This window comes from Macaca nemestrina, chromosome 3 (genome assembly GCF_043159975.1).
Source record: "Macaca nemestrina isolate mMacNem1 chromosome 3, mMacNem.hap1, whole genome shotgun sequence".
NCBI classification, from domain to species: domain Eukaryota; kingdom Metazoa; phylum Chordata; class Mammalia; order Primates; family Cercopithecidae; genus Macaca; species Macaca nemestrina.
This window is the reverse complement of record NC_092127.1, coordinates 43,787,403-44,364,118: the sequence shown is the minus strand read 5'-3', so window position 1 is coordinate 44,364,118 and position 576,716 is coordinate 43,787,403. Positions and strand designations below refer to the sequence as shown.

The 576,716-nt window shown below is 39.7% G+C and overlaps 4 protein-coding genes, 3 long non-coding RNA genes and 2 pseudogenes across 25 annotated transcripts; 5 read left to right on the top strand and 4 right to left on the bottom strand.

The window, feature by feature from the left end:
* Positions 1-97,902: 97,902 nt before the first annotated feature.
* On the top strand, positions 97,903-98,740 carry LOC105463623 (nicotinamide/nicotinic acid mononucleotide adenylyltransferase 1 pseudogene; annotated as a pseudogene).
* Positions 98,741-112,642: 13,902 nt separating this feature from the next.
* LOC139362314 (uncharacterized) lies at positions 112,643-126,434 on the bottom strand. The gene is made up of 3 exons (XR_011620928.1): positions 126,301-126,434; positions 113,748-113,871; positions 112,643-112,829 (listed from the first exon to the last, which is right to left on the bottom strand). It is a non-coding gene; the product is annotated as an uncharacterized lncRNA (long non-coding RNA).
* Positions 124,843-202,330, top strand: LOC105463413 (SMAD family member 1). 8 transcript variants are annotated; one of them, XM_011710474.3, is made up of 8 exons: positions 145,885-147,033; positions 148,169-148,215; positions 158,532-159,109; positions 183,072-183,329; positions 185,862-185,978; positions 190,026-190,247; positions 196,944-197,200; positions 200,949-202,330. In XM_011710474.3, exons 3-8 carry the CDS (start codon positions 158,710-158,712, stop codon positions 201,090-201,092), a joined length of 1,398 nt encoding a protein of 465 aa, XP_011708776.1. In that variant the 5' UTR covers positions 145,885-147,033; positions 148,169-148,215; positions 158,532-158,709; the 3' UTR covers positions 201,093-202,330. The 8 variants fall into 8 exon arrangements, with proteins under 8 accessions (XP_070949074.1, XP_011708783.1, XP_011708782.1 ...); XM_071092973.1 differs by lacking the exons at positions 145,885-147,033; positions 148,169-148,215 and adding an exon at positions 124,843-124,857; XM_011710481.3 differs by lacking the exons at positions 145,885-147,033; positions 148,169-148,215 and adding an exon at positions 125,739-125,756.
* Positions 202,331-261,120: 58,790 nt separating this feature from the next.
* LOC105463416 (metabolism of cobalamin associated A) lies at positions 261,121-311,640 on the top strand. 3 transcript variants are annotated; one of them, XM_011710484.3, is made up of 7 exons: positions 261,121-261,254; positions 280,176-280,680; positions 283,469-283,591; positions 287,378-287,548; positions 292,160-292,245; positions 295,104-295,253; positions 296,300-311,640. In XM_011710484.3, the coding sequence occupies exons 2-7, from the start codon at positions 280,236-280,238 to the stop codon at positions 296,588-296,590; spliced, it is 1,266 nt and encodes a 421-aa protein (XP_011708786.2). In that variant the 5' UTR covers positions 261,121-261,254; positions 280,176-280,235; the 3' UTR covers positions 296,591-311,640. The 3 variants fall into 3 exon arrangements, with proteins under 3 accessions (XP_011708786.2, XP_011708787.2, XP_011708788.2); XM_011710485.3 differs by lacking the exon at positions 261,121-261,254 and adding an exon at positions 261,343-261,492; XM_011710486.3 differs by lacking the exon at positions 261,121-261,254 and adding an exon at positions 261,524-261,605.
* On the bottom strand, positions 266,001-267,890 carry LOC105463415 (nuclear receptor coactivator 4 pseudogene; annotated as a pseudogene).
* Positions 311,641-319,527: 7,887 nt separating the features above from the next.
* Positions 319,528-394,164, top strand: C3H4orf51 (chromosome 3 C4orf51 homolog). Of its 2 annotated transcripts, XM_011710490.2 has the most exons (7): positions 319,561-320,990; positions 331,294-331,367; positions 356,715-356,773; positions 358,861-358,921; positions 359,270-359,343; positions 361,512-361,678; positions 391,863-394,164. In XM_011710490.2, exons 1-6 carry the CDS (start codon positions 320,758-320,760, stop codon positions 361,617-361,619), a joined length of 609 nt encoding a protein of 202 aa, XP_011708792.2. In that variant the 5' UTR covers positions 319,561-320,757; the 3' UTR covers positions 361,620-361,678; positions 391,863-394,164. The 2 variants fall into 2 exon arrangements, with proteins under 2 accessions (XP_011708793.2, XP_011708792.2); XM_011710491.3 differs by lacking the exon at positions 361,512-361,678 and having other exon boundaries at positions 319,528-320,990.
* On the bottom strand, positions 351,781-362,448 carry LOC139362312 (uncharacterized). The gene is made up of 3 exons (XR_011620925.1): positions 362,277-362,448; positions 361,253-361,330; positions 351,781-354,691 (listed from the first exon to the last, which is right to left on the bottom strand). It is a non-coding gene; the product is annotated as an uncharacterized lncRNA (long non-coding RNA).
* A 289-nt stretch (positions 394,165-394,453) lies between the features above and the next one.
* Positions 394,454-568,286, bottom strand: LOC105463419 (zinc finger protein 827). 9 transcript variants are annotated; one of them, XM_024787242.2, is made up of 15 exons: positions 567,631-568,280; positions 531,366-532,415; positions 521,439-521,611; positions 515,003-515,483; positions 499,795-500,028; positions 478,862-479,101; positions 475,822-475,879; positions 459,140-459,243; positions 415,772-415,909; positions 412,144-412,315; positions 410,845-411,011; positions 401,862-402,053; positions 401,307-401,484; positions 399,393-399,425; positions 394,454-397,901 (listed from the first exon to the last, which is right to left on the bottom strand). In XM_024787242.2, exons 1-14 carry the CDS (start codon positions 567,671-567,673, stop codon positions 399,410-399,412), a joined length of 3,246 nt encoding a protein of 1,081 aa, XP_024643010.1. In that variant the 5' UTR covers positions 567,674-568,280; the 3' UTR covers positions 394,454-397,901; positions 399,393-399,409. The 9 variants fall into 9 exon arrangements, with proteins under 9 accessions (XP_024643010.1, XP_024643011.1, XP_070949070.1 ...); XM_024787243.2 differs by having other exon boundaries at positions 401,298-401,484; positions 567,631-568,279; XM_024787241.2 differs by lacking the exon at positions 399,393-399,425 and adding an exon at positions 399,705-399,771 and having other exon boundaries at positions 397,812-397,901.
* Positions 432,854-449,865, top strand: LOC139362313 (uncharacterized). The gene is made up of 3 exons (XR_011620926.1): positions 432,854-432,910; positions 448,051-448,142; positions 449,745-449,865. It is a non-coding gene; the product is annotated as an uncharacterized lncRNA (long non-coding RNA).
* Positions 568,287-576,716: the final 8,430 nt, after the last annotated feature.

Here is a 576,716-nt window from a genome sequence, read left to right as displayed (position 1 = left end):
GAGTTTGAGAGCAGCTTGGCCAACATGACGAAACCCTGTCTCTACTAAAAATACAAAAATTATCCAGGCATGGTGGCCATGCCTGTAGTCCCAGCTACTCAGGAGGCTGAGGCAGGCGAAGGCAGAGATTTCAGAGAGCCAAGAATGCACTAATGCAGTCCAACTTGGGCAACAGAGTGATACCCCATCTAAAAATAAATTAATTAATTTAAAAAAAAATCATTGAAAGGAGTCTTGGGTTCTGAGGCATGAAGCCATGGAGGAGATTTGAGAGGGTAGCCCAGGCACTGCCTGAGGTCTTTGGGTCCCTCTTAAGCAGTGTCTCTGTTCCTGACCACCCTGTCATCACCCGGGCCTCTCTCTGTTCACATGTGCCGTTCCATGCTTCATGCTTTCCGTGTGTCGGTAACACAGAGAACACATCCAGGATACAATGCCTTCAACACTGGGGATCTCAGTGGACACTGAGAAATTTAGAAAATGAACCACAGTTAAGACTGAAATTAATCATTACTGGATCAGAAATTATCTATAATGAAGTGTTTGAAGATGAGCAGTATCTGTCCACCACAAACAAGACTGGAGTATAGAAACCAAAGTAAAAGCATGTTTGAGGTATATCACTCACCTCTGAGAATATCATCATGATTATGACTATACCAGCTCTGAGGACATTAGAATACCACAATATCAAAAGGTAGCCCAAGTCCTTAAACCACACTCAAAGGCATTTCTGGATACCAAGAGTTGCTAATATGGTCGGTGAAATCATGTCCTAGGCATGCACTTCCAGTAAAAATATGAAAAATATCCCAGAATTTACCCTAAAAAGTGTTATTCTCACACCAACGTTATCAGAGCTTCAACTATATTTTACGTAGAATCTTGAAGTACATTGTAATAAAGAACCCCGAAAATAATGTTAACTTCATAAATAATAACAAGCCGTGAGTATTTACTAAGTGCCAGGAACTGTGTTATTCGATTTATAGGCATTCTCTCATTTATCAGTCACAACAATTTTATGAGAAATATACTAAAATTATTCCCAATTTATAGATGAGTAATCTGAGACGTAGGGAGGTTAATTACCTTGCTTGTAATTAGCTGAGAGCTAAAGCTTGAATTCAGCATTGTTGAAAGCATCCTCTTAAACAGTGTATGTTAGCTCAGGTCTTCCAAGAAATCGACTTCAAGGTTTTGGCCTTGTAAAGATTTTTTTTTTTTTTTGAATCTGTCTGTGCTAGAGCAAAAGGGCTGAAGAAGTGTGGGCGCCATAGGGCATAAGGCCAGAGTGACCCGGCAAAGGTGCGGGGCTGGCGGGGTCATAGGGGATCCCGGAGTCCCTGGGGACAGGCGGCTGTCAGGGAGGGGTCTACTGAGACAGGCGGCGGGGGCCCCAGGGAGACGCGTTGCCTTTGCTATTGGAGGGGAAAATCCTAACTCTTATCAGGAGGATTTTCATTTCTCAAGATAGAAACCTGAAAACCCACAGCCAGGCGTGGAAACACCGTGAGGTTGGAGTAGCTTCCAATAGGAGCCTTGCAGTCCCCAGTGCCCAGGTGAGGAGGCTTGCGCCCCAAAAAACATTCTTCTGCAGATAGTCCCCCGGGTTGCCAGACAGCCTTTGAGAGACGGGCTTCTCCTGGCCGTCTTCCAGAAAGTTCTCCATGAGGCATTTCCTGCGCCCTGGAGCCCATGGAAACAGGCAGACAGTTGCAGGAGGGCGTCCTTGCTGAGCCCAAGACTGGGACACCAGCGACTCTTCATCTTCCCCCTCTCATATTTTCTCTTGCCTCAGTCAAACCAACCTTTGTTTCCCCACAAAATAAGGACAAATACGACAACCGTTTGCTTGATTTTGTTCAAACCTCAGGAGAGGAGGGCTTTGTCCACCGTCCTGCACCCACTTAGGCAGGGACTGGGCCAGGTGTGACGTCATTAATCATCTGAGAGCTGACTCCAGCTTAGGCTGTGTGCGCACAAAATGCACGCAAGAGCACTCAGTGGAGCGTTTGGAATATATAACACATATTCCTGTATATCAACACGCTCACAGTAACATACATACATGTTCATAAAACTGCCTGATCTCCCTGGCCGGCCAAGCACCGCAACGCAATGCATGCATCATTTATCAGCTTTTGACCTCTCTATGGTGTTCGCCTGATAACTTCAGGACATCCCTTCAGCTCTCCCATCACCTCCCAATGCAAATTGGAGAATAAACAAATGGAAAGTATCTGGGGCAACTCTCGTTTGTGACTAACAGGAACGGAGTGACAGAAGAAACTCAGCGGAACAAGAGGCAGTTGGACCCTTGGATGCTGGGAACAAACCGCCCCAGCTTCTCATCTCAGCTAAGGGCAGGCATACAGTGGGGAATTAGCCAGCTTGAAGAAATTGAGGTAGAAGGTGGGACAGAACAGTAACCAAAGCTTAAAACTTTCCAATGCAATGTACTTTTGCATTTAGTCCTATTTTTTAAAGGAAGAATTGCCTTGACAGATTATATTGTTTTATATATATTTGTTTGCTTACTTAAGGACAGGTAATATTTTTACTATTGTCTTGAAAGTAGTATTTAATTTTACTGCTTCTGTAGAACCGAAAACGATTCACTCTTTCATGATATATCACTGTCTCTTGCAAAGGGTAAGGATCGGCTTTTTAAAGAGCAGAGATTTCACAGTTAGTGCTTCCATAAAGCAGTGTTTAAACTGCCAAATACAGCTTAAAAAATAAATTTTCATCCTCCTCCAACATCTCAAATTCACCAGGATTGTGTGCTGTGGGTAGAAGTGGAGGAGGAAGGGAAGGGCGGTGGTGAGGAAGAGTTGAAAGGCCAGGAGTTCTGAGGTTACAAATATACAGTACAACAACCCGAGGTCACAACCAATGCTGAGACAGCGCAGCACTCCAGGTTGAGGGGCAGACCTCAGAATGCTTGGAGTTTCTGTTCACACATGCTTTCTTCCCTCCCCGCCCTCGAATCCAGCCAGCAATGAAATCCTTCAAACCACTTACAGTTAGGAAAGCTCAAGACATTCCACAAGTTCCTGGTTTTGACATAGTTAAAAATAACAGAAAATAAAAAGGGATCTCACAGAATTTATAGTTCTAGAGCTGTGGAATAGAATCAATAAATATAGAATGATGATGATATTTAGCTGTCACACAGAGCTTTTCATGTTCAAAGGACGCAATAAACAAAAACTAATTTTCACTGCAGTGTTGTGAAGAAGTATATAAGTATTATCTTCATTTTATGACTATAGGACCTGAGACCAGCCCACAGAAGCCAAAAAGGAACCTTGGAAAATGGCCTCCATGGGCTTTGTGGGTGTAGTTGGTTTAGTCTTTCCTCCAGTTTTCTTTTTTCTCTTGTCACCTGGACATTACTGTTAGTTTAACACTCTTTGGAATTCAGTTTTACAACACTGATAGCTTCTAAATATGTATGTATATCTGCTCACCAGATGCAAGGCAGGCCTCTGTAACAGATATGGGACAGGCCTGGATTGGAATCCCAGCTCTGCTCCCTCCTCTGTGTCCTTGGCTAACATTCACTTTTCTCATCAGTTACATGGTGAGCCATTACAACTTCCCTTTCCTCCTAGCCACTAAAACTAAGGACTTCCCTTCCATATTTCAGCCACCCCCTGAAGTTTTCCAGAACCCCCTTTCTCTATTCTCCCTTTGTGGGCTCTGTGTCCCCACCCAAATCTCATCTTGAATTGTAATCCCCATAATCCTCACATATTGAGGGAGGGACCAGGTGGGAGGTGACTGGATCACGCGGGCAGTTTCTCCCATGCTGTTTTCATGATAGTGAGTTCTCATATGGTCTGATGGTTTTATAAGGCAGTTCTCCCTGCTCTTGCTATCTCCCTCTTGATGCCATGTGAAGAAGGTCTTTGCTCCCACTTGACTTCTGCCATGATAGTAAGTTTCCTGAGACCTCCCCAGTCATGTGGAACTGTGAATCAATTAAACGTCTTTTCTTTATAAATAACCCAGTCTAGGGCAGTTTTTGATAGCAGTGTGAAAACAGACTAATACAACTTCTTTGCTAATACACCCCAGAACCTATTAATTGAAAGAGAGATAGCACAAGTTAGAGACTGATCCCAAACTGGGCTGTGCCTCAGAATTAGTTGGAAGGCTTGTTAAACCCACCAAGGTCCCAGCCCCATCCCTAAAGATTCTGACCCCATAAGGGCCCTAGAATTTTGTTGTTATTATTTTGTTTCATTTCATTTTCAAATACCCAGGTAATTTTTATGCAACCCAGAAGACTATATCAGCAACCAAATCGCTCTTAGCACCCTTAGCTCCAGGGTTAAGGACCTGCTAGGAGGTTTCCAGCATAATGCTGCCTTCTATCTTATCACCCTCCCTGACTTTGGAAAGCCTGAGGTCAGCCTTTCCAAATCAGTGTGCCTCATTTCTAACCCTTGTTCTCTATTTGAAATGAAAGGAAGCAGAGTGATGTTAAGAACAACCTTGAGGAGGAAGAAGAAAGGGGAGAGAACAAGGGCATTACTTTTGCAAGGGGAAGAAGACTCCTGTGTTAGTGCTAGGACTTGCATGCCCTGGAAAACCAATCTTGTCTTCTTTGTTTGTTCATACGATTTTACCTTTTAAAATTTAGCAAATACTTTTTGAGTGTGCATTATATGCTGGGCACCATGAGGAGCATCAAGGAAACAATGAATGAGATGGAGGCTGCCCACAAAGTGCTCACAGACTAAAGGAGAAGAGAGAGAAAAACCACAAACTAAAACATGATCTTATAAGTACATATGCTGGCCGGGCATGGTGGCTCACACCTGTAATCCCAGCACTCTGGGACACGGAGGCGGGAGGATCACTTGAGGCTCGGAGTTTTGAGACCAGCCTGAGCAACATGGCGAAACCCCATTTCTACTAAAAATACAAAAATTAGCCAGGCGTGGTGGCTCATACCTGTAATCCCAGCTACTCGGGAGGCTGAGGCAGGTGAATCGCATATACCTGGGAGACAGAGGCTTCAGTGAGCTAAGATCGAGTCACTGCACTCCAGCCTGGGTGATGAAATGAGACCTCATCTCAAAAAAAAAAAAAAAAAAGGACATATGCTAAAGAAAACACATATGGATTGGGAGCACAGAGGAAGGAACAATTAGGATAAGGGAACAGAGAAGTCAGTGGATAAGATGTCACATTGAGAGGGACGTGAAAGTCAAATTCATGAGAGATGGAAAGGCATGTAAATCAGAGAGAAGGTATGACCAAAGATCCTGAAGCATGAAAATGCCCAGATCCCTAACATCTGTCTTAAACCATTAGCCCACCCAAGACAGGACAAGGCCTTGCTACTTGAATGGAAGAAGCACACAACCGTGAGAACATTCTCAGGTTTACCTAACTTATTTTTCTTCAAACTTTCATGTTTTCAAACCAATTTTCAGCATCACATTGAAATTTCAGGGAAACAATTTCAGCACTTTCATTTAAGATTCTGCTTTAGTAATATTCACTAAATAATTATATAATTGAGTCGTTAATGATTTCCTAGAACTCCCCAATTTTGTGACTTGCTTTGCTGCTATTTGTGTTGGGTAATTCCTTATACATTCCTTAGAGGTTAGTAGTATCCCTGTCATTTTATAGATGAGGAAACAGGCATGGAAAGTTGGAGACTTTTCTAAGTTTACAAGTATCAAATAAGAATCAAATTAACTATCTGACAATATATTCCATTTAAGTATACAGAAAACTTGTGTGAATAAACTTTAAATGAAGAGTTAGAAAGTTGGATTTTCATTTTATTACTACTATAATCTCACTGAAGAAAATCTCTTAACCTTTTGAACCTTATTTCTGTCATTTGTAAAATGGAGTTAATAATAGCTGCCTTGGATCCTCTTCTCATAAACCTTGAAAAGGTATATGAGATAACTTTGATGTGATGCTTTGCGTGCAGAAGCAGAGCACAAAATAAATACAAGGTATGGCTTTTATCACTGGAAGTTAAATGACACAGCTAGGCTGCAGTGTCAAATGGATAACATAACCATTTTTTTAAAAAAGGATAACAGGTAGTTTCCGATATAAGTAACAAGAAGCGGGAAATTATTTTTATCAGCTGACTTTACCTATTTTAAAAGGAGAAATAAAAACATTAAATGTAGAATTATCATATGATCCAGCAATGTCACTTCTGGGTGTATACCCAAAAGCAGTGAAAGCAGGGACTTGAACAGTTATTTGTAGACCATATTTTAGCAGCATTACTTACAATAGCCAAACGATGGAAATAACTCAAATGTCCATTGACAAATGAATGGACAAACACAATGTAATATAAACCACATTGGAATATATGACGCAATATCATTCACCGTTAAAATGAAAGCAGATTCTGATACATGCTACAACATGGATGAATCTTGAGGACATTATACTAAGTGAAAATGAAACAGTCACAAAAAGGCGGATTCTGTAGGATTCCACTTATATAAGGCACCTAGAGTAGCCATAGAGACAAAAATAGAATGGTGGTTGCCAGGAGGTCAGGGAGAGGAGAAGGAAGGGTTAGTGTTTAATGGGTATGGAGTTTTAATTTGGGGTGATGAAAAAATTCTGTAGATGGATGGTGGTGAGGGTGGCAGAACAATGCGAATGTACCTAATGCCACTGAACAGCATGCTTAAAAATGGTTAAAATGGTAAATTTTCTGTTATGTGTATTTTATCCCAATAATAATACTAATAATAATAAATCTAACTCACAAAAAGGAGGAAGAGAAAAGCCCACACTGAACTCAGAGTTTAGAGATCTAAATCGGCTTCCAGCTTAATTTCACTGTTACATATCTTGGATAAGATACATAGGTTCTCCTATGTTTCATTTCTATTATATAAAGACAATAGTACCTTCTTTGCATGTTGTAAGGATTAAATATACATAAAACATTCCATAAACTCTGACTTCTATAAAATATAAAATATTGTATTCTATCTTACCATTTTGGGAAGTGAACAATTTTAGAAACAAAGGAACCTGAGATTCAAAGAAGGCTGTGAGTGGCAGAGCCTGGTCTGGGACTGAAGGTTCTTGCATACACTCCAGCACAGCCTGCTGCCTTTCTTATTGCTTTGTTTTCTTGGGAAAGCAAAACAAAGTGAAGCCAGCCCCAAGTAGCCTGCCACCACCATCTGACTTACTGGTCCTCATACAAATTCTTCTCAGGTTGGCAGTACCAGGAATTTAATGATAGACTGAGGAGAAGAAGAAACATTAGTTTCTGTGGGGACACTTGGAAAAAACTCTCTTCCTGTTTACCTGGATTCTATTTTATTCCATAAATTATGTCATTCATTCATCCCAGTTGACCTACCTCAGTTCATTTAATTTATCATCCTGCAAAATGTTCTTAATGTCTTGGTTCCTAAGGAAAAAGTTTTGGGAGTGGAGAGGGGAAGATGTTCAGCCTTCTCAGTGCTGAAGCTGGGAGAAGGGCAGGATTAAGTGTGACCCGTCACCTCTCGCTTTGGCCAGAACAGTCCCCTGTCAGTCAGCCACAGGGTCAAGAGACTGCGTAAAGCTCCACACCTGCACTCCTCATCTCCTTATCCCCATGGCAGTATAAGCCATAGCAGGTTTCATGTTCCAACTCATGTTCCAAAGGAGCAGCTTTCAATTTCTAGGGAGTCGGGGTAAAGTAGGACATTTGGCACCGATGAGAGATATAATTGCGTGTGTGTGATACTCTTTTACTCATTAACAATGGTAACAGGAGCTGCTAAAAATCTTACAGAACGAGATTCATTTTTTAAAAGAGTCTTTACAAATAGATCCTGAGTCCATTTTGTGGAATCTCTGGCTGAACTTACACAAAGGATTTAAGTCTGTTTTCCCAGCACTGAGTCTGCATGGGTGAGGACGCAAGCCAGTCTGCTTAGAGACCTTGGAGATGAAAGGCCCAGCCAGGACAGCCAGCCAAACCCACTGGAAGCTGGCCCTGCCACAAATGTAGCCAAAGGTTGGATTATTCCTGCTAGAATTTTCTTTTTCTGAGGACTGGAATGCCATAGGAATAAGAAGTCCTGGTGAAGACAAGTCACCTGTAACCTATGTCACCACTAAGCATTAACCATCATTTTCATCATCCCTGTTGCAAAATTGTCATTGAACATATGAGGATAGGTAATATACTAGATATTTACAAGTTGATGCTTCCAACCAAAAAATAAACAAACAACAACAAAATAGATTGCTGGGACTACAGACATGCACCACCATGCCCGGCTAAATTTTTTTGTATTTTTTGTAATTTTTTTTGTATTTTTAGTAGAGACAGGGTTTCACCATGTTGACCAGGCTGGTCTCAAACTCCCGACCTCAAATGATCTGCCTGCTTTGGCCTCCCAAATTGCTGGGATTACAGGTGTGAGCCACCGTGCCTGGCCTGTTGCACTGCACACCTCTTATGAGGCTCTAATGCCTAATGATCTGTCACTGTCTCCCATCACCCCCAGATGGGATGGTCTTGCTACAGGAAAACAAGCTCAAGGCTCCCACTGATTCTACATTATGGTGAGTTGTATAATTATTTCATTATATATTACAATGTAATAATAACTAAAATAAAATGCACAATAAATTTAATGCACCCGAATCATCCCGAAGCCATCCCCCGCTCCTCAGTGATTCATGGAAAAATTGTCTTCTTTGAAACCACTCCTTGGTGCCAAAAAGGTTGGGGACTGCTGCTCTATACTGTAGTCAACTAATGTAACAGTATCCTAAATCCTGTTAACCCTTAACATAATCCTATTTCAACTTCCATTTACCTTGTTAAATCTGTAAATTCACGTTGACTCTCTTTTAATTTTTTAAAATTAAAATTGAATTGGTGGCTTACATAAAACATTCACCCACATAAACCACACTCTGGGCCATAAAACACACCTAAACACAGTTAAATGAGTAATGAGTAGAAATCATACAAAGTATGCTCTCAGACTAGAGTGGAATTAAATCTGAAATCAGTAACAGAGAGATAGTTATAATATTCCAAAATATTTAGATATTAAATGACATACTTCTAAGTAACAGATGAGTCAAATAAGAAGTCTCAAGAGAAATTTTAAAATATTTTGCACCAAATGAAAATTAAAAATACAACTTATCAAAATTTGTGGGATCCAGCAAAAGCAATAATTACATGGAGATTTATAGTACTGAATGCATATATTAGAAAAAATGGAGGCCAGACACAGTGACTTATACCTGTAATCTCAGTACTTTGGGAGGCTGAGGTGCGCAGGTCACTTGAGCCCAGGAGTTCAAGACCAGTCTGGGCAACACGGTAAAACCTCATCTCTACTAAAAATACAGAAACTAGCTGGGGCAGTGGTGCACACCTATAGTCTCAACTACTTGGGAGGCTGAGATGTGAGGATGGTTGAGTCTGGGTGATGCAGGTTACAGTGAGCCAAGATTGTGCCACTGCACTCTAGTCTGGATGACAGAGCCAAACCCTGTCAAAAAAAAAGAAAGAAAGAAAGAAAAAAAAAAAAAAGAAAGAAAGAAAGAAAGAAAGAAAGAAAGAAAGAAAGAAAGAAAGAAAGAGAAAAGAAAAGAAAAGAAAAGAAGAAGGATCTAAAATCAATAGTCTAAGTTTCCACCTTAGGAAACTAGAAAAAGAAAGCAATTTATACCTAAAGCAACAACAACAAAAAAATAATAAAAATTAAAGCAAAAATCAATGAAATTGAAAACAGGAAATCAATAGAGAAATTAATGAAACTAAAAGCTGGTTCATTGGAAAGATCAATAAAACAGATGAACTTCTAGCCCAGCTAACCAAGAATAAAAGAGAAAAGACATAAATTGACAATATCCGAAATGAAAGAGAGATCATAACTACTGATCCCATGGACATTAAAATGATAATTAAGGAATAGTATTAACAACTCTATGCCCATAAATTTGATCACTTAGATCAGATGGACTAATTCCTTGAAAGACCACAACTACCAAAACTTACATAGGAAGAAATAGATAATCTGAATAGTCCTATATAACATGTGTGTATACATAGGACTATCCTGAACTTTGTTATGGAGGGAGAGAGACAGACAGAGAGAGAGAGAGAGAAGAGACTGATTGATTATAAGGTTAGCTCACAGAATTATGGGGCCTGGTAAGTCCAAAATCTGCAAAGAGGGGAAGAAGGCTAGAGACCCAGGAAAGTTGATGCTGCCATTCTAGTCTGATTGTCATCTGACATAGAACCAGGAAGAACCAGTGCTGCAGGTGAGATCCAAAGGCAGTATGATGAAGAACTCTCTCTTGCTTCAATTAGGGTAGGCAGTTTTTTTGTTCTATTCAACCCTTCAGCTGGTTAGATGATGCTTTGGAGGACAATTTGCCTTCCTTAAAGTTCATAGATGTAACTTTAATCTCATTAAAAACACTTTCATGAAAACACTCAGAATAATGTTTGAACAAATATCTGGGCATACCATGATCTAGCCAAGTTGACACATAAAATTAGCCATCACAGACTGTATCTACTAAAGAAATTAAATCAATAACCAATAACTGAAAAAAAGAAAGCACCAGACACAGATAGTTTCACTGCAAATTCTATCAAATATTTAAGGGATAAATAACACCAGTTCTGTACAATCTCTTCCAGAAACTGAAAGTGAAGGGAACACTTCCTAGTTTATTTTATTAAGCCACCATTTCCCTAATACCAAACCAGATAAAGACATTACAAGTAGGGAAAACTACAGGGAAAATTATGTATCACAAGCAAGTGGGATTTATAGCAGGTATGCAAGGCTACTTCAACATTTGACAATCATTTCATCTAACTACATTAATAGGCTAAAGATGAAAAATTATATGGTCACATCAGCTGATGCAAAAAAAACTTGACAAAATACAACACCTACTCAAAATAAAAACTCTCAGAAAACTAAGAATAGAGACAGCTTCTTCAACTCGATAAAGAACATCTATTAAAAAAAATATGGCTAACATCATACTTAATGATGAGAAACAGATTACTTCTCCCTAGGACCAGATCAAGACAAAAATGTCTCCTGTCCTATTCAACATCTTACTGGAAGTCCTAGAAAATGCAGTAAGACAAGAAAAGGAAATAAAAGATACACAGATTGGGAAAGGAGAAATCAAATTTTTTTTTGGCAGATGACATGATTGACTATTTAGAACATTCCAAAGAATTGATAACAACAAAAAAATCTTAGAGGTAATAATCTGATTTTTAAATCAGCAAACTTTCTCAAAAGAAGACATATAGGCCAGGCACGGTGGCTCATGCCTGTAATCCCAGCACTTTGGGAGGCCAAGGCAGGCAGATAACTTGAGGTCAGGAGTTCAAGACCAGCTTGGCCAAAGTAGTGAAACCCCATCTCTACTAAAAATACAAAAATTAGCCAGATGTGGTGGTGGGCACCTGTATTCCCAGCTACCTGGGAGGCTGAGACAGGAGAATCGCTTGGACCCGGAAAGCAGAGGTTGCAGTGAGCTGAGATCATGCCACTGCACTCCAGCCTGGGTGATAGAGCAAAACTCCATCTAAAAAGAGGAAAAGAAAAGAAAAGAAAAAAGACATACAGATGACAAACAGGCTTATGAAAATGAGATATCATCTCACCCAAGTTAAAGTGTCTTTTATCAAAAGATAGGCAATAACCAATGCTGGCAGAAATGTGGAGAAAACAGAACCCCCATACACTGTTGGTGGGAATGTAAATTAATACAACCATTGTGGAGAACAGTTTGGAGGTTCCTCAAAAAACTAAAAATAGAGCTACCATATGAGCCAGCAATCCCACTGATAGGTTTATATCCCAAAGAAAGGAAATCAGAGTATTGAAGTGATTTCTGCACTCTCATGTTTATTGCAATACTATTCACAATAGCCAAGATTTGGAAGCAACCTAAGGGTTCATCAGCAGATGAATGGATAAAGAAAATGTGATAAACATACACAACGGAGTATTATTCAGCCATATAAAGGAATGTGATCCTGTCATTTGTAAGAACATGGATGGAACCAGAGGTCATTATGTTAAATAAAATAAGCCAGCACAGAAAGACAAATTTTGTATGTTCTCACTTATTTGTGGGAGCTCAAAATTAAAACAACTGAACTCATGGAGATATGAAGTGAAGGGTGGTTACCAGAGGCTGGGGCAGGTAGTAGGAGGTGTTGGGGAGGGAGGATGATTAATGAGTACAAAAAATAGAAAGAATGAATAAGATCTAGCATCTGATAGCACAGTAGAATGGCTACAGTCAATAATAATTTCATTGTACATTTAAAAATAACTAATAGAGTATAATTGGATTCTTTGTAACACAAAGGATAAATGCTTGAGGTGATGGATACCCTATTTACCCTGATGTGATTATTACACATTGTATGCCTGTATCAAAATATCCCATATAGCCCATAGCTATATATACCTACTATATGCCCACAAAAAATAAAATTAAAAAAAAATGAAAATGGGCCAAGATCTGTACAGACATCTCACCAAAAAAGATATAAAGACAGCAAATAACTGTGTGAATAGATAGATGTGCAACATCATATGTCATTAGAAAACTGCAAATTCAGACAACAATGAGATATCCTACACACCTATCAGAATGGCTAAAATCAAAACAATTGGCAGTACATGGGACTCTTATTCATTGCTGGTGAGAATATAAAATGATACAGCCACCTTGAAGACAGTTTGGCAGTTTCTTACAATACTTGACATATTCTTACCATATGATCCAGTAATCATGCTCCCAAGTATTTACCCAATTGAGTTGAAAACTATATCCACACAAAAAGTTGTGCATGGATGTTTATAGCAGTTTTATTCATAATTGCCCAAACTTGGAAGCAACCAAAATGTTTTTCAGTTGGGAATAAATAAACTGGTATATTCATACAATGGAATATTATTCAGCAATAAAAAGAAAGGCACTATCAAACAATGAAAATACATGGAGAACCCCTAAATGCATATTGAAAGAAGCCAGTTTGAAAAGACTATTTGCTATATGATTCCAACTAAATGACATTCTAAAAAAGCAAAACTACCAATACAATAAAAAGATCAGTGGTTGCCAGGGGTTTAGGGGGAAGAGGGGAGAGGCAAGTAAAGGAAGGGTGGTAAAACTTTTGTATGATGTTGCACTGGTGAATATACAACAAGATGTGTTTGTCAAAACCCATAGAACTGTACAACATAAAGCTTACCCTTATGTTAACATAGAACATAAACCTTAATGTAGGCATACTAAAAGCATCATTTTGGAGGTTGATGATCCTAGAAAAGAATGAAGACTGTGACAAGAGAATCCATCTGAATTACAAAATGTGCAAAATAACCTCACTGAAGGGGCTGGGGAAAAACGTATTGACCTAAGTAACTTCAGAAATGAACCCAGTCTATAAAACTGAAGGCAAAAAAACCTGCACATAAACACTGTCCTCTAGTTGATACCATTGCCTCCCATGGGAGCACAGGTTAACAATTCTGACATTCCTATATATGTATACTGGAACTGAACAATTAAGTAACTCAATGGCAGGTGATGAAAGCCAAGTTTCTCACTGTTGGGGTGGAAGCTTTTAGATACACAAGATAGGAGGTTATAATGATCCATGTGGTAATAGATTAGAGTGGTGACATCAGTAAGAACTCATGTGTAACTTAATATATATCCAAATGATTACACAAATAAATACTTACAGATATGTTTATATACATAGTTAGTACACACACAAACAATCTGACACTTTGTTGGCTGAGAGGACCTAAAGGAAACAACACCCCAGTAGCAATGAGCACACATAGGTCCCAGATCTTGGTTTCTAGTACCATTCTCTGATTAAAAAGAACCAGGGCTTATTGAAAAAATGGCTGATTCTAGGACTTGGGCAGGAAATACATGAGTCAGGAATACCTTGTAGTGCCATAAAGTAAGAAAGTACTCAAAAAGGAAAAAACAAACAAACCCTAATGATGGCAGTGTGTTGAAGTGACATAGGCACCAACCGAAGAGCTCTCAATGACCAAAGCCTGAATAATTTGGGCAATATGATAAATGAAGTACTATAGGATTGTAACTCAAAGTATAAAATAAATATCCATGAGTCCATAGTGATCCAAATAAATGATTGGATAAATTAATGATTGAGGAAGAAGAGACAAGTCTGTGAAGAATTCCAAATAAATTAGGTAGATACTTCATCCTAATATAGGGGGAGCATTACTCACCACTCCTGGAATATAGGATGCACATATTGTCTTCCCTCCAAAGAGTGCAGTATAGAAAGATAAATCGAAAAGAGTAACTTCGCAGTGGAGAAAAACTGAAAAACACTACTTGAGTTAGATGATTGAGGTCAATATCAACAGTCATATTAAGAAATCATGTAGATAGTACAAGATGATTAAAAGGTATTTTAACTTTGTGACCTTCCTTCCAAAAACTGAAACTATCTAATTATGAGAAAAACACTAGACAAGTTCCCATTAAGGAGCATCCTACTGTAATCCTGACCAATACCCCTCAAAGCTGTCAAGGTCATCAAAAATTAGGTAAGGCTAAGAAACTCACAGCTAAGAGAAGCCTAAGGAGACATAGAACTAAATGTCAGGTGGTATACCGAAATAAGAAAAGGATATTAGGTCAAAAAATAATAATGTTCCAGTATTGGTTCATTAGTAGTAATTAAGGTACCATACTAATGTAAGAGATTAATAACAGAGGAAAATGGGGTGAGGACTCTCCATATGAGAGCTTTCTGTCCTATCTCCTCAATTTTTTTGTAAATCTAAAACTCCTCTAAAAAACTACATCTACTTTTCTTAAAAACAGTTAGAAATTGAATTATTGGCTTTTAAGTGTCAGCTCTTTCTCCTTTCTTTAATAATGGAATCTAACATCATTAAAAGTAGAAGAGTTATCTTTCCAGTGTCCTACGTGGTATCTCTCTTTAAGTATGAAATCATCTGATCTAATCTCTAATAATATTAAAGCAAGGTCAGAGCTTTTGGCCGTAAATGAAAAATCCTACATCAAAAATTTTACATTTTGAGGGTAGGAGAAAGAAGAGATATGGGAATTCTAATATTGGAGGACTTCAAGATTTCAAACACATAATTTGTAAAGTTAAAATCCAATTTAAAAACCACCACTGTGGCATTTTCTAAGATGATATTTTCATCATTCTTTTGCAGAAGTAAAGAAAATGAAAAGGACTTCAAACTCAACTTCCAAGTGCATGGAGAACACTATTACATTTGAATAAGCTCCATCGAACTTGCTCTGTTTTAGCATGCTTGCCAAGTACCTATTCTCCAGGCTTTTCAGTTGGATGTGATTGTGGCTAACCTGGGGCTCTTAGGAAATGACTGCCCCATTGTTCAAAGGTGAAAACGAAGTCCAGTGGATGTGTGAATGCTACGTCAGGCTGTTGCCCCTGTGCTCTGTAGGATGGCAGATCCTTAAGAGAAAAAAACAAACAAAACAGAAATCTTCCACTCTTTATGTGTATAAACTAAGGCTCAACAGGTATAAAAATTAACCCAATTTCACAGAGTTAATTAGTATTATAGTAACAATTCTTGGTTCATGATGCAAGATCACTGTTTCTGACACCTAGCTCAAGAGCTATGTTTCATTACCACACTATCTCCTGGTGCCTGAACTCCAGATAGTTATTTAATTAATGTATGCTGCTGTGTTGACTCCCCTAATATTATACTCACAAGCATGTATGGGTATGCCTCATTTGATTGTGCTTTGCTTTATTGCACTTTGCAAATATTGCGTTTTTTATAAATTGGAGGTTTGTGGCAAACCTGTGTCAAGCAAGCCTATTGGCACCATTTTTCCAACAGCACGTGTTCACTTCATGTCTCTGCATCATATTTTGGTAATTCTTGCAATATTTCAAGTGTTTTTTCAATGTTAGTGTATCTATTATGGTGATCTGTGCTCAGTGATCTTTGGTGTTACTATTCTAATTGTTTTGGCCTGCCACAAACTACACCCATGTAAGACAGTGAACTGAATCGATAAATGTTATGTGTGTCCTTGACTACTCCACCACCTGTTCCCCATCTCTCTCCCTCTCCTCAGGCCTCCCTATTCTTGGACATTCAACAATAGTGAAATTGGGCTAATTAGTAATCTATAAGTGTTCAAGTGAAGGAAAAATTGAACATCTCTCATTTTAAATCAAAAGCTGGAAATGATTAAGCTTGGGGAAGAAGGCACATCGAAAGATGAAATAGGCTAAAAGCGAGACCTCTTATGCCAAACGGTTAGTCAAGTTGTGAATGCAAAGAAAAAGTTCTTTAAGGAAATTAAAAGTGCTATTCCAGTGAAGAAACAAATGCAAGAAAGTAAAATAGGCTTCTTGATGATAAGAGAGAAAGTTTGAGTGGTCTGGATAGAAGATCAAGCCAGCCACAACATTCCTTTAAGACAAAGCCTAATCCAGAACAAGGTCCTCAATCTCTTCAAATCTATTCAGGCTGACAGAGGTGAGGAAGCAGCAGAAGAAAAGTCTGAAACTGGCAGAGTTTCGTTCATGAGACTTAAGGAAAAAAAGCTGTCTCCATAACATAAAAGAGCAAGTACTGATGGAGAAACTGCAACAAGTTATCCAGAACATCTGGCTAAGATAATTGATGAAGGTAGCTACACTAAAGCACAGATTTTCAATGTACAAAACAAACTTTTATTGGAGGAAGATGCAATCTAGGGCTTCAATAGCTAGAGAGAAGTCAGTGCCTGGTTTCAAAGCTTCAAAGGACAAGCTGACCATCTTGTTAGGGGCTAATGCAGCTGGTGACTTTAAATTGAAGCCAATGTCCATTTGCCATTTCAAAAATCTTAGGGCCCTTAAGGATTATGTTAAATCTACTCTACCTGTGATCTGTAAATGGAACAACAAAGCCTGGATGAGAACACATCTGTTTACAGTGTGATTTACCAAATATTTTAGTTTCTCAGCAGTTGAGACCTACAGCTGAGGAAGAAAAGATTTATTTCAAAATATTACTACTCATTGACAATGCACCTGGTCACCCATGAGCTCTGATAGAGATGTTCAAGGAGATTAATGTTGGTTTTGTGTCTGCTAACAAAACATCCATTCCACAGCCCATGGATCATGGAGTAATTTTGAAAATCTTCCATAAAGGATCCACCATTCTAGATGCCATTAAGAATGTTCATTATTTATATGAGGAGGTCAAAATATCAACATTAACAGGAGTTCGGAAGAAATTGATTCCCACCCTCATGGATGAGTTTGAGGGGTTTAAGATTTAGTCGTTGCAGAAGTGATGGAAATAGCATAAGAACTAGCATTAGAAGTGGAGCCTGAAGATTTGACTGAATTCCTGCAATCTCATGGTCAAACTTCAATGGATGAAGAGTTACTTCTTATGGATGAGCAAAGAAAGTGGTTTCTTGAGATGGAATCTACTCCTGGTGAAGATGCTGTGAACATTGTTAAAATGACAACAAAGGATTTAGACTATTACATAAACTTAGTAACTGAAGCAGCGTCAAAGTTTGAGAGGATGGATTCCAATTTTTAAAGAAGTTCTCCCATGGATAAAATGCTATCAAACAACATCACATGCTACAGAGAAATCTTTCATGAAGGAAGAATCAATCAATATGACAACCATCATTGTTGTCTTATCTTAAGAAATTGCCGGCTGGGTGCGGTGGTTCACGTCTGTAATCCCAACACTTTGGGAGGCCGAGGTGGGTGGATCACCTGAGGTCATGAATTCAAGACCAGCCTGGCCAACATTGTGAAACCCTGTCTCTACTAAAGATACAAAAAATTAGCTGGGCGTGGTGGCAGGCACCTGCAATCCCAGCTACTCAGGAGGCTGAGGCAGGAGAATTGCTTGAACTCGGGAGGCAGATGTTGCAGTGAGCCGAGATCACACCATTGCACTCCAGCCTAAGCAACAAAAGCAAGACTCCATCTAAAAAAAAAAGAAAGAAAAAAGAAATTGTCACAGCCACCCCAGCCTTTCGCAACCACCACCCTAATCAGTCAGCACCCATCAACATCAAGGCATGAAGCCTCTACCAGCAAAAAGGTTATGGCTCACTGAAAGCTCCAGTGATCATTAGCAAGTTTTTAGCAATAGTGTATTTTTAAATTAAGGCATGTATATTGCTTTTCTTAAATTTTTTTATTTCCATAGGTTTTCGGGGAACAGGTGGTATTTGGTTACATGAATAAGTTCCTTAGTGGTGATTTGTGAGATTTGGGTGCACCCATCACCTGAGCAGTAAACACTGTTCATTGCTTTCTTAGACATAATGCTGCTGCCACTGTGATATTATACATATGTATATGTGCTTTGCTTTATGTTTGTGTCCATGGTTCCTGGCTTATAACTCCCATAGCCCTTGTTATCCCCACAGCCCCACTTGCTCCCCCCAACCCCCACACACATTTGGTCACAGAAGTCTTCTGTGTTGATTGTTGTGCTGGTGTGAGAGCAAAGAAAAACCACGGTTTGAGGTTTTTCCTAAACACACACTTCATGAACTACAGTATAGTGTAAATATAAGTTTTATATGCACTGGGAGACCAAAATATTCGTGTGACTCTCACTTTATTGCAATACGGTGGTCTAAAAGCAAACCTGCTATACCTCCAAGGTTTACCTGTATTATACACAGAATCCACTTGATACTGCTGATAGTAGAAAAACATTCTCATGGTCTCAACTCATGCAGTCTTTGAGATAATCCCATTTCTGAAAAGAATGTTTAAGCAAGGTAGTCATTATCAGGAGTAATTATACCCTCCTTCCCTGAGAACTATGATTATTAAACAGAAGATGAAAATTTACTCATGATTCAATTTCCCAACATGTCACCAATGTTAGAAAGGTAGTAACAAAAGTATAGGATGAAATTGCATAAGACACCACTTCCTTAAGACAGAAGCTGTAGTCCTAGCTACTCTGGAGGCTGAGGTGGGAGGATAACTTGAGCCTGGGAGGTCGAGGTTGCAGTAAGCCAAGATCGTAACACTGTACTTCAACCTGGGTGACAGAACCAGCCCTGTCTCAAAAAAAAAAAAAAAAAAAAAAAAAAAAAGATAGTAAATTTTGGCTGTATAAAAGTATTCAATCCATTATTCAACACACACTTTTTGAATGTCTGCTCTGTGCCAAACTGTTTGCAAAACTGGGAATACAGCATTGAACAATATATACCAGAATAGCTTCCTTCAGGGATTTATGTTCTAATAGAGAAGACACAGTAAACTAGATTATTTTTAAAAAGTAAAATGCATACCAATATGATAAAGGACATAGGAAGAGTTTGGTTGGAATAGAGTAAAACTTTAGGTAGAGAATCCTGGTAAGGTCTCAAAGAGAAAGATACTTATGGGTGATAAGTTAACTGAATAAAGACCAGGAGAGAGAAAGAGCAACATTTTTGAGGATTTCTTCATTTTATGAATATGAAAGTTGAGGGTGGGGGTGGACTGGCTCTAGGTCACAGAGATAGTGTACGGTTAAGTGGGATAGATCTTCTGACTCTGATCCAGTGTCCTTGAGACTACACCACAATTGCCTCACACATGAACCAAAGAATAGAGACAGTGAATCTGCCATTTTGCCAGCTCCCCAAATGGGCTCTCCCACCTACCATTAAGTGAAGTTTTTCAGACACCAACTATGAACGCAAAGAACGTTAGAATACGGGAAAATATATCCTCTTTGAACAGGAGAGGACAAGTAAATATGTTTTCTTGAATTGAAAGAAAAGAGAAACCTAGATTATTATCACATATTCTTATGTAGGCTCTGTATTTATTATAGTCAGGCCTGGAAGGGTTAAATTTTTCTCTTTTGCATCTAAGAAAATCTACTTAAATAGAATTATTTCTAGTAAACTAACTGAAGATCAGAAGCCAAAATATGTGAAGTGCTCTGATTTCAAAACGGAAATGTACATTTTGTTTTCTCTCTCCAAGAAACTGAATTAATCTTGTTCTGTCTTCAACTTTCAGATCCATTAGCTTTGACCACAGGATGGGCACCGATGGGCATATTTGCTTGCTATTTTTCATTAAACATAAATCTAAAGGAAGATACACACTTTTGAAGTCTTTTGAATTTGCTTGACTGTGGATGAGTTGGAATTATAACCCCAGGTTCCAGTCCAGTACCTGCAAAAATTAGACCAAATGAAAAAGGATTTAGGCAGCAGTTGAGAAAATATATTAACAAGAAGCAGTACACTTTAGTTGCTGGATTTCACTGCCTTTAGCCATATTCTGAGTCATACTGTGTCAGTGAGCATAACAAATCTTTTGTTACTTTAACATACAGAGTAGATTGTTGGGTATTATATAGGCTAGTGAATTATTCATAGAAATTTGAATTATTCAAATATATCAACAATTTCTCTTATTCTGAAACAATAAAATGTTAATTAATTAATATTCGACAGTTCTATTCAATGTTTTGTCAAGGACTTTTCTAATACTTTAAAAGTAAATTTACCAGGCCTTGAGTATTCTAAAACGCTGTTCTCACTGCTAGCTTTAAACATGTAAGGACATGGAAGCAACAAAATTGGCCAAGGACAAAGAGAGAATGTGTCAGCACTGAAACTGAAGTCTTGGATCCACATCTGGGTGTTACATTACCAAACAGGGGGAGATAAAGATGGATACTTTATCTGGGCTAGGCTAAAAGGTGCCATTTCAATGATTTGGGAAGAAATTGAGTTTGCAAAAATGAACGTAACATAAGAGGCAAGAAACAAGATAGAGGAAACTCAATTTTCATCCTGTAGAGAACATTTGGAGGGCATTTGAATGTATTCTTTTAGTATATCTAAGAAAACAAAAATCTCAATAAGGTAGTTAAAACTATTAAAAGATAGCTCTCTAGTTGAAGAATCACTACATGGAGGAAAGATAAATCAAATTTCTTATTTAGAAACCAAAAATCACCCTTCTTTGTCAAATAGGCCGGGTTCAGATTCTGATAATGTCGTTGGCTAGCTGTGTGATTGTGGGCAGGTATCTTAGTCTCTCTAAAAGTGAGTTGCTAACAGTACCAAATGAAGTAACACATGGAAAGCATTTATCATTCTGCATGGCCCATAGTATGCATCCAATAAATGGTAACTACACTACTGCTACTACTACCACAGCTTGAGCAAGCACGTGGGAGAATCTGGGTGTGCATGGAAAGCATATATTTTGCAGCTGAAGGGGCCTAGAAAGGCATTTTATCCCTTGGGGATGATGAATAAACTGTGTTGTGCGCCTACATTTTGACTGACAACTGTTACATGAGATCAAGTGTGGAATTTTGCACTTTTGATGTCATATCAATGCTCAGGAAGTTTCAAACTTTGGAGCATTTTGGATTTTGGATTTTCATATTGGGGATGCTCAACCTGTAGTAGTAGCAGCGGTAACTACTGTGCATTATTTACTGTGTTTTTATTGCTTGTTCTCTGCTCTATGGGGTAAACATAATGTTGAAAATGTTTTTTTTAAAAAAAAAAAAGGCCTGCATGGCACCCATAGGGTAGTGAAAGTATTCCAAAATCTGAAATACTTCTGGTACCAATGATTTCAGCTAAAAGGTACTCAATCTGTACTATGACTATATTATTTGTTCCCCTTCATTTCACTAGGTTCCCACTCACTCACCTGTCTTTTCATCCCTCCTACTTTATTCAGCTACATTATAATCTAGACAAGGAATAATTGAATCAGAAAACTGACATAATTAATGCTCAGATCAAAAAGCTCAATTGCCTCAAAACTTGAAGTTTTTTTTTTTTTGTGATGTGTTTTTTATGAAAGAATGGTTTCACTTAAAATGACTTCATTTGTTACTTTTCTAAAACGATGGAGGTCATCTGAACATCTGCTATGAAGCTGCAACTGTCTCTGATCCTGTCTTTATTTTTTTAACCTCTAAAATAACCTTTTTATCTTTTTATTTCAGAGAGAAAGGTATTCTTCTTCTTTGGAAGTTACTTTCTCCAAGTTTTCAGTATCCTTGAGAAAACTGCTCCCACATTTTCCCTATTCTTCTTTCCATTCACCTCAAAAATATCACAAGATGTTTCTAAGGTTTTTTAAAAAGTGGCACATATGAATATCCAACTAGAAAAAAAAGACAAAAGTCACATAAAATTCTACCACCTAGAATCACTATCATTAGCATATGTGATCATTTCAGACATCTCTTTTTATTTGAACATGAAAAGAAAAAATAATAAATAGATAATAACTCTTCAAAAATCAAAGTACTTTTTATATTCAAACTACTTTTTAAATTCAATACTAAAAATATTGAATTTATTGTTATTTGAAATCCATAGACAACATAAAAAATGAAATTGAAGGAACTGAGGAAATTTAGGTAAATGTTTCCCTGTCAAAATAAATATTATTTCCTAGGAAAAACCTTAAAGTTTGATGGGGGGGAAGACAAGAAGTTTGGGATTTCTACTTCTAGCTCATATGAATTACCAGGGACAATATATGTCCTCCTGTCTTAAAGAAATAAAGAACGGAATGAAATCTATTAAACAATAGTTTTAATGCATTGAACAACAAACATTGCAGGGAAGTGATTTCTGAGGGAAGGAAATCAAATAATGTAAGTCCTATGATTGTCCCAGGGAACTTCTAAAGAGCATTTCTAAGCCTCAGAACAGGTAGCGTAAACCAAAAAGGAGCCCGGTAGTCTCTCTGAGATGAGAAGTCAGAGTTCAGATTTTAAAGAGGTTAAGGTGCATGGAATTCATGGAATGGAGTCACAGAGAGGGAAAATCTTCAAAGACAAAGAGTTCTGAAGATCTATAGAGGGATCCCCTCGAATCTTTACCTCATCATTGCATACGCTGAGGAAACTGTGATGGCAAGGAAAGAACTCTAGAAAGGAGCACATGGAACAATCCTTGGAGATCACATGGGTTGGGGAATAATACATCTTTCCACCAGCCAAAGTGGAAAGACCTCCTAACACTTGAGACAATCAACTAGAACTGTCAAAACAGTATTACCTCAGTAATGGAGCCAATTAAGCTTGAAAAGTCACCAGCTTAACTTTTCCAGCTTAATTGGCTCCATTACTTTTAGGTGATTTAGATTTTCTGTTTGAATACCTAAGTAACTTTTTATTACTTAGGTAATTGATTCAATGTTGATTTTTCTATATCAGTTTTGGCTATAATATGGTGTACCATTTCAATCTGGTTATTAATGTCTTCTATTTCAAAGAAAATGTTGTATGCTATATTATATACCTTCTCTATTTATTTGTGGTATTGTCTACTTTAGAAAATATCCTATGTTGGATCATCTTTGTCCCTCTTCCATATCTATTATTTTCTCTATAATTTCTTTTTCTTTTAAAAACTTTTCTCTCTATGTATCACTTTGCTAGGGCTGCCATAAAAAATACCACAAACTGAGTGGCTTACACAATACAAATTTATTTTCCCACAGTTCTGAAGGCTGGAAGTCCAAGATCAAGGTGCTGGCAGGATTGGTTTCTCCTGAGGTCTCTCTCCTTGGCTTGTAGAGGCCACTTTCTTGCCGTGTTCTCACATGACTCTTTCTCTGTGCATGTGCTTTCCTAGTGTCTCTTCTCCTTCTTACAAGGACATGAGTTCTATTGGATTAGGGCCTTACCCCTATGACCTTATTTTACCTTAATTACTTCTTTAAAAGGGTGTGTGTAAACTTTTACTTTAGAATCAGGAGGTACATGTGCAGGTTTGTTACATGGGTATATTGTGTGATGTTGAGATTTGGAATATAATTTATCCAATAACCCAGGTAGTGAGCATAGGAAATTTTTCAGCCTAAAGCCACTATCTTTAAATATATCACATTTTAAGGTATTGGAAGTTAGAGCTTCAGTGTTTGAATTTGGTGTGGGGCTGGACACAATTCAGCCCATAACATGCTGTATTCGTAGAGTTATCACAAATATTTTCTATACTTTAGCCATATATTTGCTATTCCTTGAAATTTATGGTTTCTTGGTTTTGAAATAGTGTTGTCTTCAATCCTTAGCTTTCAATCTCCACTTTCATTTTATCTAGTGCTTCTCACTGGAACTTGCATTCTTGTTATATTTTATCCATGTTCTCACATCATGAAATACTGGTAGGAAATTACCTTCTGTTTTATGAGTTATACTTTCATCGAGATTGGATTCTTCATCTCTACATTGAATGAATATCCCTTTCTTCTTTTTTACCCTGTAGAGTACTAGCATGTTTGTGGTGGTTTTTCATTTTATTTTGTGTTTTGTTAACCTTGTTTCTACATAAGTTGGGAAGCTTTTCCAGGATCTCCTACTTATTCTGGTGGTGAGTTCCTTATTTCTTTTATACTTAATTTGAGAATTATGTCTTCTTTTGCTTCCACCAAGCAAAATTTAGAAAATTCAAGGGGAGAAAGAAAGCCAATTATATTTACCCATATCTTTACTCTTCCTATTGTTCTCTCTTCGTTTCTGGTGTCCTGAGATTCCTCCTTTTTTCGTTTTGTTGTTTCAAGAATTTCCTTTTGCCATTCTTTTGAGTAGGTCTGCTGGTGACAAATTCTCTTGGTTTTCTGTATCTGAGAATGCCTTGAATTCTTCTTTAATCCTGAAGTATATTTTTATTGGATAAAGAATTCTCAGTTGATAGTTCTTTTCTTTTAGCATTTAAAATTATAAAAGAGGACACAAACAAATGGAAGAACATTCCATGCTCATGGATAGGAAGAATCAATATCGTGAAAATGGACATACTGCCCAAGGTAATTTATAGATTCAATGTCATCCCCATTAAGCTACCAATGACTTTCTTCACAGAATTGGAAAAAACTACTTTAAAGTTCATATGGAACCAAAAAGGAGCCTGCATTGCCAAGACAATCCTAAGCCAAAAGAACAAAGATGGAGGCATCACATTACCTGACTTCAAACTATACTATAGAGCTACCAGTAACCAAAACAGCATAGTACTGGTACCAAAACAGAGATATAGACCGAACAGAACAGAGGCCTCAGAAGTAATACCACACATCTACAACCATCTGATCTTTGACAAACCTGAGAAAAACAAGAAATGGGGAAAAGATTCCCTATTTAATAAATGGTGCTGGGAAAACTGGCTAGCCATACGTAGAAAGCTGAAACTGGATCCCTTCCTTACACCTTATACAAAAATTAATTCAAGATGGATTAGAGACTTAAATGTTAGGCCTAAAACCATAAAAACCCTAGAAGAAAACCTAGGCAATATCATTCAGGATATAGGCATGGCCAAGGACTTCATGTCTAAAACACCAAAAGCAATAGCAACAAAAGTCAAAATTGACAAATGGGATTTCATTAAACTAAAGAGCTTCTGCACAGCAAAACAAGCTACCATCAGAGTGAACAGGCAACCTACAGAATGGGAGAAAATTTTTGCAATCTACTCATCTGACAAAGGGCTAATATCCAGAACCTACAAAGAACTCAAACAAATTTACAAGAAAAAAACAAACAACCCCATCAAAAAGTGGGCAAAGGATATCAACAGACACTTCTCAAAAGAAGACATTTATGAAGCCAACAGACACATGAAAAAATGCCCATCATCACTGGCCATCAGAGAAATGCAAATCAAAACCACAATGAGATACCATTTCACACCAGTTAGAATGGTGATCATTAAGAAGGCAGGAAACAACAGGTGCTGGAGAGGATGTGGAGAAATAGGAACACTTTTACACTGTTGGTGGAACTTTAAACTAGTTCAACCATTATGGAAGACAGTGTGGCGATTCCTCAAGGATCTAGAACTAGAAATACCATTTGACCCAGCCATCCCATTACTGCGTATATACCCAAAGGATTATAAATCATGCTGCTATAAAGACACATGCACACATATGTTTATTGCGGCACTATTCACAATAGCAAAGACTTGGAACCAACCCAAATGTCCATCAATGATAAACTGGATTAAGAAAATGTGGCACATATACACCATGAAATACTATGCAGCCATATAAAGGATGAGTTCATGTCCTTTGTAGGGACATGGATGCAGCTGGAAACCATCATTCTCAGCAAACTATTGCAAGGACAAAAAACCAGACACTGCATGTTCTGAATCATAGGTGGGAACTGAACAATGAGAACACTTGGACACAGGGTGGGGAACATCACACACCACGGCCTGTCATGGGGTGGGAGCAGGGGGGAGGCATAGTATTAGGAGATATACCTAATGTAAATGACGAGTTAATGGGTGCAGCACACCAACATGGCACATGTATGCGTATGTAACAAACCTGCACATTGTGCACATATACCCTAGAACTTAAAGTATAATAAAAAAAATTAGTTAAAATTATTTAAAAGATGATATTTTATTTCTTTCTAGTCTCTATGATTTCTAATGAGAAATCACTCTTTTTCAAATTATTTTTCCCCTACAGGTAAGGTGTTTCTTTCTTGCTAACTTCAACATTTTTTTCTTTGTGTTTAGTTTTCAGAAATTTCACTGTGTTGTGTCTTAGTATGAATTTTTCATTTTATCTTGTTTAAGTTTCTCTCAGCTTTTTGAATCTGAAAGTTTATGTCTTTCAGGAATTTTCAGCAATTATTGCTTTGAATACTTTTTTCAGCCCCACCCTTTTTCACCAATTCTTTTAGGACTCCAATGACACAAATGTTAGATCTTTTGTTAGAGTCCAACATGTCCCTGAAGCTCTCTTTGTTTGTTTTCAGTCTATTTACTCTTTATTTTTTAGATTGAATAATTTCTATTGTACTGTCTTAAAGTTCACAGGTTCTTTCTCCTGTCCTATTCATTCTTCTGTTGAGCCAGTGCAAAAAGCTTTTAAATTTTGGTTATTTTACTTTTCAGTTCTAACATTTTTATTTGATTCTTCTTTATATCTTCTATTTCTTTGCCAAAGCTTCCTTTTGTGTTTAAAACATGTTCATAATTGCTTGTTGAAGCATTTTTATGATGGCTGCTTTAAACTCCTTGTCAGATAATTCCAACATCTGCATTAGTGCCTGCTGCTTGTCTTTTTCTTATTCAACTCGAGATTTTCTTCATTCCTGATAAGACAAGTGATTCTTGATTGTGTCTTGGACACTTTTGGTATTATGTTATGAGACTTTGGATATTATTTAAGTTTTTGGTTTCAACAGACCTCCTGTGACACTCCACTGGTGGGAGAAGGGAGATGGTACCTTGCTTCTCTGTCAGGTGAGAGAAGTCTAAATCCCCCACACAACATGCCAGAGAGAGAGGGAAGGGATCCACATTAGTGCTGACAGTGTTGGAAGTGCACAGTTCCCACTAGGCCTTCCACCCTGACTGGGAGGGTGAAGGACCCCTTGTTACTTTTCCCCACATGGTCTCTGCTGACACTGAGTTGGGGGATTTTTTTACCATTGGAAGTTGGCGGAAGTTGGGCTTCTCATTTGTCCTTCTCTGACATCATGCTAGTGGGAAAGGGGAGGAATGCCTCATTACTATTAGGTGAGTTTGGAAGTTTTAGGCTCCCAATTTGGTCTCTACTGACACCCCTTGTGGTAGGCATGGCTCCTTGCTGTGTGAAAGTTCAGGGTCCTGACTCAGCTTTAGCTGATGTGCTAGCCATGAAGCTGCAGTTTTTTCAGAATGTTTGTTTGGGTTAGGGGAGTTAGTTATTGTCTGAAAGTTTTCTGTCTTGCTAGACGGTCGCTTTCATGATCCTTTGACTAGGCAGAGTCACCTTTTCTTGTTGTTTATTGTTTGTTTTTGTCTGTGCCCATTGTGATTTCTGAGTTGCTAGCTTCTCCCTAACCCAGTCTGGGATACATGAAGCAAAAAAGAAACCCAGGGAACTCACCTCTCTGTCTTTTTTTCAGGTTTCGAAATCCCTATTCAGTTGTTTCTCTTCTTTCCACTTTTCAGCATTATGTTTTGTTTGTTTTGTACATAATGTCTGGAAATTTTAGCTGTAAAGTGGGAAGAATAGGGAGACGGTTGTCTACTCCAAATTGTCCTGTGTCTTCCTTTTTCAGCAATAATGTGAGAGCTGGATATTGAGTTCAATCCACTTTTATATAACCTGATGTTATAGAAATGTGGTAGCAGGAGAACTCTGTGCAACTGTGAACTGCCTTAATTAGAGGAACTGTAGTTTGTTTTGTCTTTAAACTTTGTTCCTAGCTTTCATATTGGAAGATACCTTTGCATATTTCTCTGTGAGAATTTATGTCTGAGAGAGTCTCTTCTGGTTATTTTATTACAGTTGATCCTTTAACAATGTGGGAGTTAAGGGTGCCAGCCCCCTGTGCAGTCAAAAATCTGCACATAACTTTTGACTCCCCCAAACTTAACTACTAATATCCTACTGCTGACCAGAAGCCTTAAAGCCTTACTGATAACATAAACCATTGATTAACATATTTTTTATGTTATACATATTATATATATGCTATATATATATGTATGCGTGTAGCTAAGAAAAAGAAAATGTTATCAAGAAAATCAAAAGGAAGAGAAAATATATTTACTATTCATTAAGTGGAAGTGGATCATCATAAAGGCCTTCATCCTCATCATTTCCCACGGATTAGGCTGAGGAGGAAGAAGAGGGGTTGGTCTTGCTGTGTTTCAGAGAAGAGAGAGGAAGAAGAAAATTTCTGTATAAGCAGACCCACATAGCTAAAACCCATGTTCAAGGTGACACTGTACTTTGTTTTACCCACTTCTTGCTATGTAAATTTCGTATATGCATGCGTTCCAATATCAAATAATTTTTCAAAGGGAGAGGTAAAGTACAAAATTCAACCAATCTTCTTCTCTCCCACTCTTACAGTATCAGTGGAAACTCTCAGGATTTGTTGACTCACCAGTACTGTTTCTGACACAGTTGAATGGGTTAAATCAAAGTTTCTCAACTTTGAGGCTATTGACTTTTTGGTTCAGATAACTCCTTGTTTTTGCCCCGAGTAATGTTGGTTATTTAACAGCATCCCTGACCTCTACCTACTAGTAGAATATCCCCTACTTGTAAGAACAAAATATGTCTTCAGACATTGCCAAATGTCCCTTGAGTGGCAAAAAATCAGTCCTGGTTGAGACCCACTGGGTTAGGATGAGTGCTATATTATTCTTTCCTTAATCCTTATTTTCATTCCTTGGCAGATCTGTTAATGTTTATGTCAGAACATTGCACTTTTTTTCCTGTTTGTTTACTGCCAAAATAGCTTTGGGGTCCACTCTACTAGATTTTATTCAATTCATTTAATATTGGAGTAGAGTTTTCTCCTCTTTACTCTTCCTTTGTTCATATTTTTACTCTTTGAACTTTTCCTGCATTGGCATTCTCTAATGTGGAGAAGAAAACATTAATACACATGGCTTTGCTGGTTCCTCCATGTCTCTTCTATTTCTTCCAAATACTTCAAATAAGTTGTATACATGACATCTGTTACTACCTGCCATTTAGTTATTAAATAATCTCCTAAATACAATAAGCACGTTAGTTTTCATCCTGATCGATGTCTTTTTTTTATCATTGACCTCTTCTTGAATCATAGTAGTGCCTTAGAGACCTCATCTACTTTGTTAGCCTCAACTCTTCACTATGAAGATCACCAAAAGAGTGCATCTAACATGGCATCTTACCTGTGCTCTAGTTTCAAAGCTCTATTTTCACAAAGTGTCTACTTGCATGTCCCAAATCTGACATATTTGAAACAAGCTTGTCTTGTCCTTCAAATCTATTTCCTGCAAATCACTTCCCTTCTGAGTTTCTTATTTCTATCATATACCCCAGTATTCTTTGTATTTCCACTTTAACTACTGTAATGCTTCCTTTGTTACCTCATGCCTGGGTTATTTGAAATAGCTTCCTACTTATCTTCCTGTTTCTAGTCTCTCACATACCACCTGGTATCAGATCAATCTTACTTAAATTGCACTTTTGTAATATTAAGTTCCTGTTAAAACTAAAACTAAATAAACAAAAACTTCAATCGTCATTCTTTACTACTTTCAGATTGCGGTGCCAGAGGGATCAAATATAGAGACAATGGTACCTAAGATTATATTTCACAATCAAACTAGATAGTGGGTTAAATGTTAGCGTGCAAGTCTGCAAATTATTTAAAGACATTCCAATTTGACTTTCTATAAAACCACATAAACTAGCTTAGATCACCAGAACAGAAATAACCACTTCTACAGTAACTCCTCTGAATTTAGTTTTATTATTTATTTAAATATTTGCTATTCTGCAATTATTCTAAAATATATTCATAAGAAAACATGAATAAATATGGAAACAATTTGATATGTTGGCTTGGGTGTGCTTGTGGTTAAAGTTTTTTTTTCTTTAGAATTCTATTAATAGTAGTGTAATTTTTTTTTATAAGCAAAAAGCTACAAAAATTAAAAGCAAAATATATTTATGATTTTATTTTGAAATTGGAATAAAAAAGCTAGGAATGTTTTGCTCCATAAATGGATATAGGAATGTTTGCAATATAGACATTGTCAGAGGTAACCTGGATTATCATATAATAAAGTGGCAGTGATCAATCTTTTCTTTAAGAAGAGATAACTGATAAATTTTAAAGTTCAGCCTTGAAACCCAGCCCCAAAGGCAACTCAAAGTCTGTCCCATTTCCTCTCTATGAATCCTTCCTTACTCAACCAGAAATTGAGGAGCATAAAACTAGTTGTCTTAAGTACTGTGTTTAGCTGCACCGAGGGGCGCGGTGTTGATGGAAAGCCATGGGAATGGCTGCCTACTTACCAGCCTCATCTTATCCCCTTCTCCCTTTCCCTCCTTATATTACAATCATGGCAATCATGTCAGTGCTTCAAATTTCACAGCTCCTTCCCATGTCACAGGAGCCACACACATTTTCCTCTTCTAGCATGTTCCCCTACCTGTCCCTACCTCAGTTACTTCATTCCCACTCATCCTTCATGCCTTAATTGAAGTGTCAAGTCCTGGTTGATATTTAGAAATGGTGAATAAAGACAGGATTGCCCCCCATCCCCTCAACTCCTTTTTCCTATCAGAAATCATTCAAAAACAAAGAGAAAGAAAAACCAGAAATACTAACTATCTCCCACAACGTTACTAGGCAGCTCAACTTTTGAGCTGTAGGGAGGGAGGAAGAAATGCCAGATACAGGCAAGATAAAGTGGAAGTGCAAAAAGACACTCTGAGATGACTTTTAAAAAGGTAGTATTTATTATATTCTTACAATGCCACATGTACATGCATTATCTACATGCCTTTTCATGGATTGACCTCCTGTATTAGCCATCACAGCACACAGTGAGATAAATGCTATTATGATTAGCCCTTTACTGCAGAAATAGAGTCATGCAGCTATTATGTGGCAGAGCTGTAATTTCAAATCAGAACTCGCAGCACTGCCGCTGTGCTATGAGCAACATGCTAATACCCAATTCATAAGGAATTTCCTTCATTCAATGTTGAGTATTACCACAAAGTAACCACACTGAATCTATGGAATTACTTCAAAAAAAGAAAAAGAAAAGAAAAAACTGTTGAAGGAATGGGGAAAACAAATAGTACAAATGGCAGACGAAGAATATATCCCAGAAGAATTTTGTTATGAACCAGAAGAAAAGTATTACCAAATAAGTTGCCATGAATTTAAAAAACATTTAATGAAAGAATTATTTATATAAAACGATGACTCAAAGTACATCTAAAGAGCTTGGGAGGAAATGTGCTGAGAAAAGAGAAAAAAAAATCAAAGATGGTGGAAAAGAAAAGTAAAATCTCATTCAAAATGAGAGTTAAAGTAGAATGAAGGAGAATAGTTATTACTGAAAGCATAACATATAAAGGAGAAGATTTCAAAAATAAATAAGATTAAAGAAAAATGATAAATATAGAGATAAAAATGAAGATTAAATATGCATAATGGATATCCCTAAAGAAAATAAACACATAATTGAACAGAAGCATAGACATAGCTTATGGTCCCAGAAATAAAATAAGACATAAATCAAAAGACTGAAAAGGCACACACTTTATAATAGTTACTGGCTATTTTCATCAATTTTTGCCTTAGGAAAAAGTATCAGACCATGATACGGTTGTGATCCCTGGGAAGGAAGGAAAGAAGGAAGGAAGGAAGGAAGGAAGGAAGGAAGGAAGGAAGGAAGGAAGGAAGGAAGGAAGGAAGGAAGGAGGGAAGGATGGAGGGAAGGATGGAGAGCGGGAGTGGGGGAGAGGGAGGGAGGGAGGAAGGCAGGAAGGTCTTTGTTGTAATGCATTTCTGAGAAAATTTTGAAAAAACCAGTAGAGGATCCTCTGGCCAATACTGTCCATTACAGGAGCCTCACATCTCCCAGAATAGTCCTGCCTTCGTTTCCCTGCCACACTTTGTCACTGAGTAGGAGCATCTCATGGGAAAGCACAGCCTCCTCCCAAACATAGTGTTGGGTTTCAGAGCATAACAGCTGAGGCCCTTTGTCAATTATGTTTCCGGCAGCAGGACATCTTAGAAGTGTGTTTTCATGGCTGTAATAGATGGAATTACGCATTTACCTCCATTACCTTTCAAAACTCTACTGAAAGGGTGGTATAGAAATTAAAAGACCAACACACACACACACACACACAGACACGCACACGCAGAGAGAGAGAGAGAGAATTGGAGAAAAGAATAGCATATATCAACAACATTCGAAATTGGAGAGCAGGTGGTAATTGACACAGCAGACCAGAGAAGGCTGAAACTTAGGCCAGTGTGTGTGTGAAGCTCATTTGAAACAGAAACAAAATGATTGCTCTCATCTCAACTCAGATATTAAAGGTAACTGGTAGCTCTGAAGACAGAAAGGCAGGGCAAGTTCTGATTGTAGGCATTTTTAAAAATCAGTTAAACCCCTTCATCCCTTCCCTACCCCAAATAGCCATGAGACCTCCTTTCCTGACCTCAGCAGATCGCTGGATATTACTTGCTGGAGAATCTGAACCATACAGACTAACTCTGCACTTGGGGACATCATGAACACCCTTGTGGTTAGGAGTAATGCAAGTTTACTTACTGAGAAGTAAGAACCACTCCTTCAACTTTCTCTTCTCATGTCCCAGAACTGTAGCAACTACGCTTAATCCTTGCCCAATCTCAACTCACAACTGAGAATTTTCTCTCAGGTGGAAGTGACTGAAATACTGTATGTTCTCCCTTATCAGTGGGAGCTAACTGATGAGAACTCATGGTTATAAAGAAGGGAACAACAGACACTGGGATCTACTTGAGGGTGGAGGGTGGGAGAAGGGAGATGATCAGAAAAAAAAAAATAACTACTGAGTAGTAGGCTTAGCACTTGGGGGATGAAATAATCTATACAACAAGCCCCGGTAGCACAAGTTTGCCTGTATAACAAACCTGCACATGAACTCCTGAACCTAAAATAAAAGTTTTTCTTAAAAAAGAAATGAGAGGTTACAAGGGAAAAGACCACCAAAGGACTACATCTCTCCTAATAGCTCCCAATTTCCAAGCCCCATCAATGCATATTGAGTTCCAATTCACTTTTCAGTTCCTCACTCTTAAACATGAGTTGACACCCAACAATCACTAACACTTGAAGAAAGTCTCTAACACAAAAGACAGATGAAAGGAAGAAAAACAACTGTGGAAATAGAAAATGAAAGGAGCAGCAGAAAACTTTAAGAAAAGTAATAACTCAGAAATATAATGCATTACATCCATAAAATGAGAACATGCACATGTATACAGATGTTCCTCTACTCATGAAGGGGTTGTGTCCCAATAAACTCATGGTAAGTTGAAAATATTACAAGTTAAAAATGCATTTAGTATGCCTAACCTACTGAACATCATTGCTTCACCTACCTTATCTTAAACATGCTCTTTTTTTTCTCACCAGAAGGAGGAGACACAGTTGGATGTTTTGTAGACATGATGGGATGCAAAAACAGGAAACACGATATCCAAAAATCACTGGCAACACAATACCCTTTGGAGTATCAGTTGTTTACTCTCATGATTGCATGGCTGACTGAAAACTGCTGCTCACTGCCACTGCCCAGCATCACTAGAGGATCATACCGAGTATTGCTACCGTAGGAAAAGATTGAAATTCAAAGTAAGGTTGCTACTGAATGTGTATCACTTTTGCATCATCATAAAGTTGAAAAATTGTAAGTTGAACCATTGTAAGTCAGAGATCATCTGTATTTACACATGAAACATTCAAAAAAGAAATTCTCTAAATTCACCGTTAGCAGAAATTAAAATTTCCAAACAAAAACTAATAGATTAGCTGGGCATGGAGGCACACGCCAGCAACTTGGGAGGCTGAGTTAGGAGGATAGCTTGAGTCCACGCAGTCAAGGCTGCAATGAACCATGACTGCCACACTGCACCACTCCTGCCTGGGTGACAGAGAGGGACCTTGTCTCCAAAAAAAAAAAAAAAAAAAAAGAAAAGAAAATTAATAGATTGTCAAGAGTTCACATCCAAATATTTAGATTTAAGAAAGAAGAAAATGGAAGGAAATTATTAAATAATAAAAACTTTCTTATTTTTGAAGTATTAGCTTGATGGAAAGTAATTGCGGTTTTTCCCATTAAAAGTTAGATTATCTAGATTGAAAGAGTCGAGTGAATGCCAGCACACTGAATGGAAAAATGATCTCCCCTGAGGTAGATTGTTGAAAAGGTCTAGATCAAAGATAAAAAAGAGTTTCTTAAAGAGAAAACAAACAAATGCTTTGAGAATCAAACTGGCCAAAGACTTTACAATATTGGCACCAGAAGACAATGAAGCAATTTCTCAAAATTTTGATGCAATTAATTCCAGATTCAGCCAAATGATAAATTGTGAGGGTGGAACAAAAATAATTTTTTTGCAAATTTTTTTGCAAGGTCTCAAGAGTTTTTCTTCCAAGCACACTTTTTCAGAAGGTTAATTGGACATGTGACTTTGTAAAATAAGCACATAATCAAAAATGAAGAAGATGTGCAGGTAACAAGAACTCCAGATGGGAAAGGAAACTCCTAGGATGTGGATAAGGGGAAGTTCCAGGTTGAGAGCTGAGCAAAGCCTTAAAATCACACAGCTCAGAATAAAGCAGAAGAACACAGGGACACAGGAAAGATGTTTCAAGAAGAAAATGAAGTTTATGGAGTACTTGATGTGTTTGAACATATTTTAGGGAAGTTTTAAATTATTATAAGAGTTTTTGAAGACCTTGGGACTGCTACACACACACAAAAATACACAAACATAAAGTAGTCCATTTTTAACTCCAGAAAACAAACAAAAAATGAAAAACCCAAAAAGTTACACAAGAAAGGAAATATGATCATACAATACCATAGAGCTCAGTGGTGAATGAGTAGTAGTTATACAGTCATGATAAAATCACTAAAAATTGATTTAACTCCAAATGTTGAGGAAGAGATAAAGGGGGTAAGTGTGTAGTTGTATGTATGTGTGTATGCATGGATGATGTGGGTTGGATTGTAAAAGATCTAAGTCCTTCATTGTAAGAAATCAATGGATAATATCTTTAACTGAAAAATTTTGAAAGAGCATCACTTATTACGACATAGACACACACCAAAATAAATATCTAAGAGTATTGAAAGTTGTTGCCTTGGGGTAATAGAAATTGGGAACGGAGCTGGATAGGACGGGCAAAAATTAACATTTGACAAAAGAGTGAATACTATGAGTATCCAGTCAGAATATTTAAGTCACTTCACATTACTTTAAACCTCTTCAAATCAACATTCAATACTAAAAGGAGGTGGAAGAGTGCTTGTAAAATGTATAAGAAACGAATTGTCATCCTAAAGTTGTCTTTCCTTTTAAACTGTTTTGCAAGTGTAAAGGCAACAACAAATTTTTTTTTAATGTACCAGAACTCGAGGAATAATGATCCCATGAGCTCCTTGATGAGGTCAAACTGCAGCCAATCAAATTATAAGTGAAGAAACTATAGCCAAGAGATTGCCAGAAAACCTTTAGTTTAGTTGGTGAAACCATAGCAAATTGTGAGGATAATGGTCCAGAACAGATGATAAATGTTATAAATTATGACAAAGTATACATTAAAAAACTAAAAGTCAGGGGGAAGCAGGGAAGAAGATGAAAGATAAATATGCAGATTTTTCTATCTTTTATAACCAGGGGTAAAAAGATAAATGAGTGATGCAGGTATAATTTTACTTTAAGGTATAAACATAAACACTAAGAAAAATAACACAATCAAATAAAATAGGTGGTTAAGGGGTAGGAAGTGAGGAAGGAGAAAGGAAATATGCAAATTTTGCCATTACTCAGAGTGGCTTCAGGTCAATTTTCTACAAGTCATTCTACAAACTGGCCCTAAAGCAAATTGACTTTTGGCGAATCCAGTGAATTAGCTTTGGGAAAATACACTTTTGATGAATCAGCCTGTTTCTGCTTGAATAAGAAGCTACTAAATACTGCCTGAAGAAATAGAGGATTAAATACACAAACACACACATCATATACAATACCATATGTATAAAAATATTTTATATAAAATTATAGTGCATAAAGATAATACTAAAAAAATACATAAATCTTTCAAGCAATCGGAAGTATTACACATACACACATACAAGGAAAGGAAATAGTGAAGGATTATTTTCAAGCAATAAAACAGAAAGCATAACAAAATATGGCAAAACTAAACCCAAATATAGCTGTCATCTCAATAGGTACAAATGAGCTAAAGTTATCCATTTAAGAAAATCTGACTGGATTTTAAAAACCCTTAACTGTATCCTGGATATGAGGCACTACAAAGAATGATTTACTAACAGTTGTGAAACCAGGCTGCCTGGATTTAAATATATGTAATTTGGGGCAGCTTACTTAATGAATCAGTGCCTCAGTTTCCTTCCTAATAAAATGAAGAGTGAACTAAACTCACAGAATTACTGGAAATAATTAGTAAGTTAATATATGTAGCATGCTCAGAATGGTGCCTATCACATAATAAAAGCTCAGTAAATGCTAACTCATCATTACATTAGACACATCTAAACCAAAATGATTTACAAAGGTTGAAAATAAGATGTTCAAAGGTATGTTGATCAAATGCCAATGCAAAGAAAGTAGGGGTTTGGATCTCAGTACCAGAAAAGATCAAGGTAAGGTTAGGATCTTTAAACAAGACAAAGAAGAGGACATTATAATATTGATAAGCACAACATTAATATTCAGAAAGCAAAAACACAGGAAATAAATAGAAAAATTGGAAGGAACCATTAGGGATCATACCTGGTCAAGATGATTTCACTGGTGAATCCTACCAAACCTACCAAACTTTTAAAAATAGATAATTCCAATGCCATTAAACTGTTCCAGAGCAAGAAAAAGAAGAAAAGTTTTTGAATTATTTTTATAAATTACCATAAAAATTACTCTAACAAATAATTGTTTTGATAACAAAAAAGAAAGAAATATATATACAGACCAATCTCACTTACTAATACAAATACAAAAGTTCTAAATAAACTATTAGCAAAGGATCTGACAGCATATTAAAATGATACTACACTGTGACACAATATTTGGAAATCTATTAATACAATTTATCATTATATATCAAAAGAGGAAAAACACCTATGTTCAATTCCATAAATGCTAAAAATTAAATTCTAATAAACAGCTACCATTTTTGATAAAAACTTAATAAAACAATAGATGACTCTTTCCTTGAGATAAAAATAAATGTATATATTGAACAAAATGTATGTGGCTACACTAAAAGCATTTCTATTAATGAACAGGATAAAACAAGTATGTCTAATATGACTGCTATTATTTAACATTTTTTTCAGCAAGTGTTATCCAGTGTAGTTAGAGAAGGGAAGGAAGTAGTAACATATAATTTTGCTAAGGGATTAAATGTTGTGCAGAAAAAAATTAAGATAATGAACTGAAATATATTATTATATAAAAGAACATACCACAAGGTGGTGGGATTCAAATTTATAATCAGAAGTCAACAGTTTTTACATATACAAACAAGATATAATGAAAGAGAAGTGTCCATTTACAATAGCAACAAAAAAATTAAACAGTGTTGGGGTGCAGAGGATGCTACCCCAAAGTATAGCGCTTTGGCATGCTGAACACTTTTGAATTAAAGGCAATTGGAAGTTTTTAGAAACTCCCTCAAAACCAAAGACTTCCTAACTTTCTTTTGCTCCCAACCCTTCCCAAGTACAGGAAGGGACTCTCTCTGGAAGTTGCCTTATCTGACTGAGAAAAACTTCTTCCAAAAAAAAAAAATGCCATTGTCTTAAGACTCCCTCCCTAGGAATATCATCAAATAACCAGAAAAGATTAACTCCAGAGAAGAGACTAAAAGTCATCACTGCACCCCGATAGACTTTTCATCTGTTCTTCTGAGTGCATCCCTGAGAGCTTACCTAAGAGACTCTGCATAATATGGTGACCTTTGTTCACACTGCGGTTCTCCCCATCACCTTCCCATCACTTGTTGATCCCATTCAGCTTCCAACGAGAATCATTTACGATAACTTCCTATTGACTGCTCTTTGGGCCTATTCAATTCCCTTGAAAATCATTTACTACTTCGCAAAATTGTCTATATCCCCCAATCTCCCTGTATCCTATGAAGAAGGTGCTATTTAACCCTCAGCTATCTGGCCTTTCTTTGAGTCTCGTATCTGTGGGACTCCTATGTACATGTGCACAGTAATAAATGTAAATGCCTTTTTTCTCCTGTCAATCTATTATCCATTTATTTATCAGATTCTGACGTCAAACCTCTAGCAGGAATAGGGACAATTCCCCTACCCCTACAATGGCCAGGAATAAACTTAAGAAACTGGCAAAATCTACATAAATAGAACTTTTTTTTTTTTTTTTTTGAGACAGAATCTCACTTTGTTGCCCAGGCTGGAGTGCAATGGCATGATCTCGGCTCACTGCAACCTCGTATCCTAGGTTCAAGTGATTCTCCTGCCTCAGCCTCTTGAGTAGCTGGGATTACAAGTGCATGCCACCACACCCAGCTAATTTTTGTATTTTAAGTAGAGATGGGGTTTCACCATGTTGGCCAGGCTGGTCTCGAACTCCTGACCTCATGATCCGCCCACCTTGGCCTCCCAAAGTGCTAGGATTACGGGCATGAGCCACCACGCCGGGCCAAATAGAACTTTTTAAATGGTACTAAAGAACATAAAAGAAGACCTAAACAACTGAAAAGGCATACCATGATTTGGGCCAAGAATATTCAGCATCAGAAGGATTTTAATTCTGCCTGAGGTTATCAATAAACTTCAAAATCCCAATAAATGTACTGATAGAATCTTTTTTTTTGAAATTAGATGAGCTGATACAGAAAATAAACAAGCAAGAATAGCCAGAAAAATCTTGGAAAACAAGAATAATGAATGGGGGCTAAACCTATTAAATATTAAAATATAATGTTAAAATAGTTTAGTACTGTAGTTGGGCATGGTGGTGTTTACCTACAATCCCAGCTACTCAGCAGGCTAAAGCAGGAGGATTTCTTGAGCACAGTAGTTGGAGACCAGCCTGGGCATCATAGAAAGACTACATCTCTGTAAGAAAATAATCATAATAGTGTATTGACACTCATGCATAAAGAGTCAACTCAATGAAAAATAATAGAAAGCCCAGAAATTGATCTAAATATAGAAATTTAGTACATGATAAACGTGTCATTTCAAGTCAGTGGGAAAAAGATGGATAGGTAGTTATAGTAGGCTGAATAATGGCCCTCAAAGATCCAGGTCCTAATTGCTGGAAACTATAAATGCTACCTTACATAGTAGAAGGTATTTTGGAGATTATTTATTTATTTTTTATTGTGTTAAAATATACATAACATAAAATTTACCATTTTAACCATTTTTAAATGTGCAGTTTAGTGGCATTAAGTCCATTCACATTGTTCTGCAATCATTACTACCATCAATTTCCAGAACTTTTTTATCTTCTAAAACTGAAACTCTGTACCCGTTAAACAGTAAAATGCCATTTTCCTCTTTCTCCAGGCTCTGGCAACCACCATTCTAGTTTCTGTCTTTGTGAATATAACTACTCTAGCTACCTCATGTAAGTGGAATCATATAGTGTTTGTCCTTTTGTGAGGGGCTTATTTCACTTAGTATAATGCCTCCCAGGTTCATTCATGCCATAGCATGTGTTAGGATTTCTTTCTTGTGTTTTAAAGCTAAATGATGTTCCATGGTATGTATACACCACATTGTGTTTATCCATTCATCCGTAATGCACACTTAGGTTGCTTTTACCTTTTGGCTATTGTGAATAATGCTACTATGAACATAGATGTACAAATATCTGCTTGAATCCCTGCTTCCACTCCTTTCGGGTGTATACTCAGAAATGGATTTGCTCTATTACATGATAATTCTATGTTTAATTTTTTTGAGGAACCATCTCATTGTTCTCCACAGAGGCTCCACCACTTCACATTTCCACCAGCAATGCACAAGTGTCCTGATTTCCCTGCATGCTCACCAACACTTATTTTCTGGATTGTTGGGGTTTTTTGTTTTGTTTTGTTTTTTGATAATGCCCATCTTTGATTTTAGCCCAGTGAAACCCATTTCCAACTTCTGGACTCCAGAACAGTTAGAGAATATATTTTTATTGTTTTAAGCCACTAAATTTGTGTTTGTGTGCTACAGCAGCAATAGAAAATGTATACTGGGTTCCCTCTTTTTCTATTGATTGGAATAGTTTCAGAAGGAATGGTACCAGCTCCTCTTTGTACCTCTGGTAGAATTCGGCTGTGAATCCATCTGGTCCTGGACTTTTTTTGGTTGGTAGGCTATTAACTATTGCCTCAATTTCAGAGCCTGGTATTGGTCTATTCAGAGATTCAACTTCTTCCTGGTTTAGCCTTGGGAGGGTGTATGTGTCCAGGAATTTATCCATTTCTTCCAGATTTTCTAGTTTATTTGCGTGGAGGTGTTTATAGTATTCTCTGATGGTAGTTTGTATTTCTGTGGAATCAGTGGTAATATCCCCTTTATCATTTTTTTTTTATTGCATATATTTGATTCTTCTCTACTTTCTTATTTACTAGTCTTGCTAGTGATCTATCAATTTTGTTGATCTTTTCAAACAAACAGCTCCTGGATTCATTGATTTTTTGAAGGGTTTTTTGTGTCTCTCTCTCTCAGTTCTGCTCTGATCTTAGTTATTTCTTGCCTTCTGCTAGCTTTTGAATTTGTTTGCTCTTGCTTCTCTAGTTCTTTTAATTGTGATGTTAGGGTGTCGATTTTAGATCTTCCCTTCTTTCTCTTGTGGGCATTTACTACTCTAAATTTCCCTCTACACACTGCTTTAAATATGTCCTAGAGATTCTGGTACGTTGTGTCTTTGTTCTCATTAGTTTCAAAGAACATCTTTGTTTCTGTCTTCATTTTGTTATTTACCCATTAGTCATTTTGGAGCAAGTTGTTCAGTTTCCAAGTAGTTGTGCAGTTTTGAGTGAGTTTCTTAATCCTGAGTTCTAGTTTGATTGCACTGTGGTCTGAGAGACAGTTTGTTGTGATTTCTGTTCTTTTACATTTGCTGAGGAGTGCTTTACTTCCAACTATGTGGTCAATTTTGGAATAAGTGCTATGTGGTGCTAAGAATGTATATTCTGTTGATTTGGGGGTGGAGAGTTCTGCAGATGTCTATTAGGCCTGCTTGGTGCAGAGCTGAGTTCAATTCCTGGATATCCTGTTAATCTTCTGTCTTGTTGATCTATCTAATATTGACAGTGGGGTGTTAAAGTCTCCCATTATTACTGTGTGGGAGTCTAAGTCTCTTTGTAGGTCTCTAAGGACTTGCTTTATGAATCTGGGTGCTCCTGTATTGGGTGCATATATATTTAGGATAGTTAGCTCTTCTTGTTGAATTGGTCCCTTTACAGTTATGTAATGTCCTTCTTTGTCTCTGTTGATCTGTGTTGGTTTAAAGTCTGTTTTATCAGAGACTAGGATTGCAACCCCTGCTTTTTTTGTTTTCCATTCGCTTGGTAGATCTTCCTCCATCCCTTTATTTTGAGCCTATGTGTGTCTTTGCACATGAGATGGGTCTCCTGAATACAGCACACGGATAGGTCTTGACTCTTGATCCTATTTGCCAGTCTGTGTCTTTTAATTGGGGCGTTTAGCCCATTTACATTTCAGGTTAATATTGTTATGTGTGAATTTGATCCTGTCATTATGATGTTTCCTGGTTATTTTGCTCGTTAGTTGATGCAGTGTCTTCCTAGCATCAATGGTCTTTACAATTTGGCATGTTTTTGCAGTGGCTGGTACGAGTTTTTCCTTTCCATGTTTAGTGCTTCCTTCAGGAGCTCTTGTAAGGCAGGCCTGGTGGTGACAAAATCTCTAAGCATTTGCTTGTCTGTAAAGGATGTTATTTATCCTTCACTTATGAAACTTAATTTGGCTGGATATGAAATTCTGGGTTTAAAATTCTTGTCTTTAAGAATGTTGAATATTGGCCCCCACTCTCTTCTGGCTTGTAGAGTTTCTGCCGAGAGATCTGCTGTTAGTCTGATGGGCTTCCCTTTGTGGGTAACCCAACCTTTCTCTCTGGCTGCCCTTAACATTTTTTCCTTCATTTCAACCTTGGTGAATCTGACAATTATGTGTGTTGGGGTTGTTCTTCTTGAGGAGTATCTTTGTGGTGTCTTCTGTATTTCCTGAATTTGAATGTTCTCCTGCCTTGCCAGGATGGGGAAGTTCTCCTGAATAATATCCTGAAGAGTGTTTTCCAACTTGGTTCCAGTCTTCCCATCACTTTCAGGTACACCAATTAAACATGGATTTGATCTTTTCACATAGTCCCATATTTCTCGGAGGCTTTGTTCATTTCTTTTTACTCTTTTTTCTCTAACCTTGTCTTCTCGATGTATTTCATTAATTTGATCTTCAATCACTGACACCCTTTCTTCCACTTGATCGAATTGGCTATTGAAGCTTGTGCATGCATCACAAAGTTCATACTGAATGGGTAAAAACTGGAAGCATTCCCTTTGAAAACCAGCACAAGACAAGGATGCCCTCTCTCACCACTCCTATTCAACATAGTGTTGGAAGTTCTGGCCAGGGCAATCAGGCAAGAGAAAGAAATAAAGGGTATTCAGTTAGGAGAAGATGAAGTCAAATTGTCCCTGTTTGCAGATGACATGATTGTAGATTTAGAAAACCCCATCGTCTCACCCCAAAATCTCCTTAAGCTAATAAGCAACCTCAGTAAAGTCTCAGGATACAAAATCAATGTGCAAAAATCACAAGCATTCTTACACACCAATAACAGACAAACAGAGAGCCAAATCATGAGTGAACTCCCATTCACAATTGCTACAAAGAGAACAAAATACCTAGGAATCCAACTTACAAGGGATGTGAAGGACCTCTTCAAGGAGAACTACAAACCACTGCTCAATGAAATAAAAGAGGACACAAACAAATGGAAGAACATTCCATGTTCATGGATGGGGAGAATCAATATTGTGAAAATGGCCACACTGCCCAAGGTAATTTATAGATTCAATGCCATCCCTATGAAGCCACCAATGACTTTCTTCACAGAATTGGAAAAAACTACTTTAAAGTTCATATGGAACCAAAAAAGAGCCTGCATTGCCAAGACAATCCTAAGCAAAAAGAACAAAGATGGAGGTATCATGCTACCTGACTTCAAACTATACTACAAGGTGACAATAATAAAAACAGCATGGTACTGGTACCAAAACAGATATATAGACCAATGCAACAGAACAGAGGCCTCAGAAACAACACCATACATCTACAACCATCTGATCTTCAACAAACCTGACAAAAACAGGAAATGGAGAAAGGATTCCCTATTTAATAAATGGTGCTGGGAAAACTGGCTAGCCATGTGTAGAGAGCTGAAACTGGATCCCTTCCTTACACCTTAAAGAAAAATTAATTCAAGATGGATTAAAGACTCAAATGTTAGACCTAAAACCATAAAAACCCTAGAAGAAAACCTAGGCAATACCATTTAGGACATAGGCATGGCCAAGGACTTCATGACTAAAACACCAAAAGCAATGGCAACAAAAGCCAAAATAGACAAATGGGATCGAATTAAATGAGGAGCTTCTGCACAGCAAAAGAAACCACCATCAGGGTGAACAGGCAACCTACAGAATGGGAGAAAATTTTTTCAATCTCCTTGTCTGACAAAGGGCTAATATCCAGAATCTACAAAGAACTCAAACAAATTTACAAGAAAAAAAAAACAACCCCATCAAAAAGTTGGCAAAGGATATCAACAGACACTTCTCAAAAGAAGACAGTTATACAGCCAACAGACATGAAAAAATGCTCATCATCACTGGTCATCAGAGAAGTGCAAATCAAAACCACAATGAGATACCATCTCACACCAGTTAGAATGGCAATCATTAAAAAGTCAGGAAACAACAGATGCTAGAGAGGATGTGGAGAAATAGGAATACTTTTACACTGTTGGTGGGAGTGTAAATTAGTTCAACCATTCTGGAAGACAGTGTGGCGATCCCTCAAGAATATAGAACTAGAAATAGCATTTGACCCAGCAATCCCAATACTGGGTATATACCCAAAGGATTATAAATCATGCTACTATAAAGACACATGCACACGTATGTTTATTGCAGCACTATTCACAATAGCAAAGATTTGGAACCAACCCAAAAGTCCATCAATGATAGACTGGATTAGGAAAATGTGGCACATATACACCATGGAATACTATGCAGCCATAAAAAGGATGAGTTCATGTCCTTTGCAGGGACATGGTTGAAACTGGAAACCATAATTCTTAGCAAACTATCACAAGGACAGAAAATCACACACTGTGTTCTCACTCATAGGCGGGAATTGAACAATGAGATCACTTTTACACAGGGCGGGGAACATCACACACCAGGGCCTGTTTGGGGGTCAGGGGCTGGAGGAGGGATAGCATTAGGAGAAATACCTAATGTAAATGATGAGTTGATGGGTGCAGCAAACCAACATGGCACATGTATACCTATGTATAAGACCTGCACGTTGTTCACATGTACCCTAGAGCTGAAAATATAATAATAATTAAAAAATAATAAAAAATAAAGAAAACAAATACTGGGGATAATTAACAAATTATGGTGATGCATACTATGAAATATCATGCAGCCATGACAGATGATTGGATGGGTTCTCTATGTATTAGTCAAAGAAGCAAGAAATGAACAACGTGTAGAGTATGCCACCTGTTGTGAGGATGTTTTAAAATAGACATGCAAGGAAACTGGTACCTTGAAGCAAGGTGCTAAATGATGAGGTGGTGAATGGTAAGAAAACTGATGCTAGTGGCTGGAATAATCTCTTACCACTGTGTTGTACAATTATACACTATCACATAGTGTCAAGACATGAAACATTGTCACCTGCAGTAACTTGGTCAGAGTGGTTTCTTCCAGGCAGAGAAACTAGGGGGCTTGGACAGAGGCAGCAGGCACAAAAACACTTTTCATTACATATCCTTTTGTAACTTACAAATAAATAATAAATATTTTACTTAAAAGTAACATGATTTTACCAAGGAAACTGTCCTTGACCTCTTAAAAAGGGTCAGGCTTTGTGTGATACACTCTGAAAACTTTCTATACTTCTTCTTTATAGCCAGATGGTATTACAACCATAATATCATATGTTATAATCGTATACTACTAAAGACAAATAATTGCTCGTCCCAGAGAGTTTGGTTAATGTGTGTCTTACACACTAGACTATAAGTTTCATGAAGGCAGGGACCATATCTGCCTTTTAACCAGATTTAGCCTAACAGAATATCTGGCACTTAATAGGACTTTAATAAATATTTATTGAATAAATAGATGGGTTACTTAATTAATTAATTAAGCCAATAGATCAGGGTCTCCTCAAGTAAAAAGAGCAGGAAAGGGTCAAGATCTAATCAGTTATGATTTCCAAAACTAAATAATTACCTCTGAAATGCAAAATACGAACAAAAACATAAAAATAAAGAATGTTATTTAAAGACACATAAATATCTAGCTATAAATAACTATCCTTCTAACACTGAACTCTATTAAATTACAGCTAAATCTAGTTCTCTAGCTTTCTTTATCCAGAGCAAAAAGTTTCAACTATTTTTCAACTCATGGTGTTAAGATCCTTGGACCGTGTTCACAGATTGAAGCCATTTAGCACAGGGTTTGCCTTTGTACAGCTGTCCCAGCTTTAGCTGGCAATTGGGAGGCCTTTAATTCACAGGCTTTCCCTGTTTGCTCTCTCTACCTCACTGTGTTTGTGTCTCACAGCTTCTGCTTCCCACTGCAACTCTCAGCTTCTTTTCTTTTCATAGTCAGAACAGAGAAAGCAAGAGTGGGCAGAGAGCACTTTCCTGTAGTTCTGCTGACCCCATAACTGCCTACGGTGAGGAAAATTGTACCCGGTAAACCATTGCTCGGAGAGAATGCGGTTTGTTCTCCAAAAGCATTTTTTATGCTCCGGGGCATACAGCTAGGCTTTGTTTCCCAGGCTCCTTTGTTGTTAGGTGGAGCCATTAGACTGAGTTCTGGTCAATGGATATAGAGACATGAACTCCAAGACTGGAGCATGGGGAAGCCACTTTATTGGAAGAAGCCTGGAAGAAGCTGAGTTGCCATGAGGAAAAAAAGCTATCCAGGAGATCCACCCAACCACAGACACCTGTGTTGGATGATTTCAGGCCAAAAAAAATGTATTTTTTTTTAAATGATTTTAAACCACCAAAATGTTGTTTTGATTTGTTACAATTCAGAAACTGGTACCTTGAAGCAGGGTAAATGATGAGGTGGTGAATGGTAAGAAAACTGATGCTAGTGGCTGGAATAATGTCTTGCCACTGTGTTGTACAGCATTATATACTCTGTTATATCATGACAACATTGTCACCTGCAGTAACTTGAAAGCAGACCATTCCTGAATGGAAGCTCTACGGGAGGTGGTTGGAGTGGTTGGAGATCACTTGAGTACCAGTGTGTATTGGCTACCATTAGCTGTCCTTGGTGTTTTATGGGAAAGAAATGGGCTCAGGAAAGAATGGGCTGGTTTGCAAGCTGAAATGAAAAGGAATAAAGAAAGTCAAGAAATCTGGGTCATTCAAACGTTGGAAAGGCTGATAGCTTTTATTCACAAATAGTAAAAGATAAGGCTTTGGGTAAGAAAGGCCAGTGATACTCCTCAGTTAAACAAAAGAATCAGCCCTGGGGCAAAGATCACATTAGGAATGTAGCCTTCCCATTTATTGTTGGAGATGGACATAAGGTAGAGGCCATTACATTGAGGGAGAGAGGCTTAAGGTGAAGAAGCAAAGAAATAAAGCAGATTTGAGAATTTTGTGAACTTTTAGGCAAGAACATTAGTGTGGGTAGCCTACCGGGAACTAGCCAGAAGCTTATTAAGTTTTTAAAGGAATTTTATTTCCAAAGATACCATGACCATCCTACAAATATCTTTGAGCTGTAAAATAACTTTTGAGTCTAAAACTCGATCCAACAGTAGACACTAGATATTCCAGAATTTTAAAAACTCTTTCTGAAAATGTTAAACATTTGAAAAAGACTAATTGTTAAAATGTGTTTCCTTTTTAGTTACACAAGAAATGTAAAAATATTAGAAATGCAAGTGAACAAAACCACAAATATATATTAAACTAAAACCAACGAAAAATCCAAAACACCATGAAAAAAATCACGATTAACATTTTGGTGCATAGTCGTTCTGATTTCTACCAAGCAAATGTGTACATTAAAAAAATTAGATTGAAAGGCACATGTTCTTATAATTTTTGTATAATTTCATGTTATGAAAATTCATTAATATCAATAAAAATAGTGGTATAATATCATTTTAATGACCATATAGTATTCCATTGTATGGATATACCATAATTTATTCTAACTAGTCCTCTACTGTAGGACATTTAGATTGTTTTTATTTGTTTTTGCTGCTGCTATTACTATTTTAAACAAATGAATTGTTTAGTACATAAATTTCCTTTCAACTTATCTGACTGTCTCCTTTAGTGAATTTTGAGGTCCTAGAATTTCTGGGTCAAGGGGCATGAATGTTTTTAGGACTTTGGTATACATTGCCTAACCTAACTCCAAAACAGTTATTGAAAAATGAAACAACTCCTAGAGACATATAAAAGTGACATGTAAACTTCTGGCTATTGTTCCTCAAACTAAGTTTCTTACACAGTTGTCTGGTTTTCTCTAAAATGTGATTTCTTGGAATTGACATCCTGCCTGGCTAAGTGGAAAGCTGAGGGATTCATGAGAGGAGAAGTCCTCCTCCTAGCATTCTTCCCACTTTCTTCCGGGGGAGCTGCCCCTGTTTAAATCGTGCACAGCTTCCCACTCATATCTTTAGGACTCAGCAGTATTCCCTGCTCTGTTTTGATTAGTCAGTTATTTCCTTGAAATAGGATGAAGTCAAAGCAGGGCTACCAGGCTGCCAGCACATTAACACTGAGACTGAAATCACCAAAACAAACTCTAGAGCTGAAAAATTCAGAAACCCCTTGGCCACATTCTCTGGCTTCAGGCAGATAAGAAAGTTCATTGTGCAGAGGTGTTTTTGAAGATCTAGGCTGCTTTTGGCAAAAATGGTGTCTCTCTAGTAATTGTGTTAAGATAAAATAGAAAACACTATACAAGGAAAACAAATTGCATTTCAAGTTTAAGTGTTATGTCTGTGAAGGAATAGCCCCTAGAGTAGTGACCACATCTACATAAGACTGTCCCCTGTTCATTACCTGTTTTCAATTTGCCTCCAGCTCATCTTTTCCCCTTAAACTAGGACAACAATTGCTATCAATTCACTTAACCTAAGATGTCTTGCCTACCACCAAGATGTGAAATAAAGCTGTTAGTGGTGGCTCACGCCTGTAATCCCAACACTTTGGCAGGCCAAGGCAGGTGGATTGCTTGATATTATGGTTATAATATCATCTGGTTATGAAGAAGTATAGAAATATGATCAGGAGTTCAAGAGCAGCCTGGCCAACATGGTGAAACTCCGTCTCTACCAAAAATTAGCTGGGCATGGTGGTGGGCACCTGTAATCCCAGCTACTTGGGAATCTGAGGCAGGAGAATCGTTTGAACCTGGGAGGTGGAGGATGCAGTGAGCTGAGATTGTACCACTGCACTCCAGCATAGGTGACAGAGCAAGACTCCATGTAAACAAACAAACAAACAAAAGGTGTGAAATAATAATTACTTTTTTCCTTCATAATTTTAGATTAATTCTATTTTCTCTACAAAAAGAATGCTTGAAAAACAGAAAAGGAAAAGCCACCATTCCAACACCATTTTAACACATATCTTACCATCTTAAAATAAACACTTTTAGCATCTGGTGCATTTTGGTATCTTCTGGGTACATTCAAAACAATAGTTTTAATCATAGTATACCTATACAGTATTTTAAGTTACTATTTCCCCTAATATTATTTTATTAAAATTTTTATGTGATTAATAATCTATGAAAATAGTCTTTTAAAATGATTGCAAAATAATGCTAGGCATCATTCTGTGGCCATTATATAAATTACCCAACCATTCCTAATTTTTAATCAGTATAAACAACGAAGTGGAAAATATTTTCAACCACGGAACATTTTTCATTATTTTGGATTATTTTGAAAGATAGATTTTTAGAAACAAAATATCTTGTTTAGTGCAATAGTAAGTAATGAGGACAACTGTTTCATGGCCAAGTAGGAATTTTTCCAAATGAATTCATTTTAGGACATCAAGGAGTAGAATGGACTGGAATCGTGCAATTGTAAAAATAGAGGAATGGATAAACTATCTGAATGATATTTTTTTATTTGTAACTAGGAGTAGTCCCAGAGTTTTCTTAATCATTGCAGGCTCGGAAGCTGACTTACCCCCTTTCCTTCACTTTCAGCAGGCATGAGGTAGATTCTGGGCAGACACCACCACTATTTCTTCCTGATTCTTTCTCAGATTATGTGACACATATAACATGGGGCCTGCTTCTCAGTGAGTGATTAATAAGGCTCTGTTAAGTGGGTGAGTGAAAGCACGTGTGTGGGCTTTGGAACTGAGCTGAGGGGGATTCAGATTCTGATTCTGCCACTTACTAGCTAAGGTACTTATTAAACAGATAAATTGCTGTGGAACACAATAAAAGTTGTGCTCTGGATAAATTCCAGAAGTTACTGCCAAGTCCTTTCATAGTTTTCTTAAGTGAAACCTTACATTAAATACTTAAGTACTAAGAGCAATGCCCAAAACATACCCTAACAAGAAATCTAAAAGCTATAGTATGATACAATCAGGGATTCTTTAAGGTAGGAAACCACTGCTTACTAGAATGATGTTTGAAAATCACCTTTTCTTTCCTTTTACTGTTGCCAACTCTTACAATTGCTGAAATGTTGAACGCCAAATAACTTAATGACCTCATCTGTGGAGGGAGGCAGTAGGACTTGTGGAATGGACACCACACTTGGTTTTTGATAAGATGAATTACCTTGGCTGGGCAAATAACTGCTGACCTGTGGCGCTTCCTTCTTTCTGATGTTTCTGTGGTGTCAGCACTTTCAGGCACCTAACAGGTACACCAAACAAAGGCAACATCTTTGATCCAACTCCCCTTCTATAAGGAGAGTTTTTAATGGGGTATGCCGTAGGGAGCTGGCCAAGGAATCCACAAATGACAAGCTATTTCTGGATTCCAAGGTTCTTATGGATGAGCCAGAGAAATAGAGCCCTGAGGGTTCATCTGAATAGTTCGTCTACTGTAAGAAAGATTTTCAAAGGGAAGAAATTGTATAGACTTTTTACCTTCACCTAATAAAACTTCAGTTTTCTGGGGAAAAATTAACCTTAGGAACAAATAGGGGAGTGGAGTCCAAACAGGATAAAACAGAAAGTGTGTACACTTCAGGGTTCCAAACAGTGAAGTCAGCCTGGTGGTCCACTGCATGCCGAGCACCCCTCATTCAGTCCTGCAGATGAAGGTTGAAGAGGAAGCGAGTTAGAATCATGGGCAGAGCATAAGAATGACACTGAAAGCAGGGGGAGATGGCATTTCTAGGAGGTCTGCTGGAAGTAAAAGGATTGCCCTTTAACCTGAGATCCCTTTTGCTCTCCTACAGCAGGGAGCTCACCTTATCTTGCATCCCTGCCCTCTTCCTCTAAGGCAGGAGAACATGAGACTCATGAATGTGGCATTCTTCACCTTCATGAACATCATGCCCTCACCTCATGCCTTCCACCTCCCTTGTCTTAAGATGGGAAGAGAAAAGTATGCAAGATGGTTAGTCAGGGTTCTCCAGAGAAAGAGAACCAGTAGGATATATATACATATACAATATACAACACATATCATATATCATCTAAAGGAGCATTGCATATAATATGAAGGAATATAAAGAATATATAATATATATCACATACAATAAAAATATGTATTATATGCACTCATACACAAGAAAGAGAGAGATTTATTCCAAGGAACTGGTTTACGTGATTGTGGAGGGACTGGCGAGTCTGGAATTATGTGGCAGCCTGGCAGGCTGGAATGGTCTGCTGATTATCAAAGAAAATCTTTTTTACTTAAAGTCAACTGATTTAACCACATCTACAAAATACCTCCACAGCAATACTTACACTGGTGATTAAACTGGGTACCCTAACCTAGCCAAGTTGACACATAAAACTAACAAGTAAAGATGATATTGGAAATACATACATGCATACATTTTAAACTAAGCTAGAGAAGATGCATACTAAGTAGGCTAACACTTGAAGTAGGGGGAAGTTTGTTTAGCATCCTCCTACCTTCTTTCTATACCAGCTTTTCCCTGGGGCCACTTCATCAAGATTTCCCTCACTCTGGACACTCAATAGCTTTCTGCTTTCTTGATGATCCTTAAGTTTCTACTCTCCCCATGATTCTTTGTTGTTGTTTTCTTTTTTCTTCTTTTAAAATTTTGTTGTTGTTGTTATTTTTTCTTTTCTTTCTCTCCCCATGACTCTGCTCTTTCACACCACGGATCAATCCATTAGCAAGTCCTGTCAACTCTCCCTCCAAAACACACCCTGTAGAAGTACATTCATCTCCCCTCCACTATTATCTCCTGGTCCAAGCCATCACGTCATCTCTTTAAAAGTCTCCTCGGGCCAGGCGTGGTGGCTCACGCCTATAATCCCAGCACTTTGGGAGGCCGAGGTGGGCGGATCACGAGGTCAGGAGATCGAGACCATCCTGGCTAACACGGTGAAACCCCATCTCTACCCAAAATACAAAAAATTAGCCAGGTGTGGTGGCACACACCTGTAGTCCCAACTACTCAGGGGGCTGAGGCAGGAGAATCACTTGAACCCGGGCGGCAGAGGTTGCAGTGAGCTGAGATCACACCACTGCACTCTAGCCTGGGTGAAAGACTGAGACTCTGTCTCAAAAAAAAAAAAAAAAAAAAAAAGTCTCCTCTGTAGCTCCCTCTTTCATTCCATTCCGTCCTCTTCTAATCCACTTACCCACTGAGCAGCTTGAGAGATCTATGTAAAATTAAATATGATTTTGCCACTTTGCTGTTTAAAACTCTCCAAAAATATCTGAGCAATAAAACTCAAAAACCTTATTTTATGGGCCAACTTGTATCTTCTCAAAATTCGTATGTTGAAGTCCTAGCCTCTAGGATCTCAGAACCTGGCTATATTTGGAGATAGGGCATTCATATACATAAATAAGTTGGCATGAGGATGTTAGGGTAGGTACCTAATTCAATCTCACTAACGTCCTTGTAAAAGGAGGAGATTAGGACATAGAGACACAGCAGGGGTGCATGTACACAGAGGGACTCACCGGGTGAAGAGGCAGCAAGAAGGTGCGGGGGGATCATCTACAAGCCAGGGAGACAGGCCACAGGAGAAACCAGTCCTGCTGGCACCTTGGTTTTGGACGTCCAGTGTCCAGAACAACGAGAAAATAACATCTGTTGTTTAAGCCTCCCGGTGTGTGGTATTTTGTCATGGTGGCCCTCACAGACTCAAACGACTTATTATGACCTACAGGGTCCCAGGTGATCCATCAGATCTACCCATCCATGCCCATCTCTTCTCATTCTACCACTCACTCCACTCAATCTTCCCTGGCCTCTTCACTGTTTCTCAAGCACACCCAGCTGGTTCCTTTTGCGGGACCTTTGCACTAGCTGTTTCTTCTGCAGGAAAGACTCTTCCTCACTTCTTTATACAATGGGCTCAGGGCTCAGTTCAAATGTTACTGAATCACAGAGGTCTTCCTTCAGCATCAAATTCAACGTAGTCTGCCTGCCACCAAACTCCACTCAGGCACTACCACAACATTCTGCTCTGTTTCCCTCCCAGCACTTAATCATTTTATCTAATGTTATGTGTTTACTTGGTTTTTCACTCATTTATTGCCTGTCTCCCCATAGGAGGAAGAAGTTCCCTGAAAGCAGACACGTGCTCTGCCTTGCTCACCACTGGATCCCCAGCACGTGGGGCTTGCTCAGAGTTGTTGCCTGAGTACACATTTATTTCTATTTAGTAAACATATAAACAACGAATCATTTAATTCATTGACTAAATAATGAATGAATGAACAAATGAATAAACCCAGCAGAATATTTGGAGTGGAGACTCAAGAAATGAAGATATTTGATTTATATATTTATGTTTCTATTCTCTTTTTTATTTTATAGTGATGGAGGTCTTGCTATGTTTCCGAGGCTGGTTTTGAATGCCTGGCCTCAAGCTATTCTCCCACCTCAGCCCCCAAAAGTGCCAGGATGACAAGTGTGAGCCACCATGCCTGTCCCTGGTTTATGTATCTATGTTTCCTAGTTCTTTTCTCCTTTGTTCCCCACGAAAACCTCTGTTCCCTTAAGGCCCTTTTCTAAATCTCATTCCCTTGTTAAAAGAAAATAAAACTAGCAAGATTAATTTATACCAAAATGTATTTGACTGGAGCCTCCTCCTGGAATCAACCAGAGAAAGTTACAAATTGGAAGAGTTAAGCTAATTTAATAAATAAGTATTTGATTATTGAACGCTTTCAAGTGGTGTGACTAACTGAAGAATTTCACTAGTATCACCTACCTGAGTCTTCCTAAATTACGGGGATCTGATATTCTTCGAAGTATCCTTATTGCCCTACAAATATTGAATATATTCAATGAATTCCTTAGACCCAAGTCAGTTTCTTCAGACTATTTCTTAGTGGACTTTTCCCTAGACTTCAGTATGCCAAAGAATGACCTTGAGAGCTGTTGAAATTGCAGATTCCAGGCCCTCACTTCTAAAGATTCCGAATCAGCAAATTCTTATCCAGGAATCTTTATTTTTAACAAACATCCCTGCTAGGCAACTCATTTTTTGGGAAATGTCATTCTAGGGCAGGATACAGATACTCCTCCCAACCCGACTTCGCTGAGAACGTTCCTAGGAACTGAAATGGTGTCAAAGAAACAGCTATCAGTTACACCTCTCTCCAGATTTGTCAGGGACTCTGGGAAACACAACAGGAGGATATACTTGAGGCTGAGAGACAATAGGTAAAACCAGATTGGTGGTCTAGTATTTCTTGCAACAGCTATGTTCCTCTTTTTTAGGCATAGGTGGTAGCCTAAATAATGGTGGCTGCTTGCTTCATTCACTTTTAGGCAATGCATGTGGCAAAAACAAACTGAAGAAGAGCTATGGTCTATGTAAGGTTTACCCACTAGGGCTGTCTTCATAGCAAGCCTGCTGAAATGTAGCTGGAGGATGTAAGGCCTTTCTAAGAGGAGATGGAGATACCTGTGTCATATTTCCATGTCCTGTCTCTGCACCACCACTCATTCCAACCATCTCTCCTTGTTACATTATAGCACTTGTTCATGTGAAGATCTGTCTTGGTAGACACTTGACCTCTAGGTCTGAGGGACATAGGAACTTTTGAGAGCATGAATTGAGTCTTATTTATTTTTCTATTCCCAGTGCCCACCACAGTGCCAGGCATAGAATATGAGTTCTGAAAACACCAGTATCTTCATATTTAGATGAGGAAGACAATAAAAACACATTTACTCTCCCCTGAGGTAACATCTGGGAAGACCTCTGATGCAATGGCACATGTTGATGGGAAGAAGCAATTACATCACACTTCTTGGTATATAAATCAATAGAGATAAATTGGCTGCCTTTTTTGTTCTTCCTAGAGTTACAAGAATTTGGGTTTCATTATTTCTGGTTAATCCCAACATGTTGAAAACCTGTATTTATTTAAGCTTCAAAATGTGAGGAGGCTTGCCTTAGGGGGGGAAATATATATATTTTATATATAGGCATTATTTCAGTTATATTCATGAAGAATGTGACCACATTCTTATAACTTCCAATTTGGGTTTTAATGATGCCAATGCTTCATACATAAGTCACAAATGTGGAATTTTGAGACAGAGGACTCTAAGAATAAAGACATATATATTTTGTCCGCATTTCCCCAAGGTGGTCATTGAGAGAAGAGAATCAGTGCTATAGTTGTGAGAAGTGAGTACGTTTACATTTAGCAAAAGAATTGCCTGAGCAAGTTATACAATTCCAAGCATATCCATTTTTAGCCGGGAAGGAAAATTTTGATAGATTATTTCTCAGTTATTTGACAGAAAGATGATAGGACACATTTATAGTGTTCCCTTGGTAACAAAAGGGCTCCCAGGACACACAGCTGCTCAAGACAACATATGTTCAGGGAACGTTGGGAACATTACTGTTCTTAATAACAAAAAGGTTCATCCTTCTCAGATGCCAAGAAATAGTCAAATATTTTGGACCGTTTCCAATTCTTTTTGGTCAGTTCTCTCTTACCTCTTGTAGATGTAGCAGCAATGCAAATAAAAAATAAAAAATGTAGAATAGGAGATGAGCCCTCCAGGAGGAAGAGGGAGCGAATATACCAACAGTTCTTTGGTTAGGTGTGGAAGCTGCTGTTGAACTTCAAATACATAAATAAAGGCAAGTTTAAAGATCAAGAACACAGATAGTGCTGTCTTATAATTTTCCCAACTGTGTTTGATATCTCCAATCTCCTTCAACATCATTTGATTGCTTTTTCTTAAAATAAATATAAAACTGTCTTGATTTTTACATAACAATTCTAAGCAGACCTCAGCTTCTGCTTTTCACATTAATGAAGGAAATAATTTTATTCTTCTCCCCATTGTCAAGCATAAAACCTGGGTCTGGAGAATCCCCAGGAGTAAGTGTTGTGTTTCACTCACCAAAGCAAAGTTAGACAAAGTAATATTTGGTTAAATGACATATAATTACTATATAAACATATTTTTACACATCGACAATGATTTAATACCAGGAAATAATAAAGCTTATTTTAAAATATTGAATAAATGATCAATTTTTACAAATAGTGCAGTGTCTTCTGGATATGTTGGTAAGAGAGGAATATATAGAAATATAGAAATGGAAGACAGATATATAGAGATATAGAAATATAGAAATAGAAGGCTTTGTAATATAAAGAGTGACCCAAACCAATTCAGGGATGTCACAGGGACAAAATTCCATGCGTAATTATATTATCCAAGGGTCTCAAGATACCTGGAAAAGAAAGAATCAGACCATACATAGAAAGAATTGGTGGCCTGTGTACCTGACATGGTTATCTGAAAGACACAAAGACTGTCCCACCACAGACTACCAAAATACCTGGAGTTCCATTGTCAGAGCCATGCTATGACCTCCAGAAAGATGATAGCATGTACAAGTATTTTTACCTGGGAGCAGTGTTGCATTAACTCACTGATTCTCCCTTGGCATGGCTAAGATAAGCAAACTGTAATGAACTCTGGAGAAATAGCTCAACAGGAAAGCAGAGTTTTTGTTTTGCTTTGCTTTGCTTTGTTTTGTTTTGTTTTTTTGAGACAGAGTCTCAATCTGTTGCCCAAGCTGTACTGCGTTGGCGAAATCCCGGCTCACTGCAACATCCACTTCCTGGGTTCAAGCGATTATCCTGCCTTAGCCTCCCGAGTAGCTGGGACTACAGGCATCCGCCACCACGCCCAGCTCATTTTTGTATTTTTAGGAGACACGGGGTTTCACCATGTTGGCCAGGCTGGTCTCAAACTCCTGATCTCAGGTGATCTGCCCGCCTCGGCCTCCCAAAGTACTGGGATTAGAGGCATGAGCCACCGTGGCTGGCCGAAAGCAGGTTTTGAAGATGAGAAAGGACCTATACCAGTCCTGAGTATGGGACCCTGCTTGAGCTGAGGGAGAAGCAGGAGCCCGGGTAGCCAAGGGACAAGTGTGAGGACCCTGAATGAGGGCAGGTAGAAGCTAGAGAAGGATGAAGGGAAAGTCTCAGGGTCCTGGTCTTGTCTGGATTATTTGATGGTCATCTACCAAGAGCTGCCAGGAGGCTTTAGACTCTGGAACCTAGGAAGACTGCTCGCTGTTTGGTTGGTTGCAGCTTAATGAAAAATCCACTTTAGGGAGCTGTCCTTTGTCCTTTTTATAAAAGGTCAAGTCTGTAGGAGGCATTTCAGTTCTCTCTGCTTGCAAGCTGAAGACCAGTATTTCCCCAGCAGTGGAATGTGGGCCACCATGGGACACGATGGATATTTGTATTTTTATAATTATATATGTTTAATATCTATTAGAAAAAGGTAAGTAGTACATCAAACCTATGATTTCATGAATATTACAACTCAGGAAGAAACGAAAGTAAAAAGAAAGAGTCAGTTTAAAGGAAAATATTAAGTAGATTTAAGAAAAAAAAAAGCAGACTGGGCTCGGTAACTCACACCTGTAATCCTAGCACTTTGTGAGGCCAAGGTGAGAGGATCACTTGAGGCCAGGAGTTCAAGACTAGCCTGGGCAACAAAGCAAGATCATCTCTACAAAAGAAATCTGTAAAATTAGCCTATAGTCACAGCTATTCAGGAGACTGTGGAGGGAGGACAGCTTGAGCCTAGGAGTTCAAGTCTGCTCTGAGCTGTGATCACGCCACTGCACTCTAGCCTGGGTGAAAGAGCAGACCCTGTCTCCAAAAAAAGAGAGAGAGAGGAGAGGGAGAGAAAGAAAGAAAAGAAAAGAGAAAAGAAAAAGAAAGAAAGAAAGAAAGAAAGAAAGAAAGAAAGAAAGAAAGAAAGGAAGAAAGAAAGAAAGAAAGAAAGAAAGAAAAAATAAAGAAAGAAAGAAAGAAAGAAAGAAAGAAAAAATAAAGAAAGAAAGAAAGAAAGAAAGAAAGAAAGAAAGAAAGAAAAAGAAAGAAAGAAAGAAAAGAGAAAGAAGAAAGAAAGGAAGAAGGAAGGAAGGAAGGAGAAAGGGAGGGAGGGAAGGAGGAGGAGGGAGGAGGGAGGGAAGGAAGGAAGGAAGGAAGGAAAGAAAGAAAGAAAGAAAGAAAGAAAGAAAGAAAGAAAGAAAGAAAGAAAGAAAGAAAGAAAGGAAGGAAGAAAGGAAGGGAAAGGAAAGAAAGAAAGAAAGAAAGAAAGAAAGAAAGAAAGAAAGAAAGAAAGAAAGAAAGAAAGAAAGAAAGAAAGAAAGAAAGAAAGAAAGGAAGGAAGGAAGGAAGGAAGAAGGGAGGGAGGGAGGAAAGAAAGAAAGGGAAAGAAAGAAGAAAGAAAAAACCACATCAGGTGGAAAACACTATTTTAGAAATATTTGGAAATGTATGTACCCCGGTCAACTTAAGAGTTATGATATATTTACAAACTAGTAAATGGAGCCATTTATCTTAAATGCAAATGACTGAGAAAAAATGAAGTTGGATCTTCAAATTATAGCATTCTGATTTCCACAACGTTTTTTTGGAAAGTACTGTAATCAGTAAGCAGCACTTCAGAGTCAGTATTGCAGGATGGTTAAACAGAGTGGGGTCATTGAAGTCAAGGTCTGAATTCAGACTTCACAAATTACCAGCTGCGTGACCGTGGATAAGTCACGCTGTCTCTCTGAGTCTCAGTTTACTCACCTCTAAAATGAAAATACAGTTGGCTCTCCTTATCCATAGGTTCTGCATTCATGGATTCAGCCAACCTCAGATCAAAAATATTTGGGAAAAAATGGATGATTGTGTCTATACAAAATATGACAGGTTTTTTTTTTCTTGCCATCATTTCCTAATCAATACAGTACAACTCTTTAGATAGCACTTACTTTATTGTACTAGACATTATAAGTAATCTAGGGATTATTTAAAGAATGCAAGAGGATTATGTTTAGGTTATATGCAAATATAAAAAATTGTATCATTTTATGTAAGGAACTTGAGCACCCATGGATTTTGGTATCTGTGGGGGGTTCCTGGAAGCAATGCCCTGAAGATACTAAGAGAGTTATATTTCCTTCTAAGGATTATTGTAAGGGTTAAATGAGATAGTGAATGTAAAGTGCTTAGCACACCTGAAAAACAGCAATGTCTCAACAGTCTCAAAAATGGTTGTTTTGATATGCTTATTGTCCCTTTCTTGCTTGGGTCTTTTTTCAGTCCTTTTCTTTTAAGTACCTTTAACTGGCCTTTTTCACATCTCAACACACAGTTATTACTATATACTTTGGTTTTACATATCATCATTTTAGCATAAAAGACCACAGGGAAGTAGAGGGTTACGTCCCAAAAAACTCCTGATTGTCTCCTTGGGTAATTCAATTCATGACTATTCTCTGCCTGTCGTGCAGTTTTAAATGCCTTTGTTCTGTTCATAGAGGATCCATATAATCTACCTCCTTGTATTGCCAAAATTCCAGGAAGGCTTCGTGATGATCTTTCACTCATTTGATACTTTCATAACAGCGAATCAACCTTGTAACTACGTGACACATTCTTCAACTTGTGGATCATTTCTTCTTTTGGAAAGACATTTGAAATAGAGTCATCTGTTTCTTTCTCTAGATACAGTGTGCCAATTGCTGGGGCCACCTAATACTGGGAGAGGGTCAAAAGGAGACATTCTTGAAACAATTCATCCTAGTGCCAAACTGACCAACTTAGCTTTCTAGAGCTGAATCATAACATTAATTGTCTAACATATTAGGTTAACTTAACAGAACCCTGAACTACCAGATAACTAAGGCAAGGCTGTTCTACACTACTTTGAAGCAGCTTTTTAAAATTCCTTCAGTGTTTTCACAATATTTTGTCAATAATAAAGACCTACATCCTCCTTATGATGTGTCTGCTGCTGCTGATCACCACTGTCATCATGATATGATGAGCTGAATGCTGACTTAGTTAGGAATGTGGACTCAGATATGCATTCCAGCTCTGCTAGTTATTGTGTGGCATTTAGCCAGTTACCCCGCTTCTCAGTTTGCTCAACTGTAAACTGGGAAACACATACAAAGTGCCTAGAAGAGTGTCTGTGTTGTGGCCACCCTGCAGGAAGGTATGGACCCCCACCCAAAACGCAGTTTGGATGTTGATACTGATAATGCTATACCTACACCAAGAGGTATGAAAAGGTTTATCATGATGAGGGTTTTTGAAGACAGCAGAGCAGGCCTCCTGAACTGGTCCAAAAATGGCTTAAGAGAGCAAGGAAAGGTGCCTGGCTTGGGATTTATTGTGATTGGTAGGTGGGGTTCAGCTGAGGGTCCTGAATGTGGTTGGAATCTCTACTTGTGCCAATGGAGGGAGCACTAGGATTTCTTACTGTCTTGCTCCTATGTGCAGGTATGAACAGAGAGGAGGGGTGGAGCTGAAAAGCTGTCAGCAGCAGAACATCAAAAAGTGTAATCAGAATCTATTACAGTGTGTCACAGAGCAAATAGTCAATAAATTCTATTACTGTATTCACCTTCCACTAGTTCCTAATGTTCTCCTAAGGATGATACTCTAGGAGTGTTGACCTAATAATGAGATATACCATACAGACTTGCCAGATAGACTTGTTCTCTATTTAATGCTGAGTAGAGCATCACCCTGAATGAGTTCACGTTGCCCAAATCAATGTGTCTATAGAAACTCTTCATTACCAATAGCAAATGACTTAGGAGTGGTAAATAAAAAAGTCTCAATTTTTCTACCTTTTTGTATTTATATGAATGTGTGTGTGTGTATGTTTGCTTGTCCATATGCATATAATAATAAATACACAATTACTGGTTGTGACATTAGTGTCAGTACATTGGAATAATTTTATACATTATCATCAGCATCTTCAACATGGTTTAAAATGTGTTTTACCTTAGGAATATGCATGTATGAGATGACAGGTGTGCTTATACTTGCTTTAAGTTTTAAGAATTTTACATCAAAATACCTGTGGTAAGTCAAAAGGCAAGGAGAACTTTAATGTTATATATGTGTGTTTTATTGATTTATAACTTGCACACAATAAAATGTAATGATTTTAAGCACACAATATGATGAATTTTGACAAATATACAGAGTCACATAATCTTTGCAATAATTATGATATTTCCATCACCCCAAAGAGGTTTTTTGTGACCCTTTGCAATCAGTCCCCTATCTAAAACTCTTGGCCCCTGGCAACCAACCACTGACCTGACTGCAATCACTGTAGTTTTATCTTTTCTAGAATTTCAGATAGACAGAATCATACAGTACACAATCATTTGTGTGTGGCTCCTTGTATTAATTTTCTATTGCTGTCTTAACAAATAACCACCAACTGCAACTTAACTCCCACCCATTTATTATCTCACAGTTCTGTGGGGCTGAAGTCCAGCTACAGTGTGGCTCAACCTGGACCTCTGCTTAGATTTCACAAGACCATAGTCATCAGGCAGCCCTGTGCTCTTTGGTAGAGGCCCTGGGGGAGAAGCTATCCCCAGGTTGCTTCAGGTTGTTGATAGAATTCCACACAGTTGTAGGACTGAGGTCCCCATTTCCTTGCTGGCTGATAGCTGGGGGCCATTCTTAGTTCCTAGAGACCTGTCTCCAGTCCTTGCACAAAGTGATCCTCAGGGATCATTTTGACTTCCCCTTCTGCTGCGTCCCCATGACTCCAGCTAGAGAAACTGCTGTGCTGTTAAGGGTTCATGTGATTAGATTGGGCCCACCTGCATCACCCAGAATAATCTCCTTACATTAACGTATTTAGCTTTATTGACATCTGCAAAGCCACTTTTACCATTTAATGTAGTATATTCACAAATTCCAGGGGTTGGGGTGTAGACGTCTTTGGGAGGGTATTCTACCTACCACAGAGCTTTCATTTAATATAATTATTTTAAGATTCCTCCATGATGTTGTATGTATCAATAATGCACCTATTTTTACTGCTGAGTGGTATGTCATTATAAGGATATACCACAATTTGTTTCTTCATTACCAGTTAATGGACATTTGAGCTGTTTTCAGTTGTTGTCTAATAGTAATAAAGTTGTTATTATTGGAGGTCAGGAAATGATACCCTAAAGTATGACACTTTGACACCCTGAGTACTTTGAGCTAAGAAGCAGCCTCACAGCCAAGGTCTCTCTGATCTTTTCCAGGTCCCTCACCCAACTCTTGCCCCTTTGCTTCATCTGAAGTGCAGAGAAGTGCTTGCTGTGACATTCTTTTATCTAAGGTGAGTTTCTTGAGAAGATATGCAGTTGCCTTGAGCCCTCTCCTATATCCCAGGCAAATTTTGTCCCAGGCTGTGAATGGTTTTTTGGTTCATTTTTTGGTTTTTTTGCCCATTCATCTCCTCCCAAAATTATCTACTCTTCCCCTGAATGTGCCTACAGGCTTCACATTCCCCCTCTTCCATGAAGAAAGACACAGAAGCTTCTAAACCTCATGGGGTTAATAGGCTTCACTTTCTTGTGATGCACCTGTGCATGTGATAAATTTATATGCCTTGTCTTCTGTTAGTCTATTGTAAGTTCATTTCTCCCTCAAATATCATATCTCAACACGAAAGAGAGAGGGTTATGTCCCCCCAATGCTATGAAACCTTTTTATACAAATCTTTATGTAAATACCTATTTTAACTTTTCTGTGTGTAAATACCTAAGAATAGAATGGTTGGGTCACATGGTAAGAGTACATTTAACTTCAGAAAAAAGTGCCAAATTATTTTCCAAAGTGACTGTACCATTTTCCTTATCCACCAGCAATATATGAGAATTCTGGTTGTTCTATATCTGCACAATAGTATTGTCAGTCCAAAAAAAAAAAAAAAATCAGCCCCTCTAATAGGTATGGAGTGATAGTTCATTGTGGTTTCAATTTGCATTTCCCTAATGACTAATGATGTTAAATATCTTTTCATATGTTTATTTGCCACATATCTTTTTTGGTGAAGTCTGTTAAATTTTTTTTTGTCCACTTAAAAAAATGCGCCGTCTTATTGAATTATGTGAGTTCTTTATGTACTCTAGATACAAGTTCTTTCTCAAATATGTATTTAGCATACATTTTACTCAGAGTCTGTGACTTGCATTTTCATTTTCTTAACAGAGTGTTTTGAGGAGTATGTGTCAATAATTTTATTGTGTCAGTGTTTTAATTTTGATGAAGTTCAATTTATTGATTTTTACTTTTATGGTAGTTGCTGTTTTAAAAATCTTTGCCTATCCCAGGATCACCATGATTTTTTTTTTCTGTTTGCTTCTAGAAACGTTAGAGTTTTAGCTCTGATTCATAGATTTGCAATCTATTTTGACAATTTTTGAACATGCTGTGAGATAAGGATTGATTTCATTTTGTTGTTGTTGTTGTTGCCTGTGGATATCTGTAATATTATGAAACCCTTGAACAACACAGGGGTTAGGGGTGCTGACCCCCTCATACAGTTGAAATTTTACGTATAACTTTTGACTCCCAAAAACTTTACAAATACTGTTGACTGGAAGCTTTACTGATAACGTAACAGTTGATTACCACATATTTTGTATATTATGTGTTTTACATACTCCACTCTTACAATAAAGTAAGCCAGAGAAAAGAAAATGTTACTAAGAAAATTACAAGGAAGAGAAAATATATTTACCATTTATTAAGCGGAAGTGGACCATTATAAAGATGTCCATTCTCATTGTCTTCATTTTTAGTAAGCTGAGGAGGAGAAGAAAGGGCAGGGGTTGGTCTTGCTGTCTTAAGAGTGGCAGAGGCAGAAGAAAATCTGCATGTAAATGGACCTGTGACAACTCAAACCCATGTTGTTCAAGGGTCAAGTGTAATCCATCATTATCAATTACCGAGAAAAGAATGTTGAAATCTCCAACTATAATTGTGAAATTGCTCTTTATTTTTTCAGATCTATCAGATTTTGTTTCATGTACACTAAAACCCTGTTATTAGATACATATTGCTATGGTCTAATGTTGGATTCCCCTCAAAATTTGTATGTTGAAACCTAATTCCCAAGGTGATGGTAGTAAGAGGTGGAGCTTTTGGAGAGTGATTAAGTTATGAGGACAGATTCCTCATTAGTTGGATGGGTGCCTTTATAAAAGAGGCCCCAGAGCGTTGCCTTTGCCTTCCCACTATCTGAGGACACATAGAAAGTACCATCTATGAAGAACAAGTCCTCATGTGATACTGAATCTGCTAGTACCTTTATCTTAGACTTCCCAGCTCCAAAACTGTGGGCAATTTCTTGTTTATAACTTACCCAGTAGATGGCATTTGTGTATAGCAGCTCCAATAGACTAAGACACATAGTGTGTATGTTTCAGATTTTTAAGTCTTTATGAATTTAGTTTTTGTTTTTTTGTGGTTTATTTTTTTATTTTTATTTTATTTTTTTGAGACAAGGTCTTGCCCTGTTGCCCAGGCTAGAGTATGGCAGTGTGATCACAGCCCACTGCTACCTTGACTATCAGGCTCAGTGATCCTCCCACCTCAGCCTCCTGGGTAGCTGGGACTACAGGTGGGCACCACCATGCCCAGCTAATATTTTGTATTTTTTGTAAGGAAGGGGGTTTGCCAAGTTGCCCAGGCTGGTCTCGAACTCCTGGGCTTTAGCAATCTGCCTGCCTTGGCCTCCCAAAGTGCTGAGATTACAGCCTACTTCTTTATTTCTATGAAATGACCTTTTTATACCTGGTAGTGTTCTTTGTTGTGAAATATATCTTGTCTGATATTAATAACTATTGCCAGCTTTTAAAATTCATTTTAGCATAGTATACTTTCCTATTCTTTATTTTAACTTACATAGCTTTCTATTTAAAGTGGGTTCCTCACAGACAGCATTTAGTTGAGCCTTGTTTTCAACCACGCTGATAATCTCTGCCTTTTAAGTTGGGTGTTTGGCCTGCTATACTTAATGTAATTATCAGCATGGTTGGTTTTAAATCTACCATTTTCTTATTTGTTTTCTGGTGCTTTTTTTCCTCATCTATACTTTATTACCTTTTCTTTCTTTTCCTGTCTTCTTTTGAATTGTGATTTTTTTAAAGATCTCATTTCATTGGCTTTTAATTGGTTCAAGTTTACAGTATGTCATCTTTCACTTGTTAGAGTTTACCTCCAAATAATAATATATCACTACATTTATAGTTTAAGAACCTTATTTGAGTATATGTTCATTCCACTCTCCAACCTTTGTGCTACTGCTTGCTATCTACATTTCACTTTTACATATTTGTAAACCCCACAATACATTATTACTTTTAACAATCAATTATCTTTTAAAGAGATTTAAAAATAAAAAATATATTTTATCTACATATTTACTGTATTTTGTGTTCTTCATTCATTTGTAATATCCACGTTTCCAACTGCATAATCCTTTTTTTCTGCTGTCTAAAGGACTTCTTTTTAAATTTCTCATAGTGCCAGTCTACTGGCAATACATTTTCTCAGTTTTTATGTACATATAAAGTCTTTTTCAGAGTGTCACGCTGCTGTGTTTTGGCTCACACTTTTTAATGAGAAGGCTACTATTATGTTTATCTTTTGGTATAGGCTAAATTTTGCATACACACACACTGTACCCCCAAATAAATATGTTGAAGCCCTAACCCCCAATGTGGCTGTATTTGGAGATAGGGCTTTTAGGAAGTAAATAAGATTAAATGAGGCCATAAGAGTATAGTTTGAATTTTATAGGATTGGTGGCCTTATAAGAAGAAAAACAGAGATACGTCTGTCTCTCTCTCTCTCTCTCTCTCTCTCTCTCTATCTCTGTGTGTGTGTGTGTGTGTGTGTGTGTGTGTGTGTGTGTGTATTTGTCTTCAGGTATACACACTAAGGAAGGGCCATTGAGGTCACAGCAAGAAGGCAACCATCTACAAACCAGATAGACAGCTTTCATCAGAACCTGACCAAAATTCCTTTGTTATTATTATTTCTTAAATAAATTGCTGTTGTTTAAGCCACCTATTATGTGGTATTTTATTAGGCAGCCTGAGCTGACTAACACATCTTTACCTTTCCATATGTAATATCTCTGTTTCACTTTTAAGATTTACTCTTTATTACGAGGCTGCAGCATTTTGGTCGTGTTGTGCTTTTGTGTTGTTTCTTTCAAGTTTTCTGCTTAGGGTTTGTTGAGCTTCTTGAATCTGTGGGTTTATCATTTTCATCAAATTTAGAAAGTTGTGACCATTAATTTTTTCAAGTAATTTTTCTTCCCTTCCCAACCTACCTTTTCTGGTACTCCAATTATAAATATATTAGGCCCGGCATGGTGGTTTATGCCTGTAAGCCCAGCACGTTGGGAGCTGGAGGCAGGTGGATAGATTGTGTACAAGAGTTTGAGACTAGCCTGGGCAATCCGGTGAAACCCTGTCTCTACAAAAACTGCAAAACTTAGCTGGGTGTAGTGGTTCATGCCTGTGGTCCCAGCTACTTGGGAGGTTAAGGTGGGAGGATTGCTTGAGCCTGGGAGGTCGAGGCTGCAGTGAGCTATGATTAGACCACTGCACTCCAGCCTTGGCAACAGAGTGCGTCTCAAAAATAAGTAAATAAATTAATTACATAATTAACTTAGATTACTTGACTTTGTTCTACTGCTTTCTGATGTCCTATTTATTTTTTCCCTGTCTTTTTTCTCTGTGTATTCTATTTTAATAGTTTCTATTATCACGTCTTCAAGTTCTTTTTTTTTTTTTTTTGCCTTCTGCAGCAGCTAAATCTGCTGTTAATTTTACCCACTATAGTTTTGGCCTTATATATTGCATATTATATCTCTAGCATTTCCATTTGAGTCTTTTTTATATCTTCCATTTCTCCCCTCATCAGGCTCATACTTTCATCCACCATCCCGAATCTACATAGTATATTTGCAGATGGCTTAATGTCCTTTTCTACTAGTTCCACCACCTGTGTAATTATTTTATATTTTGTCCAGCTTTATATTTGTTTAAAGATGGGGAAGTAAATCTGATTCTTATTATTCCATCATGTTAAGGAGGTAGAGACTTTAATGTTGTTGGGACAACTGTTGAAGAGTTGCTTTATGTATCTGAGGTATGAGAAATAATTAACCAACTAGAAAAATATTAGAACTTATTATTAAGTTAATTCCAACTGGGTCAAAACTGTTGTTTGATATAATTAGGCAAAAGATATAATTTTATTATTAGAAAACAAAAATTGACTGTGTCTTAAAGGTTCTAAATTTTTGTCTTAAATACAATAAAATGTTTTTATATCAACCATATTTTTCCTGTTTCTATACCACCACAGTCACTAAATTCACATAAGGTGTTTGGCAATTTCTACGATTGTACTCCTGTGTGCGTCAAAAAGATGCCTGCACTACTGGAAGAAGTTTTGATGTTAGCTGCCAGATGTTTAGATCTTCACTTGCAAATATCTAGCATAGTCTCCCCGCTCAAATCCCACAGGCAGAATTTACTATCTCCAGGCTGGATGCAGTGGTTCATGACTGTAATCTCAACACTTTGGGAGGCTGAGGCAGGCAGATTTTTTGAGGCCAGGAGTTCGAGATCAGCCTGGTAAACATGGTGAAACCCCATCACTACTTTAAAAAGAAAAAAATTAGCCCGATATAGTGGCACATGCCTGTAATTCCAGCCACTTGGGAGGCAGAGGCATGAGAATTATTTGAATCTGTGAGGTGGAGGTTGCAGTGAGCTGAGATCGTGCCATTGCACTCCAGCCTGGGTGACAGAGCGAGACTCTGTCTCAATTAAAAAAAAAAAAAAAGAATTCCCTATCTTCAGTTAGTATCTAGTAAATGCTCAACACTTCTAAGCATATCTTCAAACTGATAAGTGAAAACAGAGCTGTAAAAATCTCCTTTTGCACGAAGCACTATTATTTAGTTATTTTAGATGAAAGCATTTGTGTGTTGTTATATGGCAACTTCTTTGGGGAAAGCAGCATGTCTTGTACATATAGCTATATCCACAGAGACTATGCTGAGCATATAGTGAGTGCTGCAAACATTTATAGAAATCAGTGAACAGATTGCTGTTTACACTCAAAAGATACTCAATGATCTTTGATAATAATTTACCAATAAGTCTCAGAGCCTGTTAATTCTTGCATTTTCAGCTGAGCATCCGGAAAATTGAAATAATAAAAATGATGAAGTACAGCCTGAGGTGTTAAGGATTATCATTCATATCTGTTGTTCAGAAGTCCTTATGCAGTGGTCTATTAAAGTCTGGATACAAAAACTTAAAAAGACTGGATTGCTGACGTCAGACTGAATTCGTAGAAGTGAATTCTTAACCTTAAAGATAAAACTTGATTCTGGCAGCATGTATTTTTATGGTACCATAAGCATTTAACCCATCTTAATTAAGATTATATTCCATAAGCAATAGTTTTTCTTGTACATTTTGTCACTCATTTTGCAATTTCATAGTTAAATATTACCAAAGAAAAGTTGTAAACATTTTGGCTGTCTTTAAATGTTTGCTGAACTTTGCTTGTCAGCAGCTGGTCATTGCTATGTACTGTCTGTCTTTTTAACCAAGCCCAAATTGGAAAGAAAATAACAGATGTTCAGTTAATTATTTTTCTGTGTGTATGTGTGTTTGGCTATCTTTCAAAGACATCGACCATAAGCATTGCTTATTGATAGTCATCTTTTTTGGTTGCAAACTAATCAACTGGCAAAAATAAAATGGATCCTACACAAGGGATTTAGAAAATACTTTATAAAAAAGAATGCCAATAGCAATGCTTATAGGAACTAGACCACACATGTAGACCAAAGTATGTACTGTGTACTTTGGGAATAAAAAATGAAGTTGTTAGCTACATGAATCTTAAATGATTACATTAATATGCTGGATGACTTGGGAAATTGGACAATTGATCTTTCACTTTTTGTGTGTGTCTCTCTCTCTCTTTAACACCTCTATCATTTTCAATGGTTTTTCACTTTTTAAAGCTTAGCTCTGTTATATACTCTAGGTCATAGGTATAAATGAATAGAATAATTTCTGCATTCAATTTATTATAAATTGTCTATAACATATATAGTAGTTTCATAAAGGAAACTTCACATTTTATAACGTTTTATGTTTTACTTAAGGCACACAAGCTTGTTTAACTCGACTTATTTTGTTTTTGTTCTGTTTTGTTTTAGGGTGTTAACAGCCTGAAGCCATAGTTTTCTGTTTCTGTCTCTAGTGATAAGCTTAAAAGAGGGTGAGAAAGGGGATTTACCGGCCCAACCAGAAACACAAACTAAGAATCCATGACTGTATTCTCTCCCTTAGACACCCAATAGTTTCTTTCTCCTAGCAGGATAAATATCTTTGTAAATGCTAAGGTTATCTATGCAAACGTTTCACATTCTTTTTGACCACACTCACTCGATTAATTCCAAGATAGCACCTGTATTTTTTTTTTCCTTATTTCAAATACAGGGTAAAGGAAAAGCCTTCGCTATGAAAACATTGTATTATTTTCTCACAGCTCCAGCAATATCTGAGTTAAAAATTAGAAAAGCAGTTTCAGATAGTAGTTTATCAGAAAACAGTGAGGTTCTGCCACCAACAAGATATGTGATGCATAATGTAATTTTTAATGAGAGAAAGATAGAGCAGAGAGTATTACCATTCCTCCATAGTCACACAGCAGCTCTAATTGGAACTAAACCCAGACATCTTGACATTCAGTATCTTTCTTGTAAAATGGCAATAAATATATGAATAGCTTTGTATTTATAAACCCAGATTCTACAGTTATATTACTTGAAATAACTATTAACAAACATTTATTTATTCATTTTCAATGTTAGACAGTTGCATTAGTGAAATAATATCCAAACAAGCATAAATAGTGCCTACATAACAGATTTTTAAATTAGTTTTCAAATTAGCATTCAAAGCAACTAACTATATTGTAACTCAAAAATACACTCAGCTGTGATATTGATGTAGACAAAACTATCTGAGAAGCAGCCTTGATGATTTGCCCCTTGAATCACTACTTGAAAGACAGGTAGGATGAAGGCTAAATGAGCTATGCCTGTAATATAATGAATTTTATGTCTTTTCTAGTAAGCATCAGATCGTACTCCGTTAGTGCTTGTCTCTTTAAAGTGAGTAAAACAAAAGACTACATACTAATTTCAATGGATTCCGTGATCACTTGACAAAACTTTGGCACTCCTCCTTTGAAATTGTCTTTCAAAACTGCAACAAAAGTGGGATCAATATTCTCATCTTGCCTTTACCCCAAATGTAACTATCTAGATTAATCATTCACACATATATTTAATGTTTTTGGCTGTTTTTCTTAATCATATCCATGTTAAAAGTTTCACCACCATTGAGCACATTAAAAATAATGAACTGGAAATTCTGAAGAAATTCCTATTAAAAAATTTGAACCCAGGCAGAGTAATTGTCTTCTATAGAGAAGCTCCCCCCACACACATACACAAACACACGTTGAATATTTATGTTCTAGTATCTTTTAGAGTCATATCTTGAATACTAATTAATTAGCAAATACTTATTGACTATACCAGAAAAACAATATGGCATAGTAAAAAAGAATTTGGCCTTTTGAGTCAGATTAATCTATGTTGCCACCTATTCTATTATCTTGATAAATTATTTGCGATTTTGAGTTTCTGTATCTTAATTTGTAAAATGAGGATGATAATGCTTGTTTTGCAAAGTTATCATGAAGATTAATGAAGATAATTTATCCAAAAGCATTGAGAACTCAAAATGTAGTGTGAGACAGGTACTTTAAGAAGTCATCTCATTTTAGCCTCAAATCAACTCTTTTTAGGAATACCAGACAAATTAAGTAGCTTGTTCAAGTTTCCATAGTCATTAATCAAATAAATCAATTGTGTTTAATCACTATGCTTTACCCCACCATGCTAGCCATGGTAGGCATCACAGAAGTGAAACAAAACAAAACAAAACAAAAACAAAAACAAAAAGCACTAGTCTTCCTTATGAGGCTTAGAATCTGTAAAAACCATTCCTGAAAATATAGGAGACCCAGTTTACGGCACAAAAACAGGCTGAAAACCTAATTTTCCAAAACTACATTATCTAATTGCCCTTTAATTTTCTCTTTTCAGTTAGGCTGTTTTTTTTTTTCTTTTGTTTCTGATGCTTTTTAAAATCCCTACTGCTATAGTAGAGATGAAACTTGTACAAAGTACTGGGTGTCAGAGAAGAGTACCCAGGATGAAACGTCCTTAGCTTGTTATGCAAAAAAGAGATTGCTGTAATTTATGATGATCACACTGGAATAGTAACTAGCTATAACTTCATAGTAAAGCAGTCCCTCTTGAAGTCCATGTCACTGGACCACTCGACAGGATAGTGAAACTGACATGCAGCAAGTTTCTCTTGCTACATTAGTGAGTAAGTATAGCCCATTAAATAGTATACAGGATAGGCCATTTTTATTGCCTGGATTTTTTTTATTTGTAAAAACAGTTTTATTGAAGTATAATTGACATATAATAAATTCATCATTTAAAGTATAAAATATGATCAGTTTCGACATATGTATAACCTGTGGAGCCACTAGCACAATCAAAATAATGATCATATGCATCAGCATCAAAAATTTCGTTTTACTCCCTTTATAGTCCCTTCTCCTTGTCCCTTCCTGCAATCCTCCTTCCCCCAGGCAACCACTAATCTGTTTTCTGTCACTATAGATTAGTGTGCATTTTCTGGAATTTTATATGTATGCAATAAGTATATGGTTGATACTCTTTTTGGTAGGATGGAGTTGAGTCATGTTGCAGCACGCATCGCTAGTTTGTTCCCTTTTTTTGCAGTAGTATTCCTTTGCATGACTACACCATAGTTTATCCTTCTGTTTTCCTTTTGATGGACATTGTGATCTTTTCAGTTTTGGGCTATTACAAATAAAGTGTCTATGAACATTTCTGTACAAGTAAATAGAATGCTTTCATTCCAGAATGTCTACTCATTTCAAAATAGACATATGCTTTCATTTCTCTTGAGTAAAAACCTACAAGTGGAAAAATTAAATTATGTGCTAGGTGTATGTTTTTAAAACTGCTTTCCAAAGTGATTATACAATTTTACATTCTCACCAGCAGCATATCAGAGTTCCAATTATTCCATATCCTAGCCAATAGTTATATGGCAAATATTTATATATCAAACTTCTTAATTTTAGCCACCCTCATAGCTGTAAGACTAATAATGATGAACATCTCTTTACATACTTATTTGCTATTTGTATATCTTTTTTGGTTAAGTGTCTGTTTCAAATATGTTTAAGTATTTTGCCCAGTTTTTAGTTTGGTTGTTTGTTTTATTGTTGAGTTTTGATAGCTCTTTTTATATTCTGGATACAATTCCTTTATCAGATGTGGTGCACTGAAAAACATCTCCACAAAGATGTTCATGACCTAATCCCCAGAACCCGTGAACATGTGTACCCTGTATGGCAAAAGGGACTCTGCAGAAGTGATTAAGTTAGCGATCTTCAGGTGGGGGATTATCCCTGATTATCTGGGGGACCCTATATGTAATCACAAGAGTCTTTATAAGAGAAAGTCAAGAGGGTCAACATGGGAGAAGGCAGGGATGTGACAAAGGAAGCAGACATCAGAGTGCTGTGGCCAGGAGAAAGAAATGCTGGCAGCCTCTAAAATCTGGACAAGGTTTCAACCAGTTCTTCCTTGCAGACTCTGGAAGAAACCAGCCCTGTTGACACTTTGGTTTCAGTCCCTAAAGACTCATTTTGGACTTTTAACCTCCAGAAACGTAGAAGAATATATTTGTATTGTTATAAATCACTAACTTGGTGGTAACTTGTTATAACAGCAATAGGAAACTAATCAATCAAATAACTACTTTGCAAATATTTTTCCCAATCTGTAATTTGTCTTTTCATTCTCTTAATAGTGCGCTTCAAAACTGAAGATGTGTTGAACATTGATGTAGTCCATTTTGTCAAATTTTCAAATAGTACTTTTGGTGTAATAGCTAAGAAATCTATACTTAACCGAAGGACACAGATAATTTTTCTGTATTTTTCTCTAGACACTTTATAGTTCTATATTTTATATTTAAGGGTATGATGTGTTTTGAGCTAATTATTGTGGAAGATGTGAGGAATGGATCGAAGTACATTTGTTTGTTTCAGAACCTTTTATTGAAAATACTGCTCTTTCTTCACTGTATTGCCTTTATACCTTGTCAAAAATGAGTTATCGACACATACGGGGGTTAACCTCTAGAATCTGTGTTCTCTTGCATTGATCTATGAATCTATCTTTGCCGCAATATCACACTGCCTTAATTATTCTAGTGCTTTAGTAAGTCTTAAAGTTAGGTATTATTCGTCTTCCAACTTTGTTCTTTTTTCAAATTAGTTTTGGCTTTTCTAGGATCTTTTACATTTTCATAAAATTTTAAAGTCAGCCTGTCAATTTCTATAAAAATGTCTGCTGTGATTTTGACTGCGGTTACATTAAATCTACAGATACATTTCTGTATAATTGATATCTTAACAATATTGAGTCGTTTGATCCCTGAACATGATATGTCTTCCCATTTGTTTAGGTCTTCTTTACTTTTTTCAGCAATCTTTCGTAGTTTTCATTGTATAGGACTTGCATATATTTTGTCAAATTTAACCCTAAGAATTTTGTATTTCTTGATGCTTGTAACTAGTATTTCTTAAATACTTGTATTTCTTAATACTTGTAACTAGTATTTTAAAAAATTTTAATACCTGATTGTTTATTGCTAGTACATAGAAATAAAATTAATTTATGTATACTGATCTTCTATCTTGCAACTTTGCTTAATCACTTATTAGTTCCACAGAAACAATGGTGGCTTCTCCAAATAGGGATAGGTTGACTTCTTCCTTTACAATTTAAATGTCATTTATCCCTTTTTATGGCCATTATTGCATTGGCTAGAACTTCCAATGTAATGTTGAATAGAGATGGTGAAAGCAAGTATCTTTGAATTGTTTGTAATCCTAAGAAGAAAGCATTTAGTCTTACCATTTTGAATAATACTATCCATAGTTTTTTTTTTATACATGGTCTTTATCAGACTGAGAGAGTTCACTTCCATTTCTAGTTTGCCAAGAGTTTTTAACAGACGCGGAAGTTGGACTTTGTCAAATGCTTTTCTATGTTTATTGAGATGATCATTTTTTGTTGTTGTTAATGTGGTGAATTACCTTAATTAACTTTCTAGTATTAAACCAACTTGCATTACTGGGACAAACCTTATTTTGCCATGATGTATTATTCTTTTTACATATTGTAGTATTCCATTTGCTAACATTTTGTTTAGAATTTTTGCATTAAGTTAATGAGTTATGTTGGTATGTAGTTTTAAAGTTTTTCACTGGTTTTAGTATTAGGGTAAAACTGGCCTCATAGGACTAGTTGGAAGTGTTCCTTCCCCTTTACTTTCCTGGAAGAGTTTGTGTTGATTTCATACTGATCACCTGTTTTCTTTAGAATAGGAGAGAGTTAAATGCAAATTCTATTTATTTCTTTATTAGATATACAATATTTGAGTTATCTATGTCTTTTTGAATGAGGATGAGAGCTCTTGTCTTTTAAGAAATTTTTCCATTTCCTCTAAGTTGGCAAATTTATTGGCATAAAATTGTTCATGTTCATCTCCTATTATCTTTTGAATATCTGTAGAATCTCATGTGATGCCACTCTTATTCCTGATATTGATAATTTATGCCTTCTCTTTGTTGGATGTGCTGGTATAGTTTTCTTCATTTTCCTTGTGCTTAGGGTTTGTTTAATTTATTCCATCTGCGAGTTTATAGTTTTCAACAAGCTTGAGAAGTTTACTATATTATTTTTTCAAATATTTTTTCTGCCTCCTTCCTTTTTAGGAGCTCTTAGTATGACTATATTAGGCCATTTGAAGTTGTTCCACAGGCACTGGTGCTATTTGTTTTCTTTTTGTTCTTTTTCTCTGTTTCATTTTGGGTAGTTTCTATGACTATATCCTCAAGTATACTAATCTTTCCTTCTTCAGTGTTCAGTCTACCATTAATCCTATTCAGTGCATTTTCATTTCAGACATTGTAGTTTCCATCTCTAGCAGTTTAATTTTGTTTTTAAATATCTTCCTTGTCTCTAGTTCACTTTTAAAACTACAGAATATGGTTGTAATTGTTGTTTTAATGTCTTTGTCTATTAATCCTAACATCTGTGTCAATTCTGCGTTGGTTTTGACTGGTTAATTTTTCTTTTTATTGTGTTTCATATTTTCCAGCCTGTTTATATGCTTGGTAATTTTTGGTTGGATGTCAGACAGTGTTAATTTTACTTTGTTGAGTGTTGGGATATGGATACTTTTTACATTTTCTATAAGTATACATAATCTTTTTCTGGAATGCAGTTCTATTACTTGGGAATAGTTTGGGTTTTGTCTTCCTTTTAAGATTTATCAGGCTGGTCCAGAGCAGTGTTTAGTTCAGGGATAATTTTTTCTCACTACTCAGGTAAGACCGTTCTGCACTATGAATTATGAGTTTTTCCAGTCTGGTTGGTGGGAAAAGGCACTTTCCTATCCCTCTGTGAACACTAGGCAGTGTCCTTCTAATCTTTTCAGGGGATTCCTTTCCTGATTTTCTCTCATGCATTCGTGCAGGTCTCTGAAGTCTTCACTCTATGCTCTTCTCTCTTCTCCAGTTCTCTGTCCTATGAACTCTAGCCATGTCAATCTACTTGGATTCTCAACCCCATCCCCTCAACTCAGGGAATCTGCGGGGATCCTCTTGGATTTGCCCTTTCTGCACTGCAGCCTGGAATTTCTCTCAAGTCAGTAAACTGAGGCAATTGTAAGACCCACTCCACTCTCTTGAAATATCAGTGTCTCATGTATTTTGTCTAGTTTTTTGGTTGTTTCATGTACGAGAGTAACTTTTGATCCTGTTTCTCTATTTTGACCAACAGTAGAAATCCAGTTTCATTGTGTTTTAAAGGTACAGTGTTATAGCAAGACTTCAGGATATTTCACCAAAGTGTGCAAATTTACTTTATTATTCCAAAGTAACAAAGAGGCACATTGGATGTATATGCAAACCCCAGCAATTATGTCTTATTCACCCTTGCATTCTTAACATCTATCACAGTCCCTGGCCTCTAGCACATACTGGGTGCTTAATAAATATTTTAAAAATTAATCATGAGTGAAGTAAAGTAAAAAAGTATTGCAAGGACATTACATTCAGATGTTGCCTGTTTGACTTCTGGATTCTCTCTCTCTTTCTGTGTATGTTTTATTTTTATTTTTCCTTACACAGTCAGGCTTTCTCCAGGGAAAAATATATCAGGGATAACATTTCTAAGCAACTTCATTTTTTACATCCTTCTAGCTATGTGACTTCACAGACTCCTTTCTCCTCCCTTTTCCAGCTGCAAATGAAAAAGTCCTAGGGAAGGACTCTAATCAGCCCAGATTAGGTCATATGCCCACCCATATGGTGAGAGAGAACACAATACTGTTATTTTTTAAGAAAGTGTTTTTCCCATTAAAGTATATGTCATTTATAAAAATTGTGGAAAATTTAGACAAGTATAAAAAAGAAAATATAAGTATTACACCATCTATAGAAATCCAGTGTTAACCTTTTGAGACCTATCTTTCCTCTTTATGGAACATTGTCATGGAAAATGGGGGAGGGTCCACAGGGTCTGCATGTTTTGCATGTTATTTCAGTTCCTATTTGTAAACACTTGAATTAATTATTTCTGAGGAAAGTTAGACGAAGATGGAAACCAACTAGATCCTGTGATTTGCCTGTAAACACAACAAGTCTATATGTTTCAGGAAATAAGGAGGGAAAAGAATGATTCTACCTCTTTGATTGTATTGAGAAATTCTGTCTCTTTAAGAGACCCAGAAACTTTTTTTTCTCATTGCCAGTCTTGACTCACCTGTGTTAAGAAACACCTGTGTGCCTTCAGGGCAGTCTCTTTTGAACACTTGTATAAATTAAAATTTGCCTTTAGGGATTCCAAAGTTCTGTGTGAAAAATTACATGCAAGAGGAGTCTCAGCAAAGCAGCTCCAATAGTTCTCATATCGCACAGGTCTTATTACATAGATTTTTTAAACAAACCTCCTATTTTATTCAGATGAGCCATTAAAAATGTTTATTAAATGCCTACTTTGGGCATAACATTATACATGCTATGTTGGGGATCATAAAGATAATGGATGCATGACTCCCATCTTAAAGAGCAAACTAATCATCTAAGTAGGGAGGCAGGTAAAATGAATTTATCAGCTTTAGTGTGAGGGAGAGGACAGGATTTTAAAGCCACAAATCCCAGTTTGACAAACATTCAGTTGAACAAATTTGGATTTTATTGCCCATCCCCACAATTCACTGTGTCACCGAGGCTTAAAATATGAATGGCACAATGTTCCTCCCTGCAGGGCCGCTGATAGAACATGAAGTTCCTTTTAAAGGGAAACAGAAATCTCATTCATATCCCTCTGGATTGGGCTTTGCAAAAATGTGTACTCTTTTGACTGACCCATTAGAAAAAAGTGACCCCCCTCGGCAGGCTAATTAAAAAAATGTACCCCTTCCACAGACCTGGGCTGAGCAGAGATAACATTTGTACCCTAATAGCACAATCTACATGAGGAATCTGCAGTTTATTCTCATTCTTCTGTTCTCACATTTTCTAATAATAACCAATCCTAATTCTTTGAGCCAGGTAAATAAGGGATGTTCTTATAGATATGGAACTCTGCTGCCTCAAGTTGTTACTTTTTTCAAGTTGAGACTTTTTTTAACCTCTTGGCTTACCTACAGATTCCACAGTCTTGGTGCTGTGCTTATTATTTCAAGAGATATATATGTTTTTACACCACATTGTTAGATAGATGGCAGAAGATCTGAAGGGCTTGTCATAAGAAGCCCTGGGCAGCTGGGGTAGTTTTTGCCAATACGTGCATTTCAGTGCTATGACTTATGGGCAGAGACAAGAGGGTTAGAGTACCTTCGAGCAAATACACAATCCTCCAGTGACCCCTCTGGCACTACATCAGAGGTTCTGCAATATAGCTCCAGGCAACAACTTAAAGCCAGCCAGAATTTATGGGGGAGCCTCTGCTGTGCTCAGCTTTTAAAAATACCTGCACTACAGTGCATGACAACTGGCTTCTACTTAAGTGCATCTGATGACTCCAAACTGAGCCTGATTGATATTCAGGCCGCACTGTCCTTGGGAGTGCTTTTGGGAGATGGCTCTCAATTGCAAAACTTTCTTTTCAGTCAGGGTTGTCTCAAGGGTGTAGCTAGGGTGTTCCTATAAGTGGTTCCAAATAAATGGAAGCCTAAAGCTAAGAACTTTCAGCCTTTTCACAAGCCTTGCTATAAATTGCCTGGTATTTGTTGGGACTACCATGTATACTAAAGTTAGTATCATGAAAATAAATATTGTTTTGGATGGTTATCATCCTTGGTTAGAAAATAATTTGATTTCTAGCCATACTTCAGGGTTGGTAGCCAACAGCTGTTTGGAAAGCATGAGATTTGCCTCTCTTTCATCTCTACTTGTTTACTCCACTCAATCTTCACTAAATAAATAATAATCTCATCAAATAAGAAGGATAATCTAGGCTCCCAGAAAAAGAATTAAGTTGTTTGTTGTGTAGTATTTGTAGCACTGGGGAGTTGAAGGTAACCTCAGGATTTACTGGGTATTAAATGCACCCAAGGAGTATTATGCAGTGGTTAGAAACAATGACTTAAATGTACATGTAGCAACATGCATGGATCTAAAACTCATCGTACCTAGTGGAAGAAGTAAGAAACAGAGGTAAATATAGCACATTAACATTCCCACAAGTTAAAAAAACACGTGCATACAAGACAACACTACCCATATTGCAAAAATGCATACAAACAAAAAGATAACACATCACAAATGTTAAAATGGATGCTTGTGAGGGCAGGAGAAGAAAGGGAATGGGGTATTGAGAATGGAAGAGCAAATGGCATAAAAGTGAGACTTACACAGAGCAATGGTTAGCTCTACCCTCTGTTCCTCAGGATCAACAACAACAGCTAGAGATTTCTACTTTCCTCCCCGGAGAGCTTCAGAAGGTCTGTTGGGGTCCCAGGAATCTGTATTTAACAAGCATTCTTTTTAAGTCTTCCCAGCAGAAAAGCTGGAGAAACATTGTTCTTAAGTCTAGATAAAAACAGCTTACACATCCACTTTCATTAAATTCACTTCAAAGCAATCGCTGGAGAACTTGATGAGAGCCTCTGATGAGAGGTGCAAACTGGGAGACACCAAAGAAGTGACATCTGTTCCCTGCCTTTAATAAGCTAACACCAACACACCTGGAAAAATAAAATAGAAAGAGTACAGGCATACCTTGGAGATATTGTATGTTCAGTTCCAGACTACTGCAATCACGTGAATATCCTTGTTTACACCAACTGTCAGGGCAATTTGGAGAAGAGATATTGAGTGCACTAGAACATTTAGGGAAAACCTCATCAGGTGCTGGAATGTCTAACTGTTCTTTGTAGGCAGGTAGTATGAAGAGTTAGAAAGGGAAAATGGTGTTGGCATTCTAGGAAAGAGAATGTTGAGCCAAGTTTCAGAATTGGGAATTGGCAGTGTGCACAATATCAGTGTGGCAGATATTCAACATGAAGGGCACATTTTGGACTGTCATGAGGAATGCAGTTGAACAAACAGGCTGAGAAAAGAGTAGGAAAGATTTTTAAACATGGGGAAGTTTTAGATTGATCCCGAAGAACAACACTACTCCCCCAATGAATCTCGTGTACATCTAGTCCCATCTTGACATCTGCTTCCCATTGGACCTGAACTAATGCAAGTGGTACTGACAATGATCCAAAAAAAGTTGAGACAGCAATTTGGGACTGGCTCACCCCGCCCTGCAGGCAAAGAAGACATCACCCTGAATAAAAAGTGGGACACCCTGATACAAGGTGACAATTCAATTGCTAAAGATTTTAGTGGTGATGACCTGAGAAAATGTCCCCAGTAGAGGGAAGCAAACTTGCTAGGCAATGATTCAGACAGGCATGGAATCTCATAGAACATAGCATGCAGCCACGAGACCTCTTCACAGTGAAGGGGGTGTGAGAGTGGGCCCAGGGCCATAGGATCCACTAGTCTTTGCATACTGTGGTCTAGAAGCAACCAGCTTCATGGGACACTGGAATAACCTTTAAAGGTATAGCTTCACTGTCAGTTCTGAAACAGTACTTTGGAAGGATTCGATACCATTTTCCAGAATAGCATATGCATTTAATCAGAGAACCATACTATGTCCCAAATAGGAGAAATACGTGGGCGTAGAAACCAAGGGATGGAAACATAGCGACTTATTCCCATCACTCACTTGGGTTTTATCTTTCTCATCCCCATAGCTCTGGTCTCTGCAAGGTTAGAGGTCCCAAAGAGAGGCCCCATTCTTTCCAAGGGACACAGCAAGGGTACTATTGAACTACAAGCTTTGGCTGCCCTCAGCACACTCCCTAAGACTCGTTGTGACTAGGGATTGGCAAATGATCAGTCAATAGAATGACGGGGTAATTGACCCTGATTAGCAGGAAGAACTGTTATGAGATCCTGGCCAGCTTGCTCCAAGACTAAAAGTCCCATATTTTGTTTTGCTTATAAACTGTTTCCCAAAAAGTGGACAGTACTTAGATTTTCTGACTGAACATTATATTGACATTGCTGCTCAAAAGTCCTTTGGGTTCCACAGAGCAAAAGAAAGCAAGTTCACCTAGATTACACATAAATCAAATAAAAATGCTCTGGACATGCCAAAACCCCGTCTCTACAAAACACACACACACACACACACACACAAACACACACAAATTAGCCGGGAGTGGTGGTGGGCGCCTGCAATCCCAGTTCTCAGGAGGCTGAGGCACGAGAATCACTTGAACCGGGAGGAGGAGGTTTCAGTGAGTCAAGATCTTGCCACTGCACTCCAGCCTGGGTGACAGAGTGAGACTCTGTCTCAAAAACAAAAACAAAAACAACAACAACAAAAAAGCACTGGACAGATGAGCAGACAGCGAAGAACATCCAGTTTTGTTTTAAAGTAACAAGAGTCAGAGTGGTTATTAAATTTTAAGTGAAAGAAGTTTGCCTTTAAGAGGTCATAATAAAATGTGATATACTTTAAATAATGGAAATTTCATGGACTTCTTCAAACCAATCACTGAACTGGATCTTTTATTTTTTCATGGGCACATGGAAACATTTCAAAGTAAAACACTAAATGTGACTTGTTTATCCAAAACAGCTTATAAAGAATTAATAAAAACAGTGTGAAACTTGCACAAAATGAAACAGCAAATTAAATTAATCCAGAAAACAAATACTGTTCCCTTCCTACAGATTCTCCACACCAGATGTGATAAATACTAATCAGATGGCAATTGTATGACACAGTTATGATGAAAATTCCTAGGAGCTATTTTTAGCTTTTTTGCCAACTGAAAATCATCTTCCAATGACTTCATTCAACAAAGTGAAGGTCTGGACAATCCTAACCTGCTGTTGGACAACTGTCATTGTCAGTCTTAGGACAGCACGTGGTGAAAGTGAAACACAGGGGTGCAAACATGACTTTTAAACATTAACAAATTTGTGTATGTGCCACGTAAGGCTCATTCCTTTAATCTCATTAGTGTTGAGTAAAAGTTTTCTGTCTTTCCAGTTTATCCCATCAATGAACTGTTTTAAATATGCACGCTGTTTGGGACTGAATTGTGTCCCCCTACACACATTTTAATATGTTGAAGCCCTAATCCCAGTATCTCAGAATGTGGTTGTATTTGGAGATAAGGTCTTTATAGAGGTGACCAAGTTAAAATGAGGCTGTTAGCATGGGCCCTAAACTGATCTGACTCGTGTTCTTATAAAAAGAGGGTCATAAAAAGAGACACCAGGCATGTACAGGCATCCTGAGGGAGGGCCATTCCAGAGGAAAGACCAAGTGAGGACACAGAAAGGTGTCCATGCAGAAGGTGACCATCTGCAAGCTCACGGAGAGAGGCCTCAGAAGAAACCAAATTGCTGACATCTTAGTCTAGGACTTACAAACCTATGAGAAAATCAATTTCTATTGTTTAAGCCACCAGGTATGATAGTTTATTATGGCAGTCCTAGCAAACTAATACATAAGCAACTTGGATTTTTCTTTAAAGAAACTCAATGTATCCAGATAGCCTGTCCCCTGTAAGACTATTTAAGCCTTGCATTTTAAGGATTCTAGCCTATATTTTTAAAGATTTGGAAGATAAAACCAAACTCAAATGAGAAGTAAAATGTTTATTTAAAAAAATTGATACAGCCAATTATCCCATTTTAACTATAATCTGTACAGATGTTTTAGAACATTAAAAATACCTGATTTGAACATCTATGAAGGGTATTTTGTCATCTTTAAATTTATATATTCAAAATTTACAAGAAAAAAACAAATAGCCCCATTAAAAAGTAGGTAAAGGACATGAACAGACACTTCTCCAAAGAAGACATACAATGCAGCAAACAATCATATGAAAAAAAGCTCAGTACCACTGATTATTAGAGAAATGCACATCAAAACCACAATGAGATACCATCTCACACCAGTCAGAATGGCAATCATAAAAAGTAAAAAAATAACAGATGCTTGGCTGGGTGCGGTGACTGATGCCTGTAATCTCAGCACTTTAGGAGGCCGAGACAGGCAGATCACCTGAGGTCAGGAGTTCGAGACAAGCCTGGCCAACATAATGAAACCCCGTCTCTACTAAAAATACAAAATAAATGAATAAATAAATAAATAAATAAAATAATTAGTCGGGCATGGTGGCATGCACTTGTAGTCCCAGCTATTCAGGAGGCTGAAGCAGGAGAATCACTCGAACCTGGGAGGCAGAGTTTGCAGTGAACTGCGATCACACCACTGCACTCCAGCCTGGGCAACAGAGCAAGACTTCATCTTAAATAAATAAATAATAACAGATGCTGGCGAGGTTGTGGAGAAAAAGAACGCTTTTACACTGTTGGTGGGAGTGTAAATTAGTTCAACAATTGTGTATGACAGTGTGGCAATTCCTCAAAGACCTGAAGACAAAAATTCCATTCAACCCAGCAATCCTATTACTGGGTATATACCTAAAGAAATACAAATCATTCTATTATAAAGACATATGGGCTGGTCGTGGTGGCCCATGCCTGTAATCCCAGCACTTTGGGAGGCCAAGGCGGGCAGATCACTGGAGGTCAGGAGTTCGAGACCAGCCTGGCCAACATGGTGAAGCCCTGTCTCTACTAAAAATAGAAAAATTAGTCTGGCGTGGTTATGGGTGCCTGTAATACCAGCTACTCAGGGGGCTGAGTCAGGAGAATCACTTGAACCCAGGAGGCGGAGGTTGCAGTGAGCCAGGATCACGCCATTGCACTCCAGCCTGGGCAACAAGAGCGAAACTCTATCTCAAACAAGCAAACCAAAAACACAGTAAAGACATGCATGCGTATGTTCATTGCAACACTCTTCACAATAGCAAAAACATGGAACCAACCTAAATGCCCACCAATTATAGACTGGATAAAGAAAATGTGATATATACACATCAGGGAATACTATGCAGCCATAAAAAGGAACAAGATCATGTCCTTTGCAGGGACATGGATGGAGCTGGAGGCCATTATCCTTAGCAAACTAATGCAGGAATAGAAAACCAAAAACTTCATGTTCTCACTTATAAGTGGGAGCTAAATGATGAGAACTCATGGACACATAGAGGAGAATAACACACACTGGGACCTACCAGAGGGTGGGGAGTGGGTGGAGGAAAAGGATTAGGAAAAATAATTAATGGATACTTGGCTTAATACCTGGGTGATGGAATAGTCTATACAACAAATCCGCATGACACATGTTTATCTATGTAGCAAACCTGCACATGTACCCTTAAACTTAAAAGTTAAAAAATACATTAAAAATAAATTTATATGTTCAACAACAGAAGAAATCTGTTAAGTTACTAAAATGTGAAAATGATAAAGATGAATTATAAAATCAATAGAAATTGTTTTGACATAAAGCAAATTACAACAAAAGTTTCAAATCATACCAGAAGCCATAATTCATTAAGAAAAATAGATCAATCTTTTCAAACTGAAATAATGAATAGGTTCTTGGACTGTTTGGAAACACAATTAATGAAAAGAATGATGCATAAAGGTACATTAAGAAAACAATAAACTCCAGATTTCACAATATTCTTCTAATATCACTCAAGATAACATACAATTCATAATATTCTTCTAAACAAGTATATCAGTCTGCTATGGCAAGCTAGTTACTGAGTGTTGTCAATTCAACGAGTATTTGAAATTAGTCATTCATTAGAAATCTTGAAATACTTTGAAATTTTATAGCATATGCATAAAAGAATCTGGATTGAGGTTTTCCTAAATTGAATGACAATTCTAAAAATTTATGAGATAGCATCAATAACAAAAAGATGAATAAAACCTGCATATGCTTAGAAATTAAAAATAGGCTACTAAATAATGGTTCAAAGAAAAATACAAATTAAATTTAAAAACATTTAGAAATTAACTAAATTGAATATCAAAACTGGGACATACAAAAACTTGTGGAATGAAGTGAAAATGCACTTTCAGAGGCTATTGTAGAAAATAATGATCGATTGAAAGGTAATGGGATAAGTGTCCAACTAATAGCTTAAAAACAGAACAATATAAGCCTGCAAGAAGAAGAGAATAAAGATGAGAGCAGAAATCAACAAATTGGACAACAATTACAAATAGAACAGCAATGAAACCAAAGTTGGCTCTTCAAAAACATTTATTTAAAAAATCAGTCTCTGCTAAGATTGATTAAGGAGGAGAGAGAGACAGACAGAGAGAGAACATGCCCAAATGAACAATACTAGGATTGAAAAGGTATATAACTTCTGTTGTATCCATGGTTGTAATACTAAAGAGTGTTATAACCAAGCTTATGCCAATTTAAATTTGAAAATAAAGACAAAATACACAAAATCTTAGAAAAATATATCCCAAAACCAACACAAAAAGAAATGCATGCCTATTACATATGTGTGAATTTTATCAAACTTCATGAAATGAATAATTCCAATTAGAATTATTATCTTACAGAACTTATTATCTTATACAAGCTTATACAGAACTGTCAAAAGGAAAAACTTGGAAAGGAAAAATCTGGAAATGCATTTTATGAGGCAGTTTAACTTTGATCTTAAAACTAAAAAATTGTATAAGAAAAGAAAATTATAGGGCAATCTAATTTAGGAACATGATGAAAAATTCTAAACAAAATATTAGCAAACTGAATCTAGCATATACAGAAAAATGAACTACATCAGGACTAAGTTGGGCATTTATTTCAAAAATGCAAGAGCATTTTAATATTAGCAAACTCATGAATATCAGTTATCATATAAATATATTAAGGGAGAGAAACGTGGTAATTTTAACAGATATAGAATAAAAATTTTATGAATGTATAATTCATTTTTTATTTTTAAAACCCATCAAATTAGAAGCAGAAGATATTTTTTTACCCCGATACAGAATACCAAAAGTTTGTTTAATATACCATATTAGCCAGGCACTGTCACATGTGCTGTTGTCCCATCTACTAAGAAGGCTGAGGCAAGGGAATCTTCCTCCCAGGCTTGAGCCTGGTAGTGCGAGTCCAGCTTGTGCAACATAGCAAGATCCCCATCTCTAAAATATAAAATGAAATTATATAATCAGGAAAAGCAGGAAAACATTCACTTTTACTTAACATTGTATTAAACATCATAAGCCAGTACAAAAAGTCAAGAGAAAAGCTAATAGATACAAAGATTGGAAAGCAAGGAACAAAAACTATCATTTTTCATAGATGATATGTATACACAGAAAATCCAAAAGAATCTGTAGAAAAATATTGGAATTATGAGTTTGGCAAAGTGGTTGAGCAAAAGATAAATGCATAAAAATCAATTCATTTATATACACCAGCCACAAAGAGCAAACGGCCTCTAAATATCCATTTACAATTGCAACAACAAAAAAATGTGCTTCAAAGCAATCTCACAAAAATACGCAAGACCTTTATGGAAAAACTATAAAACATTACTGAAAGATGTAAAAGAAGAACTTGATACAGAAAGATTCCATGTTCATGAAAAGGAAGACTCAATGCTCTAAATATGTCAGTACTCCCCAAATTGATCCACAGTGTTAATACAGCACAATTCAAATCCCAACCGTGTTTTTAGTGGAAATTGACAAACAAATTTTAAAAGGTGTACAGAATAGCAATGTGCCAAGAATTATAACACTTCTGATGAAGAGGAATAAGGTAGATGTACTTGCCTACTAAATATTAAAATTTTTAAAACTCTAATAATTAAGGTGGTATTTTCTTGGTGCAGGAAGACAAATTGACAAGTGGAACAGAACAGAGCTCAGGAATCAGACATCTGATGTATGATAGAGATTGTATTGTAGTTCTGTGGGGAAAAGAAAAGATGAGATGGTCAATAAACATGTGAAGATAACTGGTTATCTCTAAAAGAAGTTGGATTCCCACATCATTAGTCCTCTAGGGCTGTCATAACAAAATACCATAGACGGAGCAGCTTAAACAACAGATGTTTATTTTCTCACAGTTCTGGAGGCTGGAAGTCCAATATCAAGGTGCTGGCAGGGTGGGGTTCTCGTAAAACCTTCCTCCTTGACTCACGGATGGCTGCTTTTTTCCTGTGTTTTCACCTGGCCTTTCCTCTATACTCACGCATCCCTGGTATGTGTGCATCTCTCTTCTTAAAAGGCCAAAGTCCTATTGGATCAGGGCCCCACCCTAATAACCTTTAACATTAATTACCTCCTTAAAAGCCCGATCTCCAAATATAATCACATTGAGGGTTAAAGCTTCAATATATAAATTTTGGGGGGACATGATTCTGTCTATAAATCTACAATATACTAGTAGAAATAGAAATTTATTCTAGATTGATCAAAGATTACATATGAAAGACAAAACTGTAAAACTTACTGCAAGTGGATGTAAGACATGAAACAACAGTTTTTGTACATTGGACATCAGGCAGCTCAAGACAGCAATTCCTGAGAAAATAGAAATTTACAAAGTAAGCCCCAGAATTGCTCCCAAATTAATGCTTAAAGGCAGCTTCCAGGCTGCAGTGCAGGAATGAGGATCTCAAACAGCCTGCAGGCTCCCAGTGTTAAGGGGACAGAGCTAAGGATTCGGAGTAGCCAAGGCAGCTAGAATTTGTAGGACTGAGTAGCAGAAAAATTGTTGCACAGAGAAGAGATCTGCACAGACAGAGCTCCAGATATCTGCAGAGGGTTCCCCTTGAATCTTCAGTTAACTATTGATCAGTGAATGTATATGCTGAGAACCAGAGAAAGAATCACCAGAAAGGAACAGGTGTGATAATCCCCAGAGATCACACAAAGGGCTATTGAAGTCAGAATGGAAAAAACTGTATTAGACAGGGCCATAGAGTACTCAGAAAGGCATTGCTTCACTAATGGGGCCAAACTGGCTCTAGACTAAATGCTTCTCTGTTCCCACCTGAATGACCTTAAAAGCAAGCACTGAAAATATCAATTTGTTTTTAAGTAGCTTAACTGCTTCTCAGAACAAAGTTCAAGAATATGTAAAGGAATGAAGAAATGTCCTGCAAGGAACAATATGAAATTCACAATGTCTGACATCCAATCAAAATTGCCAGGCATGCAAAGAAGAAGAATATGATCTATAATGAGGAGAAAAATCAGTCAATAAAAACAGACCTAATTAAATGGACTACAGCATTAGTGGACAAGGATGTTAAGGCAGCTACAAAAAGTATACCTCATATGGTCTGGAAGATAGAGGGCAACATGAGCGTTTTAAAAAATAAAAATAAAAAAGAAGAGATATGAAAGAGATTTTTTAAAAATATTTTTAAATTTTAAAAATGTGGGTCTTTTTAGACCCAAATAAAATTACTAGAGATGAAAAATACAGTCATTAACAAGAGTGATGCTGTAGAAGAAAAGGTTAGTAAATTTGAAGACATAGCAGTGGAAACTATTCAAAATGAAACACAGAGAGGAAAAAAGACAAAACAAACCAAAAAGCACAGTGCATCACTGAATATGTGACAATGTGTAATTGGAGTTTCTGAAAGAGAAAAGAAGAAGGAAGGAGGGGCATAAAAAGAATTGAAGAAATAATGGCTGAAAATACTCTAAATTTCATAAAATTTATTGAAATTTTATTCCAAATTTAATTAACAAAGGTCTAGTGGATTCTTTCTTTCTTTTTCTTTTTTTGAGACAGTCTCGTTCTGTCATCCAGGCTGGAGTGCAGTGGCACGATCTCAGCTTACTGCATCCTCTGCCTCCTGGGTTCAAAAGATTCTCATGCCTCAGTCTACCAAGTAGCAGGGATTATAGGCATGTGTCACCACGCCCAGCTAATTTTTTTTATTTTTTAGTAGAGATGGGGTTTCACCATGCTGGCCAATCTGGTCTTGAACTCCTGACTTCAAGTGATCCTCCCACTTCAGCCTCCAAAAGTGCTGGGATTATAGGCATGAGCCACCGGCACCCAGCCAGATTATTTCCTGAAGCCATTCAAGACAGTCATTAGAAACTACAGAAACAAGGAATCTGATTTTTTTATGTACCCACGAAAGACAGTAGTTTGTGATTAACTCAGAAAAAGAGAACGAGAGAGAGAGAAGTATACAAAAGATGGGAAGTGGCAGGTATCTCCTATTTCTTCAGAACAGACTTCAGGTGATTTAATTCCAACTCACTGATGATTTTAGATCTGGAACATCTCTGAGAGATCATCTCATTTAATTTCCTTGGCTTATACATTCAAGAACTGAGAATCAAGATATTAAATGACTTGTCCAAGGTCACATAAAATGTTAGTTACAGAATTGTCACTAGCACTTAAGTTCCTTGATTTCTAGTACGCTAGACTCCAGTACTCTAGAAGCACTCTAGGCTTTCCAGTCAATCAGAGAACAACAACAACAACAAAAATCCCTCTCTCTCTCTCTTTTGTTTTTGTTTTTTTTAACCCTGGGCCAACCATAGGGTACCCCCAATGTACAAGTAAAATTCTCTGATCACATTACTCATTTCAGAGAATAGCTATAAAAATGTGAATTTGCTTAGAGGATGGATAGTCTGGTTTTAACTGGCTGTGAGGTTTGGTTGAGCATCAATGAGAGAAAAGTACCTAGCAGTGGCTCTGGGGACCTGGGACACTATCACAGGACTGAGGGCAAAACTATTTTCTCAATAATGCTAAGACGCTATTTGCCTTTTCATACTCCCTCTTTTGTAAATACACAATGGAATGTTCCAGAGTCTACATGACATGTGATATCATAGCAGATTGAATGTACAAGCAGCTATGACACTATAACCATCTTCTATTGTTAGGCATTAGAAAATTTGCAAAAATGAAAATGCCATTCTTCTCACTATTTTTTTTGGAAAAATAATTTTTTCATAAAATATGTTAACATGTAATCGGTTTGTTATTGCTATTTTAAAATATATAAGAAATAAATATTTTAAAAGTTCCCTCAGTCTTCTAATTTAATAAATACTGATAAGTATAGCCCATATAAATAAGTGTTTCTTGGAGTCCTTGATAATTTTTAAGAGTGAAAAGGGATCCTGGCCAGTCGCATGGCTCACGCTTGTAATCTCAGCTCTTCGGGAGGCCGGAGCTGGCAGATCACGAGGTCAGGAGTTCAAGACCAGCCTGACCAATATGGTGAAACCCCGTCCCTACTAAAAATACAAAAAACTAGTTGGGCGTGGTGGTGCGTACCTGTAGTCTCAGCTACTTGGGAGGCTGAGGCAGGAGAATCACTTGAACCCGGGAAATGGAGGTTCCAGTGAGCTGAGATCATGCCATTGCACTCCAGCCTGGGCAACAGAGCAAGATTCCATCTCAAAAAAAGTCCTAAAACAAAGAAGTTTGAGAATGGCTATTATACCAGGTTTCCAAAATCATGCCGAAGAATTTATCTTTCACTATCAGGCTCGTTACTGAAGAGTTTTGAGCAGGGAAGTGTCATAATCAGAGTCAGGCTTTAGTGAAGACTTGCCTGGCAATTTATGGATGGATAGATAATGAAGAAGGGAATGAAAAAACAATCAGAAGGCTATAAAAGTGCAGTTGAGAATTGGGGAGATAATGGACTAGATATGAGAAGGAGGCAAAACGATGTAGCAGTGGAACTTATGTGAGAATGAGTGATGAGATTCAAGGGTCACTGGAGAGAAAAATGACCAATATGTTACCTAGATGACCAAAAGAGTGGCAGTGCCATTAACAAAAATAAAAAATCAAGAGGATGAGTTTTAAGTTTTGAGCTGCTAATGTTGAAGTAAAATTGTGACTATCACCTGCAGAGAGTTGGAAGTGTGGGACTAGAATTTAAGAAAGGTTAGTTCATGTTGGACAGATGGAGTTAGATGGTGTTTGAGGTTTGGGAAGCTGAAAAATTCCCCAGGGAGATGAGGGGGTGTGGGCTGGAGAAAGAGAGAGGGAACAAGAGACCCCATAGGGTCAATAGGGGAGGTGCCAATCCTAAAGGTAGAATTAGCACTGTGATTTTGCAATGCCTCTGAAACCAGGAGGAGTGCTTCTAGAAGGAGAAAGACGAGTTAATGGTATCCAGAAGCCCATAGGGGTAGGAACTAAAATAATTTCTGTGATGTCTCAGGAATCTTCAAATATAATTTTATTGGAGTGGGGATGTGAGTCAAATTTCAGAGGGCGAAGGAATGAGTGTGGGTTGGGAAACTCCAAAAAGAAGTTTGACCATAAGAAAATAGAGTGAGAGAAAATTGTAACCAACCCAGAGAATGGATAAACTCTGAGGATGAAAACATGCAGGGAAAGAAAAAAAAAATCCTACAAAAACTTACTGTTTGGAGTCAGAAAGAGGAAGCCTGAAAAGGAGGAAGGATTGGTTAGTGCCCAGGAAAACGAGATGGGCTAGAATTGGGGGGCGGGGGGTGGTGCGAACAGGTAACAATGTCCAAGGCAGCAGAAGTCTAGGAACACCTGGGGAATATCAGGATCAGATATGCCCGGACTCCATTCCTGACAAAAACAAAACATGAAAAGCTTATATGCATAGAAAACTCCTGCAGGTTTTATAATAGTCAACTTTCACAAGTAGTTTCCTCTGAAAAGTAGGACTCATGGAGATTTCCTTTTTGTGTCTATTCTTCTGTATAATTGGAGTTTGGAATTTTTAAGATCACGAATCCATATTTATTTACAATTTAAAATATTCAAATTTTTAGCAATCTGTGTCAAGTTCAAAAATTTAAATAATTTGACCTTGAATGAGAAGGAAAAATTGAAGAAGGTATCTCTTACTATATATGTATAGAATTTCTTCATGTGCATAAACTTCTTTTATAATTTAAAAAATTGTAAGAGAAAATATTGTCATAAGGAAGAAAAATAAATAGTTGGTATTGTGTTCTATAACATTCACCTTTTAGTTCTGGGCAGGAGGATATAATGTCCCTACCCTCAGAGAATAAAGAGACAGGACATGATGCAAAATAGCTTCTAAATCCCAGCCCAGTGTACAGAGTAGAAATATCGTGGGACAAATTAAAAGAATTAACTCTAAAGCTACATCTAAAGCCTTTAAGGTGCCTGTCATATGGTAGCCACTCAATAAATACTAGTTATTATGACTTGTCAAGTTATATTTATATTTAGTATATTATAAAATGTAAATGTAGTAGCCTTAGGCCTCTAATAATTCCATTAATATTTACAGAACCCAATGCCTGCACATGTGCCAGAGATGAGAAAATGAATGAGATATTATCCTTTCCTTAGAAGCTAATTGGCAAACAAAATATAAAAAGATATATAATAATGCAGGTCAGGGTATGCTGTGTTCCAAATATGTGATCCAGACAAAAGTGGTTCTGCAATTTGAAGATTAGAAAAATCACAGAGGACAGGAGCAATTAGGAAAAGCACTGCAGAGATAAGACATGAATGGACCTTGGAGAATATTAAAGGAGAGAAAAGGGCATCCTAGGGGGGGAAATGTGATGAACAGAGACTAGAAACAAAAAAGATGTGTGGTCTAAATATAATTTGTTATCCTGGATGGGATTCTGAAACAGCAAAAGGACTGTTGTATGAAAACTGATGTTTAGTCAAAAGTAATATACTGATATTGTTTTCTTAACTTTCACAAATGTATCATGATAATGTAAGATGTTAACATTAGGGGAAACTGGATAAAGAGTACACATATAGGAACTCTCCATACCAACTTTATATTTTTTTCTGTACATCTAAAAATTATTCCAAATTAAAATTTATCTTTAAAACTGTGCATGGTAAGTTCATGAACTAGTGAGTAAATGAATACAGCCAAAGCTCAGAATTTAGTTAGAAAGATAATGATAAATTAAGACGAACAGGTGGGTAAGTCCTAGATTGCAGAAGACTTTGAATGCCTGGCTAAAGATTTCTGATTTAATTCTGCAGTTCATGCAGTGTCATTGAAAGTAGCAGAGCAATGAGGTGTTTGAAGGATAAAGGAGCCTTGGAATAGGTGGCCCAGAAAGTCTTATGTCACAAGCATCATTGACTTCCATTTGTGCAACATCATGCTTTCTAAAAACCACCACAAATGGCACACTAACATATTCTCATTCATATTTTCCTCAGTTATTAAATGCTAATGTTCAGTAAAACTACCAGGTGATGGGAGAGAAGCAAACAATGTAGCCCTCCCCTCATGAATAATGAAGCCCTAAGTAATGGATGATTTGGTCTCACTCAATATCCATAGTGCTAGAAGCAGACCTTTCTCTATGAAAAGTTAGTGTTGTGATGAGCTTCCACTTCTTTTACTGTCAGCCAAAAACAGTTCCTTGAAGGATATTGCTTCACTGTAGGACAAATCATTTAAAAGACCCTCCAAGTTGTGCAGATGTAAGGCAAACAGACAATCTTTGCCTGTGAGGGTTTGTGTGTAGGTGTAGGTGTCCAAAATGAGCATGTGTTTGTTGCTTAACAACATCTGCCTTTCTCCTTTGCATGAAACAGGGAGATTCATTGTTGGGTGTGCCAACGTAGTCCAGTGGCAGGAAGAGATGCTAAGACAGACCAAACAAGGATTTATGGAGAAGACTTATGTGTCCAGCATGACAAGAGGCTGGGATTGGGTTCTTTTCTAGCCTTGGCCCACCTGGCTTGGTGCTAAGCATTGAAGGGAAAAATAGATGAGTGTGTGAATGTGATCTAAAATAGATGTGATCTCAGAGCTCCAGAGGGACACTGCCGGGGTGATGGGAAGAAGAGAGCTGAATCAGTAGGAGCATCACAGCAGCCACAAACAAATGTCCTGATATCAGAATGTGTGGGACCCATCTTTAACCTCATGTAGCAGAGACCAAGCCAAGGCGTTAGTGGATTGTTCATACTTCCCAGATTTCTCTTTCTTCCTGGCTTTTTGTAGGACTGATCTCCTTTGAACCGAGTAAGTTCCTAGTGTTCTTACCCAAGCAGGCTGGCTGCAGGAGGCCTTAGGAAATAAGTGGACTTCCTGTCACTAAGGGCAGGTGGTGATCAAGCAAGAAATTGAATAAATGTGAGGCAATTGTGTGTGTATTCCAAGCTAGCGAAGTGGATCATTCCAGATACACTATTGATGTGAATTTCTACAAAGTGAGTCATTTCCCCTATGGTCTTTTTTAACATTTCTTAAAGGTATTCCCACAACACCTGCAGTTCAGTGCACTGTTTTTGAGAATGTAAGAAGCAGAGTGCACAACCTACCTATGAGAAAAATGGACTCAGAGGATAGGAATGAGAGAGCTTCACGAAGAGGAAACCTGCATGTACTAGTCTGATTCTTTTTTCTGCTTGTGTAGGACACACTACCGTGCTGCCTGTTTGAAGCCACCTCACAGTATAATTGCAAGAGCCACTGGGACATTGGTCCCATGAAAGGAAGAGTTCTGTGTTGCTTATTGACCTATACCAGGGCCTGGTAGATGCTCAGTAAATATTTACTGAATAAACCAATGAATCTAGTGAACTAAGGGACATCAGAGTATCTAAATACTACAAAGTAGGATTGAAGACTGTTGATAGTTAATGTCTGTCCACTGAAAACACTATTCGGGAGGGAGAAATTTTCTGGGAGAAGATTGTCAGGAGGAAAGAATACATTAATACAAATACACAGGGGAGAAAGCTTATGTAATGGAGGGCTCCAGTCTAAGTCCCTTTAAGCTAAATTGAGCCAAGAGCATTGTCTTACTGATGAATATTCCTTTGTAGAGGAAATAGAGATCTTTGAGAAGTGGAAGTAAACCTCAATTTTCTGGGCCTGATGCCAGATATTCTAGCACATTAAAGATGACAGACAAAGGAGATGACACCTTAAGATTTATTCCAGATTGTATATTTTCCTCCATTTGTGGGTTAGATTGTATATTTTTCTCCTTTTGTGGGTCGAGAAAGTAATAGAAAATGTGGGGAAAGAAAGTTTCTGCTGTTCTCTCTATAATTTTAGGAGCTACACTATCTGGGAAGCTTGGGGTCTAACTAATCCTGTGATATCTAGACTAAGTAAGAAGAAATGGGTGGATCTCCAGGTAAAGGAAGATGGTAAGATGTATCTTGTCCAAGGGTTCTTGTAGCTGAGTATACACTAATAGTTGATTACCTCAAAGAGTAACTGAAAGGGCCAGGGTAGCTCTACTTACTGGGAAAGAGGGACATTTTATATTTGATTTGAAATGTTTGTTATACTGTCAGAAAATGCTATTGTTACAGATTTTCTGGGACTCTATACTACATTTTCCCCATTCTAATGGTGAGAATGACCTAGTAAGTCAACTGTATCTTGCCATTTATAATTTGGGAAGAGTTTTGAAAAGGCACAGGGTAGCTCTGGTCTACAAAGGTTATACCTCATTCAGAAAAAAATTGGAGGCACCCAGGTGCAGTGACTCACACCTGTAATCCCAGCACTTTGGGAGGTCAAGGAGGGTGGATCACCTGAGGTGAGGAGTTTGAGCCCAGCCTGGCCAACATGGTGAAACCTCGTCTCTACTAAAAATACAAAAAATTAGCCAGGTGTGTAATCCCAGCTACTTGGGAGGCTGAGGCAGGAGAATTCCTTGAACCCAGGTTCAAGAGGTTACAGTGAGCCGAGATTGCACCCCTGTACTCCAGCCTGGGCAACACAGCAAGACTCCATCTCAAAAAAAGGAAAAGAAAAAGAAAAAATTTGAGGCTTTTCTGCAACAGCAGGCATTTCTTTTCTCTCTCTTTATTTTTTATTTATTTATTTATTTTTGAGACATGGTCTTGCCCTGTCACCCAAGCTAGAGTACAGTGACATGATTATAGCTCACTATAGTCTCAAACTCCTGGACTCAAGTAATCTTCTTGCCTCAGCTTCCCAAAGTGGTTGGGATTATAAGTGTCAGCCACCACTCCTGGTTAACTATAGGAATTTCAAAGCATAGGAGTTTGAAAGACTGAAATAGCTATGGGCTTCAAAAATCATGTGTGGGAAAACAAACACAGTTAGAAAATTTACTTATGCAGGGCTGGGTTCTCACTACTGTAAAAAAGTAGAGGTAAAATTTAACAGATAATAATGTTCTACAGTTTCTGTGCATTTCCTTTTTAATGAAAATACTATTGAGGTGTCTGCAAAGCAATTTTGATAATAGAATAACAGGTAGTGAGATCATTTTATACAATTAGCATAACTGACATTAAGGAAATGTAGATGGCACCAAGTGCAGGGGCTCACACCTGTTATCCTAGCACTTCAAGATTGTCTGAGGCCAGGAGTTCAACACAGTGAGACTCCGTAAAAATAAAGTAAAAAATTAGCTGGGCATGGTGGCACACACCTGTAGCCCTAGCTATTCAGGAGGCTGAGGCAGGAGGATCACTTAAGCCCAGGAGTTGAAGGTTACAGTGAGCTATGATCATGCCAATGCACTCTAGCCTGGGCGACAGAGTGAGATCTTAAAGAAAGGAACACAGAGAAAGACAGAGAGAAAGACAGAAGGAAAGAGGGAAGGGAAGGGAAGGGAAGGGAAGGGAAGGGAAGGGAAGGGAAGGGAAGGGAAGGGAAGGGAAGGGAAGGGAAGGGGGAAGGGGGAAGGGGGAAAGGGGAAGGGGGAAGGGGGAAGGGGGAAGGGGGAAGGGAAGGGAAGGGGAGGGGAGGGAAGGGAAGGGAAGGGAAGGGAAGGGAGGAAGGGAGGAAGGAGGGAGGGAGGAAAGGAGGGAGGAAGGGAGGAAGAAAAAAGGGAAGGAGGGAGGGAGGGTGGAGGAGGGGAGGGAGGGAGGGAGGGAGGGAGGGAGGGGAAGGAAGAATGACCCATAGTTATCTTATGCATGTCTTTCTCCAGATGTAGAATCAGTCATTTCTCCAAAATGTTTTAGTTTCTTTAAATGGGGAATGTTATTTAGAGGTCACAATCTGGGTGTGAAAGACGTTCACTGCTATTGCATTGGTAATTGTTTGTAAAACTTTTTCTTCAAAAGAGCCAGGGAATATGTATTTTTAGACAAAGCACATCATGAGTTCATACTGATATTCTCAGTTCAAAATTAAGGTTAAAGTAGTTTTAATTAAACTGTTTAAATTTATATTTCTATTGCTTTTCTTTTATGTGGAAAAGCTTGGTTGATGACAATGTTAAAGTAATTACTTTTTATTACCCCGTCATATGTTGCTAATGATATGGATACATTCTGAGAAATGCATTGTTAGGTGATTTCATTGTTGTGTGAACATCATAGACTGTACTTACACAAACCCAGATGGTATAGCCTACTACACACTTAGGCTATATGCTGTAGCCTATTGTTCCTAGGCTATAAATCTATACAGCATGTTACTGTACTGAATACTGGAAAAGGTCCAGTAAAAATACAATAGGAAAAATATTTCCCTCACTGGCATCCTGGACATGGGTTGTCTCCAGGAGCACTCAGGCCAGTGGACAGTGAGGGTGCAAGTTACAATTTGGATACAAAACCATTTTTCTAGCTCACCTTAGAGAAGACTGTTGACACACTAATTGGAATGGTTCCAATAGTCTACCTAGCAAGACACTTCAGATTCAAAGAATTTCCTTTGTAAAAGCAAGGGAGGCATCACAGTTTTCCATTTACATCAACAACTTCAAGTTCTAACCATGGAAAATTCAGAGAAGACTGAAGTGGTTCTCCTAGCTGTAGCTCCATCAGTCCTATCACCAACAGGCACCTCAGGTTGTTTGAGCTGGCCAAGGACTATATGAATGGAACACGAAGATAAAGGCATGATCTTTCCTGTTGGTGATGCTTATAAGAAGAAGGGACTCATTCCTGCCCATCACTGGGTCATCATAGCCGAACTTGCCACCAAGAATTCCAAATGAGTGGAAGTTGATACATGGGAAAGTCTTCAGAAAAAGTGAAAAGAGACTGTTATGGTGCTAAAACACCATTAGGAGAAACTGGAGGCTAGTAACTGTGATCACCAGCAGAACTCACCTACGCCAGAAAGGCTGGATGGAAGACGAGATGAACTGAACAAAGACAAGGTTCTAGTCAAAAAAAAAAAAAAAAATACCTAGAGCCAAAATCAAAAGGTGCACCAAAGGTCAAGTTGCTGTGTGAGGCAGATTTACTGGAGTGCTTTGGTGTTCCTAATTTGTGGAAAAGTGAAGACATCACCCAAATTGTGGTTGACTATGGGCTCATATGTATTACTCGGGCTGGAAATGATGCTCAGAAATTCATCCATGACTCTAATGTGCTATGGAAATACCAGAGCAACATTAATGTGGTGAATGAATGGATCACTAATGATAGCTCATCCACAAAAATCCGGAGAGCCTTTAGAAGGGGCAGAGGGTTCGCTTCTTGCTACCAGATCTTGTTCAAGAATGCATTGAAAAGCATAATTTGTACAGCTCTGAGAGTGAAGACAGGAATGCTATGGTCATCCTGGCCCCTTTGTAGAGAAATACTGCAGAAGCTAAGGCATAGAAATCCTCCAGCATGATGCTTTGCACTTCCCTTTTGAGTATTTGCAACAATCTGGGTGTTAGTGACAGGAAAAAGAAATTGTGATCCTGTTGCTTAAACTAAAGCTTGTAAGTTTAGTAAAAATCAGTGGTAAGGTAAAATCAGCATCTTTTCTTTTTTTAATTTTTACCAGAAGGTGCTAAGATGAATGTTTTCTGTATTTTTTTTTTTTCAGACAGAGTTTCACTCCGTCACCCAGGCTGGAGTACAGCGGCACGATCTTGGCTCACTTCAACCTCCGCCTCCCAGGTTCAAGCAATTCTCGTGCCTCAGCCCCCTGAGTAGCTGGGGCTACAGGCATGCGCCACCATGCCTGGCTAATTTTTTGAATTTTTAGTAGAGATGGGTTTTCACCATGTTGGCCAGGCTGGTCTTGAACTCCTGACCTCAGGTGATCCGCCCACCTCAACCTCCCAAAGTGCTGGGATTATAGGCATGAGCCACCACACCCAGGCTGTTTGGTCTTTTAAAAAATATATATGTATATATAAATCTCTTTATTTTTCAAACAAGAGATTGGCAGCACACTAAAACCAGAAGAATTTTCTGTAAACTAACTACAAATAAGCAGTCAAAAAGTACATCCTAGCTCTACCACATAAAAGAAGCAAAGTGTGAAAAGCAAAAGTTCATTTAAAATTCTAACTAAGAGATTTTTGGGTTTCAAGATGGCCGAATAGGAACAGCTCCAGTCTACAGCTCCCAGCATGAGCAATGCAGAAGATGGATGATTTCTGCATTTCCAACTGAGGTACCGGGTTCATCTCACTGGGGCTTGTTGGACAGTGGGTGCAGCCCACAGAGTGTGAGCCGAAGGAGTGTGGGGCATCGCCTCACCCGGGAAGCACAAGGGGTCAGGGAATTCCCTTTTCTAGCCAAGAGAAGCTATGACAGATGGTACCTGGAAAATTGGAACACTCCCACCCTAATACTGTGCTTTTCCAATGGTCTTAGCAAACGACGCACCAGGAGATTATGTCCTGCACCTGGCTCAGAGGGTCTCACACCCACGGAGCCTTGCTCACTGCTAGCACAGCAGTCTGAGATCAAACTGCAAGGTGGCAGTGAGGTCGGGGGAGGAGTGTCCACCATTGCTGAGGTTTGAGTAGGTAAACAAAGCAGCCAGGAAGCTCAAACTGGATGGAGACCACCACAGCCCAAGGAGGCCTGCCTGCCTCTGCAGACTCCACCTCTAGGGGCAGGGCGTAGCTGAACAAAAGGCAGCAGAAACTTCTGCAGACTTAAATGTCCCTGTCTGACAGCTTTGAAGAGAGTAGTGGTTCTCTCAGTATGGAGTTTGAGATCTGAGAACAGACAGTCTGCCTCCTCAAGTGGGTCCCTTACCCACGAGTAGCCTAACTGGGAGACACCTCCCAGTAGGGGCCAACTGACACCTCATACATACAGCCAGATGCCCCTCTGAGACGAAGCTTCCAGAGGAAAGATCAGGCAGCAACATTTGCTGTTCTGCAATATTTGCTGTTCTGCAGCCCCCGCTGGTGATACCCAGGCAAAAAGGGTGTGGAGTGGACCTCCAGCAAACTCCAACAGACCTGCAGCAGAGGGTCCTGACTGTTAGAAGGAAAACTAACAAACAGAAAGGACATCCACACCAAAACCCCATCTGTACGTCACCATCATCAAAGACCAAAGGTAGATGAAACCACAAAAATGGGGAGAACCAGAGCAGAAAAGCTGAAAATTCAAAAATCAGAGTGCCTCTTCTCCTTCAAAGGAATGCAGCTCCTCATGAGCAATAGAACAAAGCTGGATGGGGAATGACTTTGATGAGCTGACAGAAGTAGGCTTCAGATGATCGGTAGTAACAAACTTCTCTGAGCTAAAGGAGGATGTTCGAACCCATCACAAAGAAGCTAAAAACCTTGAAAAAAGATTAGAGAAATGGCTAACTAGAATAGCATAAAGAAGACATTAAATGACCTGATGGAGCTGAAAACCATAGCACGAGAACTACGTGACAAATGCACAAGCTTCAGTAGCCGATTTGATCAAGTGGAAGAAAGGGTATCAGTGATTGAAGACCAAATGAATGAAATGAAGTGAGAAGAGAAGTTGAGAGAAAAAAAGAGTAAGAAGAAATGAACAGGCCGGGCGTGGTGGCTCACGCCTGTAATCCCAGCACTTTGGGAGGCCGAGGTGGGCGGATCACAAGGTCAGGAGATCGAGACCATGGTGAAACCCCGTCTCTACTAAAAATAGAAAAAATTAGCCAGGCGCAGGGGCGGGCACCTGTAGTCCCAGCTACTCGGGAGGCTGAGGCAGGAGAATGGCGTGAACCCGGGAGGCGGAGCTTGCAGTGAGCCGAGATTGCGCCACTGCACTCCAGCCTGGGCGACAGAGCGGGACTCCGTCTCAAAAAAAAAAAAAAAAAAAAAAAAAGGAAGAAATGAACAAAGCCTCCAAGAAATATTGGACTATGTGAAAAGACCAAATCTACGTCTGATTGGTGTACCTGAAAGAGACAGGGAGAATGGAACCAACTTGGAGCCACTCTTCAGGATATTACTGGAGAACTTCCCCAACCTAGCAAGGCAGGCCAATATTCAAATTCAGGAAATACCAAGAATGCCACAAAGATAGTCCTTGAGAAGAGCAACTCCAAGACACATAATTGTCAGATTCACCAAAGATGAAATGAAGGAAAAAATGTTAAGGGCAGCCAGAGAGAAAGGTCGGGTTATCCACAAAGGGAAGCCCATCAGACTAACAGTGGATCTCTCAGCAGAAACTCTACCAGCCAGAAGAGAGTCGGGGCCAATATTCAACATTCTTAAAGAAAAGAATTTTCAACCCAGAATTTCATATCCAGCCAAACTAAGCTTCATAAGTGAAGGAGAAATAAAATCCTTTACAGATAAGCAAATGCTGAGAGATTTTGTCACCACCAGGTCTGCCTTACAAGAGCTCCTGAAGGAAGCACTAAACATGGAAAGGAAAAACTGGTACCAGTCACTGCAAAAACACGCCAAATTGTAAAGACCATCGATGCTAGGAAGAAACTGCATCAACTAATGAGCAAAATAACCAGCTAACATCATAATGACAGGATCAAATTCACATATAACAATATTACCCTTAAATATAAATGGGCAAATGCTCCAATTAAAAGACACAGACTGGCAAATTGGATCAAGAGTCAAGACCCATCCGTGTGTTGTATTCAGTAGACGCATCTCATGTGCCAAGAAACACATATGCTCAAAATAAAGGGATGCAGGTAGATCTACCAAGCAAATGGAAAAAAAAAAAAAAAAAGAGGGGTCACAATCCTAGTCTCTGATAAAACAGACTTTAAACCAACAAAGATTAAAAGAGACAAAGAAGGCCATTACATAACGGTAAAGGGATCAATTCAACAAGAAGAGCTAACTAGCCTAAATATATATGCACCCAATACAGGAGCACCCAGATTCACAAAGCAAGTCCTTAGAGACCTACAAAGAGACTTAGACTCCCACACAATAATAATGGGAGACTTTAACACCCCACTGTCAACATTAGACAGATTAACGAGACAGAAACTTAACAAGGATATCCAAGACTTCAACTCAACTCTGCACCAAGCGGACCTAATAGACATCTACAGAACTCTCCACCCCAAATCAATAGAAAATACATTCTTCTCAGTATCACATCGCACTTATTCCAAAATTGATCACATAATTGGAAGTAAAGCACTGCTCAGCAAATGTAAAAGAACAGAAATCACAACAAACTGTCTCTCAGACCACAGTGCAATCAAATTAGAACTCCAGATAAAGAAACTCATGCAAAACCACACAACTACATGGAAACTGAACACACTGCTCCTGAGTAACTACTAGGTGCATAACGAAATGAAGGCAGAAATAAAGAAGTTCTTTGAAACCAATGAGAACAAAGACACAATGTACCAGAATCTCTGGGACACATTTAAAGCAGTGTGTAGAGGGAAATTTATAGCACTAAATGCCCACAAGAGAAAGCAGGAAAGATCTAAAATTGACACCCAAACATTACAATTAAAAGAACTAGAGAAGCAAGAGCAAACACATTCAAAAGCTGGTAAAAGGCAAGAAATAACTAAGATCAGAGCAGAACTGAAGGAAATAGAGACACAAAAAACCCTTGAAAACATCAATGAGTCCAGGAGCTGTTTTTTTGGAAAAATCAACAAAATTGATAGACCGCTAGCAAGACTAATAAAGAAGAAAAGAGAGAAGAATCAAATAGATGCAATAAAAATGATAAAGGGGATAAAACCACCGATCTCCCAGAAATACAAACTACCATCAGAGAATACTATAAACACCTCTATGCAAATAAACTAGAAAATCTAGAAGACATGGATAAATTCCTGGACATATATACCCTCCCAAGACTAAACCAGGAAGACGTTGAATCCCTGAATAGACCAATAACAGGCTCTGAAATTGAGGCAACAATTAATAGCCTACCAACCAAAAAAAGTCCAGGACCAGACGGATTCACAGCCGAATTCTACCAGAGGTACAAGGAGGAGCTGGTACCATTCCTTCTGAAACTATTCCAATCAATAGAAAAAGAGGGAATCCTCCCTAACTCATTTGATGAGGCCAGCATCATCCTGATACCAAAGCCTGGCAGAGACACACACAAAAAAGAGAATTTTACACCAATATCCCTGATGAACATCGATGCAAAAATCCTCAATAAAATAGTGGCAAACCGAATCCAGCAGCACTTCAAAAAGCTAATCCACCACTATCAAGTTGGCTTCATCCCTGGGATGCAAGGCTGCTTCAACATATGCAAATCAATAAATGTAATCCATCATATAAACAGAATCAAATCTGCACAACTACATGGAAACTGAACAACTTGCTCCTGAATGACTACTGGGTAAATAACAAAATGAAGGCAGAAATAAAGATGTTCTTTGAAACTAATGAGAACAAAGACACAATGTACCAGAATCTCTGGGACACATTTAAAGCAGTGTGTAGAGGGATATTTACAGCACTAAATGCCCACAAGAGAAAGCAGGAAACACCTAAAATTGACACCCTAACATCACAATTAAAAGAACTAGAGAAGCAAGAGCAAACTAATTCAAAAGCTAGCAGAAGGCAAAAAATAACTAAGATCAGAGCAGAACTGAAGGAGACAGAGACACAATAACCCTTCAAAAAAATCAATGAATGCAGAAGCTGGCTTTTTGAAATGATCAACAAAATTAATAGATTGCTAGTAAGACTAATAAAGAAGAAAAGAGAGAAGAATCAAATAGATGCAATAAAAATGATAAAGGGGATATCACCACCAATCCCACAGAAATACAAACTACCACCAGAGAATACTATAAACACTTTTACGCAAATAAACTAGAAAATATGGAAGAAATGGATACATTCCTGGACACATACACCCTCCCAAGACTAAACTGGGAACAAGTTGAATCTCTGAATAGATCAATAAGAGGCTCTGAAATTGAGGCAATAATTAATAGCCTACCAACCAAAAAAAAAATCCAGGACCAGACGAATTCACAGCGAATTCTACCAGAGGTACAAAGAGGAGCTGGTACCAATCCTTCTGAAACTATTCCAATCAATAGAAAAAGAGGGAATCCTCCCTAACTCATTTGATGAGGCCAGCATCATCCTGATACCAAAACCTGGCAGAGGCACAACAAAAAAAGAGAATTTTAGACCAATATCCCTGATGAACATTAATGTGAAAATCCTCAATAAAATACTGGCAGACTGAATCCAGCAGCACAACAAAAAGCTTATCCACCATGATCAAGTTGGCTTCATCCCTGGGATGCAAGGCTGCTTCAACATACGCAAATCAATAAACATAATCCATCAAATAAACAGAAACAATGACAAAAACCATGATTATCTCAATAGATGCAGAAAAGGCCTTCGACAAAATTCAACAGCCCTTCATGCTAAAAACTCTCAATAAGCTACGTATTGATGGGACGTATCTCAAAATAATAAGAGTTATTTATGACAAACCCACAGCCAATATCATACTGAATGGGAAGAAACTGGAAGCATTCCCTTTGAAAACTGGCACAAGACAGGGATGCCCTCTTGCACCACTCCTATTCAACATAGTGTTGGAAGTTCTGGGTAGGACATCAGGCAGGAGAAAGAAATAAAGGGTATTCATTTAGGAAAAGAGGAAGTCAAATTGTCCCTGTTTGCAGATGACATGATTGTGTATTTAGAAAACCCGATCGTCTCAGCCTAAAATCTCCTTAAGCTGATAAGCAACTTCAGCAAAGTCTCAGGATACAAAATCAATGTGCAAAAATCACAAGCATTCTTATACACCAATAAAAGACAAACAGAGAGCCAAATCATGAGTGAACTCCCATTCACAATTGCTTCAAAGAGCATAAAATACCTAGGAATCCAACTTACAAGGGATGTGAAAGACCTCTTCAAGGAGAACTACAAACCACTGCCCAAAGAAATAAAAGGACACAAACAAATGGAAGAACATTCCATGCTCATGGATAGGAAGAATCAATATTGTGAAAATGGTCATACTGCCTAAAGTAATTTATAGATTCAATGCCATCCCTGTCAAGCTACCAATGACTTTCTTCACAGAATTGGAAAAAACTACTTTAAAGTTCATATGGAACCAAAAAAGAGCCCGCATTGCCAAGACAATCCTAAGCCAAAAGAACAAAGCTGGAGGCATTATGCTACTTGACTTCAAACTATACTATAAGGTGACAGTAACCAAAACAGCATGGTACTGGGTACCAAAACAGAGATATAGACCAATGGAACAGAACAGAGCCCTCAGAAATAATACCACACATCTACAACCATCTGACCTTTGACAAACCTGACAAAAACAAGAACTGGGGAAAGGATTCTCTATTTAATAAATGGTACTGGGAAAACTGGCTAGGCATATATAGAAAGCTGAAACTGGATCCCTTCCTTACACCTAATACAAAAATTCATTCAAGATGGATTAAAGACTCAAATGTTAGACATAAAACCATAAAAACCCTAGAAGAAAACCTAGGCAATACCATTCAGGACACAGGCATGGTCAAGTACTTCATGACTAAAACACCAAAAGCAATGGCAACAAAAGCCAAAGTAGACAAATGGGATCTAATTGAACTAAAGAGTTTCTGCACAGCAAAAGAAACCGCCATCAGAATGAACAGGCAACAGACAGAACCACAGAAAACTTTTACCATCTACACATCTGACAAAGGGCTAATATCCAGAATCTACAAAGAACTCAAACAAATTTACAAGAAAAAAATCAAACAACCCCATCAAAAAGTCGGAAAAGGATATGAACAGACACTTCTCAAAAGAAGACAGTTATGCAGCCAACAGACACATGAAAAAACAGTCATCACTGGCCATCAGAGAAATGCAAATCAAAACCACAATGAGATACCATCTCACACCAGTTAGAATGGCAATCATTAAAAAGTCAGGAAACAACAGGTGCTGGAGAGGATGTGGAGAAATAGGAATGCTTTTACACTGTTGGTTGGACTATAAACTAGTTCAACTATTGTGAAAGACAGTGTGGTGATTCCTCAAGGATCTAGAACTAGAAATACCATTTGACACAGCCATCCCATTACAGGGTATATACCCAAAGGATTATAAATCATGCTGCTATAAAGACATGCACATGTATGTTTACTGCAGTACTATTCACAATAGCAAAAACTTGGAACCAACCCAAATGTCCATCAATGATAGACTGGATTAAGAAAATGTGGCACATATACACCATGGAATACTATGTAGCCATAAAAAAGGATGAGTTCATATCCTTTGCAGGGACATGGATGAAGCTGGAAACCATCACTGTGAGCAAACTATCGCAAGGACGGAAAACCATACACTGCATGTTCTCACTCATAGGTGGGAATTGAACAATGAGAACACTTGGACACAGGGTGGGGAACATCACACACTGGGGTGTGTCGTGGGGTAGGGTTAGCGGGAGGGATAGCATTAGGAGATATACCTAATGTAAATGACGACTTAATGGGTGCAGCACACCAACATGGCACATATATACCTAGGTAACAAACCTGCACGTTGTGCACATGTACCCTAGAACTTAAAGTATAATAATAAATAAAATAAAATAAAATTCTAACTTTGGTTATTAAGTGAATTGACATTTTATGCACGCCTGTTGGTGGGTAATCTGCAGCCAGGTTAGTCAAACGAAGGAATTCTTAACGTGGTGATCTTGTAAAATGCACCATTGATAAATCACCTCTAGTTACACAAAAATAAAGATTGTTCAATCTTGGCAGAAATAAAGGCCTGGCAGAAACATTGCACCAATAGTTAGTTCTCTGTGGCACACATCAGAATTGCCACCTCAACTTTGGCAAGACCTATCTCCCTTGAACTCCACCTTTGGAGGTTAAGGAGTGAGGTCCAAGCCCTCATATGTTTAGAAACATACACAGGTATTTCTGATGCCCATGAGAGGTAGAGAGCTGCTGCCTTACACTTTATACACATTCACTTAGCCTTGTTGTGGATCATGATATCACTCTGTCACTCAGGCTGGAGTGCAGTGGCATGATCTTGGCTTACTGCAACCTCTGCCTTCCAGGTTCAAGCAATTCTCATGTCTCAGCCTCCCAAGTAGTTGGGATTACAGGGGCAAGCCACCACACCAGGCTAATTTTTATACTTTTAGTAGAGATGGGATTTCGCCATGTTGGCCAGGCTGGTCTCGAACTCCTGACCTCAAGTGATCCACCCACCTCGGCCTCCCAAAGTGCTGGGATTACAGGTGTGAGCCACCATGCCTGGCCATCATCTGCCCTCTATTTTCAGGAGCAACTTCAGAGATGACATATTGCTACCTCGAATTGAGAGAACCACAGAGAATGAGGGGTCGTATTCAAGGAATTTATAAGTCTGAATGTTCTTAGCCTTTATTGATAGCTGAATCAGCAGACCTGAGTGGACTTCTCTCACACTGTTATGCTTTCCTACTTAGAAGTACCCGTGGCCTGCTCACCTGTGACTCTACTGACCTCAGGACCTCACTGGTCAAGGCATGTAGGGACCCTGGTAGGAGCCTTGGTAATGGTGAAATGATCCTATCGTTACACTATTTATGGAGCAACAACTTTATACAGAGAATGAGCTGCTTGGCTTTTTCTCCCAGTGCCCAGGATGCTGCTGATGCGGCCGTGTAATAGCATAATTTTGGCTGTCCTCAAGGACAGAACTTCCCCTTGGAATAATGGAAATTAGAACAATGTACTTCACAGGGGAATAAATATTAATGACTGCTATGACTTTCCTTAAGGAAGAAGAAAATATGCCATTGTTGGTTCCCTCTCGCATCATTTCCATAATTTGCTTTTGTACTGTGAATTTAGAGGAAATGAGTGATGCTGGTGTTTTGTTTCGCTTGTTTGTTTGATGCTGGGGTTTTATGTGTTGTACACTTTTTACCCCTTACATTGTGTCATTTAAATGCAACAAACCTGCAGTAAAAGTCCTTTATTGGCATCTTCATTCAGATGAAAAATAAAATAAAATAGGAAAGATTTTTAAATGGTACACTTGTATAGGGGCATTTACCATGAATGGAGCTTGTAGGACTGGAAATTGCTCTGTGTGAGTCAGAGAGTAAGTGGTGGGTGAATGTGAAGGCCTAGGACATTACTATACACTACTGTAGACTTATAAACACTGCACACTTAGGCTACACTGAATTTATATAATAAAGGCTATCTTCAATAATAAATTAACCTTAACTTACTGTAACTTTTCGATTTTATAAACTTTTAAATTTTTTAACTTTTGAGTTATTTCATAATCACTTAGCTTAAAATACAAGCACATTGTACAATTGTACAAAAATATTTTTTCTTTCTATTATTAGTATTCCACAAAGTTTTTCTATTTTTAAATTTTTTAATATTTTTCTTTTTGCTTTTTAATTGTTTTGTTGTTAAAAACTAAGACACAGACACACACATCAACCTAGGCCTGCACAGGATAAGGATCAATATCACTGCTTCCCACTGTCACATCTTGCCCCACTGGAAAATCTTCTGCGATGACATGCATGGAGCTGTCACCTCCTATGATAACAATACCTTCTTCTGGAATACCTCCTGAAGGACCTGCCTGAGATTGCTTTACAGTTAACTTTTCTTTAATAAGTAGAAGAACTACACTCTAAAATAATGATACAAAATATAGTTAGCAAACACATAAACCAGTGACATAGTCATTTATTATCATGTATTATGTACTGTACATAATTGTATGTGCTATACTTTTATGTAACTGGCAGTACAGCCAGTTTGTTAACACCAGCATCACCACAAACAGGAGTAATGAATCATGCTATGACATTATGATGGCAATGTCACTAGGTGATAGGAATTCCTCAGCTCCATTCTAATCTTATGTGGAACCACCATCATACAAGCAGTCCATCATTGACCAAAACATCACTATGTGTTGCATCACTGTATATCTTTATGATAATTTCAAATTTGAAATGCCAAATATTATTAATAATGATATGACTATGAAAGTTTTCTTTTCTTTTTTAGTTATTTTTGCCCTTCAATTATATTCCACCAAGGATTTACAGATTGTGGCTTTTCTTTTTTGTGAGATGTAGTCTTGCTCTGTCGCCCAGTCTGGAGTACAGTGGCACAATCTAGGCTCACTGCAACCTCCGCCCCTCCAGGTTTAAGCAATTCTCTGTCTCAGCCTCCGGAGTGGCTGGGATTACAGGCACGTGCCACCACACCCGGCAAATTTTTTGCATTTTTAGTAGAGACGGGGTTTCACCATTTTGACCAGGCTGGTCTTGAACTCCTGACCTCGTGATCCACCTGCCTCAGCGTCCCAAAGTGCTGGGATTACAGGCGTGAGCCATCGTGCCCAGTCTTTTTTTTTTTTTTTTTTTTTTTTTTTTTTGAGATAGAGTCTCACTCTTGCCAGGCTGGAGGGCAGTGGTGCAATCTCAGCTCACTGTAACCTCTGCCTCCTGGGTTCAAGCGATTCTCCTGCTTCAGCCTCCTGAGTAGCTGGGACGACAGGTGCGCGCCATCACACCCAACTAATTTTTTTGTGTTTTTGGTAGAAACAGGGTTTCACTGTGTTAACCAGGATGGTCTCGATCTCCTGACCTCGTGATCTGCCTGCATTTTTTAAGTCATTTGAAATAATTCGTTTCTGTATCACAAGCTTGATTAACAGGTTGATTTGTTTTTTTATTTTAGTTTCTATTTATTTTAGTTTTATTCCTATTTTAGTTTCTATTTAGATTCTTTTACAAAATGACTTTCACTTTATAAGTAGGTAAAATATTTCTAGGGTTCAAAGTCAAATCCACAAAACATGGTATATTCAGAGAAATCTAGCTTCCATCCTGTTTTCTCTACCTTTTTTCCCCTCTGCCCTCTATGTAACTGTAAAATATTTTTTTGTTTATCCTTCCATTATTTCTTTTATGATCAAACATGTATATGTTCATATCCCTCACCTTTTAAAAATAAATGATAACTTACAATACATATTTTTCTCTACTCAACTTTTTTCACTTAACAATATATCCTGGCAATTACTCTGTGTAGCAATATAGAAAACAGTCCTAACACTTTGTTATAGCTCCAAAGTACTCCATTGTGTTAATTCAGCTAGACCTCGAGGAACGGACAGTTGTGTTGTTTCCAGCCTTTGACAAAGCCAAGGTTTTTGAGAATGGAAGAATGACTAGCAGTGTTTAATGAATCTGAGCCATGCAATAGAATAAAGACAGAAAAGTATTTATTAGATTTGGCAATACAAAGGTCAATGAAATTTTAACCAGGGAAAGACTGTATATATACAACCTACCCAGCAGTATGCAATGGCCCTGTCTTAGCAAGAATAGTTTCAGTGGCATGGAGCAGACAGAAGTTGGATTTTAGTGGGTTATGGGATGAATGTGACTCACGAAAATGAAGACAGTGGGGGCATAAACTACTCTTTCTGGAAGTGTGAATGAGAAGAGAAAAAGAAAATGGATAAAACTAGATAAATATTTAGGAACAAGAAGGGTTTTATTTTTGTGGCTCTGTTTTGTGTATTTATAAGTTGTGTGCATATGTGTATATTTTTAGGATGTTTACTGTTTGTGGGAAGGAGTCAATGGAGAGAAAGAGTTGAGACTACAGGAAAAGAAAGGTTGTTGCTGGTGAAGAAATTGTGCAATTCTTCATTTTTTGAAGAGAAGACTCCTGAGGTTATTGAGAATATGGTTGAAAAATATAAAGGTGTCCACCCCCTAACATCATTCTCTGTTACATTACTCTGTTTTATTGTACTCATAGCTTAGATCTTGTGTTCCAGTGTTCATTGTTGCTCTCCTCAATTAAAATATCATTGCCAACTTAAAGTGGAAGCTTCTTGCTCATTGCAGTCATCCAGTGCTTAGAACTGTGCCCAGCACGCAGTAGGTACTCATTAAACATTAGCCAACTAAGTTAATATTGTTCTTTAACTGTCATCAGGACTTTCTATAGTAACGTTCCCATGTTTTTACTTACTATTTTGTCTCCTGTGATTTTACACAAAGCATTCCAACTTAGCCGTGGCTTTTGGGGACAATACAACCCATTTGAAATGGATACAATTTGAGCTTAAGCACCTTAAGAAGAAAACACAAACTTGGTTGGATGTGGTGGCCCACCTACATCTGAATCCCTCTGGGTTCTACCCAGCATTCTGGGAAGCCAAGGCTGACAGATTGTTTGAGGCCAGGAGTTCAAGACCAGGAATATCCTATCTCCATTAAAAAAAAAAAAAAAAAAAAAAGAGCTGATTGTGATGGCATGCACCTGCAGATCTAGAACTACTAGGGAGGCTGAAATGAGAGGATGGGCTCAAACTCAGGAGTTCGAGCCTGTAGTGAGATGTGATTGCACCACTTCACTCCAGCTTGGGAGACAGAGTAAGACCTCAAAATAAACAAACAAGAACAACTTCAGGAAGTCTTATTTAGGCAAAATGGAGCCTCCCTTGGTTAGCTGGGGAAAAAAGTGATCACCTTGTCTCAAATGGAAAAGCACAACATTAGCCTGTCTTTTGAAAGATTAGGTAACTAAGGGTATAAACTGATACAGAGTGGAATAATCTTTCGGGAAACCAGAAGAAGGGCATTTTCTCATGAGAGAGAGACCTTTTGTGATCCACAGTTATTGCCAATAAATTGCAGCCTGTGGCTGTTCCACTATGGTAGTATCCGAGACTTTTTAATTTAGAGGTAAAATATTAGCAAGCAAATTTGGCCACAGATCTAAGGCCAAATCTTCCAATCCACGTTTTAGATAATAAAGATCATATTTAGACTTTTATCTCTCTGACTTCTGATTTTTGTTTGTTTGTTTTGTTTTTTTTGGGACAGGGTCTGCCACCTTGGCTAGAGTGCCCTGGTGCAATGATAGATCACTGTGGCCCTTAACTCCTGGGCTGAAGCAATCTTCCCGCCTTAGCCTCCCAAAGCGCTGGAATTACAGGCATGAGCCACTGTGCTGGGCCTGATTTTGGTCTTTATTTGGCTTCATACTTAGGAGAGCAAGCAGGTGTCATTTGTTGACCATCCTCTAAAAGCCCTCAATAGACAGTGTTCAAATATGTATAATTCAGCTGCATAGCCAAGCCTTTCAGACTGATCAATATGGATCATTTTTTTATTAAAGAGATTCTTCATCATAGCTACTACAGTTGGATAACACTAAAGGAAGTCATACAAAGCGAGATTTTTCAAAGAAACATCTAAGGTACATGTTGCAACTCTAACTGATACATACCTTTGTTTCCTGTGCTTCTTTTTGTACATCCTAAACACTATCTTGGAGGCAAGACCCCTTCAGTAGGTTCATGCTCACAAACCCTTGAGGCTTTCTTCTTAATTTCCAGCTCAGCTCCTAAAATCTTTCTTCTTATTGCCTTCTTTCAAGCCAAAAGGAAAGCATTCTTTGTCGTTGTCAATGCTGTGCTTTTAAGTACCTGTTTATATTCTAAAGAAAAGGGGAAAAGACCTATTTAGGAAGTCTCGTCCTTGAGAGTGAAGAGCCATTGACTCTTCCTTATAACCAGGAGGGGACAATATTCCACTTTACTCTTTTCTCAGGATTAAATTTGGGAAGAAAAATTATTGTAAGGTATTTTTTTTCTACCTCAGTAAAATTATACCTTAGAAAAGCTAATGGTCTTAGCAACAGCTTGATATCAAAATTGCTTCAAATATAAAATGAAGAAGCTATTTCTGAATATATCTGAATCTTTCTAGATCAGAATATTTTAAAATAAAACTTTTTAAATGTCTAGAACAGAAATTCACAATATTTTATGACTCTCCTAACTTACTACCAAGAAGCAACTTGTACATTCTCTGCAGAAAGAATAAAACTCAATAGAATAAAGAGAGGAGGATTAATAAAACACCAAGTATTTCAAAAGATTACTTACCTATGTGTTAATAAGTCTCAACCAGTAAAGTCAGAAATAAGTGGAAAATGTAGTAAGACCAAAAAAAAAAAAAAAAAAAAAAAGCCTTCAGTAGCAGGGACTCCCAGTTACCTATCCGATATTCAGTGGTGTGCTGGTAAAAGTTTAGCAACTGCCTCTCCACAAAAGGGAGCAGGGCCTTAATTTTCAGTGTTTGACAATTTTTGCAATGTAAATACTCCCACTATGGCCAATTTCAGGCTAGCAATGTGTTTAATGATAAGCTTGCAAAAAATCTGAAAATGTCACCATCAGCTCTCACAGCCAGTACAAGACATTTGGAGCACAACACTGCATTCATCCTTTACCTTCTTTCTCACTTTGTCATTTAGTTGTCTGGATTAAAAACAGTTTGCTTAGATTAAAAACCAAAAATGATATTTCCTAGCCATCTTTATAAATAGGAAAAGCCACATGAGAGTTCTCACCAAGGATGCGTTGGCAGATGTTCTGGTAGTGATGACAGCCTATCTCCCATGGTGGTAGGTGGTGTCTTCCTTAAAGGGGCTTCAGGCTTGGTCCATCCCTCTTTTCCTTGCCTGTTTATTTTTCCTGTCCAGAATAAAGAGGTGACTGGAGCTGCAGTGGCCATTTTATAATCAACAATGAGGGAGAGGCAAAGGGAATCACAGAGACCTTGGCCTAACACCTCTGAGTCGATTACTTGGGGTTTTTAAAATTTACCTGACACATGTTCAAACCCTGGTTTGTGCCAGATATGGTCCTGAGCTGCCCTACTGAACTGTCCCTGAAATTCCTTTTTCTGGTCTCTTTCTACAAGTGATAAAGTAAATCCTATCTTGCTTAAGCTGCTGTTATTCAAGTTTTGTGTTAAATGTAGCCAGAGCCAATCTTTCAGCATGGAAAACCTTGCCAATGGATGAAGGCCTAGTGAAGGGAAATAACTTTTGAAAGCAAAATTGTTAAATAATTTTTTTCTGGAAATCATGTGATCATTAAAACTTTTAAAAAGGGACTAATCCACTAATTGAGTCTACCTAAAATACTTCACTTAAGTACAACACTATGAATGTCCAGTGAAAAGAATATTGGCTACATTTGCTGAACACATATATATGCCAGATACTTCATTAAGTACTTTAGACGCATTAGCATACTTGCTGTGTGACCTTGGCAAGTCACTTAACATGTTGGTGTTTCAGTTTCCTCATCTATAAAATGGAAATAGCATAGTATCTATCTCATAGGATTGATCTGAAGAAAAAAGGAGTTTATAACATATATGTAAGGTGCTCGAAACAATGTCTGGCAAATAGTAAACATAAGTGTTAGCTATTATTATCACTATTATTATTGTTTCTCACAAACCCTATTCAATAAACACTGATACTATCCACAGATAAGAAAGATGGCATCTACCTTGTATGGAGATTTGAGACTGAAAGAGATGATGCCTCTCAGGTGTTTAGTGTTGTGACAGGTAAGTGCTCTGTCAACTCTAGCCATTATAAGTTTGATATGTAACAACACTTGAAAAAGGCTCTCATTTCAATTTTATTTCAGTACTTTCTGGGGAACAGGTGGTTTTCATTACATGGATAAGTTCTTTAGTGGTGACTTCTGAGATTTTGGGACACCCATCACCTGAGCAGTGTACACTGTACCCAACGTGTAGTCTTTTATCCCTCACCCCCACCTCCACCTTTCCCCAACAAGTCCCCAAAGTCCACTGTATCGTTCTTACGTATTTGCATCCTCATAGCTTAGCTCCCACTTACAAGTGAGAGCGTGCAACAATTGGTTTTGCATTCCTAAGTTATTTCACTTAGAATAATGGTCTCCACCTCCATCCAGGTTGCTGTGAATGGTGTTATTTTGTTCCTTTTTATGGCTGAGTAGTATACCATGGTATACTACTATATATATGTATGTGTGTGTGTGTGTGTGTGTGTGTGTGTGTGTGTGTGTGTGTGTATATCACTTTTTTTTTTTTTTGAGATGGAGACTTGCTCTGTCACCCGGCTGGAGTGCAGTGGTGTGATCTCGGCTCACTGGGCAACCTCTGCCTCCTGGGTTCAAGCAATTCTTCCACCTCAGCCTCCCAAGTAGCTGGGATTACAGGTGGCCGCCACCATGCTTGGCTAATCTTTGTATTTTTAGTAGACACGGGGTTTCTCCATGTTGGGCAGGCTGATCTCAAACTCCTGACCTCAGGTGATCCACCCACCTTGGCCTCCCAAAGTGCTGGGATTACAGGGGTGAGCCACTACACCCAGCCCACATTATCTTTATCCACTTGCTGGTTGATGGACATTTAGGCTGGTTCCATATTTTTGCAATCGCAAATTGTGCTGCTATAAACATGTATATGCAAGTATCTTGTTCACATAATGACTTCTTTTCCTCTGGGAAGATACCCAATAGTGGGGTTGCTGGTTCAAATGGTAGTTCTACTTTTAGTTCTTTAAGGAATCTCCATACTGTTTTCCATAGTAGTTGTACTAGTTTACATTCCCACTAGCAGTGTAAAAGTGTTCCCTTTCACCACATCCATACCAACATCTATTATTTTTTATTTTTAAATTATGGCCATTCTTGCAGGAGTAAGGTGGTATCTCATTGTGGTTTTAATTCGCATTTCCCTGATAATTAACGATGTTGAGCATTTTTTTCATGTTTGTTGGTCATTTGTATATCTTCTTTTGAGAATTGTCTATTTATATTTACTTAACCCACTTTTTGATGGGATTATAATTATTATTATTGTTTGCTGATTTATTTGAGTTCCTTGTAGATTCTGGATATTTGTCCTTTGTAGGAGGCATAGTTTGCAAATATTTTCTCCCACTGTGTGGGTTGTCTGTTTACTCTGCTTTTGTTAGGTGAATTTAGGAGCAACATTTGAAAAATGGATATAAAATGATTGAATTAATAGAGATTAGGTAAGTGAAGAGAATGCTGTCAGTCTGTATCAGGAGTCCAGTAGCAGTAATATTCTCTGTGATGTTTTGGAGAATAAGGACATTGAAGTATTGAAGTTTCACGTGGCAGGAAAGTGAGTGAGAGAATAAATTATCCTCAAAGGTCTGTGTCTAAATGCTACAAATACTTCCTGACTTCACTGACAATGTAGCACAAGACAATAATTCCATTAAGCAAAGAGTATAGAATGCCCCATGTATTAGTCTTTTCTCACACCGCTGTAAAGAACTACTTGAGACTGGGTAATTTATGAAGAAAAGAGGTTTAATTGACTCACAGTTCTGCAGGCTTAACAGGAAGCATGGCTAAGAGGTATCAGGAAACTTATAATCATGGTAGAAGGTGAAAGAAAAGCAAGCCACATCTTACCATGGTAGAGCAGGAGAGAGAGAGCCTACATATGCTACACTTTTAAACCATCACATCTCGTGTGAACTCACTCACTATTATGAGAACAACATGGGGGAAATCTGCCCCCATGATTCAATCACCTCCCACCAGGTCTCTCCCCTGACATGTGGGGATTACAATTCAACAAGAGATTTGGGTGGGGACACAGAGCCAAACCATATCATTCTGCCCCGGCCCCTCCCAAATCTCATGTCCTTCTCACATTGCAAAATACAATTATCCCTTTTCAATAGTCTCCCAAAGTTTTAACTCATTCCAGCATTAACTCAAAAGCCCAAGTCTAAAGTCTCATCTGAGACAAGGCAAATCCCTTCTGCCTATAAGCCTGTAAAATAAAAAAACAAGTTAGTTACTTCCAAGATACAATGGGGATAGAGAAATTGTGTAAATACTCCCATTCCAAATGGGAAACATGGGCCAAAACAAAGGGGCTATAGGTCCCCATGCAAGTTCAAAACCCAGCAGGGCAGTCATTAAATCTTAAAGCTCCAAAATAATTTTCTTTGACTCCATGTCTCACATCCAGGTCACATTGATGCAAGGGGTGGGCTTCCAAGGCCTTTGGCAACTCCAATGCCCCTGTGGCTCGGCAGTGTACAGCCCCCTTTGGCTGCATTCACAGGCTGGCATTGAGTGCCTGCAGCTTTTCCAGGTGCACAGTGCAAGCAGTTGGTGGATCTACCATTCTGGGGTCTGGAAGATGACAGCCCTCTTCTCACAGCTCTACTAGGCAGCGCCCCAGTGGGGACTCCATGTGAGGGCTCCAATCCCACATTTCCCCTCTGTACTGCCCTAGTAGAGGCTCTCCATGAGAACTCCACCTCGGCAGCACACTTCTGCCTGGACATCCAGGCATTATCTGAACATTATCTGAAATCTAGGCAGAGGCTCCCAAAGCTCAGCTCTTGTCATCTATGCACCTGCAGGCCCAACATCACGTGGAAGCTGTCAAAGCTTGGGGCTTGCACCCTCTGAAGCAAAAGCCCAAGTGGTACCTTGGCCCCTTTTAGACATGGCTGGAGCTGGAGGGGCTGGGTTGCAGGGCATCATGTCCCAAAGCTGAATGGAGCAGCAGGGCCCTGGGCATGGCCCGCAAAACCTTTTTTCCCTCATAGGCCTCCAGACCTGTCATGGGAGGGGCTGCTGCAAAGGTCTCTTACATGCCCTGGAGATGTTTTCCCCATTGTCTTGGCTGTTAATATTTGGCTTTTTACTTATGCAAATTTCTGCAGCCAGCTTGAATTTGTCCCCAGAAAATGGCTCTTCTTTTCTTTTTCAACCACATGGTCAGGCTGCAAATTTTCTAAACTTTTATGCTCTGTTTCCCTTTTAAATATAAATTCCAATTTCAGACCATCTCTTTGTGAACACATATGACTGTATGCTGTGAGGAGCAGCCAGACCATATCTCTAGTGCTTTGCTGCTTAGAAATTTCTTCTGCCAGATACCTTAAATCATCTCTCTCAAGTTCAAAGTTCCACAGATCTCTACAGCAAGGGCACAATGCTATCAGTTTCTTGGCTAAAGAATAGCAAGAGTGACCTTTACTCTAGTTCCCAATAAGTTTCTCCTTTCTATCTGAGATCAACTCAGCCTGGATTTCACTATCCATATCACTATTAGCATTTTGGTCAAAATCATTCAATAAGTCTCCATGAAGTTCCAAACTTTCCTACATCTTCCTGTCTTCTGTGTGCCAAATTGTTCCAACCTCTGCCCAGTAGCCAGTTCCAAAGTCGCTTCCACATTTTCAGGTATCTTTATAGTAATTTCCCACTTTCCTGGTACCAATTTTCTGTATTAGACCATTCTCACACTGCTATAAAGAACTACCTGAGACTGGATAATTTATGAAGAAAAGAGGTTTAACTGACTCACAGTTCTGCAGACTAAACAGGAATCAAGCCTAGGAGGCCTCAGGAAACTTACAATTATGGTGGAAGTTGAAGAGGAAACCAAGCATGTCTCATTATTGTGCAGCAGGAGAGAGAGAGTGAGGGGGTGAAATGCTATACTTTTAAACTATCACATCTCATGAGAACTCACTCACTATCACAAGAACAGCATGCGGGAAATCTGCCCCCCCATGATCCAATCACCTCCCACCAGGTCACTCCCCTGACACATGGGGATTACAATTCAACATGAGATTTGGGTGGGGACACAGAGCCAAACCATATCACCCCACAAATTTAAGAAACTGGAAATACAAAGTTTTACTGTCATCATAATGTTTACCATAGAATTTTCACATGGAACTTTGTAATGTATAGGCTGTTACAAAACTCTTAGGAAAAGGGCTGACAACTTTTTATTAATTCCTACAATTTATAATTAGATCTGAATTTCAGACTTGGGGGCAATAATGAGAACAATTACTATGAAGTATGCTGTAATTAAGAAAAAATACCAATTTGTATTTGACCACAACAGTTGTATTAGAGATTTATTCTTTCAGCAAATATTTGAGGGTCTGCCATGACAGGTCTGTGCAAACTTTGGGCTTGGAGATGGGAACACAAACTAGATACAGCTCCCACCCACATAGTACTTAGAAGAGCAGTGGGGTTTTCTCACTGGATACTCAACAATTTGACTAAATACATTTATAATTACAGAGAGCTATAACTTCTTTGGAGCAAAGGGTGTGATGGGAGAATAAAGGATTCCAACAACAACATTTTTTTCAGAGACAGAGTCTTGCTCTTTGGCCCAGGCAGGAATACAGTGGCATCCTCACAACTCACTGCAGACTTGACCTTCCAGACTCAATCCATCCTCCCACCTTAGCCTCTTGAGTAACTGGGACTATAGGCGTGTACCACCACACCTGGCTAATTTTTTGTATATTTTGTAGAGATGGGGTTTCACCAGGTTGCCCAGGCTGGTCTCAAACTCCTGACCCCCACCCTGGCCTCCCAAAGTGCTGGAATCACAGGACATGAGCCACCATGCTAGGCCAGCATTCCTTTTAATATGAAAAATAACACACCAATGATCCTTGGCAGGCTCATTCCAGGAAAACTGAGTCACTTAAATTCCCTGAGGGAGCTGAACTATAAATCATTACATTTATTTTTCTATTGAGTAGAATCATCTCTTAAAACAGGTTTTTGGATTTACGTTTTGCCTATATGAAATTTGCAGCCAATTTTAAGAGCTTCTCTTATCTTAAGTGATTAGTAGCTGATTTTTTCCTGATAAACTGATTACAAAACATAATTAATTTGCCTTCAGTTCCTCAATATCTCCTTTTCTGGAAGGATCTTGTCCTCCTCTCTACCTCAGCCATACACTATCTCTGGTCACACCCCTACATCTTGGCATTGCTCAAAACTGCCCCAGCATCATGATTTCAATTTCAAGTATCTCATTCCCAGACTGCTCCCCAGCTTTTGGGAAAGGCTCCCAACTCCAGTAACTCATGGACCCCACTGGGACCTTCACTCGGTGGATCCTATCATCTTTCCAACATTTCACATTACTATACGTTTTCACCTTTCTCCTATCACAGACCCCCACAGTCACTCCATTGCCTACACCTTCTGCTGTCTGATGCCCTTTCCCTCCATGACATACACCTGGAAAACCCCAGCCCTAGTTAAACTCAGCTCTGTCCCCTTAGGTTAACCGAGGCTGGAGAAAAACCCACAGCCATGCTGACTGGTCTTACTTTAAATTCATGGCCACTAGACTGGGCGTAGTGGCTCATGCCTGTAATCCCAGCACTTTGAGAGGCTGAGGCAGGTGGATCACCTGAGGTCAGGAGTTTGAGACCAGACTGGCCAACATGGTGAAACCCCGTCTCTACTGAAAATACAAAAATTAACTGGGCATGCTGGTGCATGCCTGTAATCCCACTTACTAGGGAGGCTGAGGCAGGAGAATCACTTGAACCCGGGAGGCAGAGGTTGCAGTGAGCTGAGATCGTGACAGTGAGGCAAGATCATGACACTGCACTCCAGCCTGGGTGACTGAGCAAGACTCCGTCTCAGATAAATAAATAAAGTAATTAATTAATGGCCACTAATCTCAAATGGACACTTAATAGTAGCAATCCTACCACATTTCCAGAGTTCATTCGCTCTCAAACCTTCCTAGATGACTGTTAGATATCACTCCTTTCTTTTCCAACCTCCAGCATCTCTTCAATCCCACCATTCTCAGGAAGTAGGTTCCCTGGCAATTTCACCAAGATGAGAGTGTTGAGAAGAGACCATCCCCGTGTTCTCACCTCTGCAAGCAAGCACCAGCTTGTGTGCATCTTGGTCCACATACTCTGCCTTCCCTCCAGTCACTAGCTTTTCCTACATCATTGCACTGCCCCCAACCCCGCCCCCCAGCTTTTCAGTGCATGCGTAGACTCAGCTTCTAGGTCTTTACATTTGCTCTTCCTTCTGCTTGGGAGGTTGGGAACTCATCCCTCAAGACTGTGTACTGTGCTTCCTTCCCTTCCTTCAGGACCTCTTGCAGTGAGGTTTCCTCTGTCCCTTTAGAAATAGTCATCTCTCCCGTTCTCAATCCCTCTTCCCCTGTTTTTTCCCATCACTGGTACCACTGTCTAGCATATTTGTGTATTTATTTAATTAATTATTTTTTTTTGAGATAGAGTCTCGCTCTATCACCCAGGCTGTAGTGCAGTGGCACGATCTCAGCTCACTGCAACCTCTGCCTCCCGGGTTCAAGTAATTCTCCTGCCTCAGTCTCCCAAGTAGCTGGGACTACAGGCATACGCCACCATGACCAGCTTTTTTTTTTTTTTTTTTTTTTTTTTTAGTAGAGCCGGGGTTTCACCATGCTGGCCAGGCTGGTTTTGAACTCCTGACCTCATAATCCACCGCCTTGGCCTCCCAAAGTGCTGGGATTACAGGTGTGAGCCACCATGTCCAGCCACGTATTTATTTATTTATTATCTGTCTTCCTTGATGAGGGCAGGGATTTTTTTTTGCTTGCCACCATATCCCCTGCTAGAACAGTGCTTCATTTACTCATTCATTCATTCAACAGATATTTAATATGCTCCTATTAAATACCAGGCACTGCTTAGGCACTGAAATTATAGCAATGAACACAGTAGACCAAAAATCCTGCTCTTTTGGCTAAATAACATGGAGACATTTAAGTGAAGACTTGAAGGAGATGAAGGAGTGAGCCATGTGGACATCTGTGGGAAGAGCTGTCTAGGGAATGCTATGGTTTGAATGCATCCCCCAAAGTTTATATATTGTAAACTTAATCCCCAATGATTCAACTGATTCTCCTGCCTCAGCCACCTGAGAATCTGGGATTACAGGCATGCGCCACCACATCCAACTAATTTTGTATTTTTAGTAGAGACGGGGTTTCTCCATGTTGGTCAGGCTGGTCTCAAACTCTTGACCGCAGGTGATCCGCCCACCTTGGCCTCCCAAAGTGCTGGGATTACAGGCGTGAGCTACCACGCCTGGCCCATACATATTTTAAGTTAAGCCTAAAGGTTTCTCTGGACACAGCAAACTGTAACCTAATTGGATATGCAAACAGATTATAACCACCTCTTGTACCAACCACAGAGTTTTGGTCAATCACAGGCAGCCAACTGTTCAACCTGTGTTAAAATAAGGCAAAAATTTAGCTCTAACCAATCCAGTTTTTTTCTGTACCTCACTCCATTTTCTGTCTCTTTTCCTTCTCTGCCCATAAATATCATCTGACCCTGTGGCAGCCCCAAAGTTGCTCTGAAACGATTCTGGTTCTGGGGGCTGCTCAGTTCTCAACTTGCTCTTTGCTCAATTAAACTCTGTTAAATTTAATTTGCGTAAAAGTTTTTCTTTTAACAGGGATCTGCCCTCATGAATAGATTAATGGCACTACGGGAGTGCGGTTTGGTATCTTAGGAGTGGATTACTGATACAAGCATGAGTTTGGCCCTTTTCTACCCTCCCTCTCATGTTCTCTCTCTTGCTATGTGATGCCTTTTGCTATGTTGTGATGAAGGAAGAAGGCCCTCACCAGATGCAGCCTCTTGATTTTGGATTTCCCAGCCCCCAGAGCCATGAGCTAAATTAACTTCTATTGTGTATAAACTACACAATAGTTTGTATTAGTGGTGGTTGTATTAGTCCATTTTCATACTGCTATGAAGAAATACACGAGACTGGGTAATTTATAAAGAAAACGTGGTTTAGGGCTGGGCACAGTGGCTCACGCCTGTAATCCCAGCACTTTGGGAGGCCAAGGCAGGTGGATCACCTGAGCTCAGGAGTTTGAGACCAGCCTGGCTAACATGGCAAAACCCTGTCTCTACTAAAAAATACAAAAAAAGATTAGCCAGGTGTGGTGGTGCATGCCTATACTCCTAGCTACTCAGGAGGCCAAGGCAGGAGAATTGCTTGAACCTTGGAGGTGGAGGTTGCAGTGAGCCAAGGTTGCATCACTGCACTCCAGCCTAGGTGACAGAGTGAGATTCTGTCTCCAAAAAAAAAAAAAAAAAGGTTTAATGGACTCACAGTTTCACTTGGTTGAGGAAGTCTCACAATCATGGCAGAAGGTGAGAGAGCAGCAAAGGCACATCTTACATGGTGGCAGGCAAGAAGGCGTGTGCAGGGAAACTGCCCTTTGTAATACCATCAGATTCTCGCAAGACTTATTCACTATCATGAGAACAGCATGAGAAGAACCCACCCCCATGATTCCGTTACCTCCCACCAGGTCCCTTCTATGACACATGGAGATTATGGAAGCTACAATTCAAGATGAGATTTGGGTGGGGACACATAGCCAAACTCTATCAGTGGTATTCTATTATAGCAATACAAAATGAGCTTAGAAAGGGAGGGAATAGCTAGCACATAAATACTGAGGTGAGAATGTGCCCAGATTATTCCAGAAGACTGAGAATGTCAATGTGACTTGGGGAAGTGAGCAAAGGGAAGAGTAGAAGTGCAGGTCAGAGTGGTAAAGGAGGGGGAAGGAAAGATTATGTAGAGTCTTGTGCTTATTAGAGGAACTTTTATTCTGAGTGAAACGAGGACCCAAGGGAGGATTTTTAAAAAATTTAATACAATGCTATTAATATACTGGCCATATTTAGGCTTTTACAATGGTCTCATCAATGTCCTTTTAAAAAGAATATCCAAATTTTTATTATCATTTAAAGAAGTAACTTGCATAATGGGCAAAATCAAATTTTATTGCATACATAATAATATTAATAGTTATTTAAGACTAGTAGGACTGCACTAAGAAAGGCCATCTAGGCTGGGCGCAGTGAGTCACGCCTGAAATCCCAGAACTTTGGGAGGCTGAGATGGGCGGATCACTTGAGGCCAGGAGTTCGAGACCAGCCTGGCCAAAATGGTGAAACACCGTCTCTACTAAAAATACAAAATTTAGATGGGCATGGTGGTTGGTATCTGTAGTCCTAGTTACTCGAGAGACTGAGGCAGGAGAATTGCTTGAACCCCAGAGGCAGAGGTTGCAGTGAGCCGAGATTGCACCACAGCACTCCAGCCTGGGCGACTGAGCGAGACTCCGTCTCAAAATTAAATAAATAAATGCCATCTATAGATTTTTTAAAAAATTAACAGCTTTAAAATGACAGTTTATAGCTCCCCCTCCCCATTCAGGATCCAATCAAGGTCATATACTGCATTTCATTGTCATACTTCTTTTTAATAGCTTGAGGTGAAATTCACATACCAAATGATTGACCCATTTAAAGTGTACAATTTAAAGGTTTTTGATATATCCACAGAGTTGCGCAACCATCACCAGAAACTAGTTTTAGAACAATTTTGTCACCCCATAACCTTTAGCAGTCACTCCTCAGGTTCCTCATTTCCCCAACCCTATGCAAACCACCAAACTACTTTCTGTCTCCATAGCCTTGCCTACTCTGAGCATTTCACATATGTGGAAGAATACAATGTGTGGTCTGTCTTCTTCCACTTCACATGTTTTGAAAGGTTATCCATGTAGCATGCATCAGTATCAGTACTTCATTTCTTTTTATGGCTGAATAATGTTCTCTTGTATGGGATACTTTATACTATTTATCAAGGGAGGGTTTTCAATAGGGGAGTGGCCTGATCTGAGTGGCATTTAACAAGGTTCACTTTCCTGTTGTTCTAAGGAGCAAAGGATGATCAACTGCGTCAAACGCTGCTTTTAGGGAAAATAAGATGAGGCCCACGAATTGACCAGTAAGTGCTCAAATAGGTTAAGGGAAAAAGGAATTTAATTAGAAGGCATATTCTGACTGCTGGGAGTGATTTTTTTTATTTTTTATTTTTATTTTTTTGCTTCATGTGAAATTTATTCCTCAAAAAAATCATTCTTGTCTAACTGTAACTCAACATTATAGTAATTATCCAAGATTTTATGCAGTTTCAAGAGTTAGCCAAGAGAAAAGTTGACTCTTAGAAGATATTTTCAGTGTCTATGCAGATCAGGTTGGTAAGAGTTAAGTGCGAAGGAGTTGGCATCATCTAAAAGACTGTAAAAATTGGACCAAAAATGTGGAGTGTTAAAGCAGTATCTCCTTGTGGCATGTCATTTAGAGCAACAAGGTTACCTACTCGAATCACTGGATCCTGAGTTGACATAAAACGCATCTGTTGACTCAGGGTTTGTATAAGCACGTGCAGTAGTTACTAGGCTATCCAATTCTGGGTACGTACAACTTCTGGGGCGTGCAAATTATTGGAGAGTGCGTGAGGGGCAACGAAAACTAGACATAAAAGGGCGCGTCTCAAAGGATAACTGTCAACATGCACTCCACGTTTATAGAACGATTCGGTGGGCGCGGTGGAAGCATTAATGAACATTTCAGAAAATAAAAACATGGAGTATCGAAATTCACTTGCAGATAATGGACCAAGTCCGCTCCACCGGGACTAAAAAGGCAGGGTTAGGAAAGCCTGAACGCCGCGACACTGTTTTTTCTCCAGGAATAAACGGGACGTGGGGCTGCGGGTAGAAGGGGGTGGCTCCGGCCGCTCCCCCGCGCCGTCCTCCGGCCCCGGCCGTGCTGCGCTCACGCCGGTCGGGCCGGGAATTTGGAGAGGATCCCTGGTCGCGCGGCAGCGGCGGCGGCGCGCGGGTGAGCGGGTGAGCGTGTGAGCGAGCGGGCGGGCGGGCAGGCGAGTGCGCCGGGTATTGGCAGCCGAGGAGTGGAGGCTGGGCGGCTCCGACTCCCTGACGCCAGCGCGACCAGATCAATCCAGGCTCCAGGAGAGAGCAGGCGGGCGGGCGGAGAAAGGAGAGGCCGAACGGCTCAACCCGGGCCGAGGCTCGGGGAGGGACCCTGGGAGCGGAGCGCGGCGCAGCGCCCGGCGGGCCAGACCCGGGCCGCGGGACCCCGCTCGCCCGGCCACTCGTGCGCCCGCGCGGACTGGCGCGCCGCTAACCCGGTAAAACGAAACAGACCCAAACCCAACTTTCCCTTCATGCCGCGTCGCCGCCCTCCCCTCGGCGCCCCAGGCTTTCCAGCGCCGCCGCCGTCGCCTCTGCACGCGTGGGGCCACCGCGGTCGTGCTGGGCTGGGGGCGCGGGCGGCGGCGGGGAGGGGGCTCTTTCTGCGCCGGGCGGGCCGCGAACCCCCCACCCCCCATGATGGCGCCTCCCTGCCGCTCTGAGGAGCGAACCTGCCACCGCGTCTTCTTCTCGTGCCCAGCCCGCCGGGCACCCCTGGTGTCTTTGTTGGGTCGTCTGCCGTGGGAAGCCCAGTTCCCGGGCCCCCAAGCCTCGGCCCTCGGGCCCGACCGCGCTGGGACCTCCCCGGCCGCGCTCCCCCTCCGCGCGCTCCTCACATCTCTCCCGTGCGGCAGCCGGGCCGAGGCCCGTTCGCGCGGCCCGCGGACCCATTGTGTCCCCCGCGCCGGCGGGGCGACTCCTGAGGGAGCTGGAGGACGACCGCCGGCGCTGCCCTCCAAGGCGCCTGGTGGAGCGGGTCTCGCGGGCGGGGGACCCCGGCGGCCCGGGCCCCTCCACATCCCGCACGGGTTTCCTTCTCGGCCCCAGCGAGCCTCTTTGGGGTCGAGGTCAAGGAAAGTTCGCACCGAAATCCCCTCTAATTTATTCAAAGGTTTGGCGGCGGCGCGTAATTTTTTCCCCCTCTTCCGCCTACACCCGCTGCGTCTCCTGGTGTCTCATTCCTTTCCCTTTACCGGAGTCGATTGCCTCACTGCATGTGTATTCGTGAGTTCGCGGTTGAACAACTGTTCCTTTACTCTGCTCTCTGTCTTTGTTAGTGTTTCTCGGGGTTGTTTCTGTAGGAAGGTGGGGGTGGTGGGCGTGAGAGACAGACGTGGGCTTGTTTTTCTAGTTGCTGAAGCTGTATGAAGGCTTTAAAGGGAGAACGTTTCCTTGATGTGCTTTAGGAGGGGAGGAGGAACAAATGCCTGCCAGATCTCACAACTACAGTAGCTGAGCTTTTGTTTATTTTGAAGCGCATGCAATTTTTAAATACACGGTGGAAGATAACCAGTAAAGGCTCGTTCCTTCTGAAAATTGAGGCCGGTCTCAACCATCTCCTGAGAAAGCATCGTTTTCGTGAGTGCTGAGACAACTGTCCTTTTTCTCTGCCCTCCCCCCTCTTTTCTTTCCATTGTATCTGAAGTTTCAAAGTACGTGGAATGATAAAGAAGTTGCATGATTTCTGTTATGTCTTCCTGTTGCTGCAACTCTCAGCGGCTAAATCTCAGAATGCCTTTATTTCAGAACATCTCTGGGTCTAATTGTCTGTTGTGGATAACTTGCCCACACCTCGGTAACACAATGAGAAAACTGTTCCCTGCCCATGTTGATTTTTCATCTTGTTTGTAATTACTTTAAATTGTACTGAAGGTGGGTGAGCTGTATTAAAGAAGAATCGGGGCAGAAGTGTTCACTGCCCCAGCATTTTCAATTGGTTTAAATATTGTTGCAGCAGTGTTATTCTGATGTAGGTGCCAGATCTAAATATGCTGTACTGATTAAAGTGTTTGTTCTGCCCTCTCCCACTCTCTTTCCTATTTGCAGTTATTTGATATTTCTGTGCAGGTGGTGTATCATTGGTGTAATACTGCAGTTCTTAGGAAAGTGTAACTAGGGTCGTGAGAGATGATTTTTCTGAAGATGGGTGATGCCAGAGCCTCTAGAGGATCCAGGCAGGATCAGGTTTCTTCTGAGGGTAGGGATTTGTCCTTGATTTAGTTTTGACCCCTACAACCATAGGTATGTAACCAAATACATTTTACCCCTTGCAGTATCCTTTGATTTCATATCCTTGAAGAGCTGATGACCTTTGTGTTTTAGAGAAATGACAATTTTTAGGCAATTAGAGACATTGACGTCTTACACTTCTTGGAATTTAATTTTATTTCTACTAAGTTCATTAAGGCATTAAGAGGAAGTAAGTCACATTTTCTCAACTACGTTGATTACATTTATTAGTTAAAAACTAAATTTCACTTTGTAATTTTGATTTCTAGCAATTCTGGGTTAAAGATAAAATCTAATAACTTAGTGGATTGGAAAAAGAAGTAACTTGGGTGTAATTAGACAAGCATGTTTAAGCTGCAGTAGCCTACATAATCAAGGCCAAGTGTGTGTGTGTATAAAAGATCTCATTTGTGTAGTCTTACAAGGCTAATGGAGGCATCACTGAGGCTTTATAAATAATGTAAGTTGGGTATAATGTAGAGTCTCCAGAGACAGCAGAGAAAGCATCATTACCAGCCTTTTCAACCTGCTTGAGATCTTAAATTGATTTACAGCACTGAACTGGTGCAAAATGATACATCAGGATGACATGGGGTCAGCCTGTAAAAGTCTATGATGTCAGCCTATTAGTTCAGTCATCATAATTAAACCATATTACAGGGGTAGCTAAGCAGGAGTCTGGCGTTATACTTCAGATATGGGTGGTACATGGGTTTTGTTTATAGTGGAAGGGCTGAGATGGCCAGGAACACCAGTGTGCCTGAAAGAAGGAAAAGGCTTACAGAACTATGAATTTCTAGAGAGAAATTTAAGATAAATGCAGAGATATTCAGTCTGAATTGTATAAGTAGCTTTTCATTTGGTAGAGGCAGAGCAGATGCTTTAGGGATGCTGATAAGGACCTTTGCAGCTCTGATATGTGTACTGAATGCTTCATGTGAGTTTGAATTTAACTTGGCCTTAGGGACCTTCTAAAATATCAGAGGACCGCATATTTAACTATGATCCTTTTATTACCACTGAATTTGCACTATATTGATGTATCAACTGACATGTTTCTTTAACTAGTCTAACTTACCAGGCCTATACCAGAAACAAAGATATTTGAATTGAACATATAAAAATTCAGGAAAAGAAGATCCTTGTTTTGCTTAAATTTCTGACAATCCTTATTTAGCTTATGGATTTTCTAGGGCTCTGCTATCCACTAAGGTAGCCATAGTCACATGTAGCTTTTTTGAAATTTAATTTTATTCTGTTTTTTTGAGACAGGGTCTCGCTCTGTCACCCAGGCTGGAGTGCAGTGGCACGATCATGGCTCACTGCAGCCTCAACCTCCCAGGCCCAGGCAATCCTCCCACTTCAGCCTCCCAAGTTGCTGGGACTGCAGACACTGCCACCATGTCTGCCTGACCAATTTGTTTTTGTATTTCTTGTAGAGACAGGGTTTTGTCATGTTGCCTAGGCTGGTCTCGAACTCCTGGGCTCAAGCTGTTCTCCCGCCTCGGCCTCCCAAAGTGTTGGAGTTACAGGCGTGAGCCACTGCACTCTGCTACGTATAGCTATTTAAGTTTAAATTAAAATTAAATAAAAATTCACTTTCTCAGCACCAGCTACATTTCAAGCGCTTAGTAGCTGCTTGTGGCTAGTGGCTGCCATACTGGACAGTGTGTGTATAGAATAGTTCCATCATCACAGAAGGTTCTGCTAGCCAGTGCCGCCCCAGGACCTTTACTCTTGTCACTTGTTACCTCTACTAATGAGTTTGTGGAGTCAAAGATGGAAAGACATATAAACTAATCTTATCACTAACTAGCTGGTTTTTTAAAAATAAAACACAGTTTGGGAGGGACAGTTGAAGCTACTGGATAAAAGGAGTTTGACTTTTCTGTAGATATTATTATTATTAGTGTCATCGATTCTAATTTGGTTTAGAGCCTTAGAGAGGAGAAATAATTGTAGCTAACCTTTTTTTTCTGAATGTTTACGTATGTATGCCAGGCATTGTTTATAATACCCATATCTCATTTAAGCCTCAAAACTTCCATAAGTACTGTTGTTGTCACATATTACAGGTAAAGAAACTGAGGCCAGAATGATTCAAAATCTTGCTTCAGGCTGTGTAGTGAACGATTATGATTTCTAATCTTACCTGGGATATGATCGAGGCAGTCAAACTCTAGAAACTCCATCTTAACTATGTTTTTGGTCTTTCGTTCAGAAGACCCAAATCGTCGTCGTTCTGCTGTGCTTTGCTATGCCAGTATAGACATGACTTGGCTTGTGTTTTTTTAGGTCTTTAAATAAATTTACCTTCTGTTGTGCCTTTCTGGGCTATCTTCTGTCGTCCTTTTGTAAGTGTTTAAGAAAGGAAAAATAATGCTTATCTAAGCAGCACATAATTTGAAGAGTAAATCTGACTTGAAAGTAACGGATTTCAAAGCCAAATTAGTTTTATCTCTGCTTTTCTGCATAATTCTTGTCACTTTCCTCTTGCATTTTCTTACATAATCACAAACTGGTATTAAGTTAGGAGGAAAGTTGTAGTAATTCAGTTTGTCTGTCTTATCAAAATTAGTCTGTCTTTCCTGAGCTGTTAAACACTGTAAGAATAGTAATTGCTAATTCTTTGGGGATTTTTAAAAAAACATTTAGCATCTATTTTTATAAATGTTTTACAAGGTCAGGGCTGTTTAAGAATCTGATGAAACTGTGGATCTTGTATCTTCTTACTCCCACCTTCCTATCCCAAAATGCTTATATGCCATGGTGAGTTAATGTATACACTTAACTCTCTAAATCTCATGGTCTTTTGGGTGAGGTAGGTCCATGGGACTGCCCTGCCAAGTGCTTTCATAAACATTAAGGTTTGTAATTTCTTTTACAGAGAATAGAGATATTTAGTATTAAAAGTTGCTTTAAAGATTTTCTAATCTGGTTGGTTCATATCAAGGTGAACAATCTGAAGTCCAGAGAAGGTAACTGACATCCAAAGTTACCTGTCTAGTGACTGGAAAAAGGGAAAGCCAGGATCTGGATTCCTCTTAGCATTAAGTGCCTTTTTCTCCCCCCCCAAACACCGTCACTATCTTTCTGAGGCTTTGGTGTGAGCATATCCAACGTAATTTAGGGAAGGGAGGAGAGAATTTTTTGGCATTGTAGCAACTTTTTATACCTAACATTGTTTGAGCTTAGTAGGAATCAAATCTGACAAACAGTGAGAAATGCTTATTTTCTACATATTAAAATTGATTCTTTTTCATTCTGGAGATGGAAAAGAAAAGCCCTATATCTAATTTAATCAACGGGACCTTATTAGAAAACGGGAAATCCAAGATTGTACAAAGTTCGAATGAAAGCAGGCAACTCTGATACCTAGCAAAATATACGAGTCTCCTCTTGACTCTCAAAAACAAATCACATTCCTAACCAAAAGCTAAAGTTTGGGGTATTTAGGGGATACTAGGGAGCAAGGGAGTCCTAGGGAGAGAGTTGGACAGGTCTGAGGAGAAAAAGGATAATTTAAATATAAAAAGTGGAGAAAATCGGTTTTAAGTCATAGCATGTCTTTGAGGTTGATGAAATGTTCTGCTACTTCTATATGTGGTTTTACTCTTTGGTACCAAGATTTTAGAATGTACTTTTATTACAAATAGGGGCATCTCCTCTTTGCCCCAACCTGAAACCTCTTGACCCTTTATTTTCCTTTCCTGCTATTATCTGGTAATACAGATATTCAGTCTAATCTGTTGATCTGTCATCTGATTTGCAGCAAAAATACCTGACGCATTTTCATCACTCCGGTGTAGCCACCTTTAAAAAGAAAAAGGCAGAGCCAAATAGTATTAATGTAATTGCTTAAAATCTAAATTAAAATACTCATCTTGGTGTGCGTTATTAAGACAGTGTCAGTTCTAGAGGTGCAGGGCTAGTCCTATATGCAAAGCAGTAATGTCTATAGCTATTGCGGGCTGACTTGCAGAAATGAGCGACTTCTCTAGAACATTCATTTGCATAAAGGAAACTGTCTTTCAGAAAAGAAAAGCCAAAAGTTTCATAAGCATTTTCACTCCAGTGACATCAGAGTTTTAGTAAATACTGGGAACTACAGTATTTGAACAGTTTAGCATCTTTTTTTTTTTTTTTTTTTTTGAGACAGAGTCTTGCTCTGTCGCCCAGGCTGGGGTGCAGTGGCCGGATCTCAGCTCACTGCAAGCTCCGCCTCCCAGGTTTAGACCATTCTCCTGCCTCAGCCTCCCGAGTAGCTGGGACTACAGGCGCCCGCCACCTCGCCCGGCTAGTTTTTTGTATTTTTTAGTAGAGACGGGGTTTCACCATGTTAGCCAGGATGCTCTCGATCTCCTGACCTCGTGATCCGCCCGTCTCGGCCTCCCAAAGTGCTGGGATTACAGGCTTGAGCCACCGCGCCCGGCCCAGTTTAGCATCTTTATAATTTTTGTTATAAGCTAAAATCTAACTTTAGAGAAGATTCTTGAAAATAAAGCATTAAATCCTCTAAGATGTGAGGAAGTCCTTACCTGGTGATTCTCCCAAATCTCTTCTCTGTTTTTAGTGTTTGAAAAAGGAGCATATATATACACCCCTAGGTTTGCAGTATAGATTGGTTTCTTAACAATTTTTTTTTTTTTTGAGGCAATAAGCCTGGATCTGAAGAAAGAACGTAGAATTGTTAATTATGCATGTATATGCTTTTGAGTTCAGGATGTAAATGAATATTCACTAGGTCCTGTTTGGGAAGAGGAGGAGAGAGGGGTCTCTTTGTTTATTCAGAATATATTTTTATACATAAGTTTTAATGCTTTATTTGTAGTTTCCCCTTAATTGTAGGGCTGCTGTACTGTGGATATTTTGCTCTACAATCTGAGATTGTTAGGGTATAGTTACTCAAACTATTCATTTATTATCCTCCCCTGTCTTTTTTTCTTTTTTTGTGGTTTCTTTGTGGTGTGCTTATGCAAAGTAGATGTATTCCAGACCTTTATAGCTTTTCTTCTTTTAGGTTCAAACACTGTAAGAAAAGTGGGGGGAGACTGTCTGTCAGCTGTTATAATTAGGCATTAAACTGAATCATTATTCAGTTAACTAAATGCACGATCTTTTGCTTGTTTAGATTGAAAAGAAGCGTATCTTTTTAATGAAGGAGGGATAGTAAATGGGCCCTTATTTGATAATTTTGCTGCAGTATTATAATAAGTATGTGCTTCATTTATTCCTTGAATATTTATTAGTTCTGAGGCTCAATAATTAGAGGATACATAAAAATGAAAAATTATATGCAGCAACATTATAAGAACTCTTACAAGGTAGTATAGGAGTAAATTGTACAGACAGCTAACATCAGGACCACTGTGGCCTGAGTTTGCATAGGTAGAAGGAAGAGGGACATTATAGGCAGAGTAATGGCATGGAAAACCTGGGAGATAAGCATGAGTGTTGAGTATCTGTAGAGCAGCACTGTCCAATAGAATTTCTGCAGTGATGGAAATATTCCACATCTGTGCTAATACAGTAGCTGTAGCCACACATGGAACAGCATTTTTTAATAAATTCATTTATGTTTCAGTAGCCACATGTGGTTATCATATCAAATAGCATGGATCCAGAGGTAGTGAGCAGCCCTGCCTGACCTCAGTGGGTGTTCTTTATGGAGCCTAGTATGATGGTGTGGAGGGGATTTTCAGAAAAGTTGAGTTCCAGTGAGAATTTTAGGGCCTTAAACTGCAAGAATAAGGAAACATTGGGAAGTCACTGAAAGTGTTTGAACATGCAGTTTGCACTGGAGGAATAGAGCCCAGTGCCAGGAGATCAGTAAGAAAGCTATTGAGTTATGTATGAGATGATAAATCTCTGATAAAGGTAAACATGGAAAGAGAAGGATTAAAAAAAAAAAAGAAAATGAAGGCTTGGTGACTACGTGGCTATAAAGTAATGAGAAAGAGATGTCGGAGATATATCCTTAAGTTTCTAACCTTGGTGGCTGGAAAACTAATAAAGGTGTTACTTAAGAATAGGGAAGAGCTGGTTGTAGAAGGAATAAAAATTGTGCAAATGATAAATTGGACTTGATGTGTTAAATTTAAGGTGCGATATCTAAGTCAGAGTATGCTACAGGCAAGTCAGAGATAAGGTTTGGGAGGACTTGAAAGCTTTACGTTGGACTCTCTGCAGTCATCTACTGGGTATTCTGAGAGAACCACAGAGAGAGAAAGAACTGGTGGACTGAATCTTTATTGGAGCCCACGGTTAGGAATTAATAGAAGGAAGAGACTAATTTGAAGTAGACTGTCTGAGAGGCTGTTTGACCTAGACCAAAGAAGAAACTGAAAGAAAGGCATGGAGTCGGAGGAGTGGGGAAACCAGGAAGCCACTGGAAGAGAGATTCTAGAAGCAGGTTTGGAGGGGAAAATGTACAGTTAAGGGTGAAGGAGAAGTCAGATAATCACGTGAATGCAGTTTCAGAGAAGACTGAATACATTAAGAAGCGAGAAATAGAGTCTTATACTGCCTTAAGTGACTTGCATTTTAAGATAGATGAGATCTCTTCATATTTGAAGGTTGAGGGGAAGAAGTCAGTGGACAGAGAGCAATTGGAGGTGATGGAGTTAGCCATCTGGAGCACAAATGACAAAATATTGACCATGGTAAGGAGAGAGAGTTGTCTGAGAAAGAAACAGAATGGGGTCCAAGTGAGAGGGAAGCATGTGGCAGAGCTCCTGCCCACTTTTGTTGATTTTCCTGTATTGTTGGAGGTAAGTCCTTTTACTGGGATGGTGAGGAGGAAGATCAGCACATGGTAAGGGAAAAAGAACCACCAGAGGTAGTGTGCCGGGCAATCTATAGAGAAGTCAAATTCTAAACAATTGGGGGGAAGCCTAGGGTGATGTGTGGTGAGGCTGTTATATAGGAGACTAGGTTAATTGTTACTTTTTGGTATCACTTTGTGGCCTGATAGGCTTAGGGATAGCAAATGGGTTCAGAGATAAGGCTCTGGAGTCAGATTGCCTGGGTGTAAGACCAAGCCCCAACACTTAACTTGTTTTATAAGGAGCCTGATGAGCTAAATGAATTGAGAAGAGGTAAGCAATGAGAATCCTGGTAATGAGGTAGTGAAATATCAAGTTTGGGAATTTGTAGATAGAGCATTTCCCTAACAATTCTAGACAAAGGTTTCTAAGAAAAGTATAGAAATTGAACTAACAGAAGAGTCCCTTTAATGATTTTAAAGGTTATTTAAGTTGATTAGAACTTTAAAAAATAAGTATTCTGAATTTTTCTATGGCTTTTCTTACAGCATTCATTACGGTTAAAAACATTTCTTTTTCATTAAACCAGTACATGCTTAATGCAGAAAGATTCTGCAGTGGATTCTTGTCATAGCTTTAGAAGGAAAGGGGAGATTGATTTATGCCATTGGGGGGAGGGTTATTAATAGCCAGCCACGGAGCCCTTCTAAATGTGACTCCAAAGGCAGAAACAATAAAGGAAACGTTTTATAGATTTGATAGCATTTATTATGTGACCAAACATACTCAAAAACAGAACCCGAAAGACAGATAAAGAGATTTGCAACAAATACCGTTCTTTGTAAGAAAGACTTGTGTCAATAGGAAGCACCACCCCAATAGAAAAATTGGTAATGGACCTGAACAAGCATTTCACAAACAAATGAGATGCCAACTGCTGACAGGAAGGTTCTGCGCCTATAATCCCAGCTACTCTGGAGGCTGAGGCAAAAGGATCACTTAAACCCAGCAGTTCAAGGCTACAGTGAGTTATGATTGTGTCACTGCACTCCAGTCTGGGCAACAGAGCGAGACTATCTCAAGAAAAAGGAAAAAAGAAATACAAACAACTAATGAACATAAAATGTTTTGGTTATGTCCTCGATCAGACTCTTGATTGAAATGGGGATGATGTCTTCCTTTTTCCTGTATTTTGTCATTCTTTGTATACTAGGAAGTATCAGTCTGAGAAAACTAGGCTTTTCTCATTTAAGGAAAGGAAGTCCGAATTTCCCAGCCTTCTAAGAGAATCTGGAGTTTCAGGGAGGTACAAGATATATATAAAGTGGAGTTGTAAGAGGCAAGCACCCTGCTTCCCTCCATGACATGGTTTTCGTCCAGGAGTTTCCTTATTACACTGTGAGGGGCTATCAGTTATACACAGTTTCTCAGTCACCTGGCATAGATGATGAACCTTGAAGACACCAGTGCTTCCTAGATCATATTGAAATAGGCCCCTTTCTCTCCTACCTGAATCGCAGTATTAGATTTTATAGTGGCATTTACTCATTGATGTGAGACGCAGTGATTATCTTGGAGTGTGGTTTTGATTATTGAGATGGACGAGTTGATGAGGTATTAAATAAAGTGAGAAAAGTTCCCCTTGTAGTAAAACCTTATAATGTTTTTTAAAAAACTTAGGCGTCAGTGTTTAATTTTCCAAATTTTTTTTAAAGGATAATAGTGGTCATGGGTTTTCTGTCAGTAGAAAACTCAAACTGTTTTTCCCTCTGCTCTCACATTACAACAGTCAACACAAAATACTTTTGTGACTAAATGTGTGTGGGTTTTTCCCTACACACCAAACACTGGCTGGATGTCTTCCAATTCAATTTTGACACTACCTGGAGATAGCCTCAGATCCCACAGATTGAGGGTTCAGTCCCACCCACTTCCGACATAAGTCCAGGACTCTGGAACTTCTGGCTGACCAGCTTCAAGTTGGGGCTTCTATGACCCTGCTATTTAGATTCAATTAATTTGCTAGAATGGCTCACAGAGTTTGGGGGAACTTACATTTACTGATTAATTATAAAGGATATTAAAAAGGATACAGATGAAGAGATGCATAGGGCAAGGTATGGAGGAAGGGGCATGGAGCTTCCATGCCTAACCTGGGCGTGCCACGCTTCAGGAACCTCTGCGTGTTCAACTTTCCAGAAACTCTCTGAACCTTGTCCTCCTGGTATTTTATGGGGCTTCATTTTATAGGCATGATTGATTATACCATTGGCCACTGGTGATCAACTTAACCTTCAGCCCCTTGCCCACTCCCTTGAGGTTGGAGGGTGGGGCTGAAAGTCCCAATCCTCTAATCCTGCCACCATCCTAAAGCTAGTTAGGGGCTGCCAGCCAGCAGTCAATCATTAGCATACAAAAAGACATCACTTTGGAGTCTCCAAGGATTTTAGGAGCTGTATGCCAGAAACAAGGTTGAAGCCCAAATATGTATTTTACAGTACCGCAGGTTTAAAAGGCTATTCATATGCTGCCCATAAGGGAATGAGTCTGCTGGTTATTGGTAGGATCCTTACCTAACTGAATTACATTCCGTCTTAAGTGGGTTCTTACCTTGCCCTAGACAGAATCAGAATTTGTCTGTGTCTTCTCTTATCATCTCCTTTCTTTTAAATGACCTGCAAACATTTTAAAGTTGGATAAAAAAGGCTTTTAAATCTCACCTTAAGGCTCACAGCTTGGCCCACCAGTATCCCCTGCCCATCCGTAAGTCGTTTCTGAGTGAGGTGTGACTGGGAATACGAGCCCTGAAGTGATACGCATTGGTGAGACTTGTCACTTAAACTCTTTGAGCTAAGTGGTAGAGGGAGGAGAAATGCCAGGAAAATCGGTCTTAATTTTATCAGAGACAGTAGTTTTTAATGAAAGAGAATAATGATGCAGTGAATATTGCTGTAGAAATTATACAGCTGGTTGTGTATAGCTTGCCATCTCATCTATTACAGCTTCCTGTTTTGCTTTTTGCCCATTGCTGGCTTTGCAGTCCAACATAGTTAATAACAACGTCTTTATTTTTCATGTGTTTATGTTTGTGTGCTCAGGACTTCTATTTAGTTTATTCGAGCTTGAGGGAATGATTAGTTTTAAATGTTTTTCTGTTAACTGTGAACAAAATTAACTAGATTATCATTTAAATGTTGGCACAAAAACTGTATTTATAGCATTTATTTGCATTTATTTGTAGCATATTTGCTGAAGAGTTTTGTCAATTTGTGTGGGCTGAGATGGTCTGTATTCTAGAAAAGGCTCCTTTAAAAGGGGTGTATCCTCACTGTGGAGTTCTACTTTTTTGTTAAGCTGATATTAATTAATTCAGCAAGTATTTTATGCATTCCTGCTGTGCATCCAGCACTGGACTATGTTTTGGGTGGGATAGAGAAAAGTGTAAGTCATTTTCTGCCCTGAAGAAGTAATCTAATTGGTAAGAGGAGATTATACATTTGAAGCTGTTTCACTTCAAAATCAAGGGATTGGGGGGAAAAGTCTGATGCGTTTGGTAGAGCTTTTGCCTCTGGCTCACTTCTACCTTAGTTTATTCTTTTTTCTTTTTTTGAGACGGAGCCTCGCCCTGTCGCCCAGGCTGGAGTGCAGTGGCGCGATCTCGGCTCACTGCAACCTCCGCCTCCCAGACTATAGCGATTCTCCTGCCTCGGCCTCCTGAGTAGCTGGGATTACAGGTGCCCACCACCAAATCCAGCTGGTTTTTGTGTTTTTAGTAGAGATGGGGTTTCACCATGTTGGCCAGGCTGGTCTCAAACTCCTGACCTCGTGATCCACCTGCCTCACCCTCCCAAAGTGCTGGGATTGCAGGCGTGAGCCACCGTGCCCAGCCCCAGTTAATTCTTTCAGCAAGGTTTTGAGTGTCCGTATTTCTATTTATGCTTACGTTCATAGTGTATCTCTTAGACAGCTTATTAAAGTTGGGATAAGGGATTGTAAGTATAGGACCTGCACTGAGGATCTTCTAACTTTGAGGAACAATACAAACCTGCTTGTCTAGTCTAGCATCTGTTGTCATACCTTTTATTACAGTTACCTTATTAACTCTTTAGACTGGAGTTCCTTGAGGGTATGGCCAGTGTCTTTATGATCTTTGTGTTAGCACAGTGCCTAACGCAGTGGTTCTCCCTTGTCTACTCATCAAAATCATATGAACAACTACTGCCGCAAAAATGCCTGGGCCCATCCTATCGAAGGGTTATGGTAAGGAAGCTCTTAAAAATATTAATATTGTTAATATCCAGCAATATTAAGAATGGTTGGGCTGACACACACTAGGTACTTGATGAATGAATTTTTTCATTTTGTTGTTTTTAGAAATACGTCAGGAAATATGGTATGTTGTGAGTTCATTGTGGTTATGAACCATATCTTTTATACTTTGTAGCACTCAGTACTGTGTGATGCTGGTTGTGGGTGCTCAGACGTACCAGTTAAGTTCTGAGGATTGATTGCTTTGCTTCCCCTTTTTTTCATTGAGGAGAACAGAGATAGAAAGGGTATGTGTGTTTGACATTGCTCCCTTTTCCCTTTGTGGAAGAATCAGCAGTTCTGTGAATCCTGAAGTCTAGAATTGAGTTATAGGAAGCTATTGAGGCCTGAGGTGCTTAGATTGCAAAGAGAAAAGGAGAGGAAAAGTGGCAATAGAGCTGTGGCTCATCTGGCTATGTCAGAAAAATTTTTGGTTGTCACAAATTGGAGGGAGAGGCTGGAGGGTTGCAAATAGCTTCTAGTGGGTAGAGGCCAGGGATGCAACCAAACATCCTGTAATGCTAAAGTTGAGAAACCCTGAAATAGAGGATAAAAAAGGGGATCGGGAGACAGATGGGATGACTGAAGTGGTAGTGTCATGACCATTTCTGCCACACCAGCACACAGTTTGTGTGATTTGTCTTCCCACTTTCCTTACCCCCCCTTCAGAGTGCAGAGCACTATTTTTGCCATTATCTATAAGTAACATTGTGACTTACAACTGTGTATTAGGTGTTGAAATTAATATCTTAGTATCTTATCTATGTTAAAATATACCTGAAAGATTCCTTTAAATTTTCTTTACATCTACTTGATTGGAAAACTATTAACCTCAAGATAAAGAGAGCTAGCAATTTTTGTTTTTGTTTTTTGTTTTCCATAGAGGATCTTAAAATAATCAGTGGGAGTGTAAAGACAATTAATTTCCCTTTTTTTTTTTTTTTTAAATTTACTAGACAGGGTCTTGCTTTGTTACCCAGGCTGGAGGCTGGAGTCTAGTGGTGTGATCACAGCTTACTGTAACTCCGAACTCTTGGGCCCAAGTGATCCTCCTGCCTCTGCCTCCCAAGCAGCTTGGACTACAGGCATGCACCACAGTGCCTGACTTTTTTTTTTTTTTAAATAAAGGCTATGTTGCCCAGGCTGAACTCAAACTCCCAGCCTCAAGCAATCTTTCCACCTTGGCCTTCCAAAGTGCTGGGATTACAGGTGTGAGCCACTGCACCTGGGTCAAGAAAATGAATTTCTTAAAAGGAGTTTAATTTTAATGTTTCACAAATTCATCATGAGAAAAGGATTATTAAGATTTGAACATATACAAGAGCTAATGGTGCCAATTTTCTGATGTCTTGTTGAATGATAGAGTATAATGTCTTATTCTAAGCTCTTTAAAGTGAATTGAATTTTGTCACTGCTGCCCTGATAAAACTCTTGTTTTTTTTCATGTTCTGGGTAAGTGAGAAGATATAGAGAAGGAAAGCAATAGCAAAAACAAGAATAAATTAGAAAGGGATAGGAGATGGAGGGAATTTTTTTTAACTATAAGCAAATCCTTGCCTGTTATTCTGCCTTATGCATCAGACCAAGGAGGGGGCTACTGAGGAGAAGCAGTAGAGAGGTTACCTTGGCAGGTTCCTTAACTTTTTTCGTGCCTCAGTTATTTTGTAGGACTCGTGTAAGGATTAAGAGAGCTATTTAATTAAATTTAAAGTGCTCAAAACAGTGCGTGTTGATTCATTATGGTGGTGGTTGTGGTGATGAGGATGATATAAGGATGATTTTGGGTTGTTTTTGAATATAGTTGACCCTTGACCAACAGGGGCTTGAACCACATGAGTCCACTTGTACTCATTTTTTTCTCAACCAATAGTGGATAGGAAATACAGTATTTGCAGAATGTGAAACCTGAATATGCAGAGGGCCAGCTTTTTGTTTATGCACGAGTTCCACAGGGCCCACTGAGACCTGTATGCAAGGATTTTGGCATTGGGTGGTGGGGTCTGGGAACCAGTGCCCCAGGTATACTGAGGGATGACTGTACTTCTGTTGAAATTTGATGGAGACCATGGATGCACTTTTTTACAGTGTTTCCCATAAAACCACCTACCACTTTCTCCCTTTGAAGTTGGTGGTGATAGTGATAAAAGTTTCTTGAGTTTTCAAACTAATATGTTTCAGGTGTTCTGTAAAAGTCTGTTTTTTTGCCTGTACTCTGAATTCCAAGAGAAAGAGTGATTTATATGACATAAAATGTTTGTCTTTATGTTTTTGTAATATACTGAAACACTAGAGTTAACTGTCATCCATTTACAGATTTTCCACAGCAATTTTTGAATCTTAAAGAGGCATTTCTCTAGAATTTACTGTGTTCTCAGGGCATATTGTAGCTTTATTAATAGTGTAAGCAAAATATAAATGCTTAAAATCTTTCTTTGTTGAATCATAATAGATTGTCAAAGCAATAGTTAATTACTAGTAAGGCTGCTTTGGATTATCCGTTCCATTTTTCACACCCACTGAAACAGCTGGTTGATATTTGGACCGTTTGGATTTCCATTGTAGGATAAGTAACACAGAGCTCAGCATGCGTGGAAGATGTCATTGTAGCACAGACTGTAGGCCGCTCTGTCTGCATGTATGTTTCTCCTTGGATGAAGAGCCTGAACAGGCAGTCCTGTGACTGTTATCACTGTCTACCATATGATATAGTTCTCCCATCTCTCCCATACACACTTCATTACCATAAGCTTGATGGTGATGGGAACTGTGTTATAACTCGTTTTCTTCCTACTGCACGTTTATGTTGGTGATAAGGGCTTAAAAATTTGTTCAGTTAAATGCTGGATTGATGGAAATGAAAGCCTTCTTAGTAGCTGAGCGTGTAAAGGAGGAGAACTTGGGTTCTGAAGTCTTCTGAGAATACTGTCTTAGGTTTTTCCATTGTAATTGGTGAATAAGTTACTTTGGGGAAGTTAACAGATAAAACTACTGAACAAGTGATCAGAGGTAGAAAGGACTAGATTCATGGGTACAGGTCTCACCTAATTCTATAGGTGATGCTTGCATATATCTAAAGCATTATTTCTCTAAAACCAGTGAAAAACTTTGCATATGCTGCTTTTAGCTCTTAGGTGGAGGGAGCTCTCACATTCTGGAAGAGGGGGTTGCTGCTGTTTGTTCAGTTTCTCCTCTGAGGTGGCCAAGTGAATGTTTGCAATTCCAGTCCAGTTTGGCAGATTGAAAAAGTCTGTCATTAATTGTCATATGAAGGAGAGTGAAATCTGGCCGATGTCAATGTTTGTTTCAGTGGTTAGATAAACTTTTATTTTTAGAAGTTATTCTTTCAAATAACAGATTTCTGTAATGCAAAAAGTACAGGATCAAATTGCTTGTGAAGATATTTGAATAACATCGAACATTTTTATTTAGTAAGAAATTCATGCGTTGAAAAATTTGATGTGAATAATTAATAGAAAGGGCAGTAAGGGTCTAAAATGGGAGGGAAACTTACTTTTTTGCTATAATATGCCATTTTGTGAAATGGAATTTTTTGATTATGTGCCTGAATCCTTAATAAAAGAGAACATTCCATTCCTATCCATATCATGTTAACCCAGAATAGGGTGATGTATTTTACCAGAATACATTTCTCTGAAAATCCTGTGCAGATACACTTTCAATTATTTTTTTCCTCTATAAGAGGATATATCTTGCCACCTGTTGGTCATAATGCTGTCTTCTAGAGCCATGTAGAAATAACTGTCTTACCTACTGTCAGTTTTTATTTATTTTTATTATTGGGGTTTTAAATTTGAAAGCAGCAATTGGTTAAAAGTAAAAGAAGTTGGCTTTCCTGCACTCCCTTGTACCCAGCTTTCTCCTAAAGGTAACTACTTGTTCAGTTTCGTTTATTTTTTTCCAGGCCTTTAAAAATGCTCATGTATATACATAGACAGTTTTTGTTTCTATTTGTGTTTTTAGAAAGAGACCATACTATAGGTCTTTTTTACCACTTCTTACTGAACAGCTGTAGTATGGTTTTCTTTTCATGGTAGTATTGTACATGAAAGTCTATCTGTTTTTTCTTATTTTGTTAACAGTTACATCATAGTCGAATGTACCATAATTTATTTAATATTTCCATTATTGTTAGGCACCTGGGTTATTTAGAACACAAATATACTTGAACGTAGATCTTTGTGTGTGCTCATCTGAGGGAGCTATTTCCCCTGTGGCTCTCTCAAGCCGTGGCTAGTTTCTCCCATTAACCTCTTACCTCTTATTGCCGCCTTCAGACCATTCTTCTACCATCCTCTATAAAAAACACCCAGCTTCGACTATCACATAAAATTATACCACTCATTACCCTTCCTTGTTAGTCATTTTCTGCCCCACTGCCCATATCGTTCACCCTAATTCCTACAAGATTTAACTCCTAGTTGTTATTCCCTTTATACTATAGGTTGACCAACCCTAATCCGAAAATTCAGAATGCTCCAAGATCCAAAACTTTTTGAGGACTGATATGGCATTACAAGTGGAAAATTCTGCGCCTGACTTCATGTGACAGGTCATAGTCAAAACTTTTTTTGTGCACAAAATTATTAAAATTATTATATAAAATTGGCCAGACATGGTGGCTCATGCCAGTAATCGCAACCCTTTGGGAGGCTGAAGCAGTGGATCATTTAGCCCAGAAGTTTGAGACCAGCTTGGGCAATGTGGCAAAACCCTGTCACTAATAAAAATCCAAAAATTAGCCAGGCGAGATGGCACTTGCCCGTAGTCTCAACTATTTAGGAGGCTGAGGTGGGAGGATCTCTTGAACCTGGGAGGTCTAGGCTGCAGTGAGCCATGCCACTGCACTCCAGCCTGGGTGACAGAGCAAGACCATGTCTCAAGAAAAAAAGAAAAATTACTCTTCAGCCTATGTGCATAAGGTATAGATGAAACATACATGAATTTTATATTTAGACTTGGGTCCCATCCCCAAGATGTCCATTATGTATATTCACAATATTCCAACCTTCAGAAATGTCTGGAATCTGAAACACCATCTGGTCCCAAGCATTTCAGATAAGGGAGATACTCAACCTGTATTCCTGTACAGGAATTATGGACATTTAGTCCATAATTCTTGGACTATTTTTCCTCCAGTGGCCTTGTCTTTGGTCCTATCTCAGATGCTCAATCTCTGGGTAGAAAGATTCCATAAAAAAAGAAAAAAAAAATCTCACTCAGTCTCATAGTCCCCGTAATATGGGATTTTGTACTTCTAAAAATTAAACAATTCTCCAACCTTACAGTTAATTATTTTCTTTATTTATATAAGCAGTAAAGTATTATTTGTTCACATCTGTGCTTTGAGAATATATCCAGAATCTGATGACTTCTGCCACGCTGGTTGAAGTCTGTATCATCTTGTACCTTAACAATTGGCATAGCTTTCTAAATGGTCTCCCTACCCACCACTCCCTACTTCCATCCCTGCATCTTTCAATATGTTCTCAACCCAGCAAAGCCATAGTAATTCTATTAAACTGTAAGTTGGATGATGGCTCTCCTCTGCTCAGATCTCCCAGTGTTTCCATCTCAATTTGGATCAAAAGCTCTTAAGTCTCTGCGGGTCCCGCACATACCTTCCCCCTGTGACCTCTCTGGCCTCATCTCTCATTTCTGTCCCCTCACTTACTCCATTCCAGCCTCGGTGAGGACTCCTTGCCATTCCTTGAACATCTCAGGATCATCCTTGCCAAATGGCTTAAATGGCTTTTGCAATTGCCCTTCTCTCTGCTTGGAATGCACTTCCCCAGATAATTCCTTTTCAGGGGGCTATTCAGATATCACATTCGCAATGAGGCTTTCCTTGACCACCAGAATGTAGGCCCCACCAAGGCACAGGCACAGACTTTGAAAAACTTTTTGTGTCTCTTTCAGTGCTGTGTTTCTAGTGCTTAGAATAGTGCCTGGCTTGTGATAGCTGTTTATTGAGTGAATTGTATGACTGTAGTGGTTATCAGTTTTTCTCTTTTTGTGTGAAGTTAGAGCTTCATTAAACAGACAAAAACTAGACTGTAAACTTCATTTTTTTGGATATGCAAAATATTAAAATTAGCTTTATTCATGAACTTGCTTTGTTAATAAATCACTTTGTTTTTCAGCATGTTATAATTTTGAAGTAAGCCTTTCATATTTATGTTTAATCTGCATAACCTGGTGGATTGGGTGATGGTATCACAATTTTGTGGAAAAGCAAATTGAGGCTCAGAGTTGTTTTCTTCAAAGTACAGCTACTAAGTGGAAAGCTGCAGTTCAAACCTATTCAAGTTAAAGACACTTGTTTTCTAATTTAGAAACCATCTTAAAATGACAAAAAAATAGGTAGAGGTTTTATTTGAAAGCATGGAGAATGTGCCCCAATTTCTCATTCTGGGTTTTGTCTGCCTTTTGTTTCCATTTTGAAAATATGTAAAATAAATGGTTAACTTTAAAATTCCTGACAATGACAGATCAACAAGTTTTATTTCTCTCACCTGTGGAGGAAGTGGCCTCCACCCAGTTTTACTGAATTAGGAGGGAAGTGATTTTTTCAAGTGATAAAAAGAAATAAAATTCCATGCTCTTCCCAGAGGAGGAGTTCAACAATTGGGAAAGTGGCGTGAGACCATATGTTGGTTTGTAAAAGGATATAACTTGTAAAGATGTTTCCTTTGATGCCTGTGATGAATATAGATGTGTTTCCCTTCTAGAGGGTCCTGATTAAATTATGCAATTAAGAGCTGAGCTGAAGGATCTAAATATAGGAAGAGAGTTCAGGCCGTCCTGCTTTGTGTCTGTCGGTTCACCCCTACAGATGTGCATGTTTGTTGTCATAAACAGCACCTGTGAGATCAGTGGAGAGAGAGAAATATGTTCCAAAACATGAAATACAACAGGTTTTTTGTTTCTCTTTTTTTTTTTTAAGGGATAGTTTTTTCCTCCTGTAGTTGATTCTATTTTCATGTGTGAATTTGATATTTGGATTACTTTTTTAAAAAAAACTTGACTGAGGGACTTTAGTATTAGTCAGTACTGGTTTAAAATGTAGACCTACTACTTACCAGAATATGGTCTGGAGAAAGTTACTTTAACCTCTGAGCCTCAAGTTTATTAGTAAAATTGAGATAATGATTTCTACCTTGAAAGATTGGTGTGAGGGGTCAATGTAATGTTTGTAAAAAACAACCAGTATAATGCTTGTATAAGGTGGTAACTCAAATAATTTCATTTATTAGCTACTGATGAATCATTCATAACTAGCCACTTCCGGAAATCTACCACATTTAGCATTCTTTGTAGTCTAAAATTGCTATTTTAGGATAACTGACTCAAAGAGAATAGTTTTTTTCTAAGAGACAACTACCGTAGACTTTTTTCTGGGGTAGTCAATAAAATTAAATCTTAAAATGTCTGTGGTCTTCAATCTTTCCTGTGTTTCAGGAGTGAGCATTTTAGGCCAGGAGTCTTTACAGTGTTTGAGTTGACATGAATGTGAATGGACTTTATCAGGGTAAGCTTATGGGGAGCTGGGTATCTTGAAAGGCTACCATGTCCTGAAGGACAGTATGCCATTACAAGCATGAATTTGGGAATGGGGATTCAATAGGATTAAGGAATGTTGTACAGCTTTTAGAGGAAATGGCAAGAAGATATTCAAAAGCCAACTTTATTTGTTGAAGTTGGGGACAATGAGAAAACTTTTAATTGCCTTAACTCTTCAAGTAATCATCTAATGAGAAAACAGATGTGACAGCTGCTATTTTATAGGGAATTCTGTGATTAAGAAAAATTAACCAGGTACTCTATTAGCAGCCTAGATTTGTCAGGATGGAAGGATTTGTGTATGCAGAACAGAACCAGAAAGAACTCTTAAATAATTTTCTGATACAATGAAGATATGTTAATAGCATACTTGGCACACCTAAAATACATAAACTACAGTTATATCCTTAGAGACTCTTGTCATTGTGACATCCATAAGTTCCTTGATTCCTTTTCATCAAGGAGATGCTACTTTTGAAATTGTTTGGCTGAAATTTCACAACTTCAGTGAACTTACAAGTGGTAAGTAGTAAGCTGGAATTCAGTCTACATGTTACTCCTTTTGTTTTTGATTCCTAAGATTTCTGCTTAACTCTGTTGAGGGACCACATTGCATCTCTTGCTAGCATGTCACTTAAGTCTTACTGGAGAGACTGGAAGACTTGCTGTCAGTGTCTGTGCTTTAAAGGCAACAGTACCTGCATTATTGCATGACTATAAATAGGTTTTCATGAGCCAAACCTCTCTCCTATTTCCAACCCCCAATTTCTCCAGATTTAGAAAATCAATCTCTGACAAAAATAAATTTTCAATGGGAAAAATGTCAAACTAGCTATTCTGCATTGTCAGTCCCATGTATGGAAGGTTGGGAGGTGTTTGGAAGTAACCAGATCAAGGCTGAATAGTAAGAGGCTCAGTAAGATGGAACTTTACTTGTGGGTGTTTGTGACAGTAGGACTCTCCTGCTGCTGTGAACTGAGACCAGCAGAGTTCTGTGTTCTCTGTGGGTCTCCATATGGCTTTCTTGTGTAGGAATTTTGTTTAAATAAATTTTTTCCCCTACGGACTAAATCGAAATAGAGTTCATTTTAGCCTTTTTAGCTATGAAGTTAAGCACTGTACTTTATGAAGTACATTAGAATCAGTAAAGAGCAAGGTTTTATCCATTTTCATTTTTCTGTTCTAGGGTTGTTTTTTTTTTTATTTCCCTTATTTTGCTTAGTGGTGAGTTTTATTTAGCTAAATTTGACTCATTTGAGATTGAGACAAATGTTGAAAGGTGAGGGCTAACTGCTGTTTTAAAACAGGAAAAAGGAATGCAAGCACTTCACCTGTTTCCTCCTCCAATACAAATACAGACAAATACAGCAGGTCCTCAAACAACCTCATTTCGTTCAATGCCATTTCCTTATAACATTGATGAGAAAAAACATTGCCAGCTTAGGGCACTGCCAGTGTGGAGTTTGCATATTCTCCCCATGTCTGCTTGGGTTTTCTCTGGCTGCTCTAGTTTCCTCCCATATCCCAAAGGTGTGCACGTTAGGTGAATTAGTATGTCTACATTGTCCCCATTGTAGTGAATGTAGGTGTGTGTGTGAGTGCGCCCTGCCATTAAATAGTGTCCTGTTCATGGATGATTCCCACCTTGTACCCTCAGCTGCTGGATCGGCTTGGGCCACTGCAACCCTGAATTGGAATAATTGGGTAAATAATTATCTTGTTTCTGTTAATCTTTCTTAAATGTATATATGGCTCACATTTATTTCAGTGTTAATTTTAGAAGTGTTTTGGGTCTTAGAAGTTTGGTGATGTTTTTGTGACCAGAAATGTCCTATAGGAACTTAACTCTTGTTTATGTAAATTAGCCGATGCTAAAATCAATTTTGTTTTACATTGTTTCACTTAAAGCCACGGTTTCCAAGAACCAGTAAGGACTTAACTGTGTCTGAAAACCTGGTTAGCTCCTAATTGGAGTAACTGGGTTAAAGACGCGTTTGAAGATATTATTTGTTGAACCAGATCAAAGAACATTAGTACTTTAGGGTATTTTCTGGAACTGAAATGACTAGATCCATTTCTGTTTTTATATTCACTGTAATGTCATTGGAATTGTATAGCAAATTTTAACTTGTCTTTTGCCTGTCTGCCTTAAGGGTGGATAGAGATTTATCATTTTTCTTAAAGAGTTGTACAGTAATCTTTCATTCTTTTTGTTAGGAACCATTTACAATTCCTACTGTTCACTACTCATCATTGTGTTCTACTTATTCCAGAGTTCTGTCTCCACCTGTCTTCATTTTTAGGGGTACTGTTTTTTAGGGGTACTATTTCTCTGTTTGGAAATGTGAGCAGGTGGGCCATTGTCTCGTAGGTTGTCTGCTGTTCCACATTTAACTAATAGTTATTTCAGCTTTATCAAAGTTTGTAAGTTCCCAATTCTTCTGGACTTCTGATTAATTCAGCCTGATTTTATTTAGGGCGATTGAGTATGATTTTGATCCCCCTCCCGTTTTGTGAATTTTTCCATCTTTTACCAATAAATGTCATTGTAATTCTTTGCTTACAAGATGGCTTGAAAGATGCAAACAATGATGGATTGCTCTTTACGTTTTAAAATATTTATTGGCATTAAATTTCTGAAATAATATAGTTTTTGCAACCTTTGTGTTTTTATGCATTTTTAACCCTGCATTTTTAGTGTATAATCTTCTGTGAGTCTGTGGTGTCTATAAGTGTCAGGAATTTTTCAATAAATTGAAAATAAATTTTTCAATTTATTATCCTTTGGAATCATGATCTATTTGGACAATTCCATCTTTGTTCGGACTATACAGTTGACTTGAGTACCTAAGTGAAATGGAGCAGGTTAGAAAAAAGTAGTTTATTTTAGAGTAATGAGAATTACATTACAGGTCCCCTGCCATGTTCCCCTTTGACCTTTTTTGATGTTTTAATTTAAGCACCTCAAACAAGGCAGGAGTTAATCTCACCAGGCCTTGAATCCTATCCAAAATTGGATGTTAGGATAGATGACACATACGTTTCTGTAACACTAATTAATATTGCCAGTTAATTTTGATCACTTTCTACAACATGTCTCTGAGAGATCTTACATGTCCATGGCATCTAATGAAGTGTATTGTGAAATGGTTTCATATATTAAAAATACTGAAAATTTGTGCAGTTTGCTCATGATCACTCTGAAGCCCACCATAGGTCTACTTTGGGAGCTCAAGTCCTACTTTTTCTGTGTATTTACAAGACCAGTCTATCTGATTAAGAAGATATCTGGTGATGTAAGTCTGGAAACACACATACGTAGTTTTGTTACTTGGAAATATTTGTTTCCAAAAGAAAAAAAAAAATGGATCAAACAGAATTTTTTTTTTTTTTTTTTTTTTGAGGCGAGTCTCAGTCTGTCACCCAGGCTGTAGTGCAGTGGCACAATCTTGGTTCACTGCAACCTCCACCTCCCTGTTCAAGTGATTCTCTTGCCTCAGCCTCCCAAGTAGCTGGATGTACAGGCGTACACCACCATGCCCAGCTTATTTTTGTATTTTTAGTAGATACAGTGTTTCGCCATGTTGGCCAGGCTGATCTTGAACTCCTGACCCATGATCCGCCCTCCTCGGCCTCCCAAAGTGCTGGGATTACAGGCGTGAGCCACCACGCCCGGCCGATCAAACAGAATTTTTATAAAGGTGTCTTTAAAAAAAAAAAAGTATCCAGCTGTTAAACATTTTCAAAGTGAAGTTAATCAATACCCTGTACTTTTAGTTCCTTAATTCTTTTAATCTTTGTGCCATGATTTTTTACTATTAGTTAAGAAAGAGTAATGAACCAAAGAACAAGAGGTAGGAGGAGAAAATAGTTGCCTGCTTCATTTGACAATAGACCATTTATCTTCTGTCGTTTGCCTTTCTTAAAGTACTGACAGTTTTTGGATATTTTTCCCCTAGTCACTTTTTGTAGCCTGTATTTTTTTGTTTATTTTATTGAATAATATAATTATTCCCTCAATATTTAATGGGAGCATTTGTTTAGTCTGTTGAATTCCATGCTGGTGCAAGAATTATAAAACAGCCTCTAGTCTGAAGCTGATACAGAGAGTGGTTGGACATTTTTTGTTTCTTCATCTTTTTATTAAAGGTACTTGGGTTATAACATTTGGTGGTTACTCCTTCCTTTAATAAACAAATTATATCTTCATGTACAAATTAGAGTAATTTAAAAAAACTTTCTATGGGAGTTTGTGATCTATAACATATTAAATGGAAGAGAGTGTATTTTGTTGATATTCACAAGAGTTGGATCATTTACTTGTTGCTTTACTAGATGAGGCCAAGATGAAGAAAATGCTCATTTGTTCTGCAATTGGCTGATTAGGTTTACTTTAAATATAAAGCAAGTTACACAGCAGTTAAGAGTACTTTAACATTTTTTTCTTTTAATATTAAGGAATAACACATAAGTTGGAAAATTAAATAGCCATGTCGAGTAGTGTAAGAGTATCTTTCTAATTTCACTTCCGGCAATTCTGATAGAAATCCTTCCCATGGGTGAGACTCCTTAGGAAAACGTTCTGAATTTGGAACACTGCTTTAAACTACATTATATATTTTTTACTTCTCCAACCAGATCACACTATAAATCCAACCTGATTTCTAAGTAGAGTATAGATGTGGCTTGAGCTAATGAATTGATTTTTGTGGGTTTTTTTTTTTTTTTTTTTGTAATTAACAAGAATTTGCATAGAAAGGCTTTTTTAAAAAAATCAAAAGTTACATTTTTTCGTTAAAGAGTGTTTGAAAAGTTTAGAAAAGGAGGAGAGAGACACATTACTAATCTTCCAAACCCAGTCATGGTTAATATTTTCATATATTTACATAGTTGTTCATGGTACATATAACCAGCCATTTTATGTTCTGATTACAGTTTTCCCCAAATTATTATGTAGTCTTTATGAACATAATTTTTAAGGGCTATATAATATTCCATTGAGTGGATGTATGCAGTTTACTTAGCTATTTTTCAATTATTAGATGTTTCTCCTTTTTTCCCTGTTATAGATAATGCTCTGATGAAAATCTTTGTGTGAAAACTATTTTCCCTTTCCGGTTCAGAATATTTCCTTAGAGTAAATTTCTGAAGGTAAAGTTGCTGGAATAAAGATCTCAATATTTTTAAGGCTGCTGGGTTTTTTTTTTTTTTTTTTTTAACTAGATGAATACTTTTTTGTCAGTGTGAAATGTTTATATTTGGACAAGAGGGAAGGAAATCTCTGTTTGCTGACTCATGTTTTTATTTTGCACTTTAAACTGATAAGGCCACTTAGCTTTTGACATAAACTAAGGCAGGAAGTACAAAAAGGGGCAGAAAAAAAGTAGTTGTCTTGCCAAGGCCATAATATCATGGACTCATTTGAGTTCCTTATAGGAGGTAGGTCACCTGTTTGACTTGTATATTAAAAAATGCTTAACTCAGGTAAAAATTAGTCATCAGCCTGCATTTTGTTTTGTCTGTGCATGTTTATATGCAAAGTACTGTGATCCTTTCACTTTAATTTTTGTGAGTGGCCTCATGACATTTACCACCAAACTGGCTTCTATAATGTTTGGATACCCTTGGTTTAGAATTTTTTTTTTTTGCTCCCAGTATGAAGAAATTTTTCTGTATTGAAGCTATTACCCTAGTTGTCTTTCTAAAATGTAGATCTAATCATGCTAATTCTCAGATGTAAAACCTTCCACTTGTCCACATGATGAGATTCTTCAGTCTTGCCCCTGCCTTCATATCAGCCTGTGTCATCTCCAGCTGGATTAAACCCTAGCATTTCTATCATGTGTCTGTTAAAACAAGCCATTTGGAAAAGTGGTTTAAAAATTCTGGCTTTAGAGCCAGGCAAAATAGGTTCAGATCCAGGTTCTGCCACTTGTAGCTGTCTACATAGCTTTGGACAAGATGCTTAACTTTTCTATATTTTATTTTCCTTACATGTAAAATAAAGAAAATGATAGTATTTACTTCACAGTAAATACTAAAGCATTGTTGCTGAGATTAAACTGGTTAATATATAAATAGCAGTGAACAGTGTTTGTTAAGTAATGAACACACAAAATGTCTGCTCTATTGTTTTGCAAAATTCTGCTTATCCTTTAAGTCTGATGTTTTCTCTTGGAAAAAGAAGTTCTGAAATCTCTGGAATTGTTCTTTCCCTTTCCGTTTTTATATATTATTGTTTGTAGGCTGCTATAACAAAATATCATATAGACTGAGTGGCTTATAAACAACAGAAATTTATTTCTGAAAGTTATAGTAATTGGGAAATCCAAGATCAGGGTACCTGGATGGCCTCTTCTCACTGTAACCTCACATGGTGGAAGGGAGGAGAGATCTCTCTGGGATCTCTTTTATAAGGGCACTAATTCCATTCACAAGGGTACCATCCTCATGACCTAATCACCTCCCAGAGGGCTCACCTCCTAATTCTATCACCTTTGGGGTTAGGATTTCAGCATGTGAATTTAGGGAGGGGATACAAATATTCAGACCAGAGTGGTGTTGATACTTGTTTTATAGCCTTTATCACATGGTATTAGAGTTAGTTAATAGTAGGTAAATGCACAGCACGTGGGCCTCCTCTTCTATTATTATTGTGCCCGTGGGCAACGGTATAATCATAGCATTTCTTCTGACTGAGTCCCTGGAAGGTCACCTAATAAAACATCTCAGTAAAGTCCTTTAGAATTAGCATGCAGGTTAGCAATTTGCTTTATGGGAGTTAGTTGTTTACACACTGGCTTTCCCAATGGATTGTGAGCTCCTCCAGGATGTTAGACATGTTTGCCTCTGTGTCTCCTGTGTCTAGCACCGTGCTAGGCACTTAGGAGACACTTAATACAGCTTTGTTGAATGAATGCCGATTTGAATAGTTAAAACGAAAATCTGAAATGGTGGTTCTTACATACTACATTGCCTAACACTCTTTCTTTATATAACAAGTGATTTTGGGGGTATTTAAATGTATTTGTTATATATTTTTAAATAGCCCCAAGTTATTTTGATACAAACAGCCATTCTGTTTAAAAAGTATTGGTTAAAATGTTAAAAAGCTGTTTTTGAAGTAGAAGAAATGGACATATAGAATATGAAGAAATACACTCTCTGTATAAATTGTTCCTAGAAGCCTAGAAAAAAGTTCTTGTTCTTTTGCAAAACTAACCTTTTAGTAAAAAGGAAATTATCATATCAATAGGTACACTCTGACCAGGTGTGACTCTTGATAATAGCATAGTTTTGTTTTCTTTCCTTTAATGTTAAATGAAAATAAAAAAAACTAGTAAATTTGGGTGAACTCTTTACTTTAAGAAGGAAAACGGCAGACTCCCTATAGCCTCCCAGATAAAGTTGACATTCCATATTTGGCTTTCTAAATTCTTCAGGGAGCTAAATTATTCATCAGGCATTTAGTGAGAATCAGCTATGTGCCAGGTACTATGCCAAGTTCCAAAGGTAAGAAAATAATAAGTTGGAGTCCCACATCATTTTCATTTCCTGTAGTGAAGATGACAGATGTGTAGATTATCACAGTGTAGCTATTGACATGCACAATTTGCCATGACAGCTATTTATAATAATTATATTTTTTTTAATTTCTGAGGCTCACTAATGGTTTCCCCCATTCTAATCCATTTATTGGTAATTTGTGCCTTCTCTTTTTTATGTATCAGTTTTGCTAGGGATTTATCCAGTTTTATTAGTATTTTCAAAGAATCAACTGATTTTATAGGTTTTCTTTAGTATGCTTTAAATTTCTGCTTTCATTTTCTTCTACTTTCTTTGGGTTTATTTTTCCTTTTAAAAAATTTTTGGTGGGTATTAGAGTGTTAGTTTTCAGCTTTTTTCATTTTCTAATATATGCATTTAAGACTATAAATTTCTCTCTGTGCCTTGAGCCACATCCTACATTTTGGCTGTGTTATTTTTACAATCATTTAGTTAAAAATATTTTCTATTTCTGCTGTAATTTCTTCTTTGACCCTTGGGTTATTTTAAAGTTTGGTTCTCTTCAATAACAATGTTTTTATTGATTTCTTATTTATACTGAGATCAAAGAATATATTCTGTATGATTTTAGTCTTTTGATACAGATTGAGATTTGGTTTGTTCATTATATGGTCAATTTCAGTAAGTATTCCATGTGTATTTGAAAGTGTTATGAATTGTACAGTTGTTGAGTGCTGTGATAATATGTATATAAATTGGATCAAGTTTTTAAACACTTTTTTTCCTGTATCAATTGATTTTTGTTTGCTTGTTTTATCATTTACTATGTTAATCTCCCACTGGGATTGTGGGTTTGCCTGTCGTTGTAATTGTTAGTCTTTTGCTCTATGAATTTTGAGGCTGTTACTATTTACATAAAATTTGGAATTTAAAAATCTACATGGTGGCTCAACTCATCAGTATAAAATGTCCTTTTTTTCTTTTTTCTCCTTAAAAATCTCTGATGATACCTCTTACTTTAAAGTCTATTTTATCTGAATGGATAGCTATGCCAGCTTTTTGGGTAGAATATGCATAGTGTATATTTTTCCACTCTTTTGCTTTCAATCTTGTGTTCTTATATTTAATGTGTGTCTCTTTTAAGTACAATATAGTTATATAGTGTTCCCCCTAACTCTACCTCTTAGTTGTCATATTTTAGTCTATTTATATTTAAGTAATTGCCTATACTTTGGGATTATATCTAAATCTTACTATTTTCTATTTGTCTGATCTGTTGTCTCCTTTTCATATGTTTTGCATTAATCATTTTTAAAATTTGTATTTGATTTTTAGAGACAGCTCTCACTCTGTCACTCATGTTGGAGTGCAGTGGCATGATCATAGTGCCTATCATAACTCCTAAGCTCAAGCAGTCCTCCTGCCTCTGCCCCCTGGGTGGCTGAGACTACAGGCACATGCCACCTTGCCAAACTACTTTTTTACTTTTTGTAGAGATAGGGTTTTCCTGTGCTGCCCAGGCTACTCTGGAACTCCTGAAGCTATCCCCCTACTTTGGCTTCCCAGAGTGCTGGGATTACAGGCATGATCCACCACACTGGGCCAATCATATGTATTTTTTTAGTTCCATATTTTTAACCCATCTATTAGCTTGTTATAATTTTTAATGTATTCTCTCAGTTGTTGCTTTATTATGACGTGAATTTATAACTTATTGTACTAATAATAAATTATACTTTACACGGACTGGATAACACAAGGACTTTAGAATGCTAACTTCATTTATCTCTTTTTGCTGTTGCCATGCATTTTAATTCTACATATATTTTAAACATCATGAGACATTCCTATTGTTGTTTTGTGAAGTCAGTATTCATTTAAACTTACCCTTATTTCCTCTTCAGGAGCTCTTCCTCATTTCCTGCAGTTCTTTGCTTATTTCTAGAATCTTTTTCCTTCTGCCTGAAGAATTCCTGTTAGTATTTCTTTTAGTGACAATCTACTGTAAACCAGTTCTCTCAGATTTTGATTGTTGGAAAGCATCTTTATTTCACAATCATTTTTTGAATGTGTTTTTCCTCTAAATGTAGAGTTTTAAGTTACCAGCTATTTACATTTGGCACTAACGTTGTCATTTCATTGTCTTCTGGTTTCCATTGTTTATACTGAAATGTCAGCTGTCAACCTGATTGTACTTACTTGAAGGTAATGTACCTTTTTAAAGAGTTTTGTCTTAGGTTTTCAGGAATTCTACTGTAATATGACACATTGAAATTTGTGGATTTCTCTGTGTGTATCCTTGGAAGCTGTAGGGCTTCATGAATGTATGGTTAGATGTCTATTGACAGTTTTGGAAAAATCCCTGGCTAGTATCTAAAACTATTGCTCTGTTACAGTCTTTCTTCTTTTCCTTTAAGACTCTACTTACGTGGTGCTAGACCTTTCACTAGATCCATTATGTCTCCTCAGTTCTTTATTTTTCATTTTTTTCCCTCTCTTTGCATTAGTATGAGCATTTTTTACCAATCTTCCTGCTCACTAATCTTTTATTCTACTGTATCTAGCCTGTTGTTAAGTTCATCCTATTTAAAGTCTCATTAGTTACTATATTTTTCAGTTCTAGAATTTTTATTTCATTCTTCTTTATGGATTCTAGTTCTCTGTTAAAATCTTCAACCTTGTCTTCTCTTTCCTTGACATACAAAGTAGTAATCATTAATACTTTAAAGTCTGTTTCTGGTAACTCCATTACCTGGGTCACCCCTTAGGTCTGTTTCTATTCTGTTTTGTTTTGGTCATTTGGTCCTGTTTTTGGTATGCTTGATAACTTTTGGTTCATTGCCATACACTGTGAATTTAAAATTGTAGTGACTAAGGTTGATGGTTGATGTCTTCCTCTATAGCGAAATTGTTTTTCTTCTGGCAAGCTGTTAGAGAGCAGTACACATCACCTAGACCAAGGCTAGGATTAAGATGACTCTAGGTTGGTTGTAAAGACTGCTCCATTTCATTTTTGCCCTTAGACTGGGGCATATTCCTCCAGGAGACTCCATTGAAAGCCTAGACTATTTACCAGGGTTTCTCCTCAGCAAGCCCTCAACTCCATTTGTTGTTGTGTTGTTATTTTGGGGTTCTTCAGCACTATGAGGCTACTAGAAGCTCTGCTTAGTTTGTAAGCCTCTTAGTTACCTCTTTCTGCTTGGCTCCTAGACCTTTTGCTACTCATAGCATAGCTATTGGCAAATCCCTGGAAAGGAAGAGTGGTGACAAATATTCAGTTCACTTCATTGCATTTCCCCTCTCTCCAGGATCTTGGCCCCCTCAAGTCCTGCGTGCCTTGGTTCCTCTTTGATGCCTTTAAAAAGCTGGGCTTTTGTTTGTTTTCTGGCTTGTTTGTTTGGAAGGAGGTTGGTCTGATATGTGCTACTCCAGTTTAGCCAGGGTTTGTACAAAGTTAGCCTCCTTAACCTTTTTCACATTTTATGTTTTCATGTGCTGAAGGGTAAATAGAAAGTTTAAATGAAGCAACTTGGCTGAAGAATTTGGTACAGTATGTGTCCATGTGCTTTATTCCTTTTATGTCAATAAATAGCAAAATTTTTAAAGCAAGAGATGTATTTCCTGTCCTATTTGCCCTGTAACCCATAGACACAGGTTTGTTCACTGAAGAAATACCCTAAAATATTACTACATTTATATAATAGGAATTTTCTTTTAGCATAAGAAATATTTGTAGAACAAACCAAAAAACAGAGATACTAGACTAATTTTTTTTTTTTACTTCCTGTTGCTTTCAGTTTTTGTTGATTGAGGTGTTTTGAAATATATTTTTAGAGGTTATAAGTGAATCTAAATCTAAAATATTACAATGTCTTTGGAGAACTTGTACTTTTTAACTTTGTTGCTTTTATCCCAGAGCTTTTGTTAGCAGTGGCTTACTTTTTAAACTGCTTCTCAGTTTACTCTTCTGAAAAGTGGCAGCAACTGTATTACCTAGCTCAAAGGATTGTGAAAAGCATTAAATGCTATATATCAGTCTGCTTTGGTTGCCATAATAAAATATCATAGACTGCGTGGCTTAAATAACAGAAATAGATTTTATCTTCATTCTGGAGTCTGGAAAGTCCAAGATCAAGGTTCTGGACAATCCAGGCTCTTGTGAGGGCTCTCTTCCTGGCTTGCAGATGATCGCCTTCTTGCAGTGCCCTCAGTGTGTGGGCATAGAGGCTGGAGGAGGGAGATAGCAATCTTAAGACCACCAGTCCTATCAGATTAGGGCCCCACCCTGATGACCTTATTTAACTTTAATTACTTTCTTAGAGGCTCCATCTCTAAATATAGTCATACTGAGAGTTAGGGCTTCCGCATATGAATTTAAGGGGTCACAATTCGGTGCACAGCATACCGTATTACATAAAAGCATTTAAAATAGTACCTAGCACATGGTGATGACTTAATAAATTTGGTTGTATGGTAGAGATGATTCTAACCTTTTTTTTTTTTTTCTTTTGTAGGTGCTGACTGGGTTACTTTTTTAAACACTAGGAATGGTAATTTCTACTTTTCTGGACTTCAAACTAAGAAATTAAAGAGACTTCTCTGTAAATAAACAGATCTCTTCTGCTGTCCTTTTGCGTTTGAAGACGCCTTTATTTCACCGTATCCAAGGACTATATAACTAGTGCTGTCATTATGAATGTGACAAGTTTATTTTCCTTTACAAGTCCAGCTGTGAAAAGACTTCTTGGGTGGAAACAGGGCGATGAAGAAGAAAAATGGGCAGAGAAAGCTGTTGATGCTTTGGTGAAAAAACTGAAGAAAAAGAAAGGTGCCATGGAGGAACTGGAGAAGGCTTTGAGCTGCCCAGGGCAACCAAGTAACTGTGTCACCATTCCCCGCTCTTTGGATGGCAGGCTGCAAGTCTCCCACCGGAAGGGACTGCCTCATGTCATTTACTGCCGTGTATGGCGCTGGCCCGATCTTCAGAGCCACCATGAACTAAAACCACTGGAATGCTGTGAGTTTCCTTTTGGTTCCAAGCAGAAGGAGGTCTGCATCAATCCCTACCACTATAAGCGAGTAGAAAGCCCTGGTAAGTGAGTTATTTTATGTTGATACGGTTTGTGTGCCCGGTACTGGATTTGTGTTGTTTAGAACATCAAAAGAATCCCTTTCCTTGTTTTTAGTTGTAATTTAAAAATATTCAGGGCAACTGTATGTGTGTGTCTGTGTGTATGTAAGAGAGAAGGCCCTTGAGTGTTTCATACATTTTAACAGCTTAATCATCTCTAGTTAACATTATGTCTTGGGAGCAGGCTATGACAATTGTCATTGCAGTACTAATACCTCTAATTTTTAATAAATTTTCTTTCTAAATTTATTTTTTATGTCTCACATGGTTCTCTGCATTTCTCTAGATAAAATTATCTATGAATTGTATTCTAAGGGAAGAAAATTAGGAAAGAAATACAGTATTGCTGTCTATATGCTTGAAGGAAGTATATCATGAGGATAGTTGCCAGTGACTTAAACCATTTTGAACTTAAGAACAGCACTTTTTATCGTCTCTGTGATTTTTGCTGTGGCATGTTTCCTGTGGTGAATATGAAAGAATTATGTTCTTCTATGGAATTATTTGATACTATTACTTTATAAATATACCTAGTTTTTAACATGTATAGTCTTTTGGAAAGGTACAGTAAAGGATATATTTTAAAATTTGTATGGTTTTGCCCTCAAGTTAGAATCTACATTCTAGACAGTTGGATCATTGGAAAGTGATTAGATAGTCAAGCACTTACATGTCTCATCGTCAGATTGGGACCAATTTCGTTAATGGATTGGCTGTTAATAGTTATTGGGGTACTAAGGCTGTACATTAGAATCACATGGCTCTCCTCCCAGAAATCCTGATCCTGGGATAGCCTGGTAATCTGTGTTTTTAACAAGTACTTCAGGTGTTACTGATGTAGCTATTGGATTGGTGTTTGGGAATTACTAAACTAGATCGTGTAATAACATGGTTTTCAAATAAAAGGCCTTCTGTATTTTTGTGGAATATTTAAGACATATTTTTTAAAAAGATTTTAAAGACGAATAGTATAACAAACATCTTTGTATCCACTACTCATTTTAAGCAATAAAAGATTACGTGTAAACTGGAATCCCTGCTTTTGCTCTTCTGATCCTGCTCCCTTTGGTAACCACTGTTCTGAATCTGATGCTTATCATTCGCATGCATGTTTTTATACTATTATTACATACGTATGAGTCCATGACAATATGTAATATTTTATGTATTTAAAAATGTTATATAATATTGGAGTTTCTTTGTACAACTTGTTTATGTTCATCCAACATTACGTTTTTGTGATTTCTAGATTATATACTTTAGGATTACCTTGTTAAGTCCTGTGCAAAACACTTTGGGAATTTATTGGAATTTCATTGATTTCATTTGGGGAAGACTGGCATAGTATGCTCTTAAGCATAATATTATTTAGTGCACTTTTAAGTTTCTCCATACAGCCCTTGCACATATTAGATTTATTTCTAGATAACTGGTTTTTACTGTATCCTTCTAAAAGTTACATTTTGTTACAGTTGCTCTTGGCTAAGAGAGCATTGCCTTTTTTCTAACAACTGTGCTGAATTCTCCTTACCAGTTCCAATATAGACATTCTTTACTGCTTGTTATATCAGCTGTGATGCAGTGTTCTTTATTCTAAACTCAACACAGAGGTACATGTCCCTCTTCTAGCCGGAAATGGAAATGGAGCTGAGAGTTTTGGAGAGTGAAATGTAGTGGATAAGTAATAGGTACCAGCATTATTATTTAGGCACATGATTTTTCCGATCCTCGTAGTAACCTTAAAAAGTATTAATACATAGGGAAGATTTTAATTCTACTGCATATGCAACAGAGAGGGATCTTTTAAGATGCAGACATGATCCTCTTGTTGTCCTGCTTTTCACTGCTCTTGGGAAGTCCTCTAGAGAGGTCTGCACATTCTAGTCCTTGCCTCCCTTTCCAACTTCCTTTGTACTCTTGCATGCTTTGTGTGCTTGAGTTCTGTGGAAACATTCCATGCACATTTCCTCTATCTGTACCTGTTTCTCCTCCCTTTTTGTCTAGTCCACTCTTATTTATCATTTGTGTCTAGCACATGGTCATTACTTAATAAACTAAGTAGTTGTGTGATGGAGGTCAGTTTCATTGGGAAACCTTTCTTGATACCTCCTTCTCCACACATATCTCCCTATTCCACTTGGGGAGGTTAGGTCTCATTTCCCTTAGCAACCTGAATTTCTTTAGAATGTTCTTCACACTTGTAATGATTGTTCTGTTGGTCTTCTCTGCAAGATAGTAAATAAAGCTCGATGAGGGCAGGCACTGTGCATATTATTAACATCTCTATTTTTAGCAACAAGCATAATTTGGTAAATGTTTGCTGTTAAATGATAAGGCTGACTTTTAATTTAATATCGTCATTTGGCCATTTTTTTAGAGCTGAATTTTCAGTTTGTCTATACCTTTTGACCATCTTCTTCCCTTCTTTGGTCATTTTATGGCTATTACACCTCTGATACAAGGTGAAAAGTTAAAACCAATACTGAGATGAATTTGTTACTCTTAATAACATATGTGCTAATAAAATAATGGGGAAGAGGTGGAAAACTGGCTTACATAAGCATTTTGAGACTCCACAAATGCCATTTCAGCCTCCCCTTTACCCAGGAATCTTGTGAGTCATAGATAGAATAGAACAATTCTGGAAAACATGGAGGCTGAGGCTAAGATCTACTTAATTTGAACATATCAAGATTTTATGTATGTTTTTCACATTGTGAAGTGACTGATGTGGGAATTGGAACAAAGGACTTTTTCCAGAGACCACTATGAAGCAGTCCCTGTACCTTCTGAAGAGAAACTCTACTAAATCAAAGTGCAAGAAGCAGCCAGATGTAGTGGTACGTGCCTGTAGTCTCAGCTCCTCAGGAGGCTGAGGTGGGAAGATCACTTGAGCCCCAGAGTTGAAGGCTGCAGCACACTATGATTGTGCCTGTAAATAGCCATTACGTTCTAGCCTGGGCAGTGTAGTGAGACCCTGTCTTAGAAAAATAAGGTTAAAAAAAAATGCAACATAGTGAAAGCCCATCTCTACTAAAAATATAAAAATAAGCCTGGCGAGGTGGGGGCGCCTGTAATCCCAGCTACTCAGGAGGCTGAGGAAGAAAAATCACTTGAACCCAAGAGGCGCAGGTTGTGGTGAGCTGAGATCATGCCATTGCACTCCAGCCTGGGGGACAAGAGTGAAACTCCATCTCAAAAAAAAAAAAAGTGCAAGGGGCTGTAGCCCCTCATACTGCCAGAATTGAAAAGTCATTTCCCCCTGTAAACCCCTATAGAGTACACCTGGGTATTATTTCTGTGAAATCAGGAAAAGGGGGTCTGGAATTCTAAGCTGCACGTATACACAGCTCAACACTGAATGATTTTGAACTTTGTCACTATTTTACCTCTGATGAAGTATCTCAAAGAACAGTTTAGCCCTTTAACATATTTAAGTCTCCCAAACTTGGTATTTTCTGCTGAGGTCCCAATGACTCTTGAAAAAAACTCAAAAATTCAGAATATTTAGGTTTAGAGTAGTGGTTTTCAAAGTGTCATCCACAGACTAGTAGCATCAGCACCACCTTGAACTTGTTTTAGAAAAGCTAATTATTATTTTAAAATTGACAAATAATTGTATATATTTGTGAAGTACAGTGTTATGTTTTGGTATGAGTATACATTGTGGAATGATCAAATGAGGCTAATTAACACACCTGTCGCTTCCCATGTGTATTTGCTTATTTCTTGTTTTTGTTTGTTGTTGTTTTTAATTTCTTTTTTACTGCCTATTCTCTGAACCTTTTTTTTATTGAGGTGGAGTCTTGCTCTGTTGCCCAGGCTGGAATGCAGTGGCACAATCTCGGCTCACTGCAACCTCCGCCTCCTGGGATCAAGAGACTCTCCTGCCTCAGCCTCCCGAGTAGCTGGGATTACAGATGTGCTTCACCACGCCCAGCTAATTTATGTATTTTTAGTAAAGACGGAATGTCAGCCACGCTGGTCTCAAACTCCTGACCTCAGGTGATCCACCTGCCTCGGCTTCCCAAAGTGCTGGGATTACAGGCGTGAGCCATTGAGCCCAGCTGAACCTTTTTTTTTTTCCCCACCATACTAATTTCTTTTTGGTGAGTACATTTAAAATCCACCCCTAGCCTAGGCAACATAGCAAGACCCTGTCTTAATTTTTTTTTTTTTAATTAGCTAGGCATGGTGGCATGTACTTATAGTCCTACCTATTCAGAAGCTAAGTCAGGAGGATCACTTGAGTCTAGGAGGTCAAGCCTGTAGTGAGCTATCACCATGTCGCTGTACTCCAGCCTGGGTAAGAGAGAGACCCTGTCTCAAAAAAAAAAAAAGAACCCACTCTTAGCAATTTTGAAATACACAATGTTTTATTAGCTATAGTCACCATGCTGTGCAATAGATCACCAAAACTTACTACTCCTAGCTTAAGGTTTGTACGCTTTGACCAACATTTCCTCTTTCCATGTTCACCCCTCCCTGCAGCCTCTGGTAACCACCATTCTAATTCTACACTCTACTTTTATGAGTCTGACTATTTTAGATTCCACATGTAAGTGAGATTGTGCAGTATTCATCTTTCTGTGCCTGGCTTATTTCACTTAACAGTAATGTCCGCCAGGTGTCACAAGTGACAATTTCCTTTTTTAAGGCTGAATAGTATTTAATTTGAAAAAAAAATGTTCAACATCAGTAATCATCAGGAAATGCAAAAACTGCAGTAAGATATACCTTTCACCTAATAGCTGTTATCAAAAAGATGAAAGATATCAAGTGTTGGCAAGGATGTAGAGAAAGGGGACAGCCATTGTGGAAGACAGTATGGAGGTTCCTCAAAAAATTAAAAATAGGACTACCATATGATCCAGCAGTCTCACAACTGGGTATATGTCCAAAGGAGGTCAAATCAGTGTGTCAAAGAGATGTCTGCACTACTACGTTCACTGTAGCATTATTTACAATAGCCAAGGTATGAAATTAACCTAAGTGCTCTTCAATGGTTGAATGTGTAGAAATACAAATTCTTAAACCCTTCCACAGACCTACAGTACTGAATCAGACTCTGGAGATGGGACCAGCCATCTTTGTTGTAACAAGTTCTCCAAGTGAAACTGATACTGCAAAAGTTTGAGAACCACTGGTTTAAGGTATCCAGGCAAGTCATCAAGTCCAATTGTCTAGATGAAGTTGTCTTGAATTCAGAAGAGATGCTAATGAGCTAGTCCTTTAAATCTTCCAGCATTTTTAATTTTACATGTTTGGATACAGATAGAAAATTGCTATTTCCAAAATTTTCCTTCTGGTATTCGTTAAGATTAGCCCTCTGACAGAATGGGATAAGGTGTCTTTAAGTGGGTGGGAAAGTTGGAGAGAAGTCCATGCTTTTTGTTATTCGGCTCAGTGCAAGTTTTGGAATTGTTCTTTAGAGTGTACTGTCTCTATTTCTTTGACAAAAATAATATTACGGACTGGAGTAATTGTTGTTTTTCCTTAACCTATGTCATTTATTTTCTTATAAATAAAACAGTGTAAAACAGTGTAAAAAAATGGTAGTGAGGAAAACCAAACTTATGGAAACATTTGCTACAACTGGTGTTTATTATAGTTAACAGTGACAAATGTGCAAGGAGAAAAACCTTCCTTTTGTTGAAATTTGCTACTTTGACCATTGCTGAAAAATAGATCTTTGGGAAAGTAGAAAATGTTAGGAATTTCTTTTTCTGCAAATGTGTGAATACTTACAGGAAAGAGAAAGTTCCTGGAGCTTCTGAAGACTATGACCCTGCTGATGATTTAACAGGTGGACTATTTACTTGGACTTTTACTAGTCTTCAGAATCAAGGCTACTTATTAGTGGTTGAATTAAATTGTAGGGTTTATTTTTTTCTTACCAGGGTAAATGCTGACAGTGGTTAAGCAAGTCATCTAACTGTGATATTGAGAAGACCATTCAGTTGCTATCTTCTGCTATTAAAAATGCCTTAATGGAGATTACCTGCCATTGGCCTTTTTTTTTTTTTTTTTTTAGTGTTTTTCACATGCTTCTTGAAAATTATCTTTTGCACTTTGAACTTCATCAGCTTAAAAGGGCATATTAAATCTGAGCTTGAAATTCTGATATTTCAGTTTTGATCTTTAAGGTAACACCCTAGCATTAGCTTCCAGGTGCTTTCATTTTCAACATTATGGCTGCCAGCTGTTTAAAATTCACGTAAAATCCTCTTCACCTGTTGACTGAATGCATGTTTTCATGCTTTGGCTGCCTCAGTCACTGTGTAATTCATGTCTTGGTAAATTTTACCTTGAAGAGAAAGTCTTAAAATTATAGAAATGAATGACATATTAGTTCCCACCAGGAGCCAAGAAGAGGAAAGAGGGGAAGGGGAGTGGGTGTAGCCATAAAAGAGCAAAATGAAGGATCCTTGAGGTAATGAAAATTTTCTGTATCTTGAGTGTATCAATGTCAATGTTCTGATTGTGATAATTTTGTAATATTCTGTGATAGTCTGTAATATTCTGATTCTGTTAAGTAGGATTTCTCTGTTATCCTTAAAACCGCATGTGAATCTACAATTATCTTGATTTAACAAATAGTTTTGCTTTAAAAAAAAAAGCAGCTAGTTCAGCTCACACTGGTGCTTTTTGTGCGCTTTTCATTTTGTCACACAGAATATTAAAAAGACAAGAGTGGAGATGTAATAAGATTAATATTTTTAAAAAACAGAAATGGGCCAGGCGCAGTGGCTCACGCCTGTAATCCCAGCACTTCGGGAGGCCGAGGCGGGTGGATCACCTTAGGTTGGGAGTTCGAGACCAGCCTGATGAACATGGAGAAACCCCATCTCTACTAAAAATACAAAATTAGGTGGACGTGGTGGTACATGCCTGTAATCCCAGCTACTCGGGAGGTTGAGGCAGGAGAATCACTTGAACCTGGGAGGTAGAGGTTGTGGTGAGCCAAGATCACGTCATTGTACTCCAGCCTGGGCAACAAGAGCGAAACTCCGTCTCCAAAAAAAAAGTGGAAAGCTTTAAAAAATGTCTTGCTTCACCACATTGTGAATGTATTTTTGTTTTTGTTTTTTGAGATGGAGTCTCGCCCCGTCGCCCAGGCTGGAGTGCAATGGTACAATCTCAGCTCACTGCAACCTCTGCCTTCCAGGTTCAAACGGTTCTCCTGCCTCAGCCTTCTGAGTAGCTGTGATTACAGATGCCTGCCACCATACCCAGCTAATTTTTGTATTTTTAGTAGAGACGGGGGTTTCACCTTGTTGGCCAGGCTGGTCTCGAACTCCTGACCTCGTGATCCGCCTGCCTCAGCCCCCCAAAATGCTGGGATTACAGGCATCAGCCACCGTGCCCGGCTGTGAATGTGTTTTTATGACATGTCTGTGTTAACAAAAACTTTCAGTCTAATTGAAGTTTTTTTTTAAGTTTTTAAATATATGGGATTAATTAGCAATAATATTTACCATAAAAATAAGGCATTATGCCTTGTGTTCCTGTGTGTCTAAATTTGTTTTCATTCAGACATTTAAAGCACATGATAAACTCTTCAGGAACTGTGCCTGCCCCAGAAGGTTAGCATGTAATTACAGCACTGTATACTAAATTGAATAGAGGTGTGGACAGAGACTGCCACTAACTCTTACACACTGGATAGAGGCTACAGCTAACTCTTACACACCCAGGAATAACCACAGAAAAGCTTGCTCACTCAACTCTGACACATGCAACACATGGTGTTTCAACCTGTGTGGTGATGGAATGTATGTGTATGTTTCAGTGTAGAAAGGACTTAAATCAGTTTACAGGTAGACATACAATAAAATAGAAAAGAATTACTGATAAAATAGACCAGGGAAAACACAATAAAAGATCAAGACTAAGAAAAACTAGCATAAAGGTGTTCCATAGGAGTTACTATAATACATATATACTACTATGTATAGTTATATGTTTGTAATCCTAGTCTGCATGTTTTTTGTAATAGTTTTGGTGTGGGAGAGAGGTGTAGCTATTAATAGCTTGGAGATGAAGGAAGAAAGTTTTAAGAGTTAGGAGATACAAATCAGCTTTAAACTTGAAGGTTAGGTTCTGGGCAGAGCCACTGAGGCCGTTGCAGAGGCTTCCAGCAGGAGGGGTGCCTTAGGGTGGAGTGGGTGCCCCCTGGCTTTTGCAGTTTCTCTTCCACAGTCCTCTCAGGGCTCCAGTCTTCAGTTTACATGGAAGTTAGTTTTTGGCTTTTTGTTTTGGTTTGGTTTTTTGAGACAAGATCTGGCCCTGTTGCCCAGGCTGGAGTGCAGTCGTGCAGTCATAGCTCACTGCAGCCTTGAACTCCTGACTTCAAGGGATCCTCCCACTTCAGCTTCTCAAAGTTCTGGGATTACAGGCATGAACTACCATGCTCAGCCTGGAAGTTCTTTTCTGAAAAAGGACAAGATCACTACTTAGGTTTCTATCCCCACAGCCAAGTAGACATGGAGATAAGACAGTGAACCCTCTCCAGGATTTTATCATTGGCATTGGCTAATGGTTAATTGTATCATTTTCATCTATAATATTACTAGAAACAGATGAAATAATATAGTCATGAGTAGGATTTTATACCCAGATCTTTTAGTGGATTCGTGTTAAATCCTAGGCAAAATGTGAAGCTTGTTATTTTAATTTTTTTCTTTTCTGAGCAACTGCTCTTAAATGCATTATTTGTGGCATTTGTTTTCGGTTATTAATAGATGAATAGATACTGTTTCAGCCATTACTTTATGTTACTTTTACATAAATTGTAAAAGTACATAAATTATTATACATGGATAGAAGCAGACATCTAGACAACTACAATGTTATTTGTTTCTGGGCAAAATTTTTCCATCGCCAAATATACTTTAATTTGAAATTTTAAGACGGTAGTCTATAGATCATACAAAGTACCTTTCTCATACTTTTTCTTTCCTGATGTTTATCTTCTGCTTTATTTTTCTTCTTATTTTATTTCTTCAATATTAGGTGGGCAGGAGAAGATATTTTCAGATCTTTCAGATTCATTTAAAGTGCAGCTGTCTTCCACCCTCCATTGCTAGTTCATAGAGCAGAAAGAACACCGGCCAGCCAGCAACTGTTAAAAAGAAAACGGAAAAAAAAAAGTGACTGAAAAAAAACAGCAATTTTGAAAACCATACAAAAACATTTGTCATAATATTTTAAATTAAAAGAAAAAAACCAGAATATTTCCAGGACTAGCTTTGGGTGAAATAATAATTGAGACCTTCTGAATTGTGCTTTTTGGCTTATTATTCCCACATGTGGATCATCCTGAAACAATGACTTCTTGTAGGTTTGAGGACGTTTTATATGTGGTTGGGGTTGGGAGGAGTCACAGGTGATTTGCCCCATGTGGGAGTGCCCTATGGCCTTGCTGGACACTTGGAAAAGGGAGAGAAATAGAACGGGATGGTCAGCTTATGTAATGATCTCAGGCTGATTAATTTGGTTTTACTTTCAGCTTCTTTGGTGCCAGATATCAAAAGGCCAGAGAACAGACCAGAGATTGCTTTCTCTCAAATATATGTTCCATCCCCTTGCCATTTTCCCCTTAAAATGAAAATATTCTCTGGAAAGACTAAGCATCATGACTAATAAGCATGAATTAGCCAGATCATCAAACCTCTGCCCTGATATTTGAAAAAATGAGATTTGTTTGGGGAGGAGATGGGGAAGCAACAAGGGTTTATTTGTTCTGAAGAAGCAGAGCTGGAGGATTTGGAGCAGCTGTAGGGTGGATACCATGAGCACTGTGGTAAAAATCTGAGGGCTTGCAGAGTAGTAGAGCTAAAACCCCCACATTTTGTTAATTTGCCAGTTTGGCTGGGGATTGGTGTAGTTGTTTGATACTGGTGCTGAATCTAGTTTGAATGTCTGCATGCAGACTCGTTTCCCCTGGGTTTGGGCTGGGCTGGGCTGGGCTGGGCTAAGCTGGGCTGGGCTGGGCTGGGCTGGGCTGGGCCGGGCTGGGCCGGGCCGAGCTGGGCTGGGCCGGGCCGGGCCGGGCCGGGCCGGGGCCGGGGCCGGGCCCCTCCTGGTGTAGATATCTCCCCGGAAGATAGAGAGATAATCACTTGCTGCTTACCCACTCCACTTTCCTAATTATCATTGCCCTCAGTCCTCAGCAGGATTTCTCTAGCACTGAAGCCTGACCATAATACTCAATTGCAGGTCTGCTCCACATAAAACTATGTAACTAGAGGTAAATGTAATTTCCTTGATAAAAGATCTAGGGTCTTGGAAACATGTTCTATGGCTTAAATCAAGATTTAGGTCAGCAAAGGAGTGTTTGGCAATTTTCCTCCAGTTCTCTAAATTGTAATGTTCATGCTCTGGAATCTTAGCAGGTTTTAAAAATGGAAAACCGGATTTATATTCTGCTATATCACTACCCTGGTTCTAAAACAGCTCTCCAAGAGATGCTGCTGTTCTTAGTTCTTTACTCTTTCGCATGAAAAAAGCCATTTCTTATCTAAATAGTGGCCTGGCGTGGTCTGGCTTATGTGGTCGCACATCACCTTCACTTGACTAATTGCCCAGTTGCCTGACTGGGATGTTCACTGAGAATAAAGTAAAAGAAGAGTGATTGTATAAGGAGTATTTGGACAGCTTATTATAAACTAAAAATAAACATATAAATGATAACAGAGTGAAATTGCCTTGTATGTTTTTGCCTTTGTTTCCCTGTAGTTCCCCTATCAGTTCTAGCTCGCTAGCTTTGTGGCAGATTTTGCAGTATTTTTCATGTGTGACAATATCTTCCTTTGAGCACATGAGAAGTTTACCCAGGATATGGTGGTGTGCCTGACAGGTATTTAAGTAAGATGATCAAGTTGGGAGAAAAGTCGTGGATAAATGTCTATTCACATATAATTTACAGCTTTTAAATAGGAAAAATAATAGCTAATCTTAAAATGTTATTTAAGAGAAAACTGATGGGAGCATGTCACAAAGACCCAGAGGCCAGCTTGTGACAAATCTGAGACAATTTGATCAACAGAGTAATTAAGGACAGAAGTGAATTATAAACTACTGGGAGAAAAACAGGAATCCATGCCAGTGATGAATGGGGGAGAAGGAAAAGGCTCTTGCTCACAGTAGAATGCCATTGCCGACCAGTAAATGTGGAGTTCTTTAGGATATTCTGGACAATAAGGCCATTTAAAGGAGATACTTATTTCTCTTTAGTAGTTAAAATATGGTGGGGAAGAATCTAGGGTTAGAAAGCCTGGACTGAATTTTGGCACTTGATAACTTTGACCTTGTGTTAGTCATTTGCCCTCTTTGAGCTTGTGTTTGCTAACTCATAAAATGGGGGAGTAGTTATATCCACTTTTCAGGTTGAGGATAAAATTAATGCATGTGAAAAGGCTTTATATACTAATACATTCTTGAAACAATATGACTGAAATAGTGATACAAGGAACATCACTTCTGTGTATCTTTCTTAGAAACAAAATTAGTAATGTAAGCAACTTTTCATTAAACAAATATTCAGAAAACGAATGATATTATTAGAATAAAAATAGTAACAAAGTTAATGACTTTTTATGCTTCCTGTGTACTGGACACTGCTTAATCACTTACCATCTATTCTCATTTAATCCTAACCACGACTGCAGGAAGATGGTACCAGCGTGACTACTGAGATGTAGAATTTGAGTAGATTTTTCACATAACTTTTATCTGGAGAGACAGGATTCAAATTAAAGCCTAACTGCAAAATGCATGCTGCTAACCACTGTACTGTACTGCTTCCCAAAAGAAGTCTTTTCTTTAATCAGTTTTCTCTCAACAAAAAGGAGGGGCATCCAGAGATTTTGGTAGTAGAGAATGATCATATGTGCACCAGCTGCATGAGTTTTGGGCTGCAAGTCCACATCTGCCCTTGAAGTGTTTATGGAGGCTTGTGTTTATTTCCCGTTGATCAGTAATTTTTTTGTTTTTGAGACAGAATCCCACCCTGTCACCCTGACTGGAGTGCAGTGGTGCAATCTCGGCTCACTGCAACTTCCACCCCCCCACACCCCTGCCCCTGCCCTGGGTTCAAGTGATTCTCCTGCCTCAGCCTCCCAAGTATCTGGGACTACAGGCATGCACCACCACGCCTGGCTAATGTGTGTGTGTGTGTGTGTCTGTCCACACACACACACACACACATATATTTTTTAAATGGAGTCTCACTCTGTCACCAGGGCTGGAGTGCAGTGGCAGAATCTTGGCCCACTGCAACCTCTACCTCCTGGGTTTAAGCGATTCTCTTGCCTCAGCCTCCTGAGTAGCTGGGATTAAAGGCACCCGCCACTACGCATAGCTAATTTTTTGTATTTTTAGTAGAGACAGGGATTCAACATGTTGGCCAGGGTGGTCTTGAACTCCTAATCTCGTGATTTGCCCGCCTCAGCCTCCCAAAGTGCTGGGATTACAGGCGTAAGCCACTGCGCCCAGCCTAACTTTTGTATTTTTTAGTAGAGATGGGGGTTTCGCTATGTTGCCCAGGCTGGTCTTGAACTCCTGACCTCAAGTGATCCACCCACCTCAGCCTCCCAGAGTGCTAGGATTACAGGCGTGAGCTACTGCGCCTGACCATAATGTTCTTTATTAGATACCAAGTATCTCATTTTCATGGAATGTATTTAATTGCATCAAATACAAACTCAGAATGAGCTGAATATAATTAATTCAGCTGCAGTTACAAATTAAACAAAGATGCCTGGGTGACACCTGGGTTAGTCATTTACATATTGATAGTGCAATAGATGATTACACACCATAAGCTAACTGCTTTATATGTAGTGATGACTGTCACTGAGTGCTTATGGAACTTTGTTAAAACTAACGTGTGCAACATTGAGAGACACCATAGCATAGTGGCTAAGAACTTGGATTGTAGTGCCAGGCTGCCTAGGTTTGAATCCTGTCTCCCCTGGTTATTGGTGATATATTCTCTATCTCATTCTCTGTATCTCATTTTCCACTTTTATAAAGTAGGGGTAATGTAGTGCCTAGGATCAGAGTTGTTACGAGGATTAAATGGGTTAATATCTGGTACAACTTGGTATATGGCACTTGGTACACACATATATCAGCACCATATTAAAAGAAAATCTGAGAAGTACTATTATTCCTATTTTACGATTAAAAGTGAGGTTTAAATAGTAAATTGCCCTAGTTAATCGACTAGTAAATAAGCAGAATTTCCAATTTTGGAACTGAAAAACTAAAACCTGCTTTTGACTGTTATTATACTTCGTGTGTAGCTTTTGAAGGTATTTTTTTTCTCCTGATGTTTTTAGGTTATACCCTGAAGTTTTTTCCTACCTCTAACAACTTTTGAAGTCTCTAATAACATAGCACCTTCCTTCTGTGGAAGTAAAGCAAATAAGTACTTGGCAAAGGAAAGGAAGCTACTGGGGTGAAAGTAGGAAGAGAAAAGAGAGGGAACTAGGTTTGACAAACTGCTGTGTGCCACCATTCTTAATTCTCAGAGTGCTATTAAGGGCTTGCTATCCCTTTGGGGAAACTGAGGTAAGAATTTATGTCACCTAAATTCATACAGCTAAGACCCTGGGCTATCTTGATCCCAACCCAGTGCTTTTTCCATGACACTATGCCTCTTGACCAAACAAACTGGACCCTATAAATTTTCTGTAAGCTTACTATAAGGCCATGCCAGCCTTTTCCATGTCATTTGGATTTATGTCTGTATACTATCAAAGAACCAGGACCAACACTGTGTAGAGTTTTTTATAAGTGAAAGGGATGATCTCTAGAAATTTGACTTAAGATGAGAAAAATTGAAGTTCAAGTCCCACAGCTACTTAGAGACATAGATAGGGCCAGACACCTAGCTCTCTTGCCAGTGCATGTAGTAACCGTTTGTCTTCCTGTACCTAGGCTCTATTCACCCAAAATTGCTGAAGGTTTTGACTTGTTATATCTGGGATAAGGTATAAGAATCTGCCTTTTTACGTAAACCCGGGAGGCGGAGCTTGCAGTGAGCTGAGATCCGGCCACTGCACTCCAGCCTGGGCAACAGAGAGAGACTCCGTCTCAAAAAAAAAAAAAAAAAAAAAAAAAACAGAATCTGCCTTTTTAAATAAGTATCTAATTCAGGTGCAAGGAGTCTGAGGGCCGAACTTTGAGAAAGACTGGTTTATATGAACACTTATACTAGACAGGTCAGGAATAGCAATACAATTTACAAACATCAATAACTGAAAAAACATTCACTCAGGACTTATTAGGTGCCAGACACTGGCACCTATTTTCTTTCAAAAGAAAGTCAGTTCTACCCACAAAGGCATTACAGTCCAGGTGAAGTAAAGTCAAATTAGCAATAAAATGTTTCAGATGCTACAATGACAGTCTGTGTGGGGCAACCTGAGACACAGGGAGGAATTCTTTTCTACCAGGGCTAGGTAGAAAGACCAGGAAAGGCACCACGGGAGTGCTGTTAGAACTGAGACTTGGAAATACGGCCAAGTGAGCAAAGGTGCAGAAGTATGAAACTAGCAGAGGAAAACTGCAAAAAGCCCCAAAGATAGGTTGGAGCAGGAATCTGAACTAGGTCATGGAGTCATAGCAGATGTTCTGTGGGTGCCCAGAAAAGGTATTTTTCAAGAAAATTATCTGTGGTATACAAAAAGAATCATTGGCCTGGCATTAGCTAGGAAGTTGGATTCTCAGAAGTTGAGTTAGATTTAGGTGATTTTTAGGTAAATTTAGTGGCTTTTAATGCTTGATGATATTATTGAATGAAATTCATGTCTCTATGCCAAATTATGTTCATATGTTTGTCCTTTAATATATTTGTACTTGAGTAATTATACTCCCAGAAAGTAAATACTACAGTGTTGCTACCTTTAGGCAAAACTGTCATACCTTTTAAAAAGATCTTGGCCCCCAAAAAACAGAAAGATGGAAAGAGAATTTAAAAAACAACTTCCACAATCTCTTTCCAGCTTTATAGTACTGAATGATTGTCTAGTGGTTGTGAGCAGACCTTGATTCACAACCTGACCCTCAATTAGCAGCTGTGTGACCTTGGATGGGTTACTTAGCTAGGCTGAGCCTGATCCTTCACCTGTAAAACGGAGATAGCTACTGTGAGGATTTAGTGATAGACACTTTTCCCAATGGGCAAGGACAGTGTCTGTCGTGTTGACTCATACCTGCAGTGCCCTGCATGATGGAGGCATATATGGTACCCAGCGAACCTTATAGACCCTCCGTACTAACACCTCATCACCAATAAGCAGACCAAAAAAGTGCCACCACTGAGGGATTTAGGCTGTTATATATTTTCATTAAAATTTAACCTCTATTGAGGTTCCCAGAATCATTTCTTCAGCGTAGAGTTTCCCTGACATATCCTGAGGTAAGGAATTCTATTTCATAAATGTGTCTACTATTAATTTTAAGTGTTCTTACTCTTACCCTTTCCGGCACTTCCTACTTGAAGTGTCTCTGTTTAGAAGGTCACTGAACACACTCTATTGGGGACATCTGTCTCGTGTAGGCATCATATTGGGCACAGCTGCTCTGGCAGCTTGCCCTCCCTTTCTCACGAGAATTGCTGCAACTGACTGGCTCTGGGGCCATTCTTGCGCTAACCCTGGGCCTTCTTTCTGCTTGTAGGTGGCCTCACTGAAATGTCCTGAGATTCAACTTAGATGCCATCTGGTGCTGAGCTTTGAACATTACGAAGCTCCAGGTGTACATGAGCAGCATTCTTATCAATCAGAAGACTTGCAGAATTTAGAGCAGGAAGACCCTGTGGAGAGCAAGTTTCTTGCTCTTTTGTGTGAGAAAACTGAGTCCCTGAGACATTAAATGATTGGCTCAAAGGCACAAAGGTAGTTATGAGAGTCAGGACTAGAACTCAGGTGTCTTGACTCTAACCTTATAAATGCCTTCTCCACCTTGTCAAAACTGGAAAGCATTTCCGTACTGCCAGGTAACAGGTAGCTTGTGTCCATTACTTCTGTTTGGGCAAACATATATCAGAACTCTCTTGTGTGTTTAAAAAAGAAGAAAGCTGCTTTCTCACAAACATTTGGCGGGTGGGGATTTGTCAGACTTAGTCTCATTACTAGACTACTTTACCACTGACAACTTGGTGATAGAATTTCAAGCAGTACTTCAAAATCTTAAAAAAGCTCTCACATCTAGAGTTTACAGGAATCCTTTCCAGAGCTCAGCTCCTCTCTACAATTTTAACTGTTCTTTTTCATTCTTTTCCTTGTACCTTAGCAACGCAGAAAAGCTGAGTGTAATAGCAGAATCACAAATATCTCTGAAACTTTTGCTTCCTGAAACATTCTTAGTTGGGTTTCCCTGTTGACTGGAAAAGGGATTTTATTTTTAACAGAGATGCACAGTTTGAAAAGCAGAATTATGTCACTGAGAAAAGGCAGAAATCTGAAGGTTTTTTTCTCCTGAGATAAAAGGAAAATAGATCAGGAAAAGAAGATAGCTTCAGCCTTTTAAAGATATAACACAATTAGAGATTTTCAAATGGGTGGAGAGGATTAGCGAAATCACCTAGGGGCCTTTTTTCAGAATACATTTGAGGGGTTGGGGTGGGAAACACGATCTGGGTTTTTACTAGGGTTAGAGCTCCTAGGATACAAGAAGGCCATACATGGTCTGATTTTTAAATAACTCAGAAGAAATTCATGCGTACAAAGAACGATGTTTTAACGTTGGGCTCCTCTTTGAAAGCAGATTCTTATTCAAATTAACCAATAGGAGCAGCCCTTAAAGAGGGAAGTCCCACACTTTAGCCATATTTTGAAGTTACCAAGCAGGGTCACCTTAGTGCACTAAGAAAATGGTTCCCCAGAAAAGTCTATGTTCCCATATTTGTTTTCCATAAAATAGGAACAGTCCGAGACATAGAACAAGTCAGAGGGAAACATTGCTCACCCTCTCTCCCTTCCTATTGGTGACCTGAGTTGGGCCTACAGTTTGCAAATCTTTATTCTTTAGGCTGGTAAATCTCTCACCCAAGAAATGAGAATTGCACAAAGAAAGTGTGCTTAAGCATGAATAATTGAGTGTTTCTTCTTTCCTTTTCTCCTAATAGAAAACATATTTTAATTATTCTTTACTGAAATCTTGCTGAAATGAAAGGAGCATGAAGTGGGGGTAGAGTGAGACATCTGGGAGAGAACCACAGCATTGTCCTTCAGGATTCCACACAGGGAGAGAGGCCTGGGCCTTGTTATTTTAGAGCAGCACGTGTGTGTAGGCTTAACCCAGCCTGACTAACTTCCATGTGTCTCCTCTCTGCTACATTAATACTTCTTTCTAGGGCTGGCAGCTGTTCCAGACCTATCTCTTTACTTTCCTGAATTTAATTAGTCATTGCTTATAGTTAGTGTGAACATTTATTGTCCAAGCCAGGAGGCTTGAAATTGACAAGAGTCACCTATTACTAATTACTAATTGGACAACAGGTACAAATTGGGACTGTCCCAGGCAAGCCAGAACTTACAGACACCCTACTTATACAGTCTCCGGTGTGGGTGTGGTGGCTCATGCCTGTAATCCCAGTGCTTTGAGGGGCTGAGGCAGGAGGATAGCTTGAGACTAGGAGTTTGAGGCCAGCTTGGGTAACATAGCAAGACCTTGTCTCTACAAAAAATAAAAATTAACTGTGCATGGTGGTGGGCACCTGTAGTCCTAGCTGCTCAGGAGGCTGAGTCAGGAGGATCGCTTGAACCCAGGAGTTAGAGGCTGAATTGCTCTATGATCATGCCTGTGAATAGCCACAGCACTCCGGCCTGGGCAACATAGCAAGACCCCAGCTCTAAAAATAATAATAAAGTTGTTTTAAAAAAAAACGAAAGAAGTTTTTGTAAGTGCTGCTGTGGACCATGTGGTAGTAATTACCAGCTAGAAGATACATTGGAGAAGAAGCCTCATTTAATCTCATTGAAAGTAGCAACAACTTGATAAATTTAACAAGAAATGTACAAATCCTGTATGTAGTGTTAGGAACTGAGTTGCGTGCCCCAAAATTGATATATTGAAGCCCTAACCCCAAACACCATAGAATATGACTGTTTTTGGAGATAGGGCCTTTAAAAGAGGTAATTAAATTAAAATGAGACTGTGGGCATGGGCCCTAATGCAGTCTGACTGGGGTCTTTATAAGAGGGATGAAACATGCAGAGACATCAGGAGAAAAGACCGTGTGAGTACACCCTGAGAAGGCAGCTGTCTGCAAGCCAAGAAGAGAAGCCTCAGGGAAACCAACCTGCCAACACTTTGATTTTGGATTTCCAGCCTTCACAGCAACAGTGAGAAAATAAATTTCTGTTGTTTAAGCCACCAGTCTGTGGTATTGTGTACAGAAGTGCTAGCAACTAATACAGACAGTACTTGTAGAACACAAAAGTAGGCTTGAACAGACCTTCCTACATCTTCAGAAGGGCATTTCAGTATCATCAAGATATTAATCTTAATTTATGAATATAATGTGACCTCAATAAAAGTGTTAATAACTTTTTTTTTCTGGAAGTAAACAAGGTCATAACTGAAGTCATATGGAAAGCTTAAGCATGCAAACAAAACACTGAAAAGGAAGAACTGTGAGAGGGGCTGGCCCTATCAGCTATTAAAATCTCTATAAAGCCTTTATAATTAAAACAGAGTGGTACTGGGGCACAGACTAGAACAGGATGAAATGTAGTGGAATTAAATGTCTGAAAGTAGACTCAAACATTTATGGAACTTTTTTTTTTTTTTAAGTGGCAACTCCAATCACTGGGTGAAAGATGGGCTTTTAATGAATGGTGTTGGGGTTAACTGGCTAACCATTTGGGGAAAGATAAAATTAGATCCATTCCTCATACCACAAATTAAACTCCAAAGGGATCACACACAGATCTGAATAAATTATGAAACTTTATATGCACTAGAAGTATGCGTGGATGAATTCCTCCTTATAACCTGGGTATAGGAGAAGACTTTCTAGGACTCAGAAATCCATATACAATAAAATAAAATGTTGATAAATGTGACTACCAAAAAATATACATAAGCAAAGTGAAAAGACAAATGATAATCGTAAAATATCCACAACGTATATCACAGGCTAGTATCTCTAGTATGTTGTTTTTAATGAAGGGTGAAAATACCAAAAATGGGCAAAAGGCATAAGTCAGCAGTTCACAGAAAAAGATGGAAAAGCACTCTCTGAAATACATGAAAAGATGATCAACTTTCTTTATAAGAGAAATGTAAATTAAAATTACACCAAAATGCCATTTCTCACCTATCAGGTTGTCAGGATTCAAAAGCTTGACAGGCTCTATTCTGGAAGATGTGGGAAAAAGGCACTCCTGTGTGACAGTGCAAAATGGTGCAACCATTGGGAAGGGGTGCTTGACAATAACAAAGTTATATATGCATTTACCCATTCACCCAGCATTTCCACATCTAGGAATGTGCCCTGAAGATACACCTTTGACAATGCTACCATATATATGCACAGTCATTGCAGTATTACATTTTATGGCAAAATACTGTGAAATACCTAAATGGCCAGATATGGGAGATTGTTAAATGAACTTTGGTGTTATTATCTGTCAAACCACATGAGGAAGACCTCTGTGCACTAATATAAAGTTATTTCTCTTATATAGGTGAAAAAAGCAAAGTGCAAAAGAGCATGTATAGCAGGCTACCTTTCTTTTTAGCAGTAAAGACGAAGTAAGAAAGCATCCATTTATCTGCTTGCTTTTTTCAAGAAGAAACACAGGATAAACCAGAAAAGGAAATTGGTGACCCTCTGAGGATGTTAAAATTGGAGGACTAATTTAGAAGGGACAGGGTAGGGAGTATATTGTTTTGACTTTAAAATCATGTTAATATTGTCTGTATTTACAAAGTAAAATTAAGTCAACAAAAATGAGAGAGGGAAATTCCTAAAACTAAGTGCAAACAGCAACAGATGTATTCAGATAAACTAACTGTGAAAGGGAGAAATTGAATAAAATTTCAAAGTAATAAAATAACACTGAAGAGGGGGATGAATCCAAGTAGATTTTAAATGAATTTGAATGAATCCAAGTACTTTGTATACCAAAAAAAAAAAAAAAAAAATTAAAATAAACCCAAAACTTAGTAGGTTTATTTTATAATTTCTGAAACTTTTTCAGTGTATTGTAGAATTAAGCACATTCATAAATACTTTGATGTTGGTAGCCAAGGTTCTCACTGTTGAAGTAAGGAGATACAGATAGGAAATAGAGAAAGGCAAATGAAAACCCTGTGGAGTTGGCTTACACTTGAATGTAACAGCATAACCCAATTTCTAACACACACGCACACACACAGGGCTTAGAATCAGTGTGGCTCCAGTAGACATGCAGAACACAGCCACATCCCAGATTTTGGTTTCTAAATACTATTCCTCACTAAAGGGAACCAGAGATTGCTAGACTGGTGGAAAGGGAAGGTAAGAGATAAGCCTGGAATGTCTTGTTCCAGAAATTAAGAAATATTCAAATAATTGGAACATGTTACAAAGGCACAAGGACTAGCTTGAACAGGCACCCAATGGCCAAATCTAAGACAATATCACCATCGAAATAAAGACGGTTATAGATTATAGCTCATTGATTAAGAATCCATGAAGCCATACTGATGACTATTATATATAGGTATATAGACACGAGATAGAAAAGCACGTCCTCGTATTACAATTCTGACTAATAATTAAGGAATCATGGATTTAAAATTCACCAGTTCACAACCATTATAGCAAAAATTTATTCAAGCAAAATGGATGCTAAATATATGGAATAAAGCTTGATGAGGAACAGGATATTTACACAGTCTAGTGTCTCACTACTTATTAATTACAAAAGGAGAGACAGTAACTGTCTGCAGTGGAAGAAATGCACAATACCTTAACCAAGGGATCAGGATTAAACCTCAAACAGGCAGACACATCGTGTGCTTTTGTGTGTATGAACTGAGAAGGGAATAATACCACTTACCTAGTAGTCTAACCAAAAATCTGAGAGTTTAATCACGGTGAAGCATTGGAGGGACCCAAATTGAGAAACAGTCTGTAAAATAACTGCCTGTATTCAAAAATGTCAGTAGCATGAAAGCAGGAAGGAAAAAAGATGCTGAAGAACTATTCCAGATTACAGGAGACTAAAGAAATAATGACAACAAAGTACAATATGTGATTCTACCTTAGGTCCTGTATCAGGAAGTTGCTACATAGGACATGGTTGAGACCGTTGACAGAGTTGGAATATGATTTTATGTTAGATAAAATCAGCAATGTTAAATTTCCCAAGTTTGATAACAAATGTGTATATGTAAGTTAATGTTCCTTTTGGGAGTTACTCTGAAATGCTTTAGGAAAAAGGGATATGTATGTTACCTGCTCTCAGATAATTCAGAAGTGTATTTGTGTTCTGGGGCCGGGGAAGGGAGGAGAGAGAATGAGTTAGTTAATGTGGCAAGATGTTAAAAATTGGTGAATCTGGGTAAAGGATATTTGAGTGTTCTTTGTACTCTTGCAGTTTTCTGTAAGTTTGAAATTATTTCAAAATAAGTTATTTTTTAAAGTTCATAGAAGTTTTTATAACTTCCTCAAGCTGGAAACAACCCAAGCATTGGGTTGTTTTTCTTTTCCCCAACCCAAGTATTTATCAGCAGAAGACAAAATTGTATCATCAAATAAATTGTAGTTTATACACATAACAAGATGCTACACACACAACACTGGATGAATCTCACATTGTGAGGAACACGTATGCAGATTATCAACTTGGGGAGCAGAAATACATTGCCCTTTGCTGTGGCCATTGCAAAGGCTAGTTCTTCCTCCCTGACTACCCCCATCTGCAAGTAGTAGGAACAAGTAAGTCTCCAGTTCTAAAACTGTTAGGAAACAGGAACTGCTAAAACAGATGCTCCACTAAGTGTTAGGGTGGTGCAAAGTTACTGCAGTCTTTGCCATTAAATGCAAAAAGCACAATTATTTTTGCACCAACCTTAATGGACTCTGTGAGTGTGTTTTGGGAGGGAGGGGTCCTCTAAGGGATAGAGGACATGACAGATTGATTCTAGTTGCTGTATGGTGCTGCATTTGTGGGGAGGGGTTTAGGGGCCAATGTTTCCCCCTTTTACGGGTAAAAATCGTAATTGAGACCATAGCTAGATGCCTGTAAAAGGCAAGCTGGGAAATGGCAACTCAAGTCACAGCAGCTAAAAGAAAAGGGAGCGTTTATCGTTGCAAAGGTAATTGAAAGGAATTGGACTGTTTGGGAATATAAATTTTTATTGGCATTTGGGATCCCTTATCAGGAATGTTTCTTCAACAAAACAAAAGCATTTTATAGTTCAGATGACTATTGAAAGGTAGAAGAAGAAATTATGCTTTTAATGGTTTGGTTTGGGAAGATTCCATCACTGTACTAAAAAGAAAATACATTTATTATATACTCAAAAGATTTGTTCCTAAAGGATCAAATAGGGAAATAACAAATCTGATGCTATGGGATTATGTAGGAGTATAAAATGTAGCACATGAGAAATTTTAATACTTTTTAAAATACCTATTTTTATCTAAAAAGCAATGTTCAGTTCATAAAAAAGTGATAATCCAAGTGTTAAGAGCACTTTTTACTGTAGAAATGATATAAATTTTGCATAGATTCCCTGGAAAGCCCTCAAAAGTCTGCTAAATTCCTATTGCCACCAAATATTGTTTCTTTGGGGAGATTCCTAACAACCAACAATAATCATAAGTTTTAAATCTCTCCTCTCATGCAGTTTATAAAATGGGTTGCTTTTCTCTTTGCAGCTGAGGCCACGGGAGCTGGAGGGATTGCAAAGGCCTTTGTTAGAGCATCCATCTGGTGACCCTGGTAGGGAAACTTAGGATCTAACCCTAGGATCTGGCTGGGCTCTGTAACTGACTGTTAGCCAGCCCTGCCTTTCTAGGATAATTATATTTATAGTGGCTTTGCTTCAGGAGGTTTCTGGAGGTTGATGACCATGCCAATTATTAACTCTTTAGGTTCCTGATATAGAGCATTTAGGAGTGACAGGAGTTGTTTTCTTTGCTTCTCAACAGGTGCCTGCCTGTTGGGCCACCTTTGTACCTTGAGTTTTCAGTTGGCAAAATGTGAATTGTATGACCTATTTCTTTCTTGACCTCACAGGTGGTGGTAAGGATTCTTGAAAAGTGGGTAAGATCCTTAGAAAAAAGATGTTCATAAAGTGTGACTCCTAGGACAGGATTCAAGATAAATTCTGTCCCACAAAACGCCTCGTATTTTGTATAATTATCTTCATGGCATTTGAGTTTTCTACAGTTCACTGATTTTACCTCTTCAGCTCTATTTACTATGCTGCTTTTTTTGTGTTAAAGTGAACTAGTGTGTCAGCTTAAAACACTTGTGGTGAATAATTCATATCATTCAATAAGCATTAACTCAAATGTGAAGTCTTACCAGCTGGGGCTGTGAAGTGTAAGTGTCAATGGTGATAAACAATTATGCTTTGGTTTTTAGTGAATGAAAAAATTAAGAATGAGAGAACCTTAACATTTGTAACCTAAAAGATTGTATTTTGCCAACTTTCCTTGGGCAATTTGTGAATACTGCAAATCTCAGGCTTAGGTCATCAGTGATTCTAAAGGGATTATATTTGTTCCTGCATTTGTTTTTGAGGGTAAAATAGCTTTTCATTTGAATGATGCTTTTGAGTTGGCAGCAGGGCATGGAACAGATAATTTGTTGTTGCTTACAGATTATGTTTTACTTTATTGTGATGTAATTATAGATCATCATTCTCATTTTTGTCCTTCTCTTTTTTCTCTTCCTTTTTCTAGTACTTCCTCCTGTGCTGGTTCCAAGACACAGCGAATATAATCCTCAGCACAGCCTCTTAGCTCAGTTCCGTAACTTAGGACAAAATGAGCCTCACATGCCACTCAACGCCACTTTTCCAGATTCTTTCCAGCAACCCAACAGCCACCCGTTTCCTCACTCTCCCAATAGCAGTTACCCAAACTCTCCTGGGAGCAGCAGCAGCACCTACCCTCACTCTCCCACCAGCTCAGACCCAGGAAGTCCTTTCCAGATGCCAGGTAGGTTGGAATGTTCAGTGTTGTTCTGTGGTCACATCAGTGTTATCACAGTGTCATGGAAAAACTGGGTCAGCCTGCAGTGGAGGGAGGTTTTCAGTCCCGGTATATGACGTAGTGCTCTCGCACTTTTAGGATACAACTTTTGGAGAAAGGAGACAACATAGCCAAGTAAGCAAATTTCTTATTTTATATTTGTCAGGCACAGATGCTTGAATAAGCTATATTTTTCCCTTGTTTTTTAAAAGGTTTTGAAACAGCTGCATCCTTCTGGGAGTGGCATAATTGTTACAGTCTTTACTCTTGATAAAAAGAAAAATAGTGTGTTACACACATTTGCTGTTATGAGAGCACAAGTTCAATTAGCATTGTTTTCATACATGGAAAAAATTCCTGTTGTAAGTGCAACCTCAGAAAAAGTATTTCCTGAGGGATGATCCCACCCCCTACTTAATTAAATTCATTTAAATGATGATGTAATCCCAAGAAATGTATACTTTAACAACAAAGGAATTACAACAGAAGTACTGGAAACCATCTGCTTGTTCAACTTAGCAAAGACAAAAAACAATTATCCTCTTTTTTTAGACATAACTGATGGTGTAATAGTTATCAAAATACATGATTAATAAGGACATTATATATTTTGAAGTTGCAGGTTAATGAGCAAGCATCTCCAAAAAAAAAAAAAAAAGAGTGGCAGATTTCTTGCCAGTAGACCTTAAGAAGGATACCCTAAACAAAAATATACTTAATATCTATTAATGTTTTTGGAAGGGAAAAGGACTGGGCAAGTGTATTTATTGGGCTCCTTGAAATGTTTTTAAGTAAATTTGAATTCAGCATCAGTGCTAGGCCTTCAAAAATTGAAAAGTGGTCCACATTTATATTGCTTCCTTTTATTTATGTATTTATTACTTTCTTTTATTTAAATCTTGTTTATTTCACATTGCTTTGTCTGGTTTTCACTCCAAAGCTGTTTGGGCTGAGAGTTGGGAGATAGACTAGTTTAAAAATTAAAGTAACTGGTGACTTCCCGTCTACCTCACTCCCTTCCTCCTCACCACTAACCTGTATGATGGGCAGGTTAGTGGCGAAGAGATACATTTCAGAAGACTTTTGAGCAGTGACGGCAGCCCAGAGTGGCCACAAGATTGAATTAAAGGTTATTGCTTGAATTTACACTTTGTCCCTAGATGTCAGAGATTAAGGCACAGGCCAAGTAACAGAAATATGGAAAACAGTTGCAAGGGACGGGAGGAGCTGTTTGTAGGAATAGTAGAATAGTATCAAGAATTATCGGGTCCCTCTTGGTTGTGCTGATGCCACAGGTTGCCAATGAAATTTTCACCAGCTTCTTGGCAGAAATTCATTGACTTGGGCTCAGAGGAGGCTCTTTGTCTTTGTTCCTGGCTTGAGATAAAGCCGAGTCAGGCTTACAGCTGCAGGGAAGAGGCTGAATTAAAAGAAGCTGGAGAAAGGGCAAAAGAGGCATCCAGAGAAGATCCCAGTGGTCCTGTCTCAGTACTATGAGTCGTTGCTTGTTAGCAGCTGGATGTGAAGTTACTGGGTTATGATTCAGCTGGAGAGTGAGCCTTGGAAATCACTGGGGCCTTCTGAAGGAACAGCATGAGTTATGTGTATTTGACAGTTGCTCTGAGTGGTCTCAATTACTTATCCAAGCATTCGCGATTCCCTCAGGTAAAATTTTGTCTCCAAGACTGTCACGTATGCTAGACGGGCTCATGATAGCTAGTGAGGAACTTGCTTTTGGATGGAAGAGGATTATTTGTGAGAAGCCTATACCCTTTGTTTTATATTAAGAAAATGCAAGACTTGTGTTAGTGTTCTTTGTTTAAATTAAAAAATCATGTTTGCCTCTTATTTACCAGAAGAAACATATATGTAAATTCTGAAATAGAAGATAGCTGTGACAAACTGATTCATTTTCTATTACTCTGTTGCTAGAGGTTTTAAAGCTAGTGATCATTTAAATGGGTAGGGAGAATGTGGTCCTAACAGATTCCCTAAAGTCCTGGAAAATTAACAGTTCAAATCAGTAGGCTGTAATGAAACTCAGTTGGTAAATTTCTAAAAGTCTAGAGATTTAATGCAAAAGACCCTGAAGCTCCTTTTCTTAAGAAGTCCATTGAAGCTTTCAGAGGTTTTCCATCTACCAGTGAAACTGAAATGCAGAGGTTCTCTCAAAGCAGATTATATTAAAGTATGCTTAAAATGCTCTTCTGATTGCTTTTAAACAGCATGATCCTGGATAGGCAAACAGCTTCTAGAACTGGTATATAGTATAATACTTTTCCTCCCACTGAATTTTGACAAAAATGTGTATGATTGTGGCATGGTTAATACTTTTCAGAAATTGTACATCAAGGCCAGTGCCTGTAGCCGTTAGTCTTTTAATGGGGAGATTGAAATGGCAACTTGATCTCTTAAGAATTTCAGTACAGAAGAGGATATGTGTTTTGAGCGTGTATGTTTACTAAGGGTTAAGAAATAACTTCTTTAAAAACTTCGTAGCTGATACGCCCCCACCTGCTTACCTGCCTCCTGAAGACCCCATGACCCAGGATGGCTCCCAGCCGATGGACACAAACATGATGGCGCCTCCCCTGCCCTCAGAAATCAACAGAGGAGGTAAAACTAATTGCTACCTGTTCCTTTTCTTAGAGTCTAAAGTTTGTCCAGATGTTACTTTCTCTCACAAATTGTTGTTAGTCTTTAAAAAGAGAGCTATTTGAGAAAAATAGAGCCCAATGATAAGAGAAGCTCAGTAGAATTCCTGGATAACAAGTAAGTCTTTCATTTAAAGAACAAAAATATACTGACTTAACTAATGAAGACCTGAGAATAATTTTGCAGTTATCTGTTTAGATCTTTAATACTTAATCATTTTTAACTGATGATGAATTTTTTTTTTTTTTTTTTTTTTTGAGATGGAGTTTTGTTCAGGTCGCTCAGGCTGGAGTGTAATGGCGCAATCTTGGCTCACTGCAACCTCCACCTCTGGGTTCAAGTGATTCTCCTGCCTCAGCCTCCTGAGTTGCTGGGATTACAGGTGCACACCACCACACCCAGCTAATTTTTGTATTTTTAGTAGAGATGGGGTTTCACCATGTTGGCCAGGCTGGTCATGAACTCCTGACCTCAGGTGATCCGCCCACCTTGGCCTCCCAAAGTGATGTGATTATAGGCGTGAGCCACCACACCTAGCCAAAAAGAGTATTTTTAAATGAACAAAATGGTATTTAGAAACCATAAGTATAACAGAACTAAAGTAGAGTTTTCACTGGTGATTTCCAAAGTTGGAAGTTGGTATAACTGGGCTGTCCAAAGGCCTTCTTCTGTAATTAGGATAGATACTCATAAACCCCATCTATTTTTCAGCCCTTTTATGTCTGTAACTACAACTGGAACAAACTAATAGAATTTCTTTCTTGCTGTTTGTTTCTAACTTTGTTACTGAAAGAAATTGAGGCACAAGTTTTTCCCCTTCTCAGCCTGAAGAACTTGCAGGCAGAAATGAAAATTTCTTCCCCCTCTAGTAACAGGCGGGTCTTTGATTCCAGCACTGTATCGTCCTTAGCAGTGACAGGGTGGAGGACACCGTCACTCTTCCAGCCCTGCATAGGCAAGTGGCATAGACTTAAGTGAGCAGAGAACTCAGGTAAATGAGTTTGGTAGACTCTCTGAGAATCTGTTAGAATCCACAGCCACACTAGCAAATAAAACTGTTCCTAAGTAACGTCTCATGAAGGAAAGTGCTTCGCTGCTGCACTCAACACATGGCATGGGTCATGCAGTTTATATAATGTTTATGCAAATTGAAGTTAAAGTGCAGTTTGGTTACTAGGTATGTCTTACTTCATTCTTAGTGCTTTTTTATTAAAATAGGAGATACTTATTAAAATAGGAGTTGCTTATATTTTTAAGTACTTAAAATTGATTTTGTCTCTATGATACATTATACAGTGGTAACTGCCTGTCATTATACATTTATCCAAACCCATAGGATGTACACCACTGTGAGTGAACCCTGATGTAAACTGTAGACTTCGGGTGTAGGTCTGTAGCATGAATGTTGGTTCATCAGTTACAACAAATGTGCCACTCTGGTGGGGGATATTAATAATGGGGGAGGCTAGGAAGGTGTGGGGGTGGGGGACATATGGAAAATCACTCTATCATATACTCAATTTTGCTGTGAATGTAAAACTGCTCTAAACATCGATTTAAAAATTGGTGATGAAGGCTGGGTGTGGTGGCTCACGCCTGTAATCCCTAGCACTTTGGGAGGCTGAGGCAGGTGGATCACCTGAGGTCAGGAGTTTGAGACCAGCCTGGCCAACATGGTGAAACCCTATCTCTACTACAGATACAAAAATTAGCTGGGTGTGGTGGCAGGTGCCTGTTGTCCTAGCTACTTGGGAGGCTGAGGCAGGAGAATCACTTGAACCCAGGAGGCAGAGGTTGCAGTGAGCCGAGATCACACCGTTACACTCCAGCCTGGGCAATAAGAGTAAAACTCAGTCCCCCCCACCCAAAAAAAAAAAAAAAAAAAAATTGGTGATGAACTCAAAGGACCTTTCTTGGATATACAGTGTCATCAATTGGAATGTACACCGTTTTAATCAATATGATTTTTAAATCTTTTTTATTACCTCTGTGTTTTATGGTTCCTGATTATCTCTTAAACATCTTATCAAACATAATTCTTTGTCAGTGAACACTCTGGTTGGGGGAAATAACCCTTATTTCACACATCTGTGGAATTTATATTTGGAGACCAGGATACCAGGGGAGAATAGGCACAGTACCACACTATTAGGAGCATGTGGACCCAGTAACTATTATTGCTAAACCCAAAATGTCTGATTTCAGGAAACAGATCTTTAAATTGCTTTAAGATTTTTTTCATTTAAATAGCTTTAAATATTTTTTTTCTTTATAGTTTATAGTCAGTATTTTCACGAGGAAGGAATGTTGGCCTTTTTTTTTCTTCCCTGCCTTTTTTTTTTTTTTTTTTTTTTTTTTACTTCTTTTTAACCTTTGGTGATTTCCCTAGAGCAGGGATCAACAAACTACAGCCCACAGGCCAGTTCGGCCTGCTATCTGTTTTTGTGAATAAAGCGTTATTGGGCCACAGCTGTATTCATTCATTACATATTGTCTATGACTGCTTCTGTGTTACAAGGGGAGAACTGGATAGTTGTGATAAAGATTATACAGCCCGCAAAATCTTTCTGGCCTTTCACAGAAAAAAATGTATCAACCTCTGACCTAGATGAATAGTATTTTGAAGTATCCTGATAGCTGATAAAAGCCTTCTGTTAATAATGTTGCAGTCTGCTTTAAGATTTGGCACTTTTAAATCACTAAAGTTTTGCTCTTTGGATTATGGCAAATTGACGTGGTAGAGTTGCTTAGCAAGCAGGGAAGATAGTGTATGTTTTTAGCTAACTACTTACATATATAAAGCAGCTAACTTACGTGTGGGTTTTTTAATGAGTATTTTCCTTGTTTTTTTTTTTTTTTTCTTGTGTGTGTGTGGTGTGTGTTGTTGTTTTTGTTTTGTTTTGTTTTTTACCAATTTCTAAAAGTCCATTTTAGTATTTGTGGAATTTGATGTTAAGAACACAGAGGTGTTTCTCCCGTAGCAGTTATAGTCTGGGCTTCTGATGTGGACTGACTTTCTTTTCTTTCTCTTATTATTGTACACCCAAGACTTCAAAACCTCAGATCATTATATTATTGGTATGCTGGAAATATATGGTTTGTATTCCTGGAATCTCTAAAGCAGTGGTACTAGAGGTTTTACTACAGAAGGAATTCATCTTTAAAGCCTTTTAGTTGCAAAAGTTTAGAACCATGTTCTGTTTGGAGATTTGTTAGTCTTAAGAGATTTGACTTAACAAGCTGCATCCTGTCAGTAAAGTTGGGTAATTTCCATTGTTGGCCCATTCTGGGAATGGAGAGACAAAACACACCTGCTCTGCATGACTTAAAGCAAATATAAGGAAGTTAGCATGAAATCTGGATGAGAAAGATATGATTCATTCTGTAAGAATGGCCAGCTGGCAAGATTTCTTCCTGAGTTTGAGAACTGGAGCAACACTGTAGCTGTGATAGTTATTGGCAACTTAATATGAGGTAAAGTAACTTTTTATCAATAATTAGAAACTGATTTTCATTGCTTTGAATAAGCATAGGCATACTTAGCCTTGCCAAAAGTAATTCATTTTTATGCCAATACCTTTGGCATATTTCCTATCTTCTATTGTTCTCTTCCCACTTATTTTTTCACTTGTCACTTGTTGTGTTTCTTTAGATGGTGAGCCAAAGTCTGTGGTAGGGGTGATTTCCATTTCTGCATATTACAAAGCAATTAGCATATTGTTAATATTCAACAAAAGCTTTTGCTGTGCTTCCTTAGCTGGTGTTTTGGTTATCTGATAGTAACTGGAGAAAATGGTTTTCCAATTTTCTCCAATTAGAGTAAGGAGAATGTCATATTTAGTTAAGAAGTACCTGCTTTAAACATCATAGAAAAACTATATACATTATAATAGCAATTGCTTTTCCAATGTCTTCATTCCATGATCCTGAGCCAATTCAACCACACGGTTTCAGTTTTTGAGAGCCTGAGGCACTAACCTTGGTTGATATAATGTTTTCTTTCTATAGATGTTCAGGCAGTTGCTTATGAGGAACCAAAACACTGGTGCTCTATTGTCTACTATGAGCTCAACAATCGTGTGGGTGAAGCTTTCCATGCCTCCTCCACAAGTGTGTTGGTGGATGGTTTCACTGATCCTTCCAACAATAAGAACCGTTTCTGCCTTGGGCTGCTCTCCAATGTTAACCGGAATTCCACTATTGAAAACACCAGGCGGCATATTGGAAAAGGTGAGTTTTTGCTTTAACCTCTTTCGGATGTTTATCTGTTGTGTCCCTGTTCCTCCAGAGCTGACTTAAAATCATTCCTGTAACAAACTAGTGTAGCAAAGACCAGGTAATGTTCACTTGCTGCAGTTTGTAAATATTTTTCCAGTTTCTGCTATCTAGAAGCTCTTGCAGTCAGTGATTTTTGTGGTCGATCAACTCTCATAATATTGAAATTAATTACTTGAAATTATGATTTGCCATTTTAAGACACTATTCTGTATGATATTTTGCTACAGAATAAATTGGCTGTTAAAAAATGAATTACAACCTAAAATTAAAAGCAAATTAAATTAATTGCTTAATTGTATTTTAGATGAATACCATAACTCAGTAAATAGAAAAGAAAGAACTAGATTCTAGCACAAATATCGTGCAAGGTGGCACAATAGAACCCTGCAGTGAATGTACCTTCACAGGGACACCAAATTGAACAACTGTCCATATAAGAAACTGTCCATATAAGAACAACTGTCCATATCCTCAGCCTAGGCTGAGTGGAATAGATAGAGTAGGGGTAGGATTTCAAATAAATCCCAAATTCTTTTTAGTAAACTTGATTATTTCATAGCAGTATGAGTGAAACCATTCTGAAACTTTCATATGTAAAGATGAAGCAAATGACTAAATGTGTGGATATTGTTGGGAGCCTGGGTTTCCACTGTGGAAGACAGACATATAAATGCAGAGGGGAGCAAAAACTAAACCCTATGAAGGAGAATAGAGGTATCAATGCAAAATTCTGATTTTAATAATACTTATATGTGTGTGTGTATGTATGTTTATGTTCTCGTGTATTACATATGTGCGTGTGTATGCGTATGTATATGCGTTTTTACGTGCGTATGGTTTCTGATCTGCCTGCTGAAAGGGCCCAGAAGCTTCCATACCCAGTAGCAATAAGCATGTCTAGTGTTCAGATCATCATCACTAATACTATGTCCCACTAAAAGGAGCTAGGGCTCCTTGAAGAAATGGCTGACCCCTAGGCTGGGATAGGTAGGCACAGGAGGACCCTAGAGCATCTGTTATGGCAGAAAGTAAAGAAATGCTGATGGAAATCATGGGGCATGCCTCAGGAGCCAACTCTCAGACAATTTGAGCCCCCAAATAATTACAGTGATGAATTTTACTTCATTTTATTTATTTATATTTTTTTGAAATGGAGTCTCCCCCTGTCACCCAGGCTGGAGTTCAGTGGTGTGATCTTGGCTCACTGCAACCTCCACCTCCCAGGTTCGAGTGATTCTTGTGTCTCAGCCTCCTCAGTAACTGGGAGATTACAGGTGTGCACCACCATGCTCGGCTAATTTTTGTATATTTAGTAGAGTCGTTGAGTTTTACCTTATTGGCTAGGCTGGTCTCGAACTCCTAACCTCAAATGATCAGCCTGCCTTGGCCTCTCAAAGTTCTGGAATTACAAGTTGTGAGCCACTGTGCCTGGCCTCAGTATGGCATTGAATTTTACACCATTGAAAAACAATATGAATTCGTAAGTCCATACTCATAATAAATAGATAAATAAGTGAATGGGGAAGGCTGGTTGATAAATACAGAGTGAGTGCTAAAGTTCGAATATCATCATTTTGCAACCATCATAGTAATGATCAGTCAAGAATCATCAATGGATGCTAAATATAAAGAAAATGTGTATGAGAATCAGTATATTTGCATGGTCTTAAGAGTGTTTACCCTCAAACTGCCTTTTAGTATGAGGGAGAATAAAAAGCATTAACTAAACAGTGGAGAAACTGTATCGTTTGTATTTTAATTGTAATTGTATAATTGATGGATGCCCAGTTTTGACTGGGAGATCAAAATTATCATCACCAATGAGAGACAGATGGGTATCATATACCTCCAGATGTCATACCCTGAGAAGGCCATAACATCACCTACGCAGGATTCCAGCTGAGAATGCAAATCCTAATCTAATCCTGAGGAAATATCAGACAGACTCAAAACATTCTATTAAAAAGGGTGAAGAAGGGGGACTAATTTTTCCAAGATATCAGTGTCAAAAGACAAAGGTATGGAAATGTTCCAGATTAAAAGTAGTTAAAGAGATATGACACCTGCATGCAGTATCTAGCCCTGGATATGATCCTGTACTGAACCGGAGAAAAATATTAATGTTGTAAAGGACATTGTTGAGGTCAGCAGGCAAAACCGAAATATGAATGGTGGATTAGACCAATGTTAAATGTATTAGCATTGCCAACTATACTATGGCTATATAAGAGACTATCCCTATTCTTAGGAAATACTTAAGTAAGGAAGTGGTTCAGGAATAAATTAGTATATAAAGATACCTGTCTACTCACCATCTATCTACCTAAAACCTGTGTTACAATACATACAGACAGACAGACACACACACACACACATGCATGGTGCGTGTGCAGCAGCAGTGGGGAGAGAGGGCCCAAGCGATCAAGCAAATGGAGTAAATTGTCACAATAGATGCATCTGGATAATGGTTATACGGGTATTCTTTGTTCTGTTTTTCTGTGTTCCCTTTCAAACTTTTCTACAAATCTGAAATTATTTCCGGGGTAAAAGTATGAAACAGTGACCTGTGAAATTTAGAACAGTGGACCAGATTAAAAGGTTATTTATTAGATGCTTTAAAAGCACTCAAGATAAAGTGTAACATTTAATCCTGCGGGAAGAAAACTCCAACTCTTAAATCAGGAATTGGTAGATACTTTCTTATATAACTAAAGGAAAAAACTCTGACTATAAATTTAATAATGAAATGCTAGAACCTAGGTTCATAACATACATAGGTATCTCTCTCTGGTCTGTAAACCTCTGAAATTGTATATAAACAACATTTTGCATACATTTGGGAGGAAAGGACATACTTTTCATTAAATTCTAAAGATGACTCTTATCCCAAAGTAGCAAAAAAAAAAAAAAATTGTACTATGGGACATTTCCTCCTAAAACATTATTAAGAAAATAAGGATTCTTGGAATGCTGTTATTTAAAATTGTTCCAGATGCCCTGAATAGTGTACTCAAATATACAATTATAGATAATGGAAATAAGGCCAGATTATTATGTGTAGATGATATGTGTGATTGACAATATTCTCAGGATAGATTCTTGAAGTGAAATTAGTAGATCAAAATCTATTGATATATTTCACCCAATTACTTTCCAAAAAGAAATTCCAGCACTTTGGGAGGCTAAGGCAGGTGGATCAGTTGAGGTCAGGAGTTCGAGACCAGCCTGGGCAACATGGTGAAACCGGGTCTCTACTAAAAATACAGAAATTAGCCAGATGTGGTGGCACATGCCTCTAATCCCAGCTACTCGGGAGGCAGAGGAAAAGTTATCACTTGAATTTGGGAGGCGGATGTTGCCGTGAGCTGAGATCAAGTCACTGCTCTCTAGCCTGGGTGACAGAGGGAAACTGTCTCAAAATAAATAAATAAATTAAAATAAATACATACATACATACATAAAAGGAGTTTGCATTCCTACCAGAAATATATGAGTGCCTTTCTCCCTTCATCCATGCCAGTATTATGGTTGGGCATTGTGCCTATTCAAATGATACGATTATTTATCTAGAAACCTCCAAAGAATCTATCTTTTAAAAATTATGTAAGTCAGTTTCCTTTAATCTGGTAATAACCAGTTAGAAAATATAATGAAAGGGGAAATCCCCTTCCCAATAGCCACAGAAAACATCAGTTTCTTCGAAATAATCTGAACCTGCAATATGTGAGAATTACATGAAGAAACCAAATTTAACTGAGAGAAGGAAAATTTGAATAAATAGGCAGTCCGTGTTCCTTAAAGGGAAGGCTTAATATTGTGAGAACATTTTAAGCGTATTAATTCCATCTAATTTAACTTACAGGTTAAAGCAACTCTTTTCAGAATCACAGTGTGATTTTTTTGAAAATTGGAAAATGTATTCTGAATATTACCTGGAAGAATAAGCAAGTAAGGCTAGCTAACTTTGTAAATGGAAAAATAAAGAAAAAAATTATTGGCATTAGGGTTAATAAAACATTGTAAAACTATAAGTAAACCAGTGCGTAGACAAAACAGTAGAATGAGTTAACCTCAGACTATTCTGTACATAAAAATATAATGTATGTTAAGTGAAGCATAGCAAATCAGTAGAGTCTTCTAATGGTTCTACAAAACCAAGTTAACTTTTGGGTGAGGCTGGAAAAGAGAAACCCTGACCTCATACTATATATGCAAACAGATTAATGAGTTGAATGTTTTTCAAAAGGCAAACAATTAAAAAGCTAGAAGAAAATATGCTTGATCAGAGAAGTAGAAATTTTCTAAGCATAAAAAGCAACAAAGGATTGTAAAAGGTTTGACTAAGAGATTGCATACTTCTGTAGGCTAAAAATATGTCACAAATAAAAGACAAAGGACTAACAGGGAAACAAATAAGAAAGTATTTATATCCTTCTTACATGAACAGTTCATTAAAAAAAAAAAGTAAAAATAGGACCCCAGTGAGATAAATAGGTAAGAAATATGAACAGTGAATTCACAAGAGAAACACAGATGGCTGATAAACTTTGAGAACATATCCAGCCTCACAGGCAAATTAAACAATTATTTGTCAACTATAAATTAGGGAAATTTTATTTTTGCTCTACACGCAGATTCAGTACTGGCACGGGTGAAATGAGAAAAGCATTCCTACACTGCTGGTGACAGTGTAAATTGATGCATTCTGGAAAGTCATTTGGCAGAGTTAATCAGCAGCCTTCGATCCAATAATTTAACTTCCAGGAATCTCTCCTAAGGATATTATCAAAAATTGTCCAGAGACATTTATCATGGCATTACTATAAAAGCAGAAAATTGCTATCAGCCCAGTGGTCCACTAATGGGAAAATCATTTTAAAAACACTCATACAAGCACACAGATATTTTAAATGTTTGCAAAGACATTTTAATGATAGCCAAAACCAAATACAGTGTATCAAACTATTAATAATTATTGCCTCTGAGTCACTAAAAGAGTGATAATATTTTCTACCTCTTTATATTTTGATTTACTTTCTGATTTTTCAGGATGAAAATTTGTCATTTTTATCAGGAAAAATTAGTAGCACACACACTCTTAAATTGTTTTATCTACATCAGGCCAAACAAATGGGCTTCTGCTCCAGCAGCTATTTAATTGTTACAGAAATCCTAACTGTTGTGTATACATATAAACACAACATGTAACATTTTCTATGAGACACAGTATAGCCTTGACTAAGCCATACCAGAGTTACCTACAAAGTGGATCATTTAAACCCACATAGGATCTAACGCTGCTGGGGGACCTATATAAAGTCATCTCCCACAGTGGTGTGGGGCTTTGTGAGAATGAGTTTTTTACCCCTACTTTCCTTTTTTTAAAGGCAGGGTAAGACCAATTTGCTACACTTTAAGCAGTCTGGGTCTCAAAGGAAGAAGTTCGGAGCAGGTGATAGTTTAGTGAGATCTAATTTTACATACACCGTATGACTTTTCTAGTTTCATTTTCATGGTTTTTTTTACTGGATCTTATATCTTACAGCTCTTGGCAATACTTCTTCCACCTGTGACTTTACAGTTCCTCTCTTCTCTTTCTCCTCTCTTCCCTTTCTAAAATTTTCCAAACATCTTAGCTGTACAATAAATGCAAAAGTGCTTTATAGTAAATACATAGCATCCAGGTTTTATTATGTTGTATTTTTAGAGTGAAAATATACTTTCCATGTCTGGCCAAGTAGGACATTAATTACTTACCAAAATGAAATCGCTTCATTTTGTTGTTGTTGTTGTTGTTATTTGAGACAGGGTCTCACTCTGTCACCCAATCTGGAGTGCAGTGGCTTGATCACAGCTCACTGCAGCCTTGACCTCCTTGCCTCAGGCAATCCTGCCACCTCAGCCTCTGTGTAATTGGGACTACAGGCGTGCACCACTGTGCCTAGCTGATGTTTTTTCTTTTTTTTCTTTCTTTTTTTTTTTTTTTGGTGGAGATGGGGTTTCGCCATGCTGCCCAGGCTAGTCTTGAACTCCTGAACTCAAGCAATCTGTCCACCTTGGCTTCCCAAAGTGCCGAAATTACAGGTCTGAACCACTGTGCCTGGCCTATTAGTATTTTTTTAAACATTTTGTTATTTTTCTAGAAACCTTCTAGATACTGTGTTAACTAAGATTTTATCAATCATACATCAGCCATCCCCAATCTTTTGGCACCAGGGACCGATTTCATGGAAGACAATTTTTCCACAGGGGATAGGGAAGGGATAGTTTCAGGATGAAACTGTTCCACTCAGATCATCAGGCATTAGATTCTCATAAGGAGCACGCAACCTAGATCCCTCACATGCACAGTTCACAATAGGGTTCATGCTTCTATGAGCATCTAATGCTGCCACTGATCTGACAGGAGGTGGAGCTCGGACTGTAATGCTTGCTCACTCACCTCCTGCTGTGTAACAGGCCACGGACTGATACAGGTCCATGGCCTCGGGGGTTGGGGACCCCTGTTGTACAGGACTTAGAGAATAGCTATCTAACTAGCCGAAGTTTAAATCCATGTAAATTTAAGTTTCTGTGTTGAAGCTGCACAGGTGCCTTTGAGCTATAAAAATTAATAATAACTAAATTATATGCTTTGTCTTCCAATAGGAGTTCATCTTTATTATGTTGGAGGGGAGGTATATGCCGAATGCCTTAGTGACAGTAGCATCTTTGTGCAAAGTCGGAACTGCAACTACCATCATGGATTTCATCCTACTACTGTTTGCAAGATCCCTAGTGGGTGTAGTCTGAAAATTTTTAACAACCAAGAATTTGCTCAGTTATTGGCACAGTCTGTGAACCATGGATTTGAGACAGTCTATGAGCTTACAAAAATGTGTACTATACGTATGAGCTTTGTGAAGGTAAGTGAACTCTGACTCCTCCATTTAGGGTCTAACATACTTTTGCTGTGCTTTTTTTTTTTTTTTTTTGGCAATACGTGAATCTATATCTTCTTGATAATATGTTCATATTAGCTGACTTATTATCTAGGCATTTTTAAACTGTAACAAGAGTGTCAATTATTAGGAAAATATCATAGGAACATAGGAGTACTTGTATTAAATATCAGTAGCTGTGGGTTTTAATAGCCTTTTCCTTATTCAGATAGCACCGCTTTAGCTATTGTATTACCAGTAGAATATGTTATGTTACATATTTAAAATATAATTTAAATACATGGTTGTTTTACAAGATCAGTTGAGTAAACATATCTTCCTTACTTTTCGTTCTTTGTTTTTAGTACTTTTATGATGGTAATGCTTGTTTTTGTTTCAAGAGTAAGGAAGTGATCTTTTTGTAAAAATTAAAGTTCATCACATTGGAAATTGTGTTTGGTCAGGTTTTTTTAGTGGTTTCAGTAAGCCTCATGATTTTCTTAACAATTCAAAAGTTAATAAGGTCCTTGCCCAAGATAAATAGATGCCTTAGCTCAAAGATTGCATTGTAAGGTTTGATGAGGGAGAAGGTTAAACACATTGCTCATAATAATTGATCTTTTTGCTCTCTCATCTTCTGCCTCTGAGAAATAAAAATTTTAGGATGCCATTGAAATCTAAAAAACCTTAAATGTCTGATTAGATTTCATGAGTCAGTGACTTATTCTAGTAACTGACCTGTCTCTGAATTCTCAAAAATAAGTTTCATCCTCTTGTACTTTGAGAAACAGAACTAATTATATATTTGAGTGAGGCAATTACCTTTTATGTCTTCTGTTCAGAAGCTCACCAAACTTGTTGTTAAACCTGTTTTGTAATGTATTTATTACTGAGGATAATTTTGGAGCCTTACTTGTTAATCATCCCTTAGATCAAAGGTACCTTTTCCTGAATATAATTACTTTTCCTACTTATTTAAAGCATCTTAGATTTTCAGTGTGTTCCCTTAGTGTTTGTTTTTGTTTGTTTGCTTGCTTGCTTCCTTTTTGCAGTGTACTTCAACAGTTATTTGTAGCTGAGTCTGGTACCTTGTTAGTATTAAGAAATTTTTTTTACCCTTTGAAGAGGTTGACCTATATGCTATGTACATATGGAGCTACAAAGACCTATCTTATTCATTATTAACATGTGCTGTTTAATTTTTGACTTAGCATTTGGCTCAAATGGTTTTTAAAATTAGAACAGTGACCTGCCAGAAGTGTTTTCGTTTATTGTTTTTATTGGTATGGAGGAAAGAACAACTCTTGAGAGTCGAGGTGCAGTTTCCAGTTTTTTTTCTGCCATTTTAACTGTGTGATTAAGGCAGATTTCTTCTCTGGTTCTCGTCTTTATTATCTTTGAAATGGGGGTGGATGGAGTTGAGAACTGTGGTAATTATTATTAAGGTCCCTTAGTGAGTCTATTATTGAAGGACCACTCTAGGAGAATTTATGACTTTAATGTTCCAATTAGCTTCCTGCTCAAACTCATTTCTTATTGTTTATCCAATCAATGTTCATTATTTTACTTTTGTACAGTTTTAATAATTTACTTTTACACAAGTAAAAACAACTTTTACACTAATAAAAGTATTTATAATGCAAAGTTATGCATTCAAAATTTATTAGATTTTATTCGTTCAGCAGATATTTTAGCACTATTTCAGAGAAGTAATACAAAGATGAAAAAGCACCTAAAGTCTCTATTATCAAGATCCTTATGCTCTAGTATATCTTTAATTATAATCTGATAAGCACTAGAATGGAGAATTATACAAGATATAATGAACTTAGCCTGGAAGTTGGATTTAGAGAGCCGAAGGTAAACAATATTTAAAAATCCTGCTGAATGTTAAAGAGAAACTGTTTATCATATATTAGCAACAAAAAATGTGCACACTGTTTTTACAGAACTGTTCTTTATTATATGGACTGCACACTTTATCCTCTCCCACTCAACATTTTAAAGAAATTGTAACAGAAGATTTTACTAACAGTAGCCAATCTTGAGCTGTTTTCAAAATGATCATTTTTGGATGTTAACATAAAACATATTTTATAAATTATTTGTACTTTAAACTCTATGTCTGAAAAGTCCAAGTCAGCTCAGCTGAACACATATTTATAGAGCTTCTGCCTTCTGTCGTTATGCTATATATCGGAGGTAAAGATAAATTCCTGCCTTCAAAGATGTTGATATCTGATGGAGGAAACCTGCACATAAGCCTGTAAATTAAATTTAGGAGTTTGTTTATATTTACAAACGCATGAGTGTACGCACATCTATGTAGATACATATATCTATATAGATGTAGTTTATACAAGTTTTGATGTTCGGATACATTTCCTTTTCTTTCTTTCTTTTTTTTTTTTTTTTTTTTTTTAAGACAGAGTCTTGCTCTGTCGCCCAGGCTGGAGTGCAATGGTGTGATCTCGGCTCACTACAACCTCCGCCTCCCAGGTTCAAGCAATTCTCCTGCCTCAGGCTCCCGAGTAACTGGGATTACAGGCGTGTGCCACAGCACCCGGCTAATTTCTGTATTTTTAGTAGAGTCAGAGTTTCGCCATGTTGGCCAGGCTGGTCTCAAACTCCTGACCTCAAGTGATCCACCTGCCTGAGACAGAGTCTTGCTCTGTCACCCAGGCCGGAGTGCAGTGGTGTGATCTTGACTCGTGGTAACCTCCGCCTCCTGGATTCAAGTGATTCTCATGCCTAAGCTTCCCAAGTAGCGGGGATTACAGGGATACACCACCACACCTGGCTACTTTTTATATTTTTAGTAGAGATGGGGTTTCACCATGTTGGCCAGGCTGGTCTGGAGCTCCCGACCTCAGGTGATCTGCCCGTCTCGGACTCCCAAAGTGCTGGGATTACAGGTGTGAGCCACCGCACCTGGCCCCAGATCTATTTCTTAAAACTACTGGAGTAGATAGGTAGCAGAAATAAATAGAACCCAACCTTCTCTGATACTTCTCATGAAACAGTGACTAAAGGATTAATCATTGTCCATCCCCACCAGTGAGTTTTTGATCTTTGCAGTAGCAGTTACTTTTCTCTTTTTCATAGTGACTTTATTCTGTGGAACTCTACTGTCTTAATGCAGTAGTTCTGACAAGCTACCTTCTTGTACAAATGAATGATAGAATGTATTGATTCATGGCAATGGCTAGGTGTCAATAATAGCTTTTTGGATACTTAAATGTACTCCTGCCCGTTTTGCTTAGAGATTGAAAGATCAAGAGCTGTGTGTTGATAGGAGGCTGATTCAGTGGCCGAATAAGGAAGAAATTGAATGTCAGTCTGTCTAGCATAGCTTGTTTTATTTTCTTGATAAAATGAGAATTTAATAATAGCTATTACATTACTATCAGAAATGGGCAATTAAAATAAAAGTTTTACAGTGCCTTTATTAAGACAACTTTATAATGTATTTTAAAATCTTCATTCCTCAAGACTGGTAATTCTTATTGGAATCCTTGGATGGACCCTGGGGAGCTAACATCCATCCTTTGAAATTGCCTGCCAAATTATATGTGTGTTTGTATATGTGTGTTTTCTTCTCCCCGGCGGCGGGGGGCAGGGAGGAAAGATGCATAGCTTTAATCAGAGTCTTGGTTATGTGAACCCTTCTTACTTAATAAGTTTAACCACTGAGTTAAAACAAGTTAAATGACCTCCAGTATGTTTTTCCTAGGGCTGGGGAGCAGAATACCACCGCCAGGATGTTACTAGCACCCCCTGCTGGATTGAGATACATCTGCACGGCCCCCTCCAGTGGCTGGATAAAGTTCTTACTCAAATGGGTTCACCTCATAATCCTATTTCATCTGTGTCTTAAATGGCCCCAGGCATCTGCCTCTTGAAAACTATTGAGCCTTGCATGTACTTGAAGGATGGATGAGTCAGACACGATTGAGAACTGACAAAGGAGCCTTGATAATACTTGACCTCTGTGACCAACTGTTGGATTCAGAAATTTAAACAACAAAACAAAACAAAAAAACCCACCTTGGTAACATACTGTTGATATCAAGAACCTGTTTAGTTTACATCGTAACATTCTATTGTAAAATCAAACTAAAATGCAGACTTTTAGCAGGACTTTGTGTATAGTTAAAGGAGAAATGGCCAAGCCAGGGACAAATTGTCTATTAGAAAATGGTCCTAAGAGATTCTTTGGTGTTTGGCACTTTAAGGTCATCGTTGGGCAGAAGTTTAGCATTAATAGTTGTTCTGAAACGTGTTTTATCAGGTTTAGAGCCCATGTTGAGTCTTCTTTTCATGGGTTTTCATAATATTTTAAAACTATTTGTTTAGCGATGGTTTTGTTTGTTTGTTTTCAGTAAAGGTTAGTCTTGATGATATACATAATAATCTTTCTAAAATTGTATACTGACCATACTTGCTGTCAGAATAATGCTAGGCATATGCTCTTTCCTAAATACGTATGTACAGAGTATTTGGAAGTTAAGAATTGATTAGACTAGTGAATTTAGGAGTATTTGAGGTGGGTGGGGGGAAGAGGGAAATGACAACTGCAAATGTAGACTATACTGTAAAAATTCAGTTTGTTGCTTTAAAGAAACAAACTGATATCTGAATTTTGCTGTGTTTCCATTTTTTAGAGATTTTTATCATTTTTTTCTCTCTCTTTTGGCATTCTTTTATCTCATGCTCTTCAAAAGGCAGTTCTGCAGCTGGTTAATTCATGTAACTGTGAGAACAAATGAATAATTCCTGCTATTCTGAAATTGCTTACATGTTTCAATACCAGTTATATGGAGTGCTTGAATTTAATAAGCAGTTTTTACGGAGTTTACAGTACAGAAATAGGCTTTAATTTTCAAGTGAATTTTTTGCCAAACTTAGTAACTGTTAAATATTTGGAGGATTTAAAGAACATCCCAGTTTGAATTCATTTCAAACTTTTTAAATTTTTTTGTACTATGTTTGGTTTTATCTTTCTTCTGTTAATCTTTTGTATTCACTTATGCTCTTGTACATTGAGTACTTTTATTCCAAAACTAGTGGGTTTTCTCTACTGGAAATTTTCAATAAACCTGTCATTATTGCTTACTTTGATTAAAAATTTGTCATTTCCTTTGTTCACCTACTAGATTTTAGGATCAGTAAAGTTTGCTACCCTTCTGAGAGTTTTTTTCTTAAATATCCTCCACCAAACATGAGTGAAATTACTATTTCAGAGACTGGACACAGCAGCATGAAGAGACTGGAGCCAATTTCAGTCACAAAACACAGGAGATGTACACCTTTAAAAATTAAGAAAAACTACAAAAATCTTACGTGTATGAACTTTTTAATTTTAGAAATTATAGCAACAGCACTTGTTGGTTAGTACCAGGCAGTCAACCAAAGCAACAATTTCTAAACTTCAGATGAAGATACAAGCGTGACTGTGGGAGGAGGTAATAAAGGGGGAGGGATGAGAACTCACAGTGCAGCAGATGACGACTACCTTTGCAGTCAGTCTACTTAAGGCTGGGATGATCCCAACACTACCCATTCCCCCACAAAAAAGTTTCCCAATGAGGGACACAGATTGAAGGACACTTAGATTATTTCCTGCCCCAATAGATGCCATTCTTTCTCCTTTACATTTTTGTGTATCTTTCCTGGAGTGTGTTTATGAGACCTGAAATTTAAGGACCCTCCCTTTTTAAACCTGGTTTCAAAGAAAAGAATGCCTTTTTCACCCCCAAAATACAACATTTATTCCCTAAACTATGACCAAGCAAAAATTTCTACAGCTGCTTTTTGTGTCCAAAAAACAATGATATAAGTAGAGAAATCCCCAGACAGAAGTCCTACATTGTAACACAAATTCACGCACATCTTTGCTGGGTCACTTAACTTCTGTGAATCTCTGTTTCTTCATTTGTCAAGTGGAAATAATGTAGTTGTGACTTGTCACAAAATTGAGGTGCAGATGCCTTAAAAACGCATCTGCCATGCAAGTGTGGGAATCAGTTGAACTCTCCCATACGTTCTATTTTCCACTTACCTAAGTCATTTCAAGCACAGGCGATCTAGATAATAGTGATTGGTGAGATAAAATCAAAGTTGATATTTAAACTATTAGCCTTAACAATGAAGTAAAGAGATAAAGAGCTCAGGCTAGGATTCCTCATCCTTTTCCTAGTGAAAAGCCATTTTTGAGTTCCCATGGTTGCCTGGTGGGACAGTTATGCAAGTTGTTAGTTGGGTGTAGCAATGCTGGTAGCCAGCTTGAAGTTCTATCAGATAAAACATCAGGATCATCCAGTAGATTGAAATCTCCTGGTTGGGACCTGTGGCGTTTGCAACATGGTGCATAAGTAGGTCCTTCATGGTTAAGTGCAACTCTTATGTATTTTTGGTGAAATCTTAGGAAGACCATTGTCATCAGCCATAGGAGGCTATAAGTCTCTTGGAAAGGTTTAATTAAAGGAATGAAAAAAATCAACTATTAGAAGTGGAGGGCCCTAGAGCTCTTGCGTCATTCTTCATTTAATAGTATTTGACTTCCATCAAGTTTTTTAGTTTTTCTTCACCTGTTTCCTTATCTGTAAAATGGAGACAAGCCTACCTCCTGGGGTTATCATGAAGATTAAGCTGATACATGCAAAGCAGTTAGAACCTCTCAATAAGTGTTAATACAGCCAGCTAAATCTGGCTGGGAAGACACCTGAAAGGAATTTTATTCAAGAGAGTTTGGTGAAGACCTACTTACCTTTGAAGTATTTAATAAACACAGTGGAAGATTTATCTTTGAAGAACTCAGAGTCTAGAGAGAGAAACCTGGAGAAAACTAGCAATGCTTGAGTGCCTAACCTGTTGTTTTCCAGGACTCTGCAAGGGGTTCCCAAACATTGTCTGTCATCCTCCCAAGGACATATGAGATACTACTCTGTCCCCAACTCCTTATGGCATTTTTCTTTCTTTCTTTCGAGATGGAGTTTCACTCTTGCTGCTCTGGCTGGGTTGCAATGGCGTGATCTCAGCTCACCGCAACCTCCACCTCCCAGATTCAAGTGATTCTCCTGCCTCAGCCTCCCAAGTGGCTGGGATTACAGGCATGTGCCACTATGCCCAGTTAATTTTGTATTTTTAGTAGAGATGGGATTTTCCCATGTTGGTCAGGCTGGTATTGAATTCCTGACCTCAGGTGATCAGGCCACCTCAGCCTCCCAAAGTGCTGAGATTACAGGTGTGAGCCACTGCACCCGGCCACCATTTTTCTTACAAATGAGGAAATTTAACTCAGAAGCTAAGGAAGTTGCCCAAAGTCACCTAGCTAGTTGGTGTGGAAATCAGAGCTTCAATTCAGATCTGACTTTAAAATCTAGAGTTAATTCTATTAAATACTATATTCTTTCTCTTGTGAGTTTACAGTCATATGTACTTACTATAAAATAAAGCAGAATGAAGAGCACAGAGGGAAGAAGTAGTTAAGACTTGGTTGACTGGAGATCAGTGGAGTTTTTACAGCGGAAGTGTCATTTAAGATTGAGCTTTAATCATGGGAAGCATTTTGATAATTGGAGGAACTCGTGGGCAGGAGAAGACTCCAAGATAGATACCTGTTGTTTGCCATGCCCCAGCATCTACCCCCCAGTTTTTAAAGATGTGCCTTCCAGCCTCAGGGTGACTGGGATTTATCATACTGCATGACATATCACCTCTGGCCAGTGTTGGATGGAACCTGCTCTTTGGGAATTCTGGAGCTGGAAATAAAGTCTCTGTGTGGCTGAAGATACAGTAAACCTTGTGAATTGTCCCCTGTCCTCTCACCTGCTATATGGGCTGGAGACGAGAAAGAAGAGAGAATTCTCAGGGCATCCAGCGTCCTGGGTCTAGGATTTACCAAGACCTGCCACATTTCTGTTCTTTGCTATCCTACCCCACCTCCCTTTTGCTTAATGTGGTTTCATTTGGATTTTTGTTCCTTAGAAGCAAATGAGGATTAAGTAATACTGTATGTAACTATTTGACTGTTTAAAAAAAAAAAGATAGATCCTTTTTTAAATAGATCATTTTCTTTTAACCAAAATAATACTTGTTCACGAAAGATTTTTAAAGTATGGGATAAAAAAGCGGAGTCACGCAGCGGAAGCATGCTGGACCCATAAAGTAAGGGATGAACAAAAAGAAGAAACCTAAAATCACCTGTATTAACCCATGATAATTAAATTAGTTTATCCTTGAACTAGGTCATGATAACCTGGCATAGAGGTAGCACGCTATAGGAAATGCAAATCTAGAGGTTAGTTGGATCACCTGCTTAGTAAAGAGATGATGATTGACTCCATTTTTTAAGCAGTTACTGAGTACCAATCCTGTGTCAGCCACTGTGGTGGGTGATAAAAGTGAACAAATCTCAGCCCTGCCCTCAAGGGGCCTGAACTCTAATGGGAAAGACAGACAAATAAATAGACTGATGGCACAGTGCCATGATAGCAAGGAGCACAGAACGGTACATAACCCAGACAGGAGTAAGGGGGAAATTCTCAGAGGAGACAGTGCCTCAGAGCTGAGTCTTGCTGTGCTAATAGGTATTACACGGCAAGGGATGGGAAGAGGGAAATGTGTACCAGGCAGAAAATAAGGCAAGACTGTTGGGAACCACCGGTAATTCTGGGTAGCTGGAATGTAGGACAATTCTATGCAATGGTAAGTAAGAGAATGGAGAGGTAGGAAGGGGCCAAGCCATTAACAATCTTGTGTATATTCTGCTAAGAAATGGGATGTTCCCCAAAGATTTTAGCTCCTCGGGATCTCAACCCAAGGATCAAATAGAACAGGGGCCAGGAGAAAACCAACAGCCAACCATACACGTAAGGAGGAGAAAGGAGCTAACAAAGAGTGGGAAATAATCATGGAAGCCAAGGGAGGCATTTCAACAAGCAGGGCTTGATTTACAATATAGAGAAGGATGGAACTTAGAAGAAGTTTACACTTAGTAACTAGGAAGTCTTTGATAACCTTAAAGTTTTGTAGGAGTGGGGCATAAAGCCAAATTACAAGGGACTAAAAGGAAGGGGAGCATCACACACCGGGTCCTATTGTGGGGAGGGGGCAGGGGGGAAGGGATAGCATTAGGAGATATACCTAATGTAAATGATGAGTTAATGGGTGCAGCACACCAACATGGTACATGTATATATATGTAACAAACCTACACGTTGTACACATGGACCCTAGAACTTAAAGTATAATAATAAAAAAAAAAAACCAAGGAAAGAGTTTTTTTCTTTTGTGAAGATGAGGTCTCACTATGTTGCCCAGGCTGGTCTCAAATTCCTAGGCTCAAGTGATCCTCCCACCTCAGCCTCCCAAAGTGGTGAGATTACAGGCATGAGCCACTGTGCCCAGCTCAAAAGCATTTTGATTCTAGAAAAGTTTATTGGTAAGAAGGACGCAAAGAGAATAGAATGAGGTGACTGGAGAGATAAGTAGTTGTGGAGAGAGACTCTGTTAGAACAAGGAGCTATGCACATGCCTGTTCGATGATGTCTGCCTCCTTGGTGAGGTCATCCACTCAAAGGGGACTAAGACTGGTTGAAGAACAGAAAGGTCAGAGCAGCCACTATGAAGAGAGGAGTCCACTAGTAATAAACCAAAGCACTGTCAAGAAGTATCAGTGTGCATGGCAAAGGTTGGATGATAGGACCTCGAGGTGGATTCAGTCCACATAATCATACAAAGTCTCTGGAATTTGGGGACTAAATCAGAGAAAAAGAATGGTAAAGTGCTTAGAGTTGGAGGATCGGCAAAGCAGTCCTGGGGAAATTCTGTCAGACTAATGACCATCATTGGAATGATGGCCTATGTGGAGCAGGCTAAGAATCAAACTAGGAACAAGAAGCCAAAGGGAGTTGCTGGGAAGCTGAGATGACAGCAAAGAGTGCATTCAGTGTGAGTGTCCACAGTCTTCAGTCATTACTTCCTCCCAGAGAAATGTGAGAAGACAAGCATCTTGAAATTCTCAGAAATAATGAATCCTGAACCAAGGCCATTTCACAAGGGTTGCTAATATAGATCAGAGTTGTGAAAGTCATTGGAGGAGAGGAAAATCAAGGAACCAAGAAGTAGACTGAGAGGAGTGAAGTGTTTTTGCTCCTCCTTGCATCACCAGGTAGTGCCTAACTCACAGTAGGCTTTCAGTAAAGAATGAGTGAATGATATTGTCTAGCCTCATAGACATTTGAGTTACCTATGGTGATACAGGAGGCACTGTGAAGGTTACAGTGAATTAGGGAAAGGGAGGGGCAGAGCCACTGTAGTAAAGAAACAAAAGTTAAACTATCAACAATTCAGAACAAGGGTCTGAAAAGGAAGATACATGAGAAAGAAAATCAGGGCAAATCAGCAACGTCTGTCATCCTGGGATCAGAATGGTCTTCCCCATGCTTGGCAGAGGCAGGTATTATACCAGAGCTCAGCAGACATTCATCTTCTGTCTTGTGTATCTTTTAAAGATTCCCTATACCTGAGGTTGTAGAAGGATTTCTGAAGAATTTCTAACTGACGTCACAGAGGCTGTGGTACTGTTAAATAAAGTAGGAACTCAAGAAAGAGGAAACAAGTGTGGGGTGAAGAAAATTAGGTTGGTGAAGCACACTGGCTGAGAATTCCCAGGCTCTTGAGAGTCTCCTTCTTTCTCATATTTCAGGTATGAACTAGTTGCTTCCCATGTGTTACTATGTCAGTAATAATATGCAGAATAAGAGCACACCCAGCAAGTGGAATGAATGGAATGTAGTGAGAAGGTCATAGAGAGAATAGCAGGAAAGGAATATGGTGATGGGGATACAAGATCTTTTCATCTCAGCCAAACCTCTCTTCTTCCCAAAGCACACTGTATTTCTAGCCACAAGTGAAACAATAGTGAATCTCTGAAAAGCTCATTGTCTATTGCCAACTCTAGGGACCATGGGCATAGGACATTTGGTATTTCCTGGGCTGATATAATCATTTAGAACAGCAGGTATTTCTCAAAAGAATGTTTCATTTTATGCCTGCATTTTTGTAAACTACCAGGACTTATTAAAAAGAAATAATTTGCTGGGTGTCTTAAAAGTGTGCCAGATGTGGCCAGGCATAGTGGCTCATGCCTGTAATCCCAGTACTTGTAACCCAAGGCAGGTGGATCACTTGAGGCCAGGAGTTCAAGACCAGCTTGGTCAATGTGGTGAGACCCTGTCTGTACTAAAAAACATTAGCTGAGCATGGTGGCGCATGCCTGTAATCCCAGCTACTTGGGAGGCTGAAGTGGGAAAATTGCTTGAATCCAGGTGGCAGACGTTTCAGTGAGCCAAGATTGCGCCACTGCACTCCAGCCTGGGCAACAGAGCAAGACTCTGTCCAAAAAAAAGAAAAGAAAAGAAAAGAAAAGAGCCAGATTCAGGTTTCACCCAACATAAAAGATGAGCTATAGGCCACAATAATTGGTTTCTTTGTTACATGTACATGTGTTTGTTTTAACTTTTTCTGGGATAATTGGGATTGCACAAATTGTAGGCAATTTACTGAAAAGTCTACTTTTTATTGAGTCTGGTAACTGTGTACCATGTGTAGTTTCATAATTCTTAAGTGGTTTCTAAAGCAATGGTACCCCAAAGAGTGCTGTAGGGAAACCTCAGGCCTGCAGTTTTCAAGCACTGGGACTGTAAAACCACCTCAACAGATTTGGAAGCTCAGTGTTTGCAACTGAAAGGACATGATCTATTCAGACTAAATGTTGGCTGATAATTAAAAGGCAGGGAATTTCCATATTTAAAGCTTGAGGAAAGATGGCAAGATGGTTGACTAGACACAATCAGGAGGTATATCTGCCACTGAGAAACCAGGACATTGGGAAGACTGCCATATTTCTAACAGATCTTCAGAAGGAAGGCATTGAGAGTGAATGATGAGAAGACACAGATGCTGGGCTAAAGGGGGAGGAAGCTGGGAACCCTGCACGGGACCACCATACATTGGGACTTTGTCCTAGCCCCCAGTGACTCCTGGGGAAAGGGTGAGTTGAACAGGCAAGGAGCAACCCACTCTTACCATAGGCGTCCAGAATCCTGACAGCAGGAGACTCCATGACCACCATGGACACTTGAATTGACAAGGAGAGCTGCTCAGAGAAGTGGTAGGGGCAGAACTCCAGCTGATGCAGAGCCCACAGGGTTTTGTGCAGGAGCACATGTAGTTGAGCATAGCCAGGGATGCCCATGACCCTAAGTTCCACTCACTCCCACATGGGACTTTAACCCCAACAGAACTGTCAGGCCTGAACTCTGTAGGGTGATCCTGCCCATAAAATGGGGCCAGTCTGACCTGAGCACCCCTTAGTCTGGTGGCCTCTCCTGGTACCCCAGCCTGCCCATGCCCACTTGCAGTGCAGCCTCGGGTACCCAGGGAGCCTGGGGACCCACATCATGGTTCCTTTGCTGGAAGACCACACCTGACTGGAAGAGAGCTCCAGCAGAGCAGCTCCCACAGACACGCACCAGCCCATTCACACCCTTTCCTCACTGCAGCCTCCCCTGCACTGCTTTGCCTGCATGCATTCACACACAGCCACCCCCAACATCACTATGCCAGTGCACGTGTGCATCAGCAGACCTTGCTTCCTTTTCCTCACCAGCAGGCATGTGCATGTGCACCCTGTCATACCACTGCTGCTGGCACAAATGCACCCTGCCCCTTTCCCCCACCACACGGCCACTGCTGTCAGAGTGTTGGCAGACATGCAGCCTGCCAGCCATGCCCCAACCAGTGCCTCATCCCTGCACTGTCACTGCCACTGGTGCAAAACTAGGCACAGAAAACAGTGGACGTGCCCCCACCCTGGGTAGCCACCACTGCTGGTGTGAACGTGTGCAGAGGGCACATAGTACTATGCCCAACAGTGTCCTGCCCCCATGCTACCACCACCACTGGCAGGAATATATGCACAGTCACCAGCAGAATCCCTCACGTCCCCCACACCAGCACCTCTCAGCCATGCTGCCACCACTGATGTTGCAAATGCCCACACAGAGACAGGCACTTTGGTATCCACTAGCAACCTTCTGCAACCAATGAGCGTGTACCCCACCATGCTGCTGCTGCTGCTGCTGGCTTGTGCAAACAAGGATAGATACCACTGCTACTGCCCTACAAAGTGCTTTGGCTGGCACTACCCATTGGAGTGTTGTGACTAGCTTGTGACTAGCAGCCAGAGAACATGTCAGCCCCTCCAGTGCAGCACGTTTCTAACCTCAAGGAGCCAAAGAATAAAGCCAGGACCCAATACCAATCCCCCAGAGTCACAGCATGCAGTCTAGAAGTCCTGAGCTGAGGCCTGGCTCCCTAAAATCTTCCAGGAATGAAGCCAGTCAAATGAATCCACCTTATACCACAGTCAAACCCCCAAGGTCATTAAATAGGATAAATAAAATAAATAAAATAAAAATACCATAAAATAAATAAATAATAATAAATAAATAAAATAAAATAAAGATCATCCAAAGGACAGCAACTTTAAATACTGAGGAACATCAGCCCACAAAGATGAGGAAGAAACAGCACAAGAACTCTGACAGTTCGAAAGGCCAGAGTGCCTTCTTTCCTCAAATGACTGCACTAGTTCTCTAGCAAGGGTTCTTAACTTGGCTGAGATGACAGAAATGGAATTCAGAATATGGATAGGAACAAAGATGATTGAGATTCCCGAAAACATTGAAACCTAATTGAAGGAAGCCAAGAATCACAACAAAACGATACAGGAGCTGGCAGACAAAATGACCTATATAGAAAAGAATGTAACCAACCCAAGAAAGCTGGAGAAACACACTACAAGAATTTCATGATGTGATCACAAGTATTCAGAGCAGAATAGATCAAGATGAAAGATGAGGAAAGAATCTCAGAGCTTGAAGACTGGCTTTCTGAAATAAGACAGTCAGACAAGAATAAAGAAAAAAGAAAGAAAATAAACAAAACCTCCAAGAAACATGGAATTATGTAAAGAGACAAAGTCTATGATTCACTGGCATCACTGAAAGAGATGTGGAGAATGGAAGCAACTTAGAAAACATATTTCAGGATATCATCCATGAGAACTTCCTCAACCTAGCTAGAGAGGCGAATATTCAAATACAAGAAATGCAGAGAATTCCCTCGTGATATTTCACAAGAAGATCATCCCCAAGACACATAATCATCAGATTCCCCAAGGTCAAAATGAAAGAAAAATGTTAAAGGCAGTTAGAGAGAAAGGTCAGGTCACCTACAAAGGGAAGCCCATCAGACTAACAGTGGACCTCTCAGCAGAAACCCTCTAAGCCAGAAGAGATTAGGGGGCCACTACACAACATTATTAAAGAGAAGCAATTCCAACCAAGAACTTCATATCTGGCAAAAATAAGCTTCATAAGTGAAGGAGAAATAAGAGCCTTTTTAGACAAGCAAATGCTGATGGAATTCCTTACCACCAGACCTGTGTTACAAGAGCTCCTGAAAGAAGCACTAAATATGGAAATGAAAGACTATTACCAACCACTACAAAGACGTACTGGAAGTACACTTACCAGGAACACTGTAAAGCAACCAGACAAACAAGTCTGCAAAATAACCAGCTGACAACACAATGACAAGATCAAATCCAGATGTATTAATGCTAACCTTGAACATAAATGGATTGAATATCCCAATTAAAAGACACAGAGTGGCAAGCTGGATAAAGAAACAAGACCCAATGATATGCCATCTTCAGGAGAAGATATGCAATGACATCCGTAGGTTCAAAATAAAGAGATGGAGAAAAATCTAACAAGTAAACAGAAAAAAGTGGGGATTGTGATCCTAATTTCAAACAAAACATTTAAAACCAACAAATGATTTACAAAGACAAAGAATGGCATTGCATAATGGTAAAGGGTTCAATTCAACAAGACCTAACTATGCTAAATGTATATGATCCAACACAGGAGCACCCAGATTCGTAAAGCACGTTCTTAGAGACCTTCAAAGAGACTTAGACTCCCACACAAAAACTGTGGGAGACTTCAACACCTCACTAACAGTAGTAGACAGATAATCAAGACAGAAATTTAACAAAGATATTCAGGACGTAAACTCAACACTAGAACAAATGGACCTGATAGACACCTACAGAACTCTTTACCCCAAAACAACAGAATATAGATTCTTCTCATTGCCTCATGGTACCTACTCTAAAATCAATCACACAGTCGGACACAAAACACTCCTCAGCAAATGCAAAGCACTGATGTTATACCAACTACTCTTTTGGACCACAGTGCAATAAAAAAAGAAGTCCAGACTAAGAAAATCATTCAAAACTATACTATTACCTAGAAATTAAACAAGCTGTTCCTGAATGACTTTTGGGTAAATAATGAAATTAAGGCAGAAATCAAGAAGTTCTTCCAAACTAATGAGAACAAACACACAATATATCAGACTTTGGGACATAGCTACAGAAAATCTGCAGCACTAAATGCCCACATAAAAAAGTTAGAAATATCTCAAATTAACAAACTGACATTACAATTAAAATAATTAGAGAAGCAAGAGCACACCAACCCCAAAGCTAGCAGAAGACAAGAAACAACCAAAATCAGAGCTGGACTGAAGGAGATTGAGACAAGAAAAATCATTCAAAAGATCAATGAATCCAGGAGCTGGTTTTTTGAAAATAATAATAATAATAATAAGGTAGATAGACTGCTAGCTGGACTAATAAAAAAGAAAAAAAGAGACAATCCAAATAAACAGAATAAGAAATGGCAAAGGGGATGTTACCATTGACCCCACAAAAATACAAATAACCATGCACACAAACTAGAAAATCTAGAAGAAATTGATAAATTTCTGGACACATACACCCTCCCAAGACTGAAATAGGAAGAAATGGAATCCTTGAAAAGAACATAATGGGCTCCAAAATTGAATCAGTAATGAATAGCCTACCAACCAAAAAGCCCAGGACCAGATGGATTCACAGCAAAATTCTACCAGCTGTATAAAGAAGAGCTGGTACTATTCCTACTGAAACTACTCCAAAAAATTGAGGAGGAGGGACTCTTCCCCAACTCATTCTATGAGTTGGTACCATCTTGATGCCAAAACCTGACAGAGACACAACAAAAGAAAATTTCAGGCCAATATTCTTGAAAATAGATGCAAAATTCCTCAACGAAATACTAGCAAACCGAATCTAATGGCACATCAAAAAAGCTTAACCACCACAATAAAGTAGGCTTTATCCCTAAGATGCAAGGTTGGTTCAACATATGCAAATCAATAAATACGATTGATCACATAAACAGAACTAAAGACAAAACCACATGATTATCTCAATAAACTAGGTATTGAAGGAACATACCTCAATATAATAAAAGCCATCTATGACAAACCCACAACCAACATCATACTGAATTGGGCAAAAACTGGGAAAATTCACCTTGAAAATTGGCATATGACAATGATGCCCATAGCCACTCTCACCACTCCTATTCAGCATAGTATTGGAAGTCCTGGTCAGAGCAGTCAAGCAAGAAAAGAAATAAAGTGCATCTAAATAGGAAGAGGGAAAGTCAAACTATCCCTGTTTGCAGGTAACATGATTCTACCTAGAACACCACATAGTCTCAGCCCAAAAGTTCCTTAAGCTGATAAACAACTTCAGCAAAGTTTCCATAGACAAAATCAATATACAAAAAATCATTAGCATTCCTATATACCAACAATAGCCAAGCTGAGATCCAAATCAGGAACTGATCCCATTTACAATTACAACAAAAAGTATAACATACCTAGGAATACAGCCAGCCAGGGAGGAGAAAGATCTCTACAGTGAGGATTACAAAACACTGCTCAAGGACATCAGAGAAGACACAAACAAATGGAAAAACATTCTATGCACATGGGTAAGAAGAATCAATATTGTTAAAATGGCCATACTGCCCAAAGCAATTTACAGATTCAATATTATTCCTATCAAACTACCAATGACATTGTTCACAGAGCTAGAAAAACCTATTTTAAAATTCATATGGAACCAAAAAAGAGCCTGAATAGCCAAGGCAATCCTAAGCAAAAGGACAAAGCTGGAGGCATCACATTACCCAACTTCAAACTATACTACAGGACCACAGTAACCAAAACAGCATAGTACTGGTCCTAAAGCACACACATAGACCAATGGAACAGAATCAACGGCCCAGAAATAAAGCCACACACCTACAACCATCTGATCTTTGACAAAGCTGATGAAAATAAGCAATGGGGAAAGGATTTCTGATTCAATAAATGGTGCTGGGATAACTGGCTAGCTATATGCAGAAGACTAAAACTGGAGCTCTTTCTTATACCATAAAAAAATCAACTCAAGATGGATTAAAAACTTAAATGCAAAACTCAAAGCTATAAAAACGCTGGAAGACAATCTAGGCAATACCAACCTGAACATAGGAACTGGAAAAGATTTCATGATGAAGATGCCAAAAGCAATTGCAACAACAGCATTGACAAATGGGATCTAATTAAACTAAAATGCTTCTGCATAGCAAAAGAAACTATCAACAGAGTAAATAGACACCTGTAGAATGGGAGAAAATATTTGCAAACTATGCACCTGACAAAGGTCTAACATCCAGCATCTATGTGAAACTTTACAAGCAAATTTACAAGAGAAAATAACAAACAACCCCATTAAAAAGTGGGGCAAAGGACATGAACAGACACTTCTCAAAAAGAAGGCATGCATGCCACCAACAAGCATATTTTAAAAAGTTCAATATCACTGATTATTAGAGAAATGCAAATCAAAACCATAATGAGATACCATCTCACACCAGTCACAATGGCTATTATTAGAAAATAAAAAAAATAACAGATACTGGTGAGGTTACAGAGAAGATGAAATGCTTATACACCATTGGTGGGGGTATAAATTAGTTTCAAATATTGTGGAAAGTAGTGTGGCAATTCCTCAAAAAGCTAAAAACAGAACTCTCATTTAACCCAGCAATCCTACTGCGGGGTATATATCCAAAAGTATATAAACTATTCTATCATAAAGAGACATGCATGCATATGTTCACTGCATCACTATTCACAATAGCAAAGACACAGAATCAGCCTAAATGTACATCAATGATAGACTGGAGTTATTAGTCTGTTTTCATGCTGCTGATAAAGACATACTCAATAATGGGTAATTTACAAAGAAAAAGAGATTAACGGACTCATAGTTCCATGTGACTGGGGAAGCCTCATAATCATGGCAGAAGGCAAAAGGCATGTCTTACATGGTGGCAGGCAGGAGAGAATGAAAGCCAAGCAAAATGGGTCTCCCCTTATAAAACCATCAGATCTTGTGAAACTTATTAACTACCATGAGAATGGGGGAAACCGCCCCTTGTGATTCAGTTATCTCCCACCAGGTCCCTCCCACAATACGTGGGAATTATGGGAGCTAGAAGTCAAGATAAGATTTGGATGGGGACACAGCCAAACCATATCACTGGATAAAGAAAATGTGTTACATAACCCATGGAATACTATGCAGCCATAAAAAAGAACAAGATCACATCCTCTTCAGGAACATGGATGAAGCTGGAGGCCACTATCCTTAGCAAAATAACTCAGGAACAGAAAACCAAAGACCACATGTCTTCACTTATAAGTGGAAGCTAAATGATGAGAACACATGGACACAAAGAGGGGAACAACAGACACTGAGGCCTACCTGAGTGGAGGGGGGATGAGGAAGAGGATTAGAAAAAATAATTATTGGGTATTAGACTTAGTACCTGGGTGATGAAATAATCTGTACAACAAACCCCTGTGACATGAGTTTACCCATATAACAAACCTGGACATGTACCCTGAACCTAAAACAAAAGTTTTTAAAAAACAGTAAGAGAGGTTGGGCACGGTGGCTCATGCCTGTAATCCCAGCACTCTGGGAGCCCGAGGCAGGCGGATCACGAGGTCAGGAGATTGAGACCATCCTTTCCTGGCTAACACGGTGAAACTCCGTCTTTACTAAAAATACAAAGACAAAATTAGGTGGGCGTTGTGGTGTGTGCCTGTAGTCCCAGCTACTCGGGAGGCTGAGGCAGGAGAATGGTGTGAACCCAAGAGGTGGAGCTTGCAGTGAGCCAAGATCATGCCACTGCACTCCAGCCTGAGTGACAGAGCGAGATTCCGTCTCAAAAAAAAAAAAAAAAAAAAAGTAAGAGAAAATAATACAAATAAAAAAATAAAATTAAAGCTTAGGAGCATTGTCTTTAAGAAAAACTTTGTGAAAACCTGAGAATTTGTAAATTTCCCCTTGATCCAAAAAACAAGTATATCGAAATAACATGGCTCTCTTTATCTATAAACGTAGACAATTTTTTAAATGGAGTGGAAAGAAAGAAAAGAAATTTCAACAGTGCTCCTTGTTACTCTAGGATTATAAACCCTGTGAGAACATGAGAGAGAACATTTTCTTTTTAAAAACAAACAAAAAACACCTCTTATTTATTTATTTATTTATTTTTCAGATGGAGTCTCATTGTCACCCAGGCTGCAGTGCAGTGGCATGATCTCAGCTCACTACAGCCTCCACCTTCTGGGTTCAGGTGATTTTCCTGCCTCAGCCTCCTGAGTAGATAGGATTACAGGCATGCACCACCATGCTCGGCTAATTTTTGTATTATTATTATTATTATTATTACTGCTTAGTAGAGACGGGGTTTCACCATGTTGGCCAGGCTGGTCTCAAACTCCTGACCTCAAATGACCCACCGGCCTCGGCCTCCCAAAGTGCTGGGATTATCGGCGTGACCTACCACGCCTAGCTGGAGAGAGAACATTTTCATCTTTGCTTTGGTCTTGTGTCTGACAGAGACTACAGAAGAGTCACCTACACCTAATTTTCATCCCATGGATTTTGAATTATACTGCAGATGTAATGGCTAGGAGTGGGTACTGAGTTATATAGACTTCCCAGCTCTACCATTTTCTAGCTAGGTCATCTCAGACAAGTGAATTAATCCCTGAGCTTTAGTCTCATTATCTGTAAAATGGAAAAATAACAGTCACTCTCTCATAAGTGAGGTCGTAATGGTGTGATGCACATTAAATACTTGCACAGAGCCACACAGTAAGTGCTTAATAGTGGCTTGGCTGCAATGGTCATGGTGACCTAGAGGGGTTCATTAATACAGGTCTAGTGTATACAAAATAAGTGGAGGTGGTAGGGTTTTCAGTATTCCTGAGATATGAGAGTTGACTTGAAACCCAGTAAGAATTTTTTAAATCCCCATAACAATAATAAGCGTTATGGTAAAGAAAAGAAGAAAAAAAGAGGTCTGATCCAAGATGACCAAATAGGAACAGCTCTGGTCTTCAACTCCCAGCATGATTGACGCAGAAAATGGGTGATTTCTGCATTTGCAATTGAGGTACCTTTTTCATCTCTTTGGGACTGGTTGGACAGTGGGTGCAGCCCATGGAGGGTGAGCCAAAGCAGGGCAGGGCGGTACCTCACCCAGGAAGTGCAAGGGGTTGGGGGATTTCCCTTTCCTAGCCAAGGGAAGCCACAACAGACTGTACCTGGAAAATCAGGACACTTCTGCCCAAATAACTGCACTTTTCCCAAGGTCTTAGCAACCGGCAGACAAGGAGATTCTCTTCTGTGCCTGGCTCGGTGGGTCCTACACCCATGGAGCCTTTCTCACTGCTAGTGCAGCAATGTAAGATCGAACTGCAAGGCAGCAGCCTGGCTGGGGGGAGGGGCATCCGCCATTGCTGAGACTTGAGTAGGTAATCAAAGCGGCCCAGGTGCAGCCCACCTCAGCTAAGTCAGGCCTACTGCCTCTATAGACTCCACCTCTGTTGGCAGGGCATAACTGAACAAATGGCAGCAGACAACTTCTGCAGACTTACACAGCCCTGTCTGACAGCTCTGTAGAGGGCAGTGGTTCTCCCAGCATGGTGTTTGAGCTCTGAGAACAGACAGACTGTGTCTTCAAGTGGGTCCTACCTGGGAGACACTTCACAGTAGAGGCTGACAGACACCTCATATAAGTGGGTGCCCCTCAGGATAGAACTTCCAGAGGAAGAAATAGGCAGCAATATTTGCTGTTCTGCAATATTTGCAGTTCTGCAGCCTACACTGGTGATACCCAGGCAAACAGGATCTGGAGTGGACCTCCAGCAAACTCCAATGGACTGGCAGTTGAGGGACCTGACTGTTAGAAGGAAAACTAACAAATAGAAAAGAATAGCATCAACATCAACAAAAAAGGACATCTACACCAAAACCCCATCTGTAGGTCACCAACATCAAAGACCAAAGGCAGATAAAACCACAAAGATGGGGAGAAACCAGAGCAGAACAGCTGAAAATTCTAAAAACCAGAGTGCCTCTTCTCCTCCAAAGGATCGCAGCTCCTTGCAAGCAACAGAACAAAGCTTGACGGAGAATGGCTCTGATGAGTTGACAGAAAGAGGCTTCAGAAGGTCGGTAATAACAAACTTCTCCGAGCTAAAGGAGCATGTTCTAACTCATCATAAGGAAGCGAAAAACCTTGAAAAAAGGTTAGACGAATGGCTAATTAGAATAAACATTGTAGAGAAGACCTTAAATGACTTGATGGAGCTGAAAACTAGGGCACGAGAACTTTGAGATGCATGCACAATCTTCAATAGCTGAGTCAATCAGATGGAAGAAAGGGTATCAGTGATTGAAGATCAAATTAATGAAATACATCGAGAAGACAGGTTTAGAGAAAAAAGAGTAAAAATAGATGAACAAAACTTCCAGGAAATATGTGACTATGTGAAAAGACAAAATCTATGTTTGATTTGTATACCTGAAAGTGATAAGGAGACTGGAACCAAGTTGTAAAACACTCTTCAGGATATTATCCAGGAGAACTTCCCCAACCTAGCAAGGCAGGCCAACATTCAATTCAGGAAATACAGAGATCACCACAAAGATACTCATCGAGAAGAGCAACCCCAAGACACTTAATTGTCAGATTTACCAAGGTTGAAATGAAGGAAAAAATGGTAAGGGCAGCCAGAGGAAATGGTCAGGGTACCCACAAAGGGAAGCCCATCAGACTAACAGCAGATCTCTAGGCAGAAACCCTACAAGCCAGAAGAGAGTGGGGGCCAATATTCAACATTCTTAAAGACAAGAATTTTCAACCCAGAATTTCATATCCAGCCAAACTAAGTTTCCTAAGTGAAGGAGAAATAAAATCCTTTACAGACAAGCAAATGTTGAGAGATTTTGTCACCACCAGGCCTTACAAGAGCTCCTGAAGGAAGCACTAAATATGGAAAGGAACAACTGGTACCAGCCACTGCAAAAACATGCCAAATTGTAAAGACCATTAATGCTAGGAAGAAACTGCATCAACTAACGAGCAAAATAACCAGCTAACATCATAATGACAGGATCAAATTCACACATAACAATATTAACCTTAAATGTAAATGGGCTAAATGCTCCAATTAAAAGATACAGACTGGCAAATTGGATCAAGAGTAAAAACCCATCAGTATGCTGTATTCAGGAGACCCATCTCGAGTGCAGAGATACATAGGCTAAAAATAAAGGGTTGGAGGAAGATCTACCAAGCATATGGAAAACTAAAAAAAAGCAGGGGTTGCAATCCTAGTCTCTGATAAAACGGACTTTAAACCAACACAGATCAAAAGAGACAAAGAAGGCCATTACATAATGGTAAAGGGATCAATTCAACAAGAAGAGCTAACTAACCTAAATATATAGGCACCCAATACAGGAGCACCCAGATTCATAAAGCAAGTCCTCAGAGACCTATAAAGAGACTTAGACTCCCAAACAATAATAATGGGAGACTTTAACACCCCACTGTCAATATTAGACAGATCAATAAGACAGAAGGTTAACAAGGATATCCAGGACTTGAACTCAGCTCTGCACCAAGCAGACCTAATAGACATCTATAGAACTCTCCACCCCAAATCAACAGTATATACATTCCTCTCAGCACCACATCGCACTTATTCTAAAATTGACCATATAATTGAAAGTAAAGCACTCCTCAGCAAATGTATAAGAACAGAAATTATAACAAACTGTCTCTCAGACCACAGTGCAATCAAATTAGAATTCGGGATTAAGAAACTAACTCAAAACCACACAACTACATGGAAACCGAACAACTTGCTCCTGAATGACTACTGGGTAAATAACAAAAAGAAGGCAGAAATAAAGATATTCTTTGAAACTAATGAGAACAAAGACACAATGTACCAGAATCTCTGGGACACATTTAAAGCAGTGTGTAGAGGGAAATTTATAGCACTAAATGCTCACAAGAGAAAGCAGGAAACACCTAAAATCAACACCCTAACATCACAATTAAAAGAACTAGAGAAGCAAGAGCAAACACATTCAAAAGCTAGCAGAAGGCAAAAAATAACTAAGATCAGAGCAGAACTGAAGGAGACAGAGACACAATAACCCTTCAAAAAATCAATGAATCCAGGAGCTGGTTTTTTGAAATTATCAACAAAATTAATAGACTGCTAGCAAGACTAATAAAGAAGAAAAGAGAGAAGAATCAAATAGATGCAATAAAAAATGACAAAGGGGATATCACCACCAATCCCACAGAAATACAAACTACCACCAGAGAATACTATAAACACCTTTACACAAATAAACTAGAAAATATGGAAGAAATGGATACATTCCTGGACACATACACCCTCCCAAAACTAAACTAGGAAGAAGTTGAATCTCTGAATAGATCAATAAGAGGCTCTGAAATTGAGGCAATAATTAACAGCCTACCAACCAAAAAAAAATCCAGGACCAGATGAATTCACAGCGAATTCTACCAGAGGTACAAAGAGGAGCTGGTAGCATTCCTTCTGAAACTATTCCAATCAATAGAAAAAGAGGGAATCCTCCCTAACTCATTTGATGAGGCCAGCATCATCCTGGTACCAAAGCCTGGCAGAGGCACAACAAAAAAAGAGAATTTTAGACCAATATCCCTGATGAACATTAATGTGAAAATCCTCAATAAAATACTGACAAACAGAATTCAGCAGCACATCAAAAAGCTTATCCACCATGACCAAGTGGGCTTCATCCCTGGGGTGCAAGGCTGCTTCAACGAATGCAAATCAATAAACATAATCCATCAAATAAATGGAAACAATGACAAAAACCACATGATTATCTCAATAGATGCAGAAAAGGCCTTCAACAAAATTCAACAGCCCTTCATGCTAAAAACTCTCAATAAACTAGGTATTGATGGAACGTATCTCAAAATAATAAGAGCTATTTACAACAAACCAACAGCCAATATCATACTGAACAGGTAAAAACTGGAAGCATTCCCTTTGAAAACCCGTACAAGACAAGGATGCCCTCTCTCAGCACTCCTATTCAACACAGTGTTTGAAGTTCTGGCCAGGGCAACAGGCAAGAGAAAGAAATAAAGGGTATTCAATCAGGAAAAGAGGAAGTCAAATTGTCCCTGTTTGCAGATGACATGATTATATATTCAGAAAACCCCATCATCTCAGCCCCAAATCTCCTTAAGCTAATAAGTAACTTCAGCAAAGTCTCAGGATACAAAATCAATGTGCAAAGATCACACGCATTCCTATATACCAATAACAGACAAACAGAGAGTCAAATCATGAGTGAACTGCCGTTCACAATTGCTACAAACAGAATAAAATACCTAGGAATCCAACTTACAAGGGATGTAAAGGACCTCTTCAAGGAGAACTACAAACCATTGCTCAAGGAAATAAAAGAGGACACAAACAAATGGAAGAACATTCCATGCTCATGGATAGGAAGAATCAATATCGTGAAAATGGCCATAGTGCCCAAGGTAATTTATTGATTCACCACCATCCCCACCAAGTTAACAATGACTTTCTTCACAGAATTGGAAAAAACTACTTTAAAGTTCATATGGAACCAAAAAAGAGCCTGCATTGCCAAGACCATCCTAAGCAAAAAGAACAAAGCTGGAGGCATCATGCTACCTGACTTCAAACTATACTACAAGGCTACAGTAACCAAAACAGCATGGTACTGGTACCAAAACAGAGATATAGACCAATGGAACAGAACAGAGGCCCCAGAAATAACACCACACATCTACAGCCATCTGATCTTTGACAAACCTGACAAAAACAAGAAATGGGGAAAAGATTCCCTATTTAATAAATGGTGCTGGGGAAACTGGCTAGCCATATGTAGAAAGCTGAAACTGGATCCCTTCCTAGCACCTTATACAAAAATTAGTTCAGGATGCATTAAAGATTTAAATGTTAGATCTAAAACCATAAAAACGCTGGAAGAAAACCTAGGCAATACCACTCAGGACATAGGCATGGCCAAGGACTTCATGACTAAAACACCAAAAGCAGTGGCAGCAAAAGCCAAAATTGACAAACAAGATCTAACTAAACTAAAGAGCTTCTGCACAGGAAAGAAACTACCATCAGAGTGAACAAGCAACCTACAGAATGGGAGAAAATTTTTGCAATCTGCTCATCTGACAAAGGGCTAATATCCAGAATCTATAAAGAACTCAAACAAATTTACAAGAAAAAAAACCAAACAACCCCATCAAAAAGTGGGCAAAGGATATCAACAGACACTTCTCAAAAGAAGACATTTATACAGCCAACAGACACATGAAAAAATGCTCATCATCACTGGTCATCAGAGAAATGCAAATCAATACCACAATGAGATACCATCTCACACCAGTTAGAATGGCCATCATTAAAAAGTCGGGAAACAACAGATGCTGGAGAGGATGTGGAGAAGTAGAAATGATTTTACCCTCTTGGTGGGAGTATAAATTAGTTCAACCATTATGGAAGACAGTGTGGTGATCCCTCAAGGATCTAGAGCTAGAAATACTATTTGACCCAGTAATCCCAATACTGGGTATATACCCAAAGGATTATAAATCATGCTACTATAAAGACACAGGCACATGTATGTTTATTGTGGCACTATTCACAATAGCAAAGACTTGGAACCAACCCAAATGCCCATCAATGATAGACTGGATTAACAAAATATAGCACATGTACACCATGGAATAGTATGCAGCCATAAAAAATATGAGTTCATGTCCTTTGCAGGGACATGGACGAAGCTGGAAACCATCATTCTCAGCAAACTATCACAAGGACAGAAAACCAAACACTGCATGTTCTGACTCACAGGTGGGAATTGAACAATGAGAACACCTGGACACAGGGCGGGGAACATCACACACCAGGGCCTGTTGGGGGGTAGAGGGCTGTGGGAGGGATAGCATTAGAAGAAATACCTAATGTATTTCTAATGATAAGTTGATGGGTGCAGCAAACCAAGATGACACATGTATACCTATGTAACAAACCCGCACGTTGTGCACATGTACCCTAGAACTTAAAGTATAAAAAAATATAAAAAATTTAGATTAAAAAAAAAAAGCGGTGCTCAGTACGTGTATAGCTGATGTTAATAAAATAGACCCTGCCAATTTTCCCCTAATGCTTCCAACAGGAATCTCATCCGTAGATTCCTGACTTGAAGATAATGATGTGACTATTTTGCAAGTTTTATCCTATTTGCTGATAATTGTACTCTCAGGGTACTTACAAATGTAAATTTTCATATATTTCATTCCCTACCACACCTTTAATTTATAGACTAGTCAGCTGCTTTTTAGGGCATCCCTTACCCTTGTCATTCCCAATATTAAAATAATTTCTTTATCCTTGTTTCCATCCAGTTACACTACCTTGAATGATTTCCACATCTGATCTCAGACCTGTGACTCCCATCCTCAGCCTCAGAGCACTGCTGACCTCAAAAGATTCTAGCTACTCTTCAGTTCTTACTGTCACCCACATCCCACTGTTGCTGCTGAAACCACATCCCAGTCATTCTTTCACCCCACCAGGAATTCACAGTCAGTATGTGGCTTCACCATGACTTTGGACATTCTCTTTCTGTAGAGTTCCACATCCCATATACTTCTTTAGTCCTTCGCAGGCAAGGATTTATTTCGGTAGTGTAATTTTGTCTCCTTTGGTCAAGACATCAAAGTCTCCTCTTCCACTTCTGGAAGTGTATGACTCATAACTGGGTGAACTGGCAGCCACTTTGCCCTGGATGTCTGCCTAAGTACACAGCAGATTCTACCCTTACCAGTCAGCATATATTAACTCACTTGAACCTAGTAAAATCCATTAACTCATGTCCCTACTAATTTTCCTACCCACCCTCCAACACTTGCCTAAATATATTTAGAAAATTAAATTGGCGTAGGTCCTTTTGAGAGGGGGGAGACAAGATAAGCCAACCTAACATTTATAGGATATGTAATTCTACATAAACACAAGGCATTAAACGTAACACCACTAAAACATTTCTTTGAAGCCAATCCCTATATGGCAGTAAAATGCTTTAAAGTTCAAACTAGTAAGATTCCAATATCAATGCGTTTTGATCTTGATGTATCCTTAAAATGGGTGGAGGGTTTTCTGTGTGTATTCCAGACTCCAGCTTCCACTTTTCAGGAGATGAAGGGGAGGATGAAGTAAGGGAAAGAGAAAGGATTTGAGTTCCAGAGACCTGCGTCCAAATCCTGGCTCCTGTACTCTCTTCTGGGGTGATCTCTGGCCAGTTCTCCAGATCCTTTGAGGTGGGATGTTCGCTCTGTAAAATGGAAGATATACTCTTCAGGGATGCTGGGAGGATTAGGATCAATTAAATGCTGCTTATCATATCTGTCACCTAAGTTGATGCCCAATAAACAGTAATTGCTGTTTTATGTTTTGTTAAGCTGGCAGGGTCATTTAGTTTCTAACTTATATATGTCTATTTGAAAATGCACTGTAGGCCGGGTGCGGTGGCTCACGCCTGTAATCCCAGCACTTTGGGAGGCCGAGGCGGGCGGATCACAAGGTCAGGAGATCGAGACCACGGTGAAACCCCGTCTCTACTAAAAATACAAAAAATTAGCCGGGCGCGGTGGCGGGCGCCTGTAGTCCCAGCTACTCAGGAGGCTGAGGCAGGAGAATGGCGTAAACCCAGGAGGCGGAGCTTGCAGTGAGCCGAGATCGCGCCACTGCACTCCAGCCTGGGCGACAGAGCGAGACTCCGTCTCAAAAAAAAAAAAAAAGAAAATGCACTGTAACCACTTCAAATTAAAGATGAAAATTGTATGGTATAAGAGTTATACCTCAATAAGGCTCTTACATTTTTTTAATTTAGAAAATTGAATCTATCAAATCCCCTTAGAAAATGTGAAAGTAATTTTTAAACTGAAAAATGTCACGGCCTATTCTGTGGGTGACCAATAAATACTGATTAATGGACTTTATCTGTAATTTTTCATGAGAACGTAAGTCCAAGACCTCCCTTATGTAGCCTGCTCTTAATCCAAACACTAATTACTACTTTGGTATCGTAAGATTATTATGATATCCATTCTCTATGCATTGGGAAATAATTTGAAATTCATGAAGAAGTCCATCCTCATGCTTTGATAAATGAGTATAATTCGTTTCAAAATTTCTGTTCATAAGCCCAAACTGGTGTCATCAATCATTGAGTATTCCCATTACAATTAATGTTAAAAAACCTCAGTCTTTCTCTTAATGGAGTAATTAATAGATGAGAGTGCCTCATTTAATAGTGCTGAAGGTCCCCAAGCCTCTATCCTGGCCGCCTTTCTCTCCTCCATCCACCCACTCTCCCAAGGTGACCTCACGTCTCCAATCCCAGGGCTTTGGATGCCTTCTGTGTACCATTGACTCCCAGATGTGTCTCCAACCAGAGCATCTCACAGGAACTCATCTATCTAACTTGACATCTCCACACGGCTGTCATCTCAAACTTGGGAGTGGCACAGGGATCATGAGTTCAGACCACATTAAATTTAAAAACATTAAGAAGACAAAAGCCACAGATTTCTCCTAGGTTCCACAAAGGTATGTATCATTCACTCAGTTGCTAAAGCCAAAAATCTTTTCTCATCTTACATCAATACCATCAGTAAAACCTATTGCCTTCACCCTGAAAACATCCATAGTCTATGCATTTCTTTCCATCTCTGCTCCTTCCCTGCTGCCTTGCCTGAGGCTAGTTATCTGTTGCCAAAGTCGCCCTGCCACCACTCTTGCCCCTGCTACCACTTCTTCACAAGGTATCCAGAGCACTCAGAAAAATGCAAATCAGTTTATGTTACTTCCCAGAATAAAATCTTTCAGCGGATTCCCATAGTACTTTGAATAAATCCAAACTCCTTCCAGTGGCTCAGTGGTTCACATTCCTGAGGAGTGCTTGGAACTTCATGGGAGAAATTTTTATTGTTGATATGGTTGGAAAGAGGGACTGCAACTGGCATCTAGCAGGCAGAGTCAGGAATGCTAGATATCCCACTATAGCGAGAAGGTCCTTCATTTTGCCTGTCAATTATTATCTGAGCCTGGATCATTATGCAATATTATATATTAAATACAAAGTACTTACATGGAATTTTCCAGGAATGCAATGACTGTGTCAATGTAGAAAAGGATGTGCTTTGTTTTGTTTCAAAATTTGTCTAGAAATGTTTACTATTTCAGAAAATCACCTCACCCTTAGAGGAGCTACTGGCTGTATCTAAGCCACTATTGCAACATTCCTGCACGTGCACAGTGATTCTACCTAAAGAGGCAGTCATTTAATGGCTTCTCATTCTTTCTAGTAGAGACATGTCTGAGCATTGATATGTGGCAATACGAAGCACTTTATTATAAATTTCTTTATGAAATTACTCCTTTAACAATAATTAATGATTGACAATACAAGTCCAGGCTTATGAGCAAAAATTTTGGACTAGTTATACTCATCCATTGAGTGATGAATGTATTTCTATATGAAGCCACAGATTATTTCCCGATGCATAGAGTATGGTTGTCATAACAATCTTAAGACAAAATAAGCAGGAATGAATGCAAGCCACAAGGGAGCAGTCTAAATCTTTGCGCCAGCTATTTATTCCCTCTTCCTACAGTGCTCCTCCTGACAGTTTGCATGGATGGCTCCTTCGTGAGTATCACCCTGAGGCACTCTCCATCCCATCACCTACTTGAATTCTCTTTGGCACTTATCACCTGATAAAGGACCTTTTTTGTCTTACACAACAGTGTGTCCACTGTGCCTTGAACATTTCCTGGAATATAGTAGGGGCCCAGTGCATACTTGTGGAATGAAAGAACAAATAAGGTGAGGCAAAGTAGTGAGCATCCTCTTGGTAATATATAAATAGCATTTCCAATTACATAAGATAGAAAACTGTCAAGTTTTGCCCAGTGAAATAAAGTGTTTACAGTGTTAAAACATTTGAGCCAACCTGTAGCATCTGTGGCACCCAGGTCACCATTTCAGAGGTGGCAAATTAAGGCTAACCGAAGCTGACATTCACAATATATTTGCAAGCTCTTTTATTCCAATTAGTTAAAACATATTTATGGCCACAAATGTTGGGTATAAAAGCTTATGTAATATCTTATCAAAACCGGGGATAAAAACCATCCAATCATAGTGGATGGATATGAGGTCAGATGCCTCCCAGCAAACCCTGATTACCAGTTAGCACAAAAAGGCTTGTCAGCATCAAAAATTGAAGTATAAGCATAGTTCTCAGGCAAGTGGATATTTTCCTCAAGGGAATCTACAAAGAGATGTGTGTAAAGTGTGTTAACCTGCTCCAGCCTCCCCATCTCCAGTCCATCCTTCACACCATCTTTCCAAAATGCCAATTAGATCACTCTACTCTGGTGAAAATCCTTCAGTAAGTTATTGTCCCCCTATATGACATGTGTAATGAGATTTTAAAATGCCATTTACTTGCAAAATATGTAAGGACGCTTTATAGTCCTCCCATCCTCCTAGCACAACCCCACACATGGCTAAGCTCTAGCCACACCTCCCCCAGTCTGTACTAACAACTGCTTGCTCTTACACAGCCATCTGTCCGAGAGCTTCTCCTGCTGCCTGGAAAATTCTAACTCATCCTTTAAAAAATATTTGAGGCCTCCCCGATGCCTGTCTCAGGCAGTGGTGGGTGCTCTCCGTTGCACACGCACCATTTCAAGCAATAAGCACTCCTTGTGTAATTTTCTAATCATATTCTCCCACTCCGCTAGCTGCTGTTTGAATCCAGGACTGTATCTCATTTATCTTAGGATTCCCAGTGCTGCACCGGGGCTCAGAATATGATAAGCACTCAATAAATGCTTATCTGAATGAAAAAGTGGACTCACCTGAAACTATATAAACTCTTTGTGCAGGAGTAGACAGGCCTCTCAGAAATAGCTATTATAAATACGATTTTTGGCTGGGCACAGTGGCTCATGCCTGTAATCCCAGCACTTTGGGAGGCTGAGGCAGGTGGATCACTTGAGGTCAGGAGCTTGAGACCAGCCTGGCCAACATGGTGAAATCTCATCTCTACTAAAAATACAAAAATTAGCCAGGCATGTTGGCACACACCTGTAATCCCAGCTACTCAGGAGGCTGAGGCACGAGAATTGCTTGAACCCAGGGGGCGGTGGTTGCAGTGAGCCAAAATCGCACCACTGCACTCCAACCTGGGCAACAGAGCGAGATTCCACCTCAAAAAATAAAAATACATATACACACACACACACACACACATATGATTTTTATTTTTTTAGGGTTCAACATGACTTAATTTGTCTGCAAGGAAGCCTCACTCAGTCTGAATGTAAGATCTGAAGTTTCCTTCCTTGGGATTCTTAGATTCTGTCTCTTTAGAATACAGTTCAGCAAAAACAGGAGATACATGAAGGCAAGTGAATAGTTATGTGCATTAAATTCAACAAGATTTTTGTTTTTTTGGAGACAGGGTCTTGCTATGTTGCCCAGGCTGGTCTCAAACTTCTGCCTCAAGTGATCCTCTCATTTGGCCTCCCAAAAGTGTGAACCACCACTCCCGGTCCTTAAACTTCATAAGATTATATCAAGGATATTTTCAACCTTAACACTATCATGGAGTTCCCAAAAGAGTGAAAGATGTGGCCCAGTCTGGGTCACAGTTAAACTGAGGAGGCCCAGTATACAAGCATAGGAGCAAGAATGAGGGACCAGGCAGATGATGTAGCTCTACAAGCCCTTGATGGTCCCTGTGAGGCATTAATGGCCGGAAAATGAGATCCTGAAATTGCATGTAAAATATTCTGTGCATGTACCAAGGTGTATATTCCCTAAAAGGGTGAAGGTGGATAGGCCCATAGCTTTCATTAAATTCCCAAAGCCATCTGTAACTGATAAAACATTAAGATCTAGCACAATATCCACTCCTCACACCTCTATGGAGGAAACTGAGGCCTGAGCAATTAGGTGATTTCTCCCAGACCTCATGGCACACTCACTGTAGTGTCACATCTGTGTCTAGATCCCAATGTCCAGGGATCTTTCCACTTCTTGGCCACGTCGTTGTCCTATCAGAGAAGCCTGAAGGCTCTGGCAGTTTTGTTGGAAAGGCTTCAAAAATTGATGGCAGTGTTTCCATTTGTCCCAAGTTAAATATAATATCAAAGGGTAGCACTTTAAAATTAAGGGTAAATACTAGGCTTATCATGTTTGATCTCCGTTTGACACCAGATTATATAACTATACTATGATACTTACATCTCCCTGTCCCTTCTCCCTGGCTCTCTACAATTTGAAGATGCTTTTAAATTCCTTTTACATTTGTACCAGGTCAGAATGCAAATTTTATAATAAAATTACTGAGTTGTGTTTGAGCTTTTAAAATTGTAGTTTCATAGGCTCTTAGTTTCTAAAATAGTGATGATTTGCTTTATTTATACACGAGCTAAGCTATTTAACTCTTTAAAAGGAACTATGCATTTCAATATTTGGTTTTCTCTGTAGAAAATGACAATCAGAAGTTCCCCAGGGAAATACTTGTTTCAACTCCATTTTTATGCTTTTGGAAAGAAAAACATCATTGCTTTTTGATTTGGAATAACAAAAAGAGGTTATGTGTTTCTGTTTCTCATGGAATATGCCCCCCTTTAGAGTTACTGCCTTGATGCAATTGCTGTATCAATGAAAACAGCCTATCGTCCTGTAACCATTTTCTTTCCTGTAACCATTTTCTTGGCTTTGGAACATAGTATTTCTGCGTATCTGAGGCATATAGCAGAAGGATTGGTTTCAGGACACCCTCAGACATCAAAATCCCCAGATGCTCAAGTCCCTTATATAAAATGGATAGTATCTGTGTATAACCTATGCACATCCTCCTATGTACTTCAACTCATCTCTAGATTAATTATATACCTACTACAATGTAAATGCTATGTAAATAGTTATGCTGTATTTTTAAATTTATAAAATAAATACACTACATTGTTTTCTTATTTGTAAGATTTTTGAGAAGAAGTTCAACCATGTATAGTTCAGAGGTTCAACTACAATACTAAAGGAGAACAGGAAGTTCTTCCCAGGTTGCACACTGTCTACAGTGATTCTGCTTAACATGTGGTATTATTGCTGAACTAATCTCACTCAGAGTGTTCAAATGGGGTAAGGGAGGGGGAAAAAGCTTCCAGTTGCGGAAGAGCTCAGTGACACATGCTACTATCACTATGAAACATCTAACCTCAGGGAGTTGTGGGGAGGAGCTAGTGGGGAGAAGGGAGGATGGAACCAGTTCTCTCTCTGCGGGAATTCCTAAAAGAAAACGGAAAAAAAAAAAAAAAAAAGATAGTCTGGAGGAGAAACAACCAGAAGGAAAGTCTAGGAGCATTATGCAAATATAGTAAAGCATTAGCATTATGTACACAGGAGAGGCAAATGCATGTAAATTGCAAACACAGAGGAAAACTAGTGGAGCAGGAGGGGTAATCTTGGAGGAGGCTTCACAGCCCAGGCCAGGGGCAAAGGAAGACAAGAAAGGAGGGAAAAATGAGGAGGGTTAAGGAATGACAACAAGAATAAAAAAGAAGAAGGAGAAGGGGATGGGCAGAAGGGGAAGTAGGGAAGCAGGATTAAAGAGAGGAGGAGGAGGAGGAGAAGGAAGGAAAAGACTGGGAGGAGAATGCAGTTGTTATCTGTAACTCCCCATTTCCCCAAGGTACCCACCTCAAGTTCCCAGTCTTCCCCCAACCTCTAATTGCTGACCTGCTTGTTCCTAAGCTCCTCTTTAAAGCTGATTTTTCCAGCTTCTGATCATTCATTCAGGTGGCGAGCATTTCTTCAGCAAATTTTTATTGAGAATGGCTCTGGCAAGAGTAAAGAATTCAGCTAGCCTTGGAGCAGGGCTGCCAGGAAATTGCAGTGAGGAAGTAAAACCTGGGACAGTTCCAACAACAGCCTCAATCCCCAGCAGTGTGTGGTTACACTCAAACAGAATTGGGGTCACTGGCAAAATGGTCATTTTCCCCGGGTTCCCTTACACAGCAGTCAAGTGGATGCTCTATGTGCACTGACTGTGAGTGAAGTGGGCAAGAGGCAGGGGCCTGAGATGTCAGGCCGTGGGAGATACACCCTCTGACATTAGTTAGGGATTGGTTGTTATGTTACTATCTCATTACACTTGACTTGTTCTCTAGTATTCTGCCCCAGACTCCAGGCCAGGCTGAAGAATGAGGAAAGGAAAGGTGGATTAGAAGCTCTGAATATGGGCAAAGGGCCTTTCTGACCAGCAGGTTTCCCTGCACAGCCATTGTTAGGGGATCCCTAAGGCCAAAATGGCAGGGTTTTGCTCTAGGGTTCTGAGCTCCGTGGTGGCTGCCCTAGTTCTTCCCAGAGAGTCTGTATGCTCTGCGTGTTTCCATGCTGAACTGCCACGTTGGCCCTCAATCATGAATCTTGGGGGGCTTCGCTGCAGCCATAATTAGGCAGTCACACAGTGGGTGGTAATCCCAGATTCCCTTGTAATTAATAGAATTACTATAGTCCTCTTTAATCTCACTTTCACCCTTTACATGTCCCACATAGCTCCTTGTTTCTGAGATTTTTTTTTACAAACACAATTGTTCAAATTTTTATAAATGTTACATGCCTATGGTTAAATTAGTACAGAAAATCTTAGAACTGCAAAGCAACAATCTTGGACTCTACCCTTTCCTATCTTAATTTTGCTGTCTTGAGGCAATGTTTTTTGTTTTTGTGTTTTTTTGTTTGTTTGTTTTGTTTTGTTTTTTTGAGACTGAGTCTCACTCTGTCGCCCAGGCTGGAGTGCAGTGGCCGCATCTCAGCTCACTGCAAGCTCCGCCTCCCAGGTTTAAGCCATTCTCCTGCATCAGCCTCCCGAGTAGCTGGGACTACAGGCGCCCGCCACCTCGAGAGGGGGTTTCACCATGTTAGCCAGGATGGTCTGGATCTCCTGACCTCGTGATCTGCCCGTCTCAGACTCCCAAAATGCTGGGATTACAGACTTGAGCCACCGCGCCCGGCCAGTTTTTTTTGTTTGTTTGTTTGTTTTTTGAGACGGAGTCTCGCTCTGTCACCCAGGCTGGAGTGCAATGACACAATCTCGGCTCACTGAAATCTCTGCCTCCCAGGTTCAAGCAATTCTCCTGCCTCAGTCTCCCGAGTAGCTGAGATTACAGGCGCCCACCACCACGCCCAGCTAATTTTTGTATTTTTAGTAGAGATGGGGTTTCACCATGTTGGCCAGGCTGATCTCGACCTCCTGACCTCAGGTGATCCACCCACCTTGGCCTCCCAAAGTGCTGGGATTAGAGGCGTCTGTTTTTCTTTTGGTTGACATCTCCACAGCGCTAAAAAATTAGCTTCTACTTTTATATCTTGATTTACTGATTTTAGGCCTTATTTATTGATTTCCTCGAGTGATAGAGAATTTAGCTAACTTATATGACTCCCACATCCCTTTCCCGCCTCCTCCCAGTGTAGCAACTTCATGATTCTCATCTCCTTCACTGGCCTTCTTCATGTCTTCACACCTTAAATCTCTATTTTGTGTTCCATCTATTGTAGACAGTTTCCCATGGCTGCCCACTCACTGAGATGAAGACGTAAGTGTTCATACCTTGGCTTCAACTTTACCTACCAACCTCGTCACCTGAACCTCTATTTGTATATAACATTTACACTGCATTCCTTATACATAGCCAAGTCTCCTGTGATTTGTTCACAGGTTGATTCTAAATGTTCCAAACCATTTACATTATCCTAACTGTGTCTATCTGGAGCCAGGTGGTGAGGTCTGACTACCCTTCATTCTCTAAGGTTCCAACATCACAACAACTCAGCCCCTCAGTGGAAAAACGTTTCTAGAGTCAACTTCTCAAGTAGCTGAGGCTACAGGTGTGTGCCACACCCAGCTAATTTTTTAACTCTTTGTGGAGACAGGGTCTTGTTATGTTGCCCAGCTAGTCTGGAACTCCTGGCCTCAAGCAGTATTCCCGCCTTGGTCTCCCAAAGTGCTGGGATCAGAGGCTTGTGCCACTGAGCCAGGCTGATTTAGTCATCTTTATCATCAACCTTTCATTATTATAGGTATTATGTTTTAAATTTCCAAGAACAATTTTTCTTGATTCTTTTTGTATAGCATCCTGTTACTACTTTATGGATAGACTAGCTTCTTGAATCATCACTCTGAGAAGTTTTTCAGTAATATGTTTTATTTAAAAATTTTTCTTCCTGCATCATAAATTTTTTTGAGTTGTTGTTGTTGTTGTTTTTGAGACAGGGTCTTGCTCTGTGACCCAGGCTGGTCTCAAACTCCTGGGCTCAAGCAATCTGTCTGTTGCAGCCTCCCAAACTGCTGGGAGTACAGGCGTGAGCCGCTGTGCCCAACCTGTTGTTTATTTTTAATTTGAACATTTTACATCTTTGTGTTCGCTTTTCTCAAATATGTGCTGAGTTCTAATTGTTCATTCATCCTGAAGAATGAGGGATAGAAAGATGGATTAGAAGCTCTGAATATGGGCAGAGGGACTTTTTGACCATCAGGTTTCCCTGCACAGCCATTATGTTAGGGAATCCCTAAGGCCAAAATGAGCGGGGTTTTGTTCCAGGGTTCTAAGCTCGGTGGTGGTTGCCCTAGTTCTTCCCAGAGAGTTTGTTGGGGAAGAATCTTTGTCTTGGAGTAATTGCTGGGTTGTCACAGTTCTGCAAGCAATTCTGCTGGAGTTGGGAGGGAGGTGGGAGAACTGTACTCCATATTAGTCCTTCTGTTCTCTGCCTCACTTCTCATTTCTGTACTGTGATGTCTGTCATTTCCAGTCTCCTTCCCATAGCTGCAGTCTTCACTGCCTATGTTCTAGGTGGCTCCTGCCTCCTGTCTGCTTAATGGCCAACACTCGCCATTCTCTTCACACATTTCAGAAATGTGTTGAGCTCTGTTATCAGTGGATGGGTCCCTTGCCATCCATAATTTTATTATTATTATTGTTGTAAATTTTTTTTTTACATTTTAAATTACTATAATATTAATAGAGTCTCAGTTGGAGCTGTAGATCAGCATGTGTGCTTCGGTCTGCCATTTTGAGTACAGTCTTCTATGGAAATTTGATACACCAGAAATAGGTTCAGGATATGGGCAAAGGAAAATCATTAGAAAAACAACTTGAGGCAAATGGGGCTTGACTGTGCCCTGAAGGACAGGAAACACAGCCACAGACAAAATAACATAAGATTCCTATTGGCAGATACACAAAAATTATTAATTGTCTTTAGCAGACCAGTTGGAAGCACCCCAGTGCTGACATGCATCATCACAGCCACAAGTCACAGGACAGTTTGCCCATGTCGTCAACATGGAAAAAGATGTTAACCTAGCACAAATGGTTTTTTCAGTCGCCAACACCAATAATCAACATCCATTCAATAAATAGTTCATTAAGCATCTATTTCATGCCAGATACTGTGCCAAGTGCTTGAGATATAATGGTGAACAAAATCAGACATATTTCTTGGCTTCATAGAGTTTACAATCTTATGATTATATAATTAATATGGTTTTGCTGTGTCGCCACTCAAATCTCATCTTGAATTCCCATGTGCTGTGGGAGGGACATGGTGGTAGGTAATTGAATTGTGGGGGAGGGTCTTCTTCGTGCTGTTCTTGTGACGGTGAATAAATCTCACAAAATCTTATGGTTTGATAAGGGAGAGTTTCTATGCACAAGCTCCCTCGTTGCCTGCTGCCATCCATGTAAGATGTGATTTGCTCCTCCTTGCCTCCTGCCATAATCTTGAGGCCTCACCAGTTCTGCAGAACTGTAAGTCCAATAAACCTCTTTGTTTTGTAAATTGCCCAGTCTCAGGTATGTCTTTATCAGCAGCATGAAAACAGACTAATACAATAATTAAATGTAAAGTTGCATCTGTGGTTACTGCTTTCCAGAAATAATACATACATCTGTGAGAGTGAATAAGGGGTTTTGCTGACCAAGTCTGAAGGGTAGGTGAAGGTTTTTGGGAGGATCTGACTTATGAGGAGCACAATTTTCAATAATGGCCACTGTACATTTTATAAATATGTATGTATACTTTTATTGCACAGATAGGTTTAACCATGAAAGATAGTTAAATCCAGCCTAGGCATCAGGAGACCTGGGAGACATTTTAGTTTCAGATTTGCCAACAGATGACTGTATGACCCTGGGCAACTCAACTCAGCTTCCTTCGGAAGGATTTTTTCATCTGTAAAATGAAGAGATAAGACAAAATAATCTGTTAGATGATGAGTAAGACACAGAAATATATTTGTGTTTTCACATAAAATGACCTCATATCTTTGTATATTTGTGTTTGCACTTAAAATGACATCATATTGACAAATATACATTGGTCTTGTTTTTGGGAGATGTATTGGCTAAAGAACAGGGTTTCAAGCAACAATTATTTTTGAGTATTAATTAAGTATTCCTTTGGGATTTTTGCTCCTGGACTCATTTTAAATTGTGAAAGTTTCTAAAATGTTAATTTGCAATAGTGTTAACTATTGCTTTTAAAATATGCTTCATGAAATCGGGTGGAAGTTTGTGTGCATGTATGTGTGTGTGTGTGTTTTGTATTTATTGACAATAAAATCCCCCTTGAGGAAACACAAGATGATTTTCTTGTCTATGAAACTGTCCCTAGAAATGGTAACACATTTTAGGTTGCCTGAGTGATTTGGCAGATTGAAAGAGGAACTTATATGTGGTCAGTACCCCAAAACAGTTTTTAGAATTAGGCTAGCTCTGCTTCTTGAAGCATGTTATCTTTAACCCCTTGTTTATCAGTTTGTGCTGATTCTTGTGCTTGATTGAAAATGTTTATAGTTTGGAAACAATATCTCTAAGTGAATTAAATGCTCGTGTATTTTAGAAATAAAATTGCACTTCCATCTTTTAATTTATTTTCGAATTATCCTTGATTATACTCATAGTTTTAACTCCTAATTTGTAGTAAACTCTCTACCTTCAGGAGCTTCAAGTCAGTGATCCACTCAGTCCTCAAATCTAAGTGAGTTCATTATTTCATCAGAGGGGCCGTCCCTCTCCCGTGGACAAAGAGTTGGTACTCAGGTATGGTTTATTTAGCTAAATTCACAGAAAACCTGACTCCACTAGATTTCTTTGGGTGGTACTGAGACAGAAAATAAAGGTAAGATGTGACTAACAATTGAGAGAGGAATCTCATCTGGGTCACTGAAAAAGACTAAAGGAGAAATGTCTGTCTTTCACCAATGTTCCTGAGAACAGTGGTTCCACCAGCAGAGTGTAATTGTCCATCTCTGTTGATCTCCAAGAGCTTTTGAAATATGAACATAATTACAAATAGGGTGTTGGGTGGCACAAGGAAATACTTAGCATCATCTTTGGGAAAGTGGTTGTGCTCTCAACAAATTTCAATTCAAAGGCCAAATTCCTTTCAAAAGGAGTTTTGTGTCTTTCCCATTTTCTGTATTATACTTTGTGTTCTAGTGGCTAACTTCCATTTACAGTCCAGAATGTGCAATGAGATGGCAGTCAATGCATAAATAAATACTGTGAACTGCTAATAAGTGTCTCAGAAAAAGACAGTCATTTTCAAGTATTCATGTCAACATTACCTTATAGGCAAATGTATTAACAATACACATAGCCTTGATCGGCTGTGGCTATATTAGTCAAAATGCAGTTGTGAAGGGATTAAGGAAGGGCTGACTAAATCCTTTCTTAAAAATTGCATTAAAATGCAACACAGAAGAAAAAAAATGAATGAAAGCATGTGTGAATTTCCTAAACCTACAACATCTGTGCTGATAGTTCAGACCTGCATTTTAATATTCTACATATATAGTTACACATATAAAATATTTTTAGCATTGAAAACTATATTGAGGATGAATATTTACTGACATGGGAAGAACTTTGTAGTAGACTGATAATTTAAAAGTCAGATGAAATAACAATTTGTAGTGAATGGTGCCACTGTAGTGGATAAGTGTATACATATTTATTAAAAAGAAGAGAGCTGAGTTGATACAGAGAAGCTGTTAACAGTGATTACCCCTAGACAGTGGGGTCACGGGCATCTTATGTTACTCTTCTTGCTGACCTTTTCCCCAATTTTTCTTCAATAAGGTTGCATTGTCTTTTTAATAAGAAAAATAAATATTAAACATACTGTATAACAAAATGTGTTATGATCATTTGTCAGCAACTGAGCCACTGATATTTGCAGTGATCACAGAAGCATGCATGAGAAACAAATAAATAACAGTAAATTCCTTGGGGCCAACTTTTCCCAAAGTGTGTTCCTGAGAACATAGGTTCACAAAATTATCTGTGAAAAGCATAAACAGGGTTGATTTTTAAGATCTATAGCTATGTCGGCAACATTTTAAAAAGGACTCTAAATCTTTCGTAAATTCAAAAGGCACTCTGGAAAGTTCTGCAGTAGAGAACCCTCCACAGCAATTTCAGTTTTTGACCCTCTGACAACATGGGTATTAGTTGTTAAGTTTTGGGGGAGTCAAAAGCTGCATGCAGATTTTTGCCTCTATGGAGTTGGTGCCTCTGACTTTCAGGTTGTTGAAGAGTCAACTGTAGTTATTTGACCACAGTTGTACTTATTTTTTTTCATGGAACACCTATTAATATTTCATGGTCCCCACTTTAGGAAATGCCATCCTAGTTCATTTTTGTGTTGTTATAAAAGATCACCACAGACTAGGTAATTTATAAAGAAAAAGAATTCTTTCTTAAGTCTTGGAGGTTGAAAAGTCCAATATCAAAGTGCCAGCATCTGGGGAGAGCCTTCCTGCCGCATCATTTCATAGTGGAAGGTGGAAGGTCAAGAAAGGATGCTCCAGAGAAAGCAAGATCAGAGGGGCCTGAACTCACTTTTATAGCAAGCCCACTCTCATGGTAACTGACCCACTCCCGCAATAGCAACATCAATCCATTCATGAAGGCAGAGTCCTTGTGACCTAACTACCTCTTATTAAGCCCCACCTTCCAACACTGGTGCATTGGGGATTTAGTTTACATCACATGGACTTTGGGGGACACTACTGAAACCATAGCGCCATCTTCAGTCTGAGAAGAATTTCTGTCTTTCATTGAAGTTCCAAAGGCTTGTTGTTTTGATGACTTTGCCTAAAGAACGGATGCTATGGCCAAATGCTTTCTTTTTAATATACCTAATGAGTAAAAGTGCAAAAATAACTACAGAACTATCAAACAGCAACAAATGTTCTTCTGCTGCCTACCACAGAATTTTCCTTGGTGAGAAGAAAACCCTGCATTACATTTCTCTTTGGCTTCTGTCTCTGCAGGCAAGAGAAAAGTGGACACCCCGCAACAAACTACAAGGAGTTTCAATTTTCACCTCCTAGCCCGAATTTCTCAGGGTTATCCCTCTTACAGCTCTTTTCCAATCCACTCTCACTTTCTCCAGTTGATACAAATGATGCTTCAAAAGTCCTGAGAATTTCCAGAGCTGGATTCCAGCATTCACAGACCAGTAACTGGGTGTTTGGTACCCACAAGACTAACAATTTGGGGTACTTTTTTAAAGAGATAGGGTCTCACTATGTTGCCCAGGCTGGACTTTAACTCCTGGGCTCAAGCAGCCTTCTCATCTTAGTCTCCTGAGTAGCTGGGACTACAGGTGCACGCAACCATGCCTGGCTTTAAGTACATTTTAATCACAATTTTAAAATCATAATAAAACAATTACTTTATCTTTTTAAATTATACTTCAAGTTCTAGGGTACATGTGCACAATGTGCGGGTTTGTTACATATGTATTATATGTGCCATGTTGGTGTGCTGCACCCATTAACTTGTCGTTTACATTAGACATATCTCCTAATGCTATCCCTCCCCCCTACCCCCACCCCACGAGAGGCCTTGGTGTGTCATGTTCCCCTTCCTGTGTCCAAGTGTTCTCATTGTTCAATTCCCACCTATGAGTGAGAACATGCGGTGTTTGGTTTTCTGTCTTTGCGATAGTTTGCTGAGAATTATGGTTTCCAGCTTCATTCATGTCCCTACAAAGGACATGAACTCATCCTTTTTTATGGCTGCATAGTATTCCATGGTGCATATGTGCCACATTTTCTTCATCCAGTCTATCACTGATGGACATTTGGGTTGGTTCCAGGTCTTCACTATTGTGAATAGTGCCACAATAAACATACGTATGCATGTGTCTTTATAGCAGCATGATTTACAGTCCTTTGAGTATATACCCAGTAATGGATTGGCTGGATCAAATGGTGTTTCTAGTTCTAGATCGTTGAGGAATCGTCACACTGTCTTCCACAATGGTTGAACTAGTTTACAGTCCCACCAACAGTGTAAAAGTGTTCCTATTTCTCCACATCCTCTCCAGCATCTGTTGTTTCCTGACTTTTTAATGATTGCCATTCTAACTGGTGTGAGATGGTATCTCATTGTGGTTTTGATTTGCATTTCTCTGATGGCCAGTGATGATGAGCTTTTTTTCATGTGTCTGTTGGCTGCAGAAATGTCTTCTTTCGAGAAATGTCTGTTCATATCCTTTGCCCACTTTTTGATGGGGTTGTTTTTTTCTTGTAAATTTGTTTGAGTTCTTTATAGATTCTGGATATTAGCCCTTTGTCAGATGAGCAGACTGCAAAAATTTTCTCCCATTCTATAGGTTGCCTGTTTACTCTGATGGTAGTTTCTTCCCTTTGCAGAAGCTCTCTAGTTTAATTAGATCCCGTTTGTCTATTTTGGTTTTTGCTGCCACTGCTTTTGGTGTTTTAGACATGAAGTCCTTGCCCATGCCTATATCCTGAATGGTATTGCCTAGGTTTTCTTCTAGGGTGTTTGTGGTTTTACGTCTAACATTTAAGTCTTTAATCTATCTTGAATTAATCTTTGTATAAGGTGTAAGGAAGGGATCCAGTTTCAGCTTTCTACTTATGGCTAGCCAGTTTTCCCAGCATCATTTATTAAATAGAGAATCCTTTCCCCATTTCTTGTTTTTGTCAGGTTGGTCAAAGATCAGATGGTTGTAGATGTGTGGTATTATTTCTGAGGGTGCTGTTCTGTTCCATTGGTCTATATCTCTGTTTTGGTACCAGTACCATGCTGTTTTGGTTACTGTAGCCTTGTAGTATAGTTTGAAGTCAGGTAATGTGATGCCTCCACAATTACTTTCATGTGGCAAACTGTAAACAATTACTTTAATGTGGCAAACTGTAACAAAATTTGCCATTTTGACCATTTTTAAGTATACAATTAAGTGGCACTATATACATTCATATTATGCAGCCATCACCACCATCCATTACCATAGCTTTTTCATTACTCCAAATAGAAATTATGCACCCAATAAACATTAACTCTCCATTCTGATCTCCCCCTAGCCTTTAGTAGCCTTTATATTAGTTTCTATCTGTGTGAATTTGGCTATTCTAGGTATTCATATAACTTGAATCATACAGTATGTGTCATTTTATGTCTGGCTCTTTTCACTTAGCATAATATCCTCAAGGTTCATCCAAAACATAGTATTTTTCACTTAATAATGACTATTTCATATCAGTGAAAGGGATGATGCTCTTTGTAATTTTTTTCCAAGATAAAGAGCCCACATGCAGTCCATTTCTTTCTTGACTCTATTTCTGCTGAAATAGCTCTGATCATAATTATTGGTCATCGGGATTGGTAGAATTGTTCAGGACCTCTGTCTAATCATTCTAAATATATGGTTTAAACATGTACCCAGAAAGTATGGTATGATTTCTTTCTCAGCAGTAAGTCAGATACTAGAGGGAAAAACATCATACTTAATACCTGGAATGTCTTCTATTATAGCCTCAGAGTTGATGATGAATGCAGTCCTGCTCCACTTCGATTCCATCTGGCTCTGGAAGGTGTTTCTGAAGGTTTGTGAACAGCATTTGGATTTGTTTGTTTTTATTTATCTTGTTTTTTTACTATGATATATAAATATGTCCTGTAATATCATTGATCTATATGATGAATGAGACAATCAAGTGTTAAAATGGAACTTGTCGATTAGGATATTTATACCATAGTTTGGTTTTAAGAAACCCTGACAGACACGATATTTAAAATGATTACATTTACACTTTGACATGAGGCTACTAAAAGGGAGAATATATCATTGAGATACGCCACTTGAAAAAACTACTTTTAAAAAAATGGAATTACTGGTGTCATGAAGAAAAGAAATGCTTTTATCTAAACCCTGGTTTCAAAAACTTGTGTAAAAACTTTTCACCTCAGTAAATAGTTTACTTCTGTGTAGAAAAGGAGGCTTATGCTTGCTGCCAATTTGTTCACAAAGCATGCTTAAAAGATAAACACTTGGGGCCACAGTTTGAATGTATTAGTTACTTTACCAACTATTTTCTGGGGACAAAGCAATGCATAAAGGACATTCATTTTTATCCGTGTAAACATTTTCTTGTTGAGCATATACTGCTGTTCATGTCTTTCTAGCCTAAATCATAGTTCACGGAATAATTGTTAACTATATGAAAAACTTCCCCTAGCATGGAGTTGGAGCCATAAACTAGCCAATAAGTCATTGAGCACTTTTTTCATATATATCTGCACATTTCTGTCAAGCACTGATTGATACTCTGCACACCTGATTCTTTCCACATGTAAGCCAAGTATCTGCTAGCATGTACTCCTGATAACACATTGTTCTTCTGTGCTGTATGCCATTAATATTATATGATGTACAGCAGTTCACTTGGGTTATGAAATTGCCAGTAGCTAATTAAAGTTTCTTCCTGACCATGGTAATGATCATTAACCTTAGAACTGGTTTTAGAAATTTGTTGGTGATAATGTGACTTCTATATTTCTGTTTTTGATATATAACTTTGAATAATGTTTATTTAGTTTTAGTCTCTTCTCCATCTTTAAATGACGAAATTTATCAATTTCATATTAGAAAGCATTATTTTGTGCTTGTTCAGGAAAAATTCAATTGGTTTATCAGAAAGGTCACAGAACTCTGAAAGCAATGCAAAAGCTCCTGTGGCTTCTTGCCATTCTTTAACAAAGTTTTGTAACAGACAATGCAATAGAAACTGGAGGCAAATTGATTGCTGGTCTGATAAAATCCAATTTTCACATATTCATCAAGATTCACTTGTTTCAGCAAATACAGCTTCATATTTGATATTTGCATTGAATTCCTGTTCACTGTTTACATTTACAGTGTTGTTCTATTACAATTTTCGTCACTATTTTTATCCTTTACTTTTAAATAACTGATTTATTTCTGTGAATTGGCTATCATGACACAATAAAAATTCTAAAGCTGACAGATGTGAATGACATTTAAATGTACAAAATTCAATAGTCATGGCAAAGTGCACCATTAACTATTAGCTGAAATGAACAACTTTTAGGAAGAAACACAGTGATTATTAAGCATGTGACTAGCTTTCTATAAAACATAGTAAGTTAATCTTAACTCTCAAATTTATAGAATAAACATGAACTAAATTGTTTCCTTGCTATTTCCTCCTATAGCTAGCCTGGGAAACACCTATGACTCATAGTCTACCTGGGATCAGCATTTCCCCATAGGGTATGATTTTGGCGTATTGGGATGGCTGCCTGTCTTCCAAAATAGCTCATTATTTAAAGCCTCCAAGTTATTTTTTTCTTCCTGTGACTGCAAGATAGATCTGGCTCATAAAACTCAAGGCATGTAAGTACTGTGTGAACCAATTGCGTCACTCGTCCCAGCTACTCCGGAGATTGAAGCAGGAGGATCACTTGCGCCCAGGAGTTCAGGGCTGCAGTGAGCTGTGATTGGGCCTATGAATAGCCACTGCCTTCCAGACTGGGTGACATATAGCAAAACTCTGTCTTAAAAAAATACTCAAGGCAATTTTTATGAATATCATGGAGCCTATACTATTAAAGGCAGACTATAGACATGAGCTACATATAAAATAGACATAGTCCCTGCCTTCCCAGACCATGATTCAGATCTTAAATAAATAAGCATTAATAAACTGCAAACTACCAATTGTAGTAAGCGCTGAAGGAAAAGAAAGATAAGAGAGAATAATAAAGTGAAGAAGGGTGTCTAATTTAAATTGTTGGGTCAAAGGCAAGCACTGTGTGAGCTCTTTTCTCTGAGCTCCTCCGCCGGAGGAATAATCCACAGGTACTTAGTATATGTCCTTTTTCTAACGACATTTGTGTAGTATAGGAATGTCTGGAAATAAAAGATGGGTTTTTTTCATTCATTTACTTTTTTCTTTAGTGCTTACTATATTAAGACATTGTTCTAGACTTGGGGGCGGGGGCGGTGCGGACGGAGCACAGCGGTAAGACAGACAAGATTTCTGTGCTTATGTAGATTTTGTTCTAGAAGTGAAATGTTCCTCCTCAGAATACGGAAAGAGAAAAATATAACTAAACTCTGGAGCAAACTATTTAAAAAGTTTATGAAGTTCACCGTGAGGATAAAGAAATATACTCTTGTCCAACAACACTTGCTGTAACCAGATTGAATATTTAATAATCTGTTTTTTTTAAAAGGCCTATATCAATCAGAAGTGGTGATCAGCAATGTAGAAGATAAAGGCTCACATGGAGCTGGTGTAGTAGGTATTACAGATTGATGACACTAGCCATTACTACCACCTTACTCCTCTTCTGATTGAAATTTGGCCTCAAATAGAAATTTGCCTGTAGAGAGAATTATTAATAAGAATTGGGTATGCTGCTGGCATTTTGCTCACATATATTAGTGTCTGGGAATGTATTTACCATGAATCTTTACTTCAGGAGACTATAAATTAAGCTGTGAGCCTGCTAGGCCGGGAACTGGCTCTGGATTCAGTGCAGTGCCATCACCCCCAAGTAGTACCCCTAGGGTCTGTGTTGGGGTGGCCAAGCAGCTTTCCCCTTTAGACTACTGGCTTTAGGGTTGGAGTTTTGTTTTTTTTTTTTTTCTCCAATCAGCAATTTGAATTAATCAGTTATCTTGAGATATTTTCAAGATATTTCATTAACTATCCCTAGAAAGACAATAATGATTTAGAATGTCAGACAGGAATGGTAATTTCAAGGCTTCATTAAAAAAAACCATTTTAAAAGATTGGCTGATATTCCCAAGTGCTATCAAAATAGGCTAGAAAATGTAGGAGCAATTGAACCCACAACGTTTTATCCTTTTATAAATGCAGTTGCTGTTCTATAAGGAAGAAGATGGAATAACACGGTAAACAGGATTCTTTTCAAATAAATTAATAAATTAAATACACAGACATTTCTTTTATTCTGACAGCTGAAATAGTGCGTAAGATCAAAAAGAAACATTCAGCAGTTCAGTCTTGTCTCCCTTTCTTATGAAACTGAAAAGAAACAAAATAAGCACATTTGAATTTGATGTAAAGGAGACTAAGAATATTTATCATAGACAGTTGAATATTATTCATCTGAGACCAAACCTACTCGTTTCCAGTTCGGCAAAAATACACAAAGAATTTGATAACTATTGAATTATGCTTCAGGGCAACTGCTCATGTAGGTTGAGACAAAAAGAAATACAACATATTTTTAAAATCGTATTTGGTAATGGACTTTAATTTCAAAGTAGAAGGAAAGAATTCTTTTTTAAAAAAAGATTATATTAAATCTTTTTCAAAAAAGATTTTTTTTAAAAGAATTTACTTCAACTTCAAGAATTTCTTGAACTTCTCTTCAGTTCAAATTCCATCTTTTATCATTTCTTCTTTGAGATTTGCACTGCTGGTAAACTCTTTATTTATTTATTTATTTATTTATTGGTCTGAAAATATCTCTACCCTCATTCTTAACAAACAAAGAATTTTATTGAATATAAGATTTTAATTGGCAGTTATTTTCTTTCAACATATTAAAGATATTTCACTACGTCCTGGCTTCCAATGTTTATCATTGCTCTAAGTGAGGTTCCTTTGAAAATAATCAGTCTTCTTTTTCCTATGGCTTCTTTTTAAGTGTTAAGTCCTTGCTTTTCTGCAATTCAGTATGTGTCAAGATGTATACTTATTTTTGGTTTCTTTCATTAGTCCTGGAAAATTCTTTTTAAAAAAATGTTTTTTGAAAAAGATTTAACATAATCTTTTTTTTAAAAAAAATTCTTTCCTTCTACTTTGAAATTAAAGTCCATTACTAAATATGATTTTAAAAATAAATTGTATTTCTGTCTCAACCTGCATGAGCAGTTACCCTGAAGCATAATTCAATATTTATAAATATTTAATATATTAAAAGATTTAATATAATCTTTTTTTAAAAAAATTCTTTCCTTCTACTTTGAAATTAAAGTACATTACCATATATGATTTTAAAAATACATTGTATTTCTTTTTGTCTCAGCCTAGGGAAGAGCTGTTGCTTGCTTTTACACCACAACCTTTGGTTATTTTTCTAGTGAATAAGAGGAAAGAAAGCTTGGACATTTGTAGAAAAAATGCAGCAAAAAGGAAAAAAAATAGGCTAACGGTAAAATGATGTGGTCATGTTAGCTATATTGCATATACTATTGTTAAGACAGTGTGTTTAGAGACATTAACTTAGATTATGGTAATTATTTTGGAAATTTATAGTATTCAATTTATGGAGCTTTGTGTAAAATGGAGAGTACTTAAGCAACTGAAAACAATGATTAGCTTTTTTAAACTTTGCACATTAAGATCATGGGGCATTTTTAAATGTTAGTTTTTTTATTCATAACAATTAAAAAGTGCTCTTTGCATATTTAACTAAAATATGAAAGTAGGAGACAGACACTGCTAACATGTTGTGCATGTCCTCCAGCATCTAAATAAATAAAGATAGATGTAGATCTAGGAATCACATTACTAAGAGATTTGAAAATGAAAGTAGGAAACCCTCAAATCTTCTGTCTTCCCTATGCTCTACCAAGGCACCTGAAAAGAGATGCCTCCGTCACAATCCCAGCTTCAGGTCATGCCTTTGCTGTCGTTTCCCCACCTAATCAACCAATTTTCCCTAGACTATGTATGAAATAATGCTTCCTTTCCCCATTTATTTAGGACGCCACCTTTCTCATAATTTTTTGTTGTTGGTATTCTGAGTCAGGCATTCTTTTTTTTTTTTTTTTTTTTTTTTTTTTTTTCTTGTCGCTCAGGCTGGAGTGCAATGGCACGATCTTGGCTCACTGCAACTGCTGCCTCCCAGGTTCAAGCGATTCTCCTGCCTCAGTCTCCCGAGTGGCTGGGATTACAGGCGTGTGCAACCATGCCCGGCTAGGTTTTGTATTATTAGTAGAGACGACGTTTCTCCATCTTGGCCAGGCTGGTCTCAAACTCCTGACCTCAAGTGATCCCACCAGCCTCGGCCTTTGCCCTTTATTTCCTATTACATATTAGACTCTCCCCTTCAAATCACTTCTCTTCAGTTCAAATTACATCTTTTATCATTTCTTCTTTGAGATGTGCACTGCTGGTAAACTCTTTTTTTTTTTTTTTTTTTTTTTGGTCTGAAAATGTCTCTACCCTCATTCTTTTTTGTTTTTTTTTTTGAGACAGAGTCTCGCTCTGTCGCCCAGGCTGGAGTGCAGTGGCCGGATCTCAGCTCACTGCAAGCTCCATTTCCCGGGTTTACACCATTCGCCTGCCTCAGCCTCCCGAGTAGCTGGGACTACAGGTGCCGGCCACCTCGCCCGGCTAGTTTTTTGTATTTTTAATAGAGACGGGGTTTCACCGTGTTAGCCAGGATGGTCTCGATCTCCTGACCTCGTGATCCGCCCGTCTCGGTCTCCCAAAGTGCTGAGATTACAGGCACTACCCTCATTCTTAAAAACGATTTTATTGAATATAAGATTTTAATTGGCAGTTATTTTCTTTCAACATATTAAAGATATTTCACTGCCTCCTGGCTTCCAATGTTTATCGTTGCTCTAAGTGAGGTTCCTTTCAAAATAATCAGTCTTCTTTTTCCTATGGCTTCTTTTTAAGTGTTAAGTCCTTGCTTTTCTGCAATTTAGTTTGTGTCAAGATGTATACTTATTTTTGGTTTCTTTCATTAGTTCTGGAAAATTCTCAGCTATTATCTCTGTTCCATATCTTTCTTTCTCTTCAACTGGAACTCTTATCAGATGTGTAATAGATCTTCTTAACCTAAGAAACTCTTAAATGAAGAAGCTCTAAGCTCTGTGTTACATAAACTCTGGTTTATACTTCCCACTTCTTTTTGTCTCTGTATTCTGAATAGTTCTTTTCTTACCAATCTTCAAATTCACTAATTCTCTTTTGAACTGCTTCTTGTGTGTTATTTATATCCATTGAGCTTTATATTTCAATTGTTACGTTTTTTTATTTCTAGAAGTTTGCTTAGTTCTCTTTCAAATATGCTAAGTTTAAAAAAAATAAGTTTCCTATTCCCTGAAAATACTTGGTTTTTCATTTTCAAAGCATAGTCATTTTATTTCCTGTAACTGGAATATTACAATATCTAAATCAATTGTATATTTGTTTCTGCTCTTTGTTGTTTTTTGCTGGGTCTTGTGCATAGTGACTTATTTCTTTGTGGTGCTTGGTTACTTTTGTCTGTGAGTTGCTTTTTGAAGTCTTCTTTTGTAATTATAAAAGCATATCCAAGTGTTTCTATCCCCTTTTCCATTCCTAATGCATTAGGTATTTGTGTGGTGCGTGTGTGTGTATTTGTGGTATGTGTGTGTGTGTGTGTGTCTGTGTGTGTGTGTATGTTTCTTAATTAGAAATCTCCAGGGCATTTTTCTTTTTTTGAGACAGGGTCTCACTCTGTCATCCAGGCTGGAGTGCAGTGGCACAATCATGGCTCACTGCAGCCTCATCCTCCCAGGCCCAAGCAATCCTCCCACCTCAGCCTCCCAAGTAGCTGGGGGACCACAGGTGCATGCCATCATACCTGGCTAATTTATTTTTATTTTTTTTGTAGAGACAGGGTCTCAGTATTTTGCCTAGGCTGGTCTCTAACTCCTGGGCTCAGGCAACTTCTCACTTCGGCCTCACAAAGTGCTGGGATTACAGGCATGAGTCACCGCCCTCAATCTTTAGGGCATTTTTGTATTATTTTTTCCTTCAAAGACACAACTTTTGGTCTACTTATAATTCTAATGGCTTTTATTTAATAATTATTTATTTTTTGTCTTTATTTTTCTTATTTCCTTTTCCTTAAGTAATGTAGTTTGTTTGAGTTCGTCTTCACATGCATCCCGTTTGTTTTGTTATTTTATATACTTCTTTTCTAAAGGAGCAATAATTATCATTTTGTTTCCTTTTTGTCATATAACTTATTTGGGATAATTTCCTTTCCAAATTTCTAAATGACTGATTTTTTTCCCTTTGTTTAATCATTTGTTATTAATTTTTATTGTATTTCATTATTTTTAGAGAATGTGGTCTAAGTTTTAGATTATTTTCTAAATACTGAGTTTTTAATGGCCTAATGTTATCAATTTTAGCATATATTCTACAGATCTTTGTCAAAAAGAAATAATCATATTTAGGGTCTAACATTCAAGATATACATAAACATAAATAGGTAGGTAGATATTAATCTTTTACATTGTAATCTTAGAATTTTTTTGACTTTTTTTTTTTTTTTGAGACGGAGTCTCGCTCTGTCACCCAGGCTGGAGTGCAGTGGCTGGATCTCAGCTCACTGCAAGCTCCGCTTCCCGGGTTCACCCCATTCTCTTGCCTCAGCCTCCCGAGTAGCTGGGACTATAGGCGCCCGCCACCTCGCCCGGCTAGTTTTTTGTATTTTTTAGTAGAGACGGGGTTTCACCGTGTTAGCCAGGATGGTCTCGATCTCCTGACCTCATGATCCGCCCGTCTCGGCCTCCCAAAGTGCTGGGATTACAGGCGTGAGCCACTGCGCCCGGCCTTTTTTTGACTTCTTGATTTGTCAGGTCATTAATTCAAATGACACAGTTATAAAATGAAAATCTTTCTTAGGGATAACATGTCTAAGCATATTGTTTTCTATACATAAAGAGATTTTCCCTTTTATTACTTCTATTTAATATTTTCATTAACTAATAATGCTTGGCAAAGCATGTGATTAGTCTCTGTAACAAGATTTTTTTTTTGTCAGATTTTAATCCCCTACATCCCTTTCAACATTGAATACGTATAAACTATGCCAGAATGGTCTTTCTATGCCTTGTTTCTGCAGTAAGCAACATGATGACCTTGGGGTTTTTGGTGTATGTGGAAGGGGGAAGGTGGGTTATGCTGTGGACTGTCATCTGTGTTATATTTTGTTCTTACCAACTATACATTGAGAACAAAATGGGCGAGAATGTAACCTCTGAATAGGACTTTGGAAAGCCGCTTCCCCACCCACATCCTTAATCATTATAAGACTTATTTATAGGAGTAAAATAGTTTCTCATAGAAAATTTGAAAACAGCATCTGCAATATAAACAAGCAGGAGGAAAATAGTACATTTAATCACATCACTCAAAGGCAACCATTAACAACTAGTTTTGCTTCTTTCCTTCTAATATTTCTTCTAGAATTGTTTTTACATAATTGAGACTCTTCCACTATTATATAATAGGCATTCTCCATTATTAAAAATTATTCAACAGAATCATGTTTAAATGCCTTGACAATATACTATTTTTTACCTAATATTTCTTTAATTTTAAACTTGCATTTCCAATATATTTGTATTATTAATTATGCTTTGGCATGATCTCAGCTCACTGCAACCTCCACCTCCCAGGTTAATGTGATTCTTCTGCCTCTGCCTCCCAAGTAGCTGGGATTACAGGTGCCCACCATCATGCCCGGCTAATTTTTGTTATTTTTAGTAGAGACAGAGTTTCACCATGTTGGCCAGGTTGGTCTCAAACTCCTGACTTCAGGTGATCCGCCTGCCTCAGCCTCCCAAAGTGCTGGGATTACAGGCATGGGCCATAAGTAACACAGTGCATCCCTAACTTTTGGGTGCATCCAAAACCCCTGAAAGGCCTCATTCCCCAAGTTCCTGATTCAGTAAAAGTCTGAGTGTGGCCAAATAATTTGTATTTCTAATATTTCAGGTGATGACGATGCTGCTAGTCCAGGGACCAAACTTAGAGAATCACTATAATATTGACATATAAGGGTTTGTTTCAATAATTTCTGAAAAGCAATGCTTCTTCCTTCTATTGTTGGTTCCATCTTTGATAATGCAGGGAAAAATAATACTTATTTTAGATTAGAAAAGGAAGTAGTAATGTCTATTAAAGATTTTTAAAAATCTTTTAGTCATTGGCTTTTGCTAACTCTTTTGCACTGATTGTGGAATCTTACTGGAACCATTTGACCCTGGAGCCACATCACTATACAGCTGGTCTCATTTTTTTTTAAGTCACCTGCTCTCATTTAATTCATTTCCTTTGGTGTCTTCCTTCCTGTGGAAAGCCTCTGACATCTGTCCTACGTACTTCCTTATGAATACAAAAGCTCATTTTTTTCATTTTTAACTTTTATGAGCCAATTACTCTTACCCTTTTTGTATTTGTGATGTTTTCATTCCTTATGTTTTCAAAAGACACTCTAGTCTATAATTATTTAGGATTGCTCTTTAAAAAAAATTTTAAACATTTTTTACTACATTCTGTTGACATATTTAGGTCTGAGCCTAATGTCAAATACTAGCAGCAGATGACTTCTCACTTCACTGGCACCATCATGTGGTGAAATTTTGCGCTACATTGAAACATTTGCCAACATGGTGCCATTTCATCACATCTTATGTACAGGTAACACTGAAATTGGACCTATCACAGTAAGTTAGGGAATCTGAAATAATCCTGTTACTTTAGTAAATACACAGAAAAGTAAGCACCAATGATTAAGTATGTGGACACTGAAGTCAATTACATGAGCTCAAAGCCAGGCTTTTATACTATCATGTAACATTGGGCACATTGGTTAATTTCCCTGAGTCTCAGTTTCCCCGTATGTAAAATGGGATACCAGTAGCATCTATCTCACAGGGATGTTGACAATGGCCATAAAATAGTTTAATAATATCAGCTGTGATTAGTTGTTACCATGCCATCACATTTCATTTTCCCTTTATGGTCAAACCAAGAAAAGAGAGTATCAGAAGACTTCCCCTGTGAGTTTAGAAAATTATACCAACATGGAATAATTATTTTCAGAATGATTAGAAGTAACATGAAGTTAAAAACTGTGAAAGATAAAGATTGAAAAAACATTTAAATAAAAGTTATTTTTTAAAAAGGCAACTTCTGGAAGGAAAGGTCTATGAACTGTACTTACCAAGTGAAGTTTGAAAATTAATCTGGTTATATTAAGCATAACTGACAGTCAAAATAAATAATTGTGAGGATGAATAACTTAAAACCTTTTTAAGGGTCAAAAATACTTTTTAAAATTAAAAATGATTTATAGTCCCCAATCCTCTCAATGTGCTATTGAAAGAGAAATGTTTAATTTTATAAATCCTTGAAAGAGACACATGTGGGACAGATCTATATGTTGGAAATCTTTCTATTAAAAAATAAATTCTAATTATTTTATCAGAATAATAGAGAGAGTAGAAGCAAGCAGGCAGGGTTGCTGTGATTTGAATGTGCTCCCTAATGTTAATGTGTTGGAGGCTTCATTTCCAATGCAATGGTACTGAGAAGTGAAATTTTTGAGAGGTGACTGGGTCCTGAGGGCTTTACTCTCATTAAGGGATTAATGGAGCCATTATTGCAGGAGTGCATTAATTGTCATGGGAGTGAGTTCCTGATAAAAGGGTAAGTTCAGCCCCCTTCCCTGCTCTTCGCCTTTGCCTAGTCTTTCCCTCTCTTGCCCTCCTGCCTTCCACCATGGAATGATGGAGCAAGAAGGCCTCACCAGGTGTGGTTCCCTTGATTTTGGATTTCCCAGTCTCCAGAACTGTACGAAATAATTTCTCTTCTTTATAAATTACCTAGTCTGTGGCGTTCTGTTATAGAAGCACAAAACAGACTAAGACATAAAATTGGTGCTGAGGAGTGTGGCTATTGCTATAACAAATACCTGAAAATGTAGATGTGGCTTTGGAATTGGGTAACAAATAGAGGCTGGAAGAATTTGGAGGAGCAAATAGACAAGCCTCTACTGCTGTGAATGGAGCATTGGGCAATTCTGGTAAAGACAAGAGCTGTGAGGAGAGCCTAATCTTCTTAAGGATTATTTAAGTGGTCATGACCAGAAGGCTGGTAGAAATATGGACAGTAAAGGCCATTCTGATGAAGTCTCAGATGGAAATAAGAAAAATGCATTGGAAACCAGATTAAAAGCTATCCGTGTTTTGCAGAAAATTGTGGTGGAACTCTGTCCATTTCCTAGGACTTTGTGGAATACAGAACTTAAAAGAGGTGAACTAAAATATCTGGTGGAAGAATTTTCTAAGCAGCAAATTATTGAAGGAGTTGCATGGATATGTTTAACTGCATACAGCAAGATAAGATAAAATGTAAGATATGAAAGCTACAGAGAGAGAGAGAGAGAGTGATTTAGAATTTATACTGAAAGGTAAGCAGAGCAGAAAGATTTGGAAAATTTGCAGCCTGGGCATGGAGAGTGTGTTGTCCAAAAGACCACCAGAATGCCTAAATGATAGAAAGGAGAGCTTTATTGGCAATATCAGTTTGCAAACTGAGAAGAGTCTCTGGCACGTGCTGCAGGTGCTCTTCTTTGAAGACGAAAAGGGCAGTTTGGCCCTTATGCCTCAAAGGGCCTGTACAGTCATACATAGTCAGCAGGTTTGGGGAAAAGCTATACATATTTATGTGGAGAGTTGAGTGCATGCGCAATGGGCAGGCATATATGTAATGTATATCCCATGTTCACTTTGGGGTGGGGTTTTGGCATTAAAATGAGGTGAAATTTGGCTCCACATTAAAAGGTGAACTGTAGGATACGAAGACTGTGCATAGTATCTATAAGCTTGCTGAAACTAGCTTAAGGTCTATAGTTACTTATTAGGAAAGTGTGTTTATAAGGTAGGTCTTCTGTCCAATCAGAGTGGAAGTGGTCTGGGTTGTAAATCAGTTTATGAGGGCTCTTGATAATTTACCTGATAGCTCCTATTGTTATGGAGTTTAGTAAGAGTATGTTTTTCCTTATAGCCATAGGAGTTTAGAAGTTGTCATGTCAGCTGAGCACTGAACCCTCAACCCATAGGTAGTATCTGTTTCCTTAACCTTGGGGTCTGTCTTAGTTGATAAAGGGGCATCTATTTTGGTTTCTCAGATCACAAGTAAAATGGTATCTTTAGGACAGCAAACCAAAGATATGGCCAAGCCACTATTTGCTAAAGAGGTTAGTATGGCTAGAAGGAAACCAGTGATATGCATCAAGACCGTGGAGAATGACCTGAAAGGAATTTCAGACATCTTTGAGGCTCCCCTTCCATCACAGGCCCAGAGCTCTAGAACAGTAACGGTTTTGTGGTGGACGACCCAGGGTGCCCTCCATAGGCTTGCTGCCCAGAACCACTTCCAGACTCTGCTCCCTGTACGCCAGTGCAGTAATCCTGTCACCCCAGCAGTAGTTCAAGCAGGCCTGGCTGTGGCTCAGGCTGCCATTTCAGAGGACACAAGCGGTAAGCCTTGGTGGCATCATGTGGTGCTGATTCTGCAGGTGTGCAGAATGCAAGAGCTGTGGGGCCATGGTGACTTCCACCTAGATTTCAAAGAATGTGGACAGCCCAGTAGGTCAATGCCTAGTGGTCTTGAGAGTGGGGCAGCTCCCAAGACCACAAAACTGTAGGGCTACCAGCATGCAACTCCAATCTGGGAAAGCTGGAGGCATGAAATTTCGATCTGAGCACTGCTCGGTGGACAGTCCACCAAAGCTGTAGGAATGGAGCTGCATGAGGCCTTGGGGACGCTGCCCCATCCTGGTGTGCCCAGGATATGGGATATGGAGTCAAAAGAGATTATTCTCCAGCTTTAAAACTCATTTTTCTTATTGGATTTTATACTTGCTTGGTTCCTGTTACTTTCTTCTTGCCTGTTTTTCCCTTTTGGAATGGGAATGTCTATCCTATGCTGTCCCACCATATATATATATATATTTTTTTATATATATAAATTTTTATATTTATATATAAAATATATAAATTTATATATATAAAAATATAAATATATTTAATTTATAAATATATATAAATATATTATAAATTTAATATATAATTATAATTTAATTATATTAAATTATAATAATAATAATATATAATATAATATATATAATAATAATTATAATATATAATTTAATATATAAATATATTATAAATTTTTATATTTATATATATTATTTATATTATATATATAAAATATATAAATTTATATATATAAATATAAATATATTTAATTTATAAATATATAAATATAAATATATAAATTTATATATATAAATTTTTATATATGTTTATATATAAATTTTTATATATGTTTATATATAAATATATAAATATATAAATTTATATATAAATATATGTTTATATATGTTTATATATAAATATATATATGTTTATATATGTTTATATATATAAAGTAGATAACTTGTTAAATTTCACAGGCTCACAACTGGAAAGGAATTTGCCTTAGGATGAATTGTGCCTTGAATCTCACCCATATCTGATTTACATGAGACTTTGGTCTTTGGACTTTTGAACTGATGTAGAGCAAGACTTTTAGGACAATTGGGATAGAATGAATGTATTTTGCATGGTGAGATAAGGTTTGAAGGCTAGAGGTGGAATGCTACGGTTTGAATGTGTCCCCTGAAATTCACATGTTAGAGGCCTGATCCCCAGTGCAACAGTGTTGAGAGGTGATTAAGTAATGAGGCCTCTGCCCGCAGACACTGATTAATGCCACTTCACAGGAACGAACTGGTTGTCACAGGAGTGAGTTCCACATAAAAGGATGAAGCCAGTCCTCTCTCCACCCACCCCTCTTCCCCTCTCTTACCATTCCGTTTTCTGCCGTGGAATGACACAGCATTAAGTCCCTCACCAGATGTGAGCTCCTCAACCTTGCACCTCTCAGCCCCCAGAACTCTAAGAAGTAAATGTTTATTTTAATCTTTATAAATTACCCAGTCTCAGGTATTCTGTTATAGGAGCACAAAATGGACTATTCCCCCATCCCCTTCAACACCATGTATAATCATTAAATAGAATGAGTAATCTTGCCAGAACCACAATCTTACATTCAGTTTTCAAACTGTAGTTTCCCCCAGTTAGCATTGTTCAATGAATTTTTGTTATGCCATTATGTAAATGTAGTCTATGTTCATTATCTCTGTCTTATTAAATTCATCAAAAGCTGTCCAGGAACAGCTTTTCTGTTTTGTCAACTACACCCATAATCTTGTTCCCAGATTTTTCATCAGTATTTTCAGACTGTGAGGGAAGGAAAGCAAGAAATGGGAACAATTTCATGAATTTTAAATATGCTGTAACTCTGTTTTAGTACAATAAAGTATATAGCCGTCCGCAGTTGCTTCCAGCATACCCCAATCTCAGGGCAGTGCCAGGTTAGTGCAGTTGGTTAGAATGTGGCAATATGTCCATAATTATTTCCCATGTGAATCAATTGGCTTGGCTGTGCAGAGAAGAATGTCTTCAGTATCAGTCTGAACTTTTGAGGCCAGCAGTCTGGAAAATCTGCGCCTCTGATTATTGAGGTTTGGAGATTTCCAAAGACCTATTATTGACTTCTAATTCCATTGTGGTTGGAGAACAATACTTTGTATGATTTTCATCCTTATAAATTGAGATTTATAACCCAGAATATGGTCTTTCTTGGCACATGTTCAGTATGCACAAATATGGCACATCTCTCCATTTATTTAGCTCTTTCATTTAAGCAATGTTTTGTCACTTTAGAGTACAGCTCTTGCATGTCTTTCATTAAACATATTCCTAGGTATTTATAATACGGATGCTCCTCAACTTATGATGAGGTTATGTCTGAATAAACCCATCCTAAATGGAAAATACTGTAAATTGTAGTGGGGTTTCAACTTAATATTTTCAACTTACAATGGGTTTATCTGAATGTAACCCCATTGTAACCTGAGGAGCATTCTGAATGTCTATCACTTTCACATCATTATAAAGTAAAAAAAAAATCGTATAAGTCAAACCCTCCTAAGTCAGGGATCATCTGTACTATTATAAATGGCATATTTTAACATGTCATTTTCCAATTGCTGCTTACTAGTATATAAAGTATTTTTTTGTATATACTGAGCTTTTATCCCATGACTTCAACATCCAGTAGATGTTGAAGATTTTCCACATGGATAGTCTACAAAACACAATTTATTTAGTAGCTTTGAAAAACAGATTTTCTACATAGACCACTGTGAATAGACAGTTTTGCACTTTTCTAATATTTCTTTTATTATTTTAATTATTTATTGTACTGTCTAGAATTTCTGAATAGAAGTGATGAGAGCCGACAGCTTTACCTCGTTCCCAATCCTAGGATTGGATATTTCACCATTAAGCATAATAGCTATTGATCTTTCACAGATGTCCTTTATAAAGTTCTCTTTTATTTCTAGTTTTGTGATTGTTATCATGAGTTGGCAATAAATTATGTCAAATGCTTTTTCTGCCATTTTTAAGATTTTCTCCTTTATTAATGTTGTAAATTACTGTTTATTAATGTTGGGCAAATCTTGCATTCTGGATAAACCACAATTGGCCACTGCATTTTATTTTTTTCTGGGTTCAATTTGCTAGTATTTTCTATAGGAATTCTGCATCTGTATTAGTGAGTAATATTAGTTTGTGTTTTTTTTTTCCTCTAATGTCTGTTAGATTTTTCCGAAGGCTCTGCTGTTACTCCTTCCTCCTCTATTCTCTGAGTTTATATAAAATTGACATTGTATGTTATTTAAATGCTGGATAGAATTCACTAACGGGGATGGTTTTCTTTGTATTTTTAAATTATGAATTCAAATTTTGTAACAGATATACAAGTACTCAGATTTTCTATTTCTTCTTCAGTGTTTTGATAAGTTTTTTTTTTTTTTCCAAAAAACTTTTTTTCTTGAGACAGAGTCTCGCCGTCATCCAGGCTGGAGTGCAGTGGTGCACGCTCAACTCACTACAACTTCTGCCTCCAGGTTCAAGTGATTCTCCTGCCTCAGCCTACCAAGTAGCTGGGATTACAGGTGCATGCCATCACACCTGGCTAATTTTTGTATTTTTATAGAGATGGGGTTTCTCCAAGTTGGCCTGGCTGGTCTCAAACTCCTGACCTCAAGAGATCCACCCGCCTCGGCCTCCCAAAGTGCTGGGATTACAGGCATGAGCCACCATGCCTGGCCCCAAAAACTTTTTATTCTAAATTATCAGATTTTATTGGTATAAATTTTTTTATAATATTATTTTATGGTTTTAATTAGAATTTTTCAATCTCAGCACTATCAACGTTGCAGGCCAGCAAATTGCTGTGGGGGACTGTCCTGTGCATTGCAGAATATTCAGCTGTTTCCCTGGCCTCTGTCTTCTGATAGCAGACTCTCCAACTGTGACAACCAAAAATGTCTCTGGACATTGCCAAATGTTCCTTGGGGGGAAAAAACCCTCTGGTTGAGACCCATGTTTTAATGTCTGTAGAATCTTTAGTGTTCTTTCATTCCAGATACTGGTAATTTGTCTATTTTTAAAATGAGTTTTTCTAGAGTTTTGTAGGCTGTACAAAAGAAGACTATGCACTGGACTTGGCCTGTAGACCACAGTTTGCTGATCCTGACTTAGATCACTGATTTTTTTTCTTCTTTTCTAACAAAGGCATGAAAAAACTATAAATTTCCCTCTGAGAATACTTTAGTTGTATTTCATAAACTTTGAAATGTTGTATTGACGGATATTAGCCAATTAATGGTTACGGAGAGTGTTTATGAAGTAACATGAGCTTGACTGTTATTCCAATAAAAGAGCTTACAAATAGACTTTTGGTTCTGTGAGAGATGAGCAATGAAGAACAACAATAAGTTCTTTCCCAACTAGTTGATAAATTAACATAAACATCCATAATCTGGCAACAATATTCTTTTGGCTCCTATCCCTAAAAAAAGCCAGTCTGCAACATCCAAAACATTTACCAACACAAGGAAATTGCAATGATTTTCCTGTACCTTATGGAGTATTAATTTGCTGCCACCTGCTGGGAGGCACAAATGGGTTTCCAGCATTGCTAGCTACAATTTGTCCTCAACTATTTATTTTGAAAATTTTCAAATCTATAGAGGAGTTAAAAGAACATTCATATACTATTCACCTGAAACAACTGTTTTTTTGTTTTGTTGAGACTGGAGTCTCTGTCTATTGCCAGGCTAGAGTGCAGTGGCCCAATCTCGGCTCACTGCAACCTCTGCCTCCCAGGTTCAGGTGATTTTCCTGCCTCAGCCTTCGGAGTAGCTAGGACTACAGGCACGCGCCACCATGCCCAGTTCATTTTTGTATTTTTAGTAGAGATAGGGTTTCACCATGTTGGCCAGGATGGTTTTGATCTCTTGACCTCGTGATCCACCCGCCTCCGCCTCCCAAAGTGCTGAGATTCCAGGTGTGAGTCACTGCGCCCGGCCCAGGTTCAAATTTTTTAAATCCTTAAGGCTATCTAGTTGACAGCTGTCTTTAATGTAGATCAGTCCTCCTGCCTTTTTTTATTGTCTTCCACATTAACCTTATTGAAAGGTCCAAACAAATCACATTCTGAATTTATCCGAGTGTTTCCTCACAATCAGATTCAGGTTAAACATTTTTGGCAAGAGTGTTACGTAGGTGTATTTCCCATAGCCTCATAATGACAGGTTCATATTTTCGCCGGTATTGGTAATGCTAGCAATTTTTTTCCCATGAAGCATCTATTAACATTTTGCAAGAGACTAATGTTCCACGGAAATATGTTCCCCAAGCTGTACTGTTTAGAAAACTTTTGAATAAAAAAGTGACATGCATGAAAGTGTTTTAGAGTTTGTAGAATGAAAAGCAGGTTAAAGATTAACTCAATTTTAAAATTAACAAACTTCTTCACTTCTAAGGTAGCACAAACTGGGCTTTCATGAAACGTAACCCTTACCAAAACAATTGTTCAGATGAGCAACGCCAAGTTTAAAGAAAGGAAGTAAAACGTCTCAAGAACTGTCATTCTGTTTGTGTTCAATAACTGAGATTTGAAAGGTCTGATTCTATATTCTCTCCACTAGATCCTCGGCTTCATTTAGACTTGTGCTTAATTTTCTGTTATTGACTATTGAGTCTACAATCACTCTTTGGAGTAAAATAGTCCAAATAGTAATAATGAAAATGGTGAGACCAGTAATTCATTTTTTATTATTCTATATTCAGTAAGAATCAACCTGTATCTAATAGCTGAAAAGGCCTGAAGCCTCCCAAATGCATGTCATTACACAAATTGTGTGTGAGGACTGACATCTTGGTTCCATATACTAATTATACTGCATGGCCCCCATTTATAACCATATCTACTTGTCATAATTCGATCCTGGCTGCTGCCCATCGATGCTATCTTTATCACATTATAGCAAACATTTGGGTGATTAAGTTGTTCTCAAAAATTCTATAATAGCATACAATGACTTTACTACTTATTACGTCATCTAAGAGGTTTTTTAAAAATTAGTTACCACTCCGCCCACGCAGTGAGGTAGCAAATATTATGCCATTTCAAGCTTGTGCCTTTCCCCCCTCGGGACTTCCCGTGGACATCCCTGCAGCAGTGAGGCTGAGTCCTGGCTTTGGGTGCATGTTAAGAAATACTAATCAAAACGAAAGGGTGCCTTTCAAGAGAAAAAAAAATGTGGGAACTTCAACCTTTAAAAACCATGCCATGGTTTAAAAACGTAAAACTATTTCGGCCGAACGCTGAGCATTTCTTCAAATCACTATGAGAAGCTTGAATGTCTTTAAATTCACCGGTCTGTAAAACGTAACGCGTCTCTCCCTCACCCCACATTATAAGTTTCCAAAGAGCGGAAGAAGGGGCTCCGGGGGTCCCGGCCCCAGGATGCTGGGGCTGACGGCAGGACTAGGCCTCCGTGCGACTCGAGGGTGTCGCGAAGGCCGGGAGGGAACGAAAGTTACCCTCGAACTTCGGGGGCTAAAGAGTCCATGTGGACCTTAAAAAGGGCAAAACCTACCCTAAAGGCCGTAAACCGCCCTCCCCTCCCCCCGCCAGAGAACTTCCCGGCGCAGAGCTTCCGCAGCCTGCCGCAAGCCGTGAGGCCTTCACGTTCACGCGCTCTCCGCCACACGCCGGAACTGCGCGGCCACGTCCGCGGGGACCCTGACCATGCCCCGTGCCGCCACCCGGCCCCAGGCGATCTCCGGGCCCCACGCGCCTGCAGTTGGCGCTGCTTCTGCGTGGGAGGATCCGGCGGAAGGGGCGGGGTCAGGCGGCACTTCCGTGACTTCGGGAGGGTGAGTATGGGGAGTGCGCGCGGCGTTAGGGAGTCGGGCCTGGGCTCCCGCCTATGGCCGCCCTCCCGCTGGGGGGCCAGCGCGATCCTCCGGGGCGCCCCCTGGAGGATTTGGGGTGGGGGAAGGAAAAGGAGAGTATTATCGAATATTCTCCTGATGTTGATGTTAGGGGTGCGGATATGTGTGGACAGGCAAGAGTCGGCAAATGGGTTCAAATGGAAGGTTTAACAGAGGCCCCGTACGTAAACAGTGTTTTAAAATTCTCATTTTGGTTAGGTTTCTCAGGTTATCTTTGAGCCACAGCAAGGCAGCTTTGTTAAGGTGGCTCATCTTTTGTCGCTGCCAAACCAGGTGAATGGTTAACCTGAGGCCGGGCCGGAGAAAGCCATTATGACTTCTACCAAAGAGTGAAATTAAAACTCTTTTCCGGGAAATAAAATCGAGGATATAAAAGTAGGATTCAAACTAAACGTTACAAACAGTATCTAGGTTCTGTCACATGCTGTGCTGGGCAGGGGCTAAATCTCAGCAGAGAGCATGCTGTCTTCATACGTATTTCTCATTAGAAAATGAAAGACAACCTAAACCAAAATAATATGATAAAAAATGTTTATTATCTGTCTTAAGAGTTGTACCCTAATCCATATGTTTGGAAAACATAAACTAATAAAACTTTTCCAACTTGGTAGAAAGCCAAAAGTTTCCAGAAAAACTGTGTGGATTATTCAGCATTTTGCGGTTGTCTACAATGTTCAGAATATTCTTTTACAATAATTTTGCACTAAATACTGGTTTGTGTTCAGGGTAACAAGAGGTTTTTAAAAAGTCAAAGACAGGGACAGGTACTTTAAGGTCTGTATCCTATTAGGAGAGACAAAACAAGCATGAAGTTACATAACCATAAGAAATGTAAATCACCATTTGAGATATTTGATGTCAAAAGAAAACCTTTATTTAGAATGGAAAGAGCTGGTGAATGCTTGAAACATTTACCATTTAGCTGATTGTTGCCACATGGGAATGTGGGTCTCTCAAACGCAGATCCGATTGTCTCCAACACAGGCCAAAGATCTGTATGTTTGCGTAATTTTTCTTGATTTTTAATGTTACTTGCAACCAATTTAGTTAACCCACACCTTCTCTGGGTGGGCCAGGTGCAACTAGTTTGTGACCTCTGCAGATTTTCACCTTAGTACAGTACTACACTTACAGAATGGTTCAGTTAAAGATTTTTTGACTTTGCAGTGAGTTTATCCAGACACAAACCCCATCGTAAGATGAAGACTCTTTGTATTCAGAAATAATTGGAATTAGAGATCAGAAAAAGTCCTAGAGATTGGGATCGTCAGGAAAGATTTTAAGCTGAGTAGTATAGGAGAGAGATCATAGAGGGAGAAGGATGTAAAAGATGAGTTAAATCTTGGGTTTGGGAGAGTGGCAGGTTTGGAAGATAGTAAGTAAACTCTCCTTAGAGGAAGTTTGGAAAGGCAAGTGCAAGAGGTGCTGCTGGTCTGGGGACTACACTTTGAGAACCACTGTGCTAGGGTACGGTGAACTTTTGGAGGAATTTGAGTAGGAGGGTAAGGAGATCACATTCACATTTCAGGATGAGTCTTGCTGTGAAGTCTGGAAGGAGGACCGAGGAGGGAGAGAGAAAAGAGGAACGTTTCTTAGAGGCGATTAGCACCTGCTTGATGTGAGGCCCTGTCCCAGGCTCTCTCATGCATACCGTCTCATTCATAATCACCACGACCCTGATACGTAGATCTTAATGTTCTCATTTTGTAAGTGAAGGAACTTTGAGAATATGAGAAATTACCCAGGTATCATAGTTGGTCTCAGAGCTTCCTAGTTCAACTCTAAATTTGAAATAGGGTGGTGGCAGTGGGAATGTATCAAAACATTTAATGGTGATGGAATTTAGAAAAATAGAGACTTCACAAGCACATTTAAGCCTAAAAGTGGAAATTTGGAAATCTGAATCTTACTGGAAAAGTGATAAAAAGTAAAGTGCACAGAGAACTTTAGAGAATCCCTTCATGAATTCAGTATTCATTCTTTATTACTCTTCACTCACGGTGACCTATTTAAAACCTATTTAAAAGTTGCTTATTTAAGAAGTCATCCTGCTCTACAAAAATTTCTGAAATTATTTGAAAAAGAGAAAATAAAGCCTTCTGTTGGGGGAGAGGAGGAGTGGAATGTGGTAAACAGATTAATGGCATTTGACAGTTTATCTTCAATTAGCATTGAGAAATGGAAACACATGATACAACACTGCATTGCCTGTATGAATTGTGCTGTGCTGCAGACATTGATCTACTGTATTGATTTTGGAAATTCTGTATGCTTTTTCTTGCCAGAGTAGTTATTGAAATTGAGAATATTCATTGGATCAATTTCAAGATAAATATCCCAAGTCAGACTGCTGCTGCTGAGCAAATTTTTAATGAAGGAAAATATCCATATATTGAAATCAGTTTAAAAAGAAAGTCCTTAAAGTAAATATATATTACTGTAAAATCTAGAAAAAAATGTACATTTTATAAACATCAATTAACTGAGTAATCAGTGTAGTAGAGTTATTGACCCATGCAGAATTATGGCATACATTCATTAATTCTGTGAACAAATAGTTGTGCTATAAATACAAAGATAACTGATATAGTTTGGCTGTGTCCCTACCCAAATCTCATCTTGAATTGTAACTCCCACAATCCCTATGTGTCATGGGAGGAGCCTTGTGGGAGGTGATTGAATTATGGGGACAGGTCTTTTTCCTGTGCTGTTCTCATGATAGTGAATAAGTCTCATGAGACTGATGGTTTTAAAAACAGGAGTTTCCCTGTACAGGCTCTCTCTTTGCCTGCTGCCATCCATGTAAGACATGACTTGCTCCTCCTTGCCTTCTGCCATGATTGTGAGGCTTCCTCAGCCATGTAGAACTGTAAGTCCATTAAACCCTTTTTCCTGTATAAATTACCCAGTCTCAGGTATGTCTTTATCAGCAGCATGAAATCAGACTAATACACTAGATATAGCCTACTTTGAGGTATCTTACTGAATCTTGTAAAGCTGGGGAATTTCTCTTGTATTTTATTAGTGCTTAGCTTACAAATTGTAGGATGAAGCCATATTCTCAGGAATCCTGAAAATTAGTTGAAACATTTTGATTTGATTATTATTATTTTATGGCTGTTATGCTTTTAATGGAGGCAGATACAAAATTCATCAATGCAAAATAATGTTTTACATACTCATTAACATAGTGATTAATGTAAATTATATTTTGACAATGTAAAATACAGTGTATTTGGCCTCAAAAAAGAAACTACAGAGTTAGCTGCAACTTAAGATAACTGGAAAGGCTCCTTACATTGTTTTTTGCCCACCATCTTTATTGTAATAGTTCTGTATGATATCTGGGGAGGGAATTAAAAAATAATACAAAACTCTTTCAGCTGTGGTTCAGAGAACTGCAGTGAAGCTGTATGGCAATGACATTGTGAGACCCTGAAGTTTCCCCAGAAGTATTTCAATAAGAGGCAGTTAAGAAGCTTAATAGTTTCAAAGTCTGGAAAGCAGCAAATACATCTTAGAGAATTTAAAAACGTTATAAACCCCACTTCTCTTCTACAGAGACATTTTAAAGCACGGACATAACTTTAAGGAGATAGAGAAAACCTCAGTAGTTTTCATAAAGCTTCAATTAACACACCCCAAGGCACAAGTGTTGAAAATGGCCTGTTCACTAAAATGTCACTTTTGGAGGTACAGGTATGCTGTGCTTACAGTGAGAGGACGACTTTATCCCTAGTTAAAAGCACCAGGTGTCAAGCTCTGCTTCCATTACCCAGGATGCACCAATAATCCCTATGATAGTGAATGGTTCAAATACTAGACTACATTTCCAACATGTCTTTTGCCTATTTGCTTATTTGTTACTGGGGTTCTTTTGAACCCCACAGGTCTGTAGAATATTCTAAAAGGCTAGAACTACCTTAAAAATACTATTGAAATAATACGGAGCCCTTCTAAAAGAGCTCACTGGATATTTTAATAACATTTGCAGAAAGAAAGAAAGAAAAAATTTGCAGTAGCTGAATTTCTTTCAAGTGAAGAAGAATAATGTAGAACATGTAATCTAAAATGTTTGATAATTAATGTCAAAAATTACCAAGATTATTAATATATATTTTGGTAATCACTATTGGCCAAGTTAATTTTTTGTGCAAAATACACTATATGTTAATAGAACAGGAAAATCATTATTTCAGACCACTAACAGAAGAAAACCCACAGCTAGAGAAGCATCTATAGGGCAATTAAATGTTAGGGAAGTTTACTAGCTTTAGAATACATCAATACACTTCGATTACAGAAATATTTCAGTTTCAAAACTAGACTGTTTTGATGTACTTTTTGTAACGACCTGATCTAAGGAGGCTTGGAGGCTTGTGAAAAAGATGTATCCACAAAGATGCTGCATTTCTAGTGTGGGGGTGAATTAACACTTCTGTAAGAAGGAAGGAACTGAATCAGCTCAGCATCAATAAACAACATTTTTCTTTTAAACAGTAACTCATAATCTGATGACTCACTTCGCTTTGCTAGTTCAAAATTAGGCAGAGGAAGAACTAAGCTAACGGGTCAGACCCAGAAACACAATGATTTGGCAAGCCTCAGTCACTCAGCTCATGATGTGTGATAATCAGCAGAAAGGCTGCTCAACTCTTGTCCATTCCTTCACATCTGTAGATGAGTTCGATATAACCACTTCTTTTTAGCAACTTACCAACTTTAAGTTGCCTACAGGCAAAGAGATCACAAACTGCAGGGAGGCCATAATGGTCTGGGGGGAAGTTATATTCTTCCTGTAGAGGTGAATTAAGTAATACTTCCCAGGCCTTCTTTCGAAGCAGCCACTTGTCTTCTCCAGAGGATAGCTGGCTGAGGTTGCCCATCTTCTTTCCTGGTAGGACCCAGTCAGCTGTGTTAAAGGGACACCAGGAAGTGCTCATGGGGCTTTTTAGCTTTTGTTTGCCAGCTTTGTCTTCAGTATTAGGCACTTCCTTAGGACTTCCTTCTTTCTATGGGGGCCTGATAAGCCACTCCTACAAGGCGCTGTTCTTTATGACTTGGAAAGAATCAGCAATTCTAGAAGGAACCATTGACTTTGGTGCTTTAGTTCTATTACTTCTTTACTAGAAGGACAGAGCCACATATTCAGGGAATCTTTATGTTTCTCAGGCTCAGGTTTGGGTTCCATGGGCATCCATTTTTATCCTTTCCTTCTTTGTTCAGAAGCCACTTATACAGAGCCTCCTTCTCACAATTCTCATCACACACACAGTCTGCAAAGCTGGTGCAGGGCTCATTGGCTCTGCCTACCTCCTCTACCTTACATGGGTCCTGATGGTTCTGGACAAGCCTATCCTCTGTAACCATGCTGGGGGTGGACAATGGTTTCTTGGCCTACAAGTGGTCATTCAGGCACTTCAGATTGCCCACGTTTTCCAACTCCGTACCTTTGGGCTGCTTTTCCTGACAGTTGGTACAGGAGTCAGTCTTGACAAGCCAATCATTCACGTTATAGAACTGGAACAAGAGCTTAAACTTCTCACTGCTTTCATGACTGCCATTGTCGGGCTTCCCCAGCTTATGGGATTCCTGGGGAGTCACTAGCCAATCTGATAGGTTCATCTTATCTTGATCAGGAAGCTCTAGATCTTCAACCTTTTCCATTTCAATGGAGAGCTAGTAGTGGAATGGCTGTTACACTTTTGATAACTTGGTTTTTCAGGAACTTCCTGTTGCTGACTCTTGAGGAGCAAATTTTCTAAGCCCTTTAGGTTTCCCCAGACATTACTGAAGAAATTGCAGGCTCTGGAAGAAGTCTGACTGTTCTCCAAGGTCTGCTTTTGGGTGAGCCAGTCCTGGGGGTTTGTGCTGGGTGTGTAAGGAGCCTGATCACCACTGACAGGTTCGCTTCCAAGGAGCCATTTGCTGAGAGGGACAGCTGCAATACTGGATGCAGACTTCTGCTCTGGCATTGGGATATAGCCTCTCCTCCAGGAAGGGCCCAATATTTGATGAACTAACATAAGCCATCAAGTGCTCAGGAATTTGAATTGTTTTGAGAGACCTAAATGTGGTGATGGTCTGGCACAGATCAGTTGTGTCAGCTTCAAAGAGTAGAACATTTGAATCTTCATGCTCAAGGGTCAAACTGCCCAGTCTCTCCAGGCACACAGAGACTTGATTGGCTAGATCTTTGTTTTGGGTACACTCCAGTTGATGAGTAAGACAATTGAACTGGCCCAATAACCAGTAGAACTGCTGAGCCTGCTGTTGAAGTGTCTCCTCTTTCAGCTGATAGATGAGGTCCACCTGTTCATATAGTCACACCTCATGGCTTCTCAGACATTCCAGGTGGTGGCTTATGCACCTGTGAATCTGAGCTTTGATCTCTTGCAAGTTGTCTTTAATTTGCTGTTCAGCCTGGAGTAACTCCACCAATAGCAAGCTGCAAGTCCCTCCGTGCATCACTACCTCTCAAAAGGGGTTCTCTATTACTGGAGCTGCCACTCTGGTCTTGGAAGGTATTCATTCTGCTCACAGCTCCAGGTCCAAGTGCCTCTCTGGGCAATCTGAGGGGACCTTGGGTGGACTGAGACATGGCCCCACCCAAACCTAGGGCCCAAAGTGGATTTGATTATTTGTCTAGTTCTTTGATTTCTTCCCATGAGAAAGCAGGAAAAGATGCTGAGTTACATGAGCAGGTAGGAAATCCTTCTTTTTACTTACATGATTTTGCCATTTTAGTGGAATTAGTCTGTTCTGCCTGTGACAGTATATAAAGGTAGAAAGCTGCTCATACAAGGCTGAGTTATATTGGCTCTTAAAAAATTTATGGGCTGCTTTAAAATCTGGTTGATTGGATAAATTCATGGGGTTAAAGATATTATGAACTTAGTTATCAGGAGTGAATTATTGTCTGTGGAGGGAAAAACATTTTAAAATGTGGTCTGTTCTGTCACCTAACACATCGAGATCTCCTGATAAAAACTTAGCACAGGAAATAGAAACTAATTTTTCATTTTGGCCTAAGCAAAAAATAAATAATTAAAAAGATAAATAGCCAGCCATAATCAGGCATATTCAGATGTACAGGATTATTTCATTTTCTCTAGAGTTGACACCGTATAAATCTGTATTTGTGAAATCCATAGTTTTTTCCACGTTCTGCCACTAGCTGTGAGGCCTTGGTGAATCAGCCTTATGCTGTTGAGCCTCCCCTTTAAAATAGGATGTCATCCACTATAGGATTGTTGTGAGGATTAGCTGAAAAAATGCATGCATGATGGCTCACACGTGATAAACACTCAGTAGAAGGTAGCAGCTGCTGCTTGCCATTCAGATGGTCCAGAGAGTTGGGGGGAAATCAAGAAAATTAGTCCCCTGGGAAGAAGTTTGAGGATGTCAAACCCAGAATTACATACATCTAAATAGCTTTTTGGTTTTGACAAAAGAACTGCAGTAAGATGGTATCATCCTTTTTCTGGTTCTTTCTTTTCACTTAAAGGCCTTTTAAGATTTGCATTGGCATCAGAAGGCAGATAACTGCAATCCCAATTGTGATAAAACCTACAGTATAAATCATAAGCTTATCAGACAGTTGGTGTGGATTTTCTGAGAAAGATTGCAATTAAATTGTTGTAAGAAACCACTATTTTAAATGTTAAAGCAATCTAGAATATTTATTTAGAGAATATTTGCTTACATTATTATAAATGGACATGGTTTCATCTAGTAAAACTTTTGTTACTGAATTTTGATTCCTTGAAAACTTATCTTAACGTTTTTCTGTTTGGAAGGTTGGTTACGTGTCAAAGGTGCCTTGATTCAAAACAGAAAACTTAGAAGGCAAAACATTTTAGTAAAGGTCCTTCAGTCACACAGGTTAAGATTGTTACCCAAACTTTTCTTTATAGTTTAGTAGATTGTTTACATAGAGTAGATAAGAGTATATATTCATGAATCCCCCCAAAAAAAAAATATTGGAAGGTTCTGTGTGCCAGGCACTGTGCTCATTTCTAAAGAAATATGCCCTTTTTCTGGGAGACTCAGCTGAGTTGAGCAATGAGAATTGGTAGGGAGCGGTCTATAAATAGATCAATTAGAAAACAAGAAGACAAATACTATTTTTGAGATGGGAACAAAAGACTGTGGATAATTGAATAGAACACTTAACTGTCTGGAGAAGGTGGGGGAAGATGTATCTCTGAGGAGGTGCTATTTGAACAGAGTAGGCATTTGTCGGCAAAAATGTGAAGGATATGCACTACAGACACCTAATTTTTATTATAGCATATATATAGTTTAAAAAATTTACCATGCTCAAAAATGGTTACTATCTCATATATATCATGTTAGACTACTTTTGAACTTCAGATTTAACATGATTCTGATAAAATATCTGTGCATGGAAGAAAAGGTAAAATGTGATTATTGCTTATTTCATCTTGCACATAATTCTTTTTACTAAATTTTTTTAGTATATATGCTGACTTTATATCTAATTTAGAAACTGACATATAAATGCATTGAATGTAACACTGATCGTCACAATAACTAGTAAAATTAAGGATTAATCAAATTTGACTCTGATGTTAGGAAGAAATCTAAATGCAAAAGGAAGCAAGTTACAGGTTATGGCAAAGATAATAAATCATGAGTAGTTATTAGGCATTTCTTATTAAATTTTAAAAATTCTGAATTTTATCTTTTAAAAAAGATTTTTTTGCTCACTTTTTCTTACCATAGAACTGTATTAGTTTCCTATTGTTCCGGTAACAGATTACCGCAAACTTACTGTCTTAACACAAATTTATTATCTTACAGTTCTATTGGTCAGAAGTCTGACACAGGTCTCACTGGGGTAAAATCAAGGTGTCAGTAGCTCTTTGTTCCATTCTGGAGGATCTAGAAGAGAATCAGTTTCCTTGCCTTTTCCATCTTCTGTAGGTTGTCCTCATTCCTTGGTCCATGGCCCTTTTACTCCATCTTCAAAGACCTGAAGAGTGGATTGAATCCTCACATGATGTCACTCTGCTGTTCATTTCTACCTCCCACTTTCATATTAAAGGACATTGGTGATTACATTGGGTCCACCTGGATAATCTAAGATAATCTTTTTACCTTGTCAGCTGATTAGCAACTTTAGTTCCATCTGCAACTTTAATTCCCTATTTGCCACATAGCATAACATATTCATAGGTTCCAGGGATTTGGGCGTGGACGTGTTTGGGAGGCCATTATTCTGCCTATCATAGTAACATATGCTGTTTTTAAAAAAACAGAAAAATATGGTCAACCAAAAAGCAACATAAAAGCACCATAATACCACTCATCTGTAGATGAAGTTATATACACATCTATATATATAGTTATTCTCTCTGTGTGTGTGTGTGTGTGTGTGTGTGTGTGTGTATGGGGAGGGTGTCAATGTGTGTTTAACATTTTTGAAAAAGGTGTCACACTTCCTCTTAATCCTGAATCCTTTTTTTAGTAATCTGGTCTCGTGGATTTAAATGACATCTAAACATTGAAGGAATGTTGAATTTTATCAGATGCTTTTTCAGCATCAATTGAAATGCTCATATGGTTTTTGTCTTCCATTCAACTGATATGATGTATCACATTGATTGATTTGTATATGTTGAACCACCCTTGTACCCCAGGGATAAACCCCACTTGGTCATGATTAATGATCTTTTTAATGTATTGTTGAATTCAGTTTGCCAGTATTTTATTGAGGACTTTTGCCTCAGTAGTCATCAAAATTCATTCTATGAGGCCAGTATAATTCTGATACCAAAACCAATGATATACCAAAAAAAAAAAAAGAATACTAGAGGCTAGTATTCAACAGTATTCAAAAGAATAGTATTCTTTTTTATTTAGTATTCAAAAGAATACCAGCCTTGTATTAGTTCATTTTCATGCTGCTGATAAAGACATACCTGAGACTGAGCAATTTAAAAAAGAAAGAGGTTTAATTGGACTTACAATTCCACATGGCTGGGGAGGCCTCACAGTCATGGTGGAAGGCAAGAAGGAGCAAGTCACATCTTATGTGGATGGCGGCAGGCAGAAAGAGAACTTGTGCTGGGAGACTCCTGTTTATAAAACCATCAGATCATTTGAGACTCATTCACTATCAGGAGAACGGCACAGGAAAGACCCACCCCCATAATTCAATCATTTCCCACTGGGTGCCTCCCATAACACATGGGAATTATGTGAGCTACAAGGTGAGATTTGGGTGGGGACACAGAGCCACACCATATCAAGCCTCTAGTGTACTTTTTTTTTTTTGGAATGTCTTTGGTTTGGGTATCGGAGTAATACTGGCCTCATAGAATGAATTTGGAAATACTCCCTTTTCCTCTATTTTTCAGAATAGTTTCAGTAAGATTGGTATTAGTTCTTTTAATGTTTGATAGAATTCAGCAGTGAAGCCATCAGGTCCCAGGCTTTTCTCTATTAGACTTTTTATTACAGCTTCAATTTCATTAGTTGTTATTGGTGTGTTCAGGTTTGGGATTCCTTCATTGTTCAACGTTGGTAGGTTATATACGTCTAGGAATTTATCCGTTTCTTCTAGATGTTTTCAATTTATTGGCATATACTTGTTCATATTAAGCACTAAGGAGACTTTGGATTTCTGCAGTGTCAATTGTAATGTCTCCTTTTTCATCTCTGCTTTTATTTATTTAGATCATCTCTCTTTTTTCCTTAGTTTAGTTTGCTCTTGAAGATGCATTGTTCATTTGAAGTTTTTCTTCTTTTTTAATGTAGGCACGTGTAGCTATAAACTTCCCTCTTAGTACTGCTTTTGCTGTATCCCATAGGTTTTGGTATGATGTGTTTCCATTATTATTTGTTTCAAGACATTTTTCAATGTCCTTAATTTCTTCATTGACCCACTGTTCATTCAGGAACTTATTGTTTAATTTCCACATATTTGTATAGTTTCCACAATTCCTCTTGTTATTGATTTCTAGTTTTATTCCAATGTTGTTAGAGAAGATGCTTGATCTTATTTCAATTTTTTGAATGTTTCAGGACTTGTTTTATGAGCTAACATTTGGTCTATTCTTGAGAGTGATCCATGTACCAAAGAGAAGATTGTGTTTTCCACAGCCATTGGATGAAATGTTCTGTAAATACCTATTAGGTCCATTTGGTCTGTAGTGCAGATTAAGTCTGATGTTTTGTTATTAATTTTTTGTCTGGAAGATATGTCCAATACTGAAAATGGGGTGTTGAAGTCTCCAGCTATTATTGTATTGGGGTCTATGTCTCTCATTATCTCTAATAATATTTGCTTTGTATATCTGGGTGCTCCAAGGTTGAATGCATGTATATTTAAAATTGTTATATCCTCTTGCTGAATTGACCCCTTTATCACTATCTAGTGACCTTCTTTGTCTCTTCTTACAGTTTTTGTCTTGAAATCTATTTGTCTGATACTATTATAACTACTCCTGTTCTTTTTTGGTTTCCATTGGCATGGAATAACTTTCTCCATCCCTGTATTTTCAGTCTATGTTTGTCTTTATAAGTGAAGTGGGCTTCTTATAGGCAGCAGATCATTGGGTCTTGTATTTTTTATCCATTCCACCACTCTATGTTTTTTTAGTCCATTTACATTCGATGTTATTATTAATAAGTAAACACTTATTCTTGCCATTTTGTTATTTGTTTTCTGGCCTTCCCTTCTTTCTTTCCTGTCTTCATTTTAGTGATGGTGATTTTCTCTTCTGATATGATTTAGTTTCTTGCTTTTTATTTTTTGTGTATCTGTTGTATGTTTTCTGGTTTGAGATTACTGTAAGACTTGCTATCTTACCTTACTATCTTATCACCCATTATTTTAAGCTGATAACAACTTAACACTGCTTACATAAACAAGTGAATAGAAAACTAATAAAGACTATGCCTTAATTTAATCCCTGGCTTTTTAATTTTTTGTTGTTTCTGTTCATATATACTGTCTGTCTTGAAAAGTTATTGTAGTTATTATTTTTGATTGGTTCCTTGTTTAATCTTATACTTAACAGTAGTTTATATACCACAGGTACAATATTCTTTTGTTTACTTTCTATTACCAGTGAGTTTGTACCTTCAGATGATTTCTTATTGCTCACTAATGACCTTTTCTTTCTCACTAAAGTGTTTGTTCTCTTTAGCATTTCTTGTAGGAAAGGTTTGGTGTTGATGAAATTTCTCTGCTTTTGTTTGTCTAAGAAAGTATTTCTCCTTCATGTTTGGAGGATATTTTCACTGGATATACTATTCTAGTGTACATTTGTTTTTTTCCCTTCAGCACTTTAAGTAGGTTATGCCTTCTCTCCTGGCCTATAAAGTTTCCACTGAAAAGGCTGCTGTCAGTCATATTGGAGCTCCATTGTATGTTGTTTGCTTCTTTTTCTTGTGCTGCTTTTAGGATTCATTCTTTATCCTTGACCTTTGGGAGTTTGATTATTAAGTGCCTTGAGGTAGTCTTTGGATTAAATCTGCTTGGTGATCTGTAACCTTCTTGTACTTGAGTATTGATATCTTTCCCAAGGTTTGGGAAGTTCTCTGTTATCCCTTTGAATACAGTTTTTACTCATCTCTTTCTCTACTTCCTCTTTTCCTCTTGAAGGCCAGTAGCTCTTAGATTAGCCCTTTTGAGGCTATTTTCTAGATCCTGGAGGCCTGCTTCATTGTTTTTTATTCTTTTCTCCTTTGTCTTCCCTCACTGTGTATTTTCAAACAGCCTGTCTTCAGCTCACTAAATCTTTATCTTTTTTTTTTTTTGTTTTTTTGAGACAGGGGTCTTGCTCTGTCACCCAGCCTGGAGTGTAGTGGTGTGATCAGGGCTTGCTGCAGGCCCTACTTCCCAAGCTCAAGCAATCCTGTCTCCTCAGCCTCTTGAGAAACTGGGACTACAGCCACCACACTCAGCTAATTTTTGTATTTTTTTAGAGATGGGGTTTTGCTATGTTGCCCAGCTGGTCTTGAACTGGGTTCAAGGGATCTGCATGCCTTGGCCTCCCAAAGTGCTGAGATTACAGATATGAGCCACCGTGCCTGGCCCAAGCTCACGAGTTATTTTTTCTGCTTGATCAATTCTGTCTTAAGAGACTCTGATGCATTCTTCAGTATGCCAGTTGCATTTAATCTCCTTGTTAAATTTATTTGATAGAATTCTGAATCCTTTCTTGTGGTATCTTGAATTTCTTTTTTTCTTTTTTTTTTTCTTTGAGATGGAGTTTGTTCTGTCACCCCAGGCTGGAGTACAGTGGTGTGATCTCGGCTCACTGCAACCTCTGCCTCCCAGGTTCAAGTAATTCTCTTATCTCAGCCTCCCAAGTAGCTGGGATTATAGCACCCACCACCACACCTGGCTAATTTTTGTATTTTTAGTAGAGACGGGGTTTCACTATGTTGGCCAGGCTGGTCTTGAACTCCTGACCTCAAGTGATCTGCCCAGCTCAGCCTCCCAAAGTGCTGGGATTACATATGTGAGCTACCACACTCAGTCGTGTCTTGAATTTCTTTGAGTTTCCTCAAAACAGCTATTTTGAATTCTCTGTCTGAAAGATCACATATCTCTGTTTCTCCAGGATTGGTCCCTAATGCCTTATTTAGTTTATTTGGTGAGATCATGTTTTCCTGGGTGGTCTTGTCTGTGTCTGGACATTAAGGAGTTAGGTATTTATTGGAGTCTTTGCAGTCTGGGCTTGTTTGTACCTGTCCTTCTTGGGAATGCTTTCCAAATATTTGAAAGGGCTTGGATGTTCTGATCTAAGCCATATCTGCATTTTGGGGCACCCCAAGCCCAGTTAACACTATGGTCCTTGCAGAGTCATAGAGGTACTACCTTGGTGATCTTGGATAAGATCCTGAAGAATTCTTCGGATTACCAGGCAGAGACTCTTGTTCTCTTCCCGTTCTTTCTCCCAAACAAAGTCTCTGTCTGCTTCAAGCCACCTGGAGCTGGGGATAGGATTATACAAGCAGCCCTGTGGTCACCACCACTGTAACTGCACTGGGTCAGACCTGAGTCCAACACAGCCCTGGGTTTCACCAAAGGCCCACTATAACTACTACCTATCTCTTATGTTCACTCAGATTCCTAGGGCTGTGCAGTCAGTAAGTGGCAAAGCCAGACAGGCTTATGTCCTTCCTTTGAGGGTGGTAGGTTCCCCCAGGCTCCAGGTAAGTCCAGAGATGCCATCCAGGAGTAAAAGCCTGGAGTCAAAAATTCTAGAAATCTACCTGATGCTGTGTTCTACTGTGACTAAGCTGGTGTTCAAACCACAAGACAGCATCCTTCCCATTCTTTTCTCCCTTTTCCAAAGGCAGAGGAGCCTCACCCCATGACTGCCACTGCCACAGGCCCATGAAGAGTGCTACTCGACTACTACTGATGCTCCCTTAAGGTCCAGGGGCTCTTTGGTCAGCTCGAGGTGATGCTGCCAGATCAGGGACTTACCCTTCAGGGCAGTGGGCTCCCCTTTAGCCCAGGGCAGGTCCAGAAATGCCATCGAAGAGCCAAGTCCTGGAATTGGGGAAACCAAGAGCCCATTTGTTTCTCTACCCCACTGTAGCCAAGCTGGTACCTAACATGCCAGACAAATTCCTCTTTACTTTTCCCTTTGCTTTTCTCAAGCAGAATGAGCCTCGCCCTGTACCTACTGCAGCTAGGAATGTGCTGAGTCTTACCTGAAGCCAGCAAGTCTCAGAGTCTCTCACCCAAGGCCCTCGATGTAATACCTTGGTATTGCTGCTGGGCCCAAGGGCTCTTCAGTCAGCAGGTGATGAATCCTGCCAGGACTGGCTCCTTTTCTTCAGTGCAGCAAGTTCCCTTCTGGCCCAGGGTGTGTCTAGAAATGTTCAGGAGCTAGGGCCTGGAAGGGGGACCTCATGACTCTAACTGGTGCCCCATCCTGCTGTGACTGAGAATATTCAAGATGCAAGATAAAGTCCTCCCCACTCTTCCCTTTCCGTTCCTCAAGCAGAAGGAAGGTGTCTCTTTTGTAGCCATGAGCTGTGCAGCCTGGGATTAGGGAAGGAGTGATGCCAACACTCCTTTTGCTGCCCTGGCTGGTGTCTCACTGGGTTATGTTTCGCCCCCCTGGCCCTGAAACCCCCCAGTCCACTGGCTCTGGGCTCAGTTCAACACTAGGACTTGCCTAGGAGTTGCAGTCCTTGTGGCCTAGACTGCCATTAAAGTTTAATTGAGACACTAGAGCACTTTAACCCACAGTGGCTAGGCTTCTCTGAGCTCAGGAAACTCAAGTTTCAAGTGCTGGGAACAGCCATTCCTCTCTGGCTGGTTTAATGGTTAACAGTTCCTTCTGTGTGTGGTGCCAGCTGAGTTTTCAGGTTTTGCTTTCTGCTATAGCAGGGTGGCACTGCCTCAAAGTTGCTATGTTCTCCCTCTCCCCAGCGCACAGAAATGCTCTCTCCATCATGCCACTGCCGTCAGGGAATGGGAGAGGGGTGGTGTTGGGGATTCAAAATGGTTTTTCCTGCCTCTTCAGTGCCTCTTTGAGTGATACAAAGTTAAAACCAGGTAGAAAATGATTGGTGAAGCCTTGTATTCTGCTATCCTCCTCCAACCCTGACCACCTCTGTCACTCTTTTTTTGAACACAGCTTGTTTGGTAATAGGAGGTAGTCATGTTAAGACTTGTTAATTAAGGAGCATATTTTAAATAGTTCTAATTTGCTCTTAGACTACATATGACAACATCTTCCCTATGGGACAATAGGACTAGATTTGGTAATAATGTTTTCTATCCTGCAGATTTCCTCTCTCTGTTCTTTGGCTCCTCTTCATGCCACCACCATCACTGCAACTGAAAAGACTTCTTACTTCAGAAGTTGGGCAGAGTTACTAATATCTACTTCCCTTGTAGCCAAAGGACTTCTCTGTTATGTTAATATAATTTGTTAAGGAATGCCTGCCATAGAGAGTCAAACAACCTGGGTTTGAATCTTGGCCCTGCCACTGGCTATGACTGTAATCACTCAGTCTCTCAATGTTCTTTCCCCGTTCTGTTAAATGAAAATAAAAACTGTTGTATTGCCCTCATGGAATTAACTGGAGAATAAGGTGAAATAAAGTATCTGAAAGTGGCTTGTAGACTGTAATGTGCCAGGCATTTGGGGAATGAAATAAGTTCAGATCAGCAGCAGCTCTTTTTTTCTTTTTATTTAAGCAGTTGCAGTGTGCCAGGCTCCACGTCAAACTTTGAGGATTCTAACAAGATAGCATAGGTCAAGAAGGTCTTAAATCAGGCTTTTCTTTTCCATTCCTTAATACCTTGCCTAAGTCCAGGTCCTCATCATCTCCTTTGGTTTCTTGCTAGGCCTCCTGAACTGGGCTCTCTTAAAAAGTCTCATCACTCTTGACGTCATGTCACTGCTTCTAGAGTTATCTCTTCAAAAGCAAAGTTGATTATGTCACCTCCATAAAGGTTTTACTCTGTCATTTGTCCACTGCCCACAAGACAAAATTTAATTTCTTGACCTCAGTTTACCTCCAGTCCAGCCTCATCTCCTATCAGTATTTTCATATACCTTCAGCTTCTGCCTTACTGAATTTCTCCATTTTCTCTGACATGACAGGGAAGAGACCAAGTCCCAACTCTGATTTTGCACATTTAAGTCCTCAGCCTGGAAAGCCTGCCTCAACCTTCTTCAACATTTTTGTTATTTCAGACTCGGTCGTGACTTGGACTCCTCTGACTTGAATTCCCCGAGGAGAGTGAGCTCCTGTAATCTTATCTGTTCCCATGGCACTTTGTTCTTTCTTTGATGGGATGTATTTTATTCTGTGAGCTCTTGAAGTGCTAGGATTTAAGATAAGATAATGAGTGAGGCATCCTGCCTAAGAAAATGTGGCAGATTGATTTCTTAGGCATCCTGCCTAAGAAAATGTGACCTGCCTAAGAAATGTGGCCTTCAAAAAGATGTGTCCACATCCTAATCCCTGGAACCTGTGAATGTGGCCCTATTTGGAAAAAGAGTCTTTGCAATGTAATTAAGTAACTAATTCTGTTGCGGTAATTATGGTAATTTGTTACAGCAGCTCTAAGGAACTAATGTATTAATAGAAGGTTATGGTATAATGGCTGGAACACAATCAAATACTATTGTCATCACCATCAGTACCATTACTATAGTCACCATTACTCTTATCACCTATCATGGGACCTGAAAAGTAGTATGTGCTTAGAAGATAGTGGTTGAATAAAAATACAGTTCTTGCCTGTGGGATTCCAGTCTGTTGGTAGTGGTAGTGGTGTTGATGAGAAATGTGCTTAAAGGTGGTATTGAAAGAGAGCTTCCAAAGTAGACTCCCTCTTAAAGTTTTGTTTTAAACGTCTTTTTGTGTGTTTGTGTGACAGGTGACGTTAGATCTTTTAAAATTGTTTTTTAGAAACACTTTTGTACATTTTGAATTGTCCTTTTAGAACAAGGCTAATTTTGTACAAATAGACGTTATAATGCCCACCCCCCGCAATAGAGAAAATGTTGTTTTTGGAAAACTGATGAGCACTTATAATTCTACCAGTTTAAAAAAATCTTAAACTATTCTTTTTCCCTAATAGAATGTTAAGTAACTAAATATAATTTCATGTTCATTGGCCTTGAAGTACCATTTAGAGGTGTATCTTGGAGCAATAATTTATTCCATCATGCCACAAGGTGCTTGAAAATCAACCAAAATTTACAAATACTCATAAACCCAAACTGGGTGAGTTACATGTAACTGTAAATTTTACTTTGCTACTGGAAGAATTATTACCAATGTTTCATAACTTGGTGTAATTAAAATAAAAGCTAAGGTTAATGGAACTCTTACTCCATGGTAGACACTGTTCTAAGCTTTTTACAAGAATTGTCAGTTTGTTCTCATAACCACTCTGCTTTCGTACATATTCTCTTTACTCAAGAGGAAGCTGAGGAATGGAGTGGTCAAGTAACTTGCCTAAGGTTATTTTTGCTTAAATGGCAGAGGTTCATAGTGACCATGGCTCATAACCTCTGCACTGCCCTGACTCGGCATACCATGTCAACTTTCATTCTTTAATACAATTTGAAGTAGAGAATATCAGTATATCATCATAGAAAAGATCGTTATCTAATTTCATAGTGGTTCAAACTTTAATGTGAATCTACAGGAATTCTGATTAGTGGGGCTGGGAATGTGAATTTTAAATAAGCACCCGGGTGGCTCTGACTGTACTTTGAGATACACTGATCTGGTTACTACACAACTCCTACAGTTCACTTATGGCTTATTTGTGTGCTTTAAGTTAGGCTACTTTTTGCATACATCTGTGTTTAAGGATGAGTCTATTGAATACAAACATGTATCTAAACTTATACCTGAAGTGCCCACCCTAGTAGTCACATTTCTTTTTGTGGAGACTGAATACAAGGACAGCATCAGAGAGATTCATTTTTTTTTAGCCTTTTGTATGAGCTTCAGAATCTGGTGTATTGACCTGAGGAAACTGTTAAGATGAATGTAAGAGAAAGCATAACATAAAGTTTCTACCCTAGTGGTATTTTATATATTGTTTTTATTAAAAGAAAATGTTAATGTAAATTCCCCTTCGCAGTAGAGTAGCAGTTCCATTATTTGGGTTACTCCGAATATTAACTGTGGCCATGGAGGGGGTCTTCTCTTTTAAGTTTCTTTAGTAAGAAAACTTTCACCCATTTGTACTACCAAAAGCTCTGATTATGTGTGGTTTAGAATATGGGGGAAACACTAGGCTTTCAAATTTTACTCCTTCAGTATTTTAGTTATATATCAAACTGGCTAACATGTTTTTCTTTCTTCTAGGGAGGTCACAAATCACATTGAGCCAAAACGCATACAGTGTTTTCTTCAGTTACAAATAAAATGAATATGCCCATGCTGCTACCACATCCTCACCAGCATTTCCTAAAAGGCCTTTTAAGGGCATCTTTCCGATGTTACCACTTCATCTTTCACTCAAGTACTCATTTCGGATCAGGAATCCCATGTGCTCAGCCGTTTAATTCTCTTGGACTCCATTGTACAAAGTGGATGCTGCTGTCAAATGGTTTAAAGAGAAAATTATGTGTACAAACAACCTTAAAGGACCACACAGAAGGACTTTCTGATAAAGAGCAAAGATTTGTGGATAAACTTTATAGTGGTTTAATCCAAGGGCAAAGGGCCTGTTTAGCAGAGGCCATAACTCTTGTAGAATCAACTCACAGCAGGAAAAAGGAGTTAGCCCAGGTGCTTCTTCAGAAAGTATTACTTTACCACAGAGAACAAGAACAATCAAATAGAGGAAAACCACTAGCATTTCGAGTAGGTCAGTCTTTTTATGTGTGTTTTTTCAGTAAATAGTTTTGCAAATTCTCTGTATTCTATTTAAAATTTAAAAAGTCTAAATAGTTTGCAATTGAATGGGGACTTTTTTTTCACAATATTTGGATGAATTTTAAATGAGTCTTCATGGCAAATATTAGTTTTGTTAAGTTGAAAAAATTGCCATGACATTTGAACCAAGGCTATGAATTTTAAGAAAAGAATATAAGATTTTTATTTTGGCAAGAATCTTGCTCTGGATCCCAGGATAGAAATATTCATAGGAAGAACTACTATGAGTTTACTCCTATTCCTTTTAGTAATCCTTTGGCTTAAATAGTTTAAAGTGAGTTCCCTGTTTTGTTGTCGTATCAACTATAATTATCACATTTCAAAATTCTGCCTCTTAGGTCGTTCATTAGTCTTTGTATAGGCAAGTCTCACTTCTTTCAGGTACTTTTCATTGAGTTTCTGGGAGTGGCTGTAAACCCAGCCATCTCAGTAGCAAAAGGTATTTTATTTATTTTTATTTTTTATTTATTTTTTGCGACAGTTTTGCTCTGTCACCCAGGCTGGAGTGCAATGGCGCAATCTCGGCTCACTGCAACCTCTGCCTCCTGGGTTCGTGCAGTTCTCCTGCCTCAGCCTCCTGAGTAGCTGGGATTATAGGCATGCACTCCCACGCCCAGCTACTTTTTGTATTTTTAGTAGAGACGGGGTTTCACCATGTTGGCCAGGCTGGTCTTGAACTCCTGACCTCAAGTGATCCACCCATCTCAGCCTCCCAAAGTGCTGGGATTATAGGCATGAACCACTGTGCCCAGCTATTTTATTTTTAGAGATGGAGTCTCACTCTGTCACCCAGGCTGGAGTGCAGTGGTGATCATAGCTCCAACATCATGCTTGGCTCCAACATCATGCCTCCAACATCATCCTTGGCTAATTTATTTTTAAAGTTTTTTGTAGAGATGGGGGTCTCGTTGTGTTGCCCAGGCTGGTCTCGAACTCCTGGGCTCAAGCAGTCCTCCCACCTTGGCCTACCAAAGTGCTGGGACTACAGGCATGGGCTACCATGCCCAGCCTATCAAAATGTGCTTTAAAAAAGAGATCATATTTATTCGTTGTCTGTATGTTAGATGTTCATTTGATTTCTTGAACAATTTGACGTGGTTCTGAAATTGCTTTTGAAATTGTGCATTGTAAAACAATTTAGATATGTTTGACCAGCAGGAATTAAACAAGCCAGTTTAAGTGTAATGAGAATGTCCCATGGTGGTGAACTAGGTGATTTGAACCAACCCTCCTGCTAAAAACAACTTGCCTTGGTGGTTAAAGTGCAAAAATTTTGTGGAGAATGAGTAAATACTTTTAAAACTTCATGTCACATTACACCTTTATCTCACAGTTTATTGGCAATGCAGACACAAAAGCCTCCTAGTTTTTAGGGTAATGGGCATAGATGCTTTAAGATAATTTCAAAAGAGCTCACCAACCAATATTTATACTGGTCCCCATTTTTCAAACTTCTTAATCTTCTGCCCTGACTGAGGGACTCTCATTTTGAGAGTACTATATTGGACGTTAATAATCTTTATGTATGGTAATCAAAGATATTAGCAAACTCCCACAGAGAAATTCTAGTTATGACAAACTGCCTACTTACTAGATTTTAGACAATCTTTGAAAAAATGTCTCAGAAATGTGTGGAATTAACTAGCAGTTCACAGGTAACTTTGTAGTGCTATTCTGGTTCTTCCGTCCTGATCTTGTGAGGCCAGATAAACCTGTCTTTATTGCAGTTATTTTTTTCATCATAAGTAAAAGCAACAGATGTTTATTCAGCATCTAAAAAGGTGTTTAAGATAAGTATTGGATCTGCCCTAAGAATTGTGGTAAGGAGTCAGGCATAACGTACACTATACATACTTTGAGTGTAGTTAGTTAAATGCCTATGTTTTATATATTTCATTTAACATACATTTATATATCTCTTATGCCATGCACTGTTCTAAACATATTGCAGACATTAACTCACCTAATTATTAAAACAATCTGAAGAGAGAAGTACTGTTACCATATCTATTTTATTATTGCAGTGGACACTGAGGCATAGAAAGAGGTTCAAAGTAACTTACCCAAGAGCACACAGCTCGTGGGAGGTAGAGCTAGAATGAGAGCTGGCTGTGTGGCTTCAGGGTTTGTGCTCTTACCTGCTGTGCACTGCCAACTCTCCAAGTGGGGGAATTTTCTGCTTTTCTTAACATAAATTATTTTTTACAGAATTCAGTTTATATTCTTTGAGTTACGAGTGATATGAAGAAAAAAGATGATCCCTTATAAATAGAAAATTGCTTTCTCAATCACTGGGAATTTCTAGAATAATGAGTTGTTTTTCCAGTGGGAAGAAGTATACAGAACTGAGGTAGGTAGAATAATTACTGATCATGATGCGAGGTGGGCAGATGTAGAAATTGAGCCCATTAACAATGGAGACAATGAAGTCTGTCCAGAAAGATCTACTTTATAGTACAAAGGCAAAGCATGTTTTATAATTTTTAAAAGTGAGTTTTGTGAACATGTGGAACCCAGAGTGTTTCCTTCCTATAGCCCCATTACTCAGGAATTAAAGAAACAGATTTTTATTTGCCATTTTAGGACATGCTGAAATATATGAATTGTGGTTTTAATACATTAGGGGAACTAGAAGGTAGTCTAATATTTTACTCAGTAAAGCTGATCGTAGTTCTGATTTCATTTGTTTCATTGAATTAGAAGATCTCTTTCCACCATAGGGTTGTCTGGGCCCCCTGGTGCTGGAAAATCAACATTTATAGAATATTTTGGAAAAATGCTTACTGAGAGAGGGCACAAATTATCTGTGCTGGCTGTGGACCCTTCTTCTTGTACTAGTGGTGGTAAGTATGGCTGATTCTTTTTAAATTTCAGAGCTCTAGGGGCTTTCTGTTGTAATTTAGTAGGAATTGGCACAGTTGGGTGACCTCTAACTGCTAGCTAAGTTTGGTTTCGCTGAAGGAAGGGAGTTCTGCAGAGTTAGGTGGAAGTAGTTTGGGAGTGTTGTCCTCTTCAGAGGAGGCCAGCTTGTGGATAGCTCAGTGGGCACTCAGAAAACTGTGACAACAGGTGCCAGAAGTTGAAGATGATCAAATGCAAATTTCAGTCCTTCAGCTCCCATGCATAAGGCCAGGCCCCTCTTTGCTCCTGTTGTGTTTCCTGGCTGCATTAGCACCTGTGCAATTCACAAAATAGGTACTTACTCGTGCATCATTTTCCTCATAATGTTTTAACATCTCTTAAGCATTAGAAAAACCTTACTTCTAGGGGCCGGGCGTGGTGGCTCACGCCTGTAATCCCAGCACTTTGGGAGGCCAAGGTGGGCGGATCACGAGGTTAGGAGATGGAGACCATCCTGGCTAACACGGTGAAACCCCGTCTCTACTGAAAATACAAAAAAAAAAATTAACGAGGCGTGGTGGCAGGTGCTGCAGTCCCAGCTACTCGGGAGGCTGAGGCAGGAGAATGGCGTGAACCTGGGAGGTGGAGCTCGCAGTGAGCCGAGATCGTGGCACTGCACTCTAGCCTGGGCGACAGCAAGACTGTCTCAAAAACGAAAAACAAACAAAAAAAAACACCTTACTGCTGTTTATAATTGTCAACTGTTTATATAATATGTTCAGTTAAACAGAAAGCTCTTAGAGGGGCACTGTAATATACTGCCATTCCCCTTATGGCATTTAGCATAGTACATTGTATGTCGCACAGAATGTTAAGCAATTACTTTCCGATTTGAGGTCATGAAGTCACTCAGAGTTTAATTTGCAGCTCATCAGAGATAAAATGAATATAAACTTAGTTCCCCAAAGGATCTTTTAAAGAAAACAGAAAGCATACCATATAAACAGGAAAGGTTTTTTCTTGCTTTACCCCTCTTTATGATTTAAGCTTTTCATATTACAGTTACTCACTTAGCAAGTATTTGAGTGCTTACTATAGGTGAGGCATTGTACATGGAAGATTCTTAAACTGTGTTATATAATGGTGAACAAGATACAGTCCGAGCTTTAGCGAGGTTTACATCTTATGCGAGAAACACAAACACAGGCCATTACAATACAATGTGTGTTGCGAAGGGGTAAATACAAGATGCTTTATGGAAGTATTTGATTTTTGCATACTGTATTATAATGTGGGTTTAATACTAAATATTCAGAATGATGATGTAATCATATTTTAGGGACTTAGGTTAATATAGACGTGGACAATTCCTATTATCACCCCATTGAGAAATCTAGCTTAGAACATTCAAAATTTTTGAGTCACTATAATAAAAAAAAGTTAACTGTAAAATAAAATTTTTGCTCACAAGGTTCAAAATTAAATCCCTGTCAATATGTTGTCTTATTTACAGCTTTAGAACTTTGTTAAAAGTAAGTACTTAATGAAGGAATTTTTAGTAAGTGGCCCTCATTTATATATAGGTGAGAAGGCCATTCCCCCATTTTCACAATATTCTAGAATACTGAAAAATAGAAAAAAAATAATGGCTTGAGATAAAAATAGACAAAAATAATGTAACAAAATAGCCTATGTTTAAAGTTACATAGCTATGTGGTTCCTAACCTTTCTCAAAAAATAGTGGTCCCTTTCTCAGGCAAAAAATTATGTAGACTTTGAAAGAAAAAAATACAAGGATAGACAAAACACTCTAAATATAAATTTCTACCCTATTGTATCAGTATATACACTTGAAAAACAGCATTACATTAAAGTTTGAGAAGCATTAGTTTTTTGGTCTATAGTCAATCTTTTTTGTGCTTTGAATTCACAGACCCCCTATGATAGCTTTGAGACTTTCATGAGGGTCTACAATTAACAGTTTTGGAATCGCTGGCTAAGACATGGGAGAGTAATTTCCTAATGTTTACTTCAATGTGATGGAATCTATAGGATAGGAATTTAAAGTATAGCTTTGGCAGATTGTTTACTTACACAGAGATTATTTTATGCAGAAAATTACCTTGGAAAAAGGTTGTGTGTGAAGTAAATAAGGAAGTTGATGTATGGAGTACATGTGTGGTCTAGAATTAGAACCTATGAGAAGACTCTGAACTGGCATTTAGTGGTAAAAGAGCATATCTTTAAGAAACTTTTCAATCTTTAACATTATGTGGAAAAGGTAGCTCTTAAAAAGAGGGAAAATAAATATTCAGATTAGAACAGCGGTACACCTACAAATGTTGTTATATGACTAAAGCAAAGTAGTAAAAGGTAATAGTCCCGGGAGTTTTAGTCTTCTAGAATTTGTAAGTATTGATGTTTGTCAAAATATTATACTACAATGAAAACAAAAACATGACCAATTTCATTCCACAGTTATTGAGTGCCTACTCTTAACACTTTGTTAAGCATTTAGTGTACAACCTATGTAAGGCGTGGTCCTGTAGGCAAATACTTATTTAAAGCATGGTATATCAACCTTGGCAGTACTGACATTTTAGGTCAAATCATTCTGTGTTGTGGGTGGCTGTCCTGTGCATTGAAGGATGCTTACTTAGCAGCATACCTGGCCTCTACCCAGTAGATGCCAGTAGCACCCTACCCCTCACTTGTGACAAGTAAATTTGTCTCTAGACATTGCCAGATTGCCCCCAGTTGAGAACCACTGTGTGAAAGAGATAAGAATTAAAAATATGAAACCAAAAAATGTGTTGTATGAATAGTTTTCCATCCATTAACTCAGCTTACATTGCATTCAGTGAGAGCTCCACATTTTCTAAGTAGTAGGCGATTAGAAGCAACAGACTGGGCAGAAGGGGCAGCTTGAAGATATATTTGTGTAGCATTTACGTAAGGTTGAGAAAATGTCATTTGCAAAAATAAAAGAATGAGGAGTGGAGGGTGCTCATGGAGATAATAGAAAGAGGAGGGACACTAAAGTTCTCTTATGCCCTCCAGGGTGCTGGCATACATTGCAGAGCTGTTGTAGCACAGAAAAATCACAGAGATGGGCGTGAGCTGAAAAGGTTCCAGGCAGACTATATGAAGGAGCAAGGACTTTCACTGATCTTTATTAGGTGGATAAATTCTGTGTTTTTGTTAGTAACGGTTTTTGAAGCACATGCCTGTACATAATTACATTTGGTTCTCCCAGTAGCATATTACCCTTGTGATGTAGCTGAGGAAAGAGGGTTCAGGAAGGTAAAGTGACCTCTCAAAATTGAACAGTGTGAAATGGTGGGGCCAGAATACAGACCCTGGGCTTGACACGCTATAACTTAGCAGTGAGGAAACAGGAGAGATACTTCTGACATGAGAGCACAAACAAAAGATGGGCAGAAGCAAACACAGTGATATTAAGATGACAGTAAAGTAACCACCCTGGTTAGAACAGAGGAGTGGTGTGAGGACTAGTAGAAACCAGAGTTGGACAGGTAAGGTGCGGCTGAAGAATCTAGATTGGAACCTTTGGTCAGGGGGAAGTTAAAATTATAGGTTTTGAGGGACTTGAAATGTTAAGATTAATCTGACATCATTGTATACAATGAGTTGGAGAGAAGCTCAGTAATATGAAATGCAGTTTGAGATTTAGGGAAAAATGGCATAAAGCACTTCCCTCTAGGACCTGGCTGATAATTGACCTGTAAAACTGTTCCACGATTATAAAAGGTAACCGTATGTTTTAGGATCACTTTTAGGTGATAAAACCCGAATGACTGAGTTATCAAGAGATATGAATGCATACATCAGGCCATCTCCTACTAGAGGAACTTTAGGAGGTGTGACAAGGACCACAAATGAAGCTATTCTGTTGTGTGAAGGAGCAGGATATGACATAATTCTTATTGAAACCGTAGGTGAGTATGATATTCTATTTCATAACAATATACTATTTTATGAATGCTATATAAAGATGAGTGACAACTTATTTTTGTTCATTCAGCAGATATTTGCTAAATGTGTAATTAAATACAAGATATCCCATACTCCATAGAAGATATGAATGTATAGGTTATAATCTGTACCCTCCAAGATCTTATTTTAAAAAGTAAAAATAAGCCATCTATCTGGATAACTGTTACATAGGTGGTATATTATACATGCCAGAGGAGAACTGTAAGCATTAGGATGATCTGTGTAAATGATGCTTTAGCACAACACCTATTTTGTTTAAGTACATTTCATGTGTCTACTGTGTTCACCAAGAAAATTAATGTAGTTGGCTGCCTTTTGAAAATGCAGATATGTTTTGTTTCATTGTTTTATATCCTTAGCATATAGTTACATGTGATGAAGACACTGAAATGAAAACCCCAATAAATTCTTTCTTGTGGAGAGACAGTCTATTATATTACTGTGTGATAAATGTTTGTGATACAGCCTAACTCAGATTTGGGGGTCCAGTGAAGACTTTGTAGAGGAGGTGACAGCTGAACTCAGTTTTGAAGGAAGAATTCGAGTTAAAGTATGGGATAAAGGACATTTGCAAAGATACACAGGAGTGAAAACATGGCCCATCCAGAGAAGTGCGGTTTGCTCAGGATACTTAGAGCCCAGAGTGTGAAGGCAGGGAATGAAGGGAGGTCAGTTGGAGCAGTAGGCCAGGGCCAGATTGTCAGCGACCTTACATGCCATGCCATGGCGTCTTCTGGAGTTTGCCCTGAAAGGAGTGGGAAGATGCTGCTGGATAAGCAGGAGAGTGAGAAAACTAGATATGTATTTTGGAGAGATCCCTGGCAGCAGAGTATAGAATGATTAGAAGGAGGGCTAGAATAGAATCAGGAGACTACTGTGCTAATCTCAGAAGGAGATGGTAGAGGTGTGAATGAAGCAAAGGAAGTAGGAATGGAGATGAGATGGATCAACATAACATTGAAGATAAATGGGCAGGATTTTATCCATGATAAGATGTGAGATAAGGAAGGAAGGGGAATTGCAGATAATAGAGAATACTGTGGAAAAAGTGGATGTGCAGAGTTTAGTTGTGAATATGTTAAGTGTTAAATGCTTATTAGGTATCCGAGTGACTGTGTGTCTCAAGAGAAAAGGACTGAATGAGAAATACAGATTTAACACTTACCAGCATAGTTCATAGTTTCATACTTTAAGTTAAGAATTTGGTTTAGATCAACTGGGGAAAATACCAGACAAAAATGAAAGACATTTATATTAATCTGCTAGGGCTGCCATAACAAAATACTACAGACTGGATGGTTTAAACAACAGAAATGTGTTTTCTCACAGTTCTGGAGAACAGAAGTTCAACATCAAGGTGCCCATAGGGTTGGTTTTTCCTAAGACCCGTACCTTTGTCTTGTAGATAGATGACTGCCTTCTTGCTGCATCTTCACTCTCCCTTGTCTCTTCCTGTTCACTTTACTCTCCTAGTGTCTCTTCCTGTCCTTTTGAGGACACTAGTCCTATTGGATTAAGGCCACTAGTCCTATTGGATTAAGGCCCTACCCTTATAACTTCATTTAATTGCTTCTTTCAAGGCCCTATCTCCAAATAAAGTCACCTTGAGGGTTAGAACTTTAACATAGGAATGTGGTTTTTTTTCTGTTGTTGTTTTTTTTTTTTAAAGACAGAGTCTCGCTCTGTCATCCAGGCTGGAGTGCAGTGGCGCAATCTTGGCTCACTGCAACCTCTGCCTCCCGGGTTCAAATGATTCTCCTGCCTCAGCCTCCCGAGTTGCTGGGAATACAGGTGTGCACCACCACACCCAGTTAATTTTTGTATTTTTAGTAGAGACAGGGTTTCACCATATTGGCCAGGCTGGTCTCGAACACCTGACCTTGTGATCCGCCTGCCTCGGCCTGCCAAAGTGCTGGGATTACAGGCTTGAGCCACCACACCTGGCCTAACATAGGAATGTTTTTAGATGAGGGGAACACAACTCAGTTCATAACAATAGCCATGACAGGGCTTTAGAAACTCCACCATTAAAAAGTAGATGAATGAAGAGTTAGTTGCCTGAGTGGTAGTAGAGAATCAAAGAAGAAGAGCACCTTAGAAACCAAATATATTACCTGGAAATTGTATTTAGCCACCTTTCCTAGAAACTCAAAATAACAGTGACTCAAACAAGAAAGAGGTTATTTTCTAAATAAAAGAGACCTAGAGAGGGCATTGTGGCCCCAGCCTGTAATCCCAGCACTTTGGGAGGCCAACGCAGGCAGACTGCTTGAACCCAGGAGTTCCAAACCTCCCTGGGCAAGATGGTAAAACCCCGTCTCTACAGAAAAATAAAAAAATTAGCTGGGCATGGTGGTGCGCACCTGTAGTCCCAGCCACTTGGCAGGCTGAGGTGGGAGGATCACATGAGCCTGGGGAGTTCGAGGCTGCAGTGAGCTGTGATGGCACCACTGCACTCCAGCTGGGGTGACAAAGTGAGACTCTGTCTCAAAAAATAAAATAAAAGAACCCTGAGGCCAGGCATGGTAGCTTATTCCTGTAGTCCCAGCAGTTCAGGAGGCCAAGGTGGAAGGATTGCTTGAGCCCAGGAGTTTGAGACCAGCCTGGGCGACATAGCAAAACCTTGGCTCTGCCAGAAAAAAAATTAGCCAGGCATCATGTTACACACCTGTAGTTCCATCTACTCAGGAGGCTGAGGTGAAAGGATGACTTGAGCCCAGGAGTTCAAGGCTGCAGTGAGCCATGATCGTGCCATTGCACTCTAGCCTGGGCAACAGAGCAAGACCCAGTCTCTCTTTAAAATAAAAAGGAGCCTGAGGCAGGCAGTCCGGAGCAGGTAAGGTGCTTTGACAGTGCTGTCGGTGTCACAGGTTTCTTTTGTCTGCCAGATTACCATTCTTAGCACTCACTTTCCATCCTCCTCAGTTTGCTCATGGTTAAAAGATGGCTGATGAAGCTCTGACTGACGCTTCCATGTTCCACATAGATCGAAGAAGGAAAGGGAAATAAGGAAGCAGGGAGGAGTGGTATAAGAGATTTAGCTGGATTAGCCATCTTCAAAATACTTTTCTGGAAACCCCATCTAATGACTGTTGCTTTGACTCATTCATCATATCTAGCTGAAAGGGGATCTTGTGAATGTGGTCTTTCATCTGATACGTTGATACTCCTAATAACATTTGGGTAAGAAAATAGGAAAGAATAAATATTAAATAGGCAACTAGAAGTCCATCACACTGTGAGAGGGAGAGAGTTTCCAGAGTTTTGGTGGAAGCAACATTTTTTTTTGAGATGGGGTATCACCATGTTGCCCAGGTGGGAGTACAGCAGTGCAATCACAGCTCACTGCAGCCTCAACTTCCCAGACTCAGGTTCAAGCTGTCCTTCCACCTCAGCTTCCCAAATAGCTGGGACTATAGGTACACTACCATGCCCAGCTAATTTTTGTATTTTTTGCAGAGACAGGGTCTCACTATATCACCCATACTGGAAGCCAGTTTTAAGTGGTATGAGATGAACATGAATTGAAGTGGAAGGAGTGAGCATAAATTACCTTTTTCCAGAAACTTGGGTATTTTTTAAAAAAGTGAGAAACATGGTGATAGTTGGAGGAGTTTGTGAGTTTTTGTCTTGTTATTTTGTTGTTGTTGTTTTTGTTTTATGTGGTTTTAAGATGAGAAAGATTTGAGCACAATTTATGTATTGTGCCGGAGGGCAAGAGCCTGTAGACAAACAAGAGGTTAAAGATAAAAATCAGCAAGGACCCAGAGGAACTGAAAAAGAATGAGAGATTCCTTTTCAGTCAAATAGTTCTTACACTGAGACTGCAGAGGAGGCTTTAGGCTGTTTGTACTTGTTACCTGTGGAGTATGGGAGAGGGAGAAGCCTAGAAAGTTCTTGCCTTTATTTCCTCTGTGAAGTAGGTGCTGTGCTCCTGATCAAGCGGGGAGATTATGGTACAGTGAATGGTCATAATAGCTGCTGTGGGAAATGGAATGGAAGCCAACTGAGGGCGTTTAGGGAGATTGCTTTTGCCAGGCCGTAAGGAAGATGTAGCAGAGGCTGCCTGTCGTGGCTCTTGTCCACAGAGCTGAGTGATTTCTCTCACGTGCTTATGGAGGAGAGAACACACATAGTGGGATTGATCCCTACATAATTGGGCGTTTGCAGGCAAGTGTGAGGACAAGAAGACAAAAAAGATGAAAGTATTTGCAGGCATGATTCAAGACTAGAGTCACAGTGTTCAAGCTGCTCGCTGATGAAAGGGAAGCCAAGAAAGAGCTGTGAGAGTGAGGAGAGGATGGAAGCCTTTAGGTTCTCCATACAATCCAAGAACAGAGCGGGAGAGCTGGGAAGGATAACTGGTTTGCTTAGAGGGTAAGATATGACATTTAATACATTCTTCAGAAGTGCGATGTTTAAAGAGGTGACCAGGTTGACTGTGTGACCATGAGTATGAGTGAATGAAGTTGAATGAAAATGATGGTCAATGTAGTTGAGAAAGTCTAATAATGGTGAGTATTTTAGGATATAGTTGTGATTTAAAATTTCAGGTGTGGGTCAGTCGGAGTTTGCTGTTGCTGACATGGTTGACATGTTTGTTTTACTACTGCCACCAGCAGGAGGAGATGAGTTGCAGGTAATTATTTTTATTTTTTTCCCCAAAAATACAAACTGTATATCTCTGAAAATAAAAATTTCCAATGTTGTGTTTTTGTAAACTAAGTTGATAATGGTTTAGAAAATGAAACATCATTCATGTTGGCTAAAATACCTGAAACAAAGGCAGATTCTTTATATTTTTTCCTAACTTACAGGAATAGAATATATGACCTTGAGAATGTAAAATTATGCAACATAAATTTTTCCATCTGTAACATGACTAAAATACATGCATCGCTCCACTCAGAAGAGACCATTGTTGCATAGATGTTGTTAGTATACTTGATTCAAAAGTTCTGGGGATAGTGGGATCCCACTATCATAGTTTATATGTTGTACAATGGGATTCTTACTCTCCTCCTGCACTGCAGTTCTGGCACTACTACCCAAAGTTAGTGCAGACTTCATAGGGTGAGGGCATAGTCCTCCACAAGCCTCCTCTCGCTTCAGACACTAGCTGCAAGCTCCAGGGTTCCCAGGCCACCCATACCTCTGACCAACTGGCTATAAATTTGAGAGTTCCCATTATCCCTTAGGTTTAGTAATTCACTAGAGCAGTGGTCCCCAACCTTTTTGGCACCAGGGACTGGTTTCATAGAAGACAATTTTCCACAGACTGGGGGTAAGAGGGCATGGTTTCGGGATGAAACTGTTCCACCTCAGATCATCAGGCATCAATTAGGTTCTCATAAGGAGTGTAAAACCTAGATCCTTAGCATGCGTAGTTCACAATAGAGTTTACTCTTCTATGAGAATCAGATGTTGCCTCTGGTCTAACAGGGCAGAGCTCAGGCAGTAATGCTCGCCCACCTGCTGCCCACCTGCTGCGAGGCCCAGTTCCTCCGTGGCCTGGGGGTTGGGGACTCCTGCACTAGGGTGATTCAGAGAACTCAGGAAAGCATTATATTACAATTGCAATGTGCTTATAAAGGAGACAAATGAGGACCATCCAAATGAAGAGACACATAAGAACTCTGGGAGGGCCCAAATGCAAAGCTTCTGTGTCTTCAAGACACATTTCTCTCCTGGCATATTGATGTGTATCACCAACCAGAAGGCTCCCCTGAGCTTTAGTATCCCAAGTTTTTCTTGGGGTTTCATTATATAGGCATGATTGATTGAATAATTGAACTTGATCTCTAGCCCCTGTCCCCTCCCTGGAAGTTAGGTTGATATCACATGGCATAAAACCCCAACCCTCTAATTACATGATAGGTCTTTCTGCCATGGTCAGTCCCCCATCCTGAGTGATCTCATTGCATAAACTCAGGTATAGCCCCAGGCACCTCCCATGATTAACAGACACTACTGTTACTCAGGAAATTCTGGGAATTTAGAACTTAAAAGATTACCTCCCAGAAATTCAAAGACCAGACAAATACTTTCCTTTTTTTTTTTTTTTTCAGAGACAAGGTCTCACTCTGTTTCCCAGGCTAGAATGCAGTGGTGTGATCATAACTCACTGTAACCTTGAACTCCTGGGCTCAAGTGATCATCCTGCCTCAGCCTCCCAAGTAGCTGGGACTACAGCCATGTGCAACCACTCTCAGCTAATTTTTGTAATTTTTTTTTTCCTACAGATGAAGTCTTGCTTTGTTGCCCGAGTTGGTCTTGAACTCTTGACCTCAGGCGATTCTTCTGCCTCAGCTTCCTTAAGTGCTGGGATTACTGGTGTGAGCCACCACACCTAGCCCAGACAAATTATTTGTTTTACAATGCTTCTGTTTCAATTTTATAATTCTAAAACACAGTGATTACAGATCATGGCTGCTTATTTAGAAGCATTAACTCTTAGAATTTCATTTTTTTTTTTTTTTTTTTTTTTGAGACGGAGTCTTGCTCTGTGCCCCAGGCTGGAGTGCAGTGGCGTGATCTCGGCTCACTGCAAGCTCCGCCTCCCCGGGTTCACGCCATTCTCCTGCCTCAGCCTCCCGAGTAGCTGGGACTACAGGCGCCCGCCACCTCGCCCAGCTAATTTTCTTGTATTTTTAGTAGAGACGGGGTTTCGGGGTTTCACCGTGTTAGCCAGGATGGTCTCGATCTCCTGACCTCGTGATCCGCCCGTCTCGGCCTCCCAAAGTGCTGGGATTACAGGCTTGAGCCACCGCGCCCGGCCGAATTTCATAATTGAAAGTTTTGTTTAAAAATATTTGAAAAGAAATTTTAATCTTATGTAGAAAAACCTGTATTTACTAAATAAGGTTTGACTTTTGGATTTCATCCCTTATTTTTAATATTTTTATGTGACATAATTTGAATTAAGAGATTGAGGTTTGTCCACACAAAGCTGAAAGAAGAAAAATACAAAGTATAAAAAGAAATAATAAAAAAAGAGATTGATGGGTTTGTAGACATCAGGTTATTTTTCCTCAAATGCAAATTGAAAATAAAATGCTATATACATTTAAGGAAAATTTCAAAGACTTTTTTCTGGAAATGCAGATGTTAATGATAGGTATGTTTTCTTTTTAAGCACCTTACTGATGGATGGTTTTGCATCCTCCAGTGTTAGCTCATGAGAAGCAGATTCCATCACGAGACAATGTGAACTCTCCTGCCACTCAATCTTGTTGTGACTTGATGTATTTACCCTAATTCTGAATGTGTTTCAACATGTTAGTCTCTAAATTTGGAAGAGATATTACAGACGACTTCTATAATTCCAACAGCCAATGCTTTTGAGTAATTTCTGTCAAGTAATGGTGATTCTTGGCATCCAGGGCTTAGGAGGATACAGATGAAAAGTTAATGAAATGTATGACTTTCAAAATCTTAGCATTGACTAGTTTTCCCATTTTTATGTTGGTTGTCATTAAATGTTTCTGATCTCTTTAGGGTATCAAAAGGGGTATAATCGAGATGGCAGATCTGGTAGCTGTAACTAAATCTGATGGAGACTTGATTGTACCAGCTCGAAGGATACAAGCGGAGTATGTGAGTGCACTGAAATTACTCCGCAAACGTTCACAAGTCTGGAAACCAAAGGTAAGCTTGCTTGCATTCTGTATCTTTCACTCTGAATGGATTGTGTACATTAGAAGACAGGATGTAAGTCCCAAACTAGACATATAATCAATCTTGCTTCTATGTGAAGATTATAGTTTTAAAAATCATGACAAAGCCAGAGTGTGTAGTCATGATTTTAAATATAATCCTTTAACCACTAGATGTCAAAAACTAGATCAGAGATGATAGATGTGATTGTAATACTTGATTTGAGCCATTTGGAAGTGATAGCAAATCCATTCTGAAAGGAACCGTCCTTAAGATTATGGAGCAGTTAATGATTTGATTATCTATGTTGGAATTTGAGTAAGAGAGAAAAGGCTTGTGATGTGATACCTCCATTCCCATTATGTTTGTTGGGTGCCATTTTCAGTAAGGAAAAAAATTTTAATCCTGTAATAAGTGAGGCAGTAATATTGATGTGGGCCTCTTTATCTGTAGACAGACACTATATTATTAAAGAATAAGCTGCAATCATTATAATGAGAATAATGATGACTTATCTTACTGTCATATCCCAGTTTTTCCCAATCATGTTGTCTGTATTGAGTCTGGAGCCACCTTATATATACATGCAGATGTCAGATGCCCAGCTCTTCCACTTACTAAATCAGGCAAATTTGACAGAGGGAATTAGGCTATTTCTCAACTTACCTTCATTTGCTGGCACTCAGGCCTCAGGGGAACCTACCTGGCATTGCCCTTGTCACAAGTCCTCTATGATGCCCCTGACCATCTGAGCAATTAAAATAAAATAAATTAAATGAAAACAAATCTCTGGGCTTAAAATTTGACCTTGAATCAGTGTTTTATTTCTGCTATGCACTTAGTAATCCTAGGTATATTACATCAGAATATATTTACTGTTTACTTTGTATGTTTACTTTGACACAGCAATAAAGTCTCATTCTTGTCAATTGCCTATTTCTGTAGACTATAAGAATTAACTGGCAGGTATCACAGTCCCCATGAAAATGTTTTCTGTCATTTTAAGTGAGATGGTCTGGTTCTTCCCTTTTCAATAGGTAATTCGTATTTCTGCCAGAAGTGGAGAGGGAATCTCTGAAATGTGGGATAAAATGAAAGATTTCCAGAACCTAATGCTTGCCAGTGGGGAACTGACTGCCAAACGACGGAAGCAACAGAAAGTTTGGATGTGGAATCTCATTCAGGAAAGTGTGTTAGAGTATTTCAGGACCCATCCCACAGTCCGGGAACAGATTCCACTTCTGGAACAAAAGGTTCTCACTGGGGCCCTGTCCCCAGGACTGGCAGCAGACTTCTTGTTAAAAGCTTTTAAAAGTGGAGATTATTAAAATTCATCCTGTATAATAATTTTACATATCATTTCATAAAGTATTTTAATAGAAAAATCACTTGTATGCTTATATTTTCAGTAATCATTGCATGGTGCTCTTGTCTTCTTTGTTTGTGACCCATGCTTGAAACCTTGAAGGAAGTTAGATATGAATGGCAAAAGTTAGGCAGTATTTATAAGGTACCTGTTGTATGTTACTGATTTCTGTTTCATTCTCTTCTTATACCCTGGCATGGTGGCCTGTAGGGTAGTTTCTTCTTATTATTCAAGAACACAAAAAGCTAAGGAGAGCAGAAAATATCTTGTACTTTAAAATGCTTACTTTGATTCCATGTTATCTGAATTTCCAGAGAAGATGTAAACAAGAGTGACCATATTTTTAGAGTCTGTCTTGAAGCCAGAACGACACACAGTGGGTTGCTAAGAGCCGAAAATCATAATTGACATTTAGTGTACCAGATTATTCTAAGAATTTCTGAAGTCACCATGTACGTGAGTAATGAAACAACTGGAATAATGTGATGATGTGAACACAGTTTTAAAATCTGCTTGTCTGGATTTGCAGGGAGCCTTCCCCCACCCCCCGACACGATAGGTAAGAGAGCAAAAGGAAACTGGGAAAATCAGCTACAGATAAAATGGGTAATTAATCCCCAGTTCTTGGACCCATTATATTTGTAGCCAATTGGAGTAAACCTCTAAAAGACGAAGTGAGGTCAGAATGATTCAAGGATTATTCAGTTTGAAGACTACCAAAGTCTTCTCTTCTTCCTTGGCCATTTCACTTCATTTTAGTATTTTAAAAATCTTTTTTCTTGATGGTGAATAAGTTTTGTCCTATGGAGGAAGCATAGCACAGTGATTAAGAGCTTGGGCTCTGTAGTTGGACTATGTGGGTTTAAACTTTAACCCAGATCAATCATATATTAGCTATATGAGCTAATCTCTTTAAGCTTCCGTTTCCTCACTGGTAAAATGAAATTGGTGAATAACTTTCTAAGGTTAGTGAAGATTAAATGAAATAACGTGGGAGAATTATTTAACTGTCATGATGGTGTATAGGAAATACTCAAAGGCTGCTTACTAGCATTATTACATTAAAGTTGTGGGTACCTGAAACTGTACAAACCTGATGTATAATTTCAGTTTTCTCTCATGGTCTTGTTACTACCATCATACTCTTGATATTTTAGAATATTTTATGATTATCTTTGAAGAACCCTTTCTGGTTAATTCTTTGAATACATTTTATACTTATTTGATGGTAGTTGTAACTATGTATGTTTGAATAAAATTTCTAACCATAAAATTTCTCCATTGCACAAAAAGCCTTTATAGAAGTTTCTGACATGTTCTATTTTGAACCCTGTAGAATATTTTATGTAGTATAGCAGCTTGCATTGTTACTTACTGTACTGGTTCCTATGTGGAATCAAATCTCTTGAGCATTGTTTTAACAAACATCCCTTTACATTTTTTGGAAAGATTTTTAGTACTCCATTGGCATAGCTATTTCATAAAAGGTTTAGGAGAAACTTTGAAAGGTTGTCCAGTTGACTTTTCTGATTTTAGAAAGGACCACCATGAAACTACCCTATCAGACAAAAAACTGGTTTTTAGAAACCTGAGATAAGGAATTTTATAATTTCCCTGAGTAAGCTGTTACAGGGAATAACAAATCTATTGCCATATGTGGCACAGTGTAAGTAATGCTGGAGCACACATACTGCATTGTAAAGAAGGTAGGAAAGGTGGGAGGACTTCTGTTAGCTTTAATTTTAAGGCTAAAGCATTTCTTCTCAGTCTGAACTACTTTTAAATGTTATAAATGTCATCATAAAAATCATTAGAAAACTCGCTTCTCCTTATGTTGTCATTGTACCATTGGGTATGGTATAGAGACCAATTTCTAAGAGATTTTTACCTCTGTTTCTGTTATTTGCTATACTGGAGGTGATATAATAATAATGAAATGTAGCCTTTTTTTTCAACTCAGAAATCCTATTCCCTCTCCCTATCTGTGATTATATTGTACTGGACTTCTGACTTGGTCAAAAGCATAGGTTTTGACTTAGATACATGTGGGGGCCAATCTCAGCTCTATCCTAACTAGCTATATGATCTTTGGCAGGTTTTTTCTCTATATGCACTAGTTTCTTTATCTGTAAAATTAAGATAATAGCTACTTTACAGGGTTGGAAGTATTAATTTAGAAATTATACAGTGCTTAGCACTCAATAATTGGCAGGTGGTGGTGTAAATATTTTACATAGATATTTGTGACAGTTCTTTGTTCTATAAAACAGACTAATATTAATTTCAGATTGGCCAAGCTACTTAATTTCTCTGTGCCTCAGTTTCCTCACTATTAAATGGGGATGACAATAGTATCCACCCAGAGCAGGACTATTTTAGTATTACATATAATCCTTGGATATAAGTGCTGATGAAGTTTGGATATTTGTCCCCACCCAAATCTCATGTTGAAATGTAATCCCCAATCTTGGAGGTGGAGCCTGGTGGGAGGTGTGTGAATTAGATCGTATCTCTCATGAATGACTTGGGCTATCCTTTGGGTGGTAAGTGAGCTCTTGCTCTGAGTTCACACAAGATCTAGATCTGGTCATTTAAAAGTGTGTGGCACCTCCCCATCCCCTACTCTCACTTGCTCCTACTTTCATCATATGACATGCCTGCTCCCCTTTCACCTTCTGCCATGATTGTAAGCTTCCTGAGGCCTCCCTAGAAGCTGAGCAGATGCCAGCACCATGCTTCCTGTCATCTGTAGAACCATGAGCCAATTAAACATCTTTTCTTTATAAATTTATAAATTACCCACTCGCAGGTATTTATAGAAAGAACAGCCTAATACAAGTGCTAAATACATATTTGACAATAAACAGCAGTTATCGCTTAGAACTGTTATGAGGATTAAATGAGTTACAGTGTCCAATCATCTCAAAAAGATAATTCTGAAAAAAATTTCGTAGGTTCACTTTGCCTTGTCAAGAATATAATTACCAGGCTGGGCATGGTGGCTCGCACCTGTAATCCCAGCACTTTGGGAGGCCAAGGCGGGCGGATCACGAGATCAGGAAATTGAGACCATCCTGGCTAAAACAGTGAAACCCCGTCTCTACTAAAAATACAAAAAATTAGCTGGGCATGGTGACAGGTGCCTGTAGTCCCAGCTACTCGGGAGGCTGAGGCAGGAGAATGGCGTGTACCCAGAAGTCAGAGCTTGCAGTGAGCCAAGATCACGCCACTGCACTCCAGCCTGGGTGACAGAGTGAGACTCCATCTCAAAAAAAAAAAAAGAATATATTTACCATTAACTTCTGTAGATAGGAAAAAAATGTGCTGAGCTCTAAAACTGGCAGACATTTTGCTAAAACAATATCAAATCTCATTAAAATGATGACAGTTATTTCAATAGTTGACATTAGCTATCCCAATACAACCTAACGAGGCATTTTCTCTTCATAATCACTTGATCATATGGCCATTTACCTGCTTTCCCTAAGCTTTTATAGCTATTGCCCGGTGTACACTGAAGACAACAGTTAACGAACAACGTATGTATGATAATTTATGTAGTTGAAACTCTAATGCCCGAAAAAAAAAAAAAAAAAAAAAAAAACACAGGAAAAATTAGTGAAAATCATTCAAACATTGTGCTCACCAGGTAGACTGCCATCATAGATGTCATAATGCTACTGCTAAAAACTAGTAAACTACTAGTAAACTGTGAAGACAGAAGTAACTCCTGTGATCTATAAGTTTGTGCAGATGGTGGAGCTTTGCTGCTTCTAAAGCCTGGGAAATGCAAATGTGGCTTCGTTAAAGCAAATGCTTCCTACGCCAGACTTTATGAAACTCCTCCTAAAGCTGAATTCTTACCCAAGTGGACATATGTTAGGGTGCCATTGTAATTCAGGTAGAGTGTCAGAGTGGTGACTGGTACTAACAGTAGGTGTTCTAAACATTAGTGTTATTCAGATAAGACTACAAAACTGATGAACATGTCAAAACTTTAAAAGGAACAATCAGAAAAACTCTTTAACAAATGTTTTTCTTTCTATAGTATTTTAATTTATTTTTCTAAATTTTAAAATTTACTAAATTTATGAACATTTTTATCCCACTTGAGATGAATACTTAGTTCCTGTCCCATGAAGCTTCTGTAGATTTGCTTTGTCATTTGTGGTATGTTTGATAACAAAAATGTTAGTGGCACAAAAGCAGTTATGTTGAATGCTTTTGTTTTAGAGAAAATTTCCCACTCTTTACTAGAAAATGTAGATGATGTGAGTCAAAGTTCATTAATGTTTACCCGAAAATTTGTGTATAAAGGTAACCTTGGGGCAGTTTATTTTGCTTAGCCCCCTCAGCTTCTTGATAGAATGAGGTGAGGGCATATGTAAGTCAGTAAACTCTTCTGTTAGTAAGGTCAAAGGCCTAATCGAAATTAATTATGCTTTTAACTAACACAGAAGAAATCATGTGACCTCATTCTCAAAGCTCGTAACATCCACCTGGCCAATCTTGAGATGTGGATAGAATTCTTTTTTTTTTTTTTTTCAATTTTTACAATAATTTTTGACATGTTGAAGCTGTACATGTTTATGGGGGCACAGTTTGATGTTTCAATACATGTATATGTTGTGTAATGATCAAATTGGAGTACTTAGCATATCTATCCTCTCATGCATTTATCATTTCTTTGTGGTGAGAACATTTAAAAATCCTCTTTTCTAGCTATTTTGTAATATATACTACCTTACTGTTGCAAACCATAGTCACCCTACTGTGCAACAGAACACCAGCACTTATTCCTCCTATCTAGTTGTAACTTTGTACCCATTGACCCCCCTTTCCTTCCTTCTGCTCTCCCCTCCTCAGTCTCTGGTAACCATGGTTCTGTTCCCTATGAGATAAAACTTTTTTTAGATTCCACATGAGTGGGATCATGCAGTATTATTTCTTTTTCTGTGTCTGGTTTATTTTCCTACACATAATGTCCTCCAGGTTCATCCATGTTGTTGCATGGTGTTAATCTTAGCATGACAGTATAGCCATTTATAGGGCTCATACTTCAATGCCAAATCTTGGTATATGTGGAACCCAGCTATTTCAAGGATCAGTGTTCTCTTACAAAGCCACATTAGCATTTACACCCAGATTTTGCTGACTCAGAATTCCATTGCATACGAGATCTCAGTCCCCTGAAGAGTCCTCTCCCCAACTATTTTTGGAAGTCTCAGGGGTTTCCTCACTGATTCACAAACAAGTTCACACTCTTGGGTGCAGCCTACTCATGCCAGGCTTCTGTTGAGCCTCCACTATTTCTAATGCTGCTGTTCCTGTAGGAGAATGCTGCCTTGCTTAGATGTTCCCAAACTGTGAAACACTTAAGTTGCCAAAATAGTGCTGTGTTTCCAGGGTACAGCTTCTTTGCCTCTCTTCCAGTAGGGGCCAGTGCATTGTTCTGGGATAGGAACCAACTACTACCATCTCTTATTGTCCTCAGGTCTCCTGTCTTTTCCCCAAGCACGTAAGTACACACCTCTGCAGACAGCTTTCCCCACACAAGCCCACTTTTCAAAATGTAAATCAACTCCTGCAAAGGATGCCTGGGTAGTTGGCTATCCTTCCTTTTCTGGTAGTATCACCTTTGGCTGAATCATGACCTCCCAGCTTCACATGTGGATATGATTGCTAATTCTGTCAACCTCTCAAAAAAGGTATCACCCCCATTTTACAGAAAAAGAAATTGAGCATCAGGGATACTAGGAAATTAATCAAAGTTCACCATTTCTAAATGTGATGCATCACATACATTAGATTCAAACATTACTATTTTCCAAGTTGCTCAAAGCACTCTATGAACCTCATTCTTTCTATAAGACAGTTCAGTGACAGATGTTATCTTCAATTATAGATACCTCTGTGGTATAGAGTAATTAAGGAATTTGTACATGACTCAGATGATAAGATCCTGCTCAGTGTTTTAACTTTAAGACCTTTCTTCTATAACCTAATATCCTTAATTTTGCTTTTGTGGAGAACACACCTCAAGGTATTTTTTTTCCAGTAGAATTTTTTGCTTATGTTTAAGGATAATATTTTAGACATTCAAACCCAACCAAACAGAAACCCTTAATATCAGCTTCTGTATTAGCCCAACTTTTGGCTAGAAACGACAGAAATCTATTAGCTTGGGAAAGAGAGTAATATACTGGATCATCTAATCATATAAGGAGAAGAGTAGGAGAAGAGTACTTCACAGACACAAACGATGCTGGGGATTCTCCCTGCCTTTTCTCCTCTGTGTATTGACTTCATTCTCCTGGGTTCCTCCCCATAGCTGGAGATATGGCAACAGCAGCACTTAGGTCCACAGGAAGGATTTCCCCTATCTCCATAGACCTAATTCTGAAAGTCTCAGGGGAGCATTCTCACTGGTCTGCCTGACAGGTCGTAGGTCCATCTCCATGGCCAGGGATGTGGGTTCTATGATTGATAGGAGTTGAGGAAAGATCATTTCCCCAAAATAAGAGGTTTGATAGTCACAGAATCAAATAGGATGCCAGGCAGACAAAACAGATGTCTATTATAGATACTTTAATCTGTTTTGGAGTAAAGTGAGATATAAGTATTATTGATTGGTGTCTTATATTAAAAGATTCAATCTTCATGAAAAGGTTTAATTACCTAGTTATCGGTAATACAGTTGACCCTTGAACAATATGAATTTGAACTGTGTGGGTCTATTTACATGCTGATTTTCTTACACCTCTGCCACTCCTGGGACAGCAAGACCAGCCACCCCTCTTTTTCCTCCTTCAGCCTACTCAATGTGAAGATGGCAATGTGAAGACCTTCATGATGATCCACTACCACTTAATGAGGGATCAATATATTTTCTCTTAATATTTTCTTTCCTCTAACTTTATAGTAACAATACAGTATATAATACACATAACATACAAAATATATGTTAATCAACTGTTGGTGTTATCAGTAAGGCCTCTGATCAACAGTAAGCTATCAGTAAGCTTTTTGCAGAGTCACAAGTTATATGTGGATTTTTGACTGTGTGGGGTTTCAGCGCCCCAACCTCCATGTTGTTCAAGGGTCAACTCTATACCCACTGAAACACGCACAAGTGAGGTTCATATTGTCAGCTGTCATATATTTGAACTTTTGTGGCAATAACACCCTTACTTACTAGAAATATCCTTCCCCAATCCAGTTTTACAAGTAAAATATTTTTCTTTTATCCCCCCATACTAACTTAATACTTACCTTTCCTAACAGTGAAGATGCATCTGCAAACAAAGGATCCATAGCTTCAAGAAGAATGGTTAAAGCATGATATCTTTTTTGTATTATTTCTTTTATGTCTAGCTAATTAATAAGGGATTTTAAGAGTTATTTTAGCCTAACCAGCCCCTTTGAACAGTTGAAGCAGGCAATACGTTTCAGACACAGGTCTTTTGATTTTGTGGTTGACCTACTCAAGCCAACTCTAGAGAAAAAATGGTTTATTTTAAATATAGAGAATCTCATGAAAATCCAAGGACAGGAATCAAAATTTAGCCTTTAAGAATGGAGGCAATAAGGATTCCATTTTAAACTGACATATAAAGAACTTGAAAATCCCCACTTCATCCTTACCACAAGAAAATGCTGGCAAAACTGAAAAGGACTTTTGGACCCATAGGGAACCACCAGACCAAAATCTGGAGACAGATGCACCCAGACAGTCACAGCCGAGATCTGCCTATCCAGAGCAGAAACCACTGGAGCCATGAACTATTAGCTTATTTTGAAAAATTAAGTGATTATTTTGAAGAATTGCTGGAGGCTGAGTTTGGCCTAGTGCAAAAGTGAGAAACTTCTGGACGTTGCAGTCTTAGGGGAATCCCCACAGTTGTATGGCGTTTACTTCCAACAACAGTGTTGTCACAGTGGAGATTCAACCAAAAAAAAAAAAAAAAAAATCCTCTCATGGCTCTGGCAGGAGGAAGAAAAGAGAACTCATTATGTAATAAGCCCAGAGCCTTCTCATAGGCCTACTCTCCAGGAGAAAAGACTGTCTGAGCTTTTTCCCAGCTGGGATAATGGCATTCCTTCCACTCCATTCCCAGCTGATGCTTTTTTCTAACCTAAAAGAGGGAGGGGAACATAGTCAACAGGAGTCAGGGCTTGGGGCAACTAGATTAAAAACTCGGTAGCCAGTGAATGGAGAAGGCAGTGGAAGTAGGGGAAATCTATACCACTGGAAAAACACTTGTGAAGTCACAGCCCAGAAGCACAAGACCAATTAAAAGACGGATATTTAATTTTAAGATTATAAGACCCTTAAACCTTGCCATCATACCACCAGGGCTTTAATATTGTAACAGTGGATTACAGTTGTAAGAGCTGCCAGATACAGACTCTCTCTCTGAGGAGGAGTACTTAGGGAAGCCTCAAGTCAAGAGGAAAGACAAAAACAAGGACATGAGGAATTTGAAGGCTCTAGTACCTGCACCTATCCCAATATTAAAAACAGCTCAACTCCTAGCCAGACTAATTGCATCCTCACACTAAAAGCCTGTTTATTTCAGTGTCTGTTACCCAATAACATGTATTCATTTCAATAAAGGAATTACAAGGTATGCCAAGAAACAAGAAAAGACATAATATGAAGAGACAAAGCAATCATCAGAACAAGACTCAGATATGGCATAGATGTTGGAATTATCAAACAGGGAATTAAAAATAACTGATTAATATACTAAGAAATCTAATGGAAAAATAGACAACATACAACAACTGATAGGTAATGTAAGCAAAGAGATGGAGACTTTATGAAGGAATCAAAAGGAAACGCTAGGAATTTCTGAAACTAACAAAAATTTAAAAAGGCTTCAATGAGCTCCTCAGTAGACTCGACATGGCCAAGGAAAAAGATCAGTGAGCTTAAAATGAGCCATTAGAAATTCATAAATTCAAATGCAAGATAAAAAAGAATAAAAGCATGGAACAGAACATTCAAGAACTGTTAGAAAATTCCCAAAGATACACAATTATGGAATACTAAAAGGAGAGAAAAGAAGAAATGTTTGAAGTAATGATGCCTGAAAACTATTCGAAATTAATGACAGACACCAAAACACAGATCCAGAAAACTCAGTGAATACTAAACAGGATAAATAAACAACAACAACAAACCCACACATAACCATATATTTGAACTGCAGAAAACCAGACAAAAAGAATGCAGGCCATTCTCACGTGAACCAGAAAGTCTCAGTCATGATACTTCTCTCTGTCTTGTTCCTGCACCATTCTAGATTTTAACTCTTTCATAACTGTTTTTTAGATGGACTATCAAGGGCCTTTGTAGCTTAAATTTTATCTCATTACCTTAGAGCTTTAGTTTCCACTTTAGCACTTTACAGTTTATTGGTTCCAAATTTTGGATTCCTGACAGAAATCTTCTGGTGGCAACAGAGGTCACTGAGGAATCTATGGGTAGGTTTCCCAGAATCAGTTGCTCACCTCAATCTGCATTTCAGGAGGTGGGATAATAAAGCATAAATATGGTTCCTGTTTATTCATGAAGAACCGTTTGGAAAGCACTTTTTCTTGGGGTCAGTGGTTAAAACAGGCCGTGATGTGTACTTCCACCACAGAATAATAGGTAGATCAGTGAGTTCCAGAGGAGTGAACTAACTGATTTAAGCAGCCAGTATGACTTACAGTCAAACTTACCTCTCCTAGCTAGCGTTTACTCAGTGATCTCTCTGTGACATGGATTAGAAACAATTTGTTAAGAAAAATGTTTGGACTTTTTGTTTTTTGAGACAGGGTCTTGCTCTGTTGCACAGACTTGAAGTGCAATGGCACCATCACAGCTCATTGCAGCCTCAACCTCCTGGGCTCAAGCAATCCTCCCACCTCAACCTTCTGAGTGGCTAGGATTACAAGTACATACCACCATGCCTGGCTAAATTTTTGTATTTTTAGTAGAGACAGGGTTTTGCCATGTTGGCCATGTTGGTCTTGAACTCCTGGACTCAAGCGATCCACCTGCCTTGGCCTCCCAAAGTCCTGGTATCACAGGCATGAGTCACCGTGCCTGGCCTTTTTTTTTTTTTTTTTTTTTTTTCATTTGTGGAAAAAAGACACAACATAGGCAGGGTGCAGTGGCTCACACCTGTAATCTTGGCACTTTGGGAGGCAAAGGTGGGAGAATCACCTGAGACCACAGTTCGAGATTAGCCTGGACAACATGGCAAGAGCCCATCTATACACAAGATAAAGTAAAAATTAGTTGGGGTGTGGTGGCTCATGCCTGTAGTCCCAGCAACTTGGGAGGATGAAGTGGGGAGGATGGCTTGAGCCCAGGAGTTTGAGGCTGCAGTGAAATATGATCTCTGGACTATACTACAACCTGGACAACAAAGCAAGACTCTCTCTAGAAAACACACACACACAATGTAACATTCACGCTTTCAATTTCCAAGTATACAAGAGCATCAACCACATGCATAATGTGCAATAGATGCCCAGAACCACCCCCACCCTGCATGACTGAAATGCTCTAGCCACTGAACAAACTTCCCACTGCTTTCTTCCCCCAGCCCTTGGCAACCACCATTCTATTTTCTATTTCTATGAGTTTGACTATTTTAACCACCTCGTATAAGTGGAATCATGCAGTATTTGTCTTTTGTGACTGGCTTATTTCATTTAGCATAACATCCTCTAGGTTCATCCATATTGTGACCTATGACAGGATTTCATTTTTGAGGCTGAATAATATTTCATTGTCTGTCCATACCACATTTTCTTTATCCTTTTATCTGTCAATAAACAGGCTGCTTTCACCTCTTGACTGTCATGAATGGTGCTACAAATGTGAATAATGCTGGGTGTGCAAATACATCTTTGAAAACCTTATCTTTGACTCTTTTGGATATATACCTAGAAGTGGAATTGCTGGATGTATTACTCTGTTCTCATGCTGCTATAAATAACTGCCCAAGACTGGCTAATTTATAAAGGAAAAAGGTTTAATTGACTCACAGTCTCACATGGCTGGGGAGGCCTCAGGAAACTTACAATTGTGGCAGAAGGGAAACCAAACACATCTCTCTTCACATGATGGCAGCAAAGAGAAGTGCCGGGCAAAGAAGGAAAAGCCCCTTATAAAACCATCAGATATTGTGAGAACTCACTCACCATCACGAGAACAGCAGCATGGGGGTAACCACTCCCATGATTCAATTACCTCCTACCAGGACCCTTCCAGGACACGTGGGGATTATGGGAACTACAATTCAAAATGAGATTTGAGAGGGGACACAGCCAAACCATATCACTGGATCAATATGGTAGTTCTATTTCTAATTTTTGAGGAACCTCCATACTGTTTTGCATAATGGCTGCATCATTTTACATTCCCAACAGTGTGCCAGAATTCCAGTTTCCTCACATTCTTACCTACAGTTTCTGTAACTTTTACTTTCTGTTTTGGTAGTGGCTATCCTAAAGGGTGTGAGGTGATATCTCACCGATGGCTTTGACTTACATTTCCCTGATGATTAGTAATGTTGAGCATGTTTTTATATGCTTAATGCCCATTTGTATATCTTCTTTGGATAAATGTCTAAGTCCTTTGCTCATTTATTAATCAAGTTATTGTTTTTTTGTTATAAAGTTGTAGAAGTTCTTTATATATTCTGAATATTAACCCCTTGTCAGATATATGGTTTGCACATAGACCTTTAAGTTATTATTATTATTCCTGCTCTTCCCTTATAAAGTTATCAGTCTATTTAATTCTAGAAATGTCATTGTTTCCTAGAGATCTGCTACACATACTACATCTTTATTCCAAATCAAGAATCTGAGAAATCACATTACCTCTTTTGCAAAACCAGTGGTGTTACTGTTTCCAGAAACTTTCTTCCCACTAGTTCCAGTCATTTGGGGCTCTTAAAATAATAGAGGACACAAAAACCATTTTCCTCAATGAATCTCAGAACATTTTATTGCCTGTCATATATTATTGCTGTTGTTGTGCCTTGATTGTGTCCCTCCTCCCCAAAAATATGTTGAATTCTAACCTCCAGTACCTCAGAGTATGATCTTATTTGGGAATAAGGTTGTTGCAGATGTAATTAGTTAAGATGCAGTCATGCTGGAGTAGGGTGGGCCTCTAATCCAGTAGGACTGATGTCCTTGTAAGAAGGCAACATGTGGCAAAGAAACCCAGGGAAAATGTCATGTGATGATGAAGGCAGACATTGGAGTGATGCAGCCGGCTGCCAGTCAAAGAACACCAAAGGTTGCCAGCAAACACCAGAAACTAGGAAGAGGCAAAGGAGGATTCCCCTATAGGTTTCAGAGGGAGCATGGCCCGGCCACCACCTTGCTTTCAGACTTTCAGCCTCCACAACTGAGAGATAATAAATTTCTGTTGTTTTATGCCATCTAGTTTGTGGTACTTTTTAATGGCAGCCTTTTTGCTTCTGTTTATATTCCACAATTTATACCATATCTTGGCCTTAAACTCAGTATTGGGCTTTGAATATTCCAAATACTTAAATAGACATTTTTCCAAAGAAGGTATACAAATGGCCAATAAGCGTACAAAAAGATGCTCAACATTACTAATCATGAGAAAAATGTAAGTCAAAGCCATAGTGAGATATTGAGATGTCACCTCACACCCTTTGGGATAGCCACTACCAAAACAGAAAGTAATGGTAACAGTTACAGAAAGTTTTGGTAAGGATGTGAAGAAATTGGAACCCTGGGGAACTAATACAGCTGTCAAACTATCTGAGCCTGCCTCAGAGAGAGAAACCTCTACAAAGATTTTATCCCTGCCAATCCCCACTGCCCAAATAAGAATATATTCTTTCACCTCCCGATTCTGCTTCCCTGAGCACCTTGGAAACCCATAAAATGAAAGGAACACATGAGATTCCCGGTGTTTCTCTTATCCGGGTACTTTGCTTCCTTTTATATCCCATGATTTGTACCACATCTTGGCCTTAAATTCAGTACTGGGCTTTGAATATTCCAAATACCTAAAGTTTACAAGTCTGAGAGGTTGAGTTCCCTTATAAGAGGGACTCAGGAAATTTTAGAGACACTCTAAAAAAATTAGCGATGAGCAACAGAAAAGCCATTATGAAATGTTTGGCCACTCAAGCTATTCCGCCTTGAGGAGATAATGTCTGACACTCACCAAAGAGTGGGTGAAAGGTATAGTATATAAACTGTTCTGCTATTATAAAACTCATTTCAGTTCTATTCAACTTTTTATAACGTGCATTCACCTTCTCTAGCATCAAGCTCTATTATATGGCATTTACATTACAGATTTTTAGCTCAAAATAATATCTTAATAATTTGCTCAAAAAATGTCTCAAAACAACAACAGATATTTCACTACACATAATTTACCTGCTTTCCAATATCAAGAAAGTATACCCAGGGAAATTTGTATGCTGTTTATGCTGCCTTTTTAAACAGTTTTCTACTTAAATGGCTCTTGATTAGTGAATTAATCCTAAGCAGGGTGGCAGGAGGAAATGTCATTGGTATAGAGTATATTATTCAAATGTATTTGTAGAAAGTAGACCAGGCCGGGCGTGGTGGCTCACGCCCATAATCTCAGCACTTTGAGAGGCTGAGGTGGGCAGATCACTTGAGGTCAGAAGTTCGAGACCAGACTGGCCAACATGGTGAAACCCTGTCTCTACTAAAAATACAAAAATTAGCCATGCGTGGTGGCAGGCGTCTGTAATCCCAGCTACTCAGGAGGCTGAGGCAGGAGAGTTGCTTGAACCTGGGAGGCAGAGGCAGCGAGTGGCGATCGTGCCACTGCACTCTGGCTTGAGCAACAGAGCGAGACTCCATATCAAAAAAAGAGAAAGTAGATCAGTATGGCAGGAAATAAATGATGCTGTTCAGTGGCCCAAGGCAGATGCACAATAAATATTTATGGAATGAATGGATGAATGAACAAATTCTGAGCAAAGTTAATATGTAGACACAGAGACAAAGAGACAAAGCCATAGATTAAACAGTCCCTTCAAAGAGTGACAAATCAAAGTGCAGTAATATCTTGAATTAATGCAATTTTCCAAATACCCTAAAATGGCATTTGTCAGGATACCTACATTTTTGTAGAACAAAACATTGCATCTCTTAGCTCAAAGCATCTCTCAGTGTACCTCTGGAAATTCAGAAACAGGTATGTAAATAGCAGTGCACATTATAAATCTGCCACCATGCAGACTAAATGTCCAAAGGATATGTATTAAGGGTGAAGTATTAACCTCAGTCGTTCTAGGATCGTCTGTTCCCAGGTCTTGGCACATTCTTTCTGTGCATCTTTAAACTTTTGGATCCCAAATCAGCACATAGTGAGAAAAGAGACAAGGAGAGTCAAACTTGGATATGTATTTGACTAAGCCACCAACATAGGCAAATAAACTCCCCATGGTAAATAGGGAGGGAATGAAGGGTCTGTCTGTTAAACTTCAAGAAGATTTATCATCTGGTCTCTGTTCACCAACATTCATACATTACCTATTTTAGCAACTTTATTTCATGGCTTTCTCCACCCTCTAACATGAGGTTCTGGGGAGAATTCAACTTATTTAAAGCTATGAGGAGTTCATCTATTATTTGTCTTCAAGCATTGAGAAACTGTAATTCACTAGGATTAATCCTTCTTTAACAGAGAACTTTTTTGGACTCCAGTTAGCAAATATGCCATGGGTGATCGCCTTCTAGAATATTTCCTCTGAGTTTGAATAATTTCTGGGGTTGTGAGGGTTTTGCATGTTAATATTTAATTGATAATATTTGATGTGTGGTTCTTAAACTTGGTTTCAGAATCTTCAAAGTATTTCAATGATGCATGTAACAAGAGACTGTACACTTCTTTCCTGTAAACAAGTCTACAGACCTCAGCTTGGGAACACAAGGCAATTTGCATTAAAAATAAATAAAGAATGTCATTCTTTGGTCTTTCTCTGCCGGACTCATTTATTAGGTCGTGATTAGGAGCTTCTTTGAATATGAAATCCAGTCACATATGGGTTGTCAGAGATGCTTTTGGACTGTTCTAAGAAAAAAGGGAAAAGTCAGCAAGTGTGGGACCAGAGAAAGCCAGGGTAGAGAGAGGTGGAGGGTGACAGATAGATGGAGTATTCACTAGGCAAGAGTCCAGACTTCGCAGCCATGTTGCCTGAGTTTCAACCCCAGTTCTACTGCTTCCTAGCAATGTGACTTTGGGTAAACTTTTTATGGATCAGTTTCTTCCTCTGCAAAATTAGGGCAATAACGGTGCCTTTCTCATAGCGTTGCTGTGAGGATTAAATGAATGTTAAAGTCTAAGAAACTTGCCTGGGAAGTGTAAGTAATCTGCTTCTATATTTATCTATTATTATTATTATTATTATATACATGAGACTCAGGTTAAACAAGAATACTTTTAAATATCTTTTAAGACATCCTTCTAAATGACTTTTGCTTTTCCCAATAATGTTTTGCATATAACAGACTGAGATTGGTGTACAAGCAGAATTGTATAGGACTGGCTTACTTTTATACTACAGGAAAGATGGGCCAGCTCCACTTGTGAGTCAACTTTCCCCACTCCCTCCCTGGGTGACCTGACAAAATCAGCTATTACTACGTGCTCTTTATCTCAGGGTTACCACTAGGAAATGCATGAAGCCTTGACCATTATTATGAATCTTTTTTTTTTTTTTTGAGACAGGATCTCGCTCTGTCACCCAAGCTGGAGTGCAGTGGCCTGATCTCAGCTCTCTGCAGCCTGGAGCTCCCAGGCTCAGGTGATCCTCCCACCTCACTTCCCCGAGTAGCTGGGACTACAGGCATGCGCCACCGTGCCCCGCTAATTTTTGTGTTTTTTTGTAGAGAGGGGGCTTTGCCATGTTATCCAGGCTGGTCTCCAACTCCTGGGCTCAAGCGATCCACCCACCTTGGCCTCCCAAAGTGCTGAGATTACAGGCATAAGCCACCGTGTTGGGCTTTGATTTTTTTTTAGCTTCAATTATTATGAGCCCTTTGGCTTATTTGCCTGAGAGTGTGCGGCACAATTTGTGGACTATTTCATCACAGGTGTTTATGAATAGACAGGGTTTCCCTGAAAAAGAACAACCATTCAAGTTTCCTCATATGTATACCTTGGTCTTTTCCTCCGTGGACTCATATTCTTTCCACCCTATTTTCCTATTCTCTATTCCCCACCCATTTTACACACACACACACACACACACACACACACACACACACACACACACACACACACACACAAAAGAACTGTATACCTTATTTTCTCCTTCCTCTGATTACTGGACCCAGAACTAAAAGGAAAGAAAGTTTAAGAAGTATCATATTTGATTGAATTGATTCCAATCTCTATGCCTTAGAGGATTTTTTTCCTCAAGGCCTAGACTCTAGAAGAAAGTGGAAAAGTAAATGCAAACCCAAAAGATTTTTTGCAAGATTTGAGTGATTGATTATGATATGGCTTGGATATTTGTTCCCTCCAAATCTCAGGTTGAAATGTGATCCCCAAAGTTGGAGGTCAGGCATCCTGGGAGGTGTTTGGGTCATGGGGGCAGATCCCTCATGAATGGCTTAGAGTCTGCCCTGCCATAATCAGTTCACAGGATATCTGGTTGTTGAAATAGTCTGGGACCTACCCCCGCTTCTTTCTCTTGCTCCTTGTCTCATCATGTGACGTGCTTGCTCTCCCTTCCACTTCCACCATGAGTGAAGCTTCCTGAAGCCTCACCAGGAGATGCCAGCACTATGCTTCTTGTACAGTCTGCAGAACCACGAGCCAATTAAGTCTCTTTTCTTTATAAATTACTCAGCCTCAGGTATTCCTTTATAGTAACATAAAATAGCCTCATACAGATTATATGTTGATACATTCAATTTGCTTTAATTTTTGTAAATAACATTTTGACTCTGATTTTAAGTACCTATATTCATTGTAAAAATTTTTTTAAAATAAAAGAATATAGGATGTAAAAATCATGTGTATTTTTCCATTCAGCTAAAATAAGTATTAACATTTATATATAACCTTCTAGGCCTTTTCTTCTAAAATACACAAACACACACACACTTTTTATTAAGTGAAATTGGGTTCACAACATATACACTATTGATCACCAGTTTCAGTTTTCAAATGGTAAACAGAACCAAAAATAAATTTCAGGAATGCAATGAAAAAAGATCCTTCCTTTTGGTCTTTTCCTCACTAATTTTATCAATTTCCTTTTCCCGTTACTTTGCAGTTTCCCCTTCTTTTATTTCCATCAAGTCTTATTGCAACTGGTTCCTTGTATCCCATGTCTTTTAAGCCATCTACTACTCAGTTTTTGATAAGTTCCTAAAAATTTCCAAATCACACAGTTGGTCAGTAAGTATGGAGAAATTATCCAAGATCAAGGACTAAGAATTAATACCATTGTAATTGACAGACTCAAACAGTTATTCACTGTTAACTCCTTATGTGTACTCATTAAGGTGCGTAGCCACACTCATCCAAATATCAGAACTTAGCACCTTATGGGGAGGAGATGGATTCAGTCTGAGATGGAAATTTCAGCTTCCTTGGGGTTTTTTCTCAAGGGAATTCTGCTTTCTCTGGTCTTTATCTGGTATCTTCCTAGGTTTCGTCTTGTGATGGTATCAATAAGCTTCTGCCTTCACAGGATATAGCCTGACGTATCTAGTCTGTGGTGATAGAAATTGAAATAGTGGTTACCAGATGTGTTTTGTGCATGTGTATGTGTGTGTGTGCACGTGCACATGTGTGCATGTGTACGTGTGCTGTTTTAACTGGAAAGGGACACAGAGCAACATTTTAGCATGCTGAATATGGGTCATAGTTACACGGGTAAGGACATATGTAAAATGTATGTGTGTACTTTGCTGTTTGATGTTATTTCTAAATTTTTTTTAACAAAATATGGCTTGATCCACCCTTTTGGCAGGCTGTCAGTACTTTAAGCTAGTGATCTAGTCAAGATCTAGCAACTTTCAGAAACTGCAGACCAGCCATTGTGTCAGCTATAGAGACTTCTGGCCTTTCCTGTTACTGGGTTCTTCTGTAGAATAGAAATCCTCAGAGATGCTTCTGACAAAAGGAGTTTTGTGGTCAAATAAGTTTAAGAAATGCTGCATAATCTGGGCCACTTTGCAAGATGCACAATGCAAACAGACCTTAAAGGCTCTGAGAAGTCTTACAACAAAAAACATGTTTATCCCAAATTGTTCTAAACTTACTTACCATGAAACCCTTTTCATTAATACCTATTGACATCTCATTAGAATAATCAGCTTGTGTTCAGAGAGAAGCCTAGTCAGTGCCCGGTCACCAAAGGCTCCCATGCACCAGGTGAAATGAACACCCCCTGCCAGTTTTATTTGGTATGAGGTCACTCAGTAAGCTCCTATTTTCACGAAATCATGCTCACAACCCAGAGTCTGTTGTCACAGTGCTCTTAATTTTTTTGTCATACTTAACACACTGATGAATAAACAATACAGCTTGCCATAAATCAGTTACAAAAGGGAAGTTTTTAGTGCAGATTTTCCAACCTGGAAGTCAGACCATACAAATCAGTGTCCGTGAGAAGGAAAGTATCTGATAAAACGTCAGAACAAAGAATGATCATGAGGTCCTCTATAATTATTATAGATTAAACACTTATGATAATAAATTCAATTAGTCTGTTCACTTATTCTCTCATTTGAAGTACAATTTATTATTTTATTTTGTTTTTATTTTATTTTTTGAGACAGAGTCTCACTCTGTCACACAGACTGGAGTGCTGTGGCACGATCTCGGCTCACTGCAACCTCCGCCTCCCGGGTTCAAGCGATTCTCCTGCCTCAACTTCCTGAGTAGCTGGGATTACAGGTGCATGCCACCACGCCCAGCTAATTTTTTGTATTTTAATAGAGACATGGTTTCACCATGTTGCCCAGGCTGGTCACAAACTCCTGAACTCAGGCAATCTGCCCACCTCGGCCTCCCAAAGTGCTAGGATTACAGGTGTGAGCCACCGCGACCAGCCAGTCCAATTTATTTTTAACAGATTTGTTCAACATCTAGTGGACTGCTGAACTAAGTCATAATTCCATCTAAACCCAAGAGTGGACATTTTCCCTTAAGTTTGGCTACTTTTGGTTTTTGAGGTTATAATTGTTGAAATGATATCATAACTGATTATGGGAAAAGTAAAATAGAAGCAGGAAAATGATAACAAAGCACACTGATACTATAATGCATTTTTAAAAGACCTTATTTTGTTCCATATTCATTTATAGACTAACACATACTTTGAGAAGAAAATTTTAAAATTTTTTTTACAAATAATCTTCACAATTTTGTCTATTTATTTTCCTGTGTCAAAACAATACATACTGCTGGCAGAGTTCTCCTCAAGCAGCCACTACCTGATAACGAATGGGTTAGAAAGACCTGGACAGCCCAGTGTTCCTTTCTCTCCTTCACTCTTTATCTTCATAGTCTTTTTTAAAAAAATAGAGATAGGGTTTTACTCTATTACCCAGGCTGGACTCAAACTCTTAGGCTCAAGTGATCCTCCCATCTCAGCCTCCTAAGTAACTGGGACTACAGGTGTGTGCCACCACCCCTGGCTTCTGTCATCTTTTTATCTAATCTGGATTTCTCCAAAAAGTCTTCAACTCCATGATAAAAAGCAGCTAAGCCTGCCAACATCTGCCTAATTCTTTTTCTAGGGCAAATGTGCTTATGTTCCAAATTTCAACATTTTAAGGAAGAAACCATAAGGAAACATACTAACAAGTATTTGCAAATAATCTCATTCTCAGAGAAACATACCATATAGTGTGTCAGCCTGACTTTAAAAGACTTTAAATTCAATCCCTGGAGCAGTGTCTGTCACCTGCATTCAAAGACCAGTTGCAGCAGAATCATGTAACAATATAAAAATGCAGATCCCGGGGCTTTACCTCAGACTTACAGTCTCTGAAGATAGAGCTGAGAGTTCTGCCGGTTTAATGGGCCCTATTGGTGCTGATTAAATCCTCTATCGAAATTCTTTTTTTCAGCACTTAATGATAGCTCCACTTGCAGAGTTGCTAATTGGCACTTCTGATTGGAGTGAAGCGGGGAATGTACATGGCATCTGTGTCTATAAAGAATACCGAGGGTTACTTGAATGAGCAATGGGGGTTGAGAACTACTGCACCAACAGTTAATTTTAAAAAAGAACAAACAGCCGTGCGCGGTGGCTCACACCTGTAATCCCAGCACTTTGGGAGGCCAAGGCAGGCGGATCACGAGGTCAGGAGATCGAGACCACCCTGACTAACACGGTGAAACCCCGTCTCTACTAAAAATACAAAAAATTAGCCCGGCGCGATGGCGGGCGCCTGTAGTCCCAGCTACTCGGGAGGCTGAGGCAGGTGAGTGGTGTGAACCGGGGAGGTGGAGCTTGCAGTGAGGCAAGATTGCGCCACTGCACTCCAGCCTGGGCAACAGAGCGAAACTCTGGCTCAAAAGAAAAAAAAAAAAAAAAAAAGAACAAACGTTGAGAGAGTAATTTCATTTTGATTTGCCAATGAATTGCTTTTTAATCTGGAGAAGTGAAGATGGGCAAACATAATAATCAGATTTACAGTAATTATTAGTGAAGGATGGAGGGATTCAAGTGAATAGAAGATCAAATGCTATGACTTCTCAACGTAAAAAAGTTCGCGGTGGCATTTCCATGACCTTAATTCTCTCTCTCTCTCTCTCTCTCTCTTTTTAAAGAGGAAATGTGCTTTTTAAGCATTTCAATAGCTTTTGGGGGAACAGGTGGTTTTTGGTTACGTGCATAAGTTCTTTAGTGGTGATTTCCGAGATTTTGGTGCACTCATCACCTGAGCAGTATACACTGTGCCCAATGTATCATCTTTTATCCCTCACCTGCCTCCCACCATTGCCCCAGAGTCCCCAAAGTCCATTATATAATTCTTATGTTTTTGTGTCCTCATAGGTTAGTTTCCACTTATGAGTGAGAACATATGATGTTTGGTTTTCCATTCCTTAGTTACTTCACTTAGAATAATGGCCTCCAACTCCATCCAGGTTGCAGTAAATGCCATTACTTCGTTCTTTTTTATGGCTGGGTAGTATTCCCTGGTATCTATATATACCACATTTTCTTTATCTACTCTTTGGTTAATGGCCATGTAGACTGGTTCCATATTTTTGCAATTGCAAATTGTGCTGCTATAAACATGCGTGTGCACGTGTCGTTTTCATATAATGACTTCTTTTCCTCTGGATAGATACCCAATACTGGGATTTCTGGATCAAATGGTAGTTCTACTTTTAGTTAAGGAATCTCCATACTGTTTTCCATAGTGGTTGTACTAGTTTACATTCCTACCAGCAGTATAAAAGTGTTCCTTTTTCACCACATCCATGCCACCATCTATTTTTTTTTTTTTATTTTTAAGTTATGGCCATTCTTGCAGGAGTAAGGTGATACCTCATTTTGATTTGCATTTCTCTGATAATTAGTGATGTTGAGCATTTTTTCATATGTTTGTTGGCCATTTGTATGTCTCCTTTTGAGAATTGTTTATTCATATGCTCAGTCTACTTTTTGCTGGGATTATTTGTTTTTTTTCTTGCTGATTTGTTTGAGTTCCTTCTCGATTCTGGATAGTCCTTTGTCTAGAACAAAGGACTTTGTTGCAAACTTTGCATGGTTTGCAAATATTTTCTCCCACTCTGTGGGTTGTCTGTTTACTCTGCTGATTATATCTTTTTCTGTGCAGAAGCTTTTTAGTTTCATTAGATCCCATCTGCTTAACTTTGTTTCTGTTGCATTTGCTTTTGAGTTCTTGGTCATGAAGTCTACGCCTAAGCCAATGTCTAGAAGAGTTTTTCCTATGTTATCTTCTAGAATTGTTATGGTTTCAGGTCTTAGATTTAAGTCTTTGATCCATCTTGAGTCGATTTTTTTATAAGGTGAGAGACAAAGATCTAGTTTCATTCTTCTACATGTGGCTTGTCAATTATCCCTGCACCATTTGTTGAATAGGGTGCCCTTTCCCCACTTTATGTTTTTGTTTGCTTTGTTGAAGATCAGTTGGCTATAAGTATTTGGCTTTATTTCTGGGTTCTCTATTCTGTTCAATTGGTCTATGTGGCTATTTTTATACCAGTACCATGCTGTTTTAGTAAGTATAGCCTTGTAGTATACTTTTAAGATGGGTAATGTGATGCTTCCAGATTTGTTCATTTTGCTTAGTCTTGCTTTGGTTACACAGATTTTTTTTTTTATTCCATATGAATTTTAGGATTGTTTTTCTACTTCTGTGAAGAATGATGATGGCATTTTGATGGAAATTACATTGAATTTATAGATTGTTTTTGTCAATATGGTCATTTTCACAATATTAATTCCACCCATCCATGAGCAAGGGATGTTTTTCCATTTGTTTGTGTTATATATGACGTCTTTCAACAGTGTTTTGTAGTTTTCCTTGGAGAGATCTTTTTTTTTCTTTTTTTGAGGTGGAGTCTCGTTCTGTCACCCAGGCTGGAGTGCAGTGGCGCGATCTCAGCTAACTGCAAGCTCCGCCTCCCAGGTTCACACCATTCTCCTGCCTCAGTCTCCTGAGTAGCTGGGACTACAGGTGCCCACCCCCACGCCTGGCTAATTTTTTGTACTTTTTAGTAGAGATGGGGTTTCACCGTGTTAGTCAGGATGGTCTCAATCTCGTGACCTTGTGATCTGCCTACCTTGACCTCCCAAAGTGCTGAGTTACAGGCGTGAGCCACCGTGCCCATCCTCCTTGTAGAGATCTTCCGTCTCCTTTGTTAGGTGTATTCCTAAGTATTTTATTTATTTATTTATTTATTTTTGCAACTGTTATAAAAAGGGTTGAGTTCTTGATTTGATTCTCAGCTTGGTTGCTGTTGGTGTATAACAGTGCTACTGATTTGCGTACATTGATTTTGTATCCTGAAACTTTACTGAATTCATTTATTAGATCTAGAAGCTTTTTGGATAAGTCTTTAGGATTTTCTAGGTATATGATCATGTCATCAGTGAACAGCAACTGTTTGACTTCCTCTTTACTGATCTGGATGTCCTTTATTTCTTTCTCTTGTCTGATTGCTCTGGCTAGGCCTTCCAGTACTATGTTGAATAGAAGTAGTGAAAGTGGGCATCCTTTTCTTTTTCCAGTTCTCAGGAGGAATGCCTTCAACTTTTCCCCATTCAGTATAATGTTGGCTGTGGGTTTTTCATAGATGGCTTTTAATATTTTGAGGTATGTCCCTTCTTGCCAATTTTGCCTCAAGTTTTAATCCTAAAGGGATGCTGGATTTTGTCAAAAGTTTTTTCTGCGTCCATGACCTTAATTCTTAACCCTGGCTGCTCTTTAGAATCCTCCAGGATTAAGCTTTAAACAAATAGTGATGCCTGGGCCCTGCTCCACATCAACTAAATCAGAATCTCTGTGGTGGGGGCCTGGAGTCCTGCTTATTTTAACAGCTTCCAGGGTGACTAGTGTGCAGCCAGCCAGAGCACCACTACTCTGTGACATATGAGAAGCTGTTGAGTCACCTGCTATTGTTGACATTACAGGCAGTTCATGTTCTCTTCCAGACACTTGGAGGTCTTTAGGAGAAGTGAATGCTTGGCACTGTTCTTTCATCTCATTTCCACTTCTTGAACCACCATCATTAGGAATTACTGCTTTATTTGTGATAGCAGTAAAACACAAATAATTTTGCCACCTGCTTTCTTGCCAGAATTATGAAGCAGCATATTTCTTAGAGCAAAATCCAGAAAGTTATATAACTTACAAATTTATTAGTTAAAATTTGCCTCCCTCGGGAGACAAGGGGGTAGCATTTGTGGAATTTTGTGATCTGTTGCTTGGCAACTATATCTAAGACAGTTAAGCTTCTGCACTCTGTGAACTGTTGAGTCACAAAGTTTGGTGAGCCCAGTCAATTGCTTCCTGCTGCTAGAAGGAAATTAATTCTTCATTATGCAGAGGACTTGACAAGTTTTCATCCAGAGCAGGCCATTCGTAGTTATGTCACACTTCTTCTACTTGACTCCACAAATTCTTCTGCCCTTTAGCCCTCTTACTTCTCAAGAGTTTGATCTGATCAGACGCAAGGCTGGAGCATCTTGGCAGGATGAAACACGATGGTCAGATTCTTCCATGACAACATACATAGGCAGTTACCGGAAAAAACAACTGGACAAGTCCACATGCAGCCAATTTTCTTTTAGAGCAGGACAGCATCAGCCTGAGTGTAAACAGTAAGATTTCTTTGTAATTTGCACCTGGATATATCACTATAAATAGACAAGAGTGCCCTTAGAAGAAAGATGTATTGTAGACCCTGAAAGACTTCATAGACTTTAACCCTCTGTATTTTCTTTTGTAAATGTCAGCAGGAAGAAGAGCTAAATGTCAGTGACCAGCTGAAATTATGATCCTATTCTCTATTTAGTATTCCTAAAATTATATATAACTGCCTACTCCTGAAAGGATATGGATATGAATATTTGACTAAATTTTGGGTATTTGGAGTTCTCTTTTCAGCAAAAAGGTGCTCCTGAGAATTTCGCTTTGTTTCTTGTTTGGTTTCTGGCTTTCAGGGGCTTAGAAGTTCCTTCAGAGCAGGAAGAAATTGACGAAATCCTTCCCTATTCCCTACCTGTGGTTATTGCATTTTCTGAGTGTTTACTGTAAGCCAGGCCCTATGATAAGCCCAAAATCAAAAAAATTAATTTCAGTTTATAAAGTGACTGCAACTATAGAAATAACTAATCAGCACAAAGAAAGGAGATTTTTTGGGTGTCTGGTGAGGGAGGGAGTGTTGTATGTCTGAAGAGAGCTCAGTAAAACAAGTTTCCTCTAAGCTGGTTTGACAGGCAGGTGAGGTGGGGAATGGAAAAGCACAGTGCATGGAGAAAGAACCATTTAGCCCCAAACACCATCAAGGAGCTGCCAGGAGCTAAGTACATTTGAGAAAGTATAAGTGGGGATGTGGAAAAATATCAGGACTTGTTATTAAATCTATCTCTCTGTATATATTAATTGGTAAATATTTTATCCAAATTCTTGGATCCTATTTGATAATCAGTTGAATTATTAACCTCAACTTCAGATGTCAGCAATAACCCACATAATACCCTGATAAATATTAGTTATATTTCCATCCAGGCCTTTCCAAATCATCAAAACAAGTGCTTAAAGTTAAAATGTCTCAGAAAGACTTCCCAGTTGGGTGCCTTGCATGGTTTAGTCCAACAAACTATAATTTCTGCATTTTAAAAATATCTCTCAAGTATATTGGCACTTAATTAGCTTTGGACATCCCTTTGCTAATTCTGTGATACTTGAGGTTCCTCTTGGCCAGGTAGTGGAGTTGTCTTAGTCATTTTCTGCTTCTACAACACAATACCACAGACTGGGTAAATTATAAATGATAGAAGTTTATTTGGCTCATGGTTATTGGAGAACGAGAAGTCCAAGAACACGGTACCAGCATCTGGTGAGGATGCAATAAGATGATCATCTTATCGCAGAGGGTGAAAGGTGGAAGAGAGCACTTGCAACAGAGAGAGATACCGAAACTGAACTTGCTTTGTAACAGCCTCCTCTTGAGATAACTAACCTGCTCATATTATTAATCTATTTGTGAAGGTTCCACACTTATGACCCAATCACCTCTTATTAGGCCCTACCTCCCAAAGCTATTGCATTGGGGATTAAATTTCTAACATATGAACTTTTGAGTGACACACTCAAACCATAACAGGAGTCTTTAAGCACTGCTGAGGTCCTTTTTGAAAATAGTGTTTGAAAGAAAGGTGGTATCCAAACAGATCCATTTACCAGAGTAGGAAAAAAGGTACTATACTTAATAACTGAAAAAAATGCAGGAATAGGACATCTGTTGAAAATGTATAGAACATCTGTTGAAAATGTATAGAACTTTGAATTTTTTCCTATTCAGAGAGTGATCATTATGTGAATCATTCCAACCAAGGCGGCCTGTGACATTGCAAAACACAAAAGAGCATGGGCTTGTGAGGTTCACCTGTTTTTGGAACCTCAGAAATGTAAATACATTCTTTGCACAACTATTGCTTATTCTATTAGACGCTAAGAAGAAGCAAGTGTTATAAATGAAAATGAAGTACAGATTGAGCTCATTTTGAAAGTACTGATTATATTCTAAATTTGCTTTGTTTTTAATCTTTTTCATGGCTAATTTTAGTCCCAAGGACAAATGTCTTTTTAAGTTCTGAGCAAAAGCTATTTGATTAAAATTCCATAAGGCTATAGAGGGACATTCTACATCACTGTAAAATCAGAATGGTCCAAGGAGAATTATTGGGACAAAACATAAAATGACTGATCATATAAAGTGGGTTAAGTCAAGAAAGTATTAAAATATACAAAACATTATACATTATACTTTTTACTCATCATATTTATTTACCACATACATTGAATATTCATATTGTATGAGATAGAAAAAACTTGGTAAAAGTCTTGATCATTTGGTTCTGAACCAGTTTTAACTGCAGATATGTAAATTTATAAATATAATCAAAAGGATTCTGAATTTGGAGAATGGAGATTAGTGTGATACAGACCTTAAGCTATTATGAAATATTGTCATCAATCCCAGTTGTCTGCCAAGGTTAAAATAAGGGAAGGGTCACATTTTGGAATTCCTAAGACAGGAATGTGGCTCAAGTATAAAATATTAAGTCTTGATTCTTTCTGTATTCAAGACAAGGAATGAAATGGCATATAAATTGGGAAGTAAGAACTAAAACTGTCTTTGTTTGCAGATGACACTATCATCTACATAGAAAATCTGAAAGAATCAGCAAAAAAAAAAAAAAAAAAAAAAAAATCCCGGAACTAATAAGCTATTACAGCAAGATTGCAGAATACAATGTTAATATATAAAAAATCAATTATTTTCCTATGTATGAGCAATAAACAAGTGGAATTTTAAATAAAAAACATGATACCATATATATTAGCATCTTCCAAAGTTAAACACTTAGATATAAATCTAACAGAATATGTACAAGATCTACATAAGGAAAACTAAAAAATTCCAATGAAAGAAATCTAAAAAGAACTAAATAAATGTAGAGATTTTTCCATGTCCATGGATAGGAAGACTCAGTATTATCAAGATGTCACCTCTTCCCAAATTGGTCTATAGATTAAATGCAATTCCAATAAAAATCCTAGCCGGTTAGTTTCTGAATATCAACAAACTAATTCTAAAGTTTATATGGACAGGCAAAAGACCAAGAATAACCAACACGATATTGAAGAAGAACATAGAGTTGGAGGAATGACACTACCTAACTTTAATGCTCACTATAAAGCCAAAGTAATCAAGATAGTGTAGTATCGGTGAGAGAATATATCAATGAAGCAGAATAAAGAGCCTAGAAATAGCCCCACATAAATATGGTCAACTGGTCTTTGACAAAGAAGCAAAGGCAATACAATGGAGCAAATATTGTTCTTTTCAACAAATGGTGTTGGAACAACTAGACGTCCACATGCCGGAAAATTAACTGAGACACAGACCTTATACCATTCACAAAAATTAACTCAAAATGGATCATAAACCTAAATGTAAAATGCAAAACTATAAAACTCCTAGAAGATGACAGGAGAAACCTTAAATAACTTTGGGTATGGCAATGGCAATGATATTTTAGATACAACACCAAAGGTATGATCCATCAGAGAAATAATTGATAAGCTGAATTTCATTAAAATTAAAAATATCTGTTCTGAGTAAGACAATGTCAAGAGAATGAGAAGACAAACCACAGACTGGAAGGAAATATTTGCAAAAGACACGTTTGAAATTTTTGTATTTTTAGTAGAGACGGGGTTTCACTATGTTGTCCAGGCTGGTCTTGAACTCCCAACCTCAGGTGATCCATCTGCCTCGACCTCCCGAAGTGCTGGGATTACAGGCATGAGCCACCGTGCCTGGCCATGCGTGATACAAACTTTTAATATTTAAATTAAAAGAGGAAATTAAAAAGTTAGTGCTTACCAGTAACAGTTAAAAATGATGTAAAAAATGCCACATATCAGCCCGGGCAACATAGTGAGACCTCATCTCTACAAAAATAAAAAAAATAGCCGGGTGGTGGTGACACATGCCTGTGGTTCCAGCTACTCGGGAGGCTGAGGTGGGAAGATTACTTAAGCCTGGGAGGTGGAGGCTGAAGTAAGTCATGATTGTGTCACTGCACTCCAGCCTGGGTGACAGAGTTAGACCCTGCCTCAAAAAAAAAAAAAAAAAAAATGGCACCTGCAACATGGCTAAAATAGGTCACATCTCTAGGAAGAAATGTAATCAAAGATGTGCAAGATCTCCACTCAGAAAACTAGAAGACATTCGAGAAAATAGAGGCAATCTAATAGGAGATACAAACCATGTTCATTAATTGAAAGATGATTGATGTGGTTTGGCTCTGTGTCCCACCCAAATCTCATATCCAGTTGTAATTCCCACTGTCGAGGGAAGGTTTTGGTGGGAGGTAATTGGATCATGGGAGCAGTTTCCCCCATGCTGCTTTTGTGATAGTGAAAGAGTTCTCATGATATCTGATAGTTTAAAAGTGGCAGTTTCCCCTGCATGCTCTCTCTCTCCTGCCACCATGTAAGATGTGCCTTGCTTCCCCTTCGTCTTCTGCCATGATTGTAAGTTTCCTGAGGAGTCTCCAGCCATGTGGAACTGTGAGTCAATTAAACCTCTTTTGTTCATAAATTACCCAGTCTCAGGTAGTATCTTTATAGCAGTGTGAAAATGGACTAATACAAGGATATTGTAAAAATGTCAGTTCTTTCCAAATTGATTTATAGATTTTATACGGTTCCAATAGGTGTTTTTGTAGAACTTGACACAATGATTCTAAAATTCATGTGGAACTACAAAGAGCCAGGAAATAGCTGAGATACTCTCAAAACAAACAAACAAAACAAACAACAACAACAACAAAAAGGTGAGGGTCTTGTTCTATCAACAACAAACTTACTATAAAGCTTTAATAGTTGAGGCAGGGTGCTTTCATGAAACAAGAATAAACAAAGACCAGTGGAGCAGCATAAAGAGCCAGAAACAGACCCATGCATATACAAATACTTGATTCATAAAAAAACAAAAAACAAACAAACAAACAAAAAACAGCAAAGCAGCAGAGAAAGGCAATGTTTTCAATTCCAAATAAATTAATTCAGATGAATTAAATATCAAAGTGTAAAAGGCAAATCAATGAAACCATTAGATGACAATATGGAGAATATCTTGACTATTTCAAGGTTGGCAAATATTTCTTAAACAAAACACAAAAAGCACTAACTGTAAGGAAAAAGTTAGATAAATTTTGAATTACCTTAAAATTAAGTGGTTCTATTCAACAAAATACAAAATTAAGGGTGTATAAAAAGGCAAGCCACAGAGAAGAATATATTTTCAACTTAGTGACTGACAAAAGGCATCTATGAGAGATATATGTACTTATATACGTATATGTGTATATATATGAATTTGTAAGAACTCTTACAAATTAATACCAAAAAAACACAACCCACTAGAAAAATAGGAAAGAGACTTCAAAATTAAATCAATAAACCAAGATATCCAAATAACCAATAAACATACCAAAGGTGCTCAACTGCGTTAGCAATCATAAAACGCAAATTAAAACTACAAAGAGTTTATGCTAAACACCTTCCAGAAAAGTTAAAATTTAAAAGACCATTAATATTAAGTGTCAATATAGACCAATGGCACAGAATAAAGAACCCAGAAATTAAGCCACACACCTACAGTCAACTGATCTTTGAAAAAGTCAATAAAAATAAAAAAGGGGAAAGGACACACTATTCTATAAGTGGTGCTGGGAAAACTGGCTAACCATATGCAGAAGAAAACTGGACCCCTAGCTTTCACCATATAAAAAAATTAACTCAAGATGGATTAAAGACAAATATAAGACTTCAAACTATAAAATCCTAGAAGAGGCTGGGCATGGTGGCTCACGCCTGTAATCCCAACACTTTGGGAGGCCTAGGCAGGCGGATCACCTGAGGTCAGGAGTTCAAGACCAGCCTAGCTAACATGGTGAAACCCCATTTCTACTAAAAATACAAAAAAAATAGCTGGACATGGTGGCAGGCGCCTGTAATCCCAGCTACTCGGGAGGCTGAGGCAGGAGAATCACTTGAATCCGGGAGGCGGAGTTTGCAGAGAGCCAAGATCGAGCCACTGCACTCCAACCTGGGCGACAGAGCTCCGTCTCAAAAAACAACAACAACAACAACAAAAACAAATAATAATAATCCTAGAAGAAAACACTTAGGTAACACTCTTCTGGACATTGCCATAGGCAAAGAATTCATGACTAAATCCTCAAAAGCAAACACAACAAAAACAAAAACTGACAATTGGGACCTAATTAAACCACAGAGCTTCTGCATAGCAAAAGAAACTATCAATTGAGTAAAGAGACAACCCATAGAATGAGAGAAAATATTTTTAATCTATGCATCCAACAAAGGACTACTATCCAGAATCCATAAAGAACTTAAATCAACAAGTAAAAACCAACAAACCCATCAAAAAGTACGCAAAGGGCCAGGTGGGTAGCTGACGCCTGTAATCCCAGCACTTTGAAAGGCTGAGGCAGGAAGAGGATTGCTTGTCCCAGGAATCTGAGACCAGCCTGGGAACATAGGGAGACCTCATCACCCCCCAACCCCCCCAAAAAAAGAATTAGCCAGGTATGGTGGCATGTGCCTATGGTCTCAGCTATTCAGGAGGCTGAGGTGGGAGTATTGGTTGAGCTTGGTAGTTCGAGGCTGCAGCGAGCTATGATCATGCCGCTGCACACTAGCCTGGGTGACAGAGTGAGACCTTGTCTCAAAAAAAAATTGCACAAAAGATATGAATAGACACTTCTCAAGAGAAGACACAACAAGTGGCCAACAAACCTGAAAAAATGCTCAGCATCACTAATCATCAGAGAAATACAAACCAAAACCACAATGAGATACCATCTCACACCAAGCAGAATGGCTGTTAATAAAAAGTCAAAAAATAACAGATGTTGATGAGGTTGGAGAGAAAAGGGAACATTTAAACACTGTTAGTGGAAATGCAAATTAGTTCAGCTCCTGTGGAAAGTAGTTGGGAGATTTCTCAAAGAACTGAATATAGAACTACCATTGACCCAGCAATCCCATTACTGGGTATATATCCCAAGGAAAGTAAATCATTTCAGCAAAAAGACACATGTGCTCGTATGTTCATTGCAGCACTATTCACCATAGCAATGACTTGGAATCAACTTAGGTGCTCATCCATGGTGGATTGGATAAAGAAAATGTGGTATGTATACACTATGGAATACTACACAGCCATGAAAAAGAATGAAATAATGCCTTTTGCAGCAACACGGATGCAGCTGGCAAGTGAATTAATGCAGAAACAGAAAATCAAACACAGCATGTTCTCACTTATAAGTGGGAGCTAAACAGTGGATACACATGGACATAAAAATGAAACAGTGGACACTGAGGGCAGAGAGGGAAAGGAGCAAGGGTTGAAAAACTACCTATTGGGTACTAAGTTCACTATTTGGGTGACAGGTTCAATATAAGCCTAAATTTCAGCATCACACAATATATTCATGTAACATACCTGCACATATACCCCTTGAGTCTTAAAAAAAAAAGCCTACTAAGTGTTGATAAGGATGCCTAACAATAAGATCTCTCATATACAGCTGATGGGAACATACGTTGATGACGCACTTTAGAAAAAGTTTAGTTTTACCTTCTACAGTTGATTCTATGGATATTGTAGACGTAGCAATTCTACTCCAACTGAAATGTGCTTTCACATGTACGTTGAGAGACATGTACAATAATGTTCTTAGCAGTACTATTCATAGTAGCCAAAAAAACCTAAAACAAGCAAAATGCAGAATAAGTACTATTCATTGACAGAAGCGTCAGCTGTGGTGTGGTCATACAATGGAATACTGTATAGTAATGAATAAGAAAAACTATGGTTCCACTCAATAATCTCACGAACATAATGTTGGGCATTTTGAACCAGGTGACGTGCTGTATAATTCTGCTTACATAAAATTTAAAAAAAAAAAAAAAAAACCCCAGCCCAAACCAAATTATAGTTTTTAGCGATAAAATATATTAAGAGAAGCAATTAAGTGGTTCCTGTAGAAGTTGGGAAATTGGCCCAATGACCACCTGTATCAGACCATCTGCCCCAAATCTACTGAACAATAATTACTGGGGATTTAGCTTAAAAATCTGCACTTTTAAATTCATACCCCCAGGTGATTCAACTGCTGCTGTTGGTTAGGAGAAGAAAGATGCAGAGTAGGCGACCAACCCCTGTCTCAGGAATGATTAGGGCTGGTTTGTGTGCTGAATACATGTATAGGAATATTTTAGGGCTCGTTAGGCTGATATCAATTCCACTCTACCCCTGCATCACAGAGTTACAGGTTCCTGAAGCATGAGGACCCTCCTCCCTCAATCAGAGACCCCCAAAATAATTACTACCATGTGTTGAATTCTAGAAATTGATGACTTTGTTCATTCCATACAAAATAACCTGCGCTTCCCACCCAGTCCCTGCTTGCTTAGAGTGTCATATTTGGATTCAAGGAAACTGGGATACAGATGTGTTTCAAAGGATGCACACTGCATCTGTGAGTCCCCAAGTTACTCCGCTGATATTAAGTTTTTGGTTTTTTCAGAAACCAACATAATTACTGTAATCTTTCTTATCCCATTCATAGCACTTATCTTATTTCGAAAACAGCTCCCTAGAGAAACACTCATAAATCCCTTTGAAATAATTATAAACTTAATGTTTGAGCTTTTCATGCGCAGAAGTTGAAAATGTTACCCTTTTATGACAAATTAGAGAACAAACAAATCACTAAAGATGATAAGAAAGTCCAACTGTAGTTTATTTAATGGGATTGTGGGATTACAGTTGGGAGCATGGAAAGAGTGGAAGAGAACAAACAAATGTTTAAAAACGAAATAAAAAGATGAATGATTTATATTCCTCTGGGTAAATACCCAGTAATGGGATCACTGGGTAGAATGGTAGTTCTGTTTTTAGCTTTTTGAGGAAATGTCATACTGTTTTCCACAATGGTTGAACTAATTTACCCTCCTACTAACAGTGTACAAGTGTTCTCTTTTCTCTGCAGCCTTGCCAGCATCTGTTATTTTTAACTTTTTAGTAATAGTCATTCTGATTGGTATAAGATGGTATCTCATTGTGGTTTTTATTTGCATTTCTCTAATGATCAGTGATAATGAGTTTTTTTTCATATGCTTTTTGGCCACATGTCTTCTTTTCAAAAGTGTCTGTTTATGTTCCTTGCCCACTTTTTAATGAGATTGTTTATTTTTTTCTTGCAAATTTGTTTAAGTCCCTTTAGATGCCGGATATTAGACCTTTGTCAGATGCATAGTCTGCAAATATTTTGTTCTCTTCTGTAGGCTGTTTACTCTGTTGATAGTTTCCTTCGCTGTGCAGAAGCTCTTAAGTTTAACCAGATCCCCTTTGTCAACTTTGGCTTTTGTTGTGATTGCTTTTGGTGTCTGCGTCATGAAATCTTTCTAGAACATAACAACACATGCATGCGAATGTTCACTGCAGCATTATTCACAATAGAAAAGACATAGAATCAAACTAAATGCCCATCAATGACAGGTTGTAAAAAGAAAATGGGGTACATATACATCATGAAATGCTATGCAGTCACAATAAAGAACAAGATCATGTCTTTTGCAGAAACATGGATGGAGCTGGTGGCCATTATCCTTAGCAAACTAATGCAGGAACAGAAAACTAAATACGGCATGTTCTCATTTATAAGTGAGAGTTTAATAATGAGAACACATGGACACAAAGAAGGGAACAATGTGGCCGGGCGCAGTGGCTCACACCTGTAATCCCAGCACTTTGGGAGATTGAGGTAGGCAAATCACAAGGTGAAGAGATCGGGATCATCCTGGCCAACGTGGTGAAACCCTGTCTCTACTAAAAATACAAAAATTAGCTGGGCTTGGTGGTGCGCGCCTGTAGTCCTAGCTACTCAGGAGGCTGAGGCAAGAGAATCACTTGAACCTGGGAGATGGAGGTTGCAGTGAACCAAGATCACACCACTGCACTCCAGCGTGGTGACAGAGTGAGACTCCGTCTCAAAAAAATAATGAAACTACAGACACTGGGGTCTACCGGATGGTGGAGGGTGGGAGGAGGGAGAGGAGCAGAAAAAAATTGCTATGGGGTATTAGACCTAATACCTGGGTGATGAAGTAATCTGTACAACAAACCCCCATTACACGAGTTTATCTAAATAACAAACCTTCACGTGTACCTCCAAACCTAAAATGAAAGCTTTAAGAAAAGATAAATGGAAATTCCTGTAAGTCCATAGGCTTCATGTGATTTATAAATCCATAAATTTGTAACTTGTTTCTTCTACTTGCTTTTCTTAGGATGTCATTGCCAAACAGTTCTGCCTGTCGTCTTCTCTGCTGGGCTGGTACCCAAGAGACTACAGATGTCAAAGGTAAGTGCAACATGAGAAGTTTCTGGGCCCAGCCCTTTTGCCAGGGTTGCTGTGTTTCTTTCAGGTTCTTTTTTTTCTCTGACTTCACTGAGATATGATTGACAAATAAATATTGTAAAGAAAATGTGGTATGTATACACCATGGAATACTACACAGCCATGAAAAAGAATGAAGCTGTGAGCTGTGGCTCACACCTGTAATCCCAGTACTTTGGGAGGCCGAGGTGGGTGGATCACTTGAGGTCACGAGTTCCAGACCAGCCTGGCCAACATGGTGAAACCCATGTCTACTAAAAACAGAAAAACAATATTAGCTGCGTGTGGTGGCGCATGCCTGTAATTCCAGCTACTCAGGAGGCTGAGGCAGGAGAATCGCTTGAACCCAGAGCTTGCAGAGCTCGCAGTGAGCCGAGATGGTGCTATTGCACTCCAGCCTGGGTGACAGAGCAAGACTATGTTTTAAAAAACAAAACAAAACCAACCGACCAACCAAACAAAAACAGACCTACTCTCTTAGCAATTTTTTTTTTTTTTTTTGAGACAGGGTCTCACTCTGTTACCCAGGCTGGAGTGCAATGGTGTGATCTCGGTTCACTGCAACCTTTGCCTCCCAGGTTCAAGTGATTCTCATGCCTCAGCCTCCCAAGTAGCTGGGATTACAGGAGCCTGCCCCTATGCCTGACTAATTTTTGTATTTTTAGTAGAGATGGGATTTCACCATGTTGGCTATGCTGGTCTCAAATTCCTGACCTCGTGATCTGCCCAACTCAGCCTCCCAGAGTGCTGGGATTACAAGCATAAACCACCATGCCTGGCTCTCTTAGGAAATTTTAAGTATACATTGTAACTAACCATAGTCACCATAGTGTACATAAGGTCTCCATAAATATTCATCTTATAACTGAAAGTTTGCACACCTTGACCAAAAATTCCCCATTTATCTTACCTTACACCTCCTGGTAACCACTGTTCTACTATGCTTCTATAACTTCGACTTTTTAGATTACACATATGAGTGAAATTATGCAGTTTTTGTCTTTCCGTGGCTGAGTAATTTCACTTGGCATAATGTCCTCCAGGTACATCCATGTTGTCACATAGACCGAGATGTCCTTCTCTTTAAGGCTGAATAATTTTCCATTGTATGTATATACCACATTTTCTTTATCCATTCATTATCGACAGACACATAAGTTGTTTCTAGATCTTGACTCTTGTGAATAATGCTGTAATGAACACGGGAGTGCAGATAGCTCTTCAAGGTCATGATTTTATTTCCTTTGGATATGTATCAGTAGGATTGTTGGATCATACAGTAATTCTATTTTTAATTTTTTTTGAGAACCTCCCAATTAACATTTCCATCAACAGTGGATAAGGGTTTCCTTTTCACACATCTCTGACAACACTTATGTTTTAACTTTAATAGCCTTTCTAACAGGTAGAAGTGATACCTAGCTGTGGTTTTGATTTGCATTTCCCTGAATTTAGTGAGGTTGAGAACATTGTTATATACTTTTTGGCCATTTGTATGTGCTATTTGGAAAAATGTCTCTTCAAGTCATTTTCCCATTTTTAAATCAGTTTTTTTCCCTGCTATTTAGTTGTATGAGTTTGTATACCAAAAGTATCTGAGACAGGTCTCAATCAACTTAGAAAGTCTATTTTGCCAAGGTTAAGGATACATCTGTGAACAGCCTCTGGATGTCCTGACAACATATGCCCAAGGTTAGGGTAGAGCTTGCTTTTATACATGTTAGGGAGACACGAGACATCGGTCAATGCATATAAGATGTACATTGGTTCAATCCAGAAAGGCAGGACCACTCAAAGCAGGGCCTACCAGGTCAGAGGCAGATTTAAAGATTTTCTGATTAGCAATTGGTTGAAAGAGATTTTATCTAAAGACCTGGAATAGATTAGAAAGGAATGTCTGGGTTTTGATAAAGGGATCTGGAGACCAAGGTTTTATCATGCAAATGAAGCCTACAGATAGATTTCAGAGAGAATAGACTGTGTTTCTTATCAGATTTAAAGAGTCTGTTCTATCAGTCTTAAACTCTCTCTGTTGATGTTTGTGAGGCATATCTGACCCCCAGTTTCCATCAGACCCTGAACTAGTTTTTCAGGATAATATGAAATGCCCTTGGCTGAGGGGAGCGTCCACCAGTCAGTTGGGGGCACTTAGAATTTTATTTTTGGTTTACAAGTTCATTATGTACTTTGGATATTAACTCCTTATCTGAGAGATGGTTTGCAAATATTTCCCCTTATTCTGTCAGTTTTCATTTCGTTGATAGTTTCCTTCCCTGTGCAGAAAGTTTTTGTTTAATATAGTTCCATTTGTTTATTTTTACTTTAGTAGACTTTGCTATTGATGTTATATCCAAAATTCACTACCAAGACCAATGTCAGAAAGCTTTCTCCCTGTGTTGTCTAGGAGTTTCTTGTTTTCGGGTCTTATATTTAACTCTTTAACCTATTTGAGTTGATTTTTGTGTGTAGTGTAAGATAAGAGTACAGTTTCTTTCTTTTATATGTCGATATCCGGTTTTCTCAGCCCAATTATTGATGAGACTACTGTGGGAGCCATAGGCTCTTGGCTCCCTAAAGCTTTGGTAAAAATCACTGACATGAGGCAGATTGATTAATAGGAGAAAAGGCATAAACATTTATTTAACATACATCCATGGGAGCCTTCAGAATAAAAACCCAACTTCCCAATGAGTTACAGAAACATGTATATTATCCTGAGGCCACAGTAAAGAATGCAGACTCAGAGAATGTCCAGAAACAGGTAAATCAGGCTTAATGGCAAGGCAGGTTTAGAGAGAGAGAAATGAGGAGGCTTGACTGGCAAAGGTGGCTTTTTTATGTAGATGAAGCCTCCCTCAGAGAAAATAGATGGTAAATGTTTCTTTTCAGATTTTTAAAGGTGTCAGTTCATCTGCCAGAGTTGGAGGAAAAAGTTTTAAATAAATAAATAATAAAGGTGTCAAACTCTCAACCTCTCCTGGATCTGGAGGAAGGCATAGAAAGGGGAGGGGGCATGACTTCATTAATGGAGATTCTCTACAGATGCAAATTTCCCCCACTTAGAATAGCTTCACAAGGCCACTTCTGTCTGCTGGCCAAGTAGCAGCCATTTAAAAATATGTCAAAGAAATATATTTTTGGATAAAGTATTTTAATTTCTTTCACTATTCTTTCCCTATTGTGTATTCTTGGTGCTTTTGCTGAAGATTAGCTAACTATATGCATGGGTTTATTTCTGGGTTCTCTATTCTTTTTCATTGGTCTATGTGTCTGTTTTTATGCCAGCGCCATGCTCGTTTGATTGCTACAGTTTTCTAATATATTTTGAAATTAGGACAAATGTTTTTTCTTGCTGCTTTCAAAATTCTCTTTGTCTTTGATTTTTGAAAGTTTTGTTACTGATGGCAAATCCATACAGGTCTGCAGCAATCTCAATTCTTGCCTCCTTAGAAGAAAGAATTTGACTGAAGGGCATAAGCAGAAGGAGAGACCAAGGCAAGTTTCAGAGCAGGAGTAAAAGTTTATTAAAAAGCTTTAGAGCAGGAACGAGAGAAGGTAAAACACACTTGGAAAAGGGTGAAGCAGGTGACTTGAGAGATCACCTTGGAAGAGGCTAAAGCGGGCAACTTGAGAGATCAAGTGTGCAGTTTGACCTTTGGCTTGGGGTTTCATATGTTAGCATGCTTCCAAGGCCTTGCATGCCTTCTCCCCTGTTTCTTCCCTTGAGATGGGCTGTCTGCACGTGCAGTGGCCTGCTAACACTTGAGAGGAGAGCATGCAGTGTGTTTACTGGAGCTGTACACATGCTCATTTGAGGCATTCTTCCCTTACCAGACAAATGTCTTTAGAAGGCCATGTACTAGTTAACTCCACAATTTTGCCTCTTAATGTGTAAGCTTGAGCCCATTCACCAGACTCCTGAGATCTTATTGGGTTGCTGCTGATCACCAGTTTCAGGAGTTTCTATGTATTGGGAGACTGCCTTTCCCTGGCATCTGCTATGACCAATTATTATTTTAGAGAGACAGTTAGCAATCACCTGACCATAGCTTGATGGTTGCCTGATATTCCTGTTGTGTGTGTGTGGCAAGGTTGGAGGCTAGGCCATCTCTTGCCCTGCTCATGCCTGACTAACTACCTCCTGTAACATTTCCCCCCTCAAGAGTCCAGTACCCCAATTCTTTGGGGAAAGTGGATGAAGGTCAGTCTTCTGTAACTGATTCCTGCTGACAGAGAGGAGTGGTAGTGATTGTTCTGCAGGTCTTGGCCTCTTGCTAGCTGTTAGGGCAGAGCTGGTTCCATGGGTTGGTGAAAGCAGTATCCAACCAGGTCCAAGAGACAGGGACAGGATTTTGCCTCTGTCATGTCCCACTAATGAGCAGTCTAGGGGTCCTCTGTAGAAGGCTGGCTCTTGAATATTGAGAGGACAGTATCCCTCACTGATGATCACATGGAGCTTGATGGCCTGAAGGTGAGAGGCGAGAAATAGGATTATTAGAATTAGAAGAATGCTAAGCCAAAATAAGGGGATGATGATAGCTCCAAAAAATTCTGAGACTGCCAATATGCTCAGGTAGCTGGTGGCTATAGTTATGCCTGCTAAGACTTGGGTGCATGGGGTTGCTAGCTGATTCCACTGGGTTCTTGGGGTTGCTAGCTGATTCCAATATGTGCCCAGAATTAGAATATTGATCCAGATTTTTACATTACCCATCCGTCTTGTTTCTTCTGACCTGCAGCCAGAGATCACTGGTTGGTTCACAGGAATAAGCAGGGTTAATCTAAATTGCAGAAGAAAACTCAAAAACTGATGAGACTAGAATCTAATAATAGGTGTACCATAGTTTTTGAAACATAATTTTTTTCTCTCCGGTCCTCAGTTTTATTAAAGACAAATCATGATAGAAATGACTTGTTCACAAAATAAACTTTAGTCTTATTATACTTGGCATGGTTATTTGCATAAAGCACAGTGAGAATAATTATGTGCCATATAGAGTCCTTTTAAAATTGGCTTTAATGAAACTGTGTTCCATAAGGAATTTCAGATAAGACTTTTTTAAAGCCTTAGGTTGGCACCATCAAATACCTGTATGACTTGGGTAAAGTTCTCTCTTCTTACGGTCTCAAGATAACTTGGGGCTTCTAGGCCTGTTATAAAGTGACATTCTTTACTCACCACAAGCCAGGAACCCTTTACAGGGACTCTGCAGCCAAGGTATGAGGGCAGTTTTCTGAAGGAACTTTTATTGGCTTCATAATTCCATTTTGATTCCTTAAAGAAAAGCATGCCATTCCAGTCAAAGCCTTGGTAAAATAACCAGTTTCTCCAAGTGTGTCCTGTTATAAAAGAAAACAGATTCTTTTCTTCCTTTTTTCCTTTTTTTTAGACGGAGTCTTGCTCTGTCGCCCAGGCTGGAGTGCAGTGATGCAATCTCAGCTCACTGCAAGCTTCACCTCCCGGGTTCATGCCATCCTCCTGCCTCAGCCTCCTGAGTAGCTGGGACTACAAGGCACCTGCCACCATGCCCAGCTAACTTTCTGTATTTTTTAGTAGGGATGGGATTTCACTGTGTTAGCCAGGATGGTCTCGATCTCCTGACCTCGTGATCCACCCACCTCGGCCTCCCAAAGTGCTGGGATTACAGGCGTTGACTCACCACGCCCGGCCCATACAAGATACTTTTTTATATAAAAGGTGCTTTTTTATATAAAATCTCTTCTTTATAACCTTCCATGCCTTTAGAACCTTTGAATTCAACAAAAATCATTCTCCTTTCATTAGAAAGTAAAGATTTGTACTGCATGTTGCTTTGCAAGTTCTGTAAAGGGGGAACAAATGAGATTATTTACATACTGCACTGGAGAAGTTATCCCACCTCAAGAGATTGCTCAGTTAGATTTTTGCTAGTGCTTGTCTGAATAAGTGTGGGCTATTTCTATACCACTGGGTAGGACTGTCCAGGATGAAGTTATTGGTTAAAGATTTAGGTAGCTTTCTTAGGAGAAATAGAGCTATTAGGAAGATGAATTCAGGCCCGGAGTGGTGGCTCATGCCTGTAATCCCAGCACTTTGGGAGGCTGAAGCAGGAGGATCACCTGAGGTCAGGAGTTCGAGATCAGCCTGACCAACATGGAGAAACCCCATCTCTATTAAAAATACAAAATTAGCTGAGCATGGTGGCACATGCCTGTAATCCCAGCTACTAGGGAGGCTGAGGCAGGAGAATCGCTTGAACCTGGGAGGTGGAGATTGCGATGAGCTGAGATCGCACCATTGAACTCCAGCCTGGGCAACAAGAGTGAAACTCCATCTCAAAAAATTTTAAAAATAAAAGAAAGATGAATTCAGAAGTCAGGTAAATATTAAGCAAGCACCCATCTTGGAAAAAAAAAATTTTTTTTGCCCTAAAGAGGTGTTGGGTATTTAGACATCACCAGGGACTGGTCCCTTAAGTAACATAAAAGGATGTGAATTTTTTCTTTTGGAGGGAGGGGGTGGCATTTCCCCCATTACCTGACAGGATTTGGAGGAAAGTTGCTCAGAGAAGGAGATTAGCACAGAGTAAGCAGCTCTTGAACCCAAAAGGGAAATTTATAATTTTACTTGCCACCTCCAAAGTTGCCCTCAACTTTGTCCTGTTGATGACAGTGTCTGATTTGGAAGCCAGTCAGAGCAGACAGCCCCTTCAGCTCAAGGCCATCAGGAGTTGGGATTCTGTCCCATGGGTGGTTTGGCCCTCAGAGTAGTCTCATTTCCAGTGGCTGACCTTCTGGCAAAAGGGGCAAGCCATGCACATAGCTTTTATCCCACTGGGGCAGTGCCTTCCAGTGCCCTGGCTTCCTGCACCAATGGTAGTTACCTGGAGAAGTGTCCTTAGGGCAACCTGGAGGGGGCTAGTGGGCTTGCAGAGCAGCCAATACCTCCTTTCCCTTTGTTTCTCCTTTTTCTTGGCCCTGTCCTCCTTAATCTGCTCTCAGTTACGCAAGACTGAAGAGGCTAATCTGAGGACCTCCTTCACAGGGGCACTAGGTTCCAAGGCTGACTTTTGTTATTTCCTCCCCTTTCATTTTTAAGCCAAATAGTATTACAAAGGAAAACTAGTTTCTTGTTTTAAGGTTTGGGGGAATTTTTCCGTTTTGGGAGATACATCCAAGGGGCAGTTCCTGTGGTATCGAGACAAGATTACCTGTCTGTGAAGAGAGAACAGAGGAGAAAAAAGTAAAAACAAGGTGTCCCATCTTACTTTCCTGTTATCCTGTGTGGGGCATCCCCCATTCGTCCTTAGGGTTCCAGAATGAACCAGTCTTACCATGTACCCTTTGCCTTGGTCCCATCTCATCACAAGTGTGCACTTGAGAACAGAGGAGATACTGAAGTGAACAGTGGTCTCCTTGTTTATCCTTGGGGTTCCAGAATGAACCAGTCTTACTATGTACCCCTAACCTTGCCTTCGTCTCTGTTCTAATGGTAATCTGTTAGTCTGGGACCAAGCTTTATCTCTGTCCTATGGGTCTCTTGTGCCTATGGTCTTGGGCGGGCCTATATCCTTGTCTCCACGACCTCATAGTGACTCTCACTTGGAGCATTTTAGCAACAAAATCATTATCTTTTCTCAGATTCCCATTTTACACGTTTTTAAAGTAGAAAAGAGGCCTGCTTTTCAGCTAACTGCCTCAAGGGGGCTGGACTTCCCTTCCTTTGAATATGACATTGAAGGTCTTGATGCATGTTGAGAAGAGCATGGAAGTGATTAGAGAAATGGAGGCTACAGGAAGAAGTGGGAGGATGTGAGAGGAATACTCATGGGAAGCCTTCATATGCTCACAAAAACAGCAACCCTTGGATTCTAGAGGGAAACGTTTATTTGCCCTCTTGACATAAAGTAGTAACCTCCAGAGAACTTGGGGCTTGGGGCTTGGAGTAAGAACTCACAAATGGCAAAGGAAGAACTTTGCCTCCTTCCCGAGGGATTCTAACTCAAAAAAAGCAAGTATGTGGGACTTTTAAAGGGCCACAGAGTGAGGCCCTATGCAGGTAGACAAACTGCTTCAAAAGCCACTGAAAAACTTGCCCCTAGAGTGTAACAGAAACAAAAAGCATATGGCAAGTCATAAGTTGCTGGCAGAGCCAGGGTTCCAATTAGTTTGTCTGTCCCCACAATGTGCCAAGAGACAGGGGAAGGGTTGGAAGTCATCCAAGTTGGTAAGGTAAAAACAAGTATAAATCTCAGGGGATACCTGCAAGGAAGCCCATGTCTTTGTTGCCATGCAAATGCAGCTTGCAAGAACATTAATTACAGGGAGTATATGTTTAAGAAGTCACGTGGCATGCAAAAGTGAAAACAAAGAGGCGGACTTGCCCTCGAGGCAGACAGTTTGGCAGGTGTGCAAGGCCATTTCAGAAAACACACAGAGAAAACAGGAGAATAGGCAGCATAGGTATTTTTGGGAAAGAGGTAATTTTAGCTGGAAAAGCAGAAGAAACCCCAAGCATTGCATGGGTTTAGGCTTTAGTCCTACCATTCTCATGAGCTCCCTGTTTACGAGGGCCATTAGTGCCTCAGTTCTACTTGATGTGGGCTTCAAGGTCTTTCCTCCCACCACAAGCTACCTGCCAGGGTGAGCTGAGAGATCAGCCAGGAGGAGCACAGCCACTTGTGGCTGAGAGGAATCATTCTGGGGGTTGGTTTGTAAGCAGGAGAGTAAAAGGGGAGAAGAAAACCATGTACAGAGGTTGAATGCCTTCAGATGAAGAAGGCAAGGTGTAGAAGTCTCTTACGACTAGGGAACATATCTGAGTCATGCAGCACCAAAGTTTGTTAGCAGTGGAACGTAGTGGAAAGTATGTTAACAGCATAATGTATTTGCGTCATGGCACCAAAGTATGTTACAAACAGCGAATCCATACAGATCTGCAGCAGTCTCAATTCTTGCCTTCTCAAAAGAAAGAATTCAACTCAGGGGTATAAGGCAGAAGGAGAAACAGAGGCAAGTTTTAGAGCAGTAGTGAAAATGTGTTAAAAGGCTTTAGAGCAGGAATGAAAAGAGGTAAAGTACACTTAGAAGAGGGCCAAGCAGGTGACTTGACAGATCAGATGTGCAGCTTGACATTTTGACTTGGGGTTTTTATATGTTGGTATGCTTCTGGGGTATTGTGTTCCTTCTCTCCTGATCCTTCCCTTGGGGTGGGCTGTCTGCATGTGCAGTGGCCTGCTGATGCTTGGGAGGGGAGCATGCACAGTGTGTGTACTGGATTGTACACATGCTCACTTGAGGCATCCTTCCCTTACCAGTCAAATGTCCCTAGAAGGTCGTATACCAGTTAAACTCTGCCATTTAGACTCTGAATGTGCACTCTTGAGCCCACTCACCCATCTCCTGAAATCTTATCAGGAAGCTGCTGATTACCAGTTTCAGGAGTTTTGGTTTTTTGAGAGACTGTCTTTCCCTGGCATTGGTTGTGGCCAATTATTATTTTAGAGAGACAGTTAAGCCCGTCTCTCTGATAGTTGCCTGACATTCCTGCTGTGTATGTGTGGTCGGGGGTGTGGGGTGGGGTGGGGAGCCCTCTCCTGTTCTGCTCATGTCTAACTAGCTACCTACTGTGACAGTTTGATTTAATGTGTCATGGTTGAAGAAAGTAAAGATCACTTGGTGACCATTCAGAAGCAAAACTTATCTGAGGAATTTAGAAGTAATTAGATTTTCCTATTATCTAAAGCTGGCATCTGGTGCCAGTCTTCTTTCCCCCAAATTCATAAGTAACTAGAATTTTTATACATCTCCAGAATGCATGCATGTCAAAACTCATTGTGCAACCCTTGTCGACATCAAGGCACCAAAATGTCTACGAATGTAATCATTTATCATAACCTACATGGCTAATATGGTCCAAATGACCCTTAAAGCTTCTGCTTTAAGGTCCATAAATACCCCTAAGGAAAAATCCACCACAATGCACTCAGTCTTCTCTTGTTGAGGTGCCCCACTGCACCCTCCTCCAGTGTTCTATCTAATAAAACTACTTTTCAAATCTATACTGTTGTTGGTAAATTATTCTTACTACCCTGCTGACCACTTTCCATTGCTGGAGCTCTAACACTTTGCCCAACAATGGAAAAATCACCTTTGGGTTGAATCTGTTTGGGAATTTTTTATCTTCATGCACTTGGCTGTCCATATCTCTCTCCAGGTTTGGGGTGTTTTCATTCTTTAAATAAGTTTTCCACTTATTTCTCTCTTCTAGTACTTTCTTTCTCTTTTCCTTCTGGTAGTACCATATTCTGTATATGTATATTAGTTCTCTTGATAGTGTTCCACAAATCCCATGACCTTTCCACATTTCTTTTCATTCATTTTTTTCTTCTTTCTCCTCTGACTGGATAGTTTCAAATGATCTGCTTTGAGTTCATAGATCCTTTCTTTTGCTTGATCAAGTTAGCTGTTAATGCTCTCCATTGCATTTTTTATTTCATTTATTACATTCTTCAGCTCCAGAATTTTTAAAATAGATTTTATTCTGCTTGCTTAAGGTACAGGAACACCTTGTTTTATTGCATTTTGCTCTATTGTGCTTCACCGATAATTGCCTTTTTCTCACAAATTGAAAGTTTGTGGCAACCTTGCATCAAGCAAATCTATTGCTGCCATTTTTCTAACAGTATGTATTCACTTCTTGTCTCTGTGTCATATTTTGATAATTCTCACAATATTTTAAGTTTTCATTATTATTGTGTCTGTTATGGTAGTCTGCAATTAGTGATGTTTGATGTTACTATTGTAATTGTTTTGAGACACCACAAACCACACTCATATAAGACAGCAAACTTAATTAATAAAATTTGACTGCTTTGCCAACCAGCCATTTCCCCATTTCTCTCCTCTCCTTGGGCCTCCCACTTCCCTAAGACACAACAATATTGAAATCAGGCCAATTAATAACCCTACAATGGCCTCTAATTGTTTGAGTGAAATGAAGAATCACGTATTTCTCACTTTAAATTAAAAGCTTAGTAAGGAGGGCATATTGAAAGCCAAGATAGATCAAAAGCTCGGCCTCTTGCACCAAACATTTAGCCAAATTGTGAATACAAAGAAAAAGTTCTTGAAGGAATTAACGGTGCTATTCCAGTGAACGCATAAATGATAAGAAAGCAAAACAGCCTTATTGCTAATATGGAGAAAGTTTTGGTTGTCTGAATAAAAGATCAAAGCAGCCACAACATTTTCTTAAGTCAAAGCCTAATCCAGAGAAAGGCCCTAACTCTCTTCAATTCTAAGAAGAATGAGAGAGGCAAAGAAGGTGCAGAAGAAAAATTTGAAGCTAGCAGTTGTTGTTGGTTCATGAGGTTTAAAGAAAGAAGCAATCTGCATTACACAAAAGTGCCAAGGTGAAGTAGCAAGTGCTGATGTAGAAGCTGCAACAAGTTATCCAGAAGACATAGCTAAGGTAATTAATGAAGGTAGTTGTACCAAACAATATATTTTCCATGGAGACCACACAGTCTTCTGTTGGAAGAAGATGCCATCTAGGACTTTCATAGCTAGAGAAAAAAAATCAAAGCCTGACTTCAGAACTTCAAAGTACAGGCTGACTCTCTTGTTAGGGGCTAATGCAGCTGATGACTTTAAGTTGAAGCCAAAACTATTTACTATTTTGAAAGTCCTAGGGCCCATTAGAATTATGCTAAATCCAGTCTACCTGTGCTCTGTCAATGGGACAACAAAGCCTGAATGACAGCACATCTATTTACGGCATGATTTCCTGAATATTTAAGCCCACTATTGAGACTTACCACTTGGAAAAAAAGATTCCTTTCAAAATATTACTGCCCACTGACAATGCACCCGGTCACTCAAGAGCTCTGATGGAGATGTACAAGGAGTTTAATGTTGGTTCCATGCCTGCTAACACAACATCCATTCTGTAGCCTATGGATAAGGGAGTAATTTCGACTTTCAAGTTTTATTATTTAAGAAATATGTTTCAAAGGCTATGGCCACCATAGATAATAATTCCTTTAATGAATCTGAGCAAAGTAAGCTGAAAATCTTCTGGAAAGGATTCACCAATCTAGATGCCATTAAGAATATTTGTCCTTAATAGAAGGAGGTCAAAATACGAAAATTAATGGGAGTTTGGAAGAAGTTGATTCCATCCCCTGTGGATGACTCTAAGGGGTTTAAGACTTCAGTGGAGTTAAGTATGTGTAAGATGGGATAGAAGTAGCAAGAGAACTAGAAGTAGAGGTGGAGCCTAAGGATGTAACTGAATTACTGCAATCTCATAATACAATTTTAATAGATGAGGAGTTGCTTCTTACGGATGATCAAAGAAACTGATTTCTTGAAATGGAATCTACTCCTGGTGAAGATGCCATGAACATTGTTTTAATGACAACAAAGAATTTACAATATTGCATAAGCTGAATTGATAAAACAGCAACAGGGTTTGAGATGATTGATTCCAACTTTGAAAGTATTTTTAAATTAAGGTATGTCCATTTTATTTTAATTTTTTTATTTTTATTTTGAGATGGAGTCTCACTCTGTTGCCCAGGCTGGAGTTCAGTGGCGCAATCTCGGCTCACTGCAACCTCCGCCTCCTAGGTTCAAGTGATTCTCCTGGCTCAGCCTTCTGAGTAGCTGGGATTACAGGCACCTGCCACCACGCCTGGCAAATTTTTGTATTTTTAGTAGAGATGGGGTTTCACTATGTTGGCTAGGCTGGTCTCGAACCCCTGACCTCACGTAATCTGCCCACCTTGGCCTCCCAAAGTGCTGGGATTACAGGCATGAGCTACCGCACCTGGCTCATTTTATTTTTAGACACAATGCTATTGCACACCTAATAGACTACAACAGAGGATAAACATAACTTCTATATGCACTGGGAAACAAAAAGTTCATGTGACCCACTTTATTGTGATGTTTTCTTTATTGAAACGAACTGGAACTGAACCCACCCTATCTCTAAAGTATGCCTGTATACAATATGATGCTATAGAGTACATATATAGTAAACAGGTTACCATAATGAAGCAACTTAAATATCCATCACCTCACATAATTACCCTTTTTTATGGCAAGAGCAGCTAAAATCTATTCATTGATTAATAGCATGAATCCAGGATCTGGTACAGTTTTATTACCTACAATCCTCACGTGTTCATTAGATCTCTAGACTAGTTCTTTCTACATATCTGCCACTTTGTATCTTCTGACCTACATTCTGTTTGTTTTTTATTTCTGTTTGTTGAACTTCTCATTTGGTTCATGTGCTGTTTTCCTGATTTGATTAAGTTGTCTGTGTTTTCTTTGTGACTCACTGTGCTTTTTCATAACAATTATTTTAAATTTTCAGGAAATTTGTAGAGCTCCATTTTGGGGGGGTTGGTTACCGGAAAAATACAGTGTTTCTTGGGTGGTGACATGTTTCCTTGACTTTTCATATTCCTCAAAGTCTTGAGTTACTGTGTTTGCATTTGGAGATATAGTCACCTCCTCCAGTCTTCACTGACTGGCTTCAGGGGAGAAACACCATCACAGTCATCTCAGCTGGATATTTGATGGCTCTCTCAGGCCTTTTCTATGGATGTGCCCATTCCACCCTTCTTGCTCCCTCTTTGGAGGGAATTCTTAAGATTGTATGGCTTCTGTCAATCCTGCAGAGCCAGACCAGACCAGACGCTGAGAGGCTCTTGTTTGTCTTCCCTAGAGCAGTGCCCTAAAATGCTCACGTTTGTGTGTTTTCTCCCAGTCTCATGGAGTTGGGTGGGCTGTCTGCACGTGCCATCTGCAGAGGCTTGCACTTGCTGCCTCCAGGAACACACGTGGAGAACAGGCTTCAGGGGAGGGGCTAGTGATGCATGTGGGGCATTGGGGGTGCCCACGGGCCAGTTGGGGTGGTCTGCAGGTGAGGCATCCCAAGCAGCTCATGGGTGGGTTTCTGATGGACTCCCTGAAGCAGTAAGTGGGATCCATGGCCCTTTGTTGAGTTCCGAGTCCTGCTGGCTGTGAGTCTTTGCCTCTCTTCCCTGTTTGCAGCCTCCCACACCACTCAGCTATGATAATTACCTCAGTATTTTCTGTGGGGTGAGAAAGAAGTGGGCCCCTTGGGCAGCGTCTCACACAGCTGGAGGAGCCAGGGGCTTACTCACTATTCTCTCACGTCTTCCCATGGGAGGAATCGTGGGCTGAGGAGCTCTCTCTTGGCACTGAGTTGTGCTACCTTGCAGAAGAGGTGTCACAGGTAAAGGGAAACTGCTCTTACCCTCTTCAATGCATCTATTCTTGGAGTTTTTACTCTACTAATGTACTGGAATTTTTCCACTGGTCACCCAGGCTCCCACTATAGTACTGTCTTCCATGGGTGGTTGTCAAAATCAATCCGTCCATGGGGAAATGATGGTAGAAAACTCCTATTTTGCCATTTTACTGACATCACTCTCCTCTACTTTTAGATTCTTGATGGTAGTCCCAATGGCTTCCATTTACCTACTAAAGGGATGGTGGTCTTTAGCAGGAAAATGACCATGTTCCACGCTGGAATGGTTGCTCTTAAAAATGACAGTTCTTCCAAAGCAGACATTTTTCTCTTTCACAGTAGTCCCAGTATGTAACTTCCCAGAATGTAACTTCCACCAGAGCTTGGAGCTCCAGGTGATATAATCTGAGCTTTACTGAGTACACCAAGGAACTAAGAAGAGAAACCAAAACTATCAACTAGTAAACTATATTTACTCATCTATAGCCACCTCCACCCTGTTTCAGTTAAATTAGGTTAACACTAGTTGCTATAGATAGCCCCCCCAATTTATCTATTATCAAAATTATCTATTAATTAGGGAGTTGATAGATAAACTTCCAAATTCCAGTTGCTTAACACAATAAAATATTTTTTTTCTTTATCCAAATGCAAAGTTGGCTGTTCTGCAGGTAGACCTTTCTCATGGTTACTTGGGACACAGACTTCTTTCCTCTTGGGCTTCCACCAATCCCCAAAGCCCTAGAGCCCTTTGTCTCCATCTGGCAGGTGGGGGTGAAGGGGAGGGGAGACACACGTGCTCTTTCTCCACTTCAGCCTGGAAGTGACTTGCATCACTTACGCTCACATTCCAGTGTGATGCCAGAGAGCTCAGAAATGGATTCCTTGGCTGGGCAGCCACTTCCTAGCAGCAACTGCTCACTATGGAAGGGAACAGCTGGCCACTCTGCCACACACTGATTTTGAGAAGAGAACACAATAGATTATTTTCCATATAATTTCCATCTCTCAGGGTTGAATCTTTGAAGGTTTAACAAGACTAATGATTGTAATATCAAATTAGGATTTGTAGCAATTTATAAAATATTCAGGTAATACCCATTTGTGGTGGAATGTGTCTATGTGTGTGGCGGGGGCTGCGCATGGTGGAAAAAATTATCCTGCAGCCTTATTGGGTTTTCCTAAATAATGGAGATAAAGGTTTTTGATGGTTGCCTTGGATGATCACTATTCTGTTAGCTTTCCTAGTAAAATTTGACTTTATCAGCATAGTACATCTGAGGAGGGATTTATGTGTTCCTTTGTGGTTTGTTGAGGCAAGAGGAGAGGGCAGCTGACCATGTTTGCTATTGTTAAAATCAGGAGATTTTCTCTCCTCCCTTTGCAGTAAAGAACATAAAATTGAAACACACTATGCAGCTTGAACACAAGTCTGAGCCTGTGTTTGGGAAATTAAACAGCCTGAACACGTCATTCATAGTAAGTTAAGATGACAGCACATCTGATCTGAGTAGCACAAAGTACAATTCTATTACATTCATATTGGTTTTTGTGCCCTTCAGAATTTGCTAATCACCTGTGGCCTGCTAGACCTGCTGAGCAGTCCTGCAGTTGAGTGGGTGGGGGTATTTGAGGGGTAGTAACATGAGTAGCAAAAGCAGTAATCTACTACTCTACAGCACGTATTACTTTGCATTCCTATCTGCTCTCCAGTTATTATAGTAAAGCATTGGTAGGACGAAAGGTAGAAATGACATCGGTGAATATACTCATAATGACTGCTTATCAATTTACCCCCGTTGCCTTTTTCATTCTTTGCAAGTGGTCATTTTCATTTAACTGATGCTGCCTCTCTTCATTAAGAGGTAACAGTACATCAAGGCAGAACTATTTAATTTACCCAAATGATAATATCTCCTTGTGCTTCTTTTCCATTTCCATGTCAAATTTTTGATTATCAACATTAATTTTGCTTGAAGTCAAGGATCAAATTGTCAATGCAAGTCAATTATATAAATTTGCTTGTCACTAGTGGACTTTGGTCTGCTGATTGTTCCTTTGTAACATCCATTCATAAATAGAAAAATTGCATGGGCTGTTCTTAAGTGTGATTCATGGTCATCATAGGAGAAAAGTTCTCAAATTCTTTTTCACATCTGCCTTTCAAAGAGTTCAGTTTATTTCTGCCTACATTAAGTGCTTTTCCTTTTGCATGAATATTAATTTTCTTTCCAAGGGTTTGATTTGGCTGTGGCTTTTCTGACCTGATTCCCTTCTATATCATATGCTCAGCTCTTATATTCAAAGTAGAACAAAGCAATAGCTAATAAAAATCCAGTATTATAAAGCTGCAATACAACAAAATTTTAATTCAACTTTCTCTCCATTGTACTATGCTAATACAGATTCTAACATGTTTTTATTAAACTTCTGTCCAGCAGAAGCAACTTTATAAATAGCACGTAGAATGCAAACCGTGATACAGCTGGGCCAACACTCACTGGCTTTCCCTTTCCTTTCACTGTTCTACACCTGTACTGCTCTAGGGAGAGCCCAGCTGAACCTTGCAAAAGAGCGCACTGGTCTCTTTTATTCTTGCTGTTCCAGAAGATGTAACATGCACTAGGAGGAGGTGTTACATGGTATGACCACAGTAAAGTCCAGATATGAAAACGTGTACGATATCCCTGGGATATTTCCTAAACACAGCAAACTTCAAGTCTCTGAATCAGCTACCTGGAAATGCTTTTATGGGATATGACATTTAACAAGGATGGCCGTGCCTAAGAGAATATTGACAAGAACCAAATAATATTCTAAGAGGGCAAAATGTGTACGAGTTGTAATGTAATTTCAAGAGTATTTGTGTCCATTTTTAACATCCTTTCTCACCTACTCTTTCAATCCCACTTTTATTCTTCTGTAAAGCCTTCCCAAGCCTTTAAAGATATCAAAAAGCAGTAAGAACTCACTGGACTACCCCATAAGTCATGTCTTGCCAACCCAATCTATTCTCCACAGAGGGACATCTTAATGCATAAACAAAATAATCTCACTTCTGTTTCCTCTTGCACTTAAAACAAAATCCTAATTTTTTGCCATGGCCTGGAAGGTCTTGCACGAATGTGACCCTGCCTATCTTTCCAGTCTACTTCACACCTTCTCCCACCTTTGCTCATTCTGTTCCAGTTATATTGTATTTGTTCAGCAACTTGAAACTGCTAAGCTATTTCCCACCTCAGGACCTTTACACATGCTGTAGTCTTTGCTGGAACACAATTATCCCAGTTCTGCTGAGCTGTATCCTTCAGGTCCTTCAATTCTGAACTTAAATGGCACCTCTTCAGAGAGGCCTTTCCTGGCTACCGTGTTTAAAATAAGTTTTTCACATTCTCACCCTCTTCATCTCTATCTTGATGCCTGCTTTGCTTTTTATGTATTATGGTATTTGTTTACTTGCTTATTATCTCTTTCTCCTACTAGAACATAAGCTTTACAAGGGCAGGAACTTGTCTGTCTTGTCTTTGTATCCCCAGCACCTGGCACAGGGCATCACACAAAGCAGGTTGTTTGTCAGTGTTTGTTGAACGATGGTTTTTATGGTCCTTCCATGATTGGCTTTTTCCTTCCCACAGCGTACTTCTTTATAGGGGCAGTTCTTTGTTTATAATTTGTCTTCCAAAAGGAAACTTATAAATGACTTTTACAAAATTAAAATGTAGTATATAGAAGCAACCTTTGAAAAACTGTGTTTCCAATGACAGCCTTTAGAATCCTATGTAGGAGCCCCTAGAATTGCAATACTTTAAAAATGAAGTGAATAACCAGCGCATGGCAATGTTCCACACAAACATGATTTTAGTTATATTCACTTCTCCACCCCTACCCAGGTTCCATGACGCGCTACAGGAGATACAGCCAGGCAAACCCCAAATCTGAAACTTATGAATGAGGAATATAAATAAGGGATGGCAAATGTGATTTGAGGGGAGAGGAAAAGAGGAGAGAGGGCAGATGACTGGCTGGTGGCTGTGGGAGGAGTTGGGGCCTGAGGCTGGGGAAGGACCTTCCATTTCTTAGCAGTGTGAGGGTCTCGTGGCTTCCCAGCTTGGTTGGTTTTGTTTTGATCATGCCTCAGAGGTGTGCCCCCTTGCTCTGTGGTTGGATCATTTCCAAAGCTTATTGATCCTGGAGGTTGGGGCCCCAGAATGAAGGTGGAAGCAGGTGGGATAGGGCATGCCTGAATAGAGGGAGGCTTTTGCCATGGGTCTTCTGGTCTGTCTAAGAAAGGGACTCTACGCTGGCCCTGGGATGCGAACATAAAGGAGCAATGGGCACCTCCCCCAGCTTTCCCGGGAAAGACTCACAGCTCCCCAGCCAAGGCTTCCTCACACCCAGGCCAGCTTTTCCCAGCAGAGGAAACTTCCCTCTCCAAGGCCTCCTCTGTTCTGAAGCCCAGAAATGGGGTCAACAGGAAGACTCTCGCTTCTGACTTCTCCTCAGCTATACACCGAGATACCTAGGAGTGAAACCCATCCACCTACACTCCCCCAAAGGAGCCCTAGGTCTTACTGTGAGGAAGACTCTCTTTCTGTTAGTGACTCCACACAATATTCCACCTGCCGGCTGAGCTGTTGCTAGCTGAGGTGCTGCACTTTTTACCCCACCACATATTCCCGAGGAGTGGTGTTGTTGCTCTTCCTCCAGCCATCTCCCCACATTGATTGCCTAGCAGAGACTGATTTTAGCACTTCCTTCCTGGTATAAGGCCTTACAGGTCATTCTGCTGAGTGGAGAAAAGGGCTCGGAAGGGCTTTAGTGTGATTGTCTTCATTGTTTTCCCCTAGGGTCGCCCTTATTTGCCTTCCATTTTCAACAAAGGAAAGATGCTCCTGTGGGACAATGGAGGGATCAGGGGTCAGACAGGCAGGCTGCTCCCTCACCTAATCACTGCCCTCTCCATCCTTTCCCATTTCCCTGTGGACCCCCATAGCCACCGCTGCGCAAGGTTTGCAACAAAGGGAACTAGATGACCGAAAACAAGCCTCACTCACCACCGTGTGAGCTGTCATGGCAGAGGGAACTTTTAACTCCATGACTTAGATTGTTTTTTGGCTAATTTGTATGCCTTGCTGTGAGAAGTGAATGCATTTCTTTTAAACTACAGGAAGAAAAAAGATGGCCAGGTGCGGTGGCTCACGCCTATAATCCCAGCACTTTGGGAGGCCGAGGTGGGCAGATCACAAGGTCAGGAGTTCGAGACCAGCCTGGCCAATATGGTGAAACCCCGTCTCTACTAAAAATACAAAAATTAGCCGGGTGTGGTGGCGGGCGCCTGTAGTTCCAGGTACTCAGAGGCTGAGGCCGGAGAATCGCTTGAACCTGGGAGGTGGAGGTTGCAGTGAGCTGAGATCTTACCACTGTACTCCAGCCTGGGTGACAGAGCGAAACTCTGTCAAAAAAACAAACAAACAAACAAACAAACAAAAAAAAAAAAACACGCTGGCCACCAATATGTCTAGGTAGAGTGATAAACACTCTGCCTGTAATTGAGGGCCTCATCACACTAAACATGACAGCTACGCTGTGTGACTGCCAGCACACCCCAGAGAATCCCCGGATGGGCCTCTGGACTCAGAAAATATCAATGTCCCTTCCAGGTGGTGGGAATTTTGTTTTGTCTTGCTCTCTCTATTTTAAATTAGAAAACAGACTAAGAAATGGTTAAATGTGTTTGCCAGAAAATATTCAAGTGTAAGGCAACAGTTTCCAAATTCCCTGCAGAGACTGGGCACAAGGGAACATTGGCAGCCAAGCCTGTTATTAAGAAGGTCACAAGATGCCATCTGTTACTGCGTGCACTTTACTGTTCAAGCATAACATCAACTAGGAGGTGGCTGCAATTGATTTTGCCTGTGAACTTAAAAGATAGAGCTATGGTGGACACCATAGTGATTTTAGTAGGCTTATATGAACAAACCATGTGTCTGCCTATGAGACGGGCGGGAGTTACATGAGGAGAAAATAGGGAAAAGGTGAAGCATTATTTTTAGTTCTGTCCTTGGTTATAGCTCAAATGTAATTTGGGATGCTCCTCGGTGATTTTCCTTTTTTTTTTCTTGTGCCTGGTTTTAGCCGTTTACTAAATATGATAGAACTGCCTTCTTTATAATGACCAAGTTAAGGCAGATAAAAGGGGGAGGGCACGAATAAAAAGACAGATAAGTGAACTGCCTTATTCTTTTGCTCCCAAAGAATAAAGGAATGAAAAATCCTTTTAAAGAATTTATAAAATCCACAAGAAAATTAAAATGGCACAATCAATACCCACCTGCCCTCTCCTAGATTCATCAATTGTTAATATTTTGCCACATTTCCTAACATTTGCTTTATCTAAATCTCTCTGTACTGATACCTATATATACTTATTTGCTGGAATGTTGAGAGTAAAATTAAAATATCATAACAGTATATCCTAAATACTTCTTCATGAGTCTCCTATGGATAAGAATGTTCTCTTACATAACCACAATATTATTATCACACTCAAAAAAAGTTTGACATTGTCTTAAAGTCAGCTGATTAGAAAAAAAGAAATTTAATGTTGCTAGAATGATTTTTATCTAATATATAGAACATTGAATGACTTATTCTTAAAAATCTGTTAGGAAAGAGATTTGCTCTCTAATCTATCCCAATGGTTAACACATCTCTCTTTAAGACAATGATACCTTATATTTTTGAGACATTTTGAAAATTCTGATGAAAGCTCTGGGACCTATCTTCAGAAAAATATTCGTGAAGACTGTACCAGTTCGAGGCCTGTTGGGAACTGGGCCGCACAGCAGGAAGTGTACAGTGGGGAGCAAGCAAAGCTTCATCTGCATTTCCGGCCACTCCCCATGGTTGGCATTACTGCCTGAGCTCCGCCTCCCGTCAGATCAGTGGCAGCATGAGATTCTCATATGAGCACAAACCCTGTTGCGAACTGAGCGTGCAAAGGATCTGGGCTTCATGCTCCATATGAGAATCTAATGCCTGATGATCTGTCACTGTCTCCCATCGCCCCCAGATGAGACCATCTAATTGCCGGAGAACAAGCTAGGGCCCCCACTGATTCTACATTATGGTGAGTTGTATAATTATTTTATTATCTATTTCAGTGTAAGAATAATAGAAATAAAGTGATGTAAGAATAAAGAATACATATAATGTGCTTGAATCATTCTGAAACCATCAACCCTGCACCTGCTCACCCACCTTCCATGTTTCCATTGTCTTCCCTGAAACCGGTGGCTGGTGCCAAAAAGATCGGGGACTGCTGCATAAAGACACTTACACTGGCCAAGAATACACACATCTTGGCTGCTTCTAGGTTGTATTGTTCACATTTAATCTAAATTCTCCTCCTTTGTGTACATACAATTTAAGGCCACAGTACTCGAAAAGGATGGAGAATGGTTTGTCTTCACCTTCCAACATTATGTTTTGTGTTCATGAACCTTCATTTCAAATGACAGGCAGGTGGGAGATCAAAGTATCCCCAACATATTAAAGGAAAGCAGAATCACAGATAAGGCTGGCAGTTGCACTATGACAGACACCCAGCAGGTGGACTAAATGACTAGAAGACCTGCAGGTATACTTCCACACTTGAGCTTCTCTGGTTCTGCAAGCCTATACTTGCTTTCTTGATAATTTGCTTTTAAAAACTAAATACCCGTAACCAGGAATTACAGGAAATACAGGGATTTCCATCAGGGTTGGTACAACATTTAAGGACCTTATACCTAAAGATAGAATTTGTTGGTAATTACGAAGATATTTAGTTTTATCAACAACAAATTGCCCAATTCAGTTACAGTTCTAAGACTGGGAAGTGGGAGCAGGAAGGTAGATACATACTAGCAAATTAGGGTAACATTAAATGTCCTTAATTAAAAGGCCAACTGAAGCTGCCAAGGTCAAGCCGTACCTTGGGCTCTATTTTGTGAACTGTGACCTCGCAAAGAGAAGTCATTAGCTAACCGTACTCCAACATATGTGAGCTTAACACTGGTGAAGAGGAACACTGGTTCCTCTCCATATACTGACTAAAGAAAATGAGAGACATTTCTAGTTCAGTGAGAAAAATGACCAAGTTGGCCGAAATATAAGCACAAATGTATAAATACCTAATGCTATGATCTAGCACAAATTCTAATGTCTGTTTTTTTCCCCATAATGCACCAAATGCCCTCAAAATTACTTTCTATAAAACTTTAGTATTATAGAATCATATCACTTACTAATTAATGATTAGTATAATTCTTGAAAGGAAGGGTAACAAAAAGCTAGTTAAGCCTCTGGGAGGCCTGTGGGATTTATAGAAGTCTTACAGAGCTTTGAAAGGCTAAGAATTCACAGAGCATGGAACAATCAGCACTAATTGTGAAGGATAAACTTCTTATCCGTCTGCTTTTACTGTGGCTATGAAAAAGTGGGTTTTTCTTGAATTTAGCTAAGTAATTGTTAAGCTCTTTTACTCTGGCTTAAGATACCTTGTTTTAAAAAAAAGTTTATCAGCATAAAATAGCACACAAAACAATGAACATTTGCCACAGGCTAGTTCACTCTCTCGACTTATTTCTAATGCCAGATCCCATCATATTACATCAAGCAAGACACCCTTTCAGCATTTTCCCCTGATTTTTAATAAAATCACACAAGGTAACTCAGTATAATTCGTCATTAAAAAATCAGTCTGGGCACCATGGCTCATACCAGTAATCCCAGCATTTTGGGAGGCTGAGATAGGAGGATTCTTTGAGCTCGGGTGTTCGAGACCAGCCTGGGCAATAGAGTGAGAACTCATCTCTATGAAAAATGTTGAAAACTTAACTGAGTGTGGTGGCATGTTCCTGTAGTCCCAGCTTCTTGGGAGGCTGAGGCAGGAGGATCACTTGAGCCTGGAAGTTGAAGGTTGCAGCGAGCCATGATCATGCACTGCACTCCAACCTGGGTGGCAGAGCAAGACTGTCTAAAAAAAAATAAAGAAAAAGAAAGAAAAGAAGAAAAGTGCAAGTGAAAAAGCACAATGACATCGCATGTTCTCATTGTAAGTGGGAGCTAAGCTATGAGGATTGCAAAGGTATAAGAATAATGCAATTGACTTTGTGAACTCAGGGGAAAGGGTGGGAGGTGGGTGAGGGATAAAAGACTACACCTGAGTATAGTGTACACTGCTTGAGTGATGGGTGCACCCAAATCTCAGAAATCACCACTGAAGAACTTATTCATGTAACCAAACACCACCTGTTCCCAAAAAACCTATTGAAAGAAAAATAATTAGAAAATTTTAAAGAAAGAAATAAAAAGAAAAAGAACCATAATGAGCTACTCCTTCACATCCATTAGAATGGCTATAAGTTCAAAGACAATAACAAATGTTGGGGAAGATGCGGAGAAACAGGAATCTTCATTCATTGCTGGTGGGAATATTAAAATACAGCCACTTTGGAAAACACCTTGGCAGTTTCTTTAAAAAGTTAAACAGAAATTAAAAGCAGAATCCAGCGATGCTACATATAGGTTTTTACCCACTAGAAATGAAAACACATGTCTACACAGACTTGCATGTGAATGCTCATGGCAGCATTATCCATAGCAGCCAAAATTGGAAACAGCCGTAATGTCTGTTACCTGGTGAATGAGTAACAAAGTCTAGTATATTCATACAATGGAATACTATTCAGCAATTAAAAAAAAGAACAAAATACTAAAACAGCTGTAACATGGATGAACCTCAAAACACTGTATTAAATTAAAGAAGTCAGACATAAATGATCACGGAGTGTATGATTCCATTTATATGAAATGTCCGGTAAAGGCAAATCTATAGAGAAAGTAGATGAGTGGTTTTCTGGTGCTGGTGTTAAGAAAGGGGATTAACTATAAAAGAACAAAAGGAATCTTATTGGGGTGATGAAAATACTCTAAAACCAGATTATGGTGATGATTGCATAACCTGGTAAGTTTACTTAATTCATTGAACTGTGTACTTAAATTTTAAGTTTTTAAGTGATATATCAATAAAATTGTTTAAAAAATACACCTGAGCTTCTCAAGACCTTAAAAAAAATTTACAGCCTCAGAATTTCAGCAGTCTTGCTTCTCTCCAATTCTAAAAGTGTAAGTTGTGTATCATAGGAGAATATTTCAGACACAAAAATGTTTATCTCTCCTAAAAGCTCCAGAAGAATTACTATGAATTTAACTTGTATGGTTTTGTCTTACCTGTTTGATGCTTACTTTTAAAAAGATGTTATTCTTAATTGACACATAATAATTGTATATATTTCTGGAGAACAGTGTGGTATTTTAACACATGTATACAATGTGTAATGAGTGAGTCAGGGTAACTGGCATATTCATCACCTCAAACATTTATGATTTATTTGTGTTGGGAACATTCAAAATCCTTTCTTGTAGCTGTTTGAAAATATGCAATTTTCCAGAGATATTTCAAATAAAAAAAGAAAATACACAATAAATTATTGGGTTTTTTTTTTTTGAGACAGAGTCTTGCTCTGTTGCCCAGGCTAGAGTGCAGTGTGCAGTCATGGCTCACTGCATCCTCCATTTCCCAGGCTCAGGCAATCCTCCTGCCTTAGCCTCCCTAGTAGCTGGAACCCCAGGTGCCACCATCACATCCAGCTAATTTTTAAAAATTATTATTTGTAGAGACGGGGGTCTCCCTATGTTGCCTACGCTGGTCTCAAACTCCTGGCCTCAAGTGATTCTCCTGTCTTGGCCTGCCAAAGTGCTGGGATTACAGCCATGAGCCACGGTGTCTGGCCATAAATTACTGTTAACTGTATTCCCTCTACAATGTTATAGAACACTAAAATTTATTCCTCTTATCTAGCTATAATTTTTCATCAGATGCTAAAGGGAAACAGATGATGTGTGTACAATTTGTGGTAGTAGCCTAATTGGAAGTGTAAGAAATTTTATTTTAACACTGCTTTTAATCCTGATTTTCCCTCTTCATGTTCATGCAGGACTATTCCCTGAAATAACCAGGCCCTTTAAAAAGTCATTTGATGTCAAGCATGGAGTGGTAAGTCCAGCGTTTCTCAGTGATCACTTACCTGTAGAGAGCTTAAATTATTGTATACTGCATATTATTCGTTAAAAAAACAGAAGGGGTTAAAATTTTAAAAAACAATATTCACCAAACATTTATTCCTGAGTGCTTATTTTGTGTGTAGCTTTCTATTAGGTTATAGGAACACAACAATAACCAAGGTTACAAATTGTGAACGACTGATGATACTGTGCTTTTATCATGATCACCAACTTTTCCTCTTTCCCATGCAGAGGAAAAATTATTATATACTGGCAGTTAAAAATAACTGTCCTCTGATTGTAAACAGTCAAATAATACAGAGTAACACAGTAAAGATTATCTGAAATTCTTTCCCTTCCCCCAGGGACAATCACTATTTTCATTTCAGTGAACATCCTCATAAATGTCTCTCTATACTTATGTATACATAAGGATACATGCATACACACAGTCTATTGATGAGATCATACTGGACACTGTCCTCTGTAACCTGCTTTTATCCCTTAATATTTTCATGGGCATCTTTCAGTGTTTATCAACATAATTATTTGTTATCATTTTTAATGGATACATAATATTTTATTAACTGACTCCATTACAATTTAAAAATATGCCATAGGCCGGGCACAGTGGCTCAGGCCTGTAATCCCAGCACTTTGGGAGGCCAAGGCAGGTGGATCACCTGAGGTCAGGAGTTTGAGACCAGCCTGACCAACATAGTGAAACCCCATCTCTACTAAAAAAAAAAATACAAAATTAGCTGGGCGTGATGGTACGTGCCTGTAATCCCAGATACTTGGGAGGCTGAAGCAGGAGAGTTGCTTGAACCCGGGAGGTGGATGTTGTAGTGAACTGAGATCATGCCACTGCACTGCAGCCTGGGCAACAAGAGTGAAACTCTATCTCAAAAAAAAAAAAAAAAAAAAAAAAAATATATATATATATATATATATATGTATATACACATATGCCATATAAGGAGGCATTTAAGGTTTTCTAACTTATAACTACTGTAACCCATGCTATGATCAACAAAATTTGAATATACGTTTTTGCAGCTGTAAAATCATCTCTTCAGGGTACGTTCGCATAAGAGGAATTCTTGGGTCAAAAGTATACTTATTTTACAAATGGCCAAACTGCCTTCCCAAAAATTGGCTTTGTGCCCCAGTAGTGCGTGAGAGTGCCTGTTTTCCTATATCCTCTCTAACACTAGCTTTAAAATATAATCTTGATGTTTTCCAACTTGATAGATGAAGATAGCTCAATTTTCTTTTAATTTTATTTATTAGCGAAGTCAAGCATCTCCTCCTATGTTTATTCATCATTCACAGTTCTTTCATGAATTGTAATTGATTCTCACTATTTGTGGTTATATTTTGTAAAATCACCATGAATACTGAATTAAGGAATACTGAACCATTGTTCCTAAAGGAAATACAAGGTTAGATTCCTGGGAGCCTCCAGTCACTGCATCTTTGCCGACTGATCAATATATAATTTTGTTTTTACGTATGTTTCTGTTTAAGGACACTTAATATATGTTGTTAATTTATTAACATTGAACTCATGGCTAACAGCACTATAACTAATGCCAGAATGGAGCTTAGTTAATTTACAAATACATTTTAGCAAGTAGGTGAATTTGCAAATACAAATTCGTGAATAATTATATTTGAATGATAAGATAGTATATTTCCTTTGTCCATTTTCCTACTAGAGTGTTTAGCTTTTTTAAATTGATTTGCATATGGTATTTTCATATTAGAATTGTACTCTTTTGTCTATATTTTACTGTTATTGTTTGTTATTACAGTGGTGGCTTTTTTTTTTTTTTTTGAGACAGGGTCTTGCTGTGTTGCCCAGGCTGGCCTTGAACTCCTGGGCTTAAACAATCTTCTGCCTCGGCCTCCCGAGTGGCTGAAACTACACTGCACTCACAGTGGTGGCTTTTGACAGCAGTATCAGTGCTTTCTGAATGCAGGGGTGGGGAGGAGCAATGTTGGGAAAATGAATTTTATTAGATTTCTATTATTATGAAAGTGGTTGGTATTTATTTCTATCTCTTTTTTTTATAGGCACATCAAATTTGGGATTTTGGTGATTGTTTTCCAACACCTCCAAATTATGGAAAATACTGTAAGTCCCATCCTAAACTACTACTTTATATCCATTTTCTGGCCTTTATTTTTAATAGTGGTCTTCATGTGATATTTCCACACCTTTTGCGTTTCTGCTTCCTTCCTCCTGGCACCCATATTGTTACATCATTTTATCTCTCCTAACAATACAAAAGGTAGGATGCAGAAATAACAGGAGGGAGAAATGCAAGAGGCATTTGCCACTCATACTGGTGGCAGAGGCAGGGGCTGCATATGTAAAGATTTGGATCTATTGATTTAAAACAATGTTTGGGAATGTCGGGAAATTTCACTTATGGTAGACTCTGTCACAAACACTCATATATTGGCTATCTCTTCACCCTAGGTGTAAGACCTAAAAAGCTAGCACAGGAGGCCCTGATAAACTACAGTCGACGAGGGAAAGGTGTCCTAAAGCATGTAAGCATCTTTCTACTTGCCCTACAACAGTGGATCTCTGGGGGAGAGTCAGGAAGTGGGGTTCTGAGTGTCTCTACATGGCAGCAGGGGTGGTGGCCTGTGTATGTTTAGAGTTGGTATAAAAGTATTCCCTAAGTTACAATCAGGCAAAAAGCGGAGCTGTTCTGATAAGATAAAGTCTTTCTTAAAGCATCATGAATAGTTTCTTGGGTGGATCTCTCCATAGCTGTTTTGGAAACAAGCCCTTAAGAGGCTTACAGCAGTTGGAATTTCTATTGTACTGTCCGAATTTTCTTCGGTGAGTTGCTGGGTTCTGCCTGTTGTGAAAAAGGGAGTTCTCCGATAGTCCTGCCCTGCCGCATATCCACCCTGGGTGCCCAGTGGCCGCAGTTTCCCTCCCCATGTGCCCGTCCTGCCACCCATCATCTACCGTCCCTGCTTCCCCGAAATGACCCTCCAGACCAGGGATTCTCTCCTTCCTGATTAGACTTTCTCAAAACCCAGGGCTTTTAAACAGATTGTTAAAATGGGATTCTTTTTATGTCTTAAATTTCTAGCAGAGACTCTTAGAGAGTAAGTTGAAAGAAAGAATAAAAACTGGTTTCTGCATAGAAGTTACAACTATTTTTGCTATTCTATTACTTTATTAAGATTTCTGTTTAACTTAAAAAAAAACTCAGACTCATCCAAAGTAATTATGTTCATTATACCATGGGTTTGATATTCTCGTTATGTGTGTTAGGGGGGAAAAAAAAAAACCTCTGACCATTAAAGTAAAAAATGTTATGCAAGTACTACCTAACAGTATCACAAGAACCACCAGTTATACATACATTTCACTTTGGAAATGCTGGTCTTTGGGCATTAACTAGCAAATCTGATACATTTCGCTAATGGGAGAGGGTTGAATGACCCGTGCTGGTTCCCAGGCGACTTGTCTATTTTAATGATGGTCTTCCAGAAATGGTGCAGTTTTTCTCGACTTTTCTGCTTAGGACCTGATAATGTTCCCAGGGAGCATTTCAAACATGGAAAGCCAGTGCAGTGGCAGACTGTGGAGGGAGTTGTTTGGGGGCGTTTGTAGCTGTGTGGTCCCCTGAAAGTTATATTGTGTGGTCAACCAGGGACATCCCTTCACTGTAGGGTTGATGCCTGCTTCTAGGAAGGGTAGATGATTTCCTGAAAGTACATTTACTGAAAGCTGGCCTCTTGGGAGTTGCTTGGGAGAATCATTAACTATTGTTAAATAAATAAATCCCTCTTGCCTACATGGAATTGTACTGGTGCCAAGCAATTCCATTGCCAATCAGTGTCTGCAGCTGTTCTGGGGGAACAGTTGCTTCTCTCTGTAAGGTTCTTCCCCAACCCCTCCCAGAAAGGGAATTCTCTATACTCAAAGTAGCCGCTTTTAAGTCAACCATTCCCAACAAATAAATGACATTACATCCTGCTCTTGTTTTTGTGGTGCAATAACAGACTAAAAGTACATGCATGTGCACACACACACCCCCCACAATTAATATGCGGCGCATATTTGGAAAACCTTGGACCTAGAGTCCTGACAAAAAAAAAAAAATAAATCATGACTTTTTATTTATGAGACAAGGCAAATCTTAATATTTTTAAATTTTATACTTTGAAGGAGATCAAGCACTGAGATATATAAATGCCCGATTTCCTGCATCAAAGCAATAAGTAGAGATTGAATGAAATTTTCAACGATCATTAACACTATTCTTAGTTTTGAAAGTACTTGCTTGCTGGGTAGTGCCTTTGGTAACCATTCTCTAAGTATTTATATTCCTGTGTCCTATCTTGAAGAAGTTCCTGATGGAAACTGGAAAGCAGAGCATTCACATCCAGGAATGTGGGGACTAGAGGAATTAGGGAAACCTGGAAAGAATCTTACCAGAGAAGCAGTGGGGGCCGGTTAGGGATTGCAAGAGTTCCTGCCCTTTTTCTCTCCCGCTTTATTAATCTGGCCTTCCTGACAGAGATACAATATATTGAACAGGAGGGTTAAGAGAGATGGAAGAAAATGCAGGATCAATCCCATCTCCTGCTCATGAATGATGTCTGGTTTGGAAGAGACCATTTAATTCCCAATTCTGTGGAAAAGTGACCTTTGCAGATGAGCGAGCGTTGACAACCAGGCCATTTTTCTCCAGCTTCATGGACGGTGCGATTCTGAAAGCAAGGTTGGCTCATCTGAGGATTCAGAAGCTGATCGATACTCTGATTATGGCTGGGGAGGACCCTCATCGCCATTTAACTGAGTTGGAAAACGAAGCCACATTGCTGGAGGCGTGGAGTTTGCTTAATAAACAACTTTGAGGTATGGGGCCCCCCCAACACCCCCCTGCCCAGGAACATCTGGACCCTGGCAGGTTGGCTTTCTGGGACAATTCCATGGGCTTCATTTCTCAATTTGTTCCCTTTTTAATTGGTGGTGAGAGACAAAACGTGTTATAATCTTTATTAAACTTTCCTTTTTAAATAAATACTTGGGACCACATTTATCCACAAGAACCACAGAAATGGTGCTGCGGCCCCGACCGTCGTGGGCTCCGGCGTCACAGAGCCTGTCCCTTGTATCTGGGAGCCCCGGGGAAGGGCGCAGGGGCGTGAGAAAGGTTCTTTGTATTCAGAGCGGTCACCCAGCAGAGCCGGAGCCTTCCACCGCCAGGTTTTCCTCCGCGCAAGGCGCCGCCAGGAAGCGAATTGCCTTCGACCGTCGGGGCGGGGTCGCGGCCCTCCCGCCCTGGCTGTCTCGGTAGGCTGCCCGCGCCCCCGGAGCCGCGCCCACGGCCCGCCCACCCGCCCCTCCCCTCCCCTCCCCTCCCCTCCCCTCCCCTCCCCTCCCCTCCCGTCCGCCTCTTCCCGCTCCTCCCGGCCCGCCGGAGCGGCCACCTCCTCCTTCCTGCACGGCCCACCTCCTCTCTCCGCGATCCTCTGGCTCTCTCCACGATCCTCCTCCCCTAGCGTCCACGGGCCGCCTCCACCGCCTACGACCCTCCTCCTCTCTTCGCGACCCTCCTCCTGCTAATTCTCCCCGCTACCGCCCGCCTCGTCGTCCCCGCGGAGCGCGCGGGAGGAGGGACCGGGAGGGGCAGGGGCTGCGCGGTGACCCGGGGCGCGGGAAGGAGCCCGCTGCCGTCAGGCCCGCAAAGGGCCCCGGCAGCCGCCGACTTCCGAGGAAAGGCAGAACGGTGTTTGGTTTACTGAAGTAGCCACCTCCTTCCCCCTCTTCCTCCCCAGTCCCCGCTTTCTGCCCCCCACACCCCCTTCCATTTACTCCCAGTTACCAAGACCGTCCTTCTCTTAGGATTTTTGTTGAATAGAAAATACAATTAAAAGTCGCAGCACCACCCCTGCCTCCCGTCCCCCAAACTCCTAGTGATTATTTTTGTCTCTTAGCCCTAGGTTGGGTTAAATACATTCCCCGGGAGCCATCTGGTCTGATTCCCGGCAACCTTCGTATGGTTTCCATTAGGCTCTCCAAAAGCATGCGTTGAAAAGGCAGCCCTGCAGCCACTCAGGAACCTCCGGAGTTTTGCCCTGGCCAGCCCCTGTAGACATCTCAGGCAGTAGGAGAGAAAGGCCTTTGTTGAGGTTCCGAGTCTAGTACCTCATGATCCAGGTTTTAATCTCTTAACTTCCTGGCTTTTCCTGGTCCAGTAAAATACAGTTCTCTAAGGTAATGGTTATCATTAATTCATCATTTGTTTTTTACTATATGCAAGGGATAGCTGATTAGAATTCTGTTTTAATTCTAAAAATGAAGTCTTAACAGCTTTACAGATGAGTTGCAACAGTAACCTGGCCGCAGAAGTTCAATTTGACCAGCAGCATTGGTGTGGTGGGGTCTACACCTTCTTGCTTGTCTATCCCCCATTCCTTAATCCCCAAAAGGCAAAGAGCAAATGTTTGCTTGTGGAAACATATTCCCTCACACGTGGGTTAGGGCTTGTATCCAAGAAAAAGGGAACCGGCAGGTTCATAGACTCAGAGTGTTGTAACTAGAATGTTCCTTAGGATTCATCCGAGATGTATGTCCATTGATTGAGGACACTCAGAAAGTGGAGGGGCTTCGGGAAGGTCACATGACTGATGAGTACTGTACTGCGGCCTAATTTGGGGATGGGAGGGTGGGGAAGAGACCTGGGCATCAAATGCTTTATCATATACAGCAAGGAAGATTGTGGTCAAATCAATTCATTAGTGGCACATCCTAGCTCTCCCCAGCCCCTCAGCTGCAGTCCCGTCTCTGTCCTGCTCTGTGCCTCCCTGTTTGGGGAGTTAGAGCCCTTTGCTTTTCTTCCTATTTCCCCACTCCCGCCCTGCCCGTGTGAGTTTTATTTGGGTTTTTAAAACGAAACCAGGTGCTGCATAAAACAAAAGCAAAGTAATAACAAGGAAAGACTATCCAACCCTTGAGGAATGTGCTGAGTTTTATGACTCAGGCTGTCCTGGCAAAGGGCTTGGGCTGACAGCGAGAGGTGGGTGGCACGGAGCACAGACCATACATGGCAGCCCTGGCCTCCCCAGATAGGCATGGCCAAGGCAGCCTGTGACTCATTTCACAAAACCAGAGACTCTTGTTCTTTGTGGAGCAAGACTTCCCGGAGGCTAAAGCAAGATGATCATCAACTTTTCTCATAGAGCTCCAGAGCCAGTTCAGTCTGATAAAGCAGGGGCCACCCCGGAGTTTGGAGGGGAAGAGAGCCCAGGCACAAGGCCATCCCTGGGAAAGAAACAGGCTTGATGGACTTGGGCGAGGGCTTTGGTGCAGTCAGCAGATGAGTAACATGGAAGTTGCAACGTGACATGAAAATTAGCATGTATTGTAGTGGAGACAATGGCTTGAGAGTTCCAGGTCGTTGGACTGCCACAGTGCCTTGGAGAAGGGGACTGTTGGAGTGCTCCTAAGCCCGGAGGAGGTGTTTGCTCCTCCTGAGTGCATGGAGCACAGGAAAAGCTTGTCAGATGCCAGTAAGGTTTCCGAGGTGCCATTCCTCATGCAATCAGGAAGAGTAACTACGGGCAAAAGTAGTAGACTTTGCATAAACACCCAGAGAGCCACCCAGACACACATCCTCACATTCTGAGAATTCTTTTCAAATGAGCATAGTAATGGGGTGAGGTGTACATTTTTTCTGTTACTAAGAGACAGACTGGGAGAGTGAGAATGCAAAGGAGAATGTCCCTCCTAGCAGAGGTGGTGGGAGGGGTTGGCATTTGGGTGACAAGAATCTGTTTGCGCCCCCTTCATTACACAGGCCTGGGTGAAACGGGACTGATAGGGCTTCTTCTGGCTTCTGCTTCTGGTTTCTTCTTCCCAGAGAAGGCTGTCACTTTTTGAATGAGAATGAACTTTGACTGGCATAAATGAGATCTCTGTGCAGAAGCCCCATGGAACAGGCTCTTGTGTTTCCTTATCTTCTTTCTCTTTTTCTTTTCCTTTCCATGGACTATCCATTGAAAAGCTATGGTGACTATTCCATAATTGCAGGCAAAGCTCTGCTTAACTTTTTCCTTAAAGTCTACTTACCTGGAAAAATAAAGTCTTTTAAGGACGATGACTTCATAAATATTTATAGTGGGAACAGGCGTCACTCTGGTTCTGCGAGAGAATGGGCTCATTCAATTTTATTTATGATGTGACACTTGGGTGAGTGACATCCGTCATCTGGGTCGGCCCTACACTCTCTTCCACTGAAGCATGTTTATGGAGTGATTATGCCTGCAAATATTTGCTATATTTAGGCCCTCTCCTCCCCTAACCCCCTCTTAGCCTTCTTAAGTCCCCAAACCAGCAAAAAGCCAAGCTGTGGTCTGGAAGGTTTGAACCCTAATGACAAGGCACAGGGGCTTGAACACGTGCTGTAGAAGGATTTGATGAATTGGGAGGCAATTAGAGTGGGAACGCTGTTACTATAGCATTCCTATATTCAGGAGGTTTTGCTGTCCTGTATCTAGCAGGTGAGGGCTCTCAGCTGGGCATGAGGGGTTTTGACAGGTGACACACAGCCCTGAGTGACGAATGTAGAGGGATGCTTTTGAAACTCTTCCCTTCCCAGGGAGCTTTCTCCGGACAGGATCTCACAGGCCCTCAGATCTGTCACTATGCACCCCAGGGCTCTAGGGGCGGGACCTGATAGGGACTCTGTGACCTCAGCTGGGTCAAGGTCTGGGTGTAACCTGAGGCCTCCACTCAGCCACACCTGGTCCATGGCTGGGTGCAACAGCTGCCCTCCATCAGCTGCGGAGGAGGGAGGGCCTTCTCTGGCTTCCTGGCTTTCGAGTGCACATGTCCTGACCTAGGCATTTCAGGCTGGACTTAGACATACTTCAGGACTCAGTATTTGCTCTCCGATTGGCTTGGCGATCTATTGTTTATCCTGGGAAGGGCCAGGTCTTGGCACAGGAGCCTGAAGCATTGCCAGTGTTTTATTTTTAGAGACAGGAAAATGTCTGCTTTTTGGCAGCTGCTCTTTTTCTGGCACACATCAGGGATGGTGTAAAAAAGTTCAAGTGAGAGATTCCAAGCCCTAAATTCATGGCCTATGACCTAGGCAATAGCACCATGAGCCTCTCAACAGGCGCCTTTGGGGAACCTAGGATCTGTCATTAGAAGGCCTCCTGGGCAGAATAGTGGCCTCCCTGACACACCCTGGTGGCGAGAGTCCTGTCTAGTTCATAAACCTCAGAGCCTGAACATCTCGTGAGTTCCTTTTGAACGCATCAGCCCATCTGAACTATTATAGTTCTTCCCTCCATTCATCTCCTTCTCTACCAGTCCATAATCTAGTTCAACTTGGTAGCAGAGTTAAAAGAAAAAAAGAAGTCTGCTAAATTTCATGTTCATCAATCCTTCTTAAACCCAGTGATGTTGTCATCATAATGATTGTAGAAGCCAGCCAGTGTCCGTGGCAAGAAATATCTTACTAGACTCAGAGATCACATTTCCAAGTTTTATTGGAATTAATATTTGTCCTAACATAGCCCTCTTAAAACATTTTTGTAGGTCCTGTGATTCTGGCTACTGGAAATTTATGGGAAAGCACTTTGTAAACTATAGTGACATATTATGCAAAGGTAAAATGGAATAGAAATAAACATAAATAATTGTCAGTATCTTTTCTCCCCAACCTTTGGAAAAAGATTACTTTCTAATTACAAAAATAAAACATGAATGCATTCTCCTTTACTGCTTATAGCCCATGATTACCTTTTGGATTCATTTTTCTTCCTGCTGGAGCACATCTTTGGTGGATTTTCTTTTGCTTTTCCTCCCTTCTCCATCAGAGTGGGTAATACATTTTTCTAAGGGCTGGTGTGTCTGAGAAGGTATTTTGCTCTCTCTCTCTCTCTGCATGTTAGCTTGGCTTGTTATAGAACTCTAAGTTCAAATAGATTTTTCCTGAACATTTCTAAGCTATTCCATTATTTTCTTCAGACTGCTTTGGTTGATGAGCAGTACCCTTTTGATCTGACTCTCACTCCTTCGTAGGTAATCCTCTGTATCCTCTTGTACCTTTTACGATTGTGTTTTTCACCTCGATGCTCTGGAGTTTCGTTTTGATATCGCTATGTATGAATTTATTTTTAAAATTTATCCTGCTTGGTAATGATAGGCTCTTTCAATCTGAGTGTTGAGGTTCTAAGATATGGGGCAGAAACCAGAAAGGGTAAATTCATCTATATAGTAAAGTGCTGAGGAACAGAGGAAAGAAACTGTGCGGCCTGAGTGTTGGGAGGAATTTTAAGGGATTAATAGAGACAGCAAGAGAGTAAGACTTGGAGAGATTCATTGTTAGTTGGTTCCTGCTGGAGCACATCCTTGTAGAGAAAAATGTGTAAAGAAGATTTTAAATATACTCCCAGCAGGACTCAGTGGCTTACGCCTATAATCCCAGCACTTTGGGAGGCCTAGGCAGGTGGATCACCTGAGGTCAGGAGTTCGAGACTAGCCTGACCAATATGGTGAAACCCCGTCTCTATTAAAAATACAAAAATTACTCAGGCATGGTGGCGGGCGCCTGTAATCCCAGCTATTCAGGAGGCTGAGGCAGGAGGATTGCTTGAACCTGGGAGGTGGAGGTTGCAGTAAGCTGAGATTGCACCACTGCACTTCAGCCTGGGCAACAGAGCGAGACTCTATCTGGAAAAAAAAAATATATATATATATATACACACACACACACACACACACATACACACACACACACACACACGTGTGTGTGTGTGTATATATATATGTATATATATACATATATATATATATACACACACACACACACTCCCCTGTGGTGTTTTACGAAGAAACTAAGACTCAAATTGTTGTTAATTATATTTTTTTCTGTGGGACTGTTGGATCTGTGATTTGATACTAAACCAGAAGACTGAACCATAAGACTACTTTGAATTAATATGAATTACATAATCAATTATTATTTTGAGATAGGGTCTTGCTCTGTCACTCCAGCTGGAGTGCAGTGGTATGATCGCAGCTCACTGCCACCTTTGTCTCCTGGGCTTAAGTGATCCTCCCACCTCAGCCTTCCGAGTAGCTGGAACCACAGGTACGCACCACAACACCCAACTAATTTTTTGTATTTTTGGTAGAGATGGGGTTTCACCATGTTGCCCAGAATGATCTCAAACTTTTGGGCTCAAGCAACCTGTCCGCCTTGGCCTCCCAGAGTCCTGGGATTACTGGTGTGAGCCACTGCACCTGGCCAGCAATGAGTTTTTTTTAATGATTAGGCAAATATCCTTTTTTCATTCTGTCCTTGTCCCTTCCCTTCCCTCACGCTGTCCAGGCTACAGTTTCTTTTCACATAATGAAAGATTCTTTTACAAAATGAAATGGAGTTAGATGCTCTAAAGTCTTGCTGTTTCTCTATAACTCTTTTTCTCTTACTCATTTGTCATCTACCTACCTAACCACTTTGTTTTATGGCTAATAGATTATAAGACGCATACACAAATACTTTGTCCGCTCATTTAGTAATCTAATTTCTCACCAGATGATGAGTTGTCATGTATAGATTGTAGATTTGGTCAGAAAAGACTGTACAGTGACCAAAGTTATAGCAGGTTAGGACTCTTAGCTTAAGATCCAGAATCCGAAGCTCTGCTTACCTCCCCAGAAGTTGACTACTCCTGACTGAGGAATTCATCCCATAGATTGTCTTGGTCCACCCATAGGAGTTAATGTGTGGCAGAGGGGCAAGAATTGGGAAAGGCTCAAACACAAATTGATATTCAACCAACAATAGCATCTCTGAGCAAATGAAGGCAGGAGATACAAACAAAATCGTATTATGACTTTTCACTCTCTTCTTGAAACATAATCATTGAATTGCCTTTTATTTTATCGTGTGCATGTATTACCTTTTAGAAAGCACTAAAAACAGTTGTTAAACTTTTAAACGTGTAAGGACAATAGAATAATTATTGAGAGTCCAAATTCTCCCAGGAGATTTGAATTACTTGAGAGCTTTTCCCTCTACTTCTAATATCCACACTAAAGTGTTTGATATAACGAGACAGTAAACATATGCAGCGTGTATAATCTGAATTACTCTCCTGACTAAAAGGTAGAGATTGAGTTGCTGCAGCCCAACACCCCTGACAACTACTGAGCTCCTAGTTGTTAGATGCTGCTACTCTTACTAGATTTTGAGATATGCATAGTCTTTGCCTGAGTAAGCGGGGTTGCAGTGTGACCTAGAGGAGAGAGATCTGGGAAAGGCTCAACGTGGAACTGATATTCAACCAGCAATAGCAGCTCTGAGCAAATGAAGGCAGAAGATGCAAACAAACGTAAGTTCAAAGTCTGCTGACATTGGAAGCCAGCCAGGTGAAAACCATTCACGTGGATCTTCAGGGGAGTCGGGCGTTTCTTCGAGTTGCCATCAGCATTTCTTCTTTTCTGGAATATAAAGTTTCCTTCACTTTGTATGTAACTAGGGCTCTATCTGTATCCAGAGAGGGTGAAATGCTTTCCAAATTATAGCTCTCTCTCCCTTTCAGAAAAAAAAAAAAAAAAAAAAGTGACAACGTGAGGTTTTCAAAACTGCATTTTACAAAAAAAGAACTATGCATTTACTTTGTAATTTCAAATGACATATTTTCCATTTTTGGTGAATCTGTAATTAATTGTGGCTCCTAAATCATCGGGTTTCCTACAGTCCCCTTCATCTTTTCTCCAACCTTTATGTTAAACAGTTAATGCTCTATACATTATATAAATACCCTTCTGAAATTCAGTGCCCAAGGAAAAATCCATTTTTAAAGAGAGGGATTCTGAATAATAACCACCCCTTGTTTTGAAAATATAGGTTTTCATAAAACAGCATTTGTAAAAGCAGATCCACCCCTAGAGAACATGTGACAAATATCTAGCAGATGTCATTACGGCAAGGTACTCCCCTCAAAACCCTTAAATTTTCACTTCTTCTGGATTTCCCGCTTTAATGGAAGAGCCCACCATGGCGACACATGCTCTGCCTCTCAAAGTGTGGTCTGCAAGGCTTTGCCAGATGGTCTCCTTCAGAGTAAATGCTTTCAATATGATAATGTTTATATTTGCGATTCTGGCATGAACTAATAATTTTCTCGTGATAGTTAATAGAAAACAGATTATTTCATTTCTATCTCATAAAACCCGGTACCTTTCCTCCTATTCTATCTGATGAGGGTGATTTTTTTTCCCGTTGGTGAGGTCGCAGTGAGCGTGAGGAGGATTATGGAGCTGCAGCCGTCTCCACGGCTAATGTGGTGTCCAGCCTAGAATTTGAGATCCCCTCCTCCTCACAAAAGTCAGGCTTGCAATGCATCAGAAAAGGATAGTTTGTCAGGGTAACAGAGACCAGGGCTCCAACATAAACAATCTCTTTGAAGCTTCAAGGTTTACCTTTTAGCTGTAATATTCTGGAATTTGGTGGCTGAGTCTGGGGTTCTCTGGCCATATCCATCATGTTTTCTTAGAGGCTGATCACATTCCCTTCTAATCCTTCATTTTTCCAGACTAGAATACTTATTTTATAACCCTTGCCACAGCAGAGGGGTGAGGGGTAGGGCGACTTTTCATCCCTTGACCTTTTTTTATTTTAAAAGTTTTTTGGACTCTTTGCGTTTCGGAGAAGAGGTACTAAATTTTATCTGTGTAGCCTTCTTTTCCTGTGGATATGTTTGGCTAACAGAAACTGGTTCTGGTGGGCAGCAATAATAGGGATGGTATGAAAATGGATGGCCTACACTTCAAAGGATGACTTGATAAAAAAAAGATATGGAAAATTGGTTTGGAGTGTGGCTGGAGATTATAATGCCACTAGTTTACTTTTCTTCAAAGGAATGTGAAATAGGGAGTGGGAAAAGGTTAGATTTCCCTGAGAGAGAAAGAAAGATTTGGGGTCTTTTGGTGAGAACTAGGATGCATTAACTTTCTTTTTTCTCTCTCTCTCTCTCTTTTTTTTTTTTTTTTTTAAAGACAGAGTCTCACTCTATCACCCAGGCTGGCATGCAGTGGCTCAATCTCAGCTCACTGCAACCTCCACCTCCCAGGTTTAAATGATTCTCCTGCCTAGTCTCCTGAGTAGCTGGGATTACAGGCACCTGCCACCATGCCTGGCTAATTGTTGTTGTTGTTGTTAGTAGAGACTGGGCTTCACCATGTTGGCTAGGGTGGTCTCAAACTCCTGACTTCAAGTGGTTCACCTGCCTCAGCCTCCCAAAGTGCTGAGATTACAGACATGAGCCACCATGCCTGGCTGCATTAACTTTATTTCTTTCAATACTAAACTCAATACAAGGGTAGACTTTTCTCTTTGTTGCCAGCATCTCACCATCTACTCATTCTTTAACCTACTGGAATTTAGCTTTCGCTCCTAACCTGTCATTGAATCTGCATCCTTAAAGATCACCAATGGCCATCAAATTGATGAAGGCTATGAGATTCAGCCTGACTCTACTCATCCTTCTGTACGATTTCACATAAAAGTCTCTCTACCACTGGGTTCTCTAGCAATGTTGTGCTTATCTCTGACTTCTCTGTTTCTTCTCATTCTCCTGTGTTGACATTAAAATCTCCCTATGAAAGCCATCTCCTAAGGTTCTGTCATTGGTGCCTTTGTTGTTGCTATTGTTGCTGGTGCTGTTGCTTCCATGGTGTTACCACCCTCTCCACTGTCTTCAAATATCTTTGCTCCAACAAGTCTCATCATGAGATTTCTTCTGAGCTTCGGAATACGTTTTCAGTCTTCTACACAAGAGCATTTTTTTCTAGACAGAAAACTACTGTGGTCCACCTGGTGAGGATGCCAAGAACCAGCACAAGGATATTAAGAGTGGAAAAGACAGGAGAGAGGCAGAAAAATATTTGGCAGATAAACAGAGCTCTTTGATGGATTAACTATCCAAAGAGCAAGAGGAAGAAAAAGAAGTCGGAGAGCAAGAAGGGGACAAAGCTGACCCCAAGGTTTATAGCTTAGGTAAGTTGGAGGATAGGTGTACCCTTATTGGAGTAAGAAATACATGGTAAGGAAGGGTCAGATTTGAGGGAGAAGATGATGACTTCAGTTTAGGACATTTGGAGCATACCTCATCTCTACCTTTTTTGCCTTTTGAGTCTTCCTTTCTGTCTTAGTCTATTTTGTGTTGCTGTAACAAAATACCTGAGACTATATCATTTATAATAAACAGAAATTTATTTGGCTCATGGTTCTGAAGGCAGGAAAGTCTAAGATCAAGGGGCCAGCATTCTGTGAAGACTTTCTTGCTGCATCATCCCATGGCAGAAGGTGGGAGGGTAAGAGAACGCATGAGAGAGAGAAGAGGAAGTGGGTTCAACTCGTCTTTTTATGAAGATCCTGCTCCTGAGATAACAAAGCCACACCTGTGATAATGGCATTAATCCATTTCTGAGGCCGAAGACCACATGAGCTAATCACCTCTGAAAGGGAAAAGGTACTGTCTCTCAACACAGCTGCATTAGGGATTAATTTTTTTTTTTTTTTTTTTTTTTTGAGTCGGAGTCTCGGTCTGTCGCCCAGGCTGGAGTGCAGTGGCATGATCTTGGCTCACTGCAAGCTCCACCTCTCAGGTTCACACCATTCTCCTGCCTCAACCTCCCGAGTAGCTGGGACTACAGGCGCCCGCCACCATGCCTGGCTAATTTTGGGGTTTTTTTTTTTTTTGTATTTTTGTTAGAGACAGGGTTTCACTGTGTTGGCCAGGATGGTCTGAATCTCCTGACCTCGTGATCCGCCAGCCTCGGCCTCCCAAAGTGCTGGGATTACAGGCATGAGCCACTGTGCCTGGCCGGGATTAAGTTTTCAACACATAAGCTTTGGGAGATTCAAACCATAGAACTTTCTTAGTGCTGCTAGAATTATCTTCCTAAAATGCAGGTCTAATTCATGCCATTTGCCTCAAAATATTTTGTTAGCTCTTACTAACTACAGAGTAGTTTAGGCATTCAGTCTCCTTGACAGGGATTTGAAGCCCTACACAAGCTGTCTTTGTTTGGTTTCATTGTAATCTTCTAGCACAACAGAATCCACCAAGCAATTTCTCACCTTCTTGCCTTTGCTCAAGCTGTTCTCTCAATCTGGAATGCCCTCCCCAATTTTTCTGTCTATGGAAATCCCACTCATTCTTTAGATTGCAGCTTGCATGCTACATCCTCCATAAAGCCTCCTCCCACCACAGTTAGAATCTGTCATTCTTTATTCAATATTTTCACAGCAATTTATGTGTATTTTTCCTTGTATTATAATGCATATGTTCAGATGCTCATTTCTTCTATTGGTTAGTAAACTCCTTAAAGCTGGGAAATGTATCTTACTTATCTCCATTCTTTATCAGCTGCCAACACATGATTTTCCATATATTTGTTGCTCATTAAATAATAAATGAAAAGGAGAGAGAGACATTAATCATGGTTAGCGTGGAAGGGGAATCTTGTGGGGAGAAATGGTTGGTAAGTTAGGCAGGGACTTGCTTTAGAATATGTTCAACTGGGATGGAAACTTTGGGTTGTGAAGAAAAGGGATAGGGAATAATGGTGAGGGTGGCAATGGATTATAGGTAATGTGAAGGGCTCATGTTTAAACACAGGATCCTGTGATACAAAATCATGCATGTGCACATTTAGCTTCTTATCCATAGACAGATAAACCAAATTGTAAAGTCCTTCAGCAGGAAATTATTACTCTTCCCATTTAACTGTAACCACAACTCTTGAATATTTCACTATTTTTGCTACTATGTCTATTGTCTGATACCATAAAGAGATGGGATGTTAATTAATAGTATGGTGATGATCCATTGCTATGCCCATTTACTTAATTGTAGAAAAGGTGGGCAAGGAGATATTCATTCTGATTAATAACATTCTTTGACTCTTAATTTTTCTTTTCATTTTCATCAATCTGTTTTTATATTAAATACTCAAAGAAAAAATGAAAAATATTGTCTTTTAAAAAAGTATTTATTGTACTGAGTACATAGTAAATATATATACTTATGGGGTACATGAGATAATTTGATGTAGCATGCAATGCATAACAATCACATCAGGGTAAATGGGGTATCCATCACCCAAGCATGTATCCTTTGTGTTACAAACAATCCAATTATTCTCTTTTAGTTATTATAAAATGTACAATTAGATTATCATTGACTATAAGACACACTGTTGTGCTATCAAATACTAGGTCTTATTTATTCATTCATTTTTTTTTTTTTTTGTACCCATTAACCATTCTCACTTCCCCCTAACCCCCTACAACCCTTCCCAGACTCTGGTAATCATTCTTCTACTCTCCATCTCTATGAGTTCAGTTGTTTTAACTTTTAGATCCCACAAATATGTAACAATATGTCAGATTTGTCTTTCTGTGCCCAACTTATTTCACTTAACATAACAATCTTCAGTTCCTTCTATGCTATTGCAAATGATTGGATCTCATTCTTCTTTATAGCTGAATAGTACTCCATTGTGTATATTTACCGCTTTTTCTTTATCCTTTCATCTGTTGCTGGAGTGTTAGGTTGCTTCCAAATCTTGGCTATTGTGAACAGTGCTATGAGAAACATGGAAGTGCTGATACCTCTTCAATACATTGATTTCTTTTCCTTTGGGTATACACCTAGCAGTTAAATTGCTGGATCATATGGTAGCTCTATTTTTAGTTTTTTGAGGAACCTCCAAACTGTTCTCCATAGTGGTTGTACTAATTTACATTCCCACCAACAGTGTACTAGGGTTCCCTTTTCTCTACATCCTCACCAGCATTTGTTATTGCCTGTCTTTTGGATAAAAGCCATTTTAACTTGGGTGAGATGATATCTCAGTGTAGTTTCGGCTTGCGTTTCTCTGATGATCAGTGATCACCTTTTCATAAACCTGTTTGCCATTTGTATGTCTTCTTTTGAGAAATATGTATTCAAATCTTTTGCCCACTTCAGAATCAGATTATTAGAAATTTTTTTCTATAGAGTCGTTTGAACTCCTTATATATTCTGATTACTAATCCCTTGTGAGATGGGTAGTTTGCAAATATTTTCTCCCATTCTGTGGGTTATATCCTCACTTTGTTTGTTTCCTTTGGTGTGAAGAAGCTTTTAACTTGATGTGCTCCCATTTGCCCATATTTGCTTTAGTTGTCTGTGCTTGTGGGTTATAACTCAAGAAATCTTTGCCCACTCCAGTGTCTGGGAGAGTTTTCCCAATGTTTTATTTTAGTTTCATATTTTAAGGTCTTAGATATTAGTCTTAAGATATTAGTCTTTACTCCATTTTTATTTGATTTTTGTATATAGTGAGAAATAAGGGTCTAGTTTTATTCTTCTGCATATGGATATCTAGTTTTCCCAGCACCATTTATTGAAAAGACTATCTTTCCCCTTCAGGTGTGTTCTTGGCACCTTTGTCAAAATGAGCTCACTGTAGATGCCTGGACTTGTTTCTGGGTTCTCTATTTTGTTCCATTGGTCTATAGGTCTGTTTTTATGCCAGTACCATACTGTTTGATTACTACAGGTCTGTAGTATAGTTTGAAGTCACATAGTGTAATTCCTCTAGTTTTGTTCTTTTTGTTCAGGATAGCTTTCACTATTCTGGGTCTTTTGTGGTTCTATATAAATTTTAGGATTCTTTTTTCTATTTCTTTGAAGAATGTTGTTGGTATTTTGATAAGGATTGCATTGAATCTGTACATTGCTCTGGGTAGTATGGACATTTTAACAATATTGATTCTTGCAATCCACAAACATGGAATATTTTTCTTTTTTGTGTCCTCTTCAATTTCTTGCATCAATGTTTTATAATTTTCATTGTAGAGATCTTTCACCTCTTTGATTAATTTCTAGGTATCTTATTTTATTTGCAGCTATTGTAAATGGGATTCCTTTTTAAATTTCTTTTTCAGACTGTTTGCTGTTGGCATATAGAAATGCTACGGATTTTTGTACGTTGATTTTGTATCCTGCAGCTTTACTGAATTTATCAGTTCTAATAGTTTTTTGGTGGAGTCTTTAGGTTTTTTAAAATATAAGGTCCCCAGCACTTTGGGAGGCTGAGACGGGCGGATCACAAGGTCAGGAGATCGAGACCATGGTGAAACCCTGTCTCTACTAAAAATACAAAAAATTAGCCAGGCGCTGTGGTGGGCACCTGTAGTCCCAGCTACTCAGGATGCTGAGGCAGGAGAATGGCGTGAACCCGGGAGATGGAGCTTGCAGTGAGCCGAGATTGCGCCACTGCACTCCAGCCTGGGGGATAGAGCGAGACTCCATCTCTCTCTCTATATATATATATGTGTGTGTGTGTGTGTGTGTGTGTGTGTGTGTATGATCATATCATCTGCAAACAAAGATAATTTAACTTCTTTCTTTCCAATTTGGATGCACTTTCTTTCTCTTGTCTGATTGCTCTAGCTATGGCTTCCAGTACTATGTTGAGTACTGAAAATGTGAAAGTAGGCATCTTTGTTGTGTTTCATATCTTAGAGGAAAAGCTTTCAGTTTTTCCACATTCAATATGATAGTAGCTGTGGATCTGTCGTATATGGCTCTAATTATGTTGAGGTATATTCCATCTGTGCCCAGTTTTTTGAGAGTTTTTTTTTTATGATGAAGTGATGTTGAATTTTAACAATGCTTTTTCAGCATTAATCAAAATGATCATATGGTTTTTGTCTTCCATTCTATTGATATGATATATTATGTTGATTGATTTGCATGTGTTGAACCATGTGTACATTCCTGGGATAAATCCCACTTGGTAATGATGAATAATCCTTTTAATGTGTCATTAAATTCAGTTTGCTAGTATTTTGTTGAAGATTTTTTCATCAATATCAGGGACATTGATCTTTAGTCTCCCTCCCTCCCTCCCCTCCCTCCCTCCCCTCCCTCCCTCCCTCCCTCCCTTCCTTCCTTCCTTCCTTCCTTCCTTCCTTCCTTCCTTCCTTCCTTCCTTCCTTCCTTCCTTCCTTCCTTCCTTCCTTCCTTCCCTTCCATTCTCTCTCCCTCCCTCCTTCTTTCTTCTTTTTCTTTCTTTCATGTCTTTGTCTGGTTTTGGTATCAGGGTAATACTGACCTCATAGAATGAATTTGGAAGTATCCCCTTCTCTCTGTTTCAGAATAGTTTGAGTAGGATTGGTATTAGTTCTTAAATGTTTGGTAGAATTCAGCAGTGCAGCCATCATGTCTCAGGCTTTTCTTTGCTATGGGACTTTTTATTACAACTTTGATCTCGTTACATGTTACTAGTCAAATAACAGTCAAGTTATTGGTTCAAGTAATTGTTCAGGAATTGGGTTTCTTCATGGTTCAATCTTGATAGGTTGTATGTGTCTAGAACTTTATTCATTTCTTCTAGATTTTCAAATTTGCAGGTGTCTAGTTGCTCATAATAGCAACTAATGATCCTTTGAAGTTCTGCAGTATTAGTACTAATGTTGCCTTTTTCATCTCTGCTTTTATTTATTTGGATCACCTCTCTTTTTTTCTTAGCTAGTCTGGTTAAAGGTTTGTCAAATTTGTTTAACTTTTCAAAAAAAAACTTTTAATTTCATTGATCTTTCATATTGTTTTCTTCATTTCAATTTCATGTATTTCTGCTCTAATCCTTATTATTTTCTTCTTCAAATTTTGAGTTTAGTTTGCTTTTGCTTTTGTAGTTCTTTAATATACATCATTTGGTTATTTACTTGAAGTTTTTCTTCTTTTTTGAAGTAGGCACTTATAGTTATAAACTTCCCTGCTTTTGTGTATCTGATAGGTTTTGGTGTGATGTGTTCCAATTATCATTTGTTTCAAGACATTTTTCAATGTTGTTCTTAATTTCTTCATTGACCCACTGATCATTCAGAAGCATATCGTTCGATTCCTATGTATATGTATAGTTTCCAAAATTCCTCTTGTTACTGATTTCTAGTTTTATTCCAATGTGTTTAGAGGAGATGCTTGATTTTATTTAAATTTTTAAGTGGTTTTTTTTTTTTTTTTTTTTTTTTTGAGACGGAGTCTTGCTCTGTCGCCCAGGCTGGAGTGCAGTGGCCGGATCTCAGCTCACTGCAAGCTCCGCCTCCCGGGTTCACGCCATTCTCCTGCCTCAGCCTCCCGAGTAGCTGAGACTACAGGCGCCCGCCACCTCGCCCGGCTAGTTTTTTGTATTTTTTAGTAGAGACGGGGTTTCACCGTGTTAGCCAGGATAGTCTCGATCTCCTGACCTCGTGATCCACCTGTCTCGGCCTCCCAAAGTGCTGGGATTACAGGCTTGAGCCACCACGCCCGGCCAATTTTTAAGTGTTTTAAGGCTTGTTTCATGAAGTAACATATGGTCTATCCTTTAGAATGATTCATGTACTGAGGAGAAGAATGTGTTTTCTAGAGCCATTGGATATAATGTCCTGTAAATATCTATTAGGCCCATTTGGTCAATAGTGCAGATTAAGTTCGATGTTTAGTTGTTAATTTTCTATACAGAAGATACGTCCAACGCTGAAGGTGGGATGTTGAAGTCTCCAGCTATTATTGTATTGGGGTCCATGTCTCTCTTTAGCTGTAATAATATTTGCATTATGTTCTTGTATGCTCCAATGTTTTGTGTGTGTGTGTTTGTGTGTGTGTGTGTGTATATATATATACACATATATATATTTCAAATTGTTATATCCTCTTGCTGAATTGGCCCCTTTATCATTACATAGTGATCCTCTTTGTCTCTTCTTATAATTTTTGAAAACTATTTTGTCTGACATAATTATAACTACTACTGCTCTTTTTTGGTTTTCATTAGCATGAAATATCTTTTTCCACCCTTTAATTTCAGTCTATGCTTGTCTTTATAGGTGAACTGTATTTCTTGTAGGCAACAGATCATTGGGTCTTGTTTTTTTGTTTGTTGTTTGTTTTAAATCTATTCAGCCACTCTGTGTCTTTTAATCGAAAAGCTTAGTCCATTTACATTCAATGTTATCATAGATAAGTAAGGATTTATTCCTGCCATTTTGTTATTTGTTTTCTGGTTGTTTGTAGTCTTCCTTCTTTTTTTTCATTCCTGTCTTCATTTTAGTGAAGGTGATTTTTCACTGGTTATATGATTTAGTTTCTTCCTTTTTATTTATTGTGTATCTGTTGTATGTTTTTGATTTGAAGTTACCACGAGATTTGCAAGTACTATCTTATTTATCTCCCATTATTTTGAACTGGTAACAGCTTAACACTGTTAGCCTAAAAAATCAAACAAGCAAACGGAAAACTAATAAAGACTCTACACCTTAACTTCATCTCCCACTTTTTAACTTTTTGTTGTTTCTATTGATCTTATATACTATCTATGTCTTGAAAAGTTGTCGTACTTATTATTTTTGATTGGTTCATCTTTTAGTCTTTCTATTTAAGATGAGACTAGTTTACACACCAGTTACAGAGTTATAATATGCTGTTTTTTTTCTGTGTATTTACATTACCAGTGAGTTTTGTACCTTCAGATGATTTTTTTATTGCTCATTAACATCCTTTTTTTCTTTCCCTTTGGCATTTCTTTTTTTAAAATAATTTTATTTTTATTTTTGACTTTGCACTAATATTTGATCTCTAATAACAAAGTTATCTGAAACATGGGCAAGTGTTATGATGATATACTGCTTTTGGGGGGGTTCACGTATTTTTTTATTATACTTTATGTTCTAGGGTACATGTGCACAACACACAAGTTTGTTACATATGTATACATGTGCCATGTTGGGGTGCTGCACCCATTAAGTCGCCATTTACATTAGGTATATATCCTAATGCTATCCCTCCCTGCTCCCCAGACCCCACAATAGGCCCTGGTGTGTGATGTTCCCCTTCCTGTGTCCAAGTGATCTCATTGTTCAGTTCCCACCTATGAGTGAGAACGTGCAGTGTTTGGTTTTCTGTTCTTGCTATAGTTTGCTGAGAATGATGGTTTCCAGCTGCATCCATATCCCTACAAAGGACATGAACTCATCCTTTTTTATGGCTGCATAGTATTCCATGGTGTATATGTGCCACATTTTCTTAATCCAGTCTATCACTGATGGACATTTGGGTTGCTTCCAAGTCTTTGCTATTGTGAATAGTGCCACAGTAAACATATGTGTGCATGTGTCTTTATAGCAGAATGATTTATAATCCTTTGGGTATATGCCCAGTAATGGGATGACTGGGTCAGATGGCATTTCTAGTTCTAGATCCTTGAGGAATTGTCGCACTGTTTTCCACAATGGTTGAACTAGTTTACAGTCTCACCGACAGCGTAAAAGTGTTCCTATTTCTCCACATCCTCTCCAGCACCTGTTGTTTCCTGACTTTTTAATGATCGTCATTCTAACTGGTGTGAGATGGTATCTCATTGTGTTTTTGATTCGCATTTCTCTGTGGCTAGTGATGATAAGCATTTTTTCATGTGCCTGATGGCTGCATAAATGTCTTCTTTTGAGAAGTGTCTGTTCATATCCTTCGCCCATTTTTTGATGGGGTTGTTTGTTTTTTTCTTGTAAATTTGTTTGTGTTCTTTGTAGGTTCTGGATATTAGCCTTTTGTCAGATGAGTAGATTGCAAAAATTTTCTCCCATTCTCTAGGTTGCCTGTTCACTCTGATGGTAGTTTATTTAGCTGTGCAGAAGCTCTTTAGTTTAATTAGATCCCATTTGTCAATTTTGGCTTTTGTTGCCATTGCTTTTGGTGTTTTAGACATGAAGTCCTTGGCCATGCCTATGTCCTGAATGGTATTGCCTAGGTTTTCTTCTAGGATTTTTATGGTTTTAGTTCTAACATTTAAGCCTCTAATCCATCTTGAATTGATTTTTGTGTAAGGTGTAAGTAAGGGATCCAGTTTCAGCTTTCTACTTATGGCTAGCCAGTTTTCCTACCACCATTTATTAAGTAGGGAATCCTTTCCCCATTTCTTGTTTTTGTCAGGTTTGTCAAAACCTGATCAGATGGTTGTAGATGTGCGGTATTATTTCTGAAGGCTCTGTTCTGTTCCATTGCTCTATATCTCTGTTTTAGTACCAGGACCATGCTGTTTTGGTTACTGTAGCCTTGTAGTATAGTTTGAAGTCAGATAGCATGATGCCTTGAGCTTTGTTCTTTTGGCTTAGAATTGTCTTGGAAATGTGTGCTCTTTTTTGGTTCCATATGAACTTTAAAGTAGTTTTTTCCAATTCTGTGAAGAAAGTCATTGGTAGCTTAATGGGGATGGCATTGAATCTATAAATTACCTTGGGCAGTGTGGCCATTTTCATGATATTGATTCTTCCTATCCATGAGCATGGTATGTTCTTCCATTTGTTTGTGTCCTCTTTTATTTCCTTGAGCAGTGGTTTGTAGTTCTCCTTGAAGAGGTCCTTCACATCCCTTGTAAGTTGGATTCCTAGGTATTTTATTCTCTTTGAAGCTATTGTGAATGGGAGTTCACTCATGATTTGGCTCTCTGTTTGTCTATTATTAGTGTATAAGAATGCTTATGATTTTTGCACATTGATTTTGTATCCTGAGACTTTGCTGAAGTTGCTTATCAGCTTAAGGAGATTTTGGGCTGAGATGATGGGGTTTTCTAAATATACAATCATTTCATCTGCAAACAGGGACAATTTGACTTCCTCTTTTCCTAATTGAATACCTTTTATTTCTTTCTCTGCCTGATTACCCTGGCCAGAACTTCCAACATTATGTTGAATAGGAGTGGTGAGAGAGGGCATCCCTGTCTTGTGCCAGTTTTCAAAGGGAATGCTTCCAGTCTTTTCCCATTCAGTATGATATTGGCTGTGGGTTTGTCATAAATAGCTCTTGTTATTTTGAGATATGTTCCATCAATACCAAATTTATTGAGAGTTTTTAACATGAAGGGCTGTTGAATTTTTTCAAAGGCTTTTTCTGCATCTGCTGAGATAATCATGTGGTTTTTGTCTTTGGTTGTGTTTATATGCTGATTTACATTTATTGATTTGCATATATTGAACCAGCCTTGCATCCCAGGGATGAAGCCGACTTCATCATGGTGGATATGCTTTTTGATATGCTGCTGGATTCGGTTTGCCAGTATTTTATTGAGGATTTTTGCACTGATATTCATCAGGGATATTGGTCTAAAATTCCTTTTTTTTGTTGTGTCTCTGCCAGGCTTTGGTATCAGGATGATGTTGGCCTCATAAAATGAGTTAGGGAGGATTCCCTCTTTTACTATTGATTGGAATAATTTCAGAAGGAATGGTACCAGCTCCTCCTTGTACCTCTGGTAGAATTTGGCTGTGAATCCGTCTGGTCCTGGACTTTTTTTGGTTGGTAGGCTATTAATTATTGCCTCAATTTCAGAACCTGCTATTGGTCTTTTCAGGGATTCAACTTCTTCCTGGTTTAGTCTTGGGAGGGTGTATGTGTCCAGGAATTTGTCCATTTCTTCTAGGTTTTCTAATTGATTTGCGTAGAGGTGTTTATAGTATTCTCTGATGGTAGTTTGTATTTCTGTGGGGTCGGTGGTAATATACCCTTTATCATTTTTTATTGTGTCTATTTGATTCTTCTCTCTTTTCTTCTTTATTAGTCTTGCTAGCGGTCTATCAGTTTTGTTGATCTTTAAAAAAAAACCAGCTCCTGGATTCACTGATTTTTTGAAGGGTTTTTTTATGTCTCTATCTACTTCAGTTCTGATCTGATCTTAGATATTTCTTGCCTTCTGCTAGCTTTTGAATGTGTTTGCTCTTGCTTCTCTAGTTCTTTTAATTGTGATGTTAGGGTGTCAATTTTAGATCTTTCCTGCTTTCTCTTGTGGGCATTTAGTGCTATAAATTTCCCTCTACACACTGCTTTAAATGTGTCCCAGAGATTCTGGTACATTGTATCTTTGTTCTCATTGGTTTCAAAGAACATCTTTATTTCTGCCTTCATTTTGTTATGTACCCAGTAGTCACTCAGGAGCAGGTTGTTCAGTTTCCATGTAGTTGAGCAGTTTTGAGTGAGTTTCTTAATCCTGAGTTCTAGTTTGATTGCACTATGGTCTGAGAGACAGTTTGTTGTAATTTCTGTTCTTTTACATTTGCTGAGGAGTGCTTTACTTCCAACTGTGTGGTCACTTTTGGAATAAGTGGAATGTGGTGCTAAGAAGAATGCATATTCTGTTGGTTTGGAGTGGAGAGTTCTGTAGATGTGTGTCTATTAGGTCTGCTTGGTGCAGAGTTGAGTTCAATTCCTGGATATCCTTGTTAACTTTCTGTCTCAAAAGTGGGCAAAGGATATGAACAGACATTTCTCAAAAGAAGATATTTATACAGCCAACAGACACATGAAAAAATGCTCATCAGCACACGCGATCAGAGAAATGCAACTCAAAACCACAATGAGATACCATCTCACACCAGTTAGAATGACAATCATTAAAAAGTCAGGAAACAACAGGTGCTGGAGAGGATGTGGAGAAATAGGAACACTTTTACACTGTCGGTGAGACTGTAAACTAGTTCAACCATTGTGGAAAACAGTGCGACAATTCCTCAAGGATCTAGAACTAGAAATGCCATCTGACCCAGTCATCCCATTACTGGGCATATACCCAAAGGATTATAAATCATTCTGCTATAAAGACACATGCACACATATGTTTGTTGTGGCACTATTCACAATAGCAAAGACTTGGAAGCAACCCAAATGTCCATCAGTGATAGACTGGATTAAGAAAATGTGGCACATATACACCATGGAATACTATGCAGCCATAAAAAAGTATGAGTTCATGTCCTTTGTAGGGACATGGATGTAGCTGGGAACCATCATTCTCAGGAAACTATTGCAAGAACAGAAAACCAAGCACCGCATGTTCTCACTCGTAGGTGGGAATTGAACATTGAGATCACTTGGACACAGGAAGGAGAGCATCACACACCGGGGCCTATTGTGGGGTCGGGGGAGCAGGGAGGGATAGCATTAGGATATATACCTAATGTAAATGGCGACTTAATGGGTGCAGCACACCAACATGGCACATGTATACATATGTAACAGACCTGCACGTTGTGCACATGTACCCTAGATCTTAAAGTACAATAATAATAATAAAAAGTAAGTTATGCAAAAACAGAAAAAAAAATCTTTCTGTCTCGTTGATCTGTCTAATGTTGACGGTGGGGTGTTAAAGTCTCCCATTATTATTGTGTGGGAGTCTAAGTCTCTTTGTAAGTCTCTAAGGACTTGCTTTAAGAATCTGGGTGCTCCTGTATTGGGTGCATATATATTTAGGATAGTTTACTCTTCTTGTTGAAATGATCCCTTTACCAATATGTAATGGCCTTCTGTGTCTCTTTTGATCTTTGTTGGTTTAAAGTCTGCTTTATCAGAGACTACGATTGCAACCCCTGCCTTTTGTTGTTTTCCATTTGCTTGGTAGACCTTCCTCCAGCCCTTTATTTTGAGCCTATGTGTGTCTCTGCATGTGAGATGGGTCTCCTGAATATGGCAGACTGATGGGTCTTGACTCTTTATCCAATTTGCCAGTCTGTGTCTTTTAATTGGACCATTTAGTCCATTTACATTTGAGGTTAATATTGTTACGTGTGAACTTGATCCTGTCATTATGATGTTAGCTGGTAATTTTGCTTGTTAGTTGATGCAGTTTCTTCCTAGCATTGATGGTCTTTACATTTTGGCATGTTTTCGCAATGGCTGGTACTGGTTGTTCCTTTCCATGTTTAGTGCTCCCTTCAGGATCTCTTGTAGGGCAGACCTGGTGGTGACAAAATCTCACAGCGTTTGCTTGTCTATAAACGATTTTATTTCTCCTTCACTTATGAAACTCAGTTTGGCTGGATATGGAATTCTGAGTTGAAAATTCTTTTCTTTGAGAATGTTGAATATTGGCCCCCACTGTCTTCTGGCTTGCAGAGTTTCTGCAGAGAGACCTGTTGTTAGTCTGATGGGCTTTCCTTTGTTGGTAACCCGACCTTTCTCTCTGGCTGCCCTTAACATTTTTTCCTTCATTTCAACTTTAGTGGATCTGACAATGATGTATCTCGGAGTTGCTCTTCTCAAGGAGTATCTTTGTGGAATTCTCTGTATTTCCTGAATTTGAATGTTGGCCTGCCTTGCTAGGTTGGGGAAGTTCTCCTGGCTAATATCCTGCAGAGTGTTTTCCAACTTGGTTCCATTCTCCCCATCACTTTCAGGTACACCAATCAGACGTAGATTTGGTCTTTTCACACAGTCTCATATTTCTTGGAGGCTTTGTTCATTTCTTTTTACTCTTTTTTCTCTAAACTTCTCTTCTTGCTTCATTTCATTCATTTGATCTTCAATCACTGATACCCTTTCTTCCAGTTGATTGAGTCAGTTACTGAAGCTTGTGCATTTGTCACGTAGTTCTCATGTCATGGTTTTCAGCTCTATCAGGTCCTTTAAGGACTTCTCTACATTGGTTATTCTAGTTACCCATTGTCAAATCTTTTTCAAGGTTTTTAGCTTCTTTGCAATGGGTTCGAACTTCCTCCTTTAGCTCAGAGAAGTTTGATCGTCTGAAGCCTTCTTCTCTCAGCTCATCAAAGTCATTCTCCATCCAGCTTTGTTCCATTGCTGGCAAGGAGTTGCATTCCTTTGGTGGGAGAGGCGCTCTGATTTTTAGAATTTTCAGTTTTTCTGCACTGCTTTTTCCCCATCTTTGTGGTTTTATCTATCTTTGGTCTTTGATGATGGTGATGTACAGGTGAGGTTTTGTTGTGGATGTCCTTTCTGTTTGTTAGTTTTCCTTCTAACAGTCAGGACCCTCAGCTGCAGGTCTGTTGGAGTTTGCTTGAGGTGCACTCCAGACCTGTTTGCCTGGGTATTAGTAGCAGAGGCTGCAGAAGAGTGAATATTGCTAAGCAGCAATTGTTGCTGCCTGGTCGTTCCTCTGGAAGCTTCGTCTCAGAGGGGTACCTGACCATGTGAGGTGTGAGGTGTGAGGTGTCAGTCTGCCCCTAGTTGGAGGTGTCTCCCAGTTAGGTTACTTGGGGGTCAGGAACCCACTTGAGCAGGCAGTCTGTCTGTTCTCAGATCTCAAACTCTGTGCTGGGAGAACCACTACTCTCTTCAAAGCTGTCAGACAGGGACATTTAAATCTGCAGAGGTTTCTGCTGCCTTTTGTTTGGCTATGCCCTGTCCCCAGAGGTGGAGTCTACAGAGGCAGTCAGGCCTCCTTGAGCTGCAGCGGGCTCCACCCAGTTCGAGCTTCCCAGATGCTTTGTTTACCTACTCAAGCCTCAGCAATGGCGGGCGCCCCTCCCCCAGCCTCACTGCCACCTTGCAGTTAGATCTCAGACTGCTGTGCTAGCAATGAGGGAGGCTCTGTGGGCGTGGGACCCTCCGAGCCAGCCATAGGATATAATCTCCTGGCGTGCCATTTGCTAAGACCCTTGGTAAAGCACAGTATTAGGATGGGAGTGACCCAATTTTCCAGGTGTTGTGTGTCATGGTTTCCTTTGGCTAGGAAAGGGCATTCCCTTCCCCCTTGCACTTCCCGGGTGAGGCGATGCCTCGCCCTGCTTCGGCTCTCACTTGGTGGCCTGCACCCACTGTCCTGCACCCACTGTCCGATGTGCCCCCGTGAGATGAACCCGGTACCTCAGTTGGAAATGCAGAAATCACCCATCTTCTGTGTTGCTCACTCTGTGAGCTGGAGGCTGGAGCTGTTCCTATTCCGCCATCTTGGAACTTCCCCCTCAATGGATGTCTTGTGTTTCTTATAGGACAGTTCCATTGTTGATGAAGTCCCTCAGTTTTTGTTTGGGAAAAATCTTTATTTTTTCTCCTTCATGTTTGAAGGATATTTTCACCAGATACACTATTCTAGGGAAAAAGTTTTTTTGTTTTTTTTTTTCCTTTAGCTCTTTAAATATGTCATGCCACTCTCCCCTGGGCTGTAAGGTTTCCACGGAAAAGTCTGCTGCCAAACACATTGGAGCTCCATTGTATATTACTTGTTTCTTTTCTCTTGCTGCTTTTAGGATCCCTTCTTTATCTTTGACCTTTGAGAGTTTGATTATTAAATGCTTTGAAGTAGCCTTCTTTGGATTAAATTCACCTGGTGTTCTATAACATTCTTGTACTTGAATGTTGGTATCTTTCTCTAGGCTTGGGAAGTTCTGTGTTATTTTCCCTTTGAATAAACTTTCTACCCCTATCTATTTCTCTACCTCTTCTTTAAGACCAATAACTCTTAGATTTGCCATTTTGAGACTTTTTTTTAGATCTTGTAGGAATGTTTAATTCTTTTTAATTATCTTTTGTTTTGTCTCCTCTGCGTATTTTCAAATACCCTGTCTTCAAGGTCAACAATTCCTTCTGCTTGATCAATTCTGCTATTAAGAGATTCTGGTGCATTCTTCAGTGTGTCAGTCACATTTTTCAGGTCCAGAATTTCTGCTTGATTCTTTTTATTTCCATCTCTTTGCTAAATTTGTCTGACAGAATTCTGATTTCACTCTCTGTGTTATCTTGAATTTTTTTGAGTTTCTTCAAAACAGCTCTTTTGAATTATTTGCCTTCAAGGTCACTTATCTCTGTTTCTCCAGGATTGATCTTGGTGCCTTATTTAGTTCATTTGGTATGGTCATGTTTTCCTGGATGGTCTTGATGCTTGTGGATGTTCAACAATGTCTAGGCATTGAAGAGTTAGGTATTTATTTTAGTCTTTGTACCCTGGGCTTGTTTGTACCTATCCTTCTTGGAAAGTCTTTCCAGTTATTCAAAGGGACTTGAGTGTTTTGATCTAATTTGTTTCTAAATTAGGCGACACTGCAAGCCCAATAATGCTATGGTTCTTGTAGGTTGTAGAGGTACTGCCTTGGTGATCTTGGATATGATCCAGAAGAATTCTCTGGATTACCAGGTAAATATTCTTGTCTTCTTCCCTTACTTTCTCCCAAACAGAGTCTCTGTGTGTGTTCTGAGCTTTCTGGAACTGGGGATAGAGTGACATAAGCAACCTGTCGCACTACCACTGGGACTACACTGGGTCAGACCTGAAGCCAGCACAACACTGGGTCCTGCCAAAGGCCTACTGTAACTACTGCCTGGCTCTACTTATGTACTTATGTTTGCTCAGGGCCCTAGGACTGTACAGTCATCATAATGAAGCTAGCCAGGCTTAATGTCCTTCCTTTCAGGTCAGTGAGTTCCCCCAGGACCCAGGCAGGTCCAGAGATGCTCTTCAAGAGTCAGGGCCTGGAGTCAAAAACTTTAGAAATCTACCTCATGCTCTGCTCTACTGTAGCTAAGCGGGTGCTCAATCCACAAGACAAAAGTCCTTCCCACGTTTCCTTTCCCATTGCACAGGCAGGGGTACTTCTCCCCATAGCCACCATCACAACCATGTGTCCACAATATGGTGGGTACTGCCAGGTGACTGCCGATGTTCCCTTAAGGCCCAAAGGCTCTTCAGTCAGCTTGTGGTGAATGCTGCCTGGCCTGGGACTCACCTGTCAGGGCAGTGGGCTCCCCTTTGGCCCAAGGCAGGTCCAGAAATGCTGTCCATGAGCCGATATCTGGAATCAGGAACCTTGAGAGCCTGCTTGGTGCTCTACCCCACCATAGTCAAGCTGGTACCTAAGGTTCAAGACAAAGTCCGCTTTATTTTTCCCTCTGCTTATCTCAAGCAGAGGGAATCTTTCACAGTAGGCACCACAGCTCAGAATGTTCTGGGTCTTATCTGAATCCAGCATATCTCACCCAAAGTTCTTGATGTACTACCTGGGTATCACTGCTGGTTATGCAGGACCCAAGGGATCTTTAGTCAGCAGGTGATGAATGTTGCCAGGAGTAGCTCCTTCTCTTTAAGGCAGAAACTTGTTGCTGGCCTAGGATGTGTCTAAAAACATCCGTGAGCTAGGGCCTGGAATCGGGGCCTTACGACTCTGCCCAGTGCCCTGTGCTACTGTGTCTGAACTGTTATCCAAATTATAAGACAAAGCCCTCATTTCTTTTCGCCTTTCTCTGCTCAAGTGGAAGGAAGGGGTCCGTTTCGGAGCTGTAAGCTGTACTGCCTGGGGTTGGTGGAAGAGTGGCATGGGCACTCCCTTAGCTGCCCTGGCCGGTGTCTCAGTAGGTCATATACCCTCTAAGTTCACTGGCTTCATGTCCAGCACAGCACTAAGACTTGTCATTCTTGTGGCCTAAGCTGCCTTTTGAGTTTATTTAGGACTCCAGAGTGCTTTAGCCCACAGTGGTGGGTCTTGCCTGAATTCAAGTTCTGACAACTTGGATAGGCAATTCCCCTCTGGCTAGGGCTGTTCTAAATGCTGCCAGCATGAGTGGGCATCAGCTGAGTTCAGCCTAGGTTTGTTTTCCACTGTAAGAAGGCAGCACTGAGGTCAACGCAGGATCCCACAATCACTGTGCTCTCCCTCCCCCAAGTACATAGATCCTGCGTGCCATGTGGCCACTGCTGGGGGTTGGCGGAGGGATGGTCTTCGCAATTTAAGACTGTCTTTTCTACCCTCTTCAGTGCCTTTTTCAGTAATATGAAGTTAAAACCAGGTGCTGTAATTGCTCACTTGATTTTTGGTCCTTATGAAGGTTTTGTGTGTGTGTGTGTGTGTGTATGTGTATGTAGATAGTTGTTAAATTTGGTGTTTCTGGTGGGGGAAAAAGAGGACGATTGGTGAATGCTTCTATTCGACCAGCTTGCTCCACCCTTGAAAAATATTGTCTTTTAATATGAATCCTAGAATAATAAAATTGAGGACTTTCCTTCTGGGTGGTCCCACACATCCATATTTATTATGTTTCTATCTTCATTATGTATGTACCTATGAATTCTTTATATACACATTCTGTGTATCCATGTGGCCATCCTATCCATCAGTCCATCTTTATCCCAATCTTCCATTAGTAATACAACTGCTAGTTGTGTGTCAAAGACGGTAAGAAACAGAGAAAACCCCTATACTGAATATTTTAATTTTTAATTATCTGTTATGTGTGCAGCTACTCCTTATCCAGTCCCATGTTCCTGGGGGAGTTATATGCACAAAGGAGATGCCAGACAAATGTAATCTTTTTATTCCTAGTTGGAGTAGGGCTCACAACTCCTTTCATGGTGAGTTCGGACCTAGGCCTAGGAGAGCCGCTGGGATGCCTTTTGCTTGGGCTTGAGGCTGCCTGCAGAGGCCTGGGTGGTAACTTGCCCCTCTCAGCCCTGTTTTGGCTCTCATGTGGCTTTCCTAGGTCAAGGAGGCTATGGTGGAAGGCAGCACACAACCCTCTCCAGTGGCTTCTCCCTAAAAAGTCCTAGAAGAGCTACATCCCGTCAGAGAAATAAAAAAAAAACACCCTCAATAAGGGAGGACTATAAAGAGACCCTGCTACATGAATGAGAAGCCTTTGCCTGCCTCTTAATGTGCCAACTCCGCCATTTCTTAGCATCAGGACGCAACGCTGTTCTTGGCTCTGCCCAAGACCATCAGTCTTTCTCAGGAGTAGGGGGCCAGGAGAAGTGCTTTGAGCTAACCCAGCAGGATGGGTGGGTAACCAACATTGACCTAGAGGCTAAAGACATGGCAACATTCACACCAAATATGATCATTGTATTGGATACCACTTGTTCCTTACCTCACAGACTCACCTTATTCTACCTTTTGCTGTAGCAACCAGCTCGGGTCAGATGTCATTGAAAGGATCTCCTCTCAGCTTCACCAATTAGCTCTTGCTTCCTGCCCAGGGCTTCTTTGCCACCTCAATATTTAGTGTATTCTTTCATTATGCTAAATCTCAATAAAATGTTTCATTTTACTTTCTATAAGAAACCATTTACTCTTCTACAGAAAACATCTGAAAAGTGGTTGTCAGAGCTCAGTGGTCACAGTGGCACTGGTGACTTTGAGGAGGCCGGTAGCAATTGGGATGGGAAATGGAGGGAGAAAGTTGGAGAGATGAAAGTGGGCAGGGCAAAGCCTCTCCATCTGGCAAACCCCTAACTCATCGAAGCAGATCAAACAGTTCAGTAAAATATGTTTAAGCCACCCTCAAGATGACTGCAGGCAATCCAAGCATGGAGATTTGGCTTTAACCAGATGAGGAAAACTGTAAGCCGGCTGCGGTGGCTCATGCCTGTAATCCCAGCACTTTGGGAGGCTGAGGCAGGAGTATCACTTGAGGTCAGGAGTTCAAGACTGGCCTGGCCAACATGGTGAAACTGTGTGTCTACTAAAAAATATAAAAATTAACTGGGTATGGTGGCATGCACCTGTAATCCCAGCTACTCAGGAGGCTGAGGCAGGAGAATTGCTTGAACCTGGGAGTTGGAGGTTGCAGTGAGCCGAGATCATGCCACTGTACTCCAGCCTGGGCAACAGAATTGAGACTCTGTCTCAAAAACAAACAAACAAACAAACAAACAACAAACAGATAAACTTTAGATCTCCCTACCTGTGAAGTGAGCAGAACAGAAAAATATTTTTAGTCATTTTTTTCCCTTCACTGAGCCTGTTGTGGCTTGAAAATGTTGAGGTACTATTTTTGCTGTAACTGCCTTACAAGGATTCTGCCTTGCAACCATCTCTCTTTCAAAAGGCTGACTTTTTCTTGTTTACAGCAAGTTGTAGAATCGTAGTTGATTATATGTTATATTAGAGTGGGAAGGGGCCTTCGAGATCATTCAGTTCAGCGGTTCTTTTCAGAAGATGCTTAATGGTATGTCATAATCACACCCCTAGTTTGTGTCTGAGCCAGGTTTGTAACTCAGGTGGTCTGACTCCAAGTAATCCAAATTTTCTCACTATACAGGGTGAAAAACCACCTGTAGGGAACTGTGTAAGGGGAAATGATTTTGAAGTGTGAATTGAAGTAGATTCTCTGCTCCGGGTTTAGAATTCTACTGAAAACCAAGAATGAATGAACTAATACTTAGCTGTGCGAGAAAGGAATTCCAGGGGGATACAGCAATTGGTTTTTCTTTTCCCTTTTGCACCTCCTATTAATGTGAGCAGGATCTGCATTTTCCTGTTTTACAGATTCAACTACAAAGAAAGAATTATGAACGGAAGCTCTACTACTTCATAAAGAAGAAGAGGCCTTGATTAATAAATAACCTGACACCCTTCAGATGTTGCACAGGGAAAAACGGAGTGCCCCAATTTCTGGGAGTCACTGTACTTCACTTACCCTGGGGCCTGTTTTACAGGCATTTGCCTGCTTAGTTAATTGTAGTTATTCCCAAAATAAACCCCATTTTGTGTGGGACTCTTCTATTCTGAGGGAATGATGTAAGCAAGAATATTGGCTGGAGTATCTTGAATATCTGTGATGGATGGCTCCTCAGAATGAATCCTAAATCTCCAAGGGACCCCTTTTATCTTGTGATTTTGCTCACAGGTTCTAAGCTGCTGCTGGGAAGGGTTCCAGTTCTATATTCTCTGTCTTCTGGAAGCACTGATGAAATCATTCAGCTGCTATCCGCTTCCATCTCTCACTAAGCACCTCTTGGCTCTCCTTCGTCCCCACAGACTGAAAGCATGGAGGTGACTAATGAGATGTGTCTTCCCCTTCAAATTGTTCACAAGTCCCACATGACTTTTGGCAGGCAGGGGTTCTACCGTGGTGCTTCTGACTGTGGATAAGGGGAAACTACGTGCTCACCACGGCTTGCTATTTCTCCTTGCTCCCGTGACCAGTGCGGCAGCTCTGTTAAATGGTCAGGCACGGTTTGTTGGTGGCTCCCAAACAATCCATCAGCAGTGGACGCATTATAGAAAACATGGCTTTGAGTCTTAGCTTAAACTATATTTATGTAGCGTGACAGTAGGAGAAATATCTAATCGTGCTTGGATTACAATTCAAACAAAGGCCTCATGACTGGCTTGCAGATGCCGGGGTCCACACACCGTTTTCCAGAGAAGTCAAGATGGGAGAGGGTGTGATCTGTTCTGTCACGAACAGTTCTGTTTCCAGACCATTCCTCCAAGTCACTGAAGGCCCATTTCTGGGGAAATGATTACTAAACTGATGATTATTTTCTTTGTATTGCTGGCTATTCTCAACTTCAGGGAAAATGTAAGGTAGCTGTGGAGTTTAAGGAAAAAAAAATGTGTACACAAAATGAGAAGCCACATCTGCCTGTAGCACTAGCAAAAATCAAAGAAGTCTGGCTTATTTCAACACCAGCCACCTCAAAACCAAATTAGTATTTGAATCAAATTAACGTATTTGACTCAATCACCTAAAAAATAGCTGTTGGATGAAAAAATAAAAGAGAAAATAGTGTCTAATTAGTGACTGGCCATTTTCAAAGTGGCTTCTCCTACATTATCTCATTTTTTAAAAAGTAAATTTGATCTTTTTAAATGTTAGAGTGAAGTGGTTCACAATTGCTTGAAATAAGCAAAGGACATTATATTTATAAGCATGCAAATTACAAACCAGGCAAAACAGTCTCTTCTGCTGCTTTATATATTTTTGTCAACCATCATAGATTCATGGAAAGGTCTCAAATAGATAGAACAAAATGGATTTTAAAAAATTGTTTGAACTTAGCGTGTTTTTCATTTCTTTCTCTCTCTGTCTTTGGTCTCAGTTTCTTTCTCTGGTACCTTCTCTTGAATGGTGAACTATTATTACTTGCATTTGGATAGATTATTATTTAGTTTGCGAAACATACAATTTTTCCACTCATTAAAATCTCATAGTTGCCCAACTTCATTAAGATAAATGGAATTATTCATCTGTTTTCCCCCCTTTGGCTATGGGGTCAATGAAATGATGTTAAGCAGGAGAGGATAGGGTTGGCAAACACTTTCAAATGTCACTAAGTAATTTCAGGAAGGAGCTGGCCTGCCACTGTCCTGAATGATGGATATGCTCTTAACCTTAATGGCCATTAAAGATGTACATAATAACAGTTTGCATTATAACCATCACTGTTCAACACTTGAATTTTGTGACAGTTCAAACTAGGAGTGGACACTTCTGAAATCTGATTAAAATACACTGAGAAGTAAAAAACGGAACAAAGCAAGACAAACAAAACCCTGAGACTAACAAGCAGTCAAGGATGGCAAACGAAAAAAGAAAAAGAAACAAGAGTATAGCCAACTTGTTTTTTTAATTAGAGTATATTATACTTTCAAACTGGATACACTAGAAATTGGCAATGCAACATAAGATGCAAAGGAATATACCAGTTACTGTCAAAATGACCCTGTACAGCCTTGTAATGCAAAAAGCTTTATACAATACAAATTTTCAGTAATGTACACAAACCTTGACAGTATGATCATCTGAACATAATATGAAGAGTTAAAAAAAGGATAGAAGAAAGAAAGTGCTGAGAACCCTAACTGCATTACTATATGGAAAAATAAGCTAGTTTTCATTGAAGAATGCATAGTGACAACAATTGAAGTTAGTTGGTAGGTGAATTTCTCAAAGATGTTAGTGTTTTACACGGAAAGGATATCTATGGAATACATCCTTCCCTGAGTATCAAACTGCAAACCAAATTCAGGGGTACATATTTTCTAGGGTGGAGTCTGAAAAATGCTGTAGATTTTTTTTCTTTATTAATAACAATAATAATATAAAAAGTCAAACAAACTCCAAACACACCTTTTCTCACTCAGAAAACTTTTATAATTTACCAGAAAGATTGATGACTCTTTCCAAAGTGCTAAAAAAGTTGCCCAATTATATTAAGCATGACTAAGTCATTCAAATACAAGTTCAGTGGCAAGCAGTGAAATGCATGGCATTTGAGCAGTAAACGTCTCCTTCTTTCACCCCCTCTTGTTCTTGAAAGTTTCAATCCTAAGACCTCCTATTGCACAAGTGGCATGCTGTAAAACCTATAGTCCGAATTGTCAGGGCCACCCTTTCAGGGTTTTAACCCGCTGGTGCTTGAGTGTGATTCACCTTTTCTACCAGCCTCTGTGGGATCAGTTTAGCCCTCTTTCCTGTCATCACTGAACTTGTAATTTTGAAAACACATTATTAGCCAAGTGGCACATTCTCCATTATATGGGGATAAAGACATGACTCGAAAACAAAACAACCCAACCCACCCATAAGCCCAGTATTCTTGGAGTGTATTGTCCATAACTATCTATAGTGTCTTTTATTGAGACATTGATGTGGCGAGGTTGAACATCGTTTCAAACCCGGCCGAGAGCAAAGGTCTCTGCTGGAGAATGACTGAGGGTTTGGGAGCTTCCCGCCCTAGCTGGTTTGGCCTCCCTGTCCCTGTGGGCATCTCCTTAGTGTAAACAGATTTGCCAGGGCACCGAGCAGGCTCCCCATCCATGGCGGGATGACTGGCAAAGGGAGGTGCAGCATACCTGCTGGGTGTGGGGGAGAGGGGCTGGCATGGAGGGGACTGAGGAGACCATGGTGTGGACAGACAGTACAGTCTTCGGGCTTCCTGGAGAACTGTACTAATTCCCAGGGAGCTTTCAGCAAAGCAAACTGACTAGAGGAAGAACATTAGGGATGCTTTTATTTTGCCCTGGTGAAACAGATTTTTAAAAACCCCAACTCTTAGGATAACACATGATGGAAAACAGCAACACAGTAAGAAAGTGTTCCTCCTGTACACCAGTTCTCCAGTAGATAAATTAAATACATAAACTTTTATATTCCAAACTTCCCATTATTATACAAAGAACATTGCTTCCTGCTCTTTCAGCCTGTTTCATACTGGAAATTCTGTTGTTTTAAAAATACAAGCAATGAACATATTCAGCCAAAGATTTTTTCCTTTTTTCTTTTTAAATCACCCATTACTTTTTAAGATTAGCAAAGGGCTTTACAACCAACCCACACCTGCTTCCTGCTGCAATAAAGTGCTGCACATAAATTGCCATTTTAATGACCACAAAATAAGAGCTTTTAAATAAGTATAAAGTTAGCCTCCTAGCAGGTTACATCTACCAGGCGTTAACAAAATGGAATACAGAATTACTAATAACATGGAGGATACCGCGATATAGCCAGAAGACCGGCAAAACGCAATGGAAACTTGTCAGGGGCATAAACTGAACCATAGGACTAAACAGCACCTTTTTGTTGCGTCATTATATGTCAAAGAGGTTGTGGCTAAATCTTCAAATATACAGTCTACTCATTCCATAAAAAAGGTACATTTTCTTCCTTTTTACTTTTTTCAGATGAGAAACAAAAACTAGTGCAAGACCACAGCACTGTGCAAAACTGCCGTTTCTTTTTTTTAGTCTGAGCATTTATACCCAGAATTTATCCAAACCCCTTTTAATCTCCTTGGCTGGATTTATCAACCATAAATTTTTTTCACTCATACATTTCTTTTTCCTGCAAACAAATGGTAACCACTGAATTAATACATCATATATATATATATATAATCTGCCCTTACAAAATGATGCACTGTGTGTGTGCACCGTACACATTTGTCTATGTGTGGGCACACACACAAAACACACTTAAGTTCTGTGATGTCTGCTGCAGTGCTGCGAGATATTTCTTCCAGATCGGTCACTTGATTCCTCGCCTCTTCATCGCCAGAGAAGATCTGAGTACAAGGTCTCCAGCGCTCTGGTGGAAATCTCCAGCAGCACTGTAGATGTCTACCATTCCTTCATCGACTAAGCACCAGGCCCTACCACTCTGTAGCCGTCAAAGAGAGAGGGAAAGGTGATGAAGGAGCACAGGGAGAGACTGTCGTGGATGAACAACCCAGGAGGGAAAAGAACGTTCATCGCTGTTAAAGAAGCCAGTACAAAGAATGTGCAATAGAAATGTCATGGCACACGACACACGGCTTTCTCTTTCAGAATCCACAAACGCCCACACACCACATTCACCCAACAGAAAACCAAATGCACCAGTATATAAGCTTACAAGTGCTGATTGCTATTAAGGACACTCTCTTTAGGGTTTAACAAGACAAGATTCCTTTCAGAGAAAAGTACGGAGAAGGGCTGAGTGGGAGTGGGTGGCTGGGGAGGCATGCCTCTGAAGGTAGAAGTATGCAGTAGGTCACCTCTCTGAAGATTGGATAAAGCAGCTTTCAGGTCAATGCAATAGGTATACACACAGAGCCAATTCTCTATTCCTTACTAAAGATATACAGTACACATGTTTCAGACCCATGGGGGTCTGTAGGTTTTGCAGCAACATACACCTGCTGGGGTTGTGTTTAAGTTTTGTGGGTTTTTTTTTTTTTTGTCTTTTGTCTCTTTGTTTTTGGTACAGAACATGGCTGCCCTCAGACAGTCTCTGCTCTTTCTCTCAGTCCGAGATAGGCGAGGAAGGAGTGTTTGGGTGAGGGGATGCTGGGAGGCGCAGTCTGAGGTCGGGGAGGGTGGAATGTGAGATCCAAGTGGTTCTTGGGGTATAACATTGTCAAGGGAATGAGATGGGCAAAATCTGAGTTCCGGTACTTGTCAAAGCGCAAAGGGGAGCCGTTGAAGGCCAAAGCCTTGAGTGCCAGGTTGGGCTCTGAGCTGCTGCCTTGGGCTGCTGTCAGGGCCACGGTCTGCAGAGCCTGGGAAGCGGACATAACCGACAGGGGAGACAGGAGATTCCGGGAGCTCCCGACCACCAGGAGCGGGGCCCCCGGGCCGGCCGGTTCCTTGGGGGCTGGACACAGGCCCTTCTTGTCCTCCTCGGGGCAGTCCCCACTCTGGTGCTTCTTGACGTGGCGGCTGAAGACGAAAGGGTGTGTGGTCTTGAACAGGCACTCTTCGCAGCTGAAGGTCTGGCGTGGGGCGTGCTTCAGCTTCTTGTGCAGGTTGAGATTGTCCTTGCGCTTGCAGCTGTAGCTGCACTGGTCACAGTGGAAGGGCCGCTCCCCGGTGTGGACGCGCACGTGCTCGATGAGCTTGTTGGCGGTCTTGGACAGGTAGCCGCACTGGTCGCACTTGTAGTGGTTGCCCAGGCGGTGCTCCCGGGTGTGCGTCTCCAGCTCCAGCTGGTTGGCCTTCACCGTCTGGCAGATCCGGCACTTGTACTCCATCTTGTAGTGGGTCTTGAGGTGGCACTCCATGGCAGCGGGGCGGTTGGTGGAATAAATGCAGAATGGGCACCTGCCGGGGGAAGCAACGCAAGGCAGGTTCAGCCGGAGAGGTTCGGAGGCAGCCGCGCTTCTCCCCGCCTCACCAGCCTTCCCTCACACCACCCCCCAGTGTCTGAGGCCTGACCTGCCCAGCCCAGCCCAGCCCTTGCCGCCTCTCAGGGGTGGAACGGCCCTTTTTGGCTCTCCCTGCTGACAGAGCAGTCCCCGCTGACAAGCAGCTCTGGCGAGGTCCGCTCAGCCTATTCTGGGTCTCCCGGCCGATACAGGCAAGGCCAGCCCTCACCAAGGGGAGCAGAGAAAGTGCCAGGAATCAATTTGCTGGTGCTCCCTCCAGCCCCCGCCCGGCCCCTCGGAGCCCTCCCCACTCCCGACCAGACAGCGCAGAGGTCTAAACCTCCTGACCTCCCCTCTAGATGGGAGCAACACAAAGAATCGACTTTTCATGCACCACACCAAGCACACGCAGAAAGGCTAAGAGGTTTTAAAGAACAGCTTATAGGGGGAGCGCTACCTCCAGCAAACAGAAAGTCACAGGGGTCAGAATCGTGCTTATTAAGGGGTTGTTAGGATGAGAAGGCCTGTGTGTGTATCTCAGTGTGAGTGTGTGCGTGTGTACATATCTATGTACTCGTAAAACATATCTCCCTGCAGGACTGGCTCTTTGTCAGGAAAGGAAGCTGAGGACTATGGCAGGGGCATGGGAGGAGAAGGAAGCCCACCCAATGGCCCATCTGCTAATGAGGAAGGGAGGAAGGAGGGAGACAACTGCTATCTGGAGCTCAAAGACATTATTAATACATGATTATGCTGGAGACAGGATAATAATCCAACTGGATTGGAAATTCTCAGAGGGCAGGACCGTATCTTACATTTCCTCTGCATTCTCTGCAGTGCTTGGTAGAGTAGTCAGCACATGGTAAGCACTCAGGACATACTGGTTCATTATTTGAGTGGTCTCTACAGGCAATTTAGGTAGATTCTGGAAGGGCGGATGCTGGTCCCATCTCCATCACCTTGTCAGGCTGGAGCTGGATACCCTAGCCTGGGCCTCTCTGTGGCTCAGTTTCTCCATCCTTTGCAGTGAGGCTATGCTACCACCAACCCTCCTGGCTGTCCAGAGGGGCCACGAGGAGTGGTGAGGCCATGTTAACAAACTCCGCTGAGCTTCTCTTTTAGAAGCTGCCAGGCTGGAGTCAGTGGCATATATGAGAACTGTAGCGTGTTTGCTCTCTTTCCACAAAGAATGCAAATGCAAAAGTGGCTGCCTCAGCTCTTGCTTGGCTCCTGCAGGGCAGGGCCCAGGAGTGGACTGTCCTCGGAGGGTCTGGAGAGGTGTTCAGCAGAGCCCAACACAACCAAGTGCACCGTGCACGGCCTCCTCAGCGCCAAGCTCGCCGTTAGCCTTTGAACCTCAGCTCACAGAAGAGTGCACACGAGAGAAATATAAAGCCCATTCCCAGGTCAGGTGCACACACAACCCCTACGCCAAGCTGGGCCTTACCTAGAGGAGTCTGAAACTCACCACTGTCCTGAGCTACGGCAAAAGAAAAATAATAGTATAATCTTATTTGATCTGCATTATGAACAGGATATAGAGTACAAGCAGTTCCATCACAGAAAAGCAATTTAGACATCAGCAGTCTGTTTCATTTTAAGGACATTTCTGTGACCCACAGCTCAATCTTTCTTTCACTGCTCAGGCAAAGTGCTAAGGGTTTTCCGTGCTCCCGTTATTTTCTTAAAGACACTCTCTCAGGCAAATTAATTCTCTGATATGGCAAAGGAAACAAAACAAAACAAAACAAAGACTCACTGTATAGCCAGAAGGCATTATCAATTTTTTCAAAGTATTCTTCTACTTGGTCATCCTAGAACATAAACTATTACACAGGGGACGGTTAGCACCGCACGGGAAGTGTCTGTACCAGCAAAAGCATCAGAGTTCACTGTGCATTCTCCCCAATGGCTTCAGAGGCTTGGGACTTTGGAGGTCCCTGAGGAAAGGCGAACTGGCAAAGCCACAACTGGCAGGGGCTGCAACGTTCATGGGTGTGATTGGGCTACTGGGAAGGGCAGTGAGCACTGGTCCAACCATAGAAAAACATGGTTCTGGTGTTTCTTTTTAAAATGAGAGCACACAAATATTTATAAAGGGACAGTGGGAACAAACCAAATCACATCCCCAAATAAGCTCTCGCTAGGCATTTTCCATCTACTGGTTTCCTTGAATTATAATCACCCCCTCCCCAGTCCCTTCTGCCCTCCCCTCCCCCTCCCTTCGAAGCACCCCCACGAGTGAAACAAAATGGAGTTCAACGGTAGGTCCTGTTCTTCCCTGATTCTCCTGTGTGGGGGAGTTTTTGAGGAGGCAGGGGCCTGGGGGGACGCAGCCTGCACTGCCCCCAACACTCCACTCCCAGGGTCCTTTCCATCTCTCCCTTCCTCAGCCATCTGGGGGAGTCATGCCACCTCTCTGGCGGGTTGCGAGTTTCAATGATGAACATGTTTTAAAACAAAAGGTTTTTTCCCCCTCGTGTTAAGTAAATGTAATTTTTCATTCAACATGATCGTTTAGCTGAGAATTAGTAATTATGCCTTGAAAACTGTGTCTTTCTGTGTCCTCCTACCTGTGCTGCTTTCTCTTTACCAGACCCTAAGTGCCTTGTGAACAGGGACTCTGATTTCACCGTGCAGATTAGGTAGTACTAGGACATACATTTCTTGAGGGTGGAAATGGTGTTTTATTCCTGTGTGCCCATTAGCACCTATTATCAAGCCAGACACACAGTGTGTTTGATATTAATTGATTGGTTTCACTTGAGACCAAAGAGCCTCTTGAAAATACTGGTTAAAGATGATGCTTGTTGTCTAGATCTTGGGAAGAAGACATCAGTATGTTTGCAGGAGGACCATGAAGCACATGATCTTTTCATGAAAAATGTTGCCTCCTGCCTGTTCAAACTGTCCAATTTTGGAGGATGGGGTGGTTGTAATGCTTACTTAAAGGATATGTAGGAAGCCATCGGAGAAACAGAGATGGTGAGTCTCGGTGACAGTATGATTTATGCTTGGGGACACTAAGCCCTGAGTCCATCAAAATTAAGTCTGAACAAAACTCAGGCAGTGTAGGAGGAGCCTGTTCTTGCATGCTGGGTTGTTCCAACGTGTCTTTTTTCTTGCTCTGAATCCCGGGATATTTACAAAATGGATTCTTCTACTGACATCAGTTGACACCCTAGGGGGACAGGGCTAATTCAATCCAGCTAAAGGCAGCAGGGGTTCCTGACTAACTCCCCTCATACCAAGCTTCCCTTCTCCATGACTCCCAAAACCTTCACGGGAAGGGACAGGGTAGGGAAGGGGAAAGGGTATTTAATAACAACGCAGTAAAAGGTTCTGTACTTGCTTTCCTTACTTGAGCCCACCGGTGGGGACAGTGTGGCATTTCTTATGCTCCAGCAGCTGTTCGGGGGTCTTCATGAACTTATGGCACACATCACACTCAAACATCCGGGTGATGAGGTGTATCTGCAGATGACGCTCAAACATGTTCTTCGTCTTGCAGACAAAGTTGCAAAAAACGCATTCGAACCCTGCAAGGACCGAAGCTGGGTATAGAGGTGCACAGGGCAGCGGGGAGAGGAGGGCAGGAGTGGAGCCAAGCTCCCCCTTCCTCGCACCTCCTCAGACGCCTGACAACTATACCCTTCCAGGCACTGTTCCCCATATCTCCGTGCAAAAACGAGTTAAATGTACAAACATCAGAATCAATGTCACCCTCCCCATCCTTCCACCCCATACTCGAATGCAAATTAAGCCAAAAGAAATGCAAACTTTAGGTGAGGCCCAGTATACTGCATCCTGGGCCTATTATCAGTTTCTGACATTGCTCCTGTCCAGGGCTTATTCTCAAGAATAGGTCATCCTGGGTGCAGAGGGTTGAGCAGGCTCACACCCAGCTCCTCCTTACCTTTCTCTGGTTTTTCCTCACTGTTCAGTGAGGGCTGGCTCCCAGGCATGACAGAGATGACTAGCAGGTTGTTCCCACCCTTGTTTTTCTGGGAGCCATCTGAATCATCTTTGCTGTTGGCCGAATCACTCAGAGCTGAGAGGGAGGATGAAGAGGGGCTATTTGATTCGCTGGGGGTCTTCCTGTCTTCCCCTAAAAAATAAGCACATAACCCAGTCTGTTACTGAGATGAAAATCCTCAGAATGATAGCAACTGAGGGTGACGAGTTGAGTCTCACGGATGCATCATCATTCTGGGAGCACAGACTCATGTCCCCAGCTCCCCCAGCACTGAGGGATCCCAGGCCCTAAGGCACCTACCCCCTTTGTGGTACTGGGGGCCAAAAGCAGGCATTCATTCATTTGAGAAGTGTTTATTAAGGTCTTACATGAATTAAAATAAAATGACAGTAATAGCTAAGATGTACTGAACATGTTACCGCTTTCCAGGAACTGTGTTATACTTTAAATTATCTCATTTTGTTTTTTCAAAAATCCTATGTGGCACAACGGTTACCCGCCCCATTTTATGATGAGGGAATGGAGTCACAGAAAGGTTCATCTGGCCTAGATCATATGGCTGGGAAGTGGTGGAGAAGAGGTTTGAGTTGGTCTGACTCCAGGGTCCATGCTCTTCAACAGTACACTGGACCCTCTCCCTCAAAGGCAGACACAAACAAGTCAGCAGGCCATTAAAATCTAGTGTCAGAAGACTTCTGCTTCTACTCAAGAGAGAGTGTCAGGGACTGGGTTTACCATTACTACTAACAACTGAAAAAAAGTCAGACAAAATATACCAAATGCTAGTTTTCATATCACTGGATGTTAGGCAATGAAGAAAAGTGGTCCCTGAGAGACAGGAAACAAAAGAGGTGAGCCACATGACTGATCAGTTTCCTGCCTTGAGACTCTCCAGGCTTCAGTGCAGAGAGGAGGAACCAGGTGGAACCTGACAGACGCCCTGAGTGGAGGAGACAGAGCTGACGGTCTGACCAGACTTTGCAAGACGGAGTATCAGAGGGGAAGGGCAGCACAAGAAACAACTCCAGAGACACAGAGAGGGTCCCCCTTGAGTATTCAGCAAAGTATGGATCAGAGCATGGGGATGAAGAAACTACCCATAGTTGGAGGGGGAAAAGCCACCTGAAAGGCTTAGAGAACAGGGCCCGGCACTCAGAGAGGGCTAGAAATAATGCCTGTTTCTACTAGTCAGATTGGAAAAACACGTAATTTACAGGGCATTAGGTGGAAAACTAAGAAAGGTCTCTTAGTAGTGGGTTAAACCTAGATAAATCACTGCCTAGAGATCTAGATCTGCCAAAGAATCATGAAAGCAAGACCCCAAAGGAATGAGGTTTCCAGGTAGCTAGCTGCATCTTAAAACAAAGGTCAAGAATATGTATAGGAATATAAAATATTAAGCACCCAACATGGTAAAAATCACAATGTCTGCATCCAAAGGTGATCAGATGTGCAAAAAGATAAACACAATTCAAATTGAGAATTATCAACCAATCAAAGGTGACCCAGAACAGACACAGTTGTTAGACTTTGCAGACAAGGACATTAAAACAGTGGTGACTGTATTTCATATGTTCAAGAAGTTAAGCAGAGACATGGACGATATTAAAAAGATCTAAATAAAATTTCTACTGATTAAAACTGCAGTGTCTGTTGCCAGCAGTAATCCCATTAGACATGGCAGAGGAAAAGATGAGTAAACCTGAAGATAATAGCTACAGAAACTATCTGAAATGAAACAGAGAAAGGAATTCCCCCAAATGAAAAGAGCAACAGTGAACTGAGGGATGCCTTTGGGAAGCTTAAAATAAGTTTAATTGGAATCCCTGGTGGGGTTGGGAGGGCAGAGATTTGAAATGGCCAAAAATTTTCCAAATTTGAGGAAAATCATAAACCCATAGATCCAAGAAGCTCAATGAACCTCAAGCAAAAGAAACACGAAGAAACCTATACAAAGGAACATCATAAATTGCTCAAAATCAGTGCTAAAGAACAAAATCCTAAAAAGTAGTCAGAGGAAGAAAGATATGTGCAAAGGAGCAAAAGCAAGGACGACAGTGGATTTCTCACTGGAAACTATGCAAGTAAGAAGACTGTAAAGCAGCATCTCTAAAGTACTGAAAGATACACTGCCAACCTAAAATCTTATACCCAGTAAAAATATATTTCAAAAATGAAGGCAAGAAACAAAAGCTTACATTAAAACAAATGAAGGAATTCATCACCAGCAGACCTGAATTACAAGAAATGTTCAAAGCCCAGGCAGAAGAAAATGAAATCAGATATAAAACTGATCTACACAAAAGAATGAGGAGGCTGGAAATAATAAACACATGGATAAATTCATAATTTTTAAATTATTGAAATATCTTTAAAAGATACAAGTAACATTGTTTAAACAAAAATAAGTGTTTTATAGGGTTTATAAAACATTTTTTAAGTAAACATATGACAATAGCATAAAGGCTAGGAGGAGAGAAATGGAAGTCTACTAGTATGAGGTTCTTCTACAACATATGAAGTGGTTTAATCAATTAACTGAAGTTCTACTGTGATAAATTAAGATGTACTTTTTTTTGGAGACAGGGTCTCACTCTGTTGCCCAAGGAATGTACAGTAAAGTGATCTCAGCTCACTGCAACCTCCACCTTCTAGGTTCAAGCAATTCTCCTGCCTCAGCCTCCCAAGTAGCTGGGATTACAGGCATGCGCCATCATGCCTGGCTAGTTTTTGTATTTTCAGAAGAGACAGGGTTTCACCATGTTGGTCAGGCTGGTCTTGAACTCCTGACCTCAAGTGATCTGCCCACTTTGGCCTCTCAAAGTACTGGGATTACAAGCATGAGCCACCGCACCTGGCCTAAAGATGTACATTATAAACCCCAAGTAACTGGAGAGCTAGACTTTGTTCCTGGTTCAAGAGACTTGAGAATATTAAGATGTCAATTATCCACAAAATAGATTGATTTATAGATTCAACGTGACCCCATAATTGTAGGTTAAGGGAGAAAACATAGGGAGACTATTCTTCAGTTCCCTTTAAATCAGTTAATTAAGCAATCTAGTGACTGTAAATGTTAGAACCTAACTTCCTTTATTAGGAGATTAAAAATAAGTCCAGCCTGGCCAACATGGTGAAACCCCATCTCTACTCAAAATTCAAAAAATTAGCCAAGTGTGGTGGCATGCGCCTGTAATCCCAGCTACTTGGGAGGCTGAGGCAGGAGAATCACTTGAACCCGTGCAGGCAGAGGTTATGGTGAGTGGAGATGGCACCATTGTACTCCAACCTGGGCGACAGAGCAAAACTCTGTCTCAAAAAAATATATATATACACACACACACCCCTATGTGTATATACACACACACACATATATACACACACACTTCTAGAGTGTAAAATTATTGGTGTCGTGTTTACTTTTATTCCATTTTCAAAATTTTCTAGAGTGACCATATTTTTTAAAGTTTTTAAAAAGAGAAAGGAAGAAATATGCATCCACTTACAATGTTTTCAAATCCTGTTCCTGTCAGAACTGCACTTAGGGTCCAGGGCAGATAACTCTTACTTCGGTTCACAATTTTAAAAATCTTGCTCCTATTAGAACTGCAAGTATGTGACCTCAGTCACTGATCATGAGGAACAATGGCATATGACTTTAGACTATAGACCCCTCTCTTGGTACAAGAAAGCTGTGTGAAAACTAGTACCATTATTGCCAGTTGCTTATCTTATATATTTAGCCAGCTTAGTTACATTTTCTAGATAGAACATTTTCAGTGGAGATCCTGAACCCCTGATATTGCAACTCCATCTTCTAATATTGGCCTGTTGCAAGTGATTCTTTTAAATTCGTTTTTAGAATTAAAACATATTAATTTCAACTACCATCTCTAAACATAGATTCAAGTACCCTTAGGCTTAAGGCACAGGCAGAAATACCTAAATTAATAAATTTATAAAGATACAATGTGCTGTGCCAGCCACTCTGTGATGCAGCCCAGCCTGCTCAATGTGTAATCCCTAGTCCAGACAGCCTCCCCTGTTTTTGTCCTCCTCTTGTTTTGCTATGTCTGTGGAAAGAGTCATGGTGCCCTTGCCAGCCAAGTCCAAGGCTAACTGTGACCCAAGTGATCATTTACCTTCTTCAGCATCACAAAGATCTTGGTGAAGGACACCTGCGCACAGGTGATAAAACTTCACACACTAGGACAACTAGCTGAAGAGAACTTAAAACACAAAACGAAACCCCTAAATACTGCACAATTTAAAACATCACAAATTAGGAAATTGAAACCATAAAAAAAATTACCAATCATCTTGCTGCCTCAATACAGGCACTGTTACATTTTAGAGTACTTCTTTTCATTCTTAAAAAAGTAAGCACTTCTACTTAAATTGTTTCCATTAAGGTTAAGAATAAAGACTCTAGATCCAGGCTGGGTGCAGTGGCTCATGCCTGTAATCCCAGCACTTTGGGAGGCTGAGGCGGGTGAATTGCCTGAGGCCAGGAGTTTGAGACCAACCTGGCCAAATGGCAAAACCCCATCTCTATTAAAAATACCAAAAAACAAGCTGGGTGTGGTGGCCCCTGCCTGTGATCCCAGCTACTCAGGATGCTGAGACACGAAAATTGCTTGAACGTGAGAGGTGGAGGTTGAAGTGAGCCAAGGTCACGCCACTTTACTCCAGCCTCGGCAACAGAGTGAGACCCTATCTCAAAATAAATAAATAAATAATAAAAATAAAAAATAGATCAGAATACGTGAGTTTGAATCTCACCTCTACCACTTAGTAGCTGTATTATTTTGAACAAGATACTTAACTTTGTGCCTCAATTATCTCATCTATAAAATGGGGATAATATCAGCACTTGCCTCATATGGTTGTCGTGATAATTAAATAGGTTTTTATATGTAAATCACTAAGAACAATGTCTGGGATCATGGTAAGCATTGTAGAAAATATTATTATTCTATTATAAAACATACATAATAAAATGTAATAATAATGATAACTAATACTTTGTATTTTCTCATGCTATTTTAGATAATTGTACATAGTTGGCTCTCAAAAAATTCATGAAAATATTTGCATTGTTTTAAATGACTGTATTATATCCGTGGAGGGGATTAGTCTACTTAAATAGTTCCTTAAAATTAAACTTAAAGTTAAAATTAATATTTCACTGATTGAATATTTTCCCATGAATAAATTCCCAGAGATGGGATTACTGGGTCACAGGGCATTACATTTTAAGCCTCTTGGTATATACAGCTTCATTAGCTTCCAAGGAGTTTTACCACCCTGCAGGGCAACAGCAATGTGAGTACCAGCATCATCCCAGCAACAGTGAGTATTAATACCAAATGTTCTCCTAACTTAACAGGTGGAATACAAGCCTCGAGTTTTAGTTGGACTGACAGTGAGGTTGTATGTGTTTCCTTATGTAAGTGGTTAGCTTTTATTCCCTTCATTGTGAATTGACTGCTCATGTCCTCATATCCTCTGCTAATTCTTCAATTAGAGGCCTAAAGATTTTCTTAACAGTTTATAGGAATATTCCATGTGGTAAATATATTAACCTTTTGTCATTTTTGTAAACACATTTTTTCAGACCCAGGTTTTGGTTTTGCTTCTCTTTTTCTGTTATTTTTTGCAAACTGAAGAAATTTTTATGTGTCAAATCTCTTGATTGTTTTCATTTGTGCTTTATTTTATCACTTAAGCTTTTACAAATCCTTCTCGCTCTGTAAGCTTGATAAATATTCTATTTTCTTCAGGCTTTTCTAGGGCTGACTTGTTAATAGGGATTCTGTAAGTTATCTGGAATTTATTTTGGTGCCAATGTGAGGTGAGGTATTGATGGCTCTATTTTCCAAATAGCCATTCAGATTCCTCAATGCCATTTATTGCAACATTTAGAAATTGCAGCAAAATTTGCATTGAAGAAGTCACAAGCACCAGACGGGATATTTTCCCCTTGTTGATATTCTCTGCAGGGACAAGACACCAGACGGTGGGAGAAAGGTGAGGAGGGGTCACTATGCGGAAACGCCTAATGAGAGGACAGTTCCTCAGGTACCCCCTTAACATCCCACTCACAGGCATGCCTGGAGTAGCAGAAACCCGTAAGAAAATGTGAGAAAGCATGGGTTCTGTAGGAAACTAAACAAAATGTGTGCTGTTGATTAGAGCTCATCCTGGAAATCACAACTTCACTTAGGTAACAAGATAGCGTGGCAGATTTCCTAAGGTACTGAAATAATAGGTGACTTTTCCTAAGACAGGAAAATCAAATTAGAGAACAAGGCTCATAGAATTAGAGAATCTTAGGCCTAAGGGCATCTCCTGCACATTTGAAAATACAGGGAACAGATGGAGGCCCAGATAAGTTAACTGAGGTCCTACATTCACAGTACTACTGATGGTACTATAGGGTCTAGGACCTGGATCTAGAATTCAGTGTGTGCTTTCCTCCATGCCAAGTAACTGCCACATAGATTACAGAAATAAGTCACTAGGACTCTAAGGTTCAAGCAACGGCCGCGTCTGAGTAGTTTTCTTACTTAGCATGCACAAAGGTGCACAGATGAGCTTGCACACAAATATATTCATTCACTGAAGGAACACTGATTCCCCACTTGTACCGTAGGGCCTGTTCCAGGTGCTGAGATACAGGAGTGAGTTAGACAAGCTCCCTGTTCTCGGGAATACATACTGCTATATATGTCATATAACATATATATTGCTTTTTATGTCATATAGCATATATATTGCTTCATATCATAACTTTGCAATAATCCAACTTACTAATTTACAAATTTAGATTGATCTATTTTGGGTCAAACTCCAAACACCTCAAAACTATACTAAAAATAGGAAACCCTTGCTGTGAGACCATTAGCTTATAACAGGGGTCAGCAAACTACAGTCCTTGGGCTCACATGAGCCTCCTGTTTTTAGAAATAAAGTTTTACTGGAACAAGACCACGCCCACTCATTTGCATATTCTCTAGGACTACTTTCAAGTTTCAACAGCCGAGTTGAGTACTAGTGACAGAAACTGTATGACCTGAAAGCCTAAAATATTTACTATTTGCCCCTTTGAAAAAAGCTTGCAGGGCCCTGGTTTATAAACTAGGTTTTAACCTTATTCTTGGAGCAGCAGCAGCATTAAAGGCTCCTACTGAATTAAAAAAGAAACTTCTTTAATGCGTTTCACTCTTGGGTGACTGTACTAACAAACAAGATATTCTTTCCTGCTAGACAATGAGCCCTGAGCCCTGCTACATCAGAGAGAACACGATCTTTGCTTCATTCCCTGTGGTAATTACGAGGTATGTGTTTGCACTGGTTAGTTGTGAAGTTTCCACTCACGACAATGAAGCGATGACAAGTCCAGCTTCTTCCTAGTCATTTGGTTTCTATGGTTTCCGTACGGTGGTATGGGCGTGGAGGGGGCTTTGGAGCAGGATGGGAGGGAGGAGGGTTTTCAGCTGGGTTCAGGTATACTTTGGGGTAAAGAGGGTTAGAATGAAGGTTAACAGAAAGGAGAAACAAAAAGACTATCTGAAAAGCCAGTGGTAATGGAAAAGAGTTTGGCCTTTTCCTCCATCAGCCACTCCAGAAATGCTGAATTTAATTTGTCTTCAACATGGGTTTCCCAGCTCACCTGCTGCCCACAGGCTAATGTGGTTACAGTCAGACAACTGACTGTAAAAATGGCACCTTCTCACTCAGCATAACAGCTCTCTGCAGACCTCCAAGTCATAGCTGCTCAATTTACTGACAAAAACAAGCTTTTATTACTGTTGGCACCACTGAGCCGAAGTGGCCAGAGAAGCATAGAGAGATCCTTCTCTGCCGTGTACATCGTCAGCACAACTGTCAGGGAAATTCCCCTTCCCGAACCCTTCAAGTGCTGATGAAGTGAGGGGCTGATCCAACACCCAGGGCTGGCAATCAGCAACATCAGCTCTTAATTTGTAAGCCCCGCAAATGCAGAGGGAGCTCCTCCTCATTCTCACTTAATGACTCCTTGCTGGTATCATTTGTAACCATCACTTGTGAGCGTATAATTGCATGGTGAAGTCAGAATGTTAACATCAATAAATGGAAGAAGTTAAGCAGAATGGCAAGAAGCTTAAATAACAGGCGAGCACTGGTGAAGCCTTGGCCATGGCCTAGACAGTGATGGGTTTGTTTCAGGAGAATCTGGTTTTCTTTGGCCGTGAACACACATGCCATGCGTCATTAAGGAGAGCGTCAGGGCTGCAGTTTCACTGGAGAGGAACGGAGCCTACAGAAGTAGGTGTGCAGTGCCCTGGCACGGGAAAACAGAAAGGTTCAAAGCTCTGCCAAGTGTTTCTCGGGGCTGTCAGAACAGCAATGATACAGAGAGCAAGCTCTGGAATGAAAACTGTTCTGGGCTGAGTTTCAGTAGTCACTGAAACTAGTGACTGCAGCAACCCCTAGTTGCTGACCTTGGATGGAATACCCCACCTCCGTTAAGCCTGTTTCTTCACCTGTACTGTACAGTGTGATAACAGTAGTATTCGCTTAGAGGGTTGCTAGGGGCTTAAATGAGAGCCAGTGTGCAAAGGCGTAAGACTGGGGCATTGAAAGACTATCACATATGGTGATGAAGAAGAGGATCAGGATGAGCAACAAGCAAAGAGCTCAGCACCTCTCAACCACATCTGAACTTGGGAGTCTTTCAGAGCAGTGAGGCACAAGGCATGCCAGGAAACAGTATTATGACTACAAGGAAATGTGGCTCTCATGCCTTGGGAAAGCCCTTCCTTCCATGGAAGGAAAGGGCAATGTCTCAGGGTGGTGGGGATGCTTCAGCCAGGTGGCAGGTGCTCTGGGGTGCAGGGGATGGAGGAGGAATGTGAGAAGGACAGACAGGAATGGTCACCTGTGTGCTTGGTGCCAATGTGAGTCTTTATCTCTGCTTCCTCCATGGTGACGAAGTCGCAAGCAGTGCAGCAGATTGAAAACATCCACTGCTCCTTGTCCACGTGGAGTGACATGTGGCTGACAAACTGGACATTGAGCTCTGTCTCAAATCCACACACGTGACAACTACATGAAAGGGTAAAAGAAAAGAGGGGGAGAGAAAAGGGTGACACATACTTCTAAATGTGGGCTGTCCATTTATACACAGTACACTCAAGAAAACTGGAATTTGAAACACATTTGTCTTTCCACCAAAAGGTTTTGCATTAGAAAATTCTTCTGCTTTCTGGGATGCCTCTAAAGTAATCACTGTGCCAAAGAGACTAAGGCCCAGCATCATGTAACAATCACATATGTATTATAACGATGCTAAATAATCGTAAAGTTAATTTAAAACCATGGATTCCAGATGCTGCACATCACCTAACTGATTTCCTTTGGGCAAAGAGATGCGGGGTAGCGTTACCAAGGTATTTAGTGGTGCTGGTACACTGATAAACTCGGAGAGCACCTCACAGCCCAGGAGCCTCTCTCTGGCTCTGGAAACCTTCCCTAGTAGCAATGAAAGCACATACAGTTTGTTGTATGGCACTCCAAGCAAGAGGCTACTCTATCTGGGACAACTTCTGATAGAAGCCACCCATCCCTAGAGACATTCCTGCAAAAGGAAGTTTCCACCAATCAGTATGGCATATCTCTAGGGCAAGATCTGATAGACAGCCAGAAACTTGGGGGTTGTATGACAATCAAACCAATATTGATTCATGATTGAATACAGAAACGAAACATAAAATCCAGGTACTAAAGGGTGATACAGCCAAGGGGAAATATGTAATGCCTCTGGTCTATTTCTCTGGGGTTCTCAGATTTACATTTCCTCAGTTTTTTTTTTTTTTTTTTTTTTTTTTTTTTAATTCTTAGGGAGCAGCAACACACTCAGTTACAAAGGTTGGAGCTTCTGAGCGGAACAGACCTAAAAATTCATCGTCCCCAGAGCCCAGTCACTGTCTGGAGCTCCACCCCAGAGAGCCACCTCTAAGACCATTTCTCTTTCAATTAATACTACCAGAGGCACCCAAGCCAAGAGAGGAGTCTGTGCAACTGCAGGGCTCAATCTAAGCAACGAAATTACTCAAATGAAGGCCAGGCTATGACTCAGAAAAGGAGCCTCGTGATGTATGCCCACAGCAGACAGGTAGGAAATGTTGAAGCCAAGAGTCTGAGAAAGGCAGACTAGCATGTTCCATCTGCAACTCACCTGTAATAATAAGGATGTTTCTTCCCGTCACTGCCTTCAGAGGTGACGGCGCTGACAATGTCCTCGGTGTCTGTACTCACCAGCTTCACGGAATGGACAGTCAAGTGCTGGTTCAGATTTGCACGGCACTTAGCAGCATAGGGGCACAAGTGGCATTTGTATTTTCTTTCCTCTGGGGGAGAAGGAACAGGAAAAAGCCCAAATCGTTTTCAAAAAGGAAGTCCCAACACCTTGTAAGAATCACTTAAAGGTATAAAGGAAAGAATGGTTCAAGTCACATCTCAGATGGCAACAATGGTAATGCCTTGGAATTGTAAGTATCTAAAAGTTTTTGCCCAGCAGGTCACTCCTGTATTAGTACTTTTAAATATCTCCGGCTGGGCACTGTGGCTCACACCTGTAATTCTAGCACTTTGGGAGGTGGAGGCAGAAAGATCCCTTAACGACAGGAGCTCGAGACCAGCCTGGGCATCACAGCGAGACTCCGTCTCTACAAAATTTTTTTTAAAAATTAGCCAGGCGTGGTGGCACATGCCTGTAGTCCCAGCTACTTCGGAGGAGGAGGTGGGAGGATTGCTTGAGCCCAGGAGGTCAAGGTTACAGTGAACCATGATCACATCACTGCACTCTTGCCTGGGTGACAGAGGTAAATCTTGTCTCAAACAAAACAAAACAAAAAAAGAAAAAAAAAGTCCCAGGGCAACTAGAATAGATAACCTGCCCTTTTTTTTTTTTTTTTTTTCCTGGACACCCACAGCCCCTTTTCCTGATAAGGTAAGCCCCATACAGGCCAAAATAATATTTTGTGCGTGAATAAGTGTGTGTGTGTGTGTGTGTGCACCCCATGTTTCAGTAGTGGGTGGGTGCTGAACAGGGGAGGGGAATGAAACACAGCATTTGCAGGACTGCAGTGTAAAAGAGGCCTCATCATTTTCCCTAAGCTCCTGGCTTGGGTCAGCCAAGAAATTAAAAAAAAAAAAAAAAACTAATGAAATTAAGGGGAAAAAATGCTGTGTGAAATAATTTAATTGGAAATTTCATTTTACATAAATAAAATAAAGAATTTCAATTAATTTCTTAATGGAAACCCTCTCATAAAACTGACAAATGTTTCAGTGTCATTTCCAGAGTGGCATTCTGAATTCGTCTGATTAATCAAGCAAATTAAAGTAAAAGGAGCAGGCTTTGCTTTCATCATACAGATAAAGGTAATAGCAGAAGATGAAGGAAAGAACAACTCCAGTGTTCTATCCTTGATGCTTACTTGGTATTACTGAGCCCGGCTTAAAGAAAATACCTGTCTTCTTTAGTTCACAGAGAAGAACATGGAAAAAAAGTTATTCTCTACAAAATATGAGACCATTATTATTATAGGTGGTCCCCAACATCTTGAAGGGCTGGCATCTGGGCTCCGCAGGGTCAGGGGAGGAGCCCTACCATCCAGATAAAATGTGTCCTTTCTTTAGAAGTTTTGCGTTTGTATGCATAAGTGAGGTTGGTAAGTTTTGTTATTAAGGTTATGCATCCTCCATAAAGTGAAACTGTGGAGCTTTTTAAATCTTTTTCTATCATTTGGAAAGGTTTAACAATGTCGGAATTTCCTCTTCTCAAAAGGTTAGAAGGAACTCACCAGGGAAAACTTCTGGACCTGATGCCTTTATTAATGATATGTCCTTCATAATTTTTCCAAATTTCCCTTTGGGAACTGATTGATTCAAGTCTCCCCCTCCCCCTACTTTGGGTCAATTTTAGTCATTCTGTTTAAATGATCTATGTTATCTAAGTGTTCAGCTTTTTTTCTTAGAGCTTAATTATTCTCCAGTAATTCTTTAACATCTTCCACACTGATGATTAGGCTTCCTTTTTCATTCTTAATTTTGAGTATTTTTGCTTCATTTTCTTAATCAGGCTTAAAAGGATTTATCTATTTTATGGCCATCTTCTTTCTAGACTTTGTTGTTTCATCAATTCCTTAAGATGACTGTTAAGTTCCTCTATTTTTGTCTTTCTCTAATTAAAATGTTTACATCTATAAATTTCCTCTGACTAGAGCTCTTGCTGTTTGCTCCAGGTTTACGTATGAAGTGTTCTCTGTTTCATTCCTTTTAGATGTCTGTTATTTGAATTTTTATTTTCTCCCTTTTTCTTTGGTCCAATTAGGCAGGACGTTTTATTGACCCTTACTTATTTAAAATTTCATCTAAATATGCTCAGAGAATGTGACTTTATAAAACTCCACTTTTTTGAACATGTTAAAGTATTCTTTGTGGCTAAGTATATAACTAAATTTTGTCTTTAGTGGAATTTAAGATTAAAAATATTAAAAATATAAAGAGAAAAGACACCAGTCTGGGCAGCATGGTGAAACCCCGTTTCTACAAAAAACTTTTTGTTTTTTTTGAGACTGAGTTTCACTCTTGTCACTCGGGTTGGAGTGCAGTGGTGCGATCTTGGCTCACTGCAACTTCCACCTCCCGGGTTCAAGCGATTCTCCTGCCTCAGCCTCCTGAGTAGCTGGGATTACAAGCGCACGCCACCACACCCGGCTAATTTTTGTATTTTTAGTAGAGATGGGGTTTCACCACTTTGGCCAGGCTGGTCTCAAACTCCTGACCTCAGGTGATCCACCCGCCTTGGCCTCCTAAAGCGTTGGGATTATAGGTGTGAGCCACCGTGCCCGACAACAAAAACCTTTTTTTAAAAAATTAGCCAGGCATAGTGGCAGCGTGCACCTGTAGTCCCAGCTACTCAGAAAGCTGAGATGGAAGGATCGCTTGAACCCGGGAGGCAGAGGTTGCAGTGAGCTGGGATGGAGCCACTGCACTCCAGCCTGGGTGTCAGAGCGAGACCCTGTCTGGGGAGGAAAAAAAAGACAAAATTAATCTTGTCCTATTAATACTTCCTGTCTTGCTTTTTAAATTTTGTGTGATGTATGAAACCTTTATTTCGAACTTTTCTTTATCATTTTGTTTTTGTGTTCCCTGTAAAGAAGATACATCTGGATTACTTAAAAACCTGATTTCAATGTAAAAATGGAAATGTTTGATTTTATTATTTCCATCTTGCTTTATGTTTACTACTGATTTTACCTTATGTCTTTTTGTCTTCAATTATTTTTGCTGTGTGGACTAAGTTACTATTTATTCCTCCTTGTTAACTTGGTTGCCTTCCCTTTCCCATCTCTCAGAACCAACCATATTTCTCCACAATTACATGTAAATAAAGGCAGAAGCTGTTTCTCCACCGAGGTGCCTTTTCCCCAGCTGCTCTGACCCATCACAATAAGATAAAACCAGTAAGATGGAGTGTGTCCCCCTGTCCTGCACTCTCAGGATGAGCTCAATACATTTTTTTTTTACAGAATTTAGGAATTTTACCGGAATAAACCTAAATTGTGTATATTTTCTCATCAGTCCTACTTGGAACTCAATGAACCCTTTCAATACAAATAAAAAAGCCTTTCCAAGGTCTTCTTTAAACATGCCAGGCAAAACGGCTTGAAAATGTCAGGATAAACACATTCCCAGCGCTTCCTGTAACGCCTCTCTTAGAGAAACTCAGCTTCTGGAGAGTAAAGAAGTTGGTGATGGAGCATGGAGGGCTGACAGCCCAGGCCCCACTCACTCACCTGTGTGCAGCGACAGGTGTCGGGACAAGGTCTGCTGTCGGCCAAACACTTTCCCACACACGTCACAGGGAAAAAGTTGGTCATTGAATTTCCAGGATGGTAATCCATTCCCTGCCTCTAGGACTATCTTTTCTGTTTCTGGGTCAAAAGAACAAAGCATCATGAGAAATAAGGCAACAAGAATACATTTTCTGTTAGTCAACATTCAGGATTTCAGCAGAGCCTTCCCTCTGAAGAACGTGGCTAGTAACTGCAAATGAGTCTCCGGAACTGGTTTTGATGCTCATTTCCTGTCTCTAAGAAGGCCATTCTTGAAAGCTGTGGTGGCAAGTGGATTCCGACACCCGTCAAATCTTCAGTATTTTCTGTCTTTCATCACTGAAGACCAGCCAACTAACCCTCTAGTCAGTTGACAGCACTGTGCCCAGTATACAGCAGATACTCAATAAATACTTGTTGAATGAGTTGCCTGACTTGCATGTTAAAATTCCAGAAACGTAGGCTCTTGCCACAAGACAGTAAATAAAGGATTGTAGGCTGGGCTTGGTCACTCACACTTGTAATCCCAGCATTTTGGGAGGCTGAGGCGAGTAGATCACTTGAGCTGCAAAGTTCAAGACCAGCCTGGCGAACATGGTGAAACCTTGTTTCTACTAAAAATACAAAGATTAGCTGGGCATCGTGGCGGGTGCCTGTAATCCCAGCTACTTCAGAGGCTGAGGCATGAGAATCGCTTGAACCTGGGAGGCGGAGGTTGCAGCGAGCTGAGATCACACCACTGCACTCCAGCCTGGGTGACAGAGTGAGACGCTGTCTCAAAAAAAAAAAAAAAAAAAAAAAAAATGTAAGTCTCAGATTCTGATGTGAAAACAAATGGTGCTATCCCTTGAAAGGAAATACACTTTCATTCTCTTTAAGAAGAAAGCTTTGCTCTTCATTCCAGTTTGAGCAAAATCCTTAATGAGGAATTTGTGCTAAGTAGACTCAGTGATGACTACCGCACACCGTGCCACAGAAAATCCCCTAATGCAAGAATGAACCAGAATTTCCCCAAAGGTCTCACATTTGGGAAAACAGTGAGTGCCACAAGTTGTCCACCCATAATTCATAGCCATGAACGAAACAAATGGACTTTAATACATTCTCTAATCATCTTAAAGAGTTTTTATTTTCTCATTCTTATCCCTAGGATTACCTTTAATCCTAATTCATGTTTCTTCTTGTGGAACTGTACCAGATTATGTAAACATTCCTTCTATGATAATGTCATAAAATAGGTGACAGAGAACACCAGGAAAAGGGAAGGAGACACTTCTAAAAGGACACTTGAATGGGCCACTGATAGGCCTTTCACCTCACTTTGAAGACGAAGACAAATGATACATTAAGTTAATATCTTGTCTTTTACCTCAGTAAATCATTGCAAATCTCCTTAAAGCACAGTGCTGCATTTAGAACTGGACACCATGTGGTGATAATTGAATGGTGGTAAGAACTTCTCACAATCTAAGCAGATGAATATGCTCACAACACGAGTCAGAGATAACATCAGAAGAAAGAACTTTATTTCACACAATTTGGTTAAAACTGCTTCCCAATACAGGCTTCCACCTGTATGTGGATAAATCAACAGGATCAATTTTCATTTGAATGATTTTCCAGTTAGGGTAATCTAAGGGAAGAAGAAACAAATATGAATGTATGTCTGGAAAGGGGAGGAGGGGAAATGATGGTGAAACTGCAATAATGTTCGCTGTGAGGCACCTGCCAGCAATCCCAACACTGATAAAGCACATGAATTGATTTATCTGTGTTTGTTAAAACGTAGCACTTGGGGCCTTAGGGAGAAGAGTTGCTCTTATTAAAGTAGAAATGTGTGACTAAAAACCTCTCAAGGGAAAGAGAATTAAAAAAAGGGAGTTGAACTTCTGAGAACAAGAACTACTCTTAGACGACTGTCCTTGAGTCCAAGCAGTGGGCATTTCAGCTGTGCAGTGAATTTCAGTATATCAGTAGCTCCTTTTCAGTGTATAATAAAAACAGTGCTTCCAAGAACGATAATGGTAATAATTATAAGGAGAGGTCAAGAGGGTGCAGGGTCTCTTAATACATTCATAACAAGAATGAATGAATTGGGTCAAATACCAAACAAGTAGATGCAATTAAAAATAGATAAGCATCTTAATAAATCCTTCAAGTATCAGTCATGTACTCAAGAAGTTGAAGCATCATGAACTGTCTGATTCCTTCCACTGGTCTTAGAAAATGATGAAAGCACAAATCTCATCATGTCTTGTTCTGTATGCCAATGGCTCCTCAAGGCCAAACTTCTGGCTTCTGAGTCCTTCATGGCCTGGCTCTGGCCACCTCCCACCACCCAAATGCTTGGCAAAGTAGACTGCTTGACTTTTCAGGAACAAACAATTCCCTTTTAAGTGTCATTGCTTTTGAATCAACTGTTCCTCCACCAACAGCTACTCCCCACAACTACTTCTGCACAATAAACTCAGACTCAATTTGAAGCCCCATCTCAGATTTCATCTCCTTGGTGAAGCCCTGCCCAATTCCCAAGGAAGATTTAGTCATTTCCCCTGCTCTGTCCCAGGGCACTTTTATGAATATTTCCATTGTACCACTTTACCTGTTATATCACTTGTTTACATATCTTCTATAAGCCATATATATGCATATAAGCCATTTATATGCATATAAAACACCCAGCCCAGCCAGCATAGTCCAACGTGAAGCAGTGCTCAGTCAACACGTCCCCTGGCCTCCCTCCCCTGGGGGAAGGGTTCTGCATTATTTATTTGTGTATCCTCAGCATTAGCACAATCTCTGCTACATAAGAGGTGCTTAGTATATATTTGTTGAGTAAATGAATGACTGAATAAAAGGGTCCAAGTGAGGCAGAGAATAGACATTATTCTTATTTTATAGAGCAAAAGACTAATAATTTAGTAGCATTCATTAAGGCCTATGGCCAATTCAGAATGAAAAATCAGGCTACCTGCCTTTTGAATTACTGTTTTAACTCAATTCACTAACTGCTTTCATGATTCTATTAGTGGAAATGTTTGCAGTCCTGAGCCATACCTCCAAAGGCTCTAAATTCTTACCTCTTCCCAATAGCATCAAGCCACAAGATGATTCCCTTTATGATGAACTCTGGCAGTTGCTATTTGTCAGTTAACCCAACAGTCATTGTCAGCTTTCCTTATCCCCTGACTTCTCCAGCCATGGAAGCAGCTGGGGTAGCCATGTGCCAAAGTTCTGAGAAGGCTTTTGCGTTTCCGTTAAAATGAAGGATATGACTAGTATTGCCCCCTTCTCTTTTCCAGCCTTGATCACAGAAGAAATGGTTAGGACTCTGGCAGCCATTTTGTGAATATGAGGCATGAAGACAAAAGCCAACTGCCAAAGATGGAGAAAGGGAAAGATGGGAAAAGTATAGGTCCTTGATATGGTTTGGTTCTGTGTCCCTGCCCAAATCTCATGTCAAATTGTAATTCCCAGTATTGGAGGTGGGGCTTGGTGGGAGGTGACTGGGTCATTAGGGGTGGAGTTCTCATGAATGGTTTAGCATGGTCTCTCTGGTGCTGTTCTCATGATAGTGAGTGAGTTCTCACAAGATCTGGTTGTTTAAAAGTGTGCAGCACCTTCCCCTTCTCTATTCCTACTGCTCTGGCCATGTAACATGTGCCTGCTTCCTCTTCACCTTCCACTATGACCGGAAGCTTCCTGAGGCCTCCCCAGAAGCCAAGCAGATGCCAGCATCATGCTTCCTGTACAGCCTATGGAACTGTGAGCCAATTCAACCCCTTTCTTTATAAATTACCCAGTCTCATGTATTTCTTGATAGCACTGCAGGAACTGACTAATACAGTCCTCTGTGACATTTCTCAGTAGCTGAATGAACACCAGCAACCACCCACTTCTGGACTTCTTGTTTCGTGAGGGAAATAAGTCCCTGTTTGTTTCAGCCACCATTGGTTGGGTTTTCTGTTACTTGTAACATTCTTAACTGAAGGCCCTTCCTATGGTTCCTCTTGGTCTTAGGACTTTGAACATTAGGTTCCACCTTTTGACAGGCTTTAATTCCCAAAATCCCCCATCCTGTGAAGAACTCTCCACATTAATTATCAACAGCAACAAGTGTACAGCCAGCCGAACACATTTCCATCTTAATTATCTTCTTCTGTTGGGAAAGAAAAACCTTAAAAGCTTCTTTTAGATTACTCAGGAATTTCCTTTAAAAAAACTTTTTATGAAGCATAATATATGTAACAGAAAAGTGCACATATCAATAACTGCTTTTAAGTAGTTCCAAAGTCACAAAACAGCTTGGAATATGGGTACTATTTTTAAATTTTTGCTACTCTTCATCTTGATTCCCCTATCCCTTAGCATTTGTTTCATTATTTTAAGTAGCTTGAATGTATACTTAAGATTCTCTTCATTTCTTTTAGAAATACTTGTCTAATGGTAACCTCTTTTTTTGTATGGAGTCTCATAGGATTTTGTCTCTTATAAAGCATTTTATTTCTTTTCACACTCTTATGTTCTGATCCCTGGGATAACCATAAATTGCTTCCAGAAATTCCTGGCTACTCGGTATTATGTGATCAGATGTTTTTTCTCCACTTTTCCACCTATGATGTTTGCCTTGAATGTCATTTGGGCTTTTCCTCTTCCTTATATAGGTTTTTGTTTTAAATGAAGCAAACAGGTGTATAGGATTAAGCACTTTTGTCCTTATAGTACAGCTGGAAAAATAGGAACACAGTGTAAGGAGAACGATCCCATCTTAGCAATCCGAAAACAAGGCTTTCAGCTCTTCCTATTAATGGTGAATTGAGGTCTGTCATCCATAATGATGAGGACTACTTGGTCAAAATACAATACAGCAAACTATGCTTCTTATAACCTAGTTATTCAAGGGGACATGTCTCATTTCATGCATAGGTCCTGGGAAGATGAAACCCATCCAGCATGTCTCCAAAAATTTTCCTTAATTAAACACATTTCGTAGAATTCAGGAGAGAATTCTATCAAAATCTGCTTGACAAAACATTGTATCAAGTAGAGCACTCAGTTATCTTCAGATCCAATTTGTTCATTTTCAGGAGGATAAAAATGAAGCCTTATATTCCAGGACCTCTCCAACCCCAGGGTAACCCACAACTTGCACAAGGTTGGGCAACAGTTTCCACAGTAACTAAGTCTCTATCCTGCCCCAAATCTTAGTTCAAGGAGGAACCTGAACGATCATCTTGTTCAATGTCTTCTGTTTTATATATTAGGGAACTGAGGCCAAGAGAACCTAAGTAATTACCCCAGGTAACCTGGCTAGTGACTCTGGGAGAGCAGAGACAGACCCACGGTGTCATTCAAGCTCCTCCAAGCCATATGAAATCAATGCCAAAGTCTACAAACAAACAAAGGAGGGATTTTTCTTCTCTTCCTGTTCTTTGGCTCTGAGTTTAATACTCTTGGTTACACATGGACATGTGCAGATTTAGCAACAATCCACAGACACTAGCACTTTTCTCCATTTCTCTTCTTAAAAGTGTAAGCCTAGAATATTTCCAGGCACAGAGATGTTAGAAACTCTAATATGTCAAAACTTAGAATAAAGAAGGAACAAGATAGGGAAGTCCTAAAAGCCAGTCCTCTCTGAGGTAAACATGGTATTACTGAAGAAAGTTCCCTTGAACCTTTCATTGCCATTGGGGAGCATTTTCGGTAAAATTAAACAAACACACAAATAAGCAAAACCTCAAAAAACAACAGGGACAAAGGAAAGGACTTTAGTTTGCTTCCTTTCAATTTTAACATAATTTGACCCTATATTTGGTGTATTGTTTTGCTTTGTGGGCACACTTTACTGTGTGAAAAGATCCCTGTATTCTCTGACAAAACAGCCCTCTCGAAGAACCATCTCTCAACCTGATTTTGGTAAAAGAAATGCTAAGACAGAAGGCTTTATTTGGCGACAGCTGTAAGCAAAAGATTGGCCAAAATATGACCTCAATGCATAAATAACTGTTCAGATCAACTAAATCTCATTACTGAAGAAGAGGCTCTGGGGCCGCTTGGGTTTTCCATTGTGACATGTGGTATTTTGATCACTTCTTTCTTTCATGATCAAGGCTGGAATGTTTTGTTTTGAGGCATACCTCAAACTGAAATTCTGAAATCCTCTGTAGTCTTGAATAGGTTAAAACCTACCAGGTCATTTTCCAGGCAGAAAGCAGAGGGCATGGAACTTTCTGGTCAGACTCTAGCCCTACTGGCTCTGTCCTTTGGTTTCATGGGTTCTGCATGGCCTCTGCTTAAAACAAGCTACCACCTTCTGAGGGCTGCTTGTGAAGCTAAGAGTCAGCTGTGGTTTATGACTCTTCGGGGGTTAATATCTTTGTTCCAGTGCTTGCAGCTCATCTACATTCCTTTTTAATTTTTTCAGAGTAATTTCAATTTAGGGTTACTTGCCAACATCTACCGTTTTAGAATTTCCAGCTCAGAGGATCTATCTTGCCGTGTCACAGCTGTACTGGAACAACAGCCACAGTGCAGATGGCTGGCACTGGTGACCTGTCCCATCATTTCATTTACTACTAGTGACCCTGCACAAGATGCCAGAAGTGTTGCTCATGCCAGTCCTAACAGACTTACTAGGCTCCCTATGACCACCTCTCTGCAGGTGTTGGTGGAACCAGCTTCCCCTTTAAGTACCATTACACTCACCCAAAAACAGGCTTTTCTGCAGGTCAAGGTGTTGCCTCAATGAACTGCTAAGATAGAAGAATTGAGAAACAGTTTTTGTCGGCTGGGGGCAGTGGCTCAGGCCTGTAATACAAGCACTTTGGGAGGCCAAGGCGTGTGGATCACAAGGTCAGGAGTTTGAGACCAGCCTGGCCAACACTGTGAAACCCCGTCTCTATAAAAAATACAAAAATTAGCTGAGTGTGGTGGCATGTGCCTGTAGTCCCAGCTGCTCGGGAGGCTGAGGCAGGAGAATCGCTTGAACCCGGAGGCAGAGATTGCAGTGAACTAAGACCATGCCATTGCACTCTAGCCTGGGTGACAGAGTAAGGCTCTGTCTCAAAAAATAAAAGAAAAAAAAAGAAAAGAAAAAAGAAATAGTTTTTGTCAATCTGTGCTCAGTTAGAAACACTGGGTGGAGATTCTTAGATGTAAAAGAGTTAACAGCCTTGATCTCTGGGCTCATTTCAACCTTCAATGCTTAACAAACTTAGTAAAGTAGAATTTTGCATTACTACTTTCAGAGGGTCCATGCACAGGCCCTGGGAAGATGACACCCATCAAGCATGTCTCCAAAAATTTTTATTAATTAAACCCATCTGATAGAATTCAGGTGACAGTTCTATCAAACTCTGACAGAGCATTAGATCAAGTAGAGGACTCTGATACTTCCAATCCAACTCCTTCATTTTCAGGAGGACAAAAAAGGAAGCCTGTCACTCCAGGAGTTCTCAGACCCCAGGGCACCCCACATCTTGCACGGGGTCAAGTAACAGTTTCCACAGTAATTAAATCTCCATCCTGCCCCAAACCCAAGATCAAGGAGGAATCTTAACAATCATTTTTTTTCAAAGTTGCTGTTTTACATATAAGAAAACTGAGGCCTAGAGAACCTGAGGAACTACCCCAGGTAATCTGCCTAGTGATTCTGGGAGAGCACAGACAGACCCACAGTCTGCCTGCTCCTCTAAGCCATATATAATCAATGCCAACTGCTTAGTAAACAGCTGCTTCTGAAAAATCGTCCCAGGAAAACTGGGTGACCTTTTTTTTTTTTTGCTTAGTGCTGGGTAACAGCTTAAAAAATACTTACTGATTGATTTGTATCGTAAATAACCGTGTTTTCTATATCTGGTTCTTTATGCAGGTCATTTTAAATCAATAGTAGAAAACTGGACCTTGATTCCTTGGGTAACAGAAATGGCTAGTACTAGATGTCCCTAATTCCAGTGAGGCTGATCACATAGAACTTGAGCACCATCGGGACCTTCTCTAAGCCTCCAAATGTAGATAGTCACTGCCAGAATCTAGGCCAATTGATGTCTGCCATTATAACAATATTTCTTTTAAAAAAAAACTATATAACTGAATCCTTTACAAAATCCACATACGAAAAGTTGGATATTGCTTCCGTGTTTTCCCTGTACTTGTATTTCCAAGATTAGTGGGATCCTCTATAAAACCTTATTGAATAAATGACATAATCACATCATCAAGATCAGGACTGTTGTACTGAACGTAAACCTAGTTTTATATTACAACATGGAAGCAAACTGACAATATTGATTCAGGAATCATGTCTAAAGGACCTGGTTATTATCTTGCCCATTACACAGACCAGTGACCACTTCTCTTCTTAATGATGATGGTAGGATTTAAGGTCTTAGCAAATGCCCTCAGAATGTCCCAATGTTCAGGCCATTTATAAATCTTTGTTAGAAAAATAATCAGGCCTGAAAATTATGTCTTTTTTGTTAGTTTGTTTGGCTTTGTGACAGAAACTGATGTTTATTTACTCAACGTCTAACAGAATATGCGGGTTTTTGTTTTGTTTCAAGGTGGCAATGTGCCCAGTTAAAAACATACCTTCCTTACTAGCTTCCATTGCTATTAAAGGCTGGTCATGGAACACAGTTCTGGACAATGAGATATAGGTGGTAGTTCCTATAAAGACTTTTGCCCTTCACTCTGCCTCCTCCTTCTTGGCTGTCTGGAGGTACCGCAGCTCTCTTTCAATCATAAAGATGAAGGCCATCGATAACGACGGAGGAGCAGAAAATAAAATGGTGGGTCCTTGACGTTTTCCTCAAATAGCTATACCAGTCTTACATTGCCTATTTCTGAATTCTTTATTATGGGAGAAAACAAATCCATAATTGGTTAAGTCTCTGTGGTTAAGTTGAACATGATTCCAACAAATAAAGACTTAACGTGTATAGTTTCATCCAATTTTGGCAATTTATCTCTATTATGCAAAACAATATTGGAGTTTGTTAACAGTATATTAAGGAGACCATACATAATTAAAACAATAACTTATATTTATGGAGGACTGACCACTGCATTAGTCACTATATGGTGCATTTTACACATATGTTTAATATTTAACCTTATAGCAGCACCATGTATTAAGACACTATGATTACCATTCTTATTTTACAACAAAACAAAACAAGAAAACAAAAACAGTATCAAGCTCAGGGTGGCTAAACTCAAGGTCATCTAGCTGGTAAGTGATAGCCTTTCCCAAACCCAAATCTGTCTGACTACAAAGCCCATACTCTCAACCATTTATTACATTATACTACAAGACCAAAGAGGAAAATCTAATGGTTCTAATTTATTTCACGAGAGACAGATCTTCTGTCTGTTACAATCTCGATTTGTTCCGCTGTAAATTCACCAACCATAAAGAAGAAGCATCCGCGATCACATAAATCTAAAGAGAGCTTTATTGAGGCAACCTAAATGCTTCCCCCAGGGCCTGCCTGGAGAGAGAATGGTGGAATTTGGAGGCTCTGCCTCATTTCTGTTACCCAAAGCCTCTTTGGCCTCTTCTTTACATCTTTACATCTAGTGAGTTGCTGCATATGAAAAATCTGAGCACCAATTATGTAAATTTTAATCATAAAACTTATTTCAGGTCAGCTTTCACTTGCTCCAGAATGAGACCCTTATAGTCTGTTCTTTCAACTTTTCCCAGTGAAGAAAAATAACAGGCATTCAAGTGCAGAGCTACCTAAAGACTGTATTAGGTGATAGCACATCTTTAAATCCAAAAGTTATCTTCTGTAATTTACTATAAAGTATGGGCACATATAAGAACACCTTGAGGAAAAACATTATCATTGGGCAAATACAAGAATTTCCTCTTTTCTCTTGTTTGTTGTTGAACTGGGTTTTCAATATATATTAATATTTACTGAGTAAATGAGGAAAGGAATAAACGAAATGAAAAGAGCAGATCACTATAATTAAAAATTTAACGATTCTAAAATACTCTAATATTCTAGAAATACTGAGTTTAGAAAGTAAATCCAGACTTTCTAAAATACTAAAATTTTAATGTTAATTTACTCCTGAAATTTTGCAATGTGCTATGCATCATACCTACAGAATACTGAATATATTTCTTTTTAAAATTCAAGTCACAGTCATTTCCAAATATTATTCAAGTAAGCCTCTAGGGATTCTGCAGTTCTCTTCACTAAGATTGGAATCCACTGGTATTCTCAATTATTCTACTCTTCTTTTCTTATGAACAAGCCTTGATCATATCAACCATTCCTTTAAAGATTTCTAAATTTCCTTAAAGCCCTTATCAGCTCCCAGACACTGCAATATTCTTGTGTGACGACATCCAGTTTCAAATTTTCAGTCTTCCTCTTTCTCTGCTCCTAACCTATTGAATTTTGTATTAACAGAAAATATAACTATTCTACTTTGCCTTTCTCCTGACCTTGGGTTTTAGCACATTATAACATTTTTGTTAGTTGATGGCAGATTTAACATTTTAAAGCAACAGTGGTCACAAATATTTTTTCTCTTTGATCCAGAAATCCTACCTATTTGATTAGGCAGAGTTACATGTTTTTATATGATGGGAATTTTTTCTGTTTGTTGGTTTATGTAATCATTTTCCTCAGGCGGGCAATCACAGACACGGGACTGGGAAATACTTTGTGTCTTAGTTCATTCAGGCTGCTATAACAAAACACTGAATGGCTTATAAACCACAGAAATGTTTTTCTCATAGTTCTGGAGGCTGAGAAGTCCAAGATCAAGGCACTGGCAGAATCAGTGTCTGGGAAGGTCCTGCTTCCTCACAGACAGCCATCTTCTCACTCTACCCTCAGATGGCAGAAGAGGCAAGGGGTCTTTTGTAAGGGCCTCTTTTAGAGGGGCACTAATCCTAGTCATGAGGGCTCCACTCCCAAGACCTAAGCACTTCCCAAAGGCTCCACCTTCTAAATAGCATCACTTTAGGGGTGAGGAATTTAACGTATGAATTGAAATGGGGGGACATAAACATTTAGACCACAGCACTTTGTTAACTAGGAGAGGAGGAAAGGGATTATTAGAATTTTCCTATGAATGTATGTCATAATGACTGGCAGCACTGATAATTAGTTACCAGTAATAATAAGTAGCATAGTTGGCATATATTTTTTTATATAAATAAAATAGGCCATCTCTATTATTCTCAGTAATTTGAATACACACATACTTTCTTTAATGGTTGAGAAAACTTTGGATTTAGGTGTAGCTGAAAGAGGAATTATACATGTGAATAGCTAAGATTTATTTAGCACTGATTTTACTCTGGGCACTGTGCTAAGGCTACAGGTTTTACTTGCATAATTTCATTTAATCCTCTTAACAAAAGATTAAGGTTGGTCTCATTATCCTTATTTTATAGATGAGACAAATCAAGGCGCAGAATTGATTAAGAAATCAGCTTGTTCTTACATAGCTGGTATGAGGGAGAGCCAGGATTAAACCCAGGATGCCCAACTAGGAAGCGCATGTACTCTACAGCTTTTCTTACACTGCACACAACTCTAGTTGTGTCCATGGGGTATGTCATTCCTCTTTGCAAAAACCTCTACTTTCTGTGACAAAGTAGATAAAGGCTGATAGCCTTGAGGCTTAGCTTCTGGCCTCAAGATTTCTATGAGATAGTGACCTCATTTTGGACCTGGTGCTAAGGAGGCCAACACCATGTGTTAAATGTTTCTCTTTCCTAGGTGGCAAGTGCTGCTGCATTTCATGGCCTCAGATCAAAATACAACCTCATTAGCTGCTGTGAACACAATGTTCCTGTTGAAGAATGGAATGGAGTTAAGAGTGTAGAAGGTCTGATGTAAATTTACTCCTACTCCAAATGCATATCCTATTGACAAAGAGTTTGAACTATTGCATTTGTATATGAAAGTCAGGGCATTCTATTGTTTTCAGTTTTCACAAGGGAAAAAAAAAAGAAAAAAAAAAGAAATGGCATTACTACTGTCAATATAAATAAATGAAAAATCTAAGCTACTTCTATTTGTCATTTCAGGATTGGGAAATGGACTTTTGGCCCACAAACCAGAAATATATATATCCAACAGCCCAGGAATAGACATATAATTTTTTTTTTTTTTTTTAAGATACAGGGTCTCTTTGTCACCCAGGCTGGAGTGCAGTGGCACGGTCATAGCTCACTGCCGCCTCGAATTCCTGGGCTCAAGCAATCTGTCCATCTTGGCCTCCCAAAGTGCTGGGATTATAGGTCTGAGCCACTGCGCCTGGCTTGGGATATTTTTAAGTAACAGATAATATTCAATGATTCAACTCCAAAGTAGTTGAGCAAAAGAAGTACCTACATTTAAAAAAGACGTCTTCCTTCCATTTCAATTTTCAAATTGAAAAGGAATTCAAATAAATTAAATAAAAAGGTCAATGTAAAATTTTGGCTACAAATAACACTAGAGAAAGATCAAATAATAAACTGGAAAATATGGCAGGACTACCTTACTCCTGAGTGGAAATGCAATACATTCTAGTTATGTGCCCTGTATTACTGTAGGCTGTTTGTGTATTGATTTTTCTCATGCATTATGACTTGGCCACCTTTAAAAAGCATCTCTTCCTACCCTCTCTTTACATAGATCTTAAATATAATAGACAATAAATATTTGTGGATTTGTTTAAAATTCCACTAGCTATAGGCAAGAGAAAACATGCATAGATGCATACATATGTAATTTAATGTCAATAACTTCCACATAGACAAGGCTGAGAAGTCCCAGCCTGTGCATACTGCACCCTTAGGGTTCCCTAGAGTGACAGAACTAATAGTGTGTGTGTATATATGTGTGTGTGTGTGTGTGTATATATATATATAAAGAGGAGTTTACTAAGTATTAAATTACACTATCACAAGTTCCACAATAGGCTGTCTGCAAGCTTGAGGAGCAAGGAGAGCCAGTCTGAGTCTCAAAACTGAAGAACCTGGAGTCTGATGTTCAAGGGCAGGAAGCATCCAGCATGGGAGAAAGATGTAGGCTGGGAGGCTAGGCCAGTCTTGCCTTTTCACGTTTTTCTGCCTGCTTTATATTTACTGGCAGCTGATTAGATTGTTCCCACCAGATTAAGGGTGGGTCTGCCTTCCCCAGCCCACTGACTCAAATGTTAATCTCCTTTGGCAACACCCACACAGGCACACCCAGGATCAATACTTTGCATCCTTCAATCCAATCAAATTGACACTCAGTACTAAACATCACACTTTCCTACCCTATAACAGAAAGCTGTTACCTCTAACTTTGATGGTAAAAGTTCAACCTCAAAAGGTCTTTGGAGACCTTCCCTCAGCAGAATCTTTGCCTCATCTTTGGTGAATTAGGGAGAACTGGAAGAAGGCATAGTATTGCTTCTAGTTCATAGAGAACTTGAGATGTAGATAAGCTAATTGCTTGCCTAAGGTCTTCCAGCAAAATTCTGACTGGGGGGATGTCAGTCTCAGCTCAGCTCCCTCTTCACCTCATCCCCCTGCCTCCCCACATGCTGAGGTTCAGGTTCTTAATCACACTACATACCAAAGGCTTTGCAGAACGAATCGGTCTTCAACCATACACTGTATTACGGAACATGTACTACAGCAGACAACAGATGTCACCATGAGAATCTTATTTTCTGCTATTTCCCAATTTTGGCATGTGAACATTTATAACCTTAATGTTGCATGAACAAAGATTTTTGCATTTAATATTAATATGGGAACTCACAAATCCTCCTTCTCCAATTGAAAGGCTGCCACATTCTGATTTCAACAGTGTATGGCTGCTTTTTCAGCATGTAAATTTGCCTCAAGGTCCTGTTGGTGTCTTCTGAGCTGAAAATGTGGTCACATTCTAGTCTTACAGGAGACAATGTCAGGTAAAATGTCTAGAGATTTTCACATTTGTCATTTTCAAAGCACACATAGCCTGTAATCCCAGCACTTTGGAAGGCCAAGGTGGGAGGATTTCTTGAGCTAGGAGTTGCAGACCAGCCTGGGCAACATGGCGAAACCCTGTCTCTACAAAATTAGCCAGGTGTGGTGGTGTGTGCTTGTAGGCCCAGTTACTCAGAAGGCTGAGGCTGGGGCGGAGTGGGGATGGGATAGGATGGGATGGGACGGGATGGGAATTGCTTGAGCTCAGGAGGTTAAGGCCACTGCACTTCAGCATGGGCGACAGTGAGAGACCCTACCTCAAACAAACAAACAAACAAACAAAAAAAAACAAAAATAGCGCATACATACCCAACAACAGTAAAGGCCGATGGAAAAGGTTTTTACTTGTCAAGACCTAATTCACAGAGATATTTCTACTGTTAAGGAAACCAGTAACATCCACAGCAGAACAAAACACTGCATAACACCATATCCCAAATATTGGTTTGGCAAGAAACCATGGGTTAAAAAGTGAGTTTTCAAAGACAGGGCTTTCAAGAGGACTGGCACCTTTATTTCCTCTTCCAAAGTGAAGGTTTAAAAAAAATGGCAAACTCTGCTGTCTAGCCAAGGCTGCCGAACCACGTGTACCTGCCAAACCACCCAAGAATCATTCAGTGGCTGGTAGACAGTGGGTCAATCTGCTTCCTCCCCTGAGATGCATGTGCTGGGGATGTCCTCATAGGGTCACGCCAAGTCAGAGGCAAGATGTTATGTTTTTTCTTTTTTGAGACTAAGTCTCACTCTATCGCCCAGGGTGGAGTGCAGTGGCGTGATCTTGGCTCACTGCAATCCCTGCCCACTGGGTTCAAGCGATTCTCATGCCTCAGCCTTCCCAGCAGCTGGAATTACAAAGCACCCACCACCCCACCCAGCTAATTTTTGTATTTTTAGTAGAGATGGGGTTTCACCATGTTGACCAGGCTGGTCTTGAACTCCTGACCTCAAGTGATCTGCCCCCCTCAGCCTCCAAAGTGCTGGGATTACAGGTGTGAGCCACCGTGCCTGGCTGGCGTTATGTTTTGCAAACAATTTTCGTCTCTTAGAGCCCACGGCTCTGAGTTACACAATTCTGGGACTACATCTGCAATAATTATGAATCAATGGCATTCTAACATAATCTACTTTCCCAAAACAAAAATTAGAGGTCAGATCCCCTCAGGCTCAAATCAGAACCTGAGTTCCTCTGTGTTGGATCTCACTGCATGAATTAGGCAACACGATAATGAGAAGTATTTCCGTTTGAGCCAATCGTTTTGCCCTAAACGATAGAACGTGTACGAGTTAATCCCTACATTAGATTCACATGTGCGAGGTAACGTTTTAACAGGGAAGTGGAAGCAGTTGTACTATTTCTGAAAATCTTTGCTGTGTCTGCCTAGCCAGAGTAGGGTATCTTATCAGTGGCTCCTCAGCTAAGGCTTCCAATTCCTTTTGAATTTAATTTGGAGTCAGTCAGTGGATAAATCATATAAAATATGCGAAAGAGAACTAGCTGTTGATTCTGGGCACGCATATATTTGGCCCACATAGTTAAGTGATCGTGTCTCTACAGTGAGATAAAATGGCCTACCAGAAGCAGTAATAAACCCCAGGTGACTCCACTGAACCATTCTTTCAGGCTTCAGTGTCTACCCTACCGAAACCATGCTAATATCCTTCATATTCTGTTAACTTGGGAAGGATGTAACCACTTGATTCCACAGGGTGAAAAACTTGCCATTTGGAACCACGGAGGGAAGAAACTTTTACTTTATTTCCCCATTTCAATTATCAGCTTGAAGGGAGGTTCTTCACTCTTTCAAGTACAGAGCTGCTTAAGAATAATTGTTCCTAAAACAAACACACGCAGACATGTTTCCACTTGTTTGTATGTAAAATATCTCTGGAAGGATGTATACGAAACTGGGAACACTGGGAAGGGTGAGAGTCGGGGGTGGAGAGGGATGAGGTTAGCGGAGCAAGGAGAAGTGAATTGTTGGTGGGGAAGGGTGGAAGGGAGACCTTATTTGGTTACTTGCAAATCAACTTTCTAACCAATTTTTGAAAATTTGGTGCCACCCGTCTCTTATCTACCTTCTTAACACCTATGCAGGAAACACGGTGACAGCAATGATAATACAATTTACTAAGAGCTAATGATGAGTCAAGCACTCTGCTAAGAACCTTACATAAATTATATCATTTGTTCCTCCTTTTTTTTTTTTTTTTTGGGATGGGGTCTTGCTCTCGTTGCCCAGGCTGAGTGCAGTGGCATGATCTTGGCTCACTGCAACCTCTGCCTCCTGGGTTCAAGCAATTCTCCTGCATCAGCCTCCCGAGTGGCTGGGATTACAGGCGCCTGCCATCACGCATAGCTACTTTTTTGTATTTTTAGTAGAGACGGGGTTTTGCCATGTTGGCCAGGCTGGTCTTGAACTCCTGACCTCAGGTGATCCACCAGCCTCAGCCTCCCAAAGTGCTGGGATTACAGGCATGAGTCACTGTGCCTGACCTCGTTTGCTCCTCCTAACAACCCATGTGGTAGGTACTACCTTCATTTCATAGATACCGAAGAGAACCACATACACTGACCATATATGTACTGGATGCATGTACTATGTGGCATGGGGGTGGCTCCTGGGGTCACGCCAAGCCAGAGGCAAGGTGTTACATTTTATAAAGAATTTTGGTCTCTTAGAGCCAGTGGCTCTGACTTACACAATTCTGGTACTACATCTGCCACAATTATGAATCAATGGTGTTCTAGCATAATTTAATATCCCAAAAGAAAAATTAGAGGTCAGATCCTATCGGGCTCGAATCCGAACTTGAGTTCCTCTGTGTAGGACAGAAGAGACTAGAGAGCAGAGTAAGTCCAGATCTTGCTCTTAAAGGTAAACTCTTTGCCTTTAGGAAAAATTATTTTAGGAAGCTTCACATTGACCTTTACAGATACTCCCTCTACTGCTCTTCTATAATAACAGCCAGAGGATTATCTTCCTATCAAGTTACAACTGTTCACCTGGTCACTCACATGAGTCTTATGCCAAGGACAGGTTTGTGAAATCTCCCCTACTCACAAAAGCTGCCTGACAGGAAAAGGACTTGACCTTCTCTGGAGCTTGTTCATCAAGGTAAGGCTATCAATCCTCATTCCCATCTGCCCCTTCTCTGCCTTTCTAGTTCCTGCATTCATTTATTTTAAAAAGAAAATGATGATATGAGTACAATCCTTATTTTTCTTGTTGGAGGAACTAACACTCTAAGGCTTGTTCGTCAAGTCCTTGAATAATTTTTAAGCATTATACTATAAGATGTTGAGTTTTAAAAGACTAAAGCTTCTGTGGTATAAATGGAAATGATTTATTCCGGAAATTCTCATTGTACTGTTGCTAAACCCTCACTCCCTCTGAGTGCTAACATTTTTAGCCAGCCTAGAAAATATTTTGACCCAAGTCAGTCTAAATAATGTTCATTTCCATATGATTATATGGAATTGTTTTATCATTTTCTGTTGATAAAAATAATATGAATTGCCAAATGAGTCACCATCATTCTCCCTCACCGAATTTAAGATTGAATGGATATAGAATCATCCTACTAAATTTCATGTTGTGAGGACCAAAGGAACTTTGAGAAACTTTTAGAGAAGAAAAGCAAGACAGAGGTTTGCATACTGGAGTGTGGCTTCCTTCACGGACTTCATGTTCGCATGAGAGTGGGTTATAGCCTATAGAAAAGACAGCCTGCTCCTTTCAAACAATATATATGGTTTGCATTTCTGTCAGTTCACATGCAAGTAAGATATTGCCCTTTCAAAATTTTCACTAGTAAAAAGTATGAAATGACCTAAGAATGAATATATGTGGTTTAGGGGCCAAGCTACCCTAACATCAATATAGGATTTTCTCTACATGTATATGTATGCTTGCAAATTTAAAGATGTTCTGGCTGGGCGCAGTGGCTCATGCCTATAATACCAGCACTTTGGAAGGCTGAGGCGGGCAGATCACCTGAGGTTACGAGTTCAAGACCAGCCTGGCCAATGTGGTGAAACCTCGTCTCCACTAAAAATACAAAAATTAGCGAGGTGTGGTGGCGTGCACCTGTAGTCCTGGCTACTTGGGAGGCTGAGGCAGGAGAATCACTTGAACCTGGGAGGCAGAGGTTGCAGTGAGCTGAGATTGTGCCACTGCACTCCAGCCTGGGTGACAAGAGCAAGATTTGTCTCAATAATAATAATAATATAATAATAATAATAATAACAATTTTTAAAAAGATGTTCTAACTTTATCTTTAGCCATGTTAAATGTTAGAACTGATGAGGCAGAATTTCAGGGAAGGTTATCTGCTACATGATGTTGAACTCTGAAATAATGTAAAATGTAAGACAGCTACTGCCATTTGTAAATCTGAATTGCACTTTTTCCACTGTGAGTTTTTAAACGTCTTTACTGAGGAGTAAAGAAAGAATTTTCACAAATTTAATTATCTCTGTGGGTCCAAACCAGAAATCTCTGACGTTGTTGAGAAACAGACGAATGCGAGGCCATAGATAACACAGAGTGTTATCTAAAGTTGACAACTACACTGAATTTCTAGCCTGGCCACCAATGTTCTGAAGTAAGAAGCTGGCAGTCTACTGGTTCATGATCAGCTCAAGCCCACATCAATTCCAATTTAGCATTATCTTCAAAGTAGATCTCCCGTTTTCATACTTTATTGGGGTTGTGGGGTTGTGGCTACAACTCCAAATTAGATCAAAACAACAAATATTGAGATTTACAAACAAAATGAAATTAACAGACATTTACGTGCTGAATAAGTTAAGGCTCAAATCAGCTAGTCGGGCACAGCAATCACCCATAACAATAATATTTATAGCTCTCAGTGGAGCTCACGATGTGCTAGGGACTGTTCTGAGTGTTTTACATATATGACATCATTAATCCTCACCATAAGCCTATGAGTTAGATATTACTGGCAATTTACAAATGAGGAAGTCTGGCACAGAAGGCTGACTATTCAGGATTAATGTAATAGAGTAAAATAACAGGCCATCGCAGACACTGTCACAGTCTGTGAACTCTATCCTGACCAAAGGCCATTTGGAATTATTAACCAGTCTTTGGGTTAACCTAAAAGAATTAACCTAAAACCAGACATCTGAGCAGAGACTGCTAGCTGCCCTCCAACATCCGTACTTTTCTCCTTCCTTTAATAAAGGAATCCCCCGAGTTTTAGCTGGGCACATGGCTGCCCAACAAAACACTGTCAACCTCCTTACCAGCTAAGTATGGCCATGTGACCAAGTTCGAGACAACAGTGTGACCAGAAGTGATGTGTTACATGCCTTTAAAAGGAAGGTCATGCCCTTGACTTCCTTCCTGCTATTTAGGATGTAGATGTGATGGTGGGAGCAGGAGCAGCCATAGTAGACCGTAAGATGGAAGATGTATGCCAAGAATGGCAGGATAACAAAAGAGAAGGAGTCTTAGTGCCTGGAGCTGCCACATCGGCTCTGGACTGCTTATACTCTGGCTGTTACATAAAAAGGGAAATCAGCTTCTACCTTATTTAAACCATTGCTATTTTGGCCTTTTTTACAGCCATCAAAATGTTATCATAACTAATACATACAGTATGTTTTTCATGTAAAGTATGCTTAGTTTATAGAGAGTAGGACCCCTGCTCTATAACGCATATGTTCTGTTTCTTGAGATTTCAATAATTCATGAGCAAGATTCCATCATGTTTGATGCTTATTTTCCAGGCCACTGTTACAATGAAATTGCATGTCACAGTTGTCCAGTTGTCTTTTATAAAACAAGCACCAGTATTAACAGAGCTATTAAATAACCAAACTGTAAGTTAGAAACTTGAAAAGTTTCCAGAAATACATGTATAAACACAGTGAAGCAATCGGGATAGCTGGTCCTTTTTTTCTTTTTTCCGAAACAGAATCTCGCTCTGTTGCCAAGGCCACAATGCAGTGGCATGATCTTGGCTCACTGCAACCTCAACCTCCCGGGCTCAAGCTAGCCTCCTACCTTAGCCTTCCGAGTAGCTAAGACTACAGACTCCTGAGCTCAAGTGATCCACCTGCCTCGGTCTCCCAAAGTGCTGGGATTACAGGCATGAGCCACTGCACCCAGCCTGTACAGCTGGTCACTGAGTCTTAGTTCTAACATGCCCTTTATGAACACATCTGCCAACATGATTTGGTGTTTCTCAACCTCAGCACTAGTGACATTTTTGACTGATAATTCCCTACTATGGGGCCTGTGCTGTGCATTGTAGATTGTAGGATGTTTAATAGCATCGCCAGCTTCGACCTATAAGATGCCAGCAGCACTTCCCCCAGTTAAGACAATGAAAAGTAACACCAGACACTGCCAAATGTCCGCTTGGGGGCAAAATACCTCCCAGTTGACAACCATACGTCTAATGTATCCTGGGTTGCAGATTTTGAGAAAGCATAGACTGTGACTATTTAAATTCTAGTGGGGATACAGGCAGGTAGGTCCTTAATGTACTTTGGATGATAGTGGTGCCCTGGTGATTACCAAGGGCAAGGAGCATGAGCTAATTCTTATTTTTTAAATTAAAAAGTTCACTGAGCTTTCAATACGAAAATTCACAAGGTAGTAAAAAAGTCATAGGCATAATTCCAAGCACATTTAACTATTAGTCCAACTTCCTCTATCCAAGGTTAAGATGGAAATAATTGCCTATATGAAGTTAAAAAAAAAATCCTCTATGTATGAATAGGATTCTTTTATAGAATCTCTAATGGTAGTAGGGAATTTGACCCTTTCAGAATCAAGACCATTGCCCTGTTAAACTTCCAGTTCTTTAGCAATTGTATGTTGCTAGCACTGTACTTGCAGATGTTCAGATATTATATATGTATAATGAGAAAATCATTTGCAGACATTTTCAAATATGTACGCTTTTAAAGCCCCATTATCAAGTTCTTCTACCTTGATATCCCCATCAGACAGCACTGAATCTGTTTTGTCGGAAACCTTTCTACATTCCATGGGATCAGCTAATTCAAAGCAAATAAAATCCTCAAAATCTCTTTCCTGTTAGAGAGAGTGGGGAAGAAGCGTACTCGAAAAAGATACATCAGGCCCGTCACCTGTCCTGAGATGGGACTCCAGAGTCAGGAAGAAGCTGTCAACTTGTGTTTCTTTCAAGTCACTACATTCATCTCCAGCACCTTTGGCATAATTAATGATTGTCAGGGCGTGGGAAGCCAATCAATTTGATGTTCATTTTCATCCACATTAGCCGAAGTAATGCCCCAAGGGTGGGATGGAAATTACATTATGTTTTAATTGAGAGAATTTTCTCTTTGCTGATTTCTGGAGTGGGTGGAATCCAAGACATTACTTCTTTTCCCTTTCAATACGTATGCTTTTAAAAGCTTAGCTGATTGCTGCCAGCAACCAAAAGCTCCATTATTTCAACGTGAGCATTCTACCACTCATGGCAGGGAGGGTGGGGAGGGCAGGAAGGCGGGTCTGCTATTCGTAGAAAAAGATCATTTTAGAAAATGGAAATCAAAGGCAACACACTGGGGAGAGAGGGTCATTTGTCCCTTATCTAATACACAGAATAAGAATGAAGGCTGGGCACTGTCATAGTTACCTATATCTGTGAAAGTGCACAACCAAAGACTTGTTTCAGATACTAAGAACTCTAAGAGTTCAATTAAATGGCTAAATGCAGAATTTAAAACATTTCTTCTCTTTCCTCCCACTTAAATTCACTTTATCATTACTTTAAGACTCTGAAAAGCATTTCAGAGATACTGTTCTTCAATGAGATTCACTCAAATGTAAAACACCATTACTTTCTCTTTCCACTCAGATACAAAGCAGAGTATCACCAGACTACACTGGGAAAAAGCTTGATTCCTTTTGTTTTGTTTGTTTTCACTCCTGTTGGGCACAGCTTCAAAGGTCTGGTTCGGGAACAATCCAATCATCTCAATGAGGATGGGAGTTTGGATCTACAAGGTGTTTGGCACAAACCAGCCTGTTCAGTCAAAACCAAAGCAGCTGGCACAAAGGTGGGAGCAGGGGTGCATGAGGGAGTTCTCAGGTCTTCCTGAGGGAACTCAAAGCCGGGGACTCCAGGCTTTCTTACTGGCTAGCTCAGTGATGTTCAAATTTCTGGTTGTGACCTGCCAGCAGATCATAAAATTGATTTAGTGGATCTCAATCCACATTTTTTAAAAGGGTGAAATAGGTTGGGCGCAGTGGCTCATGCCTGTAATCCCAGCACCCTGGGAGGCGGAGGCGGGAGAATAGCTTGAGCCTAGGAGTTCATGGAGAAACCTTGTCTCTACCAAAAAAAAAATTAAAAAGTTAGCTAGACAAGGTGGTATGCATCTGTAGCCCCAGCTACTCAGGAGGCTGAGGCAGGAGGATCACTTGAGCCTTGGAGATTGAGGCTGCAGTGAGTCCAGATCACGCCACTGCCCTCCAGCCCAGGTGACAGGGTGAGACCCTGTCTCACAAAAATAAAAGAGTAAAATACAATAGGATAGATTTAAAAATTGCAGACATGGTACATGTGTGAGGATTGTTTCAGTTACCTGTAACTATCTATCCTCTCTTCTTCCTTCCTTCATCTCTCCCTCCCTCCTCCTTTCTTCCCTCCTATCTATCATCACTTATCTACTTTACTTAAACACCTATCTGTATATATTTTACATTGTTATTTAACACATGCATATGCATACACACATACAAACAGGTAAAACTGTATCTGGGTTTTCTTCAAAAAATTTTAAAAGCCACCAACCCAATACATCATTTCACCTACTTTGTTATGACAAAGGATCTTAAGAGGCCAAATCTATTAAAACCAAAACAAAACAATGACCAATATCCTTTTCCTAGTGCAGATTTAAAATTCCTTCTTTAGAAATCTCTTTAATCCCATTAAACTCAGCAATTTGAAAAAAAATGAGCTCAAGCTGGTTACCACCATCAAGAGGCTAAGGAAATCACTTCTTTGCTAGCAAACAATGTATCGGGATCATTCTTAGTTCTTCAATTGCACAAATAAAGGCAATCATGTTGGAATCTAGCTGTTTGCAAAAGGATTTAGAAACTGTCATGGATATAGTCTGAGAGGCACAGAGCTAATATCATCATCTTGAGAACATCAACCACACAATCTGACCAGGGAGATATATTTTCTCTCCCCATTTTAAGCAGAGAGGAAGTTTTTCCAATTGATCAAAGGATTCCTATAAATTGGTGTGTACGACTCCCCAAGACTCTAGAACTTAATAGAGCTGGCTATATCATTTAGCTTGAGCCAGTAATGATTTCCCAAAGGCCAAACTCCAACTTTATCCCTGTTCTCCAATCAAATGAAAATGACTTAAACGCATTCAGAGTGTGCTAAGCACACCAGATCCTCCTGGTTGGGTTATTTATGCACACAAAAAGAATTCAGTTTCTCAAAATGGATGTAGTTTACCCTAACTTCCTTTTTTTTTTTTTTTTTTTTGGTTATAACTTATTCTGGTATATGCTTGTGCAACCCTGAAGAGGGGCCACCATTGCCAGATAACAATCTGTTCATTTCAGTCAACCAAGAATTTTCTAACTCTAAAGTCTCTTCGGTGGCAATTTCTATTAAAAGCAGCAAAGTCCTTTTAGAAATCTTGACTAGTTTACTCTTACATGCCAAAAGGAAATGAACGCATACACATACGCGTGTGTATACACAGAAGTGAAAACTGATGTAATCCAATCACTTGTAAAGGTTTCTCCTCTCTCCACCCTCTACTCCCTACTCCAGTGAATTCTGAAGCTTGCATCATTCCAGAGGAAACTGTAATTTGGACTCACTCTCTGGCTGAGGCGTTAAGTAATCAACCTCATAGCCTGCCAGCAAGGAGTGGACTGCCTATTTTATCACTGAAACACATTATCTCACTCCCTATCTCAGCAAACTGCCTCTGAACAGCTTGGCTGAATAATGGTACAAGAACAAGTCTAGACTAGATAATCACCTACTTTTTTTCTGGTGGCTAAAAAACATTTAAAACAAACATCTAGCTGAACAATGGGTTTATATAATCCAAGTCTTGAAAAGTCTATAAAGAATCTACATTTCCTCAGATATAATGAGTAACAAAGAAAATGTTTTTAAAAAGTGATTTCAACATCTGAAGATTATTGAAGGTAGGTGGGAAGTGGTACATTTATCTGAAAACTCATCTTGAACCTGAACCCTTCAGTGGCTGTGGTCATTCTACTTAGTAACTAGGTTTTTGATGGTTTAATATTTAGTAGTGTTTCTAAGTAAGGGAGGCAAATAAATTTCTTATTAGGTACTGTTTCCATGAGTGGGGACAAGGCAAATCCCTTCCTCCAAAAGATGTCTATTATGTACTAGCAAACACGAGCTTTTTTGATTGTCAGTATTACATTTATATAACAAATATTTAAGAATTCCATTCTAAGTGACAGATGTTACTGTCTTACACAATATAATTTGGTACAACATTTAGAAAATGCCATCATAGGTGGCTTTAGGATTGTAAATCACCTCTTCAATGGCAGTACTGGCAAAATACAAATACACAACAGCTTCTAGGCATGTTTTGTATGCATCTGTTGGAGTAATTTGCAGTTTTATTGGAGAATTCATAGTTCCCTGACACAGCTCTTTATAAATAATGCTGGAGCAATTCCTGCAAGAAGTAAAATTCACCTTTCTGATGAAGGCATTCTCTCTTCTAGAAGAAATTCTAAATACTGGATTTGTCTCTTTAAAAAAAAAAATCCTGGTTTCAAGTTCCTTAACTTTTGAGCCCTTCTTTTTTTTACTAGAACAAGTTTTATAGACTTTTTCCCATAAGTATTCAAATATCTAGATAGTCATTTTTAACTGATTAGGAAAAAAAAAATCCCCAAATTTCAACCAAATGTAACAAAACATAATCCCTCTTTGATAACTTAATAAGAAAAATTAAATGAGAAAAATATTGGGCAACACTCACCATCAATAATTAATTACTAAAGGAACATGCACAGATTCCATTCACTATAAAAATTCTGCTCAGCAAATTACCTTTCTTTGCCTCTTTTATCTCTATGCAGGGCCTCTCTGTTCCCATTAAGCCTTTCAGAGTACATTATTTGGGCTTTAAAGATTAAACAGGAAAGAGTTAAATGGAAGTAAGATCATGTCACTTTTCTGCTCAAAGCATTCCAATGGTTCCTGGCATACTTGCAATAAAAGCCCAAGTCCATGCTATTTCAGATGACCTAGGAGCCAGCTCCCTCCCTCCCCTCCAGCTTCACCTCCCTTCCTGCTGTCACTTCCCCAGCCAAGCTCACCCTCAAGTCAGGACCTTCTTGCTCCCTTTACATGAACTCTCTTCCCCACGAGGAAATACAGGACTCTCTCCCACCTTTGCTTCAGGTAGCTGCTTGAATTTCACCTTCTGGGGAGTCTGTTCCTGACCATCCTACCTTATATGACCCCTTCCCAAACCCTCTCTTTCCCTTGCTTATTTTTTTTCATGACGTTATATATAATAATACTAGTTTATTATCTGCCTCCCTCTCTAGGGTGTATACTTCGTGAGGACAGGGGCTTTATTTTACTCACTGCTGTTCCCCAGGACCTAAGAAATACTTGGCATACAAAAGCTGCTCAATAAGTATGTTGAATAAGTGAACTTTTTTTTTTTTGAGATAGGGTCTGGGTCTGTTGCCCAGGCTGGAGTACAATGGTGCTATCTGGGCTCACTGCACAACCTCTGCCTCCTGGACTCAATCCATCCTCCCATCTCAGCCTCCCAAGTAACTGGGACCACAGGCACACGCCACCACGCCCAGCGAATTTTTTTTTTTTAATTTTTGGTAAAGACGGGGTTTTGCCGTGTTGCTCAGGCTGGTCTCAAACTCCAGAGTTCAAGCAATCCTCCTGCCTGAGCCTCCCAAAGTGCTGGGATTACAGGCATGAGCCACTGTGCTGGGTCATGAATGAATGAACTTTCTTTTCACCCCAGTGATATGCACACCTCACAATCTTCTCATACTGCTCATCAAATATTTAATGATACTCAGATCCTTTTTTTATTTAATCCTCATTCTGCAACATCTCAGTATTCTTTGACACTGGCAGAGAAGAATGAAAATAATCTAAGGAGAAAGTTAAGGACAGGTTTGTCAAGAGCCACTGATATTTTTTCTAACTTACTGCCTTTGTTAGGAAATTAAACAGATGTGACAGAAATTAGAATGCTTATTACACATTTTGATATAACTACTGAAAATACCCTCCCATGGCAGCTACTATTTTATTAATTACATGTATGTCACTGATACTTATGAGACCAATGATGCAATCAGACAGTACAACAGACCGTCCCATTAAACACTCTATTTTCAACAACCAAGATAGAGAAAATGGCGTGCAGTTCTTCCATCACACCTGGTGCCCTAAGATTAATTTAATTCATGAATCTACCTTGCAAGGTTAAAAATAAGTAACCACCCTCAAAGTTCAATCATTCCTTGAGTAAGTTTCGTGAGCCTCCAAATGGAAATGACTGTGCTCATAGTCGTATTTCATACAAGGATTTCACAGCTCATTATTAATAACTTACAGGATGTCTAACTTTAAAGTTTCTGAAATGACTCTGCCAAAATTTGTTAGAATTTCACCTTCTGGGGAGTCTTTTCCTGACCATTGTTGTTTATACAAGATTGTTACACAAGACCTTTGTTCCTTAACATCTTACTCCCTCTAATCATTTAATTTTTCTTTACAGAAGTGTTTCATGCTCATTATAGAAAACTAGAAGAATAGAGGCAAGGTGTTGGAGGGGAAACAAAACCAAAACCCACAATCAGAGTTCCCATCATCACCCAAAGATAACTGCTATGAACACTTTGGTGAACTTTCATGTTTCTTTTTCATGTCCCAATGGTTTTTGTTCTTTGAGATGGAGTCTCGCTCTATCGCCCAGGCTGGAGTGCAGTGGCGCCCTCTCGGCTCACTGCAACCTCCGCCTCCCGGGTTCAAGCAATTCTCTGCCTCAGCCTCCCAAATAGCTGGGATTACAGGCGCCCACCACCACGCCTGGCTGATTTTTGTATTTTTAGTAGAGATGGGGTTTCACCATCTTGGCCAGGCTGGTCTTGAACTCCTGACCTCGTTATCTGCCCGCCTTGGCCTCCCAAAGTGCTGGGATTACAGGCGTGAGCCACTGCGTCGGGCTGCTTTTTTTTTTTTTTTTTTAAAAAAAAAAAAAAAACCAAAAACCAAAAACATTAATTACTATGAAAGGCATGGCAAGTCTTAGTATGACACCAGTGATGATATTTTTAAAATACCACATTTTCGAGTGATAAAAGTAACAGTTGGGAGATAGACCAGAGTGCTTTAAAAATTAACATTTTCATAAAAATGAAAAACAATTTGACCAAAAATAGTGTCAGAAATAACTTTCACATACCGAAAGCATGCCTACATGTTAAAAGCATTTGCAAGAGTACACATTTTTTTTTTTTCCCGAGTAAACTTTCCCCTTGTTTTTCTGTGGGTACAAGTGCCTATACAGTACATAGAAAACTAGTGAGCAAAAAAAAAATAATTAGGATGAGTCATCTTACCTTTTAAGTCATCTTGCCACAAAATGGTTACCTACAATCCACATAACCAATTAATTCCTGCCTCCATACTCTAACAAAGACAGCCAGAATTTGGATCTAATCTTTTTTTGTAAATCATTCTACCTCCAGGCTATCCCACTCCCTCATTATCCTGTTTACTGGCCTCTTTCCCATTCCTATAATACAGCTGATTTCCCTGATAACCTCAGCACAGGCCCCTTTCCCAGGACCCTCCCCCATCATGAATCTTTCAAGCCTAATTCCATTGATGTTAAAAAAGAAGCAACTCATTTGAGTGACTCATTCCTAGATACTTAGGGCAGAGAAACTAGATTCTGCAGCTGGATGAGTCATTTTGACTGGAAAGCCCCGATGGGAAAGAGGTTCTGTGTAGGGTGCATACAACAGAGGATGGGGAAATCATGAAGGTAGTAGGTACCGATAAACGCAGAACATTTAAACAGCGTTCCTTAGTCTGAAGCACTTTGATACCTTAAAGAGGAGTTCTACTTTGCAAATACCCCTTTACGAGATTTTTTCCCAGCATTTTCATCTGAAAGTATCTCCATTCACTTTAGTTTCTTCTAGGTCTACCATTTTTCTGGAGTCACATTTATGTATTTGTTTGTTTTTTAATTTTATTTTTTAGAGGCAGTGTCTCTCTGACACCAAGGCTGGAGTGCAGTGGCTTGATCTTATTAATAGCTTACTGCAGCCTTGAACTCCTGGCCTCAAGCAATCCTCCTGCTTCAGCCTCCCAAGTAGCTGGGACTACAGGCATACATGACCACACCTGGTTAATTTTTTAATTTTTTGCAGAGACGGGGTCTTGCTACGTTGCCAAGGCTGGTCTTGAACTTTTGGCCTCAAACAATCCTCCTGCCTTGGCTTCCCAAAGCACTGGGATTACAGGTGTGAGCCACTGTGCCCAGCCTAGCATCATATTTAAATGTGTTTCTGCCAAAGTGGATTTTGTCCAAAGCTCCAGGAATATCCTCATGATAGAAATTTCCAGAAAAAGTTAGTGTCAAGCATTCAGTATGAGAATATACAAGATATTTTCTCCTTTGTTAAAAATGAAACTATCTTATTGATGTTTTCTGACTGAAACCACCTTTGCAAAGATGATGACAGTGAGAGAAGTCTAGCATGGCTGACTCCATCTTGCTTCTGGCCTCACAGACTGGCTGCCTTTGCTTATTCCTGGGCCTAGGGCAAGCTAACCATGGGGAGAATTTAGTTTATAATTTAACTTTGAAACAAGGATGATAATAGTCCCTCCCTAAAACTAATGCCCTCCTGGCTCAGGGACTGAAAAGTAATAAAAGTCCACAAGACTAGGATTATGAGAAGGGTCTGAATTCTAAAATGTAGGTGTAGTTTCTATAATCCCTTATTGCTCAGGAGTCATGTGACCAGAGGTCACAAGATTTGTGTCTTCCCCAGTTGCTTCTATAGATAACATCACTATTGTGGAACCTAAGATTGGTCTTTTGAGATGTTTTTCAGACAGCATTCTGGCAACTGACTGACCCCACCCAGACCCATGACTCAACTCAACCAGTCCTGTGGCCCCCATCCAGAGGTGGACTCAGCACATGAGGACCATTTTCTATACGCCTATGATTTCATCTCCAACCAATCAGCAGCACCCATTCCCTAGCCCCCTGCCCACCAAATTATCCATAAAAACCCTGGGCTCTGAGTTCCTGGGGAGACTGATCTGAGTGATAACTCCAGTCCTCCTGCTAGGCTGCCCTGCATTAATTAAACTCTTCACTGTAGTAACAGGATCTCAGTGAATTGGTTTTGTCTGTGCAGCAGGCAGGAAGGACCCATCAGGCAATTACATGATTATGAAAATAACACACACTTCTTATAAAAATGGAAATTCATGAAATATAAGTATAAATTACTTGACATGCCAACTAATCTGAGGAAAAGCTAACATTTCTAGATTTATTCTTTCTGCTCTTTTTTTTTCTGTATGCCCACAGTTTTACAAATCATGGTATCATACCATTCATGTGGATTTGTAACCTGCTTTATAGTTTCACAAACTGTACGAAAAACTCATCTAGCTCTGGCTTCTGGTTGGGGGAGCTTACTGAAGGAAGATGGCAGGGAATTATTGCTTTATATTTTTAGCAGTTTACTTGATCTAGAGATTATTCACTATGGCTCCAAATTATTATATGAGTAAAAGCCAATTCTAAAAAAAAAGTGGCTTGAACACAATGGTTTTCCACTTTACTTTTTAAACTTTTAGAAATTATAAATGTAATGTAAATTGATGAAAAAAATAGAACAAAGGATATAAACTCAAAAATAAAAGAATACCTCTCACTACTGTCCCCTTCTCCCAATCCCTGTTCTTTCCACTTGTCAGTGGTAATCACCATTCACGGTTTAAGAAATTATCCATGCATATACAACCTAGTATGTACACATAAATGTACTGCCTCTTTTTTAAAACATAAATGGGATCATGTCATACATGTTGTCAGCAGCCAGTGTTTTCTTTTTTTTATCTAACAATATATCTTAGGCATTTTTTCAAAAAGATTCCTACGGATCTCCTTCATTCTTTTTTAATGGCTGTGGAGTTTTCCACTGAATATTCATGGTTTATTGAAAATGGTTTCCTACCTATGTGCATTTAGTTTGTTTTCAGGTTTTCGGGTCTTTATGCTGCAAAGTGTATTTTTGTTCATATCCCTTAAAGTTACTTGCTCAAGTCTATTTTTAGATTAAATTCCTAGAACGAGACACTGGCATCCAACTCACAAACTAACATGGAGTGTTATACTTCTCTGCAACCAAGAGAATTCATTTCTTTTCTTTCTTTTTTTTTTTCTTTTTTTGAGTCAGGGTTTCACTCTGTTGCCCAGGCTGGAGTGCAGTGGCGCAATTCTGGCTCACTGCAACCTCCACCTCCTGAGTTCAAGTGATTCTCATACCTCAGCCTCCTGAGTAGCTGGGATTACAGGCATGCACCACCATGCCTGGCTAATTTTTGTTTGTTTGTTTTGTAGAGACGGGGTTTCACCATGCTGGTCAGGCTAGTCTCAAACTCCTGGCCTCAAACGTTTGGCCTGCGTCGCCTCCCAAAGTGCTAGGATTATAGGCGAGCCACTGTGCCTGGCCCCTCATTTTTTGTTTATAATTTTAAGAGAGTATTTCATGTAAGTATTACATTATGTAAGCCTCACCATGGCTCAGAGTAGACACAGAGAAGGAGATTGGGAGGAGATGGAATGCAAAAGCACTTGAGAGTGCAGGAAGCTAAGGACAGAAATGACTGTGTACATGTGGTGATTTCCAAATGTAAGTTCCATCTCTGTTGTTTCTTGTAGGGGTGAGGAGGTCTAAGACTAGGGAGGTGTGCAGCTTGACAAAAGCTGTAGAACGTTGTTTCTCTCTTTATGTGCATGACCTTGGAAGTGCCAGGAGATTTGTGGGACATGTTTCCCTAGCAAAAGGGAAAAACCACGCACAAGATTTTAATCATTTAAAAGAAATACAGCGGCCGGGCGCGGTGGCTCAAGCCTGTGTAATCCCAGCACTTTGGGAGGCTGAGACGGGCGGATCACGAGGTCAGGAAATCGAGACCATCCTGGCTAACACGGTGAAACCCCGTCTCTATCTACTAAAAAAATACAAAAAATCAAAACAAAACAAACAAAAAAAACTAGCCGGGGGAGGTGGCGGGCGCCTGTAGTCCCAGCTACTCGGGAGGCTGAGGCAGGAGAATGGCGTAAACCTGGGAGGCGGAGCTTGCAGTGAGCTGAGATCAGGCCACTGCACTCCAGCCTGGGCGACACAGCGAGACTCCCTCTCAAAAAAAAAAAAAAAAAAAAAAAAGAAATATGGATATATCCTTTTTATGGGCTGCCCAAATTCCATAGTGATTTAGGCCTGAATTTAAATCTGTCTTATACACAGTTTACCATAAGTATTGATGAGAGACTCCAATGTGAACTTTTGCCTTATTGGGATCAAAATATAAAAGTGGCCATCACTAAAATAATTTATATTTAAAAAGAAGCTCATTTGATAAAAAAGTTTCTTCAAAACATCTGTTAGCTTAGAGATGGGGAAAAAATTCTACTTGAAGTAACTCCAAGCCTTTTTTTTTTTTTTTTGAGACGGACTCTCACTGTGTCACCCAGGCTGCAGTGCAGTGGCACAATCATAGCTCACTGCAACCTCCACCTCCTGGGTTCAAGCGATTCTCCTGCCTCAGCCTCCCAGGTAGCTGGGACTACAGGTGTGCGTCACTGTACCTGGCTACTTTTTGCTTTTTTTTTTTTTTTTTTTTTTTAGTAGAGACAGGATCCCACCATGTTCGTCAAGCTGGTCTTAAAACCCTGACGTCAGGTGATCCGCCTGCCTTGGCCTACCAAAGTGCTGGGATTACAAGCGTGAGCCACCACACCCGGCCAACTCCAAGCTTTTTAATATGAGACTAATGACAGAGGGAAGTTTTATGATTGGGAGATTTATTATCACATGTGAAAATCAGTCTTCAGTTTTCATATTAAGTATTGGACTCTCACATCAAACCATCTAAAGTCTTATTGTGCCTCCATCTCCCAACTCTCTGCTTCCAGAAATGCCCTAAAGCTTCTTTAGTGATTGGCAATCAGCTCTGCATCTAAGGTGAAAAAAATGAATATAGCCCTGCAATCTTTCTACTGTCAAGGTAAACCATTTTATTTATATTTATTTATTTATTTATTTACTTACTTACTTATTTTTTGAGATGGTGTCTCACTCTGCCGCCCAGGCTAGAGTGTAGTGTGATCTAGGCTCACTGCAACCTCTGCCACCCGGATTCAAGAGATTTTCCTGTCTCAGCCTACTGGGTAGTTGAGACTCAGGCACACGCCAACACGCTCAGCTAATTTTTTTATTTTTAATAGAGATAGGGTTTCACCGTATTGGTCAGGCTGGTCTTGAACTCCTGACCTCAGGTGATCCACCCTCCTCGGCCTCCCAAAGTGCTGGGATTACAGGCATGAGCCACCACGCCCGACCTAAACCATTTTATTCTAAAAGGAGAGTTACTTCATGGGATAGTGGTCCCCTCCTCCGTGGTTTGGCTTTCTAAGGTTTCCATTACCCACGGTCAACTGTGTTGTGAAAAGATTAAATGGAAAATTCCACAAATAAACATTTCCTAAGTTAAAAAAAAAATTGCTTATTGTTCTAAGCTGATGAAATCTCTTGCCATCCTACTGTGTCCTACCTGGGACGTGAGTCACCCCTTGGTTCGGCATTCCATGCTATATACACTAAACTCCCATTAGTCACTGACATCCTCTGCTCCTAACATCTATCAACATTGTCATGGCTCCATGATCTAGGATCACCAAAAGCAGATGATCCTCCTTCTGACAGTGTCAGAAGGTCAGTAGCAGCCTCACACTACGTCACAGCGTCTGTCATTCACCTCACTTCATCTCATCATGTAGACATTTCATCATCTCACATCAGCACAGGAAGACTGAGTATAATGCAAGAAGATCTTTTGAGAGAAGGACCACATTTGCATAACTTTTATTATAGTATGTTGTTATTAAATTGTTCTATTTCATTATTATTGTTAACCTTTATTATAGTATGTTGTTATTAAATTGTTCTATTTCATTATTATTGTTAATCTCTTGCTGTGCCTAATTTATAAATTAAACTTTAACATAGGTATGTGTGTATAAGAAAAAACATAGTGTTTCTAGGGTTTGGTACCATCTGTGTTTTCAGGCCTCCACCAGGGGTCTGGGAATGTATCCCCTGAGGATGAGTGGGGACTAATGCGGTGTGAGCACCCGCGTTAGGTAGAGACCAATTCTATTTATAAAAGGCTTTATTGTACATCTTATTTTTGCAAATGGATCCATTTTAACCTGTGGCAAAAACAGACCCGCATTATAATCAGTCTTATGAATGCATGTTCATCAGTCAAAGTTTAGATTTTATCCTGATGACAACGGGAAGCCGCCCTGGCAGGCGGTGGTCTGATGAGATCTGCAGTCTAGAAAGATAGTCAGACTGCAGGATGGAGAGCAGGGATTTGAGGGGGTGACACTGGAGACAGGAAGACCAGCCAGAGGCCACTGTGATCCAGAGAACTAGTGATGAAGACTGGAATAAAGTTATTGCAGTTAGGGTTAGGAGAAATCTAGGAGGAGGCATCGATGCAGAAGGACATGGTAACTGAATGGAAGTGGAGGGTGAAGAAGAGGTAAGAATGAAATATGGTGCAGCAGATAGTGTTGTTCCTCACGCCCCTCCCCAATTACAGATTGAGCCTTCCAAATCTGGAAACCCCAAATCTGAAATGCTCAGAATTCGAAGCTTTTTGAGCACCAGCATCATGCTCAAAGGAAATGCTTGCAGATTTTTGAATCTGGGATGCTCATCCAGTAAGTATGAAAATATCTGTCTGTCTGTCTGTCTATCTATCTATCTATCTATCTATCTATCTATAAAAAAATCTAAAATCTGAAATACTTTTCTGATCCCAAACATCTTGGATAAGGAATACTCAACCTGTATCACCTTTCCTTCACGCTTCAACGCCTTACTTCTCACCACCAGTGCCTGCACATATTTCCTACGGGCTTTCTCTGGCCACTGAAACCTGGTTGGCCAACCTGTATGGTAGACCAGAGACTGGGGGAACTAATTCTCCTGGGAGCAGCTTTAACTGATGACTGGCTGCATAAACATCCCAGCTGTCTCACCCTTCAGGTAGGAAACTCTGAAAGTGTGTGTCGTACATTGTGTCCTAGAGGTCCCCAGGGAAATTAATCTCCAGTTGGCCACATTGGTAACCTGTTTGGCTGCTTTCCTTTGCTTTGCTCACTTTTCCATCTTGCTACCAGGGTTTCCTGGTCTCACCTCCTAAAAATCAAACAAACAAACAAAAAACTAGGCCAGGTGCAGTGGCTCACGCCTGTAGTCCCAGCACTTTGGGAGGTCGAGGCAGGCGGATCACCTGAAGTCAGGAGTTCGAGATCAGCCTGGCCAACATGGTGAAACACTGTCTCTACTAAAAATACAAAAAAAAAAAAAAAAAATTTGCCGGGTGTGGTGGTGTGCACCTGTAATCCCAGCTACTCAGGAGACTGAGGCAGGATAACTGCTTGAACCCGGAGGTGGAGGTTGCAGTGAGCTGAGATCATGCCACTGCACTCCAGCCTGGGAGACAGAGCAAGACTCTGTCTTGGAAAAAACAAAAAAACAAAACAAAACAAAAACCTTAAAATTGCTCTCAGATTTGTCTCACAATCTGCTTCTGGGGGAATCCAAACAAATGGTGTCCAAACTTATGGTGTGTGCAATGGTGGGTGATGATTATGATGCTATCTATTAAGACAGAAAAACAGGAGAGGAGGGTTTTAATTCATTGACTGATATTTTTGGAGGAGTGGTATGAAGAAAGTGGGAGGCAGGGGAAATGACATCTTCAGTTTGAAGCCCTTTGGACTGAAAGAGCTTCAGCGACCTTGATGTGGGATATCTGAATGGAACATCTGGGGATGGCGTGGTCAAACTTATATCATGTGAATGCAAAGACTGGCCACACTTTTGCACTTCTAGTGAACATCTTTTGTGTCTGAATGATAAAGTGAGAACAGAAAAGCTAAGTATCTTGCTAAGAGGCACACTGAATGAGGGAGAATAGCAGAAAATGAAAAATGAAGCCCTGGACCATCATTCCTATCACTACATCAGGAGACAGCCATGGTGTGATGTGGGAGTGTCTTCCTTACCACAGAGAGGCCCTCATTTGGCCTATGTAAGAGAATACAGAACAGATTTGTTTGAATGAAAATAGATGGTCTAGTTTATGAGCGGAATTACTTTTCTTTTTTTCTATCCTGGTTACCAGAGGGCAGTTGCTGCCCTGAAAAGAAATAAACACAAAGAAGAAATTGCATGAAATGAGAATATGTATTTTTGATAGCAAAGGAATGGAAGAACATATTGTATATACAGAAAAGGCCTTGTAGATTGAATTAGCCAGTCCCAAACTGAAGCCAGGGTCACTGCATTGCAATTTTCAAACAAATACTCTCCATCATCCATTATACATACTCAAGATTTTGGCCTTTTATAGCACTATTCATTCTCGAGGCATCTACATAGTCTTTGCAAAAGTAAAAAAGCAACCACAGGCACTGCTGAGACCTTATAAAGGGTGTTTGGAATATTATGTGAGCACATATAAATTTGATAAATTTGCTCTGTTCAGAGGAAGAAACCAGGCCAAGGCCAAAGTGGCCACAGCCCTGGGGATAACCTATGCTTGAGAAACAAAGTCCTCAAATGGGATTTGGGTTTTGTTGAGAAGGTGTCTTGCTATGCTGTCCAGGCTGGTCTCAAACTTCCGGGCTCAAGTGATCCTCCCACTCCAGCATCCTGAATAGCTGGGATTATAGGTGTGTGCCACCACACTTGACTTGGATCTGGGTTTTATAAGGGCTTTCGGATCTTACCATTTCCCACAAAGTACAAACATGAAAGTGTTGATAATTATTTTTAATATGAAGTGACTCAACCCATCTGGGCAGACTCAAACCATATGGGCAGAGATAAAGAGGTATGGCCGCACAATCACAGTTTTCTTTCTTTACCTTTGTGGCTTTCTACAGAAACTTCAGGTAAGGCATCTAAACAGGGTACACATTTCTCCTTTGGAAATGTTACCGCCCTTTAAAAAAGTATGCCTGTACTTTAGTGTGTGAACCTATAAATGCTAGTCTGTAGGCGCTGACAACTTAATTTAATTAGTTAATTACTGAGAAGAGCTAACTCAGACAAATAGCTGACAGTGCCTAATGAAAGATCTTTCTCTATAACTAGTTTCTAATAGAGTCAACAGCTCCCCTTTGAAATACACCTATACTCTAAGATCAAACTAGGCTGGTGGGGGACAGATGGGGCTAACAAGGAGCACACAATCCTTAGCCTCTAATAACATTGTCTGGATCAAGAAAATCCATAACTAGGAAACTTTCTCCCTCTAGTAAACAGCTGCGCAGACTATAGCTTATCTCCTGCAAGTTCATCAAAGAAATGCCATAAGCAGTGTGGAATAGTTTTTCGATTTGAAATGCAACAGGAAAAAGATATATCAACCTACATGTCATTAGTTTAGGGCAACCAGTTTGTGTTACAAATAGAAATGTTCCTGCAAACTAGAAGTGACATAATTGAAAAACTATTGTCATCATTATCACTGTCATAGTCTGAAGCAAATGTGCACTCCTATTAACAGCCTGAAGATGCCCACTTGGCATCTAGACCCACCTATTTGTAAATAAGCCAATTAACCTTGACAAATACTGAAATACTACCATAAGTATAGATGAATTTTCACAAAATTACCTATGTATATAATGAGTAATCAGATAAAGAAATAGAATGCCCCAGCTTCCTAAAAGCCCTTCTCATCCCCATCCCAGTCACTACCTCTCCCCAGTACTGTGTCTTTCAAGAACTACGTATGGTGACTTTTCCCTTTCCCAACTTTCACTGTAGGTGGGAGAATTTTAGTAGTAAAGCCCCTAGACTAGACTGATTGTCTACTGTGCTAGTGTATAGTTTTGGCCCTAGAAAGAAAAGGAAGGAGTCTGGGCTAAAGTTACAGTGCCATAACAGATGTGTATTAGTCTATTTTCACACTGCTATAAAAATACTACCAGAGACTGGGTAATTTACAAAGAAAAGAGGTTTAATTGATTCACATCTCTGTATGGCTGGGGAGACCTCAAGAAGCACAATCATGGCGGAAAGGGAAGCAGGCACATCTTACATGGAGGCAGACAAGAGTGAGCCAATGAAGGACGAACTGCCAAATACTTAAAACCATCAGCTCTCGTGAGAACTCACTATCATGAGAACAGCATGGGAGAAACCGTCACCATGATCCAAACACATGGGAATTACAATTCAAGATGAGATTTGGGTGGGGACACAGATCTAAACCATATCAAGATGACATAACTTTTAATACAGGGGATGTGCAAGGAGCTTGTAGACCTTCTCATCTCTTTCTACAGGGAATTGGGCTAGGACCAAACCCAAGTTCTCCGGAATCCCAGTCTAGAAATTTTTCTTCTATGCTGCTGACCAGATCATCACTAAACAATTGAGCATTACATATTTTATCTAACTGAAAGTTTTAACACAGCTTCATAAAACCATTTCTATGAACCAGACGATCCATTAAAAACTACCGACATCCTAACTGAAAGAAACGTTCCAAGTGACTATGATATTACTAGATATCAAAGCATTAAAGGAAGAGAGTAAAGATAGAAATAGAAGAGAATAAAAGTAGAATTCTGTTAATCAACAGTAAGTACTTATAAATTATTGCAGTATCTTACTTAAAGGATTAATTTTTATTTCTAACTAAAAGAAGACGGTGCATCAGTAATACTTAAAATGCCGACAGCTGGGGTAAATGTGGGCAACACTGGGAGTTGTGCTCCTTTTGGTCAGTGTCTGGTGACACATTTTCTGACTTAGCAGGCAGCAAGATAGGGCAGAAAGAGAGAAAATGTGCTGTGCAGTTCTGGGTCTGAATTCCTGTCCTGCCCCTCCCCAACTGTATGACTTTGAACAAGTTATTAAATCTCTCTACACCTCCAGGTAGTAATTTGTAAATTGTGGATAATTCCTATATCTCAATGAGTTGTTTCCAGAATTAAAAATGAGATGACATATGTCCTGTGCCTGACAATTTAATAGATCCTTGAAACTGCTAGCTTCTTTCTCTGTACAAAATGAATTTGTCTCATCACAAAGGAGCTCAAGTTACAAAACGATACACACCAACATCCAATGTTCTATTGTTTATCTATGACTTTGTCTAAATTGAAAAAGAATCTGCTGTGTTTGAGAATGGATTGAAGAAAATAGTTTGCTGTAATATAATCCAAGACAGTTTTATATGTGTGTCTCTCTCTCTTGAGGCGTGAGTCGGAAGTCTTAACACAAAGGAAGGTGACATGCACACATTGAGACATATCTTTTTAAGCCAACTGTCTTAAAGAGGTCATTCACATCTGACCAGGAGTGTGTCAGGCTGAGAGCTAGTTGCAGGTGGCACTCCAATGCAAGGCATCATTTATTCAGATTTCAGGAAAGTATATGACACAGTATATTAGATTGATATGCAGACCAGAGAGGGGAAAATGGATCAAGAACAAGATTGGGGACAAGGCAGACAATTCCAAACCAGACTTTTGATTGAACATGAAATTCTGACTGGCATAGCAGGTCCTGAAAGAAACTAAAACTTCCCCCTGCCTATCATAAAAAGCTTGTTTTTGTGATGGGTGCTGATGTTCATCTTTTCTTGTTTGTACGTTATAAACAAAACCAACAAAATGAGTTTTTTTTTTTTTTTTTAAATGCAAGTTAGGAAATAATGAGGAAAGGGATTGACGAATATAATTGCAGATGTGCTTTACATCATCTCACTCCGGGCTGCATCTGAAATAACACACGGAAGCATCGGGGACTCCAAACACTCGGAGAGAATTCCATGGAGACCCACATTTTCCTTCACACCCGCCCTGGTTGTGTTTTTGTTTTTTGGCTTAATACAGAGCAAACATACTGTGACTTCAAAATCATAATAACACAGAATGGAAGCTCCACATTGTTTAAAAGCAGTACTGGGATATAAATTCTTCTCTTAACAGCCTTTGCTTACAGCAAGATGATGGGAAACAGGGACAGCTGCAGGTACAATGGCAATGGGTCTTCTTTTAATACAGAATTACCCACGTGCCCCGAAAATCACCTGACCTCGGAATCTTTCTTCTATTGATGTAAATCTTGCACAAAGTGAGACAACTATAAATTAAATAAAGCACATTAAATTACACGTAGTCTGTAATTTCTATCTCCCCCATGATAGGAAAGCTCTTTTATTTCTTTTGTAAAGTCACCAGCAGCAACATCACCCCCCAGGGTACATTCAGTAATCTATTTATGGCTCGAAGGATATTTTGTCCCCACATCCCTCCCACAGAAGGTGACAGCAGTTTTTAACTCACCATTTTATTAAAGATTCCTGATGCTACCTCTGCCTAAGACATTCGCAGCAAGTGAAAATGTTAGGTCTTGGCTAACATGAGCATTCTTTAGTTCTCAGGAAAGTCAGTCTAGAAATACTGGCAACAACCGCAGCCAGGACACCGTGAAGCTCTGTGTTTATTCTGTTTCTCTGGGACGGTGGCAGCTGTGAGTTTCAGATGCCATCTGCCGAAGGCAAATGCCCAGTTAACTGTGCTATTCTCGATTTCTTCACAGTCCACAGTTCTACCAACCTCTCCCTACTTTGCAATCCCCCTCACTGCTGGCTTCCTTCTCCAACAGGCCTGAAACACAAGCACAACACACTGAGGATACCATGGATCCCCTTGGCCCAGCAGCTGTTACGCCCTAAATGATATTCTCTTCTGGCACCTCCTTACCCTGTGGTCTTAATCTGAAGGCATCTGGACTCTTCATCCTATTGGTAGAAGGGACATAACTATATACCAATGCTGTATATATTGTTGAAATAATGCTATGTATTTTCAGCATTTGCAAGGGAAATGGAACTAGGCACATTATATCTCATTAATTATGGTCTCTACTAATTGGGAATCTGAGAGAATTCTCTGTGCTGACATTTATTTTTGCATTATCTGCTGAAAGAAGAGGTTTGCTAAGTAAATAAAGGGTAGAAAGAGTTTTTTAATAGTAATGTTTAAACTACCTAAGAGAAGATTTCTAAAGATTCTGAGGCTTTCATTTGTATACTAACAACAAATCATTTTCTACCTAGTCACTAAAGCCAGCTGTCTCTTTTCTGGCTTCCCCATTTCTGCACAGCCACTATCATTTCCTAATTCAACGTGCTTATTAGCAAAGCTAACCAGTCTTCAACCAGCCAACTCATCCTCTGTCTGCTTCTCCCACCCCACTCCTCTTTTTCTCTCTAACTCAGGCCCTCATTAATAAAGCTGCCCTGGAACTAGAGGATCCTGGCTGGGCTCCTGTCTTTTGCCCCCAACCCTCTCCAATGAATCAGTAATCTGCTGCCGGATTGGTCTTTCAAAAATTTCTTTTCATTTTTTCCTTTCACACTCCAATCTTATTATCCCAGATGAAATGTTCTATGAGAACCCATGACTCTTATACTCCAGAACTCTAAGATCCTCAACTGTAGCTTCAGTGTCCCTGCTCCCAGCACAGAATTTAGCAATTACTAAAATAAATGTAGATTCACAATATTTATCTGAATCCCCTGGGGGCAGATGTAATTTGGGATTCATACTTCTTTCTCTTTTTAGGACCAGAACATGGTGCATAAAACACACTTTATGTAACATCCCAGTGGGCCTGGAACAACACTTCATAGTCAAGTGCACTGATAGTTCTGCAACAAAATATATAAATTTCACCCCTTGTTGCAATAAATAAGGACAGTAAATAGCCTCCCATTAGGTTTTGCTACAAAATATTTATACAAAAAAATTTTGTTTGGTAGGGATTTTTCGATTTCAGAATTGTGATTAAGGGATTGAGGATATATAGTAGGTATATTTATCCATGGCCACTTATCACTGTCCAGACTTGAAAGAAATAAGTTTTCTTTAAAAGTCTCCACACTGCTAACTTTGATTAATTCAGACTTCTTCTCCACAATTAGTTCAAATTATTGAGGCCATCCTTATAAAACTGTCTTCAGATTATGAGAACTTCGTGACCACAAGGTTGATCCTATCATTTTAATTTTTTTTCTAATTTTAACCCATTCCCAAAGCATTTTCACCTTGCTTATTAAAACAAAAAAGGTCTTTTTTTTTAGCTGCTTATTTTAACAAAATGTAAATGTAGTCATTTTGCTTTTCTCTACCCAAAGAAAGGCTTTAGTGAAGTACGGTAGATTGATTATCTTTCAGCAGGACGGATTTACATTTTAAAAATCTCAGTTATGCTGACCTTCTCCCCCAAATAAGAGTTAAGCTTTTAAAGTGTAAGTTCATCTAATGTCTAACATAAGTTTATCAACCAAATCACAGAAACCCCCCCATGCACAGTTAAACATATACCGAAATCACTCTTTAGGTCAAGTTTTAACTTGACCGATAAACCCTGCTTTAAATACAGCCAAGTCAAACATTAAGCCAGCAGTGCAGGGTTTGTATATATATCATGGGATGCTGGCCGTATGGGTCACAGCATTTTGACAGGCAATTCCTAGGCAGTTATTTTGACATTAGAAAGTCCCAATTCATCAACTTAACAGCAGGGCAATAATTTTGGGACCAGGGAGATGGCTATTCAAAATGACACTGTGGGAAGTAAACAGTAGTTCCAAGAGCCCCTGTTTGAGTATGAAGACATAAACTAGGCAAAATTTCTCTCCACCTCTAGAACCAGCCATTATGTAATATGTTTTTGTGTAAGCATGTTATTTCTGGTGTTTGAATAGAAAAGCCCTGCCTGCAAAGCTAAAAAGCATGCAGGTATCTGGATTCTTTGGCTGAATATGTGGCGATGAGAAGAAATGGAACTACCCTTATGAGACTCAAGAATGACAGTTTTCTTCCCCACCCCCATCCTCCACCCCCAGTTTGTCACAAGCCATTTCCAATGACCTGTGATACCCGAGGCCAATATTTCAGATGTTACTGAATTCTTTCTGCATTGCAAATTCATCAGTTCTCCAGTGCCCTGGGAAACAGGGCTCCCTGAGTATGTGGAGGAGACTTGGACTTTATTCTTGAAGAGGCTGCGGGGCCAACAACCCGGCTGTGAGTCCTGCCCTGCACCCAGGCGGCCCTGGTCTCCTGGACAAATGAATGCGGATGGAGGCTACCGAGTGCTGCGGAGATCCTCTCCACAGCCGGGAGGCAAGGTAGCAACTGGCAGAAGTTTCCTGGCAGCTAGATAGGTGGGTATGGGTAAGGAGTATGAACTAGAGTGCAGCGGTTCTCAGATGTTCTCATTTCACAATAACTCTGAGAACACACACATAAGCCCTCCAGGATGGCCATGTTGTGGATAAGGAACAGCAAGCACATCCTTCCTTCTACCCGGGAAAGGAGAAATGAAGAAAGGAAGAATGGATAAAAAATGATGTGCTGATGGCTGAGATGGCAAAATGGAGCACTGGATGGATATATGTAGATACTATGGCCAAGAAGAGAGACAAAAGTCTGGGTGGCAAGGTTTCCTCAATGAGCTGTCTTGTTTCCATGCAAACTGAGGTGGTCTTTGTGGGGGCCACACCCCCTGGGGTCATGACCTGCCCTACTGGGGACTAGCGCTCTCGCCACTGCCCTCCCTTATATTCCTGGCTGCCAGCCTGAAATACAATGTGTGAAGCAAATTATTTTCAGGTTATACTTCATTATTTTAAAGAAAAAGAAATTCATTATGTGGGTGAAATATCAGCAGGTAAAGAACAATAAGCTCTTAAAGCAAAGATGAAGAGGCTTATTACTGTAAACATTTTAATAAACTTTTGTAGCTTAAATTGAGTTTCTCCTCCTTTTCTAAAACCTAGCTTTATATGAATAACTACATCCGTAAGCTGAAAGTATCTGAAAATTCACACGTTTCAGGAAAGTAATTCTTAAGCAATCAACAGCAGAAGCAAAGCCAACAATGTTTCCATACCTGGAGCTGATATTCTTCCGTGCAGCACAGATTCACTGGGCAGCAGTTCTTTTGAATTGGAGGTGAATGGTGATTGTCTAAATGTGTCTTCTGAAAAGAAAGGGCTGGGGTGGGGGAGGGGGAGTGAGGTTTAGTAAATTAAAGTTATTTAAGACACCCAGAGCACCTGGCCCCAAATACATACATATGCAATATTGGATAAGGTGTTGTTTGCAATGGTGTTCAGTGAATATAAGAAGATTGTGCTTAAAATGGAGAAAAAGAAAAGTCATTACATCAGACAAGTGCCGGCTGTACCTTCTGCCTATGGGTTTTATATTTGGGGGGAATATATGAAACATCATCTTTGAAACACTGTTAAACCCGTAGAGGAGGACAGCTGAGCAGTACATTTTCCTCTTGCTCTATTCTCTGTGTGTGTGTTGTGCCCTGCCTGGGTCAGAATCAGAAAGGGCCTGTCTGTGGTTTTCCCAGTAGAGATGGAGTTGCCTTGGCTCACCCATATTCTGTCACCTGATCCCTCAGGGACCCACTGCACACATCAAGACAGATGGCTGGGGCCAGGGACCCATACACTGAAGGAAACATGTCACCGGTCCCCACAGAAATGACAACTGCAACTTGAAATTGTGTTGGTTCTGAAGGAGTTAAAGTCAGAAAATGGGGCTGCCAGAAGGGACCCGAAGGAGCTAACTCATTTAACATGAAAGAGAGGCCCTGACCTGAGTGATCCTAAGCTCCCCTAGTGACTCAGCTAGAACTAGAACTAGGGTCACCAGACATCCTGCCAGGGTTCCCCCTAAAACCATGACCATAGTGAACACAAAGGATTGGAAGTTTTTAATCAGAGGATTCTAACTCGGTCACAGGGTCCATCTTCCAGGCCTCTAAAATAAAATGTGAACAAGTACGACGATCACATATGAGAATACTAGAGTATCCATCAGAGTCCAACCTAGAAAATGGAAAGCCCTATTTATTTACAACAGAAGAAATTCAACCATAGGAACTGGGTACCCATATAGTGGAAGTTCCATGGGGTAGTAACACAGCCCAGAGATAAGAAGGGCAGGAAGCCATTGCCACCCTGAGGCTGGAGGGACAAAAGGAGGAGATAAATGGAGCCCAGGTCATGGGAGGTGGAGCACTAGAGGAGATAAATACCCAGGTTCTACCTTAAGTCCCACCCCTACCTCTCACCAGTGCCTCTGATTGGCTGAACCTTCCCAGAAGGCGGGGAAACGCAGCCAGGAGGGATCACTACCCCCAACCACTCTCCTGGGCAAAATAGCAGATCTGGAGCAGAACAACAGACCAAGCCTAGGACTACCAGGACTAGTGCTGCTTTGCTAAACATGCCACAAGGCTATAGTTGCTATTATTCCATTTTAAAAAGAGAATGTTAAGATGAAAACGGAAGACACTTTTTTTAAAGTAAAACATACATTGATAGATAATACAGTTTTACATGACTATGTTAGGCTAGATTTAGCACCACTTTGTATGCCATGGTTTTTCTTTGTATCTTAAACACAAAACAATTTAAATAGGCTTAAGAAGTGAACACTGGCTATAGGCTAGTAGGAGGCAGAAAGTGGGGAGAAGCAAAGGGGCAGATATGTCGCTTTCTACCAAACATCTCATAACTTGCAAGGGTGGCTAAGGCAGTGGAGGAGGGGACACAGTGTGACCACGGGGCCTGGCCTGGCCGGGGAGCCCAGGAAGGGCCTTCCTGCAAAAGCCACCATGAGCGGAATGGACAGTAGGGTCCTTAGCGTTTGTTTCAAGGAGCTGGGGAAGGTGGCCCCAGCACTGGGAGAGAGCACAGCCAGCCTGCAGAGCTGGAGGAAGGCCCATGGTGGAGGGAAATGAGGCTGGACCCTGTGTGCCGTGATCATGGCTTTGTCCCAGCAGTAGTGAGGGCACTGCAGTGTCTTAGGTAAGGGGATCAGGGAACCGGACTTCAGTTTCAGAAAGCTCCATGTGGCTGCAGCAGGCAGTGCGGCCTGGGGGACTTGCAGAGGACAAGGCGTGTGGCCAGTGCAGCAGTCCAGATGGGACATGGTGATGCTAGTGGCCAACATCGCCAGCCAGCAGCGACACTTGCAGGTCGAAGAAGAGTTTAAAAGAGAGGGCTGGTCAAGACCACAGGTACATTTAAGAATAACCTTCACTTAGCTTTCTAGGTGAAGCGAGCAGAGGCTGCTGTGCTATGAGGTGGCAGTAGTCTCCTGGGTCTTGCTAAGTAGTGGCAATGGGCTAGCGCTGTGTCTTCACATGCTCTCTTCAAAAGTGCAGATTCCTGCTGATGTGAGGAGTGGAGCCCTATTATCACTGAGCTGCTCAGAAGAAACTGAATGGAAAGGGAGACAATCACTGAGGGAAACAACATTCAAAATAATTTTCTACCCTGGATGCCAGCTTTATCCTGCATAGAAAAGAAGAGATTTCTTCTGAGGGAGCAGAGAATTAGAAGGGAGTGCTGCTGGATACTAAAAATGCACAAAAGGGCTGCCAATGTTTCTACGGGGCAAAGAATCAATGGAGAAACTTTCAGAAGGCAAGGCAGCTTAAGGCTGGTGTAAGTCTTAGCTACAGAGAGAAGACATTAGGTTAACAGGGAATTGGTCTCAGACCAAACATGCAGCCGCCATGCTCTGCATTCGGATCCGTTCATGCCAGGAGGTAGGGAGTGTGGTGGTTTTGCAGAAAGTTTGGAATCAGAAAAATTGGAGTCTGAATTTCATATTGGTTATTTCATAGGTAAGGGACCTTTGTCCAGTCAATAACTCCTCTAGCCTCAGTTTCATCACTGAAAAAGAGGTTTAACAATGCCATCTTTTAGAGGGGTGCTGTAAGGGTTCAAATGAGATGTTTCATGTTAAAGTCCTCAGTACATAGTACATGCTCAATAAATACTAGCAACAAACACTAAGTATCTGGCACTGATTGAAGGTGCTTTGTGTGTATTAACTTCACTTGGTCCTCATAAGAACCCTATCAGAGTAGCTACCATTATTATAGCAGTCCCCCCTTATCCATGGTTTGGCTTTCTGATTTGTTATCCACAGTACAGTACAATAAGATAGTTTGAGAGCGAGACCATATGCACATAACTCTTAATCCAGAATAACAATACTGTTATGCAGAATGTTGTTCTAATTGTCCTATTTTATTATTAGTTACGGTTGTTAATCTCTTACTAAGCCTAAATTATAAATTAAACTTTACCATATGTATGCATAGGAAAAAGCATCGTGTATATAGGGTTCAGCACTATCTGAGGTTTCCGGCAACCACTGTGGGTCTTTTTTCTTTTTTGAGACAGAGTTTTGCTCTTGTCACCCAGGCTGGAGTGCAGTGGCGCAATCTTGGCTCACTGCAACCTCCGCCTCCTGGGTTCAGGCAATTCTCCATCCTCAGCCTCCCAAGTAGCTGGGATTACAGGCGTGTGCCACCATGCCCAGCTAATTTTTGTATTCTTAGTAGAGATGGGATTTTGCCATGTTGGTCAGGCTGGTCTCGAACTCCCGACCTCATGTGACCTGCCTGCCTGGGCCTCCCAAAGTGCTGGGATTACAGGCATGAGCCACCGGGCCTGGCCAACCACTGTGGGTCTTGAAACATATTCCCTGTGGATAAGGAAGGACTACTGCATTATCCCTGTTTTACAGATGTGGAGACTTAGGCACAAAGAAGTTAGGTAGTTGTTCATGCCCATGAGTTGAGCACGTTGGCTTCCACATCTGCACTCTTTCCCGCTCAGCTACACTGCCTTTCGTTGGTCCGTTAACACCTAAGGAATTTACGGACATGAATCCTTGGAACAGATGGAGAAAAGGAAGAGAAAGAGAAGGGGGTGATGGAGGGGAGTAGGCACCAGTCATTTCAATGTAAAGGTACTGAAGGAAGTGGAAAGACTTTTCTATTGAGAAATAGAGCAAGTAAAAATAATTTTTGTCTTTATTTCCCTATAGAAGTTAAGATACGCCCCAATTTTCTAAAACTTCTGTCACTCGTGGGCCTGGTCAATTTGCAACTCTAAACATTTGCCACTGCTGTACCTACAGCTTCCGAGAGCAAGCCTGTCTCTGCTATTAACTCTAAATGAAGAAGGAAGGGTAACGAGGTCGTTAGTTGTTTGTAAGCTTCTATTTCGCCAAAGCTGTAAAGCACATGGTGGCACTATGGCTACATACACATCTGTGTATTAATCCTTCTAGTGCCCAGATTAGCTTCATGCTTCAGGAAGGAGAAAAAACTAAACTTGGAGCATGCCCTATAGAGCAGAGCTTGCTTCATGGGATTAGGTCTCCAATAACACTGGTTATTCTTAACTCTCTGCACAAGGTACTAAGAAAACAGAAGATACTCCATGTGTAACTCTGTCCCATTCATTTTTAGAATGCTGGGTCGTATATAAGTTCTTCTTCTTCTCCTGTGCCTCACAGTGACTGTAAAGTACAGAAGCACATCCGTTCTCAGGTGACACCCAGCTTTGCGGTGGACAAAGCACTTCAGTAAGGGGTGGTGAGGCTGACACCTCGTTCATGCTGCTCAGTGACTGTCACTGTTGGCAGTGGGCAGTGGAGAGGCAAGTTCCAGGAGGCACCGGACACAGGATGAAGCAGGCTGCATCTTCCCAGGGAGTAAAACAATCCATGAAATGTATTGGACTTTACGATGTGCCCCAAAGCATGTTTGTGCTGTCCTCCAACTGGTAACTTCAGCCAGTCACCCACTATTCCAGAAAAGAAGCCAGTTTGTGAACACCATATAGCCCTTGCTTCTGAATCTTCGCCTGCCTAGACTTTAGTCATTTGATTATGAAAAAGCCCCTCCATTCAGAAAGTAAGCCAAGGAAGTGGAAGAAAGCAAAAAAAGAGATTTATTTCTGGTTAATATTTTTGGTAAAAAGTTGATAGAGGAGGGGGTGGAAATTAACAGCTAATGGGGAGGGAATCGTCACTTATTTTCACTCAACAAAATCATCATCTATCACAACATATTCCCTTTGGCCCGGGTCAAAGACTGGCTACCTGGAAGACTTACATAATTCATATAAATATTCAGTAACTATTCAGTAGCAGCATCTGGAAGTTGATGGTATGGACATCAAAGAGCCCAAGCCCCCTGTTAATTTCCCTGGGTTTTGAAAATACGATCTTATACAACTTTTATCTACTTGAGTTTCTTTTCTGGATACAAGTGAAATGGCTGTGGAAAGTATATTTTGATTTTTCTCCTGTAGAAAATCTAAGGGCTAAGACATGAAGGGGCAGGGGTGTCATAGTGAGTGGACAATTCCAGGCCAGGCATGGGATGTGGGGTCAGCAGCACAGGGCTGAGAAAGGAAAAGATTTACAATAAATAATAAAACAGGCCATAAAGGATGATGGCTCTAAACAGCGATACATTCTGCTAAGTGCCTATCGTGACACCAGTATTTCCACCTTTAACACCTGATGGCCAACAGGGAGTTCTGCCTCATGCAGAAGCGAAGGCCCATCTACCTAAAACCAACCCTCCCCAAGTGCCACCACTGAAACCAAACATTATAGGGATTCTCATTTTGACAGCAACAACAAAACCAAAAGAAAAAAGAAAAGGTGAGTACAGACTGTGAGAGAAAGTTCAGAAAAGACCTTGCTTTGGTAATGACACAACAGTTTTAAAGGAGCAATAGAGAAGAAACATTTTTTTTTTCTCTAAGAGATAGTAACTTTCAAGACTAAACTTGGGAATGACAAATAGAAAAGAAAAAGATTAAACAAAGAAAAAAAGACTGCACTGTAATGAGTTTTTACTTAGAACTCAGAAGGGACTAGATAGATCAGGGTGGCATGAAATTCTATTAAATGTAAGAGTTTCTAGCAAGTCATCCTAAAGTGGTAGTCTGACTTCTGTCTGTGCAGAGACAAATTACCTTAGTAAATTTTTTTAAAATAGTGAATCTTAAAAAAAAAAAAAAAATTCTTCAGTGACTTAATCAAGTAAAAGTACTCAATTATCATATATATATTCAGCCATATATTATGTGACCTAACAGGGTTTACAGATTTCTTTCGAGAGCTGGGTGAAACATGTCTGAAAGAATCTGGGGTAATTTTTAATTTTCTTTTGCATTACTTTAAGGAAATTTTTAAAACAAGTTATCTCACTTAGATATATGTCTGAGAAACTATATATTGCAAAAAGAGAGCTGAAGTCCCAGTGTGGGGTAGAATAGTTCTGTGGGAGCCAACGTGTTCAGCGTGTTCTCTAACTGCTACCTGCTCCCCAGCCGACCTCAGCCCCTGGGCCCCTCACCAGGTGGTTTTCTATCCTTCCTGGTAACAGTGTCTTCCTCCTCTCTACTCAGTCCCAGTTGTTAAGCCACTGCAATACTGGTTTTCCATGTTGATACATCATGTTATTTTTTAAGAACTGAAATGCCATAGATTTGTCCAAAATCACTGAGCCAGTATTTTAAAAACTCTGACCTCTGAATCACTTAGACCTTAAGAAACCCTCCAGGAGTGACACACGGCATTAACATTTTGAAGTGAACAGGAAGCAGTAGTTGAGAAAACAGTTTTCCATGTCTCCAAAAGCCACAAGAAAAGGCAGGCAATAGACCAAAGTTATGTCAAGAATTAATCTGACTTTAGTTCAAAAATATTTTGAATATGTGAAATATGCATGTTACAGAATTAAAATGGATACAGGTAACTTGCATATGGGATCTCCATATCTATGTTTCATATAATGAAACTGAAGGAAATGAGAACAAACTGGAAATGTTTTCTTTGAACAAAAACTAGAGCTTGCTAATAATAACAGATTACAGGCCTTGCCAAAGGACAAAAGAGGTGTTTTTTTTTTTGTTTTTGTTTTTGTTTTTTTTTTAATGCTTCTTAAACACATCAAATAAGAAAGGTGGGTTTATTCAAAGATAAGTAATAAAGGAAATCTTTGTATTAGTTATAACTATCTCCTCAACATTTCCTCAAGCACTTTAAGGTGAGAAGACATTCTTCGAGAAGCTGGAATAGCTTACATGAAAATAAGCTCACAACTCAAAAACAAAAACACTTTATTTTTACATATTTCACTTTCTGAAAATATCAAATAACAGTATTTCATTTTCAACTTAATTTTCATGATTAACGCAGTTTTCTTCACTTTAGTGATTTTGTTTTTCTCAAATATTACTTCCTTTTATTTGCTAATAATTTAAAATAATAGATGCTTAACATTTCTTTTTATATATTTATATATGTACATGTTGTGTAACATATTTATAAGTAATTGTATTTGAAATATATTAACTGCTTAGTTCTACATATTTTTGTAAAAGAATTTCAAACACTTTAAAAAGTAAAATGTAAACACTCTATACAGTTGCATCAGTATCATGTGAAATATAGAAGAAAACCCTGATACAGTCCTTTTGTTCTGCAGGAGCAATCACTCCATGTGGCCTAGGACCATGTGTGGTCTTCCTAACTTCCTCATTTTCACTTTGAATAAGCAGTTGTATAGCTGTTGCTTCTGAAATGTGCCCAGATATTAACATGTTACCTATAACAGTCAGGGCCAGTTGTCTTACCAATATTCTTACAGTCAATTAAAAAGGTAATCTATAACGAAAGAAAAGTTCTCATGGTACACATGAACATTGCCCTTCCCTTTTCAATACCACAGAAATGGGAACCCCTGTTCCTAAGGGATTTTATTTATTGTAATGAAAAGGACCCCGGGTGGCAGGTTAGGTAATGTGGGGGTGGACAAGAGTGCCCAAGATTAAAAATGACTGTGAGTCTCCGCCCTGAAGACAACCCCGACCATCTGAAAGAGAAAATTCCTTATTTGACCATACAAGGGACATAACAAGGACCTCCTGTGGCCCCAGCGGGTTAGGCCTGAAAACTCAGTCATTGATCATGTTGGGCTCACACATTTTCAAAGAAAGAGGGGCTGTTGTGAATAAAACTTGGATTATTCCTATACATTCGCAAGTTTCAGCTGGGACATTTATCTAAAAATTGAGGCTGGCATTGCAGATTCAGTGGGTTTCTAAATGGGCCTGTGGGCAGAGGGGACTCAAGTGTACTCCATCACTCTACAAGCATATAGGCAGCAGATTTTCTTCTTTAATTTTTGGAGATGACAAGGCAGCTAAGCTGGGTTTCCTCTCCTCCAGTTCCGTTGATGCGGCTGCACACTTGGCTGGGGCCAATGAAACAGAAACTTTACAGCAATGAAAAACTAAAGGTGTTGTTAATTTTGTAAGATGTGAAAGAGTATCATGGAAAATCTCCTTACTTTTCAGAGATATATACCAAAGAATCTGGGAATGAATGTTTGATATCTGGGATGTGACTTAAAATACAGGAGGAAAAAGGACTGGTAAACCAAGTGCGGCAAAATGTTGATACATGTTCAATACGTATGGGTGATGGGAATATAATGATTCATTATCTTATTCTATTTTGGTAAAAACATTTCATAATAATAAAAAATCAATAGCAACAACTAAACAAAAAATCCAACCTAGACAAGCCACCAAACAGAGTAAGAAATGACAGTAAAAGAAAATACAAGACTGTACATGGTGGCTCACTCCTGTAATCCCAGCACTTTGGGAGACCGAGGCAGGAGGATCATTTGAGTCCAGAAATTCGAGAACAGCCTGGGCAACATGGCAGAAACCCCGTCTCTACAAAAAATACAAAAATTAGCCGAGCGTGGTGGTGCATGCCTGTAGTCCCAGTTACGTGGAAGGCTGAGGTGGGAGGATCACTTGAGCCCAGGAAGTAGAGGCTGCAGTGAGTGGAGATTGTGCCATTGCACTCCAGCCTGGGCGACAGGGCAAGACCTTGTCTCAAAAAAAACCAACCAAACAAAAAAAAACCAAAACACACACATACACACACACACACACACACACGAGCAAATACCAATGTCTCTCCATGAACAAAATGCTTAAGAGCACTAGGAATCAATAAATGAAAGACTTTAAATGGAAGATATAATTTTATACCCTTCAATCATTAAAAAATTTTAATGATAAGCACAGAGTTGGTCAGGACTTTGAAACATTCTGTCTCCCTCTGTCTCTGTCTCTCATGAAAACTGTTAGAATTGCAGATTCCATCTTTTTAAAAGTCATTTTGACAATTTGTACCAATAGCCTGAAAAATGTGAATACTGTTTTGAGTCATTTTATCCCACCATTGTTTATATTAACAATTTTTTGGGGGGGGGACCCTTGATATCCAATAACAAGGGACTGATTAAATAAATTGTAATGCAGACAAACACTGAATACTATGCAAACATTAAAAGAATAACATTGAGAACGTCCATGGAAAAATGGACAGTCTTATATATTGCTAGGTGAAAACAGAAGATTATAAAACTGTATAGGTAGTAGGATTCAGTTATACATATATAAATATATACTTATAAATATGAATTTATACATATATAAATGAAAAAAAAAATCCAGCAAGGATACACACCACCAACTTAGCAGTGGCTGTCTCTAGGTAGTAGGACTAAAAATACATTTTCTTTATGTGCTCCTATATTATCTGGAAATAAGATACTTTTAAAAGTTAAAAACAACTATTACATTTTACTGTTTAGGATCCTTTACTTTGGAAAAGACTCGGTCTTTTAAAGAGAAAGCTCTGAGGGACAGTTGTAAAAGACACAGGCAGAAACAACTGCATCTCAGTTATGACCCTCAGTATCAGTCTGCTTCAGTTTCAGAAGTCTGACAGCTATGGAAGGAAAAGGTTGTATGCAATATTGTAGAAGAAAAGTAGAGCATCTTAGGAAAATATAACGTATTGTTCATGTTTAGTATTTTCTTCTTTGAAAAGTATAAATGCTTCCTATTTCAGGTTGTCTTAAAGGTGGGCCAACATGTATAACCTAACACCAAGTTTTCAAGGAACAAGTTCCTGTTGCTGCTGCTCTAGCATTCATGCACTGTGGAGCCAGGAAACTTCTCGGGACAAGGAGCACAATGCCAGGCCTTGTCGAGGGCCGCTGCAGTGGAGAGGCCAGACCGGGGGAGCCAGAGCCAACCACCGACCAAGGAAGTGAACCCTGCACGTCCGGATACTTGAAATGTCAGCTTGTGGAGGATCTCCCGCAGGAATCTGACTTTATACACAAACAAAGACGAAGAGCTTTCTGCTGAGGTGAGCTGAGAACGGATGAACTTTGTCTTCTCTGCAGTGACGCAAGCCTCTGTCATGTGGAAGTTACAGATGATGCTAGTGAAATGTGGATCATCTCCTGGCCCACCACATCATGCAAGAGGGCTGCTTCGCAGAGGTCAACCCTTGAAAGACTTGATACATTTCTAGTAACAATCCTGAAGATACTCTTGAGAGAAAATTCCAGATAAGAACAGCACCTAAGCCACACATACTTTTTGGTTATATCTTTCTTGCATAACCTACCAAAGGTAGCTAGAGGAGAACACAGTCTCTGGATGTCCACTGACAGAGACTTACCAATTTAAACTTCATTCCTGACTATTAGGAGTCATAAAAACAAGAGAGAATACTATTGCAAGCCAGTAGAAATAAAGACAGGAGTGTCCATGAGAAATGAAAAGAAAGGCACAGCCCTCTTCAGATCCTGAAAAGGAGATTTAAATTTGCCTCTTAAGAGTAACACAACACTGAACCATTCTAGAAGCATATTGTTCAATATAACATTTCAGTATAGATGTCACGAATGGAGGAAAAATGGTAGAGGGCAAATATCTATAGGACAATGGAGTAAAGGAATAGAACAAAGAACTGAGAAATGGCTTGGTGAAATGGGAAGGAAAAACAAATGCAAATGGCAACAATGCATGAAGTAATTTCAGGCCGTGTGTGTGTGTGTGTGTGTGTGTGTGTGTGTGTGTGTGTGTATCTCCATTGTTTTCAAGGGTCAGTTCTAATTTCTTTGAAAAATAGAAACTCAAAGATAAACAGCAAAGAATGCCACTGAAAAGATTCTCAAGTCAGCATGTGTGTCAGCGCAGCTGCAGATAGTGGTGTAGGCTGTGCACTGCACAAAAGCACCACATCTAGAGGGGCATGATTAACGTCACAGACATCAGATTTATTGTGACAATATTCCAGTAGATGGCAGCGTACTAAGGGAGGGAGTCTTTAAAATGTACGATGGTGCCATGAGGCCCCAAAACAGCCTTGGCTTCACCATAAAGAAATAAATGTCCTAACTGAAGGGACTCCATGAAATTAGTAGCAATTTCCATTCTTTAGAAATAGAATGCTCATTGCATTTAATTTTAAAGTCACAACATGTAAAGGGTAAAGAGAATATATGGAGACCTCTTTAGATATCAATTTCATTTGCTCTGTTTCTGGTTTCTTTTCTTAATTGCTTCTGTCTAATTCAGTGTTCTCTAAAAGCAACAGTTTTACTTTTTAAGGTAATATAGTATTATTCTCTTACTCCTACCGAAGAACTGAAAAGGGAAAATTGTGCAAATTGAGGCAGCACATCATGCTTTTACAAATTTGTGCAATTTCTATTACTGAATCATAAATATTTAAGGACACGCATCCGAACCATCACAAAGGAAAATTCTACATTAGATGATTCCAAGTGAATATGTCTTTTAGTAAACACTATGTGCCATTATCTAAATCACAGAAAAATAGCCTGCATTTCAAATTCTGAAAATTGGGCAAATTAAATATTGGTCTGCACAGCATGATATGAGTCTATCTTTCTCTGATTTTCCCACTTCCGCTTTTTGTCTAGTAATGGAGAAAAGAACAATTCAGGCAAACTCTTCCTTGTTTTTGGAACGAAGCAAGCCAGGTGTGAGAAAGTATTTCTTATAGGCCTGCAATCTTATACCCCCATGGACACTGAATTATTAATGGGGAAAAGAGAGAACAAATAACCAAGAGAGGGTTCTTGGCAGCCATTGTTTGAAGTTCATGGTGTTACACAACATCGAGCATGTCCAATTCACCTGCCAGGAGCTATCTGATTCTTACTCTAGGGTTCCATTTTCCTATTTCGATCTTATCCAGCATCTGGCTGGGTGATGGTCCATGTCAAAGGATGTAGATCTTCTTTTTATTCCATTAAACTTTGAGATCTGATTATGATATCATGCCTCATGTATTTTCATCTACCAAATGATCATAATAGCTAGTTATCTGCTCCCTGCAGAACCTAGGCTTGTGCTGGGAAAGGAAATAGAAAAATCAGGATTTTATTAGTCTGAAATGTTCGGTCCTTCTGTTCTCATGGGTCTGGCCGGGACACTCTCCTCATCTCATTTGTCGGATAGAGTGGCATTAAGAATACTCAGTCCACACGCTATCTCAAAGGAGACCCACAGCCTTCTTTACACTTGGATTGAATTTTCTAGACTCTGAGGTTAAACAGGGAAAGAGACTGCTGTTTTAGCATTTACGGTGAAGTCCCATCTAAAGGACTGATTCAATGGGAAGTGCCCCAATGAGGACACAAACAAGGGTGGAGGGACAGGGTCAAGGCATTGGTGAGCAGGACCACATGATTCAATCATTTCAGCTGCTAAGTAGATTGATTTTTCTGCCTGGCTACATGGTGTGCCTTGGTGGATTGTTTTTCTCTTTTACTTTTGGGAAGATTTTTGTAATTTAAGCAGCTGAGTCTAAGTTCTTAGGATTAAAAAAAAAGGGGATTCTCACATCAGTTCTTAAAATGATGTCTGGGATTTGCTTCAAAATAATCTACAGGGAGGGGGAATTAGAGGAGGGAGATAGATAAAAATATCATAAAGCATTAATTGATGACTGTTGGATTGGATGACAGATACTTCTGTATATGTTTGAAATTTTCCATTGTAAGAGTTTTTAAAAATGAGGTAGAGATCCAGTGATCCAGAAACTTGGTAGTTACTAGTTTCAACCTTAGCTTCACCTAAACCCCTTTAAAAATTCGCTAACAAAGAATGCTGTCTCCCATCATTTTCACTCTCCTTATCTACCCATCCTATAACAGAGGTATTAACAAGGGGCAGAGTTGCCACTGGACAGGTGTGAGAAGGGAGGATTTGATGATGAGGAAAGTGCAGTCACCAACCCTTACGGGATGGAGAGTTAACAGCACATACCCATGGACTTCGTGTTCTCTTGGTGCAGGACACGGGCATCAGCACTCCCATGACTCACTGGCAAGCACGTATTGGAACGCCAAGCTACAGAGTGTTTCCTCTTGGGTTGCTACACTTTTCCTTAGTCTTGTGGTTGAAATGAGCATCAAGATAAATAATGATAAACAATTGTGAGGGAAGCTGTGGGTTTATAAAAGGCAGGGATAGAATCAGCTCCTTTCTTCAGTTTTGTGTCTCTTCTCCCCACCTCACGTCCTTGGATATCCAGACGCTAGGATCAGGAGATTCTAGGCATTTACCAGCATGAGAAAGGCAAGGGAAGGCTTGATCTCCGTGCTGTGCTGAGGCTGGCATCCCAGACCTGCCCTTTACAAATGAAACTACCTTAAGTATACCTAACTACTCTCAAAGTGCGAAAAATTCTGAACTTGATTCCAATCATGAACTGTCCTTCTGAAGAGTCAGTTTCTTCTAGGAAATCAAACACAGAAGATATGATTACTAAATAAACACTCCATTAGTATTTAAAAATCTGAAGATACAGAAATTCAGAGGTTTGATGTAAATCTTTTTGAAATGTATCACAAATCACACCTTAAAGCATAATCCACACACTGATCTTGTATGTGCAAAGTAAGAGTTCCTTCTAAAACAGGAGTCCGGAAAGAAGAAAGAAAGTTGGCATTGTTTTTTCTGTCTCTGATTATCAGTTAACTGAGGTTAAAGAGGATTTCTTGGCATAAAGATTTGATTCTATTCCACCTGAAATAATAAGGCGAGAGGTAAAAAAGAGATCTATTTATGGATAGGCTAATCAAGCAAGTTGCCTCTACTCAAAGGAAAAAATAAAAATAAAAAACACAACGAGGACTTTGTAGAATTATAAGCCAAAAATTCCTTAACACTGATTTCTAAACACCATATAATGCTGGGGGCTCACAGGAAGAACCTCTTCCTTCGCTTTGGGCAAAAGCTCTAATTCGGATTTCCTCTTACTCATAATCTCCCAGCAAGAGAAGAATTTAAGGATTGCATCATTTTTGCCAAATGGTTAAATTTCTTTTTTTTTCTCCTCTATCCTATAATCATGCTTCAGCTCCAGCCAAGGCAGTTTAGGCTTGAGGCACATTAAAGTCCTTGTATGGAGCCAATTTGGGGCCTCTTCTTACCTCTTTCCAGAGAACACCTGAAAAGCATAAAATAATATGGTCTTGCAGCACATCTTTTTGTTGTATATTATGTAATCTTAAAGAGCCAGCAGAAACCTCCATAGATCATGCTAGTGGGGTCCTGCCCACATCCTCCCTCCAGCAGTAGTGCACCCACCCTGGAGTTGCTGTAAGTGTTGCCTGACAACTATAAGTGAGAACTGCTGTCCCCATTGGAACCCCCTAATGTGGGAGGTTATACATCCCCTGCAGGGGATTAATTGAAGCTAGTGAATCTTCCTGGGGGATGGAGCTGAAGTTACAAACCAGCTAAAACCACATCCTTGCTCTCAGCTCCTTCTCCTTCTTCCCTCTTCTGCCCCCATCACCTCCTTGCAGGTTCCTCTGAGAGCATTCCCTCAATAAAGCACTTCCACGAGAATCTCCATCTCTAGGGGACTTAACCTATAACACTTCAAGAATCCTATGGCAGCAAATTAAAATGAATATTTATTACTTTTAGTCTGCTGTTTTTCAATGTCTACTAATCTAGCCAATTTCATCAATGTTTAGACCCACAGACACAAGCAATATACTAAATAGCTTTAAGGTTAGATGTAGGAGGGGGCAGGATGGACTCCATGGGAGCTCACATCTCCTATTTGGGCATCAAACTTAATATACAAAATAGCCTTTCCATCCCCCGAAAGCCATTTCTCAATACAATCTGCAGTCCAACTTCCTAGTCTCATTTTCTATCTGAATACTTATATACAGACACAACACTAATATATACCACTCTTCTGTTCTATTAGAACGAGGTTCCTTTCCCTAATACTATATAAACCCAGTGTGAGCCGATCACGGTGGCTCACCCCTGTAATCCCAGCACTTTGGAAGGCCAAGACAGGCACATAGCTTGAGCTCAGGAGTTTGAGACCAGCCTGGGCAACATGGCAAAAACCCCATCCTTACAAAAAATACAAAAATCAGCAGAGGATGGTGGCACACGCCTGTAGTTCCAGCTACTCGGGAGGCTGAGATGGGAGGATGACTTGAGCCTGCAAAGTGGAGGCTGCAGTGAGCCACAACTGGGCCACTACACTCCAGACTGGGAAACAGAGTGACACAGTCTCAAAAAAAATAAAATAAAATAAAAATAAATAAATAAATAAATAAAATAAACCCAGTGTGAGGCAAGCTGGCTCTGTTTTAATTGCTCTTTGAAATTTGACATTCCTAACCTCCAATTAATGGAATTTTTTTTTTAAACCTCAAGTTAAAGTTTAAATGAGTACTGTCCACAGGCCTGATAATGCTGTGAGGTCAATTAATAACACATCAGAAAGAAAAATATCATTTACCTTTTGTTGCAAGAAAATTAGAAACAAAACCCAGCAGCTGTTCCCATCAGAAAGAATCTTTCTCTGTTTGCTCAGGAAAGCAAAGTTCCTTGATTTTAAGACTCCTTGGTAGCTCCCAGCTAGTTCCCACTGTTCCTAGTTATTCATCCTAAAAGTGTGTATTGCTCTTGATCATCCTGTAAAGCTCATATCTTGGGCTAACTCAGAAATTGGAGGGAGGTTTGAAAGTGGAGAACGCTCCTTCAAAGGTGGAGAATGCATTTCCCCTGAGCTCCTTTTCTGCAGTGGTGGGGTTTTCACCTGCTGGCTCTCGCCTACAACGTTTCAGGTTTGGGTGGACTTCAAGGCTCCATGGGAGCAGCAGCAGTGGCTGGTCCTCCTCTCCTCACAATGGCAGATGGACAGTGGGCAGCCTACATTGGCTGACCTCCTTAGACTGCCTTTGGCAAGTGGAAAACTCCCTTGTCCACAGTGGTGAATGATATCAATTTTCTTGCAATTTTTTAAAAGCATTATCTTTTTTCTTCTTTTAAAATCTTTGCCTTCCAAATAATGCTGGGAGGTTAAAAAAAAAAAGGTGGGATGTCCTTGGTGACAAATTATCAGCCTATAGTCACAGAGGCAGTCAGGAGCAGGGTTGCAATAAGACAGAAAGAGGCCTTCGTGAGATACAGACCCAGCCCCGAGTCCCAGCTGAGCCACCCAGCTCAACTCTCAGGCCAAGACACTTCTGCAGAGAGGATGATAATAACATCTACTTCACAAAATTATTGTCAGGAATACAAAACAATAACATACAGAAAATTTCCCAGCAAAGTGACACCTATTAGATGTTTAGTAAATATTAGTGGTCTTCCTCCTTTACTTCTGTATTGTTTCTACCAACCGAGAAATTTTGGTAGAAAATGGTGGTAAAGGGTGTGACTCCTTTGAACCCAGTGGGAGAAAGAGGTTTGGGGAGCAGCGTTCAACATGTAGTACGGGCTGGTGGCCCACATGGGGTGTTCTGGAGGAACGCCACACAAAGTCGCCTACCTGGTGGTGGTCCGGATGGTGTTTTCTTTTGTATGATTGTGCTCTTTGCTCACTTTTTCTGTAAGGAGAAAGAATGAAACATATACCTCTTAGGTTGTTCTCACTCAACTTGCATCTTTTAGCTTTAAGCAGAAAAACCCTCAACATTTCTCTTTTTCCTCTGTGGTTTCCTTTTGATTTCTTTTTTAAACATCCAGATCCTCCCCATCTTACTGGAAAAGACAATCATTAAAAGCATGTCGATAGTATCCATAAAAATATTTTATTAAAAACCAATCAGGCAGGGCGCGGTGGCTCACGCCTGTAATCCCAGCACCTTGGGAGACAGAGGTGGGTGGATCACGAGGTCAGGAGATCGAGAGCATCCTGGCTAACACAGTGAAACTCCCGTCTCTACTAAAAATACAAAAAATTAGACGGGCATAGTGGCGGGTGCCTGTAGTCCCAGCTACTCGGGAGGCTGAGGCAGGAGAATGGAGTGAACTTGGGAGGCAGAGCTTGCAGTGAGCCGAGATGGCAGCACTGCACTCCAGCCTGGGCAAAAGAGCAAGACTCCATCACAAAAAACAAAACAAAACAAAACAAAAACAACCAATCAGGCCGGGTGCTGTGGCACACGCCTGTAATCCCAGCACTTTGGGAGGCTGAAGCAGGTGGATCACTTGAGGTCAGGAGTTCAAGACAAGCCTGGCCCACATGGTGAAACCCTGTCTCTACTAAAAATACAAAAATTAGCCTGGCACGATGGCATGTGCCTGTACTCCCAGCTACTTGGGAGGCTGAGGCAGGAGAATTGCTTGAACCTAGGAGGTGGAGGTTGCAGTGAGCCAAGACTGCACCACTGCACTCCAGCCTGGGCAACAGAGTGAGACTCTGTCTCGAAAAAAGAAAAAAAAAAAGAAAAGAAAAACCAATCAAAGGGAAACAGTAACAAATATCAAGTATGTGGTGTGATTTGAATGAGGTCTTAGTAAGTACATACATACGCATACACACGCACACACACATAGAGCTACGGGCAGAGACAGTTATTTCCACTGTATCTTTCCCCAGCTGAAAATTTCTGCTTTCCTCTGATTCAGCATGAAAACTGCAGTTGTTGCAACTGTTCCGCCTCTGACTTTGATGACAACCTTTAAGCATTCTGTACTGTGAGGCCCCTTTGTGAGAGGGGATATAAAAACAGCCTAAGACCTCTTGGTGCTGCAGTCATTCAGTGTTATTCTGATAAATGTCACAAGGGACAAAAAAATATCATTTAGACAAGAAGAGGTAGACACTCCCTTACTGTGGCTCGAGGTCTACATCTATCAGCTGCCAGAAATTATTTAATGAGCTTTCAAGAACACAAAAGTTGAACTCTGGCCTTCCCAATGCAGTTCAAATGTGAGGACCCTACACTGATGGTCACAGCTGCCAATGGCTTCTTTTAATATCTAGAAAAAACCTGGCCAACGCTATAAGAGTTTCAGATCTAAACAGCAGGGCAAGTAAAAAACTCTTAATCTTGTGGAGTTTTGGAAAAATTTAAACAAAGATTTGCAACACCTGTCTCACACTTCGTACTGCTAGTCTGAAGCCACTGCATGCATGTGTGCACGGACAATTCCTTTCTGTCCACTCAACAATGACGACAAGTGTGAATTTGGATTCACAGCCAGTATTCTTTCAGAGAGCAGGAAATCGGGTCTAAATGACTTGTCTGAGGTCACCCAGGCAGTGACAGCGCCAGGGTGAGAACTCTCAGACACAAAGTTTTTAGCTGATAGGAGACTGCGACAGCATACGGTTTACAGACAGACTTTCTGAAAAGAACCACACAGGTCACGCTTTTGCAAACTGTAACTCCTCAATCATTATTAAAGTTATATTGTTTTTAGATAAGCTTCGTCCTTCAAAATAAATAAATAAAACTAGCCTGTTTTGGAGCTTGCAAAGATCTGTGTGTCCTATAAAGTTTACAGAATTAGTGATTTCAGCTACCGCAGAGACCTGCACAAACACCCCCCCGTCTGAGGACCTGGAGGCCACTGTTTTCAGCACCATCTGATAATTACACAGCTATGGGCTGTGTTGCCAGGTCAATGAGAAGGTGAACTGTTGTGACAGACGGATTTTAGCTTTTTTTCTCTTTCCTGGTATCTTCCTTAAGAGAGAATTTAATGGATGCTCTAAATGTGTTATCCATAACAAAATAGAGTTTGTTGGACATTAGTAACAGACTTTATTGGTGCATAAACTTTAATACTGTAGGCCAGTGCTTGACTTTGGACAAGGTATTTGTATGTATTTCTACCTGAATCTTATATATGTATGTACCATCAACCTCAATCTTGCACAAAAAAATAGAAGCATGTTAAATTTGTTAGGGACAAGTGGTGTGTCGCTTGAAAGAGATGACAAAAGGAACAACTTAGGTACTGGGATCCTTAACTATTTCATCCAGATACTTCACTGAGCTGGTAATTACCGTACTTTTCAATTCTAAGTACGTGAGTACAAAGAGTTGGTTTACAGAAACGGTTCTGCTAAGGCTACAGCTGGAAATAGTCCTCATATTTTCATCTTTTGCTTTTCCCTTCTTTGTTTTATTTTTGTTTTGGCAAGATACAATAAAACCTCATTAATTCAGACCACACTAATTTGGAAGTCATAGTAATTCAGTCACTGTTGGAATACATTGAAATTTATCTTTTCCACGTTAAAAAAAAAAAGGCTGTTAATCAGATGAACTGCCTAAGCAAAATCAGAGGTGAGGTGTTTAGCCCAGTCAACAGGAATCATTTGCACATAATTGAACAGAGTTTTAATTTCAAGTGATTCTTAACTATTTATTAAGGAAAGGTTGGCAGGAATTCTATCTACTTGGCAACACTTTATTAAGTGTTAGTTTGGGTGGCCGTATGCGTGTTAAAGCAATAAAATTGATTTCTGTCTAAAACATCCTACAATTCAGGTTGTTTTTTTAAAAAAAACTGTGTTAGAAGAGTTTTCCTTCAATGATTTCCAATTATTGACATTTTCCGGTGCAGAAACATACCTGACAGTTGAAAGAGGAGCTCGGAAGCCATCTTCACAGAGATATCCTGACTGAAGAGGTTTCGCTCTGGGGGTACTCTGCCCTCTGGCATCTTCTGTAAGGGTTCAGTTTTCTCTCGCCCGATTAAAGTGCTGTAGCCAACATTCCGGCTGGGTGATATTGAGACATGGGAGTCCTGGATGTCAACCTCCATTGGTTCCTCTTTAATCTTCACCATCTGTGTTTCTTTGTAGCTTTCCGCTGCAAGCAGGTGAATGAAGAGAAACAAAAACACCACCATTTCTTAATTCCAAGCTAAACCCAGTTTCTAATCACAGAGAAAACCATGAAGATTGTGTCAGGGAAGAGAAAAGTGAGTGTGCGCGGCACACTGGACCACAGTTTGAAAACTATTGGCTCAATCATCTGATACCTGAAAAGATAGGAGACTTTAGTTTTTTTTAGCCCAGAGACTCAGGGGCTTGTTCGAGGTCACACAGATGGCAGCAGGGCCAGGCCTTGGCCTGCAAGCTGGAGCCTAGGTTTCTTGACTAAGGTCTCTCACCACTCACATGTGCCCGTTCCTCTCTGCCACGCTGTTTCCAGAACTGAGAGAGGACATGGTAAATGTCTGTTCTTGCTTTATAACTTATTCAATTCAGTGAATCAAATAAGAGCAAGCATCTTAACATTATGGTTTTCTCCCTCTATTATTATTATTATTGTTTTTTTCTGAGAAGTAGTTTCACTCTTGTTGCCCAGGCTAGAGTGCAATGGTGTGACATGGGCTCATTGCAATCTCCACCTCCCAGGTTTAAGACATTCTCCTGCCTCAGCCTTCCGAGTAGCTGGGACTACAGGCACTTGTCATAATATCTGGCTAATTTTTGTATTTTTAGTAGAGATGGGGTTTCGCCACGTTGACCAGGCTGGTCTTGAACTCCTGACCTAAGGTGATGTGCCCGCCTCGGCCTCCCAAAGTGCTGGGATTACAGGCATGAGCCACTGTGCCCAGCCTCTCCCTCTATTTTTAAAGCTCTGACCAATTGCTTTTCTTTCTTCCGGGGCACATACATTAATCAAGGATAAATAGGGTCAATTCAGCGGAGACATTTGCACCTTGCTGGAGGTGTATGGAAGACCATGTAGGAAGTTAACTGCAGCCCAAGGAGCAACACCCAGAAAAACAGCAATCTTACAAGTTATAGTAATGGTACAATTTACCGTTTGTCATTTAGGTGTGGCTATTACATGTTGGGTCTTTAGTCTGAAACACATACTTGTTTTGTAAGGGTGGAGTGTCTATGTCCGTGTATTGCTTAGAGTTAATGATAAACATCTTTGAAACAAGGTGGGACAATTAGCCCAGAAAATAACTTGGGTCGCTTTAACATAAGGCCACACTTTCAAATTAATGATAATAATTAGTAACTAGTGTGTACTCAGCACTCTGGAAAACAAAAATCAAAGAGGATTTTGATAGTTGAACAGATAGATGATAGACAGAAAGACAGAGTAGTGGGTTGAATTGTGGTCCCCCAAAAGAAACATCTACATCCTAACCATGGGAACGGGTGAATGCGAATGTGACCTTATTTGGAAAAAAAAAGGTCCTTGCAGATGTGATTAAGTCAACAGTCTCAAGAAGAAAACATCCTGGATTATCTAGGTGGGTCCCAAATCCAGTGACAAGTGTCCTAATAAGACACAGAAGAGGGCAAGACATAGAAACAGTGGAAAAGGCCATGTGAAAACAGGCAGAGACTGGAGTGATGCAGCCACAAACCAAGGAGTCCCTGCAGCCATGGGAAGCTGCAAGAGGCAAGCCAGGACCTTCCCCTAGAGCCTCTGGAAGGAGCGCGGCCAGACCAACATTTTGATTTCAGACTTCTGAGCCTCCAGAACCATGAGAGAATAAATATCTGCTGCTTCATGCTTCCGCAACTTTGTGGTAACTTGTTACAGCAGACCTTGGAAACTTTAGATAGATAGATAGATAGATAGATAGATAGATAGATAGATAGATAGATAGATAGATAGATAGGCAGGCAGATAGATACATAGGTACACAGAACAAACAGTAAGAAACAGTGTAAAGGCCGTGCTGATCTGTGGGACAGCCAGGAGATATCATCAGGGAAATCTCATTGTTAGAAGCTGGGAGGTCCAAAAAACTATGCTTTCCTTGGAAAGCATGACATGGGTGAACATCAAATACATGTATATAGTCTATTGTCTGGTAGTTAAAAAAAAAAGAAGAGCATTTTAACCTAAATGATTAAAATTAATACAGTGCTATCAAGATCTTATGTAAGAAGAGTGTTAATTGCTCTTTTTTCTTCCTGACATATTACACATGCTTCTCAGGGAAAACTGTTTGTTTTTTGTCAACAACTAAACTGCAGGCAAGTGTGGTATTTACTTTAGATCCCTCCCCGCTTTCCCTACTCCTGCCAAGCTGTTTTTTCTCTGCATGTCTGCGAAGCAGCTCATAAAAATCAAGTTCACTGATTCAGTCAGTCATGATAAAAAAATTTTAAAAAGAAAAAAACAGAAGAAGAAGAAAGCTGTGCAAGATACATGCTTAGCTTCTCTGCCTTTACTTCCAGTCCATCTGATTCTTCCTGGAGAACTGATCTTCCTCCCTCAAGCCCCTTAGGGATCTGGTGACCTCACAGCCATCCTGACCTCCAGCCAGATCAGCCACCCTCACGGGCAGTCACAACACAGCTTCCCTCGTCATGCTTCCCCAAAGTACCTAATATTTGGAAAATAAACAGTGGGGTCAGTGTCATAGGTACATAATGATGCTTCTGAATCTTGCACTGGGAAGTCATTCTAAGGCCTGGGGACAAACACAAAAGAATACTAGGACAAATACAAAGGGATTCACTTCATTTAAAAAAATCTTGACACTATAAAAAGCAAAGCCAGAAAGAAGCTCTCTTATTTATCTTCTCCTCACACCTCACACCACCCTGCTTCATTTCCCTAGCTTTGACCATGGAATCAAAAATCACCTGGCTATTTGCACCACTAAATTTAAAGAAATTAGTTTTTAAAAGCTTCCTGGGATCACATCAAGTATGATTTACATGAAGTGCTTTCTGCTCTTTCTTATGACAACCCTTGCTCTTTCAAGAATGCACAAAACACTGATCACTGATAAAAAGCCTTTGACCTTCTTAATTCACTTGACAGATTCCAGACTCAGGGAGAGGAGTTTTCAAACTAACATCTCAATGGGCAAGTGAAACAATGGACATAAAATACAGTAAATATCATAGTCCCTTCTCTTCCATGCAATAGCATTATTGCCAAGTGTTTTCTTGGCATTTCTTTTCAAGCAGGATTTCTCAACCTTGGTACTACTAACATCTGGGGCTGGATAATCTTTGTTATGGGGGACTATATTGCACATTGTAGGATGTTTACCAACATCCTTGGTCTCTCTACCCACTAGACACCAGTAGGATTATCCTCCAGTTTTTTGTTTTTTGTTTTTTTTTAAGAGATGGAGGTCTCACTATGTTGCCCAGACTGGAGTGCAGTGGCTATTCACAGGTGTGGTCACAGCACACTGCAGTCTCGAATTCCTGGCCTCAAGCAACCCTCCTGCCTCAGCCTCCTGAGAAGCTGGGGCTACCTGCACAGGCCACCATACTGGGCTCCATCCTCTAGTTTTAACAACCAAACATGACTGCAGATGTTGCCAAATTTTCTCGGGGGAGGGAAGGGCAAAACCACCCTGGTTGAAAACCATGGCTCTAAAGTTTTTGCTGCATTCTAGTTTTCGCTCCAAAAAAAGTTCAATCACCACACAAGACAAAGAAGAAAGAAAAAGCTCCTTTCATTTCTAGCCTAGGCCTAGTATCAATCGCCATCTCAGCCAGGTTCCTGGACAGGCTGACCTGGCAACACTGGTTTCTGTTACATACCTCACGTGGTCCCCAGGCCAGCTCTCTTCTTTTTGCCTGGGGTGTTCTAACATAAGAATGGTTGAATTAATCATTTCTACTCATTCTTAGCTTTGTCTCCCATACTCAGGGACATGTCTACACATCCAGGATTTTATTGTTTCCTGTACACACACAATGTGAATCCTTTTAGAATCTCTTCCCAAAATAATAGGACAAATAGTCATTTTATCCCAACTTTATATATTGTTGCTGCTGGTGTGGTGGTGTGCCTATAGTCTCAGCCACTCAGGAGGCTGAGGTGGGAGGATCTATTGAACCAGGGAGTTCAAGGCTGCAAGGAGCTATGATTGTGCTACTGCACTCCAGCCTGGGCAATAGAGGGAGACTCTGTCTCAAAACAAACAAACAAACAAACCCCACAAAAACCAAAAAAACTACAAGATATTTCAGAGGTTGAATGGGAAGGACTTGGTGGCAGACTGTAGTCTGAATTAAGAATGAAAAGACAGGCTGGGTCTGTAATGCCAGTACTTTGGGAGGCTGAGGTGTATGGATTGCATGAACCCAGGAGTTTGAAGACCAGCCATGGGCAACATGGCAAAACCCTGTCTCATAAAAAAGTACAAAATTAGCTGGATGTGGTGGCACATGCCTGTAGTCCCAGCTATTTGGGAGGATGAGGTGGGAGGATCATCTGAGCCTGGGAGGTCGAGGCTGCAGTGAGCCCTGATTATACCATTACACTCCAGCCTGGGCAACAGAGCAATTAAAAAAAATGCCTCAATTAAAAAAAAATGAAGAAACAAATGTGAGAGAAATTATGGATGAAACGTATACAGGAACTGGATGAGAGGCAGGTGAGATAAAAACAAAATTCTATGAATTGTAAGCCTCTAAGGTTTGGAAGATAATATTAATAGGAGCAAGGAAACTAGAAAAGTTGGGCTGAGGAGAAATTTAGGAGAAGTTCTGTGTTGCCTAAGTATACAAGTTTCCCACAGGAAGTGGAGGTTGTGACGGCTTATAGGCGGGAAGGGAAGGACATTTGTGACATGGAGATGGGAAGTCATCTGAATTCATGGGACAGAGTGAGGTCTGCAAAAGAGAGTGAGCAGAGGGCAGTGGATGGGGTGGAACTGTTATTACCTACCCTTAAGAGGAGGAGGAAGAAAAGAGCAAGGAAAAGAGATAGAGAGGGAATAGTCCCACCTGGTGTGGTGGCGTGGAAGCTGGGAGAGAAGTAGGAGGCTCTGCACGTGCCACGTGAGCTTCCTGCTCTCTGCCTTCTTGCCCTTGGGTTCCTGCACCTGCACAACGATCCCTTCTCTGTCCCACAGAAAGCCTTAGCCCCACCCTCCCTACCTCATCTCTGAGCACTCCACCGTGTGACTCTGTGCTCCTGCAATACTGAAATATTCCAGTTGCTTGAACAGAGCATGCTGCCCCTTGCCTTATCTTTTGTTATGTGCTCTTTCCTTCCCAAATATGCTGATAAAGCCTATTCAAATTTCAAAACCCTATTCAGATGTCCCTTCTGTGTGCAGCCTTCCTGTATCTTCCTCAAGTGGCACTCTCTCCCTCATCTTTTCTATATCTAGAGTGTTTGTACCTTGCAGATATTGTGATGTCTTACACAGCAATTATTTTGTACGGATTCATTTCCCCTCTGGACTGAGTTCTCAGGGGAGTGCTTAGTTCTCGTTCATCTTTCATCCCCAAGACAGCACAGGGCATGGCGCGTTGAGCAAGTTTAATGCTATGATTGCCCTATGCATCACCTGAAGCGTGGCACACGGTGATGTGTAATGTTATCCTCCCTTCCTGGGCCCTCAGTCTGCCGCAAACACTCATACATGCTACAGATTACAACGAAGTATGAAAGGATGGAACATTGGAAATGGCACTGATAGAAACAATATCAATTGGTTATTCCCTCTCATTCTCATCATGCTATCATGATTTGGATCTAGTATTGTAGAATAAAAAGCTTAAAAGAGCCTCTAAAAGCACTGTCAACTATGCCATGCTGGCACCATTCACTTTCCAGAGTGACAGGCTTTTCAATGGGATAAATAAAAAATCTTTCATCTCCAACTTATAAGCCTCAAAGATACAAAGGTCTTGGTTGGGCAAACACCTTCCACATATGAAATTTGATTCCTGCAGGTCTTGGGATTGATCATTACTTAAAACCTTGTGAACAAGAATGCAGACCAAAAGGTCCCATGAAGTGAAACAAATGATCAGGACCCAGAAATGAGACCCTATGTTAACATCTTTACCTTGGGCCTGGCACCCGCTGACATCTCATAAAGGCAAGATGCCTGCTCCCTTTGCCTTCTATTTTTGCCCTTCCAAAATCACAATGGAATGAAGAGTTGGGCTGAGTTTTCTTGGTTGCTCAGAGAATGGTAACGCCCCAGATCTACTGGAGTGGAGGCCAAGGATGGAGGCAGAAAAGGAAATGTTTATTCCACAGAAGTCTGAAATTACGTGTTTAGCTTCTTCTTCTTAGAGAGAAGCAACGTGGAAGTGAAGCAGCCTCAGATCCTGAAGTCATCCCTCACCCTGTGACTGGAGCTAGGTACCCAGTGCAATGGAGATACCTTGTATCTCCATCCTTATTATGAAAATCAAGAACCCATTGCTCAGATGCTTAATATTATTCTCTCTTTTGGCTTTTTTACCCTACGCTGTGTCTCCCTCTGTATCACAGAACAGAATCTCAAGTCAATTGAGACAAGTTTGTTGTTTTTTTTTTTTTGAGACAGAATTTCTCTCTTGTTGCCCAGGCTTGAGTGCAACGGTGAGACCTCGGCTCACTGCAACCTCCACCTCCCGGGTTCAAGCGATTCTCCTGCCTCAGGCTCCCGAGTAGCTGGGATTACAGGTATGCGCCACCATGCACGGCTAATTTTTTGTATTTTTAGTAGAGACAAGGTTTCTCCATGTTAGTCAGGCTGGTCTCGAACTCCCAACCTCAGGTGATCTGCCCTCCTCGGTCACCCAAAGTGCTGGGATTACAGGCGTGAGCCACCGTGCCCCCGGCTGAGACAAGTTTTATGTTCTATAAAGGATGGGCTTATTATATGCTTCTTCTCCATGGGAAGTTACATATTAAAATTCATTTTTCTCTACAGTGTGGCCCTTGATGGGGAAAAGCTCCTCATTCCTGCTCTGAGGAGTGAACTCCCAATACCGGGGCTTGCCCATGGGTGCTGCCACACCCCAGAGAGAGGCAATGCAAGCCCTGCTCCCATGCCTGCTCTCCCTCCTGGACACACTGGCCATCTGTTCCTGGGGGAAAAGAGGGGACTCTTTCTCCATAAAAGAAAACAGTAGTGGGCACATTTTCCTTTAGTTCTCCTCAATATATAAGAAACTTCAAGAATGGTAGCTTTCAACAGAAAACCCATACGATGACCTCAAGTACACACACACACACACACACACACACCACATTTCACTCAGAATAGTGCAGGGAAAACTGAGCAAAACATGAGACCAAGCCAGTGTCTATGATGAAGATGATATAAAATCTGTGTCCAATTAAATCTTTAATTAATTCATTCATTAATTGAATGAAATACTTTTTTCTGGTGGTGACACCAATCTTTACAGTACCCTAAAGATCAGAAGAATTTTGTTTTAAATGATAGAACTAGGATTTTCTGTATGCCTCCTCCTTCTTTCTCTCTCCCGCGCGCGCGCGCACACACACACACACACACACACACACACTTTTAATTCCTAAAACAATTTCAAAGGTATTTTATTAGAATTGATTTCTTGAATTTGATCATCAAAATCAAAAAGTAACCAACGTTTTCCCTCTACAGCAGTATAATACCTGCAAATATAGGAAGGAAAATTAACAAATGTCTTTAGAATTAGCTATTCTAATTAGAATTAGCTATTCAAATTAGAATTCATAATTAAGTAGACAGAGGTGAGCAGGGGATCAACTTAGAGTCAGTTTTAGAAAAACACCTGAGAAGCACCAGTTATTCTATTTTGCTAACTGTTTTGAATTAGCAAAGAACAAACATGTCTTAAAAATGCTGAGCTCAAACTTTATAGGTAAAAAAGAGTTAGTGAGACTTGGAATTTCTTTCTGGGGTACATGAAACATATCATTTTCTACAAGATCAAAGCACTCGTTGCTTTACTCTGATGTAGATTTTTAAGTTAGTCTTGTGTCCTCTACACCAGTTATCAATGCAACAGGTCCTCGACTGAGCTAACTCAGTTGGATATCTGCAAATGTTTTCAGACTGGCCACAACAGTACGCCCACACCTGCAGTATGAGTTTTCAACTTGATTCTAGTGACCAGATATCAGAATATGTCCCTCAAACATAACAAATTCTGCACTCAATTTCACTTTTGTCCAAATCAAAATCAAAATTAAAATCCTCCAGTCGTTGGGAGCTCAGAGAGATTAGCTTTGGCAGCCCAGCAGATGATGTGGGGTGGCTCTGTCATTATCTGTTGAACTTTGAGTGTCCTGGTGTTAAATGTAAAATCTCTCCCAATCATCTTGTTTTCTTTTCATTTAATGATTTCACTAGAAATTAGCTAAAGAGGTGCATTTGAACTGTATATATGCCATCTGGTAACATTCCAAATGATCTCATTTTAAAAAAATTAACCTATTTTTCATCTAATGTCCAGAATATACTTTTCTTGTCTCATATTAAAAAGTCAGAAAAAAGAAAAAAATGGAAAGGGTCAATTAAAGTATCTGATCTAACCTTAAAGCTATTTAACATTATTATCCTTTGCCATTTAATAAATCTAAGCCCTGTCCATCCTTATCTGTTGTGATTAATAGGCCTTTATATATCCTTCCATGAACCAGAGTGCTGGTGTGTGTGCATGTGTGAGAGTGTGTGTGTGTGTGTTTGTGTGGGTTCTAAACAGGATTCCTGGCAATGGTACGTGCCTATAATCCCAGCAGTTTGGGAAGCTGAGGCAGGAGAATCACTTTTAATAAAGATGTTTTTCAAAATGAGACGGTACATTAAAATCAGTCTAGAAATCCCCTCTAAAACATAAAAATCTAAAATACAGAAATTCTGGCCAGGCACAGTGGCTCACACCTGTAATCCCAGTGCTTTGGGAGGGCAAAGTGGGAGGACTGCTTGAGGCTAGGAGTTCAAGAACAGCCTGGGTAACATAACGAGATCCAGTCTCTACAAAAGATAAAAATAAAAAAATTAGCTGGGCATGGTGGCACACGCCTGTAGTCCCAGCTACTTAGGAGGCTGAGGTGGGAGGATAGCTTGAGGCCAGGATTTGTGGCTGTAGTGAGTTGTAATCGTGCCACTACACTCCAGCCTGGGCGACAGAGAGAGACCCTGTCTCTAAAAAAAAAAGCAGAAAAAAGAAAAATGATGAAAAAATAAACAATTCCTGAAAGATTCAGTAGAATCCCTGCTACCATAAAAAATTACCAAAAAGCAAAGGCCATCTCTGTCAACTGATGGGTTGGCCATTGCTTTATGCACAAAGGGTTGGAGGACAGGGGGATTCCTTAATGTCCAAGGAGGGAAAGGAGCAAAAGAAGTTTTATTTTAATAACTAAGAGTTTGTCAGTTTTCAAGTATTTTCCACTTCCAGAGGGTCAAAGGGCTTCAGTATATGCTGACAAGTTTAACATGCTTTTCTTATGTGGTGCTACATATTACTAATATGCACTAGTATATAACACTAATAGATACTAGTAATATTAATCTACAAATATTGCTAATGTAAATAATAATGAATCTGTCGCAAGGATATCTCTGCTGAGAAGCCGTGACTACTTCACTCCTGTTGGTCAATGTTCCCAGCAGGCAGGGAAGGGCTGATCAATATGCAGAGAGTGGAGCATCAGATAATAACAGAGACCAGAACCCAGGCAATACCAGGAGTAAGATATGGTAGCAATAGATGGGGTGGGAAGGGAATGTAGGCTCCATGCAGGTGAGGTCCTTATTCACTTCTGTATCCTTAGTGCCCAAACAGGGCTTGGAAAATGGTAGTAGCTCAATAAAGATCTGCTTAATGAATGAATAAGTGAAATAAAACAAAAAGGAAGGAGGTCACAAAGAAGAAATGGAACAATAGGATGAGAAATATGGGTTCATTTAAACTCCCAAGAAATCTTTGCAACAGCCAATAATAAGTGAGTTCCTGTTTTTGATAGGGTACCGTCCCTAGTCCCATGCCTGTGGGAGTCGTTGGACTGTGGGGTGGGACCTCCTGCTGGCGGATAATGTTCCCTCCGGGCTCTCACTTCCCCATAGTTTCTGGAGATACAGAGTGCATGGATATTCCCTTGATGTATTTTGGCTGTGTTTCAACCTTTTTTTCCAAATGCTTTTTAAATCAAAGCTACTTACAAGTAGTGTAAGCGACTCATTCTAATTTCCCTTCCTCTCTCTCATTCCCGTGTCTTCTCTAGCGCAGGTGCTGAAGAGCCAGAAACCACCAACCAGATGGCAGGGAGAAGAGGCGGTAACCCTTACACTGAATAGCGAGGCCCTAGTCACTGAACACTCACAGTTACACACAGGATTGATACCCCACCCTGGGTGTCTCCGGGAGAGCTGAATGTCAAGCAGGAAGAGCTTTCTAGTATGAACAACGTTTTAGAAGAAAATATTTTAAACAGTATAAGATAAACAGGGTGCAAAATGTAGTGGGGTCTAGCAGAAGTAATTGAACGAATTTGTCCTGATTAAATGTGTAATTCTGTCCTGATGAAACTATCTTCCTAGTCCCCAGCTTTCTTCTTTCTTCTTCACAGCTCTTCGGAAAAAAAGTTCTAAAGAAAGTATTACTTACATATTACCCAATATGTTGGCTAAATAAACATGGCTGATTTCCAAGTGAAGGTTCTTACCAATATTTGAATGTGCAGAGGCAAGAGATCCCGCTCACATAATCAGGTCCACAAATCAGTGCAATTTCACCTCTTGTTCTCATTAATCCTTGGTTCTGTTGAGGGCCTCTTTCCCTCTTGAGTGGAGGGGCTATTAATGTACCTTTGGAAACATGCGTGTGGACCACAGGAAGCTCTGTAAGGTTGTCCCCATAAATGCCCTCTACCTCAAAAATAGCAGGAAGAATTTCTGGTAGCAAAAACAGGGGAAGTGTGTACATATGTTTAGGGCAAGGGTAGGTTTATGGGGAAAAGGATGGTAATAGTAGGAAGTAAAGAAACAAGTTCATAATTTATTCTTTAAACAGTGACCCTCGTCATCTGCTTTTGTACCTAAGATAAAATGTGATGGGTCATGCATAAATTCTATAACCTCCCCTCCTCTCTCCAGCTGTGGAGATAAGTGATACAAGCATATGGCAAGCCACAGGAAACCAGGAAATGTGCTTGAATCCAGCTGCTATCCCATAGTTAGAAAAAAGGAAGTAAATCAACTCACAGCATAAACTCAGGATGGCTTAAAATGGGAAAAATACAAACATGGGTGGAGTAAAGAGAAGAATTATTAGAAGGGAAGACAAAGATCCTTTCAGAAAGAATACCACAGGTCCTTACAGCTTGATGGGAGGGGGGGAAACACTTTTAAATCATTTGTCTTTCTGTAAGAATCCTAAAAGCCATAGGAGAAAAAAAATTCTCTTTGTGAAAGTTTCCATTCCTGGGCTAATATTGACACTCTCCTGCCCAATGGAAAGGGTCCCATCACTCCCAGACTATATGCATCTTCCAGTGCAGTGCACAGATGTGCTGAGTAGCCCCTGCCGCACCAGGCAGTAGAGCCCCTGCCCAGTGGGTGACCTGGCCACTTGGCAGCAGACAAGCTACTTAGCAATGAGGATTCCCTTCTCTAGGGGTAGGTCTATGAGACCAGCATGTACCCAGATGGGCACCATATCCATGGGGTTTAATTATGCATGCAAATATTCCCCTTCTTTGACATGAATAAGTTAAAGGTGAAAGGTTAATATGGTGATGAGAAGAAAAACCACTGTGGAATGAGAATGCTTTTGATATCTTGTTAAGGAGAATAACGATTAAGCTCTCCCTCACAAGACTATAACTGTATTAACATATAGCCAAAAGGGCTACTGGGAGGAGCCTCAAAAACCTAGAATGGTGCAAGGTACATACCTTCTATCCGTCAGGGAAACTTGTCCTATGAGTGAAAAATTGAGCAGGTTGACTGGTTACTCAAGTATTTCCAACCACACTGCAACTGGATCCCTCGGAAAATAAAGCTTCTTCTCAGAGTCATCATCATCAAAACGTATTTACTAGCAGCCTCTCGTTTGTGCCCCAGTATGTGTTACCGATTAGGTAACATCTGTAGTCATTTATACCAGAAACAGAAAGTGATGCAGGAATCCAAGAGGAAGGCCTAGGCGTCATTCTTAATTCTTTTGCTCCATATTTGTAAAGGAAGATCTGGAGCCCCTCCGGCACGCCCCCACCCCAGATCCACCACTCTGCAGCCCTCCCCACTCCCTGCTGCGTCCAGACCCCTCCCTGCCCTAGTCCTGAAGCAGCCCAACAGAAAAGGAATCTACGATGAAGGTGGAGCACATGAAATTCCTGTCAGAGTTCTTGCCTGGTTTCTGGGAACACAAGCCAATACAAATTTTCGTGGCTATATTAACATATGCAGCTATGCGACAGGGAGATGATAATAAAACAAGAGCCCTTTTGAGCCTGGCCTTGTGAATCCCAGGCCTTGGAGAAAGCTGGGTCAAAAAAGCAAAAAGGGTAGCCTGAAGCTTGAGGGCTAAAAAGGGAGGTGCAGAGGCCGTGGCCTTGAGGGTGTGAGCTGCAACAGCTCCCATATGGGGCAGGGGGAAAGCAACAGGGGCCATTCAGGTTTATGGGTTCGAGGATTTGTAAAGGGCATGTGGAATTACAAAATAAACAGAAGGGTGCTTACTGGCCAGAGCAAGTGTAACACCAAGTACGGCCAGAGAGCCTGTTGGAATAAGTTCCTCTTTGTAGCTGAGAAAGAACCAAGTTCCAGGGCTGGCTGCATCCAGCTACTTCTGAGTCTGTCCTGCTTAAATGGTCAGGTTAACAATACTGCTGTCTAGCCTCTGAGCTTAACAAGATCTAGACCTTCAAGAGAAGGTTTCTCTGGGTATAGAAACATGTCACATTTTTACCTTATTAAAGTGATCTATTCCCTGTTTGTATAAAATACAGACTTGGTACTCCCAATATCTACAATTCTCACTGAGTTTTCAAGGGCTTAAAAAAAGTCTAATTCTTATTTATATTTCATTGTCCCCCAGCCACGGCTGTATATATATAAAACCCCAAGCAATATATATAGAGAGAGAGCTGACGGTATATATGGCAATGAGGAAAGTGATCCAGCCATTAGTTGTGGGCCCACTGCTGGTCACATTCACTATAAGTCATTTAAAAAGTTGACATATAAATATTCTTTGCCATTAGACATATAAAGAATGCTACAGCAAATATAGGAGTCAGAAGGGTCCACTCCACTGAGGTATTATTCAATAAATTTGGTTTCACAGGCTTTATATCTCTGAAAATTAAATAGCACTATGTGAACATAAGACAGACTTTCCTTTTAATATTAAACAAGTCTGCAATTTTTACTTAATTTTTGGATTTATGGAAAACATGATAGTGCTCACAAGCAACAAAAGAAAAACAGAGATAAACTGGACGAGATCCAAATTAAAAAAGTTCAGGCAGCAAATAATATCATTAAGAAAATGAGGGACAACTGGCAGAACTGGGAGAAAATATTTGCAAATCATATATCTGAGAAGAGACTTATGTCCCGAATACATCAGGAACTTTTAACACTCAAGAATAAAATAAATAACCCAATTTAAAAAGTAACAAAATAACTTGAATAGACATTACTCCAAAGAAGATATACAGATGGCCAATAAGCACATGAAAATATGCTCAACATCATTAGTCATCAGGGAAATGCAAATCTAAACTAGAATGAAACACTAGTTTACACTCTTAAGATGGTTATAATAAAAAAAGACAGACAAAACCAAGTTTTGCAAGGATTGGAGAAACTGAGACCCTCATCCACTGCTGGTGGAGATGTGAAATGGTGCAACTACTTCGGAAAACCACTTGTCAGTTCCTTAAAATGTTAAACGCAGAATTAGCATTTGACTCAGCAATTCCATTCCTAGGTATATACCCAAGAGAATTAAAAACCTAAGCCCACACAAACACTTGCATATGAATGCTCATAGTAGCAGAAGATGGCAAACAATCTAAATGTCTCCATAAATGGATGAATAGAGCAAGAAAATGTGGTATATCCATACAACAGAATATCATAAAAATTGAAAATGAATAAAGCCATAAAAATGAAGTACTGATTTATGTTACAACATAGATAAACCTTGAAAACATTATGCTAAGTGAGAGAAGCCAGACACAAAAGACTGCATATTGTATGATTTCATTCATAAGAAATGTCCAGAATGGGCAATCCTATTGAAACACTAGATTCGTGGTTGCCTGGGTGGGGGGTGGGGTGTGGGGAGAGAGCGCCTGCTCATAGACTCGACATTTTTGGGGGCAATGAAAATTTTCTGGAATTCAATGTAGTGATGGTTGCACAACTCTGCAGATATACTAAAAATCATTGAATTGTATACTTAGAATGGGTAAGTTTTACGGTATATGAATTATATTTTAATAAAGATGGGCCAGGCTTGGTGGCTCATGCCTGTAATCCTAGCACTTTGGGAGGCTGAGGCGGGCAGATTGCCTGAGCTCAGAAGTTTGAGACCAGCCTAGCCAACATGGTGAAACACCATCTCTACTAAAATACAAAAAATCAGCCGGGCGCAGTGACAGGCACCTGTAATCCCAGCTGCTCAGGAGGCTGAGGCATGAGAATTGCTTGAACCCAGGAATCCACTGCATTCCAGCCTGGGCAACAGGGTGAAATTCTGTCTCTCTCTCACACACACACACACACACACACACACACACACTCTCACACACACACACACAAAAGATAGCTTTTAAAATGAGATGGTACATTAAAATAAGTTTAGAAATCCCCTCTAAAACATAAAATATATAAATTCTGGCCAGGCATAGTAGTTCACACCTGTAATCCCAGTACTTTGGGAGGTCAAGTTGGGAGGACTGCTTGAGGCTACGAGTTCAAGATCAGCCTGGGCAACATAGCAAGACCTTGTCTCTACAAAAAAAGAATAAAAATAAAAATAAAAATAAAAAAGTTAGCTGAGTGTGATGATGCACATCTGCAGTTCTAGCTACTCTGGAGCCTGAGGTGGGAGGATCACTTGAGCCTAGGAGTTCAAGGTTACAGTGAGCTATGATCACACCATTGCACTCCAGCCTGGGTGACCAAGCAAGACCCTGTCTCTAAAAAAATAATAAAATAAAATATATAAATTCTAGAAAAGCAGAATACTGGATTCAATAAATTTCTTCAGGGGCTCAAAAAAAGTTGAAATGAAAACATGAATTTTTTGATTTTTGGACTGATTAGACTGATTAGATCTACCTGTTCACTTTATAAGTGAGCTCTACATTTAGCCTTTTATGCAAGCAGGTAGAATCATAAGGAACTAAGTACAAACAGGCCTCACATCGTCTCTACCACCTAACTAGATAACTTCCAAGTCTGCAGGAGGCAAATGTGAGAAGGCAGTAACATAAAAATACAACATGTATTTTCCATCCTTATAGATTACTGAAGTCACACTGCTTAGAAAGCTTGCTAGACCATAATTTTCCAAGGGAAAATACCAAATAAGCAAATAAGTTTTTGCTCTGAGAAATTATTAAGCGAAAATCTCAAATTAATCTCAAATAATTCTTTAGAAGAGTCTCCTCCAACATGGTCTTAGATTATGTAGGGGGAGGTAGAGAAAGGTTTTTCTCCTAAAAGAATGCCAGCATTGCTCAGGAATAATCGTGAAATTTAACAGCAAAGGACATTGAAAAAAGTAGTATTATCTGAGGCTCACAGCCAACACTATCTTGATTTATTAGGTACATGTGCCCTTCTAAAAAAAGGTTCCCAGATACCATTATTTCATAATAAATTAAAAAGAATCTTCACTGAAGAGAGATGGTTCTTTTTAAAAAGTAAAATGTACATTTAATAGAGCTTTGTTCTCTGTCAGCTTCAACCTAAAGCATTCTTCTCAGATGGATGAAACTTATTTTTCCAATTAACCATTTCCTCAGCACAGTGCTTCTCAACCCTTAGCTGTCAGAATCGCTAGGGGGGCTTGTGAAAACACAGACAGCGGGACTCCCACCCCAGAGTTTCAACTAGGTCCAGGATAGGGCTCAAGAATTCGCATGTCTAACACTTCCTTATCCCCACAAATTTAATGATGATTCTGCTGGTCTAGGGACCACACTTTGAGAAGCACTGCCTCAGCAAATTAGAGATGTTTTTCTCTCAGACCCTTTTAGGAAGGAAAGATAAACAGCACCCAACACATTTCCACTCAATATTGAAATGACAGCAACCACCATAATTATTCCTGGACCTTTTGTGGTTCGTATGTATTGTTCTATCTTCCTTTTCGCACCTCACCCTCCTGCCCTCCCTCCCAGCAATCCCACATGGCTAACGGCAGCAGCCACATCTGCTCAACATGCCCTCATCTCTAAATAGAGAAGTTTCCATTGTCGGGTCCCAGTTGAAGCCACGGCACTTGGTTGGGATTTAGGATTGGGATAAAGACATTTCTGTCTGGCTATTCTTTTGAGCAAAGCATAAACTCAGAAGCTGCTGGCAATTCCCCCTTTCCATCGTGTGGCCTGGGTAACAGAAGAAGTCCATCTGTCGGTCCAGAGAGAAGCAGAAATGAGGTGGGGAAGGGGGTGGTTCCTGGGTTCCATATGGGCCTCCAGACTCTGGCTGCAGTGGAAAACCGATGCCCCACTGCATCCCTGCCCTTGGGATCAATAAGCCAATCCAAAACCCGTATCTTCTACTAAATTCTTCTATCCTGCCAAAGCTATCTGAAGAGGGTTTCTGTTATCTATAACCAAAGGGGCCCTAATTACAACTGTTAATAAAGTGAGTTCTTTTCCTCTCCACTTCAGTTCACCTTAGAGATTAAATTCATCTTAAAATGTCATCCTACTCAAGTTTACCTGTTTCTAACTATCTCCTAGCTGAAGCTCCATCTCATTTACGTGACACCCTAAACCACATATCACTATGTTATTTCAAATGTAGGGTCTGCTTGGATTCCTATACAAGAGGCAATTATAATTTATATGGCTCTCCAGGACTAGGCAGGAATAAATGAATATAAACCAGAAATGAATATAAATCCTCTGGGTGAGCACAGAAATTTTTAAAACCAATAAACTTGTTTCAAATTAAGTTCTAATATAAAGTTTTATTTACCACACTAGAGAAATGTAAATGTTTAATTTTTCATTAATGCTTCTCTGCATAACTCCAGCTTTCCAACTATGTACTTTTTGTGTGTGGAATTCATATTTTTAAATGGCATTCTTATCTACTACTTCTAGGCTCACCCAACCATGCATGATACATTTTATATATGCATTCCCATGGAAACATGTAACTCCCCAAAGAAAGAAGAGGGCATTTATCTTCATCACTTTGCATCTAGCTACTTCTCTTAAAGCAAAGCAGAGACAAAGCAGACAAAATTTTGTGTCACTCTCAGCATTACATCATATCCGTGATAACACAGCTATCCCGTAAGTTTGCAAGGTGACCAGACATTGCAAAACCAGAGTTTAAAGGTACTTTAAATATTCTACACTATCTAATGTTATACATCCTCTATGTTGAACACTGAGATTTCAGCCTCCTTGAATGAAGACTTCTGGGAATTATCTTTGGCAACCATATGCTTAGCAAAAAGTCTGATTATTTTGGCTGCCTTGTGTCACATAACAACAAGTAGTCGCAGACTTCCAGTGCTTTCCTCAGAGTGTGTTGCTTTCTTTATGGCAATCAATTTACTTGGCCCAGCTGTCAGGCATTCAACTTCCCAATTAACAACTGGAAATAGAACTTGAACCACAGGAAGGAAGAAAGCTCAGATTTTCCCAAACGCACACTTAATGAAAAATTGAGCCTACACTAGCTCATCTGCGTTTTTCCCGTAAAACACAAATGTCAATTTGGAAAACAATATATCTACAGAGGTTTTTCCACACAGAAAAGCTCCACATGATATGTGACTGGGGCAGGTGCCAAGTCTTCATCCTTAAGGAGTTAACATAAATTAATTTAAAGCTGAAAATGAAGCAGCCAAAATTGTGGACTAGTTTCTTCTTAGTAATTCAATGAGAAGACTGAAAGGGTCTAAACTATAGGTCACCACTTCTAACCTCAAGGGAATAAATAACAGGGAAGAAAACTCCTTTTATTCCACATCTTAACTACTCCTTGGGTCAAAACCGAAACAAGGAAAAGTGTGCCCCATGCATCATCCTTGCATGACTAATTATCCTCACCCAACTCTTCCTGACCAAAAGGATTTTCCCCAGCATATCAGAAGACTACAAATGAAAACAAGCAAGGCAGGAAGCAATAGGAACTCCTGTTCACAAGAACAGCTACAATAAAGCTTTGGGGGTATCAGCCGAGGCAAACTGGTGGTGCAGCCCTGACCAACGACACAGACGTTTTGGGAAATGAATGACTCTTGTCTATAGAGCAACAGAAATGATCATGGAAAAGGGCATCTGAAGACACAAGTCCTTTACTTGGATGTCTTTCAGGAAATGAACTGTGAAATTGTTAAAATTACAATTTGAGGAAAGAACATACAAAGTTTTTTCCTAACAACTTCATTCTTGCAAGAGCACTGCTCTATCAGTGATTAGAAACTCTAATATCCACTTTAAACCTAATTAAGGGTGAGTCCTCTTTAACTTGTGGTTTAGGAATGAAAAGATATTTGCTTTCAAGTCACATGCCTATTGTTATGACTAAAAAACTTCTTTCCAGTTTACCTGACCATGGCCATTACAGTATGGCAGTACTAAGTTCCAAGTGCAAATCACATGGATGGATTCCACTGCCCTGGATTACTTCTGACTAGACCACAGCATCTACAGATCAGGACTGTGATGCATATCTCTTTGACCTAAGTCGTTTGCACACAGAATGCTGAGGATTTTTTTTTTTCACGGCAAAAAAAAATTGTTGTCGGTCTTCAAACAAGTTTTCATTTCCACATCACGAAGCAGGGGCAGATGCCCTTTGGAAACAAGACCATGTCATCCATTCAACTATTGCTGAACCACATAGCACATGTGCTCAACCAAAGGCAACATACACATTTAGAAGGACCACTGCTGTCCACAATTATCTTTCAATGTTCATGGCTGATAGACATATTCTGTTTGGGGGATATCATTATTATCTATAAAATGATTCCACACCTGTGTCTCAAATCTCATCATGCAAAAGGATTAAGATAAAATATTTTTCCTTAAGGAACATCACTCCTGAAATCTCATTTTTTGCATATTATCTTTTGGTGATACCAAAGTCTCTTTTGCTTACAACACTTGCTGCACAGCAAACTCTGAACTAGAAATATTATATACTGGAATCTGACCATAAGGAGGGAGACAGGGGTCACTGTTGGATAAGACTTCAAGTCACTGGAATGTGAAAGTGTATGCTATGGAGGAAGAATCAGAGCTATGTGACCTCTTTGAATTTATCAGAAAACAACAAATGTGTTACTCTACATCATTTAACATAGGAAGGAGAGTTCAAATATACAAAAAATGTGTTCACTTGAACACCCTTTATAAAAACGTTCAGCTTTTATAATAGTAAATAATACAGTCTTACTAGACCTCTCATCTGCATAGGAGGTACTGTACTATCTCTGCAAAGTTTAGGAAGACGGAGCTATGATAAGGATGTAATGATTGCATTATACTTTATTTATAACAAATCATGTTACCTTGAACTTCCAATGTGCTTTGAATTAACATCAAAGGAAAGAATTCTTAACCCCACCAACTGGTAAGTACAGGAATTTCAACTGTTCTGATATAATGACTAAGTAAATCACTGTTAATTTCTTACTTTCCAACCCACTAGTCAACCAGAAACACAGTCAGAACTGCTGATGAAATTACAGGTCTTAAAGGAGTCTCTCTAATGCATTTCTTGCTTTCATCCTCCAAGCACAGCAAGTTCCAAACTAAAAACAGCTTTTGATTCATATTAGCATTTTAAATATAGTTTCTAAAAATTACGCTTAAGAGGTAATGAACTAAGGATGGGATATGACTTGACAAGTATAATTATTGATATAATCCTTTTTTTCCATGTTCTGAAAGTCCTATCTTTGAATTGAAAAGACACCATGTTTTCACCTGTTTCAGAGAGGACAGGGCAGATAGGAGATGATGTGGAAAAAAATCCAAACTATATGAATTTCAAATTATAAGCCATTTTTCCTACATTTAATAGGCTGAGATTACATTCAGATACTAGTAAAGAATGATTCATTAATCTTAAGAACAGATTATTGTAATATTCCATTATAAAATTCTCTATCCATAAAATCTCTTATTGCCACTCTATTGGTAATTACTTCAAGTGCCATCTCAAATGCTTATGAAGTTAAGAAAAATATTTGTAATGGTGCTTAAAGAGTATAGTATAAATACACACAAAATGCCAGGTCCTCTATTAGGGAAGAATAGGTATTTTGATCAATTAGCAGAAGAGCTTTGAACATCATTAGAACCCACTTAAAATTATGGCCTCTATCACCTTAGAAAGCAGCAGTAGTTTCCAACAATTTGCAGTGATAGTCAGGAAAAGGTTGTATTTAATAAGATAGGTACACAGCTAATATACACAAACAAACTCACACACAACACAGGAATTTAAGCCAAGTAATCTGATCATTCCTTGAGTTCACAGCAATAATGTGATATTGCTGCCATTAGGTTAATTATAACCCATGCAGGAAGCAGTCCAGTTGGCCTGCAAGTGAAACTATCAGAATGTGAATATTTTCGAATAAATCAAGTACCTGAGAGTTTCATGAGAAGTTCAGAGGCTGCTTTGACTGACACATCCCGCCTTAGCACATTTCCCTTCCCTTCCTGGGGCTTTAGTGCGTCCTCAGAGACGCCTGGGGCTGACACTTCAGATTCCGGGCTGAACACATAGCTGGACCGAGGCAAAGTCGTGCTTAGGGACTCCCCTTCCTTAGGCTCCTCTTTCACTTTAAAATTAAGATTCATGGGCTCCTTCTGATTTGCAGCTGTCAAAAGAAAAAAAGGGATTATATATACATAAAAGGCCACTCCCCTCCTTAGCTGCCCTGGTACTTCACGAAGTATGGAATGCACAATCACACTGCGCTAACAACCGGAGGGATCACAACCTCATCAGAACAGGCTGGGCCCTGGGCAAAGCCGCACAATACACTCCATGGGCCTACGACTCTGAGAAGTATGGGCTTCTGAATCTTTTGAACCTATAATATTTTAAGAAGTGCTACCTCTACAAAGTCTCTGGGCATTTTCTCTTTGGTTTCCCTAGGTGTCTTCTTTCCTGTGTATGCCACTGCCTCCCTGACTTATTAGCACTCTCCCCACCTAATCCTATTATGAAATAATGCTTTCAGGCAATTATTCTGCCATAAGATATTGAATACTAACATGAGTCAGAGGCACTACCCAAAGCAAAAACCTGGGGTGTGTTGGTAAGGTGAGGATGGAGAATTTGCCAAACAGAAAAGCTCAGACTAGAGATAGACCACTCTTGCCTTATTATAAGACGACACTACTAATCCATAAACAGTGGGGCATGTACTTAGCACTGTTCTTCTGATTATGGTGAATAAATCCATGTCTGTAGCCCAAGTCATCACTGAGTCCAAAATGACCTTTTTTTTTCTTTAAAGAACAGTTTTTATTTTGGAATAATTTTAGATTTACAGAAGTTGCAAAGATGGTTCCAATAGTTCCCATATATCCTTCACCCAGAATTCCCTAATGTTAGCATCTTACATAACCATGGTACATTTGTCAGAACTAAGAAATTCACATTACTATGAGCTAAACTCTACATTTTATTCAGATTTCACCAGTTTTTCCACTAATGTCCTTTTTCCATTTTTAGCATAGTTGGTTGCTGTGGAGTGTGTGGTCAGGACAGAGCTAACTGGCATATTATGGGATGGATTCTGTGGCTCAGCCACACTGTACCAGGCCTTCCCCACTGGGCTACACACTACCAAGGAAAGATCAAAAAGGAAGAGACAAGCACCCTCTTCCTACCACTTTTCACTTTCACAGGCATCTCGCTCCCTTTAAGAGTCCATGAGGTAGGAACTTAGGATTCATTACATTGAGTGTGTCCATCTTTTGAGAAAGAGGATCTGGTCCTAATTAGAAACACTTATTAGAATGAGCCTTAAGCCCATCCCATCTTAACAAACAAAAAGATAAAAATAAATCCCCAAAGCAAACATCTATCACCCCTTGCCTACCACCTACTCCAAGCCAATACTCAAGCACAGTCTGTTTTCCAGCTCATACTCCTCTAAGAATATGCATTCTAGAATCACAAGTTCACACAGACCAGCATATTTGGAAACCGAACCCCAAAAGCCCAAAGTACTATCTGGAAGTTTCACTACCAGAAAGATGCAGAGCTGGGACCAGAATCTAGGTCCATGGGCTTCCCCCGCTGTGTCTCTCACCTGCCTCCACTGCACCACCTCCACTTCCGGTCTCTGTGTTGTAACAAAACTTGAAAATACTTGACCTTCCAATCGGCTCAAATACCACCTGCTCAGTGAGGTCTACTCTAATCATCCTGTTCAAAACTGCAATCCCCACCTTCACAGTCCTTCCAACCTCTCTTACCCTGACCTAACTTTCATTTTTCCCTCCAAATACTAGTCACCTAATAACCTACTGTCATGGACTCAATTGTGTCCCTTCATATGCCAAACCTGCCAGTGTGGAACATATTTGGAGTTAGGACCTCGAAGGAGGTAATTAAGGTTAAATGAGGTCATAAGAGTGGAGCCCTAATGCAATGTGACTGGTTCCATCAAAGAACCAGAAGAAGAAGAAGAGAGAGAGAGAGAGACACCAGGGATGCACGCACACAGAGGAAAGTCTGCATGAGGACACAGTGAGAAGGCGACCGTCTGCAAGCCAAGGAGAGAGGCCTCAGAAGAAACCAAACCTGCTGACACCTTGATCTTAGGCTTCCACCCTCCAGAACATAGAAATAAATCTGTTATTTAAGTCATCCAGTCTGTGGTATTTTGTTATGCAGTATTTAGCTTAACAGACTAATCACATGTTATATGGTTTTTAAAATTTATTATGTTAACAATTTATGGCTAGGCGCAGTGGCTACTTGTAATCCCAGCACTTTGGGAGGCCGAAGCAGGCAGATCACTTGAGGTCAGGAGTTTGAGATCAGCCTGGCCAACATGGTGACACCCCATCTCTACTAAAAATACAAAAGCCAGACGTGGTGGCATGCACCTGTAATCCCAGCTACTTGGGAGACTGAGGCAGGAGAATCACTAGAACCCAGGAGGCAGAGGTTGTGGTGAGCCAAGATTGTGCCACTGCACACCAGCCTGGGCGACAGAGTGAGATTCTGTCTCAAAAAACAAAAAACAAAAAATCAAGGTAGGCTTCATGAAGGGAACAATTTTTTTTTTTTTTTTTTTGAGACGCTTTGTCACCCAGGCTGGAGTGCAGTGGTACAATCTTGGCTCCACTCACCACAACCTCCGCCTCCCGGGTTCAAGCAATTCTCCTGCCTCAGTCTCCAGAGTAGCTAGGACTACAGGTGCCCGCCACCACACCCAGTTAATTTTTTGTATTTTTAGTAGAGATGGGGTTTCCCCATGTTAGCCAGGATGGTCTCGACCTCCTGACCTCGCAATCCACCAACTTCGGCCTCCCAAAGTGCTGGGATTACAGACTTAAGCCAACACGCCTGGCCCAACAATTTTTGTTTTAACACTGATGTGTCTCAAGTGCCTTGAATAGTGCCTGGTATATAGTTAGTGATGAATATATATTTGTTGAATGAGTAAAATGTGTTGCTCCAAATTAGTGGCATCCAATGGACTTCCAACATTACCTGAAGTTAACAAAAACTAAGACCTCCAAAATATCCCACCAAAAGCAATCAGAAGTGCTTTCCCTGGATTTAATAATTAGGTGGGAGATAAGACCTTTGAAGTAAAGTTAAAGGCCTTTGTACCTAGACCACAGCATTACTGAAATATCTAATCATCACTTGAACTCTAGCATTACTAAAGGAGGAGTCCAGAAAAGTCTCAAGGAAAGTGCTTAAAATCTAGCCCTTTGGGGACAATGCCACAGGAATCTGAATCAAAGGGAGCAATAATGGGCTACCGAGCAATCCTCAAATATGTACTTCCAATGTCTACCAGGAAGGCTGCTCCTAAGACGACTTGATTTATTTAGCGCATTTCTCCCCTTTGCACCTTTCCTCCACTTCTTGGGGGATTTTGCTGGTCACCCTTCTAAAGCTTGCTCTCTCCCAACACCATTCTCCCAGAACACTTTATAAAGTCCTTTGCAAGGGCACCCTAGTTCATCACGACAGAGTAATTAAATAGAGTGTTTATTAAGTCTGTGTCTTTGATTCTTTGAGGAGGAACAATTTAAAGTGAATGGTTAAGTATTTTTAAAATGCTTCATTGCGGCATCTTTTATTTAAAAACATTTTCAAATTCTAAGATGAAGCTAAGAAAGAGATGCAAAAAAACTATTGAGGCCCTAGAAGCAAATCCCAACTTCTAGAGCTCATTAAGCAGATGCTTCCTGCACATGTAAGTGGTTTCTAGAAGCATTAGTCAGAGTATGTGCTACAAGAGACTTAGGGGGAAAAAGTAAAGATATTTAGCATTGCTAGCACAACCTGGATTTAACAGAACTTCAAAAAGACACTTTAAAAGGCAATAAGCAAGCTGTACATTGCTGGATTATACATTTGCAAGGCACTACATACCTGGTTTGCATTCTGACAATACAGAGAATGACAGAAAATTGTAATATGCTGAGGAAATGTAAACGTAGCTAACGACATATCAGAAGGGCATGTGGAAATCACTCATTTGCCCAAGTTTTAATTTCCCAAACATTTGGGTCTCGATAGAAGATGTAAAAACAGAAATATGAAGGCTAACCTGCTTTTTTCAATGACCAAAAATATTTACATTGAGAACAGTACCTAAAGCCTATATTTTAAAATTAATATGACTTAATAATTACTATCTTTTAAATTATCCCACTTTACAAAAAAAAACCCACATGTGCAGTGAGAGGTGCACTTTTTCTTTGGGGAAATTGCTAAGAGAAAAGCAACCAATATGACTCATGACATAGTCTTCACTTCATTCCTACTAGTAACAGGAAGATTTGTGCAGGTGTGGAACTCAACTTGTCAAGGACTTTCACAACACCTGCCTTGACTTCTGTTTATGTATTTGAAAGTTTCTGGATAACTGCACTTTTGACGTGATGAGGAAGCACCCGCTAATCCAGAGGCTCCTTGTCTCGCTGTTTGTTCCCAGCATCTTAGGACCTGGGCCACGCTGATGATCAATTACACATACCTCTTAGTTTATGTACTTGATGGAGGTGGACCACCATTTAAAGGAAATAAATTAGCTTTTTTTGAGGATTTATGAAGGATTCAAGATAAAGGCAAACGTGGGAAAGGAATGGGAAAGCTGCTGGGATAAGATGATTCCAATCTTCCAATTCTAGGAAATTACTATATAACTAGAAAATACTATATATTTTACAATATTTTCTAGTTATATAGTAATTGGGAAAATACTATATATCTTCCCTATTACTAGGGAAAATATATATAACTTCCTTCTAAAGACCATCATTTGTTTTAACAATGTATACAACTAGCACTTGAGTAATTACACAGGGATCAAGCCTTCCATCAATCACAGGAGATAGATGTTATTACTATCTTCATTTTACAGGTGAGGAAACTAAGGTCCCAAAAGGTTAAGAAACTGATGCCCCAAATCACAGATCTAATTCACAGAGACACTTGCTCAGAGTTTCTCACTGGAAATGCATCCAAACCCTTTCCTTTCTCTCCAAGACACCCAGCTACCTTTAAAAGGGACACTACCCTCAGCAGGTGAACCGCGGTTTTGGGAAATAAGTGATGTGGGTGAATTAAGCGTTGTTCATGAGAAAGGGAAGGGTGGGTTTCACCTGAAGAAAAGGGACATTTTCTGGTAGGAAGAAATCTTGTGAAGATTTGACTAAGAGGATGAAGGGAAGGAACCGACTGCAAAATGAATACTTCTGTTGGTTCCCTCTGGTGAAGGAAAATGACACCTTTTCTTGAGCTTAATAAGACAGAACTCTCAGTTCAGCATATGGCAATTTTGTAAACGCTGAACTGCTCTGTGAAAAAGCAAGGCCACCGAGAATTTTATTTAGGACCTGACCCTAAACCAGAGCCAAAGACTCTTGAGCCTGGAAGGGACTACAGAGCAATGGTTTTCAAACAGTGTTCCAAGGAACCCTAGGATATGTTTCAGGGGTTCCAACAAATGTTTGTTTTGAATTTAAGTTCTAAAAAAATTATTGTAAAAATTAATTTAAAATTTAAGTTCAAAGCGTGCATCATCCACTGCATTATATATAAAACATCAACATACTGGAGACCACTAATATGTTGACAAGTTAATTCAGATTCACGTAGTAGCCCTTGTAATGCAGTTTCTCCCCCTCTCATAGGAGTGCTGCAGTTCTAGTCATATGTCATCAGTAATGAAGTGGCTGCCTTTGCAATGATTTTTCAAAAAATTCAGGCCTATGCATATGTGTCCATATATAATTATAGCACTACTAGAGCCTACATACATACTTTAGTGTTTCTCAACCTCAACTCCACTCATACTCTGCACTGGATAATCTGCTGGGAGGAGTTGGGGGTTGGGGACTGTCTTGCACATTGTAGGATGTTTAACAGCATCCTTTGCATCTCTACGCACTAGTAGCCAGGAGTACTTCCCAGTTGTGAAAAAAAAAATTATCTAGACATTGCCAGCTGTCCCCTGGGCATACCTGCCTTAAATTAAATGCAAGGGTAGGTTCAAGTGTATCAAGCGTATCTGCTTGGTGCAGCTTCTGACCACAGCTAATAGATAGACAAATAAACATGTGTAGATATATATGGATATAGCTAGATCTATCATTTATTCAGCACATAATATGAGCTGGGTAATACACAAAGTATTTACCTGTATTAATTTATCTAATTCTCACCACCACCCTTTGAGGTAGGCACTAGTATTATCCCCATTTTGCAGATGAGAAATCTCAGACCTAGAGAGATTAAATACATTTCCCAAATAACAGTTAACTGAGTAATAACCAAGTAGTTGACACAGAATTACAGATGGCTTTAGGGCATATTGTGAGTTTTGGATACTGCTTATCTTCCATTTATTATAAGGAATGAGGGCAGTTGCCAAATGTTGTCAACTTTGAAGCAAAAATTTATACTCTTCTTTAATTGAGGAGATCCTGAAATTACAAGACAAGTTGTTAAAAATCTGTTCCCATTTGCCACTATGTGAAACCGTACTTGTATTTTTTCAAACTGAGATCAGCAAAATAAATTTAGAAATATACAAGATGATCACATTGCTATATACTCTACTCCTTCATAGCACTGGAGTGTCACATTTTGTGCTCACCGAATAGCAACTTGTCCCCCCCTAATTGCTTGGCTTTTTAAATATGTAAATGTAATAAATGTGAACTTTTCAAACAAAATGAAAGCCATTACTGTTTTCCGTTCCCTTATTTTACAATAAGAAAACACAGGCTCAGAGGATTATACGATCTTTTGAAAATCACACAACTCATTAATGATAGAACCAGAATCAGAGGTTAACTCTCCAGATGACAAGCCGGTGCGGTTCTATCTAAGCAAGTTCCCTTGTTAGCAGTGTGTATGTATGTATGTAGGAACAGGTTGGGGATCTGGGATCTTTCAGCACTATGATGTGCTTTGGATGAGAAACTGCCTTCTGAAATCGTAAGAAAAGCCAAGATTTAATTAAATAATAATGAAAAACAGTTAAAAATGACTTTTAAATGTTAAGCGTATTATATTCAAATGGAATGTTTATAACATTCACTAAATATTTTTAAATCTCGCTCTTTAATTTCCTTTAAATCATTTTATAATTAGTGTTTAGTGAAATTTTAGCCATCTCATATTTCTTATTAATCCCCACCTGAGCTAATCCTTGGCCACCCTTCAGCGTCTATGTACCCAAACCAAGACTGTAAAGATCCCTATGAGAGCTATGGGCAAAGGGGAAAAACAGCCTCTGGAGAAGGGTCAAAGGTAACAAGAAGTGAGCAGTGCCTCAAGAACTTTAAAATACATGAAGTTTCCCTGCAAAAACTAAACTACTAAAACCAACCCACAAAGCCATCTGCAGTAATCCACTTAACAGACAGGATATCTCCCTTGTCAAAAGCAGGAAGGACAGGTCCTGGAAAACCAATCAAGCCCTAAGTAAATGTGAAAGAAGTATTTTAAATTCCTATTATTAACATGGCCAAAGAATGAAATGTATGAACAGCAATGCAGTGGTTTGCCTGGAGACTAGAAGAAAGAAAACCTGAAGATTGAATAATATATTTCCAACCTTTTTCAGGAAAGTCAGTATCCAACTGCCCCAAATGACATCTCCTCTTGACTGCTATACTTGTCATTTAAAATTAATATGCTGATATTCTTATTTACAGATCAGTTTGTAAATGATTTTTGTCATTGTGGATCACCCAGAGAGTCTGAAGAAGTCTGGACTGTGGCAGACCATGAAATGGCTACGATTCCCCCCTCCAAAGGCCCACCTCTTTACAGTGTGACTTTGTAGCTCCTCCCAAGAAGTGGAAGAATATACACGCAACTCCATGGTTCCAATTATCAGACCCCGGGAACAACATGAGTAAAGGTAGAAAAATGGAAATGAGAAGGGTATGTTCATGAGCTGGTGAAGACTGTTAACAGTGTTCTTAAGAGGAGTGGGGAGATGGTTACTCAGGAGAAAGGAGCTGGGGCTGAGCATGGTGGCCTGCGCCTGTAACCCCAGCTAATTGGGAGGCTGAGGTGGGAGGACCGTCTGAGGTCAGGAGTTGGAGACCAGCCTGGGTGACAGAGTAAGACCTCATCTCGAAAGAAAAAAAAGACAAGACAGGACAGGGCAGGACAGGACAGGAAAGGAAAGGAAGAGAGAGAAAGGAAGGAAGGGAGAGAGAGGAAGGGAGGAAGGGTGGAAGGGAGGAAGGAAGGAAAGGAGGAAGAGAGAAAAAGAGCTAGACAGACAGGAGCATGATCTGATGCAAGAGGTACTGGAAAAGAGTCCATCAGAAATGCTGGGTGGATGGGTGGGAGCAGTGCTGGGGAGGAAAAGGCATCAGGGAGGGAGTTGGAGGGGCAACTTGTAGGCATGAGGAGGAGGCTGCACATGAAGGGATGGAGTATAGATAAAAATTTCAGTGTAATTTTGAAGACATAAAAAATTTAACCAGATTAGTGACTGAAAGTGCATGCATTAGAAATGATGCCATGGTTTGAAGCCAAGGAAAATAAACAGTGAAGCAGACGGAGGTCAAAAGACAGTTTGCTCAACTGAGAAAAAAAAAAATAGGTAATAGCTAATTAAGTAGTCAAGAGCCAAGCTTTTACAGTTACCCAGAGCTGAATCCTTGTTGTGTCCCTTGCAGTGGAAACCTTTAAGTCTCAGCCTCCTCATCTATAACATAGGTTTACTATTTCAGACCCTATAGGGCTGTGGTGAAGGTTAAATGAGAAATTACATGATGTGGCTTGCACAGTGTCCAGCTCACTGTAAGCCATTTGATTAATTATAGTTCTTATAATAATAATAGTAGAAGCAACAACAATAATAACAACAGTAGTAAAAAGAATGGCCTTCAAGGAGAATGACACTTCTCTTTGTTTTTACAGATACAATAGGATTTGGTAAAATTTCCCAGGGGCCTATCAAGATAAAAAATCACTCTGATGGCAATTCTGGAACTAGGTACACTCTATCTAGCACAGTCAGGAAAGAAAGGTCTGGATTCCAGTCATGACTCTTTTACAGTTATTTACCCCAAGTCTTGGTTTTCTCATCTACATGCTTGTTATGAAATGATGTATTTAGAAATATACCGTACGCTATGAAGCTTTACAGAAATATCAGTTGGCCCGACTCTTACTGCTCTATTTGTACTAAATAATTCCTAAGATGCCTAAAACTATTAACACAAATTCTAAAGTTGTCTGACATAACAACATCCAGAACATGCTGAAATTCTGGCTAATTCCACAACACACAAGAAGGGCAGAGAACAGAGCCAAGTTCCTGCTACTTTCTGTAATTTAGGGGTAGGGAGCCTGGGGAAAAGAATCCTGGAACCACAATGCCTGGATCAGAATCCCAGTTCCTCATGCCTGAAATCCTAGTTCCTCACACCTGTAATCCCAGCACTTTGGGAGGCTAAGGCAGCCAAATCACGAGGTCAGGAGTTCGAGACCAGCCTGGCCAATATGGTGAAACCCCATCGCTACTAAAAATACAAAAATTAGCCAGGCGTGGTGGCAGGCGCCTTTAGTCCCAGCTACTCGGGAGGCTGAGGCAGGAGAATAGCTTGAACCCTGGAGGTGGATGTTTCAGTTAGCTGAGATTGCACCACTGACTCTAGCCTGGGCGACAGAGCCAGATTCCGTCTAAAAAAAAAAGAATCCCAGTTCCACCACCTATTCATTGTGCTAACCTGGGCAAGACTCCTAACCTCTCCATTTCTCAGTCTCCTCATCTGTAAAATAGGAATACTTATACCACCTACTATGGCATCGCCACGAGGCTCAAAGGAGTGAGCAAGTATTAAATAAAGTAAAAATAATAAGCAATGAGTAACTAGCATAAGAACTCTGTCCATGCAAGTTTCAACACCTATGTGTGTAAGCAATCCAGGCCCCACTTACTCATAATCTTCCAGGCCCTACTTATAATCCTCCAGGCCCCACTTACTTATAATCCTCCAGGTCCCACTTACTTATAATCCCACCTGCCCCTTTCTTTAACTCAGGTCAGTGCTTGTCTCATGACTGGCAAGTCACTGAAAAATAAGAAAGAGTCACACTTTTCCTCTCATATGAATCACCAAGTTCAATAAAGTCGAGAATTTCAAAAGGGCATTCAAGCTGCTTACACATATAAGGCCCCTGAATGCACTGCTCACATGAGGAATTTTTGTCACAGGATCAGTGAGGGGCCATCACCAGAAAAGCAAGGCAGGGTTAAAAGGAAGGGCCCAACTAAAAATGCAAAGGGAGACTGTCAAAAATCACCTGACTGGAGAAGGCATGCCCAGGCGTGGGGAGTGGGAGAGCCCCCTGGCTGTTGGCACGGCCATCGTAGGGTGTGAATAACACAAGGATGGCATTTACTTGGAAGAAGGCTCATTTGTTGAGATGACTGCCTTTACAGAAAGGCAATCAGAGCCACTGGGCAATGAGGATGACTGGGTTCAATGGGCATCTCCCATCCCTCCTTCTCCAGCAGCACAAACAAAGGTAAAGCAAGATTGGGAGCTACCATTTATACAAAAACTGTATTGTAACTACAGAGGCTTAAAATCGTGTGAAATCGATGGAAGCTGTAGAACAAAGGCCGATGGAAGACTACAGTATATGACACAAACACATTAGCCTACACCCTACATTTATATGTGAACACCTTTGCTGTTTAATGGATGAGCTACTAATAAGTCAGAAACAGTTTAGCTTATATCCATTTGTTCATAAACTGTCTCTGTGAGGCTAAAAGTAAGTTGCTGCTTTAAAGAAGTCCATCTCTCCTAGTTAAAATTATTTTGGTCTCAATTTTACGAAATTAATATAATGTGGGAGACAGCACAACAATTTTTGCTGGCTTCCAAATTAAAAATAGTTGAAATGACATATCTTTTATTTTGGAAAACCAGGGACAAAAAGATATTCCCAGCCAACAAGTGAAGTGCCAAGTTTCTGTCAACTGCTTGGTTATAATTTGGAGACTTAGAATTAAATTTTATATCTTGAAAAGTGTAGTTTTCAGAAAAAGAAATGATGTAAGGCTGTTGTTGCAGGCAACTTTTAATCAGTCTTCTAATAACGATGACCCTCCCATCATTCAGTGCTCTGCACTGAATCTTGAGACTTTTTAGCTGGAGAAACTCCCCTGTCAGGAGGCCCCCCAAGGAAACACCTGGGGGCTCCATGAACACGACTCACCCAGCCCTCTCTTTCATGTCAACCTTGACCAACAGTGAGCGCCACAGGCCTATCTCATACCACCATGCCCCGTTTCATGGTCTAGGGTGGAGACCACGAGAACAAAACTGCACTGATGAAAACCATAGCTGTACCAAAAAATACTGTACCAGGTACCAAGTTTATATTCCACATCAGTGGTCCTTAGCCCTGGCTGCACGCTAAAATCATTCTGTACATTAAAATCATTTGAAGATATTAAAGAAAATACCAATGTCTAGGGCCTATCCCAGTGAATCATAATTTCTGGGCCCTGGCATTTTGTGAAAAACTCCCCAGCCAAGGCTAATGTGCAGCCGAGGTTAAGAACTGCTGCTGGCTATGGGCGACAAGGCACAGAATCAGCAGGAACTTAGCTCTCCACAGTCGGGTGAGCACCTATTCCCTGAACACCCTAGCCACGTGACCACTGGCTCACCTGCTCTGACATGCAATGATTTGTATATGCCTTCTGGCTTCCAGGAAAGAGCTGCTGGAACATACAGGCCTGGAGCCCTCTCAGGTCTGCCTCAGTCTAAGCTGTGGGTGAAATCTACAAAATTCATTTTTCTGTCAGCCCAGAAAGCTGCCCATACAAGCAGTGTTAAGTGGGGGCTCAGTCGGAAGAATGGCTGATAGTCTGGAGAAGGGATTTTATTTCACAATCATACACGTTAAGAAACCTCTAACAGGAGTAGGGGTGGGGGGCATTGAGAGCCCATTTAAAACAGTATTCTATCTACTGACTTTGAATCCCACTGGGTTCCATTCAATCATCTTTCTGCTTAGTTTTAGTTGAAGGAGCAAGAAAGACTCCCCTTAATAACCAGGCAAGAAAGCATCAAGTGTTTTCTCTCTTTTGGAAACAAGTAGGTGTCTACACGCTTGAATTTGTCACTGTGCTCCAGTTTTGCAGACAGTGATCTGGCTGGCACAAAGATTCACAGACTCAGTGCCCACAAACAGCTGCACCCTACAGTACCAGCAGGTGCACGGACAGAGCCCAGCGAAAAAATTCAGTGCAAGAACAATGGCGCCGTTATAATGCCAAGGGACAAGGCCCCAAACTAGCCACTACTTCACTACATTTGATGACGGGAAGAGCTAGAAACTGAGCCGCAGCTCCCTGGGATTTGGCCTTTTTGTCCCTAAATCATAACCACAGATGCAGCCAGGTAGGGCACCACAGTGAGAGCAGCTATCAAATGCATGGCCGGACCAACCAGAGGGTAAGTAAAATTAAAAAAAAAAAAAAAAAATCGCTCCAGAAAATGTATTCCTTTCCTTTTAACACATCTTCTCCTCTCCTGAGCTGCATTGTCACCAAGTTTACATTTACATCCAAATATGCACACACAAAAAAATTAAGGATGCATCTCACTCCCCGGTGACTTTATAACAGGTTGCTAGGTAACAGTGCATACAAGTCAGGTTTCAGGACCTCCAGTAAGCCACCATAAAATAGCCGCATGGGTCTTTTGCATAAATAGTGTGTGCATTTGTTATCTGTTTTCTTACGCCAATTGATCAATCAGTAAATATTCTGACTGCCAAGCCATAAGCAACTCCCCATCAATAGCTAACTGAAAACACAGATCACAATACAAGGCTTTGATGAGCAATTCTTCCCCCTAACCTATCAATTGGCTTCTCCCCTTGTGTCTCTGCTGCTTGCAGTGCTGACTCCAAGCAGCCTTATCTTATGCTCCCTGGGATTGGGTCTGGAGCTAATTACAGTGTAATGTGGGCACTCAGAGCTGAACCCAGCAGGAGCCATGCATCATACACAAGGGTTTTATCCAAAGACCAAACCTTCCCTGTTCCCACTCACCTTCCTCTAGATTTTAAAACATCCCTGGAGTTATGGAGTAAAGGGAGTAACACCTTACTCGGAGTAATTCACCCCTACTCAGATTGCCCTTGTCTGTTAGGTAAGGAAACGTCCCCCTTTCGAAGCTATGTGATGTGAATGTGTCATTTGCATTCCTTCCCTGGGGATTGCACTATAAGGGCCCATAAAAGGAGCCCCCTTTGCTATCACGGTGGCAGGGAGGACAATCAAGGAAAAACTAGAGTTCCCCTGGAGGTGAAATCCTAAAGGATCAGAACAGCAAACAGGAATGCATGAAAACATGCATTTTCCTACCTGCTCAAAAATTTTTAAATGTAAAACTCAAAGTCTGTAAAAATCACATTTTCTCCTCGATTGGAATAGAAGAGGCAGAAGTCGGGGGAGAGGGGTGATGAGGAGCAGAGAAGCCAGTGTTCTTTAGAGCCACAGTCAGAAACTTGGCCGATTCCAGCACAGGGCCCCCTCACGCTCACTGCCAGCTGGTGTGCTTCACTGTTATATTCCCTGCTCTTTGCCTACTTGGTTCATTTCTGGGACATCTCATTTTCCATCCCCTACCTTTCCTCATTTGTCCCAACTAGTGTCTCCCACTCCTGAGGAGCAAAGATCTGGGGTGAGGGGGACATTCCAAAAGACCCGACTGAAGAGTCCCTGAGCAAAGGGACTTCAGAGCAGAGCTGAACCTCTAATTCACCTGGCAATGACATTTAGTGAAATGCAACTCACAGTCCATTTAAAGGAAGGCAGTGACCAATTATTCTCCATTTAAAAGGGTATTGTCAATCTCCAAAGAGCTGACATGGCATTTGGAAATCACGGTGGGAACTGCCATCTTCACTGAAATACAGAACCAATTCTCCACCGACCTTCCCCCACCCCCTACATCTCCTTTAAAACTTAAAAATCATACTTTTAAAAGCGTAATGAGTAGCCACACAATCTTGCAACATACCTTCTCATTCCAAAAGAGAATGACAGGAAAAACAGAGTGACCTAAGACCTTGATGTCCCTGTTCAACACCACAACTTAAATCAAATATGTTGGGGAAAAAAATGATAAAAAAGGAAACATCATGTACAATTTGATGGTGATAGAAAGTAATGTCAACTAATAAGAATACATCTTTATAATTTATACTCCATCTTTTTTTCCCAAATGGATCAGGACAGTTTTATTAAAAAAAGAAATTTTTTTAAAAATGTGTTTTTAAATTCCACTTTACATGAGGTCCCTAGAGTAGTCAAATTCAAAGACATAAAGTTGTGGTCTCCAGGGCCTGTGGGGGAAGAGGTGAACTGAGAGTTGTTTAATGAGTTTCAGTTGGAGAGAATGAAAAAGTTCTGGAGATGGATGGTGGTAATGGTTTGCACAACAATGTGAACGTACTTAATGTCACTGAACTGCGCACCTAAAATGGTTAAAATGGTAAATTTTATGTTAAATATAGTTTGCCATAATAAAAAAATTTCTCGTTTAAAAAAACCTGAAAAACTTCTTAAAGACAGTTATCATTTGCTCAAATTTTAGAAGTCTATAATTCCTAAAAGTAGTCTTTGTATATGTGTCCTTTAAAAATCTTATAAATTAAGACAGTAAAGAACTTGAATAATGGCAAAATGAGGTATTCCATACAAGTCCAGTGCAGAAGAGACATGTTAAACAGGGCCCAAGGTCACACAAGCAACTGACACAAGCCTGGCTTACCATGTGACCTTTCCCACCTACAGTAAGAACTCATCAAGGGGAAAAAAAACAGAAGCAAATCAACAATCTCTACTGTTTTGAGACCCAAGCCAAAGCAATACTACTTCCAAAGGATTACACACACACAAAGTCAAGGAGAAAACGTATGGAAGTGCAGACTATCCAAATTTAAAGGGACCTTGAAATCATCTAGTTCTACCAGCTTATTTTACAAATGAAAATACTGGTAGACAGAGAGAGAGACACAGAGAGAGAGAGAGAGAGAGAGAGAGAGAGAGAGAGAGAGAGAATACAACCCTATTCAAGTACCTGACAGCTTCATGAGAAAATCAGACGCCATCTTAACAGAGATGTCCTGGCTGAACAATGCTGACGCACTGTTGGCCACATACTCGGAGGGGTCTTTCAGCTTTGTGTGGTTGGCGGGCCTGTCGGCAGCATTCAAAGTAAAGGAGGTGGGCAGGCCGTTATCTTCCTTGGGTTCCTCCTTCACCAGCAAAGGCGAGACGCCAGCCCCTCCCTGGCTAGTCCTCTCTGGAGTGTTAGACGTCATCATGGTCCCCACTAGCTCTGTCCCTCCTCCTTCCCTTTGCTGCCCCAGGCAGGCACTGTCACTGAGGTGGGGAGATCCCTTGACATCTGGGTCTGGGATCTCCTCCTTCACCTTGGCTTCTGTCCTCAGGAAGTGCTGATGGCAACGCATGTGGAGTTTCAGGCTGAAGTGGCGTGAGGAAGTAAAAGGGCACAGCTGGCACTGAAAGGTCTCTCCCCGATCCTGGTGCTGATGAACCTGACGGAGAAGCAAGAAGAATGAGCTAGCCACCGTGCATTTATGGAAAATGCCTTGCTGTAGATCCAAACTATTCATCAATCATTTCCTCACCGGGCAAAGGGCTGGCCTTTGTACCGCAGAGCGTTTCATTACGGGACTCCAGGTAATGAGGCCAATCCCTAAACATAAAGTGGGTCCCCATAGGTTAAGAGTCCATTATTAGGGCCACACTCACAACTGAGGATGCAGCCGGCCAATGGATGCTATTTTGGGTAGCATCCCAATATTCTAGTCATCTGATCTCAGTTGATGTCTTTGGAGAAAGTATTATGAACCCAGCACAATCCAAACTTACATAATTACTAGTTGGGGGTCAAAAGAGGTAACCTGTCAAGTAATTCCTCTCACAATAATGACACTTTGCATGTATCCAATTTTTTGTTACCCAGAGAATTAGTTATGTTTTGCAAACATAATTTCAATTTTCAAAATGCTGCTCTTAGATAATTAAGAATGTAGAAAATAATGTCTCCAGGGTATTCCCGTTTCAAAGACAGAGAAATTGAGGCCCCAGAATAAGTGGATTGAGCAAAATTACATACAAAAAAGAAAAAAGCAAGGTAGGAGAAAAACCAAGGTCTGACCCTCACCAAGTATTCTGAGCAAGAGGAAACCAATTTTTCTAAACGTGGCTATAATATCATGCTCCAGATTCTGACGTCTGCAATGAAAGAATGCAGACTTTTAAATCCAGTTCCAGTCTTGCATGCACACGATACCTGTAAAAATTGGGAGAAACTTTTTTCTTCCTGTCACTACCAAATTTAGTGCTTAAAAAAGTGAGGAAATCATTGCATTGGCCTGAGCCAGGCTTTGAGCTGGCAGGTGCTCATAAGCTTGTAACTTCCCCATTCATCTCTGCCAATGCACTTTAGTGCTGACCTGCTACACTCTGCTATTTCAGGACTGGCCCTCCCTTAAGTAGAAACTGCCAATTGTGTAGATGTGGGCCAAATGATTTGGGGAGCTGTGTGATCCGAACAAACAAGTAAGTGATTGGAATCCAAAAGCAAAACAAAACTGACACCTCCTCTTTTAGGGGTGACCTAAGCAGGACTCGAACCCAGGTCTCACCAAGGTTAAAGGCTCACGGGTTAATCCGTTGAGCCACCTGGCCCCTCTGGGTAGGTTTCCTTTCCAAGAGAGCAAGTTTTACAACAGCTGTTTATGCATTCTGAATGCAATCCAAAAGCATTATTCATCAGCCAAAACATACTTTTAAATAATGTTAAGTGACCAACAAAAGCAAAGAAATTAAAAGTTAATGGTGAGATCCTGTCGCTACAGCACCCCACTGTGGCTTTTTGAAAAAAACAACAGAAGAGATTCTGGGTCCCCCAAAGCATGAGTTTCTCAACAGAAATAGCCATATACACTTAAACCCAGTTAGGCAAAGTCCTGATCATGAAAAGGCTTTTCCTCTGCTGGGGTGGTGTGCTGGGGGTGGGGAAACACACCGATTGTCACCAGCTGTTAACATCACCCCTTTCTGTTCTTTCACAACAAAGGGATTTCACTGGGAGCTGATCATTTCATTTGCTTTCTCACAGAATCCCCACCATCTCCTCCAACCAACAGTCCCAGAGGACCCTGACTGGTGCTGCCAAAAGCATGCCCCAGAACCAGGTGGTAAAGGTCACGAGGCAGAGAGCTTCCATCGTCCCTGAGAGCAGTGCAGTGGGGCAGATCCATTTCAGAAGTGTCCTTACATCTACTGACCCAGGAGAGGAGAGGAGCTAATCCAAGAACAGAAGCTCCGGAAGCAGCTTCTGGAAGGAGGAAAAGGACAGAGCGCGAGCCCAAGTTCTAAAATCAAAAGGGAGCCCTGGATTAAAAACAGTCTGTGTGCATGTATTTTATGTGACTTCTTTTCCACGAGATCCTGGCCTTGTTATATTTAGTTACGGACAAATTAGTGAAGCTTTAAAGGAAAAACAGTGGGTATTTTGTTGACTTTTGCACTTAACAGGTTTTTTTTGAGCTACACCTTCCCAAAGGGACTATATATCACATTTGGCCTTTGAGAGAAGTATTAGCTCTATCCTCTGACTGCAGTTTTTTCCCCCTTCTCTCCTGACATTTGAGCACTTTTCTGTCATAATTTTTATTCTCTTTAGCTTGACATTTGCTTTAAAGACCCTTTTAGTCTACTAAAATGAAGAGATGCTTCTCTAAAGTACGTCATTCTTTCTAGGCCATGTTTAGGGGCTCACCTACCCCCTGGTCATTTCACATAAACAACCCATATCAGGTGCTGTTACATCATTAGGGCCATCTCTTCACCACTGGGGCCATTTCTTGGTAGCAGTTGGATTCTTGGGTTGTGGTACTTCAGAGCTTGGGGAAATTTTGGGAAACCTCTACTGCATCCCCCACCAGGGGGACAGGTGAGGGCCTTCACGAGAAGTTACAGCTCCTTAAATGGCAGACTTGAGACTACTAGAACTCAGTACCCTGACTCTTGGTCAGTTTCCTGTCAATACTTCACCAGTGTTCTTTGTCTTAGCAGTCCTCCTCACCTTTTCTGTTCAATTTTAGTTTATGAATTCATGTTGAATTCCTGTATGTTCACTTATCCAGGAAAATTTTAAAGGACTTAATGGAAATCTGAGATAACCCTGAGGAAGCTGGAGGCCTTTATAAGCTCCTTCCACAGCAGGTCATAAAAACATTTGCACAATATATTATGAAGGAAAGGTGGGCTAAAAGAACGTACAGTGACTAGGACATAATAGGATAGAGTAAGTACTATAATACAAATATAGTAAGTACTATATTTGTTGAACAAAGAAAGTAGAATCTCATTTTTCTTTAAAAAAATTGATATACCAATATAAAAGAATATACATCAAAGTGATAATGGTTATTTATCATTCTGGGTGATGGGATTAAGGATCAATTTTATATTCCTTTGTTTATCAGTTTTTCTAAGTTCTCAGCACTAAAGACAGATCACGAAAAAGGGAAACGGAGTAAAATTTATTTTAGAGTAATTTTTTATACCATTTCATTGATTATTTCTAAATGCGAACAAACATTAATGTATATTCAGATGGTTTTCGGATGATTACTGTATTAGCTACCTTTACTGAATGTTGTTTCTCCAGGCTAGGCACTGTATTAAGTGCTTTATGTGCATTATCTCATTTAACTCTTATAACAACCTCATGAGACAGACTGTAGGATTATTATCTCCATTAGTGGAAACAGAGGTTTGGAGAGGTTAAATGATTCCTTCAAAGTCTCACAGCCCCTAAGGTGGAACTGAGATTCTAACTAGGGTTTCTCTGACCATACAGTTTGAGATCTTAATCTCTGGCTGTACTGACCCCACTTCTTAGGCAGAATTCATTTAGAAAATCTGTCCACGGCTGGGGACAGTGGCTCACGCCTATAATCCCAGTACTGCGGGAGGCCAAGGCGGGTGAATTGCCTGAGGTCAGGAGTTCAAGACCAGGGTGGCTAACATGGTGAAACCTTGTCTCCACTAAAAATACAAAAATCAGCCAGGCGTGGTGGTGCACGCCTGTAGTCCCAGCTACTCAGGAGGCTGAGGCAGGAGAATCGCTTCGAGCCGGGAGATGGAGGTTGCAGTGAGCCAAGATGGTGCGATTGCACTCCAGCCTGGGTGACAGAGCTAGACTCCGTCTCAAAAAAAAAAAAAAAAAAAAAAGTCTGTCCATCCACATTTGTAGTATCTGGTGGATGTAGCAGAGGATATCTACCCATAAGGCTACAACCATTATATTTCCAGGTAGACTAGATTTGCAAAATGTAGCAAAATTAAAGTATGTTTAACCAAATAAAATCATGAATGCTTTGATTAAAAAAAGAACAGCCAATAAGTGAGATGGAAAGCAGGGACAAGAAAGAATATACCATTTGATAAAATTAAACTTGCATGAGCTTTTCTCACACTTCCCGTATCAAAAGCTCAAGTCATAGCTCAACAGGTTAGGACACCATGAGTTTGAATAAAGTAGTAATTTCACACAACTGCTTTATCGTACTGGTTATTGATTTGTTCTGAAAGCATTCTAAGACCCCACGACCCGCAAAGCCCTTGCAGCTCTCATCTGTGACACTGCCATGGCCGGCCGTCTGTGTCATCAAGGCACCCAACTTATCTCCCTGTAGTTTCAGGGTCAGTAGTTCCTGCTATTGAAAACCCTGCTTTTTTTCCATGGGTTTATAAATAGGTTGTTTTAAGTGACCCCGAGCTGAAACCAAGCTTACAAGGTGTCAGGCTAGATGCAAGTTTTCTGCCCGCTGAAGCTTTAAATTTGCCAGACCTGATTTCTAAACACAGCTTAGGAAATAGTAACTAAAACAAATTTTCATTTTAAAGGCATTTCTTTTGAAGTCTCATCCTACTAATGAAATTCAACTTTGCAGGTTTAAAATATAAGTTTTTACTTTGGGAAGAAGTGACAGAGGATGAGGAGGGTTAAAGTAAAAACTAAGTCGGCTGAGTAAAATTCAGCCAACCAGAACTCCTGGTTAAATGGATTCTGAAGATGAAGGGCATGCTACTCCCAGGAGACAAAGGCAAATGATAGAAAACAAATTACATCATGGATTTAAATTTTTTTAATCTTCCAAGCTATTTCCTAAAGTCAGTAGAGGTTCTATCTGGTCACACTTTTTTAGAGCTATAATTCTGAAGAGTGATTACTTATCTATTTAGAAGGATTAGATAGCAAGATTTCCAAATAAACAAATACCTTAATTATGTCCACACATTATGCTTCTTATGGTAGGAAAGGAAACACTTTATAAATAATGTCAACAGTCAAATCATATCACAACTATCAGTGAAGATATGATTGCTATTAAGATGCTCAACGATAGTTATTAGAATTAAATAAATTCCTTTGAAAATTCCTGTGTCAGACATGTGGCTAATATTCTCTCTTTAAATACTAATGACAAGTCTTCCAGACAAACATTATCATTCCCATTTAACAGAAGAGAAAATTCAGAGTCTAAAGGTTAACTTGCTCAAGACCACTTAGCTAGTAAGTTGCATAATAAGATTTCAATTCAGGTCTATCAAATTCAAAAGCCCATGCTCTTTTGATCCCATGAGTTTCCTGCTTGATTCTGAGACAAAACCCTTCACATTAATGGGGTCAGCTAAAAAGATTTCCATCTAAGTTTTCCCCCATCTCACATAAGAGGGACTCATGGATTCTAGTCAACTCTTCTGTACATGTTTAGTGTAGGTTTGAGCTCCCCAGTTGTTTTTAATAGGACATTGAAAATTATGTCCTTGGATGTTTGGTAAATGTAATCCTGGGAATTATGATAGCTCAAACAATGACAGCCTCAAGGAGAGCTACAGTCTTGTTAGAAAGGGCCCCCAAGCCTCCCACAGGGCTAAATAAAGTTAAAGGCCAGGTGCCTTCAATGTCTTCATGCCTCCTACACAGTGTCTCTGCGTGTTCCTCTGAGTTTGCAAGCTGAGAGTAAGGCAGTAACAGACAAGGGCTCTCTCTCCAGGAAGGGGAGCAGGTTCAAGAGCCCTCTCTTTGGTGCTCAGTCCAGCAGCTCTTCCTGAACTTGGCTTTCCCTGCTTCTTGCTGTTCCCCAACCCTGCCTCTGGGTGCCCCAAGAAATGCGTCAGCACACAAGCCAGGCAGGCTGCTGCTCCCCTATAGGAGAGGACCACTCTCCAGTAAGTACATTATCTGGATATTGAAGGTTCTCTCTGCCTTTAAGTTCTTGGCTGCAAAGTGGACATTAACACCTTTCTGTTGAATTCTAACTTGCTACACGGAGTACTGTCATCCACACGCTCCATCAGTGAGGCGCCCTCCCTCGGCCAAGAGGGAGGTCAGCTTGCACCAGACCATGTACAGGAGCCCTGGCTGTGCCTGCCTCTCCAGGAGGTGCCGTCGGTAGGTGGCTTACCTTCATGTGGGATTTGAGATTGTCCTTGCGAGCACACCGGAATGGACAGAGCGGACACTGATGACTTTTTAAACCTGTGTGAATCACCATGTGCCGCTTCCAGTAACTCTTCCTTTTAATAACCAAACCACATATTGGACACTGGAAAGGCTTTCCACTTTCCTCTTCTGAGGCTTGGAAGAAGGAGAAAGAAAGGAACATTAAGGAAAACAAAAAGGTACATTGCATCTGGCATTAATTCACATACACTGCCGTATAAAAAGCACTAAAAATGATTTGGGGTTTTTTCTTGACAATTCCGAGATTTTATCCATAAGAAAGTTTTAGTACTGCTTTTCTTCAGGTAGAAACCCATATTCATCTAGTTACTTTCATCTGGGCTCCATTTTCCGAAATCTGATCATCCTGCCTTGTGAAAGTCTGACTTCCAGAGGCCATCCAGCACAAAGGAAGACATCTGCAAAGGGGCTTCGCCCGGCTTGTCCTAACTCAGGGCCCAGGGGCACCATCCACAGTCAGAGAAGCCTGAATGCAGGGGCTTTGTTTCCTGAAGGAAACTGTCAGACTCAAGTCCATGTCTGAATTCCTGAACTTGGAAAACAGTGAGAAATAAAAACAAATCACATGGGACAGAGAATAATGCACTGCTCCACACTGAAAACCAAACAGCTATCATAAACCTCACTCTCTGAACTCCAATGGAGACAAATTTTTGGATCCCTACTGCTGACTTGTTTAGTTGTGGCTTGAGCAGATGCTGCTGCCAGTGTAGCCATCAGGGGGTCTTAAGGTCAGGGTTTTTGACCCTTTTATTTCTGTCCCTTTGGTAGCCACTAACAATATGTGCTGCCTTCCTCTGCATGGTGACTGGGCTTTGCTGACCACTTTCGGAAGAGCTGCAATGGGGCCACTGCAAATGCTCCAATCTTTCAAGAAATTAAACAAACCAACTACCTCCTCCAAATAAAGCTAGGTCGTTCTCAAAGTGAAGGGTCTCTGTTGTGACACTATTGCTAAACTTCTGGTCTACCAACTTACATTGCTCAGTGCCACACTAGCCTCTGCAATTTGAGGATACAGGGAGTAAAAATAAGCAGAATCAAGGGCTTAGACATTTCTTTCTTAATCATAAGGAATCAGAAATATTTCAAAACCAGTTGAATGACTTGGCATATGTGCCCACAATAAAATATAGAAAGCACTTTTTAAAATGAGCTAGATCTACAGACGATGATATAAAAACATGTCCAAGATATTAGCACTGGTGGATAAAGCAAGATATAAAACCATATATCCAGGGTGATTCTATTTTTGTTTTCTAAAAAAATGGGGATCAGTCACAACTAAAACCATTAGGTGAAATATTAGCAGGGAACTTTATAAAGGATGGATCAAGTTGACAACACCTAAAACCACTAATTAATCTTAACATTACTAAAAATGGGGCAGATACCGTGTACCTTCTGATGTCATCTGTGAAATGTCCTTATAAAAAATTAAACAATCCTCTATATAACTAGCCCTTTATTGGAAATACAATTGATTTTTTTTTTTAAAGTGTTAAACACACCAATGGGATGAAATCAGCCAAATTTATAACGTGTGAATTCCTCAGGACAAATGACCCAGTTTCTTCAACATGTAAATGGCATTTTTAAAAGAGAAGAGGTTATGGAAAAATAAAGACTTAAGAGATATATACAAAAAAATGCAAGATGTGAAGCTTATTTGGATTCTGTTTAAATAAAACAACTGTAAAAGGACATTTCTCAGATAATTGAGGAAATACTGATTATAGCTTGGGTGTTCCAAAATATCATTTAGCAATTGTTATTCCTGTTAGATGTGATAGTGGAATTGTGGTTATTTTTTTAAGTCTTTATCTGTTGAAGATATATACATGGAAGTATTTACAAGAAAGCTGACCATGATGTCTGGGATTTGCTTTAAAATACTTGAGAAAAAATAAAGGGAGGGAATGGGAAGAATGGCATTAATAAATGGAACAAACAAAAAATGGTATCTTTTTACTTGCATGAAAACTTTCTGGAAGCATACCCAGGAAAACACTAAGCAGTTATCACTGAAGGATTGTGGATTAAAAGGAAGGAATCAGGAGGGAAACTTGTGTTTTCATTTCACATCCTTCTGTACTATTTGAATTTTTTAATGTACACGTTACCCTTCTAATTTTAAAAGAAAATATTCCCAAGAGTATACTTTAAAATAATTTCATCATGTATTTATTGGGTCAACTGAGTCTCTACATACAAAGGAACACTTCAAATGGATGGAACCAGAAGGTTCTGGAATAAAGTTACAGCGTTCTAAAAATGCAGTTTTACTAATACAGGTCTATTGGTTAGCTCAACCATGCAACTTGAAAAAGAATCAAGTCTGGAAATTCTACTTGTGACGTGTTCCACCACATGTATTTCCTTTTGTAATTAGGGGAGTAAGAGGAAATGAGGGTTTCCTTTTACTCTAGGAAGAGCACACCTTGTAGACACACATAAACAAGCATTTTTATTAACCCCCTGTAGCTTTTCTGCTGTCTGTTTTCGTGAATTGCCTCTGCCGATCTGGAGTCCTATTTGTAGTTATGTCTCTTGTCTTCTATGCTTCCTTGTCATTTCCTCCACCCTGATATTTTGATCATGAAGACTACATGATGAACAACAGACTGGAGAGAAAGGACTGAATAAGGCCTCTACGTGAAATTACTGTCATACACTACGGGGAAAAAAATCACAACAATGTCTATTTGGGGTTGTAAGAACATCAAAATAATAGGAAAGAGATAAACAAACAGGCTGTCATTGATCCCCATCTTCAAGAAGTATGTCCCACTATCAAATTCCTAAACTACCTAATTTTACAGAACTGTCTGGAAGAGGAGAGAAAAATTGAGATGTCTTCCACTGACCTGAGATTTCATGGCACACCATAGCAAGGCAATAAAAGGGCATTAGCTGAAAAAATGAACTCCGCCGGCTTTCCCTCACATCTTGCCTTGCCTAATGTGACCAATGCATTTCCTATTCTTTCTGAGACCCACAGTCTTCACCTTAATCAACAATTCTTTATTTCAAATGTATTACAGAGTACATTACATTTAACCCTGCATATTACTATTTCATATAAATCCATTTAGCTATGCTTCCTTAGTTTTAATTAGTAACAAAATACACGAGTTGGGAACAAATTAGGGTGCACTTGAACTGACTAGGAAAAAAATTAACACACAATGAAGAGAAACTAACTGCAAGAAATGCGGTCAAACAGCTACACTACTATAATTTTTGAAATTTTTAACTGATCACAGCAGGAAAGGAAGACGACAGAAACCAAATGATAAAAGAAACCCAAGTACCATGATTGATTTTCACCTTTGGCCAGTAATCTCCCCTGATAACATCTGCATTTTTATTTATTCAAGAAAGAAATTTCATATTTTAGTAGGATGCTCTCCATGTGTTTATGATGTTGTTAAGTACTTTAAAGAAGGGAGGAAGTAAGGTTGTATTCTATTTCGTATGCCAAACTATTTTCAGGGAACTGACAGCTGTAAATTTCACTTAAAGTTAGAACCTAAGGAAATATGACCACTTCCTCAGAATGAACCATACACTTTTGAGGCAACAGGATTGAAATGTTCATAATTTTGCCTAGTTTACAACTGCCTAATAAATAACTTTTCCCAAGTATATCACTAGCTACTTATTATCACTGTGAACAACACTAAATTCCACCAAATGCTAAGAGAACCAGTGGGATGAATAGCTGCTGATCTGCTCCTCTGGAGATAACTATTCTCTTCATAGGCAGTAATATTATTGGAATAAAAGAAATAATGAATGTGCACAAGACACCTGTCACATAGTAAATAGAAGCTACTTGTAGAAGCAGTTGTTGTATTAAGAGTAGTGACAATAAACAAACTCTAAACATGCCCTGCAAAGCTGAAAACTCACCATCAGAGCAGATGTAAATCTAAACAACTAACATCACATAATAAATACACGGTTCAGAGCTTGGCCCAACATGGTAGTTTGTTACTGGAGCCAATATGAAACCCATAAGCAGAAGTCCATAGTGTGGCTCAGGTAGGGTCTGGCTCAGCCTAGACAAAATACTGATGGATAATCCAGCCCAGCAGGGAAAAAAAAGACATGGAAAAGACAGTAAAGAGTGGAGGGAGGAATTGGCTGCAGTAGGGCCTGGAAGTCCTTACCTTTGTGTCTCCAGCACCCAAACAATGCCAGGTACAACATACAATTCAATAAGTGTGTGTTAGACCATAAGGAGATTAAATGAAAAAGGTTGGGTTAAGGGAATAGAGAGAAGTGAAATGAGGGCTAGAAATGGAAGGAAAAGATGCAGGAGGCTGCCAGTAAGTCCCAGTGGAACTTGTGTTAGGCCAAGAGTGTGTGTATGTCTTTCACATAGTGCCCCAATACACATTCTAAATGAATGGATGGATAAACAGATAAATGTTCATGTACTTAGACCTCAGCTATTTCCAAAAATGAACCTGGAGCAGCTTATATTAAAAATGCATATGGTATGACTACATCATTAATAAAGTACAGTGATATATGTTGAACTATTTATAATGAACAAGATCTGCCCAAAGCAGAGATGATCTTGTGGGAAGCTTGATATTGAATTTTAAGAAGCAACATTAAACTCAAAAATTAGGGGGAAAAAAGTTTGTTTTGAATTAATAAACAGAGTTTTAAAACACTGAGCAGTAAATATAAGCAAGGAATTCTAAAACAGGAAAGGATCTTGCCGATCATCCAGCTCTGTTTACAGATGAGGATACTAAACTGAGGTGGTATGCCGTGAGTCTCTCTACTAGTTAGTGGCAGAACTGAGATTACAGCTCATCTCTTCACTTCTGGTTTGCTGCTCTACCCTATTGCCTATGCATAAATCCCCAAAACAACAACAAAACTTCATTGGGCTAAAAAAAATTTTCTTTTTTTAAATCATGGAGGGTTGTAGTAGCTTAACCGCTTTAACACAAAGGTATTTTAAAAACAAATGTAACTGTTTTGTAGGCTTTGAAATCAAACTTCCTGTTGTTCAATCCTATGTGGTGATTTGCAGCAGGTCAACATAACTTGCAATTGGATAGTTTCTGCATATAGACCTTACCATAAACTTAAGAGTTCAAGATGCCTGGTGACCCTGGGTCTGCATAATCTGTGCATTATCATGGTCTTCATTCTGGACCTACTAACACTACCGGTGCACATCTGTGTAGGATGACGACCCATCTTCCTTCCTAACAATACACATGGATTTTAAATCTTTTAACAGAATTGCTTTGTCATGTGTCTCAAATGCTATTTCATGGCAACAAAAACAACCTAGATTAGCAATGGATGTCCCTGGGTTTATCTGTTATTATGGATGAAGACTTTATTAATGCCTATTTTAACTAGTAAATATTCAGAGAAGTCTGATATCTAGAGCCATACTAAGTTTAAATCACTGCAAAAATATAATTGAGATGAACGATGGACAGTTCTAAAAATCTTTGTTAAAAAGTGAATTTTCTAAACAGGTTCACGTATGGGATCATTCTCAGATTAAGGCTGATTGAGACTTATGGCCGGGCCCTGTGGTTCATGCCTGTAATCCCAGCACTTTGGGGGCCTGAGGAGGGGGGATCACTTGAGGCCAGAAGTTCGACACCAGTCTGACCAACATGGCGAAACCCCATCTCTACTAAAATTACAAAAATTAGTCGGGTGTGGGGGTGCATGCCTGTAGTCCCAGCTTCTCAGGAGGCTGAGGCACAAGAATTGCTTGAACCCGGGAGGCAGAGGCTGCAGTGAGCCGAGATTGCACCACCGCACTCTAGCCTGGGCTATAGAGCGAGACTCACAAACAAAAGATTTACTATAATAACCATGGGCCTAATGGGAGTATCAGGAGAGGTGATCTCCCTCTCTGGACTTTGTATGCTTTTGCAATAATTTTAATAACATCACATAAATATTAAAGAAAACAGCAGCCAGAAACCCGCTATGTATTGACCCACAGGAAATATTCTTAGTTCTCAGCTATATGAGACCAGGTTTGCTTCTAAGAATATTTACATTTTATTCAGTACAATAAGATGTTTTGGAGACCCTCTCTCTGAAACCCTCCCTGTTATTTCTTTTAACCAGGAGTATGGCATCCTGGGAATCTTGTTGGCCTTCTACAAGAAACTTTGTCTTTAAAATAAAAACCATTTATTTTATTCTTAGCTGCAACAGAACAGTAGCTTCAAAGAGAATTCAGTCAATGTGTGACATTTATCTTTATAGCAAATGGACATAATCTTCCCTCTATCGTGTCCCCTTTCAGAGGAGCTGTGTAGCATGTGCTGGGGGCGTAGGGTCACATGAAAGAAACCTCCCCCTCAAGTGTCACGTCTCTCTTGCAGGGCGGAAAGGCTATCGAGTGGTGGACTCTTGAAGGAATTAAATACACCATGACCTGGCAACCACTGAATCCTGTTCAAAAAAGAAGAATAAGGCCAAACCTAAAAGACGATTTTTTTTGTTCACGGTTTGGACTTCCCTTGACCTAAAGAAGGTCAAAGAAATGCTGGTGTCTAAATTACTCAAGGCAGAATCAGCTTTTCTAGAACATATCTCTTTGTAACTTAAGAATCAACTTTATATGCCTTTTCTTTTTTTGCACATTTTGAGAAATCGCTTTTTAAAAATGAAAGCCCTGCCTGAAATCAGGATGGTGTGTAGTTTATTTTTGTGGCTTTTTGTTGTTGTTCTTGGGGGTGGTTATTATTTGTTTACTTAACTCATTAGGCAACAGAAACTCTTTTCCCTGCTGTGAGAGGCCATTGCACCTATGTATTTTGAATTAGTTAAACTAAGATTTCCTTCTAAGGAAGAGGAAAGAATAATAATGACAAATGTTCTGAAACAGGGGTGATGGCTCTCACCACATTTCCATAATGCTTCTTAGGTAAACTGAAGGTACATCCCAATCCAGCCCCAGGTGGCCCCCAAACCAACAGTACAATGTGTGGAAGGTGGGGGAGGGAGGGAGAGAGAAGAAAAGGGAGTTGGGGAGGGTGGAGGGGACAGATGGAGATGACCCACCTTTCCTTCCACTCCTCAGATGCCAAAATCAGGGATCCCCAGTAACACCAAATCGTGTACCCATGATACAAAGACAAATAACAAAATTAGATAATCTATGAACTCCTTATTAACCCATAATCTAGCTAGGCTGCTGGGAAGTGATGACATTCACTTTAACTGAAAAGAGTGAGGGCGTCCCCTCTTCTGTTTCCAATCCATGCAATAACAAACAGAACTTGAACACAGGATGTGTCCACGTGGACATATGCAATATTTTTTGGGTAACAATTTCAAGGACCCTCAATTTCTTGGCAGTGATGTTTCCTCATGCATGAGTTTTACAAAATGAAAGATTTTTTAAATAAAATTACTCTGCCAATGAAGCTGCTTCTTCAAGTCTTAGACTGTGAACAGAAGCATGTTGAAATGGGGGAGTTGGGGTGGGGAGGCCTCACGTACAAGTCAATCAGCACAGGGTTCTATAACCCAAAACTGAGAAGTTCCTTTCCCTCCTCTTTCAGTTTGAACATTCTGAACATTCATTGATTAAAATATTAAGTGTTTCAGCAATATAATAAATTTAGTAAAAAGCAAAGTAAGAAACGATTTCTTATAGATCTCCTATATTCAATTATTCTGAGAACCCCACTGAGTTGCTGGCATAGATTAAGTGCATTAAACAAAAAAGGAACATAGTTTTTCCCTGGGGTGTATTTCCTACAACAAAACAAACAAAAAGTCTACCATTCACTGGAAGCTCATGACCTCTTTCTCATCTTTACATGTATCTAGTTGTTTGAGAGAAAAAAATTATATTCACAACTATTGCTGGTTATACCCGAGACTACTTTAATATGACAAAGCTACTACAGTTCGGATTTCAGGAAACATGGTTTTATCAGTCATTTCTTTCCAAGTCTTCAATCAACTAAAGTTTATTATTAATTCTGTATAAGCTTTTCCAAGTAACAAATGTCCACTTGAATGTCTACTAGAAACACCATTCACACATTTATTCAATAACTAGATATGCAGAATATATATATAATTACTATTTTCATTTTTAAATTTTTATTTTTTTGAGACAGAGTCTCATCCACGCTGGAGTGCAGTGGCAGGATCTCTGCTCACTGCAACTTCTGCCTCCCAGATTCAAGCAACTCTCCTGCTTCAGCCTCCCGAGTAGCTGGGATTACAGGTGCACACCACCATGCCCGGCTAATTTTTGTATTTTTAGTAGAGACGGGGTTTCATCATATTCGTCAGGCTAGTCTCAATCCCCTGACCTCAGGTGACCCACCTGCCTTGGCCCCTCAAAGTGCTGGGATTACAGGCATGAGCCACTGCACCTGGCCTAAAATTTTTTTATATATAGCCATACCTCTCTTTCTACCGCTATCCCTAAATGAAATTTCTATAAGTCAAGAGTGATTTTTTCCAATGTAAAATTACCCCAGCCTCCTTTGCTCTTCTCCTTGTTTCCTAATTTTGCCCATTTCTCTCCTTATTTCACCAGATGGCAGGTGAGAAGAGAGGAGAAACAGAACTTAGAACTGATAGACAATCCTAGGATTTTATTGACATTTCAGAAACTCTGGAGTGAACAGTTTGAATCACTGAGAGTCATAAAAGTCCCAGATACCCATTTTCCTCATTGTCTTCTGCTGTTGACTCAAGTTTTGAAGTAACTGTAATTAGCGCATATAGCTCACTCAGCCATTTAAATGGAAAGTTGTCATAAATGCATCAAATTGACGTTAACTGTGATCATTCAGTCAATTATTTGCCATTCCAAACCCTCTTCATCACTGTTGTTGAAAATAATCAAAAGTTGGCTAGATACACACAATGGCAATGTTTGTACCGATGAGGATGCACATAGCCTACTTCCTGCTCCAGTCTGGCAGGATATCCTTAAGAGACATCTGAAACCCCAACATGCATCCCCAGGAGCGTGTATTTGTCATGCACACAATTTTAAAGCAAACCAGAACAAGAAATGGTGTTTCCACTGTGAGAATTCAAGTGACTAAATTCCTCCCTAAAAAGATGAATAATTGTGAATGCTAAGGTCCTATATGACAGCGATTTCTCCTTTGGAAAGACTGCCTCCACTAGAAAAACCTTAGGATTCAAATTTTCCACATGCATATTCCTTCAAAATTGGATTGGCTTTGAATTAAATAAAGCATTCACAGGAAATGTGTTGATTATGTTTGATTGACAATCTTTTTTAGAGTTCTTATAGGACAAGAAATTTTAGAAGAATAGGATACGTGAAAAGGGCTTAAATTCCACAAAAAGTAATAAAAATGCTAACATAAAAGTATATGCTGTGATAAATTAGGGCAGAGTAGTTCCTGATTGTACAAAAGTCCATTTGTGATGGAGGCAGCAGGAGTGTGGGCTCTCCCTTGTCCACTATTTCAAAAGCAGTGGGTTTTTTTCCCCTATGTTCAGTGATGCCATGCACTCCATGACAAAGATGCTTTGATCTTCTCCCATTAAATATATCTTGTATGGACCTAGTCTGAACTTACTAAGAAAAAAAAAAAATCATTTGTATGAAAGGGAGGGAATGCTGCGTGTCTCTAAGATTATTCATTACCTTTCAAAAGTGAAGCTATTTGTGAAGTCTTTGTGTAATACGTACATGAAAGACTACTATGCTGCTTACTTAAAGTATTTTTGTTGTGCTCTTGCTTTCTATTCCTGCCTCAGATCAGATGGGGAACCCAACAGAAAAAGGCAACGAATAAGACACCATGGTTTATAGTCTGGAGGACTTACACGATGATTGAAAGAAAAGATGCCATACCTGAATTGGAGGGTTTAGAAACTCTTCCCTTAGGAACTGGGAGTAATAATAATTCCAGGGATTGTGGTGGTGGTGGTGGAGGTGGTGGAGGTGGTGGTGGAGGTGGCGGACTGACTTTTTCTGGTTTCTTCTCTGAAGGCGGGGGCGGTAGAGGGTCCTCAGGCAGCAGCGATGACTTCTCAGCCAGAAGACTGCCCGCAGCCCTTGCTGCCACCTCCTTCAGAAGGGCCGCTGAGGAAGTCATAGAAGCCAGGGAAAGGAAGGAGCTGGCCGGTGGAGGGTGCTCCTGACCGGGAGTCAAACTTCTCTCACTGACCTTCTTGGACAAAGCAGCCAAGGTAGAACTGGCAGACTGGGAGCTAAAAGGGGAGGAAAAGGACTCAAATCGCATGGTCTCCTCAGTCCTGGTGAGAGATTTGTCCTGCAAAACGGCATTGGCTGCAGCTTTCAGTTTTAGGATGGCTGAATCCGGAGACAAGCTGCAGGTGGTGGTTGAGTTTGGCAACCACTTACCTTGATTCCATATAAAACGGTTACTTGGAGTGTATTGGTCATTCTGTTCCTGCTTCTCGGCCAACTTCCTGGCCAGAACACTGAGCTGCTGGGCGTGGTGGGAAGGTGGGGAAAAGGAGAGGTTCGAGCCAACGTTCACGGGGGACTCCACTCTGCCATTGGCCGTGGCTGCAGCATCGAGTTTGAGGGAACCAGCCTCCAGCAGCCGCCTCAAGTTGCTGCTCAGGGGCTTGTTGGAGCCTGGGTCATCGTCACACAAAGAAGACACTCCCGGGGAAAGGTGATCTTGACACTGCAGTGAGTCTCGCAGGACCTCACCGTCCAGTGCCACCAGCTCCAGTGTGTGGCTGCTGGGAGTGGTGCTTCCCAAGGAGGTGTCGGGGGACGTGGACTGCTCCTGGATCCGGTCCTCCAGAGACAACTTATAGTTCTCCTGGACTTCCCCAAAGGATGCTTCTGACGGAGTCTCTGAAGAGTTTCCATACCAGTGTTCTCCTTCACTGAGCTCTCCCTCCGCCTCTTCCTGCCTACTAACATCTGGGGAGAATTAAGAAGATCAGGTTTACTCCCAAAGTGAACAGTAAGTAAGTCTCAAGACATTCAAATGGAGTTGATGACATGCTTTCTCTTCCCTTCCACCCAAGAACCAAATGAAAGGTGGCAACAGCCTTAACAGAATGTCAGACAGACTTGGCAGAAGCCTGAAAAAAGTAAAAAATGCCAAACAGGCAAAGGTAAAAACGTACCCAAGGAGTCCAGATAAGCTGAAATGGAAAAGAAGGAAAAAGAAAAATAGATATGGTAAAGAGGTAATTGGATGAAGAAACTGCTGTTTTCAGGGAATGGAGGGAATGGAAAGAAGCCTATATCCTTGTGAAAAACCAGCACAGTATGTTTAGCACTGTGACAGAATGAGAGAGGCAGCCTGGCATAGTGGGACACAGACCATGAGACACAGACAGTGGGAAGCGCTTCCCTACTTTCCAACTCCATGACTCTAGGCGAGTCACTGAGCTGGTTTGAGAATCCACTTCCTCCAGTGTAAGATGCAATTCATTTTTTAAAAAGCTTATCAAAAATGTAAATCATACCTGCTTAACTCACTCCATCAGTTGTTATGAAGCTTAAATCATAATAAGCGTGTGATCATGTTTTGAAAACAGTCAAGTACTGTATAAAATCAGACTTCATTAGCAAACACTACTCACATTTCTGACTTCTGACTGTGACAGTATCTCCCATGTTATGCATGCTACCTATTTTAGGGTCCTCAACTCCAGTTATCATCATGCTTGCCATGTTATTACAGGCAGCGATTAGGAATGTGTTCTTTCCCTCCACTAAGAGTCTCTTTTTGTTATTTTCTATTTATCGATCCACCACTACCACTCCCATAGCACTCCCATGCACCAGTTAGGCAGGCTCCTTGCCATTCTAGGGGCATTCACGAGCCCTGCCACTTTTCTCACGATATTCCTGCTATCTGAAATGTCTTTCCCCAGAAAAGCTGACTGTCCAATTCTATTTACCCTTCGACACCCAGCTCAAAGGTTTCTTCCTTACAATTCTCCCTGGAACTCTCAGTCAGAATGAACAAAACTAAGATCTTGCCTTCCCTTGGAGCTTACATTCCAGTGGGGGAAGACAAGTGTCAAACAAAATTAATAAATGGGCAAATAACATAGCATGCCAGAGGGTGATAAGTCCATGGAAAACCACATAGGGCAGGACATGGAGGTTGGGGAGTAATGGGCGGGAAGAGAGCTGCAATTTTAAATAGGTCGTCAAGGTGGAGCTTCACAGAAGTGGTGACATTTGAGTAAAGACTTGGAGGAAGTGAGAAACTGGCCATGCAGACGGAGAGTCACTGTGAAGGCCCTGCTGTGGGAACATGGCTGGCACGTCCATGGAGCAGCACTGAAGCCAGTGTGCATGGAGTGCAGTGAGTGAGGTCAGAGCAGTGACACAGGAGGTCAGAGAATACCATGAGTGAGTGTGTGTAAGCATGTGTATGACTGCGTATGCATGTGTGTGTGCATGTGCACACGCACTGTGGTGCAGGATTGGAGTCACGCAGATCCACAGGATGTTGTGAACTGCAGATACATCTTCCGAATTTGGCAAAACTGGGGACCACTGGATGGTTTGTGGCAAGGGAGTATTATGACGTGACTTATGTTGTTAAAGCATTGTTCTGGCTGCTGTGTGGAAAACAGACTCCAGCTACAAGGATGAGCAGCAGGAGGCCAGCTAGGAGGCTAGAATCCAGGTGGGGATTATGAAGGCTCAGCTCAGGACTGCAAGGGGTGAGAAGTGACCCAATTAGGTACATATTTTTATTGCAGAGCCAACATTCTCATATTTTGTTTATATTGATTTTATATTCCTCTAAATTATCTGTCTACAGTTGGCTTCCTTCTAAAGTGGTGCTCCTAGAAAGCAGGAATTGTATTTTATTATCTACATATTACACACTGTGCCTAGCACAATGTCTGGTCCCTAGTAGAGTTCAATGTATGTGTCGGGATTGAGCCAAAATCCCTCCTTGCACCAAGTTTTGCCATATAACACGCTGTTTCTGTTTGAAATAGAAATAACTAGAACTAGTAATGCATGAACTATACACTAATACATTGATCTTCCCATGCTATTTAGAGAAGAAATGTCACAAATGACAAATTCTCTTTCACGAAGCTAAAATTCTGCAACTCCTTCCTGAGATTCTTTATTAAGTTATCAAGAAAATGTAAAATATCAAATGGAATTTGCTGGGAAAAAAGCAGATTAAATTGAATTTTCTCTGTTAAAAACAGTCTGGTTCTTTGTGATCTGCCACATTTCCTTCTTCCCACTTGATTTCAACATTTTTCATCTTTCTTGAAATTGGCGGCAACCCTAAACTCATCATTTCTCCAGTGGCTTCTTGGAGAGATGCTTTTTACCAAACACCAAGCAGTCAACATCGATTTCAACAATAGGGCTAATTTTATGTTTCTTTGGCAAGCCACCTTTCTTGATTTCAGATTAAACATCTCATTCTCCAGTAGAATCACATAGGAAGTATCCTATAAATAGTAAGTCAAAAGTTTAAAAATCCCTACAGTAAGAATTTGTTGAATATCTGCTCAAAGAATCTTTAATCTTTACTATTAAATGAAGTACACTCATTAAGTGAAGGAATGGGAAAATATATTTTTCAAATTTAAATACTTTTAGGTCATATGTGTGTCATACCAGAGTAGCTCAAGGTAATCAAGAATGGTTCCAAACTAATGCAGCAGGGTCACCTAACAACATACATAAAATCTGGGTTTTGAGAACCACAAGAAGTTACAACCACACATCCAATCTTGTCATTTTACTCAGACTATTAAATACATTGAGTAAAGGTTACTGGCTGAATCAAAGGCACATGACCACATAGAGCTAATGCAGAAACCAAGAACCCCAAATCTCTCAGCTGGCCCAGTGCTTCTCTGCAAGGCTCCACTGCACAATCTGCAGACAGAACCTCTGAATGATGACTTCTAGAGAGCTCTGAGCAGCTGCTCACCCCCTTTCCATTCCCCGTCCTTCCTGCCAGCCTCTTGAATCAGAAATCAGCAAGGGATTCTCTTAGATAAGGACAGTATTCACTCTTTATCTTCAGATAAATCATTAAGAGGTGAGTACTCATTATTCCTGTACTCTAATCTCTTCATTCCCATTCTGCCTCCTCTTTGTTGCAGTTGGTCAAAAGGAGATTCAAATGCCTAAAGAATTTAGCACATCTGCTGGCAAAGTTCCAAAAGCAAAGCTTAATTTCCTAACCCCCTCCACACCCTCAGTGGGCAAGAATATTCCCCCTCCAAACGTGCTGAAACAGGTGAGTGTGCAAAGAGGTAAGTGTGCCAAAGGCTAAAGAAACAGTCAACTCAGGCTCTAATCCTACCAAGCAGTGATAAAGATGTCCGAACATTCTTGAAAGATACAACAGCTAATATTTACATTTAAAGCAACTTTCCTAACCTTGACAAAACACAAACTCAAAACAAACAAGTGAATAAACAAAGTATTTCTTTTTTTTTTTTTTTTTTTGAGACAGTGTCTCACTCTGTTGCCCAGGTTGGAGTGCAGTGGGACGATCTCGGCTCACTGCAAGCTCCGCCTCCTGGGTCCACACCATTCTGCCTCAGCCTCCTCAGTAGCTGGGACTACAGGCGCCCGCCACCACATCTGGCTAATTTTTTTGTGTGTGTGTATTTTTAGTAGAGATGAGGTTTCACCATGTTAGCCAGGATGGTCTCGATCTCCTGACCTCGTGATCTGCCCACCCTGGCCTCCCAAAGTGCTGGGATTACAGGCGTGAGCCACCACGCCCAGCCTAAATAAAGTATTTCTTAAACAGAACTGTTCATGGCTCCTCAAATGCCTAGATAATTTCTCAACCATCCATCCCTCTATTGTTTGCAGACTTGTTCACTGAGATACACACACCTCTGGACTGCAAGAAAACTTGGATGCATAAAGAGTATTTCTTAAATTCATAATACTCTATTAATCACTTTATTGAAGATGCTGCTACTGAAATTGAGGTTATTCAAGAAATAAGCTACCATATAATTTTAATGCATGGCATAGAAAAAGAGCAGAAACTTGAGCAGAAACATACCTGAAATTATTCTGGCAATACCTGAGGTCAAATAAATGGTGGGGGGAGATTTGGGAGAAATGAATGCAAGAAAATGAGGATGTGCAGAGGGTGGGGAAAAATCATAAGAAGCTCAAACAAATATATGTCTGTGTTCACAAAACAGCAAGGATTTTCTCCCACTTTTTTTTTTTTTTTTCTTTTTTGCCTGCTGGGCTCCTCTATTTTCATGTCCAATCTCATCAAGGAGTTCTTGAAGGCTGCAGTGGTCCAGCTATAGTGAGCTCTCCTGCAGAGTCTGTAGGACAACCTGCACCTTTCCTAGCCTGGAATTTCCTTTCACACTACATCCTGAGAAAAAGTTCTCCCATTGTGGAGCTCAAAACAAAGCATTCCTGAAATCTAGAGGATGAATTTGCTGGACACAACAAACTTCAGAACATGCAAACCTTGACTTTTCTGTCTCTCTTTCACAATCTGAGAAGTCTCAGGCAGCAAGACACCTCCATTTTCCAGTCTGCCAACCAGCACGGACTCTTTACATGGAATCACAGAACAGTACCACACAAGCCAGGGTCCTGGAAGTGCTTCCTGCGGTACACTGACCGTGGATTTCACAGCTTTCTTAACCAAGGCTTCCCGGGGAAGCCTCTAAATGGCCAATGTAAATAACTTCCTTGTAAATACATTATTTTTAACCTCCAGAGAAGAAAGCTATTTCCATTGCTAATTTTACAACAACCTCTGTCTCTGACTGTCAGGTTCACACTCATTCTTGTCAATTTTACACAACAGTCTGTTTTTGTGTGTGTTTTCCCTTTAAATCAGAAACACAAAGAATTAAGAATAGCAATGGTGCAATTACAGAATGAAAATATGCTGAATAAATTTTGTTTCCATGTGGCGAATATTTCTCCTTTGGGGAAAACAAAACAAAATTCCACTACCTAACACATTTATTTATAATTCAGTTCTCAAGCAGCAACTCAGTAACTTGATATCTACAACTCTTGCTGCATTCTTGGTAGAGAATGTCTTTTCAACTCACTTCCTTTTTGGTTTGACAGTTTTAATCAGATGCATTTAATTGGACCAATATACATCTCAGAGCATCCTCGTTCAGAAAGATTGTGAGTGCAGAGTGAAAAAAATATATAACAAAGAGACACCTATTAATTTTCATGCTTTTTGGTTGAAGCAAGTGGAGAAGGAAGCCTAAAAGTTCCATTTCTAAATCTACTCACAAACTAGTACCACCAGTCAGTCCATATGAATCTAGCCAGCAGGTTTTAATGAGAACAGGACTTAAATTCTTAGGACTCAGCTGGCATAGGATTGGAGAGATGCTTTCTCACGGTCAACTCTCTAACAATCAGTGTCTCCAACACTCTCTTCTTGTGACCACAGATATGTTCACCTGGTACCTACCAACCAACCTTCTGGTTTATTTTCTTGTAAAAATCTTGTAAGTTTTCCCCTTCCTACTAATACACCTCTATAGCTAAATATCTATGCCTTTTAAGATCATACATTTCCATTAGCATTATCAGTTATAATAAGTGCTGCAAATCATGCAACCAACTTTTACATGCAGTTTTACATAAAAGTAGTTTGTAAAGTTTAATGCAAAAGTTATTAGCAAAACCAGTGCTACCAAATGACTTAATTCAACAAGTATTTACTGATCACCTACTATGTTCAGGGAACTGTTCCCCACAAAGGGAAACTCAGAGACACAGCAGTCTCTGGCATAAACGTTTCTAATCAACAGAAGAGTGAGGGTTTCGCGAGCATTCAAAGCATAATGACTGGTGCCACCACACAGAAGCAGCAAGGGTTGTGTAAGCACAAAAGAGGGAATAATTAACTCCAGCGGCTGAGGTGGCTTTGGAAATGGACCTCAAAGGATGAGGGTGATTTTTCTGGTAGACAGAAATTCATTTACAAGCAGCCTTGCTCCTCAGCAAATTATCAAAAAGGAAATATGCCAGTCATGGAGAAAGCTAATATTCAAGTGATATATGTTGGATAAATTGACCCAACGAAAAAATTGTCTATTTTTATAAAATACACTATCTTCACATTTTAAAAATATACTATCTATTGATTTGTCAAAAGTAGACCTTACCAACTATTTTACCATACTCACCAGTTTTGAAATCAAACTATTACATTATAAATACCTGGAGGCAGGGCTATGAGTTAGTCATTTTTGTGTTCCTTCTCGATGCCCTGCTCATAGTAGGGGTAGCTGGGCTCCTGTGGTTGTAAATGACAGAAAACCAGCAGGAACGCATGAAGCAATAAGGGAATTTTCTCAGTTCCTGTACCAAACAATAAAAGGGGCACAATGGAGCCAGCATCAGATAGGATGTCGAAAGCACCATCAGGGCTCTCTCTCATTCGCCTCTAGTCTCTTCCTCTCAGGCCACTTTTCCCAGGAGGCTGAAAACCTGGCTGCAACCGGTTCTGGGTTTTCACTCTCAATGACTTCCCACTAGAGAAAGGTCTTTCCGCCTCTGATTGGCCTGCTGGAGGTCATGTTCCCCTCCCTGGGCCTATCACTGAAGCCAGGGGGCGGGTTCTACAATGGGCTCAATGTGGGTCACAGAAGAAAGGAGAGGGAAGAGGTATCAGAAAGACAAAAGCAATGACCTCTATAATGTTTAATAAAGGTTTCTTCTGCCGCATATCAGTCTGTTCTGTACCAATTTTATGATGCTAAGCATAAAACACACCCGCATTTAGGCCGGTTTTACTTGCCAAGTTTTAAATTGTCCCTTTGTAGGATGAGAGCCTTAGCACATCCCCCACACCAGGTCTGCCTGAAACTAAGAGACCTCTCGAGTCTTCAGGGCTCCAAGTCCACAGTCTGAGGTAAATGCACGGCCGGCAATCGGCTCCACAGGACAGAGACTCAGAGATTACAGTTATCGAAATACGGATGTCCAGGACACCCAACCGCTGTCAGCGTGCCCAGGAAGAAAATGTAAGAACTGCTAGTTATTTAAAACTGCCAGGGTGGAGAAGACAACCAGATTCCTGTCACCAGTCCAGCTAGGGAAAAGGTGCCGCAAAGGCATGAGGAAGTGAGAGGAAGTCTGGAGAGGAGAGGAGTCCACACAGGGAGCGGGCAGGGTTGGGGGGTGAGGGGCCCCTGGGTCAAGACGAGCATTTGGCACTCAGCAACATTTTCAAACCACTATTCTAAATGACAGTGAGTAAAATAAAGGTAACACAAATGAACACATCACTCCTCTGCAGAGTGAGTTCCAAACAGTAGCTAAGTCAGTTTCAGTATTCTCATATAAAGTGCTTAGCCAGACCTTCCATGGCCGAGGAACTGTCCGTGCTCCTCCCTCTAGCTGCCCATCTCAGCAGGAATGGCAACTCCTCCATCCTTCCAATTGCTTAGACCCAAAACCATGCCACTTCCCTTGACTCTTCTCTCTCTCTCAGACCTCACATCCAATTCATTCTCGGATTCTGTTGGTTCTACCTTCAAGAGAGGTACCAAATCTGGCCACTTTGCACCATTTCCAACACTACTGGCACCCTGGTACCCAGTGCTGCCATCCCCCACCTGTACTATGGCAGTAGCCTTCCAACTGGTCTCCTCACTTCCCAACCTTGCCCCATTATTCTCAACCAGCAGCCAAAGTAAGTTCTCAAAAATAGTATGTCAAATTTCATTACTCCCATCCCCAAAACCTCCACGATGGTTTCCCATGTTTCTCAGAATAAAATACAAAATTCGTACCTGGACCTCAAGGCATCCCTAATCCGTCTCCTTATGACCTCCTCTCCTAACACTCTCCCCTACTAGGAAATTAAGCTCCTGCCTCAGGGCCTTTGCAATTGCTTTTCCTTTGCCTGAAATCCCTTTTCCCACACAATAGCCACATGCCTAATTCCCCTAATTCCTCAGGTCTGCCCTCAAACCTCACTGTTTTTTAGAACACAAGCTCCAAGAAAAGACTTTGTTTTGGTTGCTGCTGCATCCTCAAAATGCATTTAGGATGGTACAAACACAGAGCAGGCACTCAATTATTATTTGTCCAATGCATAAATGAAATGGAAGAATAGGCTGAACAATCATAAAGGTAACACCTGTCAGTGATGGAAATGAGAACTATTTTCAAAACTGTAAATTAGAATGCTGTTTTTCTCATGTGAGTCAAACATGGAACAGAGAAAAAGCCTGTTTTGCAAACTTTTCCACCAGTTTCCCCAATGGCCAAGAAAAAACAGCACTACAGGGGAACATGGTATTAAATTTGCAGCCCCCTCAAAGTCCCAACTTTCTTTGAGCTTTAGTTTCACATTTCAGGTGACTTCTGCATTCCACTCTATACACAGCTGTGCCATCAAGAAAAGCAGCCTGTTTCTCCAGGTACCCACCTGCTTTGAAGAAACATGTACCCTGTTTGCAGAAGCAAGAATGTATAAAAATATCTAGCACAATGCCAAGAGCTCAGTAATGGATGACTATCATTATTACTGCTATTACTAACCAGAAAACTGTATTAGACCTATTAACCCCACTTTCAAAGACAAAAGCAAAGGCACAGAGGATAAAGTAACTTGCTAGTATAATACAATTAATCTGTAAGATATCAAAAACTATTCATTATACTTGAATTTTGTTATATGAATTATTTTACAGATAGAAAAGCCTTGGAAATCTAGTCTATATTGCTAGTCTCTAGTTAGAGGCCTAGAGAGGGCCGGAGATTTGCCCAAGGTCCCCTAGATGATTTCCAAACATAGGCAGTGCTTGAGCTCAGATGTCCCAATATTACCAAATCATAGTACTTTTCAATCAGCATAAAGTGAATAAATGAATTCTAGAACAAGCCCCTGCATACAGTAGACTCCCAATAAACATTTGTTGAATGAATGAACAATCATGAAAACACATCTGGAGCTATGAGAGACGTTTTCATATTTATCAGCAAATTTCATTCTTACAATGATTTTATATGGGAAACCAAACTCTTCATTTTACAGACCAGAAAACCAAAGTTCCAAAAAGTTAACAGCTTACACAACCTGCATGCTTACTGAGTGACAAAGCCAAGTTGAAACCCAAATATTCAGAACATCTGACAATATGAGGAGCTTAACAAAAAAAATAATTTTTCAGGTAACCAAAAATTACCAAAGTACCATCAAGTACTCAATATTTTTAAAATGTTATTTTGATGGGATTTAAAAGTGCATACACACTTAAACATAATATGTTGATGCTGTTATGTTTGTTATACATAAGTGTGTTTCAGGAGCTACTGGAATTTTTCAGCAGTTTGTCCCTCCATTGAATGGCCCAAAGCAACAATGTATTTTAAGTTCTTATTCCTACTTTAATAGTCTTTTTGAATACTTTCGTTCTCCATTATACCCTCAGCAGAGACCCTTTCTCCTATACTTAGAACTCTTTGTATGCATAAACTGAGATAAAAATCACCAGGCTTATTAAAACTGTGTACAAACGTGGAATGAATACCTAGTTTCATGGGTTGAATTGTGTTCCCTCGAAAGATATTGAAGTTCTAACCCCCAGTATATGTGACTGTGACCTTATTTGGAAATAGGCTTCTGCAGATAATCAAGTGAAGATGAGGTCATTGGGGTGGACTCAAATCCAGTATGACTGGTGTCCTTATAAAAGGGGGAAATTTGGATGCAGAGACACACATGCACACAGGAAGAACACCATGAGATGAGTTATGCTGTCACAGGCCTAGAAACTACCAGAAGCTGGGCGAGAGGCTTGGAACAGACCCTTCCCTACCACCTTCACGGGGAGTGTGGCCTTGTGGACACCTTGAGCTCAGACTTTTAGCCTCCAGAATTGTGAGACAATAAATTTCTGTAGTTTAAGCATTGGTTTGTGATATTTTGTTACAGCAACCCAAGAAAACTAATATAAGTATATTTGGATGAAGGCCTAAGGCATTTTTCCTGGATTTGTTCACCTCTGGATTCTCAACTATAGCCTCAGTTTGTAATGTAGTTTTTGTAATAAGCTGGGTATTATTACATAAAACTGACCACACTGCTGATCAGTGTTAAGTCCTATGAGGCTGGAAGGACTATGAGTGGGCTAATAAGTTATTTTTGCTTATCTCTCAATTTTAGTCAAATTTCTTTCAAATGAAAGGTTTAAAAACAATAGGCCAAGCATGGTGGCTCACACCTATAATCCCAGCACTTTTGGAGATCAAGGCTTAAGGATCACTTGAGCTCAGGAGTTCAAGACCAGCCTGGGTAATATGGCGAAACTGCATCTCTACCAAAAATACAAAAATTAGCCAGGTGTGGTGGCGCATGCCTATGGTCCCAGCTATTCGGGAGGCTGAAGCAGAAGGATAACTTGAGCTCGGGAAGCAGAGGTTGCAGTGAATCATGACTGCACCACTGCATTCCAGCCTGGGCAACAGAGTGAGACCCTGTCTCAAAAAAGAAAAAAAAAAAGGCATTACCAAAAGAGGCCTTCTCTTACTAGGGCTACTTAGAGATATCCAAAGAAAAAAAATACTCATCCTTACATCCTTACTCACATTTCAGCAAATTAACAAGAAAATCTTTTCTTTTGTTGAAAAGATAGCTTGAATTTACTCGCCAAAAGGCCAGTCTAAAGACCAAAATGGGACTGGTTAGTCCACGGACTGATGACTTGCTCCCTCACCCTTTCATACACCTCTATATAACAAAAGGCACGTAGAATCTGTCCCCTCAAGCAATCAGAAGTAAATTTACCATGGCTACCACATCGTTTTCAGAAAAATTGTCTAAGGCTGATAAATCAGTTGATTATCTGCTTCCTTGACTTTTGTTTCTTTTTGTATAAATGTTTTCATTTTAACATTACCAGTACTTGTCAGAAGATCAGTAATAAATTACCAAACTACTGAAATCACTAGGAAGTCTTTACCAGATCTTTACCAAAAATGAACTCCCCCAACAGCCCTAACCATATAACAATGCACTCTACAGTCTAAGAAATAGCATTCTATGGATAAATGAATGGCTACTTATCAAAATCTTAGCTTATACATAAAATGATACATTTCTTGGGGACACACACACACACATACACCAAGAGCACTGGCATCATGTACCTTGTAATGAAACATATTATAGTCATCATCATTCTGTCTGCCAAAGAAAAACTTCACACAGTAAGTCCTTTATTTACTAAAAAATATACATATATCCAGAAAGAAAAGGGCCGTGGGAGAAAAGAGACTTAGCAAGGGAGAAGGGACAAAATAGCTTTTATTTAGTGCTTAAATACGTACAAAACAAAAGCTTCAAGGAGGCAGCTTCCCCTAACATGTCCCCTGCAACCCGCCAACACATTCACAAAACAATATTGGTGCAATCGATTGTATTATAACATTTTTTACCAGTTATGCACAAGAATCCATGAGAGCAAAGGACAAGCCATTTCAAGGACAGCCCTAACTCAAAGTTAACTTTAAACACTGATTTAGGCCAAGCGTTTTAACCTTTACTCCTACTAGGCTTTATGCCAGGGCTGCTATCAAGTGGCCAAATGTATTCTTATTCCTTATCTCCTTTTATTTTCCCTGCCCACCTTCTGGTACACACAGAAGTCAACAATAGAGAGCAAAAAAACAACAAAAATTAACAAAAATGGCAATCAACCAAGAAGCTAAGGTAATTCCAAGGGCCAGGATACCCCACAGCTAAATTAACATTCTCTTAACAACTCAAGTCCAGTGGTTTTATCCATTTAATTCTCTTTGAAGAATCCTCAAGGTACCTTCCTTTATTCTAGGGCATTCCTCAGGCATGCCCTTGGGGTTTTCACTAAGAGGGCTTTTCTAGATCTTTCACCTAAAAGAAACCCAGCACTGTTTTCTAGGACTTTGTCACCAGCAGTGACGCTCCAGAGGAGCCATTCATTCCATCCCCAACAACACTCAGATGCTTCTTGTCTTAGTTGATTTCATGTTGCTAAAACAGAATACTTAAGACTGGGTAATTTATAAGGAACAGAAATTTACTACCTCACGGTTCTGCAGCCCTCGGGGCCACACGTAGTGTGGGTCTTCTTGCTGCACCATGACAACAGAAAGCACCCTGTGCTGAGAGAGAGCGAGAGCAAGAGATGACCAAACTCACTTTTATAAAAACTCATTCTCTTGGCCGGGCTCAGTGGCTCACACCTGTAATCCCAGCACTTTGGGAAACTGAGGCAAGCAGATCACCTGAGGTTGGGAGTTCAAGACCAGCCTGACCAACATGGAGAAACCCTGTGTCTACTAAAAATACAAAATTAGTTGGGCGTGATGGCGCATGCCTATAATTCCAGCTATTCGGGAGGCTGAGGCAGGAGAATCACTTGAACCTGGGAGGCAGAGGTTGCCATGAGCCGAGATCGTGCCATTGCACTCCAGCCCAGGCAACAAGAGTGAAACTTTGTCTCCAAAAAAAAAAAAGAAAAAAAAAATCCCTCTCCCAATAACCAACACACTCTCGAGATAAGGATATTAATCCATTCATAGGACAGAGCTCTCCTTACGTAATCACCTCTTAAAGGTTCCACCTCTCAACACTGTTGCATTGAGGATTGAGTTTCCAACATATAAATTCTGGGGGACATATTCAAACCACAGCATTCCACCCTTGGCTCCAAAAATTCATGTCCTTCTCACATGCAAAATATATTCATTCCATCCCAATAGCCCCAAAAGTCTTAACTTCTTTCATCATCAACTCAAAAATCCAAAAGTCCAGAGTCTAATCTAAATTAGATATGGGTAAGACTCAAGATACAATTCATCCTGAGACAAATTTCCCTCCAGCTGTAAGCCTGTAAAATTAAACAAGTTATCTACTTCCAAAATACAATGGTGGGATAGGCATAGAATAGACATTCTGATTCCAAAGGGAGAAATAAGCAAGAGAATGGGGTAACCGGTCCTGAGTAAGTCCAAAACCCAACAGGGAAAACAATATTAAATCTTAAGATATCAGAATAATCTCCTTTGACTCCATGTCCCCAATCCCCTGTACACTGGGGTGGGGGTTGGGCCACCAATGCCTCAGGTAGCCCCACCCCATGGCTTTGCTGGGTTCAGTTCATCCAGTAGCTCTCAAGGGTTGGTCTTGTGCCTGCAGCTTTCCCAGCCTGGAGCTGCATGCTCCCCTACTTCTACAGCTCTACTAGGAATTGCCCTAGTTGGGGGCTCCCTGCAAGCTCTGTTCCTGTAGAAAGTCTCTGCCTGGGCCCCTAGGCAGTTGTGAAATCTAGATGGAGGAAGCCATATGCCCACAGCTCTTGAATTCTGAGCACCTGCACACTTCTACCACATGGACATAGCCAAGATTTGCTGCTTCCACCTTCGAAAGCTGTGACACCTGGGGTGACCTGGGAGCATAATCAGTACTAGAATGCGGAGAGCAAAGACTTACAGCAGCCCTAGGCAGCAACCACAGTGTCCCAAGGGCACCCGAGGCCTCTCTTTTGACATTTCCTTTCCCCAGGCCTTGGCACTCTGGGCCTGTGATGGAAAGGGAGCACTGCTGATCTCCAAAGTACCTTTGGGGTCATTCTCTCATCATCCTTTGGTTTCCTTCTATCCATGTTAATCTCCTTATCAATCAATCAGTTGCTCAGCCACACCCATGGTTTCCTCTCCTGAAAATGTTCTTTCATTCTCTGCTACATGGCCAGACTGAGAATCCTTCAGATTCCTCATTTCTGTTTCCCTTTGAATTATAAATTCCATCATTAAATCGTTTCTCTCTTCTCTCATTTTACTGTATGAAGTTAATAGAAGCCATGTAGCTCCTTCAACATTTTGCTCAGAAATTTCTCTCAAGAGATACCCTAGTTGATGGCTCTTACATTCTGCCTTCCTAAAAGCCCGACGGTATGGACACAATTCGGCCAAGTTCTTTGCCACATCATAACAAGGATGGCCTTTACTTGTTTCCAATAGTTCCTCTTTTCTATCTGAGATCCCATCAGAATGGCCTTTACTGTCCATATTTCTACCAACATTCCGATCACAGCCCCTTAATTAATCTGAGAAGTTTCTTAGTTTACCACTAGCTCTCTTCTTCTGAGACCTCAGCAGAATTGCCCTTAATGCTCTATTTATAGCAATATAGGCTTTTTCTAACCGGCTCCTCCAAATTCTTCTAGTCTCTATCCATTACCTAGTTCCAGAGCTACTTCCACATTTTCAAGTATTTGTTATAGCAACAGCCCCACTTCTTAGTACCAATTTTCTGTCTCAGTCCATTTTGTGTTGCTCTAACAAAACACCCAAGACCGGGTAATTTATAAAGAACAGAAATGTATTGGGCTCACAGTTCTGGAGGCTGGGAAGTCCAAGATCAAGGAGCTGCATCTTGTGAGGGCCTTTTTGCTGTATCATAACATAATGGAAGGCATCACTTGGAGACAGAGAGAGCAAGAGAGGGCCAAACTGGTTTTTGTAACAAACCCACTCCCATGATAATAATATTAATCCAGCTATGAAGTCACAGCCTCTTAAGGTCCCTCTTGATTACTTCTTAAAGGCCCCACTTCTCAACACTGTTGCATTGGCAATTGTTTCAAATCCATGAACTTTGGGGAACACACTCAAACCATAGCACTTTGGAAATGCATCAAGTGGTAAGATTGAAGTTCAGAATCTACTGCTACTTTGGATAAGGCTCAACTCTAAGGTAGCTGGTCCAAAAAAAAAGAATAAAAGAAAAAATGGCATTCATATGTCATTTCCTGGGAGTGACCACTTACATTATTCCTACATCAGTTCCTCTGGTTCTGTCTGTGAAGTGCCCTAATTTTGTATTTGAATAAAAACACCACTTCTTTTTCACCTAAGAATTGTCTGTAGTTCTGTAGCTGCAACATTCCCACATAGTATAAGAATTTCATTAACCAGCTTATCCTCCACCCAAAACTGGTATTTGAAAAGGAGAGTGAAAATATATTGGGCAATTTAAACAAGTTAGTTGATAAACACAAGTTTGAAAAGCTTTTGATATATTAGGTTGGGGCAGAAAGTAATTACGGTTTTGCCATTACTTTTAATAGCAGAAACATCAATTGCTTTTGCACCAATCTAATAAATTTGCTCAACTAATCAGGCTTCCACTTGTTTGGAAGTTACTTAGAGAAAACCTAATTTTTAAGAAAAATTTCCATATTCATATCAGCAGTAGTAAATCTTGACTTCATACTTTGTGGGGTACATATGGTCTCTATCCTTGTATGTTGTTGCTGTTGTTTTAAATCACCCTTTAAAAACGTAAAAACTATTCTTAGCTGAAGGCAAAAAAAAAAAAAACAAAAAAACAGGCTACAGTTTGCAGACTTCTGCTCTACAGAACAGGTACTTTTTCTTTATTAAAAAAGGCGGAATGGTGCTCTAAAACAGCAGTGAGCTAAGATTGCACCACTGCACTCCAGCCTGGGCAACAAAAGTAAGACCCAGTCTCAAAAAAAAAAAAAGAAAAAAAAAGCTGATATACGGCAACAAGTTTCATCATCATCTTTTTAATCCAGCCACTTGTGTAAGTCATTGAGCACCTTTGTGCCTCAGTTTCTTCATCTATAAAATGAGGGGTTAGGATGGATCAGTGGTTTCCAAACCACACATAGAGGAAGCCTGGGGCTCTTGGGCAGGGCTGGGCTATATGGACCCACCCCCAGCTCTCACCCCAACACATACCCAGCCAGCTCAGCCCTGCTTTGGCTTTGATCTTTTCTACACAGTGGAGCTCTCCATAAAGACAAGGAAGGGTTCCACCAATTTTGTTTTGTTTTGAAAGCCACCGTTTTAGATGACCTCAGGGATTCTCCTGGTGCAAATCCTCTATAAATCCACTTTGGATCATCAATCATTATCCAATCATCTTATTGGTGACTACGTGTCAGGTAAATAGAAATGATTTAAAATCCCATATTGAGCCAGGCACAGAGTCTCACACCTATAATCCCAGCACTTTGGGAGGCTGAGGTGGGGTATCACTTGAGGCCAGGAGTTTGAGACCAGCCTGGACAACATAGCAAGCCTCCCATCTCCACAAAAAGTTTAAAAATTACCCAGGGCTGGTGGCATGTGCCTCTAGTACCAGCTACTTGGGAGGCTAAGGTGGGAGGATCACTTGAGACCAGTAAGTGAAGGCTGCAGTTAGCTGTGATCACACCACTGCACTCCAGCTTGGATGACAAGAGAAAGACCCTGTCTCAAAAATTAAAATTAAAAAAAAAATCCTATATCGCGTATTTAAAAGAGGAGAGGCAAAAACAAGAAAGATCTTATTCTAAGGAACCACCTATACGTTCAGATTTGTGGAAATTCACTGGATAGCCAAATCAAGAGGGTTCCCATGTCCCACACATACTCATGAAAGGGACAGCTCATTCCTGCATCGCTCTGCTTACAGCACTGGGAAAAGCAGAATGCTTTAGCAAAGGAAGGACCACTGAGCTGAGACTCCGAGACCTGGTTCCACTTTGAATTTAGAATTTACCAGCTATATAACTTCTGATGTTTATTTAACAAAAACTGAAGACCCTACCATACACCAACTCTCAGATATGGTATGAGGAACACAGTGATGAACCAGAAATATGAAGAATGCTCTGTCCCCATTACTCAAATCCATCATCCATAAAGTAGGGTAATAATACTGCTCTCTCTCCCATACGTGGTGGTCTTGCAGAGATGGCCAAGTACATGCAAACTGCAAAGCATGGATAATAACATTAAACCAGAAACCTATTGATTCTCCTCCTATTAAGTAAATAAAATATATTCAACTCCAACAATTCACTAATATTGATGAAATAGGGCCACAATAAGTTTTGTATAGCAAAAAATCTATTTATACAGCATGAAACAGCATGGCAAAATAGAAAAGGCACAAGCTTTGGAATCAGACACTCCCACTCGAATCATACCCTGCTATGCACTAGGCTCACCTGAAGTCTACAAGCACCTTCTCCTGTTTAGAGTATAAGATACTAATATCTGCAATTGTACAGGGGTATTGTAAAGGTAAATTAGCATTATATAAGTAAAGCACCTGGCATAGAGTTGACACTTAGTGAATAATAGCTTTCCCTTTTTCCTATGCACCTAGATATCTCAGATGAGAAAACATTATGTTTTAAAGAGGACGGCTTACCTCAGAACTGTTGATATTATTACCCAGCTCTATATCATAATCACCCCAACCAACGAAGACAGGAAACTTCTGGTTGTTATGACCATGGAATCCAGATGCAGAATATGCCCAGTCATCAGGAAAATCTGACAGTCTTGGCACAGTTTGAGGACAGAAAGAGAGCAACAGCCAATAGCTGAGGGGAGACTCCACAGTCTGGAATGTGCCACAGACTTCCAACCGCAAAAGTTCTCTCTTGCATTTAGACGGTGGTATCCCCTGCAGCACAGGCCACGGCCTCTGCTCTTCTGGGCAAGTCTCCTCGGGAAGGGAGGAGAAGCACGTGACTCCCTCCAGTCATCTCCAGGCTACATTCACGTGAATGTCCAGGGCACACTGTTCATCGCTTCCTGTACCCAGCCCAGGACAATTTAGGCAAATCGTTTTCTCATTTTTGAAAGAGGAAGACAGCAGGAGATGGCTTCCAAAGTCCTTTCTACCTCTAAAACCCTTTGATTCTGTGACCCAGTCTTAACTTCTTTGTTTATTCATTCAGCAGTGTTTATGAAACACCTTCTGTGGGATCCCCTTCTTAACTTCATTCATTTGTTCATTCAACAACATTAATAGAACATCCCCTATTTCTTGGATTCTGTGACCAGTTCTTTACTTCTCCCTTCATTCATTTATTCAGCACTATTTATTGACCACCTACTATAATCAGTTACTGTTATCTGCAAGAATGTACAAAAATGAATAAGAAAGTCCATGCCCTTTAAAAGCTCAGTCAATAAGAACATCGACAAGTAAGAAAGTATGCTATGCACAGGAGGTTATTACAATAGAGCTACGGGAACCAGGGTAGCTAGGGGTAGGGGATGCCTAATTCTACCCAGCAGGTGGCACAATGGAGGAGGGGAAGCAGGAAAGGCTTCTCAGAGAACTGAGTGTTGGAGGCTAAGTAGGAGGTTATCAGGCACATAAATGAGTTGAAGATATTTCAGAAACAGAAAAGAATATGCCAAGGAAAGGAGGTATAAGTACGATTTGCAGAACAGATAGTTCAGTACAAATGAAACAAGGAGCATACAACATGGCACAGGAAAGGGGCTCAGATGACGAAGCATCTTCTAGATTTTGCTTCTTGGCAAAGTCTAGAAGTCCAAACTTTATCCTTTTAGAAAATGCCTAAAATATCTTAAATAGGATTATCTGGATTACATGAGTGTTTTAGAAAGTCTGCCATGGCGGCAGTGTGGAGACTGGATTACAGAGGCAGGGCCTGGGGAGGGGAGAGGTGAGACTCAGGCAAAAAAAAAAAAAAAGAGGTCGGCTGGCAACCATTTCAATTCTCTTTTGAGAAAACATAAGAGTGTAAACCAAAGCAGAGGCAGGGGGTGGGTATGCTTTATTCTAGAGATATTTGGGAAGTAGAATCAACAAAACTGGGTGGGGAAGAAATTCAATGAGCGGAGGAAAAGGAGGGGGTGGCATTTGGATTACACTCAGGTTTCTGTCTCAGATGAGGGGGTTCATGTACGGTGAGGACAGCAACCCGGAAAAGGAAGACATGAAGACCAGAAGCACTCCTAGTTCCCCAAGACTGGAAGTCTGAAGTCATCTCTTCTTTGCTACCATGTAGTCTCCAAGATAAATCATGCTGGACCAAGGCACTCACTGGAGTTCTCCTCCAACAGGAGGAAATCATACAGGTACCAGGATAAATATGGAGCATCTTCACAGACCAAAACTGTTACATACACATTTACAAGAAACAAACATAAATTTGACTGATGAGTTATTGAAAACATTACTTTTAGTCTAAACCAACAGATATACAGCCTAATGCATATTTTAAGATAATTCAAAGATACATCAAGGAAATCTCACAGAAGCTATGAGAACCCTTGTGAGTTTAGGGTTCCCCATCTTCAGGATTCTTTGCCTTTTGGGGTCTTTGGGGAAAAATTTCAAAGTGCTACATTATAGCATTACCTAGTAAAGCCAAAGAAGCACATGTGGCATTTCCATTACTATGTAGACACCTTAGAGTAGTGGTTCTCAAAGTGTGGTGTGTGGACCCCTATGTGTCTCTGAGACCCTTTCAGGCATCCTCAAGATCAAAACTGTTCTCATAATAATACTAAGCTATCATTTGCCCTTATTACTCCGTTGACATCTGTAATGATGATACAAAAGCAATGACGGGTAAAACTATTAGGACCTTAGTTCGAATCGAATCACAGCAGTAGCAATGAACCATACTAGTAATGATTTCATTCTTCACTGTTGCACATATTTAGAAAACTAACACACAAACACAAAAAACAAAACAAGGAGAAAAGCCCTGCCAGTTTCACTTAAGAATGTCTTTGAGGAAGCAGTAAAAATTATTTTCATTGAAGACTGACCCTTGAGTAATATCTTTTTAATAACACATGTAATCAGCAAAATACGGTTGCTGTCTCAAGGAAAAGGACATGTGTGACTGAGTTAAGAGCTGAACCAGCCAATTTTTCCTTGAACATCACTTTTAATTGAAAGGATAACTGACTATGGTCATTCAAGTATGGGTATTTGGCAGACTCTTCATTGGAAATGAAAAGTAAGACTGATACTTCAAGGAAAAACTGACAGTGTTTGTTGCCAATGATAAAATTCAAGCTTTCAAGCAGGAATTAAAATTTTGGAAAACATGTATCTTACACTGTGAATTTGACAGCTTCCCAATACAGTCCTTAAAGACCTTTCAGATAACATCAGTGTTGATATTAATAATTTTTTATATTGTATAACAAAATGTGTCAACATTTGGTAGATCTATGTAACTCAGTGAACCAATATTTTCCAAATGTCCAACGCAAGATGTTGTATGCACATTGATCCATTCAAAGCACAAGAGAGACCAGTAGATTTTAATGCAACAAAACATGAAAAGTTTATTGAAATGTTTTGATTCATCATTGCAACTAATCTTTAAGAAGCTACCTCTTTTTGAGTCTTGGTGTAATATCAATGAATATTCACAATTATCTGAAAAGACTATTATATATTGGTGTGAAGTCAGATTTTCTTCAGAAATGCCATCCAAAACATGTCACAAGATTGAATGCAGGCCAGGCACGGTGGCTCATGCCTGTAATACCAGCACTTTGGGAAGCCAAGGCAGGCGGATCACCTGAGGCCAGGAGTTCAGGACCAGCCTGGCCAACATGGTGAGAACCCATCTCTATTAAAAATGTAAAAAAAAAAAAAAAAAAAAAAAAAAATTAGCCAGGCCCAGTGGCAGGCACCTGTAATCCCAGCTACTTGGGAGGCCAAGGCAGGAGAATTGCTTCAACTCAGGAGGCAGAGGTTGCAGTGAGCTGGGATGGCACCACTGCACTCCAGCCTGGGCAACAGAGGGAGACTCCGTCTCAAAAAAATGACTGAATGCATTAGCATATAGGAAACTCTCGTTGTCTTCTGTTAACTTAGGCATTAGAGATTTGCAAAAATATAAAATAATGCTACTCTTCTCACTAAATCTCTTTTGGAAAATATATTTTTATTAAAATATGCGTTTATAATTAACATGTAATGGGTTAGAATCAGTATTTTTAATAATATATTTAATTTCTCAGTTTTAATCTCTACCATGATATAGATAAATAGATACAATGCATACGCACAAAAGGTTTTTGGAGTGTAGGGGTCCTGGTAAAAAGGTCCTAAAACCAAAATGTTTGAGAACCAGTGTCTTAGAGAAATTCACACTCAGGCTAACTGATATGTACATGCATGTTCACAGCAGCACTGTTCAGAACAGCAAAAAAAGAAAAAAAAAAGTGGAAACAAAAGCAAACATCCATTGTGATATGTTTCTACAGTGAAATACTGGAGAGCAGTGAAAATGAATGTGCCAGAGCTACATGCATCAACATGGATAAATTCCAGAAAGGTAACCATTTAATGAAACACCAAGGTACAAAACACACACTGTATACTAATACTGTTACACATCTCAAAGACAAGCAAGACTAAGCAATATGGTAAAGTCCGGAGAAAAGCCAAGGAAAATAATAAACAGAGAATTTAGGGTAACGAGAACTCTTAGGAGACAGGGAGTAGGAAAAGAATACACGAACAGGTTCAATAGCATTAAAACTAGTTAAACTGGGTGGTAGGTTTACAGATGTTTGTTTTGTCATTATGCTTTCCATTATATATGTAGAGATGTTAGATATACTATTTTTTGTTAAGAGCACATACTATATTACCTTCAAAGGGAGACACAGCATTAGAACACTCCTTGCTGATTACTGAGGAACCAAAGAGGTAAGGGAGGGATAAGAGGGGAGGGCAAGCCCTGGGTGAGTGTCTGCAGCACTGGCCCTGAGAAGCTGGTTTGAGGCAGGGCTCTCCCAACAGCCTCTTCAGGGATCACATCCACTGCCATCCACCTGAGTTTGGTTTTTCAACAGCTCTCCCTACTTGAAAAGGCACTTCTTCATTTAGGCCATCGCCCTCCATCTCCATTTTTATCACTGTGAAAGAAACTACCACACTTCACAGTTGACTTTTGAGATGTAATCAAACCACTAAATTTAGCAATCATTATCTCTTATCTGGGTCAGCCCCTTCCATATTTTTCCTACTTCTTATCTTTACATCGCCAATATGGCCCCTCTGGTTCAATGAAGTCCCTTATCTTAGTGTCTCTCACATAAATGAACTTTTGATTTATTTTGCCCTGTTTTGGTTAATGTATTAGTCTGTTATCACACTACTAATAAAGACATACCCAAGACTGGTTAATTTATAAAGGAAAGAGGTTTAACTGACTCACAGTTCCAAATGGCTGGGGAGGCCTCACAATCACAGTGGAAGGCAAAGGAGGGGCAAAGTCACATCTTCCATGGCAGCAGGTAAGAGAGTGTGTGCAGGGGAACTCCCCTTTATAAAACCATCAGATCTCGTGAGACTTATTCACTATCACGAGAACACCACGGGAAAGACCCACCCCCATGATTCAATCACCTCCCACTAGATCCCTGCCATGACATGTGGGAATTATGCAAGCTACAATTCAAGATGAGATTTGGGTGGGGACACAGCAAAACCATATCAGCTAATGACATTTCTTCTTCTTGGAATGTTCTCTCCTCTCTGCTCAGGATCTAAGTCCATCACTTCCTTGAGGATGCTTTATATGTCATTCCTCTTTGAGAATCTTTTACCCACACACTTGCTGTGTTTCCTCAAACATTTACACATCTAACTGATAGTATGTGGTCTTGCACTTGTTACCATATTGATTTGTACTTATCCTCTGTGATTATTTTGTGTCAACATTTGAAAGAACTATCAGCAGGTTGCATCCTACAGAACTTCTGTTAGCCAGGTAAATGCTCAAAACTTTTCCTTAATGAATGAGCACCAAGTGAGGGTTACAACCCTTAGCCAATCAAATCGTCACTGCTCTAACATGACACCGTGTCGCCACACACCTCTACTCCCAAAAGGCTCTCAATTCAGTATAGTGAAATATGTGTTCCCCTGCTGTGGGAACAGATTTCCAATTTTAAATAGAAACCAAGCAAAGTAGCACTTTACAGAATTGTTTCCTGAAATATTAAACAATTTTAGAGTTCAATGCTTCTCATCTCACCCCACATTACTTGACGTCCTTAGAAAATCACCCCCAATGGGTGGCTGAACCAGCTTCTTCATAAACACAACATCTGCTGTTTCATTTTTGGATAGTTTTATTTATTCAACAAGTCTCATCAAATCAAATGTATATTCCTTCTAACTTCTATCCTATTGGCCCTACTCTCTGTTTTCTGATTAGCACTTCATAAGTTTATGAAAATACTTTCCAAGCTGAATTTTAATTATTTGCTTCCATCTCTTTCTCTGCTCACTTGTCACTGAGCTCCTTGAGAGCGGGGACCATGCTCTATTCAGTTCCGCAAATTCCCAAACTTTGCTCAGTTAGTGCTGGTGAAATGAATGAATGAATGAACAAATGAAGTATCGGTTATCACACACAAGCTGAGAATGTAGGATGAATAACAATTTACTCCCTTTTTCACTTGACAGAACTTCATATATTTGAATGTAGCAATCATGCACAATTTTTATCCACCCCCACTCTTAAATTAAGTATCCCCAATTGCCTCAATAACTAGTTTCTCATATGATGATTTCAAGAGCCTACAACATTCTAGTTGCCTCCCTTCTTGTGAGCAGTTTATCAATTTCCCCCTTTAAATCAGTGCAACCAATCTGGGATTCAGTACTCATAGATGGGTTGAATCAGTTTGTAAGAGCGATGTTGCCACCCTTGTTCTGAATTCCATACTTAAATTCTTTTAGCCAACTCTGCTGAAATGTATCCATTTTTCAAATAAAGGCCGAGTTTTAAATATTAATTGTTGATTAACAGTGGTTATCTCTAGGGGTGGAAGTTGGGATAAGGGGACTTTCATACTTTAACATTATTGCATGGGTTTAATTATTTATACTAAGCATGTACTACTTTTGTCATTAAAAGCCAGTATCAATTTTTAAAAATAAATTAATAGTTAATATTTGTGTTTTCTATGGTTCCAGCCTTACGGAGTACGTCCAAGCCATATTTAAGCTTCTCATACTTTTTCTCTTCTTCTGCACATATTTTTTCACCTATCAACAAGTATTTGAGTAGCCATTTGTGCACAGCACTTCTCTCTAACTACGATCTAGTAGCCAACCCAAACCTTACTTCTAGATTGTGAAATTTCTCTCTTTCTATAAATGTCACAAAGCAGCTCACTGTAATTTGATTTCTCAATTTCTTAAAGTCAGATTAAAACCCAGTAAGATATTATTTGAAGTTTGCCTTCCCCTAGAAGGGAGAAATCATATAGCACATTTCAGTAACGTTTCCTGGAGCGTAGGGTCTCCCACACTTTGTTTCCTCCCAAATACAGCTGTGTTTCATGCTCTAGAGAGGACTGTTGGGTTAACAAGTAGGGCCAAACAAGTGCAGATTAGAAAACATCGCCTAATTCTAGGCCATTACGCGAAGGCAGTGCTCTCCATATGGAGCACATAATTCAGGCCTCAGACAGTGTCACTGCATGTGATTCCATTCTACTACCCTCTGCTTAGTCCCTGCTCTCTAGGAGCTCAGAGACAACTGAGCAGAGAAAGAGATGGAAACAAATAATTAAAATTCAGCTTGAAAAGTATTTTCATAAACTTATGAAGTGCTGATCAGAAAACAGAGAGTAGGACCAATAGGGTAGAAGTTAGAAGGAAGATATACATTTGACTTGGTAAGACTGAGATAAACTCAGATCTTAAGTCTTTGAGGAGGGAAATATTATTGGCAGCAGCAGTTTTCATGAATCACGGGACCATCAAGTTCCATCAGCAACTAAAGGGTTCTCCTCCTGTAGCGGAGGGGCTCTAAGCAGTTTACAATGGCCAAAACCATCTCCTTCAGGCTGTGGGATCCCATGTAGACTTCACAGACCTACAGCTGCACTGGGTCTCAAGAGACCATCAAATGGTCCAGCCCTCGGTAGTGCTGACACTGGTGACTACAAGCTAGCTTCTTCCTCTCTCTGGGTCTGTGTCCACTTCTGTCCAATCAGTGGGAGAAGCAGCCCTTCCCTGCCTGCCTCACAGGCAGATGATAAAGGGCTTCATGAAGAATAAAGTGTAATATAAATAGGAGGTTTGGGTAATGTACTGTTTTCCATTTTACATGATGGAGCTACTGAAGCACAGAGATGATTAAGTGACTTGCCCAAGGTCACACAGCCAGTGAAAAACCTTGGTGATGGGACAGTTTAAGGGAGAAGACTGGAGTCTGTGTCTCCTGCCTACTGTAGGTTCCTTCTGTGAGTCTCTCTGGTTTCCAGCCTCGAGGAGTTGCAGTCCATTACCCAGGTCCACAAGCTAATTTTAGGGTTTTAAGAGCCTGAAAAATTACCATCAATAAGCTGACCAGGCTCACCATCGCAGGTCTTTATTTTTGGCTGGAATGATAACGTCCCAGAGTGGGAGTGCTGGTTAGTTCAGGGGTCCTCAACTCAGGATTAAGCAAATTAATCACATCACCCAGGGAGCTTTTAAAAAATGTTAATGCTCAAGCTCCACTCTGGGTCAATTCAACTTAAATCTCTGGGGGTGTTCGTATTTTTAAAATACAGGTGATTCTAATACATCTGGTTGAGAGCCACTGGGTTGGCTGATGGTGATCAGAAACTGATGAACACCAATAGTTGTCCTTGACTAATTACATAATACAGTTCAAGCAATCCTCAGTTGACATGAATTCACACCTCAAGTGTGTTAACATGGCCAGCATTTACTGTGCACATACCCTATGCCAGACACAAATCTCAAGTATCCACATGTACAAGCTGACTTAGTCTCAGAGAACCTACGATGGTCTCTCACTTCACAGATGAGAAAAACAGGCAGATAACTGCAGTAACTTGCTAGTGTCATGGCTACAATGTGGTGCTGCCAGGATCTTAATCCCTATACAGCTTCTTGATACTGCCATCAAATGTGCTGTACAACACCTGAGACTCTGATGAATGGAAAGATCAAAGAATGCTGGGGAATGCAGAACAGTTTCTAATCCAAACGCCTACAGGGATCAGGAGGTAAGATACCTGAGGGAGGCGGGCAGGTGTATATGCATATGGGGACATGGTGGCCGAGTGGCAGGAACTGTGGCAGACTGACGAGCACATGCCTGGGGAATGGAGACAGCCGCCACCGACTACAGCAGATTGCTGCCATGTGGGGAGGTGGGCCCAGTGCGAGTGGCTCTTCCAAGTTTTCAAAGGAAGCTGGAAATTTGGATTTTTATAGGAAACCTCCAATTTCCAAAATGTTGTCTCAAGTTTTTAAACAGTATCTGTGTGGGGCAAAACACATTACTATGGCACCAGCTTGTAACCTACGATATGATCTCTCTCTCCCACTGCGCACACATACACACACCCCCATCCTTCATTTAAGATTCATTGCATGTATTCTCTTGATTTGGTTCTCTGTGATTAGAAACAGCAGACCCTGCCTTTCCTTCTTTCTGTGTAAATAAACTATTACCTATATAACATATGGAACACCTAATATAAATTTCCTCTGTGTTATTCTAACCAGTGGGCTGCCTGTTGAACAGAAGAATGAGTAAATATTTATGGAACACCTATTCTCTAATTTGAGTCTCACTCTAAGTGTCTAAAGGAGGATTTAGTATCCTCACTTTAGAGTAAAATCTGGTTATAATGCATATGATTATTACACAACTTACATACAATTCAGATCAAATCATATAAACAGAGAAACTCATTCCTATAGTAAAAGCCTACTGTAATATTGTTGGCCTATGAAACAAGTATTAGTCAAGTCCTACAATAATAGCCTTGTAAAAGAATTTTACCATATCATATTATTATTATTACTCACCACTCTAATGAGATGTATTGAGAAAAAAAACCGTAGAAACCACCAAAAAGTTCCAGGTCAGAAATACCTGTAATCTATTCACAATCTAAACAAACTGAAACACCTTTCACATACTTGATAATAGGTAATATTTATTAAGTCCTTTCTATACAGCAGGCACTAATTAGGCATGATTTTGTGTATATGTATAATATTTACATTTGTATACGTATTCAATTAATCCTTCTAATAGCTCTGTGATACAGAAATTATTATCACTATTTAAAGATGAGTAAAGTGGAGGACAGGGAAGATAAATCATTTGCCCAAGGTCACACAGCTAGTCAGTGGCAAAGCTGGGCTCTGAACCACCTGGCCCCAGAGTCTGTACATTTGACTGCTGTGCTACGAACTTCGAAAGCACATGAGTCCTGTCTCTACTTCAGTTGTGCCATACACAGTAGACAAAGTTAAAAGAGGGCACAGTCACAAATGATACTTTCTCCCTCTCATTACAAAACAACAACAAAAGCTTTTTAAAATACAGGACCAGACCACCTAAGATACTACTAGCACTATGTAACCTTAGAAACATCTATCACCCTCCACAAGCACAGTAGCTGGTTTCAAAAGCTCAGATAAGCAGAGTGCTACTGATCAATCATGTAAAAGATCATTTTTTTCCTGGCCTTCTTCAGTCTCCTTTGAAGGCCACCTTCTTCAGCACACTCAAAACAATTCGCCCTGAGATCCACATCTCTCTCTCACTCCTTTTCTTTTTCCCTTCACATCGCAATTCTAATGGGGTCTAACCACTTTTCTGACCCATGTAGAAATGACCAAAGAGAAAGATATACAGAGAGAGGTTATTTTGGGGTTTGCTTTTTCAGGCCCTAGCCTCCAAGAAGGTCCATGCATTTCTTCCTTGCTGGTAGAGAAACTTGGTTGAGTTAGGATGTTCTTAAAAACAGAAGCAAAGTGTATCTAAACCGTGGTCACTTAAGGACTCCAGAGACAGAACTTCAGTGGTAAAGGCTGTTTTTCATAAGAAGGGAATGGACAGTCGGAAACAATATCCTTTTTAGGCACACTGAATCTGCCGCATTTAATATAACCCTAGGTCAGACTGTGAAAGCAGAGTTGCTAAAGGCCACATTCTGACCTCAGATCGTGGGCGCGTATCACTGTGCATTTTATAAAATTAGCTACAGTGCAGCCTCTCTCTCTGTGTGTGTGTGTGTTTGTGTGTGTGCGTACATGCAGTGAAGCTAACTTTTATAAAATAGACAGCAACATGTACCCATGCCACTTAAGATTAGTATCAAGCCAAACTCTGATTATAATTTATAAAACTACTTTGTAACTACAACAATTCTATCCCAAGGTGGGTCCCTGGGGAATGATAGGCATCATCAGAGAGGCCCCTGCCTCAGCACCTAGTCACACACTATTCTCCAATATCATAAAAAATAACTTACAGAGAGAGGGCAGAAATACAAAACTTGCTCCCAAACACAAGGGAGAAAGCAGCCAGAAACGCCGGCCCATCAAGTACTCTTAGCTATTTCTAAGGTCTGTGCTTCACACATTAGTCTCTTATAAAATATGACAGAAGACATTTTGGCTACCATGAACTGTAAAGTGTTTTGTACACTTAGCCCTAGATGGAATGAATTACTGAGCTACACCTAGCAAACCAGGAGACAGAAGAGAGTACATCAGAAACAGGCACCATCATTTACAATCTATACCTCTAAAATGTGGTTCTAAGAGTACATTAACTAGCCAATATAGCAATGAAATCTGATGGAAAAAAAGCTCACATCCTACCATAACTAGGCCTGGTTGGGATTTTTTTCCAATAAGAGAAAACCTAAAATCTATGCCTTCACCACAAAGCTCATGGTCTTGTAAAATCGTATGCTGGAAATCCTTAACGCCCCCTAAAGCCCTATTCTGTAGGTCATACTCTCATTATCTTGTTCTGCGATCAGTCTGATTAAATTATACAAAATTACTAATACATCACTCAGAATGAAGAGATTAGCTCCAGCCAATTCTGTTTGTTTTTCCTTGTCCTGTCCTAATACTCCAGTGGATATTTAAAAATGAAGAATGGAGGAAGACATGGCAACTTCAAATGGGGACAAAGGCTATATTAACCTAATCTCAGAAATACGCTGTCTTCAGCTTTCACAGATGGCACCGCTGACCAGTCATAGAAACAGGGGTAGCAATGTGGGCTCCACCATCATTTCCCTCTCTCACACCTTGTGCTGCAGTCTCAATGTTGGTGTCCCCCCAAATTCATGTTGAAACTTAATCCCCAATGTGATAGTATTAGAGATGGGTCCTTTGGGAGGTGACTAGATCGTGAGGATAGAGCCCTCAAGAAAGGGATTAGCGCATTTATAAAAGGGGCCCTAGAGAGCTTGTGTGCCCCTCCCACTATAGAAAGACACAGCCAAAAGATACCATCATTGAAGCAGAGACTGAGCCCTCAGCAAACACTGAATCTGCTGGCACCTTGATCTTGGACTTCCCAACTTCCAGAACTGTAGGCAATACATTTCCACTGTTCATAAAATACCCAGTTTAAGATACTTTGTTATAGCAGCCAAACTGTCTGAGACATCTTGTCATCTTTAAGTCCAAAGATACCAATTCGCTTGTAAGTGACCAGGGTTAAAGATAGTGGAAGAGAGTTTTTCCCTTTTGTGAAACTAACTTGTCCAGACAGGATCCGAACCCAAACTAACTTGTCCAGACAGGATCTGAACCCAAACTACTGGGATTACTTAAGTAAAACTATTTACCAGCTCAGCGAGGCACCATACATTTTCAATCCAGCCTTTTCTACAAGAACACATTGACATTAATAGAACTCCCTTGTATTTTAAACCAACTTCTGAGCTGAGGAGAAGCCTGCGTCATCACTCTACCAACACACTCTCCCTTAGGTGTGTCCATAGTCTTTGTCCATCTGATTTTACAAGCCTCACAAGATAGAGATTTTCTACACCTCCCTTGGAATTCTCCTAATAGAGGCCATTCAAAGACTCTAAAATCTCAAATGCACAGCAAGCTTTCACACTGGCCGAAAGCTGTCCAATTTATACTTCTCCAGCATGATTTATTAACACTTTGTGCAGCGAGACTTGTCAACTCACACCAGCTGTGTCATCCCCAGAGTGAGACGGCAGCATGCAGGTAAATTAAAAATCAATTTTTTTATTAGAAACTATTTTGAAGCATGAAAAGGAATGTGATTTTGAGTTATCTTCCCTATTTTTACAGGAAAGCTCAGTGATACCCTACTTACTGTATTAGGAATACAGGGAGTTTTTTTAGAGAACAGATAGGCATGATTATCCAGCATCAACCTAGACTGCTTCTGGGTACCTTGGAATCATTAGCTCTGGCTGACAGGATCAGTGAACTATTTTGCCACTTCAGACTCAAATTTTTTCCCACATGGTCCCTGCCACAGTTAGTCAGGAGGTACTGCCCGTTCACTGCAAAAATTAATAAAAATAAATAAGGGAAAAGAGTTCAATCTTTCATCCTTTCTCTTTCGTTAGACACAAACACACTGGCAAAATGATAAAAATAAGAACTTCTATTGCTTTTCAGTCATTTTGCTTCCCAATTTTACTAGAAAGCAAGAAAGAATTTTAAAAAGTTTTGTTAATGAAGAACACAATAACCTGATCTGGTCTTGACCCACAACTGAGTAAACAATGAAAATACTGGAATAACAAAATAACTGCTTTATTAACTTTTCCTTTGTGCTCCCCCTCGGGAATAGGCATCAGGCAAATTTCCAATGGGAAATATAATAGGATCTAAACTTGTACACGTTTATGTGTAAGTTGAAGCTAATGAAGAAGTAAGTGATCACCAATGGTAAAAAAAAAAGATTTACAGATGTAACCAACACAAGAGAACACCCTTCCTCATCCTTTCCATCTTCAGTTTGTGATTCCAAATGTAAAAACGTTCATAAAGTGCCTAGTCCTATGCGTGGTAACAGTCACAGCATCAGTTAGCCACACAGTTACCCGCTCTTCCATTTTCTCAGGCTGACAAACTTTTTAAAGTTATCCAGTTCAGGATTCTGCTAAAGACAAGCAGGTGCTATAGCTCAAAGCGCCTCTTGGATATTTTTTTAAATATAGTATTGGACCTTGTTAATGGAAAGAACTTTTGTAAAAGAGCCATCAACAACAGCAGAATCATACTTAAATCCCAAAATGATAATTACTGCTCTAGGCCAAGAAATAAAAGCTGTATCTTTTGTAATAATTTTTAAAACCACCGCTCAAAACTAGTGTAGGTTTAATACCCTTTGCTTAGGGTCACCTGCAAAAGTTAATACAGGACTTCTTTTGATTTGTAGACAGTAAGATCGCCATTCAACCCTACAGTATAGGCCATCTTTTTCTGCATATGTATGAGGCCCATATAACAAAACAAACACAGATACAAACACACACACTTCAGAGGCCCAGGAGGAAATGGCTGTGTAGAATTTTAAATCAGAAACCCAAGGCTTAGGTTAGTAGTGTCAGGTTAAAGGCTAACCCATCTCCAAAGCTAATTCGGTTCTGAACAGTCCCATGGGTGTCTAGCTTAACAGAAGGAGCTAGGAAACCTTAGCAGGCCAGAGCCCAGACTGGGGAATTGCTGGGACTCTGTGCCAGGGGCTGAGGCTCACCCCAGACTTGGTATCAGATAATACCAAGTGCTAGTCTGGATTTCCAGGACTAATCCACTCCAGGGTGGAACTTCCAGGTTCCCTGGTGTCTGTGCTGTGTAGTGGGAGGACTGTGGGCTTTGTAGATCCAGACTGTGTCTGGCTGGTATCGTACTTAATATCAGAAAAATAGATCCAACACAGAAAGAGTCTATTAGTAGCAATGCTTTATGCTGCAGAATCCTTAGAGGGGTGCAGACACAGGGAGAGACCTAAGAGGAAGTGGAAAGCCCTCCTAATTTTCTATAGATTCAGTTTTCCTAAGTTCCTTTTTTTTTTTTTTTTTTGTATTCGAATTCTAATTTGCACTTCTTAAATGTGTTTACAGGTTCTACAGATTCTTAAAACAATGTACTAACAGTGGCCATTAACCACTTTTGTATTTACTCAAAAGGGCTCTTTGGCTTCAAAAATAGTTTTCCCCCCCTCATTCCTTCAAGATGTTCCTTCCCCTCCTCCGTTACACACTCCTTTCTTTTAGAGTCAACTTTTAAATCTGCCCCTATTTAACTTCTTAAAACCCTGGGATGGCTTCTAGGAGGAATACTTCAATCCCCAGACTTCCTATATTTTAAGTTTGATACAAAACAGTACTCCAGCAAAAGAGAAATCCTCCTCTCACATATAAACAAACAAACAAACAAACAAGCAAAGTGTCTAGCTTTAAAACTGGGACTTAGAACTACAATTATATTCGACATTAAATACAAATTAACACTAATTTTTCCCAAAGTCAATAATTACTACTTCACACCACTTGCAAGTTTCAAGCCTCACTCAGCACTTAGCAAGCGTTGGGTGACTGTAACTGAACTGCAAAATACACCATTTGCCCAGAAATTGCGAAGTCCAAACGCAAACTGCTTTAAAAACATGTGTAAAACACACTTAGCACAGGCAACACACATCCACAAAACTCCATTCAATTCAAAGGTAAGTGGAAAAGCTCAGAAAATTAAGGCCTCACTTTCAAAACTGCAGGGACTTTTACGGTGTTTCCAAAGGTAATTGCTTCTTACTTCAGTAAAAGTGACTTTATGTGACTGAAAGAGGGAGGTGACTTTTTTTTTTTTTTTAAGTGAGTGGATAACAGGATTCAATCAGACAGCAAAGTAGGAGAACCCACTCTCAAAATACAACTTCATCACCAGGTATCGACGCGCAGGAAAGGCCCACCAAGCACACGAGCTAAAATGGAGCCTGAATTTCCTCTCAGACGCAGAGGGTAGTCGCAGGAGGTCAGGGTCAAGGTCATCAGCAGGGCAGGCTGCAGCTGCCCGACTGCACTGCACACAAGAGGAGGGAAGGCGTTCCATCTCCGTCACAGTCGAAACAGATAAATCCCTTCTCTCCCACCCTCCCTCTAACCCCGCCAACATTTTTTTTTTTTTTTAAGCAGGGGGAGACGAGAAGAAAGGGAAAATGACCAAATAACCTCACCGCCCTGTTTTCGCACACAAGCTCATCAGCTCCCAAAGTTGCCATCTAAGGGCAAGTTCGCAGAGAACACTGAAGCCCATTTTGTCCGAGCAGGGCAGACCTCCCCTGACCCCCCCAGAATTCCTGCCTCCTCTACCTCCCCCCACACGCCCCCGACAAGAGCCGGGCAGCGCGGCAGTCCGGCCATGTGCACGCACACTCTTCCACCAACTGCTGCGAGTTTTCTGTGAATCGCAGCGCGGAGCCTCCCAACTCGCCCTCCCCGACTCCACCGCCTTCTCCTTCCTCGCACAAAATTTCCCTACACACGCAGCCGCCTGCGAGTGATTTTATGTGCATATATATTACATATGTGATATTATCCTCAGAACCTCTAGCGGGCAGGCGAAGAAAGGACTGCACAGGGGCATTTTCTTTTTTTTTTAAAGGAAGGGGAAAAAAGCAAAACCCAAGCCCTCTGCGTCGACTCCTGCGTACCGGGAAGGGGAAAGAAAGAGGAATGTTTGCTGAGCGGACTGCTTGCAAGTGCCCTTGCTCGCCACTTCGGCTGCGGCCCGGGTGACACGGAGGCGCGGGGGCGCCCGGCCCGAGCAGCCCGCGCCCCCCTCCCAGTCCCCTGGGCAGGCACCGCCGCGGATATTTCGCGAGGGGGAGATCGATCGCGCTGCCTGTCTGCAGCGGAAACGCACACGCTCACACACAACCCGAGCCCGAGACACCATAACCTTAACCCTTCCCCCACCCTCCGTGAACTTCAGGTGACCGACCACGTCGGCCTGACACCCGGGCGGGCGCTCCGGCTCCACTCCCGCCCCCAGCCCGGGTTTTGTAGGATCGGGCTCCGAGCAGCGCCAAACCGCCGGGAGAGGGGAGTAGTGTGGGGGGAGAGAAGAGAAATTGACCCTCCGTCTCCCCCGACCCCTCCCTCCGGCGCCTCCCGCGTCCCCTCCTCCCCGTCACCCCGCCCCACGCCTTCTCCCCTGCCCCCTCTTCCCTGCATTCAAGGAGCCGGGCGGCCCCGGGGGATATTTTTAGTTGCTTCTTTCTCCTTCACTTTTAGCTTTAGCAGCATCTCGGAACACTCAAAGCGGAGAAAGACTGGGGGTTTGGGGGGAGCTGGAGAGGGAGTGGGGGAAAAGTTAAGAGTCGCGCAAAGAGAAGCCGGAGGGAGGGCGGAGAGGGACCGGGGGCGCGGGTGGAGGAGGGGAAGGGGACCGGGCCGTGCCGGCGGGTGTGTGTCTCCAGTTGGCGTGTGTGGCTGCCGCCGGGGAGGGCTGTGATGCACTTTAGTCCTGGACTCTGCTCAGGCTCGCCAAGGAGGGGGTCTGAGAGCCCGAGTCTCGCCCGGCTCCGTCTGCTCCGACTGACCCCGCATTTTATTGCGGCCAGGAGCCCTGCTCCTCCCTCCCCTCGGCTCTGCAGGGACCTCGCGCGCCGCGAGCCGCCCTGCCTCCTGCCTCCGCCTCGGCGCAGCTCCCGCACCCCACATCCGCCCGCCGCTGCCCTGCCTCGCCCCCCGCCCGGCCGCCCCGCGCCCCGGCGCGCCCCCTCGCCCCGGCGCCGCGGGAGCAGCCGCCCGGCGGCGCGTGTGTACCCGTGTGTTTGTGTGCGGTGCCCCTACACCCTCCCCAGGCGCTCCCGCCTCGCCCGCCCCCGACTCCCCTCCTCCGCCGCCGCCTCCTCCACCTCCGCCTCCTCCTGCTCCAGCCGCCGCCGCCGCTGCCGCCGGCGGCTCGGGGGCCGACCAACCCCGGCGCAACCTTTAGCCAGGGACGGACCTCTCCCTGGATCCTGTACCCGGCGGCTGCTGCGCGCCCTCTCCCCGACACCCCCAAACGCCATGTCACGGCCCCCAGCCCTCCGCGCGCCCCGACCCCCGCACCCTCAGGCGCCGGAATCCACAAGGAATTTTTTTTTAAGATTCCAACCTCTCCCACCTCCCCCCACCAAACCCCCGATAAAACCCCCGGCATCCACACTACTCCCCTCCTCCCTTCTCTTGCCCCCTCCCCCCAGCAACCCGGAGTGAGGAGGGGGAAGGGGAGGGAAAGGGAAAAAAAAGCCCGATCTCAAGGAAAAAAAGAGGGGGGGTGAGAGAAAGAAAGAAAAAGAGAGAGAGAATAGAAAGGGCACGGGGCTGATCATCACCAACATGGCTGCCTCAGCATAGACCTAAACGAGGAGTAACCCGGGCTGTGTCTTTGTCAGTTTCACCTCTGTAACCCTAAACTAATGCAGAAAACAACGGAGGAGGCTGCGGAGGGGAAAGAGGAGAGGGAGGGCGAGAAAATGGCACGAGAGGAGGTGGAGAAGGGATGACTTACGTGAGGGAAGGCGCTTGGGCTGCTCCTGCTTCCTCCTGGGCATTTTCCCCCTTTTCTCACATTCTCCTCCTTGGTTAATGTGAGATCAAATAAACCCCCGTGGGGGCAGAGAGGCAGACACTGGCAGGAGCGGGGAGGTAGTTGGGGGGCGGGCGGGCGGGCAGGGGGAAACCCCTTCTCCGGTGTGTGCAATGGGTTGAAGCTTGTTTCCTGGAGCCAGAAGAGGGGTTTTCTTCTTTTCTTTCCTTTCTTTTTTCCTTTTTTTTTTTTTTTTTTAATTTTTGGTCGTGCACCTGGCTTGTCCCCGAGCGTAATATTCTTCAATGGAAACGGATCTAATAGGTGTGAGTGTGTGTGTGTCCTATGCTCGCGTGTGTGATGGGAGGTATAAATAAATGAGTGCCGGTGCGGCGGTGTCTATGGCCGCGCTCTGTGTCTCCGAGCCCCTAACACTAATGTCGGGATCAAAGGGCAGCGGCGGCGGCAGCACAGCTCACAGCTCGCTCTCTTGCTCTCTCTCTCTTTCTCGCTCTCTCTCCTCTCGCGCTCTCTCTCTCTCGCTCTCTCTCTGTCACACACACACACTCACACACACACAGAGGCACAGACTGAGGGAAAGAGAGAGCTACACACACACACACACGCACGCACACACAGAGAGAGCAAAGAGGAAGGTGCCCCAAGGCTCCCAGGGCGGACTCAGCCTCGGATTTACAACCGCTCTGTCTGGAAAGAATGGGGGGCGCGCGTGCGGGGGTGGGATGGAGTTCTTCACATTTATCCCGCTAGTCACCAAATCTGGGGGGAAAAAAGTTTTTCCCACTCTTTAAACAACCATTAGTTCATTATTTTACTGATTTTTTAAAAGGAAATAAATTTCTCTCTTAACTTTCTTTTGTTTATTAAGCTACATTTTGTTCTGTATGTAATTCTGCAGGCTTTTGTCCCTACCCATCACCTTAAATCTGGAGGTTACTGTCTCCCACACACTCTCGAAAAACATTCCAATAAAACTAATTTTAAAAAAACTGAAAAGACAACATATGGTGAAATCAATAACTTGGTTGACAGTTGACAGAATAAGTGCCCAGTTTTGGAGTGTCCAGTGGAGTTAAAACTGAAAAATGCTCCTAAATGAACATTACAGCTACTTGACAAAGAGAGGAAAATAAGATTAGGTCACCCCTCATGGTTGCTTTAACTGCTACGTGATACTCCTAGAGTGCACACAGCAATCTTTACTTCGGAAATTTACTTTTTCCCCTGCTATATACTGCAGGTATATGAAGTTTACCCTGAACCAATTCCAGTGTGCATTATGAGCCCAATATAGCAGTTTTCATTAACTGATACATACTTTCATTACCTTACAAATCACACATCTTTCTTCAAAGAGAGACATAAAGGAGAAAAATAGAAAAGGACGGGTCTCACTCGAGCACAAAAGGTACTTGGTGAAAGAGGACTGTTCTCTTTGTGACTTGCAGTCATTTGGATAAAAGTTCACTCAGAGGTTGTTAATGATTTAAACTCCAAAACCTGCTACTATAATTGAAGTAAAAATGGTCTGAAGAAGAGTTGTTTCATAAAACTCTCTTTGTAAGAGGAAACTTTGAACTTAGCAGAATACATTATATGTCATGAGTCAGATGTAGCTAAAAAATAAAAAGGTGCATTATTTAACTACATCTTCCCTTTTTAGCTTTTTTAAAACTCTGACTCATCATCTTATTATGTTAAATATTTTCCTACCAATTTTTAAATAGACCTTTTCATCAAAGAAAGTGGAGGCACAGTAAAGATACAGAACATTAAAATGACACTCTATAAGCCTACATGGATAACTCATGCCTCTTTGAGGTTGAGTTAATTTGTACAACTTCAGTGGTGTTAAAGAGAGCCATGGGGGTTAAATTCTGACCTGCCTTATTAAAAATAATAATAAGGCTTTATATTGCACACTTTTATAAGTGAAGCTTAAAGAGTGCTGTATCTCCCAAAAGATGTCTTTCACTGATAGAGAAATCTCACATTCAACCTCTCCCTGCCAACTGCCCCCAAAAGATCTAGCTTCCCAGTAACAAGTAATGCTATTGAAAGCAAGGTTTGAAACACCTGCATGAATTCAATCTAAAACCAAAACAGAGAGCAGTCAAGTTTAAAATGGAGCACGCTGTAATCCCAGCACTTTGGGAGGCGGAGGTGGGCAGATCACGAGGTCAAGAGATTGAGACCATCTTGGCCAACGTGGTAAAACCCCATCTCTACTAAAAATACAAAATTTAGCTGGGCGTAGTGGCGCACTCCTGTAGTCCCAGCTGCTCGGGAGGCTGAGGCAGGAGAACAGCTTGAACCTGGCAGTCGAAGGTTGCAGTGAGCCAAGACTGGGCCACTGCACTGCAGCCTGGAGACAGAGTGAGACTCCATCTCAAAAAAAAAAAAAAAAAAATGGAGCATCATCCTTAAACCAGTTCTTCCTCGAATGTTGGTTCAAAAAAACTGGTAGTTAGGTTGCCCTGCATTATAATTTGAAATATAACTATCTTTCCACTCAGGTCAAATTCAATTTACCATAATTTTAACTATTGTCGGTGACATTGGACTTGAAATTAATATATTAATGATAAATTATAGCCCATCCTTTCCAAGGAGACCACTGCCCTGAATGTGTAGGATCTTTACAGCTGAACAATGGTCACCATACTTCACCACTGCTCTCTCAGAACCTTTGGCTAGGGTGTTCAGGATTATTACTCTGCGTGGACACACCACCACCTTTTCTGAATTGCTAGGACTCTTCATGATGTTTAGTAGGCTATAATTGAAAACACACTTTAGGCCTTTCCTCAAAGCAGAGTACATTTCCTGCGACCTTTTAAAGCATGCAGGCAAATGCTGTCAACTTTTAATTATATAGGTGTTCTATCAACAGCCAAAAGCATTTTTAAATTGAATTTATTCATACCTCCACCTCTTTCCAAAAATTATTTGAAATAGTACACAACAATGGAATATGGAAATAAGGACAGAACAATTTCCGTTTCAATCTCAGGTTGGTATCTCTATGCTACAAAATACTCTTCAAGGTCATTTGCATCTCACCCTCAATTGCTGTATGCTCAGGGAACACAAACTAATTTTAATGTTAGCTAACATAAAACATTAGGAAAATAAATAGTTGGGGATTATGATAATGGATTTCAAAATCAAATGCATAAATAATTTTGGAAATGTATGCTTTTGGGATATATATATACCCATGAACCATGAGCTTGGATTATTGTTGACCATACTCATCAGATTGGAATATTCTATTTGATTCACCCCACCCATGAACCAAGCTTTTAAAAGCATATTTTATCTTAATAATTATAGTACTCTCTCCACCCCCATCTCCATTACCTCGCAAATGTGAAATTAAAATAGATTTTCTCAAAACTGTGCACTCTAAGAAGAAGTTTCATAAACACTCTCACAGAAGTGAAATCTATTCAAGCTTAAATATTGCTAACGGTGGGTAGACAAAGGGAGCACTTACCCTAGAATAGAGTGTGGTCTGCAGGTCCAAAACTACTTTCATACTATCCAGAGTCCATGAGGTCAAAACTACGTTCATACTAACAGTAAGATGTTATATTTCTTCTTATCTGTGTTGACATTCGTACTGATGAGACAAAAGCAATGGTGGGTAAAAATGCCACACCTTAGCACTAATCAAGGCAGAGCACACCAAAATATATAATAGTCATCCTATTCTTCACCATCATGCACTTAGAGGAAGGAAAAAAGGAGGTTCATTTAAGAATGTCCTTGATAGAGCAGTAAAAATTATTAATTGTATTACATCTCTATCCTTGAGTACAAGACTTAAATATTTTTTGTTGACAAAAGGGTAGGTACATATAAAGCACTTCTGCTGCACACTGAAATACACCAGCTGTCTGAAGGAAAATCACTTGTGAGATTGTTTGAAATAGCCACTTTTTAACGGAATGTTATTTTTACTTGAAAGGATGACTGACTGACAAACTGAGAGGGGTATTTCTAAAAAAACAAATGAAGTGAGCCTGCAATTTCAAAGAAAACAATGCATACTATTTTTTGGCAGTTACAATATTTACATTTACAAGCACAAATTAGAATTTTAGATAACTTGTATCCATCACCATGAATTTAACAGCTTCCTGATACTTATAGGCCTTTTTGATGAAATGGGTGGTGATGTTAATAAATGTGACTTTTTGACATTGTCACAAGATTTTGGGAGATCCACAAAGCTTAGTGAACCAATATTTTCCAAATGACCAATGCTTGATGTTACCAAGTCATGCTGTAGTACAAGATCCATTCAAAGCACAAGATAGATCAGTGGGTTTTAATGTAAAAAAAAATATGAAAAATCCATTGATATGGTTTCAGATTCTCCACTGTAAGTAATCTTTAAGAAACTACCACTCACTGAGTTTTGGTGTAATATCAAAGAACAGTATCCATAATTATCTCAAAAGGGTATTCATATACTTCACCCTCCTCCAGCTACCTATCTTTATGAAGCTGGATTTCTTTCATGTACATCTTTAACCAAAGCAACATATCACACAATTGATTGAATGCGGAAGCATATATGAGAACCCAGCTGTATCCTATTAAGCTAGACATTACAAAGATTTTCAGAAATGTAAAACCATGCCCATCTCCTTATGAAATGTTTTGTTTCGAAAAAAAATAGTTACTTTGTATGAAAATGTATTAACTTGTATTAAGTTTCTGATTGTTATGTATAAATTAATTAATAAATTTTTTAAAAAATCCTACAGTTTTAATGAGTAACAATCAATAGACATAACCCATATAAACAAAAGCTCTTTGGGATCCTCAAAAACTTGTAGGAGTATAAAGGAATTCTGATTCCAAAAAGTTTGAGAACCACTGCCATAGAAATTAAGATGCAGTTAAAGAGAAAATTGAACAGGTATGGAGGTTTCACCAGAGGTATTGGAATCCAATTGTGAACATGCTTACCCTCTTCATAAAATGAAGCTCACTAAGCCCCTGGAGCTGAGAGTTAGTCTGTGTACCCCAAGATTAGCTCCTCTGATGAGATCCCTTATGGGATACAGGAAGTAAAAGAGGGTGCTCGTCCAGTCTTGTTGAAACAGGTTATCCAGCCACGTGGAGAGGCCAGTTACTCTGAACAGAGGGCCCAAGTCTTTGCTAGCCTCACACCCTCTAGAAAAGTAAAACCAGGGAGGGTCCCTCTCGCTTTCCCAGGGTATGAACCATCTGCCTCAAGAGTTAAGAAGGGACACTATTTACCCCAAATGCGCTCCAAGTCTGACATTTTAAATAATGAATGCCTGTCCCAAAGCAGAGTGGTGGGTCTGGTGTCTCTCCTGGCCTGGACTTCACATGTTATAAATCACTATCTGGTGATGATGACCAGCCATCCTTTACAGAGGGGTAGGCTTTTACTGTAATATGTACTTTCATGGGCCTGGATGGAATCAGCAAAGGAAACATTTCTGGGCATTTGGGATATCTTTCATCTAACCCATGGGCTTGGGCCTCTTCCCTAAATATCTTCCCAATAGTTCTTCACCTCCAACAGCTGATGTGAATGTTTCAGAGTACAAAGTCATATTTAGATTGGTCAAATTCCAAATTTCTGTGGTGCGTTCCCCTCACCTGGTTCATCCTGTCAGCTCTGATGCTCAGAACCACTCAGTTCTTCCTTGCTTACTCCTAACTTAAACCACAATATGAAATAAAACTCTTGTCTCCAAACCCTTACTTGTCACGATTCTTAGCATCTCTGTCCATTTCACTTCCTTGGGCCTTTTTCTTAAATCTGCATAGATGGGAACTCCCCTAAGCAGCTTCTCCCCACTTTCACGTAGTTTTGAACTGATTTGTCTGATCGTGAAATGTACTTCTTTGCTGCCTGACCCAGTCATCCTGTCCTGCCTCAAATCATACTACTGCCTCCTTGTGAGTCCCCTCTTGCATGTGGTGTCCTTCACAGTCCCTCTCCCTGGCAGCTCTGATTCAGCTTCTCTGCAACATCTATCTGTCCCTTTGTACATTCTTCCCCCAGCCTCTTCCCCTACTATGGTTCACATATCCAGGGCATCTTGACAAAGTTGTTTACCCAATGTACATGTCAAGAAACATCCTCCTTAGACTACAATATTGTTATAAGAATAAAAAAAGACAAAATCATTATATGCCCAGACTCATGATTTTGGGTGATCAGCAAGTATAACGGGAGCAGAAACCAATCAAAAACCTTCCTATGCATTTCCCTTATACCTTCTCCTCCATGATTACTATCTCTGCCATCTGTGGTCACCCCCGTCTACCTTCATTTTTGGAATTCCACTACACCACTGCCCATTTTTATGCCAATTCTTATGTAGTTGGTTATGGAAGGTAGGACCAAGTTGCCTTGAGCTCCATCTTGTCCTTTTGGTGCTAGAGTTTGGCTATGTCTTTTTATTGGACTAAAAGTCCTTTCATATAAAGCAACAAACAAATGGCAATGCCATGAGAGTTAACCATTATACACCCCCTCTTTGACATCATTTCATTTCCTACTTAAATATTTTTAGTAAAGAGGCAAAATTAGAGCTTCAAATTAGAGCCACAGAACTTTATGGCCAGAAAATGCCTTGCAGATCACTTGGTTTTGCCCGGGTATTCCACAGATGAGGAGTCAGAGTAACTAAAACATTTTGGCAGCGCTGCTTGCTGAGCTCTGACTAGTGAGCTCTTGGCTATTCCAGAAAATTAGAGCTCAAATGTAGGAAAATGTAAAGGCATATTTATGTATCTTAAAGTATTTAAGCAAACCAGTTTTGTAAACCGCGATGTAGAAGCATTTGAAATCACAATATCCAAACTTAAGGAGTTGAGTGCTTTTAAATATCGTGTGTGGACAATGTAGTGTAGGTTTGATATTGTTTGCTAGCTCCTGAAAAGTTCTTTTTAAATGTGAATGAAGGATAGCTATTGGGATTAGAAAGAAACTTTAAAATTTACCAAAAAGAAACCCCAAACCATACAGATGAACTCTATCTTGAGAATGTAGATACTATGACAAAAAACTGGAAACCTTTAAAAAAGGTGTTACATTCTCCGAGAAGAAATCTTATGGACATTTCAAAATAAAGTGTTCATACCTTCATGAAAAAAGGTAGCCTAAGTTCAGATCCCATTTCAGTGTCGGGCAATGGTACACTTAGTCTTGGCCAATTGTCTTAGGATGTCTTTCAGTGGAGTTCATAGGTACCCAGTGTCAAGGTATCATTGCAACTCTCTTACTCTTAAAGCAAAAACCATGAGTCACTCAACGCAGTCCAGCTCCCTGATGACAGGTCCACGGGCCATTTTCATATTGGAAGGACGGATGCTTTTACAGAGGAAGGTTCTGAAACCTCATCCTCATTTACATTGCACTCAGGAGTCCATATCTGGGGAACAATGAGAGGAATGGAATTTTGTGAAGTGTTTGGTACAAAAAAAAAGTAAAATGATTCCTACAAATAGCCCAAAATAACAGAAAGGAACAGAATGGATAAACTAAAGTTCACATCCTTGTCCTCGAGTCTGAAGCACAACTGGTCCAGCAGGTATCCTTTCAGTAAACAGAGTCTGGGGAATGGATTAACAAGTTAATGTGCAGTTAGGCTAGGATAGAGAAGCTGCACCGTGGAAGTATGATTGTGTAAAAGCCTCACATACCTAGGCTCCTTTGGCACACATCTTGGGCCCACAGAATACAGATTACTGGCTCCATATAGTTCCTATTAATGATGTCCTGAAAAACACAACAGGAATTGCAGGAATTACTTAATTTCCAAAGGTCATGCCTCTAGAAATTTGCACCCCAGGAGATTCAAGCTTCATTTGTGCCAGATTGGTTGTGTTTTAGAGGAAGTTTAGGTTGCTGACTGATTTTTTACATATTCCAGCTTTTTGGAGAGTTCGCTTCTTAGTGCAGCGTCCATGAGAAGCTTTGTTGTGACTTTTGCATAATATAAGTAATCAGCAGTATTTGTGTTTGAGTGTCCTTTTTTTAGAAAAAAAAAGGAACATACTATATCAGCAAGGACTATCTAATTCATCTTCATGTCAGCTCTGTGAACCATATTTTCTTCACTTTAAGGCTGGGGAAACTGAGGCATAACCCAGGCAAGAAATTGCTTAAGGCCACATAATTAGACCACTAGCACTTGAGGGATATAGACATCCTAATTACAGCTACAGTGCTTTCCCTACATCAATCAGGCAGAAGCCTGAGGAACAGATGGGCCATGCATCATGTCCTAAATGCCAAGAGACTGTTTTTTGTCTGATAGGGAAGGAGTAGACCCAGATGCCCCAGTGCTCTCCCCAGCAAATGTTGGTTCCAGTTTCCTGAAAGCCAAGTATAAGCTCCCATGTATATATCAACTGTTACATTATTAAAGAGAGCAAAGTAATCTCTAAGAGTGACCAGAGCCTAAACATGCAGAAATGGACATTTCCCATGTGCTAGTGAAGTAGCATTGTGCTGGTTTCACCACATTTGCCTCCTCTGCTTGTTGTTTCTTCTCTACCCAGTTCTCTTTGCCCCAGGAACTGACCACTAGTGACTGCAGCACCCAAGCTCCCTGACTGGCTTGATATACAGCTGGATTCAGGCAACGGGAGGTAGTTGTAAGAGAGGAGTGGGATGGGAGAAGGGTAGGAATATTTCTTCTCTTCTCCCTTTCTGCTTCCATGCTTTGTCTCTGACTGTAATTCTGTCCTTCCATGATTACAGCCTCTAGCACAGTGCAGACTTCGCTGGACTTGGAATACACTGTTTCCTCTCCTCATCTGTTCAGCCCTAGCACTGGTAACTGCCGTCCACAGATGGTAGTTCCTAGGTGCCTCTCAGCCCTCATTAGTTCCCTTACCCTTACTCACAACTGTGTAAGGAGTTCTTCATTAAAGGCTCTTCATTTGAGTCATGTGGGGTGAGTTCTGTTCTCTGCCTGAACCCAGACTGATACAATCTACTTTCATTCATTCACTAAATATCTAATGAACACCTACTATGTACC

Coding starts and splice junctions, on each gene's coding strand:
- LOC105463413 (XM_071092973.1), top strand. CDS start 158,710: ATGAATGTGACAAGTTTATTTTCCTTTACAAGTCCAGCTGTGAAAAGA. Junction 159,110..183,071: donor TAAGCGAGTAGAAAGCCCTG/GTAAGTGAGTTA, acceptor TCCTTTTTCTAG/TACTTCCTCCTGTGCTGGTT. Junction 197,201..200,948: donor TACGTATGAGCTTTGTGAAG/GTAAGTGAACTC, acceptor TGTTTTTCCTAG/GGCTGGGGAGCAGAATACCA.
- LOC105463416 (XM_011710484.3), top strand. CDS start 280,236: ATGAATATGCCCATGCTGCTACCACATCCTCACCAGCATTTCCTAAAA. Junction 287,549..292,159: donor AATTCTTATTGAAACCGTAG/GTGAGTATGATA, acceptor TTAAAATTTCAG/GTGTGGGTCAGTCGGAGTTT. Junction 292,246..295,103: donor CAGGAGGAGATGAGTTGCAG/GTAATTATTTTT, acceptor TGATCTCTTTAG/GGTATCAAAAGGGGTATAAT.
- C3H4orf51 (XM_011710490.2), top strand. CDS start 320,758: ATGTCACACTTCTTCTACTTGACTCCACAAATTCTTCTGCCCTTTAGC. Junction 320,991..331,293: donor CATCAGCCTGAGTGTAAACA/GTAAGATTTCTT, acceptor TGCTTTTCTTAG/GATGTCATTGCCAAACAGTT. Junction 331,368..356,714: donor AGAGACTACAGATGTCAAAG/GTAAGTGCAACA, acceptor ATGTTCATGCAG/GACTATTCCCTGAAATAACC.
- LOC105463419 (XM_071092968.1), bottom strand. CDS start 567,673: ATGCCCAGGAGGAAGCAGGAGCAGCCCAAGCGCCTTCCCTCAC. Junction 412,316..415,771: donor ACACCTGTCGCTGCACACAG/GTGAGTGAGTGG, acceptor CTTCTCCCCCAG/AGGAAAGAAAATACAAATGC. Junction 401,485..401,861: donor TGAGGAAAAACCAGAGAAAG/GTAAGGAGGAGC, acceptor CGGTCCTTGCAG/GGTTCGAATGCGTTTTTTGC.